Genomic DNA, 548,130 nt, shown 5'->3' on the forward strand with positions numbered 1-548,130 from the left:
TTATCACTTATTTTCACTGCTGCTACTGATAAAAGAAATCTCCAAATGCAGGTTTCCAAGTGATTCTTACAAACATGGACTGGGTTTCTTATCAGATATTCAGGATGGTATTACTGGGAAATGCATTCTGGTAGAAAATTATATATAATAATAATGCTCACTATTTATTTGGAGAGTTTCTAATCCATAGCAATGATGTGTACATGAAATGTATACCTGAATTGAACCTTGGCAAAAGTAAGAGTTATTTGTTTGTTTTTGATACTCTATTTGATCTGTATGTGTATGTTTGCCTGTGGATATGGAGAAAGAGTTCTACCAAAGCTTAAAAAGCCAATGAAATAAAAAATACAAGTTTTTAATATTGTGTTATCCCATGGTATATGGTTAATATATAAAAAAATTTATTTTAGAGTATTTCTATATAAAAAATTCTCTACCATTAAACCATTAAAACAACTTCTTCTGCACTCAGGTGCGAGTAAATAAATGTATCCAATCAAATGTGATGTTGGTTGACCAGCTAACCTCCCGCATCATATAAAACCGCACTTCCTCATGGGTCAGAGTAGCTAGCAGAGTGGTATCATGGTATGGAGGCGAGTGTTAGGATATCAGATGTCAAAGACTCATGCCCATTTTTGGGCACTGTAGTTTTTAGCAAACGTTACTCAAACGTGAGAAAATAGTGCATTTGTTGTTTTCGGACGCAGATTTGTTGCACTACTGAGTATTTATGGCAGCAGGACGGTGTATGTGGCACTGACTCAAAATAAACTACAGTGCCCAGGTTCATGGTAATGAAGGAACATGTCACCCAGTGCAACAGTATGGTTGACTTGTGTGCATTTAATGGTTTTTGGACAACTATTGATGTCTATAGCACAATGGAATAAGAGTAGTAAGAAAAATTCCTTGCTGGTTTTGGTATTTTCATGGGATTTGTTGTAAAAAAGAAAAATATACCACCAGACTTATCCTTAAATTTAGAAGGTGAGTTGTGCAAGGATCATACTGTACTGTATCTGGCACACTAATTCAATAGAGGCTGCCCCTTTGCTCTTTTGGACCTTGTCACTTGTATATATATATTACCTTTGCTCCAGTGCTGACAAGTGTTGAACTTGGATTGGGATGGGATTTAACAGTCATCCAACCACACTAAAACTTTTCTGGTTACAAGTGCCACTCAAGGATGAATCCTTGCCTTATTTTGCTATGCGACATTCACCTTTTCAGGTGGGTTGGTTTCTATCATGCCACAGCTCTTTTTTATTAGTAATTCAAAGGTGGTAATTTAAAGCTTATATTTGCAGCTATATTTGTAGCATATTTTTATGGCTTTCATGAAAGCTAGTGTGGAGAATGCATCTTTCGTGTATGGAGGGAATGTACAGTAATGTGGTTTAAGTGGAGAATGTTTTGTAAAAAAGCAGCAGATAATAATGTATTTTTTAATTACTCTTACTGCCCCCATGTTCCTGCTCAACACCCGCTGTAATTATTATTATTAATCTTATTATTATTATTATTGTTATCATTATGATCATCATTATTACTATTATTATTTTTACTATTATTATTTTATTAATATTACCACTATGATTACATTATTATTATTTTTAAATTCTATGTGGAATTTGTAATGTCCTACTGTATGCTTTCTTTCCTCCTGCTCTCTCTCTCCAGCGGCGGATGGCCACCCACCCTGAGTCTGGTTCTGCTCGAGGTTTCTGCCTCTTAAAAGGAAGTTTTTCCTTGCCACTGTCTCCAAGTACTTGCTCATGGTGGGAATTGTTGGGTCTCTGTAAATAATATTAGTGTGTATATGGTCTCGACCTGCTCGATAGGAAAAGTGCAATGAGATAAATTCTGCTATGAATTGGCGCTATATAAATAAAATTGAATTGAAAATCTTGTCAATTTCCTATTTTATAGTTATGCTTCTTGACTTACAGTACTTGTTTTATCTTTCTTTATATTTTCTCATTACAATGTTTATTGTACAAATATAGCAAAGAAAATTCCTTGTATGTGTAAACCTACTTGGCAATAAACCTGATTCTGATTAGCACTCAACACAAAGTAAAGCTGAGGCTGATGGGAATGTCATTTTGCAGGTATTTGGTCAAATTAAAAATTTGACCTGATAATAGTGCCAGATGAAAGATTAAGAGATCAACAACAGATGTCAACCTCATCAATCAATCAATCGATCACATTTTATATAGCACATTTCAGACAAATCAAATGCAATTCAATGTGCTTTACGAGGGTTGACAAAATTAGTGTTTGTAAAAAATGGATTTAGAGACTAATGCATACCAAAACAATCAAAAACAAAAAGTTAAATGAATAAGACAACAATAAAAGATGTATAGTTAAGATAATAAAAAATCAATAATAAAAGTAAATTAATAACATAGAATAAATAGATACTAATGATAAAATACGTATAAATAATAAAACGATAAAATTATACAAATACTACGTATAAGCCAGACTAAATAGATGGGTTTTTAGTTTACGTTTAAAAATATCAATGTTTTCAGCTCCTCTCAGATCCTCTGAAAGGCTGTTCCAGTGGCTTGGAGCATAGTGGCTGAAAGCAGCATCTCCAAATGCTTTTGTTCTGCTTTGTGAAACAGCTAAAAGAGAAGAACCAGAAATGGTAAAATCAGTAGGCATATTCCTCCGGGGACCTTAATGTCTGTACAAAATTTGGCCATCCATCCAATAGTTTTTTGAGACATTTCAATCTACCAAACTGGTGGACCGACAGTCCAACATTGCCATCCCGAGAGCCACGATAGAATGGCTAAAAACAATGCAGACCAATAAAACCATTCATGGTTCTGTAACTCGGCCTCTCCTCTCTTTTCCTGAATTGTCCCTGGTGGCTTTAATGAGGTCTATACAACACTGTGAAGACACCACAGGAATCCAAACTGATGCTTTCATGAACAAGCAACTGAGAAATTGACTGTAATGTTCTTTGCACCATATGACTATGATAGATACTCAAACTGGTATACAGTGTGAATCTTCAGGGAGGATTAACAATTACATTTAAATGTTTTGTATTAAATGTGCACACTAATACAAAGAAAGAGAGGTAAAAGTATAAAAGGATGATTGCAGTAACACTACCATGAAGCCACTGGAACCACAGTGACGTAGTAAAAAGGCAACTTAAATGAGGGACTCATAAATGTTAAAATGTAAAACTATCCTTCAGTCAGTAAATGTTTAATTCAAGTTCCTGAGTACTTTTTTCTTTTAGGATTCAGTCATCAGATGATTCTGGGTCAATACTTGCCTCTAGCGGTAGGATTTTTGCCATATTTAATGACATGAAAAAATTCCTTTAACCAAAAAAGGGCTTAAGTGTTCCAAAAATGCCCACAAATTTTTCTTTGATATGACCACATGCTGTGGGATCCATCTGAATCATGCATGATCAAATATATTTTTTATACAAATGCATATTTCAAATTTTATTTGTCAATTCATCACTTCATTTCATCAATCACCATCTATTCATCACATCTCCCATGATAAGCAGCCATTGCTGATAAGCAGTCATTGCTGCAGTGTTTTGTATTGGACTTCAAAGCAGTCGCTTCACAACAGTATTGCCAGTACTTTGATGTGACTCGCCACATTCCCAAACAAACCAGCATCGACTTCTTGCCTGAGATCAGTGAAGCAACCAAAAATAATAAAACATTTAAGCCAGTGGTAGAGAGACATCATGTTTACAGAGATGATAATATCTACATCATAATTACATATCAAACATGTTTTATGAAATGATAACTGCTCAGTGACATTATCTATTACTGTTCATAGCCACAAGCAAATACATGCTTGTGGTACTAAAACTGGGAAATGTACCCATTCATATACTGCACAAATCCAGTTTAGGATTACTTGTTAATATAATAAGCAATATTATTTTTCTATTTACTTATTTTACTAACTTATCTTACTTTTATTGTTATTCTATTGGGTACTGGTGTTAGCATTTACTCCTTACACTTTACCTTTATTACGCTATTGTTTTTATTCTTATGTTCTAATTTTTGAGCAATCTGGCACAAGAATGTCCTTCCGGATGAATAAAGTTCTATCTTAACTTATCTTAAATGAAAATAAATCCCATGATTGGTCACTGTTTCTGTTTACACTAAAGACAGACCTGTTGAACTTGAATTTTTACCTGCTTCTCAATTTTTGGATTTAAATCTCTATGTTTTTATCTTAGATGTGTCTCATTTTATTATCTTCTAACAAAACGTATTTCCTGTCAAAGATTCAAATAGACTAATCTTTAAATCAGTGCTTCTTTTGTACTGACATGTCACTATGCTATCAATGACAATTTCAAAATATTTTGATCAAAAGAGTAATCTGTAAGATGTGCTTTTAGGTAAACCATAACACATACACAAACACTACCTGATGTTTTTTCTCATTTAATGTGTTTCTACATATGCTCAGAGGAACAGTTTTAATACTATTTAATTTAATACTATTTATTTAATGAGTGAAAAGAGGTTAACTTTTCCAACAGATCAAAACGATTTCCTTTCAGTTCTCAGTCCCTGTCTGTTTGATCAAGTTGTCAGTTGCCATAGTCATCATGCTTATACTTTTGGTGATGATGGAGACAGTGGCTCAGTGGTTTCAACTTGGTGAGAAGGTTGGGTAATGTTTTATTTTAAGGGTTGCGTTATACCTAACCATTCCCCTACCCCTAATTTCCTAGTGCTTTTCCTGAAAAGAACAATGTAATTTGGTAATAATTATAGAAAAATAGAAACAATGTTCTAACAATCGACTCCAGCCGGCGACCTCTGTTGCATGTCATGCTGCCTGCCCCCCCGCCCGCCCAATATGATCACATCTACCTTTATTTCATACTGTAAGTTTCATCTCCGGCCTCAAAGCTCTATATATGACATTATTATGCCACCTCATTTACTTTTTCTTATTTGTTCGCATTCTTTAATACTGGCAAAGGAGGAAATGTCAGGTTGTCATATTTAAACCTGGAAACCAGCCTCCTAATGTCTTCTCTCTGCTTGATTCTCTGTTGGTTCTTACTGTCAGCACATAGATGACCATATTGGGTGCAAAATTACTCTTCACAGTAAAAATCTTTTAACAATTTCACATGAATGCATTTCCTGTGTGCTACTCTGTGTTGCTGATTGATATAAGACAGTTGCAATCCAGCCCATGTGAAAGCTTTGATATACTTGGTATGCAGGAGGCAATGTTTTTGTGACCTTAAGTGGCAACAACAGTATTTGGAACTGGAGAGGTTTTTAGTTAGCATGAACCACAATAATTGCTAAACAGAAAAACAAAACACTGGTATTCACAGAAACTCAAATTTTATCAGAAATTCAAGAAATGATCATCACCATACCAACCCTGTTTAATTAGGAAAGTGCAAAATAAAAACAAAAAAAGAATCTCACAAATAACCAAATTGGTAATGCAATACATAAGTTTGAAGGAAAACAAGTGGACGAGCGTTTTCATCCTGTATCAGTTATGTATGAATAATTTTGTTTCTCATTTATTCAAAAGCAATTATTCCAAGCCATGGAAATGATTTGTTCCAAAAAGTATTGTTTTAGTTGTGGACCTTATTTATGTATAATTACAAAACAAACAGTATGCCTTGCTAATAACTCATTTATTTGCAGATATCACTAGAATTCACCAGTTGCACCTTACATTGCCTCCAAATAGCTAATATGAACCCATCATCATTAAAATCTGGATCTGCTGCTTTGAGGTGATTTGATTGGTTATGAGAGATACCTTCTTCACCCACTGAAGTTGTATTCCCTCTGATCCAACCATTTCTCCAGTTATGTGATTGGCCTCAGTCCATGAACATAAAACATTTGCTACAAGATCACTTCACACACTTCACACCTTTTACTGTGCTTTGCAACATACCTTATTGTTTCATGAAAATAATCCAAAGTGACACAGAGCAGTCTATAAAGCCTTAGTCACATCTGTAAATCAAATTCTTTTTCATCCTACCTGACACCAGACACAGCTATTATCATCAGCAAGGTTAGAAAGAAATCACACAATCCTCGGACTGAAAATAAGCATATGCTGCCATGGTATGGAGAGCACCACCACACTCCAATCTGTGAACTGCAAGTTTTACTGCAGGTGATGCAAATGTATCCAGCATTGGTAGAGCCAATCATTGATATTCAAAGCCAATGTCATCTTGGATATTTTCATACTCATTGCTGGCAGAGCTGCCTCCAGGTAACCTGCAGGTCCCTTGGTGGGAGCATGGAGACATAGACACAGAATGACCTCCAACAAAGCATGGGTACTGTTTCAGACCTGTACTGTACGCCTCAGCAGTCTATGTCTCATGTGTACGGTCAATTTGCAGAGCCTCTATTTTGACAGGGCATCCATGAACCAAACAAACAGACTCTCAGACTGGCAAAACCCAGTCTTTTTCTCCATTCATAGAGCCAGGCCACACTGGGTGAAGCTGTTTTGATATCTCATCCTCCTCGCATTGTTGGTGAGTAAGGTCATATGCTGCCAACTCACTGGCCTGATTGGCATGGAGGGCAGACAGTCTTTTGGGGAGGAATGAGGAGTTCCTGCACATGAACACTTGGCTCATGAACAAGGTGTGGAGCTTACCCACATTCTTTGCTGAGGCTTTAGCAAGAAGAAAGGCCGTTTTGGCAGACGGCCCCTTTGACTAGGGTTCAAAAGGGAGCAGACAAAGCGCTTCTAGCATTCAAAACTTGGCTTCACTACAAATCCCACAGAGGAACTCATAAGGCTTCTACCACCAAGTCCCCTTTAGAAAACAGATAGGAAGTCTGTGAGACCCTGCAGTTTGGTTTCACACTCTACGATGTGGGCCATGATGGTGGCCACATGTACCGTCAAGGTAGAGGCTGATCTATTGCCATCCAGCTGAGAGCGCAGAAACTGCAATATGATTATCAAACTCTCAGGAACCGGTCCAGATATGTAGAGGCCAAAGGCACAGCCGTAGAGAGTCTGGGACGAGATGAAAGGTGACCGCCTTTGTGTGAAAGCAGGTTCTGCCTCATGGGGATGTACAATAGTTCTGAGGCAACACGAATGTGTAATATAGGAAATCATCCCTGGTCAGTAACTGACTTTGTCAGTCTCTAATGTAATCAGAAAGCACTATGGCCTCTTAGAGCTCATTGCTAGCATAAACCCATTTAGCTGGATAGCTAGAAATACAAGTGCACCTCCACAATGTGTCAGTCTTAATCAGATTTTAAAAAATTGTACTGAGTAGCTGAGTGGTTGTTAATTTTTCTGAGGCACAAATGAAATCTCAACCATCACTTTAAGAAATTATGCATCTCATATTTCACTTCCAGTGTTTTCAAGATTGCTCTGACTAATGAATGAGACAGTTCAGGTAACTCACATATTCATAAGATGCACAAAGACGTCCACAACCAAAGAAGCTGTTATGTCCTTGAGACCCTTTACTGCAGCAGCAAACAAAGGCCACAGTATACAGTCTGCATACACAAAATTCAACAAACTCTAAGAGACTTGATGTCATCAGATCATGTTCAAAGCGACTGCGGTTACAGTGGTTTTACAAAAAAGATAGAAAGTTCAGCATGAAGGGAGCTTGGGAGCTTACATACCCTGAAGAATTTTACTGCATGTCGTCATCTTTGGTCACACATGATCCTTATAAACTCTTGACCTGAGTGAGGACAGAAGATGGATAGTCCCCAGTGTTAAGCACTGACTCTGGTGGTTAGGAAGAAACAGTCCTGATGTAAGAACTAATGGGTTATAGCATGCATATATATAACTAACTTGAATTCTAAGATTGCCACTGTCTTTGTGACAACCAAACTACTTTCTACAAACTTTCTACAATCATCCGTGGGGTTCAATAAATAAAATTAAATGCTGACATGACAAAATTGATGCAGTTACACATTTTAGTTTATTTTCTCAGGGATTGTTTTGTTGCTTAATATTTATTTGTACAGACCTTTATTAAAAAGTTCACTCATTGTTAGTAATTTGTGCATTCAGTTATGTGAGGTTAACGCTCCTCTCTGATGTCACATTAAATATTCAAAGTACTACACTGGAGTTTGTCCTCCAAATTAAACAATTAAGTACGTCATTTGTCCATGCCCTCTAGAATGACACATAGAAGAGTTTTCAGATCTGACGACCCTGTCGGCAGGAAGTCATTATTTGTCTGTGCCTTTCAAAACTGTTACAAATCACGGCTTTATGACGTGACATCGCTATGGTTAAGGTTTAGGTACAAAAATTACTTGGTTAGGTTTAGGAAAAGAACATGGTTTGGGTTCAAATAAGTACTTTGTGAAGGTTAGGAGACCTTCGTCATCATGGCTATAATAATAAACACATGGTTAAGGTTTGGGATGATCATGGTCATGCTTGAAAAAAACAACAACATTGACTATTGAAAACGGTACAACAAACAGTGGTCTCCTATGTTAAGAGTCCAATGTTACAAAGTTACATCCATGCACCCCGACCTCCTCCCTCTGCAGACTTTGCCAATCTATATTAATGGACCCTGATTTCCTCCTTTGCTCCCGTCACAATTACTAGGGCTGCTAGAGGGCTTTGTCACTTGTAAACTTGTCGTTTTGGGGTATTGGCTGAAACGACTGATGCAGTTGTTCTTCGTGGGGAGACAGTCTCAAGGTGACGGTAAACGGTGGCTTGGCACATCAGTTGTAAGATGTTATGTTGATATACTGTGAAAACATGCTGTGTATTATCTATGTTAAAGGTGGGGTATGCGATTCTGGAGAAATCCAATACCATGATATAGAGTGAACAGTGACACAGCAAGTAATGTGACTAACGTTAGCTAGGTTGTGGATTATCTTAGCTAGGTTGTGTGTTGGCAAACTGCCCCTACAGTTGCTGCTGCAAAGCTAACAGCCAGACAGGACGAGACGGTTTTTCAGAGCCAGGACACCAGCTCCAGACAGCGATACTCACAACTCTCCTGCTACTATAGCAAACATCATAACAAAAGCATATCTTGGCAAACTAGAAAGTAAGCTGAATGTCCATAGGCAAGTAATTTAATGTTACCTGACACAAAATTCATGGCTAGAATGGCTGGAATAGTGTTGTGTGGCTCGGTTCGAGCCACTTTTTTTGTTTCTTATTGACAGAGCCAGGGCTGTGTACAAACACCAGATATTTTTTCAGCACACACACAGAACGGGCAGCTAGCGGACCGTGAGAAAATATTCACTGAATTTGACAAAAAGATGTGTATTGGATTAGAATCACATACCCCACCTTTAATATCTAACTTTAATGTAGTGGCTCTGTATCTACAGATAATGTGTGATGTCTTAGTAAAGTAAGATTATTAAATGTACTCAAAATACATGTAAATGAAAAAGCAGTTACTAAAAGTAATAAAACACTTATAATTAGCTAGTTGCCACCTCTAGCAACAGGATCCTAGATTATGTGCTAAGGGTCAGAGCAGGGTATACAATATACATTATACTGTACATACAGTATCAATCGACATGTATAAAAGGCATTAAATGTGCATTCAGTCATATGCTGCATGCACAGATTGTAGTTGGAGATGGGAGTGCAGTAATGCCATGGAATAATATACCATTAAATAGTAATGCTGAGTATTGTAATGGAAATGCTTGCAGGCTAAAGTGCCATAGTATAAAGGTTTGGGCAAACACTGAAGTAGTGTAGGAATGTGTAACAACCTTAAGAAATAATAAATCAAAAAGAATACACAAACACTTTCTCTTTACTTTCTTTTCTCTTTTTAAAGGGTAATTCTTGTTCATTTCAACCTCTGCCTTATTTTCATAGTTTTGACCATCATGATTGTTTTCATTTTACTGTGCAGCAGAACTCAGCTGCAGGGAGTGCTGCTCTCCAATACACACCCACAGGGTCAATGCAAACTGCCAACAGATAAACCCAAAAAACTATTAAAAAACTCTTTCAACACCATAAGATTCAAGGCTGATTTAACTGTGTGAGTACAGCAGTGGTATAGCATTGAGTGAAACTGCTAGAGAGTCTCCAACACATTGGCACAGACGTTGTACAAATAATTTGTCCTTCCCACACCTTCCTTAGACCCAGGTTGCTGTATTTTTTTTTTTTACAGAATACAATCGTCATACAATGAAAATCCATATCCTTAATACGCTGCATTTTTTTTTACTTATGTACTTCCACTTCATCACATCTGCACAGTGTCCTCATTCGTTGTTGTTGACGTTAATAAGCCATTTTTCTGTCACATATGACACTGATTTGATGACATATAATTACCAACATATTTTGAGTGTCAGTACAGCATAAAGCACGATGTAGGTATTGTCATTAACATGCTGTATCTTTTTGTTTATGCTGTCAGACGACTGCACAGCTCTCTGATGGAAGATCTACTATCATATATTCTAATTTATGGTAGAGGAACGTGATATTTGCATCACGTGTGTGCACAACATGTAATCTGCAATTGAGAGTTGGTGCTCATTTTATGAACGGTTACCATTACTGTAAAGTTTGACTGCTTTAATTTCCTACCAGCAGAGGAAAACACTCACAAGATATCTTTCTGGCTATTAGGCTATTGCTGTTACACAACAAAATTGAAAAGTAACGACAATTTGGATAATGAGGGTTAGGGTGCTGTATAGCTTAATTTTGGCCAAATTATGTAAATGGACTCAAAATCATTTTCAGAAGATTTACTTTTTGGTTCTGAATTATCAAGAATACCATGCTCATAGCATAAACACACAATAATGACATGAAACTGTTTCATACACTTTTATTAAATGTGTCATTCAATAGTGAGCTGAATGCTCAGCTGAATTATTGTTTTGTATCTATTAACTAGGGCTGCCCCCTAAATGTCAATAATTCGAATCATCCGTTGAGAAGCCCCAGAATTAAACTACGTCATTGTACACAGAGCAATGCAGGATAACATTGGGGCAAGCCATACACTTTTGCAAACCAAGTCTTACCAGACACTAACTGCTTTGGAAAAAGAGAGGGATAATGGAAACTGAGGGTAGAGAGAGACGCAGGGCAGCGCGACTCATTTCTGATGGCTGCTCTGACGCTCTCAGCTCAGGTGCTGAATGCAAGCGAAGTCAGCTAAACTACTTTTGAACCACATGCTAGTACAACCTCCTCTAATGCCAAAAATTAGAAGGTTTTTGACTTAAAACTATGCAATTTCACATCATTTTGGGCCATTATTATTACTATAGATAACTTGCAAAACTTGCTATACCTAATAATATTATTTAAACATATCACAGCCTTCATCTGAACATTTAATTTGTCTAATTATTTTAACATCTAATTATTTTACAAAAACGAGCTTGCTAATGATAATAATAAAAATAATAATAATAGCCTGTAGCCTATACCCTGGGATCCCAACTCCAGACCTCCAGGTACCCCTACCTGCCCATTTTCCAGTTCTCTCTGCTCTAGCACACCTGAACCAGCTGATGCTCAAGCCTGAATCCACCAGTAAAGGCTTAAGAGTTGCATCAGGTGTGTTCAAAACACAACGCGATGTGTATGTTACTAACTACTATTGGCTACTATTGAACTATTGGCAGAAATGGAATATAATATTTATAAGTATGTTTTCATTAGTGTATAATAATAAAAATAATAATATATATAATAAAAATAAAAATAAAAAAAATAAAAATAATAATGTATCACCTGAAAATAAGAATCGTCTTTACATTACCTTAAAATAAGCCGTTTTTATCTACATAGTGAGTAGGTCCCCTTCCACAGAGGCCGTCATTTTTCTCCGCCATGTTTCTACAGTAGCCCAGAACGGACAAACCAAACACTGGCTCTAGAAAGGGCCTTTTGCGTGCGTTTTGTGGCCACCGCAGTTTCTCCTTCACGCTTGGAATGGGTGGGTGATGCGAGCGGTATTCAAATGGTTGCAACCTGCAATTTCACCACTAGATGCCACTAATCCTACACACTGCTCCTTTAAGTGCACTGATCAATTGTGTAATAATAAGGCTGGCATAGTACAGGGTCTGTGATGTCAATAATGTGAGGTTGCAGAGACCTACAGTATTTGTAGAAATAGAGCTGTCACAGCTCCCAGTCAATCATAAGTGGCATCTAATGAATTAGTCCCTGGGCTTGTCACAACATAGTTTACACAATTCACTTGTGCACATATGTATGGCTAACAAGAGAGAACATGCTGGATGATTTTTCCTCTGCTGCTTTACTGAGTCATGTACCATGAAGCTGCATAAGTTTAAAAACTACTGCAACTACTTGGGGGAGGGGTCGTCACAAGATATTAGTTCTTGTGCCTGACTCCTCTGCTTCTCTTAACATTTCTCTCCAAGGACTAAATCCTTTTGGTTTCGTCTAATTTATTACTGTACTAACTGTGTCCCAATATATTACTGAGATGAGAATTTTATTTTTTATTTTCTCTGCATTTGAATAAGGGAGCTGTGATGCAGCGTGGCAGAACCCTTTATGAAACCAGCAGAGGTGACATGTTCTTCCTGGAGCAGAGAGGGAGATTTCTAAAGTTGGCTGTAAGCATTCGCCACATTATAACTCTATAATGTATGCAAAGCTGTGTCTTTATGAAGGAAGTATTAATGGGTGGGGTCGGTGTAACTGCCTTAAACAAGGGATTAGCCTGTCGCTGATGAGTCGGGGCTCTGTGATGGGATTATTTACATTGCTCTGGTGGCAGGGCACAGGTGTCATTAGAAATACAAATCCCCTAATAAATTTATGAAATGAGGGGGGTTTCTGAAGTAAGGGGTGGATTGCAGAGAACGCTGCCTGGAACAATGCTTGTGTCATCTGCAGTCTCACAGAATTTGCAACGTTAATCTGGCTATATTATGAAGTTGAGAGTTTAAAAGTTTTGCTTCACTTTGTAGCCAGAGTGTTTCTTGATTGGCTGAAAGAGTAAATTAACAATGTTCTAATCAGAGGAAATAATAGCCTAGGCTTCAGACGCTACGAGTGGCTGAGGCACCTGAGCTACAAACACTTGCTGGGTAAATACAGTAATCCGATCAAAGGACCCCGAGTTCTTTTCCTGTTCTCATAATTCCCTGCTTTTAGCCAGGCACTGGCTTAGCATCACCTCCCTTGGTAAATGCATATATTAACATTCCTTTAATCCTTAACAGAGGGGTGATGATAACACATGGACACTTTACAGAGTGCACTTATCCTTTTCTCAAGATTAAGCATCATTGCCTTGACTAATTATTTCCTGTCCATCCAGTAATTAGATATAATTGAGCAACCTTTATGAGATAAGCATATTTATTGGTTGCATTATCAGCTCATATTACAACAAGTAATTCATCTGTTACCACTGTTCTTAGCTGAAGGCGGTGGTTGTTTCATTAACATCCACATCATTCATAAATTGTTTTTAATTTGTTATGTACATTACAAACACTGAACTTAAACAGAAATAGGAAATACTCAGACAAATGAATGCCCCACTTTACTTCAAGTCAAATCAGCTGTGATCAATATTTGTTAACACATGTAGGGCTGAAACTAATGAATATTTTCATTATCAATTAATCTGTTGATTATTTCTAGTAATAATCGGTTAGTCTATAAAATACCAAACACAATTTTCTAGAATCCAAAGTGATGTCTTCAAATGTCTTGTCCAAACAACACACCAAAACACAAAAATATTCAGTTTAAAATTATATAAAGCAAAGAAAAGCAGCAAATTGTCCAACTGGAACAGCCAGAATTAACAAATGTTTGGCACTTTTGCTTAATAAATGACTTATATTTATTTTTTAATTAATCAATTTTAGTTGCTGATTAATTTTCTGTCAAACAACTAATGGATTAATCAACTAATTATTTCAGCTAAACATACAGTATATATAATATCAGTTCTTAATAAGTGCTAAACCTATCATTACTTACCTTTATAAACTATGATTCAACTAATACCTTATCAAGGATTGGTAAATGCTATCAATCATATTTAGGCACTAATTAAAGTATTAATATAAAAATGTACTATATAAAAAAACTATTATATCATAATAAGTTTGTTAGAATCATAACATATTTTTCTACTAATTTGTTTTTAAATCTGTACATATGTTTGACCAGCTTTAATGTGAGCTACTTACAGCCACCACAGGATTGCATAGACAAGGCTTAGGGACAAGATGGTGACTTTGCCCATAAAACGTAGCAGTTTCATGTTTCATGACATTAAGTACTCTTAGTTTGCTCTTAAGGAAATCGTGGCTTATTAAACTGTGAGTAAATAAACGGCTATGACATGCAGAAAATCATCAAGGAAAGAAAAAGTTTACTTTTAAAAAATGCCGGACTCAGTGAGAACAAAAATTCCAGCAAAAACTCAGGGCTCTTGTTGTCTTTCTGCTCGAGGTTATGCTGCATTTTTTCACTGTTCTCAGAACCAATGGGGCTCATAACTCAGAAACAGTGGGAAAATAAATACACTTCACAGGGGTGAGTGGTACCTCATGTACTGTGGAAAATAGAAGGTGGGATATCAGGGTGTTTGGCAGGTAATTTAGCACTTTGTATACAGTGTCAAACTTCACTGTGAGAATAGCTCAGATGTCAGTGTTGTGAGAGTTTTCTCCTTGCAGTTCATGTTTTATTAACTTCAACATTCCAGCATTTGCATATTTGTGTCATTTGCACGAGTTGATTTAGATCAAGCCCTCACTGATCAGCGCAACTAAATTCACCCATTAGAGTCCTGATGATCAGACTGTGCTGAAAATCCTGCAGACTCAGCACAACGATCATTCAAAATTTCAGATTCATGTTTCAGAGTACAAATGTAATTTTCTCCTTTTCGTGGTATCAACTAAATTATCCACAAAAGCTTGTATTAATCAAAGGTCCACTGAGCGCTAATGCAAATGGGGAGTTTAATTAAGCTCTACTGTGATAAGTGGGACAACCTGCTAATTAATCAAAACTGACAGAGGGTCTTATATGGCCCATGAAAATAATGGGTGGTACAAGCTGACATGGATTGTTGAATTCTCAATTAATGTATTATGTTTCCTGGTTAACTGTGATTAGATTTACCTGGTAAACATTTTTGCGAAGCTGCATACAGTAATTAAAATAAGATAAAACATTTCTTGAAAAGTTAATTTTGTTAAACCTGCAAAGACATTTTTATGATCATTTAATTGCAGAGATAACAGTAATATGACATATTTCATATCATTAGTAATTATCACAAAGTAGCTGCAGACTAATTAGAATTAAATTTTGCTAATTTAAAATGAAAATGGAAGTGGAATCATTTCGGACCAAGACATATATACAGTGCCTTGTCGCCACATGCCAGACAGTCAAATCAGATGTTTACTTCACATTTCCACCCAAAACGGACACATACATTTAATCTATCATGGATATTTTACCAAAGGGGTTAGAGCGCAAGATCAGACAGGAATAGCTACTTTCACACAGAGATGGACTCATGGAGATCATTTTTATATCTCTGTAGTCATCAATTCGTCTATTCCAGTAAGAGCAGCAGAGGAAAATCGTTTGGTGCAGTCAGACTATGAAAGGGATGGTTATTTATGTGAATGAAATCAGACCTGCAAAAGATAATTGCCAGAACTGGAAAATCAGCCATGCAGCACTCTGGTCAAATTGACAAAGTGTATGTTCAGCAGTCAAAACAAACACGTTGCAGCTTTACAGCCGACTTCAGTTCAACAGCAGCTGAAAAAAGCTTTTTGTGGAGGTTTGTTGTAATTGTATTTTTCTAATTAGGCACTGTAATTCTTCAGTGTTTTTCATTTTTGCTCATTATCCTAAGCTTTTGATTTGTCTTCAGCCTCCATTTGTTATGTATAGTAAAATATTCTTACATGAATGCATGATATTGTGACATGTTGTCTCAGCTCAGTCCAGTCTTCTAAAACAACTGTTTTTATAGTATTTTTGATTTTTTATAAACAAGTAATCACTGTAATGTGTGTTTTCTCACCTGAGGTAAAATTAGGAGACAAAGTCACATACAGTTCTATCATGGAGCACTTATCATGCAGACTAGTTTAATTTTGTAGTTGTTTTTTTTTTTTAATCACAGTAACACATTTTATTAAGTGTTGATTCAATATGATGGCAATAGCACAATAATATAATAAAATAAACCTATATTTGTTTGCTTGAAATAACAAAAACTATAGCATATTAAAATAATAACAATACAAGTTATATCAGCCAATTATCAAGCAAGCAAGGTAAGATTGGTAGTTTTTCAATGACACCCATACAAGACCAACCTGAACTGTGATTCTGAACATTGAAAATTTATTCTACTGTAAAAGCTGCTGAGTGAGAAGGGATGAGGGAGGGATGTGTTTAAAATAAGAGCACAGAGGGCGCCAACACCACAGTCTGAAAGAATTGCATTAGACAAAATTTCAACCCAGGTTTTATTTGTGTCTGTGCACCAATTCACCAGACACAGTGAATCAGAACTGCAACTAAATATGTGATGTGATTAATCTTTTCCTTTCGGCTGTTCCCTTTCAGGGGTCGCCACAGCGAATCATGTGCCTCCATCTAACCCTGTCCTCTGCATCCTCTTCACTCACACCAATTAACTTCATGTCCTCTCTCACTACATCCATAAATCTCCTCTTTGGGCTTCCTCTAGACCTCCTGCCTGGCAGCTCCAACCTCAGCATCCTTCCACCAATATATTCACAGTCTCTCCTCTGAACATGTCCAAACCACCTCAATCTGGCCTCTCTGACTTTATCTCCAAAACATCTAACATGAGCTGTCCCTCTGATGTACTCATTCCTGATCCTGTCCATCCTCATCACTCCCAAAGAGAACCTCAACATGTTAAGCTCTGCTACCTCCAGCTCTGCCTCTTGTCTTTTCTTCAGTGCCACTGTCTTTAAGCTGTACAACATCGCTGGTCTCACCACTGTCTTGAACACCTTTCCTTTCATTCTTGCTGATACTCTTTTATCACACAACACACCTGACACTTTTCTCCACCCGTTCCAACCTGCTTGTACTCGCCTCTTCACCTCTTTTCCACAGTCTCCATTGCTCTGAACCGTTGACCCTAAGTACTTAAAGTCCTGCACCTTCTTCACTTCTGCTCCCTGTAACCTCACTGTTCCACCTGGGTCCCTCTCATTGACACATATGTATTCTGTCTTACTGCGGCTAAGCTTCATTCCTCTGTTTTCCAGAGCAGACCTCCATCTCTCTAGATTTTCCTCCACCTGTTCCCTGCTCTCACTACAAATCACAATGTCATCCACAAACATCATAGTCCATGGAGATTCCTGTCTAACCTCATCTGTCAGCCTGTCCATCACCAGAGCAAACAAGAAGGGGCTCAGAGCCGATTCTTGATACAGACCCACCTCCACCTTGAACTCCTCTGTCACACCTACAGCACACCTCACCACGGTCTTACAGCTCTCATACATGTCCTGCACCACTCTAACATACTTCTCTACCACTCCAGATTTCCTCATACAATACCACAGCTCTACTCTCGGCACCCATACGCTTTCTCTAAATCTGCAAAGACACAATGCAGCTCCCTATGACCTTCTCTGTACTTCTCCATCAGCATCCTCAAAGCAAATACTGCATCTGTTGTACTCTTTCTAGGCATGAAACCATATTGCCTTAGCCTAGCTTCCACTACTCTTTCCCACAACTTCATTGTATGGCTCATCAGCTTTATTCCTCTGTAGTTGCCACAGCTCTGCACATCTCCCTTGTTCTTAAAAATTGGCACCAGTACACTTCTCCTCCATTCCTCGGGCATCCTCTCACTCTCCAAGATTTTGTTAAACAAACTAGTCAGAAACTCTACTGCCACCTCTCCTAGACACTTCCATACCTCCACAGGTATGTCATCAGGACCAACTGCCTTTCCACTCTTCATCCTCTTCAACGTCCTCCTCACTTCACTCTTGCTAATCTTTGCTACTTCCTGCTCCACACCAGTCACCTCTTCTACTCTGCGTTCCCTTTCATTTTCCTCATTCATCAACTCTTCAAAGTACTCCTTCCATCTTCCCATCACGCTCCTGGCACCTGTCAATACATTTCCACCCTTATCTTTAATCACCCTAACCTGCTGCACATCCTTCCCATCTCTATCTCTTTGTGTGGCCAACCTGTACAAATCCACCTCTCCCTCTTTAGTGTCCAACCTAGCATACAAGTCCTCATATGCTCTTTGTTTGGCCTTTGCCACCTCTACTTTCACCTTATGCTGCATCTCCCTGTACTCCTGTCTACTCTCTTCAGTCCTCCCAGTTTCCCACTTCTTCTTAGCTAACCTCTTTCTCTGTATACACTCCTGAACTTCCTCGTTCCACCACCAAGTCTCCTTGTCCACTTTCCTCTTTCCAGATGACACACCGAGTACCCTCCTACCTGTCTCCCTGATCACAGTAGCTGTAGTGGTCCAGTCATCTGGGAGCACTTCCTGACCACACAAAGTCTGTCTCAGCTCCTCCCTGAAAACTACACGACATTCTTCCTTTTTCAACTTCCACCACTTCGTCCTCTGCTCTGCCTTTGTCCTCTTCATCTTCCTCACCACCAGAGACATTTTACACACTACCATCCTGTGTTGTCTGGCTACACTCCCCCCTACCACTACTTTACAGTCACTGGTCTCTTTCAGATTACAACGTCTACACAAGATGTAGTCGACCTGAGTGCTTCTACCTCCGCTCTTATATGTCACCCTATGTTCCTGCCTCTTCTGGAAGAAAGTGTTCACTACAGCCATTTCCATCCTCTTTGCAAAGTCTACCACCATCTGTCCTTCTGCGTTCCTGTCCTGGAAACCAAACCTGCCCATCACATTCTATCACCTCAGTTCCCTTCACCTACATGCCCATTGAAATCGGCACCAATCACCACTCTCTCACCTCTGGGGATGCTCTGCATCACTTCATCTATCTCACTCCAGAATTTCTCCTTCACTTCTATCTCACATCCTACCTGTGGGGCATAACCACTCACAACATTGAACATCACCCCTTCAATTTCCAGCTTCAGACTCATCAACCTGTCTGATACTCTTTTCACCTCTAGAACATTCCAACTCTTTCAGGATAACTCCTACTCCGTTTCTCTTCCTATCTGACCCATGTTAGAACAACTTGAACCCTGCTCCTAAGCTTCTAGCCTTGCTACCTTTCCTGGTCTCCTGGACACACAGTATGTCCACCTTCCTTCTCTGCATCATGTCAATCAACTCTCTAGCCTTCCCTGTCATAGTCCCAACATTCAAAGTCCCTACTGTCAGTCCTACATTCTTAGCTTTCCTCTTCTCTCTCTGCCTACGAACACACCTTCCTCCTCTCCTTCTTCGTCTTTGACCAACAGTAGTCCAATTTCCATCGGTCCCCTGTAGGTCAACAGCACCGGTGGCGGTCGTTGTTAACCCAGGCCCCGACCGTATGGAAGTAATTTTCACGATTCGCATTTTTAATTTGGCATGTGTTTTACGTCGGATGCCCTTCCTGACACAACCCTCTGCATTTATCCAGACTTGGGACTGGCACAAGAAGACACTGGCTTGTGCCCCCTTGTGGTTGCATTATGTGATGTGATTAATGTGCAAACAATAAGAGTGCAGTGTGAAATCTAACTTCTTTGTAGACTGACTGGGTAGTGTGAGGGTCAGTGTGTCACTGCAAATAGCACTCAAGATCAATTAACATCTGATAATGCATCGAGGCACTAATAGATGAATGCAACATAAACAACAATAACAACAAACTTATGCTGGAAAACTGCTCATCACTATGTTTCCAATTAGATATTTACTCTGATATTTACTAACTGTAAGTAAAAGTAGCAATACAACAATGTTAAAATACTATTACAAGTAAAAGTCCTGCATTCAAAATCTTGGAGTGGAGCTGACTTAAGCTATTTTAAATACTGCTGAATAGTTAAAAGTGCATTGTATTTTATAAATCCATCATATGTTTTTTATATAAAATATGAATCAGCAAAGAATCCAGTAAATATAGCTGTCAGATAAATGCAGTATAAAGAAGCATAAAATAGAAATACTCAAGTAAAGGTCCTCAAAATTGTACAGTACTTGAGTAAATGTACTTATGTACTCTCCACCACAAGGTCCATTGTACCAAATACAACCTTTGAATGGTGGATGTACTGAATGTACAAATCAATTCACATAGAGGTGACAGAATAGTTGACGTCCCAGTCAAGGACATAAGGGTATAGACCTCATCTGTGAATGTACAGTATAAACATTGCTGTGTTGTACCTTCCATTTGCAAAATGTTCAAAAGGCAATTTGATGTGTTTTCAAATCTCAAATTTACAGTAATAGACCAAATGTTAATGACAGCAGCAGACAGGTGTTTGTTTTGGAAGTGAGCTGTACTTTCAACCACATTTTGGTGGCTCACTGAGTTTACAGCCTTTAGCTAACTTCTTATAACTATATCTGCAGACTGCTTGTGTGTCTGTAAAGGTGGCAGTCCAGGAAATGTCCATAAATTGATGGTGAGGGGCAGGTGACAGGGACGTTCAATGAAAAAAAGCTACTGGCAAGGTGATACTGTGCAATCACTGGCAGTCACCTATTTGCAGCCATATGTGTGGCTGTATATCATGACGGTACAAGGGCCCAGACAGAAGTTTGTGTTGTTGATTATTTATGATCTTGTGTGTGTGTGTGGGTGGGTGTGCATGACCTGCTGTCTGTGTAGCACCAATTACCCTTCAAAAACAGAATCCAAAGAAAAGTGGTTACCTTTGATGACCAGTGTTTGAACTGCATTAGAGAAAGAGAAATCCACTGCAGTCACTTTCATAAAAGCTTTTGACTGTAGTCTCAGCTTTTGATGAGGAACCATAACTAAGTGCACATAGTTTGTTAAACTGAAATGCCAGAGGCCAGGTTTTCTTCATAATTTGGCAAGTACTGTACGGACCAGAGATAATGTTGCACTGATAAATCAAGCACACAGAATGATAAGTCCAGGCAAAGACTCCCCAAGTAAAAAGATATACAGTAAAGTATATGTTAGTTAGTATTGATAGTATTTAGTGAGTGTACTTTTTTATGCACAGTAGCAATAAGCAGCTGTGTTAAATTCAAACAACTTAAAAGGAATACTCTAATACCAAAAATCTGTTTTTTAAAAGCTGGCTTGAAAGGTGGCTGTAAAAAGTTTGCAGCTTGTTCATTTTTAAAGAATGGTAGCTATAGTCATCTTGGATTCACACAGCAGTTCCAATAGATTCCAAAACCAAACCAGAGTCAAGGTTAAAAAACAATATCTAAATATCAACAGAAACTTCTCAACCCACTTCTTCATTGGCCGTCAAAAGGCTCAGTATGTTCCATTCCCAAATGATTTTTGCCGGAATATGCCAAACTATAGATAAATACACAGCTTCCATTTTTCAAAACACAAAAAGTATCTTTTACATACCCTTATTACTTTGCATACACTGTAGAGCTGAAACAATTAATCCATTCGTCAACCAACAGAAGAATAATCGGCAACTAATTTGATAACCGTTTTTGATCATTTTTGCCGTATTTCAAACAAAAATGGTAACAAAAAATTCAAAAAGCAAAACATTCTCTGGTTCCAGCTCCTCCAATGTGAGGATTTGCTACTTTTCTCTATTATTTTCTCTATTTTTATATTATCACTCTGGGAAACCTATACAGCTAATTAACTGAATAATCAAAACAATTATCGTCCGATTAATTGATAACCAATCTTTTGTTGCTAATTTAATGCACAGCATATTTAGTTACATACAATTTCTTGCATATCAATTTGACATTTTATCAAAACTAGGAATTTAACCCTGCTCTACTTCTTATGTAAGCATACTGAATATATTTAGTATACATCCTACAGAGGCCTTTGGCAAGTCATAAAACAACAGCCTGTACAGTACAGTTAGATACTTGCACAGTGTGGCTGTAGAATATATGAATAGATTCACCCAGTGAAATGTCTGGTCCATAATATTCATTGTTATAGAAGGAACCACAATATAATTACTGTAAGTATCCTACCTAAAACACTGTAGCCTACTTAAAGCTTCATTTAGCAACATTTTTCATATTTTTCACATTGAACTAAATGACCAAAATTATAAGCAAACTGTAAAACACTGTGATTCATCACAGCTGATAATTAAAATCATATTATTCATTTTTATACACAGATTTACAATATACATGTCATAGACTATACGATACAATTAACCACTATGCTAACATTACACGTCACGTTCACATGCTCAAAATCAAATCTCTATTGTACTATTTTGTTAGCTACTTTCTGAATCTTATCTTATAATAATATAATATTATTTTATAATATAATAATTCATCTGATATCTAAAAGGTTTCATGGATGGATGGATTGATGGATGGATAGATGGATAGATAGAGAGATAGCATATGTGCTCAGTGGACCTTTAAGTCTGAGATTACTCAGTATGCAGTTGTACAAGATAACCATTTTTAGAAAGACAGGTACACTCAAAGTCTCATGAATTTGTCTGTCCCCTCCTCTGCTCTTCACTCTTCCTTGATATTGCATCTGTGCAGGCAGTTGCCATAGAAACATAACTTTATTATCCAATGACCCTTTACTACCTTGTGGGAAATATCTTTGTCCACTTACATTCTAATTATGTTTGTATGAATACTAAGCTGGCTCTTGAATAACTACATGGTGTCAGAGAACAATATCATACCTTCTCATAAAACTACAAATAAAAAAATGGTGTGATGTGTGTATGTGTGTGTGTGTGTGTGTGTATCTCCTATTCTCTAGGGAGTTAATCATTTTGATTTTTACCCTATTGTACTTGTCCTATTTTTATATTTTGATTGAGCTCCTTCTTTCACCACACAGAATACACTGGGTGGAGGTGGTGGTGGTGCTATAGTGTTTCAGCCGCCTGTTTTCTGAACACTGCAATCATTTCTCACCTGTAGCAACAAATCGGCAAGTGTGAATAAACAACATTAAGATAACACCACAAAAGTTTCTCATTACCAAACTGTCTGAAACAACAGCTGCCGGAGCATGCACAGAGACTGATATCTATCGAGTATGGTGGCCCCTAAGGACAAAACACATACAGTATTGAAACTGAGAAGAAACAAGACCAAGACAGAGAGAAAAGCCATAGGTACATGGACGTCCCAAGAGGGCACAAGAAGGCAATACGACTGCCAGGCAGCACTGCCCTCTACACTGTTTAACTACTGTACTTTGCTGACTAATTACTACAACAATGTGAATGTGATGATAACATTTTACAGACCACAGAATAATGTTTTTCCAAGAGTGTGTCATCTCAGAGTGTTGTGCAAGGGAATATGAGGAAGATCTCTGTGCCACATTCATGGCAGGTGTGTGTTGAAGTCCAAATACTTTCATTGGAAATTGATGGCTCAGCGAGAGACAGGCTAGCTTTTGATCAAAGCGCAGCAACTGACATCTCAACATATGCTGGATGAATTATTAAAAATACAAGTGACCCCTTGTGAAGAAATAAATTGCTGCTCCTCCTGCATTCGCATATGCTATATGTCAGCTCTGGAGGCAAAGTGGAGGTTATTTTTTATTAGCTTAAAGCAGAACGGCAGCCTGTCACTCCAAACAGATGTGCCATGGAAGGCTGAAGCTTGGCTACACATCTGTAAAGATGTGCTACCGTTCACTTACTGAGGGTTAGGGAAGCATTTCAGCAGAGATCATTAGTGTTGGATAGAATGATCAAACACATTTGAATTAGAGATGGAACTCAGAATTTAAATGATTAAAACAGAGTTGATTTACTGTAATTATGGTTAAATTGATCAATTGTCTTGTGAATCAAATAACAAGGCTGATGATAATATAATTGAATGTATATGTTAAACAAATCAATGACGAATAATTGAATGATGAATGTTCTACAAAGCAGTCACAAATAAATATATTTATCAAATCAAGTCTGTTTTAATCAAATCATTTATGACTTAAATCAAAATGAACAAGCACATTTACCTTTCAATGTACTTACATCACTTTTATTATTGAATTTAAGAGCAAATGTATCAATTAAATTACAATTTTAGGAACTAAATTTACCCATAAAACTTGTGCAGAATCTTTGCTACTCCATCACTTACGGTGCAAAACATTTGTACAGCGAATGATGAAATATTGTGGGACACTAAAAGTAACGTGGAGTTTTCAACCTCTAGTAGCACTATGGAGGAGTTTTTCATTGAGTGGGTCCCCATTTTGTTGTCATAAATAATAAACATATTTGTCAATTTAAGCTTGTTTTTGTTAACTCACTTTTTCAATTAACGTTAATAGCATGTACAAGCAAATTTATCTTTCTCATTTAGTTAAAGGGCTGCACAATTAATCAAAATATTATCAAAATCGCAATATGGCCAAGAGCAATATCCACATCGCAGAAGCTGCAATTTTTTGATAAAAGGTAAAATGTGTGAAAAAACAGCTACAAGTACTGTAGTGCCACACTATCATGATTTTAATTTCAGTGAAAATTTTAATTGTGATGCAAAAATTATCATTCCCACTAATCCTGAATTATATTGCAATCATAATGTCTGTCAAAATAATCGTAATATGATTTTTTTTTTACCATATCGTGCAGCCCTATATACTTATATCACTTTTTTACTCGTTAAGCAAATTTATCAATTAAATTATATCTTTATCAACTATGTTTTTATCATTGAATTTACAAGTTATACCCCTCATACATTTGGGGCAGTGTCCTGAGCTGAGCTAAGGTGTAAATGCTGCAAGTGATACAAATTTTGGAAGTCTGAACTTGTATATCACACCTGTCTAATAAAGCTGTGTACCCTCTGTTCAGTCTATTGTTGTTTTAAAATGAAAAAAATATTTATCAGAACTTCAAAAGATAAAAGGAAATAACAAAAAAAATGTTGAAACAGTTGTCATAAGTAAATGCCTTTTTTTACTCACTTTGTATTGTTTAAAATATGAATTAAATTCACTTAATAATAATAATTTAAACTCAAGTGAGCTGTAGTTTACAAAAGAGGGCTGCTTCACACTGAGTTCTGCATACCTGCTGAAGCGCATGCACCTCATAAGAACTGTGCACAATGAAAGCGGAAATTAGCACTTTTCCATCCTAATTATTTAGCAGCAGTGGGTAGCCACAGCTCAACACCAGGGGACCAACTGCAGTTTTCAGGCCAGTGTCTTGGCAGGAGTATTCTTAATATCCAACATGGACGTCTTCTGGTGTGGGAGGACACAGTTTGAATGGAGCACACAAACTCCACACACAACACATAAACTCAGGATCTTCTTGCTGTGAGGCGACAGCGAGCCACTGTACCGCCCAAATGATGTCTGTTTATTTATACCCTTGCCGCATGAGTGTGACTTCATGTGGAGTGACGCTCTGTAGTGAAGTTCGAGTAGGGGAGGACTGGTTTGGAAAAGGGCCAGAGACAGAGACAGAAACAGAAACAGACAAAATGAAACACAGAGAGAGAGAGTTGGCAATTTCACAGTGATCACTGAAATGTTCAGACAATCAGAGCCTTAATTCTGGAGACGAGGTGTGCAGTATGTGCTGCTGACTACCATTCACACCTCAGAGTATCTTCACACAGCTACCTACATTCTCCGCAATTAGCCAGTGGGAAGGTCCATTGGAGTAGTCAGAACACCTTGACAGCGGCTGTTGTGGGACGGTTGAGTATCACTGTTGACTTTCCCCACTCATTTAGCATTTTCTCAGCTTGTGTAAAAATACAGATTCACAACCTTCTAGTTACCATTTCAACTAAATGCTCAACTAAATACTCAGGTGTGACATGATTCAAGCTGCAGATAGCGAATATAGAATAAGCTGTAAGTGTCTTCTGCTTTATATATGATGGGTTTTATGTGAGAAGTAATGCAGGTCAAGGATGATCTAAGACTAAACATTGAGTTTCTAGGTAAATGAATATCTAAAACCTGATGTCAAGCATTAATGCAGTGTGACAACACTAGTAGGAGACCTCCAGCACAGGCACAGAGGTGTACAAGACTATAATTTATGCTAAGTGAAAAAATTACCATATGTCTGCCTTAAGAGCAATGGTGAATCCTGAGCTTGCTCACAGAGGGAATTGATTGGCCTTCTGTTGTTAATCAGCAGTTGTTTTAGAGGTTGTGTCAGATGGCACAGATTCTGGCTTCCTGCTGGATAAAATATGGGAGTGTGCATATAAAGATGGCTTCATAATCCAAACCAAGTGAACCTAGTAAGTTAATCAAAGGAAGCAGCTGGTTTAGGGAATGCAGGATCACCCACTCCCTGTCTCTCTAGCTGCTTTTAAAAGGGCTGAACTGCTAAAAGATGCCTGACAATACTTCAGAGAGAGCTGCCAGAAGCACACCTGTCTCGGTGGAGTCAGGCAGACTCCTCTTAGGCTCAGACAGTGGGCTTACCAAGATATGGGTTTAAGTGGGTGCAATTTGTAGCCTTGACTGCCATTAGTCTAGAATGCATCTGAAGCCTCCATCACAAATGATCCAGCTCAAGTCATCAAATCAGCTTCACAGGTTGTGAAACCGGTGTGAGAATTGTTCACTTCTGCAGTTTCTCTCTGGGGCCTCTGTGGGAGGGAAGGCACTTCAACAAATAGACGTGCCATAAATTGTGAGGAGAAAAGGTCTGACAGATGAACAGATGGGTTCAGTATATTACTCTCTCTGCCCGTCCACCTTCGGCTGATGAAGTGAGGTGAGGAGCGAAAGAAGAGGTGGAGGGAAATGATCTGTGTCAATGCATTAGACCAAATTGCTCCTTCACCTGAACATACAAATGAGGCCCAATGGCGTGAGCAATGTCAGAGCAATTAGAAATCCTATGTTTAGAGGTTAGATCTCTTCCTGCTGCTGATCTCTCTGGTGCACAACACCAGCAGCAGAGGCACAGGCACAAGGCAATCTTTAGTGTAATTGATAATAGCAACCTTATTAAACCAAAGGACTGAAGACAAACAAAGAATTTTGGACTGTCCAGAATACAAATAATTTTTTAACAGAAGTGCAAATCATTTGGGGGGATATAGCAGCTGTGTGCAATTTAGCGTAATTCTATCATCCCCTCACTTTCCAGCCTGTGCTAGTTTGCCTTTTCAGTAGAATATAAAGAACTTTAATATTAAACCATGTAAGTAATGTTATTGTGCATGCAAGTTATAAAAATCAGCTCCTGCACATTTTCAACACTTATGGTAAATTTATTGAATAGCTACTTTTCGGTCAAGCCGCTGTCCTCAAGCGTTTCTCAAAACAAATAACATATATACTCACACAGAACAACAACCAACAAAGCAATCAAACATCCATAAAAACAACAACACCTGCAGGGCAGTAAAAGAGAAAAATTAAAATATTTTTAAGACACACTAAGGCCAATTAATAATAACATCCCCAATTGCAGAGGTAGTATTCTATAGTAGTTCTGTAGTATAATACCACAATGTAAAAAAAGGCTACTCCACTCCAAGTAAAAATTATTTTATGTAAGTAAGTAATTAACAGTAAAATGTACTTAAAATGCACTGCACTTGTTTTTAAGGATAATGGCCACAGTCAGATTATTATATAATATTTGATTATTATTGCAACATAAATAGAATATTAATGTTGTAGCTGGACAAGGTGAAGCTAACCCTACTTTAGACTGCTCGGTATAATTTAATATATAACTAAATATAACTATAGCTGTCAAATAAATTTAGTACTGTAAAAAGTACAATATATAGAAATATAAAGTCTCAAAAATAGAAATACTAATAAAGTAAAGTATGAGTACCTCAAAATTGTACATGAGTACAGGACTTGAGTGAGTGTATTTAGTTACTTTCCACTACTGCCCAATAGGAATTTAAAGATAATTAACTATGGGTTATGTTAATATACCAAATATACCAAACCATACAAAATATGATCAACAGCCTTAACAATAGCCAACAGTGCACGGCTTCTCAACACATTTCTCTCAGACAAAGGTAGTCCCAGTTTAATCTGTTACTAGGGATGTCTGGATCTAGTTTTGAGTCCTTTAATATTGGGTCACTGCAGATACTTAGATCAATCCGATACTTATATTTACCTAATTCTTGACTTGTGTATCTGACACTACACAACCCTACAGTAAATACTAAATTTGGCACACCTTATTTTTTAAACAAGCCTTGATCCAAATAATGATGGTCCCGATTCAAAACTATAAAGTTGATAAGCTTAATTTATAGATATGAAATGAATGAAAGTTTAACTGGGAAAATGTGACTCCCAAATTTGACATGAAGCGGTCAGCTTGAGAGAAGACATGTCATTCTGTTGGAGTTGTTAAACTACTGGAACACCCAGTCCAATCACGGTTATACAGTGGTGTTACAGAGTGAAGGTTTTATTTACCTCATAAACAATCTTTGACAGAGTACAGACCCAACAACAGCCACATTATATTTGGCCTGCAATCAAGTTACTGATGGATTTAATGTTAATTAGTGACAGATGATATGACCTGCCGCCGGTGACGTTTGTCATTTTAACCACCATAAGCGATGATCAGTGCCGGCTGAAAGTGAGTGCAAGTTCGCTACGTTCCACAAGCAAAATAAACTCACAAAACGTCAAGAAATTCTTACACCTAGTTCCCTTATTAAAACAGAAAAATACAACCGTACACCGTTCTGAATTCAAGTTTCTCTCTTTCACAGAACTAAGACCAGCTTAATTGGCTTGTTAACACATCGTAAAACACAATTCAAACTCAAGAGAAACTAAATAAAACTCACAAAAACCGTCTTGGTTAGTCTTTCCACTGTTCCAACAATCACCAACTCTGGTTTGGTCGAAATAAATCCTTAATTCAGACGTGAAAATATTCTGGCTCTACATGCTGTTTTTTCCCGCTGCCTCCCTCTGCCGCAACTGGGTTAGCTCGCTGAACGAGAGTCTGTTGCTGAGCAGCGGCTCTCACTCGTTCTTCAGGGGCAGACCATAGCCAGCAAAATAAAATGACAAAAATCACCCCCCCCTTCCCAAAAAAAAACAAAACTGTATTATCGCCAATAGTCGATATATTTGTCCAATCGACCAACCCTAGCTGCTACCTCAATGTTGCACTGCTCTTTGCTAATAAGAGAGAGATAAAATATTTGATAACAGATTCATTTGCGAAGGAACTTAACAAATCTGTGTATTTTGTCAATCTGGGTCTCTGAACTCAGAGTCATTCGCACCGCTGCTCCCTAAATTTTCAATCATATATGCAGCAAAATGCTCGCACTGTAGGCTGTCATAAAGGAGAGCTGCACTGCAACATTAGCAGGCTGGGGTGGACAAAACACAGTAGAGTTAAGAAAAGATCAGCATTTGATCAAATTAATTTTTGCCGATATCGATCCATTAAAATGTCCGGATAAGCCCCGATACTGATCTTTAGGAACAGCTCAGGTCTTCTCTGCCTGTTACATACAGTATTCCACCTGGTGAACACACTTAAGTCCTTTACTTTTTCGGGTAAAAGTCTTGCTGCACATGCACAACCTTTTCCAGACTCAGTCTGCTTCACAGCCATGTAACGACGTACATTCACATCTGGGAGCTGCCACGCACAAAGACTCCTGATATCAGCCACTGAGTCATTTCACTTGAGCACACAGTAGTTAATTGCCTTGCTCAAGGGCACCTCAACATTAGTTGGCGAGAAAGGGAGAGCACTACTTGTTCATTCTCCCCTTCGAGGTGTTGGGGGTGTCAAGGGTTTAAACCAATAACCTTCCAATCATGGACCTATTTCTATATGCTTTAGGCTACAACTGGCACCAGAAATCTCAGTGCAATTATCAGGTCATGAAGATGTGTCTCACGGAATTCTGAACGGGAACAAAATATGCTTAATTTCTCTATTTTGTCAAATCATTCAAGGAGGCTATCAGGCAGTGAATTTAATCTGCTTGTCACAGAGAACGGTTTTGCTAATAGCTTAGTTTTGACAAGGGGAATTTCTTATCTGTAGCTGACGAAAAGGGTCATCATCAGTCTTAATGGATTGTAACAAACAGGAGGTGGTAAAAGGAGAATAAAAGGTTTTATTTGGCAACAGGTTGAAGATGTTCTACCTGTTTGAAGTGACTAAATTGCCTCTGGGAGATATTAAGGTCAAACATAAACAGTGTGGAATACAGAATTTGCATGTGGATTGAAAGAAAAATGTATGTCATCTAAACTTCTTGCACAAACCTTAAGTTAACTTTCCATCATGATGTTTTCCTTATGTAGTTTTCACAAACATATTTCTTTAAAAACTCAATTTGGTGAAGAATGCAACAGAGCCTATAGTTCAAGGTAAATTGCACAATCTTGTAAACATCACGTAAGGAAAAACACAGCGAAAAAAGTCATGATTTCACTCACTTGAAGGGGGCATGCAGTCTATTCACAACAAAACTCCATCCATTCAGTCATGAAAATGTGTCTGTGAGTGATTTAGGTGGTTAAGTAAAAATGAAACAGTAAGTGTAAATGTCAAGTGTAAACAAAGAAGGGTAAATAAATGAAGGTGTCCAGAACAACATTGTCTGTCACAGCTCAGCAGTTGGTTATGACTGATTTATAGCAAAGTGATAAGGGGAATCAAGAGCAGTAGTGCAAATTCCCACATACAACATGCTTTGTGTTTTTTCCACTTTATCAGCAAACTTGTCAGCTCTCCTCGGCACTTATCAGAGCACCTTGACAGTGTATTAGAAGCTTGCTTGTAGAATTTAACTTTCAGTTGAGGGAAGGAGGAGATTTCTATGGCATTTTATAATTTCTACAGCAAACTGTCATTTCCACTAACAAGGTCAACAACTACGATAACGTTCAGTATTGAGTAACGAGACACTGAAAATTCTGTGGGCTGGCGTGTTATTAGCAGCTCACTGTTACAGCTAAAGCCCCTGTACTCAGTTTTGAATATTTAATTTTAATAATCTTTGCCTGTTGTATAATTATACCATAAGATCCTTCCAAACATTGGATACACACGAGATGTTCCCATTGAGCCTTTGCAAGCCCTGAATTATTTCTCTCTCATTACCATAGCAGATTGATATAATCACATGCTCTTCTTAATATTCAGTTTACTGCCGTATATATCTGCATGTCATTGGGTAATGTAATAAGAGTCCTTGGAATTCACTTAGCTGAGAGGATAACTCAATTTTGTAACTTAATATTGTCTCTGTGCTCACGCACAACAGGGTCTCATAAAAATCCCTACTTTTTCGACATCAAAAGCACTCACTTTCCTCGAGCACATGCATAATGAGCACATTATTAAATTTGTTGGTTTAATGGCTGAACTAGGTAATGACGTAGTATGTTCAAATTCACATGTGGCACGCATAATGGTAATTGCTAAATTACATCCCATATTGCCAGCATTTAACACAAGGTTCCCAGCACCAAAGATAATTTATTGGCATTTATTTGTGGCTTTGTTAAGTTAAAATATATTATTTGACCTAACAGCAGTGTATGTCAGTCAGCCCTAATGAATAATGGTCTGAGGATGTGAAATGAGACTCTGAGATTGTTTATTCCTTTCGGTGACATTTACCTAAATGCCACATATCTGCGCTGCTTCTTCTATGAGACGTGTGGTATGTTAATGTAATTTCCGTATCACTGTACAATTGTCTGGCAAATATCACTAAACAGAACACTTTCTTAATTATGAGGTTTTTCACTTGCCACTGTGGAATTGACCGTAAGCAGGCATTGTGTTTATAGCAGCCCTTTTTGACAACATTTATTATTTTAAACTAAATCAGTAGTTCCCAACCTTTTTTTCTTGCAACACTATAATGTAGTTGGAAGCAGATATTGGGACATTTTAAGTGTTAGGTTAAATGTACAGTGTTTGTCGACATATAGACATACTTTATATTATTACAAGTGTGTTTTATTATATTGTTATTCATTATCTGTTTATACACGGGCTTCCACTTACTGGCCACAGGAAGAGTTATAGTGGTTGATAGATTAACAAATGCTTTTATCTGCTTACAACTACATTATAGTGTGTTATAAACCATTTATTGAATGTTAATACACTGCATATAAGCGCTAAATGGGGGGGTTAAAGTAAAGAGTTACCATTCGATCAAGGGTGATTTTCCCCTCTTGGACTGTTTTATGTGACTGACTTTTACAGACCTGAAGAAGCAAAACTATAAAGTATTTCACAAGAAGAAGAAAAAACAACTATTAACAGGTTTTTCAGAATTTAGTTTTTCATTATCTCCTGTCCCAGTAATCATCTGCCAACCCCTTAGATTAATCTCATGACCCATTATGTGGGTCCATACCCCAGGTTGAGAACCACTGGACTAATTTACCTGTTCTTACATCAAACATATTAGAAAAAGACACTGAAACTATAAAAACTGAAAGGCATTAAAAACACCTGTGTGTTGTGCATTGTTTTAAGGATCCCTTGATCAACTTACATAAATATTTTGTTCAATATTTCGTTAACTGATTTATTTTAACAAAACAGTCACATTTGAGGAAATCACACGAACACTCAAAAGTCTCAGCTGGTGTGCTGTGCTTTACCACCCGATGGGCTAATAAATTTTTATTTTGCTCCAACCCCTAGCCAACCGAATAATGCGTGGTTAAATGAAGTAATCATTTTTACTGGAGACATCACTCACAGGAAGATAGCAGGTAGGTATATCACTTCCCACCATATGGTCATGGTTGTCAAGCGCAGGCCAATCAAAAAGCAACAATTTGCCACAGAGTTCCATGTTGTGATTAAATAGTTCCAAGGACGGCTCCGGCACACAGGAAGCCTCTTTGACCAGACTGATACTCATCTCCGGCTACAGATTGGAAGTGGTGGTGGCACAGCTATGTGGCTCTCTCAGATTTGTTATGTTATTCTTTCCCATTTTCCCCCCACAGGCTCACTGTGCAATAGACTGTTATTTTGGTCTCATGCATATAGAAAATTTCAACTTGACTCTCAACTCTGTTCAAATCATAAAAAGTACAGAAAGTAGCAAGGTATGAATATATTTCCAAGACAGTAAATCACAGAGAAGTGGGCTGTGTATAATGAAGTCCCAGAAAATATAGGCTATTATACAAGCACAAGTTATTATAGGTCTTTGATGTAATAAAAATAGATCAAAGATTGTGTTTTACATTTTTACATGTCTTACATTTCTTACATTTTTGGGTATAATTTTGGCTGTGTTGGTAATGCATGTTATTTGAATTGCATGTTGTGATAACATACAATGCCATAAATAGATTAAACTGTATCTTTTATTCTGTCCATGCAAATATTACATGGGCAATAACTCATTTCTTGTTTTCTTGTTGTATCAGTAGAAGGGATATAGCCCAATCACAGTGACAACACATTTCATAGAACGAATTTTAATACATCGGTATTGAAAGAATATAGATTAGTTGTAAAGGCAGTGACATTGAAAAAGCTCTTTTGAAAGTAGAATGCTTCTGGATATTTACCGGTATAACCTGAAAATATTGACTGATTTAAAAGTTTATGTTCTCATCGTGCATGTATCTGTGCATGCTCGGCATACACAAGACAGCTTTCCTCCAATAGTGTCTTATATAATGAGTAATGAGAAGTATAATTATTTACTTATTTTCATCATATAACACAGCTTAAAAACAAAACAAGGATGGAAAAAATTCCTGGCAGACAGGCTCATTCACATATCACAGACCATCAGCAGGTGACTGAACAACCAATAATGCAAAATTGGGAAATTCCAAATCAGTGAAAGCCATGGCAGGCTCTGTCCCTAACTGCCTTTATATACAGTCTATGATCTGCATGGTTTAGCACAACAGCTTATAGCAGTCCATCATATAGCCTCCATAACATCAACAACCACACAGCACAGAGGTAAATACACACATGCAGCCACAGAGACATTTCACCAGAAAAGAAACCAGGTAGCAGTCAGAGGGTGTATTTCACTCACGTAATTTGTCGTTGAACCTCTTTTATGGAGGTGAAGTGGTCAATATCCATGTCATATTAGCCTATATTCCACTGCACTTGTTGGTGTTACGTGTTGTCAGAACTCATCTCCTCCCTCCATCGCTGCGGGCTAGCTAGCTAACTATTCCTACAAAAACACTGGAAAACAAGCTAACTTTCCCACGGTTGTTTCGTTTAACTGAAAGTTGTTAACTTTTTTATTGTTTGTTGAGAGTTCAGAGAACAACTGGCTTCACATTTCCATTTGTTTGATACTTTGCTGTTTTTTTAAATCAACTTCACCTGGCTTCCTTTTGACTCGACGTGATTGCAGTGACATGTTTGGCCACACAGCCGTTACAATCCACAGAGGGCGCTGTTTCACTCATTTAAGAAAACTGAAACATGAGAGGAGAAGTCCACAGCAACGAAATAATAACTGTCCATTATGTGACAAAGAAAATAATTACATCTTTTTATTAAAATGACAGTAATAACTTGGATAGTGAGTTAATGTTTCCTGAGAGAAAACGCCACTGCATTTTAAGGGGGCCACAAGGGGGTCACAGAAGAGCTGGATACCTTGGAGTAGTGGAAGAAGTATATATAGAAGTAATATTTTATTTAAGTAAAAGTAGTAATACCACTATGTAAAAATATTCTGTTACAAGTAAAAGTTTTACATTCAAGATTTGACTTTGCTAAAAGGACAAAAGTCTTATCAACAAAATGTACTTAAAGTATCAAAAGTAAAAGTATTCATTGGGCATAATGGTCCCTTTCAGACTGTTATAATATCTTATATATAATATCATTTGAATATTATTACTGAAGTATTTACACACAAACAGCATTTTAATGTTGCAGGTGGTGGAGGTGAAGCTAATTTTAACTACTTTATATACTGTTGGATAGTTTGATCTATATCATATTAAATAAATTGATCATATGTTTGTTAGTAAAATACAATATTTCCTTCTGAAATGTGGTGGAGTAGAAGTATAAAGTAACATAAAATGTATCTCAAAATTGTACTTAAGTACAGTACTTTAGTAAATGTACTTAGTTACTTTCCCCCACTGCTGGATACCTTCAGTGACGTATGAAGTAGTCAGATCTTTTACTTAAGTCATAATCAGCTTTATTGGCCAAGTATGTGTACACATACAAGGAGAATTTGGTTTTAAGTTGCTCTCAGTGTTACACACAGAACAATTTACAGGACGATAGAAATAGACATACAGCTAAAAACAAGGACAACAAAGCTAAAAAAAGATAGGGGAAAATAAACATAGAACTATTATGTACATACACAAATATATATAAAAAGCAACAATGACCAACAGCATACAATGTTTGTATACAACACAAGTCAAGTGTTTCTGTGAATTGTAAACCAATACAAATAGTGCAAAGTAATAAATATTGAATGGACAGTGTAATAGATTACTTTATATACATGAAGTGGTTGGTTATGTACAGTATATGCATGTATACATGTCTATGTACAGTATATACAGCATGTAGGATATATATTTGACAATGACGGATGATATGTACATGTTAAAGCACAGTGTGTATTTTAAACTGTAAATATATCATTTATAATTTTTAGGTAAGTGGATGTTGGCTTATTGACTATATGACTACACGATTAAACTGTTTATCATAAGGAAAAGTAGAAATACCACAGTGTAGAAATACTCTTGTTACAAGTCAAAATCATGCATTCAATATTTTACTAAATTTAAAGTACAAAAGTATTAGCATCAAAATATACTTAAAGTAACAAAAGTAAAATTACTCAGCATGCAGAATGATGACATATATGTTTTATTATTGGATGTTAATTATTGATGCATTAATGTGTAATATCACTTTTTGCCACTGGATACCTTGGACCTCCACCCCCAGCCTCCAGAACCACCACAGGGTTTAATGTGTTTTCTAAGATTTATTATGAACTACACTCATTTTTCCTTGTTTTGAGTGCTAGATCATGATTGGTTGCTATATGCAAATATTTTCATATTTGCAAGGTGCAATACCCATTATTTTAAAGGGATGGACTTTCTGTGTTATTTAAGTGGCATCAGCATGGCATAGTTGTGACACTGATGAATGTTGGACAGCCTACAACATTTTCTTCTGCAAATAAAGAACCTTCTCGTCACCAAGTGAGACCTCGCTCTTGTCATCATTCTTTTTACCACCCACAGTTAATAATCTTGTTCATGTATGCTTTCATGTTTTAACATTTCTAAAGTCCACATGCAAATGTCAGAGTCATGAAGCACACCTAGAGTACACTTGTCGCTGGAGAAGGGTATTGCAATCACAATATTATTATTTAAAACATCTCTCTGTCTGAATGTAACATTAATAGTTTGGAGTAAAGGTTTTCCTAAGATGTTTTAGTGTGTATTAAAAGAGTTTTGTGTGTTATTAGGCACTACGAGTGTCTTGAGAGACATCAAAAGGTCTCAAAACATCATTTTGGATTGGTTATCTCTTAATGACCTAGTTGCCTGACACTATTTAATGCTTGGACTGTGATTTTATGCTCAAGCTTTGACAACAAAGAAAATATGAGTAGCATACTGTACATAGTGGCCTCATATGTGCTTCATCTTTTAGGTAATTCATTGTAAATGATAAAAATGTAAATGATATCCACGTTTCCCAGCAGCTTTATGCCAACATATAAATGATGTGAGGTCAGTCACAAGAACGATTTAGTGCGATGATACGCACAGAAAATGATAATCATTGAGTTAGTGGCAGCTTTACTGTATAAGAGCACATAAAATATGACAGAATGAAAAACATTGGCTCGTATTATCATTCTGTGAAATCCAGAGATGAGATAAGTGATGTATACTAAACTGTACCCACATTGTGTGCTTGTGCCCCACCACCAAAAAAACAATCCATCTACTGGATTTTGCGGATGAATGGGGAAAATGCCTCTGACACTAAGTGAAATGATTAACGCTTTTATTGGGGTAGTCGGGGTGAATTAAAACCTCTGAAAAGACCTTAATGTTTTAGACCAGATAAGTAGCATTAACCTGAGACAGCTTAAGAGTTCAGACCCATGCATGTTATTGGAAATCAGTCTCAAGATGATAGGGGCTGAGCGAGAATATAGGGATACTGTATATCTTATCTGTGAACCTCGGGTGTTTAATGGGCTGCCTATAGGATTATTGCTAGCCTCAGCAGATGTTCATTTCCAAACATGTGTCAAGGCTTAAGCCTGATCGGTGGACAGAGTTTATCAGTTTTGGAACAGGCTCCATATTTACAGCCCCTAAGCAGTTAAGCTGAATATTATTGAAAAGGCCTCTCCGACAGCGGTCCCATCACCTTGGCATGGCTGGGCATTGGAGAGGGCATGTTTCATAAACACTCATTTCTGTATGTTAAGAAACAAACCTGGTTCATACTGTTGATTTCAAGATAATTTAGCATGAGTCATGAATGTGAAAAAAATCTATATCTATAATTTTTGCAGCCAAAATCATGTTTAGTGTGTGTGAGTGCGTGTGTGTATGCCTGCTGGGGTTGAGCTACGATATAGACTCCCACCCGGTTGCACTCCAGTGAAGGGCTAGAAATGCCTCACACAAATGCCCACTGCATTTCAGAGATTGCTTATGTTTATCTCCACAAGAGCTACCTCAGTCTCATTAAAAAAGCCATCATGTTTGTTCCTTGAAAACCCTTTTGTGATTCTACAAATAGACCCTTTCATTAAGCACAGACATGCTGCTTCTACATGGAAAAGCTAGATGTTAAGGGGAACCTTGAATGATCCTTCAGATAAATGGTCTGGCTCTTCAAAACCATGCTAGTACTCTATAGCTGCAAACTAACCATACATGTCTCCACAATATTTTAAGAGTCTAACCAGATACAGAAATTGTAGCCTGTCATCACCAGATATACTGTATGAGCTAGAGGTCAGCATCTAAAAAAGTGGAAGCATTTACAAGTAAACTCTGGCTTCAAAAATACAACAACAAAAATCATGCATGACGGTGGATGCAGGAAAATATGCAGTAATGGTGTTAGGGCTAAAGCTCATGAAAACACATCCAAGTGGGGTCTAATGGGTCTAATCTCTAATGAGATGTTTCTATGAGGAAAATAAATGGGTTTTTCATATAAATATTCCTCTCTCTGTCTGCTTTTAACACAGGCTTTTTCCACACGGAGACAGTTTTATCTCTCCAGTGGCTCTAGGTTCATTGACTTTGCTAAGAGTGACTTTAAGCAACAGTTTGGCTAACAACAAGGTACATTAACACTAATCTAAAAGCAATATGTTAGATCAGTTTATCAGCCTATTTTTCACCTTTTCCATTTCCTTTCTACTGATGCAGTTCTTGTACATGTCGCTATTATATTTTAGCTTTAGATTATACTCCATTATTTCATATGCTTTCATTACATATCTCTCATACTATGACCAAGACAAATTTAAGTTCACAACTGGATGTGTGGTTCGTGGATATGTTATTTTTAAGATAACTGCATGGCTCTGACAAATCAACAAACCAATAGTATTTGTTAGACTTAAATTAAAGCAACATACAGCATGCACAAATTCAAGGTATCAAAATATGTACTGTTTTTGTTTACATCAAGACTCTTATGCCAAGGTTCTTCTATAAATACAGTGTCAGGAGAGGTTAAAGGGTAAGTGTCATGATATTCTATACTTTTCTTGTTGTCAGTCTCAAACCAACAACGAGTTGATCCAACTAACAAGTATTGTCTGTGTAGCTGAAGCCAAATGCAGCTTATTCCTCTGTGCCATAGAGCTCCATTGTAGTCTATAAACTAATAAAAACGCATCACTGAGCCACACTGTTGCACTTGGTGACATGACATGTTCCTTCATTATGATGAACTACCACTGTGGTTTATCTGTCTGTCATTCTGCTGCCAAGAAATACTCACTAGAGCACCAAATATGTATTAATCTGCCACTGAAAATAGTCAAAGCTACTTTTTCCAAAAACTACAGTGCCCAACTGTTTTAGGAAATTACTAATCCTTTTCGAAAAAATGAAATTGTATATTTGTGGGCTGTTTTTAAAGATTTACATCTTCAGTAGCAACCAATGGGCTGAGAAACACTGACAGGCTGGAAAGTCAGAACATATTGACAGATGAACTAATGTATTGTTGGCTTTGGTCTTTTCATCGGATTTGTCGACAGTAACAAAAATATAAAATATCGCCAACCTTATCATTTAATATTCATTCGGAATCAGCTTTTGTTAATTAAATAGAAATGAAAAAGTTGACCCCTTATAGCATTTTGGCGCACTTTCGATGTCTGAATCTTAATTCAAAAAACTATTTTCAAGTATGTCAAAAAATTGACAACTTGACTGCCAGACTAATAAATAATATAGACAGAAGAAAATCTTTGGAGAGTGATTCAGGTGCCCAATGGGAGATGATGAGTCAGATCAATTTCAATTCAGGGATTCTGAAAAGGAAGTGGAAGGAACTTAAGTTGTCAAGGCTGATGTAAAATGATCCCTGTAGACATTGAGAAGATTAAAAAACTCAATAATAGCAGTATGATTGTGTAAGAGATCCTTTGTCCAGTAGAGTTGACATCATCAGATCACTGCTCCAACATCAAGTACAGTGGACATCTTTCAGTCACTTGCCTTCTTGATGGTTTTATCTCAGAGTTTGATCTTGCAGTTTTTCCTGTTTCACCAAAGTGTATGTTTCTGTCAGGTTCTCACACACGATAAAATAATTTCTTAACACTTGAGATTCACCTCCTATTCTGTCCATGTGCCATTGAGGCCCATGGGGCTGCAGGTTTTCATTACAACTAAATGCTTCCCCACCTGACTTCACTAATTCGCAACCCCTTTCCTGACAGAAGGAGTTCAGTCTTGGGTTTGAAAGAAAACCTGCATATGCACTATATATCTATAACAAACTCCCAGAAAACTGCAGGTCTGTTGCAACTCTCAGTTCTTTTAAATCAAGGCTGAAGACTTTTCTGTTTGCTGCTGCCTTTATTAAATCAAATTTGAGGCTTTTGATTAATATCTTACACTGCACTATAACTTTTACTCTCCTGTTTAAGCTTATTTTTATTTTCTATTTGACACTTTAAAATTGTAATTAAATGTCTTTATATATTTCCTTGTGTTGCTTTTACATTTTGTCTTGATGGCTTTTATGTTTTATGTAAAGCCTTTTGAATTACCTTGTTGTTAAAATGTGCTATACAAATAAACAACATTGGTGGAGGACGTACTCAGATCTTTAACTTAAGTAAAAGTAGTAAAAGCAAAGTGTCGAAATACTTTGTTACAAGTCTAAGCCATGGGCTCAAAATTCTAAATATGTTTGTAATTTATTTTTCAGCATTCAGTCTTGTGTATGTCACTTGATGCCTATGATGCTCACTTGCGCCTACAGGTTGTGGGTTAGCAAACTGTCCCTTCAGTTGCTGCTGTAATGCTATCATGCAGAGAGCAATCCAGCAAACCAGTGCCAGACAGCAATACTCACAACTATCCTGCTACTATAGCAAACATCACAACAACAGCATATCTTGGCAAACTAGAAAGTAAGCTGAATGTCCGTGGGCAAGTCATTTAACGTTACCTGACACACAAGTCATGGCTGAATAGTGTTGTGTGGCTCGATCCGAGCCACTTTGTTTATTTCCCATTTACAGAGCCAGGGCTGTTTTCAGTGCACACACTGAACTGACAGCTAGCAGACCGTGAAGAGATAATCGCTGAATTTAACAATAATATGTGTTTTTGATTAGAATTGCAAATCCCACCTTTAATTTAAGACAAACCATTTAATTTAGTTATTTATACTATCAGCTAAATACATTTAAACGACTCCCTATGCATCCACCTGCACCCCAAATGTGTTTATACAGTATGTGTTCATGTATGTATGCAGATGATATTCTGTTTTCCCTCAGTAATTTTGCACATTCATTACCAGTTGTATTACAGCTAGTTAACATCTTTGGTAAATTATCTTGTAGTAGCAAGATAAATTGGAGCAGGAATAAAGCCTTGCCTCTCAGTTTTTCAGGTGTGATTTTTTGTAAAAATGAATCACATGAAATACTCAGGCCTCAGCATAGCCACCCTTATTTTTAAAATGTTTACTTTAATTGGCCTAGAACTTATTAAGACCATCAAAGGTGATACCAATTAGCATTCTAAATCAAACGGATATCTTCCAATGTCTTTTTAATACAAAATTCCCTCTTTTTGTTACTATCCTCCCACTGTAGCTCAACGGGGAAACATTAAGAGGAAAGTTTATACTAACAAGGCTGTAACTTTGAAAGATACTGGCTTGATTTGAAACAGACCTGCCAACAGACCTGTTTTTCCTGGGTTTCTCCCATATTTCAAGGCTATCTCCCAGCTCCCTCCCGCTTTGTTGTTTCTCCCGGGAAACTCCCGTAATTTGCATGGCCCTCAAACTTTATTATGAATAATCGTCATACACAGATCCATGAGTTTTGTATGTTTTCTGACATCTCCCAATGGCCTAATCATTTCCACTCTGTTCTGACCTTCACAACTGAATGATGGGCATTACAGTAGCTTCTTCTAATTCTAATTCTAATAAATGGAGCAAGCATGGATATGTCCAATTAGGGGTTACAATCAACAGCAAGGACAACCAATAACTATCAAGGGAGTTCCTTTGTACCCCCTAAAGTGAATCCCTTAAAATAGTTGTAAATCTCTCTAGCTTGGCTAATAGAGGAACATTCATGTGTGCAATTTATTTTCACTGGTCTGCATGACAGTTTACTTGTCAGTGGTCGAGATCCACTGGGATCTCATAGACTTATCTGGCAAAACAGAGGATTGCTCTTATTTACCTTTTAAAGAGGCGGTAACGCTAATGATGTACTCCTTTTGTATTAGTTTGGATTCCTTTTCTTCATATATAAGTCAAGAGGCTTATAATATAGTTTCAAGGTCTGACTTAAGTAAGGATAAAAAGACATAAAGAATATCTTCTGCATTGCCTTGCTGTTGAATACCAGCCTCTATTCAAAGCCAATCAGCAAGTATGGCTGGATGATTACTCAAATCCACAGAAGTGTGGAATTGGGAAAATTAGAGTGTCTTTTCTCCCGGCTCAGTGCGTCTTATAGTGTCAGGCTAAAATTGAACTACTCCAAGGCTAATTGTGTAACAACTTAGAGTGCCTGTACCCAAGAGTTATACAGAGAATTAAATGTTACTATGGACAATGACAATCAATTCCAGAGCGAAAAAGTGACATGGAGCTGCTTGCAAATTCAAATCAAAGTGAACTCTTCAGAAAGCCAAGTCTGAGGACATATATGAGCTCTTTTAACTAGGTTCTATTACAATATAGCATTAGCAAATGAAAATCCTTAATCAAGATATATTGTTTGTAAAATTACCTTACATTTTCAAATGAATTCTACATTGTCACTTTAATCCTTAGGAACAGAGAGAGAAAGGCACAGCAATGTATCAATCCCAACTTTTAATACAATATACATTTCAGCATTTTAATATTACTTAATAGTCAGTTGTTTGTGTTAAAGAGAAAACTCTCAGGTGTAAAAAAAGAAATTAATAAAAAAGTAAAGAAAAGTACTGGGATTATTTGGCACAAGTGCACAAAGGTAACTGGGAAAGAGAATACACATGGAAAAAGATATGACTTTAGAGGTGTCATTGCCAACTTTTTTGACATATTCTAATATAATGAACTGAGAAATACAGTAGAATACAACAAGACGTGGCAATTCACTGCATAAGGACAATATCAGCCATGTAAGTGATTTGAATAACAAGTGACTGGAAGCTGTATAAGATGTTTGAGCATATCTTTAAGTGTTGTCTGTATCTAATTTGATATGAAAGATCTGAAGATCAATAGAGAAACTACAATAAACTATAATCTTTACAAAGTCATATGCTTAGCATCAGGTATCATATCATATTACGAAAGACAATATAACACGACTTGTTTCCTTCTATACATACTTTTCAGGAGTACCTTGTTTGCAGTAAAAAAATGTTGAACAAAGCACCAGTTGGAACAGTGTGTGAAAAAGTTTATGTTGCCTTGTTCTTTTGTGCTGTCATGTACTGAAACAAATCATCAAACATTTAGAGAGCTTCAAATCCAGCTAATAACAATAATGGCAGCCAGTTAAAAGGTGCACAATTAGTTTGCAATTATTTGAAACATCTATGAGGATAAAGGCATGTAGATATGATTCACTAAAAATTGACACTCACCTTTCCACTTCCAGAATCAGTTTTCCTGAACCCTGATGTGAAAGGGTTAAATATGTGTTTGATAAATAATTCAGATTTTAGAGAGGAGTTTGTACATGGTAAGGTATGCATGCAAAATACAAAATGCACAGCATGTACTGCTGGTTGCCAAGCAATTCCAATTTCATGTCCTACAGCTATCACTGCACACACAGAAATAGTGTTGTGTTTCTAGCCACAAATATAAGAAATAGGACTTTCATGCCATTCCCATTTGTAATTTCTCATTTTAATTCAAATTTCTGGAACACAGTAGTTGTATAACATTTTAAAGTACTAAAGGTAATATGACTTTACCTTTCACCAGTGGGTATTTTCCTTCAAAACCCCAGTGGTCAATAAATTTTTACCAGCATATGTGGCCTTATACATCTATCTCCTCAAAAGGAATGCAGTTATATCTAATCATTGACTGGCATTTCTATAGAGTGATATTATATTTGCCTTCTCTGCTTGGCCAGTATATTATTAAAGCACGTCTCCCAGAAGACCACTCCAGCCACAAGGTTTCTATGGTTACCACCATTGTACCAATACCTTTCATGAGTTCTGTGGACATCACCTCCTAATTACTTTCAGAGAACAAATCCTCATTTCAAATATATCCAGCTTTATTTCCATTCATTATAGGGGATGAAAAAGGTGCAAACTGTCAAAGGTGGGCTGTAAGTATCACAAAACACAGTATGCCATGTGGTTCTGCTCAAAAGTGAGATCAGGAGTGATGCAACTAGAAAGAAACTTCTCAGGATAACAAGTGCTGAGATTTAAACTACCCTTCAGATTACATGAAGGATCGTAGCAATGATGCAGCAGAGATGATGTGTGTCCTGTGCGACAACCTCATGAAAGGGAGGCCGAAGTCTGCTCCACTTCAGTTTATTGAGTTTCTCCTTCCTATAAAACTCAGCTGCACTCAGGGGAAAATATTTCCTCATCCTAGTCACACCCAGTGTGACCCAGAAAACCAAATGGACGGTCATGATTGATTTTACCACCACCTGTTTAAAGCATTAGATTTTCAGTAAGGATGAGATTTGCTGGTATTTGCTATATTTAGAATATAGAATCATTAAAGGGAAAATTCTGCACCTTTTATGTGGATGTCCAGTCAGTGTTGAAGGTAAATGTAGTCGATTGAAGCAAGAAATTCCTCAGTGCATCTTGTTGCATCCAATTCCATCATTTGACCTGACAGTGACATAGTTGGAGGCAAGGAAGAACTACAGGCTACTTCAGCTTGGATTTCTAGTCTCCGCCTCTGGGAAGCCAGGGGGCGTGCTCTAGATGCCACTCAAAAACAACATTTACTTGTTCTCTTCGCTTGTATTGCAAACTAGCTACATTTCCAACACCAAAAATGGCATCCCAAAATATGAGTGCAGAGGACATTACATTTTATAATGTTCTGGCTGACTTGGATATTCAGCCATATTTATTCGAGCCAGAGTATATGGCCGAAGAAATGCAGTGGAGAGAGGCCGGGGCTGCCGCTGCAGCTGCAGCCGTGGAAGAGGATGTGGCCGTTGGGCAACCCTCCAGAACCTGAGCCGCCGAGAGCAAACACTGACTGGTGGTGCCTTTGCTCAAATTGCCCTCCGATGCCAACAGAAACTGAATCCTTCTGCTGCAATAAATTTCAGCGTGGGATTGCTGGATGCTGTCACGGACGCCAACCCAGAGAGAGCATGAGTGTGCGTTACAATGCATGAAAGTTTTACTCCTCATTTGGACAGAGGTGTGCTGGAGACCTTCTTCAGGATCCCGAAGATAAACTGGAAAAGACAACCAAGACCAGCAGGGCCGAGAGGGCAGATGATCATTGAGTGAGTATTTTTGTCACCTAACGCTATGTTTCGCCCAACAGCGTAATATAGGTTAGGGTGGTACTCCCACAGGCTGGGGCGATGTTGGACTAATGTTGTAATCTTGAGGGACAGTCAAGAGAAACTGTGTGAACGTTAAGTCTCATTTGAAATCAACTAAATAACAAGAGTAGTAGGTTGGATGCTGGTAACAGTTTTTTTATGTTGCTTTTTTTGGAACTTTATACTGCAGCGGTAGCTCAGCTAGCGCTAGCTTTGTATATGGAAGCCTGCTGGGTGGGCGTCAGAAGCTTGCACGCAATGCATCCTGGTACATGTATTTTGCATTACAATGACTAAAATAACAAAATAATACTGACAATATTTAATTAAAATTCAACCTTAAATCAGACAACAACAAGATCTTGTTGTTTCCAGAACCTAAAGCTGGGGAAAAAGTAAAAATATATAACTTCAACCCCAGCTGTGGCAGGACCAAACTATTGCTAGTAATTCCTCACAAAGGAATCAGCTACCGCTGCACACACAGAAATAGTGTTGTGTTTCTAGCCACAAATATAAGAAATAGGACTTTCATGCCATTCCCATTTGTAATTTCTCATTTTAATTCAAATTTCTGGAACACAGTAGTTGTATAACATTTTAAAGTACTAAAGGTAATATGACTTTACCTTTCACCAGTGGGTATTTTCCTTCAAAACCCCAGTGGTCAATAAATTTTTACCAGCATATGTGGCCTTATACATCTATCTCCTCAAAAGGAATGCAGTTATATCTAATCATTGACTGGCATTTCTATAGAGTGATATTATATTTGCCTTCTCTGCTTGGCCAGTATATTATTAAAGCACGTCTCCCAGAAGACCACTCCAGCCACAAGGTTTCTATGGTTACCACCATTGTACCAATACCTTTCATGAGTTCTGTGGACATCACCTCCTAATTACTTTCAGAGAACAAATCCTCATTTCAAATATATCCAGCTTTATTTCCATTCATTATAGGGGATGAAAAAGGTGCAAACTGTCAAAGGTGGGCTGTAAGTATCACAAAACACAGTATGCCATGTGGTTCTGCTCAAAAGTGAGATCAGGAGTGATGCAACTAGAAAGAAACTTCTCAGGATAACAAGTGCTGAGATTTAAACTACCCTTCAGATTACATGAAGGATCGTAGCAATGATGCAGCAGAGATGATGTGTGTCCTGTGCGACAACCTCATGAAAGGGAGGCCGAAGTCTGCTCCACTTCAGTTTATTGAGTTTCTCCTTCCTATAAAACTCAGCTGCACTCAGGGAAAATATTTCTCATCCTAGTCACACCCAGTGTGACCCAGAAAACCAAATGGACGGTCATGATTGATTTTACCACCACCTGTTTAAAGCATTAGATTTTCAGTAAGGATGAGATTTGCTGGTATTTGCTATATTTAGAATATAGAATCATTAAAGGGAAAATTCTGCACCTTTTATGTGGATGTCCAGTCAGTGTTGAAGGTAAATGTAGTCGATTGAAGCAAGAAATTCCTCAGTGCATCTTGTTGCATCCAATTCCATCATTTGACCTGACAGTGACATAGTTGGAGGCAAGGAAGAACTACAGGCTACTTCAGCTTGGATTTCTAGTCTCCGCCTCTGGGAAGCCAGGGGGCGTGCTCTAGATGCCACTCAAAAACAACATTTACTTGTTCTCTTCGCTTGTATTGCAAACTAGCTACATTTCCAACACCAAAAATGGCATCCCAAAATATGAGTGCAGAGGACATTACATTTTATAATGTTCTGGCTGACTTGGATATTCAGCCATATTTATTCGAGCCAGAGTATATGGTCAAGAAATGCAGTGGAGAGAGGCCGGGGCTGCCGCTGCAGCTGCAGCCGTGGAAGAGGATGTGGCCGTTGGGCAACCCTCCAGAACCTGAGCCGCCGAGAGCAAACACTGACTGGTGGTGCCTTTGCTCAAATTGCCCTCCGATGCCAACAGAAACTGAATCCTTCTGCTGCAATAAATTTCAGCGTGGGATTGCTGGATGCTGTCACGGACGCCAACCCAGAGAGAGCATGAGTGTGCGTTACAATGCATGAAAGTTTTACTCCTCATTTGGACAGAGGTGTGCTGGAGACCTTCTTCAGGATCCCGAAGATAAACTGGAAAAGACAACCAAGACCAGCAGGGCCGAGAGGGCAGATGATCATTGAGTGAGTATTTTTGTCACCTAACGCTATGTTTCGCCCAACAGCGTAATATAGGTTAGGGTGGTACTCCCACAGGCTGGGGCGATGTTGGACTAATGTTGTAATCTTGAGGACAGTCAAGAGAAACTGTGTGAACGTTAAGTCTCATTTGAAATCAACTAAATAACAAGAGTAGTAGGTTGGATGCTGGTAACAGTTTTTTTATGTTGCTTTTTTTGGAACTTTATACTGCAGCGGTAGCTCAGCTAGCGCTAGCTTTGTATATGGAAGCCTGCTGGGTGGGCGTCAGAAGCTTGCACGCAATGCATCCTGGTACATGTATTTTGCATTACAATGACTAAAATAACAAAATAATACTGACAATATTTAATTAAAATTCAACCTTAAATCAGACAACAACAAGATCTTGTTGTTTCCAGAACCTAAAGCTGGGGAAAAAGTAAAAATATATAACTTCAACCCCAGCTGTGGCAGGACCAAACTATTGCTAGTAATTCCTCACAAAGGATGTTGTATGTTATAGCCGGAACAGCAGAGGTCACAACTTTCCACATTTTTATGTTTTTAGTGGAAACCAGTGGTTAACCTCCTCTGAGTATGAGTATCAAGCTGGCTGCCAACACCGAGCTACAAAGTTCTGCTGAAATCTGCTGACAGTGCTGAACTGTGTAATGACTATTTTGTAGGGCTTCCGAGTGCGAGGGTTGTATGCTGGCCTGTCCCATTGGAAGAAGTCTCTGACTGGATCTCAACTGTGCACAGAAATTGCCTCTTGGACCCACAGTCTGCTCTGCCGTAACACCGGTGTCACTCACATACACAGAGCTGCCAATTTCACCATCAGAGCACATTTTCAATTAAGATTTTCATCACTGTGTAGCAGTTGTTCCTCATGGTGTTAAACCATGCATGCATTTAGTCGTCAGTTCCTAAAGAATGTGAGAAAATCAACAATCAGCTTCTTATAGTTAAATTGGTGTGAACTGCTGACATTTGCAGGTGTTTACATGTATATTTACTGTGACACTCATAAGATATCAATGCAAAGTTTGGTTCGGAGCTGAGATCAAGCTGAGATCGAACTTGAAGATGGAGTGATATATCCTGTCTCTCCTCTGACAGGTGTTGACGTGCGCGGCAGCTGTCTCTGCAGCTGGGGCTTGGTGGTTGTAATGAGCGCAGACAACACTCTCTCTGCGTCCTCCAATGTTCCTATCACACAGTCAATCACAAACCATCATAGCTACTTAGACTTTCTAACTTTTACAACAACACCTACCCGACACAGGAGAATAAAGAGGAAAGCATGAATGTATGGCTGCGAGCAAATCATGAAAATTCAAGGTATGCGCTGTTTCAGAAAAGTAAGAAATAACAGTGGGAGCTGTATTTTTTTAAAATGTGTTTTCTTGCTCCTCTGTCAGCATTCAAGGCTGACACTCACAGATACCAGATGCCATCTCAGCCTCTACAATTTGCAACTTGTGTACATAAAAAATCAGTTAATGCAGAGGTGTGACAGAGACACTTTAATCATCATGTTTCAAACCACACTCAGTGCTTGTACAGTACAAGAAGTATAGTTCATTTAGAAATACACATATGTATCTTTATAACCATATAAGACATTAGCATAGCACCTTGCTTTGCGAACCTCCTCCTAACATTACTGCAATAACTACTGTCCATAAATACCTGTCAGTACTAAGTTAATCATGTGTCATACTTTGCAAGTGAGAATCATTGTCACTTCAGATAAAGTAGGCAGTAATGAGCCACAATCAGAATTCTGATGCAATCAGTCAGCCCTCTGAAGGATCATACACTTCGACAGTTGATATTTTTTTAATGATTGGCTGTTTTTTCTACTGCATAAAATGGTGAACAACGTAGAATTGTTTAGGTACTGTTGATTTTGACATATATCTTCTTTCTCCTACTGAAATCCAACAACATTACTCCTTATGTAATGTGTGTTATGTGTTGTTCTAAAATAACTTAGTAGAAAAGGTAAGTCAAGTAGCAAGCCTGCCTATTTGTATCATTTTGTAAATTGAATGCTGAATCAGTGAAATGTGTTTCCTGGTCCTTTTTGTTAGAAATTGAAACACAAAAAAAATCCTCTTGAAAAAAAATAGGATTATTTAATACATAATCAAGAACACAGGAAGCCTTGTGTTGTGGTTGGTGAGGCTTGTTTGTGTGTGGAAGGGGGTGAGGAGCTGAGAACAAAAGTAATTAGAAATATTTGAAATTATTATTACGATGTGAGGGCTCCCCCCTTAGGGAATGATAAATAGTCTGTGTAGATATGTTCAACCTGCTACCTGGATTTTTAAAGAGCCCAGCCCATCTGCATGCGCAAGTGGACACTTATAACAGGCATATAATTATGGACCAAGGATATGGCAACCTTGCCTGGGAGTGTGTATGCTTGGATGATGCGAGACTTCTGAAAGTCAAACAGCTACTTATGAGTTGAAGGTGCATGCCAGCTGACATGAAAAATCTGGTTTGTTGGCCTAAGGGCAGCAAAGAATGTTGATGGGGGAAGCTGGAGGCTTGTGATTACTCCCTGAAGCATGCAGCGCTCTGCATGACGAGCTACCTCCACATGACTCGGACATCCACAGTGACCTCTAGACAATAGTCGTACATTAGGACAGCCTCTGTGAAGCTGAGAGACAGAAAGGCGAAGAGGGAAGAGGGAGAAGTAATATAACAAGGAGATCAGTCAGAAATGTGGACAGGTCTATGCTCGATCCACCTCTGTGCATCCAATCAATTACTGTAATTCATTCCAGCTATACCCCAGAGAGTAAACATTGAGCAAAGAGTATCAGTAACAGCTAAAGATGGTACCTCTAGGAATATGAGTATTTTTCCACAGCTCAATACTTGTCTAAATTTTCATCATTATTTTGTTGCGTTAACACATGACCCGAGCGCAGAGGTGAGGAGAAGCAAACCAGGCAAAAAAATATTTGGGAAAAGGGGCCCCCATGGCCACTCATATTGACACATTTTGGAATAACAGCTATAAACTCCCTTAAACCTCCCATAAAGGCACTACACAGTGCACCACCGCTGCCTCAAAATGCCCCTAAGTGGGATCCCTTCTAGGAGCAGTGGAAGGTTCAGGAGAAAGCAGGGCTCGCCTGCCTAACTTACTGACAGACACAAGTCACTGACTGGACTGACCTACGAGAGGCAGCCTGCCGTAAATGCATAAGAAGAAGAAGAACACTGACAGTCAGCCACTGTCAATTTCAATGATATACATTAGTTATTATAAAATGTTATAGGTGTAACCGTCAGCATGGCGCGATTAAACAAGCATACCTTTCTGGTCACCAAAAACAAAAGAAAAACAAAAAGAAGACAACAATTATCTGGTTGTGGAGCCCAATATAGGTCAGCTGTGCTAGTATTTTCTCAATGTATGCACAAAAATCACTTTCTTGCCATGTCATTTATTTTCCTTTTTTTTTTAGAGTACAGAAAATCATTAACATTGACAGATGATTAGCAATAAATATACAATAATATGCAAATATCAGTAGTCACATCATATATAAGAAATGCATTAGATAACAATTACATTCAATTCAACTCATGACCATACAGGGCAGAAAAGTTGTCCAGAATGTATGGAAGGAATGAGTCCAGTAGATAGAATAACATGGGCAGCTGTAATACTTTTACACATGTAATCACTCAGAAACATTTACTACAGAGTTTGTTTCTCTTAGTGTATGACAACAGTCAACATATTTTGCAGCTAATACTGCACGCTCGATAGCCCCCCCCACCCCCCGTACTTTACACATAGGCCTGTGTAAAGTGAATTCCTTGAATTCAATTTTGCAAAGTAAATCTCCAGCTTGTTGAAAAGTCAAATGTCTAATGGAGCTTATCTGCATGCACTGTATATAATTTTCCTCACTTACCATGTATTTCAATTTCCTTAAAATAGCTCAGATTTCATGCTAAATCTCTGCCAACCATCATATCATTACATGGTAAAGTTGTTCATGTCTCTTGGCTCACAAATGCCAATACATTTTTTAAAAAACTGTATCAAAAACACCCTCTAGACTCTTTGGTTTGTGTCTATGTGGGTGTTTCATCATTGTAAGAACTTTTGTCTTCATTGTCCAGCATGATGGCTTACTTGTGCTCACAAAGGAAATAACTCAAACAAGGAAGTGCAGTGAAACAGGTAGAGAACTGGGTCTCAGGAGAGTATTTTAGATGTATTGTGGAAGGATTGGGAGTCACTAGATAAGTCAATCTCAAACCAAAGTTTCTGACAAGGTAATAGATGGAAGTGTAGTTGCTGGCAGTTGGTGTAAGCCCATAAGACATTGCTAGCCACTTAAAAGGAAGAACAGCTTCATTAACATGTTGTCCTTTAAAGAAACCTTGGTTAAAGCTTTCTATATAGGAGATCTTGCACAATTATGTGTGTTCCACCTTCAGTTTAATAATCCTGATAAAAGATTTTGTTCATTTTATAGTCTGTTATAAGCAAACAAATAATCCAACTAACAGCTGTTGAGTATTGACAAGATTATAAGTAAGAAAACAGATAACATGTTGAGCTTTAATTGGCTTCAGCTGTGATATTTAGCCTTTTTGGACATACCACTATGTTTGGGTAACACTGAAAAAATATCTGAGAAAATGGTAAAAAAAAAAAAAAAAAAAAAAAAAAAAAAAAAAGCTCCAGTAAATATCACCAATGTCGTGCTAATCATGGTCTAATTATATCACAAAGTAATTACACAGCAATTATAGCTCCTATTATTTCTGAATGAGCACATTTAAAAGAGAGAATACATACAGTTGATTAAAATTATACATTAGGTGATTCAGTGAGGAAATGTTATAAAGTGAATTACTTTGTCCCTTTGCATGAAATATAGTTTAATCATTTTAGTTCCATTTGATTAAATTCACAGATAAATTGGTAGCATGTTACTTCTCCCATGTTCCTACTCTGTCTTTGTACCTCTGTAAGAAATTAACTGCAATGCTGCTATTGCAGCACGAGCGCAGCCCTCAAGGTTTTTTAGATGCCTATGTACTATACATTATCATTCTGTGCATATAAGCATAAATACCTTGGCCTGAAATCGGCTTTTCAGTGATTTCTGCCATGCTTATGGGTCTGTACAATCTGCTGCAGGCATGGCGAACAGTCAGCTGGGAAGTCATAGCAACTACAATGAGGGAGAGCAAGAAGAAACAAATTAACATCAGAGCTCCACGTAAGAGTTCAAACACATACTGAACATCAGCATTAGTGTTTTTGTTTTTTCAGCGTGTGCTTCATGGATGCAGGGTGCCACAGTCTCTGGCCAGATCCTTCATCAAAAAGAGTGGCAAGTGTTAGTTTCGAACTTGACCAAATGAGGAGGAGGAGGGCAAGACTAACAATGCATTTCCTGCCTCAAGGCAAAAATCTGCGTATTACTGTTTTAAGACATTCAGCAAGCTTTTACATCAAAATTTTTGATTTCCTTATAACACAAAGCTTATTTTTGTGGGTATCTGTGTTAAATAAATGTTGTTTAACACATTAATTTAACCCCAATTATTTAGCATTTATACATAAACAATTATTAAATGATTTAGGGCTGCAACTAACGATTATTTTCCACTATAGATACATCTGCAGTCATTTCATGCTAGAGATCTGATGCAATGAGATCAATATACTCAGCCTTTTAGTCTGACTTTCAGTGGACATGCAGCAAACAAAGATAATTTCAACTCTGTTTCTATGATAATGATGTTTTTATATCAATGTGAGCAGCATTTTCTAGCCTGTGCTTTCCTCTGAGTGTTGCATCAGATAAGATATTAGAGAAACACTGAATTTTCTGTTGCTGTTTCATCACTAAAGTCCACTATTCACTGCTGCCATTACAGACACATCTGAACTTTATTAACCTTTTTGTAATAGCTCTACATAGGTCATGTTGATCAAATATTTATTACCAGTGTCCATTAAAAGTTAAAAAAACACTTGGATAATCTACTGTAATAATGATATTCAGCAATCAGGTGACAAAAAGCTATTACAGACTATGTAGCCCTCTTAAGTTCACCTCTCTCTTTGTCTCAAAACTTCTAGGTGACTAATTATTACTGCTTTTGTTAGAGTTTTAGGTGGATACTACAGGTTAAAATAAAGAAAATGCAATTAATGACTATAGCAAGCATTAGATGTTTCTTCTTTTACTCTGTTTACTAGTGTCACCCTTAAATGGTCATTCTGGTATTTTTAAACCCGGGACCTTTTTACATATTTTGTATAAATGACTAATAGGTACAAAAAGTTTTGGAATCAGTCCAGTAGATCGCCTTAGCTGGCAGCCGTGGAATGGGCTGCAATGGCTGCAACATAATCTTTGGTGGCAATTGCACCTGTCAAAAGTACGTCCACTAAAAGTGCTTGGTTTTGCCACTGCCTCAGATTGTTAATCTAAGTGTCATTATGGAAAGAATCCCTACAGAGATAGGCCTTTTTGTTAAAGAGTAAGATCCTTTTTGTTTACCCAGAAACAGAAGTCTCGCTCTGAAATCTCGCAAGAGGTGATCTTAAAAGTCATCTTAAAATATGTAAAAACAGGGCCCAGGTTTCAAAATACCGGAATTACCCTTTAAGTGCACTCCCCAACCTTGGGTAGTAGCTGAACATAAATACAAGAAGAGCCATTATTTAATTTTAAGTGATGAATTTGAAGTGATGAGGTGAATTATCCCTCTCCGACAAATTAAAATAGTTGTGTGCTGTCCCTGGCTTCTTCTGATGAAAGGAAGAGAAAAATGAGTGCATTAAAATAATTTAAAGCCCTTCTTTGAATTAGAGTTCTCAGAAAATAAAGGTTCATTTGAATAGTCCATGGCCTCCAAAATACCCTGTCTGTAGAAGCAAATCATGATAATTAATATGTGATGAATAGGTCTATTTTGTCCCACTGCTTATGAGCACAAAGATAATGAATATTTGTCTTCTGTTGCCTCCAATTTATTTCCACAGGTTTTAAAAGGAGCGTGGCATACATTAAACTAATTCACACAACAACCTTATGAATGTTTCTTTATAATGTGCCTCTATATTGACAGAATTACAGTGGCAATTATAGTAAATAGGTCCAGCCATTGTCAAGCTTTTACATTTACATTACCAAATGAAATGAAATATGGTTACTTTATTAAATCAAACTGAGAACGAAAACATTTACATTTTCAGACGACACAAGGTGGATCGGCGATGTTATAGAAAGGGTGTGCCAATGAAATACTACCTGTAGTATTGATCTTGGTGAAGATCTGGGTAGAAATTGGCATCTATAAAACTCAGTTTGGTGTGTAAGCTCTTTGCTGGGCAAATCAGAGTTTCTTTTAGTCACAGTTGCTGGGAGTCTTTCAACAGATGCTCTCATAAACCTTCACAGGAAAACCCGAGTTTGCTGCCAAAAGCAGTGCCACAGTTATACAGTACAAAATCCAAACCTTAAAAAAGCAAAGTAACCCAACGATTTTACAGATTGTTTTACAGTTCATTACAAACATTTCATGTTAAGTTGTATTTAATGAGTTCTAAACTGGCCATTTACTCAAGCTGTACAAAGTACAAAGTACAAATTTGTGGTACTTGCTCTTTACTTGAGTATTTCCATTTAACACTATAAAATGGGACCAGTGTAATAAAGTGAATGAACATGCAATTTACTAACTCAAAAAAATTGATTTAGTGTTAAAGTTACTCTTTAAGTAAAGGATCTGAATTCTTCTTCGAACACTGCATAATACCTAGCTTTGATCTGGTCTGCAAAACTCTATGCAACTCTATACAACATTGACTATTGGGTTCTCTCTCTGTAGCAGAGGTAGTGGATAGAAGAAGAAAGGTCAAATAAAGTGCTCAAAGTGTAGTTGTTTGTTGCCCTCATGTGTTTACCCTTGAATTCTGCAGTAGCAGAAGACACGGCTTTATCAACAGAGCCAACATTGTTAATCCATCTCTGCCACTGTTGTTTACTGTTCTGCCTTGTCTCGCTTACGTCACTCTACCTCAAGAGACCTGATTCAACATTACCTTTTCTTGTCAAAGACAGACCTATTTAGAGGGCTTGTCACATCAACAACAATATCCATCCTATTTCTTTCTACTGTTTTGAAAGCTGCAATAATAATAATAATAATAAACTTTATTTGTATAGCACCTTTCATACAAGAAATGCAGCTCATTCTTTAGAACAAAGAAAATTACGTGCACCGAGTGCTTCACGTGAAAGACATAGAATGAACATAAAAACACAGATAGAAAGCCATACTTAATGGAAAATCTGATGGAAAATAAAACCCTCTTGATAATAATAGTAAAAAATTAAATTAAAGTAAAAAAATAGAATACATAGAACGCATAAAATCACATAAAATACAACATTTTAAAAGGTAGTGCAGCAGTGCAATGAACTGCTACTTTTATTACTTCTATCAAGAAAGTCACAACTAATCAAAGGCTAAAGTGAAGAGATATGTTTTTTTAAGGTTATTTAAAAAAATATTTAGCGAGCTGGCTTCCTTGATAATAGGTAGTGATGTTCCATAGCTTTGGGCCGTAACTGACAATAATAATAACTTTATTTGTATAGTATATCTCATGCAAAGATGCAGCCCAAAGTGCTTTACAAGACATCAATAACAAACAACAAAGGCAATAGAAAGAAGACAGAAAATAAATATACAGTTTGATAAATGATACCAGCTGTCGTATGGCGAGGTGCTATAGGCAGGTATGTGGACCCAAAAGCAGATGACGAGGAAGCGGAAGTAGCTGGATGACTACCGTGTTTATTGTTGGGTGGAATGCAGGCAAGAACAGGCAGAGGTGAGCAGACAGGTAATGAGCAGACAAAATCCAAAATCCAAAAATGGTCCAAAATCCAAGAGTCACCGGAGAACAAAGAATCCAAGATAAACTCACAGTCAAGGGCTTGGCAAGGAACAACACCATGTGTACAACAATGATCTGACACAGAACAAAGAAAAGACCAAGACTAAATACCCAAGGGGAGGTGAGACAACGAGACACAGGTGCAAACAATCAAGGGAGGACCAACAATCAAAACTGGAGGGAAAACACAGACAGGAAGTAAAAACACAAGACACACAAGGGAAGGAGACTACTACAAAATAAAACAGGAAGTGTCAACACCAAAACTACCACACCAGCAACGCCAACCCAAATTAAAAGTTAAAAATTTAATTTAGTTTTAAAAATACCAAAAGAGTTTGCTGTCCTAAGATCCAAGGGGTGGGTGTTCTTGTGGGACACTTTAGGAACTAAAAGAAAGGCAGTGAAAGATCTGAGAGTTCTTGCTGGAACATAAAATGAGAGGCAGTCGCTGATGTATGAGGGTGCTAGATTATGTAAGGCTCTGTAGATAAGTACAAGGACTTTAAAATCAATTCTAAAAGATACAGGTAGCCAGTGCAGTGATGCGAGCAGAGGGGTAATGTGATCTCTTTTTTTGTATTGGTCAAAACCCTGGCTGCAGCATTCTGAATTATCAGCAGACTTTTTAGGGAGACCAGTAAAAAGAGAGTTGTAGTAGTCTAAGCGACTAGTAATAAAAGCATGTATTAGCATTTCAGCATCGTTCCGAGTTAAAAATAATTTTGGAAATTTTCATCAGATAGAAAAATTATGTTTTTGCGACCTTGTTAAAATGGCTAATAAAGTTAAGATCAGAGTCTAAAACCACTCCCAGATCAATAATGTGTTTGTTTGTTTGACAGGTTAGCAAGCACTGACTCAAGTCTCTGCCTTTCTGCTTATGGACCAACGAGTAGAATTTCTGTTTTCTCCTCATTTCTTTTTAGAACATTTTTACTCATCCAAATGTTAATGTCAGTGAGACAGGTAAAAAGAGCATTTAAGGAACTGTGGTTGTCTAGTGAAACAGAGATGTAAAGTTGTGTATCGTCCACATAACATTTGACATTATGGTGATTAATTATGTTGCCCAGAGGAAGCGTGTATTAAGAAAAGAGAATAGGACCCAGAATGCTTCCACAGCGTATTTGATGTCAAGTGTCTGTGACACAAAGTCACCTAAACTAACAAAGAATTTTCTTTCAGACAGGTATGAGCAAAACCAGTCAAGCACTGTGCCAGAGAGCTGTAGTTTTCCTGCATTATCTGCATAATTTTTCAGGCCAACAGCAGAGGCAGGTATTTTGAGGTGCACACCCTGCAGTGGCTACAGCCACTTTTAAAGGAAATTTAAGAAGAATTAAATGAATAATAGCCTTGAGTGAACTGCCTGCTTCATTCAAATACAATAATTCAGCCAACATGCTACTATGTACTTACTGCACAAGACATAAAGCCTTTTTGAAGATGGTGGGGTTTAATTCTTGTAATAGTCCAGTTTTCAAAAGGACCTTTGCAGTTCCACACAGCGAATCAGCAATAGTTGCTTGGGAACCACTTTCCTCTTCCCATGAAGCCCATTCGTGATAGGTTGTCTGCACACTTATTCTTTCACTTATTCTGCTTTCCTACACCCTGGAGGGTTTAATGTTCTGTGTGCTGTTCACCTCGTACTATTTTAAGTTTTGTTTCCAGGAGATTATTAGCTTAATTTATCTAACAGTTGTTTACTTTCATAACTGGAGATCCGGATTGGTCCTCTGTAGGGGATTAAGATTATAGGTAGTGATAACTGCAATTAATGCATTTTGTAGGATCATTTGTGTACTCTCTCTGCCTGTATTATCTCATGATGGAGCCTTTTGTTCAAAATGAATGATAAGAGATTGGCATCAGATTGCTCACATTCACTACATTGTCTGCATTATCATGTTAGGGCTCAGATAAATCCACATATTACTGCATTGCCTGAATACTAGATGTAAGATCACAGTTTGAGAGATGCTGTGCGTGCCTGTTGTCACAGCCCAACAGGTGTAATGGTGATATCACAGCAGAAGATGTTTTCACACATAATTTAATACTCGTTCACGTCAGAAGCTCAGTGTGCACTTTCACACATTGTGCCAGCTGTGTTACATTGGTTTATGCATCAAAAAGATCACTCTTTTTCACGTTGAAAACAACTAAATGAGGGCAGTGAGCTGTGCTGTAAGAAGCTCTGTAAAGTTGAGAGGAACTGTGGAGTCACGGTGTAGTTATGTGTGTCAGTATGAGCAACCTCTTTCACATTACACATAGTCATTTGATCTGTTGTTATTATAAAAATATGATTTATAGATGCTTTAAAGGTACTGTTTGGAGTTTTTATAAAATCCTTGTTATTTATGACACTGATGGCTGTTTCCTGCCAGCATTCCCCGCTGTGTCCCCCACACAGCGGGCCTGAAAACCTCCTCCTCCCTGGGGTCCAAAGCTCCTGCTAGTGGTGTAAACAACACCAACACTCTCCCGGTGTTCCGAGCTCCCAGTCCGGGCAGAGTCAGCTAATATGACCGCTAGCTGCACGGGTACCTGAGCTATCTAGCTAACAGAGTTAGCAGCAGTTAGCGGTTACTTTAGCAACAAGTAAAGCTATCTGTCCATCAGGAAACTCCGTAAATCACCATCATGAGGCAGAGCAGCCGGAGGACATCAGAAAGAAAACCAGAAAATATCTTCTCCATAAAATATCAGTGAATAAAGTTATAATGTTGTGTTTTTGTACAGTTCCCATAACACTATTTTCCAAGCTACTGTAGCTGTCATGGGTGTCACTGTTGGCGCTGTAGGGGAGCTGAAGGGAGGCAAGGCACTTGTCACGCATAAATGTCACATCCTTTGGATTTTTGCGGGAAAAACGTCCCTTGTCGTTTACATAGAAATCAGGCCACAGGCTGTTATACGAGAAAGTCAGGGAAGGGCAAAGTTACGTTACAATCTGTTCAGATATTGGCAATAAAAAGTGATTAATACATGTAAAAAACGCCGCACAGTACCTTTAAGTATGTACAATGCTGGTAATATAGTGGGAATCCATGAAAATAAAGCTTGTAATAGATTTTAATTGCTGTTGTCTGTAAGATGTCCTCCCCAAGTGTTTGGTCAAAGAGCAAAACTAATGCTTTCTACTTTCTTTAGGAAGAAACAATACTGTCACACTAACTGCCAACACACATACGTATCATTATGAATGGATCCAATGACACGGTTACTGTGCTGCATTTCATAAAAATATTCAACAACGTTTAAAAAGAGTCACAAATAGTTCAGTTCAAATAATTTCATATTGATTGTTGCTGAAGGGATTAATTATGTTTCTTTATTTTACAAAATGGATGCAGTTGAATCAGCATAATTCATAATTAATGGATCCGTGCAGTGAATGAATCATTACACCCCTATTGATAGTAATTAATTTTATTAATATTTAATGACTGACAAGAAAATGGTCTCACGCAGCTTTAAGCAGGGAAAGGATGGAAATTTGAAAACTTTTAGTTTTAAAGGGTTCGACTTGTAAAGCAGAACTCTACAAAGCAAACGGGATCAAATTTCTATCTATTTATATTGATTACTCCTTTGCTTCCAATAACACAGAAGGTGCAAACAATTGATTTATTAATGAAAGTATAATCAATATTCCCAAATTTAATGAGTTTGGGTAGTATTTCATTATATGAGGCGTGGGATCATTTGTACACTATTTAATCATTTTTGACTATTTTTTATCACCCATGTGTTTGTAATTAGGCTGCTGTCTCTTACTAGTTTATCAAGCTGCAGTAAATGAGTGTTTGTTTTTACAGCACTAAATTTGAAAGGTCAGTTTGACTAAATGAAGGTGTCAAAATGGAAGTTTATCTTTAATATAGTCTGTAAAGAGTGAGACTGTGAGAGGAATTTGCAGCTTTTACCTTTAATTTTGGACTTTTTACCTGAAGCACCGACTGCCATATTGCTTATATGACAGAATAACATAATTCAGTGGATGTTTATCATGTCGCTGTGCGCACACAGAATATCCTTAATCTTCTCTTTTATATAAAAAAACAGCATGTCCCCTCATTAATTGTGAATGACTACTTAAATTTCTTATAACAAACTATGAGCTGAGAAAATGAAATATTATGGTAACTAATTCAAAATGAATCAATTATAGGTATTCTCAATCAACAATAAATCATTGGGTAATTGGTCATGATACTACAACTGTAACAAACAACACAAACAATTTGATATCTGGATGTACCAGACTGTATGTGCACTACCAGTCAACTGTGACAAGCAAAGTTTCCAGTACTGAGTAGAATTGTGCCCATAATAAGTCCACAGAATAATAAGAGTGTAATAAGTGAAGCATATCTTCTGCCCTATATAGAGAATTTCCTCTCCCTCTGCACCAAACAAAGCTTCCGAGGCCTGCGGCTAATCACTGCCCTTTACCTGTTGTCATTCATCTAGAGGAGTCAATTGGTCTGCTTCTGCAGGGTGCAGAGGTAATTACGATTTGGCTATGACTTGCATTTGGCTCTATTGTCTGACTCTGTGGCGCACATGCTGGGATATTGGGGACTTGAAGCTCAAAGCTCATTCAGGAGAGTTCCACTTTGACTACACCACTCAATGTTCCCCCAGAGAGCTCTGCTACTAACTAAACAAAGCTCAGCCAAGTTGAGTCAAGATCATCACAGTGAAAAATACCTGTGCCTATTTTTATCCTCTACTCAGAGTGCTTTATTTGTTGAAATACTATTTTCAATGCATCCTAAGACGCAGAATATTTTCTCTTTCCCTGCTTCTGTTCCGTTTAAGGGTGATTGAAAAAGTTGCAAAGCAAGAAGAACAATTTCACAATATTGCTGTCTAGATATTTTTCACAGATCTGCCTGTCTTCAAACTCAGAATTGTATTAATATTTAATCGCATTATAAATTGGATGAGGAATACAATTATGTAAGTAAATACACCTGTCCCATCAAGCAAGAAATTGAGAAAATCCCCCAGCAAGTAGCTTTACTCTCAAGGTGAGATTTGGGAAATGAATGTATAAACTTGGGGAAGATTTGCAGTGCCGTAATCCACATTCCTATTCATCTAGTTCCTCAGTATGTCAAAGGAACTCCTTAGAGATGGTGCATAGTTATCCTTCCAACTCCTGTTTATAGTCCTCTCCTTTAACATCAGTTATGAACAGTAGGAACCAATGTTTGAGTGATTATAAATGAATATGTACAATGAAATGTAAATTACATTTTTAAATTTGATTTCATATTTACACCTTGGGGATGAACATCTGTATTTATTGATGAATAAACTATGTAAAATGTTTCAAATTTGCTCATTTATAACAATAAGAATGCACTCACAGCAAGGTGCAGACCAGTGTGAGCTTCAATGCAAGTCCTAAAAATTAAAACATGTTACATATCTCTTCCCTTAAATAGGAATCCAGACGCTATCTGTGTCAACGAGAGGGGGAGATTCAGAGAAGATGCACCTTAAAGTGGCTATAATCAATATTATTATATTAACAATGGACCACATGACGCTCATAGTGATGAATGATCATCCAACTCAGCCCATTGTTTTGGTTTCCCGGCCTGCAACTGTATTGGTTTTGCTTCAGTCTAACTGCTCTTATAGTGTCGTTTCAGGCAGCAGGCAGCTGTTTTCAGACTTTAAGGCAAACAGAGGGTTAAATGAGGAGCTAGACTTTAAGCCAACTGGATTGTATTTGGTCTCAAAGAACAGGACTTTTTTTTAAAACAGTAGGAAATTTATTTAAAAGATGCATTTGTAAATATCAAACAATGATTGACTTTGATGGAAGAGATCTGAGTATATTGTGTCATGAAAAATGAGGTTGAGAGATTAATGAATTAGCTGCATTGTATTGAAATTTGAATTTCAACCATTTTACCCATTGATATGTTAAGATGAAAGATTGTATTTCCTAAAGAATATTCTGAAAAGTTGTTTGTAATATTGAATCTTTTGTATTTATTTCTCTTGTGAATTTTTCTATCCAGTAGCAGTGAATGTGCTAATTTGTATGGTGATTTCTAAGACAAATGAGTCAATTAACTGCATATAAGGTAACCATAAAAAACCTATGACACCACCGGACTCAAATTTGCCAATTAACAATGTTTACTGCAAGTTAACATGAAGATGAATACAGACATTTGACAAATATTGAGAACAGCATCTAAATTTCACCTGTGAATGTTGCTACTTTGCTGGGCCTCACTGAGTATTTTGCACTTAGGAATTTGCAGTAGTATATCAACACGATGTGTCAGGCCTTCGCTACAGTCTGTTGAAGAGCCAAGGGACTCCTGGGAAACAGAGCGCTGTGTAAACTTCCTGTGCAGAGGTACGCTTCCTTCCTACCGTCACTGAAGCATGAGGAGGATCCTGCAAGATGACGGATGGAGGCTATCAGATCTTTCGTCTAGACCAAGTCAGGATCCGTGACTGCCTCTTCATGATGAGCCCATTCTGTCCCACCTCTCCTTCCCCCTGTAATGAAAGACTGAGGTGGTGTAGCTGTGTCGAGGCAGGAGGCAGATAATCAAATCACACAGGATTACGTGTCACATTTGACCTGTATGCACCCAGATTCTTTGCTCAAAAATGTGATTCATTTTTGCCTGCCGTGTGTGAGAGGGAGAGAAAAAGTTAAAATATAAAATAAATTGTCAGTCCTGCTCAGTTTTTCATTTTTTTCCTGTATTTCTATCTCTCTTTCACATATTCTTTCTGCATCTTTTTCTCTTTCTTTAGCTGTGACAGTCTCCCTTCATGTGGGAAGGGACTGTTAATGAATGTGGATGAACACGTGGGAAATGTGTGGGTTTCCACCACAGCTTTCTCTCTGAGTGACAGAAGCTTGACAAGGCTTTAGAGGCTGGCTTACGAGTGGAAAAAAAGCAAACAAGGAACAGCTTTATTCCAGATGGCCACTGCGAAATAGAGCAAAATATACCATGCAAGGTAGTGGAGGCAGCGCCTGCCTCAAGTACTACAAGTCATTTTGAGCAGAACTACTGTTGTCTGATGGAAAACAGTCTATTTATATAAAATAACAAAAGTCACTGGATCCAACTTGGTCTGTTGGATTTGTAATGGGCCTTGCTGTTGGTCATAGCACTCAATCTGTTTGCAAAAGTGACAAATACAAAAAAGAAAAATTCCTATCAAAACTATCAGGCCTGAAGCATGAAGAGGATAGAGTAAATGTTTATTCTGTGATTCTTCCTGGTTTGCTAAGGCTGCTCCTGTCAACCTCTGCTCTAATCTGTGAGTATCTGGTATGCACTCCAAACTAAATTGCTGTTTATTCTATTCTGTGGGTGTCAAAGCCCCAGCCTGCTGCTGAATGCTATCAGGGGAATGAGGGTCCCAGGATGCTCAACTCTGCTGCTGACACAACACTATTCCTGAAAGACCTGCCACTTGATTTACCCAAGCAAAATGTCACAGTAATTGTGAAGATTTATATCAATGGTAAAAAGCTGACAAGGTCCCACAGCTATCTGATCTGACAGACTTAATATGTGCTCAAATGTTGCCCGCAACACTAAAGGCTTGCAGGTTGACCAATTTTACCCGGAATGTTCCACCTCAGATGGTATTGACCGAGCTGTCGTTTTTCACTTCTGTAAATTGAGTGTGAAGTGGAACTTTTAAGTTGTGAAACTGTGTTTTTCATAAACTGGAATCACTTCAAAAAACATGTTATCACACTACTTAGCTTATGCTTTGTGTGCCATCTCAGTTGATATGAAAAACAGAAAGGTGGTTTGTAGAAATATGCTGAACACAGGTATGCTGTGATACTGTTCCCTCCCTGTCACAAGATATGTTAGGATAAAAATAAATGTGCAATGTGTACTTGTCTTGTTGACACAATGGGTAAAACTTTATAAGTTTATAGTATAAGAATAAGGCAGTGGTGGAAGAAGTATTCAAATCCTTTACTTAAGTAAAAGGACCAGTACAAAAAAATTGACTACTTACGTTCTGCAGTAAAATGTCCCCTGAGACTGATTCATTATTATATACATTACATTATCCAATTTATTATACTGATGCATCAATGTATAAGCAGCATTTTACTGTTGTAACTGCTGGAGGTGGAGCTAGTTTTAAGTTAAGTTAAGTTAGTTTTTTTTTGTGAAAAATGTAATAGTTTGAACAGTTACCTAAATTAAATCATGTTTAGAGGGGAAATGTTCAAATGAATTTTGTGTAAGAGATCATAAGACAAAAAAGCATCTGTTTTTTTATGTAAAACCTTAATCTGAAAAGTAACTAGTAACTATAGCTGTCAGATAAATGTAGTGGTGTAAAAAGTACTATATTTTCGCCTGAGTTAAGTACAAGTACCTAAATGCTACTTAATGCGATAAGGTAGGTTACATGAGATACTCAGTAGGTTCCGAGGAATGAGTGAGGAACAAATCAGGAACTAAATGCTAATTAATGAATCACTAATAAGTAATTCCTGAATAACTCTGAATTTGAGACTATATAGATCATAAGTTACTTGAGAACAGAGTTTGAGATTCTATGTTAATGAAACATTATGTGATGATTCATCCCCAGATATGTGTGAATCAACAACCGAACACTTTCTTAATGAGTTAACTCATAACCAGTAACTACTCTTTTTTTTTTTTTTTTTTTTTACTTATGGAGCCTGGCGAAATAAAACCGACGCAGGACACAGAAATATCCTTTTGGGGTCTTCATTCTGAACAGGTAAATGTGGTGTTCAGTTATGCTAAAAAATAATGATAACAAAAGCTTTAAACACAGCACACAGAAGGTGCTCTGCTGTATAAGCAGTTCACGTAAATTAACAAAATCACTACCAGCTAAGGACTCTCCTCACTACACTGTAACACCTATCTAGTGTGCTTAAGCTGTAACACCTCTCACTGTATTCTGTTCAGTAGTAATCTCGATAACCACTAACTACTGGTGTCAAAACACCCACTACAAGAGTGCAAAAATAAGCATTTAGTACAAAAGAGTCCAAAATAAATGTGTAAAATCTGAATACCTTCTAACTTGTGCATTTGTCCCGAAGCACAAACCAAGTGGTAGCATAACAATACACCAATTACATCAGGTTCTTCTCTAGACACTGTCTGAATATCTGTCAACATCCAACAAATACAGACACATTAGTGTACCACATTTCATGATCTGTAGGTGTCTATTACTTTTATATGTTTATCACTCACATTTTACAAGACATTTACCTTCAGAAGCAGCCCATAATACCTGAAAAAAGGTCTGTTTGTCCAGGTCACGGTAAAAACAGGATGGCTTCCCCCTTCCTGGTCTCTTCTCAAACCGGTTCCCATTATCCTCTGTGCTGGCAGGGGGGCACCCAAATTGAGACAGTGCCATCTGGTGGTGTTTATAATTACACTTACATTTTTCTACCTGGTTACACTTAAATAATATGTAAAAAAATTAAAAGTAATATGGGATATGGCCAAGTTAACCTTAAAGATCTATACTTCACTCAGATCCAACCATTGCAGGGACAGGAATAGCCAATGGCGAACTCAATTAAAAAGAAATCAGGTGATCCGACCTCAATGCCTGTTGCAGTTTATTCCATCTGAATGGAGCGATGATTTACTCACTTTGCATGCTTAATTACTTAAAGATTACCTTACCATTATTTACCTTTTATATATGATGATTAAAAAGGTTTCTTTGAGTATCCTGCTGTTTCTGATTTGCCAGTAAGGGAATAAACGGAAATTCCCAGTCAGTAGCTACTCATCAGTTAGATGAGTTCATCAGTTAAATCTAGTATTCATAGTTATTGGTCTAATAAGTCAAATAATCATAACTATACCTAACAGACCATCTAAAATTGTGTTGTAGTCCCAGGAATGAGACCATAATGGGTAAATAACACAAAACTCAAATGTTTACAAGGCTTTGGTTGTTGACATTAGATAACCAGCAGTAGCCCAGCATAATAGAAAGAAAATTCAGCCCAGTATCCTAGGAATTACGGCCACTGGAGGACTCCCCACCTCATGATTTACGATGTTCAGTGCCAATGCACTTTGAGTTCTGTCACAGACCTGAAATTAATGTTTCCCTTTTAGTAACCAAACCACGATCTTTCCCTAACCTTAATCAAGTGTTTTAGTTACCTAACGCTAACCATACCTTCCCTATACTATCCCTAACCTAGACTGCAAAATCCAGATGGCATTGGACTTCAAATAACGTTGGCACTGAACGAAATCCAGGGTTTTGCAGAATCATCCAATACTGAGCTTCTTGTCTAGCAATAAAGTTAGAAAAATACAACCCTGGCTGGTGCGTTTTTAGCTATTTTGTATGTGTATGTTATTGGTATGAACACCTGAGAAGGTATTTTACAGAAAACAGCAGGGCATTATGATGCACTTTGCCAGCACTACTTCCTGGGTCTGAATCCTGCCCATGACTTTCATCATATGTCATTATCATAATCTCTCTCTCCCCATCTTTGCTGTCTGACTTTACTTACTTCTTCCAGTACAGATGAATCATAGTACAGAATGCAGAGTAGTCTGTTATACTGTGCTGTTTGTAGCTAAGAGGCTGGAAACAAAAATTGACTAACAGAATGACAGGTTGAAAAATAAAAATGCTATTTGCAACTCCATGCCACTGTTGCCATGTCAAGTCATGGTTCACCGAAAGCTGAATAATATGAACCTGAAAAAAACAAACAAAAATGTAACAAGGTTAAATTTTCCACCACAGTTCTGACCAAAAGGAAACGTAACTGCAGGTGTGATCACACCTTCCCTGAGTCACAGTGACATTTTCAAAAACTATTAATGGTGCACTGTATGGATGAGAGAAATTGCTGGGTACCATCGGATGACATTATTAAGCTTGCCAAGAGCTGTATAAATGTCTGAGGGTGCCAATATTTGAGAAGCTTCAGTTACTGCACATGTTAATTAACCCATCCCTTGTGAGCGCCTTAAAATGTTGCAATACTAATTGCATTTTTTTTAACTGAGAGGCTTCCTACAATGAAGTCTCCACTTGCACGACGCAAAACATTAAGAAAAACATGTATCGCTGAGTTTGAACATTTGAGTTTTCAATCATCAACTTGTGTTTTTAATTTCCCCCTTATTATCATGCAGTTTCAAAGCAGTTTGTGATGGGCTCCTCAGATGACCTCTAGACACTTCTTAAAATGTGTTTTGCTTATTGTTACTTCACTTGGATGTTTGAGCTTCACTGTGCAGAATGATGTATGTGCAGAGTTTGACACCACAAGGCTTTTTTTCACATTCCTCTGCTGAAGAGGGAAAGTTTCTCTGTGCTCAAATCTCAGTTTAATATGTGTACGAGCATGATTCTAGTTTGGAAAACAATAATGGTCCAATATGCTGGAGGGGATCTTTGAACTTCTGTCCTCAGATTACAGTTTTCGCTTCATTCCTCTTTTACTTCTGTATGTGTACTAATGCCACTTCTTTTTATTTTATAAGGTTGATTCTTTCCTTGTGCTGCTATTCAGTCATGTCAACTCTTGTTTAGTGTACCTGTTTGTAGCCGAGTATACAGACAGAAAGAACGCACTTGCTAACTCTTTTTGATACTTCAGAAAATAAAACTGAAAAGGTCAGCATCTGCACAATGTAGGTGCAATTTATTATTTTTTTCACATGCAAACTTTGTGTCCTTCAAGCAGGAATGTTTTGAAAGCAGTGAGTCACTACAGTATTTTCATCCAAGTATAGTATGTCATTCATTCAACAAAGGGTTTGACTCGTTCCACAGGCATGCAGGCAGGCAGGCAGGAGAGACATCTGCCTTGCTTTTAATGGGTATCACAAATGTTTCAGTAATTCCACTCCATCTGAAACTTCCCTCCCCTTCAGCACACTCCCAAATTACAGCTATGGAATGAAGCTGGGACTCTTTGCCTTACAGAGCATTTGTATTTTCCCCAGCTAAGACCATCGGAAAGATTCCTCCTGTGGGCTTGCATCATGGAGGCTAGCAGTCAATCCAGCAGCCAACAGATTCTGTGGAAAGATGTGAGTCCAATTTTGTTCTTTTTATGTTTGATTTATTGCACTTATATTAATTGCAAAAACTATTTAAAATAAATTCCAACATTTCTGGTCTTTATGTGTGTAGACATTTCGGTCACTACAGTGTCAAGAAAATGGGAGCACTCTTAAACTTTTACGGCTCAATAAATTAAGTGCAGGTGGCAGCAGTGGTGGTTTAAAAGGGGGGGGGGATCTTGTGATATTTGAGTGTAAGCTTTAAGTAAAATATGTCAGGAGTCTGCCTTTTCTGAAATAAAAAAGGAGTGCTGCGTAATCTCTTGCAGAGTTTTCTCAGAATAGTAATTTTTCCATGTAATTCCTTTTGGCTTTTCACCATGGCTTTCTTTCTTTATTTCTATTCTTATATTCAGTCTCACCTGAGCCATTGTATTTGCTTTATATCTAGAATATATATATGTATATATATATATATATATATATATATATATATATATATATATATATATAGTTGCTTCTCACATGCGAGTTTGGGAGTTTATTATTGAGGAAGAGGGCGAGGAGGGATTTTTAGCTCTGAAATCCTTCTTCTTCTTCTTCTTCTTCCTTTCATATTTCACTTGTTGCAGAACTTGTTAACAATAGAACCATAGGGGTAAGTACCTTAACAGCACAATGTTATTATCTTGTTATATGTATATGAAATAATATAATTATATTTTACTGTCCAACAAAGAAAGGGCAACGGTCCAAACAGATACTCGTCACAAATATACTATAAGTGATGGATGGATAGTGATTATGATTAGGAAATCACCTGTGGCTTCTTGTTTCAGAGTAGTTTTCACAGGAATTCAAATGCGCAATGCCAGTGTGATAAACCACTGCCTCTGCATGTTGGTTTTGTAGCCTACTTTCTGTTGTTTTCTCAAGGAAGTACTCCTTCTTTGCATGATAACAGTAGGGGGCTCCGGGCACTCTTCCTCACAAAGCTCAAGAGGAATTGCCTGGCTGATTCTGAACTCCTAAACCTTTAAACACTAGTTGGCGGGCACTGCGCACTCAGACTGCTCACTCTGTCTCCATCCCTGCCTTTATTTCTGTCTGTCTGTCTGTCTGTCTGTCTGTCTGTCTTTCAATCCCACCTTCTTCCTCTGAGTATTCAAAGCACAGGCAGAGAGAGGTTTGTCCTCTAGTTAAGTTTCCACTGATTATGCAACCTGCCACAGGAGAGCAAATGATTTCAGCCAATGTTTTTTTTTTCATTCACTTGGAGAAATTCACAATGTAAGGAATTTCTGGCTCTCTGATTGTAGCCCTCTGTTTTTAATCATGCCTTAGGAATGTACAATACTTTGATGCGCCTCACGTTTTTGTAGCTACTGTCTCTAATACTGTATGTCAAATAAAGAATGGTAACAATGTAGAATTTGTTAATGGAAATGGTTTAGTTTAAGTTTTCTATTTACATCATATTATGTCCTGTACATCATGCCACATACATACTGTATTTTTAAAATAATAGTTACTTGAAATATATTATTCAGGACTATTTGGACAATTATTTTAACAGAAAATTTATTTAATTTATTATTTAAAGAAGTGGGCATGTTAAAGTGCAGTCCAATCTACTCCTGCGTAACTACTGTAACAACCTTGGCCACAATAGAAAACCAAAGCTGCTTTATCATCATTAAATGACACAAAGATAAGCAACACCAATTTTGCTAATTGACGTTGGTTCCGTTTTTTTTTTTTTTTTTACATATCTGCTTTTCTGTTGTCCTCTGAGACCATCAAAAGTGGTCCAGTGTGAATGAGAACCTTTCATTTTCTGCCTGCTGGAGCTGTGGTGGAACAAAAGCCTGTCTTTATTAATTTGTGGCCTTAAGCTTGGGGAATTGACTACAGCAGGCAGTTTTCATTTGAGGGAAAGTTTAATAAACATAACCTTTCTGTGGCACTTGCAGTCTGTTCTTCCCTGCACTTTGCATGGGGATGGTTATATTTTTTGTCATCAGTAGCCTCTTTGGTGGATACATTTTGCAGAGTGACCAATCAAATGGCATCTCTTTGGATTAAATGAAATACAGATAGAAAGGAAAACTGAAAAGAAGGAAAAATATAAATTAAAGCAATAGCTGGACATTTTGGAAAAGGTGCTTGTATGCTTTCTTGCTGAGAGTTAGATGAGAAGATTGATTACACTCTTACATATCTACATTAAATAGAGTTGCAAATTAGGAGGAGTTATTTCAGGTGCCCCTTGCTCCAGATGTAAAAGTCCCATTCATTTTTCCCATAGACAATGATACATGACTCACAGTTGGAGCTCTGCTACAGCTTGGATGGATATGAAACTCTCCTGGTTGAATCATTGGTACAAAAGATGAACAACTGCATTAGAAAATATGTGGTTCTTTGATAAAGTACAAGCCAATGTACATAAAAACTTGGGGGAGAAGTCAACTTCGACTCCCAAGGTGCATTTCAGCAAGAAGCATCCAATCAAATCTAAATCCAAAATCCTGTTACGTGCGCCGCAAATGGCGGGTGAAATGTGAAGATTACGTTTTTGAGAAAACTGAAAACTTAGTATAAAGACTGGAAACAGGGGCAAACAGCTAGCCTGGCTCTGTCTAATGGTAACAAAATCTGCCCACCAGCACCTCTAAAGCTCACTATTTAACACATTATGTTTAATTTATTTAATCTGTACAAAAACCAAAGTGTAAAAGCAACAATACGTGGTTTTAAGGGGGTTATGTGAGGTTACCAACCACAAATTGTTAAACAGATATAACATGTTAATTAGTAAGCTTTAGAATTGCTGGTAGGCAGATACCTTTACCTTTGGACAGAGCCAGGCTAGCTGTTTCCAGTCTTCATGCTAAGCTAGCAGATATGATAACAGATATGAGAGTGGTATCAGCCTTCTCATTTAACTCTTGACAAGAAAGTGAAAAAGCAAATGATGAGCTATTCTTTTATCAACTCTATAAGTGCTTATCAGTTAGGCTGTGAGGTATATTGTAATGGTTATTTGGGCCATATACAGCATATACCATATGTAATATTGAACCTACATTGTTTGCAGGTTGAGGTGGGAAAAGAGAAGAAGGCCAAGTATCATACCTACCAGCGAGTGGCTCTGGTTCTGGCTCTGGTCTTCCTTGTTTTGGCTCTCTGTGTTTTCAGCCTGAGATATCTGTGGACCCCCAGTCTGGGGAAGGTAAGACTAAATATCACCTTATTGTTTGCCAGTCATCAGCCTTATTGCCACTGTCTGTGGTGAGTGTTGTGTTGATGAGAGACAGATGAAAGACACACAGAGTTTCCACATCAGCAAATCATACAGGTTACATCAAAGAAAGGAAAACGGACGGCCACACAAAGAGCCAAAGGCAGTCACTGTGGGCTGCATTATTTTCTGCTAGATGAAAAGATGTGTGGGCTATGGAAAAGACAGCTGTGTTTTGCTCTGCTCATGTTTTAGCTCTCAGATCTGCAATTTCATGAATTCTTGGACTAAACCACAAACCGCTTCTTACTGTTGCAACGGTTTGGCCTGTTGTATTTATCTACTCTCTGCTCATATTGTAAACATCTTCTCACAATGACCAATCCTGATAACTCAAAGCTGACCCTAATTGCTGTTGACCAGAGTGGCTGCACCAGGACTAAAACCTCTTGGCAATGTAATTGGGATAAACTCTTGTCCTGGCAAATCACCTTTTAAAATCCAATTCAATCACACTTGATGCAGAACATTTTCACTCTGCTCCTTTCCCCTGATTTTCCCAAGGGGCCAAAAAAGCTAATTTACCCAAGTTAGAAGGAAAAATACATCAATAATTTCACATCCAGAAAATGGAAGCTCTATACATTCTGACCACAGTTGTGAAATGATTACAGTGAAATGATGGTTAAAAATTAGTACATATATTTCTAACCTTAATGCATAAGTATGCTTTGTGTGTATTGTAAATGCCATGAGGAGAACAGAAGGCAATGTACCGTGCAGGATGTTGCTTGGTATTATATCAACATCTTGTCAACATTCATTCTGAAAACCCAGTGCCACTATTATTTGGTTTCTGCTTCCACAATTTTCAATTGCAGACAGTCTCCTCTAAGCTCAGGTTAACCAAGGTTCATCTTCTCTTCCTGTGTAGACGTTATTGTCCACGTTCTCTCCTTTCAACATAGATATGAATCAACTTTGAGCAATCTCCTTTGTCCTTGTTAAATATTTCAGGCCGGAGGTAGAGCAGTCATTATTTCCACTTTAATAAGCTGTGATCATTCTCACATGGCACAAAATGTGTTGACGGCAGAGGTTGAATATCAAACCTGCAGACCCTGGGTTTTGCTTTAATGGGGTCTTGAGGGGGAGGCTCTTTCTCTGGACTCCACATCAGTGAGTGAGATGGAGCCACTTCAAATGAGAATCACCTGTCTGTCAGATGGGAAGGAAGCTCCCTCAGACACAGTAGAACAGTAAAACTCAGGTATGTATCCTCAGCAAAACTACCTGGGGACTACTCCGAAGGTAAAGAGATGGATTGATACAGTAGATGGACGCATGGATGGATTCGTTCTCCTGCATCAGTGTAGCAGCCAGCACCTTGTTTGGTAAACTGGTATTGGGTGCAACACAGCAGGACATTTCTTGACTCACCAGCTAATCCTGCACAGCGTCTGGCACCTACATGTATAGACTCTGGGCAGCAGAGCACATCATCTGAAGCCAAGGGGAGTGTACATCATATTATTTTTATTTGAGCAGAAAGATGAGCATTCTGGTGACAACTCAAATTCAAATTCAACTAAAGTATACTGCTTCCAGAGTCCTCAAACACATAGAATATATCAGCTTTGATACAACACAGACAAACAGAGACATACATATATAGCCATGGTTCTCTGAGTTTAATTATTTCCCCAGCTCCATTCTGCCTGGGAACATGTTCAAATCAAGATTAACTTGAGAGTCCATATATGCATTGTCCTTATATAACCATGATGTGTCTTAAAGAATAGTCACAGTTGACTTGGATACTCTTTAAAGCTGCACTAATCAATATTTCTATATTAACAATGTATCAAACGACTATGTGTAATGTGAAAGGTGTCATTTGTAGTGACAAACCCACAAAGAATTATCAACCAGTTCTGCACAGTGCTGCAGCAGGCAGCTGTTTTCAGTGAAAAGCTCTGATAAACTCACTGTACACTACCTGCCCAGCACCAAGAGGCTGACAGTAACATTTAGCAGTTAAAGAGCCAGACATTTCCCTCGGGAGCTGACGGAAACCAAAACAGAGCTAAAAGGAGTGAATATTGAACTTCCATTGTCAGGTGGACAGTAACACGTCCCCCAAATGAATGCTAATGTTGCTCCATGTCTGCTGGATGTGTAAATAGACAACATTTGCCGTAACAACTTTATAAGATGATATTCACTGTTGTTTTTACAGCCTATTGTGCCAAAATATCAAGGAGAGGTAGTGTCTCCCCTCAGCAAACATATGTTACATATGTAACATATGTTAGCGTACTGTGAATGTCCATCACTGTTATAGAATAATAGTGAATTGTCAATTATGAAAGCTTTTATTCTTGTTTTTCTAAACTCCCAGTGTAAAAATAAATTGTAGCAAAGTAGCCTCAAAAAGTTTATTAATGAACACACTATAGAGTGAGCACAAAACATATTAAAGTGATAATTATCGAAAAAGAAAAGCTTTGAAAGTATGCAGGAACAGATTCACAAGTGCAAAAAAAGTTTGTAGAGAAAGTTCCTGATGTAGTCCCTTCTCAGTTAGCTTATTATTTCCTCCAGCTGTTTTGACAGAATCTGAACACCTGAGAATGTGAGAGGTGCAAACTAGCTGTTAGAGTCACATCCTTTTCACAGTTAAGTCAAATAAAAGTGGTGCTGGAGCACACCAGGTAGTAGTCTAACATTACGTAGAAGGTGTTGAACAGTATGCCACTCTACCTCCAGGTTTAATACAATGTCTACTCTGGTCGACAAATCTGAGAATCCTTAGATCCAATGTCTAAAAAACATTAATTACAAAAATCGGATCTTGCATGCTCTCAACTTGCAAATTGGCTACTGCTTAAATTAGTTTTGTGCTCAGTCCATAGTTTAACCTATGTACTTGCATTAAAAACAATTACTAATAACTCTCTCTCAAACAAAACAAACACACACACACACATTACATACTATATATCACATATTACTTAAAGGTGTGACCATAGCATATTTATTAGAAGTGAAAGCCACAGCACGACTACAGCCACAAACACTTCTTGTCTATCCTCACAGTTCACCAAAGCAACATGACCTCATGCACCAGGCTTTGTATAAATAACCACAGAATAGTAATGTGATCTGTGCATTGTATTTCAATATGACATGATAACCGCTTGGGATCTTCTTTTAATTACTTGAAAACATATGTTGTTACAGAGGCCTGGGGAAGATACTTTGCCATCATATTCTGTGTGTGTGTGTGTGCGTGTGAGGGCATGGTTGTGCTTAAGTATGTATCAGTGTGCATTGTGTGTATTCAGTGTGTAGATTAGGTTCTTCTACATTCTCTTTTGGCTTACGGCAAATTTCTGTTTACTATGTGCTCATTATTGTTCTGGGCCACAAGTCTCACTAGGGGATTTTGCCTCCTTGTAAATTAATCCTCTGTTATTACCAGTTTACATCAGCAACTCCGTGAAAATGGAATCTGGCTGGTGAATCCAACAGAAAAGTGAAAATATTTGCCTCAACGAATGTTGTTTTTTAAAATCGCTTCTGGAAAAAAGAATAAAATCCAGATGTTGATGTCTGCTGTGTGTAATGTCTGTAGTGCACAGCATCCAAAATCAAAATTTTCATATCATTTGATTGTATAGATATTTGGTGCTATTTTTAATTTGTGAACCACTTTGAGTGAGATTATCTGCAGACCAGCAGCCAGGCACAGAGTTATTGTGAACCTGTAGACATTGTAAACCAGTTTTTCCTGGAGAACATTGAATGGCTCACAGGTGCTGTTGGGCTGTATGGCAAAACTGCCTGACAAATACATGAATGTCAGACCTGCGGAAAGTGCTCCATTATTCAAGCTGAAATTGCATAGCTCACCTTGATGCCTTTCCCTCTCCAGTCCCAAGGTAGCTGCTGAGTTGTCGCTCCTGATGGCCTCTTAAATGCCTCACTGTCAGAACCGGCTTCTTTAATGAACACTGCTGTGCCTGCTGCTTTTCCACTGGTCACAGGTGTATGGCTTTTCAAGGCCAGGCCCCCCTTTGTTTATTTATTGCTCGTAGTCTGTGTGTACCCATCAGTCCCCTGAATGTCCAGATGTCAACATGCAACAGAGAAGGGAGACACAAGTTTGATCATGATATGATTCTATCTTCCCGTCGTTTGTCTCCAGGAATAAAACAGGCAGTGCTAACTTCTCCTTACACTCTGTTTGTTTACTCTGTCTCATGTGGAGGAATTATTATTCTAGGGAGGCAACAGGGCTTATCTAAACAGCTGGTTTGGCAAGACCTTTTGGGAGGCTTGCCCCTCAGTCTGTAATCTTTTCTGATTTTACACGTCAGGCTCATTCATTCATTAGCAGGCCAGTGTCCACTGGTGTTTCTCCCTGGCTTTTAAATTAGGCCGCTACGGGCTCCCTCCTAAGATGATGCATTATGCCTTCTACAGTCAAGAGGAGGGAGGGGATGTGGACCAGGAGAAACAAAAGAGAGTTGTTTTAAATGGTTACCAGTGGAGTGCCTGAGATAGGAAGGCTGCATGGCGGTTGTGGCATATTGCCTTCTTCTGGGACGGTGACTGCTACAGAGAGCGTGACAGCACAGCAAAGCCCACCGGGAGTTATTTATTGTGCCATACAGCATTTTAGTGCGTCTGTGATTCTCTTTTTAGAAGCTAGAATAATATGGGTGTAGGAAAAATCAGCATCTTAATTGCCAGTACTTCATTTTGCCAATCCACCAGCAGCTCATGTGCAGCATGTTGTATGTACAGGGTAAATAGACACAAATGCTTGCCTTTTTTTCCAGGACTCGCTCCTCTCTGTCTCAACAGTGTGACTGCCAAGTAGACTCCTCTGCTCTGTTGTACAATTTAGAATGTGACTGAGCTTTCACATCCACTTTCACTCTGCACCGCTTTAAGCCTCGACGCACATTCACAGCCACTATGCTGAAGCTGAGAAGTGAACAGCAAACTGGAAATACTCTGTTCATCTGTCCTTTCTCAGCATATTTGAGGTTGCACATCAGAAATCTTGCTATTGTGTTGCTATATGCTCTGATAGATCATGATTTTAGACATGAGTAAATCTCTATTATGAAAAGTGGCTATGTCAATGTGCTCTGCTATATATCTGTCAGCAATTAAAATGTTGCATTGACTTTTTGCAAGTTTGTCCTATTAGTCACCTTCAAGCGGCATCTAAATCATCCCTATAGGTCTCCATCTAAGACTTTATATTAAATAACCTTAGCTGATTAGCCTTTTTTAAATGGAAGAAAATGAGAACTTATAACAGCTCTGAAAGTTGGAATGTTTACTAATTTTAATGACATGCATCCAGACCTGCCAGGCTTGTTTAGGCCTTTTTTTTTAGATTGGTGAAATAAACATGAAAAATCAGCAAAAATAACACACTGTTAAAGGGAGATCTTTCATCCAGTGAAACTTCAAGTGTTTACACAGGAAATGAGCGAAGTAAGCCAGACAGCTTAGTTTTTAGAGCTGTAATGAACCTCGTTAATGATGAAATATTCATTCCAGATGTTATGAATCCATAAGTCACAGAATAAAAAATGAATACGCTAACATACTGGATAATGCAGCTTGTGGGCTGATGTACTGTGATTTAATTGTGGTATATCTTCAGTTTTACATGCGACAGTTTGAAAAAAGGAAAAGGAAAGGACGTGTTATCTGAGGAGGGTAGACAAAATAGCTTAAACATGCCATTAAAAAAAGGACAAACACAGTTTACATTGACATATGAATGTATATCCCATCACCCACATCTGTTCATGCACACTATTGTGCATGTGCAAGTAAAACACAAGATATAAATAAAACAGGGGCCCACTCATCAAAAATTGCTCCATAGCACCATTCGCACTCAAAAAATTACACAGGGATCCTTGAGTAACTAGTGCATTGCAATAAAAAAATGAATGAATATGAATCATTGGGAATGATAGAAACAATAGAGGTCCAATGCTGGCGAACATTTCAAGATTCACGTATGCTAGATTTATTCAGAAAGTAAAACATCATGTTAAGTCCACATGGGCAGATCTTTGACGGTGAAGAAAGGAAAAACCGGTGAAGCTCATTAAGCAAACATGTCAGTGAAATCCAAAGGATGAAGAAGCCTATCTTGCACTCAAGTTCACTGTCAGTACAGCAGGAGAGTCTTGTGCCTTTTGTGTCTAAAAATCCTGGCAGTTTGGCCAGAATTTAACTTGCATTTTTCATTTGTGTAACAGAAACGAATGAAAAACATGCTTAGAAAGAAACTGTTCATGATCTCGAAAATGTTATTTCAATAAATTCAACTTTGCCCCTTTTCTACTAGTTTCCCTTTTGTTACTGGTTGATAAAAATTCAATTTGTTTATACATCAAGGGGCGTAAAATATTTTCTGCTTCCAAAGAGGGGCATGGCAGAAACAGTTTGAGAACTAATTGCACTATAGGGTCAGTAATACTAATGTACCATGCTAATTAGCAGTATTGGTCATCTTCTTTATATACATGTACTGTGTTTCCATGTTGTTAGATCAACTTGTTCCTATTTATCTGTGTCGCTGTGTTTGACATACAGTATGTGGTCATGATTTTCGGTGGTCCAGTTGCTCACTTAATATTTAGAATGCATTATATTTTGAAGCATCTGAATGATCTGAAATATTTGTGATTTTGTTTTGTTTTTTTCATACTGGATGTGTAGTTATCCAACACTCATCACCACGAGTATGATGGATGACAGCTGCTGCTCGGCTGCTGTGTCTCATTTGCCCAGAAAATGTGCTTCACTTTGTCAGCTGATGGTGATAAAGTTTGTCAAGATCCTTTTCCTGGTATTCACGGTGGCAGCAGGACTGACTCACTGACCTGCATGAGCTGCTACAATGTGACTGGGTGAAATGGAGGGTCCAATTCATGTTAAATGTAGGAAGAGGATGATGGTTGTTTTGATTTTTCTGTTCCTCCCCCCAGTATGAGTGCAGACACGTCGTTTTGGAAACACAGCTTTCTTCTAACCAGTTACACCAGGGGTCTCAGACTCCTTAAAGTACAGTGTATCCTCTGGGCTTTTGTCTCTCGCTGAGATAATGTGGGGCTCATTACCTGTCTGGCAGGAACAAATAATAGCCTGGGTGAAATGTTGCAGGGTTTAATTAACAACAATGCTGCCATACACTACATATTAATATCAAAATTCATTCCTGCTGAGAAAACTGATTTTTATGCTGTCTATCAGGACTGGAGTTTGCACATCCTAACACAGAAGGAATGCTGTATGACTTTACCAGTTTAGACTTCTAAAATAGCATTACTTTAATCACTGGGTAATTAAACTGGTGTGCAAACTGCAATTTCACCGTTAGATGCCACTAAATCCTACATACTGGACCCTGAATCTAAGTTCGCTGCACAGGATGCAGTCTGTCCGAATGTTGGATTTAAACACTGGTTTCGCCTCAAGGACATTTGAAGACATCTGTGGGATCATGAAAATATATTTGAAGATGCAACCAGCTGTGGGACAACAGGTTAAAAAAATACCGTTTTGACTACTCCCCTAATTTTTGTGTGGGAGACAATATGTAACCGAATCAAGGAGTAACATACTAAGTGCTGAAGTCACAAATGGGATTACATTGCTCCCAAAGTCATCAAAAGGTCAGCCAAACCTGTCTCTTCGAAATTACGCATATATACAACTAATTTACCACAGCAAATCCGTTTGGAAGGAAACGTAATACTGCCTCCACTCGTAGTGACATGGTTATGTTTAGGCACTGGCATCACTTGGGTAAGTTTAGGGAAAGCTCATGGTCTTGGTTAAATGCAGAAAAAGTCAACAGTGACTTGAATCATGAAACACAAGATGAACATTTAACTGGAATTATGATCTTACCCTAACCAAAGTGCTTTTGCTCCCTAAATTTAACCACAGATGGGACATAACCACCAGCCACACGGATCACCTCCTTACGACTCTGTTGTGGTAGATAAATGTTGTGCTTTAATAACTTACAAAAATGTTTCCTGTGAACATAATCCAGGCAGCGATTGCGTTTGTCAGAACAATTGGGAAAACTATTTAGTACTATATAAGCATAATTTCTAAGAGACAGGGGTTGGATCAGCACATCACCTTCATGGATGCAACTTCACTCATGTATAACAGCTTGGTTTGCAGGTGCTCACAAACTGACTAGCAATCCTAGAATCAACCTCAATTGTGATTTACTAAAAGACATTCTTGGATTTATTCAGATCTGACCTTTTCATGTTTCTGGAATACGACAAGATATCTATGAATAATGTAGAGCTTATGTAGTCAAAGGTCCACCCTCCATCCACCCTATTAGACAAATACAGTAAATCTCTTGGTAATTAATAAGTTGTCAACTCTAATCATTACAAAAACTACTCAATTGTCCAGAAGTGTCTTCAGTTTCCAGTACTTGGCATAAACTGACACAAATAGGTTGTTGACATTTGCTAATAGTCGAGGAGCGGCATTCATTGTTTATACTTAAACCAAAGCAACCATTTCACCCTACATAACACTGAGATAAAACCTGCTCATTTACCTCATTCAGACACAAAAAATCATATTTGCTGTTCCCTCTCATAATTTTCTGCTTCAAGCCAGTGGCAAAAATATTGCAATGCATTAATTTGCTCTTTCAGAGAGCTTATTTTGCCATGCTTAACGGTCAGTGGCTGACCATGATTGACCACGTAGGTTTGATAATAAATTGTGCTGAAAAACTGAGTCAAATAATTTGACTGACTTTGATTTTTTATAATTTTTTAACAGCACGAGACCATGTTAAGCTGTAAAGGCAGACCCAGACCATTGGGAGCTTAATGTGTTCTGTTCTCCCAGTGGGGTTTCAAAGTATTTTTCAGTGTTATTAAAAAGAAGACCAGCACTGACATGCAACCCACACAGGGGCCATGGCAACAGACCAAGAGCTTCTCATCAGTACCCATAGTCCCAGTGTGATAGCCCAGTGTCTCTGCATAGGACTATCACTACCTCTTTTATTGTGTCTTAAAGGCAGAAGCATGGTGTAAACAATGTTTGAACAATTACAAGCCTGTATATCTCCCAGCAGCTCTGTTAGGAATTGTCTACCTTGTTACAGGCATAGTTGGCTTGTTCTATCTGTTATAAGGCACAGACAAAGTAGTGGTGGGGGGGATTTGCTGTTCTAGGAATATCATTAATATGTAGCTATGTCATTATAAAAGAAGAGAGGTGGTCGCGCTCTTATTGCAGCGATTCCAACTTAAGATCATCCTGACTAAACCGTGCATGTCTGCTGAAGCTGCTGTTATTGGTATTTGTAGCAGAAACAGTATTGTGGCATTTTTGCAGTAAGCTGAATGTAGACCGGCTTTTGGCATTTAAGTTGCACACAGATAAATAAGCTGAATGTAGTAAGGCATCTGTTGGTAATCTGTTGGTAAATTGCCAGTGAATTTAAATGTGTCACATCCCCAATATTGATTGAACCTGAGCAAATGGAAAGCATTTTTGCCCTTCTGAACTACAAGAAGTTCTGCCTTAATGTTTTTTAATAAAATGCTACTTGGACTTTTTTTCTTTGGTGGCTTTAGTGGCTTAAAAACTTTCCGGTTGCTGTTAATGCTGTTCATCTGGCCAAATTATTGCCTTGTGCCTAAATGATCCAAATTGCAGCCTTACAGCTCTCACAAGCTGTTTCTTAAATGCCACTTAGCTGCTGGATGCCAGAGTGTGCTCTTGTTGATTTATTAGGAGGTGGAACGGCTTTAAACCAGCAGAGCGACAAGGAGACGTATCCACTGTAGAGGTCACTCACCTTGTTACTGTCTGCCTCACAGTTCAGAAGCTTGCAGTCACTGTTTGCAATCTTTTATCTGTTGAAGTTTGCTTCAGACTCTGAGATAACCAACAGGATTCATTCAGCGCTCCTGACAAGGAGCAGATTGTTCTTCAACTTGGCACAGTGGTTACTAGGGAGGGAAAGGCACAAAGGGAAGATGCAACATGGAACAATACAGTGACAGGGAGAAAAGAGAAATGGCACAGCATAGTCATGGCCCCGGTCTTTGTGTTGTTTAGATTAATTTAATTTGTTGCTGCTTTTTACTGGTTGTTGATACTGTGAAAGCCATATCTGTCACACGTTGGCTTGTAGAATTTGGTAGATGTTACATTATTTTAACACCATCTTTGAAAGGCCTTGTGAGGTCCCTCTGTTCCCTCTTACAGTTGGCAGGTGAAGATTAAAAAAGGTATACTTTTGGCCATTTTTTTCTCTCCATGTTACTGAGGTGAAGAAAAAAGCCACTATTTCCTCTTTCTAGTTTATCTGGGGTTTGGAAAAAAAATTGTTGAAAGCAGATCAAACATTGGTTAAATTTAAGTTAGCAACATTTCATTTTCAGCCTGCGTAGGGTCGGTGTCACATCTGCTTGAACACATAACTTTGTGTCTTGAAAAACCTCTGTGACACATTTATAGCGCTGAGATTGTGTGTTCTGGATTTTGTAAAAGTTATAACAGCAAAAAAAAAGATAAAAAGAAAGGAAAATATGTGCTTTTTAAGCAAACCATCATATTCCCTAAGCTGTTGTACAAAGAAACCACAACCCTTTGTTGTTTTCACTTTGACTTTTATTGAGATCATAGAAACAAACAATACATCGAACAACAATATGTCCCAGTCCCTGAGTTTGTTTCACAATAGTGTGTTGGCCAAAAGTACTGAATAGCTCCCAAAGTTCCCCCTGCCCTCCTCCCTCCTGAATGCAGCTCCGTTATGGGCACAGTAGCACGTATCAAGGTGATTTATTGCCAGAGAGAGCTCAAGTTGTTTAAAATGACTGGTGTGATTAGTCATATATGCTTCAGAGCTGAAAAAGGGGTGCACAGTGCTCCTGTAAATTAACAGCAGCTGCAGACTGTAGTCGACCACAGCAAGGTGGTCAAACGTGGTAAGCGGCAGAGTCGCTGGGGGACAAGGAAAGAAAGTGGGTCATTACACCCCTTTCAGGTATGAGTAGGTTGATAGAAGAGAAAGGTAGGCTACGTTCAAGATTCAGAGGCTCTGTGATGAATTGATTTCAGCAATGCAAATAAAACAGGAGAAATGTGATGTCTGGAAGTTCTGCCACAATTCCACACTGCACAAATATGATCCATATATTCCTCAAGCCCTCCGATATCTCCACGCTCCATTATTCCTGACAAAAAGGTGCTCCTGGAAGAACCTTTTTATTTGGTAACTGTTTTTTGTTTTTTTTAAGTATTATTTCTATTGCTCTACAGAAAACATTTTTACTGAACCTCTAGTTGGTTTCACAGTTCGACATTTGCTCTCTAAATGAGAAGACTGATACCATTCTTATGGAGCTAAAGCTAGGAGGCAATTATAGCTTAGCGCAAGGATTTGAAGCCGGGGGAAACAGCTAGCCTGGCTCACTGCAAAGTTAAAAGATACTCTTATCAGCACCTGTAATGCTCATTGATTAATGATTTGTATCTTGTTTGTTTAATCCTCACACAACACAAATGTAAAAATTAAAAATCATGATTTTAGAGGGATTTATAGGCTGTAACTATTTCTTGACAAAGAACAGCTTATCCATCCACCCAGTTAGCCAAGAAATACAGTTACAACTCTGATTTTACATCTCTATTTGTATGTGAATTAAACAAGACATAATGTGTTAATTAGTGAGCTTTACAGGTGGTGGTAGTCATATCTTTGAACTTTGGAGAGAACCAGGCTAGCTGTTTCCCACTACTCCAGTCTTTATGCTAAGCTAAGCTAAGCCAAGCTAAGCTAATCATCTCCTAGCTTTAGATTTAGCATGTAAACATGAGTGGTATCAATCTTCTCATCTAACTGCCAGCAAGAAAGCAAATTTGTATTTCCCAAAATGTCGTGCTGTTCCTTTAAAATTTATGGACAAATGACTAGCTGCATGACCTGCTGTACTGTAAAGAACTCAAAGAGAAGAGTTCATATATCTCATAGTGGATTTTCACCAAACCCATGGTCATCTGCGCCATTCGACACCTATCTGATACCAATCTTATTAGGGGCAGTAAACTTAAACCCATTACCTTGTGAATCTCAAGCATTTTCACTACCACTATGCCTATATAAACAACTTTTTTCGAGGGGATTGTCGATAGACTTACAGTAATATGGTTTTCCAGTCTGCTGCACATTAAAGCAAAATCCACCCTCGGATACTCTTACGCTGTTAAGTATCATCAATTTATGACGTTTAATGCACTTTAGGAGTGTTTTTTATGATGAAATGTCATAATTCACTTTTTGGTGAATGCACTTTCTTTTAACCGATGCCTGCATTATGTTCAGCTCTACTGAGATTTCTGTCAGCGGGAAATTTTATACATTTTCTTCTTCAACAGTGGATTTGTGTGATTGTTGAACATCAGTGCAAAATGGTGAGGCTATAAAATAGCTTTTGCTTTTTGCTTCTGTAAGACTGACTCCAAAATCCTTTACCACTGATGTTGTATGTGATGTATATACATGTTTCTGCAGATAAACTCCACTGTAGCTTTGCTGGAAACATCTGAGAGTGGCATCGCACTGTCTATGTGTTGGTGAGTTATCTGCTAAAATGAGAAAAACATACTATCAAACTATAAAATTGGCTCTGAAAGGAGGTACATGTATGTACTGTTGCAAGTAGCTGTTTGTTATAACAGTGTTAATGTACTTTAGGAAGATGGCTCCATTAAGGTTTTGCATCTTGACACGTTCCAGCTAATGCTTTTAAAGGCTAATGACCTTAGCATTTTCCTTAACTGGCCTTTGGCATTGGCAGCTGTAAAACATTTTAACATCAAATTGATGCTTAAAGTAATTGCTTGGGTGAATTCCCAAAAGCACTTTAACCCCACGCCAACCTAGTTTTAGCTTTCCATTTAATGCTACATGCACCACATACTCAGATTGTGATTTTTGTATGGCTTCCAAAAACATATTAAGAGCCCACAAAAATGCAAGAGTTCAAGCTCAAGTATGCAACAACATCATACATTTCAGTAAGATCAAAATAAATTGACATTATTTTTTATGTCTGTGTAGCAAGTAGTAAATATTCAAGGTTTTGATGTTTGAGTTACAACATCCATTGGTGTTTGTTGGAGCTATTTATACTTCCTGAAGATAAATAGAGGGCAAACTTGGGCACTGTTTCTTAATTGCTTGCAATCAGCTATTTACCTCCACAAAACCACAGAAAAGACTGGTGCTAATTACAATGCAGAAATATTTCAGTGCCTTACAAATGTTTATATTTAGACCCATTCTTTGCGTCCTTTCATTACACACAGACTGGGCACATGCATACAGCTTCCAGACAAAAATCGAGACTACATGCTTTGGCTTTATATTTTGGAAGATCCCTCTGAATTTGCTTCCACGAAAAGTCAGCGTAGTTGTTGATCTGAATGTTGAGCATATTTTATTGACTAAAAATAAACATGGACGGAGAACTACATTAAAAATACTCTTATTCTAGTCTCTCAGCACAGGTTTTTCTGTGGCTAAGGTTCACAACACCTTCAAAGGACTAAACAGTAACTGTTCTGTCAGCTGGTTTCAGTTGGACATTCTGTTGCTTATAACAATCGTTATGACAGTTCCTCCACAGTTGAAGTTTAACTGACATTAGCCATGTTTCCATCCAAATGTAACGCAAATTTTAACCAAATTTTGAGAAACTCGGCAAGAGGGCAAAACAAGATGACGTAATTGAATCAAACCCCTCAAACCGGTGAAAAACAATGTAGAAAACACGATGGAAATATGGTATTTATGTTTGTTTTATGTAATAATTTGAAGAACGTCACAGTCTCCTCATCGCTCCACACAGAGGTGATGTTTTCATTTTCTGCTGCTATTTTTCATCTCTCCAGTGGACGTTTAAGTCACATGCTTCATGAACGTCATGATTTATTTGCTAAGTCTGTTTTGGTTTTTTTATGCGCAAACTAAAAATGCGCATTCAAAACAGTTGGATGGAAACCCACTAATGTTACATCCGCCATTTTGTCAGTTCTGTGATAAATCTTTTATCCACCAAATGTGTAGCACACTTTGTAAGTTTAAAAAATGCTAATATAATAATGGACAAATATAAAATGTATGATCAGTTTCACATGTTGGAATTAGCATGGTAGGTATATTCTAAAATGTGCATTTGTGTATTGTAAAAATGGTAGACACAATAAGCTATAGCTTCAGCCTACAACTTTTTGGTCTGTAGAAAATCATTATGCTATCTAGTGTTGTTTTCTACTGTACTGCTGTGTTGGGAGTAACTGCCTTTTTTTTTTGTTTCTGATCAGAATTGTTTGTGTAACCATTTACAGGCAGAAGTCATTTTCATTTTCAATATGTAATTGTTCTCATTGTCAAGGACATTTAAGCAAAAAACAAAACAAAAACATAGATGCAGCGTCATCATAAAATGGCAGATGTACAGCCACATACTGTATTTCCACTGTTTGCAACATGTTACACCGTGTTGTATTCTGCTCACTTTCAGTAATCTTTAGTGAGATTGATGTCATGCACTGCCAATGGGCTTATTTTACCCTGTACCAACTAAGTTGATGACGCATTAGTGACTGACCAGTATTTTTTAAATTGAATTTTCCACGCTGGCGCCTGTCCAGAAGCAGCTGCCTGTATTCAGCAGGCATCACCAAACAGCAGCCTGCATGTGTTTGGCAACCGGAGAGGATTCCTACTTCATTTATCCGAATTCTCCAGGCCTTGGGAGTTGACAGGCTTGGTAATCAGTGTCCACAAGCATAATCCCCATGGTCTTAAGACATCATACAATCAGACTCACTCTCTCTCTCTCTCTGTTTTCTCTCTACCTCTCTTTCTCTCAGGTTTTACATAGAAAATCTGTTATAATCACCTTGCAAGAGAAAACACAAATATGCACACCACACAGTGTCTGACAGAGAATATACGGAACATGTGTTCACATGTTCACATGTGTGAATGCCATCTGTACCACTGTTTCTGAGTAGGAAATCTATACTGTCTATAATTATTTCCCTTGCCTTTCCTCATTTACAAGTAATATCTCCATAGGAACCCGCTCCTACTCTTCTCTCAGCTTAATGTATTATGTTTCCAAGAATTCTCCTCCCAGGTTTGTTTTCATTACCTGTAATTTTCTTCAGTGTGTGTGTGTGTGTGTGTGTCTTTAATTGTCATTATTCTAGGGGAGGATTAATTATTCTGGCAGTGTTCGCTTTATTTGTAAAGGTTACACCTCTGCAGTGGCAATTTCCAATGTGTCCAACAGAGATGCTCCATTTTTACTTCTGCGAAAATGAGAAACTAAATAAACTTTTTTTTTAAAAATAAGTCTGGTGCAGATTGCATGAGGACAAGAAGCCAGCAGTAGAGACAGGGAAAGAAAAGTGAGAGAAAGGAAGCTTTCCATGCATCACTGGCAAGAAAGGAGAGTTGATCAAGTGACTCTGCTTTTCCATGCCCAGATGTTTTGAGTTTAAGCTCACCAGTGAGCCTGGGACACAAACATCATTACAGAGGTGTTTTTTTCCTCATTTTTGGTTCTGTAATTCATTTATAGGACACTTGACACTTGTTCTAGAGTGAAATTTTGCTGCAAAATATTGGGCAATAATAATCCTGGACAATAAGGCACAGATAATGTATAAATGGCAATAAAACAAACCTTAAATGTCTGAAGTCTTCACTAGTTTGACATCACACAAACAACAATGCAACTGCTGGCACACTACAATAGAGAGGATCTGGAGAAATCAAACTCTGTGTGACTCAGCACCCAGGCAGCATGACTATCTACAGTTACATTGTCAGTGCAACTCAGGAATCTTCTTAAAAAAACACTTTAAGAAATGTGAAAGTGTTCCATTCACTGTCTATTTAAAGCGGCACTGAAGCAGGCAAACCATGCTGTCATTTCTAGCCAGTTGAAGGCACAATCTGTGATTCAAATGTGAACAAATGGGCCCACCACCAAAGTTCAAAACACATGTTTTAAACAAGCTCTCACCCCAAATGGACAGACAGGTCTTTTGATACACAGACTATCGCTAAACAAGTAACATTTGTAAGCACAGGCCTATACTTTAAATTAACATCAGTTTAGACACACACAAATTTTTAATCTATATGTTAAACTCAGTCACTCACAAATATATATGTGAATAGAATTTTAAAAAATTACAGATATGACTTTTTCACAGCAGACATTTTGACTTGTCATGGTAGGAAAGGCACAGGTGTTACTAATAACATTAACGATGGGTCCGTTATATTCAGGTGTACCAGTAAGTCATGTGACATGAGCCAGCATGCACCAGAACCCTGAAACTGAAGCAGCAAAATGGACTTCAGCCATCATTCATTTTATTATTTACACACGTGCCATTCCTACTGTGACGTGTCAAAATGTCTTCGGCGAAAACCTAGTAACCCATTAAGTAGGGATACGTGTAGGTTTACACATCATGTCTTGTTTTTAATGAAATCACAATATTTTTATTGTAAATTCCATCTAAACCAAATCTGCAAAATGCTACAAAAATTAATACAAAGACAGTATTCTATAATGAAACAGTTCTCACCAGAGAAAAGCCATGCAATGAATGGCTCTATAGAAAACCAACAGTACTGGTCATTTAATGAAAGAACATAATGTATGTTTACATTCAGTAGCAAAACCAGAAGTAGTGTGACAATGTTAACCATCCTAAATAGTCTTAGGTATAAGGAGCAGTTGAGTAGTTGAGCCTCTGTTCACTAGCAGTTCACATCCTGTCTAACAACAGTAAACAATGTTTTTTTACTGTAATAATGAAGATGATTTTTCCCTAGCCTTGTAGTTTGAGATTACACTTAACCATAACTTAAACAATGGGAGTGCAGATCATGTGTTATTTGTTATGAGTGGATATTGTATTGCAATAGCGGATATTGTTGGGGGAAAAAATGAAATACTCAGTGAATATTTTACAGTATTTTGGGACTTGGCAGAGACAATAATTAAATAATAATTAAACATATTTGTCATTATGTTGATAGAAAACATCATTAACATCAACATTACATTTATTACATAACGTATGTGTTGTTGCAAATTAGTAGTATATATTATTAGTAGTAATATATACTATATATTAGTATATTAGTATATAGTATGTTGGGCTCAAAACTAGCACTGACAAACAACCTTTTCAGTATGAGGATTTTTTGTCTATAATATATGCTTGTTTATATATATGAATTAACGGTATCATATAAATATGCCATAATACATGGCTTGTGTTTGACAAGTTTTATCAAACAGAATTTGAAGCCACAAATCTCTACGTGTTTTAAAGCCAGCGAGGACTTTTAAAGGACTAAAACCAAAAGGACACAATGTTCACCAGTGTGACTGTCTAAGCTACTGCCCACCTCGATCTATCACAGGGCTGCCAATGACTCCCAGGAGGCCAGTGCACTGTGCAACCCTCACACCACCTTCCCCACCCCCGCCGCCATCACCTCCCCACCATGAGTGACAGGCATCCAGTTCCACCTGACTGGAGCCTCTATCTCGTAACCCTCAAGGACAACTAAGAGGACATATTGTCATCAACTCATCTCTCTCAATCTCACGGCCGCCTCTTCCATAGATGCACGTATGAACATGCTAACCCCCCCCCCCCCCACACACACACACACACACACACACACAGCACCAACTGTGACCCACTCACCTGTAACAACATCTACGTGACCTTTGCTTAATGTCCTCGGGTGCCACACCAAAACCCATTCGCACAAACAACCCGCAGGCCTAGCTGTGCCTGCCGCTTCTCATTCACTCCTTTCACAGTGAGTCCATGTTTGAAACCATCTAGATGGAGGTTGTTAAGAACCACTTCAGACAGAAACCTTGAACAGAAGAAATAAACAAGGCATTGTCTGTGAAGGCTTCCGCACAGATCGCCTCACACTCCTGAGCTTGAATGTTTTCCTAGCTGTGGAGATCTGAATTCTTTATCTCATACTGTACAACAGTCTAAGGGCATCTTGTGATGTGAAAAAACAGCTGTTCCAGAGGGACATAGTGGAAGGCAGTTTTTCAAATAAATAACAAGGTTTGGTTTGCAGTAATGTTTCTGTGGCAATCACTGTGAATTTCAGAACAGCGCCAGGTTGTTTGCCATGTAACCTTTAAGTGTTTCAGTTTTGAAAAATAACATTAAACATCAAAAGACGTTATTGTATTGTTGTTGCTGCTTTGCTGTCTTATAAACTAACTGCTCAAATTCCTGCGAGTTGTTGTTGCACTTCAATGTGCAGTTAGAAGTTGTTATGCTGGTGAGACAACGGGGAGTGGACGCTGAACTTCATATTAGAGGCTGTTGCTTATAGCAGCAGTAGGAAACTTCACATGCTGACAGGAAACTCTTTTGAAATTTGAGAATGTCAAATCCCAGAAATCATGAAATGTGTTTTCAGAGAGCTGTGCAGTCTTGAGAGAATGGCCAGATTCATTAACAAAGACAGTTTTTTTTAAAAATAGTGGTTATTAGTAGACAGGCTGAGAGTAGAGACATACTCAAGGATAGTTTTTTGAAGAAAGTTGTAGAGTAAATATAATATTTGTCCTAATCACGTATAGGTTAAGGCTGCAGCGTTCAGTATTTTCATTTTAGCAATGAAAAAATTACAAACTCACAGATAAACATCAGTAGACTCTGCAGTTCTAGCTCTAGAGGCCAAAAAATCTAATAATGCAAGTTTAAAATTCTATGAATGTTTATTTCTGTTGTATTTGTTGAAATACATCTTTCTTGTAACCCTAATAAAATAAGGGAAAAACTGCACATATTGAATACATTTGATTTATCTGATCGCGCAAATAATAATTTGGGAAAATAAGAGGAAATCTTCAGTCGATTCGATGCTCTTGTATGTTTTAAACTTTTATGACTGGTTTGGCATGAAGGTTCAGTAGATCCACTTACTATCTTTTTATGTGTTTTCCACTGCATGTAATGGTCTTCCTCAGCAAGTTTGCTCTGTTGTCATGGAAATTAAGAAGACCGTGGGATGCGCTTGAAAGCTTGGGAATTTGGAGCATAGCATTAGTTCAGGCAGAGAACTGAAGTTGCACTTGTATTGGCTGATTGGCATCAGCTGGTTCAGTCACCTGTCACAATTACTGGCTCAATCAAAACTATGTATCAGCTGACTAGTAACATCCAATCATATTCATGCACCTCATTCTTTTGTGCTATATTTTTGGCTTTGTTTATTTAATGTCTTGTATGTATTTAAAAAGGATTAGCTCTCCAAAGAGAAGAGCAGAGCGTTTTCCACCAAATTTAACTGTATAACCATTTTCTGTAAATGGGCAATTCCTTCTGACTGATCTAGTAAGTGGACTTTATTTTGTCAAACTACTTGCCTGGTATATTTTCAAATAAATCTTGCCTACTGCAGCTTTAATGTCACAATGGCTTAGAGTTTAAAATGTATTTAAAGTCTTTGTGACCAAAGTAGTCACTTTCCTGTGTGCTGGCCTTTTATCTGCCTGTCAAACAGGAAGCTAATTAACTTTCACAGTACTTTTTTTTAAAAGGTTCTGCAGCCAAGTGACAGTTTCTGTGAATTGCTATTTAAAAATAGTGCAAGATAAGTAAATTATGATAAAATCTCTGTAAATTATCCATCCATCCATCCATCCATTTTCTACCGCTTGGTCCCCGAACTTCGGGCAAGTCCTATTTAAATCTCACGGGAGGACATTGCATATATATATGCATATATATATATATATATATATATATATATATATATATATATATATATATATATATATATATATATATATATATATATATATACATAATATACATAACATAAATGTACGATGAAAATAATGAGAATCAGCACAAAAACAAATTGTAACAATCATCGTCATTACAATGAGCCAAAATATTGTGTTGTGCTCTAAAATCTTCCCCTTATTGCAGCATAAATCATACTGCAAGTTTCCCAATGTACTGAAGCATCTATAAGTATCAAAAGAGGCCATACAGAAGCGATTCATTTCTATTTTCAGAATGCCAATTATGGTGCACAGCAGCTTTGGATGTTGAACCAGTTGAAGTCAAACTGTTGTAATACATTATCTATTTCAACCCGGTGTGGTGGGGAGATTCTCACTGCTGGATTTTCATCAAAACTGATAGCCTGCTGAAAATGTAATTCACTATTTTAGTATAAATCAATAAGCCTCCAGAATCTATTCCTCCATTCCACCTTTATGTTAATATAAAAGAAATGCTCAAATAGAACTTTAATTCACCACACAGACTTTCAGACTGTTTAATAGCCCCAATTTTATCCATAACTGCTCGATTGACACTTAAATTTCAAGCCCATCTTAATTTGGCTTCTCCTGACGATTTTAAGTTCTACTTCTCTTTGGAGCCAAGGCTACTGTGACCCATGTTAATGGAGATTTATAGACTAGTGCCATTCTAACAGTGATCTTCTATTAAGAATTATATCCCATTTGGTCCTTATTACTCTGTTCTCCCACCTAAAAAAAAAAGAAAAGTCATCGCTATATGTGATACAGTGTATTTAAAGGTCCTAGATACTGCATCTAAGCAAGCAAACACACAACACGTTAAACACTGAACATGAGTGAACGTGAGAAGTGAAAGCTAATTTTGTGTTAGAGCATCAGAGGACATTCAGATGTTTCAGATGAGGGATATAAATCCTGATGGACTCCCATCCGAGTGTATTCATTAATCATGCGTCTCATTGGCGAGACTCTGATTTGCCACTGAGACAGATGAAGATGAACTCAGCAATATATTTCTCATCATAACACAACCCTCACATAAATATTAATAGCATATTTTCAGCTGGTGGGCATGAATCATTTTTCAGACAGGGAATTTTAAGAGCTATCCATGCATGTCCAAGAACACATAAGCAAGCAGTTGTGATAAACAACACTGCCTCAAGGCAACAGTGAAGAGAAGGCTTTAACTGTACGGGAGATATAAAAGGTCTTTATTTTACTTACTTCAGGCACTTTCTATCAATACATGTTCTTATTTAACTTTACTGCTTGTCAACACAAATATCTTAATTGCACAAATCATTGTTATCACTAATGTTAGTTTATGATTCTAGCAGTTTCAGCAGCTGTCATTTTGACTGCATCAGTTAGATGTTGTATTTGAGACAGTCATTATTTTCGAGGTACTCTGTCAATACTGTAGCTGCTGTGATGTTTCAGATCATGGATGCTGCTATGCGTAACTGGCTAATATGGGGAGTTAAAGGGAATATCCAGCCTTTGATACTTTCAAGCTGCTTTAAACGATATTTTTATATTCAAAATGGGTCAGATGACTATGTAATGTTAAAGGGGTCCCTTGTAGTGACAAACCCACAAACAATTATCACCCCTCAGCTCTACAGAGCGTTTTAGCGTCTTTCAGCTGATTGTTTTAATTGTTTTGCAATTTTACTGCTCTCATCAACCTTGTTTCCAGCAGCAGGCAGCTTTTTTTAGCAAAAAAAAATCCCACTATACGCTACCTGCCCAGCACCAAAAAACAGATAGACAAAGATAACAAACAGCTGGTGAACATAGAGAATGAATATTGGACGTAGATCGGTCAGGTGGCAAGAAACACAACTCCAAATTAATGTAATTTTGCTTCAAGGCAACTGATTACTAACATGTTCTCCATTAATGTTATAAAGTGATAGTATGTCAATGTGTTGAGTTCAGTCAAGCTGTGGTAGTGTTTGTTAGGAGCAATTAACCTTTACGTTTTTCATGTCGATTGGAAAAATATGTTGATTTGAGTGTTGTTATTTCTGTAAACTGACTTACAATAACCTGTACAGATGTGTCAATCTCATGAAAACTTGTTGCCATTTTTGTGGCATTTTTCTGTAGCTATTTTTCTGGATCTGGCAAAGGAAGATGACGTCCCCCATTCTACAAAACTCCAACTTGAAAAACAGCTCTCAACTCCAGACCTATTTGAATCGCTGAAAGAATCTGAGATTTGGGCAGCTATTCAGAAGTCTGGGAAAGCTATTCTTATATTCAGCACAGAGTTGTTAAATTATGAACAAATGTCAGTTTGGGTTTCTACTGACCTTTTACTATTCTTTGGCACAAAACGATGATATAGCCAATGAGAAAAAAACAACTGTTGCATTGATCTACTAGTCACAGTGGTGTATGGTTGTTTGTGTCATTGCAGGTTTATGACCATCAGTACAAAGCTGTGTTGGATGGTGTAGAGACAGACAGTATGATGGAGATTGACCCAGGTCAGCGCATTGAGATCTTCAGAATGGGAAATGGGAGTGAGGAGATACTTGAGGTGCACGACTTCAAAAATGTAAGTAAAATGTTAAACAAGGGCTATGTAAGCTATTCTTCTTTTGCTGAAAACTTGATACTGTAATTGTGTCTTCTCTTCAGCGGAGAAAGGATTATGATGTTCACATCCTGCCCTTTTCAAAGAGACGGTTGACAACATTTATCCTTTGTTGAAATCATATTTTCTTCTTCATATCAGTGATTAAATTTATATCAGTGTAACTGTACTCAGAAATACATTTTGAAAATGCCATTTTATCAGTGATTAAATTTATATTAACTGTAAGTGCACACACAGAAAGCCCAGAAAGAAATTTTGGTCTTTTACTAAAAGACTGTTTTCTTCCCGCTAATTTACAGTAACTTCTTCAGAGTACAAAGACAAACACCATTAACAAGCCCATCTCTGTTTCTCACACCTTTTTCAACTGCAATTTTGTCTCCAGCAGAACTCATTATTTTACCTTTCATTCCTAAATCCTGCTTGAGTGTGCAAGAAGTTACACATGCTGCACCTCGGAGAAGGGAGCATGCTGCTTGACTGGATAATGAATGTTCTCATTTTTGCACCATTATTTTCTGTGAAATGTTGGGTTGCAAGGCTGAACGTTTAAGGATACACCTCATCCCAAACAAAAACCTACATTGAGTTGTTATTGTTTTTGTTACAATGGTCTTTGAATCTAAAATGGCTATATGATGGAAACCAAGTACAGCACTGGAAAACTTTAACCTCTGCAATTAATCTCTCTATTTCTTTCTCTCTCTTTCACCAAGCTCAGTTTTGTGTGTGTGTGTGTGTGTGTGTGTGTGTGTGTGTGTGTGTGTGTGTGTGTGTGTGTGTGTGCCCCACGTACCCACACACATGCATGCATAAACACATGTGCCTGTTGCTTGTTCCACTTCCTGTTAGTGAAGCACATCCCCTGAGGAGATTTGTTTGATTCAGTGCTCCACCATGGAAGAATAAGAAACAAGCGAGTGAGCAGAGTAATTCAAACTTTACTGTGATGAAAGAAAAAATGGAGGAAGGTAACCCAAACAAAACTTACAATAGGTTATACTAAGTGGTAGCTTGTGCACTAATGTTAGAATAGATTTTTTTTAACACAAAAAAAGGGGGGATGTTGCATTTTATTACACAGACCAACGTCTCCATCAAGCCTGAGGGCTTTGTGAGGAATGGAAAATGAGGGGATTATGCCACCGTGACCGTGGACCACAAGCGAAATCCACTCGCTATTGTTTCAGGCCAATACTGCACTCATTTTAACAGGAGAGAAAGAAGAAAAAATTGAGAAGGAGACACCCTGAGAGAGAACCACCACGGTTTTTAATTTTTTCGTTAAACCAAACTCGTAATAAATATTCTTGACGAGTGAACAAAAGCACATTTAGGAAAATTGGCCTTAATGGGACACCCCAAAAAGACATATTTTCCCTCTTACCTGTAGTGCTATTTATCCATCTAGATTGTTTTGGTGTGAGTTGCCAAGTCTTGGGGAAATCGGCTGTAGAGATGTCTGCCTTTTTTGAATATAATACTGTATGGCACTCGGCCTGTGGTGCTCAAAGCCCCTAAAAAATACATTTGAAAAACTCAACAGCAATGTCTCTATCCAGAAATCATGACCCAGTTACTCAAGATAATCCACAGATTTGCTGTGAGCAGGTTCATGTGGGAACTATATTCTTTCTACCGATAGTTCCTACATGAAATTGCTCTCTGTAAAACCTTTGTATGTAACCTGTATATAAAAATACTGTTTTGTAGGTTTTAGACTTTTTTGTGTCTCATGTAGTGAGTGCTGCCACCTTTTCAGATAGCCTTTAGCCATGAGGATGGGAATTCAGAGGGGAATTTGAAAAAAAAATTGCTAACCTCTCCTCTCCTCTCCACTACTGCACTGCATCCTTTTCTCAGAACAAATAATACAGAAGCAACAAAAATCCCCTCCAGCATTCATCCGTCCAAACATTTTTGAAATCCATGACTGCAGGAAAACTTCTGGTGATGCTGAGAATAGCCTGCGGTAACATTACATCCTACTTTGATTTTGGTGATCTACAGTGATCTTCAGATATTGTGGAAAGGGCTATTAGCAATATACAGGCTTGAACAATGTGACCACGATCTATGCAAGTTATAAGAAGATTTGAGTAGGTAAACACAAGGTTACAAACAGACACTGGTATGCTAATTATAGGTAATATGTTACAATTGCTGTATTTAATGTTACAATTTAAAAAGTCTGATTTTGATGCAGATTTTACACATGAAACCATTTTTGTGCTGTGGATTAAAGCACAAAGATGGGGATTGTAAATAAAATATTTCATGAGTAAGAAATGCCCCTTAAATACATAAAATGATGTTGATAATATCAGGGCATCAACCAACCTAATACTTGCTGACATGCATTTAGTTCTTTATTCACAGGAGCTGAATAATGCATGCGGTTACATGTTCTCTATTCTCTTGAATAGACGCAGACGAGCATCTTGCACATGGATACGTGATAGTGAATATTTTAACATCGTCTGTTAAAATGACATCGCTTTTCCATTTCTCATCCCCATGTTAATGTGTCTTTCTTCATTTTCTGATTGACCAACCCCAGTAATCATTGTATCTCATCACAACATTGCCCTCTCCTCTTCTGCTGCAGCTCACCAATTCAGTAGACCCAAATTAAACAGAGACTCATCACAATGAAAGCCGGCATAAACATTATGCTTTTGTGCTTGAGACTATTATTGCCCCATCCTTTTCCCACACAGATGAAATTACATGCGGTAGATTATGACAGGCATCACTTTGTATCATGTCTTGTGCGGCTGGTATCTGGTTTTCAGAGTGACAGCAGCACAGAACAGCACCCACATGGTCAAGTTAACCAATTCAAAGGAGATGCCATAGCAATCACCATGTTACTGTAATTAAATTTAGATTAAATCAAGTCCATTTTCATGGTACCGCTCATACAATTTTTAGTTGATACAATTTTAAAGCAGCCGTGGCAGATGTAGATCCTGCCGTCTGTTCTAATACAGTCTGCTGAATGAGCAGCTCTACTCTGCAGAAAATAAATTGGATACAATCTGATCTACTGAAAGTCTTTCAGACTTATTCCGGCTGAATATCTTAGATTAACATAGAATGGCAGCGAGAAAGAATTAACAGATCTTTCTTGCCTATTGAGGCTCTGTGTGTCAGAGTGAATAGAGCTACAGTCCACATGGTGGAGGATCATCAGTGGAGCTGAAGAGAGTGACTCCACACTCGACTGCGCAGATTAAGAGAGTGACAGGGACCTATGACTGCCTAATTCAATGGGGGCACTCTGTAGAAAACACTTCATTCTCAACAATGTCACTTGGCTCTCTGGTGCAATCTATCCTGCTATAAAGTATTATACAGCCAAGGTGGAACACCCATGCCTTTTTTACTTCTATTCAGCTTGAAAGCAAGAGCTGTGTTGCAAGGGCCAAGCAGTCATCAATTTAATACCAAGCTAAAAGAGAAAAAAAAAGATGAAAACACACCTCTTCTCACTCATTAGGTTTGAACTTTTTTTACTTGTTTAAGAGCTTTGATTATCAGCAAAAAGCTGAGCTTTTTAAAATGATCGCCCCAGTGCTTATGGGATACCCACATCACAGAAAGCTAATGAATGATACATATATCTGAATCTCTGAGTATTACTTCATTTCTTTTTCTTTTTTCAAAGGGAATCACTGGGATCCGGTTTGCCGAACATCAGAGGTGCTACATCAGGACCCAAACTAGAAAACTACCCGCAGTGGCAGAGGTGGAGGCTGAGGACACAGAGTTACTGGTATGCCTCCTCCCTCAGCTGTCTGTACCTCAGACTCTCTGTAGTCCTACAGAGGCTGTCATGCATATTGTAGGGAGATAACTAAAGTAGAGCACTGTGAGCACCACACAAATCCTCAGCCTGTCCATCTTATCCTGTCTCCCCCACCCCTCTCACTGAAGAATAAACTGGGGTTTGTGGTGCCTGTGAAACCGTCAGAAAGCTGCCCACAAACCCGTAGCCTCTTTGTGGCTCACATCAAATGCTGTTTGCTGTCAATCTTGAGCCAATATTAATTTTTAATCATCTCCTCCAAAGGCTCTACCCAAATAGCCTAAAGGGGGAAGGGTGCAAGAGAGGTCTGAGTGAGAGGTAAGCCATTAAAATGGTATTTTTTAAAAGAGGATTTCTTTGTGAAATTCACAAGGCTCCCTCTCCAAGTTTACAGTGATTCATTTTACTTCTCTGGGTTCTTGTAGCTGTACGTGTGAACTTCAGCAAAAGGAATTGGGGAAGTTCAATCAATCAAAATTCCCCATTTTTCAGTGTCACAGTGCAATTCACTGAGTGGGCCGTATGTTCAAAGAGAAAATCCCTCTCTCGAATGTCTCTACTGCTTGTATGCTCTCATTTACATTTCATATTGCAGCTGGAAAGAAGTACAGTAGCTGGCAAATATCTGACGCTCACGGCTCACAGATTCATTTTAAAAACAGAATAAGCCAATTGTCAGTCCAGTCCAAGCAAAAGCCACCATCAGCAAAAACCAAACGTTGTTTTGTTTTGTGGTTTTTCCTCTCATTATTCCAGATACTAATTGCATAGGCAGCACCATATGTCCATGCCATTTCTGTCTTCATTTGTGCACCCTGAAGCCTAATTGGCTTAATTCATATCTCAAGTGATCTAAGTAATCTGAGGCCAGGAAAGTGACTAGGGCTTATACTAGTAGTTACAGAAGCCCTTATTATGACTGCCACGAGCAAAATAGATTATTCTACACCATGTTCAATAAAATTAAAATTCAAAAGGTGTTTTAAACTGTGGTTTACATTAAGTTGTTCAAATCAATCACTATAAATAGTCATACACTGCTACAGCCTTGAATCAACTGTCAGTCTAAGTAGTAATAACCAGGCAGTCAAACATGCAACCCTGTCTCCTAGAAATTACATGTATATACTAATAATTTGTTATTTGTTGTTGTCAAGTAGGTTTTGGTGAAAACATAATTGCTGCCTGGATTATATTTATTGTTGTGTTTATTGTGTTTTTGTACTGGATTAAGGTGGATGGTGGGGGTACAAAGTGCAGGACTTGCATCGTCCTTGGTGTGATTAGGTTTAGGCAACAAAAGCAATTTGGTAATAATACTTAAATTGCTACGAGCAGATTTTGTATTGCAATACAAAAGAAGGCTATTGTAGGAAAACAAATGAAATATGTTGTATTTTTGGGAAATCAATTTATTCACTTTCATGCCGAGAATTAGATGAGGAGATATATACCACTCTCATGTCTGTATTGTAAATGTGATTCTACAGCCAGCAGTTGGTTAGCTTAGCTTAACATAAAGACTTGAAACAGGGGGAAACACCTAGCCTGGCTCTGTCCGAAGGTAACAAAATACATTATATTTAATTTTTGCCCTTTAATCCATACAAAACCAAATTGTAAAAATGACATGTTGTGGTTTTACGGATGTTATCTGCCGGACTATTTTTTGGCATGGCACAGTAACTTTGTGGTGTTTCCGCTGGTTGCCTGGCTACCTCACGGTGAAAACTCCAAGACACCAGAAAATCAAATGCGAAACACATTTTTCGCTCTCAAATTTGTAATGATGTATGACTGAACTAATAAATGAAGATGATCTAGACATTTCTGGTGTTCACTGGAATTTATATGCTAATAGCGGTGCACAGGGCCTGTTGATAGACAGTAGGATTGATCTTCTCATCTACCTCTCAGCAAGAAACCAAATAAACGTATATTCCCAAAATGCTAAACTAATTATTCGATTCATATGTTTAAAATACCATACATTATTCTCCCACCAATTTCGTCTAAGTTCGTCCAAGTTTATTTTTGCTATTACTCCTTTTTCCACTGTAGTTACACCACCATATACTACTGCTAATGTTGCTGCAGTGGATGTTTTCACCACAATAACACTGGATTGCACAAGCGAAACACAGTAAATTTTAGGGGGGCTATTATTAGATAACAAACAGTAACCTTGGCCTGACCTCACCAAGGTCTGTCCTCACATTAGACAATCCGTACTCTGTGAGCATCCACCCACGTGTGACCCTGGAAAGATCAGCACAAGTTGCTCCTCATGTGGTGAACACATGAAGCTAACAGGGGTTAAAGCCAAGCACTAATGGTTCCAAGCTTAACCGAGCCGCAGGCTTTTAGGAAAGATTGCTCAGAGCAGCCGCGGCAGGCTTTAGAGCCGAGGTGAAAAACAATGGCAAAAATTGCGGAAAAACTGCAAGCAGCTGATAAGGAAATGCAGCCCCTGCGAGGGAGAACAAGGTGACAAACATGAATTGTTTGCCAGGATTTTTTCCTCCCTTTTCAATTTGCCTCCTCTATGAAATGTCTGAGGGAGTAATCCCTGAGCTTCATTCCAGTTCCCCCAGTCTGACACAGAAACCGCCATCTGCCTCCCTCACACCCCTTAACATTGTCAACGGATGCTACTTGCTCCATTAAACAGCCACTTAATATGGATGACCAAAGCTCACCCAGCAACCCAAAACCTCCCACTCAGACAACTGCAAACAGAAAAACAGCGCACTGAGGGACAACTCCACAGCAGAGGGTGTGAATACACCAAAGTCCTGAAAGCACATAGTACAGTTTGTTTTGTCTCATATTTGTCTGCTTGAAGATATGAGCTCAATTAATAACAGGGGGACCAGTGAGACTGCAACAAAAAACTGAAAAGTTCAGTTCCTACAGTTGGTGACGAATTCAGTCATAAGGCCTGATGGCACAGCAAAATACATCCGCGTGTCTTTGCAAAGTACTGACTACTTGCAGGGCTAGTTAGTAAACTAGTGAAGCTGATGAGCTAACCGTTAACATGCCAGCCAGGAACATGCTAGCGCTGGCCATCACAACAACACTCTGAGCTTCTTTCTGTTTCTACTCTATCCAAGCTAGCAAGCTTGCTAAGTGTCAGTTAGCAAGCTCGCTAACATGGTTGCTAACGCAGAGTTGGCAACTTTTCAATTTAGTCTGGAGTGAGATTTGGTATCGGTGAAGTCATTTTATGAGTAAGTCTTCGGTAACATTACCCACCGCAGGGCTTGAGGTCATCACTCCTCAACTCAAGGAATTTTGTTTAAAAAGTTCAGCAGCCAAATTCCCAATTTTCAAGCATCTATAGATGAAAAGCCAAGTCAATGATCATGATCAATGATGAATAAGTATGGTTGATCAGCATACATACCAACCTCAAGATATCATAGCCTAAATCAGGAGCCCGAACCTAACCAGGGTACTTGGGGATCTTCCCCCAGAAAACTGTTAATTTCAGAGACTGTTTTCCTGCATTCTAGTGAATTTATAAAGTAATTTTGTTGCCAAAATGTGAAGTTGGGAGGACAGGGGGGAAGTGGGCATTGAAAAATCTGGAGGAATATATGAGCGGATATGACTGAATTGTGGTCACATGTAACTATTGGTGATTTGATTTTCACATCTGTAGTGCACCTCAAGGGCAAAACATTGGTGTTGAAAAGTGTGAGGGACAACAATAAAGCAGGGCATCTGGTCTACATGCTTTTATCATATTCTCAGCTACTTAAAAGCAACACATTATGATTCAGATGGCTATCATGCTTAGTTTAATCATTCTGGCAGAAAAGTGGTAACCATACATCAGAAAAAGCTGAGCTCTTACTCTCTGTTTAACACGTTACGCTACTTAACATCACATGCTGTGGTATTCAATTAGGGATGTAAGCTATACTTTGAAGAATGGTCAATGCGTGAGAGTTGGCAGCTCTACACTAAAGGGACAATAAGTTCACACAGTTTATTCGAAAGATGTATATGTGCAACCAACTCCTGTTTCTTAATTGTCTGTTAACCATGCCAAGCGTTAAATAAAAGAGGACGGTCCAACACAGCTAATAAACTACCATAGCTTCCTCTATTTTCCTCTCCAGCTGTCTGTTCCCTCAAAGGTCAGCACTATGACAGTTTGCTATTTGTCAGTGGCACAAATTTGCATGTCAAAGGTCACCAAAGTTGAACTCAATGTGAAAAAAATTGCACAGATTTACTTTCCCCCCACTAGCAAATAAATTAATTGATTTTTGCCGTTAATTTCCACTCTTTTAAATGTAGGTGTGATCATGCCTTTAATGCCCTTAAGCAAGCCAGGACTCTCAATGTAAGTTGCTTGAATATGGGTGTAAACTAAAATTGACCACCTGGTACACTGCCAATCTGAAAATCTTTGTTGATCTCTGGCAAACATAGCACCACTTTAAACAATGTGTCATGTAGACAGTGTTTCCCTCCCTTGGGACACAGTGGCATGAGAGGGTAAATTCATTACAGCACAACTGGTATATAATTAAGTTGTGCACTGTAGGCGGAAAGCACACATACACCAGCAGCAGGCCGCACAAAACAAATTACCATCATTCCCAAGGTCCAATACTTGATAAAAAGTTGTGTCCTAATAATATATCATTTGTCAATAGCAAAATGGAAAAGTCTTTCAAAAGTGTGTATGAACTGGAGAACTGTAATCATGTTGTCTTTGTGCTTGTCAACTGGCATTTAGAAATCCCTGCCCCATGCTAAAATGCTGACCTTTACCACTTCCCCCCGGGCCCTCTCCTGCAAGTTATTGGAGTCGTTTCTCAACTGTGAAGTCAAAGTCATGTTGTGAGCCCCGTGTCGTGACCTCCATTTACTTTCCAGAGAAGACTCACTTGGCTTCAGTGGTTAAGAGGTCCAATTAGAGAGTGCTGTTTGTTTTCCTCGAGTTTGATTTTAATTTCTGCAGCCACGGGAATGGCGAGCGCACCGGCTCAATGCCAGAGCACCCCCTCCACCAAACCACCACCCCGCTACACCAGTCCTCAGAGTCATCATTAGTCTACTGGCCAGCGCTTAAAAGTGGGGGAAAGTGTGTCAAAAGCTTGGGCTAAACACCTCCTGCACCCAAACACAATCTTTGATGTGACAGAATGTGCTTAAGTCTCTTTTTTTTTCTCTGCAGGTCATAACTGTGTTGCTCGATGACAAACAAGAAGCGGCACGGAAAGTGAAATTCTAATTCAAGCGAGAGTGGCAGGGGTGAACGTGAGGGAGGGGGCACGACCCAATATAAATGATTCTCGCTCCTACTATAGCCCCAGGATTCTACGTCAAGCTTAACTAATGTGCAATTAAGCTTTAGACTGGGAGAAAATCACCTTGTAAAAACATTTGTCAAGTGAACTGTTTTTCTGTTCTGGGTTGCTAATTAACAAGGGGATGGGAAGAGGGGTTTGTTTGTGTGTGTGTATTTACATATACATGAAGAAAATAAATATCTGCACTGTTATGGGAGAGCATTACCAAATCCCCTTCATATGTCTCTATTAGACAACACTGACATGTAGTCCCTATCATTAACCAATAATAGTTTACTTTACAGCTCATGAACTACAGTATCAACAAATTAAGCCCACTGATAGTGCTGGGTGCCAAGCGAAGCATTGTGGTGGAAGGGGAGGGAGGGAAAGGAGAATGCAAGGCTTTATTGTGTCTGTCACATTAAACGATATTGCAGCCACACTCAGAGTAATGAAGACCACTTCTAAAGTCATTTAAAAGTCAAATCATCACTGTCTGTGAATTTCAATGATGTATAATAGAAAGAGCATGCCGGAGGCTTGAGATGAGGGTGAGAAAGAGAGAGAGAGAGGAGGGAGTCAGGGCAGTGGGAGTCAGAAGTCAGGAAGTTGCTGCCCTCTCAGTAGACCGAAAGGTGATAGACAAAACGATGAGGCTGGAGCTGCTGTGTGGCTCAAGGGAGGAGAGTGCAATACTTTTTGTGGACATTTTTGCAGGTTCTGACATGCTATATAAAGTGTGTGTGTGTGTGTGGCGTGTGTGCGTGTGTGCGCGCGTGTGTGTGTGTGTGTGTGTGTGTGTGTGTGTGTGGTGTTTTCTAGCAGGTGGATGAGACTGAGGCCATGGATATGAAGGTGGAGGACTCCCAAGTGTGGGTTCCTGCCGAGGAGCCCATCGTTAACCCATCCTTCCTCTTCGACTCCAAGATCTGGGAGATTTGCCAGGAGCTGCCCATCCACTGGATCCATCCCTCCCTTCTGAGCGGTGAGAGCAGGGAGCATCTCTGCCTCTAAATGCAGACTATTAACACTCTCGCTGGAGGGCATCCCCACAGGCCATATGTAGGTCCGTAGAGACCGCATGATTTCCCAACCATATGAGCTTCCAGCTCATATGGTCCAGCTTCCTGACTACTCTCTGTTTGTTGGAAAGTTGAGGGACTGTTAGTCAGTGGTGGAAGAAGCATTCAGATCCATTACTTAGGTAAAAGTATCAATACCACAGTGTGGAAAATACTCCATTACAAGTAAAAGTCCTGCATTCAAAGTACAGAGGTATTTTTAGCAAAATGTAAAAATACCCATTATGCAGAACAACCCCTCTCAGAGTGTTTTAATATATAACACATTGTTGGATTATTATCACCTGTGCTGTGCAGTAACATGTAAGCAGCATTTTAATGTTGTAGCTGATTTTAACTAATCATATTGTGTTTTGTACTGCAAAAAGTATAAATGATTTATAAATGATGTTTTTCTTAAAATAATCGTATGGTTTTTGGAAATGGAAAATAGAAGAATGAAGTCATAATATCAGTAGATGGAGTTAAAATTGAAAGAGTATTTTTGGGTGTAATTATGGATCATAAACTCTGAATAATTCCAAACAAGGGAAAGTATATGTTGGACTATGGGGCACTTCAAATGTTGTACTTCCTACTTATTTTCACCATAGTGTGAGGCAACACATATACAACTAATATAAATCCACTATATATTCTACAGAAAAGAGCAATACAAGTTATAAATAAAGTGGATTCAAGGGAACTTATACCAACAGACTGTTTATCAAGTCAAAGGTAATAAAACTAGTTTATTTGAATTTAAATCCTTTATCCATTAGTTATGTTTAGAGCCAAAAACAGATTATTGCCTGAAAATGTACAGAAGCTGTTTCTGTTAAAATCAGCTGATGATGATCACAGAAGCAAATCTAATTTGCTTTAGATTTCAGTGTGTGCAGTCAAACTGTGTCTGAAATGGATATGTTTTCAAATGTTCATCTATATTCAACTTAAGACAATGTATAGAGGCAAAATAATTGAACAATATGAACACGATATTATGTATAATATTCTGTCATTGGTTGTATATGTGTGCATTATGATGTGTTTTACAAAAGGTTGTTGAAAGTTTTGGCTAGTGTTGAGAAGCAGGCGAGTAAAATAAGATACAGTACAGTACAAGTACCTCAAAACTTAAGTGCAGTACTTGACTAAATGTACTTAGTTACACTGCTGATGGTCATCTGGAGGCTTGCTTTTTAGGGATTTTTCTCAAAAGGATGTGTAGACTTTACTAATTAGGATCTGTGGGAAATGATTTGTGTGTGAGTATCACAACAGCAACAACACCATTGTTTGACAGGAGCATGAAAAAGCTTGGAATGAAATTCAGCGTATTTCTCCTGAATGTAATTAACATCAAGCCACTGGGAGTGTACAAGCCAAAATTTAATCTAAGAGCTATCTCATTTTACTTCTAACAATAGAAAAAACTGTTGCAAGTATACAAACATCTCCTCTCTGTGTGTGTATTCAGATGCTGAGGTGGAAAATGTGGACACACCCGACGCAGAGGTCACAGGTCAGCGCTTCACCCGCGACGTCCAGGACCACCTTGCCGTAAACGACTATGTAAGTGGGCCCATCTGCGCCACGTCAATCAGGGACCACACCATGAGATACAGTGGAGCCACTTCAATCAGCTCCAGCTCTGCCTCCACTCTTTCTGCATATAAATCGCTCACTAATTGATGTTAAAACTGACTTTGTGCACCAGAGGGCATAGCAATTGCTCTATATATCTGTTTAAGTAAGGCTAGTTCATTGAAGACTCCCTTAATGTCTCTCCATTAATTGAGAGGAATATCCAGCCTTTCAAAGGCAGCAACTTGTGCCTTACAGCACCCGTCAGGCCTTTTTTTACTTCCTTTTTTCCGAGGCAGGGGAAAGCACTGTACAAAGGAGCCCTCTCAAGGTCACTCACTGCTGCACAGATAAATTACATTTTTTAATAATGCTTTAATTATCAAAGCGTATAAAATTAATGGAAAGGCCAAGCAGCATATTTTGGTGTACTGCATGTAAACCACTCAATGCTGTATGGTTAATTATCCCTGACTCTGAGGGAAATTCATATAAAGCAGTATATTACACAGGAATTGTGCCATCATACAAATAAAATAGCAGTTACACACTAAAGATACCAGGGACATACACAGGTGCAAAGATATCTGACACACATGCACACACATACACTACACACACACACACACACACACACACACGTTCAGCACTTACAGTTGAATAGCCACTAAAGCTAAATTCAAGGATAATGAGTCGGGCTCCGTCTCCTCCTCGGAGCTGTGAGAAACGGTGAGAGACATGCAGAGAAATGAGACGTCCTATAATGTTGACATTTATCAGGCCCGTCCCAGAAACAGCTCCCGCTCAACTCCTCAATCCCCCATCCCTCCCACCCCCCACCTTCTCTGTCTTCTTCCTCTTCGTCTGCAACAGAAGATGCAGTGCCATGCAATTAAAACATACCAGGGGATGAAAAACTCAGCTCTCCTTTTGAAACGTTCTGCCTGTATCAGCTGAGTTATGCATACCACTGCAATCCATTCCAGCAGCACATCCAGGCTCTGTTTGTGGGTCCGGCGATAACAAAGGCCTTTGTGGCCAAGCAGAGGGCAGGCAACAGTCTGTAATTGGGAGTCTGAACTCTCGCTCACTCCAGTGGGATGCCACAGGTGTTAGCCAAACCTTTTTTGCTTCATCCAGAACTCATGTAAATGTGCACACAGTCAGAAAACAACCAAGCACACACACATAGTCTGCTACTCACACTATTTATCTTTCTTCCTACAGCGTTTCATCTGTCATACTCACACACACACACACACACTCACGCCGAGCCTGGCACATAAAAACATTCATTCACTTCATCTACGTTTCATAAGTCTGAATTTCGGTGCAGCGTCTCCCCACGTTTGTGAAGCAGGATAATTCTTTGGGTCCTCGTGACAGAGGGTGATAGATATATGAAATTGACCTTTGCCACGGCTGCCAGTGCAGGGTGTATCAGAGGTGGCCCTGGAAATTTCAAACTGAATAACTACCATCTGACAAGGCTGAAGGGATAATACCACTGTCCTTGACCCATATAGCAAGGATGGGCTGTTTGGTGTGTGTTTCTCTCACAGTGTTTGTATTGTGTGTTAAACTCGGACTATCGTTACAAACATCTGGGAGCCATGCTAAGGGTCAGGCTGGATGGCTGTTCAAGCATAACAGAGGTGCAAAAAGCTGAAGGAATTCAAATCCATGAATGCAGGAGTTGTTTGTGCCTCTAAAGAAATCTTTACACTGAAGCTAAAGCTTCTTATCAGTTTGGTAAACCGGCAGAGTTTACTGAAATACATGACTATCTCTTTATTCAATTACAATTTCATTGTCATTCCACCTCACTGTAGAGCACAGTGAGTTCAGGACAAGCATCGAGGCATTCTCATATGTTGCACTGTCCTGTGCTTCTACATGAAAAAAACAAACCTTTTTGCATACAAAGCAAGGTATGAAACAGAAATGTTATCTCTGCTGTTTTGATCCCAGAATGAATGCGATGAGCTCTGCTATGAGATTTAATAACACATCCAGACATGTGCTTCAAGCCCATGAAGAGCGGTGATCAGCGTGTGTGAAATAACATCAACAAGTGTGGAGATTAGAGGAGTCGTGCTTTGATTCATTACATCTTATTGAATGACTGACGCAGTTTTCTACTCTGCAGACTCATTCATATCCAGTGCCTTATATTATGCACAGAGGTGTCTGTGTGAGTGTGTGTTTGCATGTGTATACGTGAGTGTGTGACGAAATCAGATGCAGCAAGGGGGTAATGGCTTTTACTCTTCATTAATGCTGCTTGTTTGTGAGTGACTGCCTCAGATTTCCCAAGGTGTACCATTCTTATCACTGCAGCATCCCACTAGAGACGGCAACTCAAAGCCAGAGTGATTAATATGTACCCTCCGTTGTAAAAGGATAGCTCTGATTAATTGTCTTTAAGGTACAATGCTGCCTATTGGCTGTTTGTTTTGATAAACGCAGCATCATTTGAATAAAATATTTTCTTCATTTTCCGAGCCGGAGCTCCGATTTTCGTAACATGCCAGTTTGGGCTGCGAGGAGCAGATAAGATTATCGTTGGTCCATTGACAGCTTTCGTGTTGTTTCCATAACAGATTGTTGCCTGGAAGCTGATGACCTGAAACTTGACTGAAACAATAAATCATTAAAAGCCTACCTGCGCTTGTCATAGTAATAAATCAAACCCAGCTATTCTAGATATCATCTGTCACACCCTTTCTATGTGTTTTAAGTATGTCTCACAAGTGTGTAATTTTACTCCATTTATCATAGCTCACATCAAATGCATGGTGTACTTTTTTATGAATCATGCTTATGGTGAATTTACTGCTATATGATTGTAGTCTGTTTGTTGCTACAGAAAAGATACCAAATAAAATGTGTGTTAAGCCACTGCGATTGACTACCCACCAAGTAGATTCAAGAACACTCCCGTACTTAATGTAGCAGGGGAGTAAAGGGAATCAGCCATGTGTTCCTGTGGGTCCTGTCCTTTTAAACAATTCCCACACATTTTCTATTCCCCACAGTGGATGTGTTTTGTTCTGCACTATTGCATGTAGCTGAGTCATTGTAAGCGCTTGAAAAGAATTATGCCAGTTTGTTCTGAATGTGAAGTCATCGACTCCTGGATCCGAGCACTTTAACGACACAGTGTCTCCAAGGATTCATTTACTAAAAGAGATTGAAATGTGGTCAAATGCATACTGAGGGCAGTTGCTGCCTCAACTTGCGCGGTGAGTTAAGTGGCACTTCTCTGAACCCCATTTGGAGTTGCTCTTGATCAAAGGCATGGCACTCAGCCCCCACGAGTCTACGAGGGCATGAACCAACCAGCACAATGGAAAAATCCAAGGGCCATTAATTCTACCCAATTTACCTTTCGTTTGGGTTTCATTTGGCCCCTCTATAAATTCAGAGGCAGCCAGCAAGAGCAAATGAAAGAATCCTTGTTAGGCGATCATTACTCTGCTAATTGCTTTAGGAATGTGCCATGCACTTAAAGTCAAGGTCAGGGGGAGGGCGCCAAGACGTGGGGAGCTCTAATTTGAATGCTCTATTGGAGGAGGGGCTGCCATTTTGGTGCAGAGTGTGGGCTTCGGTCAAGGGAGTTAAGAGGTCAGAGATGAAAGAAATAGTGTAATTATGCTGGTAACTACCAACGTTAGAGTCCCTTTGATTGAAGATAGTAGAGAGAATGTGAATGCTGGATTCAGAGACGGGGCATTGTGCAGCTGGCAGTCGTGCTACCTCTGGTATAATAGAAAGGTCATGGGTATTATATCATGTTTTATGCTCCTGGAGCTTAAATCAAGCTTGCTCACTCCCACCGCTATCTTGATCTCTTTGTCACAGTCATCAAGCATGGCACAACTTTACATTTTCACAGACATCAATTCTGATATTTCCACTCTTGTTTACATATATTCTGCTGACCAACAACCAAAGCAGGCTCATCAATTCACGCCACCCGTCCTCTTCATGTGTGTGATTTTAACCCTGCCCACTCCTGTGTCCTCTGCAGAGAGACGTTGGAATCGAGCTGGATAACCGTCTGGATGACAACGGCTACTGCTGCCAGCACTGTCGCCGTGGTTACCACTACTGCCGCCGCTATCACGAGCCCCTGGGTGGCTTCAACCCATGGCCATACTACTATCAAGGAGGCCGGGTCATCTGCCAGGTTGTCATGCCATGCAACTGGTGGATCGCCCGTATGCTAGGGAGGATCTGAGGAGGGCGTGTGCTGTCTGGGATTTAAACTGTTTATGTCGTTGTAGCTGCAAATTCTCCCTTCGATAAATATTCCAGACCACTTGTGAGACCAAAGCAGTCTATTGCACACAATTATTATCCAATCTGAAAGTTGGGCCATTGAGTATTTGTCAGGCTAAACAGTCTAAATGGCATTTGAAGCATTTTGATTCTTTCTTAAAAGGCATTGGTCGTTTACAGCTGTCTAATTTTCTTTGCTCATCTACTCATTTAGTATTCATACTATTTGATCCTATTGAATGGTTGCAATTTAGTTTGGAAGATGTCACCAGAAACTAATCTGCTCTAAAAAATACTTCAGCACTGTCTGTCCTTACTTTGTCATGCTTTCATTTTTGACTTTATGGGCTAAAATACTTGTTCTACTAATACTGTAATGTATGAAACTATACATACAGTATATACACATATATATATATATATATATATATATATATATATATATATATATATATATATATATATATATATATATATATATATATATATATATATATATATATATACACACACACAATCTGAGTGGTGCTATCACATTAGCCATTTAACTAAATATATACATATATACATTTTAGTTTTTTGTAAAACTTTTAGTTTCTTTATTATTGCTGATATAATTAGCAGATAAAATCCCTTCCCATACCCACCACAAGATCTCACACACCATGTTAAAAATTATGTAAAACTAAAATATAGTATGTAAAGACTCCAGACACCAGATGGAAAATATAATATTCACATGCAATTAGAACACTAAATGCAATACATTAAAATTATGGCCAAATGAGGGAAAGAAACAAATAAGCAAAGATAATAATACTAACATGCAAGTACAGAATTAGAAGAAGCCACATGTATTATACTGTAACACTTATTTAATCTGTTTTTGGTATCATGTTAAACTAAGGAGGTACAGTATGATTAAAGACGCACAGACCCCTCAGTTGTCTTTTGTGATGTAGTTACTGTTGTGTTATCCTCCATTGTTTTCCCTGTTTTTGCAATCCACAAAATGCTTTAAATAGTGCTACTGTTCAAACAGTTTCTTCTTTGCTGAGGCGATTTTAATCTGTAACACCACATCTCAATCTGTCAAGCTGAAATAACTCTCATCTGCAACTAACAGATAAGCAAGCGAGATAGGCATTTGTAATTGATGTTCTGTCATCAGAATAACAAGGTGTTATGTGAGATATTCAAAAGACAAAAATGGAGCACTTTCGTTGTCATAATTTGCTTTGAAGCCTTCTGTATGTTTCTATCTCCTTCCTTATTTTTTTCCAATTAAAATTTCATTGTATGAATAATCTCAGTTGTCCTATCATATGAAACAATACAATTTCCTTGAAAGAAACTTAATAGTGTTTGTGTGAAAACTGATGTAGTGTGGGTTTGAATCTGACTCATGCAATCCATGGAATAGACAGACCTCCTTCCGTCTTCTCCATTAGTCCCATTGCTCATTAGCAAAAACATTTAGCATCAAATTAAACATCTTGACGAGACAAACTAGACATATGCTTTTATTGTTTCTATTTTATAACCTATTTCTATTTGAAACTCTCTTGTGTATCTGATGCATAATAATGCATTGTTTATGCCTGCTAAGTAAATCTTGATGCTGACTCATGTTGGCTCAGTGTAATAATAATGTCAGTGATATCAATAATATTTGGCAGTGAAATGGATTTTGTGAAAAAGAGGGCAAAACATATTACTGTATGTAAATGTTTTATGGATATACTTATGAATGGTGATCAGACTGAAACCACATTGTTATTTTTAAATCAATAATGTCAATAGCCCAAAGCAACACGTCAAGTAAAAAATAGTGCCATGAGTTAGCAAATGCAATAATTGCAAACATACTTCAAATAAACTGACAAGTGTACCACAAAGCCCCCTAGGCATTTCTGAAAAGTTCATAAAATCAGTGTTTATATAATTCATTTCTCACTATTCCCTGCTTATCACATCAAATAGTCAAGTGTTTATTAAAACAGATGCAGTCACCATGCTGGTGTTGCTGCTGCTGCTGTTGTTGTAGAGCTTTTGCACTCACAATGTTGGGAAATAGTGTAAAGTGTTATTTTTCATAAGATGCTGTTAGTTGTCTATCTGGCGAGGTCTCTGAGGACTCTGAGGACTCTTTTGTGTAGTCGTGAGAATAAATTGCCATGGAAGCCCTGAGAGTCGTTCTGAATGGGATGGTTCACCCTGACTGGAGAGGCTGATACTGATATTACAGCTGGCTCCCTGAGAGCTCCTCATGCCTGTTGGGACAAAAGTCCAATATTAACCATGAAAGTCAAACTTTAAAGCACAGACAATTAGAAATCATCATGGAGGAGACCCAGAAAGACACTGGATGGTGGTGATACTGTAGTTGCACCTATATGAGAGCAAAAAAATTGATCACAGTCCAGTTGTTGCATGCTAAAATGTGCATCCGCGTCTTGGTATCCAATACACAAATCACCAGAGGTCTTTGAAAGCATCTTGAGGAGTTGAATCTAATCTACAGCTTATGAAGCTGTTTGCATTAAGCTCTTATTGTTTTTTAGAGTGTCTCATGATGTAAATAATGTGATGTTAAGTAAATTAATGTGGCTTAGTTAACGGGATATCTCTGCAAACAGAGTCAGTGGAGTGTAGCTTCAAAAATATGTTTTTCCTCTGAAAATGCAAAAAACTTGAACTACACAAAATCAAATGATCTTTGATTATTAGTCTAGGGGTTTTAATACTCCTACTATATAAATTAAGGTTAGTTTGCATTCCTACCACGTATAGTGTGGTTCAATACTATCGACATTAGATATGAGGCAAATCTATGAGTCTGTGACAGTGAACTCCTCCCTTGTAGACCAGAATGAAAGAATATCATTTCAAATGAAGCCCTGCTTTTTGTTCTCATGCATTTCATACACTGTCTAGGAAAACCCCCTCCAGCATTTGTTTATCACTGTTTTGATGAGGAGAGGAAACAAGATCGACTAGTCTGCAGGATAAACAGAGATACCGAGCGTCTACCAGGTTAGCACAGTTCAAAGGATTTTGCCTACCTGGCCTGAGGAATGGGCACTATCATTGAGGCTCACAAGAGAATGAATTCCTTTTGTTACTTATCAAAAAATGCAGGGGAAAAAACTTCACTCCCAGCTGCTTATTTTCATTTCAAATAATCGCTCATTCATTTAGATCCATGAGTTGCTATTCTGGGGTGGAGGAGAGTGAAAACCAATGTATGAGAAGTGTCTGTATTTAGATTAGTGACCTGAAGGAATATTTCTCTGCAATTCAGACTGAGGCACAGGCTCTGCTGAGGACACGTGTATTACCAGTGCCATCTTGTGTAGAGAGAGGTGTACTGCTGCAATATCAAACCAGACGTTGTTTTTTTCACAATTTGTATGATTTTTTGACATGTTAAAACCACGCTACACTTGCTGTCCTCAAATACTTGCATCTATGTAAAAACCCTCAAATTTTAAAATGGTCTATTTAGATTTAACGTTGGCTGCAGGTTGTCAAGTTAACAGTTTGCATATAGCTGCAATGGCCATGAGATTGCAGTCATCAACTCATTTTCTCTGTAACATTGCAGTCAGTCTGGTGACCTGATGGTTAAATAAGCTCTCCCTGTACTGTTCCTGCTACAGGCTGGAGGCACAATAATGTCAGCCGTCATCCTTCAACTGCTCCCACTGTGAGAGGCAGCATGGCACAGCAGTAAACACTCGCGCTGTGTCAGTGGCTGCAGGCGACACAGAAATAGTCCTCCTCTCCCAGGACCCGACTCTCACTCCATCTTCAGGGACTCTGACTCACTAACCAAAGGAATAGCACAGACATAACGGCTGCTAGTAGCCTTTCATTATTTTAGTAATCCATAACAACCTCCGCTTACCATATGGCAGACGATCGATGAACCACTGAACAGAAAAGCAAAGTGTCTGTTTAGATGTAATGGAGGGTTGTTTGTTGCTGAATGTGGAGCTTGTGCGATGATTTCAGATGCCTTTCAACCTATTTTCCCATCTGCAAAAAAAAAAAGTCTCAGGAAGATGTTTGCTAGAGTGAAATTTGTATTGGTGGCTATGGCTGAACCCCTGGACTTTTTCTGTGTGTGAGTGAGTGAGTGAGTGAGAGAGAGAGAAAGAGAGAGAGTGTTAATGTGTGTTAACCCTATGGCAAGATTGCATTGTGTGGTACAGAGCTGTGCATGTGGGTGTAAACTGAGCTAGGCACAGTAGGCAAGCCATGCTGCCAGACAGCTTCCTCAACACCACGACCCTGAACACACACACACACACACACACACACACACACACATAGTCCATCCAAGCCAATGCAACTCCCCAACACACACACACACACACGCACACACAAACACATCAACATAACACATGCTCTAACAGAATCAATCCAAGTCAGTGTAACCCTTCCACAGCCTAAACACACACACACACTCTGCAAGCTGTGGTGACAGACTCAGCTGTCTTCAGCTCTGGGCATGTCACATGCTAATGTATTCATCCACCCACAACAACTGGAGAAGCAGCGCTCTTAAGTACAGTCCAATCAGTCTCTGGCCTGCTAATGGCTCCAATCCAGTTTCCAACAGTAGCTTTTTCTTTCTCTTCTATGTGGTTGAATGTCCCTCAAAGCTGCAACAACTCAACAATAAGACTTCAAGGCAGAAATACTTAATTTTCATTATCTTAACAGTAGAAATTAATTGACTTAGTAACCCCTTGCAAGCTATTTGTTTCCACATTTAATTGTGTTGTTTTTTGTGTCACATTTTATCTGTGCCTCACACAATTTCAAAACCACTTTGTCTGCAACACAACAACAAATAAAGAGGATATTCGGTGAAGAAGATTGTTTTTAATTAGTACATTGACTTTTTCTTAAAAATCTATTCTACGTTCAGCATAAGGGAGGCAATTGACAACCCAAGGCAAGAGAAGCAACAAAACATAAGCAGCGGACATACCTCAACATCTCACAGACAACAGTGGAAAACGTAGGGCAGATAAAGGAATACATACAACGGCCAAAAAAAAGCAGCAAATCCCCACTCAAAGACTGACAGATTTCAATTCAAATGTAACCCAGTGTAATTATTGATTGTCAAAAAGTTGCATAAGCATGCACTTAAACAATAAGTATACATTCAGAGTGTCTTTGCAGACCCAGAGCCCTTTGGCTGATGTGGGGTTGTAAAGCAGCGTTTAACTCCTGTCCCTAGGTGTCAGTGCGGATGGAGGTCAGTATGTCTGAATGTCCTCACTCTGCAGCTACAGTCCGGGTGGAAAATACACCCAATTTGGCTGTGATACCACTCAGGATCAATGTGGCTTCATCTACGGCAGAACCGAGGGCCCAATCGGATGGCTGGCCTGAGAGGTCCTTAACAAAGTGGGGCAGCAAATAAAGAAGACACCGACTCGACTGACAGAAGAGGAAGAGTAGAGAGGAGAGTAGAGGAAAGGAGAGGAGGGTGAGAGGAAAGGGAGAGAAAAGGAGCGGTGAGGGAGAGGAGACGAGGCGAGAGGAGATGAGGGGAGAGATGAGGAGAGAAGAGAAGAAAGGAAGAGGAGAGGAGCTTTAAAATCAGAAGTGGTACATTTTTGTACCAAATAACTAAAGAAACTTGAGATATGACAGACTGATTGATTACACTGATACTTTATGCAGTACACAGAACATAATAGTTTTGAATGCCTAGTCCCTACTGCTTGAGTGGTGAAAAACGTAAAGAGGTATGTCTGCTGAAAAGAAGGAAACAAAGCACATTCAGTACATGTTTAAATCAGACACACAACAGGGGATATCTACAATAAGAGAATAATGATGCCGCACTGAGCACTCAAGTCCAAAACTCAAGAAAATACCAAAGCTGATTATATGGAATGCTATACAAATGAAAAATGTCGGTCTTAAAAAAAAATACCAAATAAGCTTCCTGGTATTAACGTTCATATTCTTTGTATTTTCCCTCATGTTTACACATGTAAATAAAAGACAAATGTGCCTTTTTTATACAGAATTTAGAAATTCACAAAATAAATAAATTCGCTATGGCCTTAAAATTTTATCTCAATTGTATATTATATGTATATATATATATATATATATTTATATATAATTCCATTTCATATAAACAGGATTTAAACCTTGAAACCTTTGAAGCAGAGGCTAATAAAATCAGTTTTATCCTGCATATTCTTTCACTCCCTATCTTGCTGTGCCTCCGGTCTGCAGCTCTATACAAACAGTTTTGATGCTGGACTGTCCTTGGTGGACAGAAAATGCCCATTTCCATAGTAACACAGTGTTTTAAGGCCAGGAGTAATAGAGAGCGAATGCATACCTCTTTTGTTTATATGAAAATAAATGAGTAATAAGTTTTCAGATGTCTGAAAGTCCGTTTTTCATCTTTTTCTCCAGACGTTTCAAAGAAAGAGTCTTGAGCTGTGTGAACTTCCTGTAAGGCACTCTTCAATTAAAGTCTGAGATGTGTTTTTTTTTTTCACCGGATTGAACACCGTGACACAGCATCCATCCCTCATTCATGGGAACAGAAACTTGTATGTAGTTTAAAAAAAACACTCACATACCCTCTGCACTTTCTCAGAAGTCTGATTTCATTGCACTATTTGGCATTCAGTCCCCAGTTTTGGTTTGTTGCATTGTCCTCTTAAAACATGTCCAATGAGATTTAAGGTAAGAAAATTACCAACTGGCACATTTGGTAGACAGGAATCCCTGGTTAATCCAATGGCTGTTCTCCTAGAGGGGGGGCTTGTTTTATGTATGCGTATGTATGTGTGTGTGTGTGTGTGTGTGTGTGTGTGTGTGTGTGTGTGTGTGTGTGTGTGTGTGTGTGTGTGTGTGTGTGTGTGTGTTTCTGTGTATCTGTGTGTGTTGGGGTTAATGTCTATGGAAAATAATCCCAAATCTGAAAAGTGACTAAACACTAAACTAAACACTCCCTTGATTTGTAAAATTAGGCACATGGTCACAAAATATGTGAGTAAACAATAAATCCTGAGGCTGAAGTAACCAAACTTTAGGAGCAACACGCAGCAAGATCCCTCGCTCTGATCTGTGATCAGATCACTGTGCTAGGACAAAAAAACATCAAGTCTGTGCTAAAAATGATTCAATGATTGTTTTTGGTTCAACTTGTGTGGAGGAGTCCTGCAGCCCTAAGCCTCTGCGGGCTCTGTCTTTATCTGGATAAAGTTTGCAGGCAATTGGACAGACAGTGGCAGCTCCTGCAGGCCTTTGATTCCCTGCTCAGGCTGCAGGGACATCTCCCCACGCACTTCCAGCTCCTCCACAGGGGTCAGGCCCTCACTAGGGCTGCTGCTCTGGGAGGAATGTCCATTAATTATAGTTCCACTCGCAACCTCCTGGGCATGGCTTTGACTGGTATCAATGATCACAGTCCTGTACTGCAGCTCTGCTTCCCCTACCTCAATCTCTTCTCTCTCAAACGTATGTGCCACCAGTGATGGATCACCGTTCACCATCGACTGGAAGTAGCTGGGGTCCAGCAGCTCCTCTTTGACATGCAGCCCAGAAAGGTCGCTGGATTTGAGCACGGTGGCAATTACGGTGCCAGGCTGCTGTGCCACCATGGTCTGCCCACAGGTTGTGTTGATGGTGACCAGGCGTGGGAGGTTGAGGTTGGAAGCGGAGGAACTAATGCCTCCTGGAGAGGAAGCGCAGGAGGAGGAGGTGGAGCAGGAGACAGTGGAGGAGCCCAGACTGGTGACCAGTAGCTGCTGAGGGAGGCTGTCCTGCAGGCTGTTGGCTCCACCTGCTAGAGAGGCCGTCTGGATGGTAAGCACATCTTTACTACCTGCTGTGGTGGAGGGCATGGTGTGGAGAATAACCCGAGGGGGGGAGGAGTGGCTGGAGTCTCCGTTGGCCAGAACAGTGGTGAGAGGAACAGACTGAAAAGAGCCGGGAGATGTCAGGACCATAGGAAGTGACGCAGGAGCAGAGATGGTCCTGAGAAGACAAAATTAACTGAATATGTACTCTGTTTCTTCATCTTCTCTGAATATTCTGTTTGTATCTTAGTAAATACAGACAAGGATTATTTTTTAATGGAACCCTATTGAGAAAGTTACCCAGTGCACAGCTATGATCCTAAACAGCAGAACTAATGCAGTTATTAAAATAACAAACAGCGCTGTCAGCTGTACTGCAGAAATCCTTATTCTCCTTGATTCCTCACTGCAGACAGTGTTTAACAGTTTTTTTAAAAAGCCAGATGACACTATAACCCGTGCAGTATAACGCAAAACAAAGAGTACCAAAGAGTTGGGTCAATGTCTCTCTGACACCAAAAAAAATTTAACGATAAGCTTTACAAAGGGAGCATTTACTGGAGTTTAGTTAACAGTTTATCTCAATTTCTGAAAAGCCAGCCTTTTCCTAGATACAAGGTTTCAAGATAGAATTGAACTCCCTTACAAGTCGCAGCCATTAATAAAAGGTTGACTAAGGTTAAGTCAGTCATATTGTGTGAATTTCAAGGACAAGTACATTTCTGTTCATGAGCACCATATTCAAGTAATTTTGTGTGTGTCACAAATTTGTGAATTTCCAGGACCACAAAATAAATAAGTTTTACACCTCAAAAACTCATCTGAAAAGATTTATGCTATCGAAGCATCCTGTGGGCTTGGAATAGAGCCTTTGCTGGATTTTTGAGGTCCATACTGATGTTGATATTTGACAGTTACAAAAGTCCAATAACAATAAATTGACTGATATGAATTTTTCTATAACACACACAAACATTTTTGATAAGGATCCCTTACAGGAATAGTTAGATGTTTTGGGTCAGATGCAAGAGTGGTATCAATCTTCTCATCTAACTTTCGGCAAGAAAGTGTAGAGGCGTATTTCACAAAATGTCAATCAGTCTGTAGAATCAGTATTTTTATCTATATTATTCCCTTTTTAATAATAATGATGATACCAACTTATCTTATTCCATTTTTATTGTAATACCAATCTATTTATCTTATGTTATATGTTTCCATATATGTAATACCTCCTTATCTTATATGTTGTTATCTTATATGTTTTGTCATGCATGATTTTTACCTATTTTTCTTGCTTGCTATTATTTTGAAGCACACTGGGTCTATGCCTGTCATATGAAATGTGCTATATAAATAAACTTGACTTGATTTGCAATTTCATGTTACTTATCCGCTGAGATACACATCAATATATCCAGAATAAGCTAAATATCACCCCTGCTGATTCATCAGTCTAACTCTAGCGTGAAAGATCATGAAATCTCTGATCAGAAATGAATGTTTCCTAGCACCCACTGTGCTATATTCAAATAAAAATGAAATAAAACCATTCTCTCAGAAGATGTCTGGATAATCCACAGTGTGGATTAAACTCTGGTAAAAATGTTTGTAATTTAAAGAATGTGTGTGTTCCTCTTGCCAATCTCCTACCTCATAGCTTGTGCCGGATCTTGGACAACCGACCCTTGACTGGTCTGAAACACATGGACAGACTGAAGGAGATGCTCAGTCTGTCCACCGTTGGCTTCCTGGTACAGATATTCATCATTAGGCTCCTTCTTCATCTGCTTCACTGAGACTTGGTGGTGACCGTGAGCCCTCCCGTGCCCTTTGGATCCTCCACGGACCACAGACCGCCCATTGGTAGATCTCTGATTCCCGTAGCCTGCGTTGGCATCAGAGCCCGTGTCTTCATCCTCGATCACCACCAGATCAGCTGGCATCTCTTTAAACTGATAGACCAGCCGCTGCCCCTCCACTTTAGCCAGGATGCCCCTCTGATAGTAGTACCTAAAGGAGAAAGTAGACAAAGAGCTGTTAATATTCAAATCTTCAAATTTAACAGCCATTCCAATGTGTTATTATGAACATGTCTGTGGAATCATGTCTGCGGGGTTTAGAGCTCAATGGGAGCTAACGTGCGTGACAACAAAGCTTTGGAAAATAGTGCTCATTCTGATGTTCCCCATTACCTGAGAGCTCTTCCCATGGTCTCATAGTTCATGTCAGGCTTGTTCTTGTGTTTGCCCCACAGCTTTGAAACAGCTTTGGAGTCCACCAGCTTAAAGATGCCTTTCTCCCGCTGTGTCCACTTGATGTATTTGGGACAGGTGTTTTTATCCTGCAGTAAAGCCAGGAGGAATTCCCACAGGTAGATCGTGTTGCCTGCAAATTGAGGGGGGAAATAAATTAAGTCATGCTTTTTTTAAATATTCTAGCACATCAGACATTCATGGAGGGGCCTTAGAGCTGTAGACATCTATAATTCATTTATTAGTTTAGGGTTTTACTTAAAAATGTTATATAGCAGCTATGAGGTTACAGGACAAACTACTCTTTTCTTATAACCATTGTTGTGTCAGTTTTGTGTATGCATGTGTGCCTTGGAAGGGAATTAATTGTTCCAAGCCTGGGAGTAGATTACTCTCATTTGTGAGATGTTTTGGCCAGAAGTGGTTAAAAACAGCAACGCTCCCAGTAGTCACTTGAATCCCAGACACCATGACAGGGTGATGTATATGTGTGCAGCTGAACCTGCCGTCCCCAGTCTACTCCTCGTGGTGTCACACTGTATGGTGCCATGAGGGTTCACATGGAGCAGCACTAGTCTGCTTCTATCGGTAGAGCATCAATGTGCCCTCGAGCCTGCAATCACTTCTGTTTCCCTGTGAAACACAGCACTCTGAGATCCCCTCATCCATTAACTCGCCCAGTCCTCAACCCCTGCAGTCCGGCAGGGGTTGAGGACTGGTTATCTGCTGTTTGCACGCTCCACAGGAGGAAACAGAGCACACACAAGAGGAGGAGAGACCTTGATTTTTATTGGCTCATTACAGAGAAATGGGCTAGTTAGTGAGGCTTACCTTTACCCTCTTTGCTCTTCTTTCTGAGTGGCAGGTTAGGTGTGGTGATAGGGGAGCAGGGACGCACTGCCCGCGGCTTCCGCACTATGATTCAAATTAAGGGGTAGTGTGTTATAAGGTAAGAGGTCACAGTGAAATCATGCAATTACCTACAACACTGAAATTTTAGTACAAGAGTCCTGTGCTCAACAAGGACGAGCAGGACCACAGTAGTATTACCTTTGGTTTTTTTCTGCGGTTTTAAGGGACACTTTTGGGGTATCTCATCCATGGATGAAGTGTCCTCATCTAGGGACATGTCAAGGGCACCATTATCCATCTGGTCAGGCCTCAGAGGGGCGTATGTCAAGTCTGACTCCAGCAGAGTGCCGTAGGTGTGAACTATACATAAACAAGAGATATACAGTAGAAACACAGACAAACCATGAATGGACCTTAAAGAATGTATCTCATGCTCAAAATATGAACAATGTTAGATCAAAGTTGAAATGTTTGTCACCATTTTTGAAATTGTAGAATATGCAAAATAACTTACTCATACGCTTCTCGTCCAAAATGTTGTTTGGAGACTCCATGTTAAGAAGAGCTGCTGCAGCTTCGTTCGTCTCCATGCTGTCCTCAGCGCCTGAGACTGTTGTTTCTGTCCACCAAACGACAACAAATTGATTAATAAGAAATCCTTGTAGGTAACTACTTTGTATATTGTGGTATTTGGGTACTTGTAATGTGTCTGGGTCTTTGTCTGATACAGCTGAATGGCAAGCATGATTACCAGGCTCCTTTTAATGTCTATTTTTGTGCTTGCACAAACAAGACATTTTTGTTGCTAGGTATATAAAAAAGTAATTAATTGTGATTAATTGTAATTAATAAATTGGGAGTCTACCAACTGAACACTGTCTCTATTTTACCGATAATTAGTATCAAGAAATGACAGACCCGTAAAGTAAGGAACTACATAGATGGTGAGATTCAGATTTGTTATATTAACAGTTAAAAGATTAAAAGGTTTAGTCGTGAATCTGAGCAGAGACCAAATGTGTAGATTGTGATTTCCATGCTTTGCGTGGTCTTCCACATGTTTGCAAACGGCTGTGATCTGGACACTAGTGCATTGTAAGTGAGCACATTTCCCTTTAAATGATAGTAAAGTAAAACATCTTTACCCGAGAGGTCCACCCCTCCCACCAAGATGGAAGGTTCCTCCACGACATGGAGAGTGGTGTCCACCATGATGCCGTTGGTCACCTCATCGGAATCCAGGCCTGAATAGACCTGCAGCAAATCGGCTGCAGGCACCTGCTCAACAATCACCGCTGGGAATACTGACGGGTCGTCCAACTGAACAGAGAGAGGACACACACACATACAGAGAAAGGTATGAGATGTTGTAACACAGGAGCTATCACTGGGAGGCAGCGGGCGGACAGTATTTGCACATATGCGTGTGTATATGCAATAAAAAACCCATTAATTCCTCCACTACACATCATAAATGCAATATAAAAACCCCAAATGGCATCAGATTAATGCTATAACCAGATTTGGTCTCTTATTTTTATTGCCTTGTAAAATATTGTAGATTCAAACTCAATTTCAGCTAATGTGGAGGCACATAGCATGGAGGACTGGAGAGTTAATTTCTGTGGTGTTGCAGCAGTCCACAGGGACGCCCTGAAGAAGACAGGAACCAGCTGTTTGATTTGGCCTACTTCTCCTGAGAAGTTAATCTTGTGCTCAGAAATTATATAAACCCAAATGAATGTTAATGGATCATCCATGAATTGCAGGCAAGCACCCCCTTCATCATGTCCTGAACGTGCTTTGGGAATTCTAACCCTGCCATCGCACTTCAGGCGTGGCAAAGCCTGATGTAGAAAGTAGCGAGGGGACAGAGGGAATTACTGGAGATTGGGCCAAGCCATCGAGGAACAGCTGAAAAGCCCAACATACCTGAGAGCTCCTCAAACACAGGCTGTGTCAAGAGTCCTCATTGGGCGCTTGGTACATGTTAATGAGAGGGACACGGGAACTAATTCAGACAAGTCATATGGTCCTCTAAAACTCTTATTTTGATGTTTTTCTGGCTCTAGCAGCCTTAAGTGACAGCTGTCAATTTGTTATTTCAAAGAGTATGAACAACATACAACATGAGAGTCAGAGACATATCTGATTTAGAAATCATCAAACAAAACTGAACTTTTTATTCCATAATCACGGCTTTTGTTTTAAATGAAAAGGTCACGTCAGGTACTTTGATGCAAAACAACTCAGAGTCAACTGGCCACCAGCAGATGGCAGCAGATTACACTTCAAAAATGTACTGAAATAATTTCTTCTACCATGTCAGTGCCAAGCAGCTAATGCAACTGCTTTTGAGGACTGGCTTCTGATGTATTATTATATGTCCAAACCACACTGAAACAGATAAAGAGAAAATCTTAACAGCACTGTTCCGGCCCACCAGGAATAGGAGAGAGAGCCTCTTTTCTGCAGTTCAGTGAAATTGAATGTATGCATAACTGTACAAAAACCTTCTTAATACTATGCTGCCTGTAATCAGAGTGCCGCCCTACAATGCCGCCCTTACAATGCCGCCCTACAAATAACAAGCTGCAACAACTAGAACATTTGCACTGTTGACCGAAGAGACAGACACTTGACAGCATGTGTGTATTTTGAAAAATTTTAATCAAACAATGTAGATCAATTAAGACCACATTCTTACAGTTATGACCTGATTAAAGGAGGAACAGGAGAGAGAAAAAGGTGCAGTAGGAGGAACATGAATAAAGGCTTATCTGTCTCTTTGGACAAGTGTCCATTGTTGGTTTGGACCTCTGGGGCATACCAGGTGTCTGGGCTTTGAGCCGTGGGGGTGGGAAGAGGGGGCAATGGAGTCCATGGATACAGTCCCATTTCCACTACACTTTAACCAGGTAACTAACAGACCGGCTCATTATTTGGACACAGTATTAAACAGTTAGGCAAGCCGAGCAGGATCAAAAGTAATTACCCAAGGATTATTTATTAGTAATTGTATACAATGCACATAATGTAGCTGTGATTCTAGAGCAAGATGGCTCTGCAAGACATCCATCAACAACAAACAGCTTATGTCATCTCAGCAGCTAAACCTCGAGGCCTCCTGGGGCTAATAAAAACCCTGAGTTTTGCTTTGACTACAGACACTATCAATGTCTCAATGACATACACTGAATGTTTCCCATTAATCGGAGTCTTTGGTAGACATATTATCGGATAGCTAGACAGTGAGGCTACCACATCTCCTCGTCTGGGTTTAAATGACGTTTGCTGTCCTTGAGTGAGAGTCAATCGTGTGTGTAGACAAAGGCATTTTGACTATTGGTCTGCTGAGCTCCTGAAACAGCAGCACCTCCCACCCCCCTCCCGTCAAATGCAGAAAGCCTGAATCCTGCTCTCTTTGCTGACAGAGCATGAGACGTCTGAAGCGGCTGTTTCTCCTGTTGTTTAATGCTAACTGGATTCTGTTTTTGCTGAGAACACCTTCAAACTAGTGACTTGTACTGTCATGTAAACCAAGTGTTGATTTGACAATTTGAAAAGCATGTTGCAATGTGCTAGAAGATAATAAATATAAAAGAGAGAGACTGTTGTTTAAAGGCGTCAAGCATGTAACACAGTCTGACAAATAATATTGAACATCCTAAAGGTTTAACTGCTTCTTCCTCTTTGTTGACTTGAATAGTGTTTCTAGTAGGGAAACAGGAGCGATAAGAATCAGGTCATTTTGCATTTCTGAGTTCCCCATTCTGCCTTTGAAAGCAACAGCATCTGTGCACACTCTTCCCCCCACACCCCACTCCCTTCTGCTTTACCTGACCAACCACAATGGAACTGTGTGTACACTTTCAATATCCTCATAATCACGATATTTAAGAGTGTAGCAGCTCGTAGCATGAGAGATACTATCATGTTTAAAAATGGGTTGTTTACCTAAAAGCCAAATGCCTTTGTTTCTGTAGCTTGACAATGTAAAACTTTAGAAACATTTCCTTTTATTTTTATTTCAAATTAAGAGAACATGGCTACTTTTTATGGCTTACCTATTGTCGGATCAGAAGCTAAGTATCATCCTGCAGTCATTACATGATACACCTTAGGGAGCTACTTATTGACTTAAAAACCAATATAGCATGGCTAATCATTACAGAACCCACTGTATGATTTCACTCAGCTACAACAGCTTTATTGTGGCCAAAATAAATCTTTACAACAGCCAGCAGAAACAAAATGGCCACTGCAGTAGTATGTTAGTGTGCTGTTCCTTTTTGGGGGTTTTTCCAGGACTTGGTAAATAGGGGCATACTGCTTGCATAACAGGCTGAGTGGGTGCAGCAAGGAACAAAACCGTAGCACTGGAACAATGCAAGACCTTTTAGTGGAATTATCTCATCCCTTCCAAGCAGCCTTGTAACTGGTCTGTCAGGTTAGGCCTGAACTGGTGCTATTCAGGGATCCAGTGACAACTTGTCACTCTAGATATACACATACAGATACCAGTACACATAAACACACATACAACCACACTTACAATCAAGCCTGCTCCACAGGATTCAGACACGGGTGTGGGGATGAGATAACTGCACACCTGACCGGGCAATGAAAAGACACATAGGCACAGGTTCACATCGTATGCACACACAGTAACCTTTGTGCCATAAACACATTCATGGCCAAACCCCACCCTTTCCCTCCCACGCACCCTAACCTCGTTGCAGGTTTTTCAATCTTTCCATTTCTGTGCTCCCAGCAGCCCACACTCCTCTTCCTAGACCTCCACTCTGCTCCATCCTCCCCTCCGCCTACCTCGATCCCCAACATGTTGTCAGGGTTAAAGATCACAGACTCAGCTAATCCTACCCCAGTGACCATGCTGTTTACACAAGTTTTGTTTGCCCTGCTAAGAAAAGTCTTACATTTATCAACAAGATCACATACAGTACATCTGGTTTAAAAAGATGGATGGTCAAACACTGGTCCAAAGGTCTTTTGATCAAATAAAAAAATGTAGTCTACAAGCCCAGTCTTGCATAAAAGCAACAAACAATTGGATTAAAAAAGTTTAAAATGTGGTTTCTCCAGTGTCATACTAACCTGATTGATTTCATCCATCCCGTTGCTGGCAAATTCAAACACCAGTTCATTGGGCTGTACTGCAGTCGTCATGGCAGTGGAGTTCAGAGGCCAGAAAGCAGCCTAAAATATCCTGGATACGACTACTCCTGGCTCCTCGTCTGCACGGAGACTCAGCTTCACCTCACAAAATGGCTTCCCTGTCGTCCTCCTGTTCTATAATCTGGGTGGTTAGCGCTCCAAGCGAGAGACAACGAGCAGAGTTTCAGAGGAGTGCTGTGGCCCAGGTGGGAGCAGCCTCGTCCCTCTCAGACACGGAGGCTGGGTCCCGCTGCGCCTGGAGCATCTACACCTGGCAGAGAGAGAAAGAGATAGGGGCTAAGGTCAGTAGACATATTAGATCAATTTAATTTCACTGAGAGACAAGAGAGGCAGGGAGGAGCAGAGATAGTACAGAGAAAGAGTCCTTGTGCGAGGGGATGTAAACCCAGAGTGTTTTTGAGGCCTAAAAACTCACCATTCAAATAAACAACAGACCTACACAGTTTCAGGCAGGACATATATCTGGGCTATGTCAAGATCTGATGTTCAGAGCTGAAAAAGCCACAAATTTCAGCAGAGAAATCAGATCACTGGCTGATTCCTGCCTCCCTGCCTGACAAACCCTCTAATAAACTCACAGAGCAAGTCAAGACCAAGCAAAAATGTCTTCTGTGCTCACCAGAAAAATAGTTTGCAACAGGTTTCAGGCTTAATGACAATGCAACTGTGTTCTTGCAAGCATTAGAAAGCTATTTTTTATCTTGTACAGTTGCTTTTAGTCAAAATACCTTCATCTTAATCCAAATATCTGAGATGTGACACCAAAATATTTATTAAAAGTCAGCCTCATTTGTCCATCCATTTCAGGCTCTGAGGCTTAAAAGTTGAAACTATGTATGGATATTACTAAAGTGATCTTCTAAATAAGATAGGGCTGCAACTAACTATCAACTATTGTTTTCTTGATTAATTGATTAATTGTATGGTCTATAAAACCTCTGAAAATAATGAAAAATGAAGATCCTAGAGTACAAGGTGACATCTTCAAATAGCTTGTTTTGTCCGATAAACAATCCAGACCCCAAAAATATTCAATTTACTATAATGTAAGACCAAGAAAAGCAGAAATTCTCACATTTGATAACCTGGAATCATCAAATGTTTGGCATTTCTGCTTGAAAAATAACTGTTAACTCAAATATCGCAATAGTTGCCAATTCATTTTCTTTCTATCGTCTAATCGTTTAATTTTTGCAGCTCTAACATATCAGCATATAGTCAGGAGGGTCTCAGTGCACAACTCATTCTGGTTTGATCACTAATGCCTCATTTCATAGCTGTCTCTGTCCCTGAAGTGAAGACACCCCGCAGCAAACCACCCTAGATCAAGATAAGGCTCAGGGGACTGATATTATGATCACATGAGCGGGTTCTAGGGCGAAGAGACAAACACACACACACAGGCGAGAGATCCCTTGTCTGATGAGGCTCTGGAAGCCCCTCTGTGCTGACCCTCTGGAAGACATTGTGATCACAGGCAGTGGGGGAGGGAAACTAGTGGTCATGTGCTTTTTAGTGTGTGTGTGTGTGTGTGTGCGTTTTATGTTCTTATATCCCGTGGGGACATTAACCTGAATGCACACTAACCCATGGGAAAATTGAGGTCCCCACGGGTAGAGACTGCTTTTTGAGGATTAAGACTTGGTTTTAGGGTACAGGTTACAATTAGGTTAGGGTTAAGGTTAGGCATTTAGTTCTGATGGTTATGGTTAGGGTAAGGGAGCATTATGTCAATGACTGTCCCCCACGGGGATAGTGAAACAAATATGTGTGTGTGTGTTGAGGTAAGTAAGTAAGTAAGTAAGTAAAGCTTTATTTGTATAGCACTTTTTAAAACACACAGTTACAAAGTGCTTCACACACACACACACACACACACACACAGAAAATATAAATGAATATATAAATAAAGATATATTGCAATACAAAAACACAGCACAAAACCAAACTGAAACAAACCAAAACATAAGACAGCGATGGAGATCTATAAAAAGGCTTGCCTATAGAGATGGGTTTTTAGAAGAAGTTTTTAAAGGAGTCCAAAGATGAGAGAAAAGCAAATCTGTGGAAGATGATTCCAGAGGGTTGGGGCTAAAACAGCGAAGGCACGATCACCCTCTGTTTTGAGGTTGGAGTGGGGGATGGATAAAAGGCCGAGATTTGAGGATCTGAGTGGTCGAGAAGTGGAATGAGGTGTGTCCCAACAACCCGATACCCAAAGGCAGGTTTTGGGGCAGAAAGACGGGAGGGATTGATGTTCAGTTAAAGAATAAACGGACACCCCAGGGCCACATACCCCCACCCTCCTCTTCCCAGAGACCAAAGAGCTGGCAGCAGTAAAGAAGTAAGAGATGGCAATGTTTAGTACCCCCCCAACACACACACACAATCCCTGCTTTTTCCACTGCTTCAGGGTGGAGCTTATTTGCTTTGAAATGCCTGTGTGACTGACGAAATTGCATACCAGGCCCAATTGTATTTTGAAGGGGGGGTATAATAGGAGAGGAGGTGATAGAGAAGGACTGAACTTCTGCAGCTTGTGGGCCAAACAAATTTGCGATTTAGTTTATCTTTCTGCCAAGCACCCAGACAGAATAGTAACATGTGGTTGTGGTCTGGAAAGCATCCTTTTGGGAGGCAGAGGAGAGACGGGGAAATGGGCTAGTGTTTCACTCCAGTCAGTCCTCTTACTGTCTCTGCTGGGCAGCGTCCATGCCCACCTCTACCAGAGTTGGACGCTGCTGCCATCTGTCTGGAGCTCTTCAGTGCCTTGGTCTTCTTGGCATGTTTGTGCTGGGAGAGTGTGACAAGCCATTACCAGACTCAAGCAGAAAAGAGGGGATATACTGTATGAGGCTTCCAAATGGAGGAAGATGTATAAATCATGTAAAAAAAAAAAAAAAAAAACATCGATGGACACGTGTCTGCCTGCTAAGTGACTCTCCAGTTGCAATTTCACATGGACCACAAACACACACACATTTACAGCAGATGCCCTCATCTGCTCTCTGTGAAGCTGGACCAAGACACCCCATGTGGGATGAGGTAGAAGTGCAGTGGTCTGTATCATATGGGATCACTCTGAAATTGCCCTGCCCAGCTTCGCTGCCTTTTCCCAGATCTGAGGAGACACATGACGTTAAAACACCAGGCATTCTCTGTAACAGAGTATTTTGATTCCTCTTGTGTAGTTGCCACAGTTTGTGTTAGATTTATGGACATTTAGGGAGCTGTTAGTGTAAACATTTCAGCTTATGGGGGTAAATGATAAACAAATCATCAGCATCCGGTCATTAATGGGGTTGTCAGATGACAGGAAACAGACTGCGGGACATCGGCGAGATCAGCGGGAATCAAGACAGAAGTGGACAGTAAATCTTATTCTCCTTTCCCGTATTTTGTCTAATTGACTTTATGTGTCTGTGTATGTGTGCTGTCTGCTGTATTCATACTACAATGTATCAGACTGTGTCAGTGTTTATGTATTTTCTATATCCCTCCTGACCAGTGCATCATTGGTCTGGATGGCCCAGTTGGCATGGTGCTAACAGCAGACAGGGATACAAGAGAGCCAGCCATTAGTCAGATGCAGCCTGCACATTACTCCCGAGCACATGACAACAGCTGCTTTGTCCCAGCACAGGGGCAAGGTTGTAACTGCACTTACTATGTCATGAAGAGGAGAAGAGGAGGAGAACAGTGAAGGGAAGGATTTTACTGGGATGTTAGTCAATGCATAATAGCCCACAGAGCAAACAGACCGCCCTGTGACTCGCTCTGGGTGGGGCCTTCTTTTGACACACTTGAACATTTTAGTGTAGTTACCAGGCTGGGCATTCTGGTGACCCAGAGGTCTACGGCACAAAATGTCTAACTGTGGTGTCCTGGGTTTGAATTCAAGCAGGCAACAATGCTATTTAAATAATTTGTACTAAAACTATTAATCGATAGACAGTAACTGTAAATACATTGACAACTAGATAGATAATTTATTGCCCTCCGTTTTTTTTGGAAATTTGTTTCCACAGCCTGTACACACAGACGAGAGTACAGACTGTGCTCTCGCAGCAGAGCATGCACCAAGCAGAGAAGAGCCTATCTTAATAACCAATACATAGTTTTAAAGCAGCATTAATTGATTTCTGGCCACTTGGGAGCAGTGGAAGAAGCAATATTGGCGTAATGACATCACCTTATAAAGTTGTTATAGCAAACGTGTTAGCACACAGTTACTTATGTCCAGCAGACGCAGAGCAACATTAGCAATATTTGCTCTTTATGACTAAATAACAATTATTTTCATTATTGTTTAATCATCAATCATCATTCAATCATTTTCTCAATTAACTGATGAAAAATGCCCATCACAATTTCCTAAAGCCCAAGTTTACATATTCAAACAGCTTGTTTTGTCTGACCAAAAGTCCAAAACCCAACGGTTTACTCTCGTGTTGACTAGATTATCAAAATTGCTGCTGATTAATTTTCTGTCAATTGACTAATTATTAATAATGAAAATAATCATCAGTAGCAGCCCTAAAGATAATCACTAAAATGGATAGCTGATAGTATGGCTCCATCATGGCCCTTGTCTGTGACCATGGTGATGTGATTCTGTCTATCAATCTCCTCCAGCGACTACAACTGTCTGGTGTATATGGCAGCCTGGTGAACAGCAGACTGAGGAGGAGTATGAAGCAAACACTGGCCTACTCCACCCCTACAGCATGGTGACTGCCAGTCGCAATAACAACCAATTAGAGTCAGGATTCATGAACAAATGGAGCGTTCCCAGAAGGCCCTACTTCCCCCGCTTTAGTCTCTTCAGCTGAGCTCATTGTTGACCATGAAAGGAGGTAATTTAAGCCAATTGAATGACTATGCAATGACTCACCCTGCATGTGGTGAGTGCAAACATTGAGAGATGCGAAAAAAGGACCAGGGCAAACCTTACTTATCAGCCATTTTCAGCTCAGGTTACAAATATGAAGATTTCTTCAGGTGACATGTTCAGCAGTGTAGTGGGGTGGTTGTGAAACGGCAGTCAAAGGACTTAAAGATGGCTGGTGTCAGAGAGCGTGTGGTATTTCTGGTATGTGAAATTTTTTACCCCACACAGGTATAGGTAACTGGTAAAAACTGAAATGGACATAAATCAAGAGTCCTCTCTGTACTCACTAAACACCTGCAAAGGTTTCCAAACTGACAGAAGTGCTTTTGCCCTTCATCCTGCAGTAATGAGTGACACATTTCAGTACTAACATTCAAAAATCTTAACCATAAATGAGCCCTACAAAAGGTTTAGCTTTCCAAATTCAGCTGTGCAAAGAAACACTGATGTGCAAGATGGTAGAAAATGCGTGGGCTTACCCCAACCATATTATTGAACGGTTGTCAGCACAGACATGCTGTTTTTGCAGGATCCTCTGGGTTCCTGTAAAGGAAATGACTCAGTGATATGAGGCTGGAGCTCATTCCTGGAGCCCTGTGATAGCCCATATGGGCATCAGAGGATCCTGGTCATCATTTCTGGACAGCAGTTCCCTTTTGGGCATGTTTTAGTACAGATGTCATTAAACTATGCAGCAGAATGTAACAATAGCACTTTTAATGCCAAGGAAAATAGCTCTTCCAGCAGTGCTGGAAAAGTGTTTGCTAATTCAATAGAGTAAGAAGACAGTAATTAAGGAGTTGCATCAACGCCAGACTAAAAACATCACCACTGCTATAGCACTATGTCAGCACCATAAAAACTGTTTTGTATACAGTATTTTCTGTGCATTCTACATTTTACTCACCACCCAGCGTTGCACAATACAGCATGTCTCACCATGTTTCAAACTCCACTCCACTTTATTGAGCTGAATAAAGGAGTGCTTTCACTGCAATGCTGAGGCCACACCATGCGTGTGGCGATAAAATGGCAGAAACGGGCACAGAGGCAGGCATAGACAGTGGCTAATAGCATGCAGCTGCAGAACACAAGGCATCAGAAACACATACACTGCAGTGGGCACTGTGTCTGAGCCAGCACTCACTGTGTCTGTCTTAAAGTAGGAGGCATTTGCCTTTGCCGTGACAGGGCCAAATGAAGACTTACAGAAAAACATCACCTCGAGCACAGGCTTTTTCAGAAGGAGAATGGAATTTAATCTCATCTCATCTGCGAACCTTGTACTTTTCCTCTCAGGCTTGAGGTTCTAGGAGAAGGACCCATGCCTTCCTGTGACAAGAGTTGTTTGTGCCAGCTAACACACTATTAGCATTTTTTGGAAGATCAGACATTAGCTTTAGTATGATAATATGGTCTGGAGAACAGGGATGAAAGCTCAGTAATGTCCCCAGTGACAAAAGTTCAGAAATGTCTCCAGAGACCAGATTCCACTTCGTTTTTGGTCAGTTTTCATTTAAACTGAAAAGAGGCACTTTTCCTGCTGAGACCTAACAGGCTGTTCTCTGTCCTATATATACTCTTCTAGCATGCCCTTTATCATAGCACAGCGTATTGGGCTTTCTTGTTTAGGGCATACAGGAGAAATAATGACAGCCAGGAATAGCAGTGAGATATTTTAAAGCTGGGTAGAAAAAACACCCACAAACTGACCTGTGAATCTTGCACTCACAGGAACAGCATCACTGAGCAGTGGGTTTCTGCTGCTTCCTGTCTGTTAAACCACACTCAGAAGAAAATTTCTTCCTCTGTGTAAGAGCGGAAAGTTCTCAACTCCTCCTCCTTCCTTCTCAAACAACATGCTATTACTCTCACATATATGAGCCTTGTGACACAGGTAGCATTTCCTATATGAATAATAAGTTACTAGAAATATCTCCACGAGGCAAAAAACAAAGATGATTGAATTTCAATTCGACTGTTTTAATAAAATGACAAAGCCTGGTACCTGGTCCCGACTCTGCTGTTGTTTTGGCATAGTGTTGTATGAGTCAAAAGCTTCATTATTTTAAGCACAGATAACTGGTTTTGCAAAGACCCATAAATATAATATAGTAGGATAGCAGGCTGAAAGTGTATTTCTAAAATATGATCTGCAAATGAGACACCATTAGACAATCCCTCACCTTCTGACATTTTCAAGCCTGCTACACTCAGTTTGTTTAATGACAGTGATGGTGAATTAAAAGGATCACAACAGGGCTCACAAAGCCACACCTGCCATTTGCAGACATCTCTTCCCCACAATGCTGACACAAGGCGTGCAAACACAGACAAGCATTACTAACCCCCCACACCTCCACACACACATCCCTTACTTGGCCCCATGAGTCGGTTTTGCAGAAATTCTCAGAACAAAACTACATGGTTCCTGTCACACAGTTTTCTCTTATAGGTCAGAACGCGAGACAATTATATCAGTACACTAATGTGCTGTGTGTGCAACTAGAGCACCCCGCAACCTTTTTATTGGCCACTGAGAATAACTGCCCTAAGGCACATACAAGCCATTCATTACCAATGTAGAAAACAAATCCATCTGCTGAGTTTACTTCTTGTTAATATGAACAAACGATAGGCCTGGAAATGTATCGACACAAATCCAAATCACAATAAATCCAGTGCATTCATTTCCATCTTGACTATATTACTGCTGTCTTACAAGATTAATCCAAAACTAGGTTTTGCCACAGAGAAGCACATTTTAACTTAACAGATGCAGCCCATTTGTCAAAAACTAGCCCCAACAGCCTATTTTTATTATGTGGCAACAGGCCACATGTCACAGATAGAAAGATCCATTGAAGTTGTGAAAACAGGACAGGAAATTGCAGCAAAGTTTTAGAAAAGACATCTGCACCCTCAAACACCACAGTTTGATGTGCAGTGTGCTTCTGTAATGTCCACAAGGCTGTAAGATTTTATTGAAGCATCTGGACATTGTCAGTAAGATGCGGAGTAAGACTAGTCTAGCAAGATGTATCAATGGTGTCATCTTTTCAAAATTACCACTCAAGGCAACATCATTTAAAAACAGCAGTGCTGCTGAAATTAATGTTAAACCTGATCTTCCAGCTGATTTAATCTGCTACCAGTGATGTTTTACAAAATGAGAATCCTGCCACCTAAATGTTTTCTACATTACTCTTTGCTGATAAAAAAAGAGAGTTTAAAAGTTTGTTGAGAGACTAGATTAGCATTGGAGTTTGGCAAATCTGGGTATTTTGCTAACCAGAACCCAAGCCTATCCACCGCAGGGTTTAATGTTCAGAAATGTTTTGCCTTGCAAGTCTACCCTAACTACTAAAAAAATAACACTTTCTCTAAAAATCCCCAAACAGGATGTGCAAACAACAAAGACACAATGCTTCATTAAGCAATGCTCTTTATACTTTATTGAGTTTGCAGGTTTGTCTGCTCTGTGGATCAGTATTCTTTTAAATTTTGTCTATAAAGGCCACAGTCAGAGCTGGTACGTGTGGAGAAAAGTACAAATGTTGAGTATCCGTTGTTTCTTATAGATCTAATTTGTATATTTGGTCACATTAGAATCTGCTTTTGAATGGACACCTCTTGTCATACAACATGTGGTCAAGCACCAACAATATGTTGACACTGTTTAGGTCTGCAGGACATGTTAATGATGTCTGGAAAGTAAGACGCCAGTTTGAACCGCTTTCCATAACCCACCATGACCATGTCCACTTAACTCTTTTACGAAATTGTATGGCATCAGATGTATCTACCGCAAGATGATAAAAAAATGCGTCAATTTATTAAGTTCTGGAGATCTGAAAAGAAATCTGAATATGAACCTGCCGGGTAGAAGTAGCTATTATTACTCCATATAGCCTCTCTTGTGTCTCAGCTTGATCACGTAATTTCTTCAATTTCAAAATCACAATGATTCCAAGTAAAAAACACAAAAGGCAAGGATAAAAAACATGCATGCCTGTGCATGTGTGTCAGTTGCCTGACACTGCTCTGCTGATTCCTTTCTTGCAGACATATTTGAAATGCTTCATCCCGACTCTGCTGTTGTTTTGGCTGCTGTGTGGGAGCAATTTGATTCATGGCTAGACTATACAAGCTAAATTCTCTTTTTTTACAGTAAGCAAGCCTCCCACAGACATCAGACATGTACAGGAGGCTAGTGCATAGAATCACCTCGCTGTAAAAAAAAAAAAAAGACAATTTTATATAAACATTTATATAAGCTCTCCTTAAAAACAAAGCAGAATTCAAATTCAAATGAAGTGTTTCTAAAAACAGTGCTACTGTTCTGCATACTGTACCTGCTTCTGAAATAAGCTTATTCACACGCCCATCTCTGATGTGTTTACATTCATACCAATGCTAACATGTCACAGCACAGGTATACTGGCAGCAGCAAGAGAGGATATCATACCCAGAGAAATACCAGTGTACTTTCAACCAAGCTTATATAAAAACAAGGTGAAGGATGACATTCCTGATTCTTTCTTAAACTATAAACCACCAGGCAATTTTACCACTGATAGCAGCCATCAGATTATGTAACTTCCCACAACAGCTAATTTTCTCAAAGGGAGAAATTCCATTTGGAGCTTATATACTGTATGAACTTTGCCAAGATACTTTCCACACCAGCCTCGCAGCATACTAATAGCTACGTGTTCAGATGGAGCACTGAAATCTCAGGACTCAAAGTCTGAGTCAAGGCTGGGAACAGGGGACCCGGCTGTTACAGAGGAGGCTGCATACCAAACAGGTCTGGACACAAGCAGGCTGATGTGTCCACCCATAGTCAGGCATGCAGCAATATGTTACAGACAACCCGCCTAGAGAGGGAACTAAATCAAACAAAGATGAAATAATCTCATTTTTCTCTGTCTTGTCATACACTTTAGGGTCAAGCTTTTCTTAAAGGCATAGTTCAACATTTTGGGGATTATGCAATTCGCTTTTTGCCAAGAGTTAAAACTATAGAAAATCTATACCACTCTCAATAAAACTATATGTAGCTAGAGCAAGCAGCCGGTTAGCATAGCTTAGCATAACAACTGGAAACCGGGCTCAACAGCTAGCCTGGCTCTGTTTAAAGGTAACAAAATAACCCTTGTAAAACTATAACTTGTTGATTTTACACTTCGGTTTTTGTAGGAGGTAAACAAACAAGATATATTATTTAGTGAGCTTTAGAGGTGCTGATAGGTGGATTTTGTTCTCGTTGGACAGAGCCAGGATAGCATGTTTCCCCCTGTTTCCCATCTTTACGCATAGCTAAGCTAAATGGCAGCTGGCTTTATGTAGCTTCATATGTAGCGTGCAGACACAAGAGCGGTATCAGTCTCCTCATCTAACTCTAGGCAAGAAAGCGAATAAGCATATTTCCCAAAACGTCAAACTATTTATTTATATCCACTATCAAACCTTGTTTTCTGAAATAGAAGCAAGAAGAAGACACAGAAATGCAAATTCTCTGTGCTCACAGTACACACTACACTAGATTTATATCTATTATGTATGATAATGTTTCCTCTGTTGGAAAGGTTAAAACACTATGAAACATGCTAATTTGCAGCTTTAGCAAAGCTGTTTTTAAGATTCCTGCAGATCAAGCTTTGGTTTAACAGCTAATAACGACTAAATCAGCTCTTCTCATCTGATCCCCCGTAAAGCCTCACAGATAGGACCACTCACACTGAGACAGCTTAGCCCCTTCAAGAGAGCTTATCTGATTTCACACAATTGGATACTAGGTCAGTGTGGTATTAGGTATCACTGGCCAATGTTTCTATCTAATCTTGAAGCCAGTAAACGTCTCAGTTTACAAGTGCAGAATCATTGCATTTCATGATGTCATGTGCATACTTCAAATGGGGACAAAAACTGTTAAGCTATGTGACTGAACTAACAAGCCTAAACTACAACTCATGCAGTCATGACAAATGTTTGGATTGCATGCTTTAGGTATTACTTGCACTTCAGTCACTTGATCTTGTCATCTTGACATGTTTTCTGTAACTATGTCTGAGCTGTACAACACTACTAATAATGTAAAAGTTAGGATTACTGCACAAATTCCAACAATTTTCATTTAGATCATTTATTTCAGCTGCTGCAAACATCAATCAAATGTTCATTTCACCTATTTGGAGATGTGTTTGAGCCTGTGCAGGAAGCAGAAGGACAGACTGCCCAGCACCGTCAATATTTGAGAAGGCATTATGAAATACACTTGTTTATGATAGTCAGGCGGTGATGAAGGTGCAGCATGGGTGCAGGAGATGAGGATAATAAAATACCTGGCTAAAGAGACAGACGTGCTTAATCTGGTTATGTAACAAAATATTTACATGGCATTATTGTTTAACTATATTAAGGATCAGTAATATTAATATATGTGGGAAGTAGATGACTTAATAAAAATGTCTCTAAATCTTTAACTTATTCAGGATGATACATACATCAATGACAGGCTTATGTACATGGCAACATTTGCTTCAATACTACTTTGAAAAAAGAGGCCTGACAATCAGTCTCCCGAGGGGCTGGCGGTATGTTCTGACGAGAATCACAATGCAAAAACGCAAAGGTAAACAAGGAGCGGCTGTTGCTTAGGAACAAGCAGAGGAAGAGGGCTTGTAAATTAGGCTCTGTGGTACAAAAGAGAGAGAAGGTGGGCCTCATTCAGCTCAGCAAAGGCCCAGTGTGTTTGCGAGGACACGTGTTGAAGACCAGACACGACAAGCATAAACAGGCAACTGAATGGATGGAAATGGAAAGAAATTAATTGTAAAAAGTGTTATCTTTGTAAAAATAAGGACATTGTGACTCACTGAGACACTGGAAGTTGAAAGCCATGAAAGAGTAGTTTAACATTTTGGGAAATACCTTATTCGCTTTCATGCCAAGAATTAGATGAGAAGATCGATACCACTCGAACCACTAGAAAATTTTTGTTTTGTGGCGTTGATCTGTCAAACTTGTGGTTCAGCACCATGTCTTTCACACATTATGTCCACCACAACAGCTGTATGTCATGACAAATTTTCACAAAAATGGGCCCAATGTACTTGTAAATGTGGCTTTTTGAGGCTCAATTTAACCTAAATGAAATGCCTGAGCCTCTGCCACAGTCCTTTCATTTCTGGTCATTGAGCATTTTACGAACGCGCAGGAGAAGGTGATGAAAAAAGTGACATTTGAATAATAAGAAAGCAGAGCATCAAGGAAAAGGAGGCAAGGTTTCAAAACAAAAATAAATAAATGAATGGCCTCCATAACTAAGCCCTTTCCACTCAGACAGGAGTTCAACAGATCATTTGAGTGCTGGAGTCATTATGGGCATGGCCAGTTTCCATTTGACAGCCTGCTGCTGAGGCTTCCAGACACAGACACCAATGCAGCTGGGTGTCTGGGACCAAAGCCTCTGAAAACCATGTGGGAAATCAATTTCCCTCTGTGCCTGGGTCAGAATGCCTCTTTGTACCAACTGATACTGCATTAAAGCCAACATGGTGTTTAAATTAGCATGAGGGAGTGTGAGGGAGGTGGCAATAGACACCAGCTAAAACTTGTTTCACTGAGGATGTCAGTTTTGTGTTCACATGCATCTCATAGTTGGGAAGCCTAATTTTTGAGCCACGTTGCCTCATGCAGGGTGGAAAAACATTGCAATGTGAATGTGTTTTCAGGCCACTGCATTATATAGTGTAGTGCTAGCAAGTTATAGCTGTCAGCTAGGTGTGTCACATTCCTGTATTTTCAAATTACCATACAGTTACAAACGACCATGCTTCAAACAGAGACAGAGCCAACAGAAAGCTGTAATGGAATTTTTTATGAGGTTCGGCATGTTGCTTTTATCTAGCACAAAATAAACTTCACACCTCAAATGTGCCTCCACCCACACAAGCTCTACAACAGATTAGAACTTTTATCAAGATACATGCATTATCACGATTTCCACGGTACAGCAGTTACCTAGAGAAAGTATAATAATTAAATTTAAAGTTACTGCATGCTACTAAAAGGCAAGTCATCTCCAAAAATACAATCTCCACAGTATTAGCCTTTGTATCCACTTTTTTTTTATTCAGCAAGATCAATGGGGAAAGAAGTACTCACTCACTTTGCTTTACTTGAGCAAAAGTATTAGAACCACAGTGTAAAAATACGTCATAACAAGTAAAAGTCCTGCATTCAACATTTTACTTAAGTACTCATTGGACAGCCGAATGGCCCTTTTCAGTGTTGTTGCATTATATTATATATCATCATCTTATTATTGCTGTTGCATTAACGTGTAAGCAGCATTTTAATGTTGTATATGGTCAACACTGAGTTAATTTTAACATTTCTTCCCACTGTTTGGCAGTTGATTCTATAATAATGCAACATATTTTATAATACCATTATTGGTTTTGTATTCTATACTACGGTACGGTAAAAGTACTTAAATAAGTTGAGTTAATGTACTTAGTTACTTTCTACCACTGAGTATGAGTATTGTGGCTAGACTCTGCAGTAAGTGGACCTATTTGCAGCCATGTTATGGGGGGGGGACTCTTACTTTAACTAGTACAGACTCTGTGCCCTGACCAGCATATTATGTTGCATAACCAGGAGTGTTATCAAAAGGTGTGAGCTGATATTCCACATATTATCTCTCTCTCTCTCACACACACACACACACACACACACACTCCCTTTATTTCTCGCTCCACTAAGGCAAAAATAAAAATCTCTGAAAGACCTAAGCCAACCATTTAATGTTTTGGAACATAAAAGGGTTTTATAATCACTGAAAAGTCCAGCATTACATCACATCCTTTTCAGTTCTCAGGAAATAAGTCTGAAGAGAAAGACACAAGAAGAAAAAAAAACATCTTCACTGCTTCTCTGATACAAATAAAGGTAACTTTTTCAGGGCTGAAATGAAATATGTCTGGATAGAGAAAGACTCTGGGCTGTGTTCAAATGTGATGATCACAGCTCTGGTTCTTACTTCAGAACAACGGGCTGCCAGTCCCGGCATGCTCCGAGTATGAGACAGTTGCAACATGGGGAGACAGTTGCTCAATCGATTTAACTTAATTCATCAAGGGAGGGTTTCCTGAGCGTACCGGCAACACATTAACACAGATACACAAGTGGCTTTGACCTGATAAGCGTAGCTATGTCTGGATCACCTGGAGATACAGTGTGTGCCTTGCTCAGGGGCATCTTCACAGTAGCCATTAGGGCAGAGGAGAGAGTTACACATTAACTTTCCCCACCCTTTTTCGCAGCTGGTCACAGGAGTTCAAACTTCCCATCACAAGCCTACTTCTTCAACCACTCCAGAAAAAGAGAATTCTATGGAAATTAAAATGGAAAAGACGAAACAGAGAAATTGACACGGAAACATGATGCAAATCCATCCTTGAGCAATATAAAACAGCCAAGCAAACCATCAAAACAAGATAGGAGCTCTGACTCTGCTTTCTCATATTAACATTTTCCAGCCAGGTTTATTAAAAGATAATGACCGTAAGTAAACAAGACATAACTAGTTTCACTATGAGTCCACTGGCTTCCCATACTCCCCTCAATAAATGGAACAGTTATTCAGAGGTGGCCGTAGACGTGATGTTCATCTGACAGAAAGAAGTGAACGAACAAGCTGATACCTTTTATTACAAATCTCTTTAGAGAGAAAGACATTATTCTTGTCATAGCCAACATAAGGTGGCAATTTAAAATATTTAATTAAAGATGACCATGAAATGCTGGTCTCTTTTTGGTTAGAACTTCTAAAATATTTAATCATTTCTCCACTTTAAGACCAAACAGAGTGAGCTAAAGCTTGTCTATGACACTAACTTTCAATCAATATCTAGCCTGTACAAATGTGTTATATTTGCAATATTGTTACCAACAGATATGAAATGATATGTATACAGAGAAAGAAATACTTTTGATCATTTTAGTGATAAAGAATAGTTTGTACCTGGCCACAGGAAACTGAAGTTGGCTCTGTGTTTATTCTATACAAGGCATAAAAAAACAGTTTGTACCTGACTATACAAAGTTGGCTCTGTGTTTATTCTGTTTGAAGCATGTACCTGTAACTTGAAACTGAATAAATCCTCCATTTTTACATATCTCGGCATACTGGGACTGTAGTAAGAAGAAACTCCACCCCACCTCCTCCTCCTCCTGCTCTCGTCATGCTCTTCTCTTGCACCGCCTCCGTCATCTTGCCCAAGCTTAATGATCTAATTACAGGCTAAGACTTGTTGTCTTTGTATTGAAAGAAGAGCCAACCCGTCACTACTGTCCAGCCCCCCTCCCTTTCTTTATCAGACTCTATGTCCTCTGAATGAGACACACACACAAAGCTTCACTAAACAGCACCTCCAGTATGAGTTCATCCTCTGAGGCACGAGGGCCTCATTTACAATCCAAATCAGGGTGGGCACAGAGTATGATGAAAAAGTTAGGTCAAATGCAAACTCGTGCCTGCTCAACACAACAGAGCTATTCACTCACTGGGTCATGTGGTGATTCTACAGCAAGTGTTAAATACAAATACCTTATACAAATACAAATACTTCCACTGTAAGGCCAATTGATCCAAACCTAATAATAGTTCAGTAACTGAGCCTATTCTGATAGTTATTTGGTATCTCTGAAGTGATCTGTTCTCAGTTGCCTGTCTTGAGCCCCAACTGCAAGTTACGTCAGACATTACATCAACAAAATCAATTCTGAATGCCAAAGCGATGAAACAATCACAAGCTTAGGTATTTTGAATATAACTACATAAAAAGGTCTGACCAAAACTGGATGAAAACATTAGGTCTGCACTGGTTCAGGGCTTTTCTAGGACAACTACGGTGCTCCCTGCAGTAAACTGCAGTGCATTTGAAGACAGCTTCAGTAAAAAGTGTGTGAAATCTGATGTTACTCAAACTGTACCCGTGTTTATTCAGCAATATTGTATGTGCACAATGTCTTGTGTGGTCCACAAAGTGCAGAGCAGATTTCTGGTGAAACAGGAAGTGCGCTTTATCTCTGCTGTACTGAGAAACCTTTAGAAACAGATTCTCAACAACATTAAGCAGAGTAATATAACTGGTTGATGGGGGGGAGAGACTTCAGGGAAGGTCAACTAATATGGGCATAAAAGAGGAAGCAACATACTGTGAGTTCAAACTTCCCCTTGAATTGAAATGAAGACCTTCTGTGTCTGTACATTACAAGATGCGCAACATTCTGTTCTGATGAACTGAAGATTTTGATGCATGAAGCACTGCATGACTGCCTCCATGCACAGGACTGTGGAGAGCAACAACAGCAAAACCACAGCAGTTGTTTTTTCGTCTAATAATGCAGCATTTAACATTTTAAATAACTGTATTAAATTTGGAAAGCAATCACGGATCAAAATCAACACAATGTGTAATTACTGATTACTACACCATGAAAAATACATGTGGGTTTGGTCCAGGGGCTTGCAAAACATTGTTCCCGCCCTTGCTTCAGCACACCATATAAGGAAACAATTCATAAAAGAAAAGCAACAATCACACATATCTGCAAAAGATCATTCGTATTAGTTCTTAAAAGACAAATCTCGAACGTATTACTTGATCTCACACGTTGTCAAGCCATAGAAAGTGTCAGCCGAGTTTAAGGAAACTGGTTTGATACGTGCAACCTAAAAGCTTAATATATAAAACTCCCGTAATCATAGTATTGTGATCACTGTTTTGTTGTTTCCTTGAACAAATTTTGAAACAGAAGTAGGCTTGGAAGACGTTAGATCTGGAAAAGAACATGTACCTGATTATCAAGTGAACTTGCATGACTTGTTAAAGTTCCCTTAAGAAAACCTTAACATGTCATGTGTGCTAATGAAAATGCTACGATAAAGCCAAAGGTGCACATTATGGCGACCTAACTACCTAGCTGCCATTCCACTTACAAATACTACTCCCAAATATACGCAATACATTAATATTGATTTAAACTTCTTAAACTTAAAAATTTAAACTGAAACCCATTTCAAGCCATTTGTTTCAACTAACAAGAATCATCAAAATAGGTGTGAAAAGGAAGAGGAGAACTATTTATCACTAACCTCAAAGGTACAGGGTTCGGGTGACAAGTTCCATGATAGCAACCGAACAAGTGTCGATCTCAGTAACCAATGAAAATCAAGAAAAAAAAATATATACAACAAAAGTGGAAAGAGGGAATAATCCAAGGTGCGTTCAGAGGGGTACAAAGCTGTCTGAAGGTGTGGACCACTGGCCAACCCCCACACTTCTTTCTTACAGCGACAAAACAAAACTGGAGAGGAGAAGGGGAAAAAACAAGACAATAGCAATGGCTGCTGTTTGAAGCAGAAAAAGGAGAAGTGTAGTGGAGCAACTTGTCCTCTCCCTATGAGTCACGCAGCACTGTCGCCATTGGTAGGGGAGCCCTGAGGCAGAGTGCTTTCACCTGGCCAATCAGCAACGAGTATCGGCCCTAAATGCAAATCCTTTCAGGTGAGTTCTATGTGTGGCAGGGATTGGACAGGGCTGCAGTGGGGGAGGGGAAGAGCAGAGGGCCACACCCCAACAGCACGAAAGACGATAGACGGGTTTCTCCTGCAGAGGTGGAGGAGTGTTGGAGGTGTAGGTAAACAGTCGGACAGGTATGCACTTAGTTTAGACTTTGACCATACAGGCCAGGCATGGTGATTAAAATCTGTATGGCAGCTCAGAAGTAAAGTTCACATCTCTTTGTGTCCCATTAAAACATTTACAGTGAATTGTGAGTCTATTAGCTGTGTCAGTGAGTCAGTTAAGCTGCTGACTTGTGGGGGAGTTGCAGTAGAAAGCACCATAAAACAACTTCTACCGGTGGGAGGTTCAAAGAATTAAAACTGTAAAGTCGATTGCATTTAGGTATGAGTAAGTGCCTCACCACAGAGGCCCAAAAATCCTCTCTTCCTCCCCCTGCTCCTCCTCCTCCCCCTCCTCCTCTTCAAGATTCAGTGATCATGATCATAGGAAAACTCCTCAATCATCACACGCAAGTATAACTCAAGTAACTAGGTATTCATGTCTCAAATTCTACATTTTGAGATGGTACAATATGCAGAAAGTGTCACAGATCAGATTCAGTAGATGACACATCAATTTACTGACACATATCTTAGATTCAGTGTTCACATATAGCTGAGACTTGATAAGAATCTTTATCAGAAATGATACTCAAGCAAACAGGAAGTGGTGGTCTGTGGTGAGTGTTGAGCACTCTATCTTCACACTCCTGTCTGTGCACCAATTTATACACATTTTCTGAAAAGCCCCATGTGGTACTTAATGTGGTATTTAATAGAAGAAGCAAAGTCAAATATTCAAAAAACACTTGGCTTAAATTGGGATTGTTGGAAAAGAACATAAACATAAACTAACACAACTTGGAGATTGATATGTTAAAAATGAACCCATTAAACTCAATTGCAACTGCAGCAGAGTCTGTTTGTCACAGACCCCCAAATCACCCTGTCAGTCTCCATCGAGTGCTCTCATCATCACATTAATTCTTCCTGGCCTCCATTCAGTACAGTTCAGCTCAGAGTAGAAAGCAGCTGTTTGCTTCAGAGAAATTGATAGCCTTGCTGTGAGGGAAAGTTACACCAAACAAGCTCCATTTATCACCGCCTTTGGAAATACTGTCCACAACCCAGAAGTCTTGGAGGAAACTGTTGACTTCTTGCGATATAAACTCTTAAGGCTAATGCACTGCAGCTATAATCCCAGACAACTATGTATACATACAAAAACACACACATGAATGTACACAAGCAAATTTAATTCCTGCATTACTCCTCTTATGTAAGCCTCACAGATGATTTGAATCTCTGTCACCGACAGTATCTGAGGCTTAAAGGAGAGCTGCATACGTGTAGCACATTCCTGTCAATATTAGGGATGTAATGAATCAATTGTAATTTATGCTGTGAGTTGTCACAGGGTACTTTTTTTATCTTTAAGATTTTCTTGGTCTTTAGTTTACCCTTATTCTAGATCTTATAAATCAGAGATTGTAATTTCATTTCAACATTCAGACAGTTTATCTACTCTGAAAGAAAAAAGCCATCAAAGGAAAGAAAATGTTCGCAATAAACCGAGGCAACGGTTTAGAGGGCGGCTGTACTAAGCTTAGACTGTAGGTACAAATTCAGCATATTCTTTACAAATTTGAAAAGAAAAGCCGTAATGAGACTGTGCTGCATTCCAGTGATCTGTTAATTGTGGGTAATCAGCTGTGTCGAGAAAATATTTCCCTAACAGAAAGTCTCTTAAAAAGGAGCAAACAAATAGATGAGAGGCTGGCATCAAAAGCATCTCATGACTCTCCTTCAATGAATCCTAAGGAGCACATTTATTTCTCTATGTGCCAGCATCTTCTGAGCCAGATATAACATTATCCTTGTAGTGTTTGGTTAGAAGAACTACAGTAATGTGAATGAACTAAATGTCCGTACACGTCCCGTTAAGGTCTCACAGAGCAAGACGGAGGGAGAATCTCTACCTGCACATTAACTTTAATTTACCCTAATTAGAAGAGTCAGTTGAATATCCAGAATCATAAATGTAAAATGTAAGTCAACATTGTGACTATCAAAAATAACCAGAGCCTTCCTAGCAAAAATTATGATATTTAATAGTTCAAAATGAATTCAAAATGTCAAACAAGCTTGCAACCAAAATACCTGCCAATGCTCATTTGTGCTGAATATATTTTAATGAATATCACGGATAACAAAGAAATTCAAACAATAAATTTCTGCTATGATGTCTGCTTTCTGAAACATGCGATAAGTAGTAGCACTCAAAGGATTAGTCTACTAAGAAATAAGTTTTAATTTTAGTTATTTACCAAGTAAATATAATTAGATTTGTTTGCTTTTTTCAGCTTCATGTCATAAAATTACTGTTCATAACCTAAATTATTATTTGATTAAGCATACAGTATGTCAGATTAATTCATTGTGGACTGGATCTAATATGTTTGTATTGTTTAAGGTCTGAAACACACCAAACGTATATTGGCAAGAGTTCAATATTGAACTTTTACTGTCAAAAAAATGTCAAGTTAAGTCAATTTTATTCATAATGGCCAAAATCACAGATTTACAATCTATACGCCAGACACTCTCTCCCCTTAGACTCTTGAGTCAGATAAGGAAAAACTCAACTAAAACAAAAACAGGTAAAAGGGGAAACCTCAGGTAGAGTCCAAAAGTTTGGAGTCGATTGAATAGAAAGACAGATGCACATCTTTGGTCTTTGGTTTACAGTGTTTGGAGAGGCACATTTTTGGTCTCAAATCAAGACTAAACTGTAAAGCCTCATAAGTGGCATGTGGATAATGTGTTATTGTGTATTTTACAAAAGAATCTTCTGTAATGCTGAATACAAACTCACCCAAATTTGCACAACAAATCACATCCACGCTCTGGGGAAAAACAATAAAAGTGAAGATGTTTTAAATTGCTGGTGCTTCATGACATGTCACTGGGATACAATTAAAATCAGCCCACAGTGTGAAAACACAAAAAGCCTGTCTCGCACAGTGCATTGTGTTCTTGCTTTATTCATACTACGTAGTACCTTGAGCAAAACAAAAATGCCTTGATGTGTGATCAGTGCAGAGTCACGTGTCCCTGTAGGCTAACTGAAAGGACACACCTTTCCTTTGCAGTCTAAGAAAGGAAAAAGGGTCATTGGTTACTCTTTTGTGCTACTTCTGTATAACAGAGTCCAACCACAACAGAAGCAGGCCTCAAAGCCCCCATTTTCTGTGGTAAGTCCCCATTAAAGGGCTGAGCATTTGCTTTGCACCAAGAAGCTGGTGTGGTTAAGGCCTGTGTCAGTGAATTCTCTTTAACCCAAAAGAGGGACATGAGATCACTAACTGCATGATGTTACTCTTTTTGCTTGTTTATCCAAATGTCAATGTCATTTTGAGCTGCTAGATTCACATTATAATACTATCATAATCTAATACTGCTATAATAATCTTTGCACACGGAAACGTGTTCAGTAAGTTACTCAGGTTACTACAGACATTTCTATGACAATAAATGTTATCTAAGCCTGAATGCTTAGTCTAGGGGTCAAAGTTTAGTAAATGGAGCCCTCAAATAGGACTCACTGCATTTTACATGCCCAATAAATGTAAACCACTAATAACTGCACTCAGAAAAGTCTGATCACTTAGTAAAGAGCTATGTTGGAGGACTGTGGATTCATAAAACCTGACAAACATTTTGAAACCATCCTTGACAGGATGAGATAAGGGAGCTTTTGGAGGACACACAGAATTATTTGTGCAGCTTGGAGGTCATCTGATGGCTGCTCTAACCGCTCAAATACAGAACTGGGAAGCTGAGGCTGAGGCTATCAGAGGCCAGCTAACAGGACAGTTAGTGCAGCCCACAAGAGACACAGAATGAGGTAAAGAAGAGGGCAACAAGGCATTATAATTAACCCCACTGAGATGGGCAAATAATTACTGCAGGAGAAATCATTCTGGATTGTTGTGACAGATTGAAGGAGACCAAGGTGATATGTAAATATCACAGTTATTTTGGTTTAAAAGCCTGCCAGCTGGCTGAGGTCACACTTTGTTGTTGCAACAATCTAGTTTATTCAATAAACTGACAGCTCATAGCGCTATGAAAACATTATCCTTCTCGGACAGTGACCATCCTGAGCTGAACCAGGATCTAAGATGATTCACTGCGCTGACTGAGAATGACTGTAGACATACAGACCTAACAAAGAGCTGTGGAGGCTGCATTTAGTGTGTGACAGCTCATCTAACTGTTTGAGTGATTCATTAGCACCTCTGAGCAGAGTTTGATGCACAGACCACAGGCAGAAAGATAGCAGATAATATACAATGTGGTATTCAATTTACCTGACTTTACTCAGACTACACTGTAACATGAACCATGAGCACACTTGCAAATGGCTTCTTGAAGAGATACTAGGGGCCCCAAAAAGTTCAATTACTGTACAGACATACTGAAGCTGAGCTCTCACTCACTCATACCAAGCATATTGCTGTGCATGTTTAGTAAAGTAGTGCGGCTTGAGATTGTATTCCTTGAGAATGTGAGCTTTCTCCCAGCAGGTAAGACAGGAAGTAGTCACATTAAACTCCACGAAAAAATTATTAAATGTCCACTGCTCTTGAAAAATAATTGTTTCAGTGTTGTTGGTCATAGCTAAAGTGTTTATGTTGCCAATTTGGCAATTTCTATGCCCTCATTTTGCAGCCTTGCCAGAATATTACATGATCACTCTAAAATAAAAGACTCAAAGTCAAACCGGGAAGAAGTCATTTCTGGACCAGATTTAAACCTGAATTACTTTGTGGTAGCGCTTACAAGCTGTAAACACAACATTGAAATATTATCACCTTTTAAGTTCATAAGGAGAGTTTTTTTTAACACATCCACCAGATACAAAGCAACATTGGAATTAATTTGGAGTTGTGTTTCTGGCCATTTGATGAATGGAAGTCCAATATCCACTCTCATTTTAGCTCCATTTTGCTTTTCACCAACTCCTGAGGGAAATGTCTGGCTCAATAGCTGCTAAATGCTCCACTTTGTTCACCAGCTTGTCACTAACTGAGTCTGTCTGCCATTTGGTGCTAGGCAGGTAGTGTGCAGTGGGTTTTTAGAGCTTCTTACTAAATACAGCTGCCTGTTGCGTCTGGAAACAGCGCTGATGAGAGTGCTGAAACTGAACCAAAACAGTAAATCTATCTATATATGAGCTGAGAGACACTAAAACACTCTGTAGAGCTGAGGGGAACTGCAGAGTCAGGTGATAATTCTCTGTGGGTTGTCAATACGAGCGACCCCTTTCACAAACACACGGTCATTTGATCAATAGTTTGCACAAAAATATTGATTATACCAGCTTTTCTAATTCTAAAGATGTGAGGGTCCTTATTAAACTAGTAAATTAGTAGATTGAGACCCCTTGTATATACTGGGGCTTAGATGGAGTTTCCGTTGTAACTTCTCTTCTTTTCTGGGTGGGTTGGCCAATAAACCAAACAGGTGGCATAAATCTTTATAATGCAACATACAGAGTAGCTGTTGAACAGATAAGCAGGCGCTAGCTGTTGAAGTAGCATTAGGTCTACTGCTGCTGAATCCACATTGGCACATACAAACTGCAACTCATTAATTATTAAATACAGAGAGCAGGCACCAGATCATCCACATCACGCCTCTATGGGCTGTAACTGCTACCTGCAGTCAGATACCGGCAGAAGGCATTCCTTGCTACGTCACGTCACTTACCGCAGAACTGTTGTTTCTTGTACAGATAACAGGTTTTGAAAAGTCCATCTGTTTTACAGGGCTAAGAGCAATGCCTGCCCCAGTGTGCGCCAACAGCCAGCAGAGCTCTAGTTTATCTCAAGCTCATTATTAATAAAATGCCATGAGGCCCTAAGAGCATATTGCTCTGTCACTCAGGGCCTAGATTATAATACCCATTGGTTGCATGCAGTTAAATAATTCAACAAGCCTGTGGACTGCATGTCACTCTGAAATTAACCCAAAGGAAAAAACAAACAATAAAATGTACTGATGGTGAAGACAGACAACTGCCTCTCAGCAGATGTGATTAGCTACCAGAGCTCACTGCAAATTCTGTCAATACTGTCTTCACTTTTATTAGTCACATTTGTTGAAAGAGTTGAATGAGGAAAGATCTTTTGGATTTCTTCGGGCAAAGCTCACTGTTTGCATCCAAGCATCGCTGGCTGAGCTGACTCATGAAAGGCCTCCGTGAATCACTCACTAGTACTACTACCTCATTAGCTCTAAGAGACATGAAAAATGACAGGGTAAAATATCATTATGCACCAAAGTTGTAGGCAACGCCAGTTTCTATTTTTGTGAGAACTACTTTGTGTGGTCAAACTACAGTAAGCTAGAACATTACAAACCAAGCCATCACTCCTTAATGTAATTACACATACATCAGTGATACAGCTTACTACACTGTGTGCTTATATGGACCTCAGCAGACCCCATAAAAATATCCAAGCAATGTGGTTAACTAATCTCATGATGTCAACATGCTGCCAGAGTGGACGCTATATACTCTGATTGATCCTAGAGTAGTTTCCCCTGCAGTCAAAGTCATATATTAAGCTCAAGTTGTGTAACACAGGCAAAAAATCATAGCATGACATTTTTCTTACTTTCCCTGGGATCTGAAGGATTTCAGCTTTTTCATCTGAATATAAACTAATGTGATGTCTTATTTAAATCTCTCGTTTAAAGCAATAGTTTGACATTTTGGGAAATACACTTACTCGCTTTTTAGCCAAGAATTAGATGAGAAGATCGATACCACTCTTGAAACTGTCTGTTCAGTATAAAGCTACAGCCAGCAGCCGGCTCTGTCTAAAGGTTAAAAAAAAAATCTGTTTATCTGTACTTATAAAGCTCACTAATTAACACGTTATATCCTGTTTGTTTAATCTGTACAACAACTGAAGTGTAAAAACAACTATTTGTGGGTTTACACGCAGGCTTTGTTACCAGCTGTTTCCAGTCTCAATGCTAATGATTTCATAAAAACTATCCTTTACTATCGCATTTATATCACAACTACAAACTTGAAACACAAGGTGAAGTTGTCCTCTTTTACATGCTAAAGATAGTTTTGACTGTAAGCCTGTATTACATCATGACAATGCACAGATACATGGAGAAACCAAGGCATGATGACTCGACCAAGTCACATGGTTGTGAGAAAGGCAGCATTAGAGCAGAATGAGGTTACAGGTGGAATTTCCCTCGTCTCTAATTTCTCTCTGACGTCATGTCCAGTGGCAGCGGTTTACTGCCTCTGCTGCTGCCTAGCAATCAAACATGTCTGACAAGGTGATATTCAGGTGAAGCCTGGGGTGGTGAAACAACAGCGTACAATTAAGGAACTTTGCAAACAGCAGTTCCCCTGCAAGCCCTCAACAGCTAACAGGCCAACATGTGGTATTTTTCTACACGTAAAAAAGGGAAGTTCAACAGTTTTATTTCTCTTTTCACAAGTTGGTTCCTACATTTCTGCAAGTCATTTGAGGTTTCAGCCATCTCATGATTGTTTGTTTAGTTAAAACATATGAACATTGCCATCTTGTGGTTATTTCTAAGACACCAAATTACACTAATTTACACCTAAGAAAGGGTCATTACGTAAATATGGTGGCCTCAGTAAAGTGTTTTTTCAGTCATCACACTCCTTTGAAGCTTGCAGGAGTTAGTAAGCAAGTAAACTTTATTTGTAGGTAAACATGTAGGCACTTAGCAACTCTGGGTAAAAAAAACATCATATTAGCTCCTGGATATTCAAATATCTCTGAACACTGTTACAGTCAGTAACCTGTTTTTACAGATTGCCACATATGCCAACTTGCAAAAGAAAAAAGCAGCTGGATTCCCGTCTCTTGCAAGGCCACTCTGAAAGCTTTTGTGAAACTGGAGTGCCGCTTTCTAAATAGGATAAAAGCTCAGATCTTCTTTTTGTGTAGCCCGATCAATATCCAGCAGCCCATTAAGGCAGGCGGGTACATCTTGGGCAAGAAGTAGTGTCTGATGTCTGAGGAGCTCCTCGTCACTAAAGGGAGATCAGCCCACAGCTCTCCATTGTTGTCCTTCCTCATCATCGCACTCCTCCGCTGCTCAGACTGCTGATGGTGACACCACTGTCACAGGATAAGAAGGCTATCGGGAACTGCTTTAGCGTCAGCCACACAGTGTGCACAAACACACATATACCTGACCATATCGTTTAAAGTCTGTGCAGCACTAAAACTATCAAAGCAGAGAGGAAAGAGAGGCTGAATGCATGGACAGAAGCATTGCAGGATGTTTCTAAAACAAGGGCACATGCTTGGGACCAACAAGATGACTCCTCACTGGAGTATATTTGGAAAGTCTTGTTCTGGATAATTGCTTTCAGTGGATTGAAGTTTCCAATTATCCACAAGCCACTACCAGTGTTCCCACCATGGGAAGACTGTATGGGAGGGGCGACAGGGTGGGTGAAGGGTTGGTGGGTCCAGCTGGTCCTGTCTCTAGTGGGACTGACAAGCTAAACGCTCGTAACTCACCCCTTCCCTCTGCGTCACAGCCGCCTCCTCTGAAAGGAGCAACTGCAGCCGGCCAATGAGATTGTGTTTGTCTGTCCCATGATACAAGCATCTTAGCTCAAAAATGTAAACATCTGGCAAACGTTTGGATTTGCCACAGAATAGGGTTGATCAACTATTCCAAAAAAAGTATTCTGTCAAGCACTGCAGACATATATTTACATAATATTCATTTATATACGTCCTTCGAGGGAGCTCAACGAGTATTTGAGACTCACTTCCAAAGCAACTCTCTCCTATTTTAGTAAATATTTTCAGTCTGACGCTTCTTCAGTGGAATGAGTGACACACTGTGGAGTCAGATTATCTTTGGCTGCTATAGCTTTTTCTAGCTTTCATAATTTTTCATTGTTTTATATTGTGCCAAACAGGGTTGCTATGTGTTCTGTAAAATTTCAGGAAATAGTGAAAAATGCCCATCACAATTTCCCAGAGCCCAAGTTGACATATTTAAACTGCTTATTTTGTGCAACCAACAGTCCAAAACAAAAAGATAATAAGTTTACTATCATTGAAGACTAAAAACAGCAAATTTTAGAAACTACACGTAGTGATTTTTTGGCATTCTTGCTTTAAAAATTACTTTAAATGATTATCAAAATTGTTGTGATACATTTTCTGTTGGTTGGCTAATAGATTAATTGACTAATCATTTCAGCTCTAATACCAATTAAGTCTAGTCTGAGGCAGAAGATGTACCATATTCAAATTGATCTGAGGGGTCAGTTATAAATACAGTAGATTAACATGTTCCATGTTTTCTAGACAGGGCCACACCTGGCATCACAGACTCAGGGTCAGGAGTTAATGCTGACTATGGAGGACAAAATGAGTGCTCTCTGTTATTATTAACCATTAGTATTAGTGCTAAAAACTGCACTGGCATTCCTCTTAATAATTGTGACTTCTATCTGATGTGTTCAAGGGGATTATTAGGACAGCAGTTGCTGTGGCATTGTCAAGGGGGCATCTCTGAAGCACTAAATTATCTTGATTTTCAGCGCACACACACAAACACACAGGCCATCAGTGCAGTCACATGCTGACTGACTGACACAAAGGGGAGTCACAGAAATCTATGGAGTCAAAGCAGAGCTGCAGGTCATGTATCCCAGCAGGCTAATATTAACACAATATGAGCATATGATATGATAATATATCAGTCATGCTTCTTTAATTTTAGTCTGATAACTTTTTGAGTGTAGGCATAAAAGGCCTCTGGTATAAAAACTTGCTATAACATCAATAGGCTATATCATGCCATTATCTGCTAAAAGTCCTGATTGTTTCACATGAAAACACAAATAAGAGGAGAAATATAAATTCAGTATACATCCACAGGGAACTGACATTATATCCACTTACATTATTAGTTACGAGAAAGCAAGCGATAACTATAAAACATGCTTTTAAAGATACTCAGTGGACTCACCCTGGCAGAAGCACAGTATATTCCCTGGCTTTATGCAGGCAGTTAGTGGTTGTCCTCATGAAACACGGCGACGTTAGAAAAACATTAATATCCCTGGTGCGAGTTGAGAGACACTCGGTACTATAGCTACATCATCGCACAGTCACCGGTCAGTTTACCCTCCTGGTGCTTTCGTGGGCTTCCTGACACAAGGTTGCAGTTTTCTCCAACATGGGCTGATGCGTGGGGAATTCCTAGCAGTCACATTTTCCTGGGAAATGATTGGCCCGGCAGCAAAGTTTGGCTGCAGTCTAGTAGTAAGCGAGACCAAAAAGAACCAGCACAGGTTTTACACTTGAGCAATAAGCACCGAGGGACGGTGGTGGACTAAAAGACGTGATTAAAAAAGTTTAGTGTCCGCGCCTAATCCATGTATCTTAAAACGTAAATAATGATCAATAAATAGTTTATTCTTAATCATTATTATTTAAAGGGTTGATAAGGAATAGCTATGGATTTTGCAATGTAAATTATATTATAGAGACTGGTATCTAAGCGACAGTGAATGATAGTTTTCGGTTACGGTTTAGTAAACCGTTACAGGCAATTTTATCAACAGCTCAACACGATTTAGTCAAATGAAGTTTCGGACGAAAAAATGTCGGTTGTACAAGCTAACGTTTGAAGTTTGTTTTGAGTCGAGTTTGTTCTCCTTGTATTACGTTAGACTACGATAAGTGTTAAATGGACATCTTCCGGGAATGTCCAAGCCCTTGTGAGATGAGAGCAATTGAGGATAACTCCTCAACGGGCGGGGTCTACACTAGGTTCTCTGGAAATGATGAGCGTATGTTGTGAAAGCTGTATCAAATGACCTTAAGCGAAGACACTCACCATTTGTCAATAATTATGTGCTCCCAATGGAGATAAAATGTTACAAATCTGGTATATTGTTGGGTCAAAGATGGATTATCCGTTAATATTTGGGGTTTTAGACCAAAAAAAGACCTGTTCCCATACCGGGAGTCGAACCCGGGCCGCCTGGGTGAAAACCAGGAATCCTAACCGCTAGACCATATGGGACCGGCACCGGGCTCTAGGAAAGAGTCTTTTTTCTCCTATACTGCATGTGACATTTTTGTTTTGTTTTTAATGAAAATGTTTAGATGGTCTGACAAACTGTAGTTACCATGGTAGTTACATTTAAGGCAATCGTGTTATTACCGGTGTTTTGGGTTGTTTTGGGCGAATAATGTACAACACTTGGGAGCTAAGTACCATCTAGTGGTCTTTCAACGTTACTGTAAATTTAATACAAGATGTCAGCTATAAATGCCGTGTTTTAGTCAAAGGTTATACCTAAAGTAATTAATTAAATAATGATTGAATTAATCGATAAATTGATTGAAAAATGAATAAGTGGAAGAAGGTAAGGACAGGCACCATTATGGTGGAAGGCCTCCTTTTCCTCCTTAACTGCATTTGTAATTTTGCTGTTTTGTTTAGTGAAAACGTTTTTACAATGGTCTGACAACCCAACAAGCTGTAGTTTCCATGGTAGTTAAAGGTTACATTTAAGACAATCATGTTATTACCGGTTATTACCCGTGTTTTGGGTTGTTGTGGCGTATAATGTACAACAGTTGGGAGCTAGGTACCATCTAGTGGTCTTTCAGTGTTACTGTAAATTTAATACAAGATGTCAGCCACAAATACCTTGTTTGTCACAGGTTATACCTAAAGTAATTGATTGAATATGGATTGAATCAACCGATAAATAGATTTTTAAAATGAATAAGTGTAAGAATGGAAGGATTGAACCTTAAAAACATACGAATCTTTACCGTGTTTCCGAACAAACTAAATATGGGTGCTAAACATATGACGTAATTTTCGCTGGAATGATACAAGTGTAGAGACAGGGTCCTCTCTGCTATCTAAAAATACTCTAGCTATATTTACAACAAGCTGGAACTGGTTCACACAAGTAAACAAGTATATACGACAATACCACGTTCAGTGATACTGTTAGTTTGTGTTTATGTGGCTGTACAGCTCACCAATTTAAGGCCGGTCCATGTTGATGTCCTCTTTCAAGTGTAAGTGGTATCGCCCTTAGACTAGCAGAGGCAGCCAAATATTTCTCAAACTAATTAGCAATCGTTGGCTAGCCAGCTAGGAGTTGAAATAATACACCGATAAAAAATATATTTCTTTACACTTGAGCTGCTTAGGTTTATGCTAAGGGTTTGGGTTTCCGTGTAAACAGGATGTCAACTCCAGCAAGACGACGTTTAATGAGAGATTTTAAACGGTAAGCGAAAAGAAAACAGAAGTAGCTATAGCTAACGTTAGCAATCTAATGCTACCTTGTTAGCGTTAGCCTAAACGTAATTTTAAACTACAACACCACTATCAGATAATAACACAAATAGACATAAAAACACAGGGGGATTATAATCGTGTTTTTGGGCTTTGGTGACGGCACCTACCGCTAATTTTGGGTAATATTAACAAACTAATGACCGGTAAGCTATTGACAGGTAACGATAATTGTTAACGTTACTGCTAGGTAGCGCTGACACCAGCGTTAGCAAGGTATCCAGGGGTAGTAACGTTCATGTTGTGTAACTCACTGCTCGTAGATGTCGCACTACTGCCATTTATTATCGTATGTAACATAATCACTTCTCCTCGAGCCTTCGCCCAAACTGTTAATGGCTCTGTTCATTTATGATTTATGGGGACTGTATTTGTAACTGGCTGTTGGGGATACAGTTCAAGTCTTTGGCCAGATGGCCCTTCACAGCCAGATGAAACGTTTGGGTAGATGTACACTGTCAGATACACACTGATCAAGGGAGCTCCTATCCCGGGCTTTAATAGATCACTATCTAAGCCTGAGGATAAGCAACCATCTGCCATGCAGTCACTAAAAACCTGCAGACACTCAGCACAGTCAACTATGACACATGGTTTCTTATCCCTGATCTACAGTTATGTTCCAACTTAACAGCACTGATGGTCACACAGTACAAGACCTAATCCTGGTTGGCCCACTGTCAAAATCAATCATCACAGTATTTTTATTTTTTTGACAACGTGACTAATGGACAAAACTTTAATAAACATTCATTAGGAATGTAGTTGTAATGATCAAGCAGAAAAGGCCTTGCTGTCTGCTGATTTGTACGTTAGAATTTTCACTCCCACTTATTAATGTTTATTAAAATATTATGAAGTACCTGCCCTGTTGACAACCATTGGGGGACATAATACAGTATGTCTAGTAGTAATGACTTGGACTTCTATGTGTTATGCACTGTCTAATATCATCTGTATTTATTATTGCTTTTACTGAATCTGTTAGGCTGCAAGAGGATCCTCCAGCTGGAGTTAGTGGGGCCCCATCAGAAAACAATATCATGGTATGGAACGCTGTCATTTTTGGGTAAGTTAATTTGATTTGTTAAAAACTACGACGGAGGGGTTTTAGACATTTTAAGTAATGAATTTTTTGCTTGTTTTTGGACATACAGTTAGCGATAAAGCTGTAGTTTATGTCAGCAGGTTTTGTGAGTATTTCAAATTACGTGAAAAGGTCATAGGAGCTTTTTGTACGGTGATTTACAACCTGTCTGTTATCTTTCTTTCAGACCGGAGGGAACACCTTTTGAAGATGGTAAGTCCTCTCTAAAGCTCTTTACATCCAAATAATTTATCTCACCAAACCCTGCTATGAGAGTAATCTAGCAAATATTCATAATGACTCTAAGCATTGGATTTTGGAAGTTAATTATATCATTTGATATGGTTATGAGTAGATTTTAGATGGTGCCTTGAAAGTGTATCGGGTGAGAGTTTGTTTTGCCAGTAAACTACAACTACTGATTAAGTCTCCTACATGGATTAGATGGAGTCTGTGTTTTTGAATAAGTTTAGATGTCTGAACCAATAACTTACTGCACTGGACTTTGTCAGATTGTTCTACAAAACCAAGAATGGCACTAGTTGCCCAAGAAGGCAAACATTTGACTTTGAGTTTACTCCCTTACTGTGTTCTTCAGCATCTGTGGACCATGAAAATAACTGTTCTAAAGTTTAGTTCTTTTGAGCTTTTCTTTTCCAGGCACCATTTCACTACAGGAATCAGTTTCTGATCACTAAGTTGGCAGCTGAGTTACACAAACAATTTAGTCTTGCTTTTGAGTGTAATATCAACATCACCAAAACAACCAGTCAGACTCTGACAAATTGATAAATGCATTTTCTAGTTGGTTAGATTACTGTAGCGCACTGTTTTTACTTAATACATTTCAATTCATACTCTGCCATTACGTCTTACTTTCAGGAACCTTCAAACTTACCATTGAATTCACAGAGGAATATCCAAATAAACCTCCAACAGTGCGATTTGTCTCCAAAATGTTTCATCCAAATGGTATGTACTTCACTGCCAGGGGTGGATAACTGTTCTAACAATTTCAATTGCAGCAATAAAAAGTTGTTACATTTATCCTTTATTTATGCCAGGAAAACTGACTTGTTTTCTGTATCATCCATCTAAAAAAGCTTAATATCCTGTATGTTCTTTTGTAGTGTACGCAGATGGCAGCATATGCTTAGATATACTTCAGAATCGTTGGAGTCCAACCTATGATGTCTCTTCAATCTTAACTTCAATACAGGTAATCAAACACTCCTTTATGCAAATAAACACAGCATGTGCCAATGCAAATCAATTTTTAAAAAATTCAGTCAGTTTTGTAGTGACAAATACAAAATATCCACACCATTTTTGTAAACAATCAAGTAACTTATACATTTGATGACTGTCTGTCATAAAACTTTATTAGAAACCTAACCTACTGACATTCTTTGTTGTATATTTAAAGTCTTTACTGGATGAGCCAAACCCAAACAGTCCAGCTAACAGCCAAGCAGCCCAGCTGTACCAGGAAAACAAGCGGGAGTATGAGAAGAGGGTTTCTGCTATTGTTGAACAGAGTTGGCGTGACTGTTGACCCCTGTTATTGTTCGAGTATGAACAGTGTCCAGCCCAGAATCAAGAAACTACAGATCAAGAAAATAACTGGTCTCACAGAAATAAAATGACACATCTTAAAATCCTTCTCAGTATATTTGTCCCATAACTGTTGCTAAGTTTGTATGCTGTTGTGTTGTGGCATTCACTCCTGCCGAATGCTATTGTTGGGCAATAGCGTACGTTTGTTAAAAGTTAATGTACCTTGTTATATCTGGGTTACTTGCTACATGCCCCAACTTTTTTCTTTTTTTTTTAAAGGCAATAGCCAGTCTCTCAGTTGTCACTTTTCTACCTGTTTATTTATACTTGAAGTAAACTGGTTGGATGATACAGTGAGAGTTAATTAGATGTGTTTGCTGTGTGGTTTTCTGTGTAGATACAGACAGTTCATATCTACAAAAAAAAAAACAAAGCTGTTCGTGTTTTTCCTTCTGTTTCAGTGGCCTCACTCCTTTTTGGTTTTGTTTCTTTCTGCCTTTTGAAAGCCTTTCAGAGGGATAGAAAATTAACCTGGCATGGACATCCATCCCTCTAACAAGTTGTCAACTCAACAGATGCCTTTGGGGGTTATTATTCTCTCAATTGTACTTGTAAAGCCATGGCTTTTGATTTTAAAAATGTTTTAGATATTGGTAAATATATTTGTCCCTCTTCAACACAGAAACAAGACATTTAGTACCCATTCTGGGCACTTCACTTTGTTTCATGCACAGAGTTTCATAATGCTGACATTCAAAAGCTGTGTGAGAACATTTCTATGCTATTTTACAATCTTACAAATCAGCTGTCATAATAGGCTGATTATACTGTTTAAACAGGATGGTGTCGGTTTTCAGAATATAAAAGTTTGCACTGGTAACCCATGTAACAAACTGTACATTTTCTTGTAAATAAAATAAATATACATCAGTTGTCTCTGTTGCTTTATAACTCACAGTACAAAAATATCCATCTTAATCAAGTTCAGCCTGTTGATGGTTATCAATTATAATTTATTCAGTTATTACAGCTGTGAAAACAAGCAGACACGTTAACTGTACTCACATAAACCAACACATCTGACATGTAACAAAGATCACAGCTTTGATTTTCTGATCAAGGATGCAGCTTGTACTTGTAGAATGATCTCCTGGTGTTTAAAAGAGCAAACAACATTGCAGGTATTGCTGAATAGAGATGTATCACTACAGTGAGACTGGTATAAGCACCTAGCTACTCTTTGATGTCAGTGCCCTTCTAATCCTCGTCTTTCATGAGTCAACAGTCTTCAATGTTCACAAATAAGCCGTGAAAAGCTGCATATTCTGCCAGGTTCCTTAAATTGAAACAAAAAGTGGATTCAGGTGACAAAAACCTCAAAGCCGTTTTTTTTTTTAATTCACGAAATAACTGTAGCATCATCAGGACATGATACCACAAAGCAGAAGAACAGAAGCTTGATGTGCAAAAAGTGAAACAAATATAGGACATGTGGAATGGCAGGAGACAAAAAAAGACTTAAAATTACTTACCCTAAAGCCCCAGCTAAAGCTAAAGTACATTTCATGGCAAAGGAATGCAGAAACCACAGGTGGTACCTGAAGGATTCTCATTTATTAAATGTGTGTTGTAAATTTGTCACGTAGTATAAACAAAGCAGTTAGACTTGAGTGTGATTTGTTCTTAAGTCCAAGCCAACAACAATTTGTCTTTTTTCATTTTGCTCTGCATGCAAATTAGTGAGAGGCCTGTGGTTTCACCAGCTCATATCGTCCCACCTGTCCTTCCTGTAAAAGCTGACCAATGAGTTGGTCTTTGTGTACTTTGCGACTGACAACAAGGAACCGTTGCCGTCCCTGTCCATATGACTTGCTTCGTAGGCCGTATTTCTGAGATATCTGGTGGATCTGCTTGCGTTCATCGTTGGTGAGGTCAGTCGAGAAACGAAGATCATCCTGACGGTCTGAACTGGCATAATTACGAATTATGTCCTCAATATCACGCTTGCTGAGCTGGTTTCCAGTTTTGTCCGTGTCCATACCCAACCCTTCTCTGGAGAACTGCTCCTTCACTCTGATTGGTTCTGCGATGCCTTCCCCGTCTCGGCCCAGACCACCTCCTTTCCAGCCCATCTTGCGGAGCAGCTGGTTTCCGATGTTGTCTTCCTTAATCTCCTGTCTTGTGGCCTCCTCACCGGAGCGAGCCAGGATCTGGGATCGGGATATGGCGTCGTTGTGACCCTCCTTTCTTAGGTTGGATTTGACCACAGCCTGCGTCTGTCTCAAGGTGGCTAAGGCCTCTTCTGCTGCAATGTGCTTCACTATTTTCTTGGGTCCAATTCCTGCTGCCACATACTGTCCTTCCAAGTAAACTTCACACCTCCAGCGATGATCAGGCAGAACCGTGAACTTGTAATCAGCAGTCACTTTATTAAACTGAGCTGTATCATTAATGATACAGATTGCATTGTCAGAGTTTTCCAGGATAACCAACTCGCTCAGATGCTTCTTTTTGCCACCCTGTTGCCCAAAGCGTCTGCCAGAATCCAACTGATTATTTCCTCTGGAGTATTGTGATTGTTGCTGTTGCTGCTGTTGTTGTTGCTGTTGCTGCTGCTGCTGCTGCTGTTGTCGTTGTGCCTGGTTCATGCGAAGTTTCCTGACTGCCTCTTCAGCTGCTGCATGCTTTGAGCTCTTTTTAGTGCCTGTTGCCTGTGCCACCAGCTCATCCTGCAGGAAAACACTGCACAGCCAAGCACTGCTGTTGGGGAGCAGGTCGAACTTATAGTCTATCTTCATTCGATTAAAAGCTGCAGAATTGTTGAGTATGCAGATGGCGTCGTGAGCATTGTCCATAACCACAAACTCTGTCCAGTGCTTCCGTTTGTCAGGCTCGTATTGGCCCTTAGAGCTGGGTGTCGGCTTATCCTCTGGGTTGCGGAGTGCAGGTAAAAAGGCCGGGGTTGGGCTGTGCATCTGGCACACAACTATGTCAGTGACCATTGAGTGTCTGTACTTGCGCTGCACCACACGAACCTCGACTGGTTTCAGGAAGAGTTTTACAGCCTGCTCAGAGGCCCGATCCCTTGCTCCATTTTTACTCCCAGAGTATCCAGTAGCAAGATACACACCCTGACATCTCAGTTCACAGGCATAACCGTCTGTTGGTACTTTCCTGTTCTTCGGTAGGTCAGCCTGAGGAATATCCTTCAGGTTGACATAAATATACTCAGGATTAGTCTTGCAGGCCTGAATGCTGCGGCTCAACATGAAATTATAGTTTGGCGACTCACTTCCAGTCATGAACATGGGGTCCCTAAAAGCAACAGCCAACGCAGACGCTACACTGGCAATCAGCCTTTGTTTCTCATCTAGTGTTGACTGAGATACAGGAAGAGGCTGCGATGTAGAGCCTGACTGAGAAGTGGTGGGACTGCTCCTGCCCGGGCTGTTGTAGACTCTGCAGAATGGCCTGCTTGATGACGGCCGGTCCTGGTGACTGTAACCGAAACCCTGACGTCCGGAATCCCAGCCTCCCGATCTGCTCCCTGCCCCGTATCCATTGTATCTGTGGGGCTGAGAATAGGAATCTGACTTTCGAGAGGTGGGGGCTTCATACTTGGATATGTAGTCCTGCTGTGTTTTTGCCATGAAGTTTGAAGAGGACCCACGTCCTCCATAACCCAACCCACTTGTACTACCTGAAAAAATCTCTCTGTCTCTCTCTCTCTCTCTGTGGGAACCCCAAGAGTCAGAACTGTACAACGGCACTCTGTCAAAAGCAGGCCTCAGGGAGGAGGAGCCCTGTGCTCTGCTGGTGCTGCTGTAGGAAGAGTGTTCAGAGTCCCACTGTCTCGCACCGTACGACTCACTCCTCCTGCGCTCCTTATCGTTCTCTTTCTCATCAGCGCCACTTCCTCCACTGCTTCCACCACTGACAAAGTGTACAGGCTCAAATCGAGGTCTGGAACCAAATTTTGACACAGGCATTTTTCTCATGGGCTCGTCTCCTGCAATAACATGACACAGGTAAACAGTTAGAAAAACAGAAAGGATGTCTGATTTGACTTAAAGCACTTACAGATGGATCAATTATCATCTCAGATGGGCACAACGGGGTTAATGTGATAAAAGTCTCATGAAACTGGTTTAAACATGTGTTTTGATTCATTTCTTCGAACAGGATGTTGTGGCAAGACTTAATGGTCACGTATCTGACGTAGGCAGGTCAAAGACTGCAAAATGGGCACTGATAGTAATGCCTAAACAGCATTTGCCTCCTCAATAATCAAAGCCTACAGAGGAGGTAGATGTACATGTTATAAGTGTTGGGCCATGCAGGTCTGAGCCTTTAAAGGATACGTCTGGTGATAGTCTGTATTTTTCTTATTGTCAACAAATCCCATGAAAAAGCTAACATTGAATTAATCCTGCTAACACTTATTATCTGTGAAGCCAAAGCCTGATACAGCTTATTTTTCTCTGCCATAGACCTCCATCGTTGTCCAAAAACTGACGGAAACACATGATGAGCCACACAGCTGCACTGGGTGACATGTTCCTTCATTACGATGAACACGGGCGCTGCAGTTTATTTTGAGTTAATCCCACATATCTCTCCCGCTGCCTTAAATACTCAGTAATGCACCAAATCCGCAGCTGAAAATAGTCCCCTACAAATGCACTATTTATTTACTTACTCAGCCTTTTATAAAAAAAATACTAAATGTGTATATCTGTAGCCTGTTTTTAAAGATTTACATCTTCAGTAGGAATGAATGGGCTTGAAAAAGGCTTACAAAAATATTGAATATTGCCAGCCTTATTCTTTAACATTGGAGAGAGCTGCAATTTTGCTGAAACACACCTGTGACTCACGTTACTGCTGCTACTGCTCATGAGCCTGGCAAACCTTTAGGTTTAATATATTTGGATTGCCCCCAAATCAGCAAATCAGGCTTATGCTCAATTACTGAACGCTGTATATGTCTAACAGTAGTTATATAAATGTGATATAAAATATTTGAAGGGCATATTTGGATATAAAGATGTAATTGTGAAACACAAACTGTAGATAACAACACAGTATTATTCCTTTCAAGAAACACAGACTACACAATCCAGATCAATACTCACTGCCATCAGAAGAAGTAGGTCTCTTTTTTGCTTCAGAACTAGGACTTGGGTCAAAGGAGGGCATTTCGCCAGTGTCAGTGCCTTCTGCCATCACCAGCACCGTCCAAATCAAATCCAGGCCATACCTGTTATTGAGGCTAAAGATGTGAGTTAGACATTATGTGAATGGTTGAAAATATACAAACACAACATCTGGACATAATGAGTTAATACTCCATGCTGCCTATAGAGGTTCAAAACAGTCCCTGGAAAACAAACACCACCTGCCAGCAGCATGCAGTGACTGAAACACAAACTATGTGCCTGGACAAAACATTATATTACACTACTAAACATTTAATGGATATGATGTTAAAGGAGAGAAAATCAGCTGCATTTTGTACCAACACAAGGCCTTGACAGAGTGACGCAGTAGGCCGACAGGGTCCATCTTTCACAAGCAAACATGTTTAGGAAGCTAAACATTACAGGTATCAGCATTTAAATGTGCGACTAGTTAGCGGTGTCATATTCTCACCTTAAGGTGTAGCCTTTGGTCCGACTTATATCGCTGTCCTTCAGCTGAGCAAGAGACAGTGCATGTATTTTTATTATCAGCCAGCTATTATTATCGTGCTAGCCTCTTTTAGCTAGCTTAACGATGGCAACCCGGTTGTGACTGCTAGCATTAGCCAGCTAGCTGGCTCAGCCTGCAGCTAACCCAGCACCACTTCAGCAGCGCAAACCTGGCCATATAGTTTTTTTTTTTAATCAGATTAAACTCGTCCTTAGAGAAACCCGACATGTAGGTTTGTATCCTTTAGGTGAAATTTCCGAGACGGGAAGTTGAAAGTGCTGCGCGAGACCTCCTGGGAGCTACAGATACCAATTCAACTAACTAGCAGGAAGCATCCATTTTCTGGTCCAGCTACAGGAAAATCATGGCGTCTGACACCGCACTGGCCCACAATGCTTTGCCGGACAGTTCAAGCTCAGCGGGGTGCTTCTCAGCGAGTCATTAATGTGCACATGGCTTACAAACTGAACTGGATATACAGCACACATGTTACAGCAGAAATATGCTAAATATTATAAAGTTGAGATACAGTATGTTAATCTCAGGTTTGTTGCAGAGTTTCACTAAAACTGAGTGTAACCAATGACACCAGAGGAGTACAGAGTTGAAGGGAATCCAAAAAAGGGTTCACCACAAAATCAAAAATACATATTTTTCCTCTTACCTGTAGTGCTATGTATCCATCTCGATTGTTTTGGTGTGAGTTGCTGAGTTTTGGAGCTATCAGCCGTAGAGATGAATACCTTTTTTGAATATAATGGGACTATATGGCACTAGGTTTGTGGTGCTCAAAGTGCCAAAAAGATACATTTGAAAAACTTACCAGTGTCTATTTCCAGAAATCATGACCCAGTTACTCAAAATAGATAGATTGTTGTGTGCAGTTTCATGTAGAGACTATTTTCTTTCTACCAATAGTTCCTACATGAAACTGCTCACAACAAATCTGTGGATTATCTTGAGTAACTGGGTCATGATTTCTGGAAAGAGTTGAGCTGTTGAGTTTTTCAAATGTATCATATGTAATGTATTTTTTAGGCGCCAAGTGCCATATAGCCCCATTATATTCCAAAAATGCAGACATCTCTACGGCCGATATCTCCAAAACTCAGCAACTCACACCAAAACAATCGAGATGGATACATAGCACTACAGGTAAGAGGAAAAATATGTATTTTTGATTTTGGGGTGAACCCTTTTTTGGATTCCCTTCAACTCTGTACTGCTCTGGTGTCATTGGTTACACTCAGTTTTAGTGAAACTCTTCAGATTCTTTACTTAAGCAGTAATACCATAGTATAAACACAGTCTGGTGCAAGTATAAGTACTGTATTCACAATATTACTTGAGTAGAAGTACATAAGTATTACACAGACATACACACACACATATATATAAGTATTATATGCTCTTAATTGACATCTACCTAATCCTTCTGTTTGTTTTGTTGTACTGTATCAGTCATGGCAGGACAACTTGCAATGGTATAGTTCTTATACTGTGTGGGCGTGCAGGACCTTTAATTTGCAAAGTAACTAGTAACTATAGTAGCTGTCAAAGTAAAAAGTAAGAGTAAAAAATTTCCCTCTGAAATGTAGTGACGTAGAAGTACAAAGTTGCATTGCAATGTCTAGTACTTTAAAATTGTACATAAGTTCAGTACTTGAGGAAATGTACTTTGTTACATTCCACCATCCGCTATCTTAAATTGTGAAATTATAATTGTGTAGAGGCCAATAATAAGACAAGAATATTATATTAGACAGTTGTGGTTCTTTACTGCACTACATTGTGTACTATGCACCCGAGGCTTAGAATAATGTACAAGATAAACTTCATGTGGAAATGCTTCCATAATATCAGGCATTCAGAAACATTTAATGTGGAATGTAACTTTTTTTATATAGTCAAGTTTCTCTTTTATGCCCCTCAGGTCCTATTTTATTGTGCTATATGTGAATGCTGTAAATTAATTACATGTGATTTTATGTGACTATGTGTTAACTACTCTGTGCTGCAATTTCAGCCAGGTCTCTCTTGTAGAAGAAATAATGTTTCTCAAGAGACTTCCTGGTAAAATTAAGTTTAAATACATAAATAAAATAAATAGTTCCCAATGCAGGAACTGACTGAACATTAAGGTGTCTCACAGTTTTCATACTCATTATATAGAAAGTGCTGATTACAGGTCGTATCAAGTCAAAGTTGAGTTTCGCAGCCCATAAAAACTACAATAATTAACATTAGGGGTAACCGTGAGCTTCCAACACTGTGAATAAAAGACAAAAGCTTAATAAGTTTGGATCATATTTTTTATTGAAAATGTACATCAATGGAATTAAACTAAAGTAAGATATTGAATAATTTGTAGTGTGGGAGAGTTTTTGACTACAGGAGGTGATGACTGATACTAGAAAAATGTATGGCATTTGCTGACACCAAAATGTTACTTTACACTCAGAGTCACATCCAAAGATCATAGGTAATAAACAACAAGTCTCCACTTCAATACACAAAATATATCCTTATAAATTATATAAATGCATGAGTATTGTTTTTAATACTCCTATCTGGGATTCAGTTCAACTCCACCTTATACTAATATTTGGCAAAAAGGGAGCTGAAATCATAGGACAGAGCAAATATACATTAATAATATGCACCATTTGAAGAAAACAGCAATGAAGTTAAACTGGACTGCATTTGAGTTATTAGGGGATAAAAACAAGCAGGTCAAAAAGGTCAAAGATCACAGCGGTAAGGAAACAAAAAGATGCATGCAAAATATAGAATAGGCCAGTGAATATTAAAGCACAATGTGTAATAAAAGGCCATTACATGTGACCTCCATGGTATTCAACAGTGACATGTAAACATGGGCACCATCAAATGACGTATAAAATATTGCTTTGGCTTTTGCATGATTATGACTCTAATTTAATTTAGCTGTTTAATTTTGATGTTCAGAAAACCTGGAATCAGGAGATTTTCATTTAAAACTTAACTAAATTCAAGAAAACAACATGACTACACATTATACTGTACTTCATGACACATTACACATAGTGCATTAAGTGCTTCTGTCCTTGAGAAGTTTGTTATTAATCAGCAAGCCTTGATGTTTCAGTAGCATTTTATTCCTTATCGCTTTGTATTAAGAATCCTATTGAAAAGATGAGTGCATAGTGCAGGTCACTGCTATTTTGTTTCAAGTAAATATTAAATGATGATTTCACCTATGAGTCCTGTAAATGTCTGAACCCCAACTGATGACTTCTATTAACTACAAGAGTCTCTTTATATACATTAAGACATAATAGCAGATTTAAACTGTGCCTGGTACCCAACCTGCCTGGGTTTAGAGCTTCGTTAGGTGGTCAGAAATACCATGCGAGTCCACATAAGGCCATATTCAACAAAAGGAGATGCGATGGGGAGAATAAAAAAGGTTCATACAGCGAGGAAAACAGGAAGAGGTAAAGGGTGCTTAGTTCTTGCTGAAGCTGCAATCCCCTCTTCAGGTGGTCAAGACAGATTAAAAGAAGCTAAAGAGACAAAGAGAAAGAAAGCCGGCAGTTAGAGAGGTGGCAAAGCAGAAACGCTTACAAAAACATGATTCAAGCTTGAGATTTAGAAGTGCATCTGATATCAGGTAGAAAACAGATTTAGGTTTGATTATCATAAATACAAAGTTAGGTGGTAAAATCCCCAGGATCATAGTCGTTCAAACGATACATTAAGCATAAAATCGTGAGATTGTGCCCACTGATGATGCTGCATGATTTTTTAAGCAGTGAATTAAATTTGTACAATGTGTTAAGTCCACATGATTGTCTTCTTATGGATGTAAATGCAATCCAAATATGACAAACAAACAAACAAACAAACAAGTGCACATGTAATCTCCATCACAACTGAAGTGGAAAGGGTGTTAGTCACAGCAAAACACAGTACACATATAAACAAAAGCGGAGGCAATAAAGCATGAATTAGATTGCGGACGGTGAGGTTAGAGCTGCAGTGAAACACAGATACACATTAATCAATATTATAGCAGAGCAGGTAATGATTAAGAAACCCTGAAGGATGGGGTCCACAAAGCCTCTGGTCACATTTGAGGTACTCAGTGCCCACAAAAGCTGGTCCCTTAGCAAAGCTTGAGGGCTGAGGACCTACTCAGTGCAGAGCCAGGGATTACTGCAAAGGAAAGTGAAACCACACAGACCAGTAAGCTGAGGATTAGGAGGAAGGAATGGCTCTTTCTCCTGATGTATTTTGACCCTGGTATCATGTGGAAGCAAAGTGTTTTTATGCAGCAGTGTCTTCAATCAAAGATAATTTTCCTCTTTCATAAGACAATAAAAGCAACCTTGAACTGGTAAGAAAAATTAAAAAACTGAGGTTAACAGATGCTCTGTGATTCTGAGCACAAAGAAATAAACATACCTGAAGATTTTCAATAGATAGGACCATGACGCAACAAGAAATCTGGACTTTGAGAGGTTAACCAAAGCTGTGAGAAGACTTGGGACCACACTGTCCTCTACAAATACAGATGTGAGTGACGGGGCTCTCCTCAGAGTAACGCTTATTGGCATCAACATTCATTCACTCTCATGTAGACTTGGACATTGTTTTTGTCTCAATGAACAACAATCAACTGAAACTTCGTCATGCAAATCAAGCATACCCACTTTCCACATTTGGGGTTATTAGACTTTCATCTTATCTCCTAGTTTACAGCAATATTTGTCATACACAATGATTATGGCTACAGTTGTAATATTTGGTGAAAAATTGGCCTTTATTTTCTTTTGAGATAATATTTCTTTTATGCGTAACACTGATACAAACAAAACTGGTCCCTGCAGGACAATGGACAGCATGACGAATGATTTTGAAATGTGCCTTCATAAGTAAAATAAAAAGAAAGTTACAATTGCACTGACAACATTAATATATAGTTAAAAAACATCACATTTGTGTATTAAAAAAAGTGCAAATGTGAAAGCTAAGACAAGTATGCACATAACACATGACAATGAATGAGGTATGGGAGAAGTGGCACAGAGATTAGGCTCACAACTACTCATGCATGAAGCTGAAGTGAAACAGCATCAGCAAAGGGATATTATACCACAAACAAATTCAATCTCAAATTCAGTTCTTATTGTAAGTCTAAAGTATATATGGCTGAGGTAATAATTAATGGAAGTTTTAAAGTTATATTCCTCATGAAATAAAACCCCCTTTTTGATACTATTTATGGTTTCTGCAATAGTCATTCAATGTATTTACATTCTGTAATTATCTCTCTATATAATATAGTCTTCTTTGTTAGTGGCGGGGTCCGCCATTCCCAAGGTGGATTCATTTTGCCTTCACACGCACCAGGGATTAGAAGGAAAAGATGCATGCATGTAATCTATTGTAATTTTATCTCATTGATATCAGCCTCACCATTTACTGTTCACTCGCCTACAGCCTTGTCAGATCTGTATAAAGTTACTGCTACTTCTACTTTACTGCTGCTACTTCACAGTAAAAGCGCTCAACTGATGAAACACGGGGTGGGCTTTTATTGTGAAGCAGTCACAGGAAACGCAATGTAATAATGCTAATAGTGATTGCTAATCAAAAATGCATCTACAAAAAAATTGCTCATGGCATGATGGAAAACATACGATGGCTGTTAACGGATACACCGGTTGCTCTTTTGTTGTATTCCTGACAAAGTAGCAGCTCAACGAGCTCTGCTGTTACCAGAGTAACCAAGGGTGTTGGCAAATCAACCAGGACTGAAATCTTAAGGATTATAACTTTAAACGAATAACAAACTAGCTCAACCCCAAACCAATGACTAAATTACGAACAAGTATGTTGGTAATTGTTGTTTCCAATCTCAAGGTAAGTAGTTATTTCAGACACTGTTACATGGGGTTTGTAAAATGGATGATCACTAAGATGATTGCTGCCCTTTAATCTGAAGATGGATCAGTTTAATACAACATTTACTTAATCCACCCTTGCATCAATCCTCATCTGTGTTAATTATTACTTCTTTTTAAATCTACTGCAGATCTTTGACCACACACACACACACACACACACACACTCAGGTCCCACTGTCTGATGCATGTTTCACTTTAGCTTCAATACATTTCTGCCCATCACAACAGTAGTCATGTATGTTAATATTTAAAAAAAGCTCACTCCATCATGCAAAGAATCACTGAATATAAAACAAATATGGAATGCATTTTTTTGTAAATTTGTATAAAAAGACAAGCTGAATAATTGCTTGTACAAACCATTTAATAGACAAGCTCCATTCAGCAAAACAAAAGTGATGTCAAACTGATAGCAATGCCCAGCGTCTTCCAGAGAGCATGTGGAGGGTTCAATTATGGGGAGAGGGTGAGGGTGGGGAAGGGGTACTGTAAAGGATGATGGGGTGGAAACTCATTCACAGCAGGATGGCCACAAGGGAGTACTTTTTCTACAGGAATCCTAAGCTGGAAATGAGAGAGAAGGGCTGTTATTGCTTTCTTTTGAGTTAAAACATCATCACGACACACACTGTTTCACATCGGCGACATCACATCAACATTAGTGACCAGATGGCATTTAGAGGAGATCATGCTTTCAAGGCAACAGAGGTTAGGGTGCAAGGACAGTCGTCTACTTCTTGGAATCAGACGAATAAATTATTTTTTTCTTTTTAGAGGTTTTGTCACGCCCTTGAGCTTTAAACAATGTGTCTGATTGTCTTCCTTGTTGCTCAGTATCTTACTCATCAAACAGCAGCTTGTTTTCATCTATTTTAACAGTCCTGAGCTGCTTGAGGAGTTTACAGATTGCTAGACAGATGTCTTCGTTCACTTCTACCCTCCCCAGCGGTTGAGTCTCAACAACATCTCTCTCTCTGTTGATTTGGCTTTTGTATCCACTCAAGAGGGAGGGGTGGAAGAGGGGGTCGTCATATGGCTGCGAGATCAACAAAACATGTCATCTCTATAAACAGAGATGGGCCCTGAGGCTATTTGCTGCTCTGGTGTGACCTGTTAGTCTCAGTTCAGCCTTGAATGGCTCTTTGTGTGATTGCTGGGGCGGGTGGGGAAGGACTTGGGAGAGCCACAAAAAAAGAGACTGTTGTGGATTTAGGGAAGCAGATGGGGCAGTACATCAAATGGGTGTGTGGGGATCTAATAAACTGGTTGATTTAGAAGCTGGTACAAGGACGGTAAACACTGCCAGCTTAAGGATATGATTGACACAGATGTTACCAATGACATACTGCAGGCCTGCAACAAAATATCTGAATTATTGCACCCATTTCTCAGACTGTATCACATTTAAATAACTTTAAAGAGCAAATTAAATGGATGTGAATTAAGATAATAGTTTTAACAAAGGTTCATTTGATTGTGTTTAAATTCAAATGTGGAGATGCAGAAAGGTAGTTGTGTGCACAGCCCGTTCTATATTTTTCAGTCCAATAAAGTTTTAGGACCTTTAATCCAGTGTGCAGATTCTCTTTTCCTAAATTCTAATTTGGGTAATGATTTATTACTATATTGTATTTTAGAATAATTCTTTATTTGTGTGCATGTAATAAATTAAAAGGTTTGTCTAGCCAATCAATGACACCTAATTTATGGTTATATTTTGTTAGATTGTTGGTGGTGTAACTCAAGAAGGCAGTCTTACCAGAAAAGGTGCCTCATGCAGCATGCAGCAAGTGTGGGAGGAGTTAACTGGAAAACATTATGGATGCAACATAGGTGACACATGCACTCACAGGACAGATTCACATCTACACAACAAGCAGTAATCAATAACTGTGTCTTCTGGGAACTGAAGAAAACACTGACTTAATCCTGAAAGTTAAATACAGATACATACTTATTATTAACACTAGTCAGTTTTAATCAGTGACCCACAGACAAAGTTGCACAGCTGCCCCCTTTTAGAAAGAGACATTTTTCCAGGCAGAGCTCATAATAGGAAGACGTGGCTGTGTAGAAAAGAAATGAACAGGGAAGAAAATAAAGCAACAAGAACCTTCTCAGTGCAAGTGTCTTCTTCCTTTTCTAACAGGCACAGCGTCACATCAGCTTCAACACAAAACCAGGAGTTGATTACCAACATGAAGGGACCAAACACGTCAACAGCACACTACAACCATAGTTGAACACATCTGGCTGCCTCGAAGCGTGAAACATGTTGTGGAGAACAGTGTCATACGCTCACGATTTAATGAAACTATTGATGTAAACTGGGAAGAACAGAATTAATGTCAGATATACCAGGAAAAGTTCATATCGTAGATTCATTAAAACCAGAGGAGTGGCCACTGTGACTACAATAGAACTAATGGGATGGAGGAAAATTGTCAAATAGTTTCCATGACGCAACTAAAACAATTATGAAATGTTCCTTCATTTATCAGCTCCCTTTCAAGTTAAGGGAACTGTCCAGTAATTGTTAACAGAGTTGCAAATAAAATAAAGTTATTTACACATATCTGTTCCAAGTATTTCTGATGATTACTGATGATTTCTGACTGGAATTCACTCGTCAAACTATGCTGGCAGTTGGCAACGTTTCAACTATTTTAGATGAGGATCGTTAGTCATTTTCACCAGTCTCTCCCCCTCTCTGCTCCTCTTATTTTTCCACATTGGTGATGATAAATTATGAATTCTGGTCAGCTCTCAACATATTCTCTGTTATTGTATGGAGGGTAAACTGGAGCATTCATCTGCCTCCCGGAAATAAAGAGCAGAGTGAGAGTCTGAGAGAATTCTTAGGCGTAGCCAGAGCCTTTAACTACTGTACACATTAAACTATACAAATATCAGGTGGATTATTATTGAGTGGTGAAAGAGAGCACTTGATGATATTAGCAGGACGTACCAAAATGAAGTTCTGTCTACAGCACGTGGAATAAATTAATTTGCATTTTTGTGAGGATACAGCTACATATTTTAGTCTAATGCACAATGTAAGGACCCTTTACCTCAAACAACTTCAGCAATGGTATTCACGTACTGATGTGTAACACAAATCTTGAGGGCAATAATATTTGGCCTTGTTCCTCCCAGTTTCACAGTATCCAGATGTTTCCAATCCTCATACAACTGGAGGTGGTCTCCTGCACCTAAGATGTAAGGATAGACGTAAGGAAGGCACAGGAGGAAGAGAACAATACTTACTTTTTCCTCTCTTTTTCCCTCTTGAGTGTGGTAGAGCCCCCTGCCTGCTGGGCTTGGTTCTGCAAGAGCTCTGCAGCAGTCTTTTTCTGTTTGAACATGTTGAGCTCGTCGTCCAGGGACTTCTTCTTTTCCTCCACTTTCTTTTTCTCGTCCTGGTGGAGCTTCTTCAAACGGTCAAACTTCTCGTGCAGCTATGTGGTGGCGACAAAAGAAACAATGCTTTGTGTTATTCAAGACAAGAGCAGAAACTTCCTTAAACAAAGACTAGTGCACAATATTTCAGGATGGGGTAGCATCCAAGTTTAATGATGATACCTCTTTCTCTGCTTCTTTGAGCTCAGCCTCCTTCTCTTTGACTCTTTGGACGAACATTTGCCTCATTTCTTCTTCTTTCTTCTGCAGCTCACCCATGAACTCGTTCCTCTTAGCTTCATACGTCTCCTGAAGACTGGCATAGAAAAAAGGAGAAAGGGGATAAAAATGAATAGCAGAAACATTGAACACTGAACTACACACTGTACAACACACCAGATGCAGCGACTTTTCCACATATAAATTTGTCAATTTGTTCTTATATAAGTTGCCAAAGAGACTACCTACTACCACATTTCTGTTGTTTGTTCTTAACATTGCTGTGTGGGTTGAAGTGCAGAACATGTCTCTCTTATTTTCAAAGCCTAGCGTTATCCAGTGAAGCATCTGTTTTGTTGTCAGACTCTGAATATTGACTCACAAAGCAAACGGAGAGAAATGTTGTGGATGACATATTCATTATAAAATTGAGCTGAAGTTACTTTCTCTTCTTTTTAGGTAGACTGAGATGCATTTCTCATTTAATGTTTTGATTGTTTGGCATAATTATATACTAATTTCATGTAGGCCTACACCTCAGTAAAAATAGGGTGTGATTATAGCTGTGATTTGGTGTCAAAGCAGAGGGGGAGAAATGTTGTGCATCACATTCTTGTTGTAAAATTGATTTGGAGTTACTTTATCTTCGTTTAGAATCCATTGAATCTCTCATTGAATATTTTGATTATTTGGCATCATTACAGTTACTCATTTCATATTATGTAGGCTACACCTTAGTAAAACAACCTAAATAGGATGTTATTATAGGCTATTATTGGCTCACTTTGAGTACAGTTTGTAGTGACTTGCAGTTTTGATATTAAAGTTTCTTACAAAGAAAAAAAGTTTTTCGTGCTATTTGTTGTTTTGACTGGTGTTTTAATGCGTTGAATCAAACTCGGTCTAAACAGCTACACATGCCACATATTTGGTATAAAATTAAAGAGTTTTGTTTAAATGAACACAACTTGTGATTGTCAATTTCTTTGTTTTTGAGATAGAGTTGTTTGTAATTGGAAAATGTTCATTTAAGTGAGGGTTCTCAGTGAACTGCAGCAACATACTAGAAATCTACTGGGGTCTAGAGGGTTAATAGAGAGCAGAGTAGAAACAAGCAGATGTAGATGGAGAGCAAGAAGATAAAAGATAAAAAAACACAAGTCCAGCTGTATGAGAGCTGTCTCGAGTTTACTACCTGAAGGGCTTGCTGTCAGGGTCTGTGTCCTTAAAGCCCATCTCCTCCAGCTTGCAGCGGCGGTAGAGCTCATAATGACGCGTGTGAGTCTGCTCTCGCAGGTCCTCCATGTTCACTCTGATCAGCATTTCTCGCAGTTTGACGAAGTCACAGTGATTCTCATTTTCCACTATGAGAGACACATCGTAGTGACACATGCATGTTTTACCCAACACATCAGATGGCAACCTTTTCACTATGGATTATGTAATTGGCAATATGTGTAGAGTAGCAGAAAGAGACACTAGCATCACTCAAAGTTTACATTGACTGACTTAACCCAGTTTTACCAGCAGTGCCAGTTCAAAACAGAATAGTGTTCATGTCCTGTGGCTTGTCTATTGATTTTGTTACTGGACTGAGCTAAGCACCACACTCGCACAGATTATGTGACATCAATGACTGAGATTAAACTGCTGACTTTCAGCTTTAGGGATGTTTGAGGGTGTTCATATCCATATTGGGTAACAACAGTAACAACAGCGTAGAAATCGTAGCCCTATTTACCCTGGGGGGTTGTGTATAAAAGGGCTACAGTTTCTACACAGATCATTGGATATGGATGTATACACCCCTAAAATTAATGCTAAAGCACCACCTCAGGAGGTGACAATACATTTTAAATTCAATTTGCTGGAGTACAAAACTAGAGCTGCAACAGTTAATTCAGTAGTCAACATTTATTCTGCAACTATACTTTGATAATTGCTAATCATTTAAGTTATTTATGCATGCAAAAATGCAGACCATCTGTGGTTCTAGCTTCTACAATGTGAGGATGTTCTGCTTTTTTCTAATATCTTTGGGTTTTGGACTGTTGGTCGGACAAAACAAGACATTGAAAAGATCTCACTTTGAGCTCTGGGAAATTTTGATGAGCATTTTAATCTCATCTAAATCTCACTACTTTGACCAAGCGATTAATCAAGAAAATAATCTGCAGGTTAAATAACTGTAAATTGCAGCCCAATACAAACCAACCAACCCCAAACTCTCCACATCCTTATGGATTGCACTGCATTTAAGCTGTGTGCTGGATAGGCCTAGTCCTAGCAAACAACCGGCACACGTAGACACACACACTTCATGATAACATCATACAGTTTAAAGCTGTACAGTTTGAGGCTGGAAAAGTATCAAATAGCTTAAGATCAGATTAGTGTAATATGAGCTTCGCCACATTTCAGATACTCGTATGAGCTAATATAAGTATTGTGGCTCCATTATGGATTGATCTAGTCAACAACAAATCTACTTGGTCAGTGACATACAATTTCGAAATCTGTAAGAGCTAAGAGCTGCTGCAGCTCTAACATACAGTATAATGGCAGATAGAGTGCTGAAGCTAAATGAGGTTATTTCATTGGTTATCAACTAGTTTGCAGCAGCCGAGGAGGAATGGTAGGGGGTAGCTGCAGTAGCTCTGACGAGTAGGAGCACAATCTCATTTCCTGTGTAGGATGTGACCTAGGCTTACCCTGAACCGTCCCCCAAGGGTACTGCCGGGCCTTCACCATCTTGTTACCAATCTTCACTTCCTCCGTGCTCCCCACTACGGCAAATGGCAAATGGCTCTGTGGAGCAGAGGGAAAAGCAACGTTGGTATACTGCCAAACACACCTGAGAGCTCTGCGGATTCTCCTCAACTAAACTGCACATATACATGCTGCAGCTCTGCTAATATTTCATTACTCAAACATCCAAAAGTATTACTGCAACTATCTCATTCATACATCAGGTATCAGGACAAAACCTACACATAGCTAAGTATACATTCCTAAGTTAACATCACAAAGAAAACTAAGAAAAATGCAATACTTCTATTTACAAAACCTGACCATTAAGAGCTAATTTTCACAGACACCTAGAAACAGCTCAAAACAGCCAAGAGGCAACGGTCTAACACAGGGAGAGTCAAGGCATTTCCACAGATCAGGCCTCATAAACAACCAAGTGAGCCTTGGCTCATCTGTCAGTGAGCACAGGCCCTTTCCCACACTGCAGATTTCCTGCAGAGTTAGATGGCTGATTGTGCTCCTCTGAACACACTCCTCCCTGCATGGGGCGGCTTCCTGACAGTCTGAGCAGACACAGACGATGCCTGTCCTGATTCTACATCACATGTTGTTTATGCCAGTATTACAGAATTTATGTTAAAATGTACAAACAAGAGATGTGTTGAGTAAACCATTGTATGTAGATTAAAATGAGGATTCAGTCTGATCAACATGACCTTACACATCATCTCTAATATGAACTAAGTAATATGTTCGGTGTAAAAGTATGTGATGTAGATAGAAAGCCAGTTGTGATCCTTACGTTCATGGTGGAGTTGATCTCTGCCACAGACTCGTCATCAGTTGGGAACTGGTAGATCTGCACTCCGTTGCTGACCAGCTCACTGGTGATTTTGATTTTGAACTTGGCCAGCTCACTCTTGGAGATGGCGTCCGACTTGGCAATGATTGGGATAATATTGACCTGCAGAAATGAGGAGAGATTTAACGTAGGCTGACACAATGACAAGGTGCAGAGAAAGTTTTCAGATATGCAGCTAAATATAGAGCAGCTTCAAGCTATCTGTCAGTGGCAACTTTTCCTCACCACCATTTGTGCAGTTCCAAATTTGGAAAAGAGTTGATGTATTTTTAAAAAGGACCAAAAGGTTAAACACATTACAAATCAAATAATTCTGGTCTTTTAGAAATAGTAGCTCCAACTGAACAACATTCTGGTTTAGTAACAGAATAAAATACACCTATACCTATTGCTTTTATACCCCTTACAATCACTGTTTGTCCAGGATAATAGTAGTAATTTAAAATAAAATTTCATAAAAGGAAAGGGTGCTGAATAACCTGTGCTCTCTACTTCAACACATTGCTCTGGCTCCAGGACCTCTGCAAATCAGGTCTTTGTGTATTGCAGACAATTACACATTCTTAAGCACAGAGATAAAAATAGTAAATGGAGCAAAGGGAGCAGTAGGCTTCCATCTCCTGCTCCAGATCACTTAAAAGCTCTCCAAACATGGTGTTAATAGTCAGACTCAGTTGATTTCAACAACATTTATGCTATCCATGCTATCCAAACAGAAAGGCAGGGTCATTCTCATATATGCACAAGTGGCTGATGAAAAATGAGACTTTCACTCCCACACAACTATTTTCTATGTGCCCTGTCGCCTACACAATCCCAAATTATTTGCTCTCCAACTCGGGGCCCCTTTAACTAACAGGAGGGCATGCTCCGGGTCATGTGAACAAAAATACTTTACTGCACCCCCAACGTCTTGCTCAAGGACACTTCAGCAGAGTATGTGAACCCCCCCCCCATGGATAAGCAGAGGAGGCTCTGCTCTGGATGATGCTGTTGTGAGCACTTGCCAGAGGGCACAGCTGCTCTGGCAAACACTGAGCCGACTCTTTGTACAAAAGCCAGGAGGTCCATGCAAATAAGCTACTGTGGAAAAGACCTCACAAAAAATGAGGCAGCAGTCACTGAGCCGACTGCATTTCACAGCTGACCTACGCCGACGCAGTTACAAGACCAGAGCCAATTTGCATGCAGGCAGATGCCCTGGAAAAGGTTTATGAGCCATGACTAGAGTAGATGGATCAAATGCTGCAAACAGCATTCAACACAGTGCCAAAGGATTTACCTACAGTATATCTATGACACGCAGTAAGTACAGTAAGTCTATCCATGTTCGTAGGTATTATTTAATAGCTGTTCTTTAACATCAGTCTCCTGCAATGCAACTGTACTTCTCACTTAATGCTAAAAAATAACAGACACACACCATGGCTATTACATTTCTGAATCTCGCACAATTTCCAATAAACTGCATGATGCTTTTATATTACAAGAGGCATTATTAAACCCTAACACTAGCTGGAATTGATCTGGATCTGATGGAAAACACCCAGAATAGAAAGTGGGTCTCTGAGTAAATTATCCCTCAGCTCAACAAATCAACAAAAACAAATTCTTCTTTGAAACTTTGAGACATAAAAATTGCTTCTTGCTGATGATAACAGTTTGAAGCGAAGCTCACCTTGCTATCAAGTTTCTTCATGGTCACCAAGTCCAGGGATTTGAGCGAGTGTCCCGTGGGAGCGATGAAGTACAGGCATGCGTGAATGCGGGTGTCATGGTAGCTGTGTAGCGTGCGCTTGATTTTCAGCTCCTCCTGTAGATATGCTTCAAACTGGGCGTCAATGAACTCCACAATAGACTTGTAGCTGTCAGAAAAGGGAGAAACATGAAGGAAATTTGAGTATTTCTTTCCATACTGTTTATTAAAACATGTCCTGTTCTGCTACTAAAGAATACACAGTGTTTTTAGAGTAATCTGCATCTGTGCAAAGTTACACTATATCAAAAGTGTAGCGACACTGACTGGATATAGATACACTGCCCTTTAAAAAGGTTCCTCCTTATGCAGCCAAGAAATGCAGACTTCTTTTGCCCAAATTTGAATTTGGAGGAAACACACGGAGTATTCTTTGAGGCCGGCGGTATCACATGCCTCAAGTAATGCTTGTACTACTGTGAAATGCTGTACTATTGAGTCACACAACAGCATTTACAGTTTGCGACAAAAGCTGACGGTCTCCTGCATCACCTTTGCTTCCATATTCTTGAATCGATTTTACTAATGTGCTAATGTTTGTCTAGAGTGTTTTGAAATTTTGGTAGAAACAGCACCAATATAAAAAGTAGGATAACAATGACATTTATTTTGTTTAAATAATGAAAACACATTCTTGTTGGCCTTTTCCACTTCACTTCTACATAAACATAAATATAAATGGACTCAGTATATCCACAGAGTTTTTCAAGGTTTTCAGCTGGGAGGCATTTAGGCGATGCTCATCAACTCCTAAATTTGGGAAATGTTATGAAACCACATTTTTTCCCCCAGGTATTTGTGTTCAGTTAGTTATCCACCACCAGTAAAAATATGGTTTGATCCAAACCACTAAAAAAGCCACAGTAGGGTGTTAAAATTTGCAGCCAGGCATAAATAATTTGCTTTTGATAGGAGCCCAGATATGTTGCTAAAATATTCACTATTGACATGCTATATTGTTTGCCAATTGTCCACCGTGTGTTGCAGTAAAATGTCACAACTCATACTGTAAACTTCACCTATCATGGAACTTACGCCTGGTATTTACACAACTTCCTGGTTAACACTTAATTTTGGAAGGTTGATGGAATCCATCCTCAGGTTTGGTCTCTGTGAGGACAGATGGTCTCATTTGGTTGAAGGTCCATTTGAGAAGGTCTAACTACCACATGTTTAGCGTTTTACTTAATAAATGATAAATCTTCAAAATGGTCATTCATTTTTGAATCATCATCTCAAAATGATACGTGTTATAGAAAATAGACGTACGAAAAAAGATTTTTGACCCCATGCATTGAGGACTACGGGAAGCTTCAAAAGCATCCACCCTTCCTAGTACACACATTAACAGACACAAACACAGAAAAACACACAACTTGTGAACACACTGTAGGATATTCTGCCAGTGGCAGTTCACATTACTCTGAGTATGTGCTTGTGTAAAATGCAGTAAGTCCATGTTACTTCCTCTATGATTGGTAATTTGATACTAAACAAAGTGTAAAACCTGGAAACAACCATAGCCTTCCCATTAGAGAGCTTACATGACATCATTATCACCCTGAACTTACCTCAGGAGCAGAGTCAGCAACTACACTGTGGATGCCAGGCTTGGTAACAGTATGTTATGTTTGATGAAATACTTCCAGTCTACAGCATCTAAAATCTTTTTTGACACCAGAAAAAGCCTCGGTGCTGTGCCAGGAAAGAAAGCATCTACCTCTGGTCTCTGTTTTTAGAAGTTGATACTATGAAACTGCTGAGGAAACTACTCGAGATGTAGACTTGATTCTGCGTCCAAAGGGTACGTTTGCAGGATTGGGACTGAAGGAAACCTGAGCTCCGAAAAGGCTCAGAGAGAGTCATTATATGTCAGGAATGTTGTGTTCACAATCAAGTGTGAATTTCTGCTATTGCTCACAAAGACAAAGCCTGTCAGTAACAAAAGAACGGTATAAAAGAAACCAGGTTACTAAGATCAGACTTTTTCCTCTCTTAAAGATGTGACAGTTATCCAGACTGCTTTACCTGTCTTCTTTGTTGATCTGGTCTCCGAAGCCCACGGTGTTGACGACAGTGAGTTTGAGACGCACGTTACTCTCCTGGAGTTCATAGGTGTTGGACTTGAGAGTGACTCCGGGCTGGTTGTGCTGAGTGGGCTCACCCTCAAACTTGGTGTTGAACAATGTGTCCATTAAGGTGGACTTCCCCAGACCCGTCTCGCCTGACAGCACAGAGAAAATGCATCATGTTACTGGTTTCCACAAACCTTGATCTTGAGTTCAGTCAGCTGTTGTTTTTTTTTTACATCATTTAAATCAATTACGTGGTTTCCTTCACACTTAACTGTCCTTTTCACTGCAACGTACATGGTAATGTCTATCATTATACCCTGCATACTTCCAAATCAGCAGAAATTGAATTCTATTGAACCTTTTTATTTTGTCAGCTTCTGATAAATGTGTGTTCAAGCACATCAGACACTTTTATTGACAACCTATTTAATGGAACTAAAAAAGAAAGCCTAAAAACGGTGTCTAATAAAGTAAGAGTAGATTAAATGGGAGATTTTCAATATGCTTCAAACTAATATATATATATATATATATATATATATATATATATATATATATATATATATATATATATATATATATATATATATATATATATAAAAAAAATAAATTTTTCAAATGTACAGCCACAAAAAAAGCATTAGTAGCTGCTTATTTTCTGATGTATTCTGACATCTATTTACTTTTAGTGGCTGTCAGATGACTCAGATACAGAGCTCCCACTGTAAGAAATTCTATTTTTATTCATCACCGCCTGACCTACAGTCTAAGCATGTTAGCCCATTTTTGTAGGATATTTCTCACTATGTTCCTAATTTCCAATCTTTCCCCAAGAATTAAAAGTAACTGATGCATCTTGAGCTGCCTGTTTCTGAGCTCTGCTTAAGTCACTATAGAGAAGTCTCTCATGCTGAAGGCAATTTGGCATCTTGTTTGAAGAAACTGAGAGCCAAACTGGAAAGGATTGAAATCAAACCTCCTGAAAATCATAAATAACAATAAAAAAAACCCTGTGCAGAAATGTCAGTCATCCTTTAGACTAATGAAACCCATTCATCTCCACATTTTTGAGACTACAACCAATTTATAAAAAACAGAGATCACATGCCTTTGCCTCAAGTAATGCTTGTACTACTGTGAAATGCTGTACTTGTGAGTCACACGACAGCATTTAGAGTTTGCATGTTATTAGTCTCCTGCATCATCTTTGCTTCCATATTCTTGCACGGACTGTGCTAAAAATTAGCTTGTTAAAATTATTGACCTTTTCCACTTTTCATTCCTACACAAATATAAATGGACTATCCACAAAATAGCAGAGAGGTTTCCAGCTGGGAGGTGAGTCAAACCACTAAAAATGGCCACTAGGCATCAGCGAAATCTTTAAAAATATAGACCCAGATTGTAGTACTGTAACTAGACCTCTAAATAGCAACAAAATAGATAGCATACAAGGTCTTATAGAAATAGAAATTTTCAACATTCGCTACTGCTCTCTAACCAGTAGTAAAATATTAAAAACTGGAGCAAAATGATATAGCATCACCATCAGAAATTTGATCTACAAAATATCAGTCTAGAAATCAGAGCTTAAAAGCATTTGCATATCTGTGTGCACAACACATTTGTGTGTGTGCCATAGCCTCCTCTCTGTGTATACTAAAATTAAGAAATCTAAAGGGGGGGGGGGCAAAAGGCAGAGCAAAAGAAAACACTGCCAAACAATTGGTTGCCCATGTGCCCCCGAAACAAGATGATTCCAAATAGCAAGAACTGTTGTAGCCAGCACTCACTGATACAAATGTAATGGAAAAAATCAGTATAACACAATACAATGAGACAGCACCACAAACTATAGCCTTAAAAATTACCATAAAGTTGAATCAAGGCCTCTCCAAAACAGCTTCAACACAAACTGAACTTCATCTCCTCCATAAAGCTCGAGTTTATTGCAGGACTGTTGCTCCTAATAAACTGACAACTGAGTGTATGTGTGAGTGAATAATTCTTGCACTTAATGAAGCTGAAGTGACTTGTTTTGTCAATATAAAATCTAACGTACAGGCAAATAATTCTGACTGTCTGACAAATCCTGCAAAAGGCTTGTACTCTGTAAGTTGTTAACAGTCATGCTGATGAATAATGTCATAATAAAATCAAATAACTACCTGCAGACATTTCTGAACTTCCTATCTGAATCCAGACCAACTTCCTCATCATGTTAACCAATGCTGAGTGGCCCAGAGGAATCTAAGCAGGTCGAATACTGAACAATATGCTGTGCATCTTGTGGAAAAGCCTGACTTTCAATGAAGTAAATAAGTCGTCTTCTAGCCTAAGGGGAGAGAGGAAAAGCATTTTTATGCATGATACACTCACCAACACAGAGGATGTTAAAGCAGAATCCGTGGTTGACAGACTTGTTGACCAGCTGGTCAGGCATGCTGTCAAAGCCGACATGGCCTGCCAGAGGGACAGCACGAGCACCTTCACCCTAAAAACAAAAGAAATCAACTTAAAACATCAGCTACATAGCTGATGACCACTGACCACGTTATGCATTAGTATGCCTTGTTAAGGCACTCACGCCTGTAAACATGCACTGGATTCTCTATAATTAACATCTACATCTCAGTGATTGTTGAAATGCTGGAGAAATAACATTAAATTACCAAATAACACTTGAATCGCCACACTTTCTACCATATTTGATCATGTTAGTTTTTGAGACTGACTTCAGGTGCAGTGTAGCTCACTTCCTGTTTCCTGAGCTGTAACTTTCTGCCCACAGATGAGACAGTTACAAACCACAATGTACATATATGGGGAAAAAAATTGCAGTTCATGTCAAAATAACTGTAAAAACAACACTGTGTTTCTGTGGTGTCACTTTAACTTGAACCCTTAAACTCCCTATTTTTGTCTGGTTGCACTTCCATTCACTCTACTATTACACTGTTTGTACACAGTCTCTAGACCAGAGAAACACCAAAGTGTAAAAGCACTGTTGTTACATGTGTGTGTGGGCGTGTGGCTGCTGGTGAGCATCTCCATCTCTGTGAAACTCATTTCTGCAGCCTGCGTCTACATTATGAGGTGCAGGAAAGCAAAGAATTTAGATTATATGGCAAAGCAAGCCAACCTGCCATTATGTGGCTTTACATAACACAAATGTTGCTTTCCAATGTGGCATAAGCTTTGAGAGAAAAACATTCCGTTTGAGGGTCAATTTAAAATGACTGGACTAGCTGATGGTACTGGACAGTTGTGGATTATTTGGATAGTTGAAATTGGGTTTAAACAGCTGAGGGAGTATTTGGAAAACTGGGGGTAATGTGACTGGACAAACAGCCTTTCCTCTTCAGCTGCAAGTGCAACATTCCTGAAATCATTCCTGCTTTCCAAGACACTCACAGCCAAGTTACACACAGCGGGTTTTCATTCATTGAGCCGCAAAGGGATATCAAACTGCAAAACCTCGCTATTCTGAGCTCTGTCTCTCTCTCTGGGTGTAGCGGCTTCCTTTCCCCCCCACCCAAACAAAAACCAGGCAAACTTTACACACGCTTTTCAAAATGCAGGCCTAAAACTAACTAAAATCAGTTTAGTCCATATTTTCTATGAACATCAGACAACGCCCGACTGAAAGTTAACGGGACTTACATGAAACAACATAACGGAAATGAGCACCGTAGCTGTGCTGAAATGGGGCCGTTCAGAATGAATGGCCTTCCGATGGCTCTATAATAGGTTATCGTTTAAACATGAGCTAATACGGAGTCTGCTACACAGTATTTAAAATATTTCAAACGCACCATGTCGTTTGAAAAGCAGTTTTAGCTAACGATATCAGCACAGGAAATCTGCAGGCGTTAGCTTACGAAAATGAACACCGGAATGAAAATATTTTAACAGAAAGCTACGACTGAGCAGCCTGGGGCCTTTCTTTAAAATCGGCTATTTTAAACGACTTAAAAATGCATAATCAGATTCCTAATAGCTAACCGTAACTATACGTCATTTTGTTTAGCGACGTTACACTGAATTTCAAATATAACCACGGAAAGCGGGTGGTGACTAACTAGCTAACCTAAATGTATTCCAAACTGCTTTCTCTTACGTGACGCTAAAATTATATTTTTGACATTACTGAGGCTAGCAAAGCACATTTCGAGAGGTATGTGTAGTTACTGACAATGGCATCCTGAGTAAAACAGGCTACTCACCGCTTGCCTCGCTATCTCAGTTGACGCCATGGTAGTAGCAGTTAGCTGGAGGACGAAACCTCTGCTGCTCTCTGTGTTTAGCAAAGGGGAGCTGCACACCGTTGAAGTTACGCCGAAAGATGGCCTATTGGGAATGTACCACTGTTCAATAGGCTATTTCAGGTGCGATACTGTGATAACTGTGCTCACATTGAGTGTTTTTTAGTTAAGACAATTATAGACGCCGCAGACACTCCGGCTCGTGTAATTTCTTCCAAATAATTATGATTAAACACGAGCACTACCCACTGAGCTCCCCCACAGGATGCCTTCATGGTTTCGTCCTGTGCGAGAAGTGAGCTGCAGTCAATGAACCTTACGGAAATGATTATTTAGCAGCAACTGGCAAAACCACGGGAAAAACTAGCGATAAGGGCAACATATAGGTATCTTGGTATGACTTAAATATATTAAGTGCAGTCATAAACACACATATGAGGTGTTTGAACAGAGGAAGTGGGGCTGATTAGCTAACAGTTAATATACATCTCTGACTAGAAAGGTGTTTCATCGTAGACAGGGACAAAATTTCTAAATACGTCAAATCATTATGTGTTTACCTATGTTTTAGCTGTATATAGTGTAAATTATTGATATAAATATGATGGCAATTTGTTTTAGGAAACGCCCATTTGTCCAAGTCATCTGTGCTACAGCGACCAATAGGACGAAAGCAGTGAATTTAAAAAGGAGCCGCGGTTGCTGAGAAATTAATTTTATACCATAACAACTTCCTGGTCTGAGAACAAGGGAGCAAGGGAGCTGACTGACTGAGGTAACGTTAACACCGGTGTATCGAAGTTTCTGTTGCATTTGTCAGCACTCTTAGCTAATGTCAGTTGTTACGTTCAATAAACTGCCGAAGACGTGACGTGATTAACGTAAGCTAGCTAACCTGGTTAACGTTACTGGCAAACTCACTAACTGTGGCAGTTAACGAACGATTGCCGTTATGTTTGCAACTGTCACACAGGTTTTGTGTAACGTTAACGTTTCTTTTTAACTCGTTGCCATGACAAACAAAATCTAACAGCTAACGTCGTCTGAATAAAGACAAAGCATGCAACAAGACAGCAGGAATAAGTGCAATGTTAAAGTGTTAAACTAAAAATGGAGGATAAAGACAAGGAGACAGCAAGCTTGTCTTACAGCAGTTTAGGAGCTAGCAGAGGACCAGTGTCATTCATTAATGGTAACGTTAGCTACAACTATTAAGTGCTGTAACGCTGCCAGAATGGCTATTAGTTGCAGTGCACTTTACTGTTAGCTTGAATGTTTAGTGTGAAATGCTGAGTAAACACAAGCTGGCTACCAGCCATAGTGGCTATTAAAGTTTGGACCTTTTTTATGCTAATTTTAATTTAACATGACCTTATCCACTGGAGAACAATTTTACAGGAAAAGGTACAGATTTTTTTATTTATTTTTTTAACGGTACATCTGTGCTCCTCACAACATAATGATTTGACAAAATATAACCTTAGCTCAAGGTCCACTTACTGGCTTTTTCCAGAGCATAAACTGCAAACTGTCTTCATCAGTGGATGTTGTGGTAACTGAGCCAACTGACGTCTGTGGGATGTGGTTGAAAGCTGTTAAGGTTTCCTCACAATTTCCAAGGTCAAGAATGAACTTTCACAGTGCCATCCACTACATGGAATACAGTCATTACACCTGTTAACACCTGTGCTCTTCTTGCTATATAATATGTCAAAATCTCTGCCACAGAAAAGCCATCTTGTGTGGTGATGGATTGTAATGTGTTGCAGTAGCTAATAGCAGATTGTGTTTTCAGATACAATGGCCAACATAATCTTCGCAGAGCGAGAAAACTCATGTCTTCAACCACCATCTCTGAAGATGAGACAGCGGCTTCAGTCTGCTCCAGGTATGGAAATGCCAACGCTATGCTCAGATTTCATATTTTTCTTTTTGCAGTAATTGTTCTGTGTGGAAAGATTCAATAACCTCTTGCTATATTTTATTTTTGGGTTTTTGTTTGTTTTTGTTTTTTTTCCCCCCACCAGAGAAACTCTTGAAATCTCCTATGACTGCCTTTAACACTCCTATGCCTTCTGGTCGTAAAGCTTTTGGTATTGTCAACAAAAAAATCTCAACCCCTGCTGTCAACATACAAGAGAAGAAATGTGTAAAGCAGGTTGGAATAAACTATAATAGTTACAATCTAAAACTAATGTCAGGCTATAATGTGACTTATTTGCTCTATACCTGTACTAACACAATAGTTTCTCTACAGGAAACTAAAGTCAAACATGCTCCTCAGACCAAAGAGGTGGAATATCCAGAAATTGAGAAGTTCATCCCTTATGACCCACTAGGTAACTAGAATATAAGCTGTACGATCTCATTTCAGGTGTGGGACTGCAGTAAAATGCTGCTTAATCAGACATGACATTTTCATACAGCTTTGCTTCTTTTAATGGTTTATTCCCTCAGGACTTGACTAAACATGTATAAGCCACATTCACCCATTGTAGCTTTTGGCAAGATGTGTTAAAACATGAGTTTTGTTGTATTTTTCCAGAGTTTGAGAAGTACAGCATACCTGAAGATTTCATTCCCCTCAGTGGATTTGCTCTACCTGGACTGGCCTGTTTCCCACAAGCGCCACATCTGTGTGAGGAGGACCTGGAACAGTTCGCTCCACTCCCAAACCTGTCACCTGTAAAAATGCCAAAATGTTCAGGTATCAAGTTCCTTTTAGGGCTGCATTCACTCTTTGTCATGTTTAATACAACAAAGCACAGGGGTGGCCAGTATGGCTAAAATCCTTAATCAGTGTCATTTCATGTCACGACATCTATTATTGTGATAGTTAGTACATTTATGGATAAAATAACAGATGGGATGGTCTGTTTTGCCTAATCATCAAATTAAATACTTACAAATCAATGTACTTTATCACATTGAAGAGAGAATTAAAAATCCAGTATAGCCATAAAGCAATCTGACTTGCAACATTGATCTACAATGATCAAATACACCAGATATTAAAGGTATAGTAAAATCTGACTTTCAAATTTTATTTTGTCTCATGGTATATAGCCTCATTGCCCAACCCTAATGAAGTGGATTTGTTAGTTCACCCATATTTCAAGAAGTTTCTCACGTCTAGTATCTAGCCATGCAATGGTTTTCAGTATTTAATTGCCTAGTTTGGGACATTTTGGATCTCACCCCAGTACAAAGGAGGTGAATGGTGTAACTTTAAAAAAAAAAAATAAAAATAGCAACTTATCTTTCCAGAAACAATGCCCTGGTTACTATGAATAATCCAGGCTTCTGTGATGTTTTCATTGGAGCCACTTTGTCACAAATGACTTCAGTACTGCGATCACAACCACAAACTCTTAAAACTGGGGAAATAACCAGAACTATCATGTGGACTAATGGTTGAGTAAAATGTTGTCTGTCTGAAATGAATGATGGCCAGATTTGGAAAAACATGCACCCCTCAATAAGAAGTGACAATTGTCTGGTAGCTGTAGCCACTAAGTATGGGGCTCGAAACTACAGGTATCATTAACTCGACTGCATTTCCTCTTTCCAGATTATTGCTCAGAGCTGGACTCCTTTCTTCAAACACTTGACGAGCTGACCATTGAACTTCCTCCAGAACCGAAATGTTAATGCATGCCTTTTTTGTTATGACTACTTTTTATTTTTTAAACTGAAATAAAGTTTGTTTTATTCCCCCCTGCATCTCTTCATTTGCTTCGCACCAGTGTGTAGCGCAGAGCCTGTTTATACTTGGTGACAGGCTGTGGAGTATCAGGGAAGTGTACATTGCATTACTTCCTGCTCCGAAGTCCATCAGTGTGCGGGATTCTCGCTATTGGTTTTGCCTGAAGTTAGAATGACCTTTGTCTCATTTCCTCTTGTAAAGGAAAGAAGAATCTCGACTTCACTGTGCAGCTCAGTATTTGGGATAAATCCTTAAAATAACATTATCCTGTAAATGTGCCCGTAGCGTTTGACAGACTGACGCATTAGTGGTTAATAGTCCACGCAGTTGGAGTCAGTGTGCGCTTAAGACGCGAGTCGGAATGCACTTTGGACCCCGAACAGGTGAGTAAGAGTGGCGTGGCAGTAAAACAAGGTGTAATTGTTAATATTTGAGGTGTTAGGGGATGAGGGATTAAACTACACGTCTGTTAACATGCTTGCAAAATGAGGAACTTCGTGTATTTGCCGTTAAGACGCTTAAATTGACATGTTGACGCATTTCTGAAATGTTTTCACGTATGTATATTAAAACAAACGTTTCCCTCCCATGACACAGGGATTGAGTCCAGTGGAGGTAAACCGTTCCCAGTTTGTAATTTGACAGATATATTCTGGGTGTTGTCTAAATAAAGGGAAGTAGCCTTGAACTCGGCGGGCGGGCAGCCAAGCAGTATGTATGAGAGCAGAGCGGATGATGCTGGATGTGACACAGCTGGATTTGAATCAGCTGTCAACAATGCCGACGCCCACGGCAGCAGGACGTCCAGACAGGGAAGCGTTGTGGAGCGGCTCTCGAGATATGGCATGCAGGTCATGCCCAGTGCTTTCCAGCGTAGGTCGAGGCTGCAGAGGCAGCAAGAAGTCACTGACAGCTCCGCGCCGGGAGCACTCCAGGCAGACGCTCCGGAGAGAGGCTCGCTCACACCCGCTATGCGTAAAAAATACCTGAAAGAGTTGCTTTTGAGCAACCCATCACATAGCGGGTTTAGTAGCGTGCTGTCTTCGCAAACTCCCAGTGTGTCCTCCGAGCAGGACGCAGACTGGGCTCTGAATCCGATGGAGCACGCGTGGATGCTGTCTGCAGTGGAGGGAAACTATGAAACCATACTGGAGTTCATCTCCGTGGACCCTTATCTGTTAACTAAGAAGGATTTCATCAGCGGGTACTCGGTCCTGCACTGGTTGGCCAAGAGAGGTAACGATGAGACTCTGCTCAAACTTTTGCGGTACGCAGAAAGTGCGGGGATCCCTGTGAATGTGAACCTGCGGGGCAGCGGCGGGCTCACCCCGCTGCACGTCGCCAGCATGCATCGGCAGTACATGGTCATCAAGCTGCTGGTCGGAGCTTTCAGTGCCAACGTCGATGCCATGGATTACAATGGAAAAAGAGCCTGGCAGTATCTGAAGGGAGACGCCCCGCCGGAGATGAAGGAGCTGCTGGGGACCTGGGACGAAGAGCACAGCTGCGGATGTGCGCAAAATGTCAACAAAAACGTCAACAACAACAGCGCTGGCGCAATGAACTTGACCGCGTACGACGAGGTCGATGGTGGAGAGATGGTGGATGAAGTGACCTCCTTTGACCGGACTAAGAGGGGTGGCAGCTGGGGATTAGGGTCTTTAAGGAAGCTGCTCCCCTCGTTTTCATTTCTTGCAAACAAAAGATGAGTGTTTGACAGAAGCCTTCAGATGTGTGCATTTTTTCAGTTGACTGTTTCAGTGGTTCCCAACCTTCAGAGGGGTCACACTGCAAAATGTCTTCTTACCAAGTCAGTTTTGCTTGTAGTGAGTCCTTAACACTTCTGCCAGTGCAGCGAGAATATATCTTCTTTTCCCCAGTGAAAACCTATTTGTTTAAAGTATTTGACAAACACACATTGTCTAGTAAATTCTTAAACGAGTTGATTTCTATTGGAAATAGACTGAAATGCCCACTGTACACTTTAGTTGCAGATTGTACTGGTTGTTTCAAGAAAATGAGGTTTACAGGGTTTAATTATAGGCAGAAATCATTTAATAAGATGGAGATTCAGTGATGATCAAAGACATAAGACAAATATTTGCATTTCTTGTCTAATACTTTCACCTCTTCAAATTAAACGACCCGAGAAGGAAAACTGCTCTTAATATGTGGAGGGGTCACCAAGTAGACGTCTGAATCAAAAAGGTTGTGAGCCACTGCACCATACCAGGACAATCCACATCAATATTGCTATTCAGGGTTCCTATAAAGTCATCTGGTTTTGGTTTTGTTTTGTCAAGTACTGGCATTTGAGTAAACCCTTAATTTTGCATCAACTGTGTCACTGACCCTAACTTCAATAAACACATACTGCATATAATGAGCTTCTTCTAAACACTTCTTGCTGCTGACCCATTTCCGCTTGTGTCAACAACTCATGTTAGTGATTGCTGATGTAGCAACACGTTTTTTCCCCTGAGTTTTAATCACTTTAAACATTTCATAGTTTGTCTTGCTACTAGATTAGGTTTCTTGAATAGCAGTGCTATCTGTGGCACAAGCAACAAAATCCAGAACTTAAGTTCTAGCCAAACTAGAAATAACTACAATCTTCCATGAAACAGTAATTTACAAGTTTGCTGCGCAGTCAAGAGACTGAAACCCCTTCAGAGTGCTTCTCCCTCTGCAGCTGTGTCAGCAGTACCCCTCCCCATCTAATGTTTGGTTTACATCAGAAAAACACTCAGCCTGTAAATGGATTGCTCTGCTACACCTTGATGGACAGAAAATAAAAATAAAAAGCCATACAGCATCATTTTAAGTTTGATCACAGATCTTTTATTGTCAAACATGAGCATAACCAGAGTATCTGTACAAAACGACTGCTGCTCCAGATAACATGGCTCCCTCCCCGCGGTCAGGCCCAGCAGCTGGAGGTCCTGGCAGATGTTGGGATGGAGGGATGGAGGGATCCAGGGACCCTCATGCTTACAGGCCAAGCTTGGTCCTCCTCCAGTGTCTCCTCTTGGAGTTGTACCTGAAATCAAACATAAAAACAAAATGTGTCAGGAGAACATTTAGACTTTCATGATGACAAATGAACTACGAAACTGTCAAATTAACAAGAGTGGAAAAAACAAAAAAGGTAACTCAGGGCTTTAATTTTGTAAACCAAAAATGTCACCTCTGTATCAAACAAAGACTAAGTAAAATATTTTTACCATCCTTCTTTATTACGCAGGTAAATGTGGTTACGTTCTCATTTGTATGTAGGCAGCTTAACTCAGCAATTCATTTACTGACAGAGGAAATGCTCATATGCAATGGAAGTTAACAAAATTACATTAAGTTTTTAAAAACTGCTCTGCATCATGAGCTGAAGCAGACCATGCATCATTTAGAAATCACCTATGTAGTCTGCGGGTTGTCTCAATTCAGTGTCGAGTACTTCTCTGACCAGGATAAAAATCTCATGGAGCCATTGAGGAATACACCTCTTAATACAGAGGCCTGAAATTTGATTTTCAAGCTCTAGTGGTTTTATACATTTTCTCCCTGTCATGCAGTAATTGTGTTCTTACTCATTTCCCACGACAAAGACTAAACTGGGTAATCCAAATCTACTAGACACCAATGACACCAATCTGCTCATTCAAATAGGAATGAGTCAAAATAAGGGCAGGTTCAAGGCTTCAGATGAACCTATGCAAATTCTGATGATGCTGATTTCACAAGCCACAAACACATCCTGATTACAACAGCCTGTGTGATATATAGTCAATCACTAATTTCACTGCAATAATTAGATACCATTTAGTGAATGTAAAATGTTTTGAAATCTGCTTGCAAATCAACCTCTGAAGAAACAATTAGGAGGTGTAATCCCTTCCCACTGGCACAAAATCAGTTTGGCAATTATGGGATTTGTTCCAGACCATAGTAATTTCAGAAACTACCAATACCAGGGAAATCCTTCAGGAAAGCAATTTAGTAGGTAGATAAGTTGTTTAGACAAATAGTGTGATGTTCAGCTACAGAGCTTCCTCATCACCACCACGGTGAGCAGGAGTAAGAGCTCTGTAGCAGAAAGATACTCTCAGCAGGGTTAATGACAGCACTCTACTGCACTGAAGTGCTGCAATTGCAGACCTGCTTTACATGACAGAGTTCCTGTTTCTTCCCTACATTAGTCAGCCAGTCATACATCTCTGCACTTAATGATGACGTATAGAGCTGAGACAGCTCGAAAATGAAACGCAGTACTGAAGCACAATTTAAAACCATTAAAAACAGACACCAAGCTCTCTCAAGTAGACTATTTAGCCATCATCTACACCTTTGGGGATATTTCTTCATTTGAATGCTAATTAAATTTTACTGCTGAAGCTATTTATTAAGTTAACTTTCTGTACAATAGGTTTGTACACACACACACGCAATAAATACCTACTCTCATCAAGGTTAAAATGTAAATGTTTGCACCTATGGTCATTTTGGAGGCTGTAGTTTGTTGTGCTGTTGAAATATATTGCATTATACTAAAGGTGTTCCTAATATTTTGTCTACTCATTGATATAACATCTCAAATCAACACCTCTATAAAACGGTCTCAACAGAACACTATAACCATCATGACGGTAGGATTTCTTGCGTGACCTCTAGTTTTAGCTAGGTGTAGACAATTTACTGGTAACCGAGCATACATGGGAGTACACTTATGGAGCTGAAGTGACTTGACATTATAAAATGTAATGCACAGCCAAACTGTGTCTGACGTATCCTGCAAAAGGCTTGTATTCTGCACAACATGAGTATTTTTTTCTGAATTTCTTATCTGAACGCAGCATCTGTCAGCATCTTACTCGTGACATTTTAAAAAGAGCTGGTTCTATTAGACTGCATCAGTATAAGCTAGGTGTAAATATAATGCACATGTAAATATTTTGTACATCCCTGCACAAACTAATTTAAACAGCAGCCACATTGTACATATTCTATTTTTTAATATCTTGTTAATTTTATATTTCATTCTCGACCTGCAGTACTTGCTTTATATTTACTTTGTTTGTTGTTTTGCACCACAATACCAAAGCAAATTCCTTGTATGTGCAAACCTACTTGGCACTGAAACTGATTGTGGTGTGTACCTAATAAACTGGCAAATGAGCGTCAACAGGAGTGAGTTAGTGGGACTCAATATTGGCTTCAAATCCAATTCCGTATGCTGTGTCCACATGTACAGACTGTATGCTTTCAGTACGCAGCAATTTCATCTTATATGGTGCACAGTACAGAAAACACACACAATAAACTCACCTGATCTTGTTGCCCGTCTTCATTCTGATCCACTGAGGAATGGGCCTGTTCTGTTTCTGCTTCTTGGCGAGGAAGCGCTTGATCCTGAAAGTCTTGTGGGACGACTAGAAGGAACAAAGACCACCATTAACGCCATGTCAACAAACATTTCTATCTAATCTACATGTCCGCTTCTTCACACGAATATGCTTTTTGTACTTATAAAGTAAAAGTGAACAAGCTAGGAGCTAACGTGTATGTAGGAAGTTAAAAGCTAACATGTGTAGCATCACAGAGTGGGTACCGGCTAGCATCGTTGAGCAGCTTTAAAATGCTCACAATCTATCCTTTTATAGAACATACAGACTTGTGAGGTACCATTAAGATATTTACTAATCACTTGATGTATGGGAACAGGTTTACGGTGGGTGCTGACATGGATGTTTAAAGATTTTGTATTTACCATTTTGTCCACAGTCCTGCCCCGACTATGGCGGTGGTCGAAGAGAGAGAAGGAAGTGACGTTGCTCTTTTATCCAATAGGCGTCCACCGAACAGTACGACGACACCACGTGGAGTGTTCTTTCTTTTTTTACGTTCGTCTCAGGAGCTTCAGACATGATGTGTGTGTTTTCTGAGACTCTGGGATCCCTCATTTGTAAGGAAAATTAGCCTGACGAGCTTTAGCTAACTCCTAATTTTGACATTTTAATGATGATACTTTTGCTTACATTTTGAATGCAGGACATTTCCTTGTAAGAGTATTTTACATGTGAGTACTGCTTCCAGCATTGCCAGTAGCTAACCGCTTCTGACTCAGTCCTATTTCCCACTACTTAACAAGCTGAAATGAACGCAGTGTATGTTTATCTGAACAGATCAAAATATTTTGGACTAAAGGTGGATTACCACCTGGGCAAATTGGGAAACTGCTCCAAATGCATAGGGGCCCCAAAAACCCAAGGTTTACTACATGTCAATAATGTTTTGTTAATTTTATTCTTTGTAAATTTGTTAGGGAATATGCACCACTATCTATCTGCAAATTTCTGTTCCGGCCATTCTTTGACAACGATTCAAGTCTAGTTTCAGCAGTTAATTCAGCCCACCCAGCACAGATAAATGGTGGAAGAGTTGGACAAAACTGAATGACTACAGTGTTATGAAATACCTCAAAAAACTATACTAAACCTATTAAAAACCATCAGTGAGTTTTTTTGTAAGGCTGAAATACGTTTCACCAAAGAGAAAAAAAGACACATACGTAAGCAAAGACCTCTTTTATTTCCAGTGAAAAGTGGCTCCTGTATGTCAGCATCACCAGCAGTGATGTGTTCTCATGCTGTATTCAGTTTAGTGCATCACACATTAATGTTTAAGGGGAGTTTCAGATTAAAAAAGGGGAAAGGCCACAGGTTGATCACTCAAGTCTGCATGCATGCATGGCTGTCACATGGCAGTCTAGTCAGAAATGGCTATTTCTCCTCAGTCGCTGTATGAATGTATGAACAAAAACACATGATCCCAAACCAGGAAAGTACAGACGATGTCCTTCAGCATCTTGTGCCTGTAAGACTACAACTATTTCAGAGTTACAGACTATGGAAAGTTTAAATAAAAGTTCTACACATACATTTGGATTGTCTGGCTCCCCAGGCAGAGTAAGATGTAATTCATACACGTCAAACTGAAAATGGCAATGCTACAACAGCAATCTCATTCAAGACAGTGTGGAAACAATATTGATGAGCTTGGCAATGTTGACATAGAGTAATTTGAAAGTTCAACATCTGTGAAATTATTTTATACCTCCAGAGTGTGATATGGATGAACATGTTGAAAGCTAATGTTTGCAGTGTGTACAACACTTTACATGAGAGAAACAATACTGAAATAAGGTCACTTTGAGTTCACTTGGTCCAAGAAAGCTTTGGCTTCACCTAATGTACCCTAAAGCCAAACTCTTTCCAAAGGTTACTGTTACCTTTCCTAACAAATAAAACTAAAGAGGGTCACATTCAGGCACTAAGAGGCTCCACAATCACATCTCTGCCTCTGAGACTGGGAGAGCCGGATGCAACCCTGCTTGAACTGCAGTGCACGTCGCCCTGAGGCGCCACATCGCTGCTCTGAGCCTCACAGGCCTGTCTCCCCTCTCCTCACCAAACTTAAAATGCCATAAGTAGAAATCTGCTCAATCGTCTCCTTTGTCAGCCACTTTCTCGGTCTCAGTATCTGCCTTCCTGTCGGCAGAGTTGGATTCGGCTCCTCCTCTGGTACCTCGGTTGCGGCTTCTGGCCCCTGGCTGGTACAGCTGAATAGCTGGCCGGTCCTGATGCAAAGAAACAAAGCTCTTAGAAATACTGAGAAATGCTTGTAAGAAATGACTTGATGATTGGAAAGCCTAGAGTCGTTACCTTATTTCGAAGCCGCTCTCTTTTACCACTCTCCTCCCTCTTGTTGTCTCTGGCAGGTTTCTCCGGCCTCTCAGAGTGAATGGAGTCTCCAGTGTTTTCACCCTTTTTCTTCTCGAAGGCACGCTCTTTTTCTTTTTTAAACTCCTCTTCCCGCTTCCTGCTTGAGTTCTCTCCATCCTGCCGATCTCTCCTTCTCCGCCGATCTTCGTCCTGTCGCCTGATGCGCTCCTTCTCTTTCTGCCGCCGCTCCTTCTCCCGCTCTCGTTCGCGCTCTCTGTCTCGATCTGCGCCACGCTCCCTGAACTCCTTCCGCCCGTCTTCGTCCGCTCTGAGGATGAAGCACACATCCTGTTTAAGTATTCTGTTCAAAGTGAGGAATGGGTATTCAAAACAATTACCAAAGCAACTAACTTCCTTCCTCGATCCTCCTTATTATCAATGTTCTGACGCCTCTTATGATCAGCACTTCCCACGGATCTGTCCTCTTTATTTGGCTTCTCTGATTTCTTGAACTTTTCTTTGGGCTTCTCAGAATCAGCATCATCACCTCTGTCTGGCTTCTTCAGGAGCTACACAGTTGAAAATAAAGACAAAATCATAATGAGATACTGGAAATTACACACTGTTGTGTGGCGGCTTCAATACACTGCAGCACACACCTTAATTTTTGGTTCTTCTTTAACTTGGTCCTTGTCTTTCTCCAGCGGTTTCTCGAGTCTCTTCATCTTATCTGCCTCTTTGCGCTTCCTTCTCTCCTCCTCCCTCCACTTGCGACGCTCCTCATCGCGCAGACGCTTGCGTTCAAGCTCCCTCCGTCTTCTCTCTTCTTTCTTTTCCTCCCTGATTCTCTGAACAGCATTAAAACAGGACATGAGGCCAGCCTTTATCATGCAACTGAACATTCATATCTAAACCACACTGTTGTGCCACAGTACTTATTTACCTGTTTATTCTTCAGGAAGTCCAGCAGAGGAGTTGTTTTTTTAGCTTGAAGAGACAAAAAAAGTATGTTTGAATGTATCCCTCCAACAGTGTGTCTGTTATATATAATAATATAAACAATAATGTTTCAGGTGCACTTTTTTAATTAAAGGGACTTTACCTACCTACAAGTTCCTTTGATTTTGCCTCAAGCTCTTCCAGCAGGGTCTCAGGTGTTGATGCCAACTTTTCTTCATCTCCATTGTAATATTCAAGGAACTTCTTGTATTCAGGATCTGAAAGAAAATATACAACATAAATAACGACATGTTGCTGCTTGTGTTCAGACTGCTTCTCTGTAGCTTTATCTGGTGCTAAGTATTTTAAAACTATACTTAATTGAAGTAGGGCATTTTCAGGTCAGACAATACCATCAGCTTAAGAACAGTTGACACAATATTTACTAAGACAATGACTAGCATTAATCCAGGCTATTTTAGGTGACTCTATTAAGAAGCAAATGGCAAATATAATCACAAACATACACATAGCAAATGTTGGTAGTTTGTTGCATGGAGAAAAAAAAAGTCCTACTTAACTAAACGATCACCAAATCTCATTTTTCTATTACAGTGGGACATATAACCTATACCAATAAATATCTTTACCTTCAACAATTGTTCCACATTTTGCATCCTTTTTCTTACTTCTTTTCTTGGCAGTCTTTTGAAAAGGTGCAAACTCCACGACAGCAGGATACTCCTGTCCTGTGTTAAAAACAAAATGTGGACATGCATGAAGTCTCAATTCATGTCTGAGAGAATCCTTAAGTTTGTCTATTTAGCTGTAAATGTATGCTCTTCATACCTCTGTTGTCGATGAACACATATCCATCAAATCGATCTCTGAAGAGAACTATATCCTCTTGATTTTTGAAATTTATGTAAGCCCTTGCGAAGAGGTGAGGGTAAAGGCTGAATGGGCAGAATACTTAAAGTCAGGTTACACTATTAGGGTCACTAGTGGTATTTTTTAAATTATGAAATGTCTTTATATCAATTCACCTGGTGTCGTTGGAGAAAAACTCCAGGTAGTCCAACTCTGGGAGAGGTTGTAACTGCTCCTCCAGCTCTTCCTTGGTCAGACTGGGTGGTAATCGTCTGATCACGATCTAAGAAAAGATTATTGACAGTTTAAGATATCAATCAGAGAACAATCAGACTGGGAAAAAGAGGGCAACAATTGGCTAATATTAACTTAAAGTTGGGGTTAGTCAAGTGACAGTTTGTCTGGCTTCAATTTACCACATACATTACAAAGTAGAATATGCATGTTATATCTGACAAAACACAGCTAGTTAAAAACATGTTATTTCATAAAACTATTGGTATCTATAACTGACGACTTAACAACCTTAGCTAACGTTAGCTAGCAAGTTTTACCTTTGTCATGGCCTCTTTCTTTTCCTTGGGCTTCTCCGTCTTTTCTCCATCTTCACACCTTATTTCGACTTTTTTCTCCTTCGGCCGAGTGTTTTCCTTGTCTTCCTTCATAGTTGAAAAGCTACTTTGTCCCGCCGTTGAATTTCATCTCATCCCGCAGACTTGTTTACTTTTTTAGCAAGTTAGCCGGCTAACAGCAAACGAACTAACGCTAACTGCAACTTCCTGACGGTTGGGCTGCAGTTCAGCGTTACCGCAGTGGGGCGGCGCTGCGGGTGAAAACAAGCGTGTACCGTGGATTTAAAATTATATTTCGATGTATTTTGTTTTGTCCATTTTGTGTCTTCAGTTTGACTGAATTATATTTTTCGTTGTTTTGTTTCATTAAAAAAGAATTACCTTAAAGTCCGCAAAATAAACCCTCCCGTCATGCGCTTCAAAAGAAAAGCTTGCAAGTTTAAGTTAATATTTTTGAGCAGTTTATTTTGTATGTGACACTAAATGTCACACCAACCAAGCGAGTGTTTAGTTAGAAAGTGATAATACGTTTTTCATGTAAAATAACAATTACAAGTTATATTTGCTGCTGCTTTGAGTCTAAATATGCAATGTGAAGTCTGAAGTGTAATTTCTCTATTTAACTGTGGAAGCAATCTTTCAACATGTTAATTACAAATATAGCAACAAAAACATTTTTCAGAATGTATACGAACGTTTGACGGCACAATAGTCTAGCTGTTTGTACAACAAGGACGATTTTTATCGGACAGCGCAGTCTTTGTAGGGTTGGCGCTTTTCTTTTGAAAAAACAATTCGACAGGAAGTATTATTCTTGTTCTACTGGCGAAACATAGGTCATCAGGAGAGCCGACATTTTGTTAGCTTCTTAGCAAAATAAATTGTCGAGGGCAGTCTCAGGGCAACTTGGTTGTCATCAAAGTTGCTCTTTGTCGCCTGACAGTTAAAGGCTGAAATCATGTGGTATGAAATTCTGCCCGGCTTCGCCATCATGACCGTGTGTCTGATCATTCCTGGCGTCGCCACCGCTCAGATCCACAAGTTAACCAACGGAAGGAAGGTGAGCAGAGTGCTGGATGCTAATGTGGCTCTGATATGCTAACAAGTAAAATGTAGCTAAACATGCAGTCTGTCAGTGTTTTTGTACTCTAAACTACTTGATTAAAGCCTCTTGTTTTCCCTGTAGGAAAAGAGAATCGCTCGGGTTCCGTGGCACTGGTACCTGATGGAGAGAGACAAGCGAGTGTCAGGATCAGGACGGTATTTTGACTCCAAGGTTAGTGTCCATGTGTCAATCATAATGAAACATTTTGCATGAAAACTCGGATACTTTGAATTGTGCATATTTTCCAAAGAAAGCATATAGCTTCGAGATTTATTTTGATGAATTTTCCTACCCTCCAGCTAGCCCTGTTTGGGACTGTCTCCCAGCTAGCCATTGACATTGCAAGTGTCTAACTTATTAACTAAACAGATTGACCTCAGTGGTGTGTACATTTTCAGAAAAGACACAAAAGATATTTGTATAAACAGGCAAAACACATGCAGGATGTACCCAAAATGTAGGAATGTCAGCAAATTATAAAAATTAACTAGGAATCTTGAGCTTTTAGATATATAACACCACATTGCTTATTTAGTTTGGTCAAAGTTAAGGTAGTTTCATGCAGCAGAACTTGTTTGAAAAAGTCTAGTGTAATGATGACATTATGTTTAGGTGGTGAATGACACACCTAAATCCATCATTTCAGAGCATTAGGCTGGTCTTCCATCTGAAATTACTCATGTTCTGAATCGACTGCACAACTGACACATACTAGTTACAAAATTTCTTGTTTTATGAAGTCAAATTAAGATTTGAAAAGTAATATATATAAAATGCTTTGTAAAATGCGTGTTAATGGCAACAACTAATGCTGTTATTGGGTATAATTGGAGGTAATACTTAACCTGATGTAATGTTAGCTCACCACTTTGTTTAAGCAAACAATACGAAAATAAAATAAGAATAATGATTTCTAATAGTTAAGACTACCACCCCTCACTCAACAATTCATTGCAGTAAATACACTGAGTAGATGGTACAAGCCTAAGTGGAACCAATACACAAATAAGCAAACATTAAGATTGTTAAATGGATTAAGAGAATTTAGTATTTTCTTGCATTATGAAAGGGAATTCAAATGTTTTTCTACTGAATGTTTTTTTTCTAAACAATACAATAGCATGTAAACTGTCCATTCCAGCAGAATTTGCACATCAAAACATGCTAATTAACGCAAACAAGAGCATATGTTTGTTGTAAATAAAGGCCCTGTTTGGCTGATTAGACCTCTGCTCAGGTTGAGGGTGGGCAGAGCAGGTCAAAAGCTGTCTGGAAGGCAGAGAAAAGCAATAAAAAATCTTTAAAAACTGTAGCCTGGCAAATGGTCAGCTGACGTGTAAAACTTTGTGATTGTTAAAAGACTGGAGTTACGATAATCTTTTCTTTTTCCTCAACAGGGACTTGAGAACATCCACTGATGACAAAGAATATGAAGACCCTGATGAGAAGAAAGTTCTTTGTTGCACATCTAAAGATTATATTTAACATTCAGCTGTTTGTTTGTTTTTTTGTCTTTTAAGGCAGACGTCCCTGTTATCAATTAAACTGTTCCATACTGGAAATCTTCCAAGGCTCCTTGGCTCAAATGTTGAATTTCAAAAGCAACAGACAAGAGATCGGTGCTCTAATCAAATAAATGCTTTACACCTGTTTAAATGTTGTGGAGCTTCTACTGTAGGTGTGCTCTCGCTTGTACAGGTGATAATCCAGTGTTGTACTTCAGGAATAGATCAATACCTGTAGTGAGACTAGACACTGTCTGGGATAATGGTTATCATATAGTTATGATACATCTTAAGTGCCTGTTCTTGGTCTAAAGGCTGCATCAGTCGACTGAAAAAAAAAAAACTGCCAGCAATTAGAGCTGAAATGAATTGAAAGTCAATTAATCAAGCAGTTGACCTACAGAAAAGTAATTGCCAACTAGTTTGAAAATCCATCAATCATTTAGGTAATTTATTATGTTAAATGCCAAAAAAAAATGTCGTTCCAGCTTCTCAAATGTGAGAATTTGCTGCTTTTCTGTTTTATATTATTGCCAGTTGTCTTTTGGTTTTAGACTGTTCGGACAACACAAGACATCTGAAGATGTCACTTGGGGCTTTTGAAGTTGTTATGGGCATTTTTCAGACATTTTCTGACATTTAATAGACAATTTTTAACTGAAAAAATAATCGTTGCAGCTTTGTGGGCCATCATGTCCACATTACAAGACCCACCCTGTTGATTTACTGTCATATCCAAAATATCATATTATCAGTGTTTGAACAAGAAACATACTTCATTTAACGAATATCCACCAGCTCCAGTTACTTGGTTGAAACGGATAAAGAACTTCTGTTATTCAGCTACTGGTTTACTATATTAACCAGCTGAAACATTTACTGTAGTAGCTTAGCTTAGGTCATATGACTTAGTATATTTTAAAATATTGTGGTTCTGAAACTGGACTTTAGGGCCCTCAAAGGAGGTGAAAGAAATCTGAGATGTCACGAAATGATTCACAAAATAGGAGAGCAGAAAAAACATTAGATTACAAAATTAGATTTTTCATACATTTCTCTAAACTTTGCTTGGAAGTGTTTCACGTAGAGCAACCACAATTGTGAAAAGAAATGTGAAAACAAGATGACTTAATGAAAATTTATTTACGGTTCTGATCAGGATTATTTGCAAAAATTTACGACAAAATTAATTAAACAATTGAAAGGAAAGACTAGTTCCAGTGAGTAAATAGGATGGAGAATATAATACAAATGAATACTTTTCAGACGCTTCTTTACAATTTAAATCCTCTCAACACTGCACATTCCTTCAAAACTGATGTGGTTATGTTCACTTCTCCTCCTTGCCTTTGGTTTTCCTGTACACCATCTCCCTGAAGCTGGACAGGATCTTGCTCTCTCTCTTCCTCCTCTCCTCCTGGTTGAAGGATGCCAGAGCTCTCTTTTCGTCGGCACTGTAGATCTGGTTTTCCTTTCTCAGACGCACAGCCTCCATACGACGATGTCTGCGGGGTTACATTTGAAATCCGTCAGTATCACAGTAATGATCATATGGGCATCTCGTTGGACCACTTTATAGTTATTTAAATTTTCAAAACTTAAAATAGTGCGTATAATTGCAGTAATTACTACACGTGAGCTTGTTTAAATCATGGCACCATTGCAAACACTGGAATCTATTTAGTACAATAATACATTTGCAAAAGTTGCTGGAGGCAAAATATAATTAAGTCATGTAATGCATTTCTTAGACACTTTTCCAGTAAGCCCTTTACAGTTAAAGTGAATTGTCTGAATGACTTTTCCCACAAGTTTACCACATCAGTGTTTTCACTCATCCTCATTTTGTTGGAGTTAATTGTGATAAAAGAAAATTTGTTGGTGCAATGTATTGACATTACTTAGAGGAAATGCATCCTACAGACATCTGAAACATCACCAATTATTGAATTGCTGCAGAACAAATCGTATCATGGCCAAGGTGGGAGTCCCAGTTCTAAACATCATGTACCTGCTGCCGCTCATCACGTAGCCAGACTTCTCAAAGTTTGCGATCTCGTCGCTGGTGAGTCCAATCTCTCCTCTTCTAGGGATACGTTTGCCTGCTTTTACGTACTCTGCCATCGCAGCACCTTCACCTGGCAACAGCGCATGACCAAAGCTGGAAGAAGAGGAAAAACGCACTTATTAAACAAGTACGCAACGCTTACTTAAAGAGTCATAAAAGTAGAAAAAAGGTACTGTAAAATAAAAGATTGCATGGTGCTGTAAATACAGATTTCTCTTAGCAGAGTAAAGACCTTTTCATACAGCTGCCAGTAATGTTAATGAAGCCAACTTCTAGTGCTGCAACTAATGATTATTTTCATTATCTATTATCCTGCAGATTATTTTCATGATTCATTGTTTGGCCTACGTGTCAGAAAATGGTGAAAAATGGACATCACAAGTTCCCAAAGTCCAAGCTGACCTTTTTAAATGTCTTGTTTTGTCCAAACAACTGTCCAAAACCCATAAATAATGTTTATCGTATAAAACTGAGAAAAATATTCACATTTCAGAAGCTGGAACCACTGAATTTACAAGACTAAGAGTCATGTCTCTTGAGGTTAATGCTAATATGCTGATGTTTAGCAGGTATAATGTTTACCATGTTCACAATCTTAGTTTAGAGAGTTAGCATGTTAACAAGTATTGGACAAATATATATTTTGACCTGATGATGGTGTTAGATGAAAAGTCAGAGGATCAAAATGATTACAATGAACCCAGAGGGGGCGTGAAGGTGCTAAATTTCATGGCAATCCATCCAGCCGATGTCGAGACATTTCAGTCCAAACCATAAAAGTCAACCTCATGGTGGCGCTAGAAGAAAAGTTAGGGGATCACCAAAGTCACGAGGATTCGTCATCTGGGAACCATTAATGTCTGGACCAGATTTTGTGTCAAGTAGATTTTGAGAGATGATATTTCACAGGATAAGTGAAAACTTTGACCTGCTTTTGAATTTATCCTCTGGGCACCATGAATGTCTGGACAAAATGTCATGACACTCTAATCAAATCATCAAATTGTTGTTGTTGTTTCAGTCTGGACCAACGTGGTGGACAGACTGACATTGGCATCCCTAGAGCCACGTCGCTAGCGTGACATAACAATTATCAAAATTGTTGCAGATTTATTTTCCTTCAATATACCAATAGAATAATTGACCAATCATTTCAGCTCTACCAAATATAAACTAAGATTGTGTAATAACTTATTGTGCTTTTCACTATCATATGTGATGAAAAGTGCATTAGTGATGAAACATGAAGGTGAAATAGACTCACTCCAAAGGTCTGTCGTCCTGGGACATTTGGGTGAGCGGAGCTTCGGGCCCGACCACGTGTTCGTCTATGCAGGTTTTCTCCACCCACATCACCCCATTGGGATCCTCCTCCTCTTCCTCCTCGGACTCTTCGCTGCTGGAGTTGCTGGACTCCTTACGGCTCTTCTTCGCCTTGGCCTTCTTCTTCTTGGACTTCTTAGACCTGTTAGAAAACATGTGATGTTTGGTTAATCAAAATGTCCCTTGCTGTGTGAACGAAGCTGGTCTATAGCTGCATTTCTGCTCTTACTTTTTGCTTTTCTTTTTCTTTTTCTTCTTCTTTATTTCTTCTTCTGAAAGATAAAAACATGATAATTCAGCTGATGAACTCATGAAAAAGACTTTGTTGAGCTTTCTTAAAGTAATGTAATTACGACTGTCTTACCATCTGAATCTGATTCCAGCTCGCTGTCCTCTGAATGCTTTTTGTTCTTTCTTTTCTTGGATTTCTTCTTCTTCTTTTTCTTCTTCTTCTCTTCTGTGAACGACAAACAAACTTCCTTGTAAATTCAAACGGCACTCATTATCAGTTTATTCATGTTCAAACACTGCGGGCTGTACCTTCTGAGCTCGATTCTGAACTGCTGTTTTTCTCGTCTTCTTCAACTGGTGTGAATTCATCAGAGCTGGTGGAGACAAAAGAAAGAGATTCATGCTTCCTGCACCCAAAACAAAATTATACTATAAACGTGTTGCTATACAGGAGAGATCCTTGACTTACTCTGGCTCTTTCACTCTTGGTGAATATCCCCAAACTTCAGGACAACCTAACTCACCGATCCTCTCCCGCTCTTGCAGACGCCTATAACAGAAAGACACACAGATGCAGCAGTCTAACAAATAACTGGTTATGATAAAATAAATCAAGAAAAGTTCAGTTCTTGTATTTGTATAAAACCTGAATAATTACATCTTTGTAAGATCAGCAGAAGAGCGTTCAACAACTCAATTTTAGCAATGTTGTACCCGTATTGATACTGTGATCACGATTCCAACCATATTGCCTAGTCCTTGTCAGCAGCAATTTAATGTAGATTAATACGGCACTTTTATCAAGAGACGCTCTTCAAGTTGTCTGGTTAACACAGACATTTAAAGTAAGCTCATTAAGGACTAACTTGTCCAGGCACGTAACGCTGAAACACATGCAGTAGCTGAAAGCAGAAAATCAGTCAATTCCAACTGTGACATTTATTATTTTGAAGTAAAAGGGCCCAAAAAGTAAAAGGACACTCGCTGGTTACAGTTTCAGAAAGAGCTGTTACATTATTATGAACTCTAAGTCTTTTAGCTGTCTGACTAAGTAATGTTTTGGAATATCACTTTGGGTTGTGGAAACTCATCAGCATTGACGTCTCTATCACTTTTACAGTTGTATAGCTCGATGTCTTCTCAAACCAGTTCAACACTGCGTCTCTTAAGCCGTATCTGAATAATTTAGAAAGCAAAATATCATAGTTAACTGTATCGAAAACCTTTTAAAAGATCAAGATATAGTCCAAGAGTATATAATTTTTCATTAAGTGCAGTTGATGCTGTATCAGTGAGTTGTAATATTGCCATATAGATTATATTATTCTTATTCAGATGATTTAGAAGTCTCTTGAAAACAAGTTTTTTTAATATTTTGGAAAAACTTTAGCTAACTTCACGAGTCATGAGTCAAGGGTTTGATTATAGCATACTTTACATCCTTAATTAAATTAGCGTTAATTTCATCATGACATGCAGAAGAATCTTTCAAGGATTCAATGATTTCCATCATTTAAGATAAATGAATTGACGGTTGAGTATTTTCCTTTTATGAACTCTGTTCTTGCCAGAGAATGACCAATGTTATTGATCACTGTCCACCATGGAAGTGGGAATTTTAATTGATTTTTTCCCTCTCTATGTAATAACGGATTGATGAAGTTTTCTTGATGTTATTCTGCGATTCAATAAATCTTTTAGTATGTTTGTTTTTTTAAGCATTTCTCAATATCTGAATGAATTTATTCATGTAGGATTTATATTTTCCAAGATTAAGAGGAGTTGGACTCATAATATAATATTTTATCTGTTTTTCTGTCTAGTGGTCTTTAGTAAACAAGGAGTAATCCATGGATTATTTGGGTCTAACCTATTGTTTAGTAGAAATACATAAAGCAAAAGATTTATTGAAATGATGCATAAATATATTCATAAATGTCTCATAGACTGAACCTGGATCTGCCTCTTTAAATACTCTTTTTTAAAACAGATCTTTGCATTTAATTATTTGTAAATTGGTTTCTCCTCTTGATGCTTTCTTTTATTATCAAGCTTAGCTATTTGAAAATTGGGAAATGGTCGGGGATATCAGTAACAAAGACACTTTTGGCAGATTTACTAGTGACCTGGGTTGGTTTGTAAAATAACAGGAGACATAAGACATGAGAATATAATAAATTAAGGAGATCTTTGGTAAGGACACCTGAGCTATGTTGAAGTCTCCCAAGATTAAACAAAGCTGCCATGAGGCTTGACCCATATTGTAGAGTAGAAGTCAGGATTTCTCCACCTCTGCTGCTTCAATTTTGACTATTCACATGTCCTTTATGAGTTCCCTAACTTTATGGAAGTGCAACACCAAATTGCTGAAGTGACACTTTAATGATTAACGGATCAAATGGAAGAAAACGGTTACACGATGAACTTATAACGGCTGTAATCCAGGTGTTTTCATTTGTTACCTGGCAATAAAAGCCTCCTGTCTCTGTCTCTGAGCATCGTCCCTCTGCTGCTCGTAGTAGTATTCATCTTTGAAGCTTCCGTGTTTTCCAGGAGCGTCCCGCTGCTCGGACCAGTGGTTGTGGTTTTGACTGTGGCTGTTGTTGGTATTGTTATGACGCTCCCTGGACCGGGACCGGGACCGGGACCGGCTACGGTGGGGGCTTCCTATGCGGATCCGTCTGAGGTTTTTCGCCTCTCTGAATCGGCGCTCCCGCTCCTCGCGTTCCCTCTCCCTGTTGCGCGGCTTCGGGAGTTTGGGCCCAAAGCTATCCGGAGAAAGGCTCCGCTCGCGGCTGTCGCTGCGATTGCGGCTGCGGGAACGAGTCCGGGGTCTCCGGGCCCGAGGACTCCGAGGCTCCCCGGTGCCGTCAGAGCTCGAGCGATCCGACAGTGGCATACCTACCGACTGGTTTAGACTCACACCGAAACTACGGGACGCACGAAATATAAAAAGTTGTTATTTTGAGGGATTAATAGAGAAATTAACATGCGCTCGCGATCATGTTTCCTCTCTCTCCCGTAGTACGCAATCAAAGCGTCCAATAACAGGAAGTCCTGATACGTCCGTTCCCAAACATAACCCGGTCGTCCTGACCACGTAATGCACATAGTTCCGCTTGTACTTCGTTACAAGAAATTGTAGTTTGTCAAAATATAATAAATGCATAAAGAAATACAGAAAGGTTATGGGAACAATCAAATACTTAAACGATTGATTTAGTATCCTGCAACCTCTTAAAAACACATTATTAGAAACTGTAGTTTATATTGACTGTTAATGGTTGTCACTGACTCTTTTATTTTATATCACTTAAGACATTTGGGAAAATACGATTTACTTGTTATATCATAACGTTACAAATGCCAAATTTATTGTGTCATGTGGACAATGTATAGTAAATCTACTTTTTATTTTTTCCGTTTTATTTTATTCTTTAATTACAGACTTTGTTTTATAACTACATCGTATATTTGTTCTGTATTTTATGTGCTCTCCTTATTTTTGTGTTCTTATGTCTGTAAAGCACTTTGTGTTGTGCTTTAATGCTTTAACATGACATGTTTTGTAATGTTATTATCAGAGTAGCTGGTTTAGTTCTTCTGTCTTCAATGAGTCATTTATTGACAATGCAATCACAAACTGTAAACAGATACACAAAGTGTTCAAAAGCAAAACGAGAAGAAAGAAATATGAAATTGCTTAGCCTAATAATATATATATATATATAGTGTTATCAGCTATAATCAGCTATATAGTTATTTGGTATTGAGTTGATAGAGCCAATACATTTCATACGGTCATACGAGCTAGATATGTTGAGCTTGCTTCTCCATGCATCTCCCTCAGGCAGCGCATTATAATGTTATGATGATGTAATGACCATTGCTTGTTTTTTAGTTTCCCCGGTTCCCCGCAGCGCTCACACACTACCGGAACTCCGGAACAAAGTGGATTTTTAAACATAATCGATTAGTTTGGGATGCTACAGAGACGCTCCGCAGCTCAGCAAAGCAAGATGTATTTTAAAGAGAAAAGAAAAGCGGAGCCGGCGAACAAGCACGTCGAGGAGACACTGGCAATGGAGCTATTTTCCACGGAGTTGAACACGACCGCTACGTGCCTGATCTGCAAGCAGAAAGTATTATTAAGGAATTTAATATGAAGCGGCATTAAGCTGCTAAACACGCGGGGAAGTTTAATAAGTACAGTGGAAAGGAGAGGAAGACCGTGTGCGGTCAGCTCCATGCAGACTTCAGCCGCTTCAAAGGGGCTCCAGCAGGCCCCAGTTTGAGAAGAGAATCTGAACCTAAACAGAGCTCCCCGGGTGCTTTAATTCATTTCATTTAATGTTTGTTGATATAGTAGCAGGCGCTGCACTTTTATTTTGAAGGCTAAACCAATGAACCGGTAGTTATCGCGACGCTAAACCCGGCGCGGAAAAATAACAATATTCAACTGAAATAACGTCCAGGCGCTATTTCGTTGTTGTTTTTAGGCTAACAGGAAGCCTACCTGTTATTTGTAATATGTCTTGTAATGTCGTATAGTAATTCTGTAGTTGTAATCGTACACGACGGCGACTCCTTGTGGCTGTTCAATCAATGAGCTGTAACGTTAGTTAGCGCTGAGCGCCATTGTCTGTAGCTAGCTAAGTTACTATAGTCGGTCCTGCTTAGTCTTGGCAGAAAACATCAGGGTTGCAGGTAAACAGAATTAATTTTATGTGCAGTAGCAATATTTTATAGTAGCATGTATTCATTGTGGTATTTGAAGTTAGCATGCTAACACGCTGTTAAATAATAGGCCGCGATGTCCGCTGTTCATTAAAGAGGAAGAGGGGAGGAAACGCAGCTAGCGTTACCTTTGTTAGCTAGCTAACAACAGCGTTTGAATATTACTTTTAACACACCGAAAGCAATGATAATAGATTTGTGAAAGTAGCCAATGTCCTCGTTAAAGTTAAATAAACGTAGTTCTACACTTGTGCAGTGTCATGCGAGACTAAAATTTCAGCTAGTTACTACAACTTTGGAAAACTAACGTTTAGCTAACGTAACGTTGGTGTTGGTTTGTTGCCATAACTAGCAAGCCTAACATTTGTTTGCATTACTAATTTGCAAACACTGATGTTCACATTCATACTCTCACTGTTCCTGTTTGCACCAAAGACTAAAACACGGGTTTTCTCGAGGACTGGAAAGTGTGTTTCAACAAATAATGAATGTGTAATTGCACCTCAACAATAGCCAGTTTATTAGGCACAATCAGCTTAAGCTGGTGAAGCCAACAACAACCCTGCCATAAATCCTGCCATTATGAAAGTGTGAATGTTACATTTTTGTTGAAACTGTTTTGATTGGACTTCATGGTCATTTTGGAGCCTGTAGTTTGTGGTGCTGTTAAAGTTCATTGCTTTACACAGAAAAGGTGCTTTGTAATATTTTGTCCACCCCATTGATATCAGTGAGGGTAGACAGTGTTAGGAACTAGAGCTAGGCCATTAAAGTAGCCAGGCTAATATTACCTTATTGCATATTTATTGGAATCGTAAATGTTGACATTTTTTTACTCTCAAAAATCGATATCAGCCTCCAAAATCTTCTATTGTTCAGGCTATATTAGAAACACCTCTCAGTATAATGCACTACAATTCAACAGTACCTCAAACTACAGTTAAACTTCCTTTAGCAAACGTCCTGGATTGTTCACCTATTGACTGTTAGGTTGCTAAGGATAGTTGACTGTTAGAACTGGAAAAGCAGGATATGGAAATGCTTTAACTACATGTTTTGTTGAATCACCTAATGGTATTTTCTTTGAATATTTTTTCTCTCTACAGACATGCCAAATCTAAAGCTGATATCTGCGACCGACACACAGTATTCAGCAGCTGTGCTGAAGTCAATGAATGAGCAGCGAAATCATGGATTATTTTGCGACGTCACCATTATCATACAGGACAAGAAATTCAGAGCTCACAAAACAGTCCTGTCTGCCTCGAGTACATATTTCCATCAGCTCTTCAGTGTCGCTGGACAAGTGATTGAGTTAAACTTTATCAGAGCAGAAATCTTTGAGGAGATTCTCAATTACATTTACAGCTCCAAGATTGTGCGTGTCCGCTCCGACATGCTTGAGGAGCTCATAAATGCTGGACAGATACTGGGAGTCAAGTTCATTGCAAACTTGGGGTCACCATTATCACAAGTTAAGGGTCTGCCTGGTTTGTCCAAGGAGACGGAAAACAAAAGTGACACGCCTCCAGAGATGATGCCGATCATCACAGAATCTTTCTCAATATCTGCAGAGGAATTTAATCAGACAAGCGCACCAGCAGGTAATGATGAGGACTCAGACAGTGATGTTATGTTTGTCTCACAAACAGATGCTCGAACCAGAGCAGCCAATCAGCAAACCAACTCTGGTGAGGTCATTGATTTGGATTCAGGTGATTCAGAAAAGGTAGCGTCAAAGCAAAATGAAGAATCAAATCATGCAGTTGCAAAACATACAGAGAAAGCCAGAACCCCCTTGAAAACATACGCTGCAAAGCCTCCCAGCATCAGTTGTCCAAACCCCAGTTTGCCCAACAGCAGTCCTCTGCGCAGTCCAGACAGCAGCTCGTCTTCCCCTGCCAGAGTTTCCTCAGGAAGTGCTCCCACAACACCAGCCAGGTCAAGCAGTTTCACCCCTGAGCCCTCGAGTGCCTCTCAGTCCTCTGAAAACAGCGATATATTGGGAGTCCACAAGAAACAAGTCTCTACTTCATCGCAGCAAGGGGATTTCAAAATAAGGCTCATAGATGTGTCTGAAGGCCCAGTAAATCAAACCAACACCCCCAAGTCAGCTATAGTAGCAAAAAAGACTGTGACACTCAATACAGCCACAGAGATTGATTCAATTTCATCAGGCTGTAAAGTGTATGCCAATATTGGAGAAAATACTTATGACATTGTCCCAGTGAAGGAAGATCCAGGTGAAGGAGGCTCTAAAGCCAATAAAGGGAAGAGATCATTAATGGCAACGCCTTTGAAAACCTTTGATAAAGCACCCACGTCACCGAAGGCCAGCCCAAACAAGAAGAGGACCAAAACAGAACTTGAGGATCACTACGAGCTAATCATGGATGGGAAGACTTTCTACGTGTGCATCGTCTGCAAGCGCCCCTACGTGTGTCTGACGAGTCTCCGCCGTCACTTCAACACCCACTCGTGGGAAAAGAAGTACCCGTGTCGCTACTGTAACAAGGTCTTTGCTCTGGCGGAGTACAGAACTAAACATGAAATACACCACACAGGAGAGAGGAGATACCAGTGCTTGTTGTGCAATGAGACGTTCATGAACTACCAGGTACTGTCCACCCACTGCAAGCAAGTCCACAACCAGGACCCCAGCGGGAGGAAAGAGAAAGATGACGCCGACAACAACTTGTACCGGCTGCTGCCATGTAAAACAGTGCAGATGAAGTCGTACTCATGGAGTACTGACGGGCCGGGGGTCCCCGTCATATCTGAGGACGGCAGCGTGCATCACATAACCGCTGTCGGTGAAGATGTCCGCTCTTCCACCCAGAGTAGGATGTTGAACTGGGACGACATCTTTGTCGAGCCCGATGCTCACATACCACCTGATGCTCATGCCCGACCAGGGTCAACCATGAACACTCCTCCACAGGGAGCTACAGAGTTTGACTTTGTTATACCAGAGACCTACTGAGCAACACTCGCTGCTCTGTTATCTGTGCCTTTTAGGTGCCCCCCACCCTTTTTTCCTCTTTGGTTCCATGTCAACAATATTCTTCTGTAATTCTCAATAGTATCAGCTCAAGTATGGTCACATTAGTCTTTCCATTTTAACCAGATTTGTAGTGTAATATTGTACTAAACACGTCCAGCCAGTGCCAGCTGGGGATTGCACCAAAACAGGAAACGAATGCTTGAATTTGTCAGTCGTGCCGTCTTCAATTGAACTGTAAGGGAGACAGAGCGGATAGCTGCAGGATGGAATTGTAATGCGACCACACCATTACTCATGTTACTCAGCTTGTGCTAATAGCCTTGATCTTTTGTATCATTGGAATAAATGTTAATCACTTTAGCAAGAAAACATAGAAGTGGCTCACACACAGTACAATCTTAAAGTGGTCATATTATGCTTTTTGGCTTTTACCCTAATAGGTTTGCAAAGTGAAAAGTTCACCCCAAAGGGAGTTACCATCTCCCACAGAAAACTCTGATCTGAACTGCCTGAAAACAGCTCGATTGTAGTCCAGCCTTTACTTCCGTAACGTATCTTCGTCACTATGTCACACGTGTACCAATTGAGCAGTTTCCACAAGTACACCTAAATATGAAATTAAAATAACGTTAGATACCCTCCAGGCAGTCAATAAAGTTGGTACTGTGATGTTGCGACAGTGCACAGCTAAAACGTTACGTATGAAAGACAAATTTGTTACAAATTAATAACTTACCACTCTGAAATGTCTCGCTCCAGTCTCGGTTCTGAAGCTAGTTCGGTTTGTTCTGCCTGTGTTTCGGTATCAGACTCTGCTGAACCGAAGCCATAGTTCTGAAGCGGCTTTGTTTTGGACCACACTACCCGCCCTACTCTGCTTCTGATTGGCTAGTAGTCCTTACCTAGGTACTGCACATGTGCAACTCCCAACAAAGATCGAATAGAGGTGAGATACCTCACTCAGTAACTAAAACAGAGCGTTCAAGACACGGTGATAACAGGTGCTGCAGCAATGTGCAGTATGAGTAAAAATATGGTATTTTTTCTAAACTATGTCAATCTATTCTGGTACAACCCCAAAATAAAATTATGAACCTGAAATGAGCATAATATGACTGCTTTAAAGAAAATAATTAGTTTATATGAATGAAATCAAAAACTTCCCCACAAAAATGGGGAGGGGGGGGACATAAATCAATAGCTGCAATAAAAAGACAAAAAAATCATTTATGTTAAGTTTTCACTGTATGAGGCTATTAAGTTATAACTGTTGCAGACTGATGTTGATGCCTAATTTCCTTTTGGTCTTGTGCCTCAAATTCTGTATCAGCCACAAGATTTCATTTTTAGCAGTGGTTTTTAACCTTTAGGCCATGTTGCATAAATCAATTAACGACAATAGGTCAAGGCAAGTTTTGTATATTTTTATAGCACATTTCAACAACAAGGCAGTTCAAAGTGCTTTACATAAAACAGAAAAGCAACATAGGGCAATACTGAAAGACATTTAAATACACGACACAATTAAGGAGCAAACTGAGCTCCATTTCATGAAATAGAAATGGTGTTACCTATTTAAGAATGTCAATCCTCAGCTGATGGTTTTGTGTTTAACCAGGTGACCTTTTTTTCTTTGGTCAGGATAAATGAATGCATTTGTGGTTTCAGCAGATTTGTGTAAAATACAGGATGTGCCCCGTAAAGGAAATAAATCAAGGTTGCTCAAATTTTGAGTCCGTCATCAACGGATGCGTCTATCATGAATCTCAAGTCTGATTTTGAGGATCAGGTGGAAATTTGAACAGATACGAGGAGTTTCTGGACTGATCGTTCCTGGTTTCCATTTGAGACTCTCTTAAACGTAATTCTGTTCAAGAGAATGTTAATTATGATCTGAAATATATTTTTTCATTATGTGGTTGTTATTGGTGATCCCACATGTGGGTATTGTGGCAGGGAAGATATATGATGGTTATTTAATTTTTCAGTTGGTGGAAAAACAATTATGACTAATTTTTTTGTCCATTAAACACCTGTTTTATTTTGATACACCTGTACATTTTTATTTCCTATGATAGCCATGTTATTTCTTATATGAAGTGTTATTTTAATGCCAAAATCTGTCAGCTACATAGTGTAGGCTAGAGATTTTGCATACAAATGTGATGATGGGATTATTACATATAGCACTTAGCGTTGGATCAGGCAGAATACTTTTTGTAATATTTTTATCTTTTCACTCTGTTTTTTCCATTGTGTCAAAATGTAGTGATTTGTCAGTATGAGTAAAAAAAAGTAGTGCTAACATGGGAATCTATTCTGTCATTCAATAAGTCATGCAGGTTTTGTTTTTTAATTAACAGATTAACATTGATGTGTGATGTACAGTGTATATTTGTGTTAATCCCAATTTAAATTTTTTTTACTGTTTCAGATGTATTTATTAGGTTTATAGCAGTGGAAAAAATGAAATAGTTATTAAATACTTGGTTCTGTTGGCATTGTACAAAATGTCCCTTTTCTGTCAATTAGCAATGAGGGTTCCCTGATGGTAAATAAATTATTCTTTTACTATTTTAACTTAATTGTCTTGCACTACCAGCATGTAAACATCTATTTTATTTACTACATTGTGTCATTGCGATGTTTCAAAATGAACGCAATGAAAATGTTATCAATGCAAAATGAGTAAAATATGTCTGAACTAATGATACAAAATCTTGTGTGTACAGCTCCACAAGATGATGGAAGAGCTGAACTCGCTTGTGTAATGAGACTTATTTATTTATAGAGAGAAATGGGTAAACTTTTACCACAGTCCCTGGTGAAAAAAACTTCTACAGCACCAATTTCACTGCTGTAATTTAGTTAAACAGCTCTGTGAGGCTGAACTGGGGTGCTTTGAGCTAAATGCTAATGTCAGCATGCTAACATGCACACAATGACAATGCTAAGATGCGGATGTTAGCAGGTATAATGTTAAACACTAGTTTAGCATGTTAGCATGCTAACATTTGCTAATTATAGCACTAAACATAAACGTGGCGCTGTATGGAAAGTTAAGGGATCACCAAAGTTGTAACAGTTTTATCTTGATGGGGGACGTGAACATTGCACCAAATTTCATGGCAATCCATCCAGCAGCAACAACCAAAAATGTGAACCTCATGTTGGCGCTACAGGAAAAGTCAGAGGGGAATCATGATTGAATGGCAATTCATCTAATAGTTGTTGAGATATTTTAGTCTGGGCCAAAGTGGTGGACCGACGCTGCCATCCATAACGCATAAAGAAACACGCACTGTTTGAATTTACACAAAACATTTTTTAATGGCAAGACAAAAAGGAACTGACAAACAGCCCCTGAGAGTGTGTTGTTTACATTATAAAAAGCACTGATGAAAGCTGACAGAGACCGGTTTCATGGACATGGACTAAGATCACACTCTGTCTCTCTTCTTCAGTGAACAACAGTTCTTATTCTTTGACTTTTGATGATCTCCCATCTCATGTCAGTGAATCCAGCACTGACTGTTCACTCTTAGCCTTACTAATGTTTATTCCTGACAGACAACACAACTCATAAATGTGATAATACTGCTACTTACAAAGAGAGAGATGATATATGTGAACCTGCTTTGCAGCTTTTATTAAAATTACAATAAATAGTTTGGCGTGTAATTGTTAACCGTCTTGACTTAACAACTAGTGCAGGATAGCTTATTTCTTCATAAACGCTGCTCTGCAAAGTTCACCACACATTGATCAAGATATTTTTGAACATAAACTAAAGAGTTGATAGATACCATGATCTGTTTATATACCTTAGGCTTAACTGCTAAAGGAGCATCTGTGTATCATACTGCTGTACATACATTATGAGCATGTAACACCTCCATTACTGCTAACTTTGCCTTTTAATAATGTACAGTGACACTATTAGCCGCTAAAGAAACGACTGCTTGGGCCTACAACTCTACAGTGTTTAATTTTCTAGTTGATTCAGATTGGGGGACAGACACCAAAGCTTTCATCCGACTCCGCGTTCATCTCACACAAGGCTTGTAGCTGTCCAGATCCTCACAGTCAAGCAGTGAGGACGTTATCAGCTGTACCACTCGAGGCAGGAAGCATTTACAATATGTACTAAAGAGAGGTGAACATAGAGCATGAGCTGGAGGAGAGTTTTTGACCAGAATACATCTGGGTGACAGAGTGCTGCAGCACTGGAAGTCCATTTGCGTTAAGGCAGATAGATGTGTAAACAGTCCTTGCTTTGAACCGGTTGTTCTCTCTCTTGATGTGTATATGCACACACACACACACACACACACACAGTGCAGGCATGAGTGTGAGTGTGGGTGCCAATGGAGACACACACTCGCTCCCTTGTGTTGGGCTGAACTCAAAGTTAGTGTGCTCTGTGGACCATCCTCCTCCTCACCACCTTTCCTTCAACACAGTTCTCCACGATTGTGAGCCCAGAGGAATTGTGCATTCAAACCACTCATTCTGCATCTAGCAACACCCGATAACGTTTCAGGTGCCTTCTGTGCTCGACGGCATGTTACGGGCTGTACGGTGGGGGCTTCTCATCAGGGTGGTTGTGAGGAGGAGAGTAGCGTGGAGGGATCATAGTGGGCCACAGGTGGCTGGCTCCAGACTGGGAGTCATCTGACAGGCCTGAGGAGTCAGGGAACATGTAGGAGCCCTGCAGGCAAGGCAAAACTTTTATTAGAACCACATGTTTACGAGTTTGGTTTCAGAATAACTCCTCACTGCTACTGAATATTCAATTAATCACTTTATTTGTCCCCAAAGGGCTATTGGTTGGGCAGCAGTGAAACACAGCATAAAAACACGAAGCACATGAATACATACCCCCCACAATTTAGTTAAATTATGGCTAAAAAATATATAATCTTATGATATTAAGAATTTGGGTCCTGAATGGGTTTATGTGCTCATGTCACCTTTCTCACAGAGTTTATAGAGATGGCAGAGGGTATGAAAGAGTCTTTATATCTGTAAGTTTTGGTTAATGGGAGTCAGAAACTCTGGATGTAGGGGAGGGGGAGCTGTCAGAGCCCATGGACTCTACTTTCTTTGTTTGTTATACAGAACATACAGACTTCTCTGTTTGCATTCACCACACTATTTAGAATATTTTTCTGTTGACAGTGAGAGAAGAATACCAACAGATAATAGAAGATGTAAGAACGGACTATTGACTGTACCTGCAGGTCGTAGGCAGTGTAAGGCGGCAGGCAGGGGGCAGTGTTGTAATACGAGTTGAGGGAAGTGGTGGGTGGAGGAGGCTGTGAGGGGACGGGAGCTGTGATGGCCTCTGGTTCGGATGTACTCTCTGAGGCAGCAGAGGGAGTCTGACAAGGACATGAAGAATATTGATCAGTTTCTATCCATCAGTCAAACACCAGAGAATTACAAAACAACAGTTTTGCATCAGCTCATACTGACAAATCCACATTTAAAGGTCATCATATAGTTTCAGACATCCTTCGACACATCAGGCACAATTTAAACCCAGTCATCCACTGGCGTCTTCTCTTCATTCACTTGACCTACCATGTCTTTGAAGCCTCCCAGCACTGCAGCGGTGATGATGCCCAGAAAGAGGGCCACGATGTTGAGGATGGTAGCGGACCATAACAGGTGATAGAGGTGCACCACATCCTGGCAGCTCTTCACATCTGTGTATTCGTGGTAGCCTCCAATCACCTCTACACGGCTAGCCCAGTGGGTAGGACAGAGAGGGAAACAGCCTACAGTCAAGCCACAAAAGTCACTAAAAAGGCTTTCTCTAATGCTCACCAACAGACTCTTTGTATTCAGGACACAATGAAAGACATACAAGAGGTTTTGATTTGTAGAATTAAATGAGTCTATGTCTGTTTGGATCAAATCTGAGACGCAGAGGACATGGATGGGTGTTTGGTCAGACACAAAAAGGACATGCATAGGAAATGGCACCCTAAAACACATTTCTATGGTGGGTTAAATCATAAAAACTCTATAATTACCTAGGTTCTATCATCACTAATCAAAAAAAAGAAAATCATGAGTGATGAGTGATCATTGATGGCCAATATGGTTCTAGGAAAAAAGGGACCTACTTCCAAATCATGGATGATTTCCTAAACTTTTTCAAAACATCTTTATTCTGAAGTCCCATAAGAGGATGTTCTCTGAAACAAAGGTTAAAAGAAAATAAACATTCTTGTTCTAATACAATCAACGCAGTTGCAGTGCAAAAAAATCTCCCACAAAAATGGCCCAACGGTACACATCGAAAATTCCAAACAATCAAAGCAACACAGCAAAGCAAGTAGCCATAATGTGTCAGAAGTGTGTCAGGTGCTCAACTGCTCAGCGTACTCACTTCCCGCAGTTGTAGAGGTCGCAGCAGTAACAGGTGTTGCTCTTCACACGCAGGTTGCAGGATGGTCGCGATGAGGACTGACAGGGAACCTGAAGGTCAAAGGTTATTTTATAGTCTCTTCGCTTTGGGTCGACTTCTGCCTCTTAACTGTGTCCCTATAAAACGTCATGGCTAAACAACCAGTGGCTGTACTGACAGACAGCTGAGGTCAAACACATGCACTGAGGATGAATTCATCATCGTATTTCTGTGAAGAGAAAGTGAAATATGTGTTTCTTACATCGCGGTCAGATGCACTCTCACTGGAGTGATACTCACAGCGGCCAGCATACAGAGGCCTGAGATCCTGCAGTACAATAAAACATGTTTTTATATTTCACTGCACAATTCATCACTGGTCTACTTACACACACTAAACTACTAAATTAGAAGAAGCTCATGCTTGATTAGTGCTGCATGATAATGACTGCGATGTTAACCATAATTATAGGGGTGAAATCAAACTTCATCATTCAAAATCCCCCCCACGAAAAATCCAGGTTCATTGTGTCAATTAGTTTGTGTTAATTTGATTAAAATTACATATTTGTTTGATAATACTGTACACTAACTCACTAAAACACAACATGAATGATAAGGCAGCTTGTGTATTTTTACATAATCTTGAGGCCCTGTCTTTATGAGGGGCCCAGTGTCAAATTTTAATACCTTAATTCTTTCTCTTGATATTATGCTTACATGGTGGACATTCCTAAATGTTCAATCGCATTACCACCAACTAACTGACGGGGTAAACTTGGGGCCCAGTAGGATTACTGCTCAGGATTAGTTGGTTTCTGGGGATGAAGCTGACGTGTGTAGTCTTGCTGCGTGCACTTAAGAGCAACAGGACACAAGAGAGTGAGTGACATTTCCCATATTCAGTTCAAGTTCTTAAACTTCCACTTCGTTCAAAAATTAAAGTTTGGAAACATCCAACCTGTCTATATTTCCTTGTTCTTATATGCTTTACATTAAAAGGTCAAAAAACCTTTTTTTGTTTCACTCCTAACTGAGCTCACCAACTGCTTGATCTGATTTTTCTGCTCTTCTAGAAACATTTAGTTATCTAATCAACCGCACATGTGTAGTAACCTAGACAAGACTCATTTATATCATATCAGAATATGAACATTACCTCTAAACATCAAAATAAACAGTATTCATCATTTAATAATAAAACATAATCATCATAATCCAATTCACAAACATATAACATACATATGACAGCAAACATAACTGTATTACTATATAATATACTTACTTATTATTTTGCTCAATATTGAGATCAAGAATATTCGTTAATGTTTGGGAGAAAATTACTTTTCTTTTTCATATAATCCCTATAAATAAAACTGTTGCCCCTGTAGTTTATTTTACCTGTGAACGGTCAGAAACTTTACCTGTGAATAGGACGCATTTGACTGGATGCAAGCGCTTTAGAGGCAAATCATCAATATTGAACATAATGACATTTAATCAAATATAAAAATCAATGATTGCGGTTATTATGCACTTAATTGTGCAGCCCTATATTTGATGTTTAATCGACATAAAGCAAGAACGGATTATGTCCTTAGGCACCAAAAATGTGATTTAGTTTCAGAAAAAAAATTCTGAAATATTTACAGAAAACTAAAATATTGCTCAATTTAACAAATAGTTATGATGTATAACTGGCCATCTGACAGCATCACTTCATCCATCTGTCACTGCATCATATTGTGTGTTGTGAGTGTGTCTGAGGGGGGGCAGTTAGTCTCAGCACCAGCTGACATAGGGGACTCTTTTCTGGGCTCAGCTCTTGGGTTTGGAGGGCTTAGGAATGGAGGGTGTCTTGGGGGCTGGATTTAAGATGATTAAAAAATTTGAGCGTTCTCTTTTGAATGTTAATTATCAGCAGGTATCTGCCTAACTCTGCTCTACATGCATTTGTTGGTGTTTTTCTGTGTACATGTAAAGCTATGTATAGCTATGATGACTGAGTGGACCCCATACTTCACCACCATACAGCGCAATGGGCTGGATGACACTATCAAATATTTTAAGCCAAAGTTTAATTGGAATTTGGAAATTAGAAAATGTTCTCTTAACTGCATTTAAAGCTCTCAAGCTTCTTCTTTCAGTGCATTCACTGCCATGTTGAAACTCCCTGATGCTGTTATGGTTATACCAAGGTAGGTATAACTCATACTGTGTTCACTGATATGATTACTTATGGTAAACTGGTATTTGTTCTCCTGGCATCTTGGGCGTTTTTGAAAAGTCACGACATTACGTTTTCTTCATATTTACTGCCAGCGCCCAGTTCTGATCGTACTTTTCAACTATGTCCAGTTTCACTTCTCTTTCATTCAATAGTGTCTACAAAAATGTTTCCATTTCACTGACACCACTGGCAACCCAAAACACTGAAACCCTGCTAATGGTGCTGATCTTCCTTTTCACCCTGCCATAACTTATTTTAGCATAATTGCTTTAAGAGTGCATTAGTGGTTATTTATTGTTTTAAGTACTTTGCGTCATGGAGAATAATCTCCCTCTACTTCAAAATATATTTGTCTCACTGAGGAGGGTGCAGCAGCTGCTACAGCCTGCCATATGTGAGCAATGCCCTTGCAGAAGGGCATACATTTAGATATATGTCTAATGCAGACAGAGTATATTAGGCTTTAATGGGGGCGGCACTGAGTAATACGCTTGTTATAAGTCGGAGCATAAGTGTTATCCATATTCATAATTTATTGGTTTAGTTAAATAAGTAGAAGCTTCAGTATTACTTACAATGTGCCTCGCAGCAAAAACTCCATCGACAATAGCACAGCAGAAGGCAGCCACCACTCCGAAACTGATGAAGACAATAGATGCCACTAACTGTGAAGGAAAGCAGAGGAGCACCAGCTTCATCACTCTTCATCATGCTATAATGATTTAGTTTATACAGAAAGCTATAACTGTCTGGCTCTTTATAGGCACTTTTATAGGCCCAACTCTCCTCCTTTCACCCCTCAATGACAGCATGTATTCAATTACACATCACCCCACCCTGTCTGCAGCCACCCAGCTGGCAGGAGGGAGGCAGTGCAAGTGTTGCAACAGATTCAGCAGCTAAAGGTAACAGGGATTTATGCCTGTGCCAAGGTTTCGAAGACGCTAACATGAATACAACCAGTGGCATATGATTGAAAAATGAAAACAAAGGGATTTTCAACAACACGATTTGACAGTAGGGCTGGTGGTCCTTAAAGGCCCTGAAAACTTATTTCTCAATCAGTTTCTTACTCTGAACGATGTGGTCCTCCATCAACACATTATTTCCTGCCAAACTATGATCAGTTTCAGTAATTTTAATTAAAATATTTCTGTATTTGTGTTTTTTGTGTGCTCTGCTCACTGGTTTGAAGTGGACGGGATTCGCTGGAAAAATGTAATGTCACATCAATGTCTGATGACAGTTGTGGGCTTGTTTGCTTATGTTGCATGGCCACTGTTAATCTGATCTCATCAAAACCACCCACACAGTCCTGATAAAGACTGAAGATACATATTTTTCCTCTTATCTGTAGTGCTATATATCCATCTACATTGTTTTGGTGTGAGTTGACGAGTTTTGGAGCTGTAGAGAAGTCTGCATTTTTTGAATATAATGGAACTAGATTGCACTCGGCTTGTGGTGCTCAAAGTGCTAAAAAAAGACATTTGAAAAACTGAACACCAGTGTCTCTTTCCAGAAATCATGACCCGGTTACTCAAGGTAATCCACAGATTTGTTGTGAGCAGTTTCATGAGGGAACTATTTTCTTTCTAGCAATAGTTCCAACATGAAACTGCTCACAAGAGAAGAGTAATAAAAACAGCCCCTACGTGTATCGGCAAGTTTCTTCTTCAATGTACACTTTGGCTTTATTTATACCTCGCACCTTACTGGTGACCATAATCCTTTATTTTGAACTGTAATTCCAAAAGGTGGAAATGGAGACTCTCTCAGTTTGCTGCTGATTTCTGCTAATAGGATTATTGGTTGAATTACACTAAATTTTCCTATCAATTATGATCAATTTACTTTCGCCCATTTACAAGTATGAAAATATAGACAACTATTCTTCTTACCTTACTGAAAATTTGGGTTGCAACTAACAGTTCTTTTAATTATTGATTCATCTGCTGAGTATTCTCTCAATTACATGTTATAAAAGAGATGTCCATCACAATTTCCCAGAGATTGTTTTGTCCAACCAACAGTCCAAAAGCCAAAAATATTCAATTTACTATCATAGAAGACTAAGAAAACCTGTAAATATTCACTTTTGAGAGGCTGGAAGCAGTGAATTCTTGGCATTTCTTTCTTAAAAACAAATTAAACTATTAATCGATTATCAAAATACTTGGCAAATAGTTTTCAGTTGTAATAAAAAATGTAATAATACAAATAATTCATGTGCCTCTAATACCTCAAACCATAAATAATATCAACACATTTTCTATGTAATAACAATTTTATGGCAAACAACAAATCAGATGCAGCGTGGTGTAACATGTCATGGCTCAGTTAGTCGGGGTACACACACACACACACACACACACACACACACACACACACACACACACACACACACTGACTGGGACTCCAGGCATCCAACCTCTGCTGCATTACGGGAAAAGATGTCACGGTACAAACTCATTCTTCATTTCAGCCCTGACAGTCCCTGCCCGACACCTCCCACCTGCTCCTCTCATCTGCGGTTTCCTTCCCCCACATTCCAGTGTGGACATCTGTCCTCCTCCACTTACACCTTATTTCTATTTCTGGCTGCATTTCCCTTGAAGCCCAGGATACTTGCTCTGATACACAAACCTCCTCAGGCCAAGTGGGTCTCACAGTCTGGGCTAGGTCTGTTGTGTCTATTGTCACATTAACAACATAATCAAGCTGTGGGCTGTCGTAAGGGTAATTGGGACTGATACACAGTTTAATGACCAAGCACCGAAAGAGCTCTCAATGCACGGAGGTAATATAAATCCTCTTACCATCTGCCTCTTGTTCTCTATCAAATGAGCGCCGATAATTCCCAGAAAAGAGCCAAAGCCCAGCTGAAAAGAGAGAAAATGGCTGTTAGGGCATTTATCTGATTTGACTATAAAGCTTTGATTTCATAGCACAGTGGGTTAAATCAAGTGTTTCTATCATGCTCGCGTGTTTACAAAGTTATTAACTTTTATAGATAAGCAAAATACATTGAAGATTAATTTACTGTAAACTGAGAATTTGTGAGATCAAAGCTTCTCTCAATCTTGTTGTTGCACTTTGTAATTCAATATTAATTTCTTCTATGTAAATCTCTGTAAATTCAATTATATGTTAATGACTGAATCTATGAATCGGATGGATTTGAGGTTAAAGTTAGAAGAAGCATCTTTAGAAATGTAACTGATATGCAACAGGCTGCTTTCCTGGTAGCTCTTTACAGAATGCTAAAAGCCGAGTACTGTGAAGAAAACACATGTATGGGCTGAGATACTTTACCTCACTCAGCCTCTAATGACTGTGAAGCTGAATAATGAATGTGGGGGAAAATTCACCCCTCAGAGACCTTCAGTAATTATGGAGTGGGAAGAGCTCGCTGAAATCACTCTCACTTCACTTATTATGAACTCTGGCTGTGAACCCGCCTGCTGCTGTTGCCTGCAGGTGTGAACGCAGGTGTGAACGTGCACTCACAATGACTCCCGGGTAGTAGCCGCCCACTGTGATGTTCTGCGTCCTCGTCGTCGCTGCCAGGCCAAAGATGAGGATGAGCACAGATACGATGAGCAGCATCACCGTCACTATTATTGATTTCCTCTTCCTCCTCTTAAAGGAGCCTACAAGACAACAAATGAGTGAACATTACTGCCAGCGTTATCAGTTAAAGTGATGTCAAATTTATCTTCTACATAAATTAGAAGATGAGGCTGCAACTAGAATCCACCACAAGCGTTGATGTAATGGGAAGTAGTTAAAGAGACTCATGGCTGGACTGGAGTTTCTCTGGCTCTGTCACGTTGACAATCTGTGGCCAATTCTGTTGAAGCATCTATGAGCAGAAAAAACAAAGTGCACGCTGCTTTAAAGATGCTGCAAAACGGCTGATCCTATTTATACTGTATGTGTATCTTTAAGGGAAACATGCAAAGAAATCAACTTTAAAAAGGCATCCTGTGAGACACACACTAAGAGTTGGAAAGAGGCTCATCTCTAAACTGTGGAGATGAATTATGACTTTGACTTATATGGGATACAATCTTTAATATATTATTCATTCATACATTGTCAGTTCATTGTTATCAGGCTCTTGCAGACAACTTCCATGATGAAGCTCAGTTCAAAATACAGGGCAGCATTTTGAGCAGCTACATTACTAGTTGGCTCTAAAAATGACAAATAACTTCTTATGTTGCTCATGATAGAAAAAAACCCTGGCTTGTACGCCAACAGTAAAGAAAACAAAAAACAAAATAACCAATTTGGTTCAGTTAAGTGGTAAAACTTCCTGACATACTCCAAAGGTCTGTTTGATTCTACAATTTGCAGCCATTTCCAATAAAAAGTTATGTTTTTTAACCTCAAAGCACATATAAGAAATTTACTTACCAGTAAATAAAAAAACTGTCATTACATTTACATTAAAGAGTCTTTTTCTGTTGATCTGTGTCCAAACATTTAATTAAGGGGCGTCCTAGTGGGCTAAAACTTTGAGATGTTGACCACACATCGCAACATAGCCGGCTCATGTCTTGCCGTTTGAGGACCTTTGCTGAATCATCCCCTTTATTCTCTTTCTCTCTCCCCTCATATCCACTCAGCTCTCTGTATACCGACTAATAAAGGCATAAAATAAAAGTAAATACTTTTACAGGCACTGCATATATGATGCATATATGTAACCTGTGTGTCATCTCCAGTATGAGTTGGCCAGGTTTACTGTATATTTGTGAAGCTTAGTTTTCATCCTGTGCTGAAATTAAATGAGTAAAGTTAACTTTATTGCCATTACAACAAACATTGTTGCCTTGGTGAGCTCGTAGTGCAACAGGACAGAGAGGACATTCAGCACGACATCCTAATAATAAAACCATAATTTACATAAGAACATAAAAAATAGTAATAAAATAGTATTAAAAGTATTTTAAGCTAAAAATAAAATACCTTAAAGTACGAGAGGTTTGCAATTCAGAAGTCAAACAACCTAAACATACGCATAAATAACAACAAAGACAACCATAAACTAGAAACAAAATTTACCTTAAAGGTTTACCTTTCAAGAGTCGAACAGCCTCAGGGAATGTACATCTTTTAAACCACTCAGATTTAAAACAGAGTTGTCTGAACCTCCTCCCAGAGGGCGTCTCTTCAAAGAGGGGAGCAGCTGGGTGAGAATCATCTCTAACAATATTCAGGGCCTTTTGGTGAAGTCGAACGTTATAAACTGAAGAGAGAGACGGGAGGGAGTGGCCAGTAATTTTAGATGCAGTCTTAACTTATTTTCTCTGGTGCATTTGTTTCGGCAGTTGTCGGCCTATGATAAAGGAAGGTCTACTTCTGGTTGTAATCTTCAATTTATTCAGAAAGCTCCTCAAAGCTCGTCAGAGAATAACAGATCATCCAAGTCACCTCTATGTTCTGTTTTATCAATTTGTGGAAACACAAGAGTCTGCAAGCCACAAACAGACGTCACTGCTACTGAATGCTAATGCTCCAACCTGGAGATCAATAAGAAGTGCAGGGAACGCATATGGTTTCAGTCACATTTTGTCACCATGGTGCCTGCAAAATGAAGGACACAGCCTCAATGATCTAGAAATATAATATATGAGAGCTATATTACAATAATAATTATATTCTGATGAGACCACATTACCTCTGGGATTGCGTTCCTTATAATTCTGTATTGTAGATTGTTTTCTTCTTCTGGTCTCAAATGTTCAATTACAGTTAACTTAAACAACAGATGTGGCTGTTTTGCATAAGTGAAATGAATAATGAATGTCTCTATTTTCCCATTATATCACGTCCCTTCGGTTATAATCTCAGAGACAACATCATCCAGTGTTAGATTATGTCAAATATCATATAAAATGCCAAGAATCTGATAATCAGTGTCTTCTGGCTCTACCCTGTAGGGCGTTTGTGGGAAAGGGATTTGTAACTTAAAATCATGCATGGTTAGATTTTCCTATTATGTGAATCCCTTAAGAAACTGCAGGAGTTCTACCTGAGACTAGTGCTGGACATGCTACAAGTGTACATTCAAGTTTGGGTACTGTTATTTGACTTACAGTAAATACTACTCAGAAGAAATAAGCAGAAGCAAGACTTTCCTTCATGTTTAAATTACAAAACTAGCTATTTTAAGATGACTCCACGTCACAAAGTTACATATGGTCTGTGTGACCATTTCAATATGAGTACACCACCTCTAATAAGTGCTAATAAGTGACCACTTTTCTTTCTCAAACATTGCCTTAAAGTAATAAGAAGTCTAAAGCAAACATGCATGATCCCACTGCAACAATCTCCTACTAGCTACTGAGAATGGCCTGTTTTGGGCTGCACTAAACTGTACAAAACATAGCCTATACTGATTTCCCTTACACGAATGGACCATTTTATTCCTTTAATTTTCATGACAGCATCCTACCATAATCTGTGTCAGGCAGTTACCCATCAGAGCCAAACATCCAGGCTGCTGTGGTTACTCAACGTCGCCGCACCTGCAGTGACGCGCTGCGGCCTGGACCAGAAAAAAAAAACAACCGTCTGGTGATGCAACGAGAGTTTTTTGTCTGCTTTTGTGAGCAACAAAAAAAAGGCCGTTACTGTTTTTTAAACGACAAAAATAACAAACGCGAATGGTCAAAATAATAACCTCGGTGTGTACGAACAATTATAATAAACTCGTTCAATTAAATCCACGCATTCTGGTAAAACGAGTGTGTTATTTCAGTGATAAAGCCTGCTGCAGGCACGCCGTTGACCTTGCACACACACCTACCCATGCTTGTTTCAGAGAGGGTCAGTCCGCTGGATTGAAGGCTCTGAGCAGGAGGCATGCTGGCTGGAGGATGTTTAACGCAGTCCGCCGGACGATCCTCTTGTAAATAAAAAAACAAAACAAACAATAATCACGACTCGGTGTTATTCGCTATATATCTGAGAGCTAACTGTGTACAATCGTGAGCTAACGCAGACGGTGTGTTCGCTTGCTGTGGCATTCTCTGACAACAGCCCTCCGTCCCCGCTGAGCCCGAGTCCGTCGCATTCACATCCCCGCGGCTGTTGATCCGTCTGTCGGCCTCCGTCCTCACGGAGTGTCGGTGTCGGACGGTGGGTCGCTGCTGCTGCTGCTGGTTGTATGTGCGCATGTCACACACGTACTCAAAAAGCACAAGTACTCTTACAGTCGTTACTTATTTTAGCAGTGTAACGATACTTAACTTAGTTAACGTAGGCCTATTACCAAAGTCCCGCGATGAACGTGACCGTTACAACTTCACACCACGTTCGTTACTTTCCGTTAAAAACCTTTGAGTATCAGCAGAGTAATTAATATAGTTGATGTTCTCCAAATACTATCGTCTATGTCGATAAAATTCAAAATACATGCATACAATCACCGAGAAACAAATCGTCCGCCATCTTTTAAGATAAGCTAGCTAGTGTAACGTTAGTAACTTTAACGGTTAAGCTTCTGAGGTAACGTTAACTGAACAAATAAAAAAAATGGGTTTGGGATTTTAAACAAAGACTGTACACTATCAGTATTGTATTGAATTTATAGCAAATACAAGTAATAATAATAATAAATAAATAAACGTCACCGAGAGAGGAAAGTAACGGCAATCTGTAAATTGACCACCTGAGAGTTAATCGCTGAAAGAAGGGGTAAAAACTTATCCTGCTTTACATCACATGGAGTCAAATAAATCCGGTTTAGTATGTTTAATGTCTTTAATGCTGCTGTTGGTGTTTCTGACACAGGTGTGTGGGTAGTGGGCTGCCTGTGGTCGGAGGACCAGGGCCAAGTTAAGGCCGAGCGTCGAGCGCCACCATCTGTCACAAACACGACGTTACGTTCAAGAGCTATCGGACATTCAGGAAGCATTGACCAACACATACATTATCCAACAAAGTGACACATGCTGCCTTCATGTGCGTCTCATCATTTCAAATCCCTCTCTCTTTCTTTTTTAACCTTGGTTGCAATTATATCGGCCACATCGATGGGGCTGTAGTTCCTCTGTGTTTCTTTTCTGGGAATTTGGTGATTTACCAACCAACTAAATAAATATATAAATAAGATGCAGTGTTTCCCATCTGAAACTTTATTCCTGGCCCCGTTGACAAGTGTTAACATTAAAATAGTCTATTATTTATACCCTCATGTAGGGAAATTAACTTTACAGAAAATTATATTTGATTTATTATATTTATTTAATTCATTAAAACATACAGAATTTAGTTAACTGAATAATAATTATTTTTTTTAACATATTTTGCAGACTTTCTGAGGGGGTTGCAGTTACAGTGAAAGTCTCAGTATTTCTAAAATCCTGATGCACAATTTGCTGTCCTCATTCTGCTATTGTGACGCACAAACGTTGCCTGATTTAAAATAAATAAATAAATAAAACACAACCCAACTTTATTTTTAGGGCTACATCCAAATATGATGTTGCTTAAGTAGCACAAACCCTGCCCAAAACTGACATTATGGTTATGTAATTCATACCAGTTCAATGATGAACTCTTGTGGAATTTGCAAATGTACAGTTCAGAAGCAACTCTGGAGTCTACAGAAGCTCCTGTCTTACTGTACTGTATGTCTACAGGTTTGGTAAAATTCAATTTAAATTGTGTTTGGGAACGTGCAGCACAATATATAATGCACTGACATGATATGGGTCCTTCTCTGTTACTTGATCTTGGGGTCTTGTCTCCCTGTGTCAAAATCATTTCCCCAGTTTTATGCTTACAAGTTGTATATTCCTAAATTAATATGTTGAATCAAGTTACCACACATCAAATCTGTGGCCAGGTGGTATTCCTGTAGAGAGAAAGTAGGATGAACGTGGGGTTAACTGCAGCTCAATCGTGCCCTGGAGCCCCCTAGCAGATTAATGGAGCTTTCCCTGCACAAATGCACGAATGACCTCTTGTAGAGACAATGTATAGAATATGTATCTGTAACTTCGGGTAAAATGCAATCAGGACACTTTTAAATGGCATGCACACCGACAATAATGCTTTAATTACTCTGCATGGACAGGTGCATTAAGTTAACGCTTTCCATAGGTAGGCTTTCCCTGCAAAATGTTGTGAGGATTGTTTTCTTCTCTGCAAATGTCCTTATGCGGTGACAAGAATCATTGGCCCTCACTGTACAACACACTCACATGAACACACACGCGAACACGTGCAACTTTTTGCCGCGCAATTCTCAAAGAACTGATTTTTTTCCATGACGCAATTTCTCTTTTCATGTAAAAGAAGAAGAAGAAGAAAAAAAAACACACTCAAAAGTCCCCCTCTCCCAGTTTAACATGGGGCAACAGAGCGTTACGTGACCGGAGTGCAGATGGGGTCAGGGATGAGGACTACTTGAACTTCACAGAGGAAAGCTCCTGCTGAGCAGTTGCTGCAAGAGTCTGTGGAGGTGCTGGCGTTGGCAACTATTTTAGTATGCATGCATGTGCAGGGACAATGGCAAATGACTGATATTTAATTTACGGTGCTTCTGTTTCATGTTAAATATAAACCCGATTAATAATATTTAAAAAAAAAAAAAAGAAGTAAAAAACCAACCTGTTAATTGTTGGAGCATCTTTGTGCACGTACAGTATGCAGCCATGCAATGACTGACAACAGTGTCTTGTGTTGGGATAAGCTATAAATATTGTATTCATGCTTTGCTTTAGTGTTAGTTCAGCTTAGCAGACAATGGTTGATGGTGTGCGTGTACAGAATGCAGTGCTGTGGACCAGGCCGCTGCCAAAACGTCTCTGGGACAAAAAAAAAGCACTTTGTATCCCACCCCCAGTTTTTCTTGTCCAGCGTTCATTCACTATGATGCGCGCCTAGTTGAAGGAGGTTCTCTATAGCTGGTCCCCTTTGCATGCCTAAAACTTTCTAATGAAATCCCCAAACACCTTTTGACAAACATTATTTTTTCTCTGGGGGTCAAGAGGGTTTTCGACATATTAATCCGCGATTTTACTGAAAAGAAAACTTCAGGTATGTCAGATTTTTCATTGAAATTCTATTTGTTGCAACTACAAGAATTATTTCTTGTGTCTGATGCTAGATTAAGTTATTCATATAGCTTGGCACTGTTGTGAAAAGTTTTGAAAATGTTGCTGAACTTGACAAGTTTGCAGATGCAAAGATGCTTCGCTTGAATTCAATGGCATGGTAGATGTGATTGGTTTAACAAGTACCTTTTCTTTCTGTGAAGAATATGGAGCCCAGTTCCACAGAGGGAGGAGCTGAAGAGACGCTCCTTAAAAATCATCCACCAAGTCTTGTAAGTGCTGAAATTAAATAGAAAACATCTAACTTTCATATCACTTTATTCACTGAAGCAGATGCAGCGATTAAGGCGTCTTTTCCACTAGCTCTGAAGGTTATTTTAGCACAGCACAGGTATCATTAACTCAATAATCAAGTGGTTTTATTGGCACAAGACTCAAACCTCATAACAGCATTTTAAACATACAACAGCAGATTCTTTTATGGGCCAAATTCTCACAAATGAAGTGACATGTGTCCTGTGGTTCCTCTGGGATCTGTGTGTCCTGGCCTGTGGATGCTGTGAGTCAGTGAGTAACATCTGGCTGTCAGAGTGACCCTCCAGCTCTGCTGTCTGCAGCTGCTGCTCCAAGCAGGAGGGTCCACTCAGGGGAGGTCAGGTCTCCCAATGAGTGCCAGAAAGGTCACCAGCGGGTTTATAATTTGCAGAAACAGGGGGACAGGACCATCAGTGCGATGTTCATTAATATGCAGAGCACACTCTGGCAGTTTATATCATCGGTCATACTCGGAGCAGAAGGCATGCCATTTTTTTCCTGCAGTGATTTGAAAAGAAAATAGGTCGACTGCAGAACTCAGCAGTTGAGAATATGTGTGGTGAGGGCTTTTTCTCTTCTTCTTCTTTCCACCAGCCTCACAAAGTGATACTCAAACATGGCCAAGAGTTGGAGGAAGAGCAGGAGGAGTTGGCCGAGCACCAGCCTCTAGAGCAGGAAGACCTGAACTTTGAGAGATGGAAGCGCAGGCCGTTACCCAAGAGGACGCTCCACCAGAAAATAGACGACTTGAAGACGTACCTGTGGAATGCAGAGACCAACGAATTCATGGGTCGCTCTGGAAAGAGCTGGAGTGAGTTGATGAAGAAACACACGTTCTATGTTGTTGGGGTATGGGAGGGACGTTTGCATTAATGCTAAAGTACTTTATTTTTTACTGCATGTGTCCAATAATTAGATCTAATGTTGAGGCTGTTACAGTTAAATCATCTTAAACAAGCTTAAGAGCAGTCATAGTGTTTGAATGTCTTTAAAAGATGCACTCAGGGATAGTTTAGAGGGTGCGAAATGTCTCTGGAGTCCAGTGACTCTGATCACTGTGCTGCAAGTGTGTGTGTGTCCTTATGCTCAATGTTTACATAGGTGCATGGACAATTCAGAGTGTCCCGACAAAAACAGACTGCCTGGGGACGTGTCCCCAGCGGGAGCACTGTTCCGGGCCTCACACTGGCCAGGAATCACATTCCTCTACATCTTACCATGCTCTCCACAGCCTCTTTCCCAAAGCCTCGGCGACCTCATCGCTGAACTTAACATGCTTATGGCCCCCCAGTTGCAGTTAAACACGTAGAGATGCACTTATCCATAGAGCTCACTGCCAAATTGAGCTTTGGAGCAGGCAAACTTTTTTTTTGGCAGAAGCAACAGACTGGGCAAGTTTGTTGAGTCAATGATGATGGAGCAGCCTCTTGGTATTCCAGGGTAATTGCAATGTGACGCTGTTGAGCCCCCTCCCTCACCTCCACTCAATGTACACAATGGCAAACATGATCCAACTGAGTGTAGAGAGAATATCCGAGGAAAGTGTGTGTTACATGCATGAGCCGAAACGCTGGATCCCAGGCAGGGCTCATTTCAGCTACATAACCACTGTGTGCACACTTGTGGAGGAGTGGGGCCCATGTGTCTGATGAAGAATAGCCCTGAGTTGAAGTCTGTGCTGTGTGTCCTGTGAGACGAGTGTGTAAGAGAGGACACAATACCAGAGTGGGGTGATTGAGGCTCCTTGGAGCTGGCCGGGCCTCTATGGCTGCAAAAGACCTTCACTACGATGGCAACCGGAGGTTCACTGTGTTCCTGAGTGAAAGGACAGCTGGGAGAATTCTCACTGAGCTCGAACAGAAAGGCCTTTGTGGCTCTGGGGACGCAAGGCTGGCTGCAGCTAGTCCCCTGTGAAATCGCCTGCACAGCAAAAGCCATTTAATTTAGTGCACGTTTGGCTTGATTAGTTGCTAATGGACTGTTAATTTGAAAATTGCAGAACAATGATAGTTCTCTGGGTTTCTTTATCACAGGATTCTCACATTAGTACAGTAGATTTTATAATAAAACTATTGGGAATTATTTGCAAGTCCAGACATGAAGGGAGGACAGTAAACAAATTAGTGACCGTCCTGATCAAGGACAGTAGCTGGAGTCCACACAGACCACACAGTCTGAGCAAAAGTGGAAATTCTTTATGGTTCATTGTTTTTCTCCACTCAGATCAGAGAAGTGATTTATTGAGAGTCTGTTATATAAGCCACTTTTGTGCAAATATTGCATCAGAAATATTCACCCTAATATCTCCCCTTTTTCACTCCTCTTTTAGGCCTCATCCTTCTTTTCTACGCTGCACTTTATGTGTTTCTCGCAGCCATGTTTGGCGGCTGTTTGTTTTGCCTCATGTGGTCTATTAGTCCCTACCATCCAACCTTCAATGACAGAGTGATGCCACCAGGTAAATATAACCCCAAACTCAAACCCCTCCGCTGTATCCTCCACCGTCCTTCTGTCTGCTGCTTCTACTTGAGTCTCAGCACAGTTGACTGTCTCTGGGTCTCCACTGGCAGGTATGACGATGGCCCCACACCTAGAAGGCCACGAGATCGCCTTTAACGCCTCTGATCGCAAATCCTGGAAGAAGTACGCGAGGTCTATGGATGAATATCTAAGATGTGAGTCAGTAGTGATTGTAGGAGATAATGTTAAAGTTTGGGGTAGTCTAATGAGGTTGTTGAGTTTGTTTAAAATGAAGCGAGCATGCCATGAGTTAATCCCCATCTTCAATACCTTTGTTCCCTTTTTCCATTTGGTTCTTGCAGGGCATGCTGGGAAGGGAAGCCTCTTTGTGGGCAGAGTGCAACCATTCAATCTTTTTTTTTTTTTACGCCCCGCTTTTGTCAAGCTTCCTTAATCAGAGGCCTGAGTCTGGCAGGGCATTGCTGTAGCAAGGCTTTATTTATGCCCTCCTCTCTCATTCTCCCTCCCTCCCTCTCTGTCTCTTTCTCCCTGCTCTCAATTTTCAGCGTATAACGATGGCGCTCAGGAGAAGAAGAATATTCGCTGCACACAGGACAGATACTTCATGCAGGATGACTTGGAGGAGAGCGCAGAGCGGAAAGCGTGTCAGTTCAAGAGGTCCTGGTTGGGGGACTGTTCGGGGCTGCAGGACCCCCACTATGGCTATTCTCAGGGAAGGCCATGCATCCTCCTTCGAATGAACCGAGTAAGACGTCACCAAAACCTGTAAAACAGTGCACTTTAAAAAGTGCAATTATGTATATCAGCACAAAAAACAAAAGAGGGAACATAAAACAGCAGGGACACCATGTTACTGGACTGTCAAAGCTCACAGGTTGCTCAGTGAGTGACATCTTGTGGCCATTTCAGGGAGAGCATGAAGACACGCGACGTGCACTACTTTTTGTCTTAATTAACGTTTGGAATGGTACGGGCATGTCATTTTTTATGATTTATATATAAAGATCAGTTTGAAGCAAAAAAGGTGAGTACTGTGTACATCCGACAGGTGCAGGACAAAAAATAGCAGACAAAGGAAAACGAGAGGTTGTCTGTACACAGAAATGTGCAAGCTACCAAAAAACATCCATTGGAGTTCAGTTTGAAGACATGGCAAACAAAAATATAAAACCAAAACATCGTTGAAGAGTGCTTCTTTACTTTTTTTGTGTGCATGATGACACTTCTTTCTTACTTTTCTATAGATTCTTGGTTACTTACCTGGCCAGGGCAAACCAATAAATGTGACTTGTGGCGTTAAGGTACAGTAACCATCAACACTCTTGCTTGTCTAATGTCCTAATCGTGTCATGCAAGCAAGTGTGAGTCAAGAAAACATAACTTCTTCCTCTTTCAGAAAGGACCTCCGGAAGCTTTGGGAGAACTCCAATTTTTCCCTAAAAGCATTTTTGACATGAAGTACTATCCGTACTATGGGAAGCTCAGACATGTGAGTGAGAGTTTCATCCTAACTGCTGTGGCATATAGACAATTAAAAAAAAAAGTCTGAAATAACACCTGTCTTGACCTCTTCTGTCTCAGGTAAACTACTCTTCACCGGTGGTGGCTGTGCGTTTTGCAGGAGTGCAGTACGACACTCACATCCAAGTACAATGCAAACTGAATGGCAAGGGCATCATTAATGATTCACCCACTGACCGCTACCTGGGCAGTGTGACCTTCTCCTTGGACGTCGGAGCGTAAGGCAAAGATATCGCTTTCAGCGAGATGTTCCTGTGACAATGAGGCAGGAAAATGTATGAGAAAAAAATTATGTTGAAACATTATTTTCCATTAAATATGTAATTTCCCTCTCCTCATCTTTCACTTAAATATCCATGCCTTCTGCTGTGAAACAAATTCCTCAAGAAGTAGATATTTACTCTTGTGTTTCTGTTATATCTTTGAACCTTGAGCGTGCTACTGGCACCTGCACCCACAACAAACAGTGCTGAGCACAGGACAAGTGCGTAGAGTGAGTTACAATTCAATTCCTGATATTTTGTAATGATTAGCAAGATTAATCAAACTAAATTACACTCTGCCCAATAGTTAGCATTTCTGGCTATGCAAATCCAATTATGACTTAAAGCATTAATAGGCAATTAGATATATTGTTTTATCAGGTTAGATTATGGTTTTGTGTGCACATTTTTGTGTGATAAAGTGTACTAATTTGTTTTGCATTATATTTTTCAAACATGTATATTGTAAGAATTCAAAGAACTATCATGCAAACACTGAAAGCAGGACTTGTACTGTACTTACAAAAAAAGAAATAATAAATGACTGCAAATACACTATTACAATATTTTTGTTGAATAGAGCAGTATTATACATTTATGATAAAGCATCACAAGCCACTTCTTGCTTTCTTTTGTAAAAAACAATTTGCTTTTGAAAATGAAATACTACACAAGACTGATCAATAAAGAGACATACTGTACTGTGAAATAGTTTGTGAAAGGTCTGTACCATTTTAAAACATTATAACTATTTTTTGATAGTATTAATCCTGCCTGAACTGTGCTACTAAACTTGGTATCAATGTTGTATTTATTCCTATTATAGTTATTATAATAAATACAATGCTCTGGTATGTACTGTAAGTTTTCTTCCACATTGGACTAACAGTCTACATCAACCTTGTATTACATATTTTAAACTAGAATTACCGCCCCGTGGTTGTATGCCTCCGCCAATCAGTCAAGTTGCAGTTTATATCCATGTCTGTCCAGACTCATATATGTAGTGAATACTTGGAAGGAACTGAATAAAAGGTATAAAGTGTATTTTTGGCTAAATGGAAGTTATCACTATATTGATGATACATATGTATGATTCCAGTGAATATACATTGTTGCTTGATTAATGAAGGATTATCATAGATGTATTGGCTAAACAGGTACACATGTAGTTCATTACTATGTAAGGATGGATTCTTATAGAGTATAGCTACACAAAATGTGATGCTTTTGTTTTCTCTCTATGAGCTGTAGGTGAAACTCACTCACAGGATCACGATTAGCTAGGCGCGCTCCAATTCGCTGTTTGCAGTCACGTGATTCCGATGACGCTCGAAATTCAGAAAGAGGCAGGAAGTGAAAGGCAGAATGGACGAGATGGAGGAAAGCCTGTACTATGCTAGTTATTGTTTACTCACTGTGTCGTCCCAGTCAACATGTGTGTGAAATCTGGAATCCCCCAATTCATTCTTAAATCATGGCTAAAAACCTATTTTGTCACAATGACCTTTGAGTCAAAAATGTCACCTTTTCAGGGTCCGACCAACTGTGAAATGGTCACAACCTCCCCTTCTGTTCCTGAGTTACATCAGTAGGCAATTTATTAATTTTTAACAGGGGGGACAGACCAGGTTCGTTTCGTTTACCCGCAACTAGCGAATCGACTCATGAACGACCCCTCTGCTCCTGCGCTGGGGGATGGCAGGTTAACAAGGGGGATGAATTTTGGTCAGTTTGTCAGATGGCATCCCCCCTCAAATAGCCTACTGGTTGTGTCGCATTAAACATCTGTGTGAAATTTTGTCATACTTACCACATCGATTCTTGAGTTATGGCCAAAAAGGTGTTTGTCAAGGTCATTTTGAGGTCACAGTGACCTTTGACCTTTGAGTTAAAAGTGTCACCAATTCATTACCCGACTCATTAATTCTTGAGTTATGGCTAAAAACGTGATTTGTTAGGTCCAGGTGACCTTTAACAACCAAATTCTAATCAGTTCATCCTTGAGTCCAAGAGGACGTTTGTGCGTTTACGAGAATGGGACGGACTGACAACCTGAAAACATGACATGACACAGCTATCATCGGCGTGGAAGCATAAAAAGGCTTTCAACACATATAAACTCTGTAATCTTCAGTAAAACTCTACAAATAGTATAGTTTAGTAATAGTATAGTAATAGTTACTGTTAAACTTTTGTGGACGTAATAACAATATTAATAATATTATATATTAATATATAATAACATTCAAACTGTCGCAAAAATTAGAATTTTCAACTGATGACGTTTCAGAAGTCTGCCACAGATTACGCATTACTTCTGTAAAACATGCTTAAGTACAATGAATTTTCATATCCTCTATATTTATGATTGCCGTTGACAGTAGTTTTAACGCAGCACTATGCCTTCCAAATAAATGTATTTGGATTTCTGTTACTGGAGTATGTTAACAGTTTATGTGTATATATTTTGTTCATGCATAGCCCACATAACTTATAAAACATGAAATATATCTTTATTTGTTGTAATGAGACTAAGAATCTGCAGCCATGCTAGCGGCTCTGTGAGGCTGTACTCGGGCATAGTGGAGAGCTTTGAGCTAAATGCTAACACATCTTAGTTTAGCTTGTTAGCAGTAAACACGAACTACAGCTGAGGATGATGGGAATGTCGTTAGTTTTGCAGATATTTGGATGTAAAAAGCATTGATGATGATGGCGCTAGATGCACAGTAAAGAGATCACCGAGGTTATTATAATTCATCTTGAGGGGAACATGAATGTCTGTATCAAATTTCATGGCAATCCATCCAATAGTTTGAGACATTTCACTCAAAACCACAAATGTGAACCTTATGGCAGCGCTAGAGGAAAACTCAGGAAATCACCAAAGTCATTAGGGTTTATCCTCCAGGGATATTGTATGGTAATACATCAGAAATACAACAGCTGTTGAGATATTCAGTATATATAAGCGGTGGACCGACCAACAGACCGCATATATTGTCACTTTCATTAGAAGTGCAGGGCCAGTTTATGACAAAAGGAAAAAGTTACCACTTCAATGCTTTTCTACATGTTGGGTTTTAATTAGGTCAGAAGAAATGTAAAAAATAAAATATTACAAGGAAAATAACTGGTTGATTTTGCAATTATTATTACAACAGTGGGGTATGTGGAAAGTCAAGCCAATGTCAACAAAACACAGGTCAACTGCTTATCTCCAAACTCGTCTCAATAAAAAGTTACGCCTACATCCACCAGTGTGACCTCTGGGTAAACTTGCATATCTGCCTGAATGCCAGTAATAGCTGGAGTGACAGTCATGCCTCTGTGTACCATTACAGGTTATAAAAAGCACGTCGTCAATCAAAGTCGAATGGACGGGTTTGAGCAATTGCAGCAGTTCCTTCAGTAGTGTGAAAAGCTAACCTTTGAATTCAGTTTTGTCACATGATGGACATCCTGTTCTGCAACTTCACACTAAAAGTAGAATAACAAACTGTTACAAAGAATGACAGTGATACAAAACAAGAACGAAACTTTATTTAATTTGTTCCCCACTTGTGTTAAACAAGCTCATCATATCACATTCTTCATCAGATGGAGACAAGCTTCAAGCAAGCAACTCAGGTGCACAACAGAAAGGCACGAAACTGTCCGGGGGAAGTGAACGTACAGAACTGAGGAGCATTTAAATGAAATGGAGTGACTTAAGAAATATTACTCATGGTCTTCATACTGGAACTACTCATGCTGTCGATGTTACTGTACTAATCACATGGAGGTTTGAGTCTGGTGACTAATGTAGATTTAAATTTAACTCACTACCCATTCGGCAAAAATATCTGTTTGTTTAACTTTTGAAATAACAACAGGATTATAAGGGAACATTATAATTAATTCACATTAATGTACATCTTTTAAGAGAAGTGTACATTTCAAGAAAATAAATCTTCCTAACATGAATGACAGAAACATAAAACCCTAACACATTAAAAAAAAAAAAAAAAAAAAAAAAAAAAAAAGGTCCCAAACTGGGTCAAGTGTCATGATAAGTTAGTGTCCCTTTCATCAGGCTACAATTAAGTAACTATATGTGCAACAGATAAAAGTTTCATTTAGCTGTTTTATATATATATATATGTTACATGATGGTTAAAGAATTATGAAAACTGCGGCGTCTGGGATATAAGTGACAATGTTTCTATTAGCTTGCTTGTACATTCAGGTAATCAAATATCAATATCATTCATTCTATACAAGAGAGTAATTTACACATATACTATTGTACAGCACAGAAACCGAGAGGGAAAAAGCCTCTCTGGGGTTTGTCGGAGGAGGGAGGGCTCTCTGGGAAGCAGGTGGACGGCTACTCACAGCCATAAATTTAATTTTTAAAACATGCAATCGACAATCAAACGATGCAATATTGATCATACATGTTTTGGTACTTGATTTAGTCGTTGGCATCAAAGCAAAACATAGGAAAGAATTGGGTGGTTGCTGGGATAGATTTTAAACTTGTGTGCGAGAAATAAGCTAATGGGAATTTTTAGGGAGACGGGGGGAAAAAAGCAGAAATTTGGGGTGCTTTTGATGCACTGACGGGCAGCGAAGTGGTCAGGAAGGTGGTTTTAAAGAGCTGTGAGGGTTGAAAAGGGTGTGAGCGGCAGAAGCAGCTGGGTTGGATTATACAGACTGGTAGCCAGTACGACTCTTCCTCCGGCCAATCAGGTAAGAGATAAGCACAAGGATGATTAGGAAGCTGAGTGCCACGCCCACTGCAATGGGCACCAAAAAGCTCAAATCAGAGTCCAGGAAGCATTCCTCAGCTGACAAACAGACAGAGAGACAGACAGAAAAGAGACGGACAGCAGATTAGTGGCTTAGTCAGCAGAAAAAAATACTCAGAGAGAGATTTAGGATATTTACAGTCCACAAAGGGTTAGAGAAGGAGGCAGAGCAGCAAGAAAGGAGGTCAGAACCTACAAAAAGTAGAATCAACAATGTAAATGTAGTGTAGTTTAGCTTAGAGGAAATGGTTGTTAAATATTCCAAAGGCACAAAAAGGAAATCAATCAAGTGGTTGTTATTATAGATTAACATTAATTTCAGCCAGCATGATCAAAGGAAATTCTTAAAAAGGAGTAGTCCAACATTTTGGGAAATTTGCAAAATGCTGAGTCAAATGAGAAGATCAATACCACTGTCGTGTCTGTCAGTTCAATATGAAGCTACTGACTGTACAGACATGAGAGTGAATCAATCTTCTCGACTAACTCTTGGCAAGAAAACAAACGAGCAAATGTCGAACTATTCCTTTACGAATAGTCAGGTAGTAACACTACATGGAAACATCAATACAACACAATTTCCACAATTAGTCAAAGGCAGCTAGGCAAAAAGGCAGCGATTCACCGACTACCCTTTCATTAAGATCTAAATGAGGCCAGTTTAACTAGAAAGACTCGTAGCCGGTGGCCATGTTTCTCTTTCTCCCGATGAAATAGGCCAGCAGAACGATAAGAATGAGAACAAGCAGGGCAACTCCGACCGCTATGGGAACAAGGAAGCTCTCTGCATCAGTCTGGCATTCCTCAGCTAGACGAGAGTGAAGAAAGCAGAGAAGTGAATGTCTTATAGGCTGAACAGAAGAATTAAAATAAAAATATAAATTCATGGTTAATGCATGAACGGCTGAAAGAAAGAAGTAGCCTGCTAACTGAAGTAGTACCAGCAACATGGAACTTTTTTTTTTTTTTACAAAAGGAATAAACATTTACTCAAGTGTCCAGAGCAACAACGCATTTTTATTTCCATAAATCTTAAAATACTAAAAAGCTCCACTTCAGTGTGACACACAATTTGAAATCATAGCTAACAGCGTGAGAGAATGGAGATGAAATCAGCAGCCATTTGCATCGATATAACACACATTAAGATGGTCTTGCAGCACAAATTCCCTTTGCTGAACGTGTGTGTGCAATGTTCTCAACTAGTGAAGGGAAATTAAATAATGAGCCAAACCATACCAAGTTACAAAAAAGGTATCTTGACAGTATTAGTGAGTTAGAGTGTACAAAACAGAAAGTTATCATTAAGCAAGGCACAGTTGTCATGATGATGAATCTGTTACATTTATTGAGAACATGTGAAATTAACCTTGAGAAAACAAACATTTATACCAGTGCTGCAAAACCATCTTTATAATTAAGGCAACTGAGTTCGTACAAAGCTGAAATACACAATTCATCAGCACGGCAACAATCACAAGCAAAATTAAAGTTCATATTTGATTTAGAGCTATTATTCCTACACATGTACAGCGTCCTGGGAAAGCAAATTTTATAAGCAACTTAAAAATGCAAATATTTCTAGTCAGTCTCATATTTCAGTGTAGTTTACTGTCGGCATTGTTCCAGTCCTGAAGAGTTGGAAGAAGGCTAACGGTACACAGCACTCTGCCAGAATTAAGCAACAATACACAGCTACTACCTTGTGTCACATTAGCTTTCTATCATTACAGAAATACATATTGTGGGGCTTGCCTCCATCCCTGACGCTGCATCCCGAAACCTGCACGAACTCGTTAAAAGCTCCTGAAAACCTACTTTCAGGTTCTTATGATGAGTTACATGAAAACACGATTTTCTGACAACAATTTTGTCTATTTCACGTGAGGTTATGTCAAATACTTTGGTGGATTTAGCAATTTGAAACAAAATCTGAAGACAGGTGTGGGGGTTGTTTGACTTTGCCAGCACTGTTGATTAAAACTGAGCAAACCACACCCACAAGGTCCTGATGGAGCAGATAACCTGAGCTTTTACAGGAAACACCCTTTTTCACTTTCTTGCCAAGAATTAGATGATAAGATCAATAACACTCTTGTGTCTGCACTGTAAATATGAAGCTACAGCCAGCAGATGGTTAACTTAGCTTAGAATAAAGACTGGAAATGGGGACTCCTGACTGTAGTTTCATATTTACCAGACAGACGTGAGGGGTATCAATCTTCTTATCTAACTCTCGTCTTTCACAAAAGGTATATTCCTGTGTTAAACTCTTGAACTATTTTTTTTTTACTTTGATATTCAATGTTATAGAGAAATAAATTAATTTGAAAAATAGTTTTCAGGAGCTTTAACGTCCCCTGATCCAGCTGCAGCCCTCGTAGCTCAGGTCGATACACAGGTAAGATAATGTGATAACAGTCAACACAATGCAAAAATATAAAGAGCGCCATAGTGCATTTATATGCAAATATCCTCGTTTCAGAATTGTCTGTGCTGAAAGTGAGTATCTACACAACAATATTCTCCCTTTTCTAAACTTAATGCCAAAATGTATTCTGTGAGAAAAAAACAAAACAAACAGTTGACCTTAATTTTCAGATTTCTACTGACTGGAGCATGTGCAAATCTAAGAGACCATTTAAACAGTATTCATTTTGACATGGTACAGCAGGAAAAGCACAGGTATAGTTAATAAAACTAACCAGGACATTTACACTTGAATATAAATGAGCCATCATTAGTGTCATTAGTTCCACCTGGACTTTTACTGCTGGATGTGTGTCAAAATGTTTTGCATGAGAAAGATCTATTAATGTTTAAATAACAAACACTCACATTCTTAATATGATTGGAGCCACATGACAATAATTCCAATGTTTCTCCTGCTCTACAGGGGCAAACATGTTTTCATGCTTTACAAATGGAGTAGACTTTCATCCTTGTTAATGAATTTCTGGGGACAAAGAAAGAAAGCTGCTTGACCATCTTCCTTTGATTTGTGAAGGAAATGCTGTCGAAATGCTGTGAAATTTTTTTAGCGTTTTTATAGGTCTTGATGTAAATAATTATGGGGATGAAAAGTCAAACCATAAAACGGAAGTAAAGACTCAATAGTGCACAAAGATTAAATATTGACAAAAGAAAACAAAAAGGGAATGTCTGCAGAGCAAGTGCAGGATCCCGCAGCAACAAACTTTAACTGTCGCACACCTCGTGCAAAAAATGTGTGAAAAATTGATGTCCAGCAGCTTTTGTAAATGCAGAAGTCCTACTGTACCTGTATAGCTACATGTACAGGTACCTGTAAGTCACCTTTCATGTGATTGAAATTACTTAAATAAAAAAAAAGGTTGTGTGGATGTTGCACTTGCTCATTAACAAAAAACAAAAACAACAAACAAAAAAAAAAAAACAACATAAAAGGAAAGACATCCAGAAAAATTGAAACACAAACACGGGGGGGGGGAGAGAGAGAGAGAGAAGGTTGGTCCTTGAGAAAACACATCAAACCCTCCATTTTACTATCTTCTTATTGCCAACTGCAATTCAAAATGCTCTATGTGCATTTCATGTCTCATAATCAATACCAACAGATGTAAAATGTATTTTTGTTTTATAAAACTACATCTCAATTTAAGATTTTGACTCTTGAATTTATATTTGCCAATCAAACATGAAACCCAAGGACCAGGCTTGGTAACCCCATGATATTTCAGGATCGATTGCAAACTGGATTTAAAGGGTCTGATATCCAACATAAGTCTTTCTTCGACCAATCACGTATGCGATCACTACAATGAGAATCAAGCCAGCCAGAGCAGCGCCAACAATGATTGGGATTAAGATGCTGGTGTCATCCAATGAACATTCATAGGCTGCAGATAAAAAGAGAGTCAGTCAACAGGTGAAACAGGGATTTTCTGATTAACATCACATCCTGAGAGACACGAGTGACGTGGCAGGACAGCAGTTCAGATTATCTGCCATCTTTAAAAACAGTTGGGCTGCCAAAACACAACACTTCATTTTCTCTACTTTAAAGCTGTCACATAACAACGTGCTCATTCGAATGAACATCTCTGGACATTAACAGGACTTCCTTTTCAGGAAGTTGATTAGAAATTGTATTGTCTCTTTGAGGATTTGAAGCAGTGGTTCCAAAACTGGGGGTCAGGACTCCTCAAGGAGTCCCAAGAAAAAAGTCTGAGGGAGAAATTATGTCCTCGTGAAAAACTGGATACTTTCTCTTCAGGCTTCTAAAAATCCCTCAAATTACTTTGTGCGATAAGGGATCATGAGCTGACATTGCTTCGTTTTAAGGGTACACAAGCCAAAACGGTTAAGCACTGCTAATTTGAAGTGCATGTAATCAATCGCTTTCCCTTGGTTGAAGGGTTAATATGAAGTAAAACAGAACTAGTTATGACTAAGGCTGGTTAGAGGCAGTCTGCAATGTTAGATTGTACGTTTTAATGTGCAGTGCAAAATTTAATATCAAATGGTTAATTGCATGTTTTATGAAAAACTAAACCAGGTATTTTACTATAGAGTCTAGTGTGCCACAGACAGAAAAACAAAATTTTTATTTTTACATCTGGTTTGCTCGAAGGGAAATTACAATCATAAACAGTTAAAAATTAATGTTTGGCTGCACTTTATACCTCTTACACAATGTAGTGTTTTATGTTTTCCTGAGGCAAGAGAGCCCAAACAGTGTTAAACTGCATTTGACTTAAATGTAAATTTACCTGAAAAATTATACATTTGGCTTGAAATTTACAAGAGTTAAGGTATTTATTTAAGTTCATTCTCTACAAATTATAAAGTCTTGAATTGGATATATCTGATTAAACCAAAATGTGATTGTCTTATAGTGATTTTCAATAGTGCAAAATTACAGTTTTAACAAACAAAATACTTATTTAACCATGTTTGTGCGAAATTTTAAACAGGTGACCTTAAATGTTTTATATTTCTTTTGGGGGAATTTTTTGGTAACATTTATTGCATAAAAAAAAATCATATATTATCAAAATTAGTGGACAACAGGTATTATGAAAAAAACAACCTGTTAACTAAGATGCTGTCCGTGCCAATTTTCAAATGACAGCGGGCCCTTGCACTGGTACAAACTAACGACAAAAACACAACAAAAATCATCTTCCTCATTACAACCTCTAGAGTTATCAGCCATTTCCCCCAGACTTAAATATGAAACAGTTTGGTGACGGCCTGGTCAGCAGAACATGTTTTAAGAGACATTAAAGAATAACCTACCTGTACTGAAAACACCCTTCTTGACTCCAAAGGGCTGTACTTGTAGGTCGAAGGTGTAGAGGGTGAGCAGGCTGGTGATTGTGTAGTTCTGCTCCTTGTTACACATGTAGGAGCTGCTGATAGCCGCCTCCCACAAACTCAGGTTGGTGTTCGCCTCAGAAAACACAACACCTTGAAAGAAACACAGATAAATAAGGAAAACTCAACACTGCCTTGCTTCTAAGTGTGGTGCCTGGTCTGTGTGGGTAGATATGATTCTTCTAATTACCAGAGCTTGTTTTTCCGGTGATGTTCAGGGCATGCAGGCGGAATTTCTTTGTGTCCTGTTAGATGGAAAATACAAATTCAGAAACAAAAATTATGCATCAAAATATTTTTAACAAATGAAATTATACAAAATCCCATTCTAGCAGCTCTCTCAATTAACAAAGGCTGACACAGACTCAGCATCCAGGATACAAACATTTCCCTTCTCTTTTTTCAGGGATGAGTGATGCTGTCAGTGAACATTTCACATTTTGTTGCATCCTGTCTAGTTATATAATGTTAGTATATCATGTTTAATCCATCTAATTCAGCGATTCCAAACCAGGGGTATGAAAAAATAACACATATGGAAAGATAGTGGTGCATCCCAGCTAATAAAAAAGAAAAAAGAAAAAGACAACAAAAAAAAAGACAAGACATTATGATTTGATAAAAACATTATTAGGGCTGCAACAAAAGGATATTTTCATTATCAATTAATCTGACATTATTTTTTAATTAATTGTTTGGTCTATAAAACATCAGAAAATAGTGAAAAATGTCCATCACAAGGTGATATCGTCAAATGTCTTAATTTATCAGACCAAAAGTCAAAAGATATTAATTCACTATGATACAAGTCAAGGAAAAGTAGCAAATTCTTGCATTTAAGAAGATGGAACTGTAAAATGTTTAGCATTTCTGCTTGAAAACGGACTTGAAAATGATTAACTGATTAACAATATAGTTGCATAGTAATTTTCTGTTGATTGATTAACCAACTAAATTGTTGCAGCTCTAAAAATTATATCCACATATTTGAGTTTAGGAGTAAAATAAACATACACACATTACAAACTGGTGTGAAGCTGATGTTAGTATTTGTATTGTCACAATAACCAATAGCTTTTCAACTACACCTCAGTTTCACACTGACCTGAGTCAACTCTAATACCTGAACACACCAACTGACCAAGGGTGCATGAAAACCAGTTAGCAGGAGAAAAGAAAAGCTTAAACACATAGCTAAAAGTGATGGATAAATGGTTGAGATGTCCAGCTTCTGTCACTTTAAGTGTTCGTAGTATGTTTGCAAAATTTACTGTTGAATTAATTGTTTTCATAATCTTAAAGTCGTTTCATGGGTCCTTTAAACACTGAGAAAATGCCTCCAGGCAGGTTTATCAAATGGATATAACAACATATTGATGAGGACTTACATTGGTGAAAGTGAACATGATGGTCATGGAGTTAGACACCAACACCAGCTCACTGCTGTTGACTCCACATGATCCAGAGACTGTGGTCGTATTAGGCTCAAGGTTCATCTCCTGATATTTCTATGCCAGGGGGACGAGAAGGGAATCAAATTAACATGGACTATATCACCTGGAAGGGCTTAACAAGTTCCAACATTATAATTCTGTGTTTATGTACATACCTCCGCTTGCTTGAAACCAATTCGCAGGCCAAAGGTGGCTAACAGACAGGCTGTGCTGTTGTCATCAGAATTGATGATGTACTTCCCAGTGGAGGGTGTGGGGAGGGTGGGGGTCGGGGCGGTGGTTGTGGGAGGGGCAGGGGAAGTGGCGTTTGTGACAGGAGCTGCAGTGGTAGTACTGGTGGTATGAGTGGTGGGGGCAACAGGAGTGGTGGGTAAATCAGCAGCACAAGAGCTAACTGTGAACAGAGAAAACAGAGAATAGAAAATCAATGTAAACAGGGGAGAAATATTACTGGCAGGATGAGATGTGACGCTGCATCGGCACTTACTATTTTCACTCTTACTGCCGTTACTGACAAAAGCCTGTATGAGCACGTTCCAGAGTGTCTGATTGACCGAAATATCTTCGATCATGTCTTTACTCTTGCATGAGTAGCAGGTGTCCTTGGCTACATCTGTAATGTGAGGCTTCACGGTAACAGCTAAGGTGTCTAAAAGAAATTAAAAAAAAAAAAACACATCAGATTCAGTACAAGGCCTTTCGTCCATGTGTGGAGTTTTTGTTTTCATTGGGAGGTGTAGAAGTTACCATTTAATACAGAATTAGGGAAGACGGTCGCATCACTGAGGTTGTAGGAAAAGGTGATGTAGTCTGCCTGGTACGTTTCTCCATTGATGGTGAAGTTCACACTCCAGGAGTGTTCTCCGAAATTAAGCTTCAGCGTTGAGCTTCTGTCATCGCATTCACTTCCATCTGTTGTGCTATTACTGGGAAGTTCAAACTCGACTGTTGCACTCTAAAAAAGAAAAGAGTGTTACCTTATTTAACATTATATAAGTTTGATGTTAAACTGTTTAAAAACTTGACACACCTCAAGGGAAAAAAAACCCCAAAAATTTACTTGCCTAGTTTTAGGCCTTAGTTTTAGTTACACTGACACTTAACAGAGTATCATTTTAATTTATGCAAAAGTATCTGCCACCGAGCAAGTAAGAGTTCATCTGATGTGCTTGACAAAAATAGCAATTCAAACAAATGTCTAACTCTTAAAAAGGAGTAAACATATCAAACAATTTGTTGTTTCTAAGCATCTGTCACACTAACAAACTACATTTCCCCTGTAAACATGGCATTAACATTATTCTAATAGGCCGGGGTCTGGTAGACAGCTGATATGAAAAATCCATTAGTTAGAAAGAATAATAAATACAGGTTAGAAAATGTCTTCAAATTATATACATTTCTGTGTGCTGCTTTCCAAAGCACAACAACTCACTAGTGAAAAGACAGGACATAACAATCGCAGGATATGCACCAGGAAAACTCACTAACTGAAATGCTGAATACTAAGGATCTATTTGCTTTGTAGTGACTCCCCTCATTTCCCCTTTCCATGATGACATTTGCTTCCACAAAAGTTGTCTGATAGTCCGGCTATACTGGCAAAGTAATTTTATAAGAATTGAACTGTGTAGCCTGATGTACTAAATATACCAAACACAGTTTGTCATAGTAGAATATCTTATGGTTAGTGTGACTAAGACCAGACACTCACCTTATTGCCAGCTACTTCATATGAGACTGAGAAGTTGACCATTAGATTGGCATAGAGGCATAACTTGCCAGCTTTGTCTTTGACATTCACCTCAATGCCATGTGACAGCTGGAACACTGAAAAGAAAAAAGAATAATTACTCTATTTTCTATATTATAATTAATTATTTGTCCAGTTGGAATTTAACGAGTTACTCTCTTCATTAAAGATCTAGTTGCAAAAAGTGGAAATTCGTGGACACTTCATATGAAGCCTGTCTGTTCCAATATAAAGATAAAATAAGATAGAAATGTATTTATCCCGAGGGAAACAGAGACTAAGAACCCGCACATTTTTAGGCAAACCACCACCATCCTCCAACAGACACTGGATGAAGTCCACAGCCAATGTCATATACTTAAATACAATTTCGTAAAAGGGAATTTTGTAAACTCCAAATTGTACAACCTTTATTTCAGGTACCTAATTCAATGTACAAAAGTCAATTTCAGGCTGTGAAATGATAATATCCCACACATATCCTTGTTTATCCTGTCATATAAGTGTTTTTACGAACTATGTATTATGTATGCAAGAATGATACGACCCCAGGTTGACTGTATACAACTTAACAGAAGATAGACCAAGGTCCATTCAGATTTACTATATGGTTTTGACAGTATAAATTGTCATCAACTGAACAACAGTAACAACCATAAAATATCATAAACTTATAAAGCACCTAACATGAACTCAAACTCACACAGATGTTTGTGACCTTGCTATAAAAACACTGTATTAAGACTTAAGGGCCAGGTTGTGAGCCATAACGTTAACAATAATCTCTCAAGTCTTTTTCCTCACACAGATTTCAGGACATTCAAATCACTGCTATGAAGTTTAGTGACCCTAACAACACAGTATGTGATAATGCATGACAAAAACATTTGCAGATGCAACATAGCTGAAATTCCTGATAAGGTCATATAACTTGCTGTACACGGTCTCTGCCAGCATTGGAGATTAAATTTCGAAAAAAACTACAGCACTTCAAGCACACTATAACCTTTGTGACAAAACTAGCTAGCTTAAAATCACAGCGCATCAAGTAAATGTAACAGTATTAGCTAGTATCAACACAAGAATGTGTCTGATTCCTCATTTAAAACGCTCCTCTGAAATGAAAAGAGCTCTTGTTTATAGTGATAATCAAATAATCTGTTCATGTAATCAAATAATCTGTTCATGTAACATAACGCTGTCAGTTACGTTAGGTTAGCTAGTTTGCTAAATCACTTAACGTTGGCTTAACGGTAATTCGTTCCACTTGTACTGTCACGTGCTAATTTACTGTAAAACGAAAAAAAACGTAGCTAATGCTAACTATTGCCAGTTAATATGATGTTAATGCGTTTTATATTGTGCCAACGAAGTTTTAGGCACCATTTTTACTCTCTTAACCTTGGTTTGTATGGGTAACGTTATTTAGCCGCAGACATGACTCAGGTGGTCTAAGGTTTTAATCAGCATAACTCAAACTTTAGCTTCAAAACAAGTGTTATCCAACCAGTAAGCTAACAGCAAAGTTTGCTAACGTTAACTGGCCAACACAATATGGAAAGGCACGTATAACGTTAAAGCCAGTCTGACAGTTACTTTCAGGGTATAGTTTGGTTGTTGGTTGGCATGAAAAGATAAATAGCAGTTGTGTGGCGAAATGTAGTTTCTTGAGCTGCATACGACGACTCAGCGGTGTTCCAGTCTGATGTTGTTGACGTAGGTAACAATTAGCAATCAAGCTAGCTTCATTAGCAAAACATCACGACTGGACTGCTCCTCGAATGAACAGCCGATGCTGTTTTCGTTTTAAGGCCTGTGCAGTAAATTCTCCATAAGAGCACATTTATGTATATACATTAAATTGAATTTACAACTAAGAGATATTCTTTACATCTCTTTTCCAGAAGAGCATTTAGCCTGAGCTCAGACGCACCAGGCCCGCAGTGTCCCATAAGTTTAATCACGTCACTTCGCAGTAACGGATAGCAATTTTTTCCTCACTTTTTGCAATTGATTTAAAGACTGGTTAAGGTGGTGATACATACCGCTTCCAAAGGCAAGGAATAAAACAAATGCAGCATATCGGTACATGATCGCCGAGTCTGGAGTGTCAGCCACCGGAAAGAAGACTAAAAAAACAGGGACCGACAGGGACGCTCAGTCAGAGGTGTTTGGGATGTAGCTGTGCCGCTGCCGACTGTACCAGGAAATGGAAGTCATATGACGGGGACCAATGTTTCAAACCAGAAAGAGGTGTTGACTAGTCTAGCTTTACCCCCCCCCCCCCCTTTTTAAGAGTTCATTATTGTCCCGTATGCATTTTCAAGGCACACGAGAATGTGAATGTTTGCTGGCTTCAGACAAAAAATGCTTACTAATGCTCTGCTTTCATGCAAGACTGAAATGTGTTTGGGAGTCAGTGATCAATAAAAAATAAACCCGATTGAAACAGTTATTTTAATCTGAAGCAATAAATCTAACAGACTCATACAAACAAGGGCATGTCTAATCAATCATATTTTTCCTCATGTTGAGGCAATCCACTCCCATTCCCCTCCACTTTTCAGCAAGGCCTGCAAGCCCCACAGGGAGACATACAAAAAAAATATAGTGTATGTATGTGGTATGACACTGGGGAAGATGGGGAAATAGGCTCTGATGTCGTTGTGCTTTTAGTATACTTTCTAAGGATTAACAAAAACCTAAAAAGCATGTTGACTGTCATATGAGATCATTTAAAATGTCACTTTTGTGAAGTATGTACAAAAACATACAAAGACAAAACAAGTAAACTTAAATGCATATACTTGTACAACTGAACTGTTTTAGCAGCTTGAATACACCCTATAACAAAAGAAGTGCTCCTTTTTTTGGCACAAACTCTGCTTTGAACGCTTTGTGTGTTCATGATCACAGCTTTATCAGATGGCTACATGGCCTTAAAAATTGTAAAACACAGATATTCCCCCATTTGACAATTCCCTACTATGAATGTTAGTCCAATAGTCCCACATTTGACACTGACTGAAGAAACAAGCATCAGTTTAATTTTTTAGATCCTTTTTTCTCTCCAACGTGTGGTACATTTAGAGCATTAAGTGTGTCAGCATTTGCTTGGGATACTTAGTGAACAAAATGGAAAAAAAGTGACTTGATAACAAAGAGCATATTGATTTAAACTATGGACAAAGAAGAATCTAAGGTTGAAAATAAATATTTTTCCTCTCCATTAAAAAAAAAAAAAAGAAGAGCAAACGCAACAACATCTGTGTGTCTTCTTTGTCTGTCCACGGTAGCCCAACTCTCTCAGAGGCATTGAGAAATATGGACAATATTCTCTTTTCAATGGGCATGCAGTCCACAGGATCACAAAACCCCTGACAAATATCCTGTGGAGCAGTATCCATTCACTTGTCGGTCGCTGGGTTGAAGATGATAATGGTTAACGTCCACTGGAGCAAAAGATTTAGAGACCGATCACCTCAGCCTGACTGGACCATCTGCTTCTCTTATTCTCTGTCACTTTTTTCTTTCTCTAAGCCACATAGTTGTACTGGTTGGGGTTCTCCTTGTCACGCTCCATATAGTCCCTGTCAATAAGAGACTCTATCCTCTTCTTCAAGTCAGCAGGCTGAAAGGGAAGACGGCAGAGAGGAGGCAGAAGGTTAACACATGAGGCACATGACAGCATTTCTGGTTATTTTTATACTTTGAGGTGTGAGGTAATCACAGTGAAAAGCTGATTTACGTAAGCCGTGTCACTTCCCCCTGGGTGGCTTACAATACAGAAGTCCTTCATGCCAGTTTACATCTTATCCTGGTATCCTGGTTGTCTAAAATCAACTATAATGTAACTGACAGCACTGTCAGCTAATGGGGGTGATAGCTTGTTAGCAGGGAAGCTAAAATGTACTTTAGAAACAAGAGGTCATTGAATTCAAATTACAGAAAAAGCAAAGGTATCGTTCGATATTAGCTTATTGCATATATTGATGTATTTGTATGTCAAGAAATCATTATCAAAAGGTCTTTGTCTATGTTAAGTGTTAATGCAAAGGGGAGAAAAAGAATATCGGCAGACTATAGGATTTTTTAAACTCTCTTCTATCAAATGTTTCTTCTATAATTCATATGATATAAAGATTAATCTGGTACATAATGGAAATTGATAACTTTTGAAAAGAAACAGTTGGTTTTAAATGAACAATAACAAAATTACCGCTGTGACCCTGCACAGGACAAAGCACATCCAGAAAATGGATGGATGATAACAACAACAGATTTTGAGATTTTACTCATTTCGTAAATAACGCGATTCAGTGTTGTGTTAATTACCTTGACGGGGAACTTGAGCTGGTTGTACACCTCAGACATCAAAAGATTATGGCTCAGAGTCTTCCTCATCTTCATGATCCGCACAATGGCAGCATCAATCTGATACTGACGATCCTGGAAGACCCTTTCTGTGGTACTGGCTTGCTCCTCCACCTGGGGGAAACAATTAGTTAAAATACTTCACCGACACCTTGGAGGCCTTGAAGTGAGGAAACTACTGCAAGATAATGTTTATACCGTTTCTTTCATCTGGATCTGGTTTATTTTGATCCTGAAGAGCTTGTGTTTGAATTCATCATTGCAAGAAAACTTGTCCCCGTCCTCCACATCTTTGCTTTTTGGGATTTTGGTGAGGACACGTGCTTTTCCACAAGCGAGTGACTGCAGAGTCCGGCGCAGTTCACTGTCCTCTGTAAACCAACAGACACACAAACAGTGTTTTAAATCAGTGATGCTGCATAATGAGTGCTTGACGACCCTTATTTCTTCATCAAAGTGCTGCCAACCAAAGTTTGATGTGATCATACAGACCTATTCCTGTTGCCAGTTTGATCTCCTCCAGGGTGAACTCCTCTCCTTCGTTAAACATCAGCAGCACAAGTGTTTGGAAAAGTGAAACCTGCAGCTCCTTTTTGCCCTTTTGTAAGAAAAATCAAAGAGAACAATTAACATTAAGCTTTATTCACAGAGTGAGCAAAACACACCAGAGTATTCTTAGTTATCTACCTCTTTAAATTCAGCTTTTAAGACACAATGGCCGAGTGTTGATTGCCACTGCAGCTTCCTGCCACTGTGTTTGCCCAGGTAGAAGGTCTTGAAGATCTCTTGCAGTCGCACCATCTGGACAAAGATAACAGAGGTGTTACAAAGCAACACTCAGTATATTTATCGCACGGCAGGTTATGAAAACAGCATGTTCCGAAAATTACAATATTTGCTCAACACTAACCTCAGGAGGCAGGTGCACTTCCATCGGGACATAGGTTGGCCAGTAACCCATCGTGAGGATGTTAACCGTCAGCTCAATGTTGCCAGGAATGTTTTGGCACTGCATATACTACAGAAACACAAATGAGACACGTGTGATATCCACCTGCCACCACCTGCACAAGTTAGATTTTTCGCTTTAGGTCATCGCTACAAGAAACTGAATCTGTTAGTGGGTATTCAGACCAAAAACAGCACATGCCGCTTCAGGTACCAGTGAGATGATGAAATATGATCCACGAAGCCCAGTCTGAATAATAAATCCACAAGTCTGAAGGCTTATTGGATTCCAAAACACTGCACAGTTGTTTAGAATAATATGGAGGAGGGATTTTACAACTCTAGAAACCTTTCACGCTGACTTTCACTTTCTTCTGTTGCGACGATTGCAAGGTAATCAGTAGAAACACGCTATTCCATTTACAAAGTAATTTACTACGAATGTGCGCTTAGAATTAGAGCTGAAACACAAACACAGACGTAAACCTTTTTTTGGACTGTTGATGGGACAAAATTTGAAGACATCACCTCAGCCTTTAGGAAATTATGACCACCGTTTTTCATTTCAACATTTTCTTATATATATATATATATATATATATATATATATATATATATATACACACACACACACACACACACACACACACACACACACACACACACACACACACTCAACGATTAATAATATCGATAATGAAAATAATCTTTAGCCACCGCCCTAATAGCAAGTATTCGATTGCCCAAAGCAGTCCATTGCCAGATGACGTTGCATTACGGTTGCAAAGGTTGAGCCAGGTTAAATGACTCTGCATTTTAGTTGGAGCCCTCTGTATCTGCATCCTGACTCGATTAACAGTTAATTGAAATGAACAAAGTGGCTGTATTTTTCACCCAGTGCTGAAAACAAGTCTGAAAACTGCCCTATACATAATCGCACTGTCATAAGAATCAGGTATAAAACTCATGCCACATAGATTGAACAGATCGAACCCACTGTTGTTCTCACCTGTTTGAACTGCACCATGATGTCTTTAGAAAGCTCCATATCCTTGAACATCCCCTCCAGTTTGCTGGTGAACGCTGCTCCACATTCTGAGGAAACCCCAAAAGGTCACAAGTCAAATGTGCATTCAGGGTCAAGATTCCCTTTCTGTCATTTTTTTCACATTGAGTGTGTTAAGAAATGATGGATTAAACTGACCATGTTTCAGCTTTGACAACATCGATTTTTCAGCATCCACAGAGGCGCTTTTTCCAACTAGCAACCTCTTGGCCAGATCCTTTTTGTAAAAGGCCTCAAAAACATCTTTTCCTGCAATGACAATACAGTATTACATTAAGAACAACACACAGAGGGGAAAAACTAAAATGAAACAAATGTGATAGTAAATATTACCATAGATGAATCTAAAGATAATCATGATCTTATCCAGCATCTTCTCCAGTTCTTCATCTGTTGCCTCTTTGTTTCCTGCCCTTAGTTTTGAATCCACATGTTTTGCTGTAAAGTATATTTATATCAGAATCAGAATCAGAAATACTTTATTGATCCCCGTAGGGAAACTCTTTAAAGTACACGTTATTTCATGAAGAATATGACTGTATGCTCATTTCCTGACGGTGCAGAAGTTATGAATGGGGAAAACGCTCAGTTACTGACCTATGAGCTCTGCAGGTTTATTTGGTCGTTTGTTGATGAATGTTTCGAAAGCCTCCTTCATGGCGTTGACGAACTTCTCATTCTTCATGAAGCAGATGTCGATGATGTGATCCACCTTGTCTTTGAAGTCCAGCAACTCTTGCACCATCGTTTTGTCTTTTTCTGGATTGATTACGATCGTGCTTCCAAAAGCCTAGATGTTGATTTGAAAAGAGTTACCAACAGAATACGCAAAACAACTCCCAAGAGCTCAGCTCCTTCATCACGCAGTATCTAGAACTGTTAATGCTGTCATACCTTTATGTACTCTATCCAATATTGCAGGAGCACCTGAACACCACCTCGCACCCGACTGAACAGCTGATAGAGAAGAGACAGATCTTGAATTCTGTTCTCATCCAGCAGGTGAGTCAACCCTGAAGTTTCCAACAACAGAAAGTCAGAGGTCAGAACTCCGGCTGCTTTTATACTTCAAGACCCAGTGTGTAGTCAAGACAGGCAGGATAGCTAGATATAACTACATCCTAGACATTTACTTACTGTTGTAATGCATGTATACGTTTATATAAAGTATTTACTGTTGTGTACCTTTTTGCAGAGTAGCTGTGAGATGTTCACCCAGCAACTGCTTCTCCACAGTGGCAATGAGTGGTTTTCTGAGGGGGGGGGGACGACTTAGGTTACAAATGAATCTTTGTTAGTGTTAAATTGCAAACTGAATACTACAGTCTAACACTCACTGTGTGCTCTGATCTAGATATGTGATGACTCTGTCAGCCTCCTCCTCCAAGCGTTTGTTGACATGATGGAGATATTCTGGTACCTACAAAAAAAAAAAAAAAAAAAAAAAGGGGATAACAAAATTGATACCATATTGCATTAACTACTTTAAAAGATACAAAACAACATTTCACATGTGCCTTAAGAGACTGCTTTTCTCCAATACAGCTGAATGTTTTAATTTTTCAAAACCCTGGTTACCAAGCACTTCACATAAAGCAGCAAATTAAAATCAACAATAATAAAAATCAAATGAAGAATTTGTAGATAGTGAAAGACATTAACAGGATCAGAAAAAAATAGATAAAACAAATTCCAATAAAATAAACAAATAGAGACAATTCAAGTAAAAAGGTGATGTTGAACTGTATTGCATTATACAGAGGGTTTTTATTATTTAGCCTACCCTCATTGATATAAATGGGGATAAATCAACACTTCTCAAACAGTTTCAATAAAAACTGAACATTATAACCTTCATAAAAAGGTAGGATTTATAGCAGGACTGTTGTATTTGACTGCATTAGTTTTAGCTAGGTTTACCTAATAAACTTGCAACTGAGTGTAAAGGCCTGGACAGGAATCAGAGCATCTGCAACCTTTACAATGACAACTGCCTGGAAGATAAGTGTCTCTCTTTGTATGAATGCAAGAACGTAAACATAGTGAGTAACAAGGAAAAGTATTATTTAAGCCATCCATCTGATTAAGTACATTTTGTTTTTACAGTTGGATAAGACAAGAGTTATATGTAAATGAGGTGCCTTATTGAAGAATGTTCTTCCTTTGTTTAATTAAGTTATGTTGTACTTGCTTCTTGAGTCATAAAATCTGAATCTGTAAAAGAGACTTAAAAGATATTAACTCTGCTAGCCTTATTTCCTAGGCTAAACTAATCTCAGGTACATGAGTTCACGTGTTGTAGTTTTTAAATATTAGCATCAAGATTTAATAAGCTATTTGTTTTTACAGCTAAATCTTGATTGTGCGTATAGTACAGTCTATTCATGTAGCGTTTAACTTCTATATGTAAAGTTAGCTTTTTTAGAAATCCCTCAATCCACAGTACCTTAAAATTAAATACCCCTTTTACTTTCACATTCGCAAACAAATGTTTTGTCAACCTGTAGGAAAAAATCAAACTCTGAGCTGAGACAATAGAGAGTGGAAATATATCTCAATCCATTGTGTCAGCAAGTAAACAAAGCTGCTGTACTTGTTGTCTTAATCAAGCAAAAGCTTTTCCAGCTGAGATCAAAGAAAACCTTCAGTCAAAACATTTATTGTTCCTGTACTGCAGTCTGATCACCTGAAGCAATGGATGAAGGGTATGTTGGTGTTTGTAGGATGGAGATCTTGCTGTGTGTGGTTTTGTCTGAATTTCATTCTGAGGTATTAAAAATCAAGACGAACAAGATGTTGCAATTCGTGTTTTAGATGCATAAATATTTGCGCTATGAGATTACAGTGCAGACACTGGACATAAACAGTGTTATCAGATTGTTTATATTTGGCCAGTTATTCAATGAAATAAGAAAAATACACCAACAAACAACAAAATGTGCCCAGAGAATGAGGGTCACATAAATCACCTCTCTCTCCTGCATCAGCCTCTGTCCCTCTGCAGCGTACAGTCGATTAGTTTCCTCCAAAAAGCGTTGCTCAAAGGAGTCTTGATAAATCTGTCAGGGACGGAGAGAACACAAGTTTCATTAAAGCCATTTGTCAACAGGAAACTGACAGCTCATCACACCCCTGTGCAGATGATAATCTCAAAACAACACTCTCTTCTTGTAGTACAGGACAAAGATGAAATCCAGATGATCCAGCCTTTCAAATGCAGATTTACACTGTGGATCAGTGGTCAGTTACCTGCAGGTCAGAGAGCATGCTCAGCAGGCTCCTCAGTAGACTGCGGTCTATTGCCTCCCCGTTTCGCTCCCTCTTAATGAGCAGCAGAATCCCGTCGATGGTTTTGCTCTGGACCTTCAGATCACTGATGATGTAGAACCTGAACAGCTCCAGACCCATGTCCCTGCAGACCAGAGCAGCTTGTTCAACACCCACTTTCATAAAAATCAGCCTCATACTGTTGTAGAACAGTTGACATCAGTGATCACTCACCAGATTGATGGCAGCATAGAGTTTTGTAAAACATAGGTGCGGTCCAAAAACAAAAATATACTCCTAATCATGATCTGTGAAACAATGACAAACATTCACAATTAGAAATATGCACTAATGACATTGTTATCCTATTTTAAAATTGAAATAAAAAACGGGCACTCCACTGATTTCACACATGAAGATCAGTTTACTCGTCACAAGATGTACTTCTCAGTGTGTGAAAACAGTGGTATAATGTCTTCTGTGGCTACAGTCTGAGAAAACAATCCTGATCTTGAATTGGGTTTGAGACTTAAATTCGTTTAACGGCAGGCGTGTGTTACAAACTGGGGGTTAGGAGTTGACATGGCCATATATAAGATTTCATACATATCGCCATCATCTTTGTTGGTCCCAGGTGACATGCTGATAGATTAAACTACAATCCCAAATTTCATTTTTTTGTTAAATAGTATTTTTTTTAGTTTTAATGTATTTCTTTTTGTGGAGTTTACAGATGGGAGGTTCTCGCATATGTCAGGCCACGTCCTACATTTATTTCTCAATCTCTTGTTTTTCCAATTATAGCACACTGGTGGAGCTGCTCTAAAGTCTGAACAGGCAAAACGCTTGACAATGTGATATTAAACTTTCTGTCCTCAATCATTGTCTAGCAGATACTGCTGTAATTTTTCAACTGTCCAGCTCTAAAAACTGTCCATCTTCTCTCCACTCATTTAAACCCTGTTTCTTTGTTGGTCTCACTGTGGTGCGGAATTGGTAGCTTTCGCTGGGATGCTCCCAAACAATCCTACAATGCATCGCAAAACCTACCTAACTGGCTTGTCAAAATCCAAGATAGCTATATTCTGAGAGTGTCTATTTACCAGGCAGTGAGGGACTAATGACAGACAGCATGCTTGAACCATATGAGGGATTAAAAGTCAGAATAACTCAGCCTCTGCTGCTTTGATTTTGACCAATCTTTGACCCCAACTTTATGGAAGTGCAACGCTAAATCAGTGGAATTCCCCTTTAAATGTTAACATAACATACAAATTGCATGGAAAGTGAGATTATGTTAACAGCCTTTCAGGGGATATGACAACTACCACTTGACTTGTTAAAGTTGTATAAACGTACCATTTGTCTGCAGTGATCCTGCCAGCACTTGTCAATTTTCTTTAAGAAAAGCACGCTGTCCAGGGCATCCGTATGAACAACATTAAGGCAAAAAGTGGGCTTTCATTCAAGAGCTTTACTGCAATGTGCAAACTGCAACACTAGGCTATGCATATTTAATACCTGGTAAGATCCAGTGACAGAAATTGAAGATAAATAAAAAGTGTAAAGGATATTCTCTGAATTGATCGATTTGTGCCTTGATGTGGTCTTCACACACGGCTCTCAGCTGTTTGTAAAGCTTGGCAGATATCTTATGGGAGCACAGGTTCTCAACAGCCTGCGGGGACAAAACAAAAGCGTCAAAAAGGACTACTTCTATATCGATGAAGGGCATGACCACAGTGAGCTTCCTCTGAGAGGTCAACAGGTCTGCAGTGATACCTGGTAGAGCTCCTCTAGATTGTACTTGATTGAAGTGCTGTTCTGTATGGCCTCAACTGCCTCCCTCAGCTTCTGCCACGTCTCCTGTGTGTAGTTCTCAGGCAATTTGGGCTTTTCTGTGTGAAACAAAACACAAACTGTTCAGATAACACCGTAAACCTTAGCAGGCCCTGCATGACAAACAGCAGACCTCCCTGGACCATTGTGCTGTGTCACCAGTGTCAGCAGAGCTATTTAAAGTACAGCCAGGTGATAGTGCCTAAAAAAAAATCTAATATCTGGTCATTGAATTGTGTCATTAGACGGGTTATCGCCCGAGATTTTGGTTACTGTGATATGAAGATATGACCACGGCTTGGCAATATGTTCGTTACTGACAAGATCATCATCTCATGATATTCATCTATAAAGCTCTACTATAAAACTTCCTCACGTCTCTCCTCTCTTGATCTTCTAACTGCAGTACACAATGCAGTAACTACTTAGCCTTAGATATTATATTTGTACGCACCAACCTTGGCAGGTATTATGCACCTTTTAAATCAAATGAAGTGCAAACTGACCTCAAACTAGATTCTTTCATTCATCTAGGAGATTTTTACTATCTGATGTGTTTTATTCCTCCTTTAATTGTGTCTGTTAACTATTTGTTGCTTGATTGCTGGTTGTTTTGCCTCTTAATTGTTGTTGTGTGCTGGTTGTCTGACTATGAATGTTTCTTGTTTTCAGGTGTCTCTTGAAAAAGAGATCTTGATCTAAAACTACCTGATCAAAAAAAAAAAAAAAAAAAAAAAAAAAAAAAAAAAAGTTTAATATGACTGAAATCATTATAACAATATTAATCTGGATATTTTTCCAACATTGCTAAATTACTGTTACAATAAAATAATCAAATTGTTCAAAGCGATGGCCTGAGTGCCGCTGTTCTGCATTACACCAGGCCCCAATTCTTTATATGTGTCAAACAACTTTAACAACTAAGTTTGTTAGTTTTTTAATTATTGCTTACAGAAATTTGAGGAACGACAATGACACGAGATCAAATAATCACAATATCACCTATAATATTAAATTATCACCAAGCCTCAGTATTTTATAGTCTTATTAGCAATTCCCAATAGGACTTTTGTAACTTATTTGACTGTTTTAGCTGTGTTAAATGAGCAGTGAGTGCCTCTACTTAATTAATTGATCATTTATCAAAAATATTTATACATTAATTTCTTCTGACTGAACTAACAGTCACCCAGATATTGGCACAGCATTGATACCAAGGTGACATGTCAAGGGAGGTGTATAATTTTGTCAAGGTTTAAGACATTTTAGACACATTTCTGAATTTGTTAGACACATTCATGGTCAAGTTTATGATATTTTAACATTTTAACTGTAATGCAGCCTTTAGGGGCAAGAAAAGACTCATCTAATCTAGATTTAGTCTCACATCATAACTTTACAATCCTGGACAATATCACAGCGCCTGGGGACTTGTTAGCAGTTGAGTTGTATATTGCTGTCAGTGAATGTTTTGGGAGCTTGAATCACATTATCCACCAGTGTATCTGCTACCTTTGAAGTTCTTGATGACTAGTTTCTTGGCTGCACCGGGTTTACTGTTGGAGAAGGTGGCGGAGCCTGCGGTTTTCGTCAGTCCGTTTGCATGGTGTCCCACGCCGCCGGACAGGAACACGGCTTTGCTTTTGTTATTAGAGCACGAAGCAGCAGCAGCAGCGGCGGCGGCAGCAGCAGCCTCTTCAGCCATTTTCACATCCAGTCCAATGAAATCCACTGAATCCTCAAACCTCAACTTCTTCTGAATGTGCAGCGGAGTGGGAGAGCAGGAGGAGGAAGAAGAAGAGGAGGAGGAGGAATTCAGGGTCTTGGGAGGCGAAGAAGAGATCGCGTCAGTAGTGTCTTCCCTCTCTGAGCCGTTTATTTTCCTCTTCTTCGGAGATGTGATGTTGCCGCTTTCGTTTTTGACATCAGTAGCCGCTGGTCTAGCCTCCTGAGTTGGCGGTGGTGGGGGATTAGGGGAAGATAAACCTGTTGGAAACATGAAAAAACGGGAATACTTATTCTTAACAGCCAGTCTTCTGATCCGAAACTTCCAGGCTTGCCGGGGAGTGAGCTCAGTATCCGGGAGCGTTTATCTATCTTAACACGGAGAGGTGATATCCCCAAAAAATCCTTTATCCACTATAAAACAGGCAATAAATTGTAAACTACACAGCTCCACTTGAATCTGTCTCTTTCTTGTTATTGCTGGCAGAAGAAGAAAGATGGTTGGCTATTGCTTCCTCTTTTTTGCCTCGTTCGTCTAACCGCGTTGTAACGTTACAGTCGCTCGGCGAGAAGCGGTTAAGCGAAGCGGCCGTTAAAGAAGATTATTTACAGAAGAAATGTAGCTACGGCAAAAATGGGCTCACATGCTATTAAAACATGCGTTGGTGAACACGGGGAAAAAATTCGCTCATTAAAGCTAGTCGGTGACCCCACCGGAAGTACTTTGTACAAAAGTACTTTTTTGCACAAGCGTGTTTTCTTTATACCGACTACAGAGCTGTAACTGTTCTGGCCACAAGATGGCGCCATGCCAACGCCATGGACTCTGCTCATCATAGATACACGCATGGTCATGAATTTAACAAACATTAACACATAATGTAATCTAACAGTTGCCCAGTTATTAGATAGGATATCATATTTACTTATATTTATTCATTTTTTTGTCCCATATTGCTCCATATTTTATATCTCATGTTATATAGCCATCTAGATCTATATCTTCTACTACATCATTGTTAGTATTTTAGATTTTTTTTCTGTTGCCTAAATCTGCTTTTTAAATGTTCCTATTTTTTAAAATGTATTTTTTCTCTATTTTATTATACTGTATGTATTTTTTTTTCTTTAAAAAAATATTTTTCTCTATTTCATTATACCTGCACTATGAACAGTCTATGGAGATAACTGAGCATTTTACTGCACAATGTACTGTAATGTAACATTTATGTGGGCTGTTGTGGGATTTAAATGTGATCAGAATCGGGTTTATTGCCAAGTTCACGCATACAAGGACTTTGCTTTGCTATACTGGTGCATAACAATAAATACAGTAAGTAGAAAATACAAAGACAGATAAAACAAGTACTGTATGTCAAGAAGCGTAAATAGAAAATTGACAATGCACATGTGACAATACATTTGAACGTGAACTTGTACTGTGTACGATTGTGTATGTGACAAATAAAGGTGTGTTGTGTTGAATATGAAATACAATGGTATAAAGCTTTGTGGTGCACTGCGTTACAAACGCGTCAAGGAGATGTAAGATACTATAGAATTTATCCTGTGCTTGAAAGATTTAAATTGATATAGAATTCAGGTGTGATTATTGCTGACTGATCAAGGAAACATCTCCCACTGATTCTTTCAGCGTATTAATTACTCCGGGATATTTTGGATTGATTTATAACTGGTATAGGAACGAACCTTGTCCATGTTTTGGTTTATTTTGGCAACAAAATGATAGATAAAATAATGTTATTTGTAGTTCAGTCGTTTAAGTGGGAAATATCATATTCACATTTGGAAAATGGGCAAATTCCAAGGCCATTTTTTTTTTAAATAATGAATTTAAATGTTACAGCAATACTGTATGTAAAATCAACAGTTAAAAAAACCCCGACTAACATTTTACTTCAATCTAGGTATAAATTGCACACATAGCTTATCATTAGTGGGACAGGCTTTGTGATGGTTTATCTAATCCATGATATAATCAGGAAACGAAAAAAGGATGGAAGCGTCACGAGCGCATCAAAACTGCATTGTCACTATGGAAACTGGCTTTGACAATTATCCAACAGGCGCTACATGCGAGTTTTGATCGATCTGTTTAACTGTCTGTGAAAGATAAACAGCGGCAATGTCCGAATGTTTGAGTTACAGACGTTACCTAGGTGACAAGAGAGGACGGAAGTTCCTGCCATAATCGAATTCGACCTGACCTGCAGTGTAACGTAAACAGCTGTCGTAAAATGACGCAACCCATATACCATTGGCCCTCCTCTGCGAAACAGGCGTGGAGTTGCAATAGAAAATCTTGATAGATGACTTGTATTTTGTTATTTACTTGTGTTTACCAAATCCGACCTGGCACAGTAAGTGCTGACAAGCTTTGTCACAACTGAGGAACGCGGTAACAGCGATCAACGAGAATGTTTAAAAAGTACGTTGCTGACTATTTCCATGTTGTAAACGTTAGCTAACAACAGCTAGGTGGCTAACGCTAACTGATTAGCAATCGCGTCTTCGAGTTTATTGTATGTTCAATGAATGAGACAAGCAGACATGAGTTATGATATTTTGTGAGAGCCTCCGTTATTATAGGTTAGATCAGGCCTGTGCCCAATCAGAAAAAAACCCTATTTAAATTTGTCAGCGCTGTGTGATCCAAAGATGATTCATTCACGTTTCTGAACTTGACAATACTGCCTTAAATCCAAAAATCAAAACGTGTCATCTAGAGAGAATTGGGGACTTCCAGGCACATTTCACACTAGCTAAACATATTTTCACTTTGAAAATTAGAATCATATATTTTAATTTATAATCCCAGCATTGAGAGGTACCTTTCTTGTCTACAAAGTTCTCAAAACTATCTCACTTTTCAGGGTGGATTGAAATGAAATTGAGAATTATATTTACACTAAAATCCATTTGATTGTCTGGATATTTAAAAGGATGCATAAGTATTTAAATTATATATATATGTGTATATGTATATATATATGTGTGTGTATATATATGTGTATATGTATATATGTATGTATGTATGTATATATATGTATGTATGTATATATATATATATATGTGTGTATGTATATATATATATGTGTGTATGTATATATGTATGTATATATATATGTGTGTATGTATATATGTATGTATATATGTATATATGTATGTATATATGTATATATGTATGTATATATGTATATATATATATGTATGTATGTATATATATATGTATGTGTATATATATATATATGTATGTGTGTGTATATATATATATATGTATGTGTATATATATGTATGTATGTGTATATATATGTATGTGTGTGTATATATATATGTATGTGTGTGTATATATATATGTATGTGTGTGTATATATATGTATGTGTGTGTATATATATATGTATGTGTGTGTATATATATATGTATGTGTGTGTATATATATATGTATGTGTGTGTATATATATATGTATGTATATATATATATATGTATGTATATATATGTATGTATGTATATGTATATGTATATATGTGTGTGTGTGTGTGTGCACATATATATATTTTTTCACGGAAATAAATTAGAGCATCCTGTTTCCTCTCTAAGACTGAAATTGGATTGTCTTCCCAATATATCTGCATACTGTGGGTCTGTGTTAATATCGCCTTTAAAAAGCCATGCTGGAACTAAACCAACATTGTTTACTGCCAATATTTGCCACAATGTTGAATCAGTGTACTCCATTGTGGAATAATTTCTGTATGTTTATGATATATTTAGGCTCATAGTATATTAACTAATGCACCTGTCAAATTAAAAGTACAAAAATAGAATTAAACTTTGTTGTAAAAAAAAAAGAGATCTCTCTGCATTTGTTTTAAAAAACATGTTACACAAAAATGTTCTGTTTCCTGTTTCAGATTTGATGAGAAGGAAAATGTGTCGAACTGTATCCAGCTGAAAACATCAGTGATCAAAGGCATCAAAAATCAGCTGTTGGAACAGTTTCCTGACATCGAGTCATGGCTGAATCACATAATGCCAAAAAAGGACCCTGTCAAAATAGTGAGATGGTATGACCCATCATTTCATGTTTCTCATCAAGGTTCTCGCATGCAATGTGTTTTCTGTATAGTGGATTTTTTTCTTGTACAATTTTTATATTTGTATTACTTCTCCCACAGCCATGAACACATTGAAATCCTGACAGTGAACGGAGAGCTGCTCTTCTTCAGACAGAGAGAAGGACCGTTCTACCCAACCCTCAGACTGTTGCATAAATGTAAGATCTTCTAATGCCAGCTGCTTGATAGTTGTGTTTGAATTTCCTCATGCTGATAAGAAACTCCCTTTTCTTTCAATAGATCCGTTCATTCTTCCACATCAGCAAGTGGACAAAGGAGCCATTAAATTTGTCCTAAGTGGAGCCAACATCATGTGCCCCGGGCTGACGTCACCAGGTGCTAAACTGTACCCAGCTGGAGCTGACACAGTAGTTGTATCCTTTTATACACGATGCTGCACATGGAAGCTGTTTGATTTTCACACTATAAAATATATTAGTGAAACTGTCCTATGCCATAGTTAAATATTTTTTCAAACTTTATATTTTTTCCACGTTTTAAATCACTTGCCTACGAGTTTGTCTTTAACAAGTGGATGCAGGCCATCATGGCAGAGGGAAAACAACATGCACTTTGTGTTGGCGTTATGAAGATGTCTGCAGAAAGCATGTAAGATTTTTTTCCCCTACATTTTACAGAAGCATAAATTTCTTATAATCTTAATCTTTGTCTTTTGCAAACAGAGAAAAAGTCAACAAGGGAATTGGAATTGAGAACGTTCACTATCTGAATGATGGACTGTGGCACATGAAGACGTATAAATGATGACATCAACACCTGCAATGCCCGTCCCCGCCCTACCGCTAACCCCACCCCCCGGAAAGTGCGGAGCACTTGACAGCGAGGCATGAGCTGCCAACCGGACTTAACACGTGTAACCTGCTGGAGGCTTTGAATCAATCTCCATTATGCACAAATTAAAAAAATATCTTGCTTTAAACCTTAATCTCAGTTGGTATTTTGCATTGGATCCAATTAAAGATGCCCACGTTATTGGGTTACCTGTGATTTTTGAATTTAATCAAATGGTAGACATGACATTGTAATATTAACTACTTTAGGCTAACCTTGATTACATGGTTTTCATGTAGTGTACTGTAGAGTAATAATGTAACCTGTTTACTCATCACAATAGGATGTGAGCACATTTAAATAATGACAGGAGTGGCAGGTTGGCACAGGTTTACTGTGCCTACCTGTTATTCTGCTCCTCCAGTGAGGAGCAGACACTTTGCACTGCTTGCTGTCAGGTAAAACAGGATGACATTTCAGGTGTTCTTGAACTTACTCAGTTGCCTGTTTATTTGGTACACCAGCTAAAAATAATGCCATCTAATATAACAGCCCTGCAAAAACATCTTACCTTCATAAAAGGTTATAATATTTATAATATTCTGTCTTTTCTCATAGGGGTGTTGATTCAACTTTATGGGAATTTTAGAGGTTATACTGAGGTGTTTAATATTTTGTCCACATTTATATCAATGAGGGTTAATAACCTTTGTCAAAATCTGACTACATATTTCAATAGTACCAGAACATCAACCAGAGCTACAATATTTTATTTTCTTACCTGACAGCAGCAAAACATACATTGTGTTCAGATACAACAACATAGTAGTCACCAGTGTTCCCAATAATCAAGGCAGATTATAAAATGGTGGCCATAGTTTGTTTGCAGCAGAATACATTCAGTTCTATATAAATATTCTTCATCTTGTTCTATATAAATATTCTTCATCTTGTTCATCAAACAATCCTTTAGCTGTACAAATATTTCCCTTTACCAAGAATCATTCACAATATGCTTTACAAAGCTGCAAACACTCTTCTGTAAGACTTACATACAGACACACTTTGATCCTCATTCCCACCTTTCAACAGACCTCATTGGATCATTCAACACCACAAAACAACATTAAGTTTAATGAGAAATCATTTTATTTACTTTATCCAAATGTCACTTAAAAAAAAGAAGAAGAAAGGAGTCGTCCGGTCAGTCTGACACCCATATGTTTTTAAAATGATGAAAAACGTTTTTGTTGTCTTTTTTAAATGTGTGACAAAAGAAATATACTACCATAAGTCAACATTGAGGTATATTATTTTCCATTTAGCTGTGAAGGCCAGTTCTTCATGCCTGCAATAACCAAGCATAATATGGCAAGGAATGCAGTTGATTTTGAGCTGAGCCATAATACGTTTGACTCAATATTGATTAGTGGTGCTTTCATACAATCTTTAAATCAGTTGGGTGATGTATTCTCAGAGATAAAAAAGAAGTTGTTCATGATGTTGTGATGGCCCAGCACTTTGATCAGTTAAATTATTTCAGAAACTTCATTTTCAGAAAATAGTATCATCTAACAACTACTGCATCTTTAACACCACAAAAAGACAAACATTTAAGATACATAACAATATTACAATAACCAAAACTTCCAGATAATCTTCTCATGTCTCATGTCACACGTTTGATATATTTCTCAGCTTTATCAAAAGAATGGCACACCCATCGACTCCGTTTACCTACATCGCAATGTAATGGGGTGTTGATTGTGCCAAGTGCAAAAGGATCCAGTTTTACAAACAACATAAGAAAACCATCTCCCCAAAGTTAGCAAAACATTTAAAATGCCACATCCAGCTTGAAGGAATGAGCCTCTAGTCATTGTCCGAACCTTCAGGAGGGTAAAATACTAACGAGTCATGAAAATCGTGGCCGAAAGGACGAAGTCTGTAAACTCCATACATCATAACCTGCATTTGATTCGGTGACATCCCACTGAATGTGACTGCCATGTCGGAGCAGCAGCCCTCCACAACATTAGTGGGGTTGTCCTTCATGCTGTCTGTTATCAGGCTGTCCACACTCTTGCTGTTGAACAGGCCCTTTCCTTGTGAATCTTCTCCGTTCTCTGCGAAGACGCCTGTATATTTGAGACACACGGCCAGCTGCTTGTCCTCACTCAGCTTCCACAGGGCACGTCCTCTTTCTGGACATTTGTCTTCATCCTGTAACACATGCACTAGCCTTTTCAGCGCTTCATAGCTCAGAACAATGCCACTATCATACGTCACATACTCAAGCTCCCCTGACTTCATGGCATTGCCCAGGTAGAAGGGCTCGCTGGGATCCTTTGTGAGCAGCAGGTATTTGAGGTTCTCGATGATGGCAAACGTGGTGGGTTGTGCCACAAAGAACCAGCGCAGGTCTCCGGCGTTCTCATAAGCATGCTTCAGAGCTTTACGTAACCTCGCCCAGTCATCTTTTTCATTCAGGTCTATCGCCTCGAACACCTTAGAGGACTCAGAGGTGTAAAACACAGCCTTGTCACAGTGTTTGCTCCAGGTGTCGACAGCAGTGGCCCAATAAACAATGATCTTTGGCTTGACCATGATGATGCAAGAGACCCGAACTTGATTGGTCAACTCCTGCACCTCACCATCAGAGAAGTGTGTCAGCTCATCTTTACTCGGGGCCTTGACGTGATGATGATGATGATCATTGGTCTTGGACTCCGTGCCGGGGCTGAAACTACCCAGGAGTGACAGCACCAAGCAGAAGAGGCCTCCCATGACCATCCCCTTCATGAAAGAGCCTCCTTCGGACAGCATTTTGGCAGTAGACACTGGACGAGAGAGAAAATGCATTAATGTAGATGTTGAAAAATGCTATTCATTCGTATCCTTTTTAGAGCTGAAATGATTCTTTGATCAATCTATTAGATAGCCATTTTGATAATTAAGTGTTTAAGTAATTTGTCAAGCAAACATTACCTAGTTCCAGCTCATCAACTGTGAGAATCTTCTGCTTTTATTTGTCGTATGTGATAGTAAATTTAATATCTTTGGGTTTTGGACTGTTTGTCAGACAAAACAAGCAATATGAAGACGATTTAGGAAATTGTGACAGGCACTTTTTCATTTTTTATTCAACATTAAAGGAGCAGTATGTAGGATTTAGTGGCATCTAGCGGTTAAACTGCAGTTTTCAACCATTTGAATAGCACTTACCCTCCCATTCCAAGCGTGAAGGAGAAACTACGGTGGCCACGAAATTTGCAAACGGCCCAATCTAGAGCCAGTGTTTGGTTTGTCCGTTCTGGGCTACTGTAGAAACATGGTGGTGCAACATGGCGACCTCCATGGAAGGGGACCTACTCCCTATGTAGATATAAACTGCTTATTTTAAAAGGTAATATAAACACAACTATTCTTATTTTCAGGTGATTATACACTTATTAAAACATACTTATAAATATTATATTCCATTTCTGCCAATAGCTCCTCCTAAATGTTACACACTGGACCTTTAATTGATAAAACGGCAGAATAATCGATAAGGAAAACTGACTGAAAAATAAAGCAGCTGGTAAAATCAGGACTAAAAACTGTTTTACAGATACTGAAACCATTGTACACACTTTAATTTCCTCTTGTTTAGATTACCATTATGGCCTCCTAACAAGCATAAATCAGAAAACAATCGACCGACTCCAAATTGTACAAAAGACTACTAACAAAAAGTAAGAAAAGAGATCATACTGCTCTCCTTTCAATATCTTTACACTGGCTACCAGTTCGTTACAGAATCGATTATAAGATTTTGCTTATTACCTTTAAAGCACTTCATGGCCTGGCCCCAGACTATATTTCTTTTCTTACAAGACAAAAGACAAAAGAGGACAGAGCTTTTGCTGTTTGGGCACCACAACTATGGAAAGACCTGCCTGATCAACTAAACCTATTTATATCGAAAGGCTTTTTTTAATTTGCTGTGTGTATTTATTAGGGATGCACTGATTGTGAAATTCTGGGCCGATACGATACTTAAAATAACTTGAAATAATTTGGCTGATAGTTGATGTCAACGCTGTTTTTTGTTGTTGTTGTTATTTATTCCCCCTTTTGTACCAGGGGACCTTCATTATTAACAGAAATCTTCATTATGAAAAAAATAAGTGAACTGTTTTAAAGTCATTCAGCCCTTCATTACAGTATCTTTGAGTGAGCATAAATTCAATCATACAAATTTATGAAACAACCTTCCACATGAAAAACATTCTTTTTTTTGAAAAAATAACTGCTTAAAAAGCCTTTTTAGCATGTTATAAAACAAATACAAATAACCAACACAAAATGTAGCCAGCGCAAAATTGATGCGACACAAAAGATCATCGGCCACCGTCATCAGTGAACGTCATCCTATTTACTGATAGGCTGATAGCAGTCAACAAGGCGAATATCGGCCGAACATTGGTATCGGTGCATCCCTATGTGTATATGGTGGTCGGTATGCGTAACACGTATGTTGTGGTTATGATTTAAAAAACAACTTTTTGTACAGCACTTTCTGATCTCTGGTTTTGATAAGTGCTATATAAATAAACTTTATAAATATTACTATTATTATAATCGTGCCCTTAATGAGTTCCTTTAACTACTGAGGGACACGACAGCATCAAACTTCAAAATCACTTGTAAATTACTCTTCAAAAAAGGAGCACCATATCTGAAATCAGGTGTAAATAAATGTACCCATAACAGGAGAGGCTAAAATACTTCGAGTACCAGGCCATCACTACAGTTAAACTTCATGTAGGTAGAGAAATGATTCACTGGGTCATCATTCATAACTGGTTGTGTTGTTCATCTCAGTGAAATCACATTGTGTGAGCTGCATTACCTATAACTTGCTATGTACACCAAATGACAAGGCTGCACTTGTGCAGAAAATGTCCTTTTTACTGGCTGACTTCACGTTTTATTTGGCTGGAGGCAAATTTCTGTACATTTCTGTTCTGTTTCCTTAATTAACTAACAACTGTATACATGGTCAATTAGTCCGCTGATTACAAACAGTTTGTTTTGTCCAATCAACAGTACAAAACAAAAGATATCCAGTTTACTATCATACCAGACACTTAAATATAATACTAACATATATTTAATATTCACATATGACAAGCTGGAACCACAAAATTCATGGTAAATATTGCTTTTCATTTTCAGCCAGATGAATCCATTCACTTTATCATGTATGTATTCAAATCACTTTCATCTTTTTCTGACATTTTATAGACAACGCTATCGATGGATTGTTCGAAAAAAATGATTGGCAGATTAATCAATAATGAAAATGAAAAGTTAGTTGCAGCCCTAATGTAATTTAAAGCCATTCATTACATAACGTGTTTACCTTCTACGTAACGTTAACTAAACATTAACAAACAACTGTATCATGACAAGAGTCTCAGCTTGATATATGGCAACTCTTATTTTCTATGTCTAAATTAATGAAATGTCACTCATTATTATCATATTTATAGAGAATTGTCACGCGACGAGGCACGAAATGAAAGCTAAAGCAGTTGATAAGATCTGAATTGAGTAAAAACATTAAACGGTGGAGCGTTTCGATTAAACATTACGGGGAAATCTGTCTGTTTGAAACTCTTTTTAACGTTGAAATTTAAAGCAGCAACTCTGAACAGCTAGCATGAACGTTGGACAACTTCTCAACATACCGGTTATACCATGAAATCACTGTAGTTTAACTAACAACTGCTAGCTAACTGTTAGCTTCCAGTCTTCAAACCGTTAACGTTACACACTACACGGCTAACTCGGGTGTCTTCTTAGCTACAGAAATATAATAAATAAAGAGCATTTACTGTACCTAGCTAGGTTGACGTTGCTTGCCGTGCCAGGTGGTGCTCCTGCTTTCGCTAGTGTTTCAGCTCCTACCAACTTGTTTGGTGAGATTACCATCGACAGTGAAGTTAATTAACAACTAGGTAGGGACATAGTTCCACACTACTGTTAAACACTCAACACCCACTTCCGCTTTCAGAGATCATGTGACTCTGTCTAGTCTATTATTAAATAAATTAATAATCACATGAGCAAATAACGTTAAAAAACTCAGCGTATTGTTATGTAGTGTTACTTTATCATTCTTATTTTATTGGGGTTTATGTTTATTTAATTATATAATTTTTATTTAAAAATGCCCTTTTCCAAATGTTTTTTGAAATTTTATGATGGCATTTTTCCCAGTGACACTTTTATTTCATATCACATTTGATTTATGTATTATATTTTACTTTATCTATTCATATGATTATTTCATGAATGTCTTACAATAAAGTTTTGTAAAAAAAAAAAAATAGTGGTGCTACATCAGATGGCCTCTTCCTGTTTAAACATGCAGCTACTTTAAGAACCTTTATTTAGGGAAATAACTTATGCCTGTCAAACTAGATTTGAATAATCAGATAAAACATACTTTTGTTTGTTTTAGATGTGGGGACACAGTTAAGTCAGTTACTATCTTCTTGCCTTCCCTAGGTCTAACAAAACTTGACTTATTACACGGCAATTTTTTTAATAAAACAGCCATGAAACTACTGTAGGTTTAGAAATTGATAACACAAATGATGGACATACTTTCCATGCTACTGTGGTCTCTCACTGATTTTGTATTTTACTAGTTGACATGGAGACAACTGGTAGATTTTGATCTGTAGTTAAATTTATGCTGCTTTAAAGAAATTCTGCTTCTGAAATAACATGAAATATGTGTTGGTGCAAAGTAACAGCAAGTACATTTACTCAAGTACTGTACTTGAGTACAATTTTGAAGCACCTGTACTTCTGTCTATTTAATGCTACTTAATACTTCCTCTCTGCTCCATTTCAGAGGGCAATATTGTAATTTTGCCTTTATTTTTGTTTGCCTTAACCATCAGGCTACTGGGGAACCCTGGAAATATCGTACTTTTTACTTGGCTACATTTATCTGACAGCTATAACTCATTTTCAGATTTAGAGTTTACATTTAAAAAATAGGATAAGTTTATAAAATACAATACATTGTTAAAGACCTCTTAAAAAAACAATGTCTGGGTGGGGCCCCTTGTCTCTGAGTTATGAGCAGTTAACACCAAAGAGACATTTCCCCTTTAAACTTTTCAGATAGTTTCATTTCAATAACTGTTTGAGGCCCAGAGAGGTAAAATTCTCCAATAATTAACAAAAAAATAAAGATTTTGCCCAAAGTCTAAAAAAATTAATACAAATGTATGTAGCAGAGCTTCTTTCCTGCTCCATTAATCATCTCACGACCCCTCAGATTTATCTTGTGACCCTTTGGAGGGGCCCGACCCCCAGGGTGGAAACCACTGGTCTAAACTACCTAACTGTATATAAAGTAGATAAACTAGCTTCACTTTGACCAGCTACAACAATAAAATGCTGCTTACTGTACACATTGTTGCATCATTATTAAAAATTGAATGATGTAATAATGTTAGTCACAGCCAGGGGCCACTCTTCTGCAGAGCAAGTACTTTTAATACTTTAAGTACATTTTGCTGATAATAGTTCTTTATTTTACTTAAGTGGGATTTTGAATGCAGGACTAATGACCACGATTAAGACACAACAGTGATACTTGTTTCTCTCCTTTTCCAAATGAGTGTCTATGTGGCTGATTCGTCAGTTTTAAAGTCACTGCTTGACCTTAAAGCCAGACTCTGCTGTGCATTTACGTCTTCTCATTGACTGCTCTGCAGCCAAATGTATCAAATGTTGTTGTTTTCAACAGCAATTTCAGAGTCGTGGAGACGAGCTTATAAATCACCTGACGCCACGAACACTCTGAAGAGCATTAGCGACCTTTCAGTTTGACAAAAAGCTCTGTGGCCCGAAGCCTCTTCGAGCCTCTGAAAACTCTTAACTTGTTTTGATCTTTAATACTTTTGGAAACAATTAGAGTTTACTTTTACATTTTCTCCTAACACGGTTATCTGCAGATTCTCTTTAAAAATTTATTAGGAAAAGTGCAATGCTTCAAGCTCAAACTGGCTCTTCATCAAGAACCAGAGGAATTTTTGGTCACGACAGATCTGCATTAAGAAAATACTTCTTTCCTGCGGCCATCTGGACTGTCTGACCTCTGTATATCCTTGGCACTTGTCTTCAGCGAATCCTTTGCACTGCCCTGTACAGAACATTGCAAATTTGCACATTGCATATATTTATAATTATCGGGATGTTGGTTGGTCGGTCCACCACTTTCATCTAAAATTAAGTATCTCAACAGCTATGCTGTGCCATGAAATTTGTTGCAGATATTATGGTGCCAAAATTATGTATCCTACTGACTGGTGATCTCCTGACTTTTCCTCTAGTGCCACTATGAAGTTGACATTTGTGGTTTTTAGTAAAGTTTTTCAACAACTGTTGGACGGACTGCCATGAATGCAATAACTTTGGTAAACCCTTCACTTTTCCTCTAGCGCCATCAATCAAATCAAGATCTTAATTGGTCCAATATTTTGGTTTATGACCAAATACCTGCAACACTAATGACATTCCCATCAGCCTCAGCTGTAGGTCATGTTTAGTGCTAATTAACAAATGTTAGCATGCTAACACACTAAACTAAGATGTGTTAGTGTTTAGCTCAAAGCACTGCTGTGCCTAAATCCAGACTAGCAGAGCCCTAGCATGGCTGTCGACTCTTGTCCTTTATATTTCTTTTTTCTAATCCTTATTCTTCACACTAGTCTTTTAGCACAGCCTTTTTATTTAATATTTTTAGTGAGAACAAATGCAAAATGGAATATGTGTACAGAGCAATAGCAGAGCAAACATTTTTCCATCTCCAACATCTTCCCCCTAACCCACCCTCCTCCCACCGCCAATCCTGGCCAATAATGGACAGTATTCGGAGTATTACAAAAGTATAGAAATGTCCAACATAAGACACAAATCAAGCAGAACTAAAACTAGGTAAGCTCGCAATTGTCAGTACAGAAGAAGAAATAAGATATACCATGTCACATTACAGTTGACAAATAAACCTTTGAATCCTTGTTTTTCACACTAATAGTTTAAATTTTACACTGTGCCAGTACTTTGGATTTAGTTGGGCCTATGTGCAAAATTCAACTTATGTACTGAAAGGGTAACAGTGTACAGTGAAGCCTGCAGAAAACATAAATAGGCATCTATGCTTTAACCAAATGAAAAAAGAAAACTGTGAAAAAATGTAGAGAGAAATAAAATATTAAAGCAGCCAGTTCATTGTCCATAGAGGCTTATTTTGCTCCACAAACCACAAAAAGCATGGCACAAGTCCAACAAGTAACAACATGTGCAACATATTTAGCACAATGTGACCTATTTGCCCCATCAGTCATAATTAAATGCTTCAGAAATGTTAGTCATTCAACACAAAATGACGTAGACACCTGCAGTGACATAGTTCCACCAGCTGTGTGTACCTGTGATCTCAGACATGAGCAATGATACGTTTGAACAGCCCATTACACAGAAATGGTGTCAGACATAAACCATCAGAGCTCTGCTGGACAGCTGCTGATTACTCCTGGAGAGTAAACATTTGTTAGGCCTCTCTGTACAAGCACAGATAGGCTCCGGCTGAATTGACAGGGTCCCCTAAATTGTGTCTATGACGCCTGATCCATCGAGTCAAAACCATTAAGAAGGAGACTGGGTGTGATGATAATGTATTGATCAGATTGTGACGGATGGCTACTGAGGGTATATAAGTGAAGTTTTTTGCCGAGCAGAGGTAGTCCAGATCTGGCCATCTAAAGATAAAGGCACCATGATTTCTGTTGCTCTATTTTACCTCGTAGCTGTGATTTGTTCTGCCAGACGGACACACGCTCTACCTCTGTACCCTGATACCAACCTGGAGCCACAGGCAGGTAAGACACGTTAACTGTTTTCTTCAATTTTACTGAAATTGTTGGATTGCTTTAGGCAAATTTTACCTTTTAAATTTTACCTTTTGTCATGTGCAACACTGGAGCAGCACTTATGTTTTGCAGCATACTGCATTAGCTCAGGTGGTAGAGCACACACCTTAATGATGACACAGTGTATTCATTCTGTGCCAGATAACATACAGTAACTCAACCAAACTCTTTTCATATTATTCATAAAATTCCTACGAGATGAATGAAGTTCCATCTGCTGAAATATTCTAATATTCTTTCTTGATGAATCCTTTTTGCCCTTCAACATATGGTTCAAAATACATTTTATATGTTCTTCTACTTAACTCACAGCAGGACAGGATGATGAGAGGAAGTTGTTTTATCTCAACAGATTTCATTCAGAAATTAGTGTCAGAGGTGGAGGATGGACCCAACACTGCTGAGGGGGAGCAGAGAGACGTGAATAATCTATATCCTCTACTGATGCAGCACAATGGAGGGAGAGACTCCTGGAATAAAGGTAAAAACAATACAAACATCATGAAGACAGACATTTGCAGACAAACCAGTCACATATGGTCAACATAATGAATTTATTTTTCTATTTTTATGCTTTTTAAGGGGCTAAAGATTCAGCACAACAAGATAAGTTTGCCAACATGGTAAGGCTGATAATCTATGTCTCTATACACTATCTTAAGAAAGTAATAATATAGCACTATATATACACTGTATAATAGCATAGAACCTTTCAAAACAAAGTTACAAAGTGCTTTACAGAGAAAAACAAAAAAAGCAGAAACCCCCCCCAAACAAAAACATAAAATAGCAGAAATGGCAGGCAATTCAAAGTTGAAAGTGAAATGGCACAGAAAGATCAATTAATGCAGACATTAGTTTTTAGTAGAGATTTAAAGGAAGTCACTAAGGTAGCAAGATTAATTTCAACAGGAAGGCTGTTTGGGGGCTCTGACAATAAATGCTTCTCCTTTAGTTTTAAGTCTAGATCGGGGGGATTAGTAGCAGTAGTTTGGTTGCATATAGGCACAAAAGCTCAGAAATGTATGCTGGAGCCAGACGATGGAGTGCTTTAAAAGTAATACCTTAAATCAACTCTAAAATCAACTGGAAGCCAATGCAAAAAGGCTAAAATGGGGTTATGTGATCTCTCCAGTTAAAGCTCTGGCTGCAGCGACCTGTAGCACACCACAGATGAGTGTACAACATATCATCTGCATCTGTCATGTTTTTTTCTTGTTTTTAGGTTGAGGACCTGAAGGAAGCCGTCTTGAATCTGGCAGCGGCTGACAAGCTTCGTGCTCAGGGTTTTCTCAGATCAGAGCAGAACTTGCCAAAAACAAACAAAAGAGGTGAATGACTAATTACTTTCTATTGCGCACATGCCACACCTGCTCTATGCACATAGTCTTTGACATGGCTCAAGCAATTAGATCTGAGCTGACACCACATAACAATACTTGACATGATATCTGAGCTGCTTTTATTATAATGCAATGATGTAATCAGAAGGATGTTTGACTAAGGCTTGTGCCATTTAAAGCAGGACAGATTACTTACACTTGTACAGGTAACAGAGCAGTAGAATATTCTGCTCAAGTACGGATATGTTTTTAAAGTAGAAAAACAAATTCTGGTACAGTAAGTAAACAGTAGCTTATTTTAAGTGCTCAGTAAAAGCTACAGAGTTACTTTTCTTAAAAAAGAAATTATTTAATGTGTTCCAAAGAGTAAAAGACTTATAAGCTGTAAACTATATACCATTTATGAACCATTTATGAACCATTTATTAAATGTTTGTAACTGCTTATAAATGCTAAATAGTGGTAAGTGTTACCAAATATAGTACAACACAAGTAAAGTACAAGCACACTAAAAAACAACTAATAATGTAATTATGTACTTCAGGTGGATTCAATTTTATTTATAAAGTCCAAAATCGCTACTTTTCTTTGAAGGACTTTACAATCTGTAGAACATATAACACTTTCTATCCTTAGACCATCGGCTCGGAAAAACTTAACAAGATAAATGTTTTAACAGGAAAAAAAGGTAGAGAGCAACACATTACTCTTCCAGGATGGAAACACATGCAATAGATGTTGTGTATGCATAATATATAGCATGAAGTACCACTAGTGAAATTACAGTATGGAGAAACAGATTGATAATATTAAGTAAATGTTAAAATTAGTATAAAGTGTAATAAGTTAAAGAATTTCAGGCAGAGAGGAAAGTGTTTGGACTAAAGAATGTGGATAATTTGACTTCACTTGTCTTCAGCTTTGTTCCTAATTTTTCTCTCTGATGTCCTGACAGCATGTTTCTGGAAATACTGTGTCACCAACTAGAGCTCAGCAGCGGCAGGACGTTTGGTGTGATTTCATCACTGTCGGGTTGGAAACGCCTTCACTCTCCATTGACATTTTTGTTTCCCACCAAACAGTATGTTCATTGTCTAAACTGGATCAACAGAAAATATATTTTTGAAGCTGTAAAATTGTCTTTTTTTGTGGCTGAAAATAAACTTGAATGTCAGAAATGCCATTTATGTTACGTGCTTTTGGTAGTGATGTTAAAACGTTTTTAAATGTTTATAATATTTACTGTATGAGACGTAAAGAAGGACGATGAAATTCAGGATAATTTCTTCATTCTTTCCCACAAGGGAGCATTATAGTGCTAGTCATCACACACACAAACCACCCAAAAATCAAGAGTATGACAAATTAATTTGACATTTTTTTATTAGTGTGACAGTGAGACAATTTAATCATATCAAACTGTATTCGTACAGGATAAGATACAGAAGTGTATTTCATGTTTTGCGTAAAAATTAACTGTTTGTGAAGGTTTCTGCTCACACTAACACAATCATACATATTTTAATGAGGGTGTTTTGATCATAGAAAGCATGGAAAAATATCTATATTTACACTATAAACAAAAACTCAGTCAATTGCACATTTGGACTTTTCAGTGTGGCACAAACACACCATTTGTCTGTGAGTGACTATAGAAAAATAGTCAACACATACGACCAATAAAACATTTTGCAAATCTTACTGCAACAACAGGTCAAGGTGTTTAAGGTGGAATAGCATCTGATTCATTGCCACAGTTTATTATTGTAGGTTGTAGCGCCCTCTACAGATCACCATCTTTACATGCATGGGTACACTGGGTGAAAACAGGGCATTAATTACTTAGAATCAAAGGTTTATTTCCTCTTGTTAGCTACGCTAAAGTAAGCCTTCTCAATTTCAATGTCGGCTGGACACGTCTGTTTGAACTCCTCTCTCTCATAGGCGGTTTGAAGGTATCGCCACACGCCTGTGAACTGGGCGGGGATGTCAAAGTCACAGTACTTCTTGGAAGCAACCTGAAATAAATGGAAAGGAAGATCAAACTTAAGCATTTTGAGAAACATAGAGTACACCTGATACATAAAGATTGTAGGCGAAATTAGTACTCAGATCATTTACTTAAGTAAAAGTACCAATACAACAATGTAAAAATACACTGTTACAAGATAAAGTAAAATGCACACTGTTAAACAGTATGTTATACTGTACTTTACAGTAATACATCATATTTTATGCTCATTATAGGTTTCTTAACTCCTAATCTGGGAAGTAGTAACTATAAGTGTCATATAAATGTAGTGGATTAATAAAATTACAATATTACTCTTTGACACAGTGGAGTACAGCTCAAGTAAACTGTAAAAATACCTCTGCAAGTAAAAGTTCTGCATTGAAAATGTTACTTAAATAAAAAGTATTATCAGCTAAACGTACATCAAGTATCAAAAGCACTCATTCTGCAGAAAACTGGCCCCCGTGACTGATGCATTGTTATATATGACATTATTAGATTGTTATTCCTGATGCATCAATGCGAGAGCAGCATTTTACTGTTGTAGCTAGTTGAGGTGAAGCTAGTTTAACTACTTTATGTACAGTTCGGAGGTTTAGTCCAGTGGTTTCCAGCCTGGGGGTGGGGCCCCTCCAAAGGGTTACAAGATAAATCTGAGGGGTCTTAAGATGATTAATGGTGGAGGATGGAAGAAAAAACAAAGTTCTGATACACACCTTTTTCATATTTTCTCCCATTTTTTGCTTTTTTTTGGTGAAATATTAAATATGAATTGGGCCTTGAACAGCTATTTAAATGAAACCATCCGAGAAATTTAGATGTAAAATATCTCTGTGGTGGAAGTGAAACGTGACAAGGGGCCCAAACCACAAACCGTTATTTTTAAGGAGTCACAAGCCAAAAAGGTTAGAAACCACCGGTTTAATCTTTAATAATGCATTGTATTTTCTGATCTTATCTTGATGTGAAAAGTAGCATGTAACTATAACTGTCAAATAAATGTAGTGGAGTGAAAAAGTACAATATTTCCCTCTGAAATGTGGTGAAGTAGAAGTCTGAAGCAGCATATATAAATAAAAATACTCAGGCATGTACTTCAAAATTGTACTTAAGTAGAGTCCTTGAGTACATGTACTTAGTTACTTTCCACCACTGCCTCCAGACACCTAAGCAGCCCAGCATTTCTGTCCAGAGTGGTGACATTTTGCACATCACTCATCATACTAAGATTTACTCTACAGGCCAATAGAACAAAAAACCTACACTATAGCAGAGATTACCCCAAAATGATAACACAAGTGATGCACTGTCTCACCCTGATAACGTGCAGTTTGGGCAGCAGGTTGCAGTCAGCTAAAGTGAGGCGGTCGCCGTCCAGGAACTTCCTCTTGGAGACGGTGATGGTTTCTCTGGAGTTGTGGTCAATCTCCTCGGGGAGGGGGGAGTTCAGGTAGTTATCCAGGCGCTTGAACTCCCGCAGCAGGTTTTTCTCGTGGACTGGAGAGTCAGAAACACAGAGATATGAGGTGTTTTCGTCTGTAATCGCCAGTGGTGCAATGTAACTACAGGTAAACTGTAAGGTTATTATGTATTGTATTTAAGTACTGTATTATTATACTGTAATATAATACAGAGATAATGATTTATGGATCAATTTCCCTGGAAAATTAGTACTTTTACTTTTGATCAGTGGTGAAATAATTACTCAGATCCTTACTTAAGTAAAAGTATCAATTCCACAGTGTAAACTTAAGCTGTTACAAGTGTTCAAATGTTTTCTTAAGTAAAAGTACATAAGTATTATCAGCAAAACAAAAGTACTGATTATGAAGAATGTTCTAGTTGGTCGGCTAATTGTAACTACTTTATATACTGTTGGGCAGTTTAGTTTTATCATAGAGTCTGATCATATATTTTGTAGATCAAAACTTAATCTGAGTAATAACTACTAACTATAGCTTTCAAATCAATGTAGTGGAGTAAAAAGTACAATATTTTTCTCTGAAATGTGGTGGAGCAGAAGTAAGAAGGTAGGTAGTACTGTATGTGAGCTGTTACATGGTTAATGAATTACAACAACCCCAACTCACAGGTGTTATTTGGACTGTTCTTGATGAAAGCAGAGAACTTCGCAAAAATATCAGCACCCACGTCAAAGCTCTCTTTGTTTAGCGGGCTGAGATGAGGATACCTGCAGGGGAGAGAAGAAAAGAGAAGCCTTGTTTGATGAGAATAATCTGTCATTTCATTAATATTTGCTCAATGATCAAGCGCAACAATACCTGGGAGGGGCCAGTGTTTGCTCAAGAAACTCCTCGATTTTGATGAAGTCTGTTTTGAGGGTCCCGTTGTAGAGGAGGAAAGGAGGGTTGGTCCCGGGGGCCAGGTCTTTGAGCTCAGCCGGCTTCCTGGAGAGGACATAGAGAGATGGAGAGGAAGAAGGGCGGGGAGGGGGAGACATCTGACATGGTTATTGATGAATTCAGTTCATTCAGTCAGACTGTTATCAAACACGTCAAAACTGAGGTTGGTTATCGAGGCTGTCAGAATCAAAGGTGGCACTGTGGATTAACGGTTTCAACATTGGCTGTTGGTTTAGTTATAAAAACACATTGCTGGGAGTGGTTGTCTGTTTAAAAGGCCTGCTGTGTGTGCGTGTGTGTTCTGAATCATTCAATTATCAGCATCCTTTCAAATTGTCCTGATGTTATTTGCTCACCGGTAATGACCCTGAGAAATTCACACAATAAAGCCTCAATTAAAGAAGGTGTTTGCTTGAAAGCGACACAGAGCTCTTTGTATAGCTTAGCTTCACAGGCCCCTCCCTCTAACCTCTGTTAGAGTGAGCAACACACCTATTGATAAGTGAGAAATGGTTTGGATTACTGAAAGAAACTTCTCAATTTCTCTCTCGTTTGCTTCTTAATAGAGGTCTGTGTGAAAATCCCCATGACCACATGCTCAGGAAGTGTTTGTGGCAAAGGAGGGGTGCTTACTTCCTCATGTCGACAGTGGTCACTGTAAACTTGACTCCTTTCAGCCATAAAACCATGAAGAGCCTTTGGCAGAAAGGGCAGTTCCCCACGTTCTCACCATCATGTCCAGCCTGAAAAACACAGAAAGTAATACAATTTTAATTTTACAACCACATGAGCCAAATTTTTTTTTTTTTTTTAAATACAAGCCAGTGAAGCAATCGCAATATCTCTTCGCCGTCCCTCTGCTGATAAACAAGTGATTTTGGAAGTGAAAGGCATGTCTAAAGGCAGTTTCCTCCACGGAGGAGAAAAGCAGGCATTGTGTTGTAGCGGAAAACAACAGACGCTTGCTCCCCTCCTCCTTCAGCTATCTCACAATATGACAACGGTCTGTTTAAAACCCACCCTGTGTTTTTCTGAGCTCCACCTTTTAGCTAATATGTTGTTATTAAAGGAATAGTTTGACATTTTGGGAAATACGCTTATTCGCTTTCTTGCCGGGAGTTAGATGAGAAGATCCATACAACTCTCATGTCTGTATGGTAAATATGAAGCTACCAACAGCAGAAGGTTAGATTAGCTTTGCATAAAGACTGGAGGGGGAAACAGATAAGCTGGCTCTGTCCAAAGGTAACAGAATCTGCCTACCACCACCTCCAAAACTCACTAAATAACACATTAGATCTTGTTTGTTTCATTTGTACAAAAAACAAAGTGTAAAAACAATAATTCGCTGTTTTAAAGGGGTTTATGTGCTGGACTATTTCTTGGATGGGAGCAATGATTTCCTGGAGTCTTGTCCATGCCCAACCAAGGAATAGTCCTGCACATAACCCCCCATAAAAAAAAACAAAAAAAACACAACTTCTCGTTTTTACACTTTACACTTTTTGTATGGATTAAACAAACGAGATATAACATTAATTAACAATGTTAATTATTGAGCTTTAGAGGTGCTGGTAGGTGAATTTTTTACCTTTGCACAGAGTCAGGCTAGCTGTTTCCCCTTGTTTCCAGTCTTTAACCTAAGCTAAGCTAACCATACCATCTGCTCTCTGTAGCTTTGTATTTACCGTACAGACATGAGAGTGGTATCGATCTTCTCATCTAACCCTCAGCAAGAAAGTGAATGAGCATATTTCCAAAAATGTTAATCTACTCCTTTAAGTGACTGAATGTTGAATGTTTAATTTACAGAGAGACATACTGTACTGTTTATCGCATATTGTACTGTCTTGTATTGTTTTTTATTCATTTGACCTTGTTTTATATATCAGAAGACACTGTGTCTCTGCACAAGTGCCATTAACAAAAACACATTTGATGTATTTTAAAGTTGGGATATTACGCAACAACATGAGGTGAGAAATTAGTTGTTTATATGACTTCTTGATATAGGGGACTATATCTGAATGTGTGCGTAAGTAAAGTGGGTGTGCCTGGTTCAGGCTTGGGGCCAGTCACCCTGCATGCTCCCCGCTCTGTCTGGGTGTGCGATGATAAGGTGGACAGTCTGTCTGTGGCCAGAGTTCACAGATAAAAGTGTGCTGTGACTCTCAGCAGGGAAACAAACACTTCTGCATCTGTAGCACACGGTATCTGTACATGGCACCCATCAAAATGAGAGTTGTCCTCTGATTGATGCCGCTCATACAGCAACATATTGTACATCTGTGCTCTTTAACAATACTGATAAGTGAGCAGCAAATCCTTGTGTGACTCCTTTGTTTACCTGCATGTTTTCCTCTAAAGGAACGAATATAAAAACAGGCAAATTGGGACAAATTTCACGTGGAATTGAATGACACAAAGCACATTCTTTTGACAGTGAATTCAGGTGTAAATGGCTTTCCCCCACATGTTGCAGTCTACTTCTTCTTGGAAGTAATTAATGAAATCAAAAAGAAATTACTGACCTTAATGAACAACTCGATGCTTGGCTCCTTGTCCGAGTTCTGCCGAAGAGCCATGTCGTCCCAAAAAAAGTTTTATTCACTTTTTTAAAATTCCAAGTATTTGCTCCCTAGTCAAAGCTTCTCCTTAAGTCAGTGGTTCTTTGCACCCCAAAAATCCACAGAGCTGGAGAGAGAAAACTGATAACAGTGCTGCTCTGGTTTCAAGTGTCTTTCTGGTCGTGGATGTCAGGAGAAAGTATAACACCTCACGGCTGGTTGTGTTTTGTCTGAGGGCTCCTTGGAGGCTATCGCTCTGAACATACTTTACATGTCAGGGGAGAGGGAGGATCCAGAGAGATGGGCGGGGCACACTCTCTTATATACCCAGAGCCAAACTCTTTGAGGAGAGAGCTTAAAATAGGATCTTCTGCATATTGTGATACACAGGAAATGATAACACCATGTGACTCACACAAATTCAAACAAATGTGGGCCACTCACATTCCAACACATTTAGATATGGAATAGATTAGGAGCACTTTTCACATGAAGGCTCTACTTCTCAGTACTCAAAGTACTGTAAGTAGTACTGTGTATTGAGGGACACTGGGAAACAGTAGAGACACCTAATCTAATTTTGAGGCAGAAAGTCTCCCATCTGATTGAATAATGAATGGGTTTGCTTTGGCTACAGGAATGTAAGAAACACCTGAACATACAGTTTAAAAGTCATGCTGATTTATTTTGCTGTGTGCTTGTAATTTAATAATGATTAATGGGTATATTTTTTCTGGAATGATGAAATAAAAATCTTTGCTTCAGTGGTTTTTGATACTAGAAAATCCACCCAATATTCTCTTAAAACATCATTTAGCTGAATAAAAGAAGTAGAAAGTAGAATATTGTCAGTGGTAGAAAGTAACTTAAGTACATTAACTCAAGTACTGTACTTATGTACAATTCTTTAAATACTTTACATGAGTATTTCAACTTCATTATATGTTAGGTAGGTAGTACTGTATGTGAGCTGTTACATGTTTAATGAATTACAACAACTCCAACTCACAGGTGAGTTAACACGCGCTTAAACTAAAATGGTGAATACAGTGAAAACACGCTTATCATGTTAGCATGCGCCAACGTGCATGCTGCCTGTTGCCGTTGCTTTGTCTTTTTAATTTTTTTCCCCTCTGGGATCAATAAAGTATTTCTGATTCTGATGCTGATGTTAGCATTTAGCTCAAAGCACCGGTGTGCCTAAGTTTAGTCTCGCAGAGCCGCTAGCGTGGCTGTAGACTCTTGGTCTTAGACTCTAAATCTTAATTTTAAATATTTAGACATCTTTATTTCATCCATAAATACACAAATGATGCACATCCTTATATGTAAGACTGCTATTATAATTCATAGCACTTTATTTAATAAGCGCAACTAGAATCTTACCGTCAGTTCACTGTGGTATACTACTTAATACTACTACTACTACTTATTTTTGTATCTTTATGTGTACACCAACAAAGCAATTTTGTTTCCCTGTATACTGAGAAAATGAATGAATTCTACCTTGACTTTGAAATGGGTAAAATTAGCTTATCTAGCTTTAAGTTTAATGCATCAATAATAATAATAATAATCCAACAATAGAATACACAAAATTTACAATATAATATTGATATGACTAATTCTGCATAGTGATCACTTTTACCTGCCATCCTTTAAATACATTTTGCTAATAATACGTAAATATTTCTACCTAGTAAAAGTTTAAATGCAGGACTTCTACTTGTAATGGAGTAGTTTTACATTGTGGTATTGCTACTTTCACTTAAGCAAGACAAGTTTATTTGTTTAGCAACTTAAGTAAAACTCAACTTAAGTAAAATCCCTGACTATTCCTAGCACCACTGAGTATAGTGTATAATTTGGTAATTGTATAATGTTTTTTACTCTATTGTACCCACAGAAGAAGTCAAGTTAAGTTGGGTTTTGTTACCATGCTTTCAAACAGAAAGGGGTATTTTGAGTACAACCCCCCAGTGTTTTGGGCATAAAAAAAAGGAAGGAGAAACTTTACTTACTTTTGATTGCTGACGTGTTTGGTGTGAAGAAAGTTATGGAGTATTAAAATAATCTTTGTGCTTTACAGTTAAAAGGCATTTGATATTTTCCCCACTGAATAAAATAATATTTTCAAGTGGTAATTAGTAATAAGTAAAGCTGTCCTGGTAAATACATTAATGAATGTGACAGTTAACTGTTCATCTCAAGACCACATGTCCCCAGAGAGTTTAGGACTGAGGGCTCAGTTCAGTATTGGTGTTTTTTGTAATATGACATAACTTACAGTAAATAGAGCAAGGGAAATTTTATGACAAAATCCCCATGCTGTGGTGTAGACTTCCCTAGAGAAATAAGACAAAACAACAGGCAGGATTATGCAATGCATCACAAGGAGAAGATAAAAGGCTCTGCCTTTTTAACCCATCACATTGAAATTCCAAACAAATGCTGGAAATTTGATTAATAATTCTCAGCCATTACATGTAACAGATGCAGAGAAAGTTGTAAAATAAAACATCCTCCTCTTTCCTTTTAAATGTCTAAAAAGTCAGGGAGTTTATGGCCTGGGATTTTCCATAATCTCCCTTTCCACACGGTAGTACAACCTCTCCTCCAAGACAGCCGCAGTAGACAGTTTTAAGGAATAATTAGTTTACTGACACTTCCTATGGGAGAATGGAATTTTTCTGGAGTATAAAAAAGGTGGGAGTGTCACTCTTACGCAAGCACATGATTAAAAACGTGGGCTTCTCCTTCTCCTCAGCCTCCATTATTACATCCACTCCCCTCATGGAGTGAGTGTTTATTGGAACTTGTGTGTGATAAATGACTGGAGTGCCATTCAGACATTTCATTTTGATTCACCATCACAAGTGGCTGCAATCACTGATAATGTCCTCAGCACTGGTGAATGACTTTACACGTATTTTTCTGTCTGTGTTTGGTTGGTATGACAACAGCTGTAACACAGGGTTGAGAAAGAAAAGTGTGTAAAAAGGGAAACTGAAGTTAAAAAAAAATAAATAAATCACAGCCTTTACAGTAAACTGAAACTAACTCATTCTGGCTACGCAGAGAGGACAAGAGGAGAGATTTCCTGAGTATTCCTGGAAAAGACTGGCAGTAGTGGAAAAAGCATTTAATTTGCTAGTGACCTTTCACTTCCTATTTCCACATACAAAAAGATAGGAAAGGCCTCTCATGGAGAGAGATACACATATCTCCACAGGACACACAGCAGATGGAAGTGACCTTCTGGAAACAAGTACCTTATCTCCATAAACAGGACCCTCACTGTTGACAACCCAGTTCAAGAGAATGAGTCTTGATTTTGCCAACACACACGCTGTTATCCTGTAAACAAAATACATGCCAGTGAGCCTCTTGTCTGTAACGGATTTCTTTTGGCATTTCTATATAGAAAAAGCAACGTGTTTGGTCATAGCGCTTCGTCAGGCATTAAAAAATGAGTTCAACATATGCTTTCTTTCTCGGACAAAAAGACTAATACCACTCTCGTGTATGAGTCAAGTATGAAGGGGGATTAGCCTAGCTTAGCATAAAGACTAACAGCAGGAGGAAATAGCTAGCAATGAATTGGTCCAAAGAGGTCCAAATTGGGAAGGCACTCCAAGACAGGCAAACAAATCCAACAAGGAGCAGGCAAGGTTCAAAATCCAAAAATCCATGCAAGGTCCAAAAGAAACAGAAGATAAGTCCAAACTGAACACACAGGAAACCAAGGCCAGGACACTTGACAAACAACAAAGGACACACAGCGTAGGGGCTCAAAAGCTTAATACATAGATACAACAACAATCTGACACTGAACAAAGGAAACACACAGACTTAAATACACTCAGGAAGGGGCGACAACAAGACACAGGTGAAAGTGATTAGGGCAGAGCAAACAATCAGCTAATCGCCTCCCGGCTGCAGCTCCTGAGCTCCGTACTTAACACACAGACATGAAAGTGGTATTGATCCTCTAATCTAACAATCTAAAATAAAGCAAATAAGTGCATTTCCCAAAATGGCTACTATTTCATAAAACTCACAATATGAAACAACATTGTCTTTATACTCAAGCCCCAAGCTGCAACAACCAATCAAAAGAGTCACAGTCACAGGTTTTTGCAGTACTTGACTCCAGTATAAAGATGTTGTTGTTTCATATTGTGAGTTTAATGCCTGACCAAAGCCTATGACCGAAATATTGCCTTTTTAATAAACTTAGTGCTCACAGTGTGAGGGAGTTTGTTACTTTCATTTACATTAGTTAATTATTAAAGTAAATGTACATGCATTCACACACACATGACATTATCCAAAGCTCTTGTTGTCGGCTCTATTCAAAGCAGTCAACTCTGTTTTTTTATTGCTAAGGGGGGTGGCTGTTTCTTGTAAACACAATGGCATCATTGACCTACTGACCGCTCTCTCCCAGTCAGTCAGTAGCACAACAACTCATTACAACAAACCCCGGGGATGTGCACAATGACAGTACCATGGAGTTCTTCTGCCTTTTCTTACCTCTTCTTTTGGCTCTGAAGATACGCACTGCATATTCGGCTCCTGATTTCTCTCGTAAGTGCCTTGTTTTTGACATCAGTAAATTGCTTTTTCAGGGGAAAGTCAAAATGCTGACCGGTTATTTTTCAGCTGTGAAGGGTTTGCAAAGGAAGCCTCTGAGAGACATTAAGCATCCCTTATTTTTCCTGCACATCCAGCTTTTCAAACAGTTGGTGCAACTCATGCTGAAAGACCAGAATCAGGGTCCTGAACTTTGATCTTCACACAGAATAGGACTAGATACTCCCAAAGCATTAAATAAACTACAGTTGAGTTGTTTTGACTCCTGGCTGTAAAATGTGAGGGATGACATTATGTAACAATGGTCTGTTCAGACAAAGCCAAAGGTAGCTTTTGTCTCAGACACCTCTATTGTGTGCTTTGCAGCGTACCTCTCTATCTGACCTCAGCAGAGATTTCCATTTTTTCTGTGGCTGCAGGCTCTGAGGGGCCTAATAATAGCTCATTGTGAGTGAATGCCTGGTACTGCCTCTCATCTCTCTCTCACACACACACACACACACACAGGGGGCCAAGTACGGGAAGCACAAGGGAGGGGGGATTTCATTTCAGTGTCTATGTTCCACTGTCTTGTATGTTTGTATGTGTGGTCATAGTCCAAATATTGCTTTAGAGCGCTACACCCAGTGACTGGGACACCACCCAATCGACATGCAGGGCCAAGCTGCTAAAAAGGAATTAAAAAAGCATCTAATACATCACACTATTGACTTACCAATTATGGACAATGAAGGTACTCTAAATTATCTATTATTTAGTAATAATAACTGAGTCAACCAGTCGTTTCTGCTTTGTTAACAAGGGTAAATAATTGTCTTGTTAGCAGTAAATCAAATCTGAAAACTCTTGTTTTATCACTGACGTAGGTAAAACAGGAGTTAAACTTAACTATATATTTACATGAGATGAAAGTGACACATTAAACCACTGTGTTTGAGATTAGATATCAGCTTTGTTTTAATTAGCATCATAGTGTTGACTTTTCAGTGTGCCTGCTGATTTGCTGTAAGTTGGATCTCCCAAAATCAGCAGATGCATAAAAGTGAAATTAGCATCTCTTTTAGTATACCTTCACACCATCCTGAAGAACCACACGGCTCATGCTTGTGAAGGAGACACGCTCATCATCGAGTGTCCTTCAAGGACGTCTGTGACCGTCTTATCAGCTTTCTATGGAAGACGTGTTCCTAATCAGCATTTATGCCCCTCTGCAAACACAAACATAACTGTGGAGGAGGATAAAGAATGCACTTCCCCAGTTGCCATCGAGGTATATAAAGCCACAGTGAGATGAATGTAAAATTTCATGACTCAAACAGCAGATTACAGTAGTCAACACATGTTTTCTCGCCCTTGCAGAAAGTGCTGTCAGAGTGTCAGGATCACCAGTCCTGTCACATCCCTGTCTTCAGTCCAGTGTTTGGGCAGGACCCCTGTCCTCTCACCAGCAAGTACCTTCTAGTCTCATACAAGTGCAGACCAGGTATCCGGCTAAGGTCCTGTACTTATTATACTTACAATCATATGACTAGAACAGTAGTGGTTTTTTTATCTTTTATTATCAAAAATATCATAAACTTCAAGTATCAACAATATTTACAAAAAAAGGTTGTCATGGAAATTATCTAATAATGCACTCAGGACACAATAAACACAAAGCATAGAAGGGTTGAAGTATATAAAATATATATTTGTAATTAATCATAAGGATATTACCAGGTCTTACCCCCAAGTATCTCCCTGAACACTTCTGATACCGTAAAGTATATACTGGTTACAGAACAAAGAACCTTACTGTGATTGTATGTAAATCTAGAGATAATGCTTTACATCCAATGGAAGGAGACCATGTCTTTCTGATATCGTCCAGTGTCCAGTGAGTACTGTCTAGTGGCTCACATGGCCTAAACCATATACAGGACTTCTGGTTTCACTCAAACACATGTCCCCATCATGGGGGCCCCAAAAGAGACGTAAAAGTAAAAGGCAGGAACAGAGAAAAGTATAGGATAGTCACAATAGTTACTAAAAACTAAAATGAAATGAATAAATATAACGAGTAATACTAAATTATTTTTCACAAGGTAATGCAACAGGTTCCATGCAGTCACATCAAAGATAACATAAAACAAGGTGCAAAGTCACTCAAATACGAAACAAAACAGGTGCACAAAAAACTAATAATCAAAAGAATACCACAAACCATAAGGCTGACTGACCAAAACAAAACCCAAAAGATGTATAAAAACAAAAGGGATAAAACAAACCAAAAACTGAAACAAAACAAATAGAAAAGTGAAAGTAACAAAACGAAAGAAAACTAAACTGAAACTAAACAAACTGAATTAAGTGAAAAAATCCTAAATGAACAAACAAAAAATCCAAAGAAAACAGAAACAGAACTAAAATAATACTCATGATAAATAATCAAAATGTCAAAACTCAGTGCTTGTAAAGCAAATCAAAATGAAGCAGCAGTAGTGGTCAGGGTGCCAACATTTATTTTACTTTTGTTGCTAAACTGATAAGCAACCAAAATTGTGTGTTTAAGTCACTGCAAACAATGTACTTTACATTAATGTTTCTGAAGGATTCTAAAGTGAAGCATGAAAGTTCAGTCTTGACTTTGGAAATAGCGTTTTGACAAAACAATCTTAACTCAAGGTCATCTTACAAGCTTTTTTCAGGGTTTTCAACCGTATCAGACAGTCTTCATCAGAGGATGGAGTTTGCTCAGTTGTCATGGAGATCTGTATTTGTATCTGTTGACAGGCGAGCTCAGTGGCTGTTATGATTTCATCCATAGCACTTTTGGAACTTCTCGTCCGTGTTGACTTGTGATACATGGTACACACATACCACGCAACAATAACATACATTTGACTTGAACCTTTGAACTTTTTTTTTAAATGACCCCTTAAGGAAGTATATGGATGTAATGTAGTAACACATGTAACTACATAAATAAATGGACAGTGGAGTGCAAATACAACAAATAAAGAAGAAAACGATGAGTAAATAAATGAACAAATGAGCAAACAAGCACACTTTGGTAAATATTTAAGTAGCATTATTTTAACAAACTTGACTGATATTTGCATTGAATATTTTTTTAACAGAGCTTGGATTAAATCTGAATCATTTAACTAATCTGTTTCTCTTGTCGTCAAAGCTTGAAAGAGTTTTTGATGATAGCCGTCACCTTGATCTCCTGTCAAACATAAACTACGTGGTCTTGGGACACAGTCAAGTAAATATCTCTTTGAAATATGCAGATTATGGCTACCGCACTTACATTTCGACAGATTTGTTCTGCACACAGGACTCAGCAGAAAGAGATATTTTTCAAAAACAAAATCATTAATAAAAGCCGATGATGTCCACTGTGATGGATTACCTGTCTCAACTATTTTCATGTCTCCATATTTGATTTACAGAAACAAATGAAACCAGTGGCTTGAAGGAAGCTCAGCAGTAACATAAATTTGTGTTTCATTGTAATGAGCTAAAGTTTCTTTACTAGATGTTCATCAAAATGTGTGTGTATGCCTCATCTGTTTTTCAGAGCACCACCGCACAAGGTTGGTGTGTGAAAATGAGCGTCTGAGGCTGATGTGTAAAAATGAGACTGTCCTCGCCATCTACTCCGCCACGTTTGGACACCTGCTGCATGGCAGTCCTTACTGTCCTCAGGAACCTGGATCACATACTGACATGGGTCTGAAACAGGGCGCTCAAGCGTAATCTAAATAAACAAAATAGTAGAACAAATATCAGTTCTATAGACACGAGAATAATTGGTGTGCCCTATTTATCTAATAGTACACATTAATAAAACATTAGTTGAATTATACACAGAAATGATCTGTTCAGTGGTGCACATTCATTAAAACTGTTTAATCACAATTTTAATGTTGCTAATCAGAGCTGAGATTTGAAACCAGAGCATAATTGTACAATATTGAACTGATTACTAGTTATTAATTTTACTAAACTTAATTTATTCCAGAGTGTTTGTCACCTTCGGCTCTGAGGAAGGTGTCACGCAGGTGTCATGGCAGAGCGAACTGCTCAGTACTGGCCGATACTCAAACCTTTGGGGACCCCTGCTTCACTGGCACCAGGAAACACCTGCGAGTGTCCTTCACTTGTGGTACATGACAAACCGGATGTTACTGCTTGTGACTGCCATGGTTTGCTGCATCATGTAAAAATCTCTCATTTTCTCTCCAGTGCCTCGGTATCTTCTGGAAGATGTTGGTCGAGGGTCAACAGATCCTTTCATGATCTCAGACTACACACATGGTGAGAGTAAGACTGAAAATTCTCAGGTTTTGTTGCATGCAGCAGAGTTTGACTGGCGTCTGAGCCCAGACCCCTCTTCATCTGCAGGTGGATGGTACACTGGCCCCACCTACAGGCCTCAAAACGTGCTCTTAACCAACTCTCTGGAGATCATTGAAAAAATATTGGGTATGTGCACTGATGCCTGGAGACCTCAGGCTAGGGTTGCATGTACACTTCTTATCATTGTTGTAGATCATATTTTAAGGGCCATACAGGTGTTTTAGCATGTTTTACAAAATTGACACAGACACAGTGAAAGAATTGGCTTCCCAAACAGCTCAGAAGTAGCACATAGAAAAACTGAGGGGAGACGTTTGATAAAAAGATAAAAAAAAAACATTTTATAAGATGCTCAGACACATTGAATTTTCAGTACATCACAGCTAATTATGAGTAGCTGCCTGTCCAAGCCTATTTGTGTTCCTTTTGACTCTTTCTGCACGAACGGACAGCTCCCCTCCATTTTTCTATGTAGTAATACAGAATTTGCATAAATACTTTACATTACTGCTGACCATTTTCCAAAGAATATCATAGTTTTTTAGAAAGATTTTTCTTAATTTCAGTCAGCCATTCGTTCACTTTCAGTTTATTACAGTAGCCTATATTAAAATCAACTCGATCATGTGAAAGCTGCTAAAGATAATCAGGTAATCAACCAGTAAATATTTAATCGTCTTCAAATTCTTAGCCAAGGTTACGTTATCATTGATGTAATAGAGTTGAAAGCTTGGTTTTATTTTTTCCCCCCCAAATTCACCTAGATTCATGTGCTGGTGGAAAACTCAAAAATCCACGTCCACTGAGACAAACAATAGCCAATATGGAAACTTATGGACAAAACTAATGGGAAATGTACCAATTTTGACAATAATGTTGGTGATCCAGAGCCAACTCTGAAATCTTGGATGTTGAATATTTCTATTTGCACATCCACACATCCAAGAGGACTTTTCAATAAACTCTGTGCTTTTAAATTCATTAGCAGGCAAAAATAAATCTGAAAAAAATAAAATCAATATAGTAATTAATTGTGTATTTTGATTGAGTTTAAAGCCTCCGCAAGTTGATTTTCATATAGTACTGACAGGAAGTGGAGTTTGTGGCTGCTTGGGGAAATAAAAACGCATTAAACAATGTAAAAACTTTCAGCATTTTTTGGTAAACAGTAATGCAAAGTTTAAGCAATTTGTAGTAAATTGGCTGACACACGTAAAAATACCAGTAGAGTCCTTTAAGGAATAATTTGGAGCAGAAGGCCAGGATGTTTAACAGGACAGACAACTGTGAATGTGCTGTGTCTTATGCCAGCACATTCTTAGTATTAGTTATTTAGTTTGATCCTTGATCATCACATGCCTCTCGTCCAGGTCTCCCAGAGCGAGTGGCTCTGTACTTTGTCTCTGGCATCTGTGCTGGTCTGGTTTTCCTGCTCTGCCTGTTTGGTCTACGCTCCACACTAGTGAGGGATGTCAAAGATCTGGTTTCTGAGCTGAACGATGAACTGAAAGCATCTCGCAGACAGCGCAAGGACCTCATGGAGGACCTCTTCGACGAGGACATCTCAGACACGTCGTCCTTCTGTCGCCTCACACAATCCTACCGCACAACAGACATCTTCAGTCCTTCCACTTTGACAGTAGAGATGGTTGAACGTGAGGTGGAACAGATGACGGATCTGCCCAACGGAGACATTTGGCCACAACGAAACTCCAGCCCTTATGCCATTCACAACATTAAAACCTACAACAATTGAGAGAAGTCACATGTATGAGTGAAACTACTGCTAAAGCATCCGTCTGCTATGAAAGTTGTGAACTGAAATCACATGCAGACATTTATTTTACTTTTAAAACAATTTAACTGTGCCTCCTTATCCATGTATTGTCATTCATGACCAAGTGACTCTAACAGTGGTGGAAGAAGTATTCAGATCCTTTACTTAAGTAAAGTAGCAATACCACACTGTGAAAATACTCCACTACAAGGCAAAGCAAGTTTATTTGTATAGCACATTTTATACACAAAGTGCTTTACATAAAGCATAAAAAGGTATAAACATAAGAAACAAATAAAACAGAAAATAAAACTATTCATAAAAGAAGACTAAATAGAATGATTTAAGGAAAACAGTAGAAATACAGCAGATTTAAAAGATTTAAGAAGTGCAAAAGTATAAAAATGTAATATCTTTAAATGACCTTGGGAAAGGCAGTGGCAAACAGAAAAGTTTTAAGCCTCAACAAAATACTCCACTACAAGTCCTGGATTCAAAAACTTACGTAAGCAAAATTATGTAAGTATTATCAGCAAAATTTAGTATCAAAAGTAAAAGTACTCATTGTGCAGTAAAATGGTCCCTGTCAGTGTTTCACTATTATATCTGATGTTTCTGGATTAATATTACTGCTGCATTAATGTGTATGTTGCATTTTACTGCTGTAGTTGTTCAAGGCTGAGCTAATTTTAACTACTTTATATACTGTTGGGTAGTTTAATTTACAGCAATGCATCATAACCTATAAGATCATAATATGTTTGTAGCGTCACTATCTTTTGAGAACCACGTATCTCTAACAAATTCACTTTTCATGAGCTCAGAAAAACAGCGCTGTTTTCATCTTTGTGACGATGCACTTTCCAGCTAATGCAATTTTATTTAGCTTAAGAAGAAGGAGAATTTTCTCAACCTATAAAAGGAAAAACCTAATCCTTCAGTTTATCAAAAACGTTCACATTCAAAAACACCAAATTTGGAGATACATACCCATTTTCACTGGACAGGAGGGGTACGAAAATAGACAAATAGTCTTACAAATAGTAAAAAGTACAATATTTGCCCCCTGTAGTGGAGTTGAAGTATAAAGTTGCATAAAATGGAAATACTCAAGTAAAGTACAAGTACCTTGAATGTGTACTTAAGTACAATACTTGAGTAAATGTACTTAGTTACAATCCACCACTGGACTCTAAACAATAAAGAGTGAAATATATGAAGTCTTAATGTACTAAGTTAATTACAATCATTATTAAGATTAACATCAGATGATTTGTTCTTTAAACTAATTTGAAATGCAATAGAATTTTCTAAAAAAAATAAACAGTGAGGACAAAGATTTACTCTCAGTTAATTTAGCTAATTTTCTGCCTACATTTGTTGTGCTTCTAGGATGTCATGTAAAAATGTTGAAGCCAGTGTATACTGCACATTACAAAGCAAGTCATTCTAAATAATAAAGATTGTTTTAGTGGGGTGAGAATTGTGGTCTGTTTACAGTGATGACTGTTTAATGTTTCAAAGAACTAATGCACAGTGAACAACAGGGGATGTAATTCAGGACAAACCTGCCAGAATCCCACAGTAGTTCCCAGTTTTTTCTCGATAATTGTGTTTTTTCCCTTGTCAAATACTGGATACTTTTATGGATTCTGGCTTCTAAAAATCCTTAAAATTAAACAATCTGCAAAGGAGGAATCTCTGTTTAGTATGGCTGCTCATGACTCATCTCCATCACAGGGCATAAACCTGTGAAGGGGGGTCGCAAGCCACAAAAGGTTGGGATCCACTGCCCTGGGTCATGTTATGAAGAAGACACTGGTATTTTGAACATGACACATCCTTTAAGAGTTTATGTTTGATATTAAGATAATTAAGACATCTGTGTCAGAAAATTGGGACAACACACATTCATGGTAGTTTTAAACAGCGGTGGAAGAAGTACCTAAATCCTTTGCTTAGTAACAATACCACACTTTGAAAATACTGTGTTAAAAGTAAAAGTCATTCAAAATTGGACTTGAGTAAAAATACTACCAGCAAAATGTACTTAAAGCATCAAAAGTAAAAGTACTCACTATACAAAACGGCCCCTTTCAGAGCGTTAAATTATGGAGCCTTCAAGGTCCCTAAAGATTTTCTTTTTAATCATATGCACACAAGATAATTTGCACACACAAGTTATTACAAGATAATAACTTTAATCTATAACAATGCATCATATTTAATAAGTTGATCATATGTTTTGTATGTAAAATCAAAGTAACAAGTACAGCAGTTAAATAAATGAAGTTTAGTAAAAAAGTAGGCTTCATTATTTCCCTCTGAAATGTAGTGGAGTAGAAGTATAAAGTAACACAAATTGGATATAGTCTACTTAATTACAGTACTTGAGTAAATTCCACCTCTGGTTTTAAATGCAGCAAAATAATCCCAAACTCCCAAAGAAGACACACAGGTGTGTTGAGCATGACACACCCCTGACTGTAAGTGTGATATGAAAATAAGTATGAATTTACTACAAGATGCTGTAGATTGTCTTTGATGTTATTTGTCCACAGGGCTGAATTCAGTCTCTGGTCCACACTCCGCGGCAGAAGGTGGCGTTATGGGCCTCATACTTGTTGCCAACCGCCGATGAAAATCAAGAGGATGAAGCCGAACTAAGCAGAGAGAGGGACGGGAGCAGGAGGGAGTCCACAGAGCAAACTCTGTCTCCACTGTAGCGTAGCTAGCTAAATCTGCCGCTAACTGCCAGCTATGTAGTCCGACCAGCCTGTTCCATGAACAGAAGAGAAGCCGGGTGTTTCAAGGTTTTTGACAGAATGGCGCACACTTACCGGGGTATCTTGAATTCTCGGCTCTGGTGAACATTTGTGACCCCCATCCAGCAACAACAACATCTGCCTAACAAGCTAACAAGCGGTTAGCATTAGCAACAAACCGCTGAACAGCTGTCAACCGGAAGGCCGCCGCCGCCGCACCGGTGGGGATTTAACTTTCTCTGTCCGTGTCTGGACTGAACCAACACAAAGTCAGTCTAGCCAATGATAAACCGCTGTTTATTCTTTATCGGTAAGAATGGAGTCCTCTTTGGGGATATGCGAAGAGGAGTGCTTGGCAATATCCTTTTTGAATTAAGTTACATTATTTTTTGTGTGTGTGTTTTTCCCAGTTTGCTTTAGCTCGTTGGCTAACGTTAGCGTCACTGAATCATTTTATCAGGTAGCTAGCTAACGTCAGTTAACGTTAGCAAGGCGGTTTACGTTTAGCTGATTAACTTGTGTGAGTTTATTTACCTGGTTCTTTTATAGCTACAGCTGGCTTTTAATTCAGTTCACTACTAACCATACCAGTATGATCACTTTGATCTAACTACTTAAACCCAGATTAAGGTTAGCCATGTTTTAGTTTAAGTTACATTTGCTGCCACTAACCAACTCAACCATTGAACTGCTTTCTCTGTTTTTTCAGTGGCTTGTGGTTTGTCATTTGTCACATTAATTTGCCTACTTTAAATAAGCATGGCTTCTAACAGAGGCAGTACTTTGAGTCTAACCACACGCATACTAACTTGCAAGCCTAAAATGAAAGTGGGGCCCTGTCTGCGATTAACTAACATAACAAGTCATCCTCAATCAAAACAATTCCTTGATTGTGATGCTCACACTGTAAGAGGTCAGGAGCTGAGGGCTGGCCTGAAGGAGCCCAGACTACTGTCACTAATTGAGCGCAGTGGAGAGTTTATGTAAGTATCAGAGACTGAAAATGTATGTGTTTTCTGTCAGGTAGTAGAGGTAAATTTAGTGAGATGTCACAGGTTATGTTTGAATTTTGAAGCAGCTCTGAGATTTTCATCTGCAGCATCCGCTTCCTTTTAGCTTTTGCTTTATTCTGATGAAAGTTTTTGACAGCTTTTTCTGTGTTCGAAGGTAGATGCTTGCTGTGGTATATCTGAAGTGTCTGGCCATCTCTTCTGGGCAGGTCTCTTTATTTGGGAACTGTTTTATATTTTCTGCTGCCTGTGATTGACATGCCCTGAATAGCTGTGCTTCTTTTTAGGCCAAATATGGCTTTTAACATGCAAAATTAACTTTATATCAAGACGGTTCAAAAAAGGTGCGTACCATGATAGCGTCACACTGAGTAATAGACAAGATGATTTAGATTGTACAGTTTGATTATTGTGTTTTAGGGTTGGATGTTCTTATCTAATGAATAGATTTAATCGCAAATGACATTACATAAGCATTATATTGTTAAAGGCAGTTTGTCTGGCTAAATCAGTACTATTCGAAAAATACCAAAACTACAATATTTAGCATTCTAAGGTGAACAGTCTTATTTTTTCCTGTGTTGTATAGAATACCTGGCCAAACACAGCACCTGATGATGTTATGGTCACAAACATTTTCTGTGTCAGGTGTTATGCAACCCAGCTGAAATAAGTTAATTGCTGCATGGATCAGTGACTCTTCATTGACCTCCTCTTCAGTGGTCAGAAAGTCGGCTACAGGACAGTACTGCGCGTGGAGCTGTGGTGATTTGGATCAGTGTTACATTAGCAGGATTTTAACCCAGGTCTTGGCAGCTTCAGCAGTGTTAAACCATCAGTGTGTTTGTTGCAGGTTGTGGTGTGCACTCGCGTCAGGGAGAAACCTATTAGCAGCCAGCTCCACCGCTTATTATCCAGAATTCCTCCACTTAGTCCCGAACTGTAATCAGACTCACATGGGCGCACAAGCTCCGTCCTCAGCTGTGTTAAACCCACACACACTAAACTCCACTCCTGACAGGGAAAATGGCAAAGCGTCATGGAGACCAGGTGCTGTCAGGGTTTTAATTGGTGCTGTACAGATATTATAACATATACCTGTAAACCTATGAAAGTGACATCTGTTGACATTTTTTTAAATCAGCAGGAATTGTATGGCACAAGACCTTGTTATCACAGGGTGAACAAAATAACAGGAGAAGCAACCCTACAATAAATACCAATGTGAATCTGACAATGTTTGGTTTTAGTTGAAACTGTCTAAAGTGTTTTTGTAACTCAGTGATCATTTTTGAGGCTGTATATTAGTGTTGTTAATTAAACATCTTATTAAGCGTCTTGTAGTCAGTGTTGGCGAGGATGTACTTGTGACCAATGTAGTTCTTTTTGACATTTATTGTTGTGATTTTTGAGGCTATTCTGTTTTCCACAATTCAGATTTTTGCGTTTTACCAGTACCAATTTGAAGCTATAATAAAGGTGTAAAAATAGCTATTTTAAAGTTATTTTTAAAGGGGACAGCTTATGGAGGTTCAAAGAGGACAGATAATAGAAACTATAGCCTCAAAAATAAAAATCAAGTTGAAGCAACATGTCTGACAATCTCAATTAAAACAGACATCATGATGTTCACCACAACATTCATGTTTAATTCAGGGCTGCTGTGTTGTAAGGTGTTTCTATTATTTTGGATGTTCTCCATTGTTGATTGTCATGTATCTTACGACATCAGAGGGCCTCTTGCTGATTCAGGGGAACTGCGAGTCCCTCTGACACTTTAAGTCCAGCAGGGCTGAATCATTTTCCTCTTCAACAGTAATCAGACTTATTGTGAAGTGGAGGGGAAGCGTGGGCAGTGCCCAGCGTGCTGCTTTGACCCTGGCTGTTAGTCAGCCATTGTCAGAGAGTGAAATATGACCCAGCCTACATTAACCCACATCGCAGCTGCTTATATTGACTATTTAGTGACCCGAAGCTTAGCTCCCCTGAATGGGCTGCAGTTTGCTACAACAAAACTTGACTGAAGCAGAACACTTATTAGTTAATTTTGTGTCATTGTTTGCTTATTCAACTAAAGCATCTAGACTGCAAATTAGACTAAAGGTGACTTGCATGTATGCATGTGCATTTCAGATTTTTGTAAATCTTAAATTCACATTTTAATCACTTGATAATTATAATATAATCCTAATAATAAATTTACCCTATTGCATCTCAAATGTTGAGTTATTCTAATATTTTAATAGTGAGTGATGTGCATGAAACACATTTTTTTTAATGGCAAGAAAATGGCTGTAATGAGAAATAGCTGCAGCTTGTTTGTATATGCTTTGTGTTTAAGATGATGTTATTGATGATCTTAGATGATACTGAAAAATTGCAGAGCTGATGTTAAGTGGGACTGTGTGCTGTTCTCATACAGATTGGGTGTTTTGGCCACCCCTGATGCTGTTGTGTCTCGTCCAGTGGCTCAGCTGTCTATACCCATCAATGGTAATTTTGAAATTGTGCGAGGTATGTGTCTTTTTTTGTCCTTAATATCAAATTCACAGTATTAACTGTTTTGGGTATGCTGAGTATAATCAAATGTTCAGGATAATTTAAGTCGCCAACTGCTGCAAACTATTCTTAATTTCTTTGTTTTCTTCTGTAAGATGTTTGTGATTCTTTTCCGATAGACCTCACATTCTTTAACCCACTATGCATAGTAGTGTTACTGTTTACTCAGGATTACGTCACAGTGGTGCAAAAGTGAAAGTCCAGGGAGCATTTCCTTAGCACTTGGAAAATAAAATTTAAAAATCAACACATGACAACTAGAGCCTTTTGAAATAATTTATAACACCACTGGTTTACTCCCACAACAGACCTTTGAACTGCATAAGCACCGTTTAAGCTCTCTTTCCTCTTTCATTTCAGAGGCTGAAGAGGCGCTTCTTATTAACTTCTCAGTAGATTGTAAGTACTTTTTACCTCTCTTCAGGTACTAATTCCTTTTTCTGCTTAGTTTTCAAAAAGAGATTATGCAGAAAATATGTTGTTTTTGTCCTCCAAGCAAGCCGGAAAGAATCATTTATTGTGGGAACAAAATAGAGCTAAAACATGGCATTTATTGCAACACAGCCCCTATCTAGTCTTACTACATTTTAAGGGCACGCCTTCAGCCAAATGTCTACGTCCTTTATTTAGCAGCAGGCGCTGGTCATGAGTTACCAGGGCTCTCTGTAAGAATGCTGAATTGTCTCACTATTAAATCACTTTGCTTTGTTTTCTAGACAGTCTGCTTTTCCAACGTGTTTGGCAAGACTAACTGTTTCCAACATGTGTGTAAGTGTGTGTTTTCTGTACCCCCTTTCAAGCCTGTGTTAGGATACGAATCAAAGGAGAAAAAGCCCCAGAGCTGCTGTTGGAACTTGAGGATGATGATCGGACTCAGACTTTCTTCGCCCAGGTGAAGAGTGCTCAGCAACAAGGTAAATCTCCAATGTCTGTCAGTAGCCTGAAGCAGTTGGATGATTCATTATTTAATCACTCATCTAATATTTATTCACCGAGGGTGGATTACACCACTTGCTGATTTCCTGTGTATTCTTGGCACACACACACACACACACACACACACTGGTGGAAAGATCCACATTTAAAGGTGACAGCCCACCTCTGTGAATGCAGCCAGAAAGGACTAAAGCTTACGTCATTATGCTTTCATTCTTACATTTATGTTTTAGCCATGTCACTGATGCTGAGCAAACATTCGTAACTTTTCCGATGCCCAAAATTACAATCAATCATCAATGGCAATGAGTGCAAAGACCAGTGTGCACTGACAAAATTCCTGAAAAGTACTGGGACTTTCTTTGTGAGAGCATTTTTAGTTGAGTATAAGAAATATGGAAATATGATACACTGGGCAAGGACATTGCTTTTTTTGTATGTGCTACCTATTCTTTTTTAGGCATATTTTTAATCTATTTATGTATTTAATATATTTAAGATATTCTGTTGACCTTAAAAGCAATTGCATAGGAATGTAGCTGGATTTTATGATGACACATCTACAGTGTAAAAGATGCCAGCATTCAAAATAGGAACATATATTGTATATTGGAGAAGAGTGGTGAGTTTTCAGTTTATTTCAATGGACTTGCATTGCTTATGCTCATACTGGTCTGCACCTCTGTCTGTGTGTGTGCTGCCAGAAATACCACATAAAAAATAATACTTCTGCACAACCATCTGTGGTTTATTGAAACTATAGGGATATCTTGATTGGAGTTAAAACATATGATGTTCAGGCACTACTTTTGGGAAACCTGATGTATATTGGTTTACCATCCATTATATTGCTGCAGCCCTGGAAACCTTTTGACTGAGAACAGTGAGATGATTTTTTTCGATGACCTAATCCTGACAAGTGACTTTACCATGGAGATGTGTAAACTACTGCAGGACTTGTGTCTTCATCTGTGCTCGTCTCCCTTAATGATGAAAATACAAAGGGTGCTTGTTAAACTTTTAGCTGTGCGGACTACTTAGTTATAGCCAACCTGTTGAAAAAAGCAGACATTTGTATATCTATTTTGCATTTGATGTTGCTTAGACCGGTGCAATTTAGTAAATCTTTGAAAATTAGTACTACCTCAAATAATAGGATGGGGATGACATGCTTATAGTTGTTATGCATCCTTTGGATGACATTAGAGATTTCAATAGGAAAAGGCACGGTGCATCACACATGCAGTTGTGGTTGACAGAAATGGGTAAAAATCACTTTTAGATGAATGCAAGTTATCTTGTACCTCCATAAAACACGTGAGCTGTGCAGAGATCACAAAATATGAAGATGTTGTTGACACTGTATGAAGACTGGTGTGTATTATACTGTAGTACTCTACAAAGGTTTCTGTGATTATCTTTATTTATATAATAAGAAAAACTAAAATGTATGGTTTTTAGTTTTGCGTAATTGCATTTTTGATATGTGTGTAAACTGTGGCTATTAATTCCATGTTTTGTTTGCCACCTCACTAACCAACACCCTGGAGAAAGAATAGATTTTGAAGTGTGATCATGGTGGTGCAGTAAGTTTGTTTTTTTTTTTTTTTTTTTTTTTTTATACTTGGAGCCTGTTCATCCAGTTTCAATGCTACCACTATCTTTTGCTTTCATTCACTAGTTAATAATTGTAACATCCTGTAGTAGTCAGTAGTACTACAGTGGAACCGTGCCCTCTTCAGTCTTGTTATCAACAAGCCACTTGTTAGCTGTTTTCCTCTACTTCCTGTAATTCCAACATTTATCTTTTGGGTGTTGGCTCGTTTTTATGTGTTCATATTTACATTCAGTGAGATCAGTTGAAACTGGGTGTGAATTTACTTAAGTCAAATGTTTAGTAAGGCATATTAGCTTGTATCTTGGCCAAGCTGTAGCACTTTTATTGTTTATTCTTTACACATCTTAAGATAATCCCTGGAAAGATGCTCCTTCTGCCTGAATAAGGTTGTGTTGAGTCTGGATCATTGTGTGCTTCCTTCTGACAATGCTGTTTAATTTTCTCAGTTGAATCTAAACTCACGAAACCCAAAGCGATGGAGCCCCTTGCACCAACAGCCCTGAGAGGTCCAGTCCCCATCCCACCGCAAAGAGCAAACAAGACCGCTAACTCTGTGGGCTCTGCAGTCAACCCACCCAAATCTGCCAGTGTACTGCCTCCCAACCTCAACAATAGCATGTCAACAAATCAGACTAACACAGGTAATATATGGATACACTGTGATTACATTACAAAAATCCAACAGTTAAGAAAAGAAGATGCATATTTTTCATTTATCTTAAGTCTTTGTCTTCCAAATTAGTTTCTGTTGCTGTTATGTTGAATCCTCTGTTTTTGAACGTACTGTTTCTGAAGGTCCAGTTCAATCGCTCGCCTCATACTTTGGCTTTGAGGAAAACTTCAACAACGCTCTCAAAGTGGAAGAAAAGAAGAACCACCAGAATCGCATAGTGGCCTGTAGGGAGCCTCCTCCTCTTCCCCCTTTGCCTCCTCGCAAAGCCTCCTACACTCCATCCAATCCTCTGCCTCCTCCACCAGTCCCTAAAGACAGAGCTGTCTCCGTACAGGCCAAAGACAACTCCTTCAACACTAGCACCAAACCAGAGTAAGTTAACCTTTCATGACACGATGTCAGGTTTACTGGAAACACTGGAAACTGGTATTTCATGGCTTATTATACCTATATCACTTAAGACAGTTTTGATTTTATAACTGCAGTCCAGGAGGCTCAGTATCCCAAAGTGTAATCTGTCCAAAATATTGCTGGTGTTAAATAATACCTACTTTTTTCATTCCAGTAGTTTTAGGTCAGGATTTGACCACTTGGACAGGCCAGCGTCTTGGTGCGACAGCCCCACCACCAACACCATGAGACAGGCCATGTTATCCAGCCAGGCAGGACAAAGAGAATACCTCATCAAACACCGCCTGGGTAAGAAGGAGAACGAGTATGTGGACATCGAGACCTTCAGGTGAGAGGAGCTTCTTTAATCTGTATATCATTAGGTTTGTTGTCTTGATATAGAAATACACCAATTCAAAATGCTGCTCCTGCACACATTAAAGACACTATGCATAAATACTGCTCTTTGTTTCTTTAGGTTTTTCACAGGTACGTGGAACGTGAACGGCCAGTCTCCAGACAGCAGCCTTGAGCCGTGGCTCCGCTGTGACACCGAAGCTCCTGATATATATGCTCTGGGGTCAGTGAGAATTTATCATACAGTACTTTTCTGACCATGAAGTCATACATATTGTTCTCTGCTCTTGCTTCAATAACATCCAATATGGTGACTTGGTTTATGACTCTAGTTTTCAAGAATTGGACCTGAGCACTGAAGCTTTCTTCTACATGGACTCGTCCAAGGAGCAGCAGTGGGTGGAAGCTGTGGAGAGGAGCTTGCACCCAAAAGCAAAGTACAAGAGGGTGAGTAGAGAAAGACCTTCTGAAAGATGAACTGCTCCCAATAGTGAGACCAGCACCTTGCCTGGTAGCTCGCTGCTGTCTGTGTGTAAAAGCAGCCGTTTACAATGAATTAATACTGTCTAGGACAATTGGGTCCTGCCATGTTGATGCATTAGTAAAGGTACTAACTATCTTTTTTTTTATGTCTACAGGTCAGGATCATACGACTAGTTGGGATGATGCTTGTGGTCTTTGTCAAAAAGTCCCACAAGAATCACATAAAAGAAGTGGCGGCAGAGCATGTGGGGACAGGAATCATGGGAAAAATGGTTTGTTCACACTGAACTCAGACCAACGGCCTCAAAATACACACAGTGATAGACAACCATGGGATAAATATGTTTGTTTTTCATTCAAGCGCAGTAGATCATGAGAAATTAGTAAAATGTTCAAAAATGCTGTATTTCTCAGTGTGAAGAAATACTTTTAAAGTTGCTGGATCTTCAACTGGATCTAGATCAGCACCAAACATGAATCACTTGTTCTTTAGTCTAACTGTCTGCCGAATATCATTGAAATCTGACATCTGTCTAACGAACAATAATACAAACAAGAGTGAAAATATTACCTCCTCTGTGATGTTTTTTTTTTCTGATTACAGTATTTACAGTGTGCTGTGCTTGGCTTCTGTTTGATTTATTTAATATTAAACATGTTACATTGTTACATCTTATTCCTGCATGTTTTTGCCTAAATTAAAACAAGGGTCTGTTTACATGTCAAACTGACAGCCTGATCTTTTAATGTTTATTTTTTTCTTGCAGGGGAACAAAGGAGGCGTGGCAGTGAGGTTTGTTTTCCACAACACTAGCTTCTGCATTGTCAACTCCCATCTAGCAGCACACGTGGAAGACTTTGAGCGCCGCAACCAGGACTATAAAGACATATGTGCCCGCATGACCTTCCACTTACTGGACTACCCCCCTCTCAGTATCGTCAAGCATGAGTGAGTTCCTCAGTCATGTTCAGAGTGAGAATATCTAAATTAATGTGCAAAGTCTGATTATACACCCATTGATTTGTTTTATCATCAGCTTGAGGTTTTGTTCACCAATAGTTGTAACTGAATTCTTATGTTTTGTTTTAATTGATTTTACATATAAAGAATTTTCACATTTCCAGCATTCTGCAATACTACTAAATTAATTAAATACCATAAAGCTCTTATTACTTAAACTTAATCAGTGTCATTGTCTTAAGTAGCTTTACAAACATTGGCTACAGACTACAATTCCCTTTTAGTGTTTGTAGGATAATCATATTCACTACAAAGTTATTGCTGTAATTCTGTTATTTTAAGCTATCTCTGTCTCTTTTTGTGTTTCAGTGTAGTAATCTGGCTTGGGGATTTAAACTATCGTCTGTTCCTGTACGATGCTGCTGAGGTCAAACAACACATTGCTAAGAACGAGCTAAAAAAGCTTCAGGAGGTTGATCAGGTAAGAGACTGTTATCCGGCTCAGCATTTTCTCTAAACTTAGTTGTTTCACAATGATAAATAGCAGCTGAAAGAAAACTTACCACCACTTTTACTTACTTTAAGCTTTAAAAACAGACAAGTATTAGCACAATTTTTAGAAATAATTGTGATAATTATTAGGTACAGAAAAAATGCCCCATCACTGCTTCTGTTTCTATAATTAGATACATTTCCCCTCTTTAGCTGTTTTAAAAGTATTGCTTGAATAATTTTGCACTTGGGTGAGGCTCTTATTTCTGCTCAGTAGCCATTAGTAAAATATGCTTGTTTGTATGAGTTGACTGTGCTTGTGTTTTGCAACTCTTGGATGTGAACTTGTGTAAATGTATGACAGTGTGACACAACTGAAACAGTACGTATTTCTTGATAAATAGAGATTAGGCAAATATATAAGGGGAACTTTTGTGCAAATACCATTATTATACAGGTTGTTTGTAATCTCTCTTTGTGTGATAATAATTAAGGATTCTGTTTAGACTCTTTCACGAAATAACACATTGAAATGTTGCCTCTTTTCATTGTTTAGCTGAACATTCAAAGGGAGACGAAGAAAGCCTTCACAGACTTCATGGAGGGAGAGATCAACTTCATTCCCACATACAAGTATGACCCCAAAACAGATCGATGGGACTCCAGGTAAAAACATATCCCTGAGTTGTTTTTTTTTTAATGATTGAATTTTAATGATTGAATGAATTGACAAACTCACTCCAGGATAATTGCTATTGCCAACTTGTCGTCAGTTTCAGTTTTTCTTCTTTAGAATACTGATTCGCTAGAAAGGAAGTATTTTCCGGTCTTATCATTACACTAACAGAGTCAGCAGTACTGCATGTGTGTCTGATGTCTGACCCGTAAATTTGCCTCCTGAAACTGCTACTGTTTCCTGCAGCGGGAAGTGCCGTGTCCCGGCTTGGTGTGACAGAATTCTGTGGAGGGGCAACAATGTCAAGCAGCTCAAATACCGGAGTCACATGGAGCTGCAAACTAGTGACCACAAGCCTGTCAGTGCCCTCTTCAATGTCGGGGTAAGAAGCTATGTTGTCCAATAAAAAACCCTAAACTGAATGGTTTTGGTTGAAACATGCAAGGTTCTCCTATTAATTTTGACAATATGTATGACTTTGATGTAATAAATACTTTTTTACTGATAAAAATCGGATAAATAGGACCTTTTGTGTTTTGTGTAACAGGTTAAGGTGGTAAATGAGCAGCGTCACAAAAAGGTGTTTGAGGAGATTGTTCGGGCAATGGACAGAATGGAGAATGATTTCCTTCCATCTGTATCTCTGAGCAGGAGAGAGGTAAAAATAAGTCCTCACACATGCACTCATCATCCTGAGGGTCTGTCTAATCTCACTAGTAACCTTTTAAAACCGAGTAGCCTGTTGTAATTTCTCCTTAAATTTGTGAGATAAAATTACTGGAAATCTGTGATTAATGTTGCCTCTCTTTCCCTGTCTGGCAGTTTGCGTTTGAGAATGTGAAATTCCGGCAGCTTCAAAAGGAGCGCTTCCTGATAACAAATGACGGGCAGGTCCCCTGTCACTTTGCCTTCATCCCCAAACTCAATGACTCGCAGTATTGCAAGTCTTGGCTCCGTGCCGAGCCAAGCGATGGATTCTTGGATCCGAGTAAGTCCTTTTTATCTAATAACTCCCTTTTCTTTTTTGATTGTCCTTAAGCTTGTTACCTAGGATTTTAGATCTGTGATCATGTGATACTTTGATTATTGGTGATGAAATGTAAAAGGGAGATTATAAATTTAGTTACCAGAACTCGTTGCACATTTTTACTAACGTCTGTGCTAGTGTAGTGTCTTCCTCATGTGTTGTACATGATTCTATGTACATGATTGAATGTTTAACAAGGCAGCTTGTAGGGAAAAGTGAATAATCAGTGTTCAAAATAGTTAACAGATAAAGTTAGGCATAGTTTATAATTACTGTATAAAGAGTTTCCCCTCAGGGATCAATAAAGTATTACTGATTCTGATATTTCCTTTTAAATTAATGTTCCTTTTAGTTTTTAATATCCCTTTAGTTTGCAATAAAATCAACAATGCAGAGGCGGCTCCTCTGAATATGTTCTCATCAGAGTTCCTCAGAAAGTTTCCCTGTGAACCTCTTCCTTATCTTCCTGAGCAGGTGAGACCCTGGAGATCTATCTGGAGGTGTATGTCAGTAAAGACTCTGTGACGCTGCTGAACTCTGGAGAGGACTCCATAGAGGACATTCTAGTGCTCCATCTGGACCGCGGCAAGGACTACTTCATTACCATCTCTGGCAACTACCTGCCCAGCTGCTTTGGCACCTCGCTGGAGACTCTGTGCCGCATGAAGAAGCCCATCAGAGAGATCCCCATCACCAAACTCATTGACCTGGTAAGGGAAAGCTAGTCCAGCGGTCATGAAAAGGGAAATCTGATCAGACCAGTTTGAAGTGATAGGATTAGTGAACAGAGACATATTTTCATCAGATTAGTTGAAACTCTGATTGTGAAATATAAGCCTTCCTCTGCACAGACCAGTTTAGCTCAGATTGTAATCCGATGGCTGTCCTTACTCTGTAGCTATTCACTACCTGAAACCTGAGCGGGAACGCGTGAGGGCTTGTTCACTCCCTTAGGGGGAACTCAGTCACACAGAGAGCCTATATTTGGAGAGCATATAATGTCTCAACCTGTATATTTCTGGCCAAGAGGGGCCAAGGGAATGAGGAAGTAGCAAACACATAGGAAGGGAGCTCCTAAAGAACAGGAAAAACTGACTTAGGTTAGGTCCATATTAGTGCTTTTATATAAATAGACTGGTCTTAACAAGTTCACCTCTGTCTGTTTCCATTATGCTATTTTTGACTTTATCTGATTTGGCTTTGGGATGTAGTGCTACTATCATTCAGTAGTCCTTTATTTCTATTTAAACTATTCCATTTTCCTACTGACCTGGTGTATTTGGTCAATGATTTATGCAAGAATAATCCATAATCTATCTACTTTTCTGTTTCTGTGTTTATGCATACAACTTCTATCTTCTTTTGTTTCCCTTCATCGCCTCTTCTTGCCTTGATCATTCCTTTCCAACTCTTCACTCTGGTTTTGGGCTGACTTCTTGCTCAGGGAGAGGACAGCTACATGGAAAAGGTAAAATATTAATGCTGGTACTGATCAGCTATCAGGCAAATCAGGGTCAATATCACCTTAGTTACAATACCAAGTATCTGCTTTAGGACACCTTCCTCAATTGTTCATGTCATGAAGTGAAACTGGTTCAAGTATTGTTCGAATGAGGCATGTCAGCATATGATATCAACAAAAGCCCCAGTGTAAGCTACGCCTGCTCCATACTTAATGCACAGGCACAAAAATGATACCAAACCTCTCATCAGACAAAGTGTACTTCCTAAAATGTTGGACTATTCCTTTAATATGCAGTGCTTTTCAGCTACAGTTGTGTGCACTGACACTTACCTGCTGTTTACACCTTAGGTTGATTAAAAAGTGGCTTCGCTATCTAATCAGAAAAACTCGCTCTACATTTCAGAAAGTTGACAAGGGCAACAATAGGTAACCCACAGGCAATCACAGTCCAGACCATGCCAGCTTAGTTATAAGCTGTGCGTGTGGATCAGTCACCCATTAAATCTCCCCCTGGTCCACTGAGGACAGGGCACACCAGTCCAATAAAACTTAGACACACACAAACACACTAAATCTCATTTCACAGCAGGTCACCCTCACTGCACAGCTCCCTCGTACACATGATTAAAGCTAATGAGAGGAAGTATTAGGGTCTGTTTAGCTAAGCTCAAACACTCCTACAGTATGAAGCCAAATGACAAGTCTCCTCTTCCATTTCATAACTTGTTACTGATCAGTGAAACTGAATAGCTGCATGAGTAAACAGATATCCACTGAGAATATAAATTAGGCCCCGTTTCTTTACAATGTAGCAATTTACAAGTTTTATGTTAAAGCTTTCTTGGTCTTGAATCCCCTCTGGAAGATTCACCACACTGTAAATACCCTGACGGTTCACAGTAGAAGCTTTGGGTGTTGTAGAATATCACATTAGTTCAGCATGTTAGCATCGTCCCCCATTAAAGGCCCACTCCAGTTTCCCCTGCACTTATGTGCCGCCTCGCTAGCTGTGGTTATTTTTGGACGTCTCTTGTGAGTCTCGGGGATCCATTTGCAGAGACAAAAAGAATGTGATATCCAGCCCTTTTGTAAAATGGCTCTCCTTCAAGTTTCCAGACCCCCAGAGATAATCCTGACCTCACTGCTGCTCCTTCTCCATCACTAATTGATCAGATGTGTCATGTGCAGTCATTCTAATAGCCTCTATGAATCAACTAATGGTCTCAATGAGTCATTTTTCCTGTACTGAAGAAATGGGAAAATATTGGAATATTATTCCAGGAAACAATCTAATGTCTGTGCTACAATTTGTTAGTGTAAAACATAGTGACTGTGTTATCTCATCAGGAAAAGTCAAAGATGAGCTTCCTGATGGTGGATGGTGCAAGTACTGAGGACAAACCTCTAAAGATCCCCAAGGAAGTGTGGATTCTTGTCAACCATCTCTTCACCAAGTCCTGTGATCAGGTGAGAAGGCTACAGCTGATAAAGTACTCGCTACAACAGAGGATGTTTATCATTGGGAAGTGATAAGACTGCTGAGCTGTGAAAGTGAGGGATGTAGTTATTAGTTTTTTTTGTTGTGATTTTACATCAGCATTTGTAACTTTTCAGCAGTCAGTACTTGTGTATGTGCTTTATATAGTGTTGCTGTCTTCTGAAACCATGTATTTTCAAAATGTCAACTTTTCATGAGCTGAGAAACACAGCCTTGTTTTCAGTTTTGTGACGATGCATTTTAAATAGAACTCATTGGGTTTTTAAATAGTTTATTTATTTTAGGTAGAAGGACAGTTTTCTCAACCCATAAAGGAACATTTAATCCTTTTAAGTTCAAAATTGCCATATTTGAAGATACATGGTTTTCACTGGACAGCAACAATAGATTGCACATATAATATGCATCTTCTCATTTATCTGTTTATTGGGACATTTTGCGTGGACACCCCTGGATTAGTGAGGCGAAATCTTTATTTTTTGTAATTTATTCATTTTTTATTTTTCAAAACAGATAGACAAACAGACAGTGTAATATTCATGATACTCAGCACAAATTGTTCTTAATGTACAAAGAAAGATGGTCTGTTGATGTTTGGTACAAACCTAAATTAAGAACATAGTGTCTGCCGTGTACAGCCTTATGTGAAGCAGAATTTGTCCAAAAGTCAAAATATTTGTGTGTGCACCTTTTACGTTCAGGCACATTAACATGAGCTGTAGAAACAGGCAGGTTTACTGGCTTTGTGATTTAGGTGAGATGGAAGACAATGGCCATTTCATTTTATTGTTCATTATATGATGATTTAAGGCTACACTTTTCAGTAAAATGTCCTTAATTTCTGATGAGTTCTTCTGGATGAATGATTTATAAGAAACTTGCTGTGTTTTAGGAAGGGAACCTTTTGTGTGGCATTTGTAGTTAGTTGTTCTTTGTTTGCAATGTAATGTAAGAAGTTCGTGTCTGACAAATGTATCACCACTGAAACTGTATTTTCTATGTTTTGTATGTGCATGATACAGTAACTAACTAACTATAGTGATACTAATTGGACTTGTGGGAACTGTTTTAAATGTTCCATATTTGTCTCTGAATGTCTCCCAGGAGGACTTGTTCCAGACACCGGGCCTACAAGAGGAGCTGCAGAGCATCATCGACTGTCTGGACACCAGCATCCCCGACTCCATTTGTATCCTTGTTTATGAAGCCAGTCCCAAGCCCAGATCTCACCAATTATCATGATAAAAATAGCAATAATAATAGTAATCGTCTGACTTTGTGGTGTTAGCAAGTCAGAGTGAGAAGGGTTGATTTCGACCCTACGTCTCTCAGTGCTACTAAGTGCTAAAATCTAAGTGAGCTTGCTAGCTACGAATGTTTACATATAATAACAAGAAGACATACAGGCAAAGATGGGGTCCGAACTCCTGTTTATTATGATAACATGCATATGAATGATGCACTTAACAGGCCTACATTGGACTCCATATTTGCTTGTTCTTCCCTAACTGTTCATGTAGTTGGTTGTAACCACTCTGTAGCTGAGGCTCTGTTGATCTTCTTAGAGGCCTTGCCGGAGCCAGTAGTGTGTTATGAACTCTACCAACGGTGCCTAGACTGCGCTCATGACAGTCGCCTTTGCAAACAGGTGCAGTGTCTACGCTTCACATACCATGAAGTTATCTGTCTCTATCAATTTACTGTATTTACCAATTAGGCATTGTTCTATATATATATATATATATATATATATATATAAATAAAATATTGCATACAGTAATGCGTACAACTAATCTTTGTCTACTTCTGACAATTGACAGTTGATCTCCCAGTTGCCCCGGGCTCACCGCAACGTATTTCGCTACTTAATGGCCTTTCTGAAGGAACTTCTCAAGCACTCCCACAACAACAACCTTACAGCTAGCCTCATAGGTATGAATTGTGTACCTCCTGTCTTGATGTTTGCTATACTTTATAGCTCATTGGACAGATAGTTTAATGTTTATTACCCCAGTGTATCAGTCTCAATCAATTTGGACAATGTCTGAAGAAAAATAAGACCATCGTAGTGTAAATTGGTTTGTTGTATGTGTTCTATTTTTCCCACAGATATGAATAATCAGGGTAACAGAAGCAGTTATTTCAATCCCCATAAGCTACTGTGACAACAACAGACGCTACTCTTTTTAAAAATTTTTTTTTTTTACATTATCTCTATAAAAATGGCATACATAACACCTGACATCCATACTCACAACAAGATTCAACAGTAACATGAGACAAAGAACATAGTGCTACACAGTGTTTACACTATTATTATTATTATTATTATTATTATTATTTTATATAAACACAAAATACTGCACATACAGACAATAATTAAAAACAGTTTGCTGCCAGTATTAAATTCAAGCCAGAACCAAAACTTCTTAAATGGTACCCATCCCTCATAGACTCGTATTCACAAGTAATGAGATGATGCTATTTTATTAACCAGTCTTTAGAGCGGACAACTGAGTAGCTCACTGAAGCAGTTTGGGATAATGTACTGTACCTTGTTTAAAGGCATTGTGGGTGGTACAGTAGTAGGGGAGAGCACTAATTATTCACACTTTTCATTACATGAACTACAGATTTTCTGTGAGTCAGGGATTTTACCCATCATCGTTATGGTAGCCATCTTGCTAAATATCCTGACAAATCACTACACTGACATGAATGTTTTAACGGCGTATGTTGTCTTGACACTGCTGATTATACAGAACAAGTAAAATTGTTTTCTTTTAATTTACTTGATAGAAGAGTAAGTTAGTCTTATTGCCAGTACATCAGTTTCTTTTCTTCACTTCTTTGTCCTGTTCTTGTATTTTAGCTACACTCTTTGCTAGCCTCCTTATCCGACCGCCTCCCAAACTGATGAGCAGGCAGACACCATACGACCGGCAGAAAGCCATCGACTTCATTCTGGGTTTCCTCATGGCAGGAGATGAGGAGTAACCAAGGTCGATTGACCCTCACAACGTCAGTCGGGTTTGGAGTTGAGTGACCAACCTTGCTTACTACTGGCAAAGGACCTGGACCTGTAGGACACTGTAACATGATCCACTTGCTATTTTGTCATCTATTGGAGACCAGTGCAGCTGTTTTGCACCCTATCGTTCACAAACTCTCATGTTAGAGGAAGATGTCCATTAGAACTGTGATGATTTTACCAAGTGTCATATCTTCAGTTCATTCACAGTATGACCGCTAGCTGGATTTTGAAGCACTTGGGGGAGCTTTGAACTGATGCCTATGCACTTTCTGATGACCTAAAGGCCCTTTGCCTCCGGAGTAGAGTTGTCCTCGTGCTCTGCTGACTCTTATTGTAGGTGCTCATGCCAAAATAACCCCTGAACAGTGAATGGTATGAAAGTGAAAACACTATGTATCCATAGATGCTAAGCGAAAGACTCAATTACACTAAAGAAAAGGAAATTCCTGAAGTTTTAAGAAGTAGACTGAATGCTAATATACTGTTCAAAGGATTAAATTGTTTGAAATGGGATAATTGTGGAAATCTATATACTAAGAATGTTTAAGCTTAAGATAAATCACGACAATCATTCATTTTGCAGCATTTTAACTGAGGAGACAATAAAATATCTGCAAGAATTATTTGTTACCATACCCACTGTATTTTAACTGTTATTTATATTTTTTTTCTTCTACATTTGTACCATCTGAACAGTTTTTGGTTCCTACTACAGTATGGTTTATTTTCAGCTCTGCATTGGTTGTAAAATATTTCATTGGAAATATTGATCCCGTTTTTATCGTCCTGTTATAGAAAACTCTTTGTCGTGAATGTTTTTGCTGTGTTTCTGTACAATTTCAGCCGTGAGCCTTACGTCACGTTTCGTCAGTTCCTCTTGAGTTACAAAACAAGTCTGTTAAAACGTGAACTTCCTGGTCCACCAGAATAGTGTAGAGTCACCCTCTGTGATTCTTGATGTCTTAAATCGTGTAAATAGTGTATGGGGTATGGTGGTTCAAGTCTGTGATGGTGTCTACAGTTTGTCATGTTTGTGATGAAGGTGGTACTGTTAATATATGTTTGTTTACATGTCTTTTTCCTCACTTCTGCCACATGTTAAAGCTCACTATTCGTTGTTTTAGGCCTGTGTGATGCCAAAACACAGCCGTCGTGTTCTTCATGGTAAATGCAGAGGAGTAATACTCTTGTTTTAAGTGATGCAGCATTTTCTGGATGCAAGTTTAGCAAGATTTAATGGCCCGTTACTCTGCAGGATACAGCCTGTCTTTGTGCACCTTTCTCATTTGTGCCACAGAGGAAATGTTTTTCTGTACTCAGTGTTGCAAAACATGTCATGGATCTTGAAATAAGGAACTTCTATGCTGTGTATCACAAACACTATTTCCTCTAACAGTTTTACTCAAGAGATGTCAGCAATGCTTTCCTTTCTGACATAAATTCACATTTATGACATTAATTTCAACACTCATGGCACTTATAGAAGTGCCTGTCAGGCTGAAGTTGCTCTATTCTTGCATAGTTTCTTCTGCCTTATTGCCATCAATAGACTAGATTCTTCTGTAGGTGTTAATCAAGCTGAGCTTTGCCAAAAGGTGGCTTGGCCTTGAAGTAATAGTTCCTGGTGATTGATATTTGGGAGAGCCATTTTATAATAGCCATTTATTTATTCACTTTATTACTTTAGAAATACTACCATCATCATGTCAAACACAAAATCAATATAATCAATAACCTCTGATTTTAAGTGTTGTCTTATGCCACTGTACCGACTGATGCATTTGTATGGGTTCATTGTGCTCTTTGTCTTCAGTTTTGTCACAATCTGTTCATAAAATTAAGGTACACAAGGAAACACTTGCACCTGTTTTCAACTTTTCAGATTTTTGGTGCTTTTAATTTATTTAACAGAAATAAAAACTGTGTATAAAACTGTTTTGTTTGCCCATTCAACACCTTTTTGAAAAATGTGTGGACATCTTGTTGACAGCTTCTTATTTAGATAAACAACAATAGTACACTGGTTTTTAGTGCTCACTCTTCAGGTACATGTGAAATCGTTACTGGCTGATGTTCATGCTATACTTAGTCTACTCAGTGGCTGGTGAGAGATCCCTCACCTCAGCGCTACATTCTCATTCCCTGTGAATATAAAACCTCCACCATCGACCTGCTGCCACCATTTGCCTGTTGTGTTGTAGCCCAGTTTGAATACATCCAAAGCCATGGCCATGCTCAGAGTGTCTTCTTATCGTAAGCTGTTTGAGGATGATAACTGGAGTCGAAACGGAGGGTTGAGTATACAGTGTGCAGGGCAGTACCGGGCCTCCGTCAGGTCAGTGTGACTCTCTGGGGTCGTGGGTGGCTTGAGAATTTGGGCTGCACAAGATATTAAGTTGTCCATGATGAGCTCAAGTGTAGAATTTATGATGTTTTTGACCATAAGCAAAAGTTCATGAGTGGCTTATTCTTGGGTGTTATTCTCCTGAGTGCCTTTTGTGCTCATGGGAAAAATTACATCATGGTCTACAATGTTCATTTACTCTGTATGCATGCTTTGTGAAAGTCATTAACTATCCCTGAAGTTGGTATAAATGATCTCCCCTAGGATCCTTCAAAATTCAGTCCAGTTTTTGGCACTTTGTGTTCTTTTCTCAGGGGTGCGGCCGTTGACGAGTGCCACTGTGACAAGTTAGACTTCGTAGCAGCCAAGGCCCTCAACAAGGAGGGTCTGAACCGGTTTGTCCAAGACCGCACCATCATCGCTGCCCTCAATGACCGCCTGGTCAGGCTTATTGAACTGGTGAGGACAAACACTATAACTGCTCCCAATGACACATCAGCACTTTTCCCTCTGCTGTGTCATACTTTTGTTCTTGGTAAATGAAGCAGTGAATCTATATAAATACTGACTTTATCCCTATTTAATCTGTCCCTTTTAGGCCCATTGTTTTGAGGAAGAGAATGAGTCTCTTGAATGTCAGATTGTTGAACTAGAGGAGAAGCTGAACAGTCGAAAAGCCTCCCCCAGCATCACCTCCACTGTGGCTGAGCCTGACTACAGTCTGGATGCAGTGGTGGAGAGACTGCGCAGGGAGAGGGTAGGGTGGTGCTGCTGGGTGTGTCTGCTGCATGTTTCTCTCTGTGTGTGACATTCCTAAATTGGGTTTTCTCATAGATGGTCCATTGCGCTTCTCATCCCATCCCATCAATTTTACTTCAGTTTATACAGTGACAGGCAGGCCTGGTCTATAACCTTGTCAAGATCCATCAGTGTCTTCACTGCGTCTCCCTGCAGGATGAGACTCTGTGTGACACCCAGGAGCTGCAGAAAGTGCTTGAACGTCTGATGAAAGAGTACGAGAAGGCTGCACAACAGAGGGTCCTCTTCCAGCAGGAACGACAAGATATTGCTGAGGTAATAGTTGTAAATACAACAGCAACTGTACCTGGCACCTTGTTGGAAAACTACTGACAAGTTAGTGGCTGTAGCCAGGATTTAGGAACACTATAGAATTTCCATCATTCAGCTCGATTACAATATAAATGAGTAAACGTAAGTAATTAAAGCAAACCACAATCTAATGTGTAGAATAACTGTTACATATGATTTGATTTGCCAACTTTATTGTTACCACTCAGACTAAAGTGTTATCCATAAAGGGTGTTTAAATGAATTACAAATTATTTAAGAAATAAACCATTAAAATGTAAAAGTGACTTTTGAGCCCATTTTTAAGGGATAGATCCCTTAAATTGGAGTATATTATCAGACCAACTTAGCTTGTATTTACATCTTGTTACTTTAAGAAATCAGCTCTTTAAATTTACCTTGCTAGAGAGATTCAAAGCCAAAAAACTAGCAAACTTACTAACATTTCTAACTGCAGATTTAATGGCTTATTGTAAAATGAAAAACAAAGACTTGTGGGGTTTTCACTATACAATAAACATTAACCCTGTAGGTGTAAATCATAGACGGCACTTTTTTGGCCTGGATACAGCGTCCATGAAATGTCCTTTGGACTGTTTGACTTTGAATTATGAATCCAACCAAAGCTATGGTAAGAAGTGCTGCAGGGTAAAGAGGTACTCCGAAATGTGTTATTGCACTTCCATGAAGTTGGGGGAAAGGAATGAAGCAGCAGAGGCTGAAATACCCAGATTTTTAATCCCTAGTATTGATGCTCCAAAAACATTGGATTCCCATAATGAAACCCGTAAATTCCCATGTCTTCTAGACTCCACACTCACAGCTGGTAATGGGGGCTTTCTATTTTAAATCTCCGAGCTCAAGCTCAAGATATTAATAATAATAATAATTATAATAGTAATAAATCAGTTAATTAATGTTAAAATGAGTCATTTGTGTCTACTTAAAAAAACTTTTGTAAGTGTGCTGTACTATATACAACATCAGACCTTTGTTGTGATAATGTACCTTCAGCACTAGATGGCAGTGTTGTGAAGTGCCTCCCTGCTCCTCCTCCCCTCGGCCTCCTGGTGAATCAGCTGAAACTCTCCACAGCTGCTCCTCTGTAGCCCTACCCAACGGGTGTTGATCACCAGCAGTCACACAGTCTGGGCTGGTGGCCCACTGCAACCTGAACTTCCAACTTTTCCACCACCCCCCCCCCAGCCATATGTGAGGGAGGCTTTACTTTCTCCCTTAAAGATGTACTGCTGGCTGTAATACGGTGCCGTAATGTTTCTGCTGGCTCAGTTCTCTGGTTCTGAATTGGAAGCAGCTGCAGGGTGACAAGACTTGGTGGGAAATCGGCAGGGATGTAGAGGAAGAACAGAGATGCAGAGGAGAGGAGCGAACACTACACAGGTGGACAGTTGCGTCTCTCCTGCCAGTTCTGCTCCATTTTCAAGGCCCACAAATTTCCCCTCTTCACTGTCTCACAGTGATTTTCACATGGGACTGCTGGTGTCTTTTTGATTCAGTGATGTCTTGCATCACCAGACCTAGTTATGGTAAAACACAGTAGCAGAAGTGAAATGAGTTTAACAATATTAACTGGAATTAAAATACAAAGAAGTCGGCGGCCGAGTGCTCAGTCTGTTTCATATGTACTATAGTAGGTGCTGGGAACAGTAAGGTGCTCTTGAAGAGGAAACAAAATGGTAACAGAAAAGAAAATGTTCTTCACGCTCTCTTAGGCAGAACAAGGAGAGAAGTTATGTTAAAAGCCTTTATTTAGTCAGGCATATTGGTTAAAACGCCTACTGTTTTGGAATTCACAGGGTCCAGGGCAGAAATGGTAAAAAAAGATGGACACTTTTGGGATGTTGAGGGAACTTGGAGGCCTTGAAAACTTATTTTATCAATCAGCTTCTTACAGTGAGCGATGGGGTCCTACACAAATACACAATTTTCTGCGAAAGTTGGAACAGTTTTGGTTATTTCACATGACAAATTTGTGTTTTTCTTTTTGCTCTTTTCCATTGGTTTCAATGGGGCGGGGCTACGTTGCAAAAGGGTGATGTCATGTACTTCTATGTGCCAATCAGGATTTAGCAACATTTGAATCAGAATCTGATGGGTTGTTGCTCAGTTTTTGCTTGTTAAACCCTTTATAGATAATACCTAAACCCCACTGTACGCTACCTGCCCAGATCCAAACGGCAGACAGACATAGTTAGTGACGACCTGGTGAACATAGTGGAGTGTTAAGCTGCTAAAGAGACAGATATTTCTCTCAGGAGTTGGTAGAGATCAAAACAGAGCTAAAAGGAGAGTAAATGCTGGACTTACATTTGTCAGGTGGACAGAAACACAACTCCAAATTAATGCTAATGTTGCTCTCCTGGATGCTAAAAATAGGCAACTGTTTAATGTGTTTGCCAAATTAACTTTATAAGATAATAGTATATCTGTGTTGTGTTTACAGCTTGAACACAGGCAGCAGCAGGACCAGACTACTTTTTCTTGCTGCTGTCCATCAAGGACCCTGGCACCCTCCCAGTGAGGCTCCACAACTTCACCACCAAACCCTCTCTGTATGTCTCTAAATGTACATGCAGGCACCCAGTAATTGCATCTAACACCAATTAATCTGGTTCTTTAAAAAGAGTAGATGAGCTGAGAACCCCTGCTGGCAAATGGATTGGTGGACAGGGCTTTTGTGTCTAGTTAGCCTCCTTCTGATCTTCCTCCTCCTCCTCCTCCTCCTCCTCCCCCTTCCTCTGCATTGCGGTGTACTCGCTGTTCAATGAAACAGGTGGATGTGCTGGTGCTGATGGTTCTTAAAATGGTAGTTCAGGGTGGAAACAAAGCCTGTTTATACTTTTCTTCAACCTGTGATGTGATTTAGTTCCCAGACAGCAGTGTTCCTCTCAGACACCTCCAGAAATTAAGTTGACCTTCTTTACTTTCAGCCTTGTTGTCTGTTAACTTGATATTCTTTGCAGGAAGTGGATGCTGTGACAGCAGAGTGTTTGGCACTGAGGGAGCAAGTGGCTATCTATGAGGAGCAGCTGGCCAACATGGAGACCCAGCACAAGACGGTGAGAGGGAGAGAGGATATATAGCTGCAGTGTGATTAAACATGAAGACTTTATAGCCATGAAAATGACTCGAAATGTAGCACTTAGGTCAGACAGGAGTGTTGGAGAAATGCCCAGACCTGTGGTGACAAACACAGCTGTGATGACCCCAGTCACCTTGCTGAAGAGCCAAAAACAGCCCTGTCAACAGAAACATATGGGGAGAGGATTAAAACACAACATATGTAATCTAGTCAATTGAGCAACAAGTCAAAATTAGGCCTGTGTTTAATTGTGCTAATTTTTGTCCTTATTCCAGGAACAGTTCAACATTTTGGGAAATATGCTTATTTGCTTTGTTTCTGAGAGTTAGAAGATCAACACCACTCCCACATCTGAATGTTAAATATGACACTCCAGCCAGTTAGCTTAGCTTAGCACAAAGACTACAAACAGCTAGCCTGGATCTGTCCAAAGGCTAAAAAATCTGGCACCTTCAAAGCTCACTAATGAACACGTTAGCTCTCGTTTGTTAAATCTGTACAAAAACTAAAGTGTAAAAATTCCCAGATTTACAGGTGGACATGTGCCGGACTATTTCTTGGCAGACTCCAGGAGGTCACTGCTCCTGGCCAGAAAATGGTCCGGTACGTAACCCACCATAAAGCCACTATTTGTTGTTTTTTGTACTTTGATTTTTGTTTGGATTAAATAAATGAGATATAAAGTGTTAATCACTGAACTTTAGACCTGAGGTGCTACAGACTAGCTGTTTCCCCGTTTCCAGTCTGTGCTAAGCTAAGATAGCCGTCTGCTGGCTGTAGCCTTACTGTGTGTTTGGACAGAACATGAAACAAATTTTAGACGTAGCGCAAATGTATACAAATGCAACTTGAACGACACATTTATATTTATCCGGGGCTTTATGAATCTGCTTCATACAACATAGAGAGATGAAAGAAAAGTGCATAATAACTGGAGGGAAATGGCTGTTTTAGGGCGAATAAACACAGTCAAGCCATCAAATTTGCACAAATGACGTGAGGCGAAAATTCCCTTCGCTTTCTGTCTGAACACCTTCATATTTAACAGACAAATATGAGATTTGTATCAGTGTTCTGATGTAACTCTTGGCAAGAAAGCGAATATTTTTAGCAATAGTTTGACATTTCCAAAATGTCAAACTATTGCTTTTAAATAGGCACATGTTTCCAATGCACATTGTTACCTATATCACATCCAAACACACCCTGCTCTCTCCACCTTCTACAATATTCTCCACCTCGCCAGGAGATGACAGACGCTCCCCAGTATCAGATCACTGTAGGCTGTAGGCAGAAAGACAGGCAGCTGAAGCAGGACCAACTCCATCACACTGTGTTTTTCTTTGCAAAGCCGGGCTGCCCAGCGTTTAACACACTCCCTCTGGGACACACTCGATAACTCACAGTCTGGGAAATGCAGCTGAATACCAAATGAAAACAGAAGTTCCCTTTGTTTTATTAACTGTTGTTATTATCAGCACTTCCAGATACCCCATATTCCCCTGACAAATCGGCAGCCATGTCGTTATTTAGGTGGAGGGAAAAGGAGAAAAATGTTAGACTGCCACTGCAGCTCTGTAACAGTTCATTTTCCCTGTAATGGATGTCGGGTGTTTTACTAAAGGGGCTCCATATTGGAAGCTAGACATACATGTTGCGGTCTGTGATGTATGTGTGAATGCAAAAATATGTGTTTGTAAGTACATTTACTCATGTACTGCATTTTAGTACATATTTAAGGTACTTGTATGTGAGTATTTCCACTACAATTCAGAGTCAAATATTGTACTTTTTACTCCATTATATTTACAGCTTTAGTTACTAGTTGCATTACAAATTAAGATTTTACATAGAAAACAAATGATAAACTAATAAAATATGATGCATTTTTAGAGATGAAACCACTCAACAGTATATAAAATAGATTAAATTAGCTCTACTTCGACCATCTACGACAGTAAAATGTTCACTTACACATTAATGCATTAGTAATATTAATGCAATATATAATAGTATAACACTCACAGGGGCCATTTGTAACATGTACTTTTACTTTTGACACTTTAAGTACATTTTACAGATAATGCAAAACAAGCAAAATTTACTTAAAGTATCAAAATTAAAAGTATTCATTATGAATAATGGCCCCTTTTAGTGGTAAATTATTATGTGTTATTGATTTGTTATAAGCAGCATTTTAATGTTGTAGCTCGTCAAGGTGGAGCTAATTTTAACTACTTTAAATAGTGTTTTGTAGTGTGAACAAAAACAATGCATCATATTTCATAAAGTGATTACATGTTTTGTATGTAAAGTCTGAACTACAGCTTATACTCAGGTAAAGTGCCTGAAAATTGAACTTAAGTACAATACTTGAATAATTCACCACCGAGTAAAGGATCTAATGTACTTCACCACTGTGTGTATGTGTGGCATGTATGAGCAGACAGTGGAGAGTCTGCTGGAGCCAGCTGAATGGACTACAGGAGCGGTGGCAGCTATTAAATTTGGCAGCCCTGACATCACTCCGGCCTTGGATGTAAAGGAGTATTACTGCCAGCTGGCTGAGAGCCTTCAGGTACAACACACTGTAGCATAAAACACATAAACATGTCATGAAGTGTCATTTGGAACACGTTTTTTGTGCCAAATGCTTTACAGTAGCATGCCTGTGTACATCTTTAGAATCACAATCCTATATCTCGCTTCTTGTTTGGCTACACTTACATGCACATGAATGTACATGTACTCAAGTACAATTTTAAAGTACATGTACTGTACATGAGTATTTACATTTTATGTTACTATATACGTCTACTCGACTGCATTTCAGACAGCTATAGATACTAGTTACTTTTCATATTAAGATTTTACATAAAAAACATAAGCTTATAAAATACACTGTTAAAGATTACGTGAGTGTTTCCCAACTTTTTTGACTTACACTTTACAAAAAAACTTTATAGTTTCAGATGTCTATTGTCAGGTTTCTATCCAAATGTAGCCCACATTTTAACTGAATTTCCAGACAATCAGCAAAAGAAAATGCTAATTAATGTGCGTTTCCCTCCACTACTGTTATATGAAATATTACGTTGAGCGCATTGAGATAATCAGTTGTTGCTGCTAATTCTCCTGTTGGGTGCCATTAAATCATTGCAAGAAGAGAGCATAAGGATATGATGTAATTAAAAGAGCACCAGTCAAAAGTCTAACGGTGGAAAACAATGTAGAAAACGTGATAGAAATGTGACATTTATGTTTGTTACAGTTGTTTTCGTCTGCTGCTATTTTTTGTCTCTTCAGTGGGACTGAAGCTTCAGCGGACGTTTAAGTCACATGCTTCATGTACATCATTATTAATTTGCTAAGTCTGTTTCCATTGCACTTTGTCGCATTTAGTTTTTATAGATACCAAACTTTTCCACCTCAGGCAACACTTTTTAGCAATATTTTGACTATTTTTCTCATTTCCAGCGTTTCCCACTCTGTTTTTATTTTTTTAATTTTAAATGCATAAGAACTGGTGGATGGAAATGCACTTTATGAGTGGTTACTTGTACAAAAGAGGAAAAACTCTCTTAACTCTTCACATTGTTGCATAACTGTTAAAATTATCCAATATCACAAAAAAAGCAAAGATCAGAGAAAAGTACAAAAAATGTATATAATCTTGTGTTGCAGAACTTTGTTTTTTCTGCTTTCCTCTCCCATTTATCATCTCACGACCCCTCAGATTTATCTTGTGACCCTTGGGAGGGGACCCGACCCCTAGGTTGGGAACCACTGGACTAAACTACTTAACTGCATATAAAGAAACACTAGCTAAACCTCGAGCAGCTACAACAGTCAAATGCCACTTACACATTGATGCATCAGAATTAAGAATCTAATAATGTCATATATGATAATATATCAGTGAAAGGGACCATTTTTCCATTTTTTTTCAAGTACTTTTGTACATTTGATACTTTAAGTGCATTTTGTTCCTCATACTTTTTTTACTTTAAGTATTTTTAAATTCCTGAATTGCTGCTTTTATTTAAGTAAACAGATCTATGTACTTCTTCCACCACCAATACACACTTTCAAGAAACCAGCTGCTATCCTCATCCTCCCACTGACCACTTGACCCCTCCTATTTTCACCACATCACCTTTTCTCTCTCTGAAATGGCCTGGTCAGGTCTAGATGTAAATCTCAACTTTCACAAATCACACAGCGATACTCCCACTTGTTTTCTTTCCCTCTTAACACAACACCAGGGAAGAACTTGAGAATCAGAGGTGCAGTTCTGGACCCGAACAGAATGCCTTTGTCTACCTGTGTGTGTGTGTGTGTGTGTGTGTGTGTGTGTGTGTAGTGCAAGCGAAGATGTGCTGCATTGGGCTCAGACTCTAGCTCCGGTGGGTCTGACCCCCTCTGGGGTGAGGATTTCTGCCCGGTTCAGAGGTCAGGGCTGTAATCAGACTGCTGGCCGCCTTCCCAGGCTCCTCAGCAGCAATGGAGTGGACGCTGGTATGTGTGTGTGTGTCCTTCATTTGGAGGCAAGGCTGAAGGGTATCTGGCTTATTTATATATTTGTGTGTCTGTCTAGATGTGTAGGTGTGTTTCTTGTTCCCCCAAATCCCATCTATTCACTCTCTCTCCCTCCCACTCGGTCTCTTCTCTCTCCAGCTGGACACCGTCCTGTCTGTGCCTGGCCTCGATTACGAGGCGCAATTGTCTCGATGCTGAAATGATTGCTATTGGGTTTGAACAGTAATGGTGATTGCTGGCTGACTCCCACACACCTGTGCACCCTCATGTTGCTCGTTTCGGGTGCATTTGTTCCATCTAATCAGGAATTTGGTGTACACAAGGAGAGGTTTAACCATCAGCTGGAATGAGAGGCTCTGATTGCTCTTTGCTTCCCTGTCCAAGTGCTCTTAACTGCCCAAAAGAAGCACTATCCTCCATGGTCTTGTGTATTTGCAGTCTCAAACTGAAAGGTCAGATAGTTTTTTTTATACTGACAAACTTTCACAAATGCACTTATTTGTCATCTTCTGTCTTTCCAGTACGAGTGTGGTGCAGCCTCTTCTGCTGTGGTTCGCAGTGGTGATGGAAGACAACTGGAAGTGGGAGGAGCTGTAGGGTCAAGAGTCAAAGACTTGCCAAAGATGAAGGACATCGGTGAGATGAAGATGCTGGTGAGTGGACCCTCTTTTTTTTTTTCACCAGTTTTTAAAGGGTCAGTTCACAATGTCTCCAAATGATCCCTGTGCACGTTTGCGTAAGTGCAGTCTGGAGAAGCATGTTTCAACCTTAAAGGGATAGTTTGACATTTTGGGAATACTGTTATTAGCTTCCTTGCCGAGAGTTAGATGAGAAGATTGATACCACTCTTGTGCCCGCATGCTAAATATGAAGGTACAGTAATTGGTTAGCTTAGCATAAAGCCTGGAAATGGGGAAACAACTAGCCTGGCTCTGTCCAAAGGTAACAAAATCAGCCTACCAGCACCTCTAAACTCACTTAATAACATGTTATATTGTTTGTTTAATCCGAACAAAACCAAAGTGTAAAAACGACAAGTTGTGCTTTTATGAAGGGTTATGTGCCGGACTATTTCTTGGCCGGATTCAGTCACTTTCTGAAGTTTAGTCATCACTGTGAGGCCAGGCTAGCTCTTTCCCCCTATTTGCAGTCTTTATTCTAAGCTCGGCTGGAAGGCGAATATGTCAAACTATTGCTTTAAAAAATAGTCCCTATGATCCAGAGTTGTGGGGACATCGTTTCTTGAAAGACATGCTATGACTGAAAAATAACTAAATTCCATTGACTTCTGCCTCCACATCTGTTGGAGGTTTATATCTCTGAAACAAAACAAATCTATAAAACCAAAAGTGTCTGCATGGCTACTTACCACTACTGGTAAGTAAGAAAATCTATATTTTTTGGGGGTGAACCAACCCTTTAAGTCTCACAGTTACACATCATTTAAATCCTTCAGTTACTACCTACTGATTCAGATCTTCCCATAATACATTTCCCACCTCTTTACTGACAAAGAAAAGAGGGGTCTTACAACCCACAACTGGCTCTGAATCGGCCATCAGCTCCTAAATCAGATATAATGGTGAAAATGAATGGTTTCCCACAGCAGGCAAAGGGAGTGGAGAGCAGCTGAGTGACAGCAGAGCAACAGTGTGGGAGATCCTGCTGACCAGAGTGTTTACTTTGCGGACACTTTCAGTAGGAGATGTGAAGAGCTCGGCTTCAGCTCAGACAGGATTTATTGCCCTCCGTGTCCTCAGTTATTAAGTACAGTCTTTCAGAGTGCCTGCAGTGTAATAAACGTCTTAAAACTTCACACACACACACACACACACACACACACACTGACTGGAGACGTCCTCTGCAAATGGAAGAGAGGAAATAAACCTTCATTGGATGTTTCTCATCTCAGCCAGCACAAAAATGCCAGGAAAGCAAATGAGGCTTTGAATGAAATAGACAACAAAGTGAGGCATCAATAAAGAGATGAACCAAGAAACTCAGGTAAAATCAGCAGGTGACTTCAGGAAACAGAAACTACCACCTCTAAGTTCACATTAGTCTCTTTAACATCCATCACTGGTCAGACCGCAGCTGACACCCACAAACATGGTGGTTTGGTTCTCATTACTGTGGCTGTAGCTCTACCTCCAGCTCTTTAAATAAACAGTGAGCCTCTGTAACCACAGCCGAACTCTCCCAACATCATCTACTTTTCTCTAATATACAGCACACAATCCCCAGCTCTGCTCAATCCAGCCTGACGGATGGGCAGCACGGCTTGATCTGCTCTGTTTCCTCTCTCGCCTGTGATGGATGCCTCGGGTCTGGTTTCTCACTGAGACACAACATGGCCAAACAAACAGATTGCAGTGAAATCAGCCCTGACGCAGAAATGTATATAATAGAGCAGACACTGATGGGGGTTGTACGCCACTACACGCATACACAGGCGGCCAGACTTCACTTATCATGCCAGGGAGAACGGAGGAGGATGTGAGTAAGTGACTCGACCAGGTTGGGGAGTCAGCATCATCCTGTGAGTTGTAACCAGGGTCTTCCTCTGCTCACATGATCTTGCTGAAAGATGAGCGTGACTGCCTGGATCCCCATCTGGCTGTGACAGCTAATTGTTGAACTTCTGTGATTGCTGTAATTACTCACGGCAGGACACCACAGCCTCAGACAGGGGGGTGGGGGGCTGTTTTATCTGTGTAGGTCGGGTTGATTGGCATACTTAAGTTTTAGTTAGAGTTCAATTTCTATTCGTTTTTATATCAAAAATGAATCAAATGACTATGTGTCATGTAAAAGGGGCTTTGCTCATGGTGACCAACCAATATCCACACTCACTTTTAGCTCATTGTTTTGGTTTTATGGCCTTCAACTTCTCCTGTTTCCAGCAACAGTAGGAAACAAGACTAAGAGTCTACAGCCATGCTAGTGTCTCTGTGAGGTGGTACTAAGGCACAGTGGAGCTTTGAGCTAAATAAAAATGTCAGCATGCTCACACTGACAATTCTAACATGCTGATGTTTAGCAGGTATAATGTTTAAAATGTTCACTATCTTGATTTAGCATGTTAGCATGCTAACATTTGCTAATTAGCACAAAGTACAGCTAAAGCAGATGGGAATGTCATTAGTTTTGTAGGTATTTGGTCATTAACCAAAGTATTGGACATATTAAAAGTTTTACCTGATGATGCCGTTAGATGAAAAGTCAGAGGATCACCAAAGTTATTTCAATTCATCCTGAGGAGGACAATTAATGTCGGTACTAAATTTCATGGCAATCCATCCAATAGTTGTTGAGATATTTCACCTTAAAATCACAAATGTCAACCTTGTGGTGCTGGACAAAATATATAAGTAGGATTCATCATCTGGGAACAATGAATGTCTGAACAGAATTTCACGACATGTTTCAGTCTGAACCAAAGTGGTGGGCAGATCATATAAGCTCTATAAACCCACTACCTGCCCAACAGCAGGCAGTCAAAGTTAGCGACTAGCTGGTGAAGAAAGTCAAATATCTAGCAGTTAGAAACCCAGATATATATTTCTCAGTACCTGGCGAGGCCGAAACAACGCTAAAAGAGTAAATATGGGATTTGTGGTTGTCAGGTGTCCAGAAAAAATACTAAAATTTATGCTAATGTTGCTCCATGTCTCCTGGATGTTTACAGTAGACAGGCGATTTGAGGGGGGACGAGGGGGGATGCTATCCCCCTTGTTAGCAAAATGACCAAAATGCAAAATGCAAATGTTAATTCAGAAATCCGATTTAAGGAGTTTAAGTTTATCGTTAAACTAGAACACCTAGGTTACAGTCCCTGAATGCCTGCCAACTCCAGTGGTGCTGCTCTTGAACCAAAAATGACCACGAAGGGAACATTGAGATATAGTCTGGCATCACTACATTATAACTAACAAGATAATTAAGTTGAAATTGTTGTTTGCGAGTATATTTTGAATGAATAACCATTGCAGTGTGTCGTCTGTATTTCTGTAGGTTTCAGAGCTACAAAAGGAGCTTGCTGAGCTCGAGAAGTGTAACGAGGAGCTGGAGGACGAGGTTGAGATGAAGAAGGCTGCGTACATGGACGAGATTGCTGAGCTCGAGGTTTGAGAGTGGACTGATTAAAGTAATCATAGGCTGTGAAGGACCAGTGGTTTGGACTAATTCTGTCATTCATTTAATCTCACCCTCTAATCCCACCAACCCGTGTTTGTGTGTGTGTGTGTGTGTGTGTGTGTGTGTGTGTGTGTGTGTGTGCGCGCATGATATTCAGTGTACTATAGATGAAATGCAGAACCAGGAGGCCGACTTCCAAGTGCAGATGAAGGAGCAGTGTGAAGACTACAAGGAGCTGCTCAGTGAAAAGATGGCTAGAGACATGGAAATTGCTGCCTACAGGTCAGACAATCTGGTGTCATAAATCTGGTCAAATGGTGTTTTTGCTTTTTCTGTTTGTGTAAAACTGCTCTGAATAATAGATGTTTTGGACAAAACAGATGATCAGGTAAGCTTGCAAACATAAAAATTAACTTGAAACTGATTTACAAATATTTTCCAGGAATTCTTTTAATTGTTTATTGTTTATACCCCCCGTTAGCTTCTAGTAATGCACTTGCTAGTAATCCTGGGGTTCATTAACGCACACAAATAATATGAAACTAAAATATAATCATTAACAGTAATTAATGAAAAATGTATATGAGGAATGTTAAATGCAGTAATGAAAGATTAAATAAATTAGACAATTTAACTGAATTAGTTCATAACCCAGGAATCAGCCACATATAAATCCAAACGGGTTTTATATACTGTAGGTAGACGTGTATACATGCACCTACTGTATGTATATAAAATAACATCCATTTAATATTTATTCCAGCCCTGTTTGCACACTCACCCTTGCACTATTGGTATACTTGTTTACAGAAACAGTTTTAACTTGGATATACAGGTAGTCATTGTATATAGTTGTCCATTGTTGATTTTTATATATATAAATGTGTGTGTGTGCATCTGTAGTTTCACCTACTTGTATGTAAACATTGAGAGCTACTAGAAACCAGAGTCAAATTCCTTGTATGTGTAAACATACTTGGCTAATAAAGCACAGCCCCAAGAGATTGCAAATTCTGATTATTTCATTAGAGCATATTGCCTAGAATATATTGCACTTGCAATTTGATGCTCTTTGTGTTAGCAATCTATTTGAGTACAATCTGAAAAGGCTCTCTATCTAACAGTGTCTTTCATATCATTTATTTTTGGGATGGGAAGATATAATTGATCTTTCCTCCTGGGATTGACTTTACAGTAATATTATAATACATTTTAACTTAAAGACCTATAAGAGACCATAATGCACTAGTGCTGACCCAGTTCTCTTTTGCACATTTTGTAATGACGAGCTGCCTTAAATACAGCACTCGCAGTGGTCATCCATACCTTCACACCTCTCATTCACCTCTTAAATAAAGCTGCAGGTTGTTATTCTTAAAAGAGATGCCTGCATTTTTAAAACACACTTTATGTCATGTACAGCACGGTACAGTTATAGCAGAGACTATAAGGAAAGGACAGTGTGGTCTAACTGTTAGCGTGGCTATCAGTCAATAGAAAGACCTGAACCAGCACTCGGGGGCAGGGATGGACAGAGGTTTTCATTCCAACAAAAACACCAGGTGGTTTCACTGATTAGTTTGTCTTCTCCTGTTAAATGTGTTAAAGTCATAAAGTCAACTGCTTTAGTTTCTGACTGCAATTAAAATTTACAGCCTCTTAGCCTTCCCTGACAAGTATTGTAGATTCCCATCTCTGCGGCAGGGGGTCAAATGAAAATGGGCGTTCCCTGTGGTGCTCAGTAAAGTGCCACACATTATTTAAACCTGTCGAGGAGAATGAGCTGTTAGGGGCAAAGCACAAATTGATCTAGGAATGATTTCATTAGATTTTAAATTAACTTGATGCTCTGTTTATGTTTGCCTTTCTTTACATACTGTATGAGCGAATCCATAGGCACACGAGAAAACACATGTGGAAATGTGGAAATGACGTGTCCATTGTCATCATTTTTCCTCAACATCAACAAGAAGCTTCTGCATAAGCATCACCGTGAATAATACTAATACTATTTCTGCAAGTCCAGTATTGTCCAAGCATCTCATATAGTGTCACCTGGACATCCGCATTTACCATGATAAGATATTCCTGCAGACAAAGGGCTTACATCACAGGCCAACTGGGGTCATGGGAAACGGCTCCTGAATATGATGCAGTTTCCTGTATGTGACCTTGAAGACGTTTCATGTCATTCCCTCCTTCTACTGAGGTTGTTTAACCATCTGCCATCCTGGTATGTAGAGTGACGCACTTCAGCCATCTCATCCTGCTGCCACGGACTTCCTCCTGGTCCCTCCATCGTCGATCCGACTGCATCTGACCCTCAGGGGGCCCTGCTGCGGACCTGGGCTCAGACCCTCACAATACCTCATTAGAATGGGCAGAGAGGACCTCACACTGTCAGCACTGTGTGCTGGGCCACTGCCAGCTCTTCTCCACGCCAGCCTGTTAATGTCAGCCCTCCCCTTACACACATTTCCAAATTCGCCACAGTTTTAATTCTCTCTCGTTACCCAACAGACTGTCCCAAAGACATTTAAGGCACAGGAAAGGCACACTGTCGATGCCAACGCTTTTTTCTCAGTCCCCTTTTTTTATTTACTGGATGTTTTGTCATCCGTGATTAAAACCATGAATAAGAAATGAAAATGGTGGTTGTTTAATCTCTCCGTGCCGTGGCAAACTGTCTGCACAACAGACCCTAATGACCCCAGGCTGCCATTACCGGGTGGCTTATCGCCTGTGAAAGCATCTCAGAGCAGTTTAGGCAGATGCTCACTGCTTTAGCTCACTGCTAATGTGAACCATATTACACTGTAATTCATTCTGCTGTTCATTGTGGTTTGCTCACACTGCTGCATGACACAGCAACAAGTAGCTCAACTAAGGATAAGATCCTTTTTAGTTAAGTGTACATTTTGCAGTGGCTGACTGTACTGTCAGTCCTATCTTAAATCTGCTATAATCAATATTTTTTACATTAACAATGAATCAAATTACTCCCCTCAGCTCTACTGAGTTAGATGGCATCTTTCAGCTCATCATTTTGGTTTTCTAGCCTATAACTGTTTTAGTTCACTCTCACCACTCTCATCAACAGCATTTCCAGATGCAGCAGGCAGCTGTTTTCAGTTAAATAGCTTTAAGAACCCACAGTGCATTATCTGCCCAGCACCAAACAGCAGACAGACACAGTTAGCGACTAGCTGGTAGGCACAGATATTTCCCTCAGGAGTTGGAATAGACCAAAAACAGAGTCAAAAAGAGGACTGGTGGAGACAAACACAACTCCAAATGAATCATAATGTTGCTCTGTGCTGCTGGATGAGTAAATGGGCAACTGTTTGCTAACAAGTACTTCATTTCAAGGTGATATGTCAATGTTGTGTTTATAGCTCGTTTCTGCTGCCCCCATGTAGCCAAAAAAATCAGGTTATTGCAGGTTTAAATATACATAGAAAATACGTTTTGGAAGCTGCGCTGGATTGCAATATAAATCGCATTGACCAAACAATCTCATCGTAAGGTCAATCAAGCAGCTGTTGTGAAGATTTCAATCAAATCACATGATCTTCATCAGCAGATGGAGTTTGCCAATTATCATGTCTATTGTTTTTTCAAAGACAAACAATCTCACATCAGGGTCCATGTTCAAGGTTTATGATATAAAGCTCAAGAACAGCTAAATGGACTTGAAATGAAAGGATTAGTCAATCGACAGAAAAACAATTGGCGACTATAATGATAATCAATTAATTATTTATTATTTTTCAAGCAAAATGTTAAATATTCCCTAGTTCCAGCTTCTGAATTTTAAGTTTTATGTGCTTTTCTTTGTCTTATGTGACAGTAAACCAGAAATCTTTGGGTTTTTGACTTGGTTGGACAATAAAAGCAATTTGAAGACACCACCAGGGGCTTTAGGAAACTGTGGCGGGCATTTCTCACAATTTCCTTGACATTTTATAGACCAAACTTAAGCAAACTTGATCAATTAATTAAGCAAGGAAGAGAATAATCTGCAGGTTAACTGATAATGGAAATACCTGTTACCTGTACTCTCTGTGTTTATATATTTCTCTGGTTTAGGAGTCTGGTGGAGGAAGAGGAGGAGAGGCTGTGCAACCTGTGATTTGAGGCCGGAGAATCAGACTGGCTGCCTGGAGTGTGGCTGGATGCTCTCCCACACATAGATTAGAAAATACACAAGAGAGAAATGAAAAAAACACACAGCCAAATAAGCACTAGGATGAAGCTTAAGGTACCAATGCAGCAGTTTAAGCAGATGTAAACTTATCATGACAGATTAATGCCTTCTGGAGGCCTAAGCCGGGTCATTGATAACAGGTCGCTGGCAGATGACCCTGAGACTCTAAGAAAGATGGAGTTGTCTAAAACTGGTGGGAGGATGGGGGTCTGTGTGATGAGTGTGTATCCATTCAGTGTCTGGCAGGGCTATTTCCTTAAGTGGGTTTTATCTTTACCAGCTCACTGATATGATTCATAAATGTTTTGTCCCCTCCGTGTTGAACAAGTCCCACACAAACACATAGAAACACAGATACAGACACACACGCAAGCTAAACTGTGCGGCTCCACCTCGTCCATCACTCAAACTGTGTCTGATTACCAGCTCTTAACCCTTGACCCCCTCACTGTTCGCAAACGTATTGACAGCTCTCCATTTGGTAACTAAAAGCATCCCACCATCCTTTTGCTTTTACAGTCATGGATTCATGTTGTTGTTGTTTTTTTTGTTTAGTTTTTTTTTTTTTTTACATATAACTGACAGTCAAGTGTGCAGCGCACTGTTTGCTTTTCAAATGGTTCATGAAGTTGTTTTTCTGCAGCTCTTACAAAACGAGCACCTGGATCTTTCTACAAGAAAATCCTGTGCGATTCATTATTTCTCCTTTTGAAAAGCAATGTCCCAATTTTCTGTCCTTTCAGAAATAAGCATTTGGTAATACATTCCTCTGTAATCTTTTCCTTATTTTCTACATGACTTTCAAGCCGTCTGTAATAAATCATTTTTGGTTCCTGCTTCTTGCACAAGTGTCAGAATGTGCTTTAGATTGAAATGAAATAAAACTAGTTGCTTGAGAGATCACCTCTTACCGTGTGATTTCTTTTGTTTCATGAGAAAAGCTTGTGAATCCTTAAGATTTTCCCTGCACTATGAAACTATGCAGAGAGCAGAGTGATTTATGTTCAGCAATCCTTCTTTCATTCATCTTCATGCTTAACGTGAGATTTGAACATACCCAGCTATTAACGATCTCAAAGGCTTGTTAGCTCTGCCATAAAGATGAAAAATGCTGCTAATAACGGATCAGATAAGATTAGCCACACTCTGTGAACTTGTGGTGATGAGGAGTTAGCCTCTGTAATAATTGAGTTCAGTGTCTGGAGAAAGGGTTGGGGCTGGGTGGCCGCAGTGACTTGTTTAATTGTCCCGACATGAAACACGGCCGGCTCAAGAGGAAGCTGCTGTGTCTGTTTTCTCAGAACCGCAGAGCTCAATCAAGACCTCACAGGAGAGGAGCTAGAAAGCTCTATATCTCTCAAATACAAAGCTCACGAACCACCCAATGTACCTGATCTCATGGGACTGCTCTGTCTTTTTAAATATGAAAATATCTAAGAAAATTGTCTTCCTCTAAGAGTTGTTTTCCCACTTTTATCTTTCCTGCTGGGACTCTGTTGTTGACTGCATGGAAATCAAGGAAATGCAGAAAATAGACTTGACCAGAATAGTCAAATTTAGACTTTCAGGAAATTCATCATCTATCCTGGTTTTGTAGATGTGCCTCTATACAGAAAAAAGTGATCTTTGCACACCTGAATTCAGACAGCTGTGCAAGAGAATAAATTATTAGTCCAAGAAGAAGAAACAACTCCTGCAAAGAACAACAACCAGTCCTTATGACCAAGCAATCAAATATCCCCAAAAACCCTTATAATAACTGGGAAGGGGCGCAGGAAGAGAAAAATTATTTTTTAGGCCCATTCAGTATTATTATTAGAGTATTATTATGGGTAATGTCAACAAACCCCAAACAAGAACAGAATATGATCAACAGCCTTAACAATAAATTTCATACATGTTAAGAGGTTAACTCTCACTCCACAAAATTAATATAAAACAGCATAAATGTACAAGAATAACTTTAAAAAAAAAGGCACACTACTGTAGAAGGCACTGTGAGGCACAGTGCTTGTGCTAAATGCTGACGTCAGCATGCTAACATGCTATAAGTGATGATGCTAACTTGTTTACCATGTAAACACAAAGTATAGCTGAGGCTGATGGGAATGTCATTAGTTTTTCAGGTATTTAGTCATAAACCAAAGTACTGGACAAATAAACATTTTGACTGATCATGCGCCAGATGAAAAGTGATGGGATCATCAAAATTAATGCAAATTTCATTACAATCAATCCGATCCAGTTGTTGAAATATTTCTGTCTGGACCAAAGTGGTCGACCGACTGACATTGCCATCCCTAAGATACAAAAATACAAAGCATCAATATTGTACACGAAACCACAGAATATCTAAAGAAAACATTAATTCTCATAATGACAATAAATAGAATAAATAAAACTAATTATACCACAGGACTGTTAGAAAATCCTAAATAATATTTTTATATGAATACAAACACAAAATAGATAATGAATCGTAAATCAAGAAACAATCGAGAAGGGGTTGAGATCAAGATGTTTCTACAAAAGCAAGTTTAAATTTGGAAATTTGGTGAATCCAGCAATTGCAGCTTCTTTTATAACACACACCTCTCTACGTGGCTCTGGAAGGGAGGAATCAAGAAGCATAGAAACCGGATGATCCTTGTTTTACAGAGGCGCTGTGATTGGCTAGTTACATGCTAGCTAAACCTGACTGGTTGTTTGATTCAGGCCGAGTCCAGTTTTTAAAAAACCTAAATACAAACGGGTGGGCGCCCACAGACACACATTTTTTAAAAGGAACCCTTCAATTAAATATTGTTAGTGACATGCAATGGTCAAAATTAGGTATTTCAACAGAAATTATAATGAAATAATATTCCCTACTTCAGCTTTAAGTATTTCAAAGACTCTTGATATTTGTAAGTGTGGTGACCTCTGTGCTCCTCTGTTTTCCTTTGCCCCCATCACACGTCCTTGACAACAGTGAAAAATGCGCGTTAACCTCTCGAAGCTGGTCAGTGACATTGAGTGGCCCGGGGCAGGACTGTGGCACCTCTGCTCCTTGAAGCTGGACAATTTGATTTGATTTTCAAAGCTGAGTCATGGATTAGTGGTCAGCCAGTGGCTTGGCCTTTTCATCCCTTTTTTTTGCCTTCATGGATTGGGGGAGGGGGGGCAGCAAAAACCTGACCAACATCAACAAACAAAGAAGTCACTGCTGGGAATAAATGACAGTTTGGTCCCTTTGGGTAACGTTTGCCGTGAGATTGAATGTTTCATGATGGTTTGCTCGTGCTGAAAGAAACCATTTCACACAACATGTGCTATGGACATAACATCCCATTAACTTCACATGGAGCAGGAATGTCTTTACATTAAGAGTGGCAGGGCCAGGCTGATAAATCATGACATCTGAGCTTGTTGTGTCAGTCCACATATCTTCAATCTGCAGCAGAGGAATCTGATTAAGGCCTGAGGTAATGGTGAACGAGGTCAGCTTGTATGACTCAGCTCAGCTGTCACCTACACATAGGTTTCCCCAAAATACAATTTTTTACTTCAGGTTCACCTAGACAAATAAACACTGTCCTCATTTAGGACAAAAGTAATTTTTTAAAGTCTCTTCATGGCAGCTTTGACGTACTGAACCAAGCTGGTGTTTAGAAAGCAAATAAATAAGAGAGGACGGGGTTGAATCAAGGAAGAAAATAAGAACAGTAAAAATATACAAAGGAGAAAGAGCTATTGAGAAAGTATTTCCTTAACAAGAGGGGAACAAATAATAAATTATGGGGCCCCTCTCCCTTGAGGCAGGACTGGCACGCCCGAGGGTGGCAGGAAGTGGGCATCCCTCTCTTTTTATAGGGGTCGTGGACAGGCATCCACTGTGGGAGCATCACATAAGACAGAGCCAGAGTCCTGAGAGAAAACTCCTTAGAGGAATGTTTACACACAAACTCAAACAGTCGCACGCACACACAGCTCTTCACACTGAGTTTATACGCCATGCTATGCTGAATGAAGATGGTGGTAGTGTGATTGTATAACCCCCAGGTCTCCCATCATGTCATCGCTGTAGTTTCTGCCCTCCTCATATCTGTAGTCCCTCTTGGCCTGTATAACTGAGAGACTGCTGACAGCCGTGACCCCACATTTACCCCACACTCCCCCTCATGCCTGTCCCAAAGCAGGTGGCAAACACCCCACCCCACAACACGAGACTCTTCATCATGATCTGCTGTCTGTGAGATTTTGATACCTTTGTTTCTTGGCAAACTCTTCAGTGCCTTGTCTTGTGATGAGGAGATAAAGCAAAGCAGCTTTTTTAATTTCCCCAAACTCCACACAGAGGGTTAGTCACGGCCAAAGTTGATAAAAGTTTCCCTTTTGTCCCAAAGTGTTCAATTAATCAACTTCACAGGGCGTGCTGGATGGAAACGGATGAAAGTCTGGACTACAGGGAACACGAGAGAAAACAGCCAGGATTTGTATTCTGCTGCAGTGGCTTTCATACCCATTAAAGGATGTTAGCATCTTTTTAAGCATAGTGACTTTATTGTCAGCTTAGGGCTTACACAGATCCAGCCATTTGCTGTATTGGATTTTTGGCAGATGGCCTGCGTGGATCTTGGCCACCCTTGAATTTAGTTCTAATGTTAAGCTTCACCTTGTCAGTAAATTGGCTGCTCCCTGCACTTACCCTACATATAGGAACTTGTGTCTTGGTTGTAATGGTTTCTTATCAGCAGGAGGTCCTCCCACTTACTGTAGCACTTAAACTGAACATTTTTCTGGAATTTCTGTGTTGCTAGATGGCACAGTGTGATATCCAGAGAGTGCATGTAAATGCACTATAAGAATGAATTTGATTGAGTTATATTGTATACTGTTATCTCTCTTATAGAGTATAGAAGAGTTAAGAACACATAAGTGCATTTGCAGACCACCAGAAGGGCCTTCACTTTTACATAATGCACTACAATCTACAGAACTTGGCCAAAAATGTATCTTGATTGAGCCTGCATTAAATTTGTTGTTGACATGTTGTCAATGTAAACACGACGGTGAGGAGAGGATGGCGGCTGCTGTCTGAGCTGATGATAGTTCAACTTTTTCAATTTTGCTGTAACCATGGCAATCACAGAAACCACACAGAGGGAAACATACAGGAGCTAATTTTACTGGTATCTGACTTTTCTGGATTATACACCTCTTCACCAGCAGTGAACAAACATATGCTATCAATGAAGAGACACGGTCTTGGAGCAGCATCAGCTTCAAAGTCTGATTATCCAGTGTGGGACACTATACAACGTTTATGGGAGTAGTTAGCAAAACTTACTATATTAATCGCATCATATTGCTAACCATATCCTCTAATTTAGGCTACAACCTGCACTATTTATCTACTTGATGAGATAATATTAGGTGAATGACAGCAGCCTGTGGTGTATGGTACAGCCGGTTAGTAGAATTGGATGTATCCAATTCAAAACACTGAACATCAACGCCACTGGGTGGCAGATGCAGCAGTGACCTCCCGCTGTCTGAAAGCACCTTTTAAAGTTGTCTTTGTGAACTTGTTGGCAAACAGTTGCCTATTTACACATCCAGCAGTTACGGAGCAACATTATCATTCATTTGGAGTCGTGTTTGTGGCCACCTGACGAATTTAAGTCAATATTCACTCTTCTTTTAGCTCCATTTTGGTCTCCAACTCCTGAGGAAAATATGGCTCTTTAAATGCTAAATGATCCACTATGTTCACCAGTTAGTCACTAACTTTGGTTTTGACCTAAACAATGAGCTGAAAGTCACAAAAACTTTCCAGAGAGCTGTGGGGAGCTGCAGTCAGGTGATGATTTTCTGTGGGCTTGTCACTATGAGCGACCCCTTCTACATTACACATAGTGATGTGATCCATTGTTTATATAAAAATATTGATTAGTGCAGCTTTAAATCACCAAGAAGGCCTGTATTTCAAAATGCTTAGTTTTGCTTGTGAAATTTGAGAGTCAATGAAAGCATTTATTCCTGTTAGCATCCATTGACTTATTTGAGCCCATAGCCAATTCCTCTTCCTGTGCCTCTGAGGACTTGGAGCCAGAGCACCAGTAGTCCAAACTATCATAATTTGGGCTGGGAGTAAGAAATCACATGTGTCACAGTTTATGTCGGCAGTCGTAGCCTGGAGCAATGGCTGGTTTAGAATTTGGAACAAGCTACGAAATCATTTTCTTTGCACACCAGTCATTCATCTTTTTCCCAGACACCCAGACATCTTAGGCCTGCTTCCTCTCAAACTGACACGACCAGCAGGTAAGCAACATTTTCCGTTCTTGGATCACATTTAAATTATAAATTAACATACATTAAAATGTAATCTGCTTGTACTTTGACATGATTTCCACATCTTGTACTGGAATCTGTGTCTCATTTGACAGAAACCTTTCAGTGTCATGTATAGGACAACAACATATGGACCAAACTGAGATTATGTTGTGGCGTTAAGTAGGTTTTCCACCAATTAAATGTTGGAATGTTTGAACTACGTGATTTACAATGGGTAAAGCAGCTCAAGTAGTCCTAATCTTCGTTGTACTCCAGTCTTTGTTTAGCTTGTCTCCTGAAACCTTTCTTCATAAGTGACCATTAAATGGTTGGTTGAGTGTTCAACCACCAGTGAGCCAGTAGAGCTGCTACAGGGCTATACTTGTGCCGTTTCACCGTAGAGGCTCACCAGAGGACCTGTCAGGCCTGCGATGTTTTACAGCTCAGTTTGCAGACAAAACACCTCACAACCAAATCCCTTCAACAACATCTGCTGCCAATTTAGCCAAGGCATTCCTGCAGTCTGTGCTGTTTAATATTCACAGGGGTTAGGATCTGCCGGGGTGGATGGGGACGGTGGGGAGGGGGGACCAGCTTCTACAAACCTTTGGTCCGTGGTCGAGACACAGTGAAAAATGAGGGGTTAACAAAGAGTGAGCTGGAGCAAGGGTGAGTTAACTGGGCTAATTTGCAGGGATAATAATGGTGTTCATGCAAGGCCTTTGGGGAGCAGCGGTGTGGAACACAGTCCTGACGGTGCAACCACACAGGAAGTTTACAACATGGCCAAAAATGTATTTAATCATCAAACAAGCAGTGAGGAGCTGGCGGCATGGCCAGAGCCAGCAACCATCCTGAAGATGAAGACAAATGTTTGGAGAAGGGACCAGACAGAGCGCCACATCTCCTCAACCTCAACGATTTCACAGCGTTGAACCCCCTGATTTTATTGGCCAACTCTAAGCACAACATGTCAAAGGTGCATATTTTCTTCTACTTTTGCCAGTAGCCTTGAGCGTGATATTAACATTGAGTACATTATATATGTTTTTAATTATTCTCATGTGAGTATCTACAAAATATGTTCTTGTACCATGAAATGAACAATAAACCTGGATTCATTGCAACTTTTATTGGAAATTACTTGTGAATGGTAGAACTGAAAGTCTTTTATTAGCTTTAATTAAAATATCCTGCATACATAACAGCACATATGTGCTGCCTGACTGAGTTAAGAGAGAGTAATAACTCAGGTAATTGATAATTAGACCCATGGCCTCCTTAAATATGACCACACAATGTCCTTGTGAATTTTTATGGCTGTATTCCAGGCACTGCTAACTTTAGAACTAAAGGAAATTCAAACCAGTTTCCTTCTTTTATTTCAAGTTTATCTGTTTATGCTTATGTCTATGAGAAAATATATTTTGAAAATATATTTATATGTTTTAGGATATACAATACCTTGCAGAGAAGGAAACCTTAACATGCAAGCAATAATACACAGAACTTAAAATACTGAAGTTCAACTGTATTTGTTTCAGTGGGATGTAGATCTCATGTGTGGGAATATTTACTTTTCATCACGTGCAGAAGCTATCAGTAACTCCTTCCTTTTTGGGGGGTGAAAAGGCAATTTATGTAAAAATAAATTCTGTCTATATTTTGCAGTACGTGTCCTCGTTCCCAAATGAATGCGCCCACCCTGTTGACAGGATGGTATTCAGCGGTTGACACAACCGGGTCTGTCTAATGACGCTGTGAAAGGGTGATGTGGATTGTGTGACACCTCTGCTGCTCCCTCACTAAAGGACACCCCTTACCATGGCAACTGCATAAACATCAGTCTCCCCATTCAAGGGAAGGTCTCGAGGGAATATACAGGGCCGCAATTTATTATATATAAGAAGGGACCCAGCCTGTGTGCATGGCCATATTGCTACTTAATAGACTGAGAGAGCTACATGTGATAATGAGGACATCAGATTTTATATTTATGCAGTATGTCCTGTGTGAAATCTGATTGCAGGGTGTAGGAACTGTACATACAGTAATGTGATCTAAGAATCGGAGCAGGGGTAAACAGCTAAAACGACAAATTCATTTTCACTTTTACACTTCGTATTTGTACGAATTAAACAAACTGGATATAACGTTTCTAATTAGTGAAGTGCTGTTGTTTAGAAAGAGCCAGGCTAGCTGTTTCCCCCCCGCTTCCAGTGATCATGCTAAGCCAAGCTAACTGGCTGCTGGCTGTAGCTTCATATTTACTGGATAGACATGGGAGTGATATCAATCTCCTTTTACACACCTTTTAGCTTCATTCATCATGCAGAGACCCATCCAATCTGACCTGGAAAAGTGCTGCAGGACAACTTATTAATATTTACAACTGCAGAATGGATTACACTAAGAATAGTTTAATAATGAGTTATTAACATTTTCAACAGCACATAACTTACTAACTTTTGCTGTTTTATTAGAAAGTGGGAAACAATTTACCCTTTATTACTAAGTTTATTCATAGTAAATGCAGAATGTATGCTTATTACCCTTTATTAATGCCTTACTAACATCTATAACTGCAGACTGGATTGTTAGAAAGTGGGAAATACTTGACCCCTTACCAGTGACTCATTAATGACTTGGCTGTTATTGACTCAATGGACCGAGAGATTTTTCATATCCTGGCAACCAAAAACTTGTTCTTATTAATAGTTCATTACTGATCTATAAAGATGTACTAACTGATTTATTAATAAAGCCATTAGCTACAACTTATAAATGATTAATAATAAGGGTGACTTATTAGAAACTGGTACCTTTATATCAAGCAGATGACACATTTCAGGGATGTGTTGATCCATGGCATCCAAGAACCATCCACACTCTTTAACATGTTTTACATTCCCACACATGCCTAGCATTATTCCGAAGAGCAATTGGCTTGATGCTGACAGAGTCCCTAAACATTCATCGTAAGGAATGGTTTGCTCATGCTGAAAATGGAATGACCACAGGGTGATGGAAATGCATGCAGTGGCCTCATTTTAAAAATGGTTTAAAAATAATTTATGACAATATGATTTATGGCCAAACACTATTAACTATGTAGTGCAATTGAGGGGCAGGACTTTAAAATGCAGAGTATTTCTTGTCCTAAAAATATATTTCTGGTACACAAGCTCACTGTTTGCTGCACAGTAATACTGATGAAATAACTTTTTTCAAATGAAATGTGCTGTAAATTCTTGTCAAGAGCAATGACCTTCCAAACACAATTAAAGTAGTTAGTTTTTGTCGGGCAGACTTGGGGTAAAATTCTTTCTGAAACATTAATAGATATTTTTTTATGCTAACAAGTCCCATAATCAAAGACACAATGGTCTGATAAATACATAAAATATTTTTCTAACCCCAAACAGAAAGTAATTTCGAATGTCTGTTGGTATAGAAAAAACATGCAGGCAAGTTATAAGTCACCATTAATAGGCTGAAAAACAAACACTGGTTGGTTAAAAACACAGCCACGAGCAGAGATCTCTATCTTGAAGCCTCAGTTGCGGTTGGCTTGTGCTTTCATATATTGTCTGGACTGTAAATGAAGCATATCTAATGGGATAATAACCTCAGATATCCAGGTTGAGCACAGAGCTGCACTGTTTTTCAGAAGATGCTGAATGTGTCAAAGAGCCAGAGGTTTGTTCTGGTATCCCTTTTGTTGCTTTTTAAGTTGTGTTGTTGGCACATGGTGAAAGGTCCGTGGAGAGCTGCCAGTGGCTGAGGTCATTATAGTGAGAGTTTCTGGTAAGCTGTGACCATGAAGTTACTTTTACTGAATCAGACACAGCAAACAAACAATGCGAACAGTCCTCTACTGTGGTTTGTACTGGAGTTGTTACTGCAGCTTGAAAAGTGTATCTAAATATATTTGACAGAGGTATTAGCAGCAGCTGGAAAAAGATTGTCCTTTGAACCCAGAACCTTGGTCTTGGGTTCACACTCATGTCCCAGCAGACATGTGACCTGCCTACCTTTGAGCGCAAGCCCTGTCTTCTAGAAATTACCTTTATATACTACTAATTTGCAACAGCAAATGCATTATGAGGAAAACATAATGCCATCTGAATTATGAATGGCAATGTTGGTCTGTCGTTCGTAAGGTCTGTCATAACTGTGCCTACAAGTATGCAAAGATTTTACTTTGTTAACATTTACCCACGATCTTTCTCTAACCTAACCTTAACCAAAGCGCTTTTGTTCCAAAAACCTAACTGCATGTACGACTCTGGATGCACAACCCAGTCTCAGGTGTCAAAGTCCTCTGCTTTCACCCACCAGCCATCCAACCCCAGACTTTTTTGCGACATATTGGGCGGGGTGCCCCGGGGGTTCACCTGGTAGAGAACGCACACCATGTGCGGGGCAGACTTATCGCAGCGGCCCGCGGCCCTTTGCTGCATGTCATCCCCTTTCTATCCCCCACATTTCCTGTCTCTCTTCAGCTGTTCCTATCAAAATAAAGGTAAAAAAAAACCCAAAACATAATCTAACCCCCCCCCCCCACACACACACACATATCTGGCAAAACAAAATATTAGTTATGTCTTTGTCTAGTTTTGAAATTTCAAACTTTTACTGTGCCAGCCTTGCTTGAAATTAACTGCTCTGCCACAGAACAATAATTCCCTGAATAAGAAGACATGAATATGACAATGAAGTTTGTAAGCTGACATGTTTTTGAGGGATTATTTCCTGGAGGCGACTTCCATTTCTTCAGGTGACTGACAGTGAGAGAAGTATGGTATAATGCACACACTGATAAGAAGTCAACTCAGTCACAGCGGAATGAAATTGAACACAGACTTTGACAAAAACTAAGCTTTTTTTCTGTGAATTACTGTGCTTGAGATTTTTTGTCAGTGTCATGTCACTGGGGTTTTCTATGCTGCACAGAAATGAATGAATGACAGATGTGCTCTTTTTAATGTATGCCGACACCAGAAGGAATAATGTAAAGAGAGCCCAAACATCAGTATTATCCGTTCAGGAAACCGCTGCTTCACTAGATAGCACTCAGTGGAACGTGACAGGAAATTCGGGAAGGAAACAGATAATGTCTAGCAGAGGTCATGAGCTAGTTTTGAACCTGTGATGACAGGAACACATGGTGTTCACCTCTAGCTCACTGAGCCACACAGACCGATGATTTATCTTTAAGTGAAGAATGTGCCACTGAATTTCTCTCTCTATCTCTGCTAAGCCATTTGTTTGGCGCACACATACTTGGGGATTTTCAAAGTGCCTGGTCTGGTTTTATAGCGAGTCCCCCTGGAATGAGATTACTTTAAAAAAATTTCAGGCTGTTGTTAGTCTAACAGAGGTCATGTTTACATGAGTGGAGAAGCTGCTGAACGGACGGCCCCGTGTGGGCCAACTCAACTGAGTTACAAGGCAAGTCTGGACCTTCAGTGGTCAAAATGATGAACATTTATTTTCATCACACCCCCTGAGCTCATTGAATATAATTCTTCTGAGTTTAAAATCAAATAATATTGAACACTATCTGTGAACTTGCCTCATTTTGATATATAGCTTGTTTGTGGTTTGTGTGTTAGCTATTGTGTGTTGACACCCACATTATTGACCTTTTGAGATCTGAGTCATGTCAAATCATCCCTAATCCCAGTGTCGTCCTTATCAGTCCATGTGTACACTGGATACCACTGCGCCTTCCCCTGCTGTGGTTTTCTGACATGTGATTGGTTGGCTGTGGGTTGATCCATGTGGTCTGTAATGTTAGCTGTTGCAGGCAGATGTTCTCCAGGAAAAGTAGTAACACGTTCCTGGCTGGATGCCAGTGCTCTGTTTACCCAACACCCACAACCAATCATGTAGTGGACAGTAAACCTACCTAAACTACCTAAACACAAGTCATTAACTCTAAACAACAGCAAGTTTAAGTCAGTCTGTGGGTTGGTTAGTTTGAATTTTCAATATTATTTAGTAGGCTAGATGATTTATATGCAGGAGTCATACGTTCTTATGCCAGTTTGTTTAAACTGCTCCCTTGTGGGTCAGTTGTTGTCAGTGTTGCCAGGTGTACAATAATTATTATATTTGTACAATAATATACCCTTAAACACATGATTAATTTAACATGTAATTGCTTCCTATAGTGAAGTGGCATGGAGCTGATTTGGAACCAGTCTGATTATTAATTGTACTTGAACTATGTCAATAATGCATCACAAAAATGTGATCCCGGATCTGTCCAATCACAGCTCTGCTGAGATCTTGTGAAGCCGCCACTCACAACCTCTTAAAAACACAATTTACAACTTAAGTTTGTTGTGTCAAACTATTTAATTTAGTATGCTTATCCTCATGTTTGTTTGGTATGTTTATGGTAAAAAAATGTTATCTGTAAATTATTTATTCAAATGCAAAGATGGATAATTTGTCCTGTCGCCTGCATAATAAATGCTGGCCACACTGGCCGGTAGTGGAGGTCATTGCAGTCAACTTACCAAATCCATGGGTGTATTTGAGAACCATTTATCCTGCAAATCAGCCTGGATTTGATTGTACACTCGTTTGGCTCAAAATCTGATTATTCTAGAGTACAATTATTTGGTTTTCAGCACCTGGCCACCTGGTTAGTGATAATGTGGTGTGCTGTGATTAAGAATTATTTTATAATCAGGTTTTAGTACACAGTTACAGTTTCACTTGTGGTTCACTTCACTCTTATGAAGTTCACTTATCTCCAGCTCTCTCTGCAGTTTACATTCTTCTTAGCCCATGTCTTTCCATCTACCATCTCATCTCTACACTACAGTAGGCTATATAACATTTTTCTGTCCAATTCTTTACCTTTTGCGTGTACATTGCATCACAAATTAGCAAGACATAAGGAACAGAATAATTAACCATTTACATAATGCTGTAACCAAAGAGTTACACTTTACACTTTATCACAAATTATATGGTTGTAAATTGTAATAATGAGATTTATTTTATGCTGTGCTCGGCAATATTTTCATTCCACTTCACTGTTTTCAACCTGAATCTTGTAGGTTTTATGTGGGGAAGTTGTGAAAAGCTACGTTAACATAAAAAATATAGCCTACTGTGTTTCAAGAGCTCACATTAACATCTCTGTCTGTGTAACAGAGGACTATATGGGATGGATCCTGCTTGAATTACAGTATTTAATTGCTGAGTTTTAGTAAGTCTACCTCTGATGGAGAACGCAGACATCTCAACCAAGACAAATGGACATCATCTTGTTAGCCTGCTAACTGTTGAAGCTAACGTTAGCATAGTTCAAGGACAAAGAACTTATGTACCATTTGGTACCAGGGCACTTAACTACTGAGTAAGTGTTGTATTTGTATTATCAATGTCACTTACAGTAGTAGTTAAAAGTAGTTAAACATGAACTAGCTATTAGAAACATTAACCACTAACTTAGGTTAGCTAGGTGCTAATTGATGGGGTCCTCCTTTCTCTAAGTAGCTAAACCTTCCAAACAATAGAAAATTCGCCATGGTTCGGTAGCTGTGAATTATCACTTTACAACATATTGTTTGTCATGTAAGTAATATTGGTTTATTATGCAGTACAACACAACTCAAACGTAGCGCTAGCTCACTAAAAGATTAGCCATGCAATGTAGGGTTGTTATTTTAGGTGTTGTAACTAGACAGCACTTCTAAACTAAAAAAACACTATTTTATCAAGTTATACTAGGTGCATTTGTAGATTTTTTCTGTCTAAAAAAAGTCAAGACTGACACTAGCAGCAGGTTGTGGCTCTTATGTATCATGAATGTATTGGAGTCACAGAGCTAACTGCTTAGCATTTTGGTTTTCTAAAACATAAAACCTAGAAGGATGTTTCACAACTCTTACAGCTGTTTTGAAAGTATTTCCAGAGTGCTCAAAGCCTCTTTTAACTCTCAGGATAAAATACATTTTCATTTCGCTTCACACTAAGTTTTTTAACCGAAACAAAAATGGTAGCTGGAAATGACATATCAAAGTTATGTTCATATATTTGTACGACATGAATGAAAATGTATTTAGTTACATTTTTATTAGCGATATTGGTCTATATTAATGTTATATTTATATACAAAGAAACGTGTTCATGGAGATATGTCATTTCTGGCCACCATTTTGTTTTGATCAGGAAATAGATTCACAATTTACAGGTTAACAATCTGTTTTATCGTGCAGTGGATGGATAATTGTTTTCTCTCCTGATGGCTGGAAGAGTCATTGAGTATTTTGGAATTCATGCCATATGTGATGATAAATTACATTCTAGGTTTATCAAAGTTTTTCAGGGATTTATCTTTCAGAAGAATGGATGCCTAGCTCTGTGACTCAAACACATTGATAATACATGAAAGGGGCAAACAGGCGCTGGACTGATACAACATCCACATATCTCTGCCTGACGATGTAGATTGTCAGTAGACTCGAATCTTAAACTTAAGTGGAATGCTTACCTTCTTTTAGGGGAGAAAAAGTTGCATAAGACTAAGGTACAGAATAAAAATTATATGATATAATTATATGACATTACCTTCATTTAGCAGACATAACTTACAAGAAGTGCATTCAACCACCATCAAAAATTGTAATTGCATCTCATATAAAAGCAATGTGTGCTCTTTTCAACATTAACCTGCTGGCCCTCGATCATTTTCTCCACCCTCCGGCCCTCCTGACTCATCTCCACTGTGTCTCCCTGTGGCACCCATGGTCAGTGTGCTTTGTATATTTGCTGATGTCTTTGTTTACTAGCCTTACATGCAATGTTAGGCAGAGATGTCACCTATACCGACACACATACATAAAGCACCCGAGCACACACGTACACATACAATAACTGTATGTGTGCACACACAGATTTATGCAGAAATACTGTAGAGGAGGAGAGAAAAATCTTCAGGGTTTGTGTTTGATAAACAATTCAGTGGAGATAATTAGTTGATAAGACATCACTTTGATTTACTGTGGGGACTCGACTGCATTTATTGCCTGCAAGCAGAGGCTCACACACAAGCTTTGTATTACCATATGTTGAATTTTTAATCAATTAACATCCTGAAGGAGAAGTGGGAAAGTGCAGATTCGCTCCAGTGGGAATGTACTGTAGGGGCAAGGACAATGCTCTGATATTTGCATATGGCTCATGCTTGCACTCTAGTGCACAGTTCTAATGTGTGCTCCTATATGGCTTGAGCAACTGTTGAAAAACTGCTGTCTGCTGCTTCTGAAGTAATTAGTAGCTCTGACCACTCAGACAGCTGGCCAATTAAATGTACTCTTGGCTTCGGCTGCTGCTGCTGCATGATGTGTGTTGTGCTTCACACAGAGGTGTAGAAGGGAGGACAAACTCATCACTCCGTAGTGGGGGGAGAGATGCCAGGAAAGCCTGGCTGTGTCTGAGAGTGCTGTGTCTGTGTGCTTCTCCACTGGCTGCGCGAGCAGATAAGAAAGGAAGGCAGAGGGAGAGCTGCTGATTCTGGGTTTATTCCACAAACCCACCGCCTTCTCCTGGTCTGTCTTTCTCTGTGCAGCTGCAGGTCTGGGAGCTGACCTGTATTAAGACATCAGAAACTGCCTGACGGGCTAATAGGAACGGTTTTCTAGAACATCTTCAAAAGCTTGTTAAACTGTGGAGTTTTGGCAGTGATTTAAGGAAATCTGCTATTATGGTTTAAATAGAGTTCACCTAATCTATGTTGGCAGATTAGAAATGCCTGGACATCACCCAAATGCTTCCTTGCTAACTGATGTCTCTATGTCCACACTAATGTATTTATTAGACATGTACAAACGCAGCCCGTTTTCTGTGTTACTGAATGAATGAAACTCGTGAGCCAACATTTCTTTAGCCCTATTACTCATGATTAAGTTACTTTTCAAAGCACTCAATACTGGCATTATTGGAAAGTACAGTATATGCGAAGATAAAAAACAAAATCATCTCTCACTCTCACTCCTAATGTAGTTTGTTCTTTTGACTTTTGTACTTTTTATTAAAACACGCCCAAAGGATTCTTTCTGTTTTATTGTAACCATTTTGCCTTTATTGTTTTCTGTAAACCCTCTGATGCTGATGGGAAAATAGCTTCTGTTTGTAGTGGTCTAGCCAGTGGGCATCTGACAGTGATTTGCTGATCCTGTGCAATTGCATGATGGCTCTCATCCTCTAAGGCCACAGGGCCCTAAGAGCAAGCCAATCACTGCCCTTCAGTACTCTGCTGTTGGCAATTATAGGTCAGTGTGTGTCACGACATCATTGTCTTTCCTTTGAATGGTTCAGTACCAGCTCCTGCTGCAATCAGTTTTGTTTTTCTCTTTGCTATTTCAAGTGAAACAGAAATCCAGTAACAACATGACCACTGTTTTCAGAATCATTGTTTTGCCAAATTCCAGGCAAATGAGAGTGAAGGCAGTAATGAACCTTTTGCTCCTTTTCTGCTTTTATTGATCATCCGTTCAGCCACAATCACACATTTTTCCATATAAAGCTTGACATTGGTCAAAAAAATCTTCACCTTGATCAACATGAGAATTTTTATGGGAAAAGACCTGACGCATGATGACCTGTTGCACCAGTTGAACGTCAGTTTGATCCAAAATTGGAGTGCTAACTAATGATACCTACTAGGGAAACCTACAGTACAATTGATTGTTTTATTGAAATGGAGAACTTATGTACCAACAATGCGTGTTTGTCTGTTACATTATTAATAATTCAACATTCATTTATTGATCGCTTCCTTTGTAGTTTGATGTTTTTTTTTTTTATTAATGTGTGGATGGCTGTGTCACACATAAAGATAAATAAATGAATGATAAAAACAAACAAAAGTCTCTGGAAAATGTCCATCTTGGCAAAATTAAATAAATGAGTCTGAACACCTGAACAGGTTTTTGTTACAAGCAACCGCATGTTAACAGCATCAATTCCCAGTAAATATCTAATATAGATAAAAGTAACTGTACAGCACAATATGAAGTGAGCATGTCAGTGTCAACATAAATGTAAAGAGATGTAGTCTGTCACAGGCACTGTTAAAATGTCAAAGAAAGTTTTCCTCTGGCACTTTAGTCTCTTTCATCATTCCGCCATTACAACAGTTAATGAGAAACTACTGTTTGGGGGACTGCTGCATGGACATAATTCACTGTCTATCGTTTCTTCACAACTGCATTATCTAATTTTGACCTCTAAATAATTATATAAACATTGATTTGTTAACAGTGATATAAATATTACACTAAATAATAGCTTTCTAAATGTTGTCGGCAGGCTCAGACAAAAACATTCAGCAGACTTGACAGATCAGGGAAATACCTTGAGGGTAGTGAAGTGATTCATGTTGTTGTCTTTCTTTGTGTGTGTGTTTGTCTCTTTGAGTGTCCATGTGGCAAAAAGGTTTGGACCGTTAATGCCTTTGTGGTTGCATGGCAGCCAACGGAGCAAAGTGACGCCTTCCTGACAGGGTCGGCTCAGCCCTCAGAGACACGGCCTCTTAACTGGCCCTAACAAGATAATAACACTGCACAGTTACCCTGATCAGCAGCAAAGTGTTTCTTTAAATGCTTTGGGTTAGGGGAGAAGAGGAGTGGGCTTTACTGATGTGACCTTGAATGGATCTCTGTAAAGTCCAGGATGTGTTATCAGATAATCTTTGCCATGCACGCAGATGATAAACATGTCGTTTTGGGTGACACCCGTATGATCTGCTCACTCACTTCCTGGCTCTGAGCACGCTATGTATACATGTGTATGTAGTGTGGTTAAAGATGGATCTATAGAAGAAAACCTCAAGGACAACTGCTTTTTACATCTATGTTGTTAAAAATACAACCTGTAGGAAGGCATGAAGAAGTTTTAATGTTACAATCATCCAAACAATAGAAAACATTCCTGTAGAGTCATTGCTCAATTAAAAAGTCTTAGCTCTTTATAACATGACAGCACAACACAATGCACAGCATTACGATATCACATAAATTCCCTGAGGGTTTCTTGTTTACCACCTCACACATGACTAAAGATTTCACTTAGCTAGTGTCCACATACCTGTACATGGACAACACGCCTTCATGCTCGTGCAACCATGAGTATGAAAGAATGCCAGGGAGACGGGTGCCAACATTTCTCTGTGTAATAGGAAAGGAAGTGTCCTCTTGGCCCCAAAGAGGACACTTGGGGAAGGGCTTAAGGAAGCTAACAGTTTATATCCTAAGTCCATCCATCATTAATGTGTAACGTTCTAATGATGGGAAAGTTATGACCCTGATGATATTAGCCTACGGGCCGGTGCACTCACTTTGTTCCTGGCCTGTGAGCTAAAGCTACTGTGGCTAAGCTGCACAGTGTACAGAATAATCCTCCGGGAAGTGAAGGGACTCAAGTTCAGAGAAAGGTGCAAATTCACTATTGTCATGTTTTCCTATTGATGTTTTAAAAGATCAGGGGAAGTTCAAAATTACACTTAACCCCAAACACATTAACAACAGTAGAGGGGAAAGTCTTGGCAACTCATGCAGCCACTAGTTCCTTTTTCTATATGTCAAACCCCTTCCCAGAGACCAGCTGCCCCCCGTCCTGTGTTTGTGCTGGCTTTGTTTTTATGACCACTCCAGTGATCCGTCGCCACTGCAGAGCTGCTGTTGTTAACACAGCTGAGGTGCATTACGCAGACTGTTGTTCCTGCCTCTTACCTGGCTCCAGGCTCTGTTTGCAGTCAGGAGTTTTGGGCTTACTTCAGAAGCAGATGCAGAGTTGTGCATGTACTTTCTCGCTCCACACGCACATACAGGGTTGGAGTGCACCATTGTGACGACCCGCTTGAAACATAAAATGTCCTTTCTCTGCAGCCTCCTTGTGCCCAATTGTCCACCATAAAATCAAGGGCAGGATCTCAGTGCTCAGCCATAGATGGATCGTTAGAGAGAGAGAGATGCCAGTCTGAGCCATTTTGATATTTACAGGGTTCCCACGGGTCCTTGAAATCCTTGAAAATTTGTGAATTTGAGGGGAAAAAATCAAGTCCATGAAAGTTTTTGAAAATAGACATAAATAGACATGGGTCATTGAAAGTGCCTGCATTTATATATTTTGTGCAAGAATAGAAATTGAAGCCCTTTCGATATTTCTTTACTAAAAGTAACGTCACTGTAACACATTCAAGCCTCTCTCTGATCTTCTGTAAAGCCTGCTAGTTCTCATTATAAAAACTCTCAGTGTTGTAACAGTAATTAACCTTGATCCGTGTCTCAAACTATGCCTTGTTGGGTCCTTGAATTTGAGGGAATTGGGCCTGAAAAGCCCTTGAAACGTCCTTGAATTTGATGTTTAAGAAGGTGTGGGACCCATGTATTTAAAAAGTTGACGAGGAGTGCTTCTTTTTGCTGTACACACCATTTTTCACTGCTGTATGTTGTGAAGGGCAGACTGTCAACAGGATCAATCTAGATGATATCTGATATCCTCAGCATTAATTGTCAGATATGACCTACCAGAAGTTTGTCATTATTACCACAAGCAGACAATTATTTATTTGAATGTAAGGATTAGAATAATGAAAGAGTGGGCTGCCCTGGTGGCCTAGGGGTTAAGGCGTCAGCCATGAGCCGCACCATCCCCAGTTTGTGTCTGACTGGGGACTTTTGTTGCATGCCATTGCCCATCTTTCTCCCCCCTCGTTTCCTGTCATGTCTCTACTTTTGGCTATTGAATAAAAACATTAAATGGCCAAAAATTATCTCTATATATATATATAAAATTTAATTATTAATGAAAATCACAGTAACGTGATTTCAGTAACGCTATAGTAAATTGGTCTGGTTTTCTTTGAAGTTCTTTAAAGTTGGCTTCACGTAAAATTAAAAGTGAAAGGATTAGTTGAAAAATTCATTTGGTGATCGTAACAGTAATTTTTTAGCATAAAGGGCAAAAATTCACCGGTATGAATATTTTGGTTTTTCTTCAAGAATACCTGGACAAAACAATACATTTTAAGATGTAACCATTTTTTTTGCTATTTGCTGACACTCTATAGACCAAATAATTAATTGATACTGAAAATAACCGTTAGATGCAGCCCTAAGCAAAATACTGAATATCTAAAATGTCTGTCAGTGGCATAACTGTGGTGAAAGAAAGGGATGTACAGTGCTTTCCTAAATTTCCTAAAAATACTTATTCTAAATATTATTTTGTAGCAGTAAATTGGTGTACAGTTTTGGCAGTATTGTTTTATGTCCCCTTGGGAAGAGCAGTGGGTCTTGGCTCAAACAATGCATGCACACACCCTTTGAATCATCTACTTGTTGCTACATAACTACAGAATAACATTGATGCAAATAATAAGAATGTAATCAAAACTTTTGCAACACCTGCTCGTTACATGTGTGCTTAATTTGCAATCACTGTCTGCACAGTCTGTATAATTTGAGTCAATAGAGGCCAGGTGGTTGAGTGACAGCAGTGAGCTGGGTAATATCCATCATTGTGGGTTTGTCAGCGGTTCTGTGGGCTTTGTTGGTGGTATTGTGGGAGAGCCAACTGCAGTAAAGGTTTTTATGATGTGGCAGAAGTTGATTCTGTGCCAAGAGCAATCCAGATGTTACCTCTATGGTCTGTTTCTGTGGTGTACATATATACATACCAAAGTAAGTACTGAAGGTACAGGGCACCACATACTTCCGATCTGTAAATCCCACTGCTTTTTCTCTGTCTCTAGCTGAAGGGATGTTGTCAATAATTTAAAGAACCTCACGAGAGTTGGCAACTGTGTCTGACACTCATTATCCACAGTACCTCACTCATCGCCCTGAAGGTTTTATTTTTTTCTCACAACAAATCAAATACACCCAGCGTCTCCTTCACCCACCCCCACTCTCCCAGCAGTGTACTGGTGGCTGGCAGGCAGTGACACACATTCCAGCAGTGACAGTAAACAGGGCTGGAGCCACTCTTGCAGATGGACCTTGAACTCTTTAAAGGGACGTCTGGCCTCACAGTAATGCCCCACCGACAGCCCTTGCTGCCCAGCTACAAACTGTAACTCTATAGCCTCATTGTCACGCTCCATATCCTCCCAGTGACCCCGAGCCCAATTATACAGCTGACCCAGGCTTGATGATATAACCTTGGGTGTCTTTTGGGGGCTGCTGGGGCTCAGGGGTGCACCTCTTGTCTATCATGACATGTCAGCTCTGTGTGTTAACCAGACACTTCCCTGAGTGGTCCCAGTGGGGGTTTGGGAGGAAGAGTTGCTCCCATGCAAGGCCCAGTACATTTCAACACATTGCCTCACTGAGGCTCTCTTTTTGGATAAACAATATAATGAGAAAGCATGCGTGATGTTGTCAAACGTATCATTTCTAGTGTAACTTCTGTAAAATAAAATAAATATTAAACATGCACATTATATGTATAACTGCTAAAGGTAAACAAAGGAATCTATACATGTTTAATCCAAAATTATTAATCAAAGGATTAGAGATTCTTGGACAGGTATATTCCAACATTAAGTGTCCCACAAAATCTGAATTATAAATGCGGACACAGTGCTTTTACCTCTACTGAATTGTATGTAGATATGACATTTATGCACGCTGAATCTCAGTGCATCTAGACATATCCATAGTCTCCATGCATGCTCAGCAGCTGTGATGCATTAATGTGCAGCATGCTTAGTATGCACTATAAGCTCTGGAAAGGCTACCTGTCACTGGTGAAGTATTCCTTAATGGATGAGAAGTTGATTTACATTTCCAAAGGCATGTGCATTCTGCAGCGAATGAATTTCTACACAAGATCCAACTAAGGATAAAGGTTAATGACTGTGGCAGTCAGGTAAACATGTTGCTATTTTTTTCTCCATCTTTTGTAGAGTTTCAGGTTCAGATTCTGATACACAGGTAAAATAGGTAACAACTGGGCTGACTTGAAGTAAAATATTTCAAAAAATGTGAGTAAATCTTAAGTAGCTGAGCACTTCTGTTGAATAGTGAGGAGGCTGATTTTTTTCTGATTAAAGCATCCCATTTGAATTGAACAATTATGAGTTGGCTTGTTGGTGTCACTAGGCTGTCACTGAACAGAGAGGATGACAAATGTTTCTGTCAAGTGCAGTTTCACTAAATGTCAAGCTTACATTTCACTTCATTATACCTGCATTTAACTTCTGTCTGTTCTTCAGTATCTTGATAATGACTGCTGGAGCGACAATATAGAGTAAACTTAAATGTTGTGGCTCTCGGGATGGTAATGTCGGTTTGATGGTTGGTCCACCACTTTGGTTTGGACTGAACTATCTCATTCCCCAGAGGATGAAGCCGTCTAATTTTGGTGATTAACTGACCTTTCCTATAGTGCCACCAGCAGGTCAAAGTTTTCACTTTTCCTGTTAAATATCTCCACCTCTACAAGATTGGTTGACCCAACATTTTGTACAGACATTCATGGTTTCCACAAGATGCATCCTGCAGATTTAGGTGATCCCCTAACATTTCCTCTAGTGCTGCCATGAGGTTCACATTTGTGGTTTTGAGTAAAATGAAATTTGGTGCAGACATTCATTTCCCCCTCAGGATGAATTGTAATAACATTGGTGACCTCTTAACTTTCTTTCTAGCACCATCATCAGGTCAATGAACTTTGTTTTTAGTGCTTATTAGCAAATATTAGCATGCTAACACGCTAAACTGAGACCATGATAAACATCACCTGCTAAACATCAGCATGTTAGGATTGTCATTGATATTAGCATTTAGCTCAAAGCACCGCTATGCCTCAGTACAGCCTCACAGAGTCGCCAACACGGCTGTAGACTGTACTTAAGTAAACTTTTTAATTTGCCAAAAAGACATGACACAGTGTTTTCTTAAAATAAGATTTTTAATATTACTTATTATCATAAAGATATATTTACACACTTTACAGAAATAGAAAATAAAAACACAAAGCTACACATGAAAGGAAAAAATAAAATAAGTACTCCAAGAGCTAAAGCTTATCTTTTATAAATTAGAAACCAAAAGTTTAAATATGTACACAGTATTTCAACCATTTCTGATACACTTGTTTTATTTATTTATTTATGTCATTTATTTTTGCCCAGTTCAACATCAAAACAGAGACAGGGACTGTACATTTGGCCTGGTGAGTAATATGAGCACACACCATAAACAGAATATAATTTTCAGGAGTAATACATTGTCTTTTAAATGGTATCTGCTTGAGACCTAGTAACACTGTTGCGATGGATAAACCTACAGACTGCATCTCTCTTCAGATTGTTCTAAATGTAGCTGATCTTGGACACAGTGGTTACATAGATGGAGAATGTGTCGCAATCAAGGCAGGAGGGGCCTGTGCTATTCTGGGTGTAGGAAGTCTCATTTTGAGGCTCCAAGATAATGACAGATCTTAATCATTTCCCATGGGAGATAAAATCTAGTTATCCTTTGGATTGCCCGGCCGGTGGAAATGTGTGAATGCATTGGATTGAATATCAGCCACTTGATCTTGCAGACACCCACTCTGAAGGCCAACATGATACAGTTTGATGGGCTTAGAGATTCACAAGGTAAAATCATGGAATGTGTTGCATGCCAACTCTGTTTCCATTTTCACAATGAGTGAAATGTTTGGTTCAGTGTGATTTTAAAGGAATTTTAACTGGTAGAGAACTGAGTATAGAATGACAATAGGATAAAAAAAAACAAGAACATAAAAACCTGGTGTTTTTCTGTTGTATTTTTGTGTCAGGGTTGTGACTATAACTAATGGGAAACAGAGATCAATGACTAAGCTAATATTTTAAAACCTGCTGCTAGCTTATTCTTGTCTCTACCAGTAACTCAAATCTATCTCTCTGCTCATCGCCACTCCTTACACACTCCCAGCCAAATACATTTGGACAAAAAGAACTAAACACAAAGGGGAAAGTTCTCAGAACAAACATTTTTCTACCAGGAAAACATGCTAACAAGTGCATAGGAACATTACTCAGGCCTTGTGACGGTCACAGAGAAGAGGAACTGGAGAGGAAACATTGAGAGGATAGGAATCGTTTCTCTTGTGTAAGCCTTGCTGGAAAAGACCATTAAGGAAAATGGTTTTGCTCCCCGAGCATAATGTATTGGTTTACCATTTCAGTTTGAGCCTGGACGTGCTTGTCCTTCCACACCACAAGGCCCATTAACCTGATGTGCAGGGGAGGACTGTGGGCTATCATCTACAAGAAAAGAACGCCTGAAAGCTTTCACGTGTCCACGACATATTGTGCTGCAGACTACTTTTCTATTTTGTTACATCCACAAAAGATACAGCTCTTCACACTGTATTCAAAAAGTAAGCTTTGGACAACCAGCTAGACAAGAATCAGACAAAAAAATTGTCACAACACACTGGAAAACCATTCCATACCAAGAGACTCTTGTTTTCAGGGTGTATTTTTCCAGCAGCATAATGGAATTGCAAAGGTGCAGCCTTACAAACCCATACAGAGAAGTCTTGGAGCAAAGCCATGTCTATTTGTTGGCTTATGATTTTTGGATTCAACTGATAACCAGACCAAGATTAAAAAGAGTATTTTACATAAACATTGGTTTGCTCTGGTCTCTGAAAGGGCAGCATGGCTGGTGCAGATGGTGAGGATACATTCATGAAGAACAGTGCGGATACAGACGTTGCTCGGCTCTGTAACAATAACTTCTGAGATGGGGAAATATTGATTTGAACCCCTTGTCATGACCCAGTCTACTTCCAGCATCCCAACTCCTGCGGCTTTGAACTTCCATCCCCAGCTCATATCTTCTTACTATCTTCCCCAATAATACATGAGACATCCTGAGCAAAGCTGTCTCACTCCCGAGGAGCATTAATGAAATCTACATCTCTGTCTGAGAGGGTATGAAAAAATAATGGTGGAACTGAAATTATTACTCTTCACAGTGCCCTAGGATTTAATACATTTTTAATCAAGGTGAGTTTGGCTGGGTGGATTACCACTGTGATTTTAGATGCTGTCTTAATAAAAGCTTCTCATGATGGGACTGAGAAGACTCTGCATTTTATTATAATATTTGCATGAGACATGGTGAGAGGGAAAAGTTGTTGGAAATCTAGGTTAACCTGCCAGTTGCTTATGTGGTCATAACTGACTTGAAATAGGAGCGTTTGCTTATTGAATTGCAGTGGATTGAAATCAGATTTTCACCTAAAATCCGAATGAAAAAAACAACTAGGAAGTTGCTCCGCATACCTAATACACATCGAACAATTGCAAGGTGGCTGCTCTACAGGTTACAGTCCTAATATGTTACATGGTTACATACTGAATCAGCAGGGGTTTGAGGATTGGGAAGGGGGAAGGGTGTGGTTTCAGTCTAAGCCAATTTAACAATGAGCTCAGACTATGTGGCCCCGGCCAGCCTTGGGGAGATCCATCTGAGAAAGATTAACTCTAGGATTTAATGAGCGTAATGATCAAAGCCACGACCACCTGTGCTGTGGAAGGGCAGACTAGAAAGGCAACTGTACCCAACATAATGTAGGGAAAGTATCATGACTAGAAAGGACTGAATCTGGATACATGGCTATATTGGTGAATACATAGAGGGAGAGTAAAGATACAGTATACGAAAATATGCTCATATAAGCTTTAAATGTACTGTATGTTTGTGTTTTGTTAAATAAATGCACAAAATAGACTGCTCTAGTACAAGCCTCTATCACAGCACCCTGAGAAAAAAGAAATAAAACACAGAAATAAACATAAACAGTAATATATTCCAGTATGATGGAAAGGCATAGCATTTTGTCAGTGAAAGATATCGGTCAAAGGGTCAAACCAGCCTTATGCTGAATATTAGAACAGCCAGAGCACTAGTGGTAGGCTGATCATGGTGGCATATTAACTGAGCTGATATATACTTTGAAGTTTCCTTTTTTCTTTTTTAACTTTCCTCCTTGCTAACATTGTCTCACGTGGGATTTCTTGCAGAAATTTAAAATGCATAATGTGTCAGTGTATCAAGACTTCAAACAAGAGGTAATGTGTTTCTCCCTAACCTTTCATTCCTTCGTTCCTGGCAGCATTGTGGAGAAGGTTATTATTTGGCACTTCATTAAAAGGCAAGGCAGCCTGTCTGTGGAGCAGACTGCCCCTGCCAGTTAACAGTCGTGTAGAGCAGCTGCGCAGGGCAGCAGTGTGATGAGAAGGTTGGGGATTGGGGACAGGATTGGGATTGGGATTTGGAGTCAAAGGACTCATCCAAGGTGGGACATGTTACAGTAACCTTGAGCGCGTCGGTAAACCCCCCCCCCAAGGTGTTAATGAGTTCAGAAACACCAAAATAGCTTTGGATTAAAGAATCTCCTAAATGAAGGAATTATTCTGTCACTTAAATAGATTGTTTTGACAATATGTGCTCTCTTTTCAGTCCAGCTTTACTTTGCATGTGGACGTACTGTCATTAGGAGGTACAAAGCACCATTAATAATGATAATTAAGCGATGGTTATAATGTCATTCAAATGTGATGCTCTTGCTCTTCCATTTTCAACACGAAACCTTGAATTCCTTTTCGCAGCAGACATCCAGAGTATCGTAAGTGAACTTAATATTTGCTATTGTCAACTATTAAAACAGACACTACCCTTCCGCATAATCAGCACCCTCTCCCGTTAGTAAAGCCGTGAAGTAGCTACACAGCAATGAAATCAGCGGCTGCAGTAACCTTGGATCTGAGAGATGGGAATACCACACTGTGGAGAAGTGACAGATGCTTTAAGACTCAGATTGTTTTGACCGGGCTCCCTCTCCACCACATGTCATGCAAAGTGTGTGAGACACTCAGGGAGATCGCTATGTTTGGGCTCTATTAAGCAAATGATAGGAAAATTGAAAAAAAAAACACTTGGGAGAAGACAGAGATAGATAAGTAGTGAGGGAGTGAGAGATAGAGAAAGAGAGAGAGACAGAGAAATAGAGTCTGATAGCTCATACCCCCACCCCCCTTCCCTGCCCCCAATTCCTCTTAGAGCTGAGGGTGAGCGGCTTGTCCTGATTTTTTGTGGACAGAGTTGCTTGAAGAACCAGCAGGTGCTATGGACATCACTCTTCAGGCTGGGCAAGCGTAGGCCCTTCGTTGCAAGGCCCCCCAAGGCAAAGGAAGAGCATAGAAATCAGAACCTGGGGGAGGGCGCTCAAAGCAGTGCCTGCAAAACAGGAAAATAAAACAAAAAAAGTGCCATCAGCGTCTTTTTTTGTTTCCTAAAAATCATTTCATGAGTCTTCCAGACATTTCAATTTCCTCTCCAATAAGGATGCCCCTCAGGGAGTTTCGGCTAGAGCTTCCAGTGTGTTGTACGTTCCAGTGTGTTGTATGTTATCTTGCACTTGAACTACTAGAAAGCGGTGAAGAAAAGGTTATCCTGGACATGTTCAAACCAGATTTCATGGTCTGTGATAGAAAAGCTGGGCAGGGAGTAAGAAAAACAATTGCATATCTCACTGTAGAACACAAGCCCAACATTATACTTCACTTGGGGCACTGGATCACTCCTTAACAATGAGGAAATCTTCCCTCGCCTTTTATCTTCTCCTGTTTTGTGATCATTTCCAAGATTTCAGATGAGTAGTGCAGTAAGCTTTGTTGCATGACAACAAGGTGCATTCTCTGATAGGAAGAGCCTGCTGTTGTTTCAAGATGGCATAGTTCTGTGGTCATGTAATGCCCCGAGAACTGATGTATGGTATATCTAATCTCCATTGAGTTGTATTGTTGTTTGTTGTCGTCTTTTGTGCTTTTGGATCCCCGGTATGATCTCAGTGCAACAGCCCCTTGAAGTCATACTACATCACAGAGTGAGTGTATGGGAGGAGTTGCAGACCTACTCTACATTGTTTTGATGAAAAACCCAAGACTCATTCACTGAGCTTACTCACACTCAGGGTCTCATGGGGTTTTCAGAAATTGCCTGCGGCTTAGAATCTGTAATATCCTGTCGTCTTTTAGACTGTCACTGGCATGGCTTACATCCAAGCACGTTCAGATCTGAGTCTACTCAGATGCTCAAAGAGGATGACCCGGGTCACCATCTTTCTTCTCAGAGCCACTCACATCTGGAACGTGTAATGATGAAAAGTCAAACTTTGCTTCAGGTGTCTTAGGCAATAAAAGATGAGCTGCTTTTGACACTGAAATGGGTAGATGTCGCTGAATAGCATAGAGTCGGTGGATGGACACTGTCAAGTGAATCATTGTTTTTAATCTCTCTTTAAGCGCAGTAATTAAGTTTAGGCCAATAATGACATATCCACATACAGTCTGTCTGCCTGCGAGTCTCACCAGTCCTCAGATGGATGTCTCCATTGAACTCTTAGCTTTGATCAAACAAAATGCATCTCCAGCTGCTTACAGAGGTGTTTTTCCCATCATCAGCTCAACTTAAGAAGAAGCCAGGACACATGGAGAGAAGCAGAGCCTTTCAAGGCTGTTACCAGGCTGTTGGATGGATTTTGGGTTGGGATGGATGGATTTTTGTTGGGTCTTGTGAAGACTTAACTCTTCCAGTCAGAATACATCATGCTGAGGCAAAAAGAACAAACTGGGGCTGAACTGTGAAGAAGTTCAGACTTTTAACTCCCTGGATCATTTACTCAGTGAAGGTTTGTAGCATTATCACTAAAACGCTGCTAATGGACAGGAATCATCCCACTATGGTCAGGTTGGGGTAAATTGGCATGATATGTGAAGAAACTATGAACTTAACAAGAATTAGTGGAGTGGGAAGTGAACATAAAACGGAAACCTTCAGCGTGTTGTGGTTTAAGTGGTGTTTGCAGAGACAGCATTGTGACTCACTGAGCCGTTCACTTTTACAAAGCTTCACAACTTCCTGAATCTGCCCGTATTGTGTGGCCAGCAATCTGGCACCGAACACAAGCTCACTCAACTCGCCGAGAGGATTCTCACATTTTATTGGCAGACCAAGGAAAGTTGGAGGACCCATGTTGTCCTTCAAGTACCGACTGTCCTGGCTTGGTCTTTACTCATTGTTTTCACCTTTGTGCTGAGCCTCTAGAGTCCTGTATTGAAAGCAGGAGTGAGGTCAAAAGAAGTTTAACCCTTTCAAAAATACAAAAAACAATAATGATCAATAATTCGCTATAGATAGTAAAACCTTTCCGGCTGCTTTAGAGAAAAGAGCTTCCAAACTTCTATAGCTTTGATCCCTTTTCCTTAAAACTGATTAACCATGCCTTGACACTCTCTGGCTGCAGCCTCCTCTCACTACGGCTTTAATTTATGGCGACCCTCTGCAGGTCAGTGTTGTATGGTCGGCACCTCCTGCAGGGATATTGTGTCTTGTCGAGTTTCCCTGTCTCTCACAGCGTCTGGGAGAGACATGTGAATGGGTTCCACGCTTCTTAATGCAGGGACATAATTGTACTGCCACTACAGACATATGCTAACATTAGCAAGTGCAAAGAGAGTTTTAATCTGTATTTACTGTTAATTTGATCATGTTGTTTAATTAGTCGTAGTATGTTTTAGTTTCTAAATTAAGCTTGATATGTTTTTATTGAATTATAGAGAGTTTGTTTTGGTTCAAAATAGAAAATCAAATGTGAAAAGGTGATAAGTAAAATATTATCTCTGTTTTTGGATGAAAGAGTTTTCACACAAAGCCTTGTTTTACTTGACAGCAAGTTAAACATTCCTTCATGTGAAAAGTTGTGCTGCTAGGAAACCAAACTCTACAAAGTATTATCTTTGGAAAAAGGGTTTTAATTTACTTAATCAGATGGAGAGAAAAGATGTATGCTAGCTGTATTGACTCAAAGGTTGGGTTTCTAAGTATAACTGTCTCCTATATGAGGAAATAAATGACGTAGCCTTAAAAACAACCTCTGTCGTACTACGAAGGCATGCAAGCTTGTAGGTTAAAGTCCAATAATATGTTAAGACATGCCCTATTTTTCAGTGCCAACAATAACATCCTTGTGTTGGAATTGAGTCTGACTGCAGACATTAACAGAGTTTCAGTGTTAAGAGTTTGAGTTTTCCATTCGTCATCAAAAATATCCGAACTGATTCTGCCAACAAAGTATTTCAGGACTCAACATCATATTACTCTAAGAAATTCCTCTATGAAATTGTGTTTCCTCACTAGTCAGCAGTTATGATTTAATATATCGGGAAGTGCTTTTGCTCATATTCTCTTGAGAAACACGTAGCTCTGACTTGACAGAAAGTTGGACAGAAAGTTGGTCTGATGTCTGTCTCTTTTTCACGAGACTCCACAGAGGGTAGAAACCTTTTACTGTGTGAGTCTGACTGTTTTATTGCAGGTTTGATGACACACTTTGCCAAACAAAATCTAACGAGCGTCTTTTCACCCCTGACTGCTAAAAACTCACCTTGCTCTAGAACGGCATGGGCCCCTTGTGGGAAAGACGTGGCCGTGGGCGTCTCCTCTTCCAGCCGGCTGGTCTGTGGGTCTGACCACCCCTCGCAGGGTTTTGCTGGACCATTTTTCTCACTGTAGCCGCCTCTTCCAGCTCTCTGCCATGCTCCGTGGAGGCCATGGGACCTGGAGGACACATAAAGGAGAGACCAATTAGATCCCCAAAAATTAGCTCTCCAGTAAATGGTATTTCACAGCCTCTTCTCAACCAGAGTATCACATTTTGATTATAAACTAAGTCCATCAGTGCCTGCGGAAAATGTGCAGCAAGATCCAAAGAAGGATCACAGTGGTAATGGATGAGGAAACAAGACACGTACAGATAAGTGTGTGTGGGCCTCTTTAAGCCCACCCAGCATTGTAGTTCATCAAGTCAGTGTGGTGGAACCAAAGCACTGCAGATAGACGAAGCCCTGGCTGAAGCAAGAAACCCAAACCCTTGTGTCTCATGTCTCTGTCACTCTCCCTCAAGATTACAAACGGCGCACAGCACCAGACCTTGTGGAGTTGCATCCTGTCGCTGTGTTTGATCCAAGATTAGAGATGAGTTTAATAGCGGTGTGTCTCTCAGAGAATGTGTGTGAATGTCTTGGGTGTGTGTGAGTGTGTGTTTGAGAGTGATCCCAGATGTTCTCAGTCATCTCTCAATAAGTGTGGCCTGATCCCCTTAAGCCCCTCTTTTCCAAATGGTTTGGTCCACCTCAAGTGTCTTTATGACCTTTCAACCTATCACAAACTGGAAGACCTCCTCTTGGAGATCCAGAGATTTAAAAAAAATCTTTTAAAGTAATATCTTTACTTGTAAAGGGATATTTAACGCGGGTGATCTTTCACACTGCAGCCAGTTATTTAGTCCAGTAAAATTTGAGTGAAAGCAGAGCAGGACTTTTTATGTGGGCATGTCAAAGTGGTTAAATAGCTCAGTGACAAGTCATTTTATGTGTTACTTATGAGGTGATGCATTTTTAATTATAATGAGCAATTAAATGTACACAAACCTCCATTAATCACTTAAAAATGTAGTATGTTACTGAAATTAAGCTGTGTAGATGTGATTAAAGGGGTACTCCAGTGATTTAGTAGTTGACTTCCATAACAAGAAACAGATTCAAAAAATCTAAATTGAAGCAGCAGATATCCTGATGTTTAGTCCATAGTATGGGTCAAAATCCAAAAACACTGGAAGCTACATTTCTCATAATGCAACTCAAAAATAGTATCTTTCATTAGACCCCCCTGCCTCCTAAATAACCACTTCTTCCAAACACCACACCTTTGTAATGTCCTTTTTGTTAAATATATTAAGTCTCAAGACCAAGCTGACATGACCCTGATGGGATTATCGGGGTTATTTTTTTCAAACTTTAGAAAGCTCCCTCCGGAGCCACAGAAGACGTTACACAACTGATTTCACGGGTTGAGTAAATAAACTTTTTGGGTAATATTGGTGGAGAAACTCTTTAAAGCGCACCTTTCTCATTTTTTTTTAAATGAATCAAATGTTCTCTTCTACATTTCTACAACTTCTTCAGAGCCAAACTAACCCCGTTTCTCAAAAGAAACTACAAATCCCCATTGGGTATTTCTCGTCAAAAAGCTGATTGACATCACTCACATGGGGTCATGACATTCCTGTCTCCTCTCCTCAGAGACACTGGCACCATTTTTAGAATTCCCAAGAGAATGACCTTCCTTGGGTTTACGAAGGTTCGGGTGAGGACACAGCTTAAGACAAGTCAGCCAGTCGACTGCAGAGGTTTGAAAAGGAACAAGTATACTGAGGAAAGCAGTTGAGCAGCTTACAAAAGCCATGGTGATGCTAGGTTCTGTGGTTCCTTAAGATTCTTTTCATCAGTTAGTGTATTTAGTTGTGGCAGAGTGGCGATACTACAGGCTGTTATATGAACAGGACACAGCTGCGCCCCTGCGGATGTCATCTGATTGAAAAGTTTAAAACAGTCTCTAAAACCTGTTCAAAACACTCTGGCTTCTCTAATAGCCAAGATCAATTTGTTTGAATGAAGGTCAGCTTTCTTCAAGAGCAGAATTCAAAACGCCATTTGGAGCAAGGCAAAGTCTCTGCAGCCTTTCTTAGCCATTGACCTTCAGTTGTGACATATTGAAGGCATTTTTAAAAGAACAACTTTTCATTGAAAAAGAGATAAAATAGAAGCTTTCAGGTTTAAATAATGGTGAACTGCACGATGGAGCTAGACAGCTTGTTGAATGTTTTCGAAGTATATCCCTGAAACACCAGACGTCTCAAGTTCCATTTCCACACTAATCTTCATCCGCAAGCACATTACACACTATATTTGTGGGCGAACAGTGGGCTAATTCATTTGTAGCAGGGAAAGTCTGTGTTGCATATTTCTGCATCTAAAGCCCATCTTTGCCCCTAGGAGCACTAATCTGCATCATTATCCTTTTGTTATTGTTCCAGATACACTGTGAATGAGGGATGTTGACACATTCTGAAGGCATTCTGCTCATTTCTTTCAAATCCAGGGGGTTGAATGTAAATACACTCTGTGTTTGAGTAGATTTTTGGGGGGCCCTTCTTCCTTTCACCCCTGAAAAACCATTTAGACGCAGAACACACAGAAACACAAGGCTGCAATCTTTGCTATTTAAGGTGTCAGTATGCTCGAAACAAACTAGATTGTACAATGTTTCGCCTGACTTCTGATGGCAGAAATTGTTTTAGCTGTTTGGAATGGTCACAGTCGAATGTGGGGTGAAAAGCCTGACATCGTAGAGATGCACTGTTATCCCTGTTCAAACAGGGATAACAGTGCACACTTTAAGTAAGAAGCTCCTTGAAGACATTCATGGTGTCGCACTCTGCTGTACATGTGAAAAAGTGGCAGAAGTAATTGGGTGAAAAATGAAAAAGAGCTTGAGAGAGAAGTTAAGATCCTGGCTACTTTCTCACCTCTGCACAACCGACCGACTGCTGCATGAAGTGAGTGTGACTGTCGGATTGACAGTTTTGGAAAGTTACATAAATTGTCAGATGACCCTCCCTCCCCAATTCCAACATTGGAAAAGTGTGGGGGAGGTGGTTTCAAACACTGAACTCTCACTCTGCCATTCGACATGCACTTTGGTTAAAGCATACTGACACCTTAAACGTCTTTCAGTGATACCTGCAGTAACTACAGTGCTACACAATGCCCAAATGCAGCTGATGTTTGAGCGATGGGCTACTTTAACAGGTGCTACAAACACATGCATGGAGTCGCACTCAGTCGCTATGCACACACACATACGCACTGCAATGCAAGATGGTTAAAGTAATTGTACCTCGGCTCACACAACTCATCTGCCGTTCCTCTCCGGGTGGCTCAGGCTGTCATAACCCAGGTCCATAATGAGACAATTTAGATGTCTCCTGCCATAGCAAGCTGTCAGCCACTGCTCGGCACTGGGGTTTGAAGAGAGAACATCTCGTGATTCTCCTGACAAATCTCAACCCATCCAATCTGGCTACAGGATAGAAAAGTGTAATGAAAGCTGCTAAAAATAAGCCGGGCCCCAGTGATAACACTGGCAGTATAGATTAACTCTTGCAGCCTGTAGGGAAAGCATCTCTGTGTGACAGATATGACATACAGCAACAGCTAGCTTTGTAGCTGTAGTGGAACTCATATCGATTGAATATGGCAGCATCTGTTGCATCCAGATAAGATGTTTTGATTGTTTCCATGGCAGGTTTATCATTGGATAATGCATATTTCATCTCCATAAACAAAGATATCTCAGCTATCTTATTGCTCTGAAATTGGATCCAGTCTCTGTAGTATCCCATTTGATATTTTCCCATGAGAGTTTTCCATGTTTGTGCTTAGCTGGTAAAACAGTAAAATTGCAGAATAACATGTTTCACAATAATATAAGTGTCTTATCTCTACTTCTGATGACCTTGGAGCCCTGGTTTTGCCGTCTTTTCACCAAATCCCAACACTTCTTCCCCCACTTGGTAATTCCCTAATTAAAGTTTAATAAAGGGGGAATTTCAGGAATGCCTGGTTATTACTTCTACTGCTGCTTGTGTCGCTGCTGCCTCCTTAAAAAGGAGATGAGTAGGAGAGGGTAGAAGAGGAGAGGTAGAAGTTGTCAGGCAGAGAAGAGAATAGTTGACAGTGTCACAAACTGGCCAGTCTCCAGACTAATGATGAATAGCCGGTTGGCTGCTTCCTAATTCCCCGTCCTAGTTTCACCACCACCTCCTAAGGTGATATCTGTTATGTTGTCTTGTTCAAATGGCTGGCTCTCCGTCTTGTTATGGCCCAGCGGAAAGTGGAATACTGACAGCTTATCCCTGTTGATTCTGCAACAGTCCATCAGTGGAGCCTGGAGAGATATACATCATCCAACACTTGTCCATCCAGTCAGAGAAGAGAAATGGCTGTCCTCTGGTTTAATGCCAAGTTCATCAACTGCCCTCACGGCTGGCAAGAGCAAACTGTATATCACAGCGCTGTGTATCAATGCATGGCAAATGGGCCAGAGCTGCTTATTAATAGTTGTAAAGCTGATTTGTGTGTATCGCCTGCCAAAACGACCACATAACAAATGTCTGCACTTGTAAATGTAGCCACAGCATAATGGTTTTTCTGCCACTAGGACATAAGAGATTAAACTATACCAGCCTGTGAGTCGAACTATAGCAACAAGTAAGCACAGGACTGTGTTCGTGGTTTAGAAACTATTGTATCAAATGTAAACATGCACAGTCAAGCATGGCCTCCAAAATTTAATCCTTGCTGTGTTTAATTTTCTCTGTGTCACGGCAAATTGATTTCCTGTCCTCTTGAATCTTATCTGTTTGTTTACTTGTCTTGCTCATCACTCGCAGTCATGCTGATTATGAATCAATTGCTTGCAATCTCATTGATCCATTTTCTTGGTTGGTTGTGTGTCTCAAAAACATTTCATCTCTCCTGTTTATTTACTGTCCCTACATCACTTATCTGACACCTCTGCACCATAAATCTTGCCCAAAGCAGTTTGTACAGATGTATCTTGATGTGTAAACAAACAGCTGGGAGAATAGGAATGGGTCGGTACTGAAATGAGAGGAGAGGAATTAACCCTATGTGCCCACAGCCTGACTCTACTTCATATTTTGGCATCAAACCTAATAAATGATCAAAGCTGGATACATACTTTCTTTCACAGGTGACTGTGATGTTTTTAGGCTTGCTAGTGGCATATTTCTGTGAATGGCAATGTCGGTCGTTCGGTTTACCATTTTGGTCCAGACTGAAATATCTCAACATCTATTTGATGGATTGACAGTAGATTTTGTACAGATGTTCATGGTACCCAAAGGACTTTGGTGATTTCCTGACTTTTCCTCTAGCACCACTGTCTCAAAAACTATTGGATGGATTACCATGGCATTTAGTACAGATCTTAATGTCCCTGTCAGGATGAATAGTAATAATTTTGGTCATTACTTAACATTTCATCTAGTGCCATCATCAGGTCAAAAGTTTAATTTGTTCAATACTTTGCTTTATAACCAAAGACCTGCTAAACTGTGGAATCTTGGAAGATTAGCCAATGAGCTAAAAGAGATCCAAATAAATCATTCAAACTCCCATCATCCTCAGCTAGCATGCTGACATGCTATACTAAGATGGTGAACATGGTAAACATTATACCTGCTGGACATAAGCATGTTAACATTGTCATTGTGAGCTTGTTAGCATGCTGACATTAGCATTTATCTCAAAGCACCAGTGTGCCAAAGTTCAGCCTCACAGAGCTGCTAGCATGGCTGTACACTCTTAGACTTGTTTCTATCTGAACTGAGATTCCCTCCTTATCAGTGCTGTGATTGGACTAAATCTGAGACCCAGTTAAAGCTTGCCCTCTTTTCACAATTATATGTCATATTGACATGCCATAAACACTATTAATACTAAAGCATTCAACATATTCCATTGTAATGGTGGATTGGGTTTCTCTTGCAAAAATAAACCAAGGACTACCATTACAGTATTTGCCAGACATGCACAGTAATAGAAAGATAACAGCATTATTTGTGTCTATATGGGAGGTACCTGTAGCTTATTATGTGTATGTGTAATCCTTATGGGTAACAGAACAATATTTGTGTCAGTGGGAGAGAGAAAGAATGAATACCCTGGTGTGTGTGTAGCCATGGTTATTACCATGACGTTGGAGGAGCAGACCTGCTGTCTCCATCGTGTGCCTTCCTCCTTCATTCACTAAAAGTAGCTTTAGCTAATGAATCCCTCTATAGCATGCCATTACCGCAGACATACTAACCCACACAGCCAGACAGAGACATGTCATGGGCAGAGATGCTTCCCACTGCATAAGCACATTAGGGGATCAGGATTATTCAGCCAAGGATGAGATGTGTTAATTGTGCCAGATACAAGCCAAAAATTCTTTTAACCTAGAATAAGCCACAGCACTGCTACAGCATCATACTGGGGATTTGCTAGCTGCCTGATAGCCTCCCCACACATATGGAATGGTGCCTAACTGAAGAAGCAGTCCCTTGTTGTTCAGCTTTCACAATCCAACATTTAGTGTCGGAAATGCTGCTTATCGCATGCCTACCAGTAAGTCTGGGCCTTGGCAGAAACTGGTACGAATTGCTTGCCGACTTTCAGACCACGTTACCATGGCAGCCACCATGAAAGGCGCTCAGTTTAGAGCAAAAAGAATGACATTGTCAGCTGAAATCGAGCAGGTTCCTCAATTTACAAATTTCACTGCACACAGTCTGAATCCATGATCAGCCCTCTGACTGTGTCTGTGATGTTTTAAACCTCCTCTGTGGGCACCGCACTTGGCCTCTGAGTGTTCCTCTCGGGGGGGTTTGTTTTGGTCGTGAGCACTTTCTTTTATTTCTGTCGGAGACTGTTTGATATGCAGCATTGTTGTACTGTGATAATGCTAGGCTTGTGGTTGAGTTGAAGGCTGGCTTTGTCTGTACAAACTCCAGTGAGGAAACCAAAGTGCATGAAAAGTTGCTCCCATTACCACAGCTTTTAAACTTAACCCGTTGTCCACCCTGTTTTGAAAGGAACCCCCACTCTCACTGAAGGTTCAGAACAAATTAAAAACAAACTGTGCAGCCCTCTAGTTGCTGGCTTTCTGCAGATGTCCTTTTGAGTCAGTCAGCCGCCTGTGAAGTGTGGTGCTATATATGCTCCTGAATTAGAGAGTGTATGAAATGATGAGGTGTGAGACTGCGTACTCTGCTATGATCAGAGCGCTGTGAGTTCAAAGGGTCGGCAGCAGCATTGAGCCAGCTAATGAAGCCACTGAGTCCCCTCACCACTTGACTGCCTGTTGGTTTATTCACAATCCCACTCCAGTTGAAGGGGTGAATTTGTGGCTACAAGGTTACTGCAGGTTGGAGCCTACCAAACATGAGCAGTCAGAGAAGCAAAAGATTTCTTTTCACAACTTTCCTTGAGGAGTGTCAAAGCGGCTGAGGGCAGGAGCAGGAGAGATGCTGGTGTTGCTGTTTCCGCTAACAGCAGCAGCCTAAATCTTTGCGCATGGCAGGTACAGTAGGTATGTAAGACTACCAACCGTTACCCCAATCTCCAGAGATTGCATGTCAAGGGCAAAGGGATCCTCCAACCATCCGTTTCCATGGGCACGCTAATCAGATGTGAAACACAGCCCCTCCCTCTCCTGTGTCATCACTCCCCCCATGCTGTGAACCTGCATGCCTTCTCCCATTTGAGATGTGGGAGAAAGAGAGAAACAGAAAGAGGGAGGGAAACGTCACTGCGCAGGGTTTCACTGCAGCTTTTAATGCCTGAGGGGACCATCGCTTCCCCCCATCGCATATACAGTACTATTAAAGGAAAAAAGCAGCAACATTGCATCAGACTGTTGCCTCTCAACCAAACTAAAGAATACAAAACAATGGGTCTGACACTTAAACCTAACTGGATATTTTAACTCAACACAAGGTATCATCACCTGCAGTCACTATCTGACATATTGATGTATATTTTGATGTGGCAAATAGATGCTAAAATAACAAAATTGATGTTTAAAGCAATAAGCTGTGTTATGCATTGCATCAGACAAAACTCTTCAAATATGTAAAAACCTCAGTAACTCATATTCTTAGTTTGTAATGGTATCTTCCTTGGAATTATTCATTTTGACAACAGCATTTTCTGAAACTATAACACAAGACGACGGTATCAACATGATACCTCTGAAAGTAGTTTAATTATGGCCCATCCCTTGTCTGTAAGTAAGTAAGGTACCAAGCTTGTGGTGGAGAGGTTAAATGCTTTGTAGCACAAACAACAATACTGAAGCACAAAGATAAAAATGTTTATAATAATAATAATAATAATAATAATAATAATAATATATACACACATTGAATTCAACTAAGGTACATTTTTTATTATATATAAAAGTGTGTTTTTTTTATTGCAATTAATTCTTGATGTTTGGGTGGTTCATTTGTTTTGCTCTAACTTAAATTTTTACTTTTAAACTTTTAAATGATGTCTAATGAAAAGTGTCTACTAAAACAGAGTTTTATTATTAATATACTGAGCATATGGTGTGCAGGTAAGAAGCGCCTTTGGCTAAAGGTTATGCTTTAAAACGTAGTGAAGAAATACAATCCATGAGGATTTTTACGGACAGGTTCAGCTGCTCTATGCTGGTGAGCTAAAGTTTAGTGTTTATTGGCCCTCTGTGTTTATGAGATTTTAATCAGCTGTTAGGATGAACTGTCTGCCTGATGTGGTTGCATGTTTATGAATTCCATTTATTGTTTTGCTCTTCTATTTTTACAAACATCTGTTCACGTTCAGGGGCCCTGACAGCAGGGCGGCCTCTCCTGAACAGTGTTTGAGACAGAGGGACCCAGCAAGGGGCCCTGTCCCGATCAGGACTGTGGGGAGTTCCATGCTATTAGTCAGTGGCAGATCATTTGATTGACCAACATTTAAGTGTAGACCTGTACTGTATGTGTGAAATAGTCTCCCAGGGAAAACAGCATTTGTGATCAAAGACAGAGCTATTAATGATGTATAATTCACAATTTCATAAATGAATGATTTCTGTGTTGTCACAGAAGGGCCCCAGTTCTGTGGAAGATAGAAGAGCTCTTTTCACGTTTTCCATTTTCAAGCATTTCATGACAGTTTGAAACCACATGAGGTATAATTCTCTGAGAATAAAGTGACATGCACATCCTGTTGCCTGAAGCTTGGAGTTTAGGCAGATCCTTATGGGGGCGTCACTAAATGAACCCAAAATCTACTAAGTCCCTCTACACCATCCATAGCCCCAATCCACACTACCATCTTCACAGCAGTGAAATCCCTTGTCTGACTTAGAACAGCCTAACAACAGCCAGCTGTGCAGCGCTTTTATCCACACGTAATATGAAATCTCACTGATCCATGATGGCGCCTATAGAGGTTTGACGTTAATGGTGACAATACCCTAAACCATATTTATTTGATTCTCCAAAGTAATTCACTTCTACTCCTACGTACCTTTTTAGCTGCTGGAGTATAAATTTCTACCACAAATGACATCTCTAAAGCAATATACAGAAGTCATATTTTTCTATTCTGCCTTCCTACAAATTGAGCATGAAAGTAATTAAAGCACCTGCATTCCTAAAGACCGCAATATTTATTCTGCGGTCTGGCAGCCCGTTAATAAAAATGTCCACTCAGATCTTGATCAGGAATCTGATCTGCTTGGACTACTGCTATAAATGTAACACTTAATGTTCAAAAAGAGAGTCATAAATCACTTTAATATTGGACACTGGTGGAAAACAGAGAAGTTTTTGAAAATATCTGGCTCTAATTAAGTTGTAAGGAGCGCCCCGGGCCTGAGGATAGGGTCTGGTGATCACATGAGGTCTGGTTAACACAGGACCTCCTCACACCCACCCCCTCCACCACTAACCCAAACCTTTAGGTTGTGCCCTCAAAGCTCAAAGGGGGGTCTGGACTGCAACATAAGGAAACAGAATGAAGTCAGAATTTAATTTACAAGTAATTTAAAGTATTTAGCTGAACAGACTTCTTCTTTACAGCCATGAAGTGTCATTGTTCCACATATTAATTATGTAAAGCTGGACTAGATCACCAACTGCAAGTTTTTAGATGTAGCTGGGACTTCTTTCACCGCGGAAAGCTTACACAACCTCTCAGTTCCCAGATAGCCTCTCTTCCTGTCCGGCCTTTTATTTTTCTGTGCCTTGGCCCCATCTTTTACTCCCCCTTTGCTTTTTTCCCCCCTTCACTGCATTTGCTCTCAAGGGAGGATCTAAGTGAGTAGATTTATTCATTCAAAGAGTTCTGAATTACATTACAGCAGCCCAGCAGTCACATATGCCAAAGTCTTCAACAGCTGAGCTCTCCAGGGAGTGTTAGCCCAAAGGTTAGCCTTATATCCCTACCAAATGAGTTATGATTTTTCACTAAATCTCTTCCTCAACTCCCACCCACTCCAGAGCAATTGTGAGTGCCATTCATTGAGCTCATGTTTGGTGATATTATACAGATGTGAAGTGGTTTATCACAGAAATCCTTTTTTTTTTTTTTTTTTTTTTTTAAATTTCATTGAAACTCAGCTCACTGAGTTGCATGTTATGAACCCTATAGGGGAGGGCAATATGGATAAAACTGTCATATATATATATTATATTATAGTATTATATATAATCTTATTATATATTATTATATACTTATTATATCTGTATACATAATTTTATATCATGATAACATTATATATTGATTGAGAAATTGTAATAGATAAAATACTGCACTGTGGATTTTTGGCTAATCCAACAATTTAAATACCTGACAAATCAAAGTACTTCATCACATTGATGCAAAAATCGTATTACCATAAAGCAGTCCTGCTTATTGATTTGCAACACTAATGACTAATGCCAGCAGAATGGGAACTCCTGTTAGTCCAACTGCTAACCTTGTAGTCAACCCATATAAACAGCCTTAATTTTCTACTTTTGCAGTGTTATGTAGTCATGTATTATGGTTCATTAACAAGTGAAACCAGATACAAAAAACAGCATATGGCTCTTTTTAAATTAGCTAAATGTATTGTAGTAGTGTTGATATTAGACACTATTTAGATGCACTACTAGTTACAGCCATTTTTTTAAAAGATTTGTTGTTAGTTCTATAGTTCTTTTCACCAATTAGGAGATATTTACACTGTCAGAAATTCCTTATATAGTTCCCCCTTAGCTGAATATGGCATAATACATCCAGAAAGAGTTAGCTACCACAGTATAAATAGTATGGCAAAGTGACAAATTTAAATCATCTCACATTATATACTGTCAAATGCCCACCACTAAACCCAAGCTACATGGATATATACTGTGTGGATCATAACAACATAGTTCTAATGCTACTATTTAAGCTCACAGAGGCTAAACAAGAGACAAATCAACAAGAGGATGATAAATCACTCTTTACTCACATCCCAAACACAATTCATGGAGTGTGTACTGTGTGTGTGTGTGTGTGTCTATCTTATCTGTAGCAGATAAACTACACTGATGCTGCAGGCTGCTGGCTCTTTTTTCTTGTAATGCTGCATGAAGAGGAAATCCAGGTTCTTTGTGAAACGGATTTCATCTGACCCTGTGTGTGTGTGTGTGTGTGTGTGTGTGTGTGTGTGTTTGTGTGTGCGTGTGGGAGTGTTTTGTGGTGTGTGTGTGAGACATAAACCCAGCTGGTGCTCAGAAGCTCCTGTGCCTCAAAAAAAAAAAAAAAAAAAAAAGAAAAGGCCCTGCGATTCTCCATAATCCCGTAATAACCTTTCCACTGCTCCCCCTTTGACACAAATGTTTGCCTACTGTTATTATGTTATGCCTGGACATCTGGAAAAGTTTAGCTGCTTTTGTTCTCTCCACGGCCACCATAATCACATCCACAGGCACAAACACCTTCTTTACATTAGAAAACCCAGGATTATGATTTAAAGCTTCCTGGCTACGGTTGGTTTAGATCTATAGATGTTGTTAACAAAATAATCAGACCTAGCTAGGCAGCGTTTTATGCCTCTAGGTACCTTAATGAGTTGCTGCATGTTCTGTAGCCCTCCTCTTTTTTGCTGTACTTTGACCCGTAACACTTGGTTGAGCATCTGAACGAGGCGGGCTGCAGTACAGTATGTATGCACGATGGTGCCACAGAACAGCCAGCCCCAACAATACATCAAAGTTTAATATGGAATAATAGCACTGCTGACAGCTCTCATAAAATCCCCCCCCTTCCCAAGCAGACGATTTCTCTGCCAGATAATGGCTCTGATCTGGGCCTCGTGCCCCGCTCACACTCACAACTGGCTCACCTGTTCAACCAACCAAGGCCTCACAATTACACCTTCTGTGCGTATGTGCATGTAGGTAGGTGTTTGTGCATGGCTGAGCCAGCTGCTAATGTTTTTATCCCGTGCATCCCTAGGTGGAGATTGGCAGGGTGTTTCCATGGCAGAGAAAAATGAAGCTTTGATATCCTCTAAGAGGCTGTGACACAAGAATGTTTTGAGAATAAGGACTGTTTATACAACAGTCTTAAGAGTTACACAGGGAAGAAGAGTGATTGGCCTCGGGATGAATTATGGATACCACATGTCTAAAGCTGGAGTCCACTCTTGAGCCAGAGTGCTTTTCAAGGATGGGTAATTGAAGTGTGCTGCTAAAGGATGCTAATATTACATAGATAAAGCCACAGCACCTCTTTTGGTGTACTGAATGAATATTGTAAGTAGCATTAGGTTGTTGAGCTGAATTGCCTGTTGCACTAGGAGTTCTTGCTAATATGCAAATACATCCATAAATACAATCAGACTCATGCACACTTCCCCACCCAACTGTATATCAGTCAGATTTAGTCCTATATTCATTGCTTCCTGCAAGTGCACACACACATGCTCTCTCTGTCTCACGCTCTGTGCATCTCTCTCTTCTTTCTCAGACACACATGTACACACACAGATGCCTGAGAGAGAGAGAAAGCCCACTGAACTGTAAAAACGTTTGTCTCAAGATGAAAGGCTTCACACCCACTGCCTACATGCAGAGCCTCTTCCGACACCTTCCCGCGACAGCGCATACTGTAGCAGAGGCTTGTGCTACGCAGACACACTCCAGCTAGCATCCCTCCCCACACCCATTAACGCTGCAACACACTTACATCCCTTCCTCTCTTTCACTCCCTTTCTCTCTCTGCCTCTCTGTCAATGGAGCTCTGATACTACAGTAGAAGCCAGGTGACAGAGAGGCACATTAGTGGCATGACTTGAACAACGAGAAGGATAAGCTCCCATGAAAGCCTGAGGCACAGGAGCCTTGTTTTCCCCGTCGCTGGTGTAGCACGGTAGGCTCTCAGGCGTGGAACATGCTTAGCCACACGCAGGGCGTGAAAAACGACACTGACCATGATGCTAGATAATTGCTTCCCATTTACTCATGTGCTGAGAGCCTTAGACAAAAATAGCATGTCGCTGTAACAAACATGCTGGGAAGCATGGGAACTGTGAGTGTTGTGGCCATGGATCGATACACAGAGTGGACAGCATCTTGCAAGCATAAAGTCCACACAGCATCTTACAACCACAGTCTATACAGCACCTAGCAACATATAGCCTGTATAGCATCTTATATTCCCAGGCCTATATCTTCCAAGATGCTGTATATACTGCATCTTCCAATCATAATCTATGCTACATCTTATATTCTCTATATTTTAGTCTACACAGCATCTTCCACATGGATTAAATATAAACATAGCTTCTGTCTGTGCATCTTCTAAACTACTGTAGTTAGTGGGTAGGTGATAATCCCAAGAATGGTCCAGACATTTACACAGGCCTAACTGTTGTTTTTTCACACCACAATGTTACCTGCATCACATCTGCAGACTGCCCATCGGTCTCCAAACTAACCCCCCAGCCACATTTTTAGAACCCATTTACTCCCACGAGCCAGCAGAGAGAATATGCCCTGCCCCTGTATAAGTGTCCCAAGTCAGTGTTTTTGTTCCAAATATTAGACATTTTAGGTCCACACTGGAATTGATATCTAGTCCAACAATGGCTCCAGAGACGCAGCGGCACTTTACGGAAATTTACTGTGACAAGGCATCAAGACGGAGCCCCTCAGGAGACGATCCATGCATCTGGGATCTGTGTTCCCCTCATCGATGCGTACAACAATTACAGTCCTCATTATCATCACCACAGGAGGCACGCATGCATATATAGGTGTTGTGCTGCCCTGCTGCACAATCACAGTCATGTAATAATCATATTGCACTTGGGTCAGATGGAATACATCAAGCCATAAATTAATCTGATTCACTCCACCTTACAGAACATGTGCCATGCATATCTTACATTTCATAACAGCCACAATAGTCACCCATACATCCAGCACATCTATCACTCAGGAATAGCTCCACACATGAATGTCCATCAACAAAAACCTCTTAATATTTCATCTCCAAGTCTTACAAGCTTACATCAAGGTGAGGCAGGGAGGAAAATCATCAATCTAAGCTAGAAACCACATTCAAGTTTACCATAAAAGCCACTACAGTACAATAGCAGACAGTATAACCACTGCAGTGCAGTACTGTATACTGCCAGGTGCTAATATTCCTGTCTTTTAGAGCCCACACAAGGCTAACCATGCTGGGTAACTGATCAACTACAGCTGCCTGCACGAGCCCAAGGCAAACAGAGAGAGAAATAGAAAGCAGAGGGAGACGACCGGCGACGAGGCTGGCCGCTCCTGTACTCACCAGCACTGGCAGAACACAGCAGAGACACCAAGAGCACAATCACCAGCGTCAGGATCTTCACATTCATTTCTGCACTCCCCTCTGGCTCTCCGCTAGTCACTCGCTGATATACTGTAGTGGTGTGTGTGTGTGTGTGTGTGTGTGTGTGTGTGTGTGTGTGTGTGTGTGTGTGTGTGTATGTGTGTGTGTATGGGAGGGAGAGAGAGAGAGGGAGGGAGAGCAGCTGAGCGAGCAAGAAAGAGAGAGAGACTGTTTGCTCCCCTGTGTGTGTGTGTGAGAAGTGAGTGTGTCAGTTTGTGGGAATGTGTGTGGCTCCCTGACTGTGCCTGTGTATTTGTCTAAATGCGTATTTGTATATCAGTGTGTGACAGCGCCACTCCAAGACTGAAGGCACGTCTTTATCTGAGCTCTCCCACGGAGGTGTGTGTGTGTGTCTTCTTCTCTTCTGTCAGAGCAACGGCAGCATGAGCCAAGTTCAGTGGAGCTGTGAATGTGCTGGAAGTCCGCTTGCAGGTCTGTCTGTCGGCGTGTGTGTCTGTGTGTGTATGAGTCGAGTAGTTGGTCATGTGGCTTATGTATCATTGACTCTGTTGGTCACGGAAAAGCCCCCCCCTGGCCCACTATCACCCACCCTCTCCACCCCTTTTCCACAAACATGCAAGTGCACATGGCTGAGGAAAGAAGTAGCAAAGGGAGGGAGGAAAGGGGGAGTAGGGAGGTGAAGGGTGGGGGGTGCTTGCAGGTTTATGATAATATCCAAACAGATGCTCTTGTTGAAAACTCTTTGAATTGCAAACAGGGCAGCTTGCCAGGAATCCAGGAATCAAAATACCAGCTTATTAGGGAAGTAGATGAAAGAAGGGAAGGTGTGAGATGAGGTTCATGCTTTCCTGCTTTTGTATCTACACCAGCTGTATAGACCTTTCTTCCTCAAACTATTCTTTACCCACAGTGGCGTTGGCTGCCCCGGCTCGCTGAAGGTATGGCTTAAATCATTCGCGCTGTTTGAAGTTAGCATCCGTGACAATGGGAGTAACCACAGAAAAAAACTTATCAGACTCTGCCCGATCACATCGCTCGCACTATTTGTTCCATTGCCCCTGAAGTCATTTGTTTTATTTTGTTCCACAGACTATATTCTTTCCATGAACAAAAGCTGCAAGAAAACCACCACCCTGCATGGCTATAAAATAAGTCAACTAATGTTTTTTTCATTTGTTTATCACAAAATAAACAGGAAAGGTTGCATTTCTTGCTGTGAATTGTGAGAACTGTAAGCAGGCACTAGAAGTACAGCAAGTTTTCTTATCATGTTTAGCCATAGAGCAACATCAATGAGACAAGTTTCTATATTCCCTCTTGAGAAGAAAATCGTTCGAGAAGGATCATAAATTTTGCATGTTTGAAACTATGCATACAGAATATGTAAAAGAAACATTGAACTCCACCCTATTACGACATTTTACACTACACCCTAATACAAGGAATCTGCAGATCTGGTCCAACAACCCTCAGTAGAATTAATAAATGTGAAGAAAACTAATCACCACAATGGTAAAATACATGTAAGTCAATAAACGAAATATGCTAACTTATCAATTTAATTATCTTTAATAAAGATGTTTTTATGATATATTGTTGCCATGGCTTCAGTTCACTTTGAGCCCATACATCTGAGTTCCCAAAGGGCTGAAGTGACACATGGATGGATGGACCGCCTTTGGTCAAAACCTCCAGACACAAATCCCCCACCACCATAGTCTTCCACACAACCCCTTTTCTATGTGTTGTCACTAAACAGTCACTTTAGTGGTGTAGACCTGAGAAGAGGGGCCCTGTGACCCTCGACTCTGCAGCTCCCGCTTCACACAGCCCAGCCATTGTCTCCCTAAGGCCCTGGGTCCCAGAGGGCAACATGTCTGTGCCACCCACTTGACATCCAACAACAAGAGCGCCTTCCATTTTTACATACAGCACTTGAAGCAATCCTCTCACCTCAGAGGTGGCCAAGCCCCTGGGGGCTAAAGATGCTTATCCAAGCCTGTCCTTTTTTTAGCTGGAAGATAATTCACCCAAGTGCCTTTAAAAGAATCTGTTCACAGCATTTTCTCAAAGGTGCTCACTGATCACGGACAGAAAGCATGACCAATTCTTTCCAATTGTACATAATGAGAGATAGTGGGGATTATAGCGCCATTACCAGCCCACTTTGTAGTTAGGAGTAGTTAGGAGTAATTCAAAATTCAATTTAGTTCAACTTTCAGGAATAATTTCAAAGCAATGTGGGATAACTGCCTGCAGAGTTATTTCAAATTGACAGTTAATGTGGGTATCAGAATTGAAACAGAGGCAAATATCCAGAATGTGCTGAAACCAGGTGCTACCCGTGATAATTTATGACTGTGGATTTACCAGTCATTAAAATGTCCTACAGATATGGATAAGAATGTGTGAGACATTGTAAAGTTGGCAGTACGGGTTCAAGCATTTGCACTCTATTAGCTTTAATTGTCTTAGCTTGAAGCAAAGCCTGCAATGAAAATGTAACAGATGGTGTTTCCTCAGAGTGTATCGGTGGATTGTGTACCATGACGTGAGTGTAAGCCAGTGGAGGATTGCCTTTTTACATCCAGGGATGTGGAGCGAGACTGGCAACATGACACGTGCAACAACAGTCAGAGGGCAGCAATACAGTCACATGTGCATCAACACAGGAGACACTTGGCTGTTTACAGGAAGTGTTTGATGAAGGAATGTGGCGTATGTCTGGATTTGGTCAGTGATGACGACTTTTCCTGATTTTTCAATAACAGGCAGACATTCCACAGATGATCGAAAAGGTATATTTGCATTTCCTCTGAGCCACATTCTTTTTTCAAATGTCAGTGAGACTGTACTGCAGAAATTGTCAACAGGTGGCCTCTCAGCTGTGGCTAAATTAGTCAACTGATCTCAGGAAAGATTTGCTGCATTATTTACTGTATTCACAATTAATGTGTTTCCTGTTTATCATCCGCTTCTATATAAAGCTCCTGATTTCTGAAATGCTAATGAAGTGTGCGGATGTTTGTTTGTATTGTTGTTTTGATGATTGAATGAACAGTGGCAGGCCGCTTGTGTTTTTGTTATTGTTGTGCAAAAGTGAACTCCATGCTTCCGCTTCCATTTCAAGAGCTTCCATGAGATACAGCGCACCTTTATTAAAATGGAAAACGAATCAAACCTCCATCAAGATAAGAGTCACAGTCAACAGCTTGAGTGAATGCAGAATGTCAATGTGAGATCAGGTCGTGGTTGCTAATTAGCTTCTCCAGAGAAATCAGCAATAAGAGAAGAAAGTGACATCTTCATTAGGACATTTCAAAGTCTGCATTTTTTTGAAGATATGAGAGAATCTGAGCTGTGTTTTGCTCGTCTGAAGCTTTAAACAAATGTGATTCTCCCCTCAGGCGGCCTGTGCTTCATATCATGAAATGTCAAGAATCAGAGGCTTGGTGGATTAACTTATCTGCCTTTAATCGTGACATTATCAGCAGCACTGCAAATTCAGCTGAGAGATGTTCTGGGCTCGCCAAAGCCCCCTGGAAGATAGGGCAGCAATTTTCTGTCCGTCTGTGGTTCTCATTCTGTCGTATAGCCTCAGAGCAACCACACTCGTACACACATTTTCTATAATTCTATACTTGCATGAATAGAGTTCCTAGTAATCATTAAAACACTATAAAGAACTGCTATTTCCCTGAAATGCAGCAGTTAACAATTATCTTAAACAGTTTCTGCAAAACACTTTTTTTTCTCCATGCAAATAATATTGTGAATTATTAAGTTGCTGTCTCTTTGGGAAGAAATAATGACCGACAGGAGGTCTGTTTATCCCTAAATTTGAACACCAGCTGGGGTTTATCTGCTCTAATGTTGGACAGGCTCTGAACTCCATCATGAACTGAGAATAATCACAAACGCTTGACATCAGAGTGCTGCTGGTCCAGAGAGGAAAGCAATTCACACAACAGTAATCATATAAATACAAATTAACTGCTCATCTTCCTCCCATTCTTCTTTCTACTTTGACAGATTCATCCTCCGTAGTGTAATTTTAAATCCAAAAGAAAAAAAAAAACTTAGAAATTATTACATTTTTCATCATGAGCTTCCAAATCGTTTTCACTGCTGCTCTTTTCCTGAATTAACCAGACAAATTATGCCCTGGGACCATATGCTGTGGTGTTGCGTGACTCTCATACAGTTGTCTCTATAATCAGTCCAATATGGCTCATCGTCTTTGGAAACAAAGTGGCCCGCAGATTGGAGAAAGATGCATTGAGAGATGACAATTCACTGTAACCGCCAAGATAAAAAGGCAACTTTTTATTTCCAGGGAGCTCTTTTCACCAGCAGTTCTATTACTTATAATATCCTTGTCAGGTGACTTCCATCTTAGCGGATTTGCAGGCACGGAGGGCAGATTTTTATCCTGTGATGTTGCACCTGCAGAGAGTAGGTCTCCAAATCATGAAACGGTCTCGTATTTTACCATACACTTGTCTCTCTGGTTTGCAGCAAGGGCAGGATCAAACTCAAAGAGCATGTACAAAACACGCTTCGCACCCTCATAAGCCTGTCAGACCCAGATTCTCCAAAGATATTGTACGACAACAAATAAGGGAAGTCTTTTGAATCCGTCTGCACTCTCCGCCGTCTAATCAGCAATAAAAATCTACTGTGGGTTTTTCTCCAGGTGGCAGGTGATACCACTGCAGCTTCTGACATCACCCCTAGAGCTCTATGTTTCGCTGCTAGTGTTGAATGCCTCTTTAATACTCAGAAACTTTCCTAAATTTGACTCCTCACCTTTAACTTTGCCATACTCATTGATGTGTATTGGTATGTGCTGCAGAGAGGAGAATTGGTGGTGGCATGCCAGCTTTTCACATGCTCCCATGCACTCCTGGCTCCTGAGTACACTATTCTTCAGGAGTGTTTTTTTCTCAGTATGCAGAAGATATGATGATCATTCACCCTTCCTTTATTGTAACAGAGGATCAGCGTCAAAACAAGCTAAAAGGAGGTGTTGTATCCATAGTGGGTAACTGCTCTCTTCCCCTCTAATATTGTTGCAGTTATCTGAGGTTTAATCTGTCTGAACAGTGGCATGTAGTTTGGAAATGGCTGATTTGTTTCTTATGGACGCTGTTTTTTTTTTAAGTTCTCGAGACCAAGCAAGCCGTGGCTTGGTCTCGCTGACATACAGTGAGACAGAGAAATGTGACTTGACAGATGAAAGATAAGGAAATGTTTTTTTCTGGGGGAGAAGACAGACTCTGAAAACAGACATGAGGTGTCTTTGAAAGCTCACAAAGCCTAAGTCTGTACTGCGAAGTGAAGGAGCTGAAGATCAACGTCTGCCGGAACCCTGCTCACTGAACCTTTCACTAAAATCACTAATTTCTTCCGCCTTGATACAAGTTGTGGGATGTTTTAGGGAGCAAGAGAAGTGCTCCTTTGAAAACAGGTTCACAGTTGTAATAAAAACACTATTTTTTACCTGTAACAGAAGAACCTGAACTCTTAAAACCCCTTTCTGCAGAAGTATGTTTTCATTTGTGCACCTCACTGTTCAATTTTTCCTCTTGATTATTCTATGTGCGTATGTCGACACTTTCCTTAGAACACAGTAACTCCAAAACAAAACAAATCTCACTTCAACTTCCCCCTTTAGAGAACATGATCTGATTACATTTTGGAGCACAATGTTGCATAGCTTTGCATTTTAATGGAGAAAATCTGATCTTCTTGAAAAGGCTGGGGAAATCTTTATATCTGTAATAATATTCTATAATGCACTCCCAAAACAAGCAGTGCATTAGTTTGCAAGCTTTCCAACTTCTCCAGCTTGTCTCTGGCTCTAAGCCCCAAGTTTATTTGTTTCTAGTGAAGACGTAAATCATTAAAAAACAGTTCACAAATATTAACTTCCTTAACTATCTTTTTTTTTTGCAAAAGGCTCAGTAAATTCATAACACAGCTCAGCACTGTAGTGTTTAGTAAACGTTAGTCAAATATGAGAAAATAGTGCATTTGTTGGGGACTATTTTCGGATTAATACACAGTTGGTGCACAAGTGAGTATTTATGGCAGAAGGATGGTGTATGCTGGATTTATTCAAAATCAACTACAGTGCCCCTGGTCATTGTAATTTAGAAACTGAGTCCATCAGTGTTTGATGTGTTTTTAAAGTGTATGGACAACAACGGAGGTCTATATCAGGCTTTGGCTACACAGGAAATAGTGTTTACGGTAGAAGGATCAATTCATTGTTGGGTTTAGTCTTTTCATGAGATTTGTTTACAATAAGAAAATACAGTATATCACCAGGCCTAAGATCTGGTCACACCAGCGTTTAAAACAGTGATATTTTGCCACAAAATCAATTCATTCCAAGGGACTCTCCGCTGTTAGTGGATTTGCTAGTGTTGTGACATAAATCTGTGCAAATTGTTCACGTTGAGTTGAAGTTTGGTGACTTGCAAATTCAACCAATAGCAGGCCGTCTTGGCAGTGCTGACCTCTGAGGGATCGGAGACCCAGTGAGTCCAAAATGAAGGAAGCTTATTAGCTGTGTTGCACCACCCACTTTTATTTAAACTGCTCCACAAAAGAGGAATGGTATGCAGACAGTTATGAGAAAGAAGTTGATGTTACAAATACTTCTTTTAAATAAATTGTGTGAACATATTGTTCTGTTAGCTTTTTTTTATAGAATCCTGAGAATAAAATGCCAGAGGGAGAAAACAGGCCAGTACAGAGAAAACAGAAAGAAGCTCAAGACAGCTATTGTGATTTTATAACATTAGGCTTGCTGGCTGGTGTGTTGGCGGTTAGCTAACCAGCTGCATTAGCTGACCAACCAGCCCTGTGAGTAATTACTACATCACCAATCTTCTAAATCACATATTTTGCAAAGACGCACGGATGAATTTCACTGTGCCACTCTGTGGTGTGACCAGTCCTTTATTCTTTCAAACGCTACGATACAGAATTAATCTTAATACCACCTGTATGCTCAGAGAAGATGAATACGGCATGTTGACATGGGAATATCTGATTAATGCATGAAACAGCTTAATTATTGGTATCATTAGTATAATAGTTTAATATATTATGGTTATTATGGTGGGACATTAAGCAGCTCAAATGCCTTCTGTGATTGATTTTTTTCATACTTAGACAATGTAATGTGTACTGCTTCTTAAGGCTGGGAGACTTTGAAATGCCACTGGAAATAAATGGAGGAAAAATAACTTATTTTATGACTGACTCTCTCAGTTGAACATGAGCAAGTAAAGAAAAATAAGGGTTACTTAAAGAACAAAGTGGGGAAACTCTGGCAATGTTTTGAAGTCACTGTTCTTTTGTGTCTTATCTATCTGTAAAATTTCTCTTTGATGTCTTGTCACCTTCCCCCATTATGAATTCTCTTTGCTCTTTCCGGGAAGAAAAACTCCACAGTCCTTCATTTAAAAAATTCCCCTTTTTATTTTTCCGATATGTGCAATCAAAGTAAATTATTCATGGTTATAAGACTAGAAAGACAGACTATAAAGTTTAAGCAGATCTGGTGACTATTTCCCCAGCTGCTATTGTTATGAACAAAAAGAGGTAAAGGGCAAAAAAAGGCAACTTCATTAATGACACATTATGTTTTATGGTGTACTTGGAACTTCAAGTATCCTGAGCATAATTTGTTTCTGTTTTATGTGAGCCACCCCAGTCCCCACCTGCCTCGGTTGGGGTAGATGAAGGGCATTTCTCAACATGAGCTTTGAGACCCATTAAACTGGCTTTTATATGTACCTCAATGAGATGCAGACGGAGAGCACCTGACAGTTGAATGAAAGCTCATATTCCTTAAATTGTTTCCTCTACTGTTTGGTTTGCTTGACAAATAGCAGGACACAATATTTATGGGTGGCATCGACAAATAGATTGGAAAAGTAAAAGAGTTAGGGATGTGTCTCTGCCAACAAAGTCTGCTTGCCATTCAAAAAAAAAAGAAATATGGTCGTTTCTTTGTGCTGTGACCATTTTAAAGAAGTTAAATACGACTGTGAAAAGTTTAAAAGAAGAAAAGAGACAAGACAGACAAACAAAAAGGGAAATGGAGTCAACGAAGGATATGCTGTCCTTTGTACTTTTGGCATGTTGGCAGCACTTGATGAATGGACGTCTCTGAAGGAACCGCGTCTCCTCACAGGGAAAGCCTGACCTCTCTCTGTTACGCAGCAACTAGATGTTTGGTGTTAGGAATTGTATTTCACATCATTTTTATCTATGAATGCACACAGCCATAAATCTAAAGCAGACGTGTGTTCCATTAAAGAAGAAGGATAACGTTTTCTTAACTCTTTCTCTCTTAACTCTTGGGCTTATGTTTGGGGTCAATTGAACAGTTCCTGCTATTTGGTTTCACTAACTGCCAGACATTGTTTTTCTGGCATTAGATCTGACACAGCCCAACAAATGGTGAATGCCTCAGTATAAACTCCCCCCACCGACCCACAAAACACTTGTACACACACAACCACTCTAGCATATCAACACTGGGAGGCTGGAGTCTTTCACACCAGAGCCAAGCCTTTTAGTGTTGTGATGTCAACACGTAGCTACATACAATTAACACATTTTCACTGTAACAAATCACTAAAATGTTTGTTTTAATCTTTTATTTTGAGAAGAAGGGAAGACGTCTAAAATAAAGTCTACAAATGCCTGCAGATAAAATGCACATTTTTTGATTCACTTTGATTCAGTTGCTTCAGGGGTCCTTCAAAAGTAATTATGAGAAAATGTTTTGTGGTTGTTGTGCAGCACATTTCAGTCTCCCCACAGATTTGACAAGCTTTATATTCCCTGTGTTCAATTATTTTGTTGTACAGTAATCAAGCTCTCCACTTAAAAAGTTTGATAGTACAGATAAAAAAGGCACAAGGAATTTACATTTTAAAAAAGCACATTAAAGTTGTTTAGTCATATTTGGTGATTAGAGAGCTAGAATGAAAATAAATCAGTGCACTGAAACTAAAAGCACACTTCAGAAGTCTTCCTACTTCTAAGTTGGTCATTCGGCTCTTTGATGTTATAAAGTTATGAGTGTGACACTGATGACCAGGGTGGTATTCTTACTTCTCCGTGGCGTGTTATGGATCTGGCTGTACTATATGTTGGCGTCTGTTTCTCCTGCTTCAGGTTTCAGCTGTTGGAGACATTTAACATTCCTATAAAACCATTAAAGCACACTGTGAACTCGACAGATGAACCCAAAGACACCTACCTAACCACCCTGATCACAGTCATTTTGGTCTGCAGTCTGTTTGGGCAGCAAGGTATACCTAGGAATTACGTCCATATTGGATGTTCCTGCACCCCACAATTTATGTTTAATGCCAACGTTCAGTACCATTGCAGAAAGCAGTCTACCCCATATGTAGTGAGGTGAAAAGTAACAGTGTGGAGGTTGCGGTGGTGAATGGGCGTGTAGCACGTCTGACTTTTGGTCAGGAGATGAGAGTTTTCATGCCACTACAGACCTGCAATAATGTCTTCTTTCCTCCTGTTCATACTGGCCATTAAGAGATCACTTTCTAATGCTTTTCCAGTGTAAGTGAAAGTGCAGAATCGTTTACTATTGATGTTCTTGACTGGCGATAAGGTTAGAGTGGCACTGAATTAAACATGATATCAAAACATTTTGTGAAATTAGCAATTAAAGAACTTGTATACATGATTTTCTGTATGTTCAAAGCAAATTGTTTAGGGTTTCGGTAAATGTTATGTGTATATGAGTTTTTGGAAAAGCCTTGTTATAGGGTTAAATAAGAAAAACTTGAGCAGATTAAACCTCTCATGTTTATATCTGTGAATTAATCCCAGATCACTACAGTTGAAGACATGTCACTCAGAAAACCCACCCAATACAATAGTCACTTACAGAACATCATATTATTTCTACCACTTGTGTAACAACTGTTTTAGTCAAACTTCACATAATCTGTTTCCATTTAAATATTCCGCTCATTCCAGAGGAAATTGCCACATTGCAACACCAGATCTTGTTTTTGAGATGTGTTGTACCTTAAGTAAGCACTCAGCTATGCAGTACTCTTTTCAGTGCATTTTTTTCTGTCAACATTTCTCTTTTAAAACTAACAAACAAACCAACCAAAAAAATCCTGAAGTGATTTGGATACTTGCAATATGACCCCCCTATGTTTGCCCTCATTTTGTAACTTGTTTCTTTTTGGAGCACTGTTTGTGGCTGAGTGGTTCAGTATCTACATGTCTGGATTTCAGCACCAGCGCCAAAGCTTTCTGACAGTTCTGCCTGAACCATCAGAACTCTCCAGAGGAGAGGTGGAGGTGATTCAGTTACCCTGGGAAAACCATGGATGATGCCCAGTGGGCCAAGGTGTCCAACATGTCAGCACATTCAGCTCTCTGATAACCACTCCAAATGGTTTAAATGAGAGCAGGCAGCTGAAGCATTTTGCACAGCTTGTCCCGATGTGTTTGTGATCAAATGAGTGGTCAGGCCCCTTAGTGCGCGCTCATTATCTGGACACTGAGCCTGCTCTGCGCTGTGGGAGGCTCTCCAGCTCAGATAAGGCTGGTATGCTTCGTGTTGGGTGTCACTTTAAAGCATACAGTGCAATGAAAGTGATGCCGCTGTTGTTTAAAAACCTTGTTTCTCCAAATTTTGATGAGTTTGTGAAAAGTCAACATTTTGGGGACATATATTTTTCCCCTAGTGGCAAGTTTCCATATCTTTGAGTTTATTTCTAATCAGTGAAGATTAATATTAAAGAGAAACAGCAGTGTGAGCTAAAGAATATAAGGTATCACCTTAAGGTTTATGGAAACCATCCCTATCTGATATCATTCAGTGTGTGAAATAAGCTGTATTTTCTGGTTTTGTGATGCGTTTTCAACCGATATAAAGTCGTTTTCACACTGTCTCCCCTGGCAGCAGTTGCAGTGCGCCTCTGTGGGTTGCTGGAATGGTTTGTTTGTTGCACATGAAGAAGATGGGTCTGAGCTGTTTTCTGCAGATGTTTATTCACTGTGGCACCGCTTCAGAAAAAGTCCAAGAGAGACCGCTCTCTCTGTGGTTGGCAGTTTGTAAATTAATTGATTTATTTGGTTGGGGAAGATTGCACACATCACATATTTGGAGTAATCAAATCAGCAATTATGTGGCTTCAAATTTCATGTTTGCGCCCAGCTGTGACAAGCTCAACTGTCCTCAGAGAAGTCTGGCTGGATTTAATGTCTGTCGAAAAAGGCTGATTGCATGGCATCATGACTAAAGATAATGCAAAACAATATGTTGACATGACAGAAACACATACTGTTGTTAATAAAATATGGTATAATCTTTCATGTATTTCATGATAAAATTCACATCTTTCATGAGTAAATCCATGATAATATCATTCCTGTAGATCTTTGGCAATTAAGTGGAAAATGTCTCATACTTACTTTTCTCAGCTCTCCAACTGGAGTCAAGAATGTACACTTGGGTGAAAACATTGAAGCACCAGTGAGGAGCAAATCAACAAAATAGCAGGAGATGTTAGATTAGATTACATTTAGGACAGGTACTGTATATTTTCTTTACCGTACCACCTGTCCAATTTTTCCTTAAACACATTCAGATTGTGAAAACTTGCTGAGAAGAGAAATGATGAAACAGATGAATTAGAAACCCTGTTTTCTGGTATCTGGTGGGAAGACTGGGAGTATAATATATAATGTTAAAGGTAACCTGTGGTATTTTTGATCACTAGTGGTGTCATGGAGCTTTTTTTTATGATCAGGTGCCCATTTTGTATCTTGTGCCACACTAGCACGTGCAGGAGGATGCACATGTACTTGCACATGCCTCAACTTTCCTTCTGACTGCAGAGGGCAGTAATGGAAATGTGTAGTGCATGCAAGCCATGAAACATGAAGAAGAAAAAGAAAACAGGAAGGTGAAACAAGATCATGTACATAAGAGAGCTGGATTCGGCAGGTTAGTCAGTCTTGCTGCCAGTGGCCAACCAGGGTACTATAAATAAAAAAATCCCAATGGCCCAAAAAGCATTTAACTATAGACCACGATTATATTATTATATTATTATACAATTATATTATAATATTATTATATTTCTGATTCTGATAAAAGAGACAGCTGTAAAACTGTTGACAGGACATCATCTCAATGTAAAGACAGGGGGGGAGAATTTTTTTTTGGCATATGTGCTAGGTGAGCAGTTTTCATTGGAATGAATGGGTGCCATATTGGAGACCTGTTTCCAACTCTCATAATACATCCGTGAACATGACCCAGAGTAGAGTAAGCTAATGTTTTTAGACCATCTTACCTTGAAACTTGGAAACATTGCCAGCTATGTCTGAACATTCAGTTGCCCATTGTAATAGTAAACAAAACTGCCATTAACCTCAAAGACTGGCCATTTCTATCAAATGTAACGGGGGCTATATGATATCCCTCAGTTTGAAGCTACCTCAGTTTGAACAGCTGGTTGCAGTAATGTGGCAGGAAAGGTAGCAATGTGCCAGCAAAAGGCAGGGAAGAAGAAGAAGACTGCTAGCCAATGCAAACCTGTATGTAAGCATTGCCAGTTTCAAAATATATAAAAAACACTTTGCAAGGACGGAAATATATTCAACATGTTTGTTAGGTCACACTGAGAAATACTGCATATGGTATTAACATTACTGTGTTTGTTTATAACAATACATCACAGGTTACATTTAGATTTAAAAATTTCCACTGAGACTTTTAAAATAAAAATGTTTTTAGTTTCACCTGTTTACCATTTTATATGCAACTTAAAGGTACCCTGTGCAGTTCTTAACCACTGGTAGTGCTATTGAGCAATGTTTTGATGAGCGGGTCCCTATTTTGTTTGTATTCCATGCACACACACAAGGATGCAGATGCATGCATGCAAGTACTGAGGCAACATGATATACCTGCTTCACGCTATTCTACTGATCGACTGTTGCCATGAAAAGTAGCAATGCATCACGAAAGGCACGGGAGAAAAATACTGTGAGAAAGCAAACAGGATTTGTAGGTTTAAAAAAATCTTTGCAAACCTCTGTGCAAAAGGAAGAAAATGCACTGAACATGTTTGTTAGGCCTCAAGGTGTTTTGGTGAGAAACAGTGTATGTAAACACAACTGTGTTTGTTTACAACAAAACTCCACAGTTAATGTAAAAATAACAATAAAGGTTGTGTATGTGCATGTTCATAGTACCAACTATGGTGATCATAGAAAATGCTATCCTAAAATGATCCATAAATCACATCTATTACTGTTGATGAAAGCTAAGTAGAGGCTCCTGTTGTGTAATTCAAAATCTTCTGCTGCTTTAATGTTCTAGCAGGTACAGCATTCAACAGCCCAAGGGCAAACAACGATGGGGGTGGGTGGACAAAATTTTGGTGTAGGCCATCTGTGTGCTATTTAGTCCAGTCCCAGCAGTCATGGCTGCTTAATTCAAAAACTGTCAGGGAGTGTCATTAGGTGCAGCCATTTAAAAGCTTCAGATTTCATTAGCCACAGGAAGGGCCACATTACCCTCAGGATTAATGTCAGGTTTCGCGGTTCAATGCTACCAGCAGTGGACTGCATTAATGTGACATGGTTGACCCTCTTGTTTAAATACACCCCAACTCATTAAGCAGTATGTAGACCAAGAGCAGCCCTTAAATAGCCCATGAATTATGGACATTTTGTACAAGCAACATTCTTTTTACACCTCAAAAATCTCAAAAATCGCCCACCACTTCCTGCACAGGCTAAGATTCAATTACAGAGCACTAAATCTTCAGCTGAGGAGAGTTATCTGCCAGTCCACAGCCAAAATGTTTTGTTTATACTCTTTAAGGCAGCATTGCTCCCAGTGTTGCATCATCATGGCTGTTTCATAACAAGTTGTGCTCTAGAGTGTCTTGATGATGTGGGGTGGGCGGTGTGCGTTGTAGAGGTGGCACCATACTGAACATGGAACTGGAACTGTCCTGTCAGGGACACGAGCTCACTATCTAGAGGAAGACACAGAGAGCTGAGTCACCGCATAGTGAGACTCCCAGAAAAAGATAACTCACTGAGGATGAGCCTAGTCATCACTCTTCCTGTTTTAATTAGGCAACATGGGCCCTTGAGCAGCCAATCCTCTCATCTGCTTCCTCCAATGACTACAGACAGGGAGTTGTGTTAGTTAGATGGTAAAAGCATCTTGAATTTCAGCAACTCAAATGCATTTTCTTGCAGGAGGTTTCAATATCATATTTAACCTCCCTTGCTTAATAACGAACATGAAACTGTCAGCACTGGTGAAGCAAACAAGACTTAATCGAACAACATGCAGCGCTCTCTGCAATTTTGCTACATCATGTTGACATCTTTCCAAGGCTGGAGGCTGTGAATGTAATACATTCAGTCCTCCTAAGGGGCTGTTTGTTGGGGGGTCACGGAGCCTCTGTGTTTCATCACTTACCCATTCATCACAATGTCACCCAAGAGCCTGCGTGTCGGGACTCTCAGCGTGCATTACCAGGTGTGAGGGGTCTGAATTTTGGGGGCTCTTAATCAGGAAATGATCACAACCAGCCGTGATTCATGGTGTGGTCTGGTTGTCGTACTATATATGTTGAGCTCCAAAAGCAGCATCTTAAGGCTGAAATGTATACTCCCACTCCTGAGAGCTATACCTGCACCGATGGGATCTGTTTCCTCTGCAGAGTGGAGGCCTGAGCTCACTTTCCAGAGTTTTGACAGATCTCAAGAGGCAGAACAATATAAATGTTTGAAAGGCTGTTTGGACTCAATTCCCTTTCATCTTTTTTCCTTCACACGAAATGCAGACTGTTTTCTGTGTCAGCCAGAGGGGGTTAGACCTTTGTGGAGTAGCAGCAGTACTGCCATACCACTGACTTGGTAGTGAATCCATTTTTTTGCAATTAACACTTTGTTTATGCTCTCACTTTGGTGCCCAGTGGGCGCTGAGGTCTTTAAAGTGGGAGGGGGCATCACCACTTAATGCCTTTTATTACTCAAGTGCAGCTCAGTCAATATCTCTGACAAAGCAGAGGATGTCAGACAGTTATTCAGTCACTGTGTTCAAGTTAGGTCTTAAATACATTCCAGACTTAACTTAATGTCAACCATACTGTGGTAGTCTGCCACCTTTTCCTCTCCAGCCCTGTGTTCTCTGTGTTCCCCTTCCTGGTGTGTCTTGTGGGTCCCCTACTTGTCTTTGGATATGTGTGTGTGTATGTGTGTGTGTATGTTACCTGCCTGGCTCTAGGAACCTCCCACCTGCGGCTGATCACCAGCACACCTGTCTCCTATCTACTCATCAGTCTTCACAGCTTATATACCAGGCTTTTCCACTACTCCGACGCCAGATCGTCCCTGTACATTGTACGACAACTACGTCTAGGCTCTCGCTAAAGCTAAGTACTTTTTGCAAGTGTGTTTTTCCTTCGTGTTTTTGATCCTGTCTGTTTTTGCTCTGCTTAAGGCATTACCCGGTGCTGGTGATCGCCGCTCCTGTGGTTTCCTGGATTCCTGTCTGCCTGTCTGCCTGCTTCTCCAGCCAGCTTCTCCTTGCCTGTCTTCATCTGTCTACACTGCTCACTCAACATTCGACTTTATTACGAATAAAGTGTGTTTTGGATTATAGAGACTTCTCGGTATTCTGCATTTTTTGGGGTTCGAAGATCGTGCATACGACAGAACGATCTGGCCAAACATGAACCCCGCCGACGCCAACCCGGAAGCAACACCGTTCCAGCTAGCGCTGACCAACCAGGGCATTCTTCTTGGACAGCATGAGCAGCTAATCCGGGCACTAACAGACAGCAACCAGGCCATGGTCACCCAGATTACCCAGTTAACTCAACAGGTCTCCAGACTTTCTTCTCAACTCTCGGCTCCGGTGACGTTAACACCACCGGCTACACCGGCTCCTGCCTTGTCCTCTCCACCCCACCGGGACTCCCATGCTTCGGACCCGAGCCCCTTCTCTGGAGAGGTTACCGGTTGTCGAGGCTTCTTGTTGCAATGTTCTTTTGGTTTTCTGCCAGCGTCCGGTCACGTTCTCCTCCGATCAGTCTAAGATCAACTACATCGTGGGACTGCTATGGGGAAGAGCGTTAGCTTGGGCCGAAGCTACACACGCCAGCCGGCCTCTCCCCTCGATCTCTTTGGCTGACTTCCTGGAGACTATGACATCCGTTTTTGACCACTCCAACGCCTGTGGAACTGCTGGTGACCGTCTGCTTCGGACCAGCCAAGGGGCTCGTAGTGTGGCAGATTATTCTATCGAGTTTCGCACACTAGCCGCCGACTCCCGTTGGAATGAACCGGCACTGGTCAGTGCATTCAAGAGGGGTTTAAGTGAGCAACTCAAGGATGAGTTAGCTACCCGGGATGAACCCGCTGGGCTGGACGCATTAATTAACCTATGCATTAGGGTGGACAATCGCATTCGGGAGCGACGCAAGGAACGTCACCATCAGGCTTCTGGACTCATGCCATGCCGTTTTCTCTCTTCCCCGAGCTCCAAACACGGAGATCCGACCTTGGCAGCGGAGAGATTCGCCGCAGCCACCCGTCAATCCAGACCCAGAGCCAATGCAGCTGGGTCGGGCTCGACTCACACCGGAACAGAGGTTACGGAGACGCACAGCGGGGGAGTGCTACTATTGCGGCCAGCAGGGGCACTTCCTGGCTTCCTGTCCTGTGAGGCCAAAAGATTAGGCTCATCAGTTGCAGTGGGGGTTCTGGTGAGCCACAACGACCCTCGTCAGCCGGAGCTCTCTCGATTACAGGTTCTGGCAACTCTTCATCTCCCATGCACTTCTCTTCCGCTGCTGGCTCTGGTCGATTCTGGAGCTGAGGACAACTTCCTGGACGTGGACCTAGCTCGACAGGCAGGCATCTCCACGGAGTTGTTGCAGTGTCCACGGAAGGTGGAGGCTCTGGATGGTCGTTCCCTAGCCCAGGTAACCCATCACACTCTCCCGGTTACTCTCGTCTTGTCCGGTAATCATCGCGAGGAGCTTCGCTTTCAACTTATCTCGGCGCCTCGGACACCTCTTGTTCTGGGTTATCCCTGGCAGCGGCAACACAATCCCCACATTAATTGGGAGACAGGAAGAATCCTGAGCTGGAGCTCTTTGCCCGGTCTCCCTCTGAGGTCAAGACTTCCACCCCCTCTCCAGCTCCCCTGACCTAACCAATATCCCGAGGGAATACCACGACCTACAAGAGGTGTTCAGTAAAGACCGGGCTCTGTCCCTTCCTCCACACCGTCCTTATGATTGCGCCATCGATCTCCTGCCTGGCGCCTCTCTTCCGTCGAGTCGCCTCTACAATCTGTCTCAACCTGAACGGGAGGCCATGGAGACATACATTAGAGACTCTTTACAGACAGGCCTCATTCGAGCCTCCTCCTCACCGGTAGGGGCAGGGTTTTTCTTCGTGGCCAAGAAGGACAAGACACTACGCCCCTGCATTGACTACAGAGGTCTTAACCTCATCACCGTGAAGAAGAAGTACCCCCTGCCTCTCATCAATTCAACATTCGAACCTCTCCACGGGTCCACCATCTTCTCTAAGCTGGATCTCCGCAATGCTTACCATCTCGTCCGCATAAGGGAGGGGGGCGAATGGAAGACTGCCTTCAACACACCCCTGGGACATTTCGAATACCTTGTAATGCCGTTCGGACTCACCAACGCTCCGGCAGTATTCCAGGCTCTGGTGAATGACGTTCTCCGTGACTTCCTGAACCGCTTTGTCGTATACCTCGACGACATCCTCAACTTCTCCCAAGACCCAGCCAACCACGTCAACCATGTCCGTCTAGTATTACAACGGCTCTTGGAGAACCGTCTTTTCGTCAAGGCGGAGAAGTGCAAATTCCATACGGACTCCGTCAGTTTCTTGGGCTACATCTTGGAGAGTGGGCGGATGAGGACGGACCCGGCCAAGGTAAAGGCGGTATCAGAGTGGCCTACACCTACCAACCGTAAACAGCTGCAACGCTTCCTCGGGTTTGCGAATTTCTATCGGAGATTCATCCGTGACTACAGTCGGGTGGCGGCTCCCCTCACCAGACTCACCTCCTCGAAAGTGGCTTTTGCTTGGAGCGCAGAGGCTAACACAGCTTGGGCCAAGCTTAAGGCCCTGTTCACGGCCGCGCCCATCCTGATCCAAACGGATGCTTCACGTCAATTCACGGTGGAGGTGGACGCTTCAGACGTGGGAGTCGGAGCCATACTCTCCCAGTACTCCGACGCCGACCAGAGACTCCACCCTTGTGCGTTTTTCTCCCGCCGACTCACTCCCGCCGAACGTAATTATGATGTGGGCAACAGGGAGCTCTTGACTGTCAAGATGGCTTTGGAGGAGTGGCGCCATTGGCTGGAGGGAGCTGAGCAGCCATTTATAGTCTGGACAGACCATAAGAACCTTGAGTATATTCAGTCGGCTAAAAGATTAAACTCTCGGCAAGCACGATGGGTGTTGTTTTTTGGGCGTTTTGAATTCACCCTCACCTACCGACCCGGATCTAAGAACATCAAGGCCGATGCCTTGTCTCGCCAAGATCTTCCCCTGGATCATGAGACCGGGTCAGATACGATCCTGCCCCCCACCTGTGTGGTAGCGGCACTCACGTGGGAGATCGAAGCCAAAGTGAGGGAGGCCCAGAGGGATCAGCCAGACCCAGGTAACGGTCCACCGAACCGCTTGTTTGTCCCCGACGCCATGCGATCAAGTACTACAATGGGTCCACAACTCCCGTTTCGCCTGTCATCCTGGCGTCACCCGAACTCTCTCTCCTCCAACGGCACTTTTGGTGGACCACCATGGAGGCCGACACCCGGGCATTCGTGGCTGCCTGTACTACATGTGCTTGTGGGAAGTCTTCACATCGACCACCAGCTGGTCTTCTGCTACCACTCCCAGTTCCCAGTCGTCCTTGGTCCCATATCGCCCTGGACTTCGTCACCGGACTGCCCCCATCACAGGGGAACACCACCGTTCTAACCATTGTGGACCGATTTTCCAAGGCGGTACACTTCGTGGCCTTACCCAAGCTCCCTTCTGCGCTGGAGACGGCTGAGCTTCTGACTCATCAAGTGTTCCGACTCCATGGGATCCCTTTGGACATTGTTTCGGATCGAGGTCCCCAGTTTATTTCTCAGGTCTGGAGAGCTTTTGGCCAAGCTCTGGGGGCAACCATTAGTCTCTCCTCCGGCTTTCACCCACAATTGAACGGGCAGACGGAGAGAGCCAATCAGGACCTTGAAGCAGCTCTTCGTTGTGTGGTCGCCTCCAATCCCACCTCTTGGAGTTCCCAACTCCCCTGGGTAGAGTATGCGCACAACTCCCTAACGTGCGCAGCTTCCGGACTCTCCCCTTTTGAATCCTCGCTTGGGTATCAGCCACCCCTTTTTCCAGCCCAGGAGAGTGAGCTTGCGGTTCCATCCGTGCAACACCATCTCCAGCGTTGCCGAAGGGTTTGGAGAGAGACTCGGGCCGCCCTTCTTCGATCTACTGAGAGGAACCGCCAGATTGCAGATCGTCGCCGAATACCAGCACCCACTTACAGACCAGGTCAGAGTGTTTGGTTATCTTCAAAGAATATTCCATTAAGGACTGAGTCTAAGAAACTGTCTCCCCGCGACATTGGCCCTTTTGTTATTGAACGGATCATTAACCCTGCTGCTGTCAGACTCAAGCATAATGCATCCATGAGGGTCCATCCCACCTTTCACGTTTCTCAGCTCAAACCAGTCACCTCCAGCACTCTGTGCCCTCCTTCCGTCACCCCTCCACCCGCCTGGGTCATTGATAACCAGCCGGCCTTCTCCGTCAGACGTCTTATGGACGTACGCCGCCGGGGGAGGGGATTCCAATACCTTGTGGACTGGGAGGGATATGGTCCAGAGGAACGGTCCTGGGTTCCCCGTTCCCGCATCCTCGATCCTAGGATGGTGAAGGAATTTCACCGGGCCCACCCGGAGAAACCTGGTGGGTCGCCAGGAGGCTCCCGTTGAGGAGGGGGTACTGTGGTAGTCTGCCACCTTTTCCTCTCCAGCCCTGTGTTCTCTGTGTTCTCCTTCCTGGTGTGTCTTGTGGGTCTGCTGTGTTCTCCTTCCTGGTGTGTCTTGTGGGTCTGCTACTTGTCTTTGAAGATCGTGCATACGACACATACACTGTTACCACTGAAACCAACAGGATATTTAACTAATTTGTTTTGTCATATTTGCTGTAGTTTTAGTTCATAATGTGGAGATTTATTTGCTGTCAACAATATCCTCATATAAAACCAAAGGGTGGTTTTCTGGCTCATTGAGTTTTTCAGGCATGTTTCTTCAGGGTTTACCTCAGGAAATTGGTTAGCAGAGGTGGTGAAGAGCTCTCGCTGATTTTGGTATTTTCAGTAGCACTGTACTGGAGCATGTCCTTGTAAATAAAACAGCACATGACTTCAGTAACCGGAAGGAGATCGGTCCGGTTAGAGGCAGCATTAGCTGCTGACGTTACTTACCTTGTGTTGAGAGATCACTTCCCACTTTGCCAGGGCTGCCAACTTTTCAATTTAGTTCATGCTTAGTTGAATCATTCTGCCAGAAAAGTGGTAAATATACATCAGAAAAAACTGAGCTCTTACTCTCTGCCTGTTTAACACATAACCCTACTGAACATCACATGCTGTGGTATTCAATTATGAATGTAAGCTATACTTTGAAGAATATGACTAGGAGATCTATGGCACATTGTTTATAGCACTATCAACAGATAATGTTCCATTTGCAACTTCAATCACAACATATAAGAAATGTATCAAAATACGAAATACATATGTATTTTAAGATTTCACACCCTGTCAACCATTGTAAATGAATGTATTAGCTTTTGTTTTTGTTATCGTTGAGTCCAGTGTCTAGTACTCTTTATTATGAGAAGTGCAATATGATTATACCTTCTCACTGTAACTCAAAATACTAATGTCTTTTTTACTCCCTTTTTTAAAAATAAAGTTCTCATTGTCTTAAATGGCTTATATGGGAACATAATCTTTACCTTCATGTATCCATACTTAACTTTTACATTTTAAGATGGTAAAAGGCATCAATTGATTAATTACAAACAGAGATCAATTCATCAAACTTGCTGTTGTTGGCGAGACTTTTGTAATTTTTCTCTCACAAAACTCTACCAGTAACGTCACCACTCTAGTCACAAACTCTCTGCAACACAGTGCGTTCTCATTCAGTGTATATTCAGAAGATATGCACCTCATCAACCACTCATAGGAGTTTTTAGTTTGAAACTCCATCCTGTGTTGACATAACCATTATCAATACAAGGCAAGTTCATTTTAATCATAACTCCCTTGTTATTGCCAGAAAAGTCTTAATGGAATTCAATAGAACAGCAGGAATTACGTGTTTTGTGTTGCCGAGGATTGTGTTCTAGTCTTTGATGTACTTTGAATGTCTGTAACTGCTGATAGACAGGGAAAAGACAATGTTGTGAATGGAAAGGACCATGACCCATTTTAAACAACAAAGCCGTGCCGTGGGAAAAGAATGAAGGATAATTTAAAATAGAGGTGAGATGAAAGAAATACACCCAAAACTGAATAATGCTAGTATTTTCTTAATTTTGCCTATTTGAAGGCGTTGCCAACAAGTGGTGTACTGTTCACTACAGTGGAAAAACCCTAATGATGACTACACTTAAGTGTGAAGAGCTCATTGAGTTTTCCCTAGGAAGCCTCCCCAGTGCATCGTTTGGAGCTGTGTTGTAGGCAGTCACTGCAGAGACTCCAATTACTGACCAAGTCCCACTTGGCTGGCTTCTAACTGTGACCAGCAAATTAGAAAGAGAGAGCGACAGAGAGCGAGAGAGAAAGGGGCAGAAAAAGCATTTAAAAAGCAAAACGAAAGTTTTGGTTGCAGTGCGATACTGGCCTACAGGAAGACAAAAAAGACAAACGTCAAGCAGAGTTTAACAAGTGCATTGCTTGAGCAGAGGGAGAGATAGGCAGCTCTTTGTTCATGAGTTGGACATGCTCCAAATGCCTGCTTCATAGGATGTCCTTCGATAATCCAGCAGTGAGCGGCTGATTTATGACCTGCATTAATGTTCTGACTGAACTTCCTGAACAGAATCTTTAACTATGACCAAACCCCACAGAGAGAGGGAAAAATAACATCTCACAAAAATAGATGTCATTTTTTGGAAAGAGCATGAATGGGAATTGTGTGAGTATGTTGAATAACACCTGTGGCATTAAAGTCAAACGTTTGCTAAGAAATCTGCATATATATCTATGGTGTTTGTTTTGGCTTTTGTATTTGTACTGGTCAAAATTGTAATTACAAAAAAGAAGGAGGTCAGTGTGAGATTTCACACATAGTACGTGCAGATAAGTGCATGGTGTGGTGCTGAGCCAAAAGACAATACTTCCCGTCTTTGACTTCATATTATTGCAACATATAGGAGTCACACTGTTGTAGTGATGCATTAAACCACAGTTGTGATGAAAAAGGGGTGAAAAAAATTATTCAGCCCCCACAAACAAAACCAATTATCTCAAGGTTCACAGGCCAAGAGCAGCTGCCTGTGGTAAAAGAAAACAGAAGATCATCATCTTTTTTTATGTCACTGAGCACTTTCAAGGGATCCCAGGCACTTTCAGCCCATAACTTATTTCTGTTCTTCTACTGTTTTGACGTGATATCGTGTTTCCCAAGACAGGAGCATGTACACTCGGGAGGGGAGATGGATAAGATGTGCCACATTTTGACATTGAAGTAAGATTACTCTGTTCCCTCCAAGCAGACACACATTAAACAAGATCAGGGAAGCAGAAAGGCAGATGAGAGGTAGCTGTGCGTGTGTGCACTTCCACATGGGGCTTGTGAGGCAGAGAGGACAGCTGGTTCACTCATCACTACTTTGCTTTGTCCTGGGCTTTCAAAATCCCCAGGGACAGATTGTTTCTGTTGGAGAACTGATGTGCACTGTACAGTAACTAGTTAAAATGGAGGATTTTTATGCTCAATGTGTTTTCTATTTTTGTACCATAATGGTGTAATTAACAACATGGCATTAGCCATTAGATGGAGATGGACATTTTGTTGTGGTCTTTGGGATATTTCTATTTGTATAATAAATCTGGTCAAAAAAATATAATATTGCTGCTATTTTAGAGTAATTAATCGTTCGCTACATATGCACTTTACACTGATAACGGTAGCAGATTTATTGCTCTAAATTCTCAGTAATTTTTTAAACAATGGATCCTCGATTTCAGATAGAGGTAGAAAAGCTACCTGGCGACTGTTTGATTTTGCAACTGTTGTTGGCAGATTTTATCAGTTGGAGCTAGCTAGCCAATTAAGCTAACGTTAGCTTCATGAGCAGATTGAAAATGCTGTCTTGACTTTTTTTGTGTTTACAGCTGACTCATTTTTAAAAGGAGAATCTTGGGGAGATTGAAGCTAAAGCTGCATGTCGCAGGCGAAAAGTCAGTATCCCCATCAGTTGATGAGCCGTGTGGATAACATGGAAATAAAGAAACAGCATTGTTCTTGTATTATAGTGTAGAGCTAGTGTAGAGCCTGCTTAACAGTATGTTTTCACTTTTAACGTTGCAGGAAAAAAAGCTTTTAAGATGAGGACTAAGTGATGTAGTCAGCAGTTAACGTGTAAACTCTCCCTACACTCTGATAGCATTCAGGACCGGCTTCCACAAAGTTGATGTGCTGGTTGTGAATGGGGCTTTTTTTTATTGTAACCTGTAACCTGTAATGTAGTTGTCTAATTAAATGCTCCTTGGCCTTGGAAGCAACACTGGGTTACTACTGTAGGTAGTAAACTAGTTTGCCAGACATGCTAGACATGCTAGACGCATGTTACTTGCGTAGGGCGTGGATTTCGACATGGTAGTGTTGTCTCAAATCGAACACGGCTGTTGCGCACTTACCGGAAACGACTTTACCGCCAAATTAACCCAATAAACATACTGATGGCTTCTATCCTGGTACTTAGTGGGAAAAAACTCATGTATAACTTACATTTCTATATCCCTTCCACTACGAAGCTAAGATGGCGACCACTGAGGGTGACCGTTATGTACACCTTTCGGTTACTCATATTGCACTGCATTTTGACATAATTGTCAGTGTGAACGCACTTTTGCTCTCAAAATAGCAAGTGTAGCACAACAATACTGTTTAATCTGTTCCTTGCACTTGGTGAAAAAAATACCCTTAAAAAACCCTCTAAACTCTTTAGAGACAATGTCTCTTTCCACACCACCATGCACACAACATAATTATTATTTTGTCCTGTGAATATTAATTTGGCAAAAAGTTCATAATGTTATATCCAAATTTCAGCTTTTACCTCTGTCACTGGCATTTACTTGTGATTAATCAGCAAGTTTCATGTACGCAATGCTATCTCAAAAAAAGCAGTGAGTCTGAGCTATTTGTGGGAATGGTGACATACTTTCTCCTGTTCGGACTGGATTCTTGCTCGCTTATGTTTGCTTGGTCCACATCCGCACTTTGCACAATACAAGAGCTGTAGTTTCTCACTCCCACATAATTTGCTGACACTTTGATGAATCTTTTGTCATCTTGCCATAAATGTTTCGCTCTCCTTAAAAGGTTCAAACTGGTGTTTATCTTTTCTATTGCAGAGAGGTCTACAATTCCCATGTTTTCTCATGGGAATGATAAGTTAGGAAGAGCATCTTTGCTTTTATGAGGTTAAAGGAGTAAAGTAATTTTAGATATTTTCCTGGATGTCTGCAACTTGGAAATGAAATTCTTGCTGCAGGTATATGTGGAGAATATACTATAGACATTTTAAAAAATAATCTCTCTGTGGTTTGTAACATATTCAGTGCCTGATTTGAGGAGACACTGCAGGGATAGCAGATGAGTTTGACTGACCTGTTGAGGTTACCACTCTGTCTGTTGTCAATGCACCTCTCCTAGAGATGAAAACATCCCATTGGCTCCTCACGCTTGGCTAACTCAGACCCATCACAACAAATCTGTCTCTCTGGGTCTGCCAGACATGTCTGTGTGTGTGTGTGTGTTGGTGTGTGTGAGATTGCGTGTCAGACAAGGGAGTGATGGACTAGAAGTGACATACGACCCCTGAAGCACCCAAGGATTAATGGCCTCAATAGGCGAGCTCCTCTAGAAGGATGTGGACGGGTAATAAGGACTTCCATCAGCCACAGTGCATCCATGCATCTGCCCTTCCGGCTCCACCAGATGTGGAGCCACCTGTGGAAAAAGGGACACTGGTTTCCTGCCACAGAGGCAGAGAAGATTCCTCCAAAAAATCACTCTCGAGTCAATACTCCCCTGATGGTTTGTGTACAGGGAACAACATTTCTGAGTCAAGGGCACCTTTGGTGGTCTGAGTTGGAGATAGTTTTCAGGTGAGGACGGCGTCACCGGTGGCGTGACAGTTTACATGGAAACTGGGGAGGTGAAAGATATAAGACACTGCAGGGACTCCAGTCAAGGTCCAGAGCGAAATGAAACATGGAAAATGTCACTGGGGTATTCTGACATTTTGCACTTTGAGTGAGCCTGAAAAGGTTCAAACACCAACTGAGAAGTGAAAGCGGCAGCTATGAATATGAGTCACCTTCATGAGCAAGCATGTTACACTCCTTTTACCCTTTCTAGTTCAGAGGTGTTAATATATACATGCAAACTAATTTAAGAGGCATTTGTGTTGCCAGAAATGTTTTCATTTATTTTAACTGGTGAGATGAAATGATCTTGGCTGGTCATGGGGGTCTGAATTAAATTTGAGAAAGTTGGGTTGTTTATAATTACGAGTGCTATGTGTTTTTCTGATTTTGACCAAGAAAGTGAAATAAGGGACTTTTGTAAAATCCCTCATTTCATAATGTGAGTCATTGCACCCACATTGTATGTCTATTCGTTAATCAGAGAACTTCTCAGCACTACTTAAAATTCTTTGTGTTGTATTCAGTTTAGCCAAATGTTCCTACTTACACATAGTGGTGCATACTCATGATAGTTTTTGTTTTATCTGCTGATGTTTTTAGATATTTGTTTCTGAGACTTCTGCCATAAACCTAATGAGGTAAAATTAATTTAGTTTGCTCAAAGCTTTGAAGAATGACTTTTGAAAAAAGTCAGAAGCAATGAACAGCATTTTTGACCTTAGGAACAGTAGTTTGTCAAAACAATCCCAACTTAAAGTCCACTTACTGGCTTTAGTTTGATGAGTTCAGTGTTATCATAAATGATTGAAATGAATGACAGAATTACGAAAATATGACCTTAGTTGTGATAAACTGGAATTATTCCTTAATAAACCCTTTTAGCTATAGAGTGAGGCCTTCCTGCCAATAAACCTGGCTTCCAGCAACAACAACCTGTCACTTTCTTCTTCGAAATGCCCTGTGTTTGCCGGTTACCTCTGTGGCCTCAGACAGAAATCACAGATGAAAGTGCTGCCATAGGACATCAAGAGGGCCAGGAGGCAAAACACCTGCTGTCACCATCTCCCACTCTCAAAACCAGCATGAACACACAAAGTCAAATAGCGACACTTCACATCCCAATCTATTAGATTTTCAGATCACCGAGATCAAATCACTTCCTGCCAACCAGATTAGAAGGCCTGGGGGGGGGGGCTACCGGCCTGATATTAAAAAGGACCCATGCTGCTGACAAGTCTTTGAACAGGAACAAGCAACAAATTCAGGAGAGATTGTTCCCCAAACCCGCTCTGAAGAAAATCTGACAGAGAAATTGTCCTTGTGACTTCAGTTAAAGTCTGTGTTGCTTCTCCTTGTTGGTGTGTGCATTTACTGGCATGTCTGAGGTAATTTTAACGCTCTGTGGTCCTACACTCAATGTCAAAGTTTGTAGTCACATTAGGGAAAGTTGCAAAGTGGCCTTGGGAATGTAACATTTAACGGGACAGTTCACCCCAAAATCAAAAATACATATTTTTCCTCTTGCCTGTAGTGCTTTTTATCCATCTAGATTGTTTTGGAGTTTTGGAGATATCGGCCATAGAGATGTCTGCCTTTTTTTAATATAATGGAACTAGATGGCACTCGGCTTGTGGTGCTCAAAGTGCCAAAAACTCAACAGCAATGTCTCTTTCCAGAAATCCTGTTGTGAGCAGTTTCATGTAGGAGCTATTTTCTTTCTACTGAAAGTTACTACATGAAACTGCTCACAAAATGGTCTGTGGATTACCCTGAGTAAACGGGTAGTGATTTCTGGAAAGAGACATTTGGCGCTTTGAGGACCACAAGCCAAGTGCCATATTGTCCCATTATATTAAAAATATGCAGACATCTCTACAGCTGATATCTCCTAAACTCAGCAACTCACACCAAAACAATCTAGATGAATAAATAGCACTACAGGTAAGAGGAAAAATATGTATTGGGGTGAACTGTCCCTTTAAACTTGCATTAATTGACTTTTGGATATTTGGGAACCATCCAGTAGACATGGAGCAACATTAGCTCCATTCATTTGTGTCTGTTTTTCTGGCAACCTGATGAATATAGGTCCAATATTAAGTTAAATTTTAGCTCTGTTTTGGTTATGTTTGGTGCTGGCAGGTAGGGTACGGTGCGTTTCTCAGAGCTTTTTCACTGAAAACAGCTGAAAATTATGCTGATGAGAGCTACTAATGAACCAAAACAGTAAAGTTGTGGATCGTATTCTTTTCTCTGCGGGTTCATCACATTACACATAATCATTTGATCCATTGTTAATATAGAACATTTTGTTAGTGCAGCTTGATGCTGGTCATTTACTTGTACTGTTTCGAGCAATTAAGTGTAATCAGCTGGTAACATTGTAAACCTTTAATTGCAATATTACAAATCCAACACATATAGTAAATGTATTACAGATAATAATACAATATATCATTTATAAAAAGACATTTTATTATATTACATGTAGTAAACTTGCCTTTTCTTCTGTTTTGGGCAACTTGACCCTGAACAGGAGCTTCATTATCAAATGTCAGCTTTGTCTTGGTGTAAGTAGGCTTATTTTGTTTCAAATCAGAATTAGAACATTATGTTCCCTTTGTAATCTTTTTCTAATCTAAAGTATTTCAGCATTTCCAATTGGTCTTAATCCTAGGACCAATTGATCCCTCTTAACTAGTTAATTGTGTAATTGTTGAAGAGCTAACGTGGGGGGCTGACTCACTGGTCATCTGTCCCGCTGTCCTAAGCCCAAAACAACACCCACCCATCAGACCCGCCTGGGCCACTTAAACAACCTTGAGCAAACGGACTCATTGTAAAATGGAAGCGTATGTTTGGCTAATGGGGCTCAGCTGTCCAGTCAGTTTCACTCATGTATATCTCCTAATCTGGTAGTGGCTCTGTGAGGATAAGGGGGGGATTTCAGAGGCGATACAAACAGACAGATAGCAAAGTGCGTGGCGGAGGCCTGGCCCAGGATGTCAGTGTTCAGGGTGGGTGACTGTTATTCCCTGCCATCTGTTTCCCAGGCGGCGGTCCAGCAGTGCTATGTTGAATGCACAGGCATGAGGGAGTAAGGAGCATCCCACCATGCCACACTATTGGCATTGCAGCATTTCATATTAACATAGCTGGTGTGTGTGTGTGTGTGTGTGTGTGCCGGCCTCCCATGCCTGTTTGTAGGGGCGAAATTGGTTCGGTTCAGGCTACACACGGATATATAAAAAAAGCTCTCTTACACTCAGACTGCCCATCTGTCTATCGTCTGTGTGTTTTTCATGTCTGTGGCACTCTCTCAACTCAAAGAAGAAGGACTGGCACAGTCACAATTTGCTCCACATTGCTGAGCTGTAAAGTTACAGAATGCAGAAAAGGGAGATTATTGAATTAGCACAAGTACAACTGTTTGTTTTCTCCCTGAACTTCAGCTTAAAGCTGTGTGTCCATGTGAATTTTCCATGAAAAGCCACTTCTGCTCTCTTTTATGAAGACGAGCAGGACGGTAAGCGGCGTCAGTGTTTGGTGACACCACACAAATGCCGTACATGGCATATCATTTTCTGTTTGGGTATGTTACCCAAACAACAAAGGAATGTTATGAGAGCAGTGGGGTCTCATCACTCAACCTTTTATGAGAAGAACTCACAAAGGCCTGAATCACTCTTCCTCTCTGTCTCTGCTGTCACCCTCAGGAAAAGTGAGCACGCCGTAAATCACCTTGGCAGCTCTGTGTTTTGAAGCGGCAGACTGTCCGTAGCCAGTGTCATTTTATAGGTTGTTATTTCATTCCATGTTGTAGAGAGGATGGCTCTAAAATCATGTTGCTTTAAATGCTGACGTGTTTGCTTGTGAAGTGGTGAATCAAAGTAGGGATGAATGGACGGATATCTACAGAAAGACGGCCCAAAGTGCACAGGGGAACCTCGATCCAACCTTTGTCCAGAATCTGAACCTCAAGGAATTCAGCTAATTCTTTTAGTATGGAAAGTGGAGGCTTTATTGCATTCTTTGAGGATGTGAACCTGAACGTATAAGTGTTAACTTGCATTAACGTGTGCATTATATACAATGAATTACTTTGTGTGAGGGCTCATGGGAGAGGTTTAGAGAGAAAACCATAGAGGGTTTTGGTTCAGACCATTCAGAGATCTGGGCCATGTTCTGGGTGTCAAAGTGCAATGATAAAGAAACAAAAAATAATTACCTCACAACAGGATTTTTACCTCCAGAGACTTTCCTCTATTTCTTTCACATGTGCATGTTAAGCTTTTCTGTTTGATTTTGTCCCAAAACATTTAGACACCAAGGTAATGTGTCATAACTGAGTTCATGCTTGCATGCACAAGTCTGCACAAATCCCAAAACAGGCTGTTCATAAGCTCCAGAGAGAGAGAGCTGGATTATTTCTCCCTGATGCCCTTTGTTTGAAGAAAAAGGTGTTGACTGACAGCTGAGCTCCTGGACCCTACTCAACCAGGGTTCAATGCGGATGCCTGGCTAATGAGGTCGACTACAGGGATTATAATCAGACAGGGAATATTAGCCTTCTCATGTGTCAGTCAAAACGGGAAAACCTCCCAGTGTTGCAATGTCAAAGTGAGCTTTTCAGCTTCCGATTGGTTCATATTTACCATACAACAACACAGAGCAATGTCACAGCGTCCCCAGGGCGGCTTTAAGACGTCTCAATGCTGTGACAGTTAATGGGAGGAGTTATGGTGGGAAATCTCACCATGGGTCCAATTCCAAGGCCCCAGTGGACACTGAGGGCACTCCAAAACATACAAATTATCTCCCGTCTGCTTTTTGGCAGTAAATGTGGTCGTTTTAACCTCGCAGTCTTTAACCTCACTATAATCATTCAGCGAAAGGTAGACTTCAAGCGGTGACTGAATCCTCGCTTTGCGCTGAAACGTATTAATGGGCATCACTTTTGACCCTCGGCGGCACTCACCTCTCCCTCCCTGCTCAGGCCATTTTAAAGAGCAAAACAGAGAAAGAGATGAGAGATGGAAAGAAAAACATTTAAAAAAGCACCGACTCACACAAGCGATGTGACATATGGAAGCCATCACAGGCCGGGACTCCCATCTGTGTCGGCAGTCGTGGCCTGCTGGCACCCACTAGTCACTGCGCAGGATGGTAATAATCCAGGAGGAGGAGGAGGAATTGTGATAAGAGGAGTCCGAATGCCTTGAAGACAAGATTTCAGAGTTGGGAGAGGGGAGGGATGGGCTGCAAGTGGAGGGTGTTATTGTGATGTTCAAAAGCTTGCTGGCGTTTGCAGAAAACAGGTGCTCGACAGCTCTTAGGTTCAACTGGGTTTAATGGGGCTCAGTTTCTCACATTTCTGCCTGCAACAAATACTCTAAACTGCAACGCTCCCACTTCCTTGTTTCACATCAGCCTGTAATAAACTGTAAATGTAAGCGACACATTCCTTTGCTGTGGTATTTAAACAGTTTGTAGTCTGTAGCAAATGTGAGTTTCCTGCCCTGCAGTCGCCGAGATACATTTGATTTATTTCTGTTTGATTTCTGTTTGGATTGCAGCGGCAGTTTTTTGGCAAATGTAACAAACTGGAATATAACTAAATGAAAGGCATAACTGGAAAAGGAAATTGGCTTCTCATCTTAATTGACGTGTGTATTGTTGAATTCGCCTAAAGGAGTGAATTTCAAGTGTGTTATTGTAACCCTCAGAGTTGAACGGAGAGGTAATTTTGGAGTCTCCTGACCACATTCATTCAAGCTTCATATCCTGGTTCACTGCAGATCTAATCAGCAAGTTGAATGATATTTGCTCCCTCCAGTCATGTTCTATTTTGTTCTCGCTCTAAAAATGGCATTGTATATAAACAATAGGAGCTCTTTAATCAATCAAGTTAAGATAAAAGTTTATGCATGCCTGGAACTATTCAGGTAGCAGATAATATTCAATTAAGCATCAATAAATGTTGTTTTTAAGGTAATAAGGTAATTGTTTTTTATGTTTTATAAATCCTCTTGACCCGAACTTCTTCTCCTTTGCTAGATCTTACCAACTGGCACAGTCCAAGTTTTTTGTCAATTAAAAATTTATTGTAAAGCAGTAAATTTTTTATCACCCCTTTTCAGAGGACCCCTGATGGTAGGCTGTGGAGCTGTATCAATCTGAGAGTGAATGCCCCTCAGCATTTTCATGGGCATGCATCTCGGCACACACACTCACACACTGAATTTACACACTTCACAAGATTCAAGGAACTACAAAGACCAGCATCCTGTGTGCCATTAAAACTTATCTTTTAGTAAAACAAATGAGCCCCATACTTTGAATTTCAAGCAATAGAATAAATGCAACATCTGATCTTGTGTGACAGTGCGGTCAGGTCTCTTGGGTCCTCCACCCTGCACAGCTCAGTGCTGCCCCGAGGCCACAGAGGGTAGGACCCTTCAGATTTAACACCTCACAGACATGAACACATGGGATTTATTAGTGATCGAGCTCATGTGGCTGCATGCAGACAAAAAGTCTTGGCCTTTGTCTCGAACAGAGCAGAAAAGTTGTAACTTTCAGTCTGTTTCCTTTTTTTCTTCTTTACCTGCATTTCATCTGCCTCCCTGCTGCTCGTCTATCTTCAGGGGTCTTGTGGGGAGCAGGGGGAGGCTTTTCAAGCTTGACTAATGTGGTTCAGATAGCGTGCAGGATGACGATGGGGGAGCACCTCGATCTGGGCCATACCTTGTTTGTTGTGGCGGCTTCACCTCAGCCGATTCTACTCTCCTTTTTTTCCCTCCTCACCGCTGCTCTGCATCAGTGATTCAGTCAAATGAAAGAACAGCAGCCTGACCTCTTTTCAGCCTGGTTGCTGTGGTCTGGATCCTCAAGACAGAGCGTCATGTCCAGGCCATCTCTAACAGGATATAGGCCTCATCATCACTGCAGTCAACAACACTTGCCTCATCTCCTGGCCGCTCGCTGTAATCAAGCACTTCTCTTATCAAAAGGAAGTATTTCTGTAGGAGATATTTTTTTGTTTGTTTGTTGTTTTTAAATATATTTATTTCCTCTGGCGCAAACAATAAGACAACATCCTTGGATGGGGAGGGGAGCGTGCCAGTGCTGCGTGCAGCTGGAGGTGACACAGCATGCTGTGGTACAGTAATGGAGTCATCTATCAATAGGCCCCATTAAAACACCTTGACAAGCCAGCTGAGGCCACTCCAGTGGCCATGGTGACCAGTCTAAAGGTTGATGTTTGTTCTCAAACTGTGGCTGCAGAAACACTCGGCATTAAGACAACGCCACTGAAATGAATCTGTTAATTTATTTGCAGTGTTTATTATTGTGTTCATATTTGAGTTTGTTCCATGAATAATCTGCTCATGTAGCTACGATATAAGCAAGTGTAAAATTAAATTATCACATGAGTGGAGAGCTTTCAGATAATTTCATTTTACATGTTTTTACATACACAGAAATTACTTTATTACTAAGCTAATCATTCCATGCCACTGATATAACTTTACTAGACTCCTGATCAGCTACTCAGCCTTGCTTTCTGTTATAAACTTTTTTCTCCATGTGTGCATCACAAACTTTCAGTTTGCAGAACTATGTTTCTTATCAAAAGCAATTTGTTTGGCCTTTCTATTATTTCCATCTACAGTAATTTTTTTAGAACAGACAGATATAGGGACATAAGGACAATGAATGGGGTGGGGGTGGGGGTGTCACGTTTCAACTAGTCCTCCTGATTGTTACAAACATGAGTCATATAACAGGTAACTGGTAAGGTATGGTTGAGACGGGACGCAAACTGCTGCAGTCTCTGATATAAAAGTTAAACACTTTGTGGACCCAACCATTTATTGCGAACTCATCTTTTAGAGGTTTTGCAGTATACCAACATCACACTACTTCTCCCTTTGGTACTAGTCTCAAATAACAAACTTTCTGCACTCTAACTTGCTGTTACTGTATCACTGACACCCATACCTTTCCTAATTAAAGCAACATCTAATTTTTATATGGTGTGACAGTTTAGTTGAGCTAATGAATCAGCAACATGGGCATCCCCTTCGTGTCCTCCTTCTCACTGAATGTCAGTCCAATATTCATTCACCCTTTAGCTCTGGTTTGGTCGACTCCTGAAAAATATCTTAGTCTTTCATTTTCCTAAATGTTCAGCTTTCTACACCAGCTACTTATTTACTTTACTTTGTTCCTCCTCCATTTTGCCCTGGGTAGGTAATGTACATTACAATAATCAGCTTGTATTAACTTGTGTGTTGGGAGCAGCTGGTTTTATATGAACTAACATTGTTATGGTTTGAAGGTCTGGCATTAAACAGTGTAGTCTCCCCAAAATAAATATTGAGAATCAGTCTTAGACAAATTAATTTGAATTGTCCATACTGTTAGACATTGCATCTGATAAAAACAGAGATATTTGTTGTTTCTTGTGAAGAGAAATAAAATCATAAATCAAATGATTATTTTTTAAGAACTCACATGTGTTGTTGGCAAAAATGTTTTTTTTTTTTGTTGTCCTTGTTGCTGTTTAAGAGGTGCGTTGTTCGTTCCCTGCACTTTAAGCCCTCTGAAATTTCACTCAAGCTGAGATAGAGCAATTATGTGCAATTTCAGCTCTCAAGCCCATCTCTAGCAATCACCATGGAGATATTTAAAATATGTTTAGAGTCAGACAGCAGACACAGAAAGTGGTAATATGTTCCCTTTTCAGCTGACTGCCTTTTTGTTCTCTTGAAGTTTAACCAATTTATGAACAAATGCATCCTTCCTCAAATCCTTCTCACTGATTTAAATACATTTTTCACCACATAGACAAATTGAGAAACAGTTACGACCGGGTGGCTTTAAGTTATTGTATTGTCCATTTGGGACAAACATTGAATCCCTAAAGCACTGTAGAGGGGTGTTATTGGTGCAGTGTTCAGTTTCTATTTGTTTAGGGCCCAGCTGAAAAAGTCCCAGCGAGCCCCCAGTGTGTAAACTATCTTTGACCAGTGATCAGGAGCCTATTCAGAGGGCCGTATCTCCTCCATCTGCGGCATGTCGACAGGCATCCTCCTGCATTCCAGTCCTTTTGTTTGCAGAGGTAGGGGAAGGACATTAATGAGTCTTCCATTGACTTAACATCCTTGCAAAGTCCGCCTTGGCCTCGCACCTGCTGCCTATAAGCCACTGGAATTTCTGCTCCATCACTGATGAGGATGTGCTGCCTGGAAAATATGCGGGTTGCTCAAGGCCCTCAAGGTAGCGTAGCATGCGTCGAGGAAACACTGAAGAATGTCAACCTGGACATCGCCTCCACATCCACCAGGACAGCCAAGAATGCAGCCATTGTTTAATGCAAACAGGCTCTTCATCACTGATATTGAGCACCTGTAGACTTAATATACTTTTAAGCTCCATGGTGTTGTTGTTGTCCTTGTTTTGACTGGGCTGTGGAGGCAAAGAATGCACAATGAAAAATTATGTGTTGGTGAAGTTTGCCAACGCACAGCAGTATTGTCAGAGTTTAAGATATGCACAATGGCTAAAAAACAAATGCACACAGAAGCACATAACCCCCTGTAAAACAGCAACTTGTTTATTTTTGGTTTTTGGATTAAACAAACAAGATATAACATGTTAACTACTGAGCTTTAGAGGTGCTGGTAGATGGATTTTGTTACCATTGGACAGAGCCAGCCTAGCTGTTTCCCCCTGTTTCTACTCTTTATGTTAAGCTGACCTAACTGGCTGCTGGCAGTAGCTTCATATTTACAGGACAGACATGAGAGTTGTATTGATCTTTCATCTAACATCTAACTTGTTTAAAGTGCATTTCCCAAAATGTCAAACTACTCTTTTAATAGAAAATGAGGGTTTATACATGAAGAGCTACAAAGTAAGTGACACGGACAGTTGCTGTGAAGGAACTGAGATAATGTAGTGGAACATAAGGAGAGTGATGGATGAGAATACAGATTTATTTTCAACTCAGGGTTCAAGTTACAAACTGTGAATTAAGTTTTTATTTTGATTTTTATTTCATGTATTTTCTTTCTAACCATGATCAAGCCATTATCCAAACCTTAACCTTAACCAACGTTTTACTTTCCTAAATGTAATCCAAACCTAGTCGTAGGTAGTTTCCAATGTAACGATAACTAAAGTTGGTGGGGAGAATTTAAGCTCAAAGGTCCACTTACTAATGATTCATAGCTCAGTCGCATCTATCATTAAGGTCATGTGATGACACCTGAGCCTGTTTCATTCGCTGACTGACGAGAGGTGATTGAAAGTTTGTGTGACAAGTTTATATTCTCTTACCATTATTCTCACCATACAGTATATTGTTCCCAAAAGGTTGAAATTGAAGTTGTTTCAGGGGCTTAAAGGCATCCAGAAATTTAGTATTGCACTTTCTTAAAGTTGGGTGACTCAAATTGATTAAGAAAAGAAGCAGCAGCATTCTGATATTCTTATGTTGACATTTTTACATTACAGTTTTCGGGTTTTTATCACAAATAAAAATTTGCATTACTCTTTGGAGCAATTTATGTCCAAAAGTGCACAGTTTTTGCACTTTTTTGGTGGCTGGTGCATTTGATGAAGACATGGTGTAAAAACAGACATGTAGTCAGACATTTCGGGGGAAAGGAGAAAAGTCCCTGAGACTGTTTGAATGGCTGCTGACAGACAAATAAAGATGTAAACCAACTGGTTGTATCAGAGGGCTCACCTGTGCCTCAAATAGAGCTGTACAGCTCTCTGCTTCGGCCCTGTCAATATGCGTTTTAGCATCTGTGACGATGAAAGCAAGATGATGCCCAACTGTATTTGACTTTGATATTTAAAGGCACCTTTCCTGAGCCCTGCATCACAGGTAGTATTTTATCCTTGCCATAAAAGCTACTACTGTACATCTGATCATCACTGTTACTGATCTACTTTGTGGAACTAGCTTAGATAAAAAAGTCAGACATCAAAGAGACTCCATTAAAGTAATGTGAAGCATCAAATCCAGAGCTATCAGCACTTAAATCTGTCAAAGGAGTTACTCAGTATGGCAAATGTGCAGGACTCACTACCTGTTTAACTGCAGGGCCACACACCAATGTTTGAAAAAATTGCAAAAGGGTTTTAATGGCTGTAACAGCTCCACAGACACCAGTGTGTTCTGTGTATCTGGAACCGGTTTATGTTACAAGTCACACACATAAGACACATAAGCCTCTCTTTGACAGCTCTGCAAAGCTCAGGACAAGGCTAGTGCCTGGAAACAGTACCCTTGGATAGACAGACATAAATATGTCTTTTTACCACATACATAAGACAGAACATAGGTGACTTTTTAAGATTGTGGGTTATTCAAAATAAAGTGGTATCATTTTCTGTGAGAACATATCTTTCCTTCACTTTGAAATGCACTGTCTGTAACATGGCAAACATGCACTCCCGGGCAAAAAGCATGTTAAGCACTGCAGGCTGTCGCTAAAATTGCTGAAAGGTTAGATATATAATCAGGAAATTTTCCATGATGGGTTGCAACAGCTCAGCAGGAGTTCAGATTCCCGCTGTTACAGTGTGTCATGCCTTTTCCTTTCCTCTATGACCCCCAAACCCAGTAGGTACCACACTGCTGCGCTGCAGTGATGGCCTGGAGGATCTCAGAGGGGCCTCTGGTAGATTTATGAGCACCATGCTTTTGTTTAGCCAAGGCGTCCTGCTTATTTTTGCTTCACTGTTAGAGACTACAGGTTGAAATACTACATCAAGGCCTGAGGTTATGGATACACAGAGAGCTGCTCCTCACTGGTCACCTGGTTTGACTATTTTGTTCAGTTACAGTTGTTGTTATTATTTAATTTCAATTTAGAAAGAATGACTGTATAGATAAGACTCAAATACTCAAATATAAATGTACTCAAAAGGCTTTTGAGACTGTAATCATAAACTAGCTGCATGATTTAGTACTTGTAGTACTACCATGTAGTAATGTGGTAAATGGAGAATATCTGTCTGGATCCAACAGCTCTAGATTTATTCATGTTCATATACTCACTTTAGAAATGACTGCTTGTAATAAAATTTGCAACCAATGTGGACTATATGGAGTCATTATATCTGTAAGCATCGTCATTTTGAGCATGTTAGTATGCTGACATTAGCATTTAGCTCAAAGCACCACTGCGCGCAGCATACAGCCTCACAGAGTTGCTAGCATGGCTGTAGACTTGATTCTGGGGTTAAAAGCAAGCTGACAGATGTTAGAGCCGACCTGATGCTTTATGCAACATAATGGCCTGATTCAGTTAACATAACAGTCCCATATCACATGTTAAATATGTAACACAGTCCTTTGTGGACTTGGACACAAAATTACATATTGCCATACTTTATATACTGTGAGGATTTACTCAATTGCACTGTGTATGTCCACCATGCAAAGTCAGTTATGTTTAATCAAAAGCACCTTGACTCTGAAAATACAGCACAATTACAGCCTGTACAACAATGACTCAATGCACTATGATATCTGCCTATTTTTCACCTCAACCTCTGAAATCCTGTTGCTGCGGCATCAATGGAATGTGTCATGACTACAATGCTTTCCCTGTTCTTTCTTTGTCAATGATATATTCAATGATATGCTTGGTTTGTCAGACTGTCAGGGGTTGGCAGTTTCTAAAGGCTAAAATAACATTTGTTCGCAGTGATAGAGCCTGGAAATGGGGGCTGGTTTAATCACTTTAAATTGTAGATAAGGGTACAGTGAAAGGTATAGCTCGTTAATAACACTGCTAAGATGTGCTATAAATAGTATTTGTCATCGGAGCTGGGAGAAGAAGGTGTTTGAGCTAACAGGCTGACTGGATGATATGTCGACTGAGGTCAGCGTGTGCGTGCCGACTGCAGCAGCTCCATTTTTCCATTGGTCATTGCAGACACCCATAAAAGTCTTGCACATGACAGGGTTGCAGCAGCATGGTCTCATCGCCCAGAGGTTTACTTTTATTCCCCCTCCAAGAGAGTCTTTAAAGTCAGTGCTTCAAGCTGAATTCCACATAAATTTAATTGTTCTGTCAGACTAAAGTGACAAGTTTAGCCAACTAAAAGTGTTCTTTTTGATTGTAGTTTTTAAATAGTGTGCAGTATATGCCATTCAGTATCAGATTTGTGGATGTTGGAATGATTTATAACATTTACATTCATATTAAACATCCAACACATGAATTGTTCTTTTCTGTCTCCGTTTTATTCATAAATAAATAACAAGGGTGCTTTCTTTCCCTACAAAACAATGACACATCACTAATATTAAGATTTCATCCTCATACTCTGTGCTTGTGGCTTCCTCACCAGGTTTTTCTCCAAGTTTCCTCATTATCTTTTTCTTGTTACATGACAGTTTCCATGGAGGATAATAATGAGATTTTAGACTCTAACAAGCCAAAAAATAATCATTTACAGTGTTTTTCCTCCTTAAGTCTTCCCCTGCTTTCCAAAGATGTTGTATCTGCATCAAAAATGCGGCTCGTGGGCTTAAAGCTGCCTGTGACAGCAGCCTCAGCGCTGTTTCACTGTTTGCTGGAGCATAGCTTAACCCCCAACCAATTCATATAATGGGCCAACTTGACTCGCCAAGTTTGACTCGCAGTCCTCCCTTTGTAATGGGGGTCAGAGCCTGCTATGGTGAAGAGGTTTACAAGGGGAAGAGGGGAAGAGGAATTTATGGGAACAAGAGAAAAGCCTTAGCAACTGAGAGGTGGCTGCCTTTTTTCCTCAGCGGCTGTCTGTTCGCAGTAGTGCCTTATTCTGAAGGGTCAGGAGGTCAAGTTAGGGACCATGCTAATCCCTTCACAAGCTTATTATGAGCTCCTGAATGTTGTGACACGAACAGTGCAATACTTTTAAGTCAGAAGTAGAATCAAATTTCTTGATATACTCTCATTGTTTCAGTGTTATGTGAAACTTGAAGAACCCTTGTTTTCTGTTTAGTTAAGCTAGGTTCTTTGTATTCAATGCTCTACATTAGCTTATATATCTATTATATCTATTATATATCTATTTAAACCTGCAACAACTTAAAAATATATATATATTATGCCATTAGTGGCATGGCTCTCGGGATGGCAATGTTAGTATAGACAGTCCCCAAAAGATGAATTCTAATAACTTTGGTGATCCCCTGAGTTTTCCTCTAGCGCCACCAAGAGGTAAAAGTTTTAACTTATTCAGCGAAATATCTCATCATCTATTTGACGGATCGGCATTTTGTACAGATATTCATGGTTCCCTGATGATGTATTCTACTGACTGCCACCAAGTTGACATTTTTGTTTTTTTATCAAAATATTTCAACAGCAGGGCAGTTTCTGTTGGCATCGGAGAGGAATTTGAGCAAAGGCATCACCAGTCGCTGTTTGTTCTCAGCGGCTCAGGTTCTGGATGGTCTCCGCCAGTCATATCCTCTTGCTTCAGCCTCTCGCCACTACATTTCTTCAGCATATACTCTGGCTCGAATGAATATGGATGAATATCCAGGTCAGCAAAAAAACTGTAAAATGCATCCTCGTCCATAACATCCCTTGCACACATACTTATTTTGGGATGCCATTTTCGCTGTTGGTAATATAGCTAGTTTGCAATACAAGTGAAGACAACAAGGAAGTTCTGTCTTTGAGCGGCATCTAGAGCATCAAGTACATCAAATCACGGTGCTGGATGCAGGAAGTTTTACTTGGCAAAGTTAGCTTTCTCGGTTAATATAGCATGCACTCAGAAATATATTACTTCAGTGGACTACATATCAAGACTAGCCATCAAGACTGGAAATCCACTTTAAAAACGCCAAAGTTTCCCTTTAAGGCTGAGTTCAGCCCCCTGTAGCAGCCCGGGTTCAATTCCAACCCGGGACCCTTTGCTGCATACCATCCCCTCTCTCTCTCCCATATTTCCTGTCTCTATCTACAGCTCTCAGTGTCCAGTGAGGGCAAGATGCTCAAAAAATAATCTTAAAAAAAACATTTCTCAACTGCAATTGGATGGATTGCCATGAAGATTTGTACAGATATACATGGTCCCCAAAGGATGAATCCTAATAACTTTGGCGATTCCATGACCTTTCCTCTAGCGCCACCAGCAGGTCAAAATTTCAATTTTTCTAATTATTTGGTTTATGACTAAATATCTGCAAAACTATTATCATTGGAAGCATGTTAGCATGCTGTCGTTAGCATTTAGCTTCACAGAGATTGGTCCCTCTCTAACTCTAGAGGACAATATCTGCCACTTCAGCTGCTAAATGCTCCACTAAGTTCACCAGGTAGTCACTAACTTTGTCTACTGTTTGGTGCTGGGCAGGTAGTGTACAGTTGGTTTTAAGAGGTTTTTTGTCGAAGCTGATGAGGTGAGCGGTGAGAGTGAACCAAAACAATGAGCTGAAAGACACTGAAAAGCTCCATGGAGCAGAGAGGACCTGCAGAGTCAGGTGCTAACTCTGTGGGTTCATCACTATGAGCAACACCTTTAACATTACACAGTCATTTGATCCATTGTTGCTATAAATATATTGATTATAGCTGCTTTGAGCAGAACTGTGGCTCATTAACTTGGCCGTAAACTTAGCCATGATTAGGGATTAGTGGAAAAGAAGAATATCCACTTCTAATCAAGCTTCAGGAATTGAGCCATGTAATGTCTGTGAGGGCTCCAGGAGCACACGTGTGTGATGATCACTTGGTCATTCACGGAGATTAGCAGGCACAATGGCATTCCTCCACATACAGTCACTACGTAATTAAAATGGAGCAAATTCCAAAGTGCAATTAATGATACCAATTATAGATATCGTTGAACAAACAAGCTGACATAATGACAGATACACTGACAACACACACACACACACACACACACACAAACAGGATATCCGAATATAAGGAAAACTGTGTGTCAATAGGAAACAACACAGCGTGAGCCGGAGTGTGTCCCCTGTCCCTGAAGGCACCGTGCACTTGAACCAGGTGCCTTCCTTTGTGTATTTTCCTGTTTACTGACTCGCCTGCTGGCTTGTTTGGGTGTTTTCTTTTGGTCCCTTAAGTCAATACCTTCCTGTGGACCTTGTAGCTCTTGCCTGACTTCACTGCTCTTTTCTGGCCACCGGATGTCATTAAAATGGCTCAGAATATCAGCCAAGGGAAGTCTGATGGAGTCCAGTGTGCGGTGCATTGTTTTTGAAACCACGCTGGTTTGGGCTTTAGCTATTTCTGGAGCCACAGAGCTGCCTCCTGCACATCAACTGTATTCAACTGTAAGAAGTAATTATTTTCCACCTACATCTTCATTGCCAAATAAAACAATGCCATTTCCAAGGACTTCCTTTAAGTATACATTCATTTCCTTTCTCCAGAGTGACTATCTTTTCAGGCACCCACTCACTGAAATGTTTTTCAAACTGTGTGAAATAGTAAAACCATGTTTTCATTTGTTGGTTATCAGAATTACTGATACATTTCATGTTATTTTTGCACAAGTAAATGATTTTATCAGTGCAAGAATGGCCACCTTGCCATGTTTTAGCCACGCTAGTGGAGTGTGTTTAGGCATGACAATGTTTGTCTGTTGGTTGGTCGACCACATTGGTCCAGACTGAAATACCTGGATGGTGATCCCCTGACTTTTTATCTAACGAAATTTGGTGCAAACATTCATGTTGTGTCAAAAGATAAAATAATTACCGCCTTGATAACTTTCCAGAGTTGTAAAATCCTGTCTCAGAGGATTAAACTGTTGTGCAGTGTTTTGCCTTCTGAGAAGCCTCAAATTCATGGACCTGCTAGTCAAACTGGATTTCCTGGATCATATTTCAAATCTCACCAGTACCTGAAGCAACACGCCCCCGGCCCTTGCATAGTTTTTAACACAATGCTGTTTTTGGTCTCAATGCCTGCTTAGTGTTGCTCTGATATGTCCACCCTTTGTCTTCAGTGCAACACTCTAGCTATCAGATTTGACAGTACACTGAAGCCTCCAAATATTCCTGATGGCTCTCTTGACCTCAGGTTGTGATATCAATCATTTGGATCTCTCACACTTAGTATCTGGGTCACTGATTGGGCCTTTATAGTGTGACCTTTGTTTTAACGTGTTATCAGACACACCATTGACCCCAGACTGCACAAATTACACGCCCCACACACAAATACACACAACTCCGTCTGTTTGCTTACACACCCCAAAGCTTTGCCACTTTCATCCCGACCCAAGACAAACACTCTGATAATGAAGGATTAGTCGGACTTGTTCAGAATTGCTTGGCTGGCTCTTAACATATCATACACTCACTCCAGCCTTTATCAGGCCTTTATCAACTGAAACCTGCTACACTAACACTCATCTACTGTACTCTCCACTGATATGTTCCTCCCCTCGCCTGCAACAAGTCTGGTTATTCCCTCAGCGGTTTGGAATTTGACACTCTGAGAGACAAATGGAAGCGTAACAAGTCTCCCTAGTGAGGGTCCAGAGCCCCGCAGTATTGGAACAAGACCCTGTCACCTTACACCAAGCACACAGTGTTATCATCCTGCACTCTGCTAAACATGCCACCACATCACCAGCTGCATTTGGATCAGCCAGCATTTTTTAGCCTCCCAAAATGACAGCAGCCCGTGCCCTTGACAGAAACCACTGAATGAGCTAGCTTGTTTAAACAAAAATGGAATCAAGTACAGAAAAGCTACTTAAGTCAAACTTCAGGAGAGAAACACTTCAAACATTTGCCATTACTTCTTGAGTGGCACTGGTAATTGTACACTGACCTCAATTTCAGTCAAACCAAAGTTGATCTCATTTCCCAAAATCAGTCTTTGAATGTGGGCATGATTACTGTCAAAAAAACCTAAATGATTGTATTTTCAACCTCATCTAACCATGAGATTTACCACAGCAGAAGCCCTGAGCTGAAATAGTGTCTGTGGTCCGTATTCCTTTGATATTTCATCACTAAAGCTGAGCTGTTAGTGGGCAGCAATTTTGGGGTTATTCCAGGCTTGTTTTAGTTTTTCAAGGCTCAGGCTTCACTGATTTTAGGTGGACACACCTTTAAATGAAACACTTATTAAGTTATTAATTCTGTTCACAAAAGCTCTTAAAGGATCATGGATTCCTTCACCAAATACCTTCTGACATATTACACCAACATGCGTCTTCTCAACAGTACAGTATTTACACAGTAGGTATTCATGAGGATCTATGGTCTGTGGAAAGTAGCAGATTGCATGTGATGGTCTTGTTAAGGAACATTATTCAACCGTGCCAAGTTCTGCAAATTGCCTTAACCATGCTATCTCATAACCCTAAAGTCGATTACATTATTGAAGACAGACTTGAGGAATTGCAGACTCCAGGCATTTGTTCCCCAGAGCCCCACACGCTGCTTTACTGTAAAATGCGATACCTCTTCATTAATCCTGCTGATTGGAGCGCAGCCCAGTAGGATGTATGCAGTTTGAGAGCTGACTGCATGGCTGACATTTGTGTGTGTGGGCATGCACGCTCGTACGCACACATCTGTTTTATTGTGAGTAAGTGTGCATGTGCATTTACATCTAAACACGTGTGTGTGTCTGTGCATCGTAAGTGAAGCATTGGCGCCTTGGGACTAAAACCCCTCCACCTCTGTGTGTGTATATGTGTTTGTGATTTGAGCGCCAAAGGAGAAGTCTTGCATCTATCTCATCTGACAGCCCCCAACCTTCCAGTAATCCCAGTATTTCTCACTATCTCACTCCCCATTACCTCACACATACATACACAGGGACAGCAGGCATGTGACCTGCCGCAGCATCAAAGCCAGCCAGCTCATTCATCTGCAGCTGAATCGACAGGCAATCACACCCAGGACTCCATCATCAGCTACTGGGCAAATTCTGTTGTCATTCTATCTGCATTCCTGCTTTAAAGTAAAGAGTCCTCCAGTCCATGTAATACCATCTCCACAGCCTGATTTGGTGTTGAATTTCATTTGTCGTCAATTGAATGAGAAATGAGAAACTCCACAATGATCGCATTTTGTTGGGTAAAATTGCTACAGAAATTTTCCTTTTCATTAGCTATGCTAGCAGCGTAGCTTTAGGGATGGCAATGTTGCTCTGTCCACTACTTTGTTCCAGACTGAATATCTCAACAAATGTTGGTAGGATTGCCATGGAATTTTGTACATGGTGCCCAGATAATAAATCCAAATGATTTTTGTGATCCCCTGACTTTTATTCTAGCGCCAGGTCAAAGTTTTCACTTGTTCAGTGAAATATCTCAACATCTACCACAGGGATTGGCATTAAACTTTTTACAGAAACTTGTGGTTCCCAGAAAATGTAACCTAATTACTTTGATGATCACTTGACTTTTGATTTAGCGCCAACATAAGGTTGAAATTTGTGGTGGGTTTAGTGTCTGTGGACAACTATTGGATGAATTGCCATGAAATTTGTTACAGACATTCATGTTCCCCGCAGGATGAATTGTAATTACTTTGGTTATCTCTTAATCTCTTCTCTAGCACATCAGTTGGTTGGAAAACTACTTACATACAGTAACACTTTTCTTTTAGTGTGTATAAACCATTTATTAAATGCTTATATACTGCTTATAAATAAGAAATGGGGGGGTTACAGTAAAGTGTTACTGACATTCCCACCAACCTCAGCTGTTTGTGTTTAGTCCTAATTAGCAAATGTTAGCGTGTTAACATGTCAAACTAATATGGTGAACATGGTAAACATTATGCCTGCTAAACTTTTAGTATTATCATTGAAAGCATGTTAGCATGCTGACGTTAGCATTTAGCTCAAAGCACCAGTGTTTTCAAGCACAGCCTCACAAAGCTGCTAGACTGGCTGTAGACTCTTGTTCATCTGCTGTGAATGCCATGATTTACTGTAGCATACATTCAGAAACTTATCCTGAAAGTGGTATATGGCAGTGCAATGAAAATGTCAGCACAAACATTATACAGAACTGATTTTTACAGAAGCTATAACTCTCCTGATTGTTGCTACTGCACAAAGGTGTTACTCCTGCTCATATGTGAATCTCTGGCTGCAAACCTTTGTCTCCCAGCAGCATCTGATTTACCGTTTATCTTCTGCTTCCTCTATCTCTCTGAACAATCTGGTTTCACTTGGGCTCCCAGCTCTATTTAAGAGCACTTTGTCATCACAATGAGAGGAGGAGATATTCCTCCCTGCCAAAGCACCCCAAATTATGTATTGTGTCGTAAAAAAAAAAAGAAGAGAAGACCTATTTTATATCGCTGGTGCTGAAATCTCCTAATTTCTTCAAGATGTTGGGATTTCTTTATGGCACAGATGAAAAGAATCATGATCACTGCTTGTCTCAAATGAAATCTGCTCAAAAAAGATATCGTGCACTGTTTTAACTTGATACAGAAACTGTACATTGACAATGGTAAATATCAGTCAAAATGAATTTCTAAGGTTAAAAATGATCTGTATAATTTGGGTTATTTATTTATAATACTATCAATCCAGAATACATACAATTTCAGGTTAACCTTTGACTCAAAGAGCTGGATCTTTAGGATTGGCTTAGTGAGGTTTATGATAACCCTCAATATAATAACTATGGGCTTTTTAAGTTGTTTTTTTTGCTCAGCCCTGTGTACTAATCTGTCTAATTTTAGGCATGCTAGTTGTAAGCTGCCAATTTCTAACAGTGACTATATTCCAGGACTGTGTAGTGTATGTTTGACAGGAGATTAGTGTGACGAGTGTCATTGTATATTAGTTTGTCCTAGCTTTGACTATGAGAGAAACAAATTAGTTAAAGAGGCTAAAAATCAACATTTTTAACTAGCAATGGATCACAAGCTCTGATAAAAAAAAATCACATTGTATTTGTTTGTCATTAAAAAAACCACACTCCCAGCCTTTTTGAGCAAATATGAAGTTAGAAAATCTGCCTTGAGCAGTGCAAAAATATTTATGTGTTATGTAGCTTGAGCAAGTGGCAAGATTTGTAACCAGCTTCCCTGGGCCTCTGCAGTGGCACAGCAAACAAAGGCAGCTCGAAGATTGGAAGTGAGTGACCTCAACATGGCCAGTTGTTGTTTACTTTATACAGAGACTGACAGCTGCATACAGGACTGCACTGTGTTTACGTGACTGAAGTCACACAACCCTCGATACGACTGCATAACAGTACAGGACTGCAACTAATTAACTGTTTTTTCTTCTGCATATTTATGGCCTTTCTCTTTCTCAATTTGTTTTCAGGTTTCCTCATTATCTTTCACACTATACAATATTTTGTCCCCCTGTAGACCACATTAGAAAGACTAGTAGGGCTCTAGAGGCTGGCGTCCACTGTCTGCAGCAGTTTAACTGATTTATACCTAGATAAAAACCCTACAAATCCACAACAACCATTATGGTCACTTTAAAAATATCATCCACTCCTCAGAGAGACAGGAGAATGTGCATTACAACCACAGTGCATCCCAACAATCCCAGGGCAGCAGGGGGGAACACCCATGTTGTATTCCCTCAACTGTTTACTGTACTCCAATCCTTCATGTTGTTCAAACCATTCAAACACTGCTGCACAAGTCATTAAATGTAATTGCTTTGGTTTACAGTGCTGTGTGTTTGATGTGTGTTGACATAAACGACACAAAGCAAACAAATCTCTGAATCCCTCAGTGCCAAAACCCAAAAGGATTCATCTACAGTAAGAGCTCACTGATGCAATTATTTCATGTTGATTTGATTATAATTCAGCCCATCCTCTAACTCTTGTTCAGCACAGATGTGACACTGGTTCACAGCCAGCCTCGGAGGTGGTTTTCAGAGACCTGCCTTCCCCTCTGCCTGAGCTCCTCTGACTCACACACTGAACACTGTTGCCAGGGCTACCATTTATTAATATTGGTCCATAACTTTGAGCCTCATCACCAGGCTGCAGAATGGCTGATGGCTGACACAGACACTGAATCCCCTGACACACACACACACATGCACATGGCTTTGTGTCCAATTTATGTATATTGTGAATGAGAGCACCTATAACGGAGGGAGATTTTTGAAGAACAGGGTGTTCACTGAGACTGAAGAGAGAATTACAAGTGGAATACGTTGGACACTAGCGACCCCTTGTGGTCATGTTTGGTGAAGTGGTCACTTTTTCTCTTGTTTGCCTTCCAGCCCTACCAGGTTCAGCACTTTGTATATCCTTTGTCCTAAATCGACAACACAAGCTTACTAGTATGTCAATGTCAATGTAGTCAATGATTAATTACTGAGAACTGCCTTTGAGATACATTAATTAATCATTATGTAATGCTTAGTTTACAGATATCTGTCTACATATGACTTGTTTTATGACTAACTCTGAATCAGCCGGCACCAAACTAATTACACCAGCACTCATTAATTACTAATTACTTAAACATTAGTTACTCTTTTTGCACCCTCAAGAAAAGTGGTGCATCAAACTGATAAGTTACTAAGTAATCCCTCATCATGATTACTTTACCATCACTCACCCATTTCTTGCCCAGCCAAGTAAAGCATCATCCTACAAAACATGTAGCCATTGAGGTTTTACTGATGAGTTCAAAATGTGTTCCTTAATAACAAACCAGAGACAGCAGGATTATCAAAAATCAGTGAATCACCATATTCAGACCACACATACATTAATATTCAACAAAACTGACAGGAGAGTGAGGGGGGATGTCAGCCTTGTGTCGTATGACATAAGGCTGACAAATTACAACTTTATCGTTCTTATTAGTACAAGGCGTTTGGTAACCTCATGTAATTCACAGAGTAGCTCTGTCCACCTTCAACCTGAGCAGAGGTCTAATCAGGCAAATATTTAAAACACCTGTGGGGGCCTTTAAATCTTTAAAAAAAACAACAATTTGCTTTCTCTGTGTTTAATTCACACTGGCCTTTCAAAGATGCAGCTTGATTGACATTTGTAAGTCCTTTATCATTTCCTGTGAACACAAAATGGACAAGTATATTGTTTTCTTGTATAATAAACTGCAAAAAGAGAAAAAACAAATACTGTATAGTACATACTGTACACTGTTGATGTGTAGTGTGGAATTAGGACAAAAAAACAAAAATGTGTTTTTTTATTTGTATTTTGCACTCTGAGAAATAATATAAATATATTGTGTTTAGTTTAACAGTGAAAGTACTTTATGGCTTCTATTACTGTCTAACTACGATGTCCATCTTTGGGAATTTGTATGAATTTTACAGTTAGGTACATATTCTTTCTTCAGAGGTATATTCTGCTAAATGTAACTTTTGTGTAATTGTCCAGTTGTGTGCATTTGTACAAAAACACACACACACAAATTAGCTTCACATTTCTTAACAACATGGATTTCTCTGTTGATGCAAGAAATAACAATGGAGCTCTTACGCCCCCATCTGGTCACTTGGAGTTACTAAATACTAATGCAAAAACTGTGTCAACATTTTGTTTTTGATGTAAAGCAAGTGTTCTCACACACTTTTTAGATCCCATTAAATATGTGCACTGTAGACCACAGACCCTATTTATTACTGTAAGACTTAATACCTGATCTGACCTTCAGTGGGATTTTTAGTACATATTACACTGTAGTTGTGATAGAGTGGGGACTTTCATCTGTGTAAAATAATCATGTTGTCAATTTGTTAACTTAATCTTCACTTAGCCAACTCACATGCAATTAATTTGTTAATTCAAAACAGAGATGAAGTTATATTTGGCATCTACACTGACCTCATCGCTCCTGTTAAGCATATATACCACATTCAGTGGAGAAAATATTGAGGAGTGACAATATTAAACTTTCCTTTAGGTGAATTTAGATTCAAAGCCTACAGGTGGATGTTGGGTTTATGAAATGTTTATGAAGAGCAAAAGCAGTCTTGGTAGCAGCAAGTGTTTGCAGAAGTGTTACAGCAGAGTTGCAAAGGAGTATTGCGGCACCAGCATATCAACATCTTAAACTGACTGGATTATTGGAATGGGTGTCACAGATATTTGCTGCAGCGACTAGAGTATGTTGTGTGTGAGATTAGTAGTGCACTTGGTGTCACACCTAAAAGAAAAATACAAGAAATTAATTTACAATTAATACCAATGCAAATACTGCACAAATTAGCAGGCAGCAGAAGCTAAGACGTCACACACAAGCAGATCTGCATACAGTGAGTGAAAAAAAACCCTGCCAAACATCCACTTACATGTTAACACAATCAACAACTTAGCTTAGTGAAGTTAAACAGTAATCCCTCGTCTCTCAGCAGAGAAAACTTTAGGAGGCATCATTGTCCCAAGTTGCCAAATTTAGGATAGCAAAGCTCCACTGTAGTCAGCCTGGATTCACAACAGCAACCCACTTATGCTCGTCACAACAGTGTTAACAGCACACTGCAAGAACAATGATGTGTGCATCCCCTTGTGCAAACGGTGCATTGGATAAATGTTACAATGAATATGTAACAGCAAAACCCTGCCTGAAGACGCTCACAGACTTCACGTCATTAAATGAAATAAAACTGAGACTGAGTTTCTTAAAGGACCCTCAAGGGTCCCCAGACAACAACCATTTCCCATCAACAGTTTACAACCTTTGAGTTGCATAATCACTTTTACTGCTTGTCCATGTGCTGCTCTTTGTTATCTGTGTTATCAAGGAATTATGCAAACTAAACATGCTGTATGACCAATACTGGGTTTTATTGACCCATATACAGTTTCCCATTTCAATGGAATATAAAAGACGTGGCCAAACATTAACAGCTGTGTATCATAGTTCTCTATTCCCTTTGTGATGCAGGTTTTGGTCCAAGGTCAAAGCAATAGAGAGGCTTTACTGAACGCACTGTTAAGTTGACTGTGGTTGCAAAACAAGGGAAGCAAGTGGGACCTTAGTTAGTGAGGCGTTTCTTTTATTTTATTATTGTTATGTACAAGAACTTATTTATTAAGTATTGCTCGATCATTATAAGGCATAGGTACTGTGGCTGTTCACTGAATATTGATCACTTGGAACACAAATATTGTAATGCAGTAAAGTGTGTGATAGGGATGGGAGACAAGCCAAGTTGAAGTGCCAGTGAATACAATGAATTCTCAAATACTGGCTGAGACCTTGATTTACCCCAACTGCAGAGAGAACCAGTCTCCCTGTTTTTTGATCTGCACCTGTCTTAATTTGCTGTTGATACAAACTCAAGAATTTCCTCCATGTTTACCTGATGTTTTAATAAATTCAGTATAATGGACATTTCCACTGCACTGATTTAATCAGTACAACAACAGCCATTTCAAACTCACCACTCTGTTGCTCATCTACTGTTTCCATTCATTTATAATTTCCATTTGCTTCCCTTTTGCTGTTTTTTATCCAAGTCCAGGGGGTCTCAGCATCACTTTGCAGGCTCCTGGACGTGGAACATGTGTCCTTATGAAAGGTCTGGATGCTGCAATTCATCCTGTGGGGACCATTAATGTTTGTACCAAATTTTATGGAAATCCATCCAATATTTGTTTAAATATTTCAGTCTGGACCAAAATCGACCAACCTGACATTACCATCCCTGGAGCCAGCCCTCTGTCAATTTCTCCCTTGACAACAGGACAATGAAGCCTCCTTGTCTTTCCTTTTTGGGAAAGAGTCACTTGTGTACTATAGGAGGGGATTTAGAGGGTGCAACAAGGTGAGCCCAAGGTAAATCTGTCATCCACCTCCTCTGTCTCATATATGCAGCACAGTCTGTTGATCCGCTACAATGCTGCACATGAGGAGCTTGTAGAAATTATTTACAATGCAATTGTACCTAGAAAGCTACAAACAGACTACAGGTGCTTGCAAATGTGTCATGGAAGAGGGAGGCTGCTCTACGCCTTTCATCTTGTGTGTATCTCCTCTGCCCTCTCTAAAGAGATGGGTTCTTAAAGCCCCTTCAAAATCTCTCTCGGGCCACTGTCATTTAAGACAGCATTTATATTTAGTTTGTTTGTTAAGCTTTATTTATTCGGGACATCTTATTGAGATCACAGTCTCATTTGCAAGTGAGACCTGAGAACAAATTACATAAACACAAGGCAATCGCAAGACAAGTTAGTAAGTCACACAAAACAGTCATTATACGCCCAGACACACTACTTAACAATCACAAATATTATTAGCAAGATTAACCAAGCCTTCTACCATGACCCATAATTCCTTCATGCCTTAAAACATAGTTCATGTAGGTCCAGGATGACGCTAGAGTAGTTTTACAAGCCCCTGTCTGAGCAGGGACTCGGCTACTATTTGCTGATCTGATATCCATTTTCATATCACAGGGTTATGTTCAGGCGTGCACTCTACTTAAAATGTTGTGGGATCAACAGCCTTGTTCAGTGGAACATGTGTGTGGACAAGATTTGCACTGGAGTGTCACGTTCATCACCTGCCCCTCTCATCACAACTGTGCTTGGCTCGGGGACGAAAGAACTGCATTTGGACTGCACACTCACTCTTTACATACAGTGGCAGATGAATGGGTGAAAAACTGCATTTATTATGTACACTACTGGTCATAATACACTGGCCCATCTCTGGTTTGTACTCAGCACTTATGAGATATGGCATGGTTATGCTTGAGTCCTTCAGTGTTCACCTGCAAAGGCAATGTTTTTCTTAGAAAGAAGGGATTGGTGGCCAGTAGCAGATTATTCTTTTAGTTGTCTAAAGTCAATCAGGCTTGTGTCAAAATGTAAAATGCAATAAGGTGAACCCAAAGCAAATCTGTCAGCCATTTCCTCTTTCTCATGTTAGCAGCTCAGTCTGTGAATCCACTAGGGCTTCTGCACATTTAAAGCTTGTAGAAATTTACAATGCTACATCTGACTACAGGTGCTTGCAAATGTGTCATGGAAGAAAGAAGCTGCTCTACACCTTTCCTGCTGCCCCTCAGTGAAAATAATCTGTGATTCCTTCTTTTCAAAGGAGCATAAAATGGAGTAAACAGCAGGTCACAAGGCACATACAGCATTATTTTCCTATTTCTTCTTAAAATGAAAGAGTAAATCCTTTGTATTTTTGTTATTATCCTGTTGGGGTTTCTTTAATGTGAGCTACATTGAGCCATGTATAATCTGTCTCAAAAGCCTTACAGGTTTAAAATATGTGGTTTTTTTACTGCGTGGCTTTCACACTGATTAGAACTCATATCAGATGGCAGAGTGTATCCAATGTATCCGTGGCCTTTAACTGAATGTGATAATAAAATGCCCAACTCAATATCTGGGTCATTTTATATCTAAAAAAAACCTCTTTTGAGCAATAACAAAGCAGGCACTGCTCTGAGGGTGACTCTGCAGAACTACATTGATTTATGGCAGATTTATGCATGCAGCATTGTCTTGCTATAAAATAAAAAACATCTTCATATGAAGAGTTAATTTACATAACCAGATATCTCCATTTTTATTAATTTTCCTAAATCATGTTTTTTATTGTGCACTCCAGGAAATATCAGTCAAAATGGTGTTGGGTTGTTTTGATTAAGGATGCAAACGAACTCTTCATATGGTACACATGCTTTTTAAGTAACACATGAGCAACATTTTATGGCACTGTATTACTTTATTATATAAATAATCTCTTATATTTGTTGTTTTTAAATATGCTGGCGGCATGGCTCTAGCGATGGCAATGTCGGTCATTCATGGTCCACAGAGGATGAAGTCTACTGACTTTAGTGATCCCCTGACTTTTCCTCTAGCGCCACCACCAGGTTGACATTTGAGGTTTTGACTGAAATATCTATTGGATGGATTGCCATTAAATTTGGTACAGATATTCATGTCCTTCAGGATGAATTGTAATTACTTTGGTGATGCCTTAACTTTTCATCTAGCGCCATCACCAATACGAGCAAACTATAACCAGTAGGACATGAAAACCATCTAATTGTTCATAAAACACAGGACGCTATTATACTTTTTGTTTTTAATTAAAAAGGTCAGCTGAGCTCATCTCACAGGGTGAAAAAAAGGGGCAATTTTAAATTAAAGGGACTCTTAATGAGATTTGAAGGAAGTTTGATACCTACCAGCTTTACAATTTCCTTTCATATTCACAGAATATAAGGCCCACAGACACCTTTATAATTTTATACCTGTAATGAAAAAAGAGGTAATTTAAGAGACACAGCTCTGTGATCATTGTATATTACCCATGTCTTATTTCAGCACTGTAGTCTGAAGGTCTGCCAGGTTTTGAAGTCATGATCAAAGCTACTGGATCTCAGTGCATCACAGAGGTGTTACCTAATAAAAATGTATTCACATCAGGTAGTTGCAATATCAGTAAGATGTATGTCTGTGCATAAATCTGGTGCATCGGATTAATAAACCAGCAGTAACAGAGCACTCTGAGGCTCTGTAGAGATTTGCAGTTGCTTTGCACTGACTAATTGGCCTGGTGATCGTATGTCTGTTTATATAATAATAATAATGATCTTTATTTTTAGAGCACTTTCTAAAAAACAAGTTACAAAGTCCTTCACAGAAGGCAGCAAATTAAACACCAACAATAATAAATGCAAATGGAAAAATAAGGATTCATAAAATACATTAAAGGAATAATTAATTGAGAAGGTTTATGCCACTCTGGCTCTGTCCAAATGTAATAGTGACATCCTGGAGTCTCTGCAACCTCACACTGATGACAAGACTTCAGGAAGTCATAGCGCGTGGCTAACAAATAGTAATGCACATAACCCCTGTAAAACAGCGAATTGTCACTTTTACACTTACTGTATGGATTAAACAAATGGGATATAATGTGTTAAGTAGTGAGTTTTAGAGGTGCTGGTAGGCAAACTTTGTTACCTTTGGACAGAGCCAGGCTAGCTGTTTCTCCTATATGTCTATATGCTAAGCTAACCGGCTACGGGCTGTGGCTTCATATTTGGTGAACAAACATGAGAGTGGTATCAATCTCCACATCTAACTCTTGACGAAAACAAATAAGCATATTTCCCTAAATGTCGAACTATCTGTTTAAACTGAGCCAGAATAAAATGATGTAAAACAAATTCCACTAAAATAAAATAAGATATATTGTATAAAAATGTTTGAAGACAGACTAATTTGTCGCTGCTGTAATAAATCTCCTCCTCATACACTCTGCCCTCTCATCTTTCCTCCTCCTTCTTTTAGCTAACTGGCATTATACTTTTGGCTTGAATCAAGGATTTAAAAATACCGAAAGCACAAACGTTTTCTATCGAAATCTCTGCAGGATTACAAGGACTTGCCTATAATCGTACATGCATTCATGTGCAAATATGAAAATTCACAAACATGAAAATCTACATTTACACATATCCACAGACAAATACTCACCAGTCACACACAGTCACTTATGCACTATGTGTAAACAGCCTTGTGCATGTTGTTGAGCGTAATACTGCTTTGTTGAATGCAGCGTTGGCATCTCTCATGTCATATTGGTGCAAATAATTAAGATAAAAACAGTACAAGTGTGTGTTTATTTGATCAAAAACACATGTGCTAAATAAGTGTGCATCTTAGTGGGAATTCCTGATCCTCAGCTTCTGAGTTGCATCATGATACAATCAAAAATATTGAGCAACTCCATGAGATGCGGAGGAGGAGGAGGGAGGGGGGGGATCCATTGTGGCTTGGCACATTGTAGCAAGGTCAGGGAGCAAAGAAAAGTTTCTGAGAACCAAGAGCCACCCCTTAAGCCACTGCTCATGATTCCTATCAGAAGTCCGCAGGGAGAGGAGCTAGTGAATGGTGGCAGAGGAGGAGGAGAAGGAGGAGGAGAGAGAGAGAGAGAGAGAGAGAGAGAGAGAGAGAGAGGACAGTCATGCACTTACTAGCAGACACCCACACACAATTTCTCACATACGCTGCATACACATCGGAGGACCTGCTTTGTAGCCACTCTGTGTTTGGATCTGTTCGTGACGGCTCGTACTGCCAAGATGCCTTCCTGTGGCTGGCTGTTGGCTCTGTCTCTGGCAGCACTCACAGGTAAAAAAGTTCCTCTTTATCCTCACAGATCTGTGTGAGTGTCAAGTCTCCGCTCTCTGTGTGAAGACCTTCATTGATCTTCTGCTATGATCAATATTTCTATTTGTTCAAGATGATGACAGAAGCTGTGAAGTGGTGTAAAATGTAAAAAGAGATCATGTGTAAAAGTTTGCTATTATACATGTAATCGGTTTGATTGTGTCATGCTGTAAAAATACTCATAGCTTGCAAAGGAGGCATAAGAAATTGTCATCTGCTCCTTTCATGCCTATTGGTTTACTCATCAGGATTTCTTTGCATAAAATTAGTCTTAGATGGCGTTGACAGCTCTGTCTCATTCTCTTCCCTTTTTTCATGCTTAACAGATCATCTCTAAACATGAACATGATTGAACTATCTTGATTGTTTACATTACTCTTGTTGTGGTCAATGTCATTGATATCACCTTTGTTTTTCTTTTACACATCTGCCTTGTTTGGTCTCTGAGTTTGTCCAGTGTCCTTTAATTTGACTGAACCAGAAGTTTTTGTCCTATAAATCCTGAGCTTTGAGCTGCATTGATTCGACAGATTGCTCTGACTGACTCACTGTGTCTGAAAAGAATCAACACGATAAGTCACCAAAAAAATACAAAAATAAGAGCTGCACTTTATGCTGATCTGAAAATGTGCTTACATGGCTCAGCTCGGTCACAACTGAGTATCACTTTCCAAGGTCTCTTGTCATCATGCGCTTCTCATTTCAGGAAACACGATTGGTGCTGATGCATTCAAGCAAGCTGAGAGGAACTGTTCTCTGTCCCCACCGGTAAGATCAACTTGTGAATGGAAGCACTGTGATTTTGACAATTACTAAGATACAAGATAGATTTATTGATCATTTTACAACACAGCGTTATAACAAGATTTGGGTTGTAGTTCCCTCAATGCTACTCATAAAAAACAAACCTCATATACAGAAACTATATACAGTAGTAGAAAAGGTTTCACTCGTAGTCATCTGGACACTGTTTTCAGAATCAAGACGTTTCGGCTCCCATCCGGAAGTCATTCTCAATTGTGAAAAATGGTCTGAGAACTGAGAACCAGTTCTCAGACCATTTTTCATTTTTCTCAGACGAATGAGGGACTACACCGTCTTATATACAGTAGATTAATGAATAAATAATAAGTCAGAAATGAAGCTATATTACATGCTGGGGTGTTGAGGATGAATTAATTAAGGGTTATTTTGACTTAGTTACAAAATTAAGTCATGAAATTGACCTCAAAGAAGTCTATCATGAGACATGTTACATGAGTTTTACACAGTTACAGTTAATGATTATAGCAAATGCACTACAGTTAATGATTACAGTGGGAGATACAGAAGGGGATGAATCAGCAGTTCTTAGCAGGTTTTAATTAAATCTGAAGACGTTTCACACTCTCTATCTGTCTCTCTCCCTGTGTGTGTGTGTGTGTGTGTGTGTGTGTGTGTGTGTGTGACAGTACCTCCCCAGCACAGCAGTAAATACCACTCACCGGCTGCAGGAGTTACGAGAACGAATGCTTCCCCTGAATATCTCTGCCTACATTATCCCTGGCACTGACGCTCACCTGGTACATCTGCTGTCCATCATAATTAATTCATCTGGGTTTAAACCTTGTGTGTGTGTGTGTGTGTGTGTGTGTGTGTGTGTGAGAGAGAGAGAAAAGAGAGATGCTAACCTACTCTGTTTCTCTGTCAGAGTGAGTATATTGCACCACGTGATGCCAGGATGGCCTTCATGACCGGCTTCACAGGCTCCGCAGGTACAATCCTTTTCTGCCTCCTTCTCTTCTTCATCCTCCTCCTCCTCGCCATGACTCAACCCCCCACGTCTGAGTGCCGCCGTCACGCAGCTCCTCTACTTTCAACCCACATCCTCATCATACAGCCCGCTCCTCGTTCATTTGGTTTCATCTCTTTCACTCACTGCATCACTGCATCTTCTCAGTCATCGGCCTTCTCCTTCGTAACTTGACCGTTAAATCATGAAATCTATTTTCACGCAACACTGGTGGACAGAATTAATGATCATACATATTTCTGTACTCAGCTGTTGCACGGATGAAAGGATAAGAAGACAGATGACAATTTAGTAAAGTGCTGTTTAGACCAGGCCAAACCTATGCCAAACTCCATAAAGAAAAGTCACATTTTCAGGGATCTACTCAGCTGTTGCTACTTAAGTGTCTCATGTGAGGCTACAACAGTGGAATGATAATGTAAGCCCTGATTATATATCCACCACACATCGCCAGGTTTCTATCTCCTCAGTGTTTCTTCTTAACCTTCCTGTTTCTCCCCACACGCATACACTTTTCAAGATTAGCTGTCCCATCACGCATTGTTCTAAGTAAACTCTGACATTTATAGTCGTTTGAAATTCACTGTCACTGCTGCCCTGTCCATAACACAGCAGCTGTCCTGCCTCTCCCCAGGCACTGCCGTAGTTACTCAGACCAAGGCCGCTCTGTGGACAGACAGCCGCTACTGGGTTCAAGCTGAGAGACAGATGGACTGCAATTGGGAGCTGGAAAAAGATGGTAGGGGTGATCATATTGTGATTACTAGTTATGACAACGCAGGACACATGGATGCCGAGCAAATGTTTGTGGTTTTTATGATCAAGTCTAAAAATATCCTGACAAATGCTGCATCTGTGATAATATAATGATAATAATAGCGCGCCAACAAACTGAAGTGACTGCGTGTTTTGTCTTGCAAAACCACTTTTAACACTGAACATATGATGCTGGGGTTCGCACATTTGTAAAGCACAACATTCATTACATAGCAGCTTTAGTTGAAGGGCAACTGGCAGTTAATGGCTTCTATTGACAGCTATCGTCAGTCAAGGATTTGTACTGTGACAGAGAGCTCAGCCCACTGCAACTTGCACTACCATTTTAACACATGCATTAAGAAACATGCTGCAAATACAGAAAATACAAGCATATACAGAAACACTGCAAGTTCATTTTAGTTAACGTTCTCATTGCCTGATTCGGATATTATTGGAGGTATTGGCTACACCTTTAGCCTTTTACAAACGACTAGCATGTTAATCCGTTTTTGAACTTCTACTCGTTTATATATTTGTTTGTGTTTTCTGTATTTGTTGTTCAGTTGTTGAATGTGTTTCTTAATTTGCTTGAATGAGGGTGTTGAAATTCTATATTTTTCACTGGGTGACACATTTCTTCATTAAGATGAACTGTAGTTTATTTTGAGATTAAATTGCCCAGGTGCTGTAAATACTCACTAGAGTGTATTAATCCACTGCTGAAAATCCCCAACAAATAAACTATTTGTTTGCTAAAAACAACAGTGCCCAACTGTTTTAGAAAATAATTTAGCCCTTTAAAAAAATAAAAGTATATATTTGTGACCAGCTTTAAGTCCTCAGTAGGAACAAATGTGCTTGAGGCTGAGAGCCACACAGTCAAAGTTTTGAGAGATGGATTAACACATTGTTAGTTTTGGTCTTTTCATGGGATTTGTTGACATTAACAAATATATAGAATAACGGCAGCCTTGTTCTTTATGATGCAGTGCATTGAGCTCTCTGGGTTTGTGTAGATTTGTTATGTTGACAGCTCTGACATAACTTGTAACTGTAATTACAAAATATATCTCACACTACTTTATATAATGCACCTGTACTATATAATGTACCTTCATTGCTGTAACAATTACACAACTTTGTGCTTTTTGTTATTTTTATTATTTTAAATGTTTTAATCATTTAAAACAGTCTCATTCAATGGATCACTCAAAGGACCAGAAAGTGACCTTTAACTGCTTGTAAATGTAATCATTTATATCTTTGTGTGTAATTTATTGCCCTACAACAACAAAACAAGTTGCTTATTGCACCTTTAAACCTTGCTGATTAATTTAGTCAAAAGTATTTATGTTCTCTGAAACATAATAATTACATTGATAGAAACAACAATGTGTAATCAGTTTTTACTGTAGTTTAGTGAAACTGGCATATTGTTTAATCTTCCAATCCACATTTTATTACAAAGCAATTTGTGCTAATTCGATTTAATACACTTCTAATTTGCAAAAAACAAATATTCTGAATATTGCTATGATGCGTCACAATATTAAGCACAGGTAGGCCGACTGGATTTATTCTGTCACATCCTCTAAAGTCAATAATAACTTGACTACAGTCTGTCATGTGTGATGTTCCCCAGTGTCCATCAGCAGTGTAGCAGAGTGGCTCATCTCTGAGGTTCCACCAGGAGGTGAAATCGGCTTTGATCCCTTCCTCTTCTCCCTTAGTAAGTCTTGATTCTCCATCCCTCCTGTCAGTCCAGGTTAACATCAATAAAGTGCTCGCACAAGTAGATGGAAAATTATTGATGGAGCCTCCAGACGCAGACTGTTTACTTGCGATTCATTCGGTTCAGTGTGTCTAATGATCTGCAATTTCCTCCATTAGAAACGCAGGGGGACTACAGCATCAATCTGGAGTCAAGCAATCGCAGCCTCAAGTCCATCCCTGCTAACCTGGTCGACCAAGTGTGGAAGGAAAGACCGCTCGTCCCACCTGACAACCTCACCCGCCTGCCTGACAGAGTCATACGTGAGTTTCCTCATATGTGTGTTTGTGTCTGTACTGCACACACACATACTGCAGTCTGCTGGTCTACCTGTGTGGTGCCCCCCTATCTATGTGCTGATAAATACCTGCAAACGGACAGCAACAAGCAACTCCACAAACACAGCCATAAACAGCCATGTTTTTATGACTGGCCGATAGATCAAATACTAACTTTGAGAGAATGGAAAAGCCTCCGGATAAGGAAGTTGTCTGGACGCCCATGGGCCTTATTAGTCTTTATGGTCGGAGAATAGACAAATGGAACAAATGGAGAGCATCATAAACCTAATGGTCTGTGTGTGTGTGTGTGTGTGTGTGTGTATACATTTGACTACAATCTGGCAAAAAGAATACAGGGTTTTTAGTCTTTTATAAATGCTGTCTCATAGTTTAGATATGAAAGCTTGTTCTTATATTTGGCAGTCTTGGTAGAGTCGATGAAGTGATGAGCAGTTTCCAAATGACAGGAATGCCAAAGAAAAGGACCAAGTTACTGGAAAAGCACTGATGTATTTCTGAACTTAATAGGAAGCATCGCATTTACAGAAAGCACTAAATATTTTTATATGAATAATAGGTCAAATGACTACGTGTAAGGTGAAAGATGTTGCTCTTAGTGATGAGAGAATTATCACCAGACTCTGCCTCTCAGCTTTAAGGTGGTGCCTTTCAGCTCACTGTTTTGAATTTACAGCCTGCAACTTTACTGTTTTGCTTCACTCTCATCGCTCTCATCAACTTAATTTCCAGCTGTAGGAGGCAGCTGTTTTCAGCAAAAATGCTTTAAAAACCCACTGTACACTAACCACTCAGCACCAAATGGCAGACTGACACCATTAGCAACTATAGGTGGTGAACATAGTGGAACATTTAGTAGCTTAATAGCCAAATATTTCCCTCAAAAGTTGGTGGAGACCAAAACAGAACTAAGGAGAGACAATATTGGACTTACATTCATCAGGTGGACACAAACACGACGCTAATTGAATGATAATGTTGCTCTGCGTCTGCTGGATGTGTAAATAGGCAACTGCTTATTAACAAGTTCACCATATCATCAATATAAGGTGATAATGTGTGTTTCAGCTTGTTGCGCTGCCCCCTAGCAGCCAAAAAAGAGAATTATGGTGAAGATATAATATGACGTGTTTATTCTCATGTGGATGCAAATAAAATTAACAATGTAAGTAAGTAAAATGTGTTGTTTACAGAACGGTCCTGGCAGATGAAAGTGGAGCACATACGGAATCAGATAAGGGACAATCCATACGAACCAACAGCTCTTCTGCTATCAGCACTGGATGAAACAGCCTGTAAGTAACTCAAACTTTGTCCATGAAGCTGTTCAAAAGTTTTTCAATAAATCATTGCTGATGAATTTAATGAAAAATGCAATTGATATGAGCATCATAAAAATGCATTACAGATACTTTAAATGTATGTATTTATTGCATTTCATTGTAGCTCGTCACCACCACAGAAACAGAAATTGATTTTAAGTTTTAAAATTAACTTAAATGCACAGAACTACATTCTACTATTAAAATCATTGCAAAAAGAAAAACATATCAGATGATTTTAAACAACATATGCTCAGTATTGGCTTTAGAGAAGTTGCAAACACAAAGAGTGCAAAAACCATATAATAATATCACCAAAAAAAAGCTTAAATCATCACCAGTAATGAAAAGAAGAACCTGAACCATTTAACACGAAAACAACCAGACTTATAATGGTTTGAAAATAAAATGACGAGATGGATAATATTAAAACAGTTTTCTGGAAAAAAAACAGTACACTGCACAATATGTTAAAAAATTGATGAAAAGTAACCCCAAATGGTTTATTTTCTTTTTCATTCTAATTTGTGGGCCACCTAGTGGCTGCAGGGCGCTAAATAGCCACTTAGTTTGCTTACGCTAGCTCTGGAAATACAGTTTGCAACACAATAAAAGGAGACAAACAAAGCACAAATGCAACCAAGGCTTTTAGGATAAAACTGTTGCAGTCTGATGTGAAGGATTATGACAGGAATACAGTAATCAGATCTTTGCATGACAAAAATATAGGAAACAGACATAAAAAGATGTTCAAAAAGGCCAAAAGACAGATACAAAGATTAAATTTTTAAATGAAGGTTGATCGTTATTTGGAATTATCTGTCCATTGAAATTTATAATCTTTTATTATCAACAGCAACCATATTGTTTAACTTATTTGATTGCCTGTATGTACTCGGGATGTTCAGTTCAGCACTTTGCAAATAAACAGTGAATTATTCAAAAGCATCTTTCTTATAACCCACACAAGAGCACTGCTGAGCCTCAGACCTTTCCTGACTTCTGATTTCAGAATTAGCGAGTCTGTCTTCAATGACAGGGACACAGAAAAAGTCACGTACGTCAGACACAAACATTAGATATAAACAGCATATCTTGGCTCAGGTTGGACCCTGCAGATGATGTTTATGAATGTGCGAGCTGCTGCTGCTGACAATCGGGGGTGGTGTATATTTTTGATTTCTAGGGCTGTTCAATCTGCGTGGCAACGACATCCCATACAATCCCTTCTTCTACTCCTACACACTGCTCACAATGGATGAGATCTGGTAAATCCATTTGTCAGGGATTACATGTGTGAACATGTGGGATTCCTTTCAAATTTTCTTTTTTATGTCTCTGTTCATGTGACTCCCATCACATCTACTAGAATATAAGGACATATAGCATTTTCTTTTTATGAACCACTTCTTGTACTTTCCCTTCTACCACATATCCATATCTGCAGGCTCTTTCTCCACACAGACAGAGTGACAGAGGAATTGAAGGTGTACCTGAACACCTCCTGTGTCGGGTCCCTCTGCGTGCAGTTAAAAAGCTACGACACTGTCCTAGATAATCTAAAGAAGTATGTGGCCCAGCCTGGGGTTAAAGTGTGGATCGGCACAGAATACACAAACTATGCACTTTATGAGATCATTACACCAGAGGTATGCAGGTATTTTATTTAATTATAGATACTGTTCTGCATGATTTCGTTCTTTGTTAGTGTTATATAATGATTTTTATAATGATTGTTTATCATACAGTATAATGTATTTTATCATGAAGGCAGCTGTCGTGAGTCACCTCTTGTTGGATACTACTGGGATAAATATTTTTGATGCGTATTGTGGACAAAAACCAAGTTGTTAAAACTGCACTAATCAATATTTTTTATAAAAACAATGGCTCAAATGACTATGTGCAATGTGAAAGGGGTCGCTCATGGTGAAGAAGCAGGTGGTAAATGAGAGGACTAGGCCTCTCCAGGAATAAGTAGCATGAAAGGATATATTGTATTAATTATTTTGATTGTTTTTGCATCATTTAGGACAAACTAATGACAAGCTCCTACTCTCCTGTGTTGACGACTAAAGCAGTGAAAGATGAGACCGAGCAGCGAATCTTGAGGGATGCTCACGTATGTCGGCTGCACACAGACATACTCACGTTATACACAAGCACACCACCATGTACATGCACACATGAGCACAAATGGTTATGACCATAAACACTTGTTATTTATGAAGCTGATTTTGCAAGACCAGATATGAGCCTCTGATACATTTACATGAGACCATTATCATTCCGGGACTTCATTAATCTAGTCTTCACAGTCTGACTGACTGATGGGACATTTATGAATCGTTTTCATTTAGAACTTCAGAACACTTCAGTGAACGCACACCCTGATACATTTATTACTGTTTCTAAAGAAAGAAAGTCTGAACAGCCTTGCAACAGGTCGTGTGACTTGCCAGTCCTGTATGTTTTGTTTTGTGTTGTTGTGATGGATGCTGAGACTCTCCTGGTCAGTGTGTCATTGTGGCTCTGTGTAGGTGAGGGATGCAGTTGCAGTCATCCAGCTGCTGATGTGGCTGGAGAAGGCAGTGCCAGAGGGGAAGGAGACTGAGCTGACTGCTGCAGAATACGTCAATAAGTGCCGCAGGTGAGTGCACACGTAAATGTCATTGCTACTTCATTAAAATTACTAGTCAGAATATGAGTGCTCTAGAGCCTAGGAAATATATTATAAAGTAACATAAAAGCAGAGCCATAAAGACACTGAAGTTCAAACTCAGAAATGTTCATTAATTTTAAAAGAAAAAAGTTAGAAAAGTTATAATTACACTCACTTCATAGTTGGCTTTCACAGCTAATATAAACATCATTACAGCAAACAGAAAGACAGCAGAGGCCCAAGCTTTGACACTATCTCTGCAAGCGGACCCAATGCTGCACTTGCCCATTACAGGTAAGATTTATTCACATTCTTCCGTTTCTTCTTTTTCATTTAGATCATACATGTATATAACTATCTCTTCTTAGTCTTTAGCTTGCAACACTCTTAAAGGACCATAGCTGTGGTTTTGCATGTGGTTCCTTATGTTACAGCTGAACCTTTTTCAAAGCATACCATCATGTTTTAAACTGATCTTTCTACCTCTTTTTGGTGGTGTGTTCAAGGATGCTCAGACATCCAAGATTTCAGAGCCGACTGCTGACAATCATTGCATTCATGCTCGGCCAGGTTTTCATCCAGACTGTGGAGCCACTGGCAGTCCAATTTGTATGTGGGTGTAGTTTGCTGATTTCTGTCTTTTTGTTATGAAGTTGCATAAGTATTAGCCTTATTTTTTAACAAAACTTCAGTAGGAGTGAACAGGCTGAGTCCCACAGACAGGGAAGGGGAGCCAAAAAGCACTGAGGGGGAGCATTCTATATAAAAGGCAAATAAATGCCTCCAAAAATTACTTGAATAAACGGAAAACAAAAGCTACCTGGGAGATAAGAAATCAATCTACAAATTTAAGGCATTCAGAAAATGGTCAGCAGTAATGTAAATTATTTGTAGCTACAGGGCTAAAACTTAGTTATGGTCCTTTAAGTACGCTACAGCTGCCATGAGAGAATCAGAAATACTTTATTGATCCCCAAGGGGAAACTCTTTGAGAGCTGCAGTGCTGCTATTATTTCCTGTTTTTTTGTGTTGCAGCCCTACAGAAGAAACGAGCCGGAGGTTGACAGTTGATGAGATGTACCTGGTGGACTCTGGTGGCCAGTATCTGTGAGTAAAAACACACTCTGCTCACAGATTCTCCAGTTTCACCTCTCATCACTTGCATTTGAAATGAGTCATCATGTCTCTCACTACTATCAGAGACGGGACCACTGACATCACTCGGACAGTTCACTGGGGAACTCCCACAGCAATGCAGAAGGTAACACTTTAGATAATATGAGTTTCCCCTCGGGGATCAATAAAGTATTTCTGATTAATATATTGACAGTGTGAATGTTTGAAGGGATATTTACATTTTCTCTGTCAAAACACAAGAGATGGCTAATCATCAACACTGCAGTGGATCAGTGGAGTTTTTCTGTGTCTCTCCTCTGCTATATAGCAGATTTGTTCCAGATACTCTCGTTTTTTATTTGACGTTTGGCTGTAAAAATCTTTGCCGTAATGTTCTCTCACAAAACATTTAATGCCACATAATCCCAAATATTCCTTTAAAATGCCATTTCCCCGTCATTAACCACATGTCTCGCTTCACAGGAGGCCTTCACTCGAGTGCTCATGGGAAACATTGAGATATCTCGAACCATCTTTCCCTCAGGGACAAGAGGTGGGAAAAAACAACATTCAAGCATGTTTAACGATTCTACCCTGAAACCTTTCCTAGTTTCACCACTAGAGAGCCTTGTTTCTCCACCTGCCATTTTGTGAGCATTTTTGAGTGAATGAATTATGTGTCTGCAGCAGGATGTTTGATTGGAGCTCTCACCTGTTTATCAACAGGTGTAAACATGGAGATGCTGGGTCGCCGGGCATTGTGGGAGGTCGGCCTGAACTATGGCCACGGCACAGGTCATGGTGTTGGAAACTACTTTGGAGTTCATGAGTGTATGCTCTCTTTTTATTTTCCATACATTTTTCAAAGTTTACAACCCCAGTATGAAATGAATCATTGTATTCAGTATAGTCTTTACCTTTTACCACTAAAGCACATTTTAAATTATAAATCCATCTTACTAAAACAGGCAGATTTCAATGATTTATGATGCCTAAAAGCATCCTGATTATGATGCAAGAGGCTGTTTTACATCAAACTGAACTTCATTACACTGTAGTGCTAATCCAGGAAGTGAGAGTGATCAAATTAATAACCTGGCAAGCATTTTGAGCACACATTTCATTTTGCAATGCAACCATTTCTAATGTGACCAAATACGCTTGAACAAAAGCAGCTGAAAACTCTGCACAGTTTACGAGAATGAGTCTCTGGGAGATGGATAGGATCGGTGAAGTTACTTCAAACTTGAACAAACAATATTAGTTACACTCTGTTACACTCTGATTAACCATGTATGTAGAGCTGCAACTAATGATTATTGTCATTACAAATTAATCTGCGGATTATTTGATTACTTGATTTGTCTGACAAACAATCCAAATTACAAAGAGATCCAGTTTGCAATGATATAAAATGCTGGAGCTGTGACCAGAGAAAAATTACTTCGGTGATCAATTGATAATCAAAATAGATGCTGATTAATCAACTAATTATTATTAATAATTTATTTGACTGAAAAAGGCAACGACTCGATGCATAATCAAGATGAAATACATTATCAGTGCCTGAAAAAAATCACAAAAAGCAGTCATAGTAATCACACAAAATATATTCAAAACATATCATAACATAATAATGTTTAAATTATTTGTTGTAAAAAAATACTATACAACATTTAAATAGACAAAAATTATATAATAGATCATTAAATAGACCCCACTGATTCGAAAGGAGGAAACACAGGATGGGAGGTGCACATAACTATTTTCTGTTTTGAATTGCCAATTCATGTCATGCTAGTTTTCAGGAAACTATGAATTGATATTGTGGTACAGTAAAACACCCCAGTTTGTAACTTGAATGAAACAGCTAACAATGGAAGTGTAAAAATGAATGTACACAAATGAAAGGTTTGTTTTCACTTGGTTTTCTTTGGTGTAATCTGTATTTTAATCGTGTAATATTTTTCCAGGGCCAGTTGGCTTTCAGGGCAACAACATTCCCTTCAGATCAGGCATGTTCACGTCTATAGGTGAGATTTTCTTTTTCTTTTTCAAGATAAATCCACATCCACTGCAGATAACACAACATTACGATCATTTTAAAGGAATAAACTGATAACTATTTTCTTTAAGAACCCGGATATTACAAGGAGAATGACTTTGGGATCCGGATTGAAGACGTAGCTGTGATTGTACCTATACATACAAAGGTAGATACAGAGCGGCTGACAGTGATTTCCTGCTTTTAATGCATAATATAAGCAATGTAACTGTAACTTTATTTGTAAATGTGCTTTTCTTTCCTTCAGTATGGTCATAACTACCTGACCTTTGACACTGTGTCGCTGGTTCCATATGACAGAAAGCTGATTGACACTTCTCTCCTCAGCTCAGAACAGGTAAGAAATTGTATTTGACTGCATAATCGCCTTCTTGTTGAGAGTACTGTATATTGACAAGTTACTGGAAAATGTTTTGTTTTTTTAAACGAGGTGCTAAAAAGTGCTTACCCAACACATTAAATAAATACCCAGTAAAAAGCTATAATGTAAGTTTACTTCCCCAAAGATATAATCAGTTTCCTGTTTTAATTTGTAAATACCTGTCAGTCTAAGCGAGTGTGACATCAACCGAGTCGTTCATTTTCCTGCTTTACAAGTGTTGGTTTCCTCTTAAAATCCCCCTTCACACAGTTCGCAGCTTCTCTGCACCTCAGAGATCAAAACATTATTTGAGCAAACAAAACCATGTGTGAAATGCACTGCTGTGTTTTGTTTCTTTTCATCAAAAGAGGGAACCTTACATTTCTTTTTTGCAGCATCACTGTACAAAAAAGAACATTGTGTTTACAAAATGTAAAATTTTCAATGACAGAAAACTGTAGTTTTTGGTTTGCACAATTTTGGTTCATCATTTTTCTTCAACTTCAGTTTATTCACCCAAAGAGTCTGTGCACACAACAGGTTTGAGGGTAAGAAATTAAAAAAGTTAATACACCAATAACAGAATTAAGATCAGAGGTGGAAAGTAACTAAGTACATATATACTCATATACATATACAAGTACTGTACAATTTTGAGGTACTTGTACTTTACTTGAGTATTTCCATTTTATGCTGCTTTATACTTCTACTCCACTACATTTTAGAGGGAAATATTTTCAACACATTTACTTGATAGTTGCTGGTTACGTTTCAGATTAAGATTTTACATTTAAATAATATGACATAAAATATGATGCATTGTTAAAGACTTTTTAGCTCTTGACCTCTTACAAAAAAGCAGTGTGTGGTTGGAGCCCCTTGTCACATTTCAGATGTCTTTGAGTTGTCAGCAGTTCCACCAAAGAGACATTTCCCCTCTAAACTTCTCAGATGGTTTCATTTAAATAACTGTTTTGTCGTCTATCCTACCCTATTAATCATCTCATGACCCCTCAGAGTTATCGTGTGACCCTTTGGAGGGGCCCGACTCCCAGTTTGGGAACCATTGGTTTAAACTACTGATACATAACTGTATAAAATGGAGTTAAAAGGAAGATACAGTATTATTATATATTTCTATTTATTTCTGTGCGTTATCCACTGTTTAGTCCTAATTTGGAATGAAGTTCATCCAATTTTCTGGAATATTAAACAAAGATACTTTTTTTTCATGCCATCAGTGTACATCTTTAGGCTCTTTTATGACTTTCATTGAGAGAGGTCTTTTCTCACTCCAGCTTCAGTGGCTGAATAAATACTATGAGACGATCCGGAGGCTGGTGGGTCCTGAGCTGGACAAACAGGGACTACATGAGGAGAAGGACTGGATGCTCAAAAACACAGTGCCCTTAATGGAGTCTGGATCTTCTGCGTCTGTCTGTTCTTCCTCACTGACCCTCATCGCTCTGGCCGTCGCACTCCTCCACAACATCATCTGAGCATCTTCATCTCTCTTGCACTCACTCCATTCACAGCAGACTTGCACACTAATCTTAATGTTACCCCTATGCAGTCTCTATTGAGCAGCTATACCAGGTTGAGAGATGCACTGCAATTTAGCATTTTTTTTTAATTGAAGTATTTGTTTAATGATTTAATGGCTGATATTGTGGTGTTTTAAAAATGATCTTTTGTGTGATTTTTGATGTTTTAGCTTTTTGGTTTTTTAATCTGGACATTTGTATGACCAGCTGATATAATTTCTATTTTATTAAAGTAACTCTCTTTAAAACAAAGGTGTGGACTTGAGTCATGAATCTGATGACTTTTCGATTTGACAAAATCATAAAAGACTTGCAACTTGACTTTGACTTGACACCAAGGACTTGTGTCTTCACTTTTGACTTGAAGTGACTTGATATAGATAGATAGATAGATATATAGATAGATAGATAGATAGATAGATAGATAGATAGATAGATAGATAGATAGATAGATAGATAGATAGATAGATAGACGTCAGTAGTAAAAATAAGTACAAAATAAGGTAAAAGACAAATAGTAAATAGTAGCTTAAAAATGTATTAAAAAATAATAAAATAAAATATCCTCACCCAATGTCAACTGACATTGAATTGATCCTGAATGAATGAGCTACAGTTAGGCTACTAGTTGTTTTGCAGATAAAGATTTCACAATTAAAACATGATCGGTTTATGAAATATAATGCATTCTCATAGATGAACTTATGTTACTTATGAACTTACTAAAGTTATGTGTACAGCGAATCAACTCTTAATTTTCCTGACAAAGCTGCTGAATCAATCTGGCCAAGTAAACAAGTAAAGTGGAACCATTTGAACTTATTATAAAGAAACTCCATAAATAACCTTGGTACTGTACTAGGTGGTACTGTCGTCAAACTGACCTTTAAAAGTTGAATAGTACCAATAATGTATGAAAGATGTGGAATATTTTAAGGTTTTTTGAATAGCTGATACTAAACTGCAATGCTGGCTTTAAAAGTCGAATAGTACCAATAATGTATGAAAGATGTGGAACATCATAAGGTTTGAATGAGATTATGGAATAAGGTCTTCACCATCTTGGGCTTTTATTTTGAAAATCTGAAATGACACTGTCTGTGTGTTTCTGTGTGTGAGACAGAGGTAGATTTGAATTGTGAATTTGGATTTGGAAGGTAAAAATAGTTTTCTCAATGGAGTCTGGTGGGCTGTAGCTACCATTTGTTTTGGTCTGAGATGCTGGTTCTTTAGTGCGACATTTAGTGGCAGTGAATGTCGCTTACAGCAGTGGTTCCCAACCTTTTTACCCCCGCAGCCCTATCAGATGGGCCTAAGGAAAACTGAGGCATGTCTTGTACAGACAACCATAGTTGGTAAGTTATTGTGACAATAACTTTAAAGGTCACCATCACACAAATTTGTAATCTTACTTGTGTGTTGATTTTTCTCCTAAACAAAAATATGTGTCTATATTTTCAAATTAGCTGAGCTGCACAATTTTTCCACGTACCCCTTGGGGGAATCACTGGCTTACAGGACCAAAGGTAGAAAATAGCTGAATCATGGCATAAATGCCATTAAAGAGCTGAAGATTTTTATATTTGAATGGTTTCTGTAGCTAAATGGATGCAGTGCAGAGTAGCAGAAATGGAGTTTATTGAAAAGAGAGAGTGAGAGAGAGACAGAAACAGATGAGAGAGACAGTCAGACCTGGAGGGACAGAAAGAGGTAGGTGTGTGTCAAACTGCACTAATTAGCTCATGTCAATTAGCTGTGACTCCCCTGATCCAAGGTTGCTGTGGTGATGCTAACTGCTATGTGTGACTTCTGGCTTATTTCATAGACATTTTAGCTGAGGCGCACGTCTCATATTCCTGCTTCTAGCTCAAAGGCCGTGACTCCTATCACCAAAGTTAAAATACCGTAAGAGAGACGAGAACCTGCTGCAGAGGGTTTTTGATGTATAAATTATGCATGTGGAGTGAAAACTGTGGGAATGACAGCACGTTGAAGAGAAGAGTTTTACTTTTTTTTTTACAGATCCTCCGCACTCTGACAGTTGGGTCCTCACTCTGGCTCTGAACATCCAATACACACTCATGGTAAACTCAGAAAAGGACTGAACATTTCATGAATTTTGAACTGTGATTGTGTAAAAAGTATGAAAGATATGAAAAAGTTGAATTAATTTGAGAAAGTCCAAATGATTGTGAACATTTTAAAGTTTGAATGGAGTTTCTACCTGTATATATGTATCAGTGGGAAGAGCTTGAAGATGAGGCTTTTCTCATTGACTGCCATTGTAACTTTACTTCAAACAAAGTAGAATATTTTAAAAAGTTTTAATGGGATTTGAAAAGCTGAAAGTATGAATGAGTAGAGTTAAAAAAGTGGAAATTCTGAACATCCCATCCATTCATTTGAATGGGGAAGATTTCCTGGACAACCTTGAATATTTTGGAAAGTATGAAAGGGGTATGAATGAGAAAAGTAATAGCACACCATTCCGAAATGAAGATGAATAGTTTAATGTTTGAATGAAGTTGATAAATGTGGAAGTTGTTAAGCTGCAAAAAACGCGGCAGAAGAATAATGATAAAGATTTTTTTTGTAGAAGAACATGCTTTCAGCATTCACACCCAATAAACCTTACTGACATCTTTATGACAAGTTCAAATGGTTCCACTTTCAGGTCAAGGGAATTATTCATGACACAATTATAATGGTCTCATGACAGTCCTCAAAGCTAAGCACATATCACAGTATAATGTAATGTTAACACATAAAGCTAAATATTTTCTTTAAGTTTGATAAGTAGGCCTGCTATGGCATGTTTATGACAGGTTATGTTTTCTTGGTTAATGTCAAGTTGTCATATAAAGGACATCTCAAACAATGTCAGCTTTGTGTTATAATTGACCAAAGGACACTTAATGACAACAGTCATAAACCTTCATAAAGACTCCTTCATGTTCATGACAGGTGTCATGTCAGTCTTATGAACCAACCTTCAAATAAAGTGTTACCCCATGTTTTACATGCTGCACTTCACGGCCATCAGATGATATTGATTCGTACTGTTGATACAGATGTTGTTGTGCTAGCTGTTTCTATGGTGCAAAGTCTTAAAGAAGGTGCTGATCTTTGACTTGCATTCGGAACAGGCAAACGTTTCAGATACTTTGCAGCACATGAGATTTCAAAGGGCCTTGGATCTGAAAAGGCATGTGCAGTCCCAATGCTCAATGCTCTAACTGGGTGTGACACAGTGTCCAGCTTTGTTGGTCATGGCAAAACAGCATGGGCAACCTGGAAGGTGCTGCCACAGCTCACAGAGGCCTTGTTGACATTGACCATGGCACCAAACAAGATACCTCAAAATGCAATAGTGTTGAGAGGTTTGTGATCTTGCTCTGTGACAGAACCAATACATGCACCAATGTCAACTTTGCCCGAAAGAAACTTTTTGCAAGAAAACACAATGTAAGGCAGATTCCACCAACCAGTGCGTCTCTGCAACAACATACCAGGCAGGCTATGTATGAGACAGGCACTACTGCCATCACCTGCATTACGTTCACCAACATGCTGGGGTTGGACGAAGACAGATGAGGGTTTGTGTGAACCTCACTGGAGCACCCTAGCAGAGGCATCAAAAGCCTGCTATGAGCTTGTAGCATGCAAGTGCATCAAGGGTTGCTTCACGTGCTGCAAGTGCAAAGTGGCACCACTTGCTTGCACAGCTCTGTGTCTGTGTGAAGGGGAGTGTGAAAAAGTGCAAATAATGTGCTGCAGTATGGCTTTTTTGTTACTAATTATTGCTTTTGATGCATGAATGGTGCAGAGAAATGCACCGATGGAAAGCTGAAGATCTTGCAGTTCTATAGATGGTTGTCATTCCAGCACAAAGGCAAGGGGATGAAATTTGACCCTGAAGTGACCTTTTATTTATTTTTTTTGTGTGTTTTTCTCAGGATAACAGCTCTTAAAAAGCACCCTTTGACAAACAAAGAGGGGAAAAAACATGTCTGCGATCTTCTGACATCTGATTTAATCAGTTTCAACACACCTTGGCAATCATCAAGAGTCATAAAATCAGTTTTCTGCAACATTCAGGAATATTTAGCACCTGCGTGTCGGCCATTTTTAAAAATGCCATATTTGCAGCGCCCCAATATCTTTATCTTTTCATAACATATAAGCCTACATCTGTGCCAAATGTGTTGCTTTTATCGCAAAATGCACAATTGTTAGGAATATTTCAACCTAGATGCCCCACCAAGAGACTTGTTCTGGTTGCCAGGGCCAGTTGCCAGGTCGGAGTAGCGGAGACTCCAAGAAGCTGCCGACACAGTATAAAATACTGGGTCACAAATTGGGCAAAAATTGTGATCTTTTATAAGATAAGAAAGGTTTGATAGCACAAACATTAGTATATAAGTCTGTCTGTAAAGCACTAACACCTCAACTGACGATATTTGCTCGACACTTTGGTCTTTTTCATATAGTTAATTGATCCTCCGGAGCAGTGGGAGGCAAAAAGCAGCATATTGACCAAATCTGCAACAAAAATATTTGGCCACCTGACGAAAGCTGAAGTCTTTCCTTTCATAGTCATCAAAAACTGTACATGATTCTTCTATATGAATCTGACAATGTAAATATTGTCTCATGTACAGTCTCAAGTAAATCCCAACAAATATGACCTTATAACATCAAATACTGCCCCACATTAAGAGAGGCAGGCTATTTGAGCAGCACATGGTGCTGAAATTAAGTCTAATAGACTTATGAGAAAATTAAGACAAGTAAATAATTTATTTATTATCTTTTCTATCTATTTGACAACAACAGTGCTTTCATTCAATCATAAATAAGGCAGGCCACTGTCTGTGTGGAGATAACTTATCAATTAACTACATCTGTATTCTTAAATTAATTAAAAGAAACAAACAAACAAAACATATTGAAAACATATAGCTAGGCTTCTGTTTTCCCTATTTAAATAATGTCGTTACCACTATGTTTGGTGATAGTGATCAAAATAAAGTTCACCTGTTTCAAGTCTTTGTGCTAAGCTAAGTTAGCCAGTTGCCAGTGGTAGCTTCATATTTATCGATCTTCTCATCTAGATGAATCTGCCAGAAAGCGAATAAGCGTATTTCCCAACGTTAGCTTTCTTACACTGATGGGTGGTTAGCCTAATGTTGCCAAAAGCCACTGGCTCTATTTACTTGTTTTTTATTCATCATAACTACATTTTTCTACAAACACTACATTAAACAACAAATCATATTTATCTTACATTTTACTTCTTCCGCATGTGAAGAGCTCGTGTCCACAGAGGGCCAGTTGCCTGGCAACTATTCTGTCAGCGCATCTTGAAGGCGTGAATGTGCTGCAATCACATCAACACCCGGCATCTGCATGTTCTTGTTAAACACACTTATCACTAAAAGCACATGAAGAAACATTTCACTCAGAAAGCTTTCAGTAAAGGCATTTTCATCCATATCCGTTCTGCGTTGGGGTTTGCGGTAAAGAGGCCCTAAAAAAGAGGAACAACAAGTATGAGATCATTGTTCTCTGTGATCAAAAGTCTCTTCTGCTGTGCCCTTTTTGTTATTTAGTTACTGTAGTCATCCCCGGTGATCAGTGTCCTCAGCACTGGTGGAAAGTAACTATAAGTACATTTACTTAAAGGTACCCTGTGGTTTTGTCTTATTAAAAAAGTTGTATTTACATTCAGTGTTACTCACTAAAATGTATTTTTAAGAAGTATTTTAAATCCTGTATTGTTTACATCCATGCTTGCTAGCTAGCAGTCTTCTTCACTGCCTTTGATGGCACGTTGCTGCGTTTCTTTGCTTGTTAGTGGCACCAACTTTTGATCAATGAAACAATTAGCATGATGTGAATCGCGTCTCCTGCACGCGTACGAGTACAAACAAAACAGGGACCCTCTTGTCAAAATATTGCTCCATAGCACTATTAGTGGTCAAAAACTCCATAGGTACTGTACTGTACTGTACTTGGGTGTAATTTAAGGTACATTTTGTGCCAGTACCAGACTTTACACTTCTAGTCCACTTCAGTTTAGAAGGAAATATTGCACTTTTTACTCTACTATATTTACATGGCAGCTATAGTAACTAGTTTCTTTGCAGATTTACATTTAAAACATATGATCAGTTTATAAAATATATGATGAACTGTTAAAGATTAAATTGCCCAACTGTATATAAAGTAGTATAAAGGTCCTCATTAACAAATTGCAACACCAAAATGTTGCATTCACATTAATAAGTATCAACATCAGTAATAATAACATAATAATATATTATCTAACATTATAATAATAACATAATAATATATTATCTAACATTATAATAATATTTTAACACTCTGCATAATGAGTACTTTTACCTTTGATACTTTAAGTATATTTGTCTAATAATATTTATGTACATTTACTTGAGTAACAATTTTAATACAATACTTCTTCCACCACTGCCTCTTAGGTTTCAGGTAACCTCCAGTGGAATCTCACACAACTGTTGCTTATTGTTTTTGTCCCTTTAGGATCTGCAGTCAGATCAGTTTGTTGCCAACCTTTAGTCAAGTGACAGGAAACTAAAATAGGGCATCCTTTTATCATGTGGTTTGCTACCCACCAAAATATCAAGCTAAACTTGACTTACGTTTTACTTCCCTTACTACCAATGTTTGCCTTGTCCCGCAGGCTGAGTGTACATTCAAAAGCACGCACATTTCTGTGACTCACTCAAGTTGTTTTTGTCTTGATTGTCTGTTTTGGATGTTTTTTACAGTGTCAGCATGTGTCTTGCCTTGCAACTCATTTGTCTCATAAACAACTTTTTGTATAAATATCCTCTGTTGGATGAGCTGGACTGTTTGTGATGGCCTCCTGTAGCAGCCGTTACTGAGTTTCTAAATATGTCATCTTTAGATTTCTTTCACTTCCACACTTGCAATGACAAATACATGCTCAGTTGAGAACGATGGCTGTTGTGTTGCATGATAGAGATCTTTGTTGAAAACTGACATTTGTAGGAGCAGAAATGTTTTAATACAGTGGCTGCAGGATGTATTCTTGCTCTTCACTGCAGCAAGAGAAGAGAAGCAAGAGATGAAGAGATGCTTTTAAAACCACTGCTCCTCATTGATGCTCCTTTAGAGAGCTTTTATCTGACTGTGCATGTTAAATATGAGTAACAAGAGGTTGATTATTTAATCACAACATTAAAATAATTACCTGTGTCAAGCAAGCTTCACAGAAAATCAGCCTAGCTGTAATAAAAGAACAAACTGAGTTGTGGTGACATTTTCAAGAACAATTTTATGTGTGTCAGTTCTGTTTCGAGCTACAGAGAGTTTGTAGCACGCAAGGCTGGGAAATAAACCCACTAGCCTGTGTGTAAACCCGAGCACCAAAAACAGGGTTTGCCTATTCAGTTTCTGTGCGGCCACGTGACTTCCTCTCAGCCTCTGCCCTTCGTTCGGCTGCAGTGGAGTGCAGTTCTACCTCCCCTCTGTTTTCTTTTTTATCTGGCAACTTTGGCAGTCACAGCACAGTGACAGAAACCCTCACTGATTAAAACCGTTGTAGCGTTTTCACGGCTTTTTGTCCAGAGAGATCTCAGGACCACTGAAGAAGAAGATGTTGAGGCGAAGGCCTTCCAATGCCTCAGAGAAGGAGCAGGTGCAGAAGAAGAAGGTGAGTTTTTAGTTATTTGTTTGTTTTGGAAGGTGAGGAAGGTTTAAAAGTTAAAGTGCTTAAACCGAGCTTTTATAAATGTAAATATTATAGACACTGTGGTTTTGAAGAGGTCTTTGTCACACACTTGAAACATTTGATGTTTGCACTACAACATTACGTGCAGCTGTCTTTGTTTGCACATCTTTTTGACACAGGATGTCTGCTCAAGTAGTACAAGCCTTTGCGGTGAAGCTGAACAAACCCACACACACAAACACACAAAACGTAAAGCTCAGTATGATATTTATGTTTAAAACAGAACATTTTTTAAGCGTCTAGTCTGACTACTCTCTGGCCTCAACATATTCTTTGTACTTTTTTAGAAAAGTAAAGTTCCTCTATTCTGGCAGGGTGAATCATTGCTGCAGATGTAGCTTGAGTCACAGTAGGCTTTGTGGCTTCTGGTGTTTTCGTCTCCAGCTGCCACCATGAGAGCGAGCCTCCTACGCTCAACACCAGTGCCCTTATTTTCCATCCACATCTCCCCTCCTGTGGTCTAATTCACGCCTCGTCATTACACATCTCATTGCCTTTGTTCTCGGCAGTCGTCTCCCAACACATAAGTGTCACCTGCGATAATCGAGGCTGGAGAACGTCAATATTCCACAACACGAGTCACTCCTCTGCGATTATCAGCGTTAATAGAAGATTGGTTTATCTGAAAGCTTTGTGGCTTTTTAGCAAGGAGAACTGTGGCAGGAAACTGCAGCAAAACTTATAATAGCCTCACAATAAAGGTCATTTGTTGAGTGCACTGGTGGTTTAGTTCTTCAGGGTAGAGACAGACATCAGAGACCATCAGCCGCTAGCACAGACTGGATGTCTGCAATGATTGGCTGCCAGAAGTTGCTCAAGCTTTGCCCGTTTCTTGTGGTTTCAGCAAAGACTCGAGAAGGATGAGGCACGATAAGATGTACACTGACGTGTGGTTATATGGAAAATAAGATGAAGAATTTCCACCAGAGCTAAAGAAGAAACTCTAAGATGAAAAATTATGCAAAAGAGTAAAAACTGTGGCTTTTTTTGGTTCAAAATAAGTCTTAATTTTAAGCATATGCAAGTGACATGCTACATACCAGGCGAAAGGATGGTCCATTAACTGATTGAACATTAATCAGCAGCTTTTTTATTATAACTGATAACTTAAGTAATTTTTCAGGCAAAAATGCCCCAAATTCCTCAGTTCCACCTCCTCAGTTATGAGGTTTTGGACTCTTGGTTGGACAAAACACTATTTTCACTATTAAGTCACTATTAAAATCTTTTTATTGAAACTTTCAAAAATATATAGAGTCAAGACAACATATCAAATAACACAAAGTACACAACACATCAAACAAATGTACAAGTAAATGAAATGAATAAAAATGTGAGTGTTAATGTATGTGTAACATGCACACATTTAATGACCCAGATTCATGACTTTATCTTTGATAACTGTGTGAGGAGAGACAGTTGTTCCTTCTGAGAAACCCCTCTGCAGATTCATTCTGTTCCCACATATGAAGCGATAAAAACATGTTGTGTGTGCACAACTGTGAGATCAGCGTTATCAGTGCTGCATTAAAAAGCACCGTTTGCTTTGTGGTGAAGGAGTTATTGCTGCCCCTTTGTTGTTAGTTATAGCTTGGTTATGATGTTAAAATAAATGCAGTTATTTGTGTCTTTGCAGCTCACTCTGCAGAGGTCCAGCAGCTTCAAGGATTTTATGAAGCACAAACCCACCTCTCCTGTTGTGTCAGAAAAGGAGTTTACCTTGGAGGAGAATGTAAGTTGGACGTTACCTCTCAAACATACACATAAAAACACACAAACACATTATCAGACATACAAGACATCACTTTTTTGAAAGGTAGAAGTAGATATCTTAACGCTTTGTGTTTTAAGTTCCTAAATGGCAGTTCCTACAGATATGTTATCACATTGTTCCTCATTCATCATGCTGTGACCAAATGACACGGCACAAAGGCCAAGAAGAAAGTGTCATCAGTTATGGCTGTTACAGAAGTGCACAGTTTGTTTCCTCCTGATTTAACACACTGCTACACGTGTGGGCAGATGCTAACACTTTAAAATTCACAGAACTTTAGTGACCTTCCAGAAACATTATTTGTACCGTGAGTGGAAATTGGAAGACAAGTAAACGTAGAGGCGTAGAAGAAGAGAGGAAGTAACAACGAGAAGCGTTGCACAGAGCCCAGATGACAGCAACGTGCAGACAGGATGTCCTCTTGTGTGAGCCAGTCAAGCACAGAGCCTCTGTGTCAGACAGACAGTTGCAGAAGCAGAAAGCATTTACCCAGGAGTCTGACGGTCCTCCCCCAGAGAATTTAAGCATTTTTCTAATACAACCATCACAAAATCCCTCTGAATTAATGCTCTATTTCCTCTAAACCTAACAGCACTCCACGGCATTTCTGCTTTATTTTCCTTTGCAAATTATAGAGGACTCGACTTCTGTGTCCTCAAACATTGCAAAGTGTCACACAGAACATTTGTTGTAACCATGTGCCACATAAAAATACTGAAAACATCATTAGCTTTCATTACTGAGCCCATAGCCCCACAGTATTTGGCTGCAAACTCTGCTTTCAAGCACCTGGCCACAATAGAGTGCAGGTGTGTGTGTGTGTGTGTGTGTGTGTGTTGGTGGGTATCAGCAGTAAGTAAGAAATACTGCAGTAACACAGAATGCAAACCCCATTACCACAAAGTCTGTATCGTTAAAAAAATCATGAATACTTGTGACATCACACCATCACACCCTCACTTTACTTAATATAAATAAGGTCTTACCACATATCCGCTCATCTCCTCACATCTGTTGACAAATTGTTGAAATAGTTGATGATTTTTTCCCTCTCATCTTAGGTGGTAGAGTGTGTAACAGAAGAGGAAGCAGTGAAAAGTGGCAGCAAACTGGGAAAGAAATGGCGCAATGTCATCTCACGTACCATGACCCGCAAAACATCCAAGATGGTGCAGAAGGCTCTGGCTGAGGAGGGGGTAAATCCTGTTTCACTTACAGTAGCCTGACTAAAATATGAAGATCACAGTATTTAAATAGTAGCAATTAATATATTTTAAATAGCGTCTATAATACATACATTGTACTGTAAAGCATTACTGGAACAAAACACACCTTGACAGACACTTCTACTGCAGCTGTTACCAAAAGATTGAAATTGTCTCCATCTAGTGGACAAATGTTTGAAATTTGTTTTTCAAAACAAAAGCAGAATATCTCAGTTGTTTTATTTTTAGTGGTGGAAAGTAACTAACGACATTTACTCAAGTACTGCACTTAAGTACAAATTGTAGCCACGTGTATTTACTTGAGTTTTTCCATGTCATGACGCACTGTTATAGATTAAACAGACCAGCAGTATACAAAGAAGTTAAAATTGGCTCCATATCGACCAACTGCAACAGTAAAATGTTACGTACACATTAATGCATCAGCAATATCTAATAATATGTACTAGTATAGCACTCACAGGGCAAACTTTTCATACTGAATACTTTTGATACTTAAAGTACATTTGCTGATAATACTGTTATTTTACATTCAGTGCAGTACTTTGACTTGCAGTATTGCTACTTTTACTTAAATGAAGAACCTGAATACTTGCTCCACCACTGACATGATTTGTCATTATATGGTTGTTGTATATAGTTATAGTGAACAAAAAGGTAAACTAGAGTTGATTTATGAAGCCTTATGTTATTAAAAATGTCTCCTTATGTGCCCTTGATGCTCCAAGATCTGAAGCTCATAATGACCTCTGACCTGACGTTGAGTATTTTTGAGAAAAATTACTTTTCTAAAGGGATCAGTTAAATTATGGAGCCCCGAAACTGACAAAATGTAGTAAAAGCTTATCAGACAAGTCAAAAGAATAACTAAATACATCAATAAATAATATTGTTAGTCTAATAATTAAGGTGTAAAAATAAATGTAAAGCTTTATACTTTTCATTTAACCTCCAATCAGTTTGGAGAAAAAAAAACTAAACGCTTTTTACTTTTTTACTTTTCTACCAACTAGTTGATAAAATAAATTACATTTTACTCTTCTGTTTATCTTTCACCAGCTTGTTTTATTTTTTAACAAATTTATTTTCCTATTTTTTTGTCTTGGCCCACATTAGCTTTATTTTTGACTTGTCTGATAACCTTTTACTACATTTCAGTTTCTTCTTATTAAACATGACATTACTGTTGTTTTTAAAAAAGAAAGAAAGCTTCATCATCACCTTCAGTTTCAATTCAACACTATTAATTGAGCGAACTGAAGGTGACTTGACCTGACCTATGACCTACACTGTTGTCCTCTGTGTCTCCAGGGTGAGAGCGGTGAGGAGTTGTCTCCAGTGTCTTATGACTGTCTTCCAGATCTGAGTGCAGGACAGAGGACGTCTGTATGCTCCACAGGGTCAGAGGACACCACGCCCAGCCCCATCACCCGCCAGCTCTCAGGCAGTAAGTGTACTGTACTGTTGCTGAACAAGATGTGCTGTATCTGTGTCCCTGTAAACCAGAGGGTTTCAAACTGTGAGGGGGAGTTGAAGGGAGGACATAACTCGGTGAAAACTTAACACACAGACATGATACATACCAAGGATGTAATTATCTCCCATGTCCATAAATAAATAAAGTCCATAAATCCGCCTAGAAATCATAGCTAAAAGATGTTCCTTATAGCTCCAGAACTTGCCTGAGAATCATCTCGTTTTAAGTTTTATTCAGTATCAAAGTAATCCAGTGATAGTTGTCTATTCATCCATGGGTACACTGAAAACAGGAACTGCTAATAGCCAATTCAGCATACTTTCAATGGTGTCAATTTGCCAACTCACTGACTCCATACCAACATTATACTTCCTGTTTACATCCCCCAAAGCATTATGGGAACTGCCCTACCAAAACCTAGAGCATGATTATCCCCCAAATAGCAGTAAGACAAAGACATGTGAGGCTCAGAATGTCCCATCAACATGGTTCTTATATTTCTCAAACACTGAGACTCTCCTCTATCTATTCATATGCAGATATTTGCAGTGTGTTGAAAACCTGTGGATATAAAGACCAAAAATATAACCCCTCCTAAACCATAAGTATCTGAAGGCTCAGGATGAATCTGACCCTGCTTTTTATCTGTGCACCTCAGGTAGCGACAGACAGAGCTTGGACAGTGGATACTGCCAGAGGGACAGCATGAGACTGGAGGAGAACGGCATCTCTTACAACGGACCTTTCTGTGGTCGCGCTCTGGTCCACACTGACTTCACTCCCAGCCCGTACGACGTGGAGTCACTCAAACTTCAAGTGAGCCTCGGGGGGAAGTCTCTCTGATTTGGCATTGATTCTGCTGTCTCGTCAAGTCGTCCTCCGGGGAGCTTGTTAGCCGAGTGAAACAAGTCGGGTTGTTTTGATTATTATTCTTCAAAGCAGAGTTTAAACTACATGACTCGTTACTGACTGCCTGTTTGACAAAATAACATAATTTTAGTAGTGATTGTGTCAATACTTTCTTTCTGAAAAAAGTAAGAAAACTATACTTTCAGTGCTTGAGACTATGAGGTCTCCCCACCAGTAAGATTTGCAACAAAAGGATTTATCTTAACAAGTTCTGAAATTCTGTTGGGTTTAATACATTGGACGCCATGAGATACTGCTTCACCTCTTATCTGAAGGCAAGTGCTAAAGTTAGGAAGTCAGCTAGAAGACCTTCATGTTCACTCTTAAAAAGGCGAGTGTTTAGTTATTCAGCTATTTGCTCATTCATATTTCACTTTTCATTTTCTTTGCTATGCTTCTACGCAAGTGATGATTATGAGAGGTTGGTTGATCAAGCAGTCAACTTAGAGGAGTATGGACATATAAAGAGTTATATTTATACTGATAAATAAATAACCAAACGAGTCTTGCTCTCAAGGGCTTTCTTTTGTTCATCCTTTCATTTGTATCCTTTGGTAACATCATCATGACTAAGCCTGGCATTCATGCGTCATCTCTCTCTTACAGAAAGGAGACATCATCTACATCATTGAGAAGCCCCCAGTGGGGACGTGGACAGGGAAGCTCAACAACAAAATGGGATCCTTTAAGTTCATCTACGTCAACCTGCTGCCTGATGAGAGCCCCCCGTCCAGGAGGAGACAACGCAACAGCAAGACCTGCCAAGCCAAGTCCAAACCCAAAACCCTGGAGGAGGTGCTGGACACCATGGGTCTTAGTGTAAGACAATCTCTGATAACGCTGTTTGTTACACTGCAGCCGGACTTGTTGTCCTTCTCCACATCATAATCGTGGATATCCATCTAAATGTCGTGTTTACATTGCTGTGTTTCAGGAGCTGAGTTCTTTGCTGTCCATGCACGGTTTCCAGAGTCTGGAGGACTTTGCAGGACTGAAGGAGTCTCACCTCAACGAGCTGAACATCACCGACCCAGAGCAGCGCTCCAAGATCCTGAATGCCTCTGAACTGCTCAGAGACTGTAGGTTTACACACTGTGAAGCTACAATAATCTTTCACAATGATGCTGCAAATACCTCTAATCCAGAATTTCAAAGCTCAGAAAAATCTCCCAAGAAAAGACAGTTTGCTAATTTTAGAGTCACTTTGTGCCACTCAGACATCAGGTTGAGGCAGTGTAAAAAAAAAAAGTGTCTTTTATGCTACTGTCATATTTTTTCTGCCTTAGCTACATAATAAGGTACATTTCATTTAATGCACAATCCTGCTTTGTCCTGATATTTCGGCTTTTTTTTTTTTATCTCAGCCACACCAAAATCCCTCTTATTATTATGAGTAAATATTTATATTTATCTATCTGCTTCTATTATCTATTAAAATTATTATATTATTATGCTCAGTGATGATGCCCATCCAATAATTACTGACTGATTTTATAGCATTTAGCATCCTTCTCTTGTTTTGATGAAGTATTGATGAAGTATTGTCTTTCCTACTAATTATTAATTAGAGTTGGGTGCTGATTTAAATCCAACCACTGCAACAAAAAAAGCTAAATTACTGAATTTTAAAGGTCAACTTTTTTTTTCTTTTAGAGAAGTTGGTTTTACAGTGAAGTCGACCTGCTGCAAAAACACTGAGGCAGCCAAAACAATCCATTCTGTTCAGCTAGTTTTGTAGCTAGCTGACAAACTGTAACTACTACATGTCCTGGCGTAGGAAAACAGAACTGAAATCAGAGTGGAGTAAACCCCTATTCAACAGAAAAAAGAGCACTCTTGTTATTATAAAAGTCCCACCAAGATTAAATAAAAAAATGAACCCCACCAAGAGTCCACATGGGGAGGCTCAAGAGAGTGCACATTTGATTGGAAGAGCATGTTATGGCGCCCCCTAGTGTGGCTGTAAAAAGCAGTGTGACAACCAACACCTGCAGCCAATTAGTGCACGTGTCGCCTGTACAAGAAATGATTTGAGGCACATTAAGACCATAATCACAAAATAGAGAGTAATTTGAGCATATTTACAGGATTGGTGCTTGTGTATTTGTTCACAGCTCACACAACCTGACTTGAACGGACCTCTCAGAGTCCTAGATGAATTAAAAAAAGGATCATATCGAGCTGTTCTGTATTAAAATGTGATCCTCTTTGCCCCGTGTAGCTGAAGAAGAATCAGAGCCTGAAGAGGAGAACAGATCTGGGCAGGATGCCAAGGAGCCGAGGGATTCGGGCTGCTTCGAGAGCTCGGAGAACCTGGAGAACGGACGTGAGGAGCCAAAGACTGAGGAAGACCTCCAGGATGAAGCATCGGAGGAGCAGACAAACCAGGAGAAACATGAGCAGGAAACAGAACAGCAAAAGGAGAACCAAGGCGAGCAGCTGGATGCTCTCCAGGAGCAGCTGCAGGAGCTGACGGTGGACGAAGGATCTTGAGAAGTGGTGGGAAAATACTCAAACTTCTTTTATTCCTGGTTCTCAGGGACTCTGTGGACGGAGGTTTAATGCCATTAAAAACGTCTCTTCATTATAAGAGAGAGGACCGGTGGTAGGAACACAATGTAAGGTTGAAATACTGAATGAACATGATGGTCTCAGTTTGCTTGCACTGTTGAGCAAGCAGCACAACTTGTCTTCATCTGCCACAGCTGGGTTTGCTGTTTTGAATGAACATGTTATATTGTAGGAATTATGTGTGCTGTTGTTTCCTACTGAGGATCATGTTAGGTGTAAGGTGTCTGTTAATGACGGTACCAATGAAGCATTTAAAGGTTTTCTTTCTCTTCACTATGACCCTCTCTTAAATGTTTTCATGTTGTGCAGTGTGATACAAATACGAATGTAAAATATTTTTTAGATATCTCTCATGTTACTTGAACTGTAACTTTCAGTAGTTAGATTTTATGTGTCATGAGGTCCATTACACTGATTTCTGTCATTATGAGGAAGTTGTTTACTGTGCTGTAAATAGAATTTGAATAAAACACAATTCAGTGAGATGTTGTTGATAATGTAATGTAATTTTGACTAAATAACCTTGACTCAAGGTCCACTTTACTAGCTGTTTCCAGAGCTTTCAACTACATCTCACGGTCTTTAGCAGCAAAAGGATTTGCACAGTTGTCATCCTGTGATCTATGTATGAAACTTTAACTGAGACATCTCCATGTCTCCCATGAGATGTGATTGAAAGCCTCAGGAACAAAACTACTAAGTGGACCTTTAGTTGGGATTATTTAGGCACTTTTCAACAACAAGGCAATTCAAAGTGCTTTACACTGAACACAAAAGGCATAAAGAAAAGAAACAATTCAATATAAAAAGACAACTTTAAATAGGATTTAAACGATAAAATAAAATAGATAAAACAGGATATGCAATATGAATAAGTAGTCACAAATTGAATTTAATAAAGTGTAGTGAGAAACAGAAAAGTCTTAATTTAAAAGAACTGAGAGTTGGAGCAGACCTCAAGTTTTCCGGGAGTTTGTTCCAGATATGTGGTGCATAAAAACTGAATGCTGCTTCTCCAGGTTCAGTTTTGACTCGGGACAGAAAGCAGACCGTCCAGTTCTTAACGGAGCAGCAGATCAGAAATGTATTTTGGCCCTAAACCATTCAGTGCTTTATAAACCAACAGCAGTATGATAATACTTTCATACTTTAACTTAAGTAAGGTTTTGAATGTAGGACGTTCACTTGTAGTGGAGTATTTTCACAGTATAATATTAGTACTTCAACTTTAGTATAGGATCTGAAAACTTCTTCCACCACTGACCGTTCTCTAGTGCTGCTCTTCTGGGGGTTTTCAACATGAATGTTAAAATCACCAACAGTAACTACACAGTCAAAGCCAAGGCAGATGACAGACAGAAGTTCAACAAAGTCATCAATGCAGTTTGCACTGTATTTAGGTGGCCTATAGATGATTCAAAATACAGCTCGACAAGAGGAATTCAATTGGCGGGCAACATATTCAAAAGACGCAAAACTTTCATAAGACATCTGCTTGCATTGAAAAGAATTGTTAAACAAAATGGCAACTCCATTGCCTTTCTTATGCACTCTAGCTATCTTGTCTAACCAAGTTTCAGTTAAAAACATACAATCAAGATCAATTTAAAATGATTTGCCAGCCAGAGATATGACAGCTAGTAAAGCTTAGTGAGTTCAAAGTATTCTCTGCCACTTTAAAGTCTTTTGTGACAGAGCTGAAGACAGACTGTGGCTGACGAGGAATGATATCAAATTTGATACATTTGCAGAATCGGTTGAGTGCATCCTGTTTCCTTACATTTGATGATTGAATAGAGTGCACGCTTCTTTTTCTATCACCTATCAAGACAGGAATAGAGGAAGTTACCGGCACACTGGGTCTCGGCTCGTCCTGGGAATAGTCGTGAGTGCCTTCGTCCTTTATAGCCTGGACCCAGCAGATGTCAGTAAGAGTTTGCTGTATGCTGGCTGGGGAAGGGACGGGGGCTAAGATTGGTCCCAGCAGTCTAGGAGGGGAGAGGGAGACTGAAGAGGAGGGTGACCTGGATGGGGTTAGAGGGTAAACCTGGATGGCTCTGATGTCCCTCATGTTTTAAACTCTCTTCAGGTGGGGACTGAGGTGCCTCTTTTTCAAGGTTCCTGGCGTGTTGTGTCTTGTCATTGTTTTGATTCCTCTTGTCCTTGGCAGAGGGAACAGATGTAAACTAAAGTAAAATAGGTTAGAAGTGAATACATTTTTCTCCTGACTTGTTGAGTCAAAGTCCATCTGCCTTAAATAGATAAAAGTTGAAAAAAGTTGAAATTGTCAATAAAGTGCACTGAATGGAGGGTACGTTGCTCAGAGTGAACAATCTGCTGAATCTCTCAACTGGTGGTAAAGGAACACCTCAGTATTCAGGGAGCTGAGTGTGTTCAACAGATCAGTGAAGCCTCGTTTCAGTACTTGTGATTGCTGTTTCACAATGTCATTGGTCCCTATGTGCACTATGATGTTTCACAGTTAGGTGTGCAGCCAGAACATTCTTCATGTCATGACAGAGACCGTATCCTGTCTCTTACGCAGTGACAGTCCTGAACGGGGCTAGCTAGCAGCTCTGTGATGCTGTACTTATGGGCACAGCTGTGCTTTGAGCTAAATATTATGCATGTTAGCTAAATGCATCCTGATTTTAACTGATATAATGTTTACCATCTTACCTTAGCTTAGCATGCTAACATTTACTAATTAGCACTAAACACAAAGCACAGCTGGGGCTGGAATGTCATTGGTTCTGCAGGTATTTAGTCATAAACCAAAGTATTTGTCAAATTTAAATTTTGACCTTATGGCGGCGCTAGATGAAAAGTGTAATTACAATTTACCTTGAGGGCACCGTGAATGTCTGCACCACATTTCATGGCAATCCATCAGATCATTGTTCAGTCCATCAAAGTGGTGGATCAACCAACGGACCGGCATTGCCGTCCCTGGAGCCTCACCGCTAGTGTGGCTAAAAAGCTAATAAATGTAAGAACAAATGAGCAAAGACGTGATCAACCAAAAAAAAAAACAACAAAAAAAACAGATGCTTAAGTGGATTAGTGTTGGGCCAGGAATATTGTTTCTTCTAGCTTTTTCTCTTCTTCTCTTTTGTAAGACCCTTTCCCTCGCAGCATTACAGCCTGCAAAAGGCTGTTACCCACATATAATGCCATTGTTTTGAAAGATGACCTCTGGAGAAAATTGAATTCATACTACAGTTTGTAATTATCCAGGGGCACAAATATGCCAGTATACAAAACAAGTCCTCTGTTGAATATTTAATAATAGTGGATAAACTGAGAGCTGAGCCGTCTCCTCTGGATTTCTTATACCAGTAACTTCCATCTAAAGAAAACCTAATTTAAAAGACATAATAATAAGACAATATTGTTTATTTACCAGACACATTGATCATGTAAAAAGAAGTGAAGTAAATTGAATGAAATACATATAATCACAGTGTTGATACTAAACAAAGTGAACATAAATAAAGAGTTCCATCAATGGTATAGTACTGTATCTGTATACATAATGTAATAGATTGATCAGAGCATTCAGATCTGACCATGTCATGGCATTTTAACACAGGAATCATACATAGAAGAGCTCAGCTTGGCTCTACAGTCTACAAATCTTTACAGCTAAAAATTAAAGTTTGACCGTCCCTTTAAAATCTGCTTTGAAACTGTTACACAGGATTTAAACACAAACGTCCCTTCTTTTATCGATCAATCATACATTCTTGCTTCTCGGTGACAGCAACGCAAAGCGATCAAATACACCAAACTGTCTTTAAATACTTTCCACAAAGAAAGCCCACCAAGTTCAGCTTTATAAAAACTGGTCTTGGTCTTCTCATTGGAAAGTTTTCCAAACAAATACTCAGTTGCACTTTTTTTACTTCACAGAAACAATACAATGTCACACACTTCACAGCGTCTTTCAACAGAGATGTGTTGGTTAGCTCTCCTTTTATCCTCTGAGTGTAGAGAAAGTAAACGCGGACAAAGGATTGATCTAGAGCTGAAACTATTAGTCAATTGATAGATTACTCAAATCGACAGAAAATTGATTGTCAGCAATTTTAATGGAATTTTTTTAAGCAAAAATGCCCCAAAATTTGCTAGTTCCAGCTTTTCAATGTAAATATTTGCAGATTTTCTGATAGTAAATTGAAAATTTTTGGGTTTTGGGTTGGACAAACTGAATATGTTTACAATACATTACCTTCTCACTATTTTCTGGCATTATATAGACCAAACAGTTAATCAGATAATGAACAAAATCATCCACAGATGAATCAATAATGAAATAAATGGCCTAGTTTAATCTTTTATTGTCTAAAAGTTTGTAGTATCAGTCTTGAACTTTAAACTGTGCCACGAAAATGATGGTACAATGAAAATAATCATACAGCTACCAACAATTCCAGCATCCTGAAATGTATTTTCCACTCTTTGTTTGGCAAATATTTTTGGAGTTAAAATCTTTAGGAGATTAGGAGAAATTGTGACCATTTTGAGTCTTATAATAAATCATCTCAGATTTCAGAGTCTGACATGATGCTGTTGACACACTAGAATTTCTACACAAGTATATTTCACAAACACTAACTCTGTCTTGCATACAACACAATCACTATTACAAACTTTCTCTATCAGCTAACATCATTTAAATACTAAGAATAAGCTTCACTTCTTTCTCTCATTTTATTTGTGTGGATTCTGTCCCGGGGTGCACGGTGGCAGAGCGGCTACAGCTCCTGCCTCCCAATAAGGAGATCGTGGGTTCGTGGGTTCGATTCCCGGACCGGACCAACATCACACAATCTCTCTGGGTGGAGTCTGCATGTCCTCCCCGTGTTACCGTGGGTTCTCTCCGGGTTCTCCGGCTTCCTCCCACCGTCCAAAGACATGCATGTGTAGGTTAATTGATAACTCTAAATTGCCCGTATTGAATGAATGTGTGAGTGAATGGTTGTCTGTCCTTGTCTGTGTCTGTGTTCGCCCTGCGACAGACTGTCCAGGGTGTGCCCTGCCTAAGGCCCGAAGTCACTGGGATAGGCTCCAGTCACCCGCGACCCCTAACGGGGACCAAGCGGTAGAAAATGGATGGATGGATGGATGGATGGATTCTGTCCCCTCGAGCGATCTGCGACCAAAACAAATTTTCAAGCCTCATTAAAGGCTGTGCTCCGTCCAAAATACACAGATGTGTGAAAAGAGAGGATTGAGCGTCTTTCTCTCTATGCCTTGGCTTTATTCTCTTCGATAATGAGCCTGCCACAGACAGCTGTGGTGGGAACAGCCTCGGCCTAGGGCGTACTGTAGGAATAACTGTCACAGAAAAGATGCAAGGAGAAGGAGAAGAGTTAAATATGAGAGCCGTTTTTATAGAGGGAGGAGGCAGAGGACGGCAGGAAGAGAAAGGACTCAAGAGGAATATCCGCTCTGGTGTGATTTGCAGGACGAGGTGCTCGAGCTCACAGTCAGCATAATTAACACTGGCCGCATTTAAGCTTAAAGAATAAAACAAAAACATAACAAAACTTTGCTGCAATGTTTCATCCTCACAAATCAGCTGAGAGGTTTTCAGTACATCTTTACCTGCTAAAACTATGTACAATTCAACAATGGCTTTGCTTAGTTTTTGCTTCACAAGGAGTAATTCAGGGGTTCCCAACATTTAAGACCCCCTAAAACGCAGCAATATCTACTCGTCACAGGTTGCATACGTCTAGCAGCTGTGACCAGTTCAAACAAAGAGTAATTTTTTTCCTTCTCAAATTTTTTTTTTTTTTAATCTTTTCTAGGGGAAAATTCACAGTATTTCACAAGAAGAAAGCACATTGTAGTATTATTTAGCAGAAATATGTTTTTTCTAATTTCTTATCCTTTTAAAAGGAATACTTGGACATTTTGGGAAATTCTTTTTATTTGCTTACTTGCTGAGAGTTAGATGAGAAGATCTATATCACTCTATTATCTGTACGCTAAACATGAAGCTCCAGCCAGCAGCTGGTTAGCTTAGCTTAGCATAAAGACTGGAAACAGGTGGAAACAGCTAGTCTGGCTCTGTCCAAAGTTGGAAAATACACCTACCAGCACCTAAAAACAACAGCAAGTCAAGAAAGAGTTCCAGCCGTAAAATGACAAAACGTTTGTTTTTTTTGTACCTTTGGACAGAGCCAGGGTAGCTGTTTTCCCCTGTTTCCAGTCTTTATGCTAAGCTAAGCTAACCATATCCTGGCTGTGGCTTCATAACATATGGTTAGCTTAGTATCAATCTTCTAATCTAATTCTCCACAAGAAAGCGAATAAGCCAAAATGTCGAACTACTCCTTTAATCATCTAGATTTACATTGCAACCCCTTGTGGGGGTCTCAAACCCCAGATTGGGAACCACTGGACTAATTAGTGTATGAACGTTGGCATTTCTCATTTAACTCTATCAGCGATTATAACGGATTTCAAGGGCTTCTCTGTTAGTTGACCTCAGTTGCATTTGATAGTGCAACTGTTATGATAAGGCACTGTTACTACGAGTGTCTACTATAATCAGAAGTCAGGCCTTTTCTCACGCACACTTGGATTCTGGATAAGCATCTCCTGCATACAAGACTTTAATTGTGCGTAAAGCAATTTCATCTATTTTAGAGCACCGACGTCACACTACATCCTTGATTATATAAAAATGGAAAGACAGGCGTTGGTCTGGATCAGATCACTTTAAAAAAAAGATGCACACAAGTAACAACAGTACTGAATGCAGCAATACCAGAATACAAGGTAGATTTTGACTTGCCTGGAAGGAGCCTTTAGGATATCTCAGCTAAGGATTTGCTTGTCCTCTCTCTGTCTGGACATCATGTGTACTCACAGACTTACAGCTGTAACCCTTCTTTCCACACTCATCAAAAAGCTGCTTGTCCAGCCTTATCATGGTTTGCATAGGGCATGTAATGTGCACACAACAGAAAACTGACTGTATGTATGAAGTTTTATACATGTCCAGAAGTTATATTGTCTTTGCCAGACACTTGCAATTAGTATATTTGAACTGGCCTCTCACAATAAATGTCATTATGCAATTTTAAATAAAGAACAAAATAATAAAGAAAGTAGTACTGACAATCAGAGCAGCCCACAGGTGACCTGTGTGGATGTCATACGCTTGGAGAGTTTTTCTTCTCTGCAGTTCTCCCAGCAGCTTCTCCCCCCCGCGTCTCCTTTCCATGCAGTGTTCAGGAGACGGAGGAAGCTGCTGACTTTCCATTAAAATCACCCCCCCTCCTGCAGGAGGAAGTGTCAATCAAACAGCTCTGCAGCTACTGGTGAGGAGAGGAGGGAAGAGGAGGAGCTGCCGCAGAAGCTCTGCTCTTCTGGTGGAATGTAGGGCAGGAGTCAGAGCACAACTGAGTCATCCGCACAGTAATCAGACATTGATTATTAAAGTTTCAGTTCCCGACCAGGCAGGACGCTGGGGGAGTGGCTGCGACGAGAGCCGCTCCCTCATGCAGCTAATGGGTCTTGTCCTTGGCGAGGGATGCTTCTGGATCAGTCTCTGGTGAAGCCAGGGGCGGGACCTTTGGAGCAGGAGGGTGTTCCTCTTTGGGGGAGGGGCTCTTCTCTGCTGAGGCAGCAATGCTCGGCTTAGCATCATCAGGTGTGTGCTCATTGGGGATGAGTGGAGCTGTGGTTTTCTGTAGTCAGAAGACAGCATGTTGAAAAGACGCAAATACAGTAAGAGCCACTGATGACAAACTGAGCTGCAGCAAAGCATCACAGGAATGAATACATGTATGCAACAAGCATGTCGTTGGTGGCAGGCCAACGGGCTAAACCGTTCCACTATTTTAGGATTATAACACACGCGTCTGCTTTACCCACCATATAACCAATCGATAGCCACTGGATGTTGCTAAAACTAATAGCAGTAGCTGTGACACAACACAGCTACTGCTATTGGCTCAATCAAATAACTGCATGCTGACAATAACACAGCAAAAATCTTTTTTTTTGTCCAATTGCACAATTACATTATTACACTTGAAAAGAAGAAGTAGAAGTTATTGCATTAGTTTTTAGGATCGCTGAATTAAATCTATCCCATTTAAGTAACAGCAACAGCACTGAGATCAAACTGGATAGTTTTATATGAAGAGGAAAAATTACAAAAAGTTAAATTAGATTCCTCTTCTCTTCCTTGCTGACTGACTTTCCAATAAATAGCTCCATAAGATATCAGGTGCTGCGTTGACTAATCAAATACGTGCTAGCACACATTTCTTGTAGATTACTTTGTAACATGACACCTATCGTCATTGCTTAGGACACTGGCAAATGTCATTGTGTTTGGTATTGGTCACCCTACAATACTCACATTAGTGAATCAGGTTGTTTTATTTTGTTCTGATGTTGGGTTGCATGTTTTAGTTTTGAAAAAGTCCACTTTGACGGTAGGACCTATATAATTATGTAATCCCAATCAATGCTGCATTTTCACAGTGTCCATCTCCTGCAGGTATTGTATCACACAAAAGACAAGGTAATACATGGCATTACTTCTTTGTCATTCATTGTTGTTCTTTATTTTTTTATCGTAAAAAAGCAAAAATACAATATCTGATGTTGATTGTGAAAAGTAACCCTACAGTAGCTTTCACAAGATATAAAAGCTATGGCATGCTTTCAGAAAGTATTATTAAAGTCATATCTTTGTATGTCTTGGCTATGTTTTTCAGCACATTACGTTTGAACTGAAAAATACTGTAGTATGACTTGTGATGATCACTATGCTCCTGCATTGTTCTTAAGATGCAGTATAATATATAAAAAAAACCCATGAGACAGTTTGTCACAATATTAATGTGTGATCAAAGGGGCCACTGTTGCATGGATGTTGTCACACGTCTACAAGTTGTTGTTATTGTTATAATTGATGTTATTTTCTGTCAACCCGGGGCCCTTTGCTGCATGTTATCCCCTCTCTCTCCCACATTTCCTGTCTCTCTTCAGCTGTTCCAAAAAAAGTATCTTTAAAGGGTGAGAGAGAATGACCAGGTGCCTTATTCATTTTCCAGGTACAGTAGGGTCACGTTTTCTGATGACCTGTGTCATAGATTGTGACCTCGAGGCACGTTCTCAATCATCCACGCAAGGTGCCCGCTGTGGTCACACATTACAGTGGTCGCTGTACCTGAAGCAACTTGCCCCGATCAATGCAGCCACTTGCATTTTCTTTTCTTTTATTTTATTTTTTTTAAAACACAGGGCTATTTTTAATCTGAACGCCGACTAACGGAAGTGATTTCAAATGCAGTGAAATAGACTACTTAAGAATTAACTCATTTAATTAGGGCCTAGAATTAAAATAGCACACGTGTGCAAAAAGACCTCTCAATTGCAGTAAGGGGAGTAAACTATTTTGTTACCACCCTTGGGTAGATCAACTGGATTTTCCTAAACCATTCAGGAGGTATAAAAAGGTTTCAAACTATAATTGTATATGTAATTCATAATAAAATAAATTTCTGCAGTACCTATGTGGCAGTGAAACATTTTAATGTCAACATGATCTTTAGCAACACTGAGGAGAGAGAAGAGTTTATATTTTAATATGAATAAGTATGCATAGCACAAACACGGCTTATGATCTAGCTATCAGCAAAAAAATATAACAACTTAACAATTTTAAATAGATAAACAATGGTAACTATGTAAAAAGCCACAAAATGGATCCACATCCATGTGTCACAAGATGGATTATCGATAAGAAAAGTGTTTTCCACTTAGAGCACACTTCCTCTCACCACACCTCCTTTCTTCTCCAACACTCTTGTAATTGGTTTAGAGTCTGTTTCATGTCGGCTCTGTATTCACTATTCTGTGCTTTGCAGCCTCGATCCACTTTAGTGGAAGTGTGTGAAGGGGGAGGGTACAGTGTGTTTGTGTGTGTGTTCACCGTGGTTTGTGACACTGGGTTGCTGCTGCTAGAGGAGGAAGGTGCAGCAGGTGTTGCAGAAACCGGCGAATCCTCCTGCATCAGTCCTCTTCTGTCCAAGACGCTGGAGAGCGAGACAAAGAAATCAGTCACTAACTGCATCCTGCTCGTTATTCACCAGAACGAGGCGCAGGAGAGGGACAAATCTAAGAGTCTAATCCACCACAGGCACTGATACTGAACTCAGTGATGACAGTAGGAAGAAAGCAAAAGAAATAAAACTTAATAGAGATAACGTGACAATAAATTAAACAAGAAAGATGTCAGATTCTGATTCAAAACAGGCATTTAATACAAAATCAATTAACCAATCCGGCGAGTAGTAATTTTTCTTCCTGCCATGAACAAAGCTGTTTAATTCAAGACATGATCTGATAAAGTATACCTCGGGTACGTTGGCCCACAGAGCACCTCACAGCAGTTTTTGATGAAGTTCTTATGGCTGTACGGGTTCTGGACTCTGTTCTTTCCCGACCAGGATCCTTTAATCTGGGCAAGACAAAACGTAAATGTACACAACACTCGTCACTGGAGCAGCAAACCTTCCCTAACCACCAACCAACATACCAAACACATCCTGACTTATAATCTCGGTCAGTCCTCTTTCAAAAAGATTTTCCCTGTGCTTATACCTTATTCAAAAGCATAGTTCCATTTTTAGATGTTATTCCCACAGGCTTGGCTTTGACCTACTAAAAAGAATCTTGTCAGGAATTTAATGATTCCTGGTTTAATGGGAACTCTATGTGCCAACGGGTGCCAACGAGCACAGCAGCTACAGATTACAACCACTTTAATAATTCATTGAAAAATCAGAGAATTCATAGAAAGGATTCCGCCAGCAATAAATAAAGTCCTTCTACACTGTACTGTATTTAAACTCTCAGTCATATGCATTATTTGGTAGCTAACTAATTTTAACCCCTAAACATTCGGTTTTCCTCTTTTGTTTTCCTTCAAGTAGCTTTGAGGGTGGAAAAATCACCAAATGGAAATATTCTAGATGTGTTGAGCATCATTTGATAAACATTTCTACAAAATACATCCTCACATATTTTGTATCTTTTGAACTCCTCTCAAGGGTGTAATTTCCACTAGGGATGGGTGGAGACATCTCACTTTTCAAAATCCTGTTTTTGTTTCCCTCATTTTTATTGTTTCATGTTGATTTCCTAACTAAAGTCTCTCTGAACATTGTCCTCTTACTGCACAGCCACCATCATCCAGATGAGAGAAGATCTCAGTTGATAAAATGTTGATACACTCATCTGAGTGTCTTCAATTATTACCACTCAAAGCAATGAACTTAATGAGCAGCAGCTAGTGGAAAAGTGCAAGCTTTTTTTTGCCCCAGGCTTTGCCTCTCAGGTTACACACAGGCTGCCGTACCTTGTTGGTGGAGGCGGTTGGGGCTGTATGCAGCCTAAAGGGAATACCTGTAGATACTACTCAGGGCTGAACATACATTTACACTTCTTCTCCATGTTTTTCAGATTAAAGAAAAAATAATGTAATCTCCATTTTTATTTAGTTAATATTCTCCTAAAAAGACACTAGAATGCAAAATCAATTAAAGTTAAGACAGTGCACAGTGCTTTGTAGTAATGATGCAAATACAACTTTGTCATTTCTATCAGGGAAATGAAACATGATTTACGGTAAGTAGGGTTACTAAATTAGCAATAAAGCACAAGTTAACATAGAATTTAAATTTTTTATATTTTTAATTTTTGTTATACTACCATTAATATGGAACACGCAAAAAACAATAATTTCATCATAATGTCTTAAGTGATTTAAGTGTAACTGAAACTAAAAATACAAGTTAGATGATATTTTTATTTACACACAAAAAAAACATGCAGAAGAAGAGAAAGTAGATTGATAGACTGACAACAAAGTATGGCTGCAGAGAATGAGTTTGTACTGACTGACCCTCCGGCAAGTCAAAGACAACAGCTTTTTTTTTTTTTTTAAGTTGCAGTAGATATAGATCAACAGTCTGCTCATGAGGTACTTCACTACTGCATGCCTACGTGTACTATCTGTGTATATCTGTGTGTGTGTGTGTGCAGGAGACACAGTTGACAGAACGTGTGTCATCCTATGGGAGACCAGAGCAACTACAACACTCAAGGTGCCTTCTCTTGTTCGCCCTTATTCCACCATTTCTATCATTCTCTCTCTCTCTCCCTCTCTCCCTCTCTCCCTCTCTCCCTCCCTCCCCGGCAGTGTTTCTGGCAGCGTGCCCAGCCCCCTGCAGGTATCGATGCATCTATTATTAGGCCAATCACAGATATTGGAACGGCTGGGCTGACAGCCATTGTTTCAACTCCTGGAGCAACAATACACTGTACTGTAGGTGCACATTGCAGAGCCTCATTACTGATTAAATGAAAAAAATGAGGCCAGCTTTCCCACAGGAAAGAAAAAGGGGAATTATAAATTAATCATTACAACAAAGTATGAGTGCACTCTTGCTTTCAGCCATCTAGAACCTCCCACCACCACCGCTGCTGCTGCTCTCTGCTTCTCGTCAGAGCCTCTGCAGTCAGATCTAGGCTAACAAACCCTCCAATAAAGTACACACACTGTTAACACTATTATACACAGACACAACATAAAGTACTCCCACAGTGGATTCATCCACCTGCATCACCACCTGCTTTACATCGGTCTGAATGTGTGTGTGGTAACTAAATAATGACTCGATGGTAATGTGATCAAGCAATCAATATTTTTCCAATATATTTAGTCTCACAAGCTTCTTCTAAATGTGGCTGACAAGCTGAGAGTCAGAAACCAGCTGGTCTGTCTTGTTCTTATTTCAGCTATTCATGCATATTTTTAGATCATTAGAATATGCTGGCTTGGTGAACAGAGAGGAGTCCAACTGCTGCTTTTAGCATTCAGTAGCCAATTTGTCATATGGCTCAGACTGAGCAAAATAAAACTGCTCCTGCTGTATTGGCCATGTTTTCCTTGTAAAGAGATTTTTAGTCTTAGTGTGGATGAACTGGATAAAAAGAGGACATACTGAATTTTAAAATACAGGCAGAAAGATAGGTCAATCCCTCCATGTGGTCCGTTCCGCCTCATGTGAAGTCAGATTTTTTTTTCTTTAAAGTAACAAACAACAAATGTGACATACATTATGTCTTTGTTTTAGCTTCAGTTATAAATAGACTTTCTAGCTTCAGTTAAGTTCTTGTTTTCTCAGTCTCAGTTTTCTTTTTATTTGAGTTCACAACACTTCCTGTATTTGCTTTACTTTCATTTACAATATAATAGCCTTGTTTAACAAGCTACAGTTTACCAGCCCTCTGTCCTTCAGTGCTGAACGAGGCAGTGCCGTTGTCAAGGAAACAGCCCTGTAGTCTTAGAAATTGTAATGTTTACACCTCTGTGATGTATGTTTATCTTTCCAGTCACGTGAAGCCAGGCTGCCTGATCCCAGCATTTACAAACATATTCTTAAAACGATACTTTATCTTCATTATGTGCCTAACAATAACATTAATCTAAATCTAATTTACAAACAAATCTTCATCTTAAACACGTCTAACTCTTCATCTAAACTCTTAAACGTGAGGACTAGAAAAATATCGGCACATCTTTTTATCTTATCTGTGATTGATCGGTGGGGTAGAACATGACGTTTATGGTACATTCACAACTCGTCTGTTCAGTTTAATTAAGACTGAAACATTTCCTTCTTGAGTTGAGATTGTTTGGGTGAAAATAATGGTGGCAACCCAGGTGAGCACCAATCAGAGGAGTCAAAAGTGCCTGAATATTTGGGTCTCAGTACTCTTATTTACACTTAGCCACTTTATGTGTCTTGGGCAAATCGCAGAGTAATCGGATATCATATAAAAGCAAAGTGCAAGTGCAGCCCAGAAGCATTTCAGCGATTCTAGCCAGATGTTGAAAAGATGTAAATGCATGTGTCTCTCTTTATTTAGTTGTTAGCTACCAAGCAAAACTGATAAAGTGCAAGTTATTCTTCTTCTGGCATTTTTGGCAGTTACCAAACAGTTTCAGGTGTATTATCATCACCCTCTTGATGATAATAATGTCACAGAAAACTAACAGAATGACTTAATCCTATAAGTCCATTTGTTATTTGTCACGGTTCATTTGTATAAAAACCTAAACAAATTAGATGCAAAGTACAGCATTGTTCCTCAGAGCATGATTCAGACCTAAGAGCAAACAAACTGTAGAAGTGACAACAGCATTAGTCTGTAGTCATTAACAAAAAGCGTTAATGGTATAGGACATGCTGAACATGCAGTAAGAAGAACTTACATCCTCATTGGTGGTCTGGTTGAGAGAGATCAGGTAGGTGTGGAAGCCGGTAAGTCCCACCACTGACCACAGGGTGAAGAAGCACACCAACACCTCCACCACAGTGAACTCCAGTTAAGAAAACAGCAACAGATGTTTTCTGCATGACACACGGTCACTGATTAAACAGTGGACAGCAGGTGACGGCAAAATGGCAGACAAAGGAAGTCTAAAAACTGTATAAAAGGCAGGAGGTTTTTACTCTTTTTACTGTGCAAAAAGAAAGAAATTTATTTAGTTTGGAATTTAGGTCAGTTCCTTCAATAAAATGTCAAATTACATTCAACTGATCATTCGTTAAGCCCCGCCTTAATTGTGAAAATGGTCTGGGAACTACCATCGAGTTCTGAGTTCCCAAACCATTTTCACAATTGAGAATGACTTCCGGATGGGAGTCGAAATATCTTGATTCTGAAAACAATGTCCAGATGACTACAACGAATGAGGGACTACACCGTCTTAATATCCTCACCAGCTAATCTGAGTGGGAGACAATAAAGAAACAGCACTGTCAGTTCATTGCAGTGTAGAGCTAGTTAGTTATTATTTTAGTAGAGTATGATAAGGAAAATATTTAAGATTAGACTTTTATGTTCTAACATAACCCTGTTTGGCTGCTTAGCTTACATAATAGTTCGTATTTTCAGAACGTTTTCTCTTTCAGTGTTTTAAGAAAAAAAGCTTTTAGGATGAAGGCTCACCTGTGTTTTAGGAATATGTAACGCTATCTCAGGGAATGTTGGCTAAACTTCCCCAAATCCAATAAGAGTAGGACAGAGTTGCTAATGTAAATGCCTAAATTCTAACAGCATTCAGGACCGGCTTCCACACAGTGGTGAAATACTACACTGTGTATGTGCTAGTTTTTTTAACGTAACCTACAACCCCAAACTAATGTAGCTAGCTGTGCTCCTTGGCCTTAGAAGTAACACTCAGTTACTACTGTAGCTATGTACTAATTAGCTGGATATGCTAATGGTTACAGTTTACATTAGAGCTGATAAATACTTTGTTTAATCCATTCCATACACTTTTGCTCTTGTGTTTTTGGTTTTGGAAAGGGCTATAAAAAAAGACACAACTTCATCATGTTAAGAAATCCAAAGCTTGACAGACCTGCTGTGCCTAGTTACGGATGCTAAGCTATTATTGGAAAAATCACTGTTTGGGGAGAGGTTTAGGGAACGGTCATAGTTGGGGTGTCACACTTGAAAAGTATCTTTCATTTTCTATTCTAGGAAATCTGGCAAACATAGCACACACAGTAGCTGTTTGTGGTATATACAGTGGTCAGAGACTAAAAGGATATGTTCCAGGTGTTTCCTTCAAAGTGTTCAAAAAGCCATTATCCACCGAACCTGTGAACAGAGCAACACAGAAGTTAAAAAGAAAAGACTTAAGATAACAATTATCCTTACTAGAAACACTCATCTCTCTGTCTCCTTGCTGTCTGTGTTGGGTGGAACAAGGAAGCAGAGGGATTAGGATGAAAGAGGAATCATGTCAAGCTGTCAGTTGCTGTTGTGTGTCATGTCACGCTCCAGGAAAAGCCTGGTCTGAATTAGGTCATAGTTTCAGCACATGCGTTTGCATATACACCAGAAGCTGCTAGTGATCTTGTGTCACAGGTCGTTCTTCCTGTTTTGTCACATTCTTTTAGCTCTCCCTTAGGGTTGAGCGAGTATCGGTACAGATAAAGTACGAGTATTATCATTATCACGAGTATTATCATATTACGAGTAAAATGTGTCAATATCCGTTTTCTAATAAACAATAAATATAGCAACTTATAGCAAAAAAAACTTCTGTAACTAGTTCTCTTACTAGTGTGATCAAAAACATTACTTTCAAGCGCAATTCTGATGCTTTTCTGTAAATAGTTTTCTAATAAATATAGCAACTTCTGATCAACCCATATCAATTTCAGTTAAATTAACAATGTCCGGTTAGCCATGCCCATGTCTGGTTTAAGCCTCCACCATTCTGTGTACGGATAAAGGTAATTTAGTTGGTTGAACAGATACAGATATTGGTGTACTCGCTTATCCCTACTATCCATGTATCATTCTTCTACGTGATGCACCTATCTGTTGCTTCTGACTGGACAAATTACTGACAGGACACTCACGCATGACCACATGGACGATGTCAAAGGTGAAGATATAGATGGTGAGCAGGGAGAGGGACATGGTGAACAGGTAGAAGTATCGGTAGTTCCTCTTGCCCACACAGTTTCCTACCCATGGACAGTGGTGATCAAAACGGTCTGTGAAAAAAGAGAAAAGATCACCATATAAATGTGTAAATTGTACAGGAAGCAGCACACCAACTTTCTTAGAAATCAGATACTTTTGGAAATCAAAAAGTGTTAAAAATACACCAGTATCAGCTACAGTCTTTTAATCAAAGACAGCTTTGTGCATCAACTTCTGTAACCCTACAGTCTAAATATAATGATCACTTCCTTATTGTCTCTCCTCTTCTATAATTTGGAGGAGAACCAGATGATAGCAACGCAGGGTCAAACGGACAACAGAGGTAAACATCTTTCTTTATACTTTTTTCTGCACCAGACACATCGCTGCACTCCCTGGATGGAGTTTCACAACAATATACAGTAAACATTAAAGCGTGAAGCAGCTTGTAGATATAAGGTCAAAATAAATGATCATTTTTCTATTTATAGAGCAGAGAAGGAACCTTTTTTTATAGTCCTCGCTATTTTTAGCGACATGGCTATAGGCATCGCAGTCTGTTGGTCAGGCAGTTGGTCCACCACTTTCATTCAGACTGAAATATCCAACAATTGCCATGAAATATTGTACAGACATTCATTATCTCCAGAGGATGAATAGTAATCACTTTGGTGATCCCCTGACTTTCCATCCAGCGCCACCATCAGGTCAACATTTGAATGTGTCTGATACTTTGGTTTATGACCAAATACCTGAAAAACTAGTGACATTGTTTAGTGCTACGTAGCAAATGTTAACATGCTAACACACTAAACTAAGATGGTGAACATGGTAAACATTAAACCTGCTAAACATCAGCATTGTCATTGTGAGCATATTAGCATGCCGACGTCAAAGCACCACAAAGTACAGCCTCACAGAGCCACTAGCATGGCTGTAGACTCTTTGTCTTGTTATACATAATCCCCCCAATTTTTAGATTGCATATAGAGTGCAGCAGGACAATAATCCCCTTCGCTCTATATGGATGTCAAAACCCTCTAATTAAAGCTGAAAGCACTTTACTAGCTTGGTAATCAAACTGAAATGCCATTTTGTCATTTTGAATCACTTATAAAGAAAATCACATGAGTGCAGCAATTCAGAGGTCTGGAACCAGGCTAGCACTTTACCCCCATAGTTATTGTTTTATCTCAACTCCCATGTGTTACATACAGAGCTAAAACAACTGTCCAAATACTCAGACTATATTGTAAGTCAGACATCTCATAATATATTAACCAGAGAAGGCTCCGGGTATAAATAAATATAATTTGTGAAATGGCTTGGCTGTTTTTTTATTATGCTGCATATTCTGTGAGAGACTTTAACCACTATAAACAACGCTGAGTTGAGAGAGCAGAAGATATGACTGCAGTAAAAGAGGGACTGAGGCACGCTGCTGTGTCATGCTTGGACTATGTGTGCGTGTGTGTTTCTACAGCAGGTGGACACAGATGAACTAGTGTTCACAATGACTGAGCGCTTACTCCCTCACTGAGCCTCCACTGTTTCCTCTCATATCGCCTGTGAGTCTACGCTCCCCCCAGACGCATTCCTCAATCATCAGAAGCCAAATCACAGTTACTCTGCAGGGTTGAGAGATGACACAGCTGCATACACACACACACATCACAACACACACACAGTTCAAACCACCTTCAAAATTCAAAGCACATTCCATAAAAAGCACTCCCTGTGAAGTTTTTGGCCCATTTGTTTCAGTTTTCTAAAAGTTTTGCACCTTGTCTTCTTGTCCAACATTTATTTATAAAGCTAGGATTTTTTAAATAATTGACAAAGTGACAAAGGAATGCACAGAGGTAATTAAGATTGAGGCTTCAGTAATAATCATCATGTCAGCAAGCTATTTTTCCCACAAAACATTACTCACCTTTCTATTTCTGAAAAACTGAAACGAACCAAGCTGTCTTCTCACTTCGTAAAGCTTTTGTTTGAACATCATGAGAAGTGATGGCAGATCAGGAGAGATGTCTTACCGACACAGTTGTCACAGATGCTGCAGTGAGATGCTCGAGGTGGTCGGAAGATCTTGCAGGTGTAGCAGTACTTGAGCTTGACGATCTGGTTGTTGATCTGAACATTGCGGATTCGAGGAGGGGGTCGCTGCCCTGCGGGGACGTTCCCATTGGCAGCCTCTGTGGAAACAAAAAACAACGACGTTCATTAGTAGGTGTTGGCAATCGTGGTCACACAAGAAATTATTCTAAAAGGTGTTATTTAACCGCAATCCAATACAACAACACCACAAACTATATCTGCAACAAAACAAAAAAAATCACAAATTAACACCTCTGACAGTGTTATCACAAATAATGAACATTATAAGCTTCACAAAAGGAACTTAGACTGTACAGGTGCTCAGACTATTGCGTTACCATGCTGTATATTTCCTTAACAGGCAGTGAGAAATGTGAGATTCAGTGACAAGGACAAAAAAAAAACCATAAATCTTGACAGCCGAACCTTGAGGATGTAAGTGAATGACGACATTGGCTCGATACAGTATTGATGATGGTGGATTTATGTTTAATCACTGCTGAGCTGTTAATATTATTTATTAGCAACACTATAATGCCGTGTACTGCTCTATTTGGGTATCAACTAACCTTCCTACCACTGAAATGACCGTCATTTCTTTTGTTTCTGCAGTCACCAACCAAATTCAATTCTCATGCATTCACTTCTCCTGGCAATCCAGATCTTTCTGATTATGTTGCACTGCAGGAGCCGAGAGGTTAGAGAGGCTGGCTAATGACCAGAGGGTTGCAGGCTGGAATCTCTCAGGAGAGTAACTGTTAGGGAGAAATCTACCATTAACATGCTGCATTGGGAAGGCATGAATGTGGAGTTAATGGAAAAGAGCAAGCACGCTCATTTGACTTTCTGGGGATAGATTAAAGATAAAAGATAAAAAAATGTGGTATTTGTGGAAATTAAATTATCTGAGCTGGAGAAAGTGTTCACAGATGAGTAGAAGGAAAATTCTATAAATATTCTATAAAAATTCCATAAACTAAACTGCATATTTATCATTTGTATAAAGCTCTCAATGAATGTTACGTAAAACAAAACAGTTTCTGCATTAATAAATCAGTGAAACTAGCACATTTACAAGTTTGTATCAAAACCATCCAAAATACATCTACAGGCATAAAGGTTGGGAAATTTGTTTTATCTGACAGCACAAAAAGCTCTGTATTATGAATCTACAGGATGTAGGATTAGTGGCTTTCAGGATAAACTAGTGGAGAATAAATTAATGAGTCATCACTCACGGGGAATGATGCCACTCCCTCAGGTAGCAAAGCTCTGTCTGCTAGTGGCATTATATATTCCAAGAGGATGCCTCTCTTCATATTAGCATTCCCCCTCGGGACTAGTCGCTAACAGGCTGAGGGGACAGAGCATCGCAGCAGCGGCGGCTTCATCAAAATGCCTGCCACAGCCTCAGAATGAGATCAAACATCCATACCTGCCTCCTTGACTGGCTGTTAGCTCACCCACATTTATAACAGCAAACAGCTACCCTAACACATTAAAAAACATATTGTAAAAGAGTTATAAGTGTGGGATGGAAGTCGTTAAACTCAAGGCTTCACAAGCTGCTGCAGTGTATATTCTTCACATGGTCATGTTAGCCATTTTGGGAAATTTGCTGAGATGTGGAATGTAAAAAATCAAACCAAAAAAGGAAGGTATAAGACTAAAAATAGGCAATCTATCATTGACAGAGTTTGGGAAGCTACATGCCGAACAAGGTCAAGGGAAACATAAAACCAATGTGCCACTAAAGATTTGTTTGTGTGTGTGGAACCAGGACCTAAAAACTCCTGCGGTTAAGAGACTTGGATGGGATGTAGGGTGAAGTGATTTAAAAGGAATAGTTTGACATTTTGGGAAATATGCTTATTCACTTATTTACCGAGAATTAGATGAGAAGAATGTTACCACTCTATCTATACAGTAAATACGAACCTATGGAGAGAAGTGGGTTAGCCCAATGCTCTTTTCCCCCATATGAATTATATATTCACAACACATCTTAATTTACTAAAATTGATTGACTAAAAACTAATATTTTTTCTGTCTTAGGCCTGTTATGCTTACATACATTACTGATGCAAACAAAACTTAACAGCATTTGAAAATATCAGTTAGCTTTATCAGTATCAAGTTAGCTTTACTAGTTGTTTAGAGGTAGTCTCTGTGTTAAACACCCTGTACATCAATTTGGGAATGAACAGGCTTAAATCCTGCATTCTGAATTTTGTTGGTGAGGGATCTGGATCATAGAGTGTGCCTTTAACTAAAGATGCATCTAAGGCCCAATCTGAGTAAGTTGGGTTTGCGTACATGTTTAACATTTTAAATCTGCTCACTTTTCTGCATTTGATGGCTCCCCTCCTTTTTCTTTGTTTGATATAACCGTAAATTAAATATGTTTGAGTTTTAGACTGTTGGTTTGATAAAACATGTACATTTGAAGACATCACCTTGGGCTATGGGAACTTGTGATTTTTGTATTTGTCATCATTTTCTGACAGCTGAAAGACTAAATGATCAGTGAAAAAAATAATCAACACATTTATCAATACTGAAAATAATCATTAGTTGCACATAAATAATTTCCCATGAGACTTCCTCATATAAACTACATGCAGCAGCTCTCTCCACCAGGGTCATCACGGCCACAGATAGTCAGACCACAGAGCCATTGTCATCCAGCGAGCGGTATGAGTCACAGTCATGATGAGAGAAGCGCTGGCTGCCAGCTAACACATTCTCAGAGGACCGAGTGCCTCTGCCTTGCTTTTACAGCCATGCTCCATCATGAGCTGAGACCAGCCTCCACCCATGCCTCTTGAGTGGAGTGAGAGAGCACGAGTGATGGCTGAAGGACACTGTGAATCTTTAACAGAGACAAAGAGTGAACATTGAGCAGCCACACCGACAGACAGGGAGGATGCAGGGAGGGGTGTTGCAGAAATATTACAGAGTAAAAGCTGAAGACATAAAGAGAGTCTGGACAGCCCAGGGAGTGGCCATGAAAAATACAAAAATGCACTGCTAGGCGCTTGTTTATTTTTTGATTGCAAAGGCTTTGTTGTCATTATTATACAGTGTATAGTTTGTTTTGTGTAATGAGATAACAGGATCTCTTGTAATGAATATGTGTTAGACTGGGCTCTACATCCCCAGACGAGCACACCCAACCTTTAGCAACATAACGCACAACAAACATGCCTGCTCACTGTTGCCTACTCACTGCTTAACTAACATATATACTGAAGTATTTATGCCTCCAAAATACTTCACTTCAGCAACTAATTTTTATCACAGATGATGATGTAATAGCACATGAATTGTAATAACTATTTGTCCTGTTGTTGACTTAACATTTGAATGGATGTAGATAAGGGATTTGTGCCTGGTGGCATTATCAGTACTGATTACAAATAATAGCTATGCATACTTCAAGGTGAGGAGCTGGACTGCAATCACACTAGAAGAGATGAGATTACTTCAAACCTGGCAAAAACCTGCAGTGGATCTGAGCATTATTACTGAAGGTGCATGAATGGGGCTGGGCTGGCTTTATTCTTTTCTGCTATTATCAGCAATAAATAGACATTTTGCCAGAAAACGTCATCACAAACAAACTTTATCATCTACAATTGTTGTGCTAACAAGTATTCTTCAGATTCACACAACCATTGTATATTCCTAATTCCAGTCAAAATCCAAAAATTCGTAAAGATTCAATATTCATGCTAACTTACATGGACGTTTTATACATTTTTAATGGTGTAGCTATAAGGAATGTCATCGTGGATGACATTTATTTTTTGGCACTTGGGGGCAGTGAAAACAAGCTGTGAACACAACACTGACATATCATCAAGTTGATATGGTGAATTGTTAGCTTCTCTTCAGCTTCTAAATGCTCCACTATGTTCACCATGTAATCACTAACTGTCTCTCTGCCGTTTGGTGCTGAGCACAGCTGTCTGCTGTGGCCAAAAACAACACTATGAGAGCGGAGAGAGTGAACCAAAACAGTAAAGTTGTGGGTCGGACAGCTAAACATATAAGGCTGAGGGGAGCTGCTAATTCTCTGTAAGTACCAACCCCTTTCACTTTGTCACATTGTTTTCACATTGTCATTTGATACATTTGATAATTATAAAAATATCAATTATAGCAGCTTTAAGATATGTCTTCACAAAACAGAATATATATGTGATCCTGCCCAAAAGTGTGGAAAACTTACGGGGATATTTAAAAGGGTCATAAACACTTATTTTATCAATTTTCTTTATACTTTGAGTAATGAGATTATATATGTACACATTATCTTCTGCCAAAGTTAGAACAGTTTTTGTTATTTCACATAAAAGATTTCTGTATTGTGTTTTTCTCTGTGCTCTTCTGACTGGTTTGAAGTGGGCGGGGCTCCGTCGGGAAAAAAATAACTGTTAATAGATAATATCTAAAGATGAGATTTTTCGTATTCATTTAATATTATAGTGAAATATTTGAAGGGGAATATTGGGGAGACAAAAGCTTAAGTGGTTCAGAAAGTACGTACTTAAAAGTAGACTGAAAATAAAGACATTTTCTGTAAACCATTCCTGTAACTCACCAATTTCCATCTCGATGAATGTGGCTTCCTCTGGAAGGGCCCGTGGCAGCACCCCGGGGTCACTGAAGCTGGTCCTCAGTAACATGGCCATGACGAAGAGGAAGAGCACAACAGCAAAAACTGGGATGGCAGGAGACAGATGGACAGCCAGGTACGGACATCTGTAGGAAAACAAAAAGATTCAGATACAGTTTAAAAGCAGTTTTTCAGAAAAGGTGAAAAGCTGTCAAGCCACAGTTTTTGTCTGCAGTTGCTCTGTTTTGCCTCATTATAGCATACAACAGAACTGCAAGTGAAACATTTTTGTGTCTTGCTTTGTCATAGTTTCATTAGACCTATTATTTTGAAAACCGATTAATCGTTTAAGTAATTTTTAAAGCAAAAATAATCATTTTCTGGTAGCAGCATCTCCAGTGTAAGGCTTTTCTTTGTTTCACATCATTAGACAGAAAATATGAAATTTTGGACTGTTGGTTGGACAAAACAAGACATCTGATGGTGTCACCTACAGTAGGATCTGGGGAAATGTGATGAACATTTTATAGACAAAACAATTAATAATTGGCAGATTAATTGATAATTAAAATAATAGCTAGTTGCAGCCCTAGAGTTCATACCAAAAGAAATACTATTAATTAATTAAAATATTATATATTTTTGCATCACAGCTGCACATGACGACTGCAGACAACAACCTTAACAGAAATGGGAGAGCCCTCTGAAAAACAGCATGTGCAGAGAGGGCATCACATGACAACATACATATTCTGAACTGGTGTTCTGAGCATAAGGTCATGAACCGTGAGAGCAGCCCTTCCTCTGGACCGTGTCGAAGTCATGGCCGTGAATAAACAACACCATGCCACACTCCCCTCACCTTCTGGAAGAGTGGAGAAACATTAGCATAACTCCGTTTGCCAGGCCATTGAGATTAGAGCCAGCAGGACTCCAGCAAAAAAAAGGCCTGCAGCTCAGTGCGATAACAGATGTGAGCTGCAGTGCAAAGTGCTGCGACAGAACAGAGCCGCAGCGTTAAAGGCTTCTACATGCAGTTATTAATAGTTAAACTGTGCGGCCTCATCTTCCTCTCATGTGGCCGGTATAATACATATTCATAATGCAACACTGATGTTGCACTACAGGATTGCAAGGTACTGTGCCATATCCTGTACGAGACTAACTTTTGTACTGCATGTCACGCATAAACCCTGCCCACTCAGACGACACACACTCTGCTTCATTTTGTGGAAGATGGAAATTTGGACCATGGATACTCTATGTGGACAGAAACATTTTCAAAACTCTCCTCTGAGAGACACACATCAGTTATTTAAAAGCAAAATCATCAGTCTACATAATATTTACACATTGTTCTCTTTTTGTTGAAGTAAATTATATTCAGTAATATTCAGTATATAGAAGCAGAGCTGAAACGATTAGTCGATTAATCGAGTCGATGCTAGTTTCAGCTTTTCAAATATAAATATTTTCTGATTTTCTGATATTTTGGGGGTGTTGGACTTGTTGGATGGACAAAATAAACAAACTGTATGTCAACTTCAATATATATACTAATAAATATGCAGCTATTTTGATAATCGACTGATTATTTAAGTCATTTTTCAAGGAAAAATCCCACACACTCTATGGTTCCAGCACCTAAAATGTGAGACATTGCTGCTTTCCTTTGTCTTAAATAATAATAAACTGAATATCTTTGGGTTTTGGATAAAACAATACATATACTGTAGACTGGGAAATTGTAATGGACATTTTTCACTTTTTCCTGACATTTTATAGATGAAATGATTAATAATGAAGTATTAGGATTTTGAAAGTATTTTTCTACACAAAGTTACAAGGTGCATTTGTGTGGAATATAATATCCCATATGGACAACAGCCATTTATCTGTAACACATATCAGCCAGATGACTGCATATACAGTTACATAAATGAGTGAGACCTATAAATTATTTTGGGAGGCCAAAACTGCTTAAAAGCAGCACTAATGCACAATGATATTTCTATTACAATGTGATTGTTTCTGGTTTAGTTGGGATTTGTTAGATCAGACTTGCAGTTTTCCCTTATAGCCATTGTTTTATTTCAATAATCATGTGCTGGAGTACAGAGCCAACACAACAAAAAGATGTGTATTTGTCCAAATACTTATGGACTGTACTGTACATCTGACATCTCATAATAAGAACAATAACAAGAAAATTGGTCATTTAATCAAATCAACAACAATTTTGATTAATAATAATGTGCTAAAAAGTGAGCATTTGCTACTTTCTTCTCTTTTTATAATTTGAAATTGAATATCTTTGAGTTCTCGACTGTTGGTGGGACAAAACTAGTGATTTCATAATTTACAGTGCCATCCATAATATTTGTCTTGTCTTCTCTGGGTGGCATTTAATTCATTCTCACCATAAATACACACACACACACACACACACACACAAACACTCAAGGGACAGTCAGTACAACATGGCAGAGACAAGTCCACCTGTTTAGTCACAATGTGTAGATGAACAAGGTACGGCTGCATACCTCAGCAGTGAGCGCTGATGAGACAACAACACACATGCACAACACCTGCTGGACTTGTCTGAGCAGTTTCCCTGCAGTGTCTTTTTTCACACTAATGGAAACTAGGTGCAGAGATCAAATCAATAGAAATTTCCACTGGACCAGGCCTGTGAAGTATGTTTGGTCCATTTGTTAGTGCAGAGACAGCAGAGAGCAGCCAGGGGTTTCAGACTAAGGGGAGGCAGTCTGTCGATGAAGTGTAATTCCCGTAATAATGACTGGTAGGTATTCGAGGCGCACTCTATCATCGCTTCCCATCAAGCCTCCACGTCCTTCCTGGATGTGACAATTTCCTCTGCTGTTGAGGAGCAGGGTGGTGCTGGCACCATGACACTGTGTGTTCATCAGTCACCACAGAGGCCGCAGAAAAACTGGACTTAATCAGGCCCTGTGTGCATGTGGGGAAAATGTTTTCATCTGTGAGGCGATCAATCAGACCGCCAAATGACACTCACATACCACTTACACATTCCCTTTCTTACTCAACTTTTTGCCTCTCCACTGAGGCACACAATAAACTAGTTCCAGTGGTTTAAAGTAACTAAGTACGTTTATTCAAGTACTGTAATGAAGTACTGCTTTAATTTATGCTATTTTATAGTTATACTCCACTACATTTCAATTTATTCATTTCATTTGACACCTATGCAACCAGGTTTTGACAAGGAGGAAGAATGCATGGAATAAAAAAAGATGATATCTCTGGTTCTGCTGCACCGATTTTGATCCCTTTTTTAAAATGTCCATTGTGAGTCCGACAATGTTAATGCAATGCTAAACCAGTGGGGCACCCTTTTAAAGAAATAGTTCGACATTTTGGGAAATACACTTATTCACTTTCATGCGATGAGTGAAATGAGCAGACAGTTAGCTTAGCTTAGCATAAAGACAGGAAACAGGAGGAAACAGCTAGCCTGGCTCTGTCTAAAAAGGTAACACAAACCACCTTCCAGCCCCTCTAAAGACCACTAATTAACGTTATATCTTGTTTGTTTAATCAGTCCAAAAACTGACGTGTAACAACAATAATTTGTGGTTTTACCGGGAGTTATGTGCCGGAGTATCTTAAGCAAATATTTCCAGTTTGATTGATTATTGTGGGACCCCATTATTGCAATCAGCTAGTCATATAGGACAATAATCACATGAAACATATAAAACAATTACAATGTGTTTTATAAGAGCTAGAGATAAGCTACCTTCATTTCTGCTTATTCTGCATGGAAAGTGTGAAGTTCACTTTGCTGTGTGTGTGTGTGTGTGTGTGTGTGTGTGTGTGAACTGCAGACTTTGATTCAGAGGATTTCCTCTCTTAACTCAGGATGACACGAGCTCAAAGGAGCGTCTAAAGTAGGGATATCGCTGAATTAAAATCACTTCAATTTCTCAGCAATAAAACCACTGAACCCGGGATTAATATGTCACCATGTCATGCCTTGGTGAGTCATGACATTTTACCTTTGTTGAACATTTCAAGCCCTTCCTTTATTAATACTTTACAGCTGTAAGCTGTTGCAGATCTGCATGAATCATACTAAAAATGAATTATGCACTTGCAGTGCCGGCAGATCCACAGTGGGCCTCAGTAGAAGCCCTCTGTAGACTGTGACTCTGCCTGTTTCTAGGGCACTGTTGAAAGAAAACAAAAGCTCACAAACTGTACTTGCCCTCTTCCGTCTTTTCCACATATAGACAGAAAACCACTCCATTACTGAACTTCGTAAATATTCTGATTCGAGGGGGATTTGGTAAGTCCCTCTACAGCAGAAATCTCAGACAGCCTTTTCCACAGATGTAATCATGTTTCTCCAGTTTGTTCTTCTCATGTATTACCATTACATTTGAGTCACAGAGCCTTCAAGTCCTTAAAGTCTTTTCTAACCATCTGGATAAAAAAATATTCAGTCTGCTACACAATAAAAAAAAGAAAAGAGTTTAACCTGTTTCTCAAGATGTGACCGTGTTTCCAAATCCAGGTAGCCAGAACTGACAAATATCCATTTGAGCACGGAGATGTCAGTTCTGGCTGCCATCTTTCATTTGGAGCAGTGGTGGAAAGTAACTAAGTACATTTACTCAAGTATTCTACTTAAATACAGTTTAGTGGTACCTATAGTTTACTTGAGTATTTCCATTTTATGCCACTACTCACAAAAACAGCAAAGATCCGAGAATATTCCAAACAATTAACTTTATCGTTTCTTAGCTCCCCGACCAGCTACAACAATGAAATGCTGCTTATGCATTGATGCATCTGGATGAACAATCAAATAATGTATAACGTATAAATGTGTAATAGGGGACAGTTTTCGGTTTTTAAGAATGGGTACATTTAGCTGATAATACTTCTGTACTTACTTAAGTAAGGCATCTTTGAGGAATCTGGAAATACCTTGAGAACAGCAGTTAAGTGTTGTTAAACAGCCTTCTAGGGTTTTCAAAGATTCAAAGGTATTTTTTCTTTTTAGAAAATGTCATGCTTAGCTCTGACTTGAATGTAATGGTAATTTGTGAGAGGCACAAACTGGGAACTCATTGGACAACAAATATCTGACCAGAAACCATTAAAACTGAAGCTACACCAAAGGTCCAAAGGGTACAATCTGTAGTCCAGTTTAAATCAGTCTTCCTTATTATGCAACACTTAAATATGAGAGAGATGAAACATGAGAGCCAGGATTAAAGCTAGGATTATAGATGTTGCATCATAGAATATTCACTAAGTGAAATTAAGAATAATGATAAATCTGATTTAATTTCAGCTACATGAAAAACAATACTAATGATTTAACAGCATGATTAAAGAGGCAGCCATCTCTATACATTTCTTCTAGGAGAGCATCTATTTGAAACTAAACATGTTGAAGATAAAGTGAGGAAACATGTAAAGTATGCCTCTCTGAATGGTACAGGGTCTGGGCAAAACATATCACTTCACCCTCCACAGAAAATCAGCCCTCTCCTCCTGCCAGGGAAGCTTCCAGAGAACAAAGCCTGGAGATCACTGTTACTGTAAATGGAGCATGTACTCTGAACAGGGCATAAATCATGTTATTGCTCATTTAGCCAGGCCTGGAAGCCGCTTTCTGATTGGCTAACAGGGAGACAGGGTGGGGTTAGATGCTGAGGGAGGCTCAGGGGTCGGTTACAAGATCTCCTCTGACTGCAGCTGCTCGCTCTGCAGGCTCAGCCCTGCACTCGTCCTCAATACATCTTCACATTTTATGAAGATGACTAGAGGACGGTTGGTCGGCCAGGCACACTTCTGCCTTGCAGCATATGTAAGGATGTAGATAGAGTACAAACACACACAGGCACAGAGAAATGGTCAGTCTCATTACATGCACATATGCTCCTCTGGCCTCGTAGCTCAGCGTCCTGGGGTGGACAGGCAGATGACACACTGTCCTTGTGCTCCAGTTTCTCGTTCCTTCATCCAAGCTCCATTGGTGGCTATCCACATGCACATATGCATGCATGCATCCACGCACACCACATACACATTTACACAAACATACAAATGGGAACCAAACCAGTGAACATCCATCTGTGAGAAAGCCATTTGCAGTTGTATACATGTTGGGCAAAGGGCTACCAAAGCCTTTTATACATCATAGGCAAAATGTATATATGTAAAATCCTGTTTAAAAATTACATCAGTAGATATTAAATGGGCAAAAAAAACCAACAGGGTAAGGACATGCAGTCCTAAAATTGATTCTCCCTGTACAGGAAAAAACAGGCCGGGCCCACCTCTTCAGTAAATAATTTGTTTAGTTGTTCCTAATGGGACTTTCCATTTGTGTATTCAGCTGCTCGTTTCCGCAAATTAGCACAAATTAAAGCACAGAGAGGTCTCCCTGCACGGGGTGCCGATGGCTGGTGATAAAAGTGAGATGTCTGCTCGGCTGGTGCTGGATATGAACCAGCCCACGCCAGGACACTGCCCTCTCTGTTCACCCATCAATGCCACGGTGCAGCTCACAGCTCAACCTCAAGCCAACATGTGAGGAATGAATCCTCCAAAACGAGGAAATGCGACAAAGACAGTGAACAACTAAACAATGAACTAGCACCAGAATTAGCTTACACACAAAGCTTTGCTTCTTAAAATTACATCATAATGATGCTGTGTCATGCATATTTAGTGTGTGCAGTAGACTGTAGTACAGTTTTTAATCACTGCTAAGCTTTTTACAAATTGAGTTTCTGATAAATTATGGCCACTATATTGTGTTTTGGAATAGTGACAATATTATAAGTCATATTAGCTAGAGCTGTAACAATTAATCAATTTATTGATTAGTTGAATGACAGAAAATTAATCGGTTACTGTTGATGAGTGAAACAATCCACTCTGTGTTAGCTAACACAAGCAGCCAACTAACAAGACAGAGTCCACAGCCATGCTAGCAGCTCTGTGAGGCTGTAATTAGGCACAGTGGTGCTCTGTGCTAAATGTTAACATCAGCATGCTAACATACTCACAATGACAATGCTGACACATTGATGTTAAGCAGGTATAATGTTTACCATGTTCAACATCTTAGTTTAGTGTGTTAGCATTTTAACATTTGATAATTAGCACTCAACACCAAATACAGCTGAGGCTGATGGGAATCTCATTAGTTCTGATGGTATTTAGTCACAAACCAAAGTATTGGACAATAACAATTCTGACCTGATGGTGGCGCTAGATGAAAAGTCAGGGGATCACTAAAGTGATTACATTAATCCTGAAGGAGGCATGAATGTCTGTACCAAATTTCACAGCAATCTATATAATAGTTGTTACTGCTGCTGTGATATTTCTTTCTGGACCAAAGTGATGGATTGACCAACAGACCGACATCCATAGAGCCACGCTGCTAGCATGGCTAACAGTCCCTGCTTTTTTCTTCTTCTTCTTCTTCTTCTTCTTCATCTCAGATGTGAGGATTTGCTGCTTTTCTTTGCTTTGTCATATAGGATTGTAAACTGAATATCTTTGGGTTTTAGATTGTTGTTCAAACAAAATAAGTAATTTCATTGTGTCACCTTAGGGTCTGCAAAATTACAATGAGCTTTTTTTTTTTTTTTTTTTTTTACAATTTTCTGATATTTATAGAAAAAAAAAACACTTAAAATTAAATAATAGGCACATTAAAATCGATCATAAAAATAATTGTTAGTTGCAGCCCTAATACAAGCTGGGGATGTTCCATTCTGCAATATTCATACCAAGAAAGACAGGACTTATTGTTTTAATCTGTTAAACGCAGTTGCAAATAGGCAGTTTGTGAATGCATTAATCCTCAGAGCCTTTCCGCAGAAGGCTATTACTCTGTCAGAGGTTTAAATCAGGTATGTATCAACATGCTGTGTAATGGCGAGTTTGAAAATCACCCCCATGTTGTCTGGGTCCGATCTCCACGTTAATATCCTACCCCCCAAGAGAGATAATTATGTTCCGCCGTAATATGAACATAGCATGCCTCCAGCCATTAGTCACCGCAATGCCTCCTTTGGGCTCTGGATGTTCAGTGTGAGCAGTATCATCTCTCTCTCTTTGCTTTGAGCAGGACAACAGCTCCTTCTGTCCGGACTTCAAGGAAAGCAAGAGGCCATTAAAGTGCAGAGCAGACAGAGATGGGAAGGGCCTGGCACTATGTGAGAGGAGCTATTTCTCCTCTCTGCTATGCTCTAAATCCATTTGGCCTAGTAGCTGCATACACGCTCACAGTCGAGAGGGGTTACTGTGTTACAGAGCAGGATATTGTGCTAAATCATTGTGCCTGATTTGTCAGGCAAGAAAAGAGAGAAGAAAGAGGAAACGAGTGGGACAAACCCAGAAAATGAGTGCAATCTAAATGAGAAGCAGAGCAGCGTTATGATCGTCATTCAAACTCATGTTCTTCATTTTAAAACTATCCTCTGTACAGCCTTAACTGACAGGATTTAGGTTTACATGCTGCATCCGAGCAGACCGGCAGTGTTTGCAGTGCTAATGAGTCCGTTGGGTTGTACAAGTAGTGGGTTGAGAGAGAACTGCTGAGACAACAGAAAAAAAGCAGCTTTCCTTTCTTAGACCAGAGGAAAAGCTGGACAGCTAGGGTTATTAAATATTTAACACCTCAGTATGTGGTCAATCATAAACCTTTTCTCTGTCAGGGATTGAATTTTGAGCAACAAAACATGGATCCACAGTGTGTCTGGGAGCTTATCAAAACAGAAATTCTTGGTTGTTACAAATGAAGGCCATACAGGAGATTGTGATCAGCTTACAGAGAGACTGCAACATGAAGCCACTGATCCAAAGAATCACTTCACCTTTAAGTACATTATAGAAACTTACAAATATCCAATACGCAACTTAAAACTATTGTGCGCACGTCAAATATATATGACAGAAATGATTGAGATGAGACAAAAAAACGGGAGTTGGAACAACTAGCAACTATTTTGATAACTGATTTATCATTTCAGTAACTTTTCATGCAAAAATAACAAATATTTGCTGGTTCAAGCTTATCAGATGTGAGGATTTTACTATTTTATTTGTCATATATGGTAGTAACCTGAATATATTTGGGCTTTGGATAGTTGGTTGGATAAAATAAACAATTTCAATGCATCATCTTGAGTTCTGGGAAAGTATAACAGGCATTTTTCACTACTTTCTGACATTTCATTGACAAAACGATTTGTCTATTAACCGAGAAAACAATTGCCAGATCAATCAATAATGAAAATAATTGTTAGTTGCAGCCCTATACTAAAAATACCATAAAGTAGTGTAGGGCTGCAACAACTATTTTTATTATTGATTAATCTACATTTAAAATCGATTAATCATTTGGTCTATAATATGTCAGAAAATGGTCAGAAATATCCATCCAGACGTCTTCAAAATAGTCTAAAACGCAAAGATATTTGGTTTACAATCATTGAAGACAAAGGAAACCAGGAAACAGTCACATTTATAAGCTGGAACCAGATCATTTTAACATTATTTCTCAAAAACCGACTGAAAATGATTAATATATTATACAAATAGCTTCCAATTAATTTTCTGTCATCACGATTAATCGACTAACCGGCGCAGCTCTGAAGTTGGCTTATGTTTGATAATGTTACTCACTTGACATACTGCCAGACACTATAGAAATATTGGGAATCGGGAAATTGGGGAAGAGGCACAAGTGACTAATGAACCCTGATTTTGACTTTGGCTCATTAGGAGTCGGAGAGAGAGGAAATGACTTACTCGAAAGCGAAGAAGAGAGCGCAGGTCCCGACGATGAGGAACAGGGTCAGGTAGAAAACTCCTTTCTGCCGGGCCATCATCACCCGTCCGTCGCAGCAGAAAGTGTTCTTACCCGGGAGCTTCTCCCATTTCCGCACCTTTCGTGTTATCATGACCGCCGACATGGTGTGCTCTTGTCAGATCAGTCCTTTGGGTTAATGTCAGCTGTTATACTGTAAAACGAGTCAGACAATAAGCTGATGGGTTTGGAGAGCTACTGTTCAGTCAGTGTGACACACACGTGTCCATTGGGGAAAAAACAAACCACTTACTCAGTAATATTAAAGATTTCTGCACAAGGCGACGACTGAGAAGCATTTTCTTTTCGTTTAAAGTGTCGCAGTCACATCATCGATGTTCATCTAATCCATAATATTTCCAGTTTCCTGTCTTTGCTGCAGCATGTCATTCCCACAGTGAGGCTCCCACGCTGCTCAATCTCAATCCTCCCACCGCCCTGTCAATATTGGAAATGAGTAGAAATTCATCCAAATGCTTGCGGCAGATGTTTCCCACCAGACGCTAGAAAATCCAGCCGTGGCTGTTTCATCGGGAGAGCGGACCTTGACAGACTGACATTCATATGATCTCGATAAATCATAAATGATCGTACAGGCGAGCTGCTCCGCGTTCACACACATTGGACTATGCCCATGCTGCTGGACGTGGTCGAGGTCTATGCATTCATGTAAAGAAAGAAAAGGGGAAAAAGCGATCAAAAATAAGAAATAATCGCCTGTAAGGACGCAAACATGTAAAGCTGTGATGTGCTTTTTTTCCCCGCAGGATGCCAGCTCTCGGTTTTAGTCAATGGCAGCAGGAAACACGCCTAGATTGAAATGTCTAATCTTAAAGGGGCAGGGCAGGTGAAAAAGGGAACAAAGGACACAGATGAAGGTCCCGTTTAGATCACGTTTATATGCTAAATCGCTCGCCTGTAGTTTTGCCCAAAGGAGGAGGCTGTTAACAAGTGCATTAATGAAGATAACTGGTTACAGACATGAGTTGCTCCGTGTGCAGTTTAAAGGCTCCAGAGAGCAGAGGTAGACACTGCAGAGGTCTTCAGAGTTAGTCACTTTATACAGGAACACTAAGGACATGAGACATGTTCACCTTTAGTGTTTTTACTCAAGCTTTAGTTTCCTGCACAACATATTTCTTGTGTTTCATGCTATTTTTAGTTTATTGATTTATTGTACTTCATATCCAATATCCTGCTATGCACGTAGTGCAATACATCTTCTTAACTTAGAACTTACAAGTACATCCATTTTGCAGACCTTACTGCAATTTGCACACTTGTATGCCCATGTTTAAAGGACATACTTTTACACGTTTGTATTAGTACTTGCGTTTGACATTTGTTTTTGTTTTTGCATTATTATTTGTAGCGTGTGGTTTGTTCGTGTACTGCTGCTGTGAGATGTGAATTGCTCCCCGGGGATAAATAAAGTATCTATCTATCCATCTAGAGTGTAGTTTTGCCCTTGACAATGGATATTAGTCATTAGCATATTCCTCATATATAATGTTAGAATAATAATGGTTCTGAGTCTAAACCATAGAACACACATATGAACATTTGAAATTACATTTTCACATCTGAAATGTTTCAAACAAGTGTTTGGCAGACGGGAATGTGAGAAAATAAAAAATAAAAGGTGAAAATAAAACACAAATTCAAATTCTCACATCTGAAGTAAAACCATATAAAGTGTCATTTTTTTATTTTACTGTTTGAATTAGAATGTATTTTGTATTTTACTGAGAACAGATGTTGGTCGCTGTACTGTGTTCATGTTCAATAAGAAGCAAAATATTTGTAGTAAAATTAAAGAAGAAATTAATTCATTAATAAAAATGACGTCAAATGTTTGGCAAAAGATGTGCAACTCTCATATATTTACTAGCTCAAATCTTTACAAAAGTGCTTTCATATAATTAATGATCATAAAGTTATGATGTGTTGCATTTAAAAACAAGCCCAGGTCATGAAAGTCTTGGGATTCAACTTAACATATTTGGCCTAAAATTGACACAAAGCCCTTTACCAGAAATGTGATTCTAGTTTGAATTATGAAGATGTAAAAACTAGTCAGGGAAGTTTCTTCCAGTTAATAAACATTTTTATGTTGAAATAATAGTTTAACAGAAGGTTATTATTATTATTGATCTTGTACTGACAGTGTCTATTCTTAAACAGCAAGTCCCTTGTGTTGTGTCTCATTCAGAAGACACCAGTCCATCTTTTAGAAAGTCACGCTGCAATCACCAAAGATTTTGTATTTATCTCAGCCTTAGCCGTTCTGATTTCTGTAACAGTTGTAACTGTAAACTCTGCACGAGCTTATAATTTAATGTCTGTGTGGTTATGTGTTCATAGCTGGTAATAATAATGACATTTACACTGACCATACACACTGTATAATAGCCCCTGCTAAGTCTCTTTGGGTAAAGACATAAAAAGTGATGGTTCAGTATTGGCTCTGCTCACTCGTACAGCCATTATGGCCTTCTTGTTGCTCCACAGAGGCAAGGAGATGGCACTTTATCAGTTGAACAGGAGAGGGCTGGACTATAAACGACCCGGAGAGTGAACCAAACATCCTTCACTCTCAGGCTGTACAGGAGTTATAGACCAGAGGTGGAAAAACGACTGCATGCCCCTATCAGTCAGGATCCCTGCTGTTTTATATCTACTCCAGAGGAGGACATTATTAATACATGACCTGTCAGATGTTGCTTTGACCAACCTGCCAACTCAGGTTCAAATATACTCATGACTGCAGACAGCTAAAAGTCAGAATTCAAATTCTGGTGCCACTTTTCATCACATATGGAGAGATCGGGGAGGATGAGGTAATTTGATCTTACTGCCAGCAGAAAGCTTAGAGGTAGTCTGACTGATTTAATGTGCAGCAGATAGATAGAAAACTTTATCCTCAAAAAGAAAAATGGTTTGACAGATGAAAGACATACTAGTACCACCTCTACAATACAAACACTAACGCGTATTCCAAAAGGACATTAGTGTAGCTCAGGAGTCAATCAATTAAATAATGTGAAGACCAATAAAACAGTAAATGCTGAGACAAAACTTTTAAAATGTCAAAAATACATTTGTATCAATAAGAAACCACCTAAAAATGTAAAATATGACTTGAAATCTCACAAAATTATAGAAGTTATAGTATAGATATATAAAGTATTTTATCTAAAGTGTAAGGCTGCACTGTGTGAATTATGACCATACTGAACTGTGTGTATAACTTTGAAAATTGTGGAGGCATAGAGTAGACATTAGCGTTTTCTGGGCAAAACATCTATCTATTATCAAGGTGCATTAAGGTGATTGTGGGATCCAGCATTTTTAGAGTCATAGACTTACAGAGAGTAAAAGTCAGGATATGTTGGCCTCTGTTGCATCAGTTTTGACTATTCTTTTTTAAATCTGTCTCTCTGAAGTCCCCCAACGTTATGGAAGTGCAATACCAAATCACTAGAGTAACCCAACCTTAAAATGAAATATCTGGCACAACAAAGGGAACAGCATACTGATTTGGGACAAACAGTTTTGATATAATAGTAGAAAATCCAGAAATACATACAAAATAAATAAATTAAATAAAAAAAATCTTCACTCTTATGAGAGATATTCCTTTGGCTGCTGTAATTATATTATTTTATTATATTTATTACCCATTCGAGACTAATTCAAAACGTTTTCTTGTACCTGCATTTGTGCCCTTTACCACAGAATATGTCTCACTGTACATAATACGATCATGAGGCATTTTAACGCAGTGATACTACACATATGATATTTTTTCTGCTTTATTTAGTAGTGCAACTCCTACATCTAGATGGCCAAGAATGACCTTTTATTTAGTGTACATTAACATTACTTTACTTTTTCTAACAGCCATGTAGCGTTCCTGAGTTTTGAGCCGTTTGTCTCCATCTATCGACATCAGGGAGCAACTTGTCCAAACTGATTTATGCCTTCTTGTAATTTAACAAGAGCTGTCGTTTTCTAACAAAAATGTAGCATAAATAAAGGCGCAGCCATTTCAATTTAATAAGAAATTGCTCTTCTTCAGCGTCAGAGTTTAAACCGTGGTGGTTTAATTTAAGACGTAACCGTTTGTCTTTACAATAAAGTTTTGTATTTTGAAACGTCCGTCCTGCATAATAATCCGACTGGAAACACGCGTTGTGTGTTGTTGTGGCGCAATTGTAATTTTCGTTGTAGGCTAAATCAGAAACTCTTGAACTGTAAAACATAAATACAGTTATTTGTTTGCTTGTAAATGGCCGATGTGCCCTGCCTTTGTGTGTCCCGGTGTCATGCACAGCAGTTCAGGTAATTAGCCATCTAGTGAGTGAATAGCTGCTAAAGCTAAGTTAGCTAGCAGTTAGCATGGGAACCTGATGGGAACTGAGAGCAATATGGACACAAAGTCTGTTTTAATAACAAGCTAAATATACTTTCTGTGGCTGCCTGGAATCATTTTGACATTAGATTTAAAATGCCTCTTATCTCACAGGAGATATCTACAGTCCAGAGGAGCTCTGGACCTGAGTTTGTGTTTACTGAAAGACTCAGATGAGACAGTCCTCTTGCCCATTTTACCATCCTGTCTGTCACAACTTGATCTGCAATCTCTCAGAACCATGGTGGCTTCAGACAGTGCTTGTGAAATAGTTTGGAGCCAGGTAATTAAAGCTGAGTTTCACTTTAATACCATTAGCAACAGACAGTCCTTCTTTTTTTTTTTGCAGCTTTAAAGTATTTTTATCTATCTCCTGTTGTCTGTCCTGTTTTCACCACAGTCTCCTCTGCAGTCAAAGAAGGAGAGAGGAAGGACAAGTGGTAATAAACTAGAGAAAATCCTCCTGGAGCTGTTTGAATCTCATGGTGAAAGATGGACGGAGGAGCTGAGGGGGGATCTCCCTCGCAGTTTCCAGAGGCATGGAGACCTGGTGCTGCTGGGAGACAATTGTTTCTCCCTGCCACTATGGAAGAAAATGGGTACTGTTCTCAAACTTAACTCCACTTTTCTTTAGTACTAGGTGTACAAACTAATTCATGAGGACGTTTATTGAATGCTTTTAACTTTTTTAGATCAACAGCTATGGAGTGCAGTGGCCAAAGGACTGGGGGCAAAGCGCCTGGCAAAGATGAGTCAAATATCCAGGGATGGATTTAGGTCTCCTGTGGTGACGATGCTGTTGGGAGAGCACAGCTGGGTCAAACATGTGGACAACAGGATTAGGTAAGTAATTTATTTGCTGTTGATTTGCTTATTGAATAGGTCTTGGGCACATGAATGAATAAATCTGACTATGACTAAAACATGTCTGAACTTATAATGTCTTCACCTTTGCTTCAGGTATGAGTTTGATGTGACCAAATGCATGTTCTCAGCTGGAAACATAACAGAGAAGCTCCGGGTGGCTGGATTTGACTGCAGAGGGGAGACTGTGGTGGATTTGTATGCAGGTGGGATTACTGTTTCAATGTGTGACAGCTTTTTACATTGGTGATGTTTAAGTAAAAAAGAATTGTACTGTATATTCATCAAAGGGGAAACAATAAAACACTTGTCCTACATCATCAGAATCAGAAATACTTTATTGATCCCCGAGGGGAAACTCTTTTGTTACAGCAGCTCACTATCACGTCAGTGCACACAGGAATAGAAGTACTAAGTAAAAAATATAATGCACATAAAATAAATACAATCTATCTATCCCATCATGTTACTTTTATTGTGTCTAATCCTTCAACTCTTGGTAATTAAACATAATCTGAATCATGACATGAATGTTGGTGTGTAACTATCACAACTGTATCTTGTGTCAGGTATTGGATACTTCACTCTTCCATATCTGGGACACGCGGGGGCCAGTCATGTTCACGCCTGTGAGTGGAACCCTGATGCAGTTGAAGCTTTACGGAAAAACCTCGTGACAAATGGGGTGTCTGACCGCTGCACCGTTCACCAAGGAGACAACCGACAAGTAATGTGTTTTCATATGCGTCCCATACTGATATGCATTGTTTACACACAACTACAATATTAGCTCTGTCCTAATTTGATACTTCGCCACAGGGATGACAGTATTGATTTGTGCCCTCTAGTGGTTGTATTAGTTCCCATCTCCACTGAAAATCATGCCAGCAACTATTGGAACCTCAGGATTTTTCTGTAACTGCGCAAAAGAGAACCAATAAAGGTTCAGTCAAATATAAGTGATATTGTTGAGTTAGTATCACTATAATTAAATTACATAATGTTAGAATTCAGGCCATTTCTGGGGGAGAAACTCGTGTCTATCACATAGACAGACATATATCTCTTATCTCTCGACAGTCACCTCTGATGAGGCTGGGCAGTAATTCATTATTTATAAATATATTGTGGTGATACATTGATAATGTGATATTTTGATAAACAAGGCTGTCATTTAAATTTTTTTTTATTTCAAAACATCGACATAATGATGTATGAAATGTTATATTAAGGTATATTTGAAATATACCATCACACTTGTTCCCCCACAACTCAGTGTGATGAATATTGAATTGTTTCTTTCTATGTGATTTTTATACTTTAAACTCTTTCAACTATATCACTCAGTTCTAACCTCTTTTAATTAGATCTTATATCATGAAACTTTAAAAAAACTGATCAGATCTTTAGTGGATATCTGGGATTTCTGCCATTTTTGACAGTTATTATTTGTTATGTATTTTAATTATTAATATGACAGAGGCAGACTTGCTTTCAAAGCCTGGGGGTATTTTTTGCAGAATGAAGAGAACAATTCAAATTGGAGTGAAAGTGTTAGCAATGAAGTCTGGGTGCAACAGAAAGTTGGACAGCAAAAAAATTGCACCTGACATATTCCAAGTGCAGTCTGGTTTGTTTGTTTTTTCTCTTTGTAAATTTCAGTGTAATGAAAAGCACGTTTCTGGTATCACAGCAGTGAAAAATTTGGCTCGTTCTTTTCTGAAATTTCCACAGAGTACAGGAGACATCTCGATATTCTGTGTCATCTCATTTTGCTCAGTACAAGTTTCTGTTCACAAAGTCAATCTCTTCTATGTAAAATGCTCTGACAGTAGCTATAAAAATCTAAGCTCAGCTCTATTACAAGAATAACAAACAGTGACACAAGTTTTTTTAAAAATAATTTAATTAACAGTACTGAAGAGCTTTATTGTTTACATTTTTCCCAGCTCCAGCTGTGTGACATTGCTGACCGAGTGAACCTGGGTCTCATACCGAGCTCTGAGGACGGCTGGCCTGTTGCCTGTCGACTGCTGAAGAGAACAACTGGTGGCATTTTGCACATTCACCAGAACGTTACCTCACTATTTCCAAGCACGGCAGCCATGCCAGCAAACGATGATGCCACCCAGAGGCTTTCTGGGAAGAAAGCTGACAGAGAGGTGTGGCAGGCTTGGGCCGGTGACACAGCAAACCGCATCGCCTCCCTTTTAAAGGACATCACTGGTGCATCGTGGATAACAAACATCCAGCACATAGAACATGTTAAGTCATATGCACCTCATGTTCACCATATTGTGCTGGACTTGGAATGCAGGCCATCCTGTGCTGAAGAGAAGAACAGATTCTGAGTGGACACTGTGGCATTCAACATTTTAATGTTGCTTTATTCTACAGAAGAAACAGGCAACTGTATGGTCCAGAAGTTTCCAGTGCATCCAAACACTGCAGCAGCTGGTTAGTGAAATCAATTGCTGAAGTGTTTTTATAAACTTTATTTAGCCAGGGCAGGTTCACTGGGCACAAATTATGTTGTTATTTTAATTTTTTTTAGAAACGCCCTGCCTCACACTCATGTAGTTATAACGACATCTGGAAGCTGCCAAGCTGTACCACAACCACAGCCTTATCTGTTGGCCACTGGGCAGCTCCACTGGAACAGTGGTGGTTTAGATGCTTTGCTCAAGGGCAACTCATTGTTGTTATACTCACTGGAATGCCCTCCGGTGTTTGATCCCTAGACCCCTTGTGGTTGGCTGAAATAAAAAGCTGAAGACATGACTCACATCAACTGCTCCTGACTCTCACATCAGTGGTAATTACAGGAACACCCAAACTTATAAAATTCCAATATTATGACTTGTTAAACTACAGGATTCACATATTTGGCATGGTTATTAAAATGTTTTGGTTGTACAAGAAATTTGACTAGATAACAAACATACAATACTACTCTGCCTTGCCAGTATATTTTTGGAACTTCAGAAGGCAACAACAAATTTTTGCAAATACTACACGACAGATTCACTTCTGAGCTATAGACAGGTGACAGGATAAACCTGAATAAATGAGTGGAGAACCAGAGCATACAGGGGGCTCACTGAATGGAAATGATGTGAATCATATGATATGGCCTTCACAGTCATTAGGTCTGAACAGTTGAACAGCTATGGGAGATTTTGGACCAAAATACAGTAATATCTTCTGGATGAATGGCGTTTATCCTTCCAGTAGAAATCCATACCAAGGAGCACTGAAGCTGTTACTAAGATAGTTCATGTTTGTTTTTTTTCACCCATCTTTATCTGTTGTGGACGTAGCAGGGGGTGCAAAATGTGTCTTTGCACTCCTTGCCAAAAGAGCCACAATCAACAGTCACGGTTGGATTTCCTTAGTGAGTTTCCTTATAAGTGTAGTATTAATCATATGAAATACAAAGTCAGCAGAAATATCCAGGAACACCTCTTGTCCATTCCTAGTCAAGCTTGTGACACCTTAGTCTATAAATACATGGAGGTGCATCTTTGTAGCCTTTGTCCACATGCACATTTAATTAATTAAATGTTAATTAAGCCATGGTGAGGCTTACAGTTTTTATAGCTCTAGTGATCACTTGCTCTACTGTTGTTGTTGTTGTTGTTGTTCTACCATCACTTTGCATACTCCCTGACAATAAATAATGGCATAGTGTATAATAGGGAACTATACAGACACACCGTCTGTAGTGTGGCAAGAAAAAAGTAAAAACTCTGCACTTCCCGTTGTTCAAAATTATGCTCTAATTACATTCAAAAGAAACCGAAGTTATTGTTTTGGGAGGAAAAGGGAACAGAGCTAATTACTGGACTGTTTCGATGGGTTAGCCCTTCTGTGTTAGGTAGAGCTGCACCTGTCAGTGTCATGGAAAATGTGGAGACGCGCTCCTGTGTCTGCTGCCAACTTTCCTTATCTTCCGGTATTCGGGACTCCTCTGACATAGTGCACACAAAGTTAACAGTTTTGGAGACGGGAGGTAAGAAGACGTGGGAAAAGCAGGTGTATGGTCATAGACAACAAGGAAAGTGAGTAAACCAGTTTATAGGTACACGGTAATTGAATTGTCTTAAAAGCGCGGTTAGCTTGTCTGCTACTTTAAACCGTTTCTGTTGTGTTTTCTGTCAGGATTACTTCGCTGTCGCCCGTAGTGACGCAAGACTGAGTAGCGGGGTGAAGTCGACTTTTAACAACAGGTGTGTGTCGTTTTCTTTAATTATCTGTATTTTGTGTTGTTTGCCATCAGATTTCAGACTTATCTACGCTGTAAAATAATTGTCTTCCCAAATCTTCCGCTATTACAGTCGGATGAAAGCTTTCTAAATAATACATCATGAAGTGGATTTGGAGTAACGTTAGCATTAATTTTAATTTTCAGTTGGTAACGTATCTTACGTCAACGTTCGACCGTTGTAGTCGCAGCCGTTAGCAGCTCATCTTTTAATTCTTGAAATCTGAATTTTAACACAGTTCATCGCAGATTTGGCGATCTTTATCAACCGTCTTGTCGCACATGATTTGCCATCTGCCGTCGAGGACTTTCATGTTTGTTAAATTAATTCTGTTAATGTAATTTGCAGTTTACAAAAGTCCAACGTTACATACCTAAACTATGCTGCCACACTTTTTCTGCTCAAACGAATTCCCTCGTTGATATCCTCTGTTTAGTGTTTGTAAAGGATTAGTCCAGGTTGTGCAGTTGTCTGTTAAAAACGCATGCGCCATTTCCTTGAAGGTTAAGTTTTACCTAAGTTGCCTTGCAGATATTATCACACTCCTGCTAGAAATAGTTAGCCTCAGGCATTTAAACAATGAGGAAAAAACGTATCAGGTTTTGCATGCAGTTTTAGAGTTGCAGCTTTCCCACTGATTAGCTACTGAACAGGCACATTTTCCCCTCACTTTAATTTCCTTTGAGGCAATTCAAATGGAGCATAAAGTTTCAGATGGGAGCATGACAAATGACAAGCTTGATGTTGGGCTTAAACAAATTGTTAAGCTACTGAACTCCACCCGGTTTTCTGTATCCTTAGAGGGTGGAAACCCTACATGATAGCCAAGTTCATGTTGTTTTTGCCTGCCCCATTCAAAACAACCTTTCAACCAGGCAGAGGCCTTCTGTGGGATTTTTAAATCCTCTCACCTCCTGGTTCCTATGAGTCATTTTGGGAATGCTATGTTCGGGCCAAAAGCTTGTTCCAGAGTTGTCCTCTCATGAAATGGAAAACATGTCAAAGAGTCAGTCTCTGTTGGCTTTGTGGTTGTCTAGACTCCCATGAGCGATCATTTCTGACTGATGGACACAAGGCTTTTAAATACAAGAAGGAGGCTACGAGTCTTCACAAAGTTGCTGTTCTGCGGCTTCACTGCATGGAAGAGAGAAAGGTCTCTGTCATCTATTAGTCATTTAATTGGACCACACAGCTGTTTCTGCCTGTCTATATCTTAATCACCTCAGGGCATCAAACCACTAAGTTCCTCTTTTTACTGCAGAGCTCTAAAACAGGCTCTCCACTAGTAAAGTCAACAGGCTTGTCTTTAAAATACCGGTTTTGTCAGTTTTTAATCAAACTTTTTTGCAGTAACACAGTAGAGAGTTTATTAGACTTTCAGTCAATTCCTGATGTTCTGTTATGTGTTCAGGAGATCTTCTCGATGCGACTGAGCCGAGCCATTTAACCTGCACTGAGGGTTCTTGGTTAAAGGCACAATGCCCCAGGCTGCTGACATGATCAACCTGGGCTTCCTGTCGGACTCAGAGCAGGAGCTGATCCTGGAGGTGCTGCGACGGGATGAGGTGCTGAGACAGGCTGAGGAGCAGCGTGTGCGGTGAGAAAAGAGCACTTCCTGTTAATTGTACTAAATGGTTATCTTACTTATTTTAAAGGCACCAAAAGATATGTAAGGTATTGCTAATGCATCCAATTCAAGATATTACTAATTCAAACTAATTAATTAATTTTAAATATAAACTAACTTACCCTGTACTGAAAATGTTAGGTTTTTTTTACGCTTTGATATTTTTAAAATATTTTTTTATTGCCATTATGTGTTCATATAGGTATTTATTATCTATTACTATGTCCTGCTGTGTGATTTGCACTCTTGTTGCTGGTGTGGCTGGTTATTGAAACTCAATACTTTATGAATACCATCCAAAATGTGTCCACAGAATCAAGTATTTAAAAACTATCAAGGATCAAAAGTTGGCATCAGAAGCATGGTCAGATTTTTAGTCTTGCTTACTTGATGATATTGTTGTTCATCTAAATTATAAACAAAGTTCTTGTACAGTTGCTTGTATTAAGACATTACACACTGCGCTGAGGGGTTTGGTTTATTTTACTAAATGTGGGGGGAGTATAATTTTTGGTATCAGTGCTGATACCGAGGTATCTCATTGGCACCAGTATCAAAACATTCAAACAATACCCAGCCCTAGCTAATGGGTGCCGAAGACAAATTTACACTAGAGGCCATGTAGTGGACTACGGTATATCTCATATCTTATCTTAATATACAGGTTGTTGTGTTGCAATGTGCACTATTTTGATTTAGGGCTGGGAGATAATTCAGTATTATCATTTATCGATGGAATTGTATCGTGATTATATGAGCATTTTCTGTGTTCATCTCATTTCATATCAGGGATTTTATTTTGTCTATGAAGTGATTATTTGTTCTATAAAATCAGAAAATAGTGTAAAATGTCCTTCAGTGTCCCTGAGCCCAGAGTGACATCTTCAAACTGCTATTGACAAACAGTCCAAAATCCAAATTGTTTCAGCTGTAAAACATACATATCAAAAACGTTATTATTGTAGTATTGATCACAACCATATCGCTCAGCACCAGTCCTCGATTGGGATGTATCATACATCCCAAAATCTGTCCTATAACACTTACGCATAAGATGTACTATGTATTTCTGTGCCTTTCCTGTTTGTAATTGTCTTTACTTCTGTAGATAACTGACGACTGGTTTCTCCAGCTACTATATATGTAAAACCAAAAAATGAATGAGGTTTATATCATTTAATTGTCGTCAAGAGCGATGCAGGGAAATTTAGTCATCATCAGCTAGTGATGTAGTCATCACTAGCTGTAGTAGCAGTAGATGACGCAGGTAAATGGGGTACACCAAAAAAGTACAGACGGTTACAATATTTGAAATAACTTATAGACACTAGACCACTGGAGAAGTTTCTCAAAGGACAACATCTCAGTTAAAAACATTTTTTTTTTTTTTTTTTTTTTTTTTCAGGAAGTTGAAGATAGATTTGCTGGAAGTGAAGAGGAAAGGGGCCAAACGTGGCAGTGGAAGATACAGTCAGCGTAGTTGTGGCAGATGCCAGGAGCCTCTGAGTCGACTGAGTGTTTTCTCCAGCCAGTGTAAGATGTGCAATCACCACGTGTGCCGCAACTGCCAAACAGTCCTCCCCGAAGGATCCTGGCTGTGCAGTGTGTGCGCCAAAGAGTCGTAAGAAGCTGTTTTGTTTATACTCTCCTTTAACTTGCCATAATTATTGTATTTTAGCAAATATTGTCTGGATCAAAACAGTTTGTCTTTAGGCTTTATATTTTTCATATTGCCAACAAATCCCATGAAGAGCCTATTAATGCCTAATGAAGATGTAAAAGTGATAAATATATACTTTCATTTTAAAAAGGCTTAGTGATTTCCTAAAACAGCTGGGCATTGTGAAACAAAAGCTGTGTGTGTGTGTGTGTGTGTGTGTGGATCGTTGGTTTTTCTCTGTCCATGGAATTTGTTGACAATAAAAATATATAATAACATCCTTGTCCTTTTAAAGTAAATGGTCATTTTAAAAAGGGATTTTATGTTTATTGAAAAGCAGATACAGAGCAGAAAATCATTTTATGACATCACTAATAAGTAGTGTTTTGTGCTTTTATATTTATAATCTTGAAAATTTTACCATTTTGGATATATTTTCCTTTTTAAATGAAAAAAATTTGCTCAACAAATATTTATAATGTGCAAATAAAATAATCATTGTTGGTCTCACAGACTGCTTGTGTCCAACATATCCAACATGTAGCTGTCAAAACATTTAATGCCCCTCACAATTACCAATTGTAGAATATGCTGCTGAAAACCCAGAACATTTTAAACCACAGCAGTGCCCAATATGTTGCAATATTAAGGAGCTCACAGCACACTGCTCACCATTAACTTTTAAATCTGTCATTTAACTGATGAATGAGTGTAAATTTTGTTTAATTTAGACCTTTTTAAAAGTATTTATTTTGGATTCTAGGGATCTAAAGAAAAAGACGGGTGACTGGTTCTACGATCAAAGGGTCAACCGTTTCTCCACAATGCCTGGACATGACCTAGTGAGAGTCTCCCTGAAAAAGAGGCCTCTGTGTGAGTACAGGAAGAGGAAGTGGGTATCAACTGTTCAACCAGGAATGTAAACAGCTCTCAGCCTGGGCCAAATGAAACAATCACAGAAGTCTTATTCAACTATAAGAGAGAAATGTTAAAAACAGCAGTAACATGATAGCATTTTGTTTAACTGGTATGGAAGTGTGATTTAACTGTTGTTGTGTGTTTGTTATAGTGAAGAAGCGTGAAACAATGGGAGAGATTCTGTTGAGAAGTACTGAAATGAACCCAGATCCTCCCATTCCTGTACCTCGGGCCAGGCAGAAAAGTCAGACCAATAACAAAAGGTGCGTCCTCATTCTTCACATCAGTTTTAGAAATGTTTATGTATGGATATTCTGAACACAGATTAAGAGTGTCTCAACCTTATGTCATATTGTCTTTTGACAGTCATGCAAGCACGAGTTCAGGATCAATTGCTTCAAGGGAATCATTTGAAAACAGCAGTATAATTAGCAGTAAGACTGAGTCTGACCATGTGACCCCTGAGCAACCAAGGTAAACTCACCTATACTTACTCTAAAAGGTACAAACACTGACTTCAAAGCAACATTTGAGGCAGGAAGTGTTTGGGCCTCCGCCCCCACAGCTGGTCAGGGTACTGGGCTAGTCTAGTCTAGTCTAGTCGGAGGCTGAGACAGCCGGACCTGGGTCAGATCATTTTTAAATGGAGAAAGTTCATAAACTACACTGTAAATAGTAATCACAATACTTTTTTTTACTATACATTTGGATTAGTTGGCCTTAAATTCTAAACTTTATAGTTTCCACTAAAATAAGACAAAATTGTTATAGTGGAGACATAATTTAAAAATATGTTATTTATATTACAGTGAAAAGATTGCAGTATGTGTAGTTTTCAGTCAAACTTAACGTTGGGGGGGGGGATTTTTCTCATGCATGTGACCTGATACTTTGCGATTGCGCTGTTAAAATAGAGATTAATAATAAATCAGTGCAGTCAAATTCATTATATGTAGATGAGTGTTGAATCCTCAGAAGAAAAAAATCCAAAACCATGAACAGCACAGCACTCTAATGAAATTATTAACTCATGCATGGAGTTTTGGGTTGTCTGTTTGCACGCTGAGGAAGATAATCTGCCTGAAACATCCGTGGCGGAATAAATAATTTCATTAAAGTGCATTAAAGTGTCCTGTTCATGATATTAAAGTAAAGCCCACAGATGGCATACAAAACTTGCTGAGATGTCCCAATTGCCAGTTTCAGGCTAATGTGGGTGAAACAAAGGTTATTTTCTATGTATTTGAATGTAAAAAGTTGTAGCTGTGATTAATAATGATTTGTGTCATCACACAGAAGAGAGGACCCCTCAGTGCAGTCCAGCCCAGCTGGATCCGTTGTTTCCAGTACGACCGTCCCAGTCAAAGCAGATGTTGTTAGCGTTGACGCCACCAACACAGAAGCTAACACTGTATGATGCTTTCAAGTGACATGGTCATGTTGCTGTCTCAAGCCATTTTATCTTCTTTTCTCTGACTGTGACTCCCCGTTTCTGTCACTATAGGCCACAGAAGTAAAACCGGTCAGTCCGAGCCCAGATTTGGATGTTGATAGACTCTTCAAGAAGAGCGTCAAACGAGACCCAAGGCCTCCTGGTTAGCTTCTTATATTACCATGTGCAATGCTGTTGTCTTTTCTTCCAGAATCAAATGAAAAAAACTGTTTATTGCAGCTTAATTGCTGGTCTGCATGTTTATAGCAGAGTATGTATCGACACTGGACCTGCGTGATGGACCTGACACGTCACAGGCCTCAATGGGCAACAGAAGCCATTCTGTACCAGGCTTAGACATACAGGTACGTAGTTTGCTGAAAAAAAATATAACTTTTGATACTCTGATATACTGTTTTGTCATTAATCTGTTCTGTTAAATGTTTAATAAATCAACTGAAATGCCTGGAAGTGGATTTTGCCTGCCATATTAGTAAAACATTGGTCTCTGTGTTTTTTCAATTCAGAGAGCACCAACATGGGAAAACCTCAGTGTAGGGACTCAAAACTGATCTTTGTACCCTTTCTTCTCTTTATGTTGTAATTTGTCAGCATCCCTAACACTACTATGTACTTCAGGTAGAGGTTTTCCACATGTCCAACAGTCATGTTAGATATAGCTACCAAGCAGTAGTGATAATAAGAGCTACAGAGCAGAAGCTCTCCGGTAGACAAAAGCCTCTTACTCACAATGAAACATGTTTAGTAGCTACAGTTAATTCTGGTCTATTGGCTATCTTCAGGTTATCTTTGTTTCTTTCCTGTGTGACTGGTTGAACATCAGCCTAATGCATGAAGCAAGAAAGAAGCCCACCCTCTGATTTTAGGAGCTAACACTAAAACCTGCCATATACAGTTGATGTTTCAGATATTTTAACATTTTTCTGCTATTTTACTTCACTATAATTATATTGGCTAGTTATGGGTACAGAGGCTCAAGGCCTGTCCTCACTGACCTTTTTAAGACGAACGAAAATCCATCTGTGTGTCTATGATCAGCCTTCTAAATGTTGATTTGTATTGCCACAGGAAGATGGAGAGGAGGAGGAAGATATTGACAGCTTGGTTAGCTTTCATAAAAGGACAATGGCTTCAAGCTCCTCCAGCCTGCATAGCTCAAAGGTAAAGTATTGACATTTCTCATAGCTCGCATTAGTCCTCTAAAGGCTCTTTTGAAGAGCAGCTCATTATCTCTCTCAGAACGGAACTGATGTTAGATAATCTAAACGAGCATCTATAACCTCAGGATATCCTCCAGCAAGTTAAGAAGTGTGAAATCGATGTGTAAAGTCTACTAAAATGTTTCTATAGTTACCAAAGCCTCAGAGGAAAGCAAAGCTGAGGCCAACATGACTCTCATGCTGTCACTCTGGATTTAGATATTTACAGAAACATCCTGATCTCTGCTAATTTGTTTGTTTGTCTCTGACTCGCTTTCTGTTAACCCTCTAGCATTTATTATGTATGATTGCTTTGTTTCCATGTTCTTTCTTGTTATTTCTATCTTTTCTGATTTTCACACTGTGATGTGCAGCATTAAGCCTTTAGAGCACATCTGTCCAAATATTATCTAAATGTCAATATTTGGTATTAATGAAACAAACACAGGACTTGGTAATGATTATTTATTCAGGTCAGGTATACTGTATGTATGTCTCTCCAGAGCACACTGGGCAGCCTGATGAGTATTTACAGTGAAGCAGGAGACTTTGACAGCGTGGACGTGAGCGGAGACGTCGTCTTCTCTATGAGCTACGACGAACACACCCAGAGCCTCCAGGTCTTCATCAAGGAGTGCCACGGGCTGGCCTGCGGCGATGTCTCACGGCAGCTTTCCAACCCGTAAATGTTAAAAACTTTCACTTTTTCCAAGCGTAGCTGTAATGTTGAAAGCTCCACTAGGCAAAGCACATAATTTGCAGAATAACACAGTTTGCTCAAACTTTGGGCTTCACATTGAGCAGCAGTGTAGATTGTGGCTCTGAAACAGACGCATTTTTCTACTGCACCCACACCCCTCTGTGATGTTAAAACCGCTTTGATCAGTGTAGATAAGAGATTTCTGTGTTTACAAAGTCTCACATAATCACATCCCAGAGCTGATTACTCGAGCCCCACAGGAAACTGAATGTCAACAGATATTTTTCATAGCATTTAGTCAGGAAATACAACAAAATACCAGTAGCCGTGCTCAGGAGACACACTGTTTGACATATTTTTCTGTATATTTGTTTCAGTTATGTCAAATGTTATCTGCTCCCTGATAAATCTCGCCAGAGCAAAAGGAAGACCAGCATCAAGAGAAACACAGTCAACCCCGTCTACAAAGAAACGCTGAAGGTGATGGGTTTATAACTGGCACCTCTCTAACTGTACCGCAACTGTTGACCTTATCCTGTTGATTTAATGACACTCCCTGATTAGTGACCTTGCGCCATGCCTGCTGCAAATAATGACCACACCTACAGAGACCTTTTAGATTGATATTGACATTGCAGATTAGAAAAGGTGTTGTCAAATATTGATTTTGGTCCTGGCTTCCAATGCAGAGTAAGCCTAAATACAGTGACTATTAGCTGGATGAATCAATTTGTAACAAATTCTTGCTCTTGTAAGTTTGGTTTTGCTCTTTAAGGGTTTGGAAGAAGATAATTATTTTGATTTTAGATGCAACTTCCAATAAAATCTGAATCCATCTTCTGCTTTAATCTACGTTCCATGATTTATTTAAATCTCCCTCAGCACCAGAACATTAAAATTATATAAGACTTCTCCACCACTGTATCAGAACTGAGACAGTCCTTTGATCCATCCCGTCTTCTCCCCCTCATCTTCCACCAACAGTACTCCATCAGCCGCTCTCAGCTATTCACCCGCTCAATGTTGATATCAGTCTGGCATCATGGCCGCCTCAGCCGCAACGCCTTCCTGGGTGAGGCGGAGATCCCTCTGGACTGCCGAGACCTCGACTCTTCATATGAGGACCGTGTGGCTCTCATGGCGAAGGTAGATCAGAGACTCTGGACATATTTTACTTTAGGATATGATGATGAACTCGAAAAACTTATGTTTTCATTCAGTGTTTCTTATCAAAATGCTTTGTGTGTATCCTTGAGGTCTAATAAATATGATGAATGAATTTCCTTCCTCATAAAACACTTGCAAAGCTAATTTTTCTTAAGTTTGAAACTTACATTATTTACATTCGTGTCTTCTTCTTTTCTGCCTTGTGAGCATGTGCGTCCTTGTGCACAAAAAGGGGACCCACTAATAGAAAAACTTCTCCAGAGCGAAACTAGAGGTCAAAAACTCCACAGGACACCTTTTTTAATGAGGATGGATTTGTTTTTTTGTCTGTTTGTCCATTATGTAACAGTTTAGACAAAATGATATAAACACCTCAAGGAAAAAGACTTAAAGGTGTCCTGTGGAGTTTCTTGTGAACAAAGTTTCTGTTTATATTCAGTGTTTCCCACGCGTTGTGTATCATCGAGGTCTAACAAATGTGTTGAATGCAGTTCCTTCCTCATAAAAACATTTGCAAAACCAATTTGTTTTTGAAGTTTGAAGCTTACGTTCTAAGTTATTGCTCCTAACCTGTTTTAATATCGTGTCGAATACAGTTTGTCAGAGAAAACAGAATAATGGCAATCAACACTTTGTAAGTCAGTTTTCAAATTAAGAGGCAACTAAAAGTGCTCCAAAAAGGCCAAATCATCTGTGCCAAAATTGCACCTAGATTGGGTGTAAAAACTGAAGTTAAAGAGGGAAATCATTCAAACTGCATCAACAATGAGGAACAGCAGTCATTAGCGGAAACTAACCAACAGCAGTGTTACAGGCGTGCCGGACATAGTAGATATAAATATTGACAAATTGTCATGCAAGCTAACAAACTGTAGTGTTACAGTTTTTGTTCATGAAGTGTTGTTGCCATATTTGACAGAACTGATCAGTGCTGATCTGATGAAACTTTGGTTTCTCACTTGATTAAAATCAGAGTGAGTGTCCCAAAGGTCAAAGCAAATCAAAACAAGGGGAAGCTTATTGATTGGCTGTGAGCAGTAGAGCCTGACCAGTACAGAATCTGGTTCTCACAGTTATATTGATATCAATGTATATAATAATGTTGTCAGATATGCAAAAGTACATAAAAATACAATGACCTCAAATTGTGTTTGAGGTCATTTAGAAAGTGAGTTTCCATGACACATTTTGTCAAGCTGAAAACTGTGTTTCAATTTGGAAACATCCAGCCGCTACACACTTATTTTGTTATAGCTCCAATAACCAAATTCAAAGGAACCCGTGGTACGTACGGTTGTCTGTTCATTAGTTGGTATATTGCTTTTTTCACACTCAAATATCGACATCTGTATCAGCCTCAGCCCTTTTAGTGTAGAGGTTAGTAGGGATAACATGTTTGCTGTATTGTTGTTGTTTGGGTTTCTTGTGTGTCCTAAATATAATGTACTTTTCTTAAACAGGCAGCCTCTGCTCTCTCAGCCTTTGCTCAGTACAAAGGAGAGTTGGTGATCTCCTTGAAGTATATCACCCCTAAAAAGCCAACGGCTGAGAAAATCAAAGGTAAGAATGTGATAAGAAAACTGCATTCAGCTCTGGCTGCATTTGATATACTTTGCTTTCATTTTTAAGTGTGTCCATCTTCTTCTCCGCAGGAAAAAAGGCTGTGACTGGGGAAGGAGGAGAACTGCATGTCCTTATCAAAGAGGCAAAGAATTTGATGGCAATGAAACCAGGAGGCACCTCAGATAGCTTTGTAAAAGGGTTGGTGATGAACTGCAGTCTTAAAATGACACGCATTGCATTCCTATACAAGCATTTCTCTTTTTAAACTAACTCTGCGTTTGTGCTTCCACAGGTACTTGTTCCCAACTAAGTCAAAGACCACAAAGAGGAAGACTCCAGTTGTGAAGAAGAACCTGAACCCCCACTATGACCACACATTTGTGTACAAGGAGCTGGCTCTGGAGCAGCTGAACGGGATGTGTCTGGAGCTGACTGTGTGGGACAGAGAAGCCTTGTTGAGCAATGAATTCCTGGGAGGAGTCCGTCTCAGCTCTGGAAAAGGTAAAGGATAGAATTAAGATGGATAGATTGCCCTAGTTGGTTTACTGTGAGTATCGTGTTGTAAATAGAAACATCCACCTTTTTATAAATGGCAATAAAGCTGTAGCTGTGAGCTGCTATTTTCTTTTGAACAGTTTCCTCCTGTTTTTGCTGTATCTTAGAGAGTTGGGTTTAATGACTGTCTTTTTGTTTTTGTTTCACCTAGGTTAGTCTGTATTTTTGAGGAGGTAGATTCTTTTGTTTGTTTTTTTTCTGGCCTTGGTTCATCCTGAATTATACTGCTTCAGTTTATTGTCACAGTTAAACCTTTTTGTAGTAGTAATTATTTCACTTTAATTGCAAATCAGTGTTTTAGATCGTGGTTTGGGCACCGGGGACGAAACAACCTTTTACCTTTCTTATGTTGCGCTCCTACCCCTCTAGACGTGGGAGTGAAGGTGCATTTAATTAATCTTTGTAAAAAGAGAAAGTAATACCATATCTGCCCTTTTTGTTCTAGTTTAAATAGTTTTATTGTCAAAGCAAAATTGCCTTCGTGAGAGACGCTTCATTTTACTGCTGAAGCACTTACAAGGTGCTTTTCCCCATGTGAAAATTAAGTGAGTGAAAGGAATTTGCCATCATTATTAGGAACAGGCTTTGCACCAATTTTGCTTTCACTATGTAATCTTCACCCCTGCAGGCACTGTAAAAATAGGAAAAGAGGAAGCGGTAATGGACTCAGTTGGAGAGGAGGTCAGTCTGTGGCAGAAGATGATGCAGTACCCTGACTCATGGGCAGAGGGCACTCTTCCACTGCGTTCCACTATGGAGAAGGATAAGGGCAAATGAGGACGGCAGAGGCCTGGACCCTTGGAAATAATCCAGAGACTGAAATGGGGAGAAGCTGCGGGGTCTGAGACAAATATGAGATTGTGGATTAATTTTACTTTGCAAGCTTATCAGACCAGAAGCTTTTCTACTGCAGTGAACCAACACACAGCTGACTGGCTGTAAGCAGACATACAGTTCATTGTCCTGCTAAACACTAAACATCTGCCCCCCGACTGCAGACTGGTGTAACTGTTAAAAATTTGCCGACACATCACAACACTAAACTCTGGATTTATTTTAAGAGCAGTGACAGTCATTTTATGTTTTTAAAATTCAGGCTTTATATATTATTGCAATTCAAAATCATGCACAGCACTTAGCACAGAAACACTGTCATCATACGTGGGTAAACAATTCATTATAAACTGGTATTATACAAAATTTTATGGTGTTGCATCCAACAAATTGTGCTTAGTTGATCTATGCCATTTTATTTTACATTAATATTATCATGTAAAAAATATATTTATGTAAGTTGCATTAAAAGCCTTATTTGAAATTATGAAATTTGTCTATTTGTAGATATAAGGTTGCCTTGAACATTCTGTTCACCCAATAAAAATTGACTAAGCCCAAGACAGGCTTGATTGTCTCAACTCTGTATTACACTCAAATACCAGCTGGAGTTAAATAATGATCCATCCACTCGAGTGTTCCTCAGTAGTCGTTTGTAGAAGTGTTTGTCGGTTTTAGTTTGCATTAAATATCAGATTTAATAACAGGGGCTCTTTGACAAAAACTACTAATCCACATCATGCATCCAATATCATTTTGTGTATCTATGGTTCAAAATATATGTATTTCTATATATGTGTTTTACTTAATCTTGCTATATTCTGTAGCTGTGATGTCCATCTTCTGGCCCCCATGCCTTGATATGGAAAAAACAGTGCTAGCACTTCAGTGTTGTATAGTGATCACATTTGAACATGAGGAACTGCCTTCTTGTCCTCTTTTCCCTCCTAATGTCCCCCTGGACCTGCTTTCTGGTTGTTTGTCCTTCCTCATCGTGTGTTAAGTAACACTGACGATTTTATCACTGTGGCAACCAGAGAGGTTTATTAAATTAGTCACAGAAGTCTCTGTGGAGCTCCAGCCTCTCTCGCTCCTCTTCATCCAGCAGGAAGCTATCGATGTAGGAGAACAGCTCATCCGACGCCATCGGTGTAATGAAGCGTTCACGGTCCAGTCCGAGCTTGTCCAGTAGCACCATGCTGAAGTAAGATCTGGAGAGTCTGAATGCTTGTCTATAGAGACACAAATCCGCAGTTAGATCATTAAAGAAACACTTCACCATCTCATACTTCGATATCATTAAAGCGGCTATAAACAATATTTTTATAATAATGGATTAAATGACTATATAATGTGAAAGGTTTTGCTCATAATGACAAATCCACAGATGGTTATCTGAGATTTAATCGGACTTTATAGCGTCTTTCAGCTCAATGTTTTGGTTTTCCGCTTTGTCACTTGTCTCATAGTGTAGTTTTCGGCCGCAGCAGGCAGCGGTTTTACCCAAATAAGTTCTGATAAACCCACTGTAAGTTACCTGTCGAGCACCAAACAGCAGACAGACAAAGTTTAGCGCCTAGCTGGTGAACATATTGGAGCATTTAGCAGCGAAAGAGCCAGATATTTCCCTCAGGAGTTAGTGAAGACCAAAAACAAAAATAAGAGGAGAGTGAATTTTGGACTTGCATTCATCACAGGACCAGAAACATGACTCCAAATGAATGATAATGTTGCTCTGTATCTGCTGGATGCGTAAATAAGCAACTGATCACTAACAAGTTATCCATTTAAACTTAAAAGGTGATATTGCAGGTTTAAAACAGCATTCATTTAATACATTTTTAAAATTAAATCTATTTATTTGGTAGCTGAGCATGTTCTAAACACAACACTGACATATTATCACCTCATAAAGCTGTTATGGCGACATGTTAGCAACTGTTGCCTGTACATCCAGCATAAGCATTTGGAGTCATGTTTTTGGCTACCTGACAAATGTAGTCCTATATTCACTCTTTTCTTTTAGCTCTTTGGTCTCCACCAACTAACTACTAGCTGCTAAATGCTCCACTATGTTCACCACTTTGTCGTTCTGCTGTTTGGTGCTGAGCAGGCAGCGTACAGTGGGTTTATCGGAGCTTTTTCACTAAAAACACCTGCTTGCTGCAGCTGGAAACAAGATTGATGAGAGCAGTGAGAGCGAACCAAACAAAAAAAAGTTAAACCAAAACAATCAGCTGAAAGACTCTGCAGAGTTGCATGATAATTCTCTGTGTGTTCATCACGACAAGCAACCTCTTGTATAATTCTCACTATTATTAATATTAAAATATGAATTAGTGCAGTTTTAATCTTACATTTGCCGGCTTTCCATGAATTACTACATTTATGTCATAATCCTTTTGACAATAAGCCCTAAAGAATGTATCCTTCACCTACTTCTACCTTAGTGATGTCTGATTGCCTACATTTCCCAGAGTGCTTTGTGCTACACTAAAAAGAATGTGCTGCCCTCACTCAGCTGTGGGATTTGTGTGTCAGTGGAGAGACTGAAGGTTTAGGAAGATATTTTCCAGTCTGGAAAAAGTGAGCAGTGCCCCTTACTCAAATTGCACAGCTGGTGGAAAAATCTATATCTTTGCCTCTTCTAAGATGAATTAGTCCCTACATGCTTGTGTCTACGTCTGGTGCAAAATGGACTTAAAAATAATCTGTTACACAGTGATTCTGGGAACCGAAGCCAGATGTTTACTGTTGATGTTGTTCTGTCAGTCCTGTCAAAATCCCATTACTGCTACCCTGGAATTATTACGTCGCTATTTTTAAAGAGTGGATTTTTTCCTTTTACGGTCAAACCAACAGAGGCTCCTGACGTTTAAATAGAGTGAGGAGAAACAACCCGTTACTGTTACCCTGGTGCCATGTTGTGGAACAGCCTTCAGTTACACAATAAGTTTTTAAATATGAGAGGGGCTTATAGAAGTCAGGAAGTTTTTATGGAACAGGGTAACAGATTTATAATGAAATTTGCAATGACATTGTTACTTTAGCTGTTCTTGTTTTTTGATGTGGGAGTTATTTTTTATTTCTTAAATTGCTGTGATGTGCTTTTGGATTTCAGGATTGTGTTGTTTAGTTTTTATGTTGAATGTCTTGTGCTTCTTTGAGTTTTCTTTGTCTTCTAACATGTTGGGATCATGATGGAAATAAGTGTTTTCACTTTAACATATCCTTTGGATTTTAGTTTTTTGCTGTGTCTGATAATCCATAAATAAAATCAATCAATCAATCAAATAACCCTTTAGGCTACTGTTAATGAGAATGGAAGGTATATAAAGAAAATTAACCTTAAAACTGCTGAATAACTAAGTGATGAAGTATCTCACTATTACCTCAAACCCTCGATGACTTCAGAGCTGAGCAGACTTTCTTTAATGCGACCCGTCTCACGAGGCGGGGAGCCCAGGAGCTCGATCACTGTTACATGTCGCAGGTCTAATCCACAGTCGGACTTCTGGTTGAAACAAGGAAAACACATTTTGAGAAACTGCCATTTTAGGGGAGATTCATGTGAAGTCACCAGCAGCAAAAGGTTTGCTCACTTGTATCATGATGTTCTGCAGCTGATAGTCTGAGTCAGATATGTTGGGCGCAGACATGATCAGCAGCCGCCTCTTTTCATAGAACTGATCCAGGAGAGCGGAGGCCGTCTTTACATCTGATTTAATCTCCATTGCTACAAACACACAAGGTCACAACTGCATCCTGCATTTATATCCCTTACAGTACACATGTATACTATTATATATATGTAGCAAATTCATAAGCATGATTGTCACTCTCATGGAGACTCACGAACACACTCAGCAGGTCCTCCACCCCAGTTGCGGTTGAACTGGCAGACGCGACTAGATATGCCCCTCCGTTCATATCCTCCTTCACAGTGGTATTCACATGTTGCACCATAGTTATTCGTATCAGAGGAGCAGGTGAGGTAGCCATGCAGAGGTGGAGATAGATCTGGACATCTTCTCACTGGAAGGAGAACACAGTGGAAATAAGAAATCCAATCCTGTAAGTTATAATGCTGTCTTTCAAGTTAATGTGTAGTATTTTAACTAATTTCATAAGTCAGAAAAATTAAGATTTGGCAGCTTACCCTCAACACGTACAATGAACTTGCAGGCAGCCCTGTTCCTGGCTTGATCGTACACTTTGTATCGGATAATGTGTGCTCCCTCTTTAAAGTCAGTGCCTGGCTCCTGGCCTACTAATATTACGCTGCAGAGAGACAAGAACAGTAAAGGCCAAGTGTTCAGTTCAATTTTAAAGTGAGCAGGAAAGGGAAGCAAAGGAAAGAAGTGACATACTTGAGTGATTTATCAGCAGTATCTGTCGCAGCGGGGGGGTCCCAGGTCACCATGGCAGTGAGTTTTCCAGGCTCGGCAACCTTGAGTCTGGACGGAGGACACTTGATCTTTGGAGGATCAGTATCTGAAATAAACAGTTGGAAAATTACAACAGTTTTGGAGATTTTGCAGGAAGGAAATTAATTTAAATGGCAACATTGTTTTTGGATAGTCTAACTGTGACAGTCAAATAGAGCAGAAAATGAGGACTGAAAGACTGCAGTTTTGGATTCAGTCCAAAGAACAGAGGAGCAGGAAATATGCTTGACTGTGAGACTGGACACACAGGGATCTGGGCTTATTAAAGAATCATGAAAAACTGGACAGCAACACAGATGTCCTGAATTTAGGTCCATCCATGTTGTGGCAGAAAGTTAAACCTCAGTTGACAGTTTAAGAAATCATACAGAAGACTTTTAGACTGGTTAGCTGGACATGGATCTGCAAAATAGGACCTTGATATTTACCTGCACAATCTGGCTGTGCTCCGCTCCATGACCCCCCGTGCTGACAGGTGCGTGAGTGTTCCCCCTCGATGCGATAGCCGGGGTCGCAGGTGAAGTCACACCTGGAGTCCACCACAAAGCCATGAGTGCAGGTGTATCTGCCGTGTGGAATGAGGGGCAGCACATGGCAACGCACCCCTGAAGGAACATTCAGTATGTTGAGAGTAAGGGATGAAACAATCACAGAATCAATATTTATCTCAAACAATAAAGACCAAAACTAACAATGTGTTAGTCTTCTCTTAATACTTTCCGACTTCCAAAGTCCATCTGTTGCTCTCACCTCCCACTCATTCCTACTGAAGACGTAAATCTTTAAAAGCAGGTCATGAATTGATACTTTCTTCTTTTTTTTAAAGGCTAAATATTTTCCTAAAACAGCTAGGCATTGTAGGTTTTAGCAAATGTTACTCAAACACCAGTAAAAATGCATTTGTTGGGGACTACTTTCAGCAGCGGATTAATACATATTTTGTGTGCTATTGAGATCTTACAGCATCAGGAAGTTGTATGTGACTCAAAATAAACTACAGTGCCCATGTTTATGGTAATCAAGGAACATGTCAGCCAGTGCAACAGAGTGTGGCTCATTTATGTGTTTTTAATGTATTTTAAACAGCAATGGAGCTCTATTGTACAGAGGAATAAGCTGTACCAGGCTTTGGCTACACAGATAATACTTGTTAGTATGAACAAATTCATTGTTGGTTTTGGTCTTTTCATGGGATTTGTTGAATATCACCAGATTCATCCTCATGTGGGAAAATCTCAACTTCCACATACTGCGGCAGTAAGCAGTCCCAGACCAGCGTCGGTTGGCAAGGCACTGAATTGACGTCTTCCCCAGCAGTCGGTATCCCCGATCGCAGCTCATCTCACAGCGGGTGCCCAACGTGCTCCGGTAGGCCCCGCCTCGAGGGGAGTGGCAGGTCACCTCCCCATTGGTCAGACTCGGAGAATGACACCAATACGGGTCTGCATTTAAAGAGTAACCCAAAACCAAATCTATGTGAAGCACTAATGGTGGAAAGCAGGGTACTGAAGTGCTATCTGCTACCGGCTCGTCTTTGGTGCCAGGTGACGTCACCTCAGACACGACAGATGGTGACACCACTCGTAACAAGACCCCTTGATGTCAGACTTCACACAGATTTGGGTTTGGAATTTGGTCTTTAAGAGAAAAGTATATGTGTGAGTGTTTGGGGTGGAGAACATTGACAACATCATCTGTCATGGTATATGTCATTTAATATCATAATATCAGTTTATGTTGTGATAAATATTCTGTAAAATCAATCCAGAAACAATTATTAGATAAAAATAACCAGAACTGTCTGTTTTTGGATTATCCAACACATAATATACCTGACTTCATCACACTGATGCAAAAATTGTATGAACATGCTGCCATAAAATAGTCCTGATCATTGATTTACAACATCTAATACACCCAGAGGAGTTTGACCCAGAGCAGCCCAACATATACAGCACACGAATGCTATGGGGGTCAGACTTGCCATGACATCCTAATTTTTTCTTACAATATTTTCTACGTTTACTGTGCAAACCAGGCTCAATTGTATATACAGTAATCATAACATAATAGGCTCCAAACTGAAGACAATCAAAATATGAGCATATATGCAAAATGAAGCTAGAGGGGTAAAGGTAATGCCAGGAGAATTACTTGATATTATAATTCACACCAGATTAGCATCATCCTCTAAAAAGACATGTATCCATGCTGGTACAGTTTTTAGACTAAAAGTACTGTCACACACACAAACCACAGAGGCAATCTGATTTTTTTTTCAACCGCAGAATGCAACATTTATGTTTAAATCATATCATAGATACATGAACATTACATAAATCTTTTTATCACAATAAACATTATTGCAAAGCTTCTTATACTTGGATACCAGAGCTACCACAGTATATATAGACTGCAGTACTGTATATTGTCTGATGGTACAGTATATATTGTCATAGCACCCACAGCTTGTGAGCGTGTTTTTCCATACTCACTTTTGTAGTCTAGTTGAGGAGTGTTGTCTTCTTCTGCAAAGTCATTGTAGCTGTCATACACTGTGGTCCCCGAGCCAGCTGAAAAAACAAAACATGTGGAAACAGCAAACAAACCTTTAACATTTCTTATGTGACCAAGATGTCAGATATGGTTCTCTGATCAGTCAGACGTTGTGATTCATTAAGCTTCAGTATCAGGAGTGTTGTATATAGGTCAAACAGAGGCAGTCTGGCATGCAAATGACTCTTCCCACACAATCTCTTTTCCATCGCTTCCTTTCAGGTTTCCTTTAACACAAGCTCAATAACATTCCAGTCCATACACACCTGGATGTGCAATCAGTGATGCTAATGGAAACTCCTGAGGGTTTAAAACCTGAGAACAAGGTCAGAAACATGGAAATCTTGCAAATGGCATAAAGATTATGTTGTTTTCTTGAAGGGACAGAAATCAATGTTGGTATGAGTGCAGAGAAAAGCAAGTTTATACTTCATATTCTATTTTCTGTTTTTTTAAATCAACAACAGCATGTTTTCATTACTTACTTGGAGATTTTTCCTCTTACTCATCTCTTCTCATGTACTAAGCAGAACGGCTTGCGTACTGTACTATGGCCTTCATTCTGCATTTTTGCCTCTGAATCAGTCTTTCTGCACAGTAAATCAACCACAGTTGTGGTTCAGGCACATTATCTGTTTTGAAATCCCAAAAATGACTCCATGTTTAGAACTGAATGCCAAACTTTCCAGTAGCCCCCCCCCCCCATCCTGAACTGCTTCCTTTACTTCTTTTAAACGTCCCTACTCTGGAAGCTGATTCACATTCTTCCAGCCATGTGTGGATTAAACCTATCGTCAGCGTTTTTTCTCATAATGAGCCCGATGTTCCACTCAGTAAGACTTCCCCAGACTAATATTTCCCAACTCCCCCCTTACAGAGAAGTAGTCACAGAGGAAATAAACAAGCTAAGCTCATCAGTCCTATGGTCTGTGCACTGCAGGGCTCAAGTAGAGAAAGACATTACTTCTGGTGACATGCACCATCATGCATATGGCAATTAAAAATCTGTATTTTCAATTACATGCAGCTAAAGCTAAGTACACTTACTTAATATTGTACTTTTTGCTCCACTACATTTAACTGACAGCTGTAGTTACAGAGTTCAGATTAAAATTTTACATAAAAAACATACCGTGTGATAAATTTATAAACTGTAAAACTGTTAAAGATTAAACCAGTGGTTTCCAGTGGATTTGGCTTGTGACTCCTTAAAAATAAAGTAGGCCTGCAACTAACATTTATTTTCATTATCAATTAATCTGCCAATTATTTTCTCGATTAATTGTTTTGTCTATATAATGTAAGAAAATGGTCCCACAGCCCAGGCTGACGTCTTCAAATGTCTTGTTTTTTGTCTGACCAACAGTCCAAAACTACAACAATATTCAGTTTACTATCATGTATGACAAAGAAAAGCATCAAATCCATGGAACCAGCAAATTTTTGCCTTTTTTTTTTTGCTTAAAAAATCACTAAAATGATTATTTGATTATCAAAATAGTTACTGATTGATTTTCTGTCGATCGACTGGTTGACTAATTGTTGCAGCTCTGTCCTGTGTCCTTGTCGCATTTCAGATGTCTATGAGTTGTTAGCAGTTACACCAAAGAGACATTTCCTCTCTAAACCTCTCACATGGTTTCATTTCAATAATCGCCGCAGGCCCAAAGAGGTCAAATTATCCAATATTTCACAAAAAAGGGAAAGATTAGAGATTTGTTTATCACAACTCATTAATCATGTTACAACTCCTGAGATTTATGTGTGAGCCTTTGGAGGTGCCCCTAGGTACCAAGCTGTATATGAAGTAGTTAAAGCTAGCTGATTCTCAACCAGCTAGAAAAATAAAATGCTAATTATGCATTGATGCTTCAGTATTAACAATCTAATAAAATATCAGTCACAGTGGCCATTTTTCTGCAGAATGAGTACTTTACTTTTGATACTTTAAGTACATTTATCTCACAATACTTCTGTACTTTTACTTAAGTAGGATTTTGAATGCAGGCCTTTTACTTGTGATGTAGTATTTTCACACTGCTGCACTGATACTTTTACTGAATACCTCTTCTGTGTAGTCTGTTTGAGTTACCAAGTAAAAGGCTTCATCTATCTCTAATGACAAAGGTGAGATAATGACCTGCATCCTTTCAGTCACTCTGCATTATCATCTGAGCTCATGTGCGCTTCTGGGTGGATCTCAGGTCACGTGATTGTCCTGCAGGATTAAATGAAGGCCTCAGCACACTTGGCCCAGGGGGGGGGCTCCTCAGTAATTAACTGGCCAGCTGTAATTAAACTGCCTGGTCAGCAAGCGGAGGAGCACCTGAAGAGCTTCCTCTTCAGCAGCTCAGCTACAGCTTCTTTTTAAAGTCATTTTGACTGGCTTCTGGCCGGTTGCATGTTGGGGGATGTTGTGGCTCCATTTGCATTCAGTCAGTCGCCTCAAAAATACAGCACATCTGCATCTAATACAGCTGTTATTACCGCTGAGATGAACTGCAGGGGAAGAGCTGTGCATGTTTGAGTGACTTGCCTCTGTCAGTCAGGATATTAGATCATTTTTAACAACTTTTTGTTGAAGATTTACAAAGAGTTAAATGACACTTTGACGGGCATTGCCTGACTGAAATTAAATATTATTCAGAATTCACAAACACGGACACATGACTAAAGAAACACGTTTATTGTTTCGACTCGTGAACTCACCTGTGAAGTAGAAAATGAACACAGCAACAAAGCGGCTGAGGGCCATGTCGGAAACGCAGAGATGACACTTCTGCGGGGGGAAAAGTTTTTGCGCGGCTTGGTTCAGATCCCAGAGTCCACCAAAAAAAAAAAAAAAGACAAAGTTATACTCCAGAGAAAGTTTACAACTGGTATGACAAAAAACTTTATTATCCCCGCTGAGGACAACAGGGTTAGGTGTAACCCTCACACCAGAGTCTCCGCAGCTTTTATGAGGCGAGGATCCTTCTGGTTCATCATCAAAGTCCAAAACCACTTGGTGGCGCTATGGGACTCCTCGTGTTTGCGTGTTTCCTCCCACAGCTGCATTAAACATGATGATTGAGCCATTTTATAAAATCTCACCCCTCCTACAGCTCATAAACACAGCAAGTGAATGTTATTACAGGCTACAAATGAGAATATACTTAAACCCAATGTATAACTAATGAGATCAGTGATGACTTGTAATGACTTACAGTGAAAATACATTTTTAATTTCCCCTGATGATGATACAATCCTATAGTGAACGATGTCGTCCTCATGATGCTATTACCAAGTTATTATAATTATGTATAGTATCCTTTATTTATATTGTACTTCTCAAAAACAAGTTTAAAAAGTGAAGATACTACAGTGCAAACACAAAATAGACCTCACAGGCTTGTTGTAATACTTCTAGTGTCCACTTACACGATTTAATATCATACGTTGTTGCTCTGAAGAGTGTCGTCACATGTAATTTGGTTGGACTATGTCCCTCAGGAGGCCTCACAGATATAATGCTGTCGGAGGAGAGCATAATTTGAGTAGAAATTAGATTTGAATTTAAAAAAAAGATCTTCATGTTTATTTTATGAGCGTCATTTTATTTACCCAGCTGATGTAATTTAGCCCATACAAGTGTGTCACATCTCCAAAGGAATAATGCACCTAATTATAAAGTCAGACAGCTCGAGACCGGAAATAACGCTACTGCCTTCAAAATAAAAGCATGCTTTACTTGCATACTTTATACTTTGACTCAACTACAATTCAGAGGCAAGTATTGTACTTTTTACTCCAGTACATTTATTTATTTGATAACTTTAGTTACTTTGTAGATTCAGATTAATTATACAAAATAGAATAAAAAAAGAAATGATGATGTATTATTATGGATAAATATTTAGACTTTATTGATCACTTGGTGACTTTTGTAAAAAAAAAAAAAAAACACTTTACCAGCTGTAACATTAAAGTGATGTGCACATTAGTGCATCAATAATCCTGTCTGAGACACCTGAAGTTGCTTGACGTCCTCCTGGATCCAGATTCTTCATGTTGCAACCTATCTGTAATTTTGTCATCTTGATTGCCCATACTGTGATTTTACTATGTTGGTCTATTTTGTACACACGACATCTATTGTCTATGTCTGTCTGGAAGAGGGATCCCTCCTCTGTTGCTCTTCCAGAGGTTTCTTCTGTTTTCCCCCGTTAGAAGGGTTTTTTTGGGGGAGTTTTCCTTAGCAGTATGGAGGGTCTAAGGATAGAGGGTGTCATTTGCTGTACAGATTGTAAAGCCCCTTGAGGCAAATGTATGATTTGTGATATAGGCTATATAAATAAAATTAACTTTTATAATTACAATTCAATAATATAATATACATTATTCTGAAATGGGCCACTCTGCATGATGAGTACTTTTACTTTTTGTACTTTAAGTATATTCTGATGCAGATACTTTTTTAATGAGGTAAAATATTGACTGCGTGACTTTTACTTAAGCAGAAGATGTGAGTTCTTCTTCCACCACTGATAAGACAGGTTTGCAGAGAAAAAGGAGTCATATCTGTGAAAGCGCAGCAGGCAGTGTTTTATTTTTGAAGTGTGTGAGGGTATTGTGTGTTTTGCTGCTGACTTGACCCGGGTCTGGGTCTGGGTCTGGATGGTGGAAAGCTGTTTTGATCCCTTCAGGAAAGTGAATCTGGGATAGTGACGACACTTCCCCCTCTCTCTATTCTTGGATTTATCCCCGAAGTTTTTTCCTCGCCTCTCGCCTCCAGGGCGCTGTGAAGTCAACTTTTCTCGCTCTTTTTCCAGCTTAAAGTAAAAAATAAAAACACCACCATGTCGCCGCCGTCTCGACGGCTTCAGACGAAGCCAGTGATTACCTGCCTGAAGACTTTCCTCATCTCCTACAGCCTCATATTCTGGGTGAGTTTGCCTGACATGTATAATGGGGGACAACTAGCTAAAAGAGCAACAATGGGCTAAAAGCGGCGGCGGCGGTGCCAACAAGGCTAACTAACTACATCATTTCCGCAAATCACGACAGGGTCGAGCACAAGGAGTTAAACATGTTGAATAAATGTCCACAAGTAAAAAGTGGAGTTGTGTTGACATAAAGAACCACTTGTTGAAAACTGGCCGACCGTTGGAGCGGATGTTGGTGTTGTTCAGCCAGATTTATCAACGTTTCCTAAAAACAGCCGTTAGCTACCGTTACTGATTGAGAGAAACATTCCACCTAGCTAACTACAGTGTGACTGAGTTATTAGAAGTGATGCATTGTCCATTGAAGGTTAGATTTAACACTCTTTCAATGATTAGTCGATTAATCGATTGGCAGAAAATTAACCGGTAGCTATTTTGGTAATCATTCGCTTTAGTCATTAAGTTAAAATGCAGCAACATTTAATTTTCCAGCTACATCATTTCCTAAAAATGTCTTGTAAAGAGCTAATGTTATGGCTGCGACTAACATTAGTTTCACTATTTAATCCCTCGATTTCTTTTTTTCTTGATTAATCGTTTGGTCTATAAAATGTCAGAAACAGTCCAAACCCCACAGATATTCAGTTTACTATCATTAAAGACTAAAGAAACCATAAAATATACACATTTGAGAAGCTGGAACCAGAAAAGTTTGGCGTGATTTAAAAAAAAAAAAAAAAAAAGACTCAAAACGATTAATCAGTTAAAAAAACAGTTATCAACTAATCATTTAATTGACTAATTGTTGCAGCTGATGTGAGGGACTATGTAAGTTGGTAGCTACTAATTTTAGGGAAAATAGGGATTTCCTTTAAAGAAAAGCGCAATTTAAATAAATATTTATTGAAGAATTTATGTATTCGTTATTGGAAATGTTATTCTCCATATATGTTGAATTGTATGCTTGAGGCAGTCAAATTTCACATTTGTTTTAAGTTTTAATGTCCAGCTGTGAAAAAAAGATTAAAACATTGCATTTCACCAAATTTATTTATATTTTTGCATCTAGCACCTTCTTGTTTTGTGTTAGTGTGAGGTAGTTTTGGAAAGTTTTAATGTACAGCTGATCTACTGTGCACAGACATTAAAACTCTTACTGTTAGTTAATTAATTGGTAGTTTATGCATCAACACTTTTTTCTAATATTAGTACAAGTTTCTTTCCAGGAGCCTTCAGGGAAATTATTAGAGCGTTAGTGTTACCAAAAACACTAAACATTTGCTCTTTCCAGCTTCTCTGATGTGAGAATTTGATGTAGGTAGGATGTAGTCGATTAATTGTTTGGTCTTAAAATGTCAGAAATCAGTATAATTTCCTTTAGCTCGAGACGACATCTTCAAATGTCTTGTTTTGTCCGACCAACAGTTCAAAGCCCAAAGATATCAAGGTTCATTGTCACATAAGATGCAAATCCTCATATTTGAGAAGGAAATATTTGGTATTTTTACTTGAAAAAAGACTTTAAGATTAATCACTTATCAACATTGTTGCTGATTATTTTCTATTGATCGACTTGTCAGTTAATCGTCTAATCGTTGCTGCTTTAATTTGATGGGTTTTTTGTCAGTTATGATAATTAACTGAATATCTCTGGAGTCTGAACTGTTGAATGTCGAATAAAACAAGCTATTTGAATACATGACCTTGGGCTGCAGGAAATTTTAACAAATGTTTTCACATTTGATGATAAAAATAATTGCTAGTTGCAGCCATAATTACATGTAAAGAAAATATACACATAAGCTTGTCTTCAGAAGAATAATGAGCAGTTGTCGCCCCCCCCCTTAATCTTTGTACCGAGCAAACAGCCATCAGATGCAAAGTTCAGGTCAGTGCTTTTATCTGGCAATTTATTGCTCTTGGCTGCCTGAGCTGATGCCTTCCCCCAGGCTAATGACTTGTGTGGGCAGTCTTAAAGCAAAAGATGCTGAGTTGTTTAAACCACAGGCTGAGGCTGGTGGGGTTTTTTATTTATTTATTTATTTTTTACAATATGTTTATTGTCATTTTCTTGCGTTAAAACTTCACATCACAGAAACAACAATACCACAATTTAGGACCAGACATACATTACACAAACATACACACACACACACACACACACACACACACACACCTCAACTTGCACCGATATCAGATAGGATGCAAATAAAACCAGATATTACCCTGCACTGTTATCAATTTCCTTTTTAGGCAAAGCTTACATTTCCATCCTTAATGATATTAGTGTATGATTCCCAGAGCTGAGCAAAGTCTTTCCACTTGCCCTTAGCGATGTGAGTTAGTCTTTCCAGATTTTCATTGATGGAGCATCCATACTCTTCCAACACAAGGCAATGGCTCTTGTGGCCTGAAGAAGTTTAAAGTCCAAATGTTTAGTCTGTTTCGATGTTTGTATAAAGTCCTTCGGGTATATTCCAAGCAGACAGAGTTTGAAATGTAAAGGGACTTTGATATTGAACATTTCTGACAAACATTTTGTAACATCCTTCCAAAAGATTTGGATCTTTGGACATTCCCATAGACAATGAATTAGTGTACCTTTCTCGTCCAAACATTTGTTACAAACATCTGGGATATTAGCAGATATACGATGAAGTTATGTACATTCTCATTAACCACTTGTATTGAAGTAATTTAAACCTTAAACCTCAGTCTGTTTTTGCCCTTTAAACAAGCATCATTCCACTTTGTCTCGTCAATATCTTCTCTGTATCCTCTTTCCAAGCATTTAATTTATCCAGAGTTGATACAGTGCTATATGTAACCAACATGCTGTAATATTTAGATATGTGGCCCTTTCCATCTGAAGTGTTATTTCCTCAAGTTTTGATAAAGGTGGTATACACATTATCTGTCCATAGGTGTGTTTTTACCAAAATGTTGACAGGTACATAAATCATCTGCAGCATATAAATCATATATTATGACTGACACAAGTGGAGGGAGAGTTTATCAAATATATGGTGATTGAGGACAAATATTAGAGGCTATATCCTGTTTTTCTCAATACACATTGTGTGTTAGAGCTCCAATATTCCTATCTAACTCATCTGCTTCTCTTCATCTGCATTTCCTCACCTGAGTGCCTCACCAACAGTGTGGATCACCGGTCTATCTGAGTAGCTATATGATTGGAGCTTGGTACACAGCAAAACTCAACATTTTTAGAGCTGTGTTCACATTTAAGAAGCTGAAACCAGGAAATCTTTTGGCATTTTTTTAAATTATCAAAATTGTTGCAGATTAATTTTCATTATTCCAGTTTTACATCCGATAACCAGTTTCATTTTGGAACCAGTTCCAAGTTTATAATTATCCGAATTTGTTAAAGTCCAAATCTAATCCCTCAAATCTTGTATCCTCCCTGTTTTGTTTTGTTTTTAATATTTATTTTATCTCTTAAACATGAAGTTATTCTTCATTTTAGTTACTCAAAATCATTGAAAGCAAAACCTAAATACTGTAGATTTGATAATGATTCAACCGCACCCGTGTGTAATTGTCCAAGTGGTTTCGAGCCTTTAATCTTAGTTTTGTGTCAGAGACAGCCCTAAAAACCTGCCCGTCTTTTTCTATGGCTCTTTGATGCTGGAGCTGACTCGCCCCGCTGTCTTCTTCAGTTCACAGGTGTGATCCTGCTGGCCGTCGGGGTGTGGGGGAAGGTGAGCCTGGAGGCCTATCTCTCCCTGGCCTCTGAGGAGAGCACCAATGCACCATATGTCCTCATCGGGACTGGAGCCACCATCGTTATTTTCGGACTGTTCGGTTGCTTCGCTACATGCCGCGGCAGCCCATGGATGCTCAAACTGGTCAGTGAAGGTGCAGTAAGCTCCCTGAAATATTCCCTTCAGATGTGACCCTGTTTAATTGTTTTCTTTTTATGCTTCCTTCAGTATGCCATGTTTTTGACCTTGGTGTTCCTGGCTGAGCTTGTGGCCGGTGTCTCGGGCTTTATCTTCAGACATGAGGCGAGTTACTCGTCCAAAACATTAAAATAAAAAATGGATTCCATCAGCTTACTAAAATATATAATCTGCTTTGTTTTGAATTCACCAGATCAAGGCCAAGTTAGGCGTTGCCTATAAAAACGCTGTGAAGTCCTACAATAGCACAGACAGCAGCAGCAGCAGCAGCAATGCAGTTGACGCCATCCAGAGGACTGTGAGTGGGAGGTTTTTCATTACACTAATGGTGTTACTCTTATCGGACTTCGTTTGTGTCTCACTGTACAAACCAAAGAACTCTTGTTTATATAAGAACATTTTAAAAGCTCAGCTACACACTAAACCACAGAGAGCAGAGAAGCACTGCTGCATTGCTCTCTGTGGGTTTAAACTTTCAAGCACGTTGCTCTCGTCACTGCAGGTGTTTTCCCAATAGGCAATCCTAAAACATCTGCAGTGACATCACTCATTGCGATGTGGCGAGAAAACCAACATCAGGCTGTTTGTTTGTTTTTCATTATTAAAAACACTTTTTGGCCCACTTTTCTGTTGCATAAAGACATTTGTTACAATGTTTGTATTAAATTTGTTTCTGTATAGTTGCATTGCTGCGGGGTGACAAATTACACCGACTGGAGTGAAACAGCTTACTTTAAACAGAATGGCATCCCTGTCAGCTGCTGTAAAGTCAACACCAACTGCACACCGGAGACTCTGAAAGACCTCAGCAAGGCTGCGAAAGAGGTGTACGCAATGGTGAGTTCTCTGCCTACACCACCACTAGGTATTTGTGTAGTTTAAAATCAGAGTTTAAATGGCTTTAAGTTAGTTTTTAGGAACAAGCAGCTTTAAAAGCCACTCTATAAATCCTTATTTTTCTGCCGTGTAGGGCTGCTTCGCAAGTGTGACCAATACGATGGAGGCCAACCTGGGAATCATCGCTGGGATCTCTTTTGGGATTGCGTTCTTCCAGGTACATCACATGTTGTTCTTTCAGATACTCATATGTATTTATGGTCCACCACTTTGAGGGACAGAGTGTGAAATTTATGCAATACATAGTGCCACAAGTGTCCAAAATCGCAATTTACTGCTCACTGTAGCCAATTAAGTGTCTATTACATAGGGAGTACTGAACGAGAGAGGGGTTTTCACAGCCTAGATAATATGAATGTAAAAACAAATGTGACCACACTAACATGTTGATTATAATCAACCATCACATTGTAAAACTAAGTGCAGCAGGTCAAAGTTGAACCACATAGTTGCTGTGCAGAATCAAATAACAGACAGCAGCTAATACCTTTCACCTTTGTTTTCACTTTGAAAATATAGTTAAGAGGATATAGTTTATGTGAACAGTTATTTATAGCCTGTCTGAGCACTGATGTTCCCTCTTCTGCACAGCTGTGTCTGACAGTATCTGCAGGTGTCTGCAATTAAGTTATAGAGTGAAATGTTTTTATAACTGATAGCAAAGAAAGCAAAAGTACACGATCCAGATTGTAAAAAAAAAACCACAATTTTCCTTTCATACAAGAAGAACAAAGATTAATTTGTTGTATTTTGATTGGAATTGCGTCTGTTTTGTGTCTCAGCTCATTGGGATCTTCCTGTCCTGCTGCTTGTCTCGATACATAACCAACAACCAGTATGAGATGGTCTAACAGTGACTTTCCACAGGTGAGACTTTTTACTGTGCACTGCAGTTCTTTGTTGGTAGACTAAATCATGTCTTACACAAATTAGCACAGATTGTGAAACTATCGCCCCAAGAAGCTGCAGCAGTGATTTTTATGATCCAATGTTCCAAAGCAAATACAAATTAGCTGCTTTATGCCGGCGTCTAACAACCTGTCTGATGTGTTTTCAGTCCGTCTTTGCAGGTTACTGACGTGCAGCTCCTGATGCAAACTGAGTTGAAAGAATCTCCTGTGATTTTTAATATTGTGTTTTGTGTTAGTTGATATTATTCTAGAGAGGGAAAAACACTCTTCTTTCTTTTATTCAGTCTCACCAATGACAAACGAGCAGAAGGGAATAATGTTAAAGGGACGTTATCTGCGTTGTAGTTTGACCAAAAACAAAAAGGGACCTGAACATTTCGGAGCTCATTCGTTACTCCTGGGATTTAATTAGGGATTTTCATTAAGCATAGATGTCATTGCATAGATGTTGCTGCTCTCATTTGAGTTACCAATTGTCAACATTTCTATTTGTTGTGTCTTTGAAAATTGCAGCTGCCTTATTTTGTAATTTTGCTAAATTAGTCTGTAGCTGAGCAGATTAAATCTAGACAATAAGCTGATAAATGTTAAACTTCTCTGCAACGCTAAGTGAATTTCTGTGTGAAACCCGTAAACGCCTGAGAGATGGACGAGAGGTCGCCACCCTGAAATCAAGCATGTGTCATTTACTGTAAAATGAGCCTTACTGATTCTGTAGGTCAGTATTGTTGAAAGCCTGCATTCATGTGTGCCAACTACAGTCGTCCAGTCAACTTCATATCATAGTTTTCAGTGTTAAATTGTTATTCTTTTGTGGATGCATGTGAAATACTTGGAAAAGAAAAATAAAGATGAAGTCCAGTATCTTTAACTGTGCGTGTTCAGGATGAGTCTGTCCCACAGCTGTTTGCTGCTACATTCATCTGAAAAGATTCTGGCAGAAGTAGAAATTTTTGCAGACAAACATGACTCGGTTATTTGGGGCCTTGCAAAGGATCTATACAAAATACAAGATACAAAAGGCTCTTCGTTTCTCAATATGAAGGGCAACTTTTAATTTAACATCAGTATAATATTTAAGGATATAACTTTCTAAATATGAAGTTTTGATGCCATAGTGCAGTGCGTTGGTAGTAGTTTTAGTAGTGATCATTTTGATTGAGACTTTGCACTTCTGTCAAATAATGTGATTTATTTGACCAAATAATTGTATGTAAATATGCATTCAAATAAGATGTTTATACCCTAAAACTTTTAAGAGACTGTGTCAGTATACTGCATGATCAAACTGTTACAACAGTCACTTTTCGGTAATGCAGATTTTAAAACAAATGAAGATTATACTAATCTAGAGCGGGATATGTCAACCAGAATTCACACAAGATCTATATATATATATATATATATATATCAACCCCTTGTCCAGCTTCAATTGTCGTATTCTGCCATAGCTGGAGAGCGTCGACTGAAATGAAAGGCTTTGAAAAGGAGACTAACAGATGCATTTTAGGTTTTATGATGGACATTCCCAAAAAAATTATAAAAAATGTTTTCTGACTAGATATCACAACATTAGTCTTTGATTTGTGTTACAATCAGAGATTTAAATATTGATAGAAACTTTCACAGCTTGTTAACACAGCATGTGTGTACTCTTCAAGTTGTATTTCCCTTTAATGCCACCAAAGATAAGTCAGTACTTTGGTAATATGACGGTGTGTCCATATTGACAAAATACATCTCAACGCAGTCGAGACGAAATGAACTCCTGCTCGTGTGTTAGACGGAGTTGCCGGACAACACGCTGAATGTTGCATAATGTCTAAAATAGTGGGATTCCTGTGTTTTACATACTGGATGTACACAGACAGGCTCACTGTTTTCAGTACTGCTGTGAGCCTCCACCTTGCATGCACTGTGTGTGAAGATGAGAGGTGGACTGCTCTGTAGGCCTAACGCTGAAGCACATCACTGCAAATAGCATGTAATTGGGAGATGGGTTTTTTTTTGCCCTGACTACCTTAAAGAAATTGGTGAAAATACTGTAAACCAATGCAAATATCTAAAGCTTTAGGTGTCTTTGTTTACAGAGTCTCCTAAACCAGGTTGGGATCCACCAAAGGGTTGCAAAAGAAATCTCCAGGGTCACCAGATGATTAACTAAAAAGGAAAATTAAAAAAAAAAAAAATCAATTTCTGCAGGACAAAATTGTGTTTTTCTAGACTTTGCCATATTTCTTTGCCTTTTTCTCTGTGAATTAATTGGATAATTGGATTTGGACAAGCTTCTAAAACAAACTCTTCAAATTATTCAACATTCAGACATTTGCAACCTGTGAAATTGTTTTGTTTTCCAGGGAAGCTTCAAAAAGTAGAGTTAACCACTCCCTATTGGTCTGTCTCACAGCAGATATGCTGACTTGGCTTGGCAGGAAAATCGCAGGTGTAACTAATAACAAGACCAGTAAGCTGACAATCCCAACACCAGAGCCCCAACACTGCCACGCCTCATTATTAATTAACTTAATTAAATGCACCTGCGCTGTTCCTGCTATGCATGTCAAAATGTCTGCTCCTCTCGCAGCACTGCTGACTGTTTCATACTTGCTGTTAGACCTGACGGGTTGATAATCTCGGTGTGAAGGATTAGTGTCACTATTTCACATTAAAGGTGGACGAGTGGAGCATTTACAAACTGAAACCATCTGGTAAGAACAAAATGTCCTTCAGGAAAAGATTGTAGTGGGACTTGAGCATTATATATGTACTGTCTGTGATTGACAGATTAATTTGCACAAGTGTGAAACGTTGAATGGTGACAGTGGTTTCTGTTCAGAGGAGGTCGAGATTTACAGATAATGTTTAAACTCAGCCACCAGGTGGCAGTGCGGTGTAACAATGAAGTGAGGCAGCTGTAGATACAGTGACCGGAGGTAAAAACGACAAACAAGCTCAAATTGTATTTCACTGAAACGGAGAATCTCGCGTTATTTCATATTTTAATACAAAGCCCCCAAAAAAACTAAACACCTCGTAATTTACACCAAACAAACCTGACACCTGACGCACAACGTGCAAACTTGCATCAGTGGTGCCTTCAGGCTACAAACGGCCTGGAAAACATGAAGTAAATAGGGTGCAGCTAATTGTAGACAAGCCCTCGACAAATACATCTGACTGGCAGCGCTGGTCTGATGTCTTATTGGTCCGTTTTGGATCAGATGCTCTGAGAGTCAGCCTTCACCCTCCATGCTGCCCAATTGGCTCGGTAGAAAAATACGGGGAGGGCGGACTTTATCATTTTCCTTCCACCCCAAACCGGCTTGCTCGGTATAAAAGCAGGGTTCAGCTGCAAGTCAGTTGGGGAAATTTTTACTTTCCTTCCCGGCGGGTGGTGTGCAGAGCCTGAGAAGACTTGGTTTATCCAACCAGCAAGCCCAGACACATTTTTCCTCAGGTTACCTCGTGGTTCAGGTGAGTCTCCATCCTCCTTTTTTATTCAAGGCCTCCGATGCGAATGTAGGATTTTTAACATCAGGAAGTCAGGGTCGTATTGGTGTGATTTAGGCATTACAGTGCGGCAGAATTAAAGTGACTTATTCATGTCGAAATGCATTAAGGTTTATTTTATAATTTTGGTGCTCGAAGTCAGGTTGTGCTCTGCGGATGAGAAACAAGCTGTCTCAGTTTCAGACTTCCTGCAGCCTCGCTGTACTGTGTGAGAGGCTATGCATTGCCTTGTGCTGAATGTGTGAGCCTGTGTTTCAGAGTGCATTAGGCCTGGATTAGGCTTTTGTTGTGTTGCACTTTTTTTTTTCTCCCCTGTATCCTCATGTTTCCTCTCGTCCTGCAGATCGGCCACCTCCTAAGACACCAAGCAGCTCTGCCTTAATAACCCCACCTGCCAGCGCTACACTGTAACCAAGCCAACCCTAAAGCCTTCAAAATGATGCAGATCAGCAGCGACTCCGCCAGCAATAAGCACTCCCTCATCAACGTCATGCACCGCTTCATAGCAGCCGCCAACAACATGGACGAGACCATCATGGTGCCGAGCCTGCTGCGAGACGTGCCGCTGGAGGAGCAGGCGGCCAGCGAGCTGGAGCCCAACAATAATAATACTGATGCTGAACCACCGTGTCCCAACAAGCAGAGGGACATGTACGAGCACTACCTGCTCCTCAAGTCCATAAAGAACGACATGGAGTGGGGTCTGCTGAAGAGGGAGATGAGCAGCGGCGCAAGCTTCCTGGAGATGGCGGTGAAGCAGGAGGAGCAGCAGCCAGTCACCGGGGACCTGCTCCTGGAGGACAACTCGGACCTGGAGCATCAGTTTCATTATCACCTCAGAGGACTGTTTGGAGTTCTGTCCAAGCTCACGCTGCAAGCCGACCACCTCACCAACAGATACAAGAGAGAAATCGGAGGCGGAAACTTCATGAGATAGAGGTCGTCCCCCCACCCCCATAAACCTCCCTGGATGTGAACTGACCAGGGTAACAACTTCTCACTCCTGTGTAGCTTCACTCCAACCCCCACCACCACCAAACATACCTGGAAACCAGTGATGCCTGCACGTGTCCCTCTGCCTGTTTCAGTGCAGAGGTTGACACTTGGGTGGAGGTTTATTGAATCTGTACCCAGATGACGCACAGCTCTGGCTTATGCAGAAACTTCCCCTCCCCTTTTTTTAAATGTTTTTAATTTCAAGTTTGAACATGAATTTGTCACCAGATTGTGAATTGAAAGGTTTCTGACTGTAGGAGAAATTGAATGCTGGTTATTCTGTCCCTCCTGTAAAATCTAAATTATTTAACACTGAGCTGAAGGGCTCTTCCTGCAGAGGTTGTAAATCTTTCCATTTGGTATTACTGTAACATGGCGTGCCTTGACTTTTTGCATACCCTCTTGCCCTGTTCAGTTACCCCCCCCCAAATTGTCTGACCGCTTAAATGGTTAATGTGTTCATGATGAAACAAATCACTCGTTTGTCCTTTGGATATTTCAAAACCAATTTTATATTGAAGCAGAAATGCAGTAAAACTGAAATAAATAATTGGAAATTTGATGTTGGCTTCCTGTTTTGTCACTGCTAACAGGAAGGATGTTGGTGTGTTGAAACCTGTAACTCTTCGTAGCTCATTTCAACAAAAGCTTTGTTTTCCTACTTCTTAAAGCAAGTTGTGTAAAGTGTTTAACGCTGTGCAGGATTGTGTAATGGTGCATTTTGGCAGGCAGCAACATGCACCACAACAGTTACTTGACTCTGTTCTTTTGTTGTGCAGCAGCTTTATGTAATGTTGGTGTTGAGAGATTTAAAAGTGCTTTACTGAGGATTAACCTAAAGGAGAAGACACATATAGAGTGGTGTTGCAAAAGAGGTCATGGCTCTCAAGCAGAATTTAACGTAATCACTCAACACCATTTCATATTGCTGTTTTATGCAAATAGGCAGTTGTGCTGATAGGCAAATGCAATGTTTTTGCACTTCAATAGAAGATCCTGCAGCTTGTTGACCCTTTTAAGGGTCCAGTAAAGCTATTCTCAAATGTAGATGCACTTTAGCACCACAAATAACATTTTAATTTTTTTAACAAATACCTGTAAGTTTTGCAGTTGAAATCAAAAATAAACTTGGATGTTTTCATAATTTTCCTCTCAGAAAATGGTAATTATAAACCAAATTCTTAAAACTCAATATTTAAATGGAAGTGTACTTTGTGGATATATTTCCTTAGAGAATCTTATTTTCAAGGCAAACTGTAACAAATATGCAATTGTCTATATTGTTGCACACATTAGTGTCAGGATGTAACAAACCTCAATCAGCCCACAATCTATATTTGTGGTTGTTTCCCATCAGTCTAACTTTGTTGACATTTACAGTCCACTTATCATTGCAAACGGTGGGAATAATAGCTCCAATAGGGGCCATTAAAAACAAAGTGCATTGACCCCATCAGATGTGATAAGACTTTATTTGGGTGAGACTAAACTTGATAAAAACAAACAGCACCCTGGTGGTGCAGAACAAGATCTTTAAAACCTCTGTAGGAATTTGAGGCGATTTAGAGGATATCCATCACATATTTCTGCAGCTTTGTCACACTGAATACGATGGCAGTGGAATATAAATGAAACATTAAATTGATATATATGTTGCTCAGAGTGGTTGCCCCCATCGGCTGCCACATCTATCCATCACTGAGTCAAACACTCCCCTTAGCAACAGCTCCACCAAGAGCAGCCAATCCGGTAGCAAAGGTCTCCCCCACCCCCTTCTCTCTTTCTCTCAAAGGCATAGCGGTGATTAAGAGACTGTAGTGTGATGAAGGGCATCCAGGAAGCTAGTGGAGGGCAGACATGGTCAAACAAACTGGTGCTCCTCTGACCAGCAGCAGCGAAGCACGTCGGGGCCAAGAGGTTTCATAGAAAGTGCTGCAGGAGCCCTGTGGTGCGAGGCTGCAGTCCTCGTCTTTTTCCACTCACAATGGGCCATACAAATGGTTGCAAATCAAAATGGCTGTGCTGGTCAGTGTGCCTCAGCCCACTCAGATAAACTGGGTCAACCACACTGGTGACAGCTTGCCAGACAGCAAATGTGAATAGAAATGGGGGTTTCTATTTTTTTCAAGATTTTAAACTGATCTCGCTGAAATCTACAAAATACAGTCATCAAATCTACATATTTACTAGTCATTTAGTTTATTAAGTCCTAACTTAAATTTCAACATTAGCTTTCTTGCTAAGAGTTAGAGGAGAAGATTGATACCACTTTATATCTGTCTGTTAAATATTAAGGCTACAGCCCAGCAGCCGGTTAGCTTAGCTTAGCATAAACACTAGAAACAAGGGGAAACAGCTAACCTGGCCCTGTCCAGAAGTAATAAAATTCACCTACCAGCACCTCTAAAGCTCAATAACTGACACATTACATTTTGTTGGTTTCATTCGTACAAAAACTGAAATGTAAAAATAACAATTAGCTTATTTTTACAGGGGTTATGTCAGACTATTTTCTGGGTCAGAGCAACTAAAAAGGCTGCTAAATAGTGGGTTTTATTCAGTTTTTGTATAAATTTAACAAATGAGATCAAACGTGTTAATTAGTAAGTTTTAGAGGTTACCTTCAGACTGAACCAGGCTAGCTCTTTCCCCCTGTTTCCAGTCTTTATGCTAAGCTAACTGGCTGATAGCTGTGGCCTTGTATGTAACAGACAGATGTGAGAGCACTATCTTCTTATTGAACTCTGCCAGGAGAATAATAAGCATATTTCCCAAAATGTTGAACCTTTAACACTTTGAACTGTCACAACCGCTGGTAATATTCTTCTGGTTTTAAGAAAAATATGTTATTAAAGCTAATTATGTATGACAATAAATTATCTTAGACAGATATTTCTTACAGTAAATTAGTTTATTGTAGCCTTACATTTAAACTTTAAAGTTAGATTTTCCATTGCAATCTTTAAACAGACAAATCTCAAAGGGCTTGAACCATGACATTGATATTCTGTAATACAGTTTATGACTGCCGGCATGCACAAGTCTCCCAAGTCACGTTAATGTCGAGAAATGTTGAGAAATCTGAGTGCAAATGGTTGCAACCACTCAGTGCATTGCAGATTTGAAACGGTTCCAGACTTGTGAGGAGGATGTGCTGTTTCATCTTGCGTGTGTCAAAGTCCATATTCTAAAATGATAAATTACTTTTTATTTGCAACAAGAAATCTGCTCATGCTAGACTCGTATGGCTTTATAAAAGCCACAATCCTCAAGTGCACAGTTGTTTGGATGTCTGATACTTTTGTCAGGGCTGGCGTGTTGCAAGGGTTTATAGGCTCAGTGCGATGTGACCGACAGATCTTGGGACATGGGAGACATTTGGTGTTGAAAGGCCACTTGAAGCTGTG

General features: G+C 39.4%; 32 protein-coding genes and 1 non-coding gene across 70 annotated transcripts; 18 read left to right on the forward strand and 15 right to left on the reverse strand.

Moving 5' to 3' along the window:
- The first annotated feature begins 68,575 nt into the window (after positions 1-68,575).
- On the forward strand, positions 68,576-116,469 carry tnmd (tenomodulin). The gene is made up of 7 exons (XM_044204905.1): positions 68,576-68,726; positions 71,800-71,934; positions 94,345-94,485; positions 98,198-98,305; positions 104,476-104,638; positions 106,195-106,289; positions 110,335-116,469. Exons 1-7 carry the CDS (start codon positions 68,679-68,681, stop codon positions 110,542-110,544), a joined length of 900 nt encoding a protein of 299 aa, XP_044060840.1. The 5' UTR covers positions 68,576-68,678; the 3' UTR covers positions 110,545-116,469.
- elf1 (E74-like ETS transcription factor 1) lies at positions 115,459-155,079 on the reverse strand. Of its 3 annotated transcripts, none has more exons than XM_044204879.1 (10): positions 154,350-155,079; positions 126,664-126,994; positions 126,101-126,157; positions 122,691-122,865; positions 122,060-122,164; positions 121,744-121,905; positions 121,525-121,608; positions 120,634-120,826; positions 120,092-120,451; positions 117,418-118,616 (listed from the first exon to the last, which is right to left on the reverse strand). In XM_044204879.1, exons 2-10 carry the CDS (start codon positions 126,733-126,735, stop codon positions 117,806-117,808), a joined length of 2,019 nt encoding a protein of 672 aa, XP_044060814.1. In that variant the 5' UTR covers positions 126,736-126,994; positions 154,350-155,079; the 3' UTR covers positions 117,418-117,805. The 3 variants fall into 3 exon arrangements, with proteins under 3 accessions (XP_044060816.1, XP_044060814.1, XP_044060813.1); XM_044204878.1 differs by lacking the exon at positions 154,350-155,079 and adding an exon at positions 143,808-144,131; XM_044204881.1 differs by lacking the exons at positions 126,101-126,157; positions 154,350-155,079 and adding an exon at positions 143,808-144,131 and having other exon boundaries at positions 115,459-118,616.
- A 260-nt stretch (positions 155,080-155,339) lies between these two features.
- On the reverse strand, positions 155,340-155,411 carry trnae-uuc. The gene has a single exon. It is a non-coding gene; the product is annotated as a tRNA-Glu (tRNA).
- Positions 155,412-156,450: 1,039 nt separating this feature from the next.
- On the forward strand, positions 156,451-160,284 carry LOC122880111 (ubiquitin-conjugating enzyme E2 A). Its single transcript, XM_044204908.1, has 6 exons — positions 156,451-156,642; positions 157,699-157,779; positions 157,985-158,010; positions 158,680-158,769; positions 158,928-159,016; positions 159,224-160,284. Exons 1-6 carry the CDS (start codon positions 156,599-156,601, stop codon positions 159,350-159,352), a joined length of 459 nt encoding a protein of 152 aa, XP_044060843.1. The 5' UTR covers positions 156,451-156,598; the 3' UTR covers positions 159,353-160,284.
- A 62-nt stretch (positions 160,285-160,346) lies between these two features.
- nkrf (NFKB repressing factor) lies at positions 160,347-165,465 on the reverse strand. Its single transcript, XM_044204877.1, has 3 exons — positions 165,007-165,465; positions 164,490-164,614; positions 160,347-163,363 (listed from the first exon to the last, which is right to left on the reverse strand). The coding sequence occupies exons 2-3, from the start codon at positions 164,578-164,580 to the stop codon at positions 161,091-161,093; spliced, it is 2,364 nt and encodes a 787-aa protein (XP_044060812.1). The 5' UTR covers positions 164,581-164,614; positions 165,007-165,465; the 3' UTR covers positions 160,347-161,090.
- Positions 165,466-167,339: 1,874 nt separating this feature from the next.
- sept6 (septin 6) lies at positions 167,340-186,427 on the reverse strand. Of its 9 annotated transcripts, none has more exons than XR_006378830.1 (12): positions 186,285-186,408; positions 184,438-184,552; positions 182,012-182,207; positions 179,906-180,092; positions 178,168-178,329; positions 177,326-177,422; positions 175,810-175,978; positions 174,579-174,711; positions 174,264-174,454; positions 173,110-173,162; positions 172,756-172,802; positions 167,340-168,590 (listed from the first exon to the last, which is right to left on the reverse strand). XR_006378830.1 is itself a non-coding variant. In XM_044204888.1 (11 exons), the coding sequence occupies exons 1-10, from the start codon at positions 186,312-186,314 to the stop codon at positions 172,799-172,801; spliced, it is 1,284 nt and encodes a 427-aa protein (XP_044060823.1). In that variant the 5' UTR covers positions 186,315-186,408; the 3' UTR covers positions 167,340-168,590; positions 172,756-172,798. The 9 variants fall into 9 exon arrangements, 7 of the variants coding, with proteins under 7 accessions (XP_044060823.1, XP_044060826.1, XP_044060822.1 ...); XR_006378829.1 differs by lacking the exon at positions 167,340-168,590 and adding an exon at positions 171,497-171,560; XM_044204888.1 differs by lacking the exon at positions 173,110-173,162.
- Positions 186,428-187,030: 603 nt separating this feature from the next.
- On the forward strand, positions 187,031-190,039 carry pttg1 (PTTG1 regulator of sister chromatid separation, securin). 2 transcript variants are annotated; one of them, XM_044204907.1, is made up of 6 exons: positions 187,031-187,098; positions 188,119-188,211; positions 188,351-188,481; positions 188,581-188,662; positions 188,869-189,030; positions 189,895-190,039. In XM_044204907.1, the coding sequence occupies exons 2-6, from the start codon at positions 188,124-188,126 to the stop codon at positions 189,972-189,974; spliced, it is 543 nt and encodes a 180-aa protein (XP_044060842.1). In that variant the 5' UTR covers positions 187,031-187,098; positions 188,119-188,123; the 3' UTR covers positions 189,975-190,039. The 2 variants fall into 2 exon arrangements, with proteins under 2 accessions (XP_044060842.1, XP_044060841.1); XM_044204906.1 differs by lacking the exon at positions 187,031-187,098 and adding an exon at positions 187,383-187,515.
- A 117-nt stretch (positions 190,040-190,156) lies between these two features.
- On the forward strand, positions 190,157-192,412 carry sowahd (sosondowah ankyrin repeat domain family d). 2 transcript variants are annotated; one of them, XM_044204904.1, is made up of 2 exons: positions 190,157-190,412; positions 190,703-192,412. In XM_044204904.1, the coding sequence occupies exon 2, from the start codon at positions 190,743-190,745 to the stop codon at positions 191,736-191,738; it is 996 nt and encodes a 331-aa protein (XP_044060839.1). In that variant the 5' UTR covers positions 190,157-190,412; positions 190,703-190,742; the 3' UTR covers positions 191,739-192,412. The 2 variants fall into 2 exon arrangements, with proteins under 2 accessions (XP_044060839.1, XP_044060838.1); XM_044204903.1 differs by having other exon boundaries at positions 190,159-190,412; positions 190,627-192,412.
- Positions 192,413-192,847: 435 nt separating this feature from the next.
- On the reverse strand, positions 192,848-195,941 carry rpl39 (ribosomal protein L39). Its single transcript, XM_044204910.1, has 3 exons — positions 195,791-195,941; positions 195,349-195,452; positions 192,848-193,069 (listed from the first exon to the last, which is right to left on the reverse strand). Exons 1-3 carry the CDS (start codon positions 195,791-195,793, stop codon positions 193,021-193,023), a joined length of 156 nt encoding a protein of 51 aa, XP_044060845.1. The 5' UTR covers positions 195,794-195,941; the 3' UTR covers positions 192,848-193,020.
- Positions 195,942-196,592: 651 nt separating this feature from the next.
- upf3b (UPF3B regulator of nonsense mediated mRNA decay) lies at positions 196,593-200,795 on the reverse strand. The gene is made up of 10 exons (XM_044204894.1): positions 200,108-200,795; positions 199,730-199,836; positions 199,533-199,639; positions 199,334-199,432; positions 198,851-198,961; positions 198,688-198,731; positions 198,404-198,592; positions 198,156-198,313; positions 197,745-198,072; positions 196,593-197,659 (listed from the first exon to the last, which is right to left on the reverse strand). Exons 1-10 carry the CDS (start codon positions 200,216-200,218, stop codon positions 197,522-197,524), a joined length of 1,392 nt encoding a protein of 463 aa, XP_044060829.1. The 5' UTR covers positions 200,219-200,795; the 3' UTR covers positions 196,593-197,521.
- A 136-nt stretch (positions 200,796-200,931) lies between these two features.
- On the forward strand, positions 200,932-202,796 carry ndufa1 (NADH:ubiquinone oxidoreductase subunit A1). Its single transcript, XM_044204909.1, has 3 exons — positions 200,932-201,185; positions 201,312-201,401; positions 202,628-202,796. Exons 1-3 carry the CDS (start codon positions 201,084-201,086, stop codon positions 202,646-202,648), a joined length of 213 nt encoding a protein of 70 aa, XP_044060844.1. The 5' UTR covers positions 200,932-201,083; the 3' UTR covers positions 202,649-202,796.
- A 1,063-nt stretch (positions 202,797-203,859) lies between these two features.
- LOC122880105 (NFKB activating protein) lies at positions 203,860-209,420 on the reverse strand. The gene is made up of 8 exons (XM_044204895.1): positions 208,820-209,420; positions 206,827-206,907; positions 206,667-206,731; positions 206,491-206,583; positions 206,356-206,398; positions 206,068-206,268; positions 204,747-204,896; positions 203,860-204,240 (listed from the first exon to the last, which is right to left on the reverse strand). The coding sequence occupies exons 1-8, from the start codon at positions 209,254-209,256 to the stop codon at positions 204,066-204,068; spliced, it is 1,245 nt and encodes a 414-aa protein (XP_044060830.1). The 5' UTR covers positions 209,257-209,420; the 3' UTR covers positions 203,860-204,065.
- A 771-nt stretch (positions 209,421-210,191) lies between these two features.
- On the forward strand, positions 210,192-216,678 carry zbtb33 (zinc finger and BTB domain containing 33). Of its 4 annotated transcripts, none has more exons than XM_044204885.1 (2): positions 210,192-210,495; positions 212,201-216,678. In XM_044204885.1, the coding sequence occupies exon 2, from the start codon at positions 212,203-212,205 to the stop codon at positions 214,075-214,077; it is 1,875 nt and encodes a 624-aa protein (XP_044060820.1). In that variant the 5' UTR covers positions 210,192-210,495; positions 212,201-212,202; the 3' UTR covers positions 214,078-216,678. The 4 variants fall into 4 exon arrangements, with proteins under 4 accessions (XP_044060820.1, XP_044060818.1, XP_044060819.1 ...); XM_044204883.1 differs by having other exon boundaries at positions 210,193-210,499; XM_044204884.1 differs by lacking the exon at positions 210,192-210,495 and adding an exon at positions 210,513-210,685.
- Positions 216,679-217,402: 724 nt separating this feature from the next.
- tmem255a (transmembrane protein 255A) lies at positions 217,403-230,244 on the reverse strand. 7 transcript variants are annotated; one of them, XM_044204896.1, is made up of 11 exons: positions 229,570-230,244; positions 227,833-228,003; positions 226,257-226,399; positions 225,566-225,628; positions 223,322-223,411; positions 220,779-220,844; positions 220,499-220,587; positions 220,233-220,304; positions 219,685-219,853; positions 219,336-219,482; positions 217,403-218,809 (listed from the first exon to the last, which is right to left on the reverse strand). In XM_044204896.1, the coding sequence occupies exons 1-11, from the start codon at positions 229,625-229,627 to the stop codon at positions 218,666-218,668; spliced, it is 1,212 nt and encodes a 403-aa protein (XP_044060831.1). In that variant the 5' UTR covers positions 229,628-230,244; the 3' UTR covers positions 217,403-218,665. The 7 variants fall into 7 exon arrangements, with proteins under 7 accessions (XP_044060831.1, XP_044060832.1, XP_044060833.1 ...); XM_044204897.1 differs by having other exon boundaries at positions 219,685-219,847; positions 229,570-230,239; XM_044204898.1 differs by lacking the exon at positions 220,233-220,304 and having other exon boundaries at positions 229,570-230,242.
- A 2,380-nt stretch (positions 230,245-232,624) lies between these two features.
- Positions 232,625-238,259, forward strand: atp1b4 (ATPase Na+/K+ transporting subunit beta 4). Its single transcript, XM_044204911.1, has 9 exons — positions 232,625-232,808; positions 233,029-233,097; positions 233,735-233,951; positions 235,470-235,598; positions 235,711-235,815; positions 236,167-236,366; positions 236,866-236,922; positions 237,018-237,110; positions 237,203-238,259. The coding sequence occupies exons 2-9, from the start codon at positions 233,032-233,034 to the stop codon at positions 237,362-237,364; spliced, it is 1,029 nt and encodes a 342-aa protein (XP_044060846.1). The 5' UTR covers positions 232,625-232,808; positions 233,029-233,031; the 3' UTR covers positions 237,365-238,259.
- A 2,670-nt stretch (positions 238,260-240,929) lies between these two features.
- On the reverse strand, positions 240,930-252,998 carry lamp2 (lysosomal-associated membrane protein 2). Of its 3 annotated transcripts, none has more exons than XM_044204915.1 (9): positions 252,812-252,998; positions 250,728-250,843; positions 249,761-249,968; positions 249,501-249,662; positions 249,169-249,407; positions 248,948-249,067; positions 247,750-247,804; positions 247,482-247,652; positions 240,930-242,240 (listed from the first exon to the last, which is right to left on the reverse strand). In XM_044204915.1, the coding sequence occupies exons 1-9, from the start codon at positions 252,855-252,857 to the stop codon at positions 242,098-242,100; spliced, it is 1,260 nt and encodes a 419-aa protein (XP_044060850.1). In that variant the 5' UTR covers positions 252,858-252,998; the 3' UTR covers positions 240,930-242,097. The 3 variants fall into 3 exon arrangements, with proteins under 3 accessions (XP_044060850.1, XP_044060848.1, XP_044060851.1); XM_044204913.1 differs by having other exon boundaries at positions 240,930-243,009; XM_044204916.1 differs by lacking the exon at positions 240,930-242,240 and adding an exon at positions 243,199-246,079.
- Positions 252,999-253,204: 206 nt separating this feature from the next.
- cul4b (cullin 4B) lies at positions 253,205-264,731 on the reverse strand. The gene is made up of 20 exons (XM_044204912.1): positions 263,773-264,731; positions 262,204-262,319; positions 261,996-262,099; positions 261,781-261,850; positions 260,656-260,729; positions 260,404-260,566; positions 260,124-260,213; positions 258,492-258,574; positions 258,340-258,407; positions 258,049-258,167; positions 257,752-257,944; positions 257,488-257,592; positions 257,293-257,403; positions 257,098-257,183; positions 256,051-256,158; positions 255,828-255,941; positions 255,633-255,738; positions 255,339-255,511; positions 255,102-255,254; positions 253,205-254,397 (listed from the first exon to the last, which is right to left on the reverse strand). The coding sequence occupies exons 1-20, from the start codon at positions 264,257-264,259 to the stop codon at positions 254,302-254,304; spliced, it is 2,619 nt and encodes an 872-aa protein (XP_044060847.1). The 5' UTR covers positions 264,260-264,731; the 3' UTR covers positions 253,205-254,301.
- Positions 264,732-266,249: 1,518 nt separating this feature from the next.
- On the forward strand, positions 266,250-269,069 carry mcts1 (MCTS1 re-initiation and release factor). The gene is made up of 6 exons (XM_044204672.1): positions 266,250-266,434; positions 267,920-268,072; positions 268,184-268,281; positions 268,364-268,497; positions 268,665-268,732; positions 268,807-269,069. Exons 1-6 carry the CDS (start codon positions 266,424-266,426, stop codon positions 268,886-268,888), a joined length of 546 nt encoding a protein of 181 aa, XP_044060607.1. The 5' UTR covers positions 266,250-266,423; the 3' UTR covers positions 268,889-269,069.
- A 600-nt stretch (positions 269,070-269,669) lies between these two features.
- On the reverse strand, positions 269,670-274,986 carry c1galt1c1 (C1GALT1-specific chaperone 1). Its single transcript, XM_044204670.1, has 2 exons — positions 274,806-274,986; positions 269,670-271,755 (listed from the first exon to the last, which is right to left on the reverse strand). The coding sequence occupies exon 2, from the start codon at positions 271,739-271,741 to the stop codon at positions 270,788-270,790; it is 954 nt and encodes a 317-aa protein (XP_044060605.1). The 5' UTR covers positions 271,742-271,755; positions 274,806-274,986; the 3' UTR covers positions 269,670-270,787.
- A 3,553-nt stretch (positions 274,987-278,539) lies between these two features.
- Positions 278,540-281,459, forward strand: urp1 (urotensin-related peptide 1). The gene is made up of 5 exons (XM_044204673.1): positions 278,540-278,868; positions 279,272-279,400; positions 279,502-279,542; positions 280,145-280,250; positions 281,218-281,459. The coding sequence occupies exons 1-5, from the start codon at positions 278,766-278,768 to the stop codon at positions 281,247-281,249; spliced, it is 411 nt and encodes a 136-aa protein (XP_044060608.1). The 5' UTR covers positions 278,540-278,765; the 3' UTR covers positions 281,250-281,459.
- Positions 281,460-281,627: 168 nt separating this feature from the next.
- Positions 281,628-287,495, reverse strand: clic2 (chloride intracellular channel 2). The gene is made up of 6 exons (XM_044204671.1): positions 287,171-287,495; positions 285,273-285,382; positions 284,559-284,684; positions 284,367-284,467; positions 283,592-283,773; positions 281,628-282,280 (listed from the first exon to the last, which is right to left on the reverse strand). Exons 1-6 carry the CDS (start codon positions 287,222-287,224, stop codon positions 282,119-282,121), a joined length of 735 nt encoding a protein of 244 aa, XP_044060606.1. The 5' UTR covers positions 287,225-287,495; the 3' UTR covers positions 281,628-282,118.
- Positions 287,496-291,640: 4,145 nt separating this feature from the next.
- Positions 291,641-298,445, forward strand: si:ch73-335m24.2 (protein eva-1 homolog C). 2 transcript variants are annotated; one of them, XM_044204668.1, is made up of 8 exons: positions 291,641-291,796; positions 292,867-293,072; positions 293,162-293,285; positions 295,368-295,520; positions 295,812-295,955; positions 296,036-296,107; positions 296,195-296,275; positions 297,520-298,445. In XM_044204668.1, the coding sequence occupies exons 1-8, from the start codon at positions 291,718-291,720 to the stop codon at positions 297,903-297,905; spliced, it is 1,245 nt and encodes a 414-aa protein (XP_044060603.1). In that variant the 5' UTR covers positions 291,641-291,717; the 3' UTR covers positions 297,906-298,445. The 2 variants fall into 2 exon arrangements, with proteins under 2 accessions (XP_044060603.1, XP_044060604.1); XM_044204669.1 differs by lacking the exon at positions 296,195-296,275.
- Positions 298,446-300,452: 2,007 nt separating this feature from the next.
- Positions 300,453-319,805, forward strand: ocrl (OCRL inositol polyphosphate-5-phosphatase). Of its 6 annotated transcripts, none has more exons than XM_044204956.1 (24): positions 300,453-301,049; positions 301,595-301,674; positions 304,124-304,215; positions 304,621-304,659; positions 305,061-305,174; positions 307,261-307,455; positions 307,610-307,859; positions 308,056-308,226; positions 308,356-308,457; positions 308,567-308,681; positions 308,873-308,989; positions 309,485-309,666; positions 310,048-310,159; positions 310,727-310,836; positions 311,093-311,228; positions 311,394-311,504; positions 311,669-311,834; positions 312,348-312,583; positions 313,318-313,341; positions 314,686-314,805; positions 315,941-316,025; positions 316,357-316,484; positions 316,657-316,768; positions 317,709-319,805. In XM_044204956.1, exons 1-24 carry the CDS (start codon positions 301,008-301,010, stop codon positions 317,831-317,833), a joined length of 2,964 nt encoding a protein of 987 aa, XP_044060891.1. In that variant the 5' UTR covers positions 300,453-301,007; the 3' UTR covers positions 317,834-319,805. The 6 variants fall into 6 exon arrangements, with proteins under 6 accessions (XP_044060891.1, XP_044060890.1, XP_044060892.1 ...); XM_044204955.1 differs by having other exon boundaries at positions 300,460-301,049; positions 308,053-308,226; XM_044204957.1 differs by lacking the exon at positions 313,318-313,341 and having other exon boundaries at positions 300,462-301,049; positions 308,053-308,226.
- Positions 319,806-319,947: 142 nt separating this feature from the next.
- Positions 319,948-338,187, forward strand: vimr2 (vimentin-related 2). Its single transcript, XM_044204962.1, has 10 exons — positions 319,948-320,205; positions 320,529-320,673; positions 320,813-320,971; positions 321,169-321,288; positions 324,288-324,383; positions 326,853-326,984; positions 329,467-329,598; positions 332,960-333,070; positions 333,240-333,364; positions 337,172-338,187. Exons 1-10 carry the CDS (start codon positions 320,096-320,098, stop codon positions 337,212-337,214), a joined length of 1,173 nt encoding a protein of 390 aa, XP_044060897.1. The 5' UTR covers positions 319,948-320,095; the 3' UTR covers positions 337,215-338,187.
- A 22,345-nt stretch (positions 338,188-360,532) lies between these two features.
- On the reverse strand, positions 360,533-383,516 carry apln (apelin). The gene is made up of 3 exons (XM_044205337.1): positions 382,972-383,516; positions 368,088-368,260; positions 360,533-364,879 (listed from the first exon to the last, which is right to left on the reverse strand). The coding sequence occupies exons 1-2, from the start codon at positions 383,036-383,038 to the stop codon at positions 368,094-368,096; spliced, it is 234 nt and encodes a 77-aa protein (XP_044061272.1). The 5' UTR covers positions 383,039-383,516; the 3' UTR covers positions 360,533-364,879; positions 368,088-368,093.
- A 54,929-nt stretch (positions 383,517-438,445) lies between these two features.
- On the forward strand, positions 438,446-452,673 carry xpnpep2 (X-prolyl aminopeptidase (aminopeptidase P) 2, membrane-bound). The gene is made up of 21 exons (XM_044205061.1): positions 438,446-438,691; positions 439,437-439,498; positions 440,182-440,292; positions 440,421-440,484; positions 441,157-441,261; positions 442,924-443,010; positions 443,172-443,315; positions 444,545-444,646; positions 445,860-445,941; positions 446,121-446,322; positions 446,706-446,795; positions 447,214-447,323; positions 447,552-447,629; positions 448,371-448,442; positions 448,536-448,596; positions 448,935-449,004; positions 449,178-449,282; positions 450,425-450,484; positions 450,588-450,664; positions 450,764-450,853; positions 452,176-452,673. The coding sequence occupies exons 1-21, from the start codon at positions 438,643-438,645 to the stop codon at positions 452,374-452,376; spliced, it is 2,022 nt and encodes a 673-aa protein (XP_044060996.1). The 5' UTR covers positions 438,446-438,642; the 3' UTR covers positions 452,377-452,673.
- A 7,234-nt stretch (positions 452,674-459,907) lies between these two features.
- sash3 (SAM and SH3 domain containing 3) lies at positions 459,908-468,661 on the forward strand. The gene is made up of 8 exons (XM_044205062.1): positions 459,908-460,141; positions 461,856-461,951; positions 463,055-463,189; positions 464,531-464,666; positions 465,355-465,512; positions 466,212-466,424; positions 466,540-466,684; positions 467,827-468,661. Exons 1-8 carry the CDS (start codon positions 460,085-460,087, stop codon positions 468,096-468,098), a joined length of 1,212 nt encoding a protein of 403 aa, XP_044060997.1. The 5' UTR covers positions 459,908-460,084; the 3' UTR covers positions 468,099-468,661.
- Positions 468,662-473,311: 4,650 nt separating this feature from the next.
- Positions 473,312-502,150, reverse strand: zdhhc9 (zinc finger DHHC-type palmitoyltransferase 9). 2 transcript variants are annotated; one of them, XM_044205064.1, is made up of 10 exons: positions 501,588-502,150; positions 501,277-501,488; positions 491,434-491,594; positions 486,767-486,925; positions 484,661-484,798; positions 483,842-483,890; positions 482,494-482,596; positions 478,568-478,671; positions 478,144-478,246; positions 473,312-475,882 (listed from the first exon to the last, which is right to left on the reverse strand). In XM_044205064.1, the coding sequence occupies exons 2-10, from the start codon at positions 501,438-501,440 to the stop codon at positions 475,700-475,702; spliced, it is 1,164 nt and encodes a 387-aa protein (XP_044060999.1). In that variant the 5' UTR covers positions 501,441-501,488; positions 501,588-502,150; the 3' UTR covers positions 473,312-475,699. The 2 variants fall into 2 exon arrangements, with proteins under 2 accessions (XP_044060999.1, XP_044060998.1); XM_044205063.1 differs by having other exon boundaries at positions 501,277-502,150.
- A 3,340-nt stretch (positions 502,151-505,490) lies between these two features.
- Positions 505,491-509,399, forward strand: trmt12 (tRNA methyltransferase 12 homolog). The gene is made up of 7 exons (XM_044205074.1): positions 505,491-505,678; positions 505,863-506,031; positions 506,149-506,347; positions 506,441-506,591; positions 506,709-506,818; positions 507,182-507,339; positions 508,562-509,399. Exons 1-7 carry the CDS (start codon positions 505,626-505,628, stop codon positions 508,961-508,963), a joined length of 1,242 nt encoding a protein of 413 aa, XP_044061009.1. The 5' UTR covers positions 505,491-505,625; the 3' UTR covers positions 508,964-509,399.
- sytl4 (synaptotagmin-like 4) lies at positions 508,946-523,114 on the forward strand. 6 transcript variants are annotated; one of them, XM_044205067.1, is made up of 18 exons: positions 509,051-509,069; positions 510,774-510,841; positions 512,289-512,474; positions 513,910-514,125; positions 514,928-515,037; positions 515,234-515,345; positions 515,449-515,556; positions 516,379-516,493; positions 516,587-516,677; positions 516,782-516,879; positions 517,604-517,696; positions 518,238-518,416; positions 518,812-518,914; positions 519,419-519,580; positions 521,062-521,161; positions 521,254-521,362; positions 521,457-521,665; positions 522,348-523,114. In XM_044205067.1, the coding sequence occupies exons 3-18, from the start codon at positions 512,356-512,358 to the stop codon at positions 522,494-522,496; spliced, it is 2,073 nt and encodes a 690-aa protein (XP_044061002.1). In that variant the 5' UTR covers positions 509,051-509,069; positions 510,774-510,841; positions 512,289-512,355; the 3' UTR covers positions 522,497-523,114. The 6 variants fall into 6 exon arrangements, with proteins under 6 accessions (XP_044061004.1, XP_044061002.1, XP_044061000.1 ...); XM_044205065.1 differs by lacking the exon at positions 509,051-509,069 and adding an exon at positions 509,542-510,673; XM_044205071.1 differs by lacking the exon at positions 509,051-509,069 and adding an exon at positions 509,542-510,673 and having other exon boundaries at positions 516,785-516,879.
- srpx2 (sushi-repeat containing protein X-linked 2) lies at positions 522,750-533,203 on the reverse strand. 2 transcript variants are annotated; one of them, XM_044205073.1, is made up of 13 exons: positions 533,162-533,203; positions 532,979-533,070; positions 532,498-532,608; positions 532,267-532,362; positions 529,497-529,574; positions 528,252-528,443; positions 527,430-527,606; positions 526,924-527,047; positions 526,713-526,834; positions 526,409-526,588; positions 526,156-526,289; positions 525,946-526,067; positions 522,750-523,785 (listed from the first exon to the last, which is right to left on the reverse strand). In XM_044205073.1, the coding sequence occupies exons 4-13, from the start codon at positions 532,310-532,312 to the stop codon at positions 523,605-523,607; spliced, it is 1,356 nt and encodes a 451-aa protein (XP_044061008.1). In that variant the 5' UTR covers positions 532,313-532,362; positions 532,498-532,608; positions 532,979-533,070; positions 533,162-533,203; the 3' UTR covers positions 522,750-523,604. The 2 variants fall into 2 exon arrangements, with proteins under 2 accessions (XP_044061008.1, XP_044061007.1); XM_044205072.1 differs by having other exon boundaries at positions 532,267-532,608.
- A 985-nt stretch (positions 533,204-534,188) lies between these two features.
- Positions 534,189-541,088, forward strand: tspan7 (tetraspanin 7). Its single transcript, XM_044205075.1, has 8 exons — positions 534,189-534,483; positions 538,167-538,355; positions 538,440-538,514; positions 538,603-538,707; positions 539,091-539,246; positions 539,380-539,463; positions 540,089-540,173; positions 540,364-541,088. The coding sequence occupies exons 1-7, from the start codon at positions 534,397-534,399 to the stop codon at positions 540,155-540,157; spliced, it is 765 nt and encodes a 254-aa protein (XP_044061010.1). The 5' UTR covers positions 534,189-534,396; the 3' UTR covers positions 540,158-540,173; positions 540,364-541,088.
- Positions 541,089-542,764: 1,676 nt separating this feature from the next.
- mid1ip1l (MID1 interacting protein 1, like) lies at positions 542,765-545,285 on the forward strand. Of its 2 annotated transcripts, none has more exons than XM_044205076.1 (2): positions 542,765-542,925; positions 544,071-545,285. In XM_044205076.1, exon 2 carries the CDS (start codon positions 544,164-544,166, stop codon positions 544,662-544,664), a length of 501 nt encoding a protein of 166 aa, XP_044061011.1. In that variant the 5' UTR covers positions 542,765-542,925; positions 544,071-544,163; the 3' UTR covers positions 544,665-545,285. The 2 variants fall into 2 exon arrangements, with proteins under 2 accessions (XP_044061011.1, XP_044061012.1); XM_044205077.1 differs by lacking the exon at positions 542,765-542,925 and adding an exon at positions 542,950-543,691.
- The last annotated feature ends 2,845 nt before the right edge of the window (positions 545,286-548,130 follow it).

Source organism: Siniperca chuatsi, linkage group LG8 (genome assembly GCF_020085105.1).
Source record: "Siniperca chuatsi isolate FFG_IHB_CAS linkage group LG8, ASM2008510v1, whole genome shotgun sequence".
NCBI lineage: Eukaryota > Metazoa > Chordata > Actinopteri > Centrarchiformes > Sinipercidae > Siniperca > Siniperca chuatsi.

Coding starts and splice junctions, on each gene's coding strand:
- tnmd (XM_044204905.1), top strand. CDS start 68,679: ATGGAGGCTAGCAGTCAATCCAGCAGCCAACAGATTCTGTGGAAAGAT. Junction 68,727..71,799: donor AACAGATTCTGTGGAAAGAT/GTGAGTCCAATT, acceptor CATTGTTTGCAG/GTTGAGGTGGGAAAAGAGAA. Junction 104,639..106,194: donor CCATCCCTCCCTTCTGAGCG/GTGAGAGCAGGG, acceptor GTGTGTATTCAG/ATGCTGAGGTGGAAAATGTG.
- elf1 (XM_044204879.1), bottom strand. CDS start 126,735: ATGACGACTGCAGTACAGCCCAATGAACTGGTGTTTGAATTTGCCAGC. Junction 122,866..126,100: donor CCTGTGGAGCAGGCTTGATT/GTAAGTGTGGTT, acceptor CTCTCTGTTCAG/TTGGACGACCCGTCAGTATT. Junction 122,165..122,690: donor GGGAGGGGTGGACCTCTCGG/GTAAAGATGTTT, acceptor TTTGGTGGACAG/AAACAACAGTCTCAGGCGCT.
- LOC122880111 (XM_044204908.1), top strand. CDS start 156,599: ATGTCAACTCCAGCAAGACGACGTTTAATGAGAGATTTTAAACG. Junction 156,643..157,698: donor TTAATGAGAGATTTTAAACG/GTAAGCGAAAAG, acceptor TGAATCTGTTAG/GCTGCAAGAGGATCCTCCAG. Junction 158,011..158,679: donor GGGAACACCTTTTGAAGATG/GTAAGTCCTCTC, acceptor TCTTACTTTCAG/GAACCTTCAAACTTACCATT.
- nkrf (XM_044204877.1), bottom strand. CDS start 164,580: ATGGCAGAAGGCACTGACACTGGCGAAATGCCCTCCTTTGACCCAAGT. Junction 163,364..164,489: donor ACCTACTTCTTCTGATGGCA/GTGAGTATTGAT, acceptor ATGTTATTGCAG/GAGACGAGCCCATGAGAAAA.
- sept6 (XM_044204892.1), bottom strand. CDS start 186,314: ATGGCGTCAACTGAGATAGCGAGGCAAGCG. Junction 182,208..184,437: donor CTTTAACATCCTCTGTGTTG/GTGAGTGTATCA, acceptor CTGTGCTGTCAG/GCGAGACGGGTCTGGGGAAG. Junction 180,093..182,011: donor CAGATCAACAAAGAAGACAG/GTAAAGCAGTCT, acceptor CTTTTCTGACAG/CTACAAGTCTATTGTGGAGT.
- pttg1 (XM_044204906.1), top strand. CDS start 187,434: ATGGAGGATAAAGACAAGGAGACAGCAAGCTTGTCTTACAGCAGTTTA. Junction 187,516..188,118: donor ACCAGTGTCATTCATTAATG/GTAACGTTAGCT, acceptor TTGTGTTTTCAG/ATACAATGGCCAACATAATC. Junction 188,663..188,868: donor CATCCCTTATGACCCACTAG/GTAACTAGAATA, acceptor GTATTTTTCCAG/AGTTTGAGAAGTACAGCATA.
- sowahd (XM_044204904.1), top strand. CDS start 190,743: ATGTATGAGAGCAGAGCGGATGATGCTGGATGTGACACAGCTGGATTT.
- rpl39 (XM_044204910.1), bottom strand. Junction 193,070..195,348: donor AAGACGGGCAACAAGATCAG/GTGAGTTTATTG, acceptor GTTTGATTTCAG/GTACAACTCCAAGAGGAGAC.
- upf3b (XM_044204894.1), bottom strand. CDS start 200,218: ATGAAGGAAGACAAGGAAAACACTCGGCCGAAGGAGAAAAAAGTCGAA. Junction 199,640..199,729: donor TTTTTCTCCAACGACACCAG/GTGAATTGATAT, acceptor CTGCCCATTCAG/CCTTTACCCTCACCTCTTCG. Junction 198,962..199,333: donor ATGTGGAACAATTGTTGAAG/GTAAAGATATTT, acceptor ATTTTCTTTCAG/ATCCTGAATACAAGAAGTTC.
- ndufa1 (XM_044204909.1), top strand. CDS start 201,084: ATGTGGTATGAAATTCTGCCCGGCTTCGCCATCATGACCGTGTGTCTG. Junction 201,186..201,311: donor AGTTAACCAACGGAAGGAAG/GTGAGCAGAGTG, acceptor TTTTCCCTGTAG/GAAAAGAGAATCGCTCGGGT. Junction 201,402..202,627: donor GACGGTATTTTGACTCCAAG/GTTAGTGTCCAT, acceptor TTTCCTCAACAG/GGACTTGAGAACATCCACTG.
- LOC122880105 (XM_044204895.1), bottom strand. CDS start 209,256: ATGCCACTGTCGGATCGCTCGAGCTCTGACGGCACCGGGGAGCCTCGG. Junction 204,897..206,067: donor CAGGACGACAGACCTTTGGA/GTGAGTCTATTT, acceptor CTCTTCTTCCAG/CTTTGGTCATGCGCTGTTGC. Junction 204,241..204,746: donor TACGTGATGAGCGGCAGCAG/GTACATGATGTT, acceptor GTAACCCCGCAG/ACATCGTCGTATGGAGGCTG.
- zbtb33 (XM_044204885.1), top strand. CDS start 212,203: ATGCCAAATCTAAAGCTGATATCTGCGACCGACACACAGTATTCAGCA.
- tmem255a (XM_044204896.1), bottom strand. CDS start 229,627: ATGCCTCCTGCTCAGAGCCTTCAATCCAGCGGACTGACCCTCTCTGAA. Junction 220,588..220,778: donor AGAGTGCATCTGACCGCGAT/GTAAGAAACACA, acceptor TTTGACCTTCAG/GTTCCCTGTCAGTCCTCATC. Junction 218,810..219,335: donor ACACTGCCTACGACCTGCAG/GTACAGTCAATA, acceptor CCTTGCCTGCAG/GGCTCCTACATGTTCCCTGA.
- atp1b4 (XM_044204911.1), top strand. CDS start 233,032: ATGGAGCCCAGTTCCACAGAGGGAGGAGCTGAAGAGACGCTCCTTAAA. Junction 235,599..235,710: donor TGACAGAGTGATGCCACCAG/GTAAATATAACC, acceptor CTCCACTGGCAG/GTATGACGATGGCCCCACAC. Junction 237,111..237,202: donor ACTATGGGAAGCTCAGACAT/GTGAGTGAGAGT, acceptor CTTCTGTCTCAG/GTAAACTACTCTTCACCGGT.
- lamp2 (XM_044204915.1), bottom strand. CDS start 252,857: ATGTACCGATATGCTGCATTTGTTTTATTCCTTGCCTTTGGAAGCG. Junction 249,068..249,168: donor TTGGTTTCAAGCAAGCGGAG/GTATGTACATAA, acceptor CCCCTGGCATAG/AAATATCAGGAGATGAACCT. Junction 242,241..247,481: donor GAAGGGTGTTTTCAGTACAG/GTAGGTTATTCT, acceptor TCTGTTTGTCAG/CTGAGGAATGCTTCCTGGAC.
- cul4b (XM_044204912.1), bottom strand. CDS start 264,259: ATGTTTCCAACAGGTTTATCTTCCCCTAATCCCCCACCACCGCCAACT. Junction 262,320..263,772: donor AGTCATCAAGAACTTCAAAG/GTAGCAGATACA, acceptor TGTTTCACACAG/AAAAGCCCAAATTGCCTGAG. Junction 257,404..257,487: donor TATCTTTAGATTCATCTATG/GTAATATTTACT, acceptor TTGTCATTGCAG/GAAAAGATGTTTTTGAGGCC.
- mcts1 (XM_044204672.1), top strand. Junction 268,073..268,183: donor CCTGTCAAAATAGTGAGATG/GTATGACCCATC, acceptor CTTCTCCCACAG/CCATGAACACATTGAAATCC. Junction 268,498..268,664: donor CTGGAGCTGACACAGTAGTT/GTATCCTTTTAT, acceptor AAGTGGATGCAG/GCCATCATGGCAGAGGGAAA.
- c1galt1c1 (XM_044204670.1), bottom strand. CDS start 271,741: ATGCTGTCCGAAGGAGGCTCTTTCATGAAGGGGATGGTCATGGGAGGC.
- urp1 (XM_044204673.1), top strand. CDS start 278,766: ATGATTTCTGTTGCTCTATTTTACCTCGTAGCTGTGATTTGTTCTGCC. Junction 279,543..280,144: donor AAGATAAGTTTGCCAACATG/GTAAGGCTGATA, acceptor TCTTGTTTTTAG/GTTGAGGACCTGAAGGAAGC. Junction 280,251..281,217: donor GCCAAAAACAAACAAAAGAG/GTGAATGACTAA, acceptor ATGTCCTGACAG/CATGTTTCTGGAAATACTGT.
- clic2 (XM_044204671.1), bottom strand. CDS start 287,224: ATGGCTCTTCGGCAGAACTCGGACAAGGAGCCAAGCATCGAGTTGTTC. Junction 285,383..287,170: donor GCATCGAGTTGTTCATTAAG/GTCAGTAATTTC, acceptor TGTGTTTTTCAG/GCTGGACATGATGGTGAGAA. Junction 282,281..283,591: donor CCAAACTGCACGTTATCAGG/GTGAGACAGTGC, acceptor CATTTATTTCAG/GTTGCTTCCAAGAAGTACTG.
- si:ch73-335m24.2 (XM_044204668.1), top strand. CDS start 291,718: ATGGAGTTCTTCTGCCTTTTCTTACCTCTTCTTTTGGCTCTGAAGATA. Junction 296,108..296,194: donor GATCTCAGACTACACACATG/GTGAGAGTAAGA, acceptor CTTCATCTGCAG/GTGGATGGTACACTGGCCCC. Junction 296,276..297,519: donor GATCATTGAAAAAATATTGG/GTATGTGCACTG, acceptor CCTCTCGTCCAG/GTCTCCCAGAGCGAGTGGCT.
- ocrl (XM_044204955.1), top strand. CDS start 301,008: ATGGAGTCCTCTTTGGGGATATGCGAAGAGGAGTGCTTGGCA. Junction 301,050..301,594: donor GCGAAGAGGAGTGCTTGGCA/ATATCCTTTTTG, acceptor TGTGATGCTCAC/ACTGTAAGAGGTCAGGAGCT. Junction 313,342..314,685: donor AGGACAGCTACATGGAAAAG/GTAAAATATTAA, acceptor TTATCTCATCAG/GAAAAGTCAAAGATGAGCTT.
- vimr2 (XM_044204962.1), top strand. CDS start 320,096: ATGGCCATGCTCAGAGTGTCTTCTTATCGTAAGCTGTTTGAGGATGAT. Junction 320,206..320,528: donor CAGTACCGGGCCTCCGTCAG/GTCAGTGTGACT, acceptor TTCTTTTCTCAG/GGGTGCGGCCGTTGACGAGT. Junction 333,071..333,239: donor ACGAGATTGCTGAGCTCGAG/GTTTGAGAGTGG, acceptor CATGATATTCAG/TGTACTATAGATGAAATGCA.
- apln (XM_044205337.1), bottom strand. CDS start 383,038: ATGAATGTGAAGATCCTGACGCTGGTGATTGTGCTCTTGGTGTCTCTG. Junction 368,261..382,971: donor GCTGTGTTCTGCCAGTGCTG/GTGAGTACAGGA, acceptor TGTGTCCTCCAG/GTCCCATGGCCTCCACGGAG.
- xpnpep2 (XM_044205061.1), top strand. CDS start 438,643: ATGCCTTCCTGTGGCTGGCTGTTGGCTCTGTCTCTGGCAGCACTCACA. Junction 447,324..447,551: donor TACGTCAATAAGTGCCGCAG/GTGAGTGCACAC, acceptor ACATCATTACAG/CAAACAGAAAGACAGCAGAG. Junction 448,443..448,535: donor GACTCTGGTGGCCAGTATCT/GTGAGTAAAAAC, acceptor CACTACTATCAG/AGACGGGACCACTGACATCA.
- sash3 (XM_044205062.1), top strand. CDS start 460,085: ATGTTGAGGCGAAGGCCTTCCAATGCCTCAGAGAAGGAGCAGGTGCAG. Junction 463,190..464,530: donor AGGCTCTGGCTGAGGAGGGG/GTAAATCCTGTT, acceptor CTGTGTCTCCAG/GGTGAGAGCGGTGAGGAGTT. Junction 464,667..465,354: donor CACCCGCCAGCTCTCAGGCA/GTAAGTGTACTG, acceptor TGTGCACCTCAG/GTAGCGACAGACAGAGCTTG.
- zdhhc9 (XM_044205064.1), bottom strand. CDS start 501,440: ATGTCGGCGGTCATGATAACACGAAAGGTGCGGAAATGGGAGAAGCTC. Junction 482,597..483,841: donor TTGAAGGAAACACCTGGAAC/ATATCCTTTTAG, acceptor ACTGGAGTTCAC/TGTGGTGGAGGTGTTGGTGT. Junction 478,247..478,567: donor TGTGGGCCAACGTACCCGAG/GTATACTTTATC, acceptor CTCGCTCTCCAG/CGTCTTGGACAGAAGAGGAC.
- trmt12 (XM_044205074.1), top strand. CDS start 505,626: ATGGCCGATGTGCCCTGCCTTTGTGTGTCCCGGTGTCATGCACAGCAG. Junction 506,032..506,148: donor GTGAAATAGTTTGGAGCCAG/GTAATTAAAGCT, acceptor TTTTCACCACAG/TCTCCTCTGCAGTCAAAGAA. Junction 506,819..507,181: donor TGTGGTGGATTTGTATGCAG/GTGGGATTACTG, acceptor ATCTTGTGTCAG/GTATTGGATACTTCACTCTT.
- sytl4 (XM_044205069.1), top strand. CDS start 512,356: ATGCCCCAGGCTGCTGACATGATCAACCTGGGCTTCCTGTCGGACTCA. Junction 515,038..515,233: donor CCTGAAAAAGAGGCCTCTGT/GTGAGTACAGGA, acceptor TGTTTGTTATAG/TGAAGAAGCGTGAAACAATG. Junction 516,678..516,781: donor ACGAGACCCAAGGCCTCCTG/GTTAGCTTCTTA, acceptor GCATGTTTATAG/CAGAGTATGTATCGACACTG.
- srpx2 (XM_044205073.1), bottom strand. CDS start 532,312: ATGGCCCTCAGCCGCTTTGTTGCTGTGTTCATTTTCTACTTCACAG. Junction 529,575..532,266: donor GTTCATTTTCTACTTCACAG/GTGAGTTCACGA, acceptor TTGTTTTTTCAG/CTGGCTCGGGGACCACAGTG. Junction 523,786..525,945: donor GAAGTCATCGAGGGTTTGAG/GTAATAGTGAGA, acceptor GTGTCTCTATAG/ACAAGCATTCAGACTCTCCA.
- tspan7 (XM_044205075.1), top strand. CDS start 534,397: ATGTCGCCGCCGTCTCGACGGCTTCAGACGAAGCCAGTGATTACCTGC. Junction 538,708..539,090: donor TTGACGCCATCCAGAGGACT/GTGAGTGGGAGG, acceptor GTTTCTGTATAG/TTGCATTGCTGCGGGGTGAC. Junction 539,247..539,379: donor CGAAAGAGGTGTACGCAATG/GTGAGTTCTCTG, acceptor TCTGCCGTGTAG/GGCTGCTTCGCAAGTGTGAC.
- mid1ip1l (XM_044205076.1), top strand. CDS start 544,164: ATGATGCAGATCAGCAGCGACTCCGCCAGCAATAAGCACTCCCTCATC.